Source organism: Falco biarmicus, chromosome 3 (genome assembly GCF_023638135.1).
Source record: "Falco biarmicus isolate bFalBia1 chromosome 3, bFalBia1.pri, whole genome shotgun sequence".
NCBI lineage: Eukaryota > Metazoa > Chordata > Aves > Falconiformes > Falconidae > Falco > Falco biarmicus.
This window is the reverse complement of record NC_079290.1, coordinates 49,620,065-50,196,780: the sequence shown is the minus strand read 5'-3', so window position 1 is coordinate 50,196,780 and position 576,716 is coordinate 49,620,065. Positions and strand designations below refer to the sequence as shown.

General features: G+C 36.9%; 1 protein-coding gene across 5 annotated transcripts; it reads left to right on the top strand.

Annotated features, from left to right (window-relative positions):
- The first annotated feature begins 97,641 nt into the window (after positions 1-97,641).
- SNTG1 (syntrophin gamma 1) lies at positions 97,642-456,232 on the top strand. 5 transcript variants are annotated; one of them, XM_056333066.1, is made up of 18 exons: positions 97,642-98,501; positions 279,694-279,748; positions 290,384-290,518; positions 303,728-303,784; positions 310,700-310,757; positions 313,405-313,448; positions 313,556-313,597; positions 337,297-337,399; positions 338,809-338,891; positions 341,848-341,978; positions 348,336-348,465; positions 377,220-377,258; positions 399,774-399,890; positions 404,379-404,450; positions 419,612-419,764; positions 425,715-425,807; positions 440,364-440,474; positions 449,793-456,232. In XM_056333066.1, exons 2-18 carry the CDS (start codon positions 279,722-279,724, stop codon positions 449,949-449,951), a joined length of 1,554 nt encoding a protein of 517 aa, XP_056189041.1. In that variant the 5' UTR covers positions 97,642-98,501; positions 279,694-279,721; the 3' UTR covers positions 449,952-456,232. The 5 variants fall into 5 exon arrangements, with proteins under 5 accessions (XP_056189041.1, XP_056189040.1, XP_056189044.1 ...); XM_056333065.1 differs by having other exon boundaries at positions 97,642-98,505; XM_056333069.1 differs by lacking the exons at positions 97,642-98,501; positions 279,694-279,748 and adding an exon at positions 321,580-321,715 and having other exon boundaries at positions 290,382-290,498.
- Positions 456,233-576,716: the final 120,484 nt, after the last annotated feature.

Genomic DNA, 576,716 nt, shown 5'->3' with positions numbered 1-576,716 from the left:
AATGAAGAGGAGAGGGAGAGAGAAGAATAAAACCCAGGGGAAAAAAAACAAATTATGCACAATGCAACTGCTCGTCACCCACTGACCGTTGCCAGGCCAGTCCCCAGGCAGTGATCGGTGGCTCCCAGCCAACTCCCCCCAGTTTATACACTCTATATGACGTTCTCTGGTATGGAATATCCCTTTGGCTAGTTCGGGTCAGCTGTCCTGGCTCTGCTTCCTCCCTGCTCCTTGTGCACCTGCTCACTGGCAGAGCATGGGAAACTGAAAAGTCCTTGATTTAGAGTAAGTGCTACTTAGCAACCAGTAAAACATCAGTGTGTTATCAACATCATTCTCATGCTAAATCAAAACCACAGCACTGCACCAGCCATTAAGAAGAAAATTAACTCTATCCCAGCCAGAACCAGGACACCCAGTGAAGAACCAGTCATGTAGGTGGAAAGATAAAGAATGAAGGCGGAGATAATGCCATTCTCTATAAGCATACATTGCACAGAAAGCTTTGTTTAAAATCGGTATAGTAGGAGACAAGATCCAGGAAGACAGGGAACACCATTTTTCTCCCCTATTATTCATTCCCAGAAAAGAGGATTTCGTCCTCTTTTAGAATGCAGAGTAGATAGTGTACTGTGATGAGTAGGTATTTCATAGTTTCTTCTTCTGCACTTGTTCTAGGTCTCTCCTTCCTCCTGCTTTTTTTTCCCCTTCCTTTTTTCTTTTTCTAATATAGGGTGGTAGTGGGAAATCTTGTTTGGAACACAAAATTATTGAATCTGTCTATATGGATCATTACTCTGGTACCTAAGCACTTCAAAAACATTATTTATCTTTATTATCTCTTCTCATAAAGGCTTTGTATTATATCAGTTACAACAAGAGAACTGAATCACAGTAAAAAAAAATGTAAAATATATTCATGATTTTCAGTGTCATATGCAGTTTCAGATATACTCTGCGAAATGAACACTTTATCTAGCACTTTATATATCCTAGCATGGCTTCTGTTGAGTGTTATTGCAGGCAGTGGTGTAATGCTTAGCAGTTGTGCTGACTGGGTATTTAAGACTTGTATTGGTCAGGAAGAAAGTGTGGAACATAAAATTGACAAAGATAAAAGGACCAGTGGTAGGTCTACCAAGTTTCATATACTATTTTATTGTTGCTTTCAAGATACAAAAATAAAAAGAAAGTTGAAATTAAATTTGACATTTAATTGAATTGACAGTGACATTTTCAGAATGCAGTAGTTTCCATGCAATTACCAGAACTGTTTCTTATGCTTTAAAGTATTAGAGGTATGGGGTTATTTTAATTTTCAAAATGTATAACTTTTTTTTTTTAGAAAAGTATTTTAATTGAGACATTTTTCTTATAATTTCCATTACTTCAAAAAAAAAAAAAAACCAAAAAACTAACAGTAAAAAAAATAAACAAAAAAAAAAAACCAACAAACCAAACAAGACAAAAACAACAACAAAAAAAAAGAGCCTAGCCTTTACTTAGGTGTAGTCAGTTCATCACAAAAAAATTCATTCCTGATATATGTGTAGGAACAGCCTCTAAGTGTATACACACACAGAAGATGGGAAGTATAAATACATCCTCAGGGCTGAGCAATGGATATTAAATTCTCATTGCTCTCACTCAGAGAACAATCACCTAGGTAATCAGCAAGAAAGAGTTAAGAAAGTTATCTTGGTGCTAGTTCACAGTGGTTCTTTGTCAGTGGCTGTAGGCACCTTCAAATCCTGGAGACCATATGTTACAGACACAGCGGGTAATACAGAAATCCTTTTGTCCATGACTATATGGACCTTCCAGTTGCCTGTGAAGACCATGAGACCATGACAGGTCACAAGGTTGCTGTGTGGTTCAGTGCTCCCTTTGTCCATGGCTACAGGAATCTTCCACTTGCCAGGGCAACTTTGACAGGTTACAGAGATGGTGGGTGGTGTAGCGCTCTCTTTGTCCAGAGCTGTGAGGGATCTTCCAGTTTCCTGTAAGACTATGAGAGAATGACAGGTTACAAGGAAGGAAGGTGGTGCAGAGCTCCCTTTGTGCACACTGTGGAGACAATCCAGCTGCATATAGGGCCATGACATGGTATGGACTGGTGCTACGTGTGCTTTCTTAGATTTAGGTCAATATCCTTGTACAAAGCTACAACACACTCTGGCAGAGGGAGAGGTCAGGAGCATATCATGATCTGGTTAACATTCCTATCCAAAGCTGAGGCTGACAAAAACAGGAGAATCAGCAACCAGAGTTGATACCCTCTGTCACCAGGAGCAAAGCCTGCCTCCCCACACAGGAAACTCTCAGCCTTGGGACAAGGATGTCCATCCCACACCTCCCAGACAGGCAGGAGATACCCATCCCAGGCCAGCCACTGACCTCCCTGTCACATAGGCCACCTCAAGTATTCTGGGAGCTGTGACATGGCCATAGCATCACTAAGGTTCATGCCAGGAGCTCATGTGGGTCCCAGCCCTCCATTGCCCACCCAGGGAAAAAGACTTGGGATCTCCCTTTGTCTATGGCTGTGGGGAGCTTCCAGCTCCCTGCAAGATCATGACATGGTACAGGCTGAGACTCTCTTATCTGTCCTGTAGAGCATTGTCCTCTCTCTCACTGAGTTTTGGAGGAGGTAGAGGACAGGAGCATATCATGGACCCATTATATCAGTGTCCAGGCATCTGGCTACAATACACATAATAAGAAAAGACGAGCAGCCTGCCTCCCTGGTCACTTCTCCCTGCCTTCATTGTGTGCATACTCACCTGTCAACCTTGGCTAGTGTAGCCATTTTTATACGATCCTGGGCTGGCTGTCTTACCAACCCTCCTTGTGACACGGCCACCGCCAATATTGTGCCCATTGTAATATGACCACAACATCACCAGGGCTAGTGCCAGTACTGGATGGCAGTCCTCTCTGACATAGCAGTGACCCTCCAAACATCAGGAAACACTATTTTACTGTGAGTGTGACTGAGCACTGACACAGGTTGCCCAGAGAGGTTGTGAAGTCTCCATCCTTGGATATATTCAGAAGCTGTCTGAACATGGTCCTTGGCAACTAGCTCTAGGCGGCCCTGCTTGAACAGGCGGGTTGGACCAGGTGACCTCCAGAGGTCCTTTCCAGCCTCAACCATTGTGTGTTTCTGTGAAACCCCACAGAATAGTTAACTAATGTTTTCCCTCCACACTGCTATTCTCTTGACCTTGGTTTTGAAAAAAATGTCATTTTAATGACTACACAAGAATTCTTTTGCAGAATCAGAGACATTACGCTGTCTGGATGCTGAAAATTCTTGAAGTGGAAGATGTGTCTTTTTTCTGTTGTTTTTTTTCTTTTCCTTTTTTTCCCCTCCTCAGAACTCATTTGTCTTGCCCACTACCTGACCTTTCAATCTGAGGGCCAAATGAAGTTCCCCAAGAACAACAGTCATTATAAAGGACTTTGATTCATCTTGTAAGGACAGTCTATGCTTTGCAGTGAAATTGATCTTGTAGAGATATAATACATGAGCACTTCGCCTAAAGGCTGCATGAGGAAAATGTGTATTAAAGCTTGTTTTCTTTAACAACTTCTTTGCTTGATGTTGTTTGAGTGCAGTGCTTGAGCATTATGCAGATTCCTGGCTGTAAGGAAAACTAACTGGAGGAAAAGCAAAAGGCATCTTATCATGTGACATCACAGTGATACACACAGATGGAACCTGAGCATGCATTGACAATTGTGCATTCACTGCAACAAGCCTTCTGTTGCCTGAACTGAAAGAGTTCTGGGTAATCATTCTCTCGTACATCAGTATTAACAAAAGTTGCATACCTATATTGGACTGCAAAAGTTACTACTAGCCAGAGAGCAATGAGGATGATGGCCAGGGAAACCATCATCGCTGTTGAGAATTCCTCACTCTTGGAGCACAAAGTCAGTCTTGTGAGATGAGCTCTTTGCTGCACCATTCTACTTCTCCTAGCAAAACTTTTTTGCCTTGTTCCTTGTTCTTCACCTTTCCTTGTCTCTCTCCATCAATCATAATCTCCAAACTTACAGTGTAAATCTCTGTGCGTGACCTCTTTTTAGGCTCTTCCCCCTCACAAACACAACATCCTTTCAAAGAAAATCTCTCTAGCTCCTTACCTGAGCTGTGCTCTGTCTTGACTTTGCTGTTCACTGTTCGTTTTCCATGGCTTCTCATTCAGTTACTCCTTTTCTGATGTCAGTCTCCTTTAATTATGTAGATAACCCCAGTTTTTCCCACACAGTTTTCTTTCCTTACCCTGAATTCAGTCCCCCCTATTTCCTCATCTCACATCCCATTTCTCAATTGGATTTTTTTTATTTCATTCTTCTCAATCTCATTCTTAAGGTGACAGTACAAACTGACCCTCCTGTGATACAGTGTCAGCAGTCCTCTTTGAAATCTAATTGGGGTTTTTTCGTAATGCTACCTGGATATTAAAATAGGCATATTTATGGATGCAAGTAGAAGATGGTTCTTGGTCTGATTCTTTTTTTTTTTCTTTTTTTTTTTTTTTTTAAGAGACAGAATTAAGAAACTTTTCAAGGTGAGTCAAGGTGTTTGCCACTCTAACCCTGTAATAAGTAACTTAAATCTAGGGATTTCTAAATGTGCAATTTGGTCTGTACAAGACAGGTCAGAGGTTTGAGAATCCTTAGTGAGAATAAAATGTTTGATGACCTCTTTTTCTGTCAGATTTTAGCAAGTTTGTATTGATTAGGTGTGAAATTGTTTTTCCCCAGACCCCACCAAGATTTATCACATGGCTAGGTTTACCCAGTTTATTAAAAGGAACATGCCCTAATTCAAAGCACAAAAAACCTTGATAATTTTGAAATAAATTTGCCAAGTTTTGTTTTACATAGGATAACATTTTCCAGCTTCATGCAAAGCAGGTGGGTAGAGGTCACTGAAAAAAGGGACATTATAAAGGTGACTGCTGTCCAGCCTTAATTATAGGCGACTATAGTATAGCAACCTCTCTTATGATAATGTGAAGGACACAAGGAATGTATCTATGCAGCCATTTACAAACAGGTTCACACTAGTTTTGGCAATGGTCCCAGGTTGGCCAGAAGTGATGCCACTCCAATCTGAAATACATACAGCTGCTTGAGCATGACACCACCCTGAATATTCAATCAACCAAGCCCATTAACAAGGCTTTTTTAACACATGGTCAGATGGCTATCCTACATTGCAGAAGTGTTCTATTCCTGGCCAGCTTGGAACATAGGCAAAGTAAGTGGGAACCTTCTAATAAAAACTGATTCAACTTCACAAAGATTGTGGCAGTGATGCCATAAAAAGCACAGTTTGTTCTGGAGAACTGCTGCTATTGTTATGTGAGGATCAAAGGGCAAGAACCAATTAAAACATGTACTTTTAACTCAAGTGCTGATTTACAGTCTTACAAAATGGTTTTGTTTTTTTTTTTAATGCCAAAGTTTACCCAAGTTCTCTCAAAGCAAATGAAAGAGTAGGCCATTTCAGGAAGCTTAAACTCAAAATTTTTCCATACTGCAAGCTGCTTTACCATGCACTCACCAGTGAGCACGTGCCATCACTGAAACGTGGTATTTGCTGAGTGACGTCCTTTTTTAAAAAAAACTAAAATACAAATATGCATATAGGGAAGAATGCCTTGGAATGAAAATCAGAGAAGTTAAACATGAATTTTATTGTTTCCATAGACCTTTATGTTGACTCATGCAATGTAAAGTGTCTTTCTCATTCATAATATGCCTGCCAACTCTGTGCCTCTATCTTGCAACTAACTACAGTGGTAAAAATTAGGACAGTAAAAAGTGGCTTTCCTATTAAGAATATATTCAATAACTGTTATCCAATATGACCACTATAATTTTGCTATAACATTTCAGGATTTTTGTCCATGATCTTGTAAGAAGCAAAACCATCTCTGAGTCCCTGGTGCCCTTTTATTACTCAAATTACTTTTCAGAACTGAGGTATAGAGTTGAATTCCTTTTTGAGAACTCTTGGTATTTTTGAGAGCTGTTTTTAGGTGTTGTAGTGTTGCATATGAAAGTACCTGCTTAAACCTACCATGGGACTCTGTGTACCGTTCTTACTTGCTTTGTGTTGACACATGATTGATATCCTTGCTAACAAATACACTCACCACTGATACTTTGGAACTTTTTATTTTTCTCAGCATGAAAATCAAAGAGAATTATTGTCTTAAACTGAACCATGTCACATGTCAATATATATCAATAAACTGATAATTATTAGATAATTAGCTAATATTATTTTTATACAGTTATATATGTATGGGTATCTTTAGTCTTTTTGTTACTATAGTTATAAAGGATAAGTAAGATTTTCAAAATAAAAGAAGAGATGGGGACAGGGGAAATAAATTGTGAAAGTATTTGGTATTTAAAGTCTGGACTGGATCACTTTTGCTGTGTGACATACAGTCTCTTTAAATATATGAATACAGTAACATATGATTTTCTAAATATGTATTATAAGTCTAATTGCTCTTATGTGCGGTTCATTTTTAATCTAAGTTTACTTTTTAATCTAAATAACCTCTTGCTTCTCAATGATGTTACCATTTTTTTTTGGACACTGTCTGTTATTTGTTTTGCCAGTAAAGTGTGAAAAGTTGCTTTGGAAGATCTGTCTGTGGTATATTAGAAGTACAACAGTACAAGTTGAAATGTTTTGAGGAAAGACCATGAGAAAGGAAAGTATTTTTACTCTTTATACTATATTTTTCACTCCCTTTTCCTGCAGCAGAGGAAAAGTGTAAGAAAAAACTTATGGCAAAGAAATAGGGAGCAATGGAAGGAAAAGTAGGGAAAGATAAAGAGAAAAGGAGGAATAAAAGAATATGGTTCTTTCCTGAGAAAGCTTTATTTCTCAGAGATTGACAATACAGTTGATGATTATCTAAGGTGTCAAGGGGTGCAGATTTCAGCCAGAATTTCTAACACATTAGTGACTTCTGGCAGTCCTTTGAAACCAGGGATTACTTCAAGTTAATGCTGAGGAAACAACAAGCAAAACTGCTTTTCAGTGGTGACTTAATTTATTGCTTAAGCTCTATGAATTTCTCTACTAAGAAACACACTGTTGTTTTATTTGATTTAAATGAGAGGCATTGGCACTGATGGTGAGCACACAGAGCTTTTGAAAAAAATAGTAAAGAGGTTACTGCATCCATATGTGTGTTGCTTCAGGGGATAGTTGGATCCAGTCAATGAGGGAAATGCCTAGATTTAAATACCCAACAGATTTGAGGAGATTTGTGGGAGCTGTCTGTGTTCAGAAAGGGCATTTACCAAAGGAATCAGAAACTGTAATAACCCAGCACATCTTAAATCTGAGTCCAAATACTTGCTTCAGCAGGATGTAACTCATCTTCTAACCATGCCTACTGATGCAAACTGAGATGCCATTTTCAGAACTAGTCATCTCTGAAGATCTGTAACTATCAAAGACTTGCAAATTTTGAATTATTGGTCACAATCTCCAATGTCTTTTGTATCTGTTCAGAACTTTAGCATATATTAATGCTCTTTCCCATGAATAACAAAGAAAGAAAGAAAGAAAGAAAGAAAGAAAGAAAGAAAGAAAGAAAGAAAGAAAGAAAGAAAGAAAGAAAAAGGAATATTATAGTTTTAACCGTGTTTGTTGCAAAGGCTGATGTTCAAGAAAATTCTCAGAAGACCATAGAAGTATTTCATAGATACTTTGAGTTACAAAGTCCTCTGGTGGGGGATTTTATGCAATTGTTAACAGAAACCTAGGTAGAAGCAGCTGTGGGTATGTCAGCATATTACTTTGTCAAATAAAACTAATGAACAAATGTCAAGACTAGTATTTTCAAAGTGCTGTCCTGGGCCAAATCCTGCCAGGTGCCTATGGACCTCAGCCTAGAAAAAGCTGAGGTTCTGGGCATGTTGACTGTTTGCCATAAAAGACTAACATTGATAATGCTAGTGACTGAAAGAAAAGCAATTAAACCTGTAGTTCTTTGTTCTCTGTTTCATATCTTGTAATTTAATTTCTTGGGAATTCATGGAAATGTCATGTTTTTCTTCATTTCTTTCTTTCTTCTTAGTTTTAAATTTTGTGATATTTCAAAAGTCAAAAAAAAAAAAAAAAAGCTACCAAAGTTTTTGGATTTTGTCTTACGATCCTTTCAAGAACAAAATGACAGTCCTTTTGTTTGTATGAGGCCCTTCAAGGACATAGACTGGGTGTTGACTTGAAGAGTTCCTTAAAATATATATAAGTAGAAAAATACCTCAACCATTTACATTGATATTAGAGAACTGGATGCCAAAAAAACCCCAAACAAACAAAAACCCCGAAAACCCAAAACAAACAAAAAAAACCCAACAACAACAAGAACAAAACAAAAACAAAAACAAAACCCAACACCAAAAACCAAAAAACAACCCAGGAATTGAAAATGTTGTTGTGAAATGGGTCATTTTGATTAGCAGAAAATCAGATTCTAATTTTAAAATTTGTAGGTAGGATTATATGATATAGATCAGTGCTAGTGACAATCAACTTAATAACACAATCTCAGGGTCTTTTAGCAATTAGCCAAGCATAGCAAAAGTTAATGCATTCACAGAATTTCAGACAGAAATACTTGAATTACCATGATTAATTTATCTCATTTTATTAATTTCTAACTCTGAAATGGAATAGATAACAATAGATAATTGTTTATATGCTTATACAATTTTAATCTGCAGAGGCTACAAACATTTCATTAAAAAGAAAAAAAAAATGTTCCAAATCCTCAGTACTAGAAATAGGACACAGTGTTCTTCAAATACATACGCAGTCAACAGTAGAGTTCTTACAGCAAGGCCACTGTCAATAGATTTAGTACTTAAACTCCAGTAGAAAGTAGTTACAAGACCAGCCATTATTGTATGACTGACTTCACAATGCAGATAAAGTGAACTTCTGTAGATATTCACAGTAGAACTCCAGTTGTCATTAACTTGGGACTGATTGTGTAAGATGGGTAAATGATTAACTTGGTGTTTGCATGCACTGGAAAAAGGTAAGAGATAACTATGAAATCTGACTATATTGAAGGCAACACACATAAATGATGTGGTATTTAAACCGGCAAAAACTGTCAGCATTGTAAGAGAATGAATACTTTTCCACATTTTCTATTCTGCCACAACTAAAAGTTTCAAGGTCTTATTTTTCATTGTATGATCAAAGATCACTTTTGTCACACCTGCCTCATATGCTTAATGCTTTCCTGTGAAAAGCCAATGGTAAATGCAGAATGATTATCTGAACAAGATTAAAATTGGCTTAGTTCACCATGCAGTCAGTGTCAATGCCATCTATGCCATGATTCATTCAACAAAATTCAGTTTCACTTTCAAAGGAGACGATTTGAGAGCATCATTCTAGGTGAGACTTCTATAGTGGCAGAAAGTTTAGAACAGCTATTCCTGTATATCTGCACTGTTGTGTAAACCTAAAAAGCAGATGATGCATCAGTACTAATATTGACATTTGCCAGTTGTTCTTTGATGTGAAGTTGTAATTAGAGGAAAAATGAACAAGCCTATGGCAGGAATTGTATAGGACCTGCATCAAAATACTTGGGATTCTCATACATTCTTGCATCATGGAGGAATAGTGATGCTAGAAGTTCTCAGGAATTTATAATGTTGTTGATAAACAGCTGGTTGCTGTTGGGATGCTGGTTGCTGATGCCTGAAGTCAGTTATTATATGACAAAGATTGTTACACTGTCTTTTAGTTGATTAAGTGATATGAAATTAAGTGATATAACCCTGGTTAATGGAAATGGACCTAAAATGCTGTTTTACGTCTCTCTTTGGTTTGAACTTTTATAGGAGGTGTAATCAGTGCTATGAATGGATAGCCACTTGGAATTACTCCTCAAAAACATTTTACTCAAACTGAGTGAATTTCTTCTATGTCAGTGTTCATCTGATGAACAGTTTCTTTAGGCAGGACACTGTGCAAGGCGCAGTACCAACCCAGCAGTGTCAACTACTGCTGACTTCACCACAGCTCTCTTTGTGGCAGTTCCTCAGTGACTTCATTTCAGGGTTTATGGAGGAGGCAAAATAATTAAATTTTCCATCTCTTTAAGAACATAGCCTTCAAAAAATCTTCAAGAACCCAATTGCTTGACAATATGTCTTAAAAAAAATGTTAAGAGAAGGTAGGACTTTTGGAATGTTTCAAGAGAATTCTGAAAGTGTTACTGAAAGAAAACAAAACAGAATTAGATGAAAAACAGTGTGATTTTAGGAAGGGATGTAGTCATATTCCACAGCTATTAGTATTCATATGAAACACCTGGAAGGCTTCTGTTGCTGGCACCTTTTCCTCTGAGCTGGCATTGACTTAGAGTATCATACAGGTTTCAGGTACTCAGTGCTATCCACTGTGGGTGAGCAGGAGGGAGAAGAGATTAAGTTAAGCCACCATTTCTGCATCAAATACTTTGAAAGTAACCATAACTCCACGTGATCTCAAAACCTCAAACTATGAAGCTGACATTAAAAGAAGTTAAAGCTCTGTGGCAAGGATTGTATGCTTTACATGATGCATTTTCTGGCGATGTCATGCACAGAGAGAAGACACCACAGCAAAGCACGTGAGCTTCAGTGAGAGATACCATGTCATGGTCCTCCTACCTACTCATTAAATAAAGCTGAAATTATATGCCTGATTTAGACGGTAGATCCACGGAGTAGAACCAGAGCGTTTCTATGGCAACTTATGCACCTTTCCCAACATATTGTTGGGAAACATTCTTGGACAATACCACCAACCACTGGAAATATACAGCTGGTGGTCAGGACAGCACAGATGTAATCAAATTGGAAAGTGTTGAGGTTTATTTTTCTTATTTTTCTTGTATTTCCCAATAGGGAATTGAGATAATAGACTTCTCACACGGTGGCAATGCTCTGTTTTAACATTCATAGATTATCACTGTTTCTCTTCTCTTTGGATGTTATTTTTTTTTAAAAGAAGGTCCTGGTTAAAGATCATATATATTGCTTACAAAAATATCTCAGCATCTGAGAAACAAATCTGTAGTTTATGCAATCTACTTTAAAAATATTATCGACTGTTCTTTCTGGACCTGCTTGTTGATTATATTATCTGGTAAGGAGATTACACCTTCCTTCTGTATTTAGGTATCGAAAGACCAGATTTTCACATACTCCTGGAGAACTAGTTAAAACATGTATTGTTATTAATGGTATTTATGTTTTAAAATATTAAGGACTAGCCTGGCTGTGATGATACATGGAGATGGAAATTATCAGATAACTTCAGCAACTGTTACGCCACAGCAATACTGAACTTTCCAGAAGAGGGAAGTGTCAGGGAAGTGCCCTTTTTGAAGATTTGAGGTTGACAAGCTGCACATTGTAGTGTGGAGCAGTATTTTGATTCTGACAGTATGGACAGATTTTCTTTGTACTGGAATACAGATATGAACATTTGTTTGTGGTTTTGTTTGTGGTTAGCTAAGTTAATAAATTTGCATTGCAAAATCTCTGGCTGAACCTTTATTTCAGTTGTCTGAAGACAATGGTGTGCTATGGGTGTAAAGATAAAAGAAAGAACGCATTAAATTGTGTATCATTTTTTGTTAAACTTGTGTTGTCACAATTTGACTACTCTGTAAGTTTATACTTAGCAAGGGAATAATATGTTTCAAGATTTGATCTCTGAAATTAATTCTGAAAATTTCTGCTAGAAACAAAGGTGGATAACTAAATTGTTGACCAAAGAGCTATACTTAACTAAGTGGAATAAACCACATTTATAGTGATTATAGCAGCCCTATGAAAAAATGGTGGAAAACTGAAGGTTGTTGATTTTTAATATGGTTTGGATTGTTTGTTGTTTGTTTGTTTGTTTTGAGACCTTCCTTATTCCATTAATTGGGGTTTGTCTGTTTGGTTGTGGGTTTTTTTTAAGTAAAATTGTTCAAGGTAGGACTTGCTGGTGGTTTTTTTGAGGCTTTGTGGTGGAAAGAATTCTGATGAATTTGAAATCTCTGCAACTTAACAGAAAATAATAGCACCCCCTGAGACTTGAAATTTTGCTATTCAGAAGAAAAAGAAAAAAAAAAAAAGGCACTCAGAGAAAAACAAATAGTAAAAGTATAGAGAGCTCTTGTAGTGTTTAACTTAACAACATTTTCATATAATGTAACTGTCCCCATGTTTGAAACAATATCTCAGTTAATTGAAAAAGAATTATAGTAAATACTAGTTTTCTAGTTTATGGGAGTGGATTCAGTGATGTTTATGCTTATGTATCCTATGTTATGCCCACCTCAATTATTTTTTTTCTCATTTATAAATCTAAGAAATCTTTTTAGTTGAGCCTTGCTCCATGCCCGATGAAAGCTTCAGAGTTACCAATCTGTTTAATGAAACTATTGCAATTTACAAAAATATATTAGAGGCTTTTGCTGCTGTTAGTTCACTCTTTAATCTTGTTTAGCGATGGAGAAGCCTCAGAATAGGAAGGGCCTTTATCCAGTTGTAGCCTGTTTTTTTCCCTTATGTTTTTTTTGACAAATGGAATTCTCTGTCATTATCTCAAATCATTTAAAAAATCACCTGCAGTTACACTATTCCCTCGGGGGTTTTTAGTTGTTTTTTACTTATTTTCTTTTAGTTTCTGAGAATGCTGGCAAGACTTTTGATTACAGTAATGAGTGGTTCCAGACTACCTACTACTGCTTGCTTTTAGTTTCAAGGGAGCATTCAAAGTTTCAAAAGTTACTTTTTGTTTTAATCTCTATAGGTTTCATCATTAATTCTCCTTTCAAGTCTTTCAGTACACACTATGATTTGGATTTTCAAAGAAGCCTGAATGCCTCTAAAGTTTCAGCAGTTAGTTCCTTTTAGCATCCTTTGAAAATCTCTATCTGAATCTGGTTTTGTCATTAGGGAGCCTTGTCTACTCCGAGGGACTTTTCATTAACTATCCATACACAATCGCCTTTTCATGCAATTTGCACAGAGACGCCTTCATTTTATTCCTCCATCACTTTGACTTGGCTATTCACACCTCACTTCTCAGGTAGACTCCACTCTGTGCTGGTATTTTTTCCACCTCATTTTTTATCTCCCTTTATGGTGTCATTATAAATTTGTTTGCCATAAAGTTTGTCTGATATTATTTACAAGAATTACACAATTACAGATGTGGGTTTATGAAAAAAAGATTTCTATAGCTAGTGATGGCATTTCCAATTAGGCAATGAAACACCTTTAGTTTTGATTCTGCCAAGCTATATTTAAGGTTGTTGGTTTTTTTGAGGTAGTCATATTTTCACTTTAATTCACATTAGAATTACAGTCCTAGTCCTCAGCCTCTTCCAGGTTGTGTACAGCACCACTGCTGAGTATGACTGAAAAGGTCATCATGGGCTTCCTGGACATTGGTTTGTGTCTGCTGAGAAGCTCAGATGACCAACTCAATATGTGGGGCTGCCTCATTTCTGCTTTTGGTAAGTATCAAGTCTTTCTCTGTGCTGCAATATGAGAGCTAGGACAATGTAAGGATGACTGTGTGGCTCAGGCTCTCACATGGAGGCCCTGGACTGGTTTCACTAGCCATAGGCTCTTTTCTGTAACCAAGTTAATGAAAATGATTTAATCATTTGATTTTGATAAAAAATTCTTGGACTAGTGGGGGGGATGGGTTGTGGTTGGGTTTGTTGGGTTTTTTCTCCATCTGACTAATTTAAGTCATTAAAGATTCTAAGGCAGCTGAAGAGTTGAAAACAACAGGAAAAATACTCTTTGGAGTCAACTAATTCCTATTTTATTAATCCTCGTATTCTGGCTGGGTATAACTTTAATATTCTGCTCAGATGGTGTATAGGTGACAAGAGGTGGAGCAGGAGCTATTTACTCAGGTTTCAGCAGTTTCTTAGCAAGTCATTCATTTATTCTCCAACACTGTGCAGAGCAGGTGTTGCTGTAAAGAGGCAACCGTAAGAGTCCCAGAAGCAGAGCTCTATGGAGAGAGCAGGCATGATGCTGAAAGATGACTTCAGCAGATGCTGGGGTCCCTGGGAAGCTGCTGCAGCTTGGCAGCTCCTTCCTTTGGCAGTCTGGAGGAGCACTTATCCAGAGTCCTTAGGTTGGTTAGGAAGAGCAAGCACATGGTGAAATAATCACAAGGGTGAGAAAAGAGCTGTTAGGGAAGTGATTCAAGATGAATAGATATCGGCAGTTAGGTCTGCCTGCAATAGTTAGGAGGTGCTAGTCTTGTTTATGTATCTTCCTTCAGGAAAAGATGTCTTTTTTAGAATTATTACACCAGCAAACCAGATATTTTACCTCCAGGTAAAGCTTTCCAACTCCCACTCTTAAAATCTACTTTAAATGAAATTCTAGTTGTGTGCTTTTATTTACCTATGACTCTTTCTTTGGGCTTCAGTGCCACCAACAGAGTTTACTTTTTCCCTCATCTGTATTGATGGACTTTGGATATTTCCTCTACTATATTATATCCTACACTTATCCTAGGTAGTTTTGATTTTCTTGCTGCCTTCAGGCTTCTATCAGACAACACAGCAAATAAAGATTAATAGATATGATTGATTTGATACTGAACATAACATAAAATACCACCTTTGTACTCTGACATGGAAACTGAGCAATGCAAACACTACGTGTTCAGCAAAGGTACTCTTTGGGCTGGGATACTAGCTTTGTCACAAAATTTGTTAAAGGCATACCACCAAACCAAAGTAACAGTGTCATCTTCAGAAATCTTTGAGATTTTGATTTTGTGCATTGTAGACCTATGGGTCTGATTAAAAAATAAAATTATCTTCTGGCATATTATTTAATAAATAGCAAATGTTTGTTCCTGTTAGCAAAATTCCTAGCAAATGACTATAACTTGCACATATTTTGTTTGTTAATTTTTTCTTACTTTTCTGCACAGACTTCTTTGAACCCATAGGTTATTTAGAAGTTTTGCTTTGGATATTATGATTTATTTGGTCTATAATTAATAGGTGTTATTCCTATACTTGTGCTGATGATTTAAACATTTACAAGGAGAGAAAACAATGATGATGATTTTTATCCATGACAAAAGAAAAAAAACCCAACTGAAGCTTAATTTGAGCTGGGTACCTAATTCTCTTTAAACTTCCCATAAAATGGGATGCAGCAGACACACCTTCATAGGGCCACAGCTTCATTAATGCTGATCTGTGTGTGCACACACAGCCAGAGTTCCCAAAAGGACCCACAGTCAAACATCTGTCAAATCAACCAGAACATTGGATATGGAGTTCATGAAGGCTTAATGTCAGGGATGAGAGAGCAAATGGTTTCTGATCTGACATGAAGTTAGGGTGGCAAAGGCAATACCTACTCCAGCATCAAGCATAACAGAAAAAAGTTAAATTTCCAATCATTTTTAACGTTTGAAGCAGCTGCAAGGAGGGGACCAATGAAAACCCAGTGCTTTGTATCATAGGATTCAGCATTTATGATCTAGTACTAGAAGACTTGAGGCTGTATTTGCTATATTATTGAAACATGCTTCTAGTTAAATTTTCTAGCTAAATTTAGTGACAATATAAACATAGGAAGACACTCCTTGTCCCAAAGGGTTTGAATCCTAAAGAACAGAGCAAACAAGCATGCATAGCAGAACCTAAAGGAAACAATGTTCATGACAGGTTGAACCCATCATAACCATGATGGGTTATGGTGCTCCAAACCTCATTCCTGTGGGGATTAGTTGCAAGGTGTATTGGGCTTGCATGGCCAGGTTTTGGTAGCAGGGAGCTACAGGGGTCACTTCTGTGAGAAGATGCCAGAAGCTTCCCCCATATCCGACAGAGCCAGCACCAGCTGGCTCCAAGATGGACCTGCCTTTGGCCAAAGTCGATCCCATCAGCGACAGTGGTAGCACTGCTGGGACAGTTTATTTAACGAGGGGGGAAAAGCCCTGCACAATGTCAATATGTGCGAGAAACAGCTGTGCAGACACCGAGGTCAGAGAAGACAGAGGGAGAGGAGGTGCCCCAGGCCCCAGAGCAGAGGTTCCCCGGCAGCCCGCGGTGAAGCCCCTGGCGAGGCAGGCTGTGCCCCTCAGCCCGTGGAGGGCTGTGGTGGAGCAGATCCCCACCTGCAGCCCACGGGGACCCCAGGCCGGGGCAGGGCGATGCCCCAAGGAGGCTGTGCCCCGCGGGCAGCCGGCGCTGGAGCAGCTCCTGGCAGGGCCTGTGGCCCCGTGCAGAGGCGCCCAGGCGGGAGCAGGTTTGCTGGCCGGGCCTGTGCCCCCGCGGGGACCCGCGCTGGAGCCGCTGTGCCTGAGGGGCTGCGCCCGGGGGGGGACCCGGCTGGGGCAGGCTGGGGAGGGCTGCTGCCCTGGGAAGGGCTCGCGTTGGTTGGAGAAGTCCATGGAGGACCGTGTCCGTGGCAGGGACCCCGGCTGGAGCAGGGCCCGAGTGTGGGCAGAGGCAGCGTGTGATGGACTGACCCAGCCCCATGCCGTCCCCCTGCGCTGCTGGGGGGAGGGAGAGAATTCGGGAGTGAAGTTGTGCCCAGGAATTAAGGAGGGGTAGGGGGAAGGTGCTTTAAGATTTGGTTTTGTTCCTCATTACCCTACTCTGATTTGATTGGTAATACATTAAATTAGTTTTCCTCAAGCTGAGTCTGTTTTGCCCGAGACAGTAACTGCTGAGTGATCTCCCTACCCTTATCTCGACCCACAAGCCTTTCGTAATATTCTCTTTCCTCTGTGCAGCTGAGGAGGGGAGCAATAGAGTGGCTTTTGTGGGCATCTGGCATCCAGCCAGGGTCAACCCGCCACACAAGGCAAGTAATTGAATAGCTACATCCATATTAGCGGAATGGGAAGTCCCAGCAGCTGGAAGTATTTCCTGAATGTACAGCTGCGTAAGATTTGGATGTGCTTAATCTGCCTCAGCAGTTTATCTAAATTAGGAAGTAGGACCCCAGGGCCCATTGTACCAACCCCCAACAAGCTGGCTAGATACAGGCACTGTGATCTTGGAATCTGAAGCAGGGTCTCCTATGAGAGGTTACCACACATTTGTCATCACTCACTGACAAAAGGTCAGCGTCTGGAACATCTGGTATGATTAAAGTTTTGAGGACCAAGGATAATTTCTGTTACAACCCATATTGCACTCAAAAACATCTTTGAAATGGAGAACAGCTTTCCTCAGATATATTGAAAAATATCTGTAATAGTTCAACAAAGAGAGGTATTTAGTGCATCTACCTAATTTTTTTCTTATTCCTTCCTATAAAATTCTTGTACATTCCATTTTCTACCAGGAACTGAAATTTGGAACTCATTATTTCCTTTCGGAAACTTTGCACATGACCTGCTGCTGTTAAGAATTTGGGTGCTGTAATTCTGACTGTCTGTAACAAAGACCTTTGTTATTTTTTGTCTCCTTTTAAAAATGTAATGCTAGCTCAAATTCAGCATTCTTCTCAATATATCACTTTAACAGTACAAATTTAAGCCACCCTCATCCAAACTGACACTCTGTCTTCCCTTCCCACCCCCACCCCTACCCCCCCTTCCATAATTTTCAGATTCTTTGCAAGAAAGTCCTCTGATAGATGAGTATGAGAATTCAGACAGGAAAATTCTTCATGAAAGATACAGTATCTAGGATGGAGATGTATCATGATGCTTTTTCCCCCACGCACTTCAAAGTTGAAATACTTCAATTTGTTTTAATTGCTATAGCATGTAATAGTTACGAGTGTTTTTCAGAGCTCCCTTTATAATACACTTATTATAATAAATCATCACTTTTATAGAGGAAGAATTAATCTAATAAGGGTATCAAGTGCTAAAGAATGTGTTATTTAAGCTAGACTGCTGCATAGAGAGATTAGCAGCTGAATCAGAAATTTTAGTTTCTTCCAGTCCATCATCCAGAAAAACATTCCTATCACAGAACTCCTTATGCACATGGTAAAACTATATGCTATACCAAGGATGACAATGAGACAGTGTACTGATTTTGGCTGGGATAGAATAAATTTTCTTCATAGCAGCTAATATGGGACTGTGTTTTGAATTTGTGACCAAAAACATATTGGTAACACAGGGATGTTTTAGTTATCACTGAGCAGTGTTTAATCAGCATCAAGGTGTTTTTCTATTGCTCACATTGCATTGCTAGGATATATGCTGGGGGTAAGCAAAAAATTTGGAGGGGCCACAGCTAGGATAGCTGAACTGACCAAAGGGGATATCCCATACCATATGACATCACGCTCAGCAATAAAAGCTGGGAGAAGAAGAAGGGAAGATGTTTGAAGTGATGGCATGTCTTCCCAAGTAACCATTACGTGTGATGGAGACCTGCTTTCCTGGCAATGGCTGAACACCTGCCTGCTGATGGGAAGTGGTAAATAATTCCTTATTTTACTTTGCTTGCATATGCAGCTTTTGCTTTGCTTATTAAACTGTCTTCATCTCAATCTGTGAATTTTCTCACTTTTGTCTTTCTGATTCCCTCCCCCATCCCACTACAGCAGCTGTGTGGGTCTGAGCTGCCTACTGGGGTTAATGCACAACAGACAGCAAAAGATGGTGTCTTCTACTGGACCAGCTGAAATACATGGAAAAAACATATTGCCCTATAGGACTATATTTGCATCTGAAATATTTATTGTTTCTCTTCTTTGGAATAACCCTGTTATTACTTCAGGTGACATCAGAAGCAGTTAAAATTCTCTTAATGAGCTCCCAATCCACAGCAAACAGTATCTAAAGGACTCCCTGCACTGGTGATTATGCCTTTGATTAGTAGCCTTTAATAGATTTTGCTTCTATAAACTTCTCCCACTGCTTTTTATACTTCTGTAAAGGTTTATCATCCACCTCCCCTTGTGTCAGAGATCCAAAGATTAGCTATGAGCTATGTAGCATTTCTATTTTTTTTGCTGGATTACTTTTAGCTAGATTATTTTGACATTCCTAGTCTTTGTTGGACTGATCCTTTTTTATCTTCTCAGTGTCACATATGACTTTACAGGGGGTTTTGTTTTACTCCTTATTTTTTGTTTCTTTTCCCAGGCTCAATAACCTTTGTGACTATCCTTGATTATTCTCTCTACTTTTTCCTTGCTTCCTTTTTGAGATGGTGCTGGGAGTATAAGGAACTGCAAAGAATACCCAGGATACCTTTATACAATATCATACAATATCATAATATTTGCTGTATTGTTATTCTTTTTGAGGTTTTTGTTTGTTTGGTTGGTTGGTTGGGTTTTTTTGGGGGTGTTTTGTTTTCTTTTGCTTTTTACTGTAGTGAGTGCTGAGTTGACATTTTCATTGAGCTATTTATTACAGGCCCATTCTAAAGATCTCATTCCTGCGTGGCACAAGCAGTCTCAGAGCTCATCACCTTCTATGTAAAATTAGGATTGCTTTTCCTCATGTGCACCACTGTGCATTTACCTACACTGATTTCATCTGCCATTTCATTATCAGTTTATTTCTTCTGCAGTTCAATTGCCCTTGTTTTTATTGCTTTGAATAAGTATCGCCAGCAAATTTTGTCTCTTCACAGCTTCTTCCTTCCTTTTTCCACATGATTTATGAAAGTGTTGAACATTTCTGAAACAGCAAAGATTTTGTATGACTCCATTTTGTTCATTAGCCAAATGAATTTGAAGTTCAGCTGCTAAAACTGTATTGGACTATGTATGCATTTCCGTGTTGAATTTTCCTCCTTTAACAATTGGCGCTTTAATTGGTGCTTTAACAGGTGCTCAATTTTATGTAGGTGGTCATGTGTTTCTTAAATACCAAATTTTTAATAACCTTAGGCAGATATGATCAGTCAAGGATATAATTTGACAGACTTCCTTGTGAGATTATTTTTTTTATCTTAGCTAGACTTTTAGTATTTTTTACAGGGACAGTTGTAGCCTCATGATTCTCCAGACATAGGTAGTAATATCATCCATTATGTGTTCAGTTTTCCTATTGTGTGCTTGTGGACAATGTTTGTGTGGGTAGGTTGATTCTAAAGTTCAATGAAAGCATTAGAAAGACTTGAATGATCTTGATTTCAGAAGCATAATGATACTTTAAAGAAAAAAAGTATCTCCTAATCTAGAGGTCTTAATCAATTAGATGGACTTGGGGAGTCAGAATTTAAAATTTTAGATTCAATTGCAAAATTGTTTCTCTAAAAATTGTTAAATCAAGTCATGCATTATGTACACGTTTCCTGATAAATCTTGCAGTGTGCAGTAACTGCAATAACACAAATAGAGTTTATTTACCTGTTGATTACTGTATTTGACCAGACAATTTTGAAAACTGTGGCTAAGACAAATGATGAAAGACACTTAGAAGGATCCTTAGAAGGATATTTAGAGGGAAGAGTCAATGAGAACCCCAGGAAACTTTGGCAAATAAGTGCAAAAATGTAATGGGAGAGTACAAATGTAAGGTTTAAATGAAGAACTGTTCACGGTTGCAGAATTAATTTGGAAAGCCACAATAGCTGACAAAGTGGGCAAAGCGAGCATGAGGAAAAAGATCATCTATCACACCAGAGGATCTGAACTTGGCCCAAAGATCACTCCAGTAGAGCTATTATGTGCATTGGAGCAGCCTTGTGAAGCCCTGGTTAATGTATGTGTGTACACGACTGTGTGAGAGGTGTGTGTATGTGTATTACGAAGCATCTATTCTGAAAGAAGGAAATTTATCCTGTCATTGAGCATAAACAACGTGGCAGACAAACTGCAATGCACCATTTCCATTAGGGGATCAGGAACTGTGAATATAAAATACAACCAAGGGAACAAGGGTGCTGCAGGATGGTGAGATGCAAAGAGTCTTAAAATATATGGGATTCTGGAAATCTGTCAAGTGCCTACATATGTAGACCTTGCACAGATCTGTGACAAAAGATTATCTGAAATGTCTTATTTAGAAGTACTTAGCTTGGCTGTTTTTCCTAAAGGCAAGAATATGGAGTAGGGCTTATAACGACAATTTCAACCAGTTTGGATCACAGCGCAACACCAGGGCTATATTGCTGGATGAAAGATGATTCATGTTCTATGATTTTTTAGCATTTATACATCTGGGTTTCAATGCAGCATTTGGCACTTTTGATTGCACCAGATTAGACTGTTACATTATAGTTTGACTCAGAATGTTATTTTAATATATATATATATATATTAAATTAGTTAAATTTGGCAGGCTCCCAAAACTTTACAGTTTCTCTCTCTTGTAAGGTTTTTCTGTTTGCAAGTAGAACATGTTAGATAATATGAAATTAAGATTTAAGGTGGCCATAGTCTTATTTGAGCAATAGAAATAATCACATCACACAAAAGCTGTAAGGATTATAGTTTCAATCACTTTTAATACTTTTTTGAAACATGCTTTCACACTGAGTGAAAGTGAGAGTGCATATAGTGAGTAAAAATAAGGAATCTGAAGATTCAAGTCTTTTTTTGTTTTTATTGTGCTTGAGCAAAATTCATTTTAAGGTCACTGGAGTTTGCCCAAACAACTATCTTAAAAATCAATCAAGGGCATTGATGTCTGTTGTTAACACTTTTGCAAAAATATCAGAACAGACAAACAGAAAAATGTTACATCAACAATAATACTTTCATCAGGATTGAAACATCCTACATGAACGTGCTAAACTCATCAAAATGTCAGAGAGGAAAGGTCACTATCTTTTTCTTTTCTATATGACATTAAAATACTAGAATTAAAATGGCATGCATTTTACTGGTGCTGATGTATGTTGCATCCTGTCCTTGCTCTATTTTGATGCTATCAAAACAAAGTGGTCTTCATTATCAAGATGAAATAATCTGTTGCTTCAAAATAGAATTATTTTAGAACAATTACAATGCAATTAGAATTTCAAACTCACTGAACTGATAAGCATCAGATTTGTGGTGGTTTTTGCATAGTGTTTAGTTCTTTTAGATTCTGTGGTTTTTTTAAGCTGTTGGAGTGTGTTCCATGTGCTTCATGGAACATAAATTGTTTTCTGTTCAGTTGTATGTGGACAAAATAGTATGTAAAAAATATTTTCTAAACTATAAACTTCATAGTATGCTTAGTATACTATATAATAGTAGAACAATTAGTAGAATGTGCAGAAGATGACTTATAGTCCCAGATCAAAGTAACACTCCCTACCTGTTATAGAGACTTTCAGAGAATGAAGTCCCCAGGACTTTCAGCAGGTATCCCAAAGATTTTTGAGAGTTTAAAAACAAAGTGTTTTCTCTGTACTTACATACCTACTGTTTTCACTGTACCAAGGCAAACAACTCTTTGGCTGAGACATCTATTCTACGAAGGCATCCTGTGTTGGCTTGAAGGGAATAATGATTAGAAAGATTCAGAATTTCACTATCACTGGCACTTTGTTTTGATAACTGGCCATAATCCCTGTTAGCAATTTGGGTGTCATTTGCCACTTGAATTGGCCATCAGCTTCTAAACACTCTTTCTCGTCATGCCTTTTTATACCAGACTGAACAATGTCTCAGTACTTGATATCTTTAGTACCTGATCTCTGACATATTTATACATTGCGGTAACAGCACCTCTTAATAACCTTGTTGATAAGCTAAGTGGATCGAGTTGTAGGTGTCTTCTGCAGAAATGCATTTCTCTAGCCCTCAAGTAATGCTTGTGACTCCATTCTGCTTTGTTTCCAGTTTTTCCATCTCTCTTTTTTTTTTTTTTCTTAAATGTGGACTACAGAATTTAACATATTATCTCGATATGTCTCACTAATATCACATAACATCTAGCCACTATCTCTTTCTTTATACAGCCACAGGTCGTGTTGTCACTTTTTGCAGCAGAATTGCATTGGCAGCTTGTGTCAAACTGCCTATACGCTGTAAATGTGCTCTTTTTAGAGTACAGTCTTAATTAATTACTACAGTCAGAAAAATTCCCAATTATGAACTCTATTCCTCAGCATATATATTTTCATTTTGCAAAGCTAAACTCATTTTGTTTGGATTAGTTCAACCCAAACCACTATTTTCTGTTACTCTAGTAATTTTGCCTTTCATGGGTTAGATAATATAAATGTTTCTTTGATGCTTGCTTAGAAACACATGATCAAAATAATAATAATAATATTTATATTTATATTTTATATATGTATATTATAAAATAAGAATATAATAATAAATATAAAAATAAATATGGTACAGAAACCTGTATATTTTAAAGAGTAAAATTAATCAGAAAATAAAAATTAAATCAAGTACTTTTGCAAATCCTGTTCTGTTATTCTAAGGTTCAAATGTACATTCCATAGCTTTGAATCACAAAGTTATGGAAATCTTCAGGTTCCCACATGAACCTTCTGGTTCCCACATGAATCTTCAGGTTCCCAGAGAACATAGTAGCATAGCCAGCCTAATGTACTGAAGCACAGGGGGGGTGGTGGGTGGTGGGGATGGGGGTTTGGGGAACAACAACAACAACAATAAAATGTAGTGGTTAAATGTGAAAATTAATTTAATTGCTTTTGCAATGAAATAATTGATCATGACTTTAAACTATTGGTGCATTTCTTGTATTTTTTCACTAGCCTTTGGTAAACATAACAATAAAATAAGAAATGGCCCTTTTTTCCAGTTTTCCTTCCCTATTTTGCTATTCATTCCCACTAAGTGACAATAGCAAAGGAAAAAATAGGAATTGGTGCATAAGTGGAGCACATGGGAAGAAATGATCATTCATTACAACCACTATGGAATGTTTATTTCAAACTTAAATCTTCTGTAATTTATTTAAGCCTCTATTTTTTTTTTTTTTAATAAAAGATGGACTCCTTAAATGAGGTCTAACTTCAGCCAATTTGTTCAGATATCATGTCTGAAGCCATGGTGAGCATTAGATAAATTTGTAGGGAGTAGCTTTAGACCCCTTACCCCCGACAAACCTTTTTCTGTATAACATATTGGTTCAAAGACCTGTTCTATTTTATTCCTCCTTCACATGTCTCCGTATCTTCTATTTTGCTACCACTTTTATCAGAACGTCTCCATGCACTTTATAAAATGGTTTTGCTTAGCCTCAGATCTCATCCTATTTCACAATAAATAACCATCAGAAGTGAGAGACATTTCCTGAATCACTGCAACTGTTGTAGACTGTAGTGATTTTGTCTGTACAATTTTTGAATTCTCAATGAGATACTGTGGGTGCCCTATCTATCTGTTTCAACTTTCATCTCCCTTAAAAATATGCTCTCCTTAATCCAGTTTGTTACACTTTTTCTCAGAGTAAGTGTTATGTCAGAAGGTGTCTTGGTGTGTCATTAAATGAAGATGGGCTTTAATTCACATACAAGCATCCAGGACAAAAGGTAGCTTATTAGGAGAGAAGTTCTTAACATTTAAATTATCTACAGGAGTCTCTGAGTGCCTGAGTAAACTGATCTGGGCCTGACTTAATAAATAATATTATAAAACAGGAGGGGTTTTACTATAATTATTGAACAGATCTTCTCCTTGTTCATGACAAAGGGAGATACTTCACAAGATTAGAGAAAGTTTGCCTACCAAAATGCATGGAGCCAAACCCTGAACATGAGCTAAGGAAGCAAGTTTGTTTCCCTAATGATCCATTTGCTCAGGTTTTATCTTTAAAGAGTTGTATTGTAATATTCAGAGTCTATGCATCCAGACCTTTTTTCTTCCTTGCAAAGAGATGGAGTGGACAACTGAAAGCCTATGCTCTCTGGAGGTGCCAGGGACCAGCATGGGCAATTAAGCAGAGCAATTAGGAGATTCCAGCTCACTGGAGCAGGAGACTATACAAATAGCCTGGGCAGTATGAGACAGTGCCTGCACTGTACTCAGGCTCCATTGTCTACAACAAGATGTGTCTGAGTAGAAGACCTGCTCTCAGGAGTCTCAGTGTCTTAGCAAAATGTTACCAGGATGTGCCACACTAAGTGACAGCAGAACCCAGGCTTAAAATTTTTGTGTCTTAACTGCAAGAGGATCATCATATTTACTGTTTGAAATCTGAATTTCGTTATTGTTAGTTGAATTATTGACATGGTATATGCAAGAACATGTGTTGACAAGTGTTTATGTTTGTGGTCTTTATCAAACTAAGCTATTTCCAGCTATTTCCTTAGCTTCTCCTGCCTTGTAGAGTGGATGCAGTTCCTATGTTGCATTCTTGGTGTCAAATCTGGCAAAAGCATTTTACAGACAGGCAACTAGCAAGTCACCTTTCTGAGTAGTGCTTAAGGTGACACTTTCTTCTATGCAAAGTAGTCACACAGTAACATCAGTGGGATTTTTGGTTGCTTTTTTTGACTTCCTATTTTTGGAAATTTCAAACTAATTTATTTAGAATGCTAAATCAGTTTTTGGAAATGTTAAGTTGGGGTTTCATGGGAAAATCTGAGTGGTTGCATTTTTGATGGGTTTGGCCAGCTCCATGCTGGAATAGTTGAAAGCCTGCCTAAATGAGGAAACCATTGAAATTCCACTGAAATTGAGTTTGTGACTAATGTTATACTTTTAAAAACCTTGCTAAGGGTTTTAATCAGAATGGACAAACAGTTTTATTTTCCAATTTTTCATCCATGCATATTACATAACACTATATTGCCTTGAAAGGATTAAGAACTCAGTAGACAATGACAGCAGCTGATGAATCAAACCTTGCCAAATAAAAAGCATTTTGAAATTTCTTCTAAAACACCAAGTTTATCCTTCTGCTGTGTGTTTTAACGACATTGAAAGGGTTTCTTAAAGCACTTAATGCAAGTCCATAGTGATTCCTTTGCCTTTAAACCACAATCTGTTCCCTTCTAGGTTCATCTTCAAATATAGAATCCCACATGTCTACCTTGTCACAATGATAAAATGCAAAGTATGCACAAATTACATTAGACCTAAGCATAAAACAATTCTATTACCTTCTATAAAACCAGCTGTTGGGTAATATTTCCTGTGGTGTGACAATCTAATGTAATTTAGGGGACACATTTCTTTTTGGAATAAAATGTCAAGAAAGAACTTAAGAACACACCAAGAAAGAACTTTTGGTACATTTAGTAGGCATTACTAGTCAATCCTTAAAACACACAATGTTTCTTAAATTAAAATAGTCATTATTTTAAAGTTAGAATTAGGCTGACATAGACCTTTTGCAGTAGAACACTTAGAAATAAAATAGTTTATGAATAAATGTTTGATATCATTTATCTTTGTATCAAAATTTCACTTCTGTGCTTTGACCTTTTGCCTTTTCCTGTGAGGTGTTTACTGAATCCAACATGTCTTAACTAGAATTTTATATATATGTTTATACAGGAATAATCAGCATACCCTAGAACATAGCTTCAACCTGACTCATCCTTTGAAGGTAATGAGAAGGTGAGTTTATTTTACTTTAGAACGTTCTTTCCTCACATATCCCAGTGGTATACAATTTTTTCCTGCATAGAATTTAATCAGTAATAATGAAATTAAAAGAATTAAATAGATCATGTGAAGATGTGTATATATCGAGATGTTTACTTGGAGTTTCAGTTAAATTAGTGTCTTATTTTCTGACTGTCGTTACCATAATTTTATTTTCTCTTTCGTTTTCCTCCCTCTACACATTTCTCAATTGGAAACTGGAGTATGAAGATACTGCACTCTATACAAGCAAGATACCACAGAGTCAACATTTATTGAAACTATTAATTATTATAAACCCGGTACTATTTCACAACAGCTGACACTATGAAAAATCTCGTAATGCTCCTTAGCAATGTTCCATTTAGAAGCCAAAATAGGCAACTGAATTGGTGTAGTGGGTTGACCTTGGCTGGATGTCAGGTGCCCACCAAGCTGCTCTATCAGTCTCCCCCTCAGCAGAACAGGACGAGGAGAAAATAAGATGGAAAAAAAACATTGTGGGTCAAGATAAAGGCAGTTTAATGAAACAATAGCAAAAGTTGCACAAGTGGAAGCAAAGGAAAACCAAAAGATGTTATTATCTACTTCTTATCATCAAGCAATGTTTGGCCACTTCCCTGGAAGCAGAGCTTCTGTATGCATAGCGGTTGCTCTGGAAGACATACACCATAAATAATGAGTGCCCTGCCTTGCTCCTCTTTTCTCTTAGCTTTATATCTGAGCAGACATCATATGGCATGGAATAGCCCTTTGGTCACTTTGGGTCAGCTGTCCTGGCTATGTCCCCTCCCAAGATCTTGCCCACCCCCAGCCTGCTGGTGAGGATGGGGGGAAGGTTGGGCAGACAGCCCTGATGCTGTGCGAGTGCTGCTCTGCAGTAGCCAAGACACTGGTGCGTTATCACCACCTTTCCAGCTACCAACACAAGCACAGCACTAGGAGGGTGCTAAGGGGCTCAGACAGACCCAATACAATTTCCCATTGAGGATCTTCAATTGCTTTTTGCTTCAGGCTGTGCTGGAAGCTATAACACCTAAGCGGGGCAAGTGTAAGAAGTACTGTTCTCCTTATTCACTGTAGATGATAAGTGATATTTTTTCATTAAAAAAAAAAGATGATTTTCAGAAAGCAATATTCAAAATTTGTTCATGAACATTCATGTTTTCCTAAAAAACCTGTGTTGCAGGATTTATGTTACTTTTTTATCTAGTTGCTTGTAAAAGATGACCATGTTTCAAGTCACAAAAGGAGGGGTTTTAAGACTTTTGTAGTAGACAAATGACAACATAACCTTGTAACAGGCAAGATCTTATTTATGAAAACCTCTCATCTTCCCTGCTGACTTAAAATAAATTATCAAATCATTGAACAAAAGTTAGTTATTGCTTGAATAATTCAATCAATAGTATTCAACCAGCTATGAAATTAGTCAATCAGCAAAATATTTGTCAATCTATTAAACCATAAAATATTTTTATTCCAATCTTAAGTAGCATGCAAGATTTTTTCTTCTGTTCTAAATGTATTAGTATGCAGATGAAAGGAGCCTTCAATATAAAAATTTCAAGCAAAGAATGTATGTGCTTGGCAATTGAACAGTTCCTTTTAACCTCAGAATCACTCAGGATACTAATATTTCTCTATTCACATGTAATAAATTTGAATTAAAATAATTTATTCTATTAAAGTAGAACTCTAAAACATGCTAACCTGCAGAAAATATGCTGTAAACTTTCAACCAATTTTTTGAGCAGTAGATCCTTGGAGTTCAATGTAAGTTGAAAACTATCATAAATATGGTTTGGGACAAGGACTGAAAGCTACGTGTTTTTCCGATTGTCTCCCCCATCCCACCAAGGTGCTAAGTTGCTGGCTGGCATTAAATTATGACACCCATGGACCTAGCAGCTTAGGTTTCCTGTTCAGGAAATTTTGGCACAACTGTGAAAAGTCCTGTATATTTTGGGTCAGATTTCTTTCAATGAATGTTAACAGATATTTATGAGAGCCAACTGAATCTTCATGCCCTACGTGCTTACACATTAGGAAAAAAAAAATAATCTTGGCAGTGCTACAGAAAGACCTGCATCAAGACATAGGTTTTCTTTAGTCAGTCGTCTGTCAGTCTCTTGATCCAGACTTAGCTAACCATCCCACATGCCAGTTTCAGGTTCCTGTGGATCTCTTAATTTAGTCCATATTTTTGTGAGCCTAATGCCAGTGCCTGAATACCTATGTATAAAGACAAGGGCACTTGATTTGATCACAACATTAAGCCTCAGTTTTCTTTTGGAAGTACTGTAAATACATATACTACATCTCCTGAGTTCAAGAAATGTTTTGTTTCATTTGTGCACAATGCAGTCTTAAAAACTTGATTTTGTAGAGAATGCAGGTTAAAAATTATTCGTGTTTCTATGAAAAGAGATGCTTCTGACTAATAAGGCCAGAAGGAACCGTGAACTGCTTCATCCTCTCTCTGCATGCTTCATTGCTTTTCTTCTAAAGTGAGAATAATGATTTCCTACCTTGCTCTTCATAAGAGTTTCACAGAACTGAATGCTTCTAGCACTGTACTATACCAGATGCTGTGGTGATAAGGTGCATGTACTGGATCCTTCTCTCAACTCAAGTTTACCAATACCAGAATCATAGCCTGTGTTTACTTTGCATGGAGGTACATGCTGCAATAAGCCTTAAAATCCCAGTCTGTTAACCACCCACTAGAGAGAAGCATGTTAATGATCCCTCTCAGCCTGATTTATTCTCAGTGACACACTGGGGTGGGTGAAGTGGGCTAGATTCAGCACCCAAGCCCAATTCCTGCAGGCTGGGCATAGCTAAGGAGTCCTAGAAAGGAGTAGCTCATACCCAGCCCTGGAACAGCAGCACAGGAACAAGAAAGGCATGCTTATTATAGTTCCAGATAAACTTTAGTTTATCCAGTTTAATGTCACTGATGATCTCTTCAACAGTCCTCTTCCCAGTTATTCTGTAGTCCAACCAAATAGGCTTATAAACAGAAAATAACAATTTGTGGGACTGACGCACATTTGTCTGCTAGTCACCAGCTCTGCTCATGTGCATTTCAAAAGCCTTGTCTGACCAGTGTTGACATATGGAGCTGCTCAGGGATGAATCATGAAGGAAACATATGGATTAAACATTTTATGGCATTAAGATTTTTACTGAAGCAGACGGTGGCCTGTGTAGGCCCATAGGGATGATTCACAGATAGTTACCCCTATGTTTTCTTAAGGGTGAAAGGAAACTTCATTCTGTTGAATGTCTTATTTGCAAGCTCACTACTGCTTTTATATATGTTTAAACAGTTCATTATAAGATTGTTTGGAGAAAGGCAGGATGACCTGGCAATTAAGATGCAGGATTAGCTTGTTTAGCTGATGACACTCCTTCAAGCTACACTGATCAAACCTCCCATCTTTCCAGAAGCAGGGCTACCAAAGCAATTTTATGTGCAGCAAGGCTACGGATTTAGGTACCTTCCCTGGGCTGTATTCTTATTAATGAAGTCATCCTATCTATGGCTGTTCAATTTTTTTGAAAAAGCATGCTTAATATCTGACATTTAAAAAAAAAAAAAAAGCAAGAAATTTGACTGGAAAAGAAGGTTAGGACTCTTCCTTCCACTAAGGTTATTGAAAGCTGTGAAGTTACACCAACAAAAACTCTCATAATTAAGGCCAGTGCTTTTTTGCACAGTAAGCAATCTACAGTGCTCACTTGCTCCTTAATAATGGAAGTGGCTGAAACAAGGCAAGGGCGGTGAAGTCTGCACTTCTGTCTGCACACACTTGCTGGCCCTCCAGTCTACTCCCTGCTTTCATGTTGCTGTGGGGATGAAATGGCAGGGCCTAAGAGAGTGGTTTTCAAGTAGCTTTGAATAGGAATTGTTATTTCTGCAGCAAAACTAAACAACTTTTGATGAGGCAGCTATTGGCATTTGGCATTTTTGTAGCAAGAATGCATAAATTCAAAAGCAATTTCCTTTCACCTTTGAGGAAAATCATAGCCGACCATGGCAAACTGGTGTAACAGATATATTATAAATAGGAATACAACACACATGGCTAATTTTTAGCTAGAATTTTCATGAAATCTCTTTTATATGGTTGGATATGCATATACACGCACATAAGCTATATTTAGTTCTTACTGTATATGTATATATGCATCTAATTCATGTACTACTTATAATTCAGTCACATAACATGATGCACATTCATTAAATATGCTGTGATATATATATATACATATATAGAAGTATCACATACCTATGTGATAATTACAATAATTTTAATTTAGTTTCCATTTTTCTTTCAGACCCTCTCTTGCTGATTTCAGTTACAGTCACATTATTTCTTTCAAAAAAAAAAACAAAAACCAACTCTGAAAAGTTTAGGGATGGATAAAGTAAGCAAAAGTTCAGATTAACTTTTAGTTATTTCATTTTTCCGAAAAAATGTAGGATCTTTTCATAATCCATTGACTTCAAAATGTTTCTGGCAGGATTTGGTTTTAGTGCTATAAGTTTGGCTTCTTTTTTGTTTTTTAAAAAGAAGTAATTTAAAACATCCTCTTCCCCCAAATTGCTATAATGTCATATTATTTTAGGTTGTTTGTAACAAATTGTTTCTCTCAGTTTTTATCAGCACCTCAAAAACACATTTTTCCAGCATCATTTCCAAAGTATTAGTGCCAGCCTTGAGATGAAATCCACATACTGATGAGAACTCTGTTAAACTCCCTCCAAAGATCTTTCAGTCTTAGTCTTTTTTAGCATCCTCTTCAGTGAGAAAAGTTAGACATCAAAGCAAAAATGCTTAGAACATATAGGCATGTACTACTATGAATTGTGAACATATAATTTCATTATTTTGGAGTTGTGATGCTAGTACCAGTAATTTATTTCATACTAATTTTTTCACGTCTCTATCATCTCCTGTCCCTAGATAGATGCTGTAAATGACAATTTTGCTTACATAGATGAGAAAATCTGTTTGATTTAAAACCAGCTGGACTTTGTATAGAGTAATGGACACCTTCCCTTCTAGGGAGACACAGCAGTGAGTCATGGTCATTCCTGGGCTGGAGGTGGTCATCTAAGAAAGGAAGTTGTTCTACTTAAGTGGAGGGGCCAGAAACATCTTTCTAGCTGTAGTCCTCCAAACACACTCTCACCTGTTTTTTCTGCTACAGCTTCTTGGCCTCTTCCAATTCTCCAACACAACTCTTCAGAAATGAGCCATAGTCCTCTGGTTTTGCCTCCTTTGCTCTTCTGTGGTTACAGTAGAAGTGAATTTTACCTGTACAGCTCCAACACCTTGGGGTAGCTCTAGATTTACTGACCTAATAAGTAATGCCTGCTATGTTAGGAAAGTGTTGTGTATTTCTGCCTTGCTATTTTAGCTCAACACCCTGAAGTACTGTATGCTAGACAATGGTTGTTGCAATTAACTCCTACTTTCATGTAAAGTTATTTGGTCATAAACTGACTCAAATTGTAAGTCACTGAGTTTGTGGTCAAAGAGATGCCAGTTTCACCCATAAAATATAAGGAGGCCAAGCAAGATATAATTAATACGTTTGCCTTCAACACAGACCTAAGCACACTAGACAGCATAACCATGGCAGGTGTGCAAGTACTTTGTAACATTATAACACTATTAGTAACATTGAGTTAAGTACAAACTTATAAATAGTCACAACTGCAGGGGGGCAATCAGAAACTTACAGTAAAATTGCAGAAATGAGGTGCTGGAACACAAGTGCAAGTAGAAAACTAAGGATGTAGATCAAGCATGAAAGCTATGTAATAAAACCAAAATAATTTTGCAGAGCTTGGTGGAATCAAAATAATTCTGGAGAATAAGTGAGAAATGTCCCTGATTAAACAAACAAAACAACAACAACAACAACAAAAACAACAACAGAAGACCAAACCAAAAGGTTCAGCTCTATCAATACTATATGAATTACCCTTCTACTTTTGAACACAGAACAGACAATAGCAGTCATGAGCAAGGAAAAGATGGAGAAGTCATCTGCCTCAGTTCTATCACTGCTAAAGACCTCTAAGCGCTGGCCAACCTGAACTTGGGCACTGAGGCCATCAAGGACCATCACTATCATCAGCATGAACTCCATCATATTGTATACTCACAATTAATTTAAGATAAGCTTGTTCAGAACTAATTGTTTGACTTGTTGACAAAAAAAAATAATTGTTTGACTATACATAGAAGTAATTGATATGAGTACCAAATAAGCATTAGCAATGTGTATTGCCAATGAATCTCGATCTAGTATTGTTTCCACATTTGAAACTGGCCAAAGTTGTCAGTCTTTTAAACACTGCTATGACAGTGATCTCTAGCTCTCTTAACTGAGATGTGTATACATATACACATATATACATATATATGTATAATCAGTTGCAATAAGCTCAAGACAACTGTGATTATGAATCCTGATAGTAAACATTGCTAAGAAGCAGAGTGTATACAATTGAACTTAAAACTCTGCTAATGATGTAGCCTCTGGTTAAGGAAGGCGAATTCTAGGAATGCAGACAAAGTGTGTGTAGTTCTGCTTGTGTAAAACTACCGAGATACACTGCAGGAATGGTCCATTTTGCAACACAGTATGCCTCCAATCCCTGATATATCAAAAGAATACTGATGTGATACAAATCTTTTTACACCAGCAGAAATGTTATAAATAACAATCAGATATGATTTAAATATAGGTTGTGTTTTTAATTTGTGTAAATAAGATATTGGACTGGGAAATCTCAAAAGAAGAAAAACCAACAGGAATCTATGAAATCAAAGGTTTTTAACATGGCTACTTTTGATAAAACTAGGCTTTTTTTTTAGGTTCATCCTTCTAAACAGAAACTTAACAAATACTTATGATGCAGAGTAAATAATATTATTGTGGAGTAAAAGCAACTATAACTTAAATCCTCTTTACAATCACTTAACAACCTAATTTTTTTGGGTTCTGCACATTTTGGTTTAGAAACATGATAAATATGAGATATTAGAAGTCTTTTTGGAAAACAGCTTCTTATTCCATCTTTATATGGTAATTCATAGAAATATTTTTAAATTATTAATGTTGGCCATTCAATGTTCTCCACAGTGCATTATTTTCTTCTAACAGTTAATGTAATGGCAGGCCATTTTTAAATGTTACTGAATCATCAAAGTTGTAGTATAGTAAAAAAAATTAACTTTGCAATAATCTAGGAAAATGCAGCCCAGCTTCAATGGTCTGTAGGTTCCTCTGTAAATAAGCAAGTGGCAATCACATAATGATGACATTTAGTAAAGTTTGTTTGAAAAAAAAAAAAAAAAGGAAAGAATACAACAATGCTTAACACTGTAAAAATAAATTTAGTCAACATGTCTTTTATGCAAAATTTTTAGTTCGCTATAGTTTGGAGGAAGGTATGTTAGGAAAATTGTGGCATTGTTGGAAAGTAGTTCAAAGTTCTTAATATATAATTAATGAATTAGGTCTGCATTTATAGGGAAAAAGCACATGTATAAAATCAGTGTGACTGTGTCTGCACTATCATGGTATTCAGTCTGAGATTTCTGTAACTCCAATTAGTTATCAGATGTTTTAAATCAAATCATTGACCTGTAGATGTTGGCAAAACCTACATAAGTAGAGCTAGGCAACTTATTATAGAAACCTATATAAACCCTATAATTTATCTCGTTATAAACCTTGTTACTTTATAAAAGTATCTTACGTCTCAAGTTTTCTCTCTAAATTAAGAGAGGAACTCATTGTAACTCTAAAAATGATGGCTCAAAAAAGTGTAAGTAATAGGGTCATGTCTCTGAGTTGTGAATTGTACATTCCTGATCACTGCTGCAGATAGGATTGAGACAGGTGAATCTTTGTTCTGATTCTTCTTTTCTACTGTTCTCTGACAGCTAATACCTCCTGACTTGCATATAACTAGTCATGTATTTCTAGGTTTTTCAGTGCCTTATAGTAGAGAAACATTTACTACATGGGTGGGATTTTTTTATTTATTATGAACATTTATTTGAAAAATGTAGACCATTGCTATACAATTGTTTGCAAGCTCATAAAAGCAGTCATAGTTTGGGTATTACTCCCAAGGAACAGATGGAAACAAAAGAAATAAATGGAGGCTGTTATATGACTGGTAAGCTGTTCACTTTAGGAAATGTGATCATATTGATAAGAATACATTCACTCTGATTCTGTTCTACCTTTCCACAAATATGAAAGGCCCAGTCAGAAAATGAAGCATATAAAAAATTGTCAAAATGTTACAGGGCCAGCCAAGTGAGCTGTATTTATGAAATCCAAGACATAAATTAATTCTTTATAGATAAAAAGAATAAGAACTGTCAAGAATATATTTATTTTGGTGTGATATAATCACTCTTGTTAATGAAAACACAAGAATCCAGTTCTCCTTCCAGAAGGTCATGTCAACAATAATTGCAATTCTAAACCATGCTGTTCTGAGGCACTTCTGCAATTATAAATTAAAAATTATGTTCTCTGAGTGGCATAATCATAAAAAGTCACTACCTAGCATAACAATAATAAAATAATGGATGAGGATATAAAGCTAGGAGTGCACTAAACATTGTGAATTAATTTTCAGTTTGTTGGCTGTAAAACAGTCTCTCTGAATCTTTCATTAAATATTGCATCAATTTATAAAATAATTTTAAAAACTAGTATGGATATTATTTTTTAGAAATATTTTCATCTGGCAGTCTATTTGGTTTCATGCTACATTGATTTTCATGTTCAAAATGGAAACAAAAACAGAACCATAAGGAGCAGTAAACTATTAAAATTAAGTAATCCGAGGGAACATAGCCAGCCATCAAGAACAGATGCTGTTTGTATGAATGCATGAACACATTTTTCATCATTAAATGAGCACTTTCATGTTGTGAAAAGACGCAAACAAACTACCTGGTGTTACTTCTTTCTTCAACTACTTATTATATTAAGCAATGAGGTTGGTAGAGACAGACATTGCACAATACCTTACACACCTGCTATCTTCACATTTAAAGTAATCTTACATTCCTTTTCAAACTTTTACAACTGGACTGAAAAATAATCTAAGACATTATGTTTTCTCTTAGATTCTTTGAAATTGTGAAAAGTGCAATTCGGTGTTTTCTGAGATGTTGGTACTAAAAATTAACCATCACATTTTGTAAGAGAATACAATGGCTAAACAGAGGGCTCCTTATTAGTGTTTTGCAATATTGCTTTAGAGTTTGATTTTTAGTTGTGGTTTTTTTGTAATGTCTAGGGGTACATGACAACATTCAGCTCACTGCAGGATATACCTTGCAACTCACAGGACTTGATGCTATAATGGACTGCTCTTTTGATTGATGAATATTCTCACTTAGTAGTAGTACTAGTGAAATTTGGTTTCCAATTGATTTTTGTAACATGGTTGACTGATCTTTTACAATGGAATTGTGTAAAGCCTGTTGCATGAATTTGGCCAGTGTGGGCTTGAAACTGGCTGCTGATCTTTTGGCTTTACTTCTTCCTGTATTCAGTGTTCAGATTATCATTTTTTCCTGTGCATCTCTCAAAGAAAATCCATTCATACTGTGAAATTCTTGATTCTATAGTGATGAATGACAAGTTTAAAAAATTTTAGCCTTGTACAGATAAATGATGAATGAAAAGTGAAGTATTACCAACTGTTCATATCCTGTTTTAATTTATTATGTCGGAGTACGTATGCTGGAATACTCTGGAATTAAAAGCTTAATACTTCACTGCTACTTAGTATAACAAATAGGCTGTTATTTTATATGGGTGGCAGTACATCTCAAGGCCATAACTGGAGATCAATAATAAAGACCTAATCTCTTCTTTGAAAGGTTTAGCCTCTAAATACAAATTTTAGAGAAGCACAATTCTGATAGATAAATAGGTGTTTTCTTCCAGTCTCCTGGCTGCCCCAGAACAGCATAACTCCACCAGGACCGTAGCAAACTTTCTCCCATATAAATTCTTCCTTTCTGTTCTTTGAACAATCCAAACATCTGTGTTTGTCTTCATCTCTCTAATCTCCTGAAATTTCAATACCAAATCACATATACATTATGGCATCTATCTAGGTGCTTGCATTCTGACTTCCTGATTTTTCACTCTGAAGTTGCATCCTCTCCAATGCAAAATCTGTACCTTCAAGAGTGACAAATTTACTGTCTCACCATCCTTACTGAAGTTCAGTTCTGAAATTCTAAAGGACACTGTAGGATACAACCTTACCGGTCTACTGAAGCAGTTACCAATCAGTGCATTTCATCACTGTGAAAACAAAATTTAAATAGTCCTTTGGCTGAAAATTCTGTCTGCCCATGTGCGAACAACTTATAAAGTTAATTTATAATCCTCTCCCCCCACCCTCACCAAAAGGGATGTAAAATGGAAATGTAAACAAATCATGCACATTTTTAGCTGTGTACTGTGCTTAACCAGAATGGCCAAATAAAGACCAGACCTCAGTGCAAATCTCTGGGTAACAATGGCTTTCTAAAGTAACTAAATTGATAGTGAAACATTTCATTATTGAAAAGGAGTCATCTTGTATTTAGTGTGTGATCAATAACCGAGACATGACTGGGACCACAAAGAGGTTTGCAGTCCTAATTTACCAGTTGAGGTACGATTTGCAACAAGAGGGACAGAAAGACAGGATGAGCCTGCAGGCCTGGGAGAGCGCCTGAGCTCTGAGGCTCTTACCCATTCCAATCCTGAAAAGGAGAATCCATGGGTTTGCCTGTGGGGAGGACAGTAAAACTTGACTGCACCAACTCTTTTGCCCCCAGGGGCTTGAATGCTTGTGATGGAGGCCAGCTCCAAGGTGGTGCAGCTATGCACCCAGGAACAGGTGAGGGGGCGCAGGGAGCAGCCCTGTGGGGCACCCCCACTTCAGCTACGAATTGCGTTCGTGCGTGGCCCTGGACCTCCTAGTGACTGCCTCCACATCTGTTTGGCTCATTTTGTTTGGGCACTCTAGGACTGCACCCGTGTCAGCAAGGACACCGCCACCGTTGGCCCTAGCACCCTTCCCCTGCAGAGCATCTGGGGCTTCTGCTCCCTGACATCTTCTATTTGTTGCAACCTTCAGACTGTTTCAGTGTATATTTTATTATCATTGAGCTGTGTTAATAGCAAATGTTTTGTTTTTTATTAGAAAGACAAGGGGTTTTCTCTTTGCATTTCCTGGAAACTTTCCCTGCTGGATTGTTTTGGGTCCTACAGTACTGGATGAATAGCAGTGCTATTGATCCTGTGAAATGTGCTGCAGCTTGAGGTGTACTGCAAAAGGCTTTGGGGGAATCTTTATCCATCTTACCAGCAGCAGCTCCCAGCTCTTGAACTTCTGGACTTTCATATGAAATGCTATTATTGGAGCTATCTTTGAATATGCTTCAAGCCTGTTCTTGGAAGACATTACTTCAGTAGCACACCCATGTTGAATGTAATAAGCAATTGCTGTAGTCAGTCCCACACGCAGACTGCGAGCACAATGGATGCAGATTCCAGACCTTTCTGAAGGCTCCTTAAGACCTAATCATTGGAGTCATTCTACTGTCAGACCCAGGCAAATAAAGCGCAGACAGCTGACCCTGTGGGATATCATAACTGAGTATGCAAGTACAGAAGGTGAGAATTAGAAAAGTGTTGGGACAGAGAATTGATGGGGATGGAATAGGCACATGAAAACTTTGGGTTCCTTCTCTGACACTGCCAGCCAAACATTTCGATCAGAGACATCCAGGAAACCAAATCTGCCAAAGAGCCAGAGGCAGAACTAGGGTATTCCTCAGAAATCTTCCAGCACTGGAAGGTGCTGCATCCTGTGAGAGACCTGTGGGTTTCCCACCTGTTTTTCCAGGTAGACATCTGTCCTACACAGCTAGGCTTGCACAGACAAGCTCCGACCAATATACATAAGCATTTGATGTTGGCAGACCTTGCATGAAAAGCTAATACTTTACTGTATATGGAAAACATAATATCACCTCTAAATAAAGTTATTGATGTATTATTATTCTACAAGTGTCCGTGAACTTTTGTGTCTGGAAATCTAAGTTTTCTTTTTGTTCTTAAAGTAAGAGTGATTGCTTTGTTCAGTTCATTAAATTCTGTTATGTGTTTTGTTTTACAATTTCAGTTGAAAATGGTGAGCTTTTTTTTTTTTTTTTCCACATGGACTGTATGGTGGTAGTAGGGAGGGGAATAAATGACTTTCCTATGGTAAGATTTGCATGATTGAGTGGGGAGAAGCAGGCCACTATAATTGCTGCTCTTTATTGGCTGTAGCATTAAATAGCAGCGAGTGCTTTCCTTTCTTTATACTTTACTGAGTAGATGAGATTCATTGATCTGCTTTCCCTCCTTATTTGCCATTTGCTCATATTACATCCCCTTCTATACGTGCCTTGTTTGTGAAGAGTTCAATTTTACTGTATGAGCAGAGATTACTTTTTCATGACTTCTAAAGTTGAGTGAGGTCACGAGACAGGATTTGCCTGCTATTGAATTTCTCTGGAAAAAAACATTTCTCAGTTTTCCCTTTGTATCTACTGTCAGGTTTTACTCTGTATTGAGGATAGCTTTAGGAAATGGCTAGTATTTATTTCAAACACATCTGGCAACAGGGAAAGCTTTCAGGGGTTTACAGGTATAAATGGTGGCCTTGTACTCAGACTACTGTTGTTTCGTACACTGTGGCAGTCCAGCGTGCAAACAAAACAAATCCAAATATTGTAAAAAAAAAAAAATGTCCACTTGAAAAGAGGAGTATTCTAAATGAAATATAGTCATTTGCTAAACCTAGAGACAAGGATGAAGAGAACAGTTTGCTTTGGGGTTAGAAAATATGTACTCCTGTCATGGAAAAAATGACCTCATGTAGCAAATGTTACAAAACTGGACTGCTACTAATGGACCTGTGGTTACAAATAAAGGAGCTGGCTTCCTTTATTCCTACAAATAAAGCCTTCAGAGATTTGTGAAATAATGTATGTAGGATTCCCGCTGAGAAATTCAAACAGTCTTTTCAGTCTGAGTGTACATGCTTTGATTCATATTTTCTGATGCTCTTCATGGTGCCTGATGTGAAATCTAACGTGCATGTATTAAAAGGTACCATTCCCTATGCAGTCCTAGTGCTTTTGAAGTAAATAATACCTTAAGGTGGAATTCTTGGGAAATGAGTGATGAATCTATAGAGTCAGAATTACGCTCCATGCCTCCTGTTCCCATCCAAATGTTACACATAACAGTCTGATGTTGTTGCCTGCTGAATAAAATTAATTGAATTGTCTCAAAAAGATTCTGTTTTTTTGAGGTGGAGGCAAGGTATAGGGAAATAAGAAAACCAAAATAAATGGTTGGTGATAGTGTCCATAGTATATCTTCTAAAAGATCACATTTCATGTTAAACATACCCTTTAGTTCTTCTATGTTCTTGTACAGTTTTTTATCATTTACCTTTAAAATGTTTAAAAATCAAAAAATAAAAAATACATCTGATGGAAGGAGGAAAAGAAAGTAAGGCAGTGGGTGTGAGACATGAGAAAGGCTAGAGCAAGTTAGCGACATGAAGTGTAAGTTGTATTTCTGTATTTACAAAGATGTGTTCCTTCAAACAATGCCCCTTCTGCTCTTTGGAGAAAAAATAGGTGACTGCGTAAATAGAGTAAAGATATTTTCATAATTACAGATTACTTGACGTTGCACACCTCAGCAAGTAATAAGTTTTCTTGCTTTACAAATTTCATTTCTGGTGTGGTAACAGCAGAACTGCTCTTAGGCACGTCAAATTAAACCAGCAATAAAAATCTGAAATAAGGTATTTTTATTGCGCAATGACATTATTGTGTTGTGTACTTTCTTAAGTGACCTAAAGCATAAAACTCAAAGACTGAAGTATTTTTACTATGGGGAGGTTGGTAACTCCTTTTAGTGGTCCTGAAAGTTGTGAGTATGTGCATGAAGCAAGGCTATTACTCCAGGAAACCACTATTTTGTGAACAATGTCAGAGAAAAAATAAAGATTAGAATTTCAGTGATTAGTGAAAAGCTGAAACCACATTTGATCTTGCCTGGTTTTGATGTAAAAGTGATATTATTAAAGATTATTTTAAGATCTTACTACATTGGTTTAGCAGCTTATAGTTATAAATCACGCTGAGATGTAGATCTGTGTTAGTCTTGTTACTTACAGATAGTCTCCTTGTTGCTCAACAAGGCAGTTTTTTCCTTGTGGAGACTGAAAGCACAATTTCCAAGTCCTTATATCATTGTATTAGTTACGGTATTTTTAGACATGGAAACGCATGGCCAGATACACTCTACCAGTTCCTCTTCTATGTCCTCTTCAGGCCTTCTCACACATGACCCTTAGGTTGAAAGTGCTGGTTTTCTTCCCTCCACAGAGACCTAGCAGCTCTGCTCATTCTGTACAGTGGTCTTTCTCTCCAGTTTTCCATGTCTCATTTTGGGCCTCACTCTTTTGCCAGTCTCCCAGCTACCTCTACTGTATTCAGCTACTGACTGCTGAGCCCTTTAAAATCACATGCCCTGAAATATATGAAAGGTCATTCATAGGACAGAAAAAGGAAAATTCACTAGGATGTTATATTTATATTATATTATATAATAAAAAGGAATATTCACTAGGCTATGTAATTTTCAATACACAATTTTTGCTTCTCATTACTGGTATGAGTTAAAAATATTTTTTGATCTCTGGATCAGGCAGACCCTCATTGATTTGGCTAAAATTGGTGACTGTCAGCTTAGCTACAGAAGGCTTTTACATTTCCTCTTTTGTTGTTCATGTTCATTTTTCAGAGAGTGGAAGATAAGAGGCAAATACAACTGAAAGAAAAAGGCAATGATAGGTTCTGACCTGCAGAATAGCCACAAAATCCAGCAATGTTTTCCTAATACCATTTCAAATTCTTTAACAAAGCGATTGCTTTTTAAAGTTAATTTCAGAGGCAGCTATTTCACCCAATTTACTTCCAGTTTTTCAATAGGCAAGGAATTCGACTATTGGCTGGATAGCAACTTGTAAAGACTAGTCTTTCACATTACATCACATGACTATTTACAGTGCAAGTTTAATTATCAAACATCTGGTGTCCATAGCAACAGAATGACATTCACTATACAAAAATAAATTGCACATTCATTTCAAAGCTAAAGCATATCTAATTAAGATGCAAGCTCCCAAAGCCTGGACTAAATCAAAGTTGTAGTGATGAAGTACTATGTTTCAATATAATGTCAAGCAAAAAAAATCTGAAAAGCAGTGCCATTTTGATGTTTGTTTTCAGTAAGGATTTTCCTGCCTTTAAATCAAAGGCAGGATAAATATATGTGCAGCTGGAGAAAATTTCAGAAACTTCTTTATTTCCTGATGGACAATTCCCTGTGCATGACAAATTGTGAGTTGTTTTCTAATTATCAGCCCTCTGTGGGGGACAAAAACTCAGTGAAAAACCTTCATTTAAAGTCATACTCTAACTTTAGGCAGTCATTATCCAAGCAAAATTACTATCAGGTATTTTTATTCAGGTTATTTTTTTGAGACTGGAGATTCAATGTCTGAATTGTTAGTTTGCAGTGGCTTTACATCAGTGATTGCTGTAGGGTATATAGCCATAGAATACATTAAATGCAAATTCAGCAACTCTAAATTCAGCAATTCTAAGCTCAGAAAAAAAAAAAAAAAAAAAAAAGAAAAGCACAGGCTTGAGCTGCCTAGGCTATTCCATTGGTGTTAACTTTTATTTTATAGTACTAAATGGTTGGAAATTAAGGATTTAGTCCAAATAATCAAAGTTCTCTGGTTTACACCATGTAGGAGGTCATATTATATAATCAGAATGGTCAGATCTGATCTTAAAATTCTATTAAGATATATTGTGTGCTTCCATTATGCAAACAAAAATCGGCCTTCGTCAGAATTATCAGTTAGAACTGTATTTAGGATTTCAGGACTTGGACTCATATTATGCTTATATCTAATAAGCTTCTCTTCCTTTTTGAGTAATACAAGCAATGATAAACCTCCACTTTCGCATCCACTCATCTACATTACCCTTTTCTCAGCCTAGAAAAATTGTCAGGTTTTGAAATCTGCTCTGACATTCAACACATCCACACTCTAATGATCAGGGTAGAAAAATTAATGGTACATTGCATCCCTCTCACAGAGAAAGCTTGGTTGGCTGCCATCTCCTGTTCAGGCTTTCATGTGTGCATGGTGTGTGTGAGCAGGGAGGGCAGGGGCTTGAAATGAAATGGTTCCACTATGCATCAACAGCTTCAGAAAATTTCAGGTGATGAAAGTTGCACGGAAGGGAAATGGTAATAAAGGTCTAAAACGTTTAGTACTTTGTAGGCTAAAAGCAACATGTTGAAAGGCATTGAGAAACCAACTGGTAATGATACTGTAGGCAGTAGAATAGAATATTCCCTGTTCTATGCAAAAGGACAGCCATTTTTCACAGCTGGTGAAATAGGTGACAAAGTTCTAGTGCTACAGGCTCCACAAGCAGTTTTTACAAATTTGTGGTGGAAGGAGGAAAGATATACTTTATGAAGCAGGAATTGCAGCTGAAAAAAAAGAACAACTGGTTTCCCTTACTAAATGGAAATACACCTTACTGTGGGAAACTGAGATGGATCATAATTCAAGAAATTGTGTTGTGAGTAAAAACTTTGCCCCTTGAAGTTCTAAATTGATTCAGAAACAGTATTTCTCTCAGCAGTTTTATAAGAACTCCTCTTCAAAACAGACAAGCAACAATGTGGAGTCCGAGCACAGAGTAATGTATCCACCCATCCATCCATCAAGGCAGGCAATATCCCAGCCAGTCTCTTCTGGTATCTGTTCTGAACTGTAACAGTGCCTGGCCCTGGCTGGGCTGTGTCTCGGGCAATGACACTTATCCTGGCTGCTGTCTTCACCGGGTAGGGATAAGCTGACAGTCCTCACTGTCCTTTCCAGTGAAATAGCGTTGTCAGTCGCCTAGCTCCCACAGCTGGTGACAAAGATCAGAAGAGACAAGTAGCAAAAATAGAGATTATTTAAAAGGCTGAAGTATCCAGCAAACTGTTGTCTTTCAGAGATATTCCAGAGCTTTAAAATTCAGAAGTCTCAATGTTTCAAGAGAGTATGAGGCAAACTGAAAATGGTACAGAATTGATTTGTTCTCATGACAACAGTTTTAATGGAAATGGAAAGGGAAATTAACCCGTTCTTCTCATGAAGCGAAGATTGTAATCAGTGTATTAACTTCTAAATTATGAAGCTTTTAAGTCAACCACATTGAACTGGAAAGGGAAGTAAGGTGACTATGCTCTTGTTTATACACTTCACACATTCTTTTTGAGACCAGCGTGACATTTGTGGTATGCTATTTTGTACTAGTTAATGGCATGCTATTTACTATGTGTTGTTCTTTTGTATGATGCATAATAATTGGACAAATCTGTAGTTAATGTTTTTCTGTTTCCATAAATATTTCATTAAAATTGCTTTATTAGGATTATAGTCTTGCTTAGCTGGATTATTCCTTACACTACATGTTCCCCTGCTGTTTCCCCTTTAACAGACAGAATCTGCCCTGTAACTGTTTTGTACTGATGAAGTGAGACACTAAAAATTGGATTTCCACTGCACTTGCATAATCATTTATCTGGGTCCCATTTTATAACATGAATATTTTTTCTGTCACTAATTTTACTGGATATCAAAGCTTCTTTTTAATTTACTGATCCTGGCTTAAATGTCCTTTTTTTGGTTTTGTTTTTGTTTCTGAGCTTGATGCTGCTAAGATTAAAAGAGGCTTGAAAAAAAACAGCTTTTAAACAGCTTTGATCCACTAAGGTGAAGCATATTTTTGTGCAAGACTTTTTCCTCTGAGACATGAGAACAGTTACAATGATGTGGAGGGAAAAAAAAAAAAAAAAGAAAAAAAGAAAAAAAAGAAAAACAGGTGGGTGAGAAAATGAAGAGGAAGGAAATGTGGGAACTTATAATGAAAATCAGACCTTCATACATTTGGTTTGCCTTAACAGCCTTTTCCTAGAGTCTATTTAAAACACATGAAGAATTCAGGACTCAATTGCTCTAAATTCTCTGAAGAAAAGTAGCTGATTTCCCAAGCACTGGAATAAGATTTTGGCATGCCAAAGCTTTTGCTTCTCTTTGATATAAGAAAATGGTCTTTTAATTGGGTTATTCTCAAGATTATAAATTAATTAAAAGTTAAAAGAAAGGCAAGAAATCTTACATTGGATACATGTCCAAATGTAATTTCCTGGTTTGTCAGAGACCAGTTAAATGCTTTAAATGGTTTAAATAGTCTAATGCCACACAGCAACAAAATTCTAAGAATGGCACATGTCATTCTAGGTTTTGTGTACACACGCACTAGGATTAGTTTCTGTCCTAGAGTCTACTACCAAAACTTAGCCAAGGAACAGAAGGTAAAGTCAAACAAACAAAACCAGAGTGGTGACGTAGCAGGGGCAGTGAACTATCAGGTTTACCATGAGTCACATCATTCCTGTTTCAAAGCCGTCATCAGTTGCTGTTTCCAATTTGGGGAAAAACAAGATTTGAGAAAGGATTTTTTAAAAGTTACTGCATGCTTTTCCTGGGGACTCTGGGGGTCTTGGCTTCATTGCTTGCTTCTTTGCTTTGCTGTCTCAGGAAATTCTTCTCCTGCATGGAAGGTGACAATGTTTTATTTGCTTAAAAAGACAGAAAGACCAGATTATGTTCATCACACATCACAGCTTTACTTTCAGTGTTGATAATTATTTATAAAGGCAGAAATGGAATTATACATCTGACTGTCCTTTGTGCCTTTGAAAATCTCACCCTCCATACATAATTTAATGCTTACCAATTAATTTTTCTCAGTTTGGTTTAGAAATATTGAAATAGAATTACTTTAGGAGGAAAGAGTTGTTAGGTTTTTTATTCTTTTCCTTTTTTAGGAGATTAAAATCATATTTTGCTTTCCTTACTATGGATAAATAAAATTTTTATTTTACTTCTGTGGCAAATAGTGCTGAATTAATATAACAGCATTGCGTTCTCCTCCTGAAGGTGAACCTAGAATTTCTTTGCAAAGCTTGGACCTGGAAAGTTAACACAGCCTCAATGCGTCTCACAGTGAAAGGGGAATCCACTCTCAGCCTCCATTCAGAGCTGGTGGCAAAGGGGGTTTAGGCTTCTCTCATTGTCACTTACTAGGGTAGACTTGCTTCTGCTTTTTTCACATGGCACAGTCCTTGCCAAGTTTCAAAGTCCTCTTAATTTAGATTGGGAAATTGTCCAAGCTTGACCAACTCTGATGATTCATAGTATTGCACATATTGGAATAAAATAAGATGTGATATATTTCCAGAAAGAAAAAATCAATGAGGGAGAAGCAAATTAGTGTACAAATATACCACCAGTCTTCATGGTTTTAGAGCCTAAAACCAAGAAATGATCTTATCTCAAAGCCATTACTTCTCAAAATCACAGGTTCCAGGAGCCTAACTCATGACCCTTGGATACCCAGAGCTGATGTTTCTGCAATGGCTATCAACCTCAAGAGCCCTCTGGATGTGACAAGGAAAGAGGAGGCAGATAACTGACAGGGACCATCATCTCCTGTTATTGTGTGAACATGGAGGAAATCTCCTTATTTGTCAGGAGCATCTGTAATTGGAAAAGTTGGTGCCTGATGCATACTGCTTGCAGCAAGGGGAGCAAAGTCTCTGACTTTTCCTTTCCTAAGGTACAGAGAAGGCTCAGGAAATTTCTTTGTGTGGAAATGCTGCTGATTAGAACTGTGTGTCTATGCAGTGTTCAGCTGGGCTCATGCCATCTCAGATTCCCTAATTAAAAGAAGGTTGCATTATGAGCAAAGAATTAATAAAATTGAAGACCAAATTAAAGAAAGAAGCAGAAGAATCAGACAAGAGATGAGAATACAGATACAGGATGTGTCAGAAAGGTCAAAGTCTGAGGGATCTTCAAATGTAAAATTCTGCAAATCTAATGCTTCGCTGAGAATACCTTATCTAAGAGTTACTCATTTATCTGAGAAGCAAGCAGATATTTTTTAACTTCGTAAGTGAATATACATGTCTTTATCTCCTTTAATCCAAACAAAAGCATAATTTAAAGATAAATCAAGCAAATACATTGAGGAAGTTTTATGTGACTGACAAGTAGCAATTTAATTTTATAACAACCAGCAGAGAGCAGTGCTATGTTGCGGTCTGAATATGATCACATTACAATCTTGAAAGCTTTTTCAGCAGAAATTTAGGAAAATTCTATCTAAACCTTTTATAACTATATCTCCTTATACAAGTTATGATCTTACGTCACTTATGAACTTTTACTTAGGAAAAAGAAATAAGGAAATAAATTTCATTTCTTTTTCTAGAATTCTTTTTGCATAGCCCATATATTCAAACTTTCTCCTTATTAATTTAAATCTTATAGTAAACTGCTGTAGGAAGATTTTTTAAAAAAGAATAATCAACTGTCATTTTGAATTTAGCTGTAAATAAGTAGAACAGATCCCATACATTTTTACCACCACTGCTAGCGAGTCTCTGAATTTCCTAGTGCTCCCACTTTTTGGACGCAGTGAGGACATCTGATGTTAAATCATGAAATGGGGAGAATTATGGCAAGTGATAGAAGAAAAAAAAGTATTTAGAAAAAGTAAGAATACTCATGAAAAGCTTTATTCCCTCATTCTTGTGGCTCGTTACAGTGAAGGCAGATTTGCTTGATCACACATCCACATTACAACACAGCTTCTTTGAGATAGGTCTATCCAGAAAGTTATAGGTTATCTGAACAAAGCAGTTCAAGGTGAAGACCAGCAGGTTTGATCTTCACAGAATATTGCATACAGAATTTAAACCTGAAGTAGTTTCATAATTCTGGCCATCATAAATGGCCATAAAGAACAGGTTGCCAAATTAATCTGACTGAGCAGATTAAGCACACTGTAAGTACTTAAAACCGACTACAAGTAGTGCTATTAATAATGTCTACTCCTTGGGAGGTAAAATTAAAATTCCCAGCTGAATACTGGATTCTTGGTTTGTTTTTTTTTTACTTCACTCCCAGTTTACAAAACTTAAAGTAGATTAGAGTTTTTGGATAGTGGATTAGAGTGATATAATTTTTCTAAGAAAACTGTTAAAACATTTGTATGATCATTAACTTCTTGCTATCACACATTATTATTCTTAGGACTCTAACTGTTGTTCTTGCTTTCTTCTTGGGCCATTCTGATGTATTTAGGAGACTCTTAATCCCAAAACAATATCTAAGAGTAGACTGAATATTTTTATAGATTCCCAGTGCCAACATAATTAATTAAAAAAAAAAAAGTTGAGATGTCAAATTTGTGTTGCAACTCCTACTCTGACTTCTGACTGTGACAGAGCTATTGAAAATCTTTTAAGCATGAAAGGAGGTACCCTAAGTAGGTTGAAATTATCGTTACCACTTCTCACATTCAAACATGTATGACTGCAACATTCAAGTCAGTGTTGTGAACCCACCAGAAGTCCAGTGATTTTTCATTGTTTTGCTTGTCCTTAAAATAATGTGGTCTATATGGTAATTTTTGGAATTTGGTGGAGCAAAACGGAATATGCAGATGGCCACATAAACATAGCCCCAAAGGATTATCAAGCTACAAATTATCTAGGTGGCATTCCCACTGTCAAAGGAAGGTTAAGACCCCATTAAAATAGAAGTTGGACTATAACAGGTGCCTCTCACCAGGTTAGATAATACAGACTTAAAGATCTCTGAGTTCAAGTCAGAAGTTCTTTAATGTACCTGGCTATAAGTTAGGTCTTCATCAAAGGCATACACTCACAGCTGATACCTGCAGGCAGTAAATGTAAGGTTATAGCATATTTGCCATTGCTTATGGATGCAGAACTGGGTTCTTATGGGACTACCTACGCATACAAAGAGGACCTTTGAATGAATGAATCTCAGGCCTGTAATATTTTGCTTTTATATTGTCATGTGGTTAACAGTAAATACTTAATATCTTATTAAGCACAAACCTTCCTTGAGAATTGAAAGGTGATTCAGGGAGGTCCAGGTTTCCATGCAATAGCAGCAGGTTTTTGTCATCTTGATTTGGTAAACAGAGCTGAATAACATAGGTTGGAATAGTGGAAAAAAAAAATAGTTATACATGTAAACAAATATCTGGCAGGTATATGGTATAAAACATGTTAATACACTGTAGACAGAGAGTGGGCAAACAAGGTATTTCTCTGTTGATGATTCCTTAAACCTATCAGCAATACTGATTTGGTAACAGTTAAAAAATACAGCTGTGAAGTACTTCAAAAAGAAACACACAACATTTGGGCTAGACACCTATTGCCTGACAGTATGTAATCTTAAGTGCAACTAGGGAGATCAAAGCTCTGAATGGAGGAACTGTTAAATCATTTCCTATGTGAACTGCTTTGTGAATTGACTGGCTGATGCAAAGTTGTATAACTCTTCTTTTTATCTTAAATTATCTTTTATAAATTGTTGTTCATGTTTTATTTTTGTGAATATAGCTATATATATAACACAGTTCTGAACTGGACTATGAAAAGAAATACAAGTAATGATAGGAGCAGGACAGTGGTCCAGAGAGAGGGTAAGCCAAGGTCAGTTGTAGTCACTGCCCTGCAGCTGCAAACCTTTTCAGAAAGGGAATGGATCAAGGATGGTTATGAGTCATAAAGCTGTAAGGAAAACAAAACAAAACAAAACAAAAAACCCCATCCTCAGGGATATAGACTTTGCTGCTACAAGTTATCAGTGAAATTTAAGCTGCATTCTGCAGCCTGACCTGGGTGTTAGACTGGATTCCACGCTTTTTGCCAACAAAGTGGGCATGAAGGCCTTGCAGATTACTTTTTCAAGCATTCAAAATGTCCTGCAGACATAAAACAAATGAGATGTGTCCTCCTGACACATCTTCTTTAACCATGAATCTATAGTTTTGATGATCCTTCCTTTGTTGTAAAACAAAATGCTCAGAAAGACTATTAACTTTATCACATCCCAGAACCTTCAGTGCTTCTGTTTCTATGCAAGACGGTCCAAGAAACATGCTCCATGTTTCTGTAACATCTGTGATGCTGACATGGATCAGTATCTGCTGTCCTGCAGAAGTTGCAGGGTAGCTGCACAACACGAGCTGTTTGTTTTCCCAGTTGTTTGTCCTTGTGGTCAACTACTTGCTATTCAAAAGTTAAGCTACCTTAACCCTCTCAACACTTTCTGATGACAATTTCTGTGACTTTAGTGGAAAGAACTATACTTTCAAAATTTCTGTGGTGTGGTAAGGCAAGCAACGCCTGTGTTAGGTCAGAAATGGCTTTGTTTGTGTGTGTCTTACACTGTTGAATTTGATTTTGTGTTTAGCTATGTCGTGTCCCTGCTGAAATCTCTTGAATTGGATGTAAAGGACTTAGTGAGAATCATACCATACACAAAACATGGTATACATCAATAAACAAATGGCTCCCAGCTTTTCCTAGTGAGACAAAGAAGCAGCAAGGATTTTTGATGGCTGCTGTAGTCAGTTGTAACTCAATCAAATTTCAGTAAAAGGAAATTCTCATAATGATCAAATTTTCTAGGAGACACTGCAGAAGTGCAATGAAATCAGAAGCTGGCTGAACAAAGTATCCAAGAAGTAAACTGGAAAATTATTTCCTCAGATTCGTTGGCTGACAATCTGAGGACACCCTCTCCCTCTAATTCAATTATTCTGTGGTAGCATATGTTAACAAATAAACAGCAAGCCAGAAAATCATTTGACATATGGAGGCATCCTAACCTATGCTGCGGGAATCCCTCTTGGTATACAGCAACATAATTCCAGGTTTTGAAATTCAAAAGCATCAAACCGTTGATAGAGATATACATCCCTGAACAGTGATGATCCTTTTATTGTTGGGGGTTTTTTTCTTTATTTTATAAAAAACAACAACAGCAACCACAAATCTTCTAGAGGATAGTAAAAGCTACTTTCATGCACAGGTAATAGTGCATATAAATAAATGAACAGTATCATAAAGCTGAATTCTGCACATCTGAGATTCTTAACTGTTTTCACAGCTTTCTTAAATAGAAAATTTTATTTTGGCTTTGGGTTTTAGACCTTATAGAAAAGGATGCCTATAGCCAGGTATACTGATCATTTTGTACATACATAGGTGTGGTACAGGGCACAGGGATACTCAGATTTTCTAGCTACCCAGAAAAGTATTCATTTGTATAGAAATTTACTATTTAGTCCTTTCTCATGATTCTGTGATTAATATTACTTATACAACTTCAGGTGTAAATCTCATGTACCTATTTGCTCAGAATGCTGCAGGCATGAAATACAGGTTGTTGAATCCCTTTTTCCCATACTGAATTCTGAAATTTACTCCATGGATAACTGCATGTTGTTTCTAAATGAAAACTCACGCAAAAATCTGTTAGTCTCAGTGCAGGGGAAGCACAGGAAAAAGTGACCCATAGCCTACACAGTATGGAAGCAGAATTCCTACAATGGCTGAACTCTTCTGCCGAGAAACATATAGTTATTTCTTTCTCAATATACTTTTGATTATGGCAACATGAACATAAAATTCAGCTTTAAAACATGAAGCTGTAACCAAACCCACAGAAACATCCATATCACTCCTACCTATCTTATTTTGAACAGCATATGAACATACCATTTGAACACTAAGGTTTTACAAGCAGTATTTTCTTACAAATCAGTTTTCCTTAAGGCTTGGGCTGACTTCTTAAGGCAGCATAGATCAATCTGACTAACAAAACTTCTGTTGAATTTGATAAATCTAAGAAACATAGCACCACAGCTTCAGACATTTTTTTTAGTGTTTGATACTGTAAATCATACTATACTATCAAATAAATAGTCACTGCAGGGTAGTCACGGGCTTTATTTATGCTGGTTGAGGTCTTATCTATCTAGTGAGACAAAGACTGTAATATCAAGCTCTCCCACGTCAGGTGGGAAATTTCTGCGGTGGAAAATTGCAGAATGCTGCTAGGAATGAGACAAACTCTCTGAAGGCCATTTAAGAAAGCAGTGAACTATCACAATCCTACTCCCAGAAGGAAGAGGTGCTTTTTTGTATAGCCTCTTTCTCACCTGCTGGCTCCAACGTTAGGAAAATCCTATTTAGAGGCTTTAGCATCAACTTTATCATCTGAAAACACTTTCTCTTTAGAAAAGAGAAATCTTATGGTGAAAGTTTGAGCTTATTAGATTATTCTATGTGGAGACATTATAAATTATAACCCACTAAAATAACATTATTAATCCAACTTTATTTTGTGACCAATGCTGAAGACCTCTCATCAATAAATTACAGCATTGTACAGCTAAAGAGAACTGTTTAGCCTTTATCACAGTACTAGATGGATAAAGTAGTTGAAGCTTACTGTGTAATATGACTGTCAGAAAGGTTTTATATCACCTGATCAAACAGCAGCCAGAAGAGAGGTAAATAGGCATCAGGATGGTGAAAACACTGGGACAAAAAGTCATTTAGATTTCTGATTATTGTGGACATCCATGAAAGCAGAGCCCTCTAGTAGTTGGTAGTAGACTAGGATTCTTGCTCTGCCTTTCTCCTAACCATACTTCTAGTTGTTACCTACTCGTTCTGTTTCTTTTCTCAGCCTTCTGTCTCCTAAACCAGGTTCCTTTGAACTTGTTCCTCTTGTTTCTCCCCTGTACCTACAATCCCTTCTTGAAGGGGTTAGTTCACCTGTGTATACATGTAGTTTGGGCTGGTGGTCAGCTTCATTTTTGCCATTGTATGTCTGCATGATAATTAAGATCACTCTTTAGTCTTTGGTGTTTCTCCTGTGTAATAAAATGCAGTAAGGATTTTTTTGGTATGAAAATATCTTTCATCATAAGATTCTGAAGGGTCCAATGGACAGTAATAGACTCAACAAAGAATTACAATGCATTCACAGGTAAACTTTCAGTAAGAAATTTGGGAGAGTTTCTATTTTCAAAACATTGCTGACCAGAGAATAAATCTTCAAGGTTGTGAGTACTGAGTTAGTAAAAGAATTTGCCCTTAATTGTTTTTGCTTTAGCAGTCAACATATGAAAAATATGCCTTGTCTTCATGAGATAAAATAAACAGCTAAATAATTAAATTTGGCATGCCAGGAATAGAACTGAGGTTACTAAACTACTTGACTCCCATGTTTTATTTAACTACTAAGTCAAACAGCTAGTCTTCTGTCTAGATATGTATGAAAAATTTTAAATTAAATTCCTTCTGGAATCCCTATTTTGGTAAAAGTTGGCTTAAATAAAATTGTATTTCAAAAAGGGTTGAAATATATGCCAAAGTTATCTGAATTAAGTCGACATCTACAAAACACTTTATCCTTATTTCACTTCCTTTTAACATTTAAATGATAATTAAAATGGTTAAAAGCTAACTTATATTTATTAGAATGATGAAAATTAAATATTTGCTTCTAATGAGATATGCAAGTTCCTATGAATTTAAAATGGGGCAGACTTCAGATTTTAACTTTTGATCTAACTCAAGTCAGGTTTTTTTTGAAATAACTTTTGCTCTACTATATAACCTGTCTAATTCTACCAATATCCCTATATTAATGATTAAAATCCTAGCAATTAAACTGTCATCCTTGTGTAGTGTAGTAGGTACAGTCTTAGGTATGGTACCTAAATGCTATATAACAAATGCTGTAATTAATTCTGTCCATTCATTCTGTTACTGTATCATGTAGAGAAAGAAAAGAAAATGGCCGTGATTTTTCCTCCTTTGGAACATGTCTAAAACACATTTCACTGCCCATAGCTGTCCACTTATTGTGTCCTTTGAACACAACAGGAATTCAGAACAGCTCGTACTTTTGAGCACCGATATTTTGTATTTTGCATAAATTCAATCTGCTTGGAACCGAGTAATTTTTAGTATAAATATCTGTATCTAATGATGTGAACAAGTATTGCAGTTCACACTTTGTTAAATTGCTTTGTATCTTGCTTACATTTTTTTCTTACATATATTTTCCTATAATTCTCCAATTGACACAAAGTTTCAGTTAACATATGATGCAATAATAATTGAAATGCCAAATCACTAGCATGGATTGTTGGTGTTCGTTTCATATTTATGAAATTTCTCCTAACACATTTCGCCACCCCCCATATTCTTGGATATATCTCCTTTGTTGCTAGTTAGCTTAATAATGATGACTAGGATAAGAGGAGAGTTAACTACTGGCGTATAGTAAGTTAACTACTGTGTGCATGCTGTGCAAGGACCTCTTGGTTTGGGGAGACTGGGACTGTTCTTTGAGAGTCATTGAAAACTGATGGCTAAGAGTAAAGGAGAGGTACACAGCTGACACCTGCTTATCGGGATGCTTCAAAGTGGATGCCCTCTGTAACAGCTTTGTGCTCGTAAAGAGAAATCTTGTGGAGAGAGGGGGCCAGGCTGAAAATGAAAGATGTAATGTCCAAGATGAGAACATCCCTCTTGCCAATGCAATGGCTCTCTCACCAAGGATGCCTAGCAGCAGGCTATCAAAAGAAGCAGGTGATAGTGAGACAACGTGAGGGTGCATGGGAGAATCCAGGAGTCCTGGTTTGAGCTGGTACCAGTGACCTAGGGCAGTGTGTGAGTGATGCTGTGGGCAGATGTTTGGGCTGCCTAACAGAAGACTGAATTTAGGATTTTCATGGTAGCATTGTCCAAAATGCTGCCAGTTCCAGGGCATGAGGCATGAAAGGCAGGCAAGGATCCAGAGCTGCAGTGCACAGATGAGAATGTGGTGTAGTGCAGACAGGTATTTCAGTACGTTTGGAACTGGGAAACTTTATGAGACAGAAGGAACCCATAAAGGAAGTACAGGCTTTATTTTAATCATGGTGGAGACAGACTGCTGGCTCTGAAAATTAAGAAGGTCATACAGGATTATTTAAACTAGGAACTGGGAAAATGTTGACAAGCATGGAGAAACACCTTATTCAAATTGATTCAACTTGGCAGGGTAACTTGAATGATATTCAGTGCACCTCTGAGAAGGCCAGAAGGGAAATAAACAGAAATAGGGAAGGCAAGTCTCAGTTTGCCTAGAATGGCAGCTGTCTAGCATGACAAAGCTAAACCAAGGGCAAAACTAACAAACGGTGGCTTCTTACACCAATGCTAGAAGCCTGAAAAATAAGGTGCAGAAACCAGAATTTCTGGCAATAAATGGCAGCCCAAATACAATAGGCAGCTCATAGACCTGGTGAAAGGATAATTAACAGGATACAGTGTTGCCAGGCTACCAGCTTTGAAGGATGACAGAATGGGATGTACAGGTGAGGGCATTGTACATGAAGGAAAATACAAAATTTAACAGCATAAAAATACTGTGGGAAAAGAGAACCACTATGGAATTGGGTGGAAATCCCATACTCTAATAATAACAAATAAATAGTGCTAGGATAATACTCTGGGCTTGTTGATCTGGAGGATGACAGTGCTTAAGTAATGTTACAAATTTAAGACAGGTTGCAATAGCATGAGATTGTGCTATACATATACAGACATATACATACACATATCATTGCTGCCTCAGGACAAGAGGTAGAGATGTGACTGTTGTATGCACAACATACAATAAATGATTGCTTCCTAGAACAACGAATCATAGCCCTCTCATGGAAAGGTGCCACTGGGGCTTTGGTCCTGAGCAACGCACAAGACCTAACTCAAACAGTATTAGTTGAAGAGCACCCTGTAACAGCAAACAGAACAAAATTAGGCTTAATACTGCAGTGGGAGAGAGCAAGCCAAATAAATTCCGCATACAGAGACTGGATTTCAGGAAAGGGAATTACATAAAAATGAGGCAATTAGAAAAAATACCCCTAAAATTAATACTCCAAAAAGCAAGAAGTCTGCAACCAGCCTTGAGGCTTTTTGAAAATGCTGTATTGGAAGCTCAGGTAAACTGTTCAGAAAAAGAAAACATAATGACCCAGTAAAAACTCTGTATAGCTAAACAGAAAACTTAAGGAGGTTACTGTACAGAAAGGATTGATTTTAAAAAAAAAACAAACAGAAAGGTTGCCCAAATGAGGAGAGCACTAAAATCATGGCAAATAATATGTACACAGGTAATTATAGGGAACATAAATGAATTTGTGAAAGATACTCAGATTGATAATAAAAAGGTCTTTAAATAACTCCAGACCTGGAAGCCAGCTTATGAAACCACTGGACCACCTGATGACAAACGTATTAAAGTGGCATTTGAGGATAAGGCCACAGCAGAGAATATAAGATCTAGTTTATTGTATAATTTTTTTTACTGTTAAAGATGTTGGGAAGTTCCCAACATTTAGTGCATTTTTTGTAGCAGATCAGTCAGGGGAACTATATCAATTTGAGCTAAGTATACAGGAAGTATTAGACCGCATAGAATAAGTTAGATGTCAATAAGTTACTAGGATCAGCACCCATTCACCCAAGAGCTGTGAAGGAACTCAAATGTGAAATTGCAGAGCTGCTGGCCAAAATGTGTAACCTGTCATTACGAGCAGCCACTGAGACAGAGACCTGGAAGATTGCCACTGTAAGTCCCATCCACAAACAGGGCTCCAGAGAGGATCACTGAGTCTGTCTCATTTGTGGTAAGATGGAAGAGTCTATATTAAAGTATAATATTACTGAGCATGTGGATAAACATAGCCTGTGAAAAGAATCAGCATGGCCTCTGGGAAGGGAAATCCTGCCTCCCTAACTTGTTCTGGGTACATGGTATATGGATACAGCTGCCAGGGAGCCAGTGCTGCCCTGACCTGAAAAATAATCCAGGTCCAGGTCATGAGCAAAAGGCAGAGGCTGTTAAAGCAGTATCAGAAAATGGAGAGGACTGGCAGGATGACAATAAGCTCATCTTCCCTGGAGACAAAGACCCACAGCAGACCTGCACAGCTTCACACCTTCTCTGACACCATCATCTCCGTTTTGTCCCAGTTAGGTGCTGGGGAGGGGTTGGTTGCTGTAGATGCCCAGGTAGAGCAGTGTGTCTGTGCTCTGCTAGATGTTGAGCATCGGGGAAGCCACTCACTTGTCCTGAGCCACCAGGCCACACCTCTCGATCTGCTTGCCCATTGAAGGAGACCATTAAGTTGGTGATTTCACAGACTTTTATATCCATCAAGTCATCTAGGTTTTATCCAGCTTTTTAAGCACCAATCTTCTCCCCATAGAGAAGAAAAAGATGGCAGGTCAAGAAACAGCCCTGACACCCTCCCTGATGAAAGCCAATGGTCTTGTTCAAGATCCTGCAGAACTTTACCAAGCCCTATGCTACACTATATAGTGCCCTAAGAGACCTCCACAAGCAGGGACTGGTATCAATGTATAGGGATCCCTATAGGATAGCTCTGATACCCCGTGTCAAATACTTTATCCTTATTGAGGGACAGGAGGCAAATGACAGACCAGGAGAAGTATGTTTTGAACCAGATAGGAGTTATCAGAGATGCTCTTTCATAGGACCACATAGGCCTGAGCTATTTGATTCAAATCCTCCGGCATGGACACCAGTCTCAGCAGACGGCCTTCATTATGGTCTTGTGCTGAAGGAGAGAAGCTAGGAATTTGTGCCTCAAGTCTTCCGCAATAGAGCTACTATGGCTCTCCTACAAAACAAGGGGAGAATCCCACACATGGAAAATTCATCCCAGATGTTTGCCCAGGCCAAAGTTGTGTCAGAACACATCCAGGTCAGACTTTGTGCCATATAACAAAACTCTGCAGTCAGCCTCTCTATGCATGGAGGAAAGCAACAAAAAGTTTCTGAGAACATGACCAGAGGTCATGTTAGCTCCAATTGGTCTTGATTGTTCTCACTGGCCTTTGGGAGACTCTACAGAGTGCATTAACCAATGGAAACAGTAGTATCTGTAAAGAAGCCCCCACTAAAGGCTCGTCCTCCTTCATTCGTCTGCTCCAGATCCATAAAAAGGGTGTGTCTTCTCTGCCAAGAAGCAAACAATGTGTTCCTTGTCATCCCTTTTCTTCCCTGAAGTGTAAAAGTGCCTGCCATGATCTTTGCCTCAGAAGTAATGGATGCCTGAACATATGGCAGCACCCCACATCCAGAGGCCTTTCAGGGTCACGATTTTTTTCCACTACTGGATGTTCACTGAAAGGGTATAGACTGTTGCAGTGCATGGCCAGGCACCTCTCCAGCTCTCCAACTCCTTGCTCAGCTGTTCTGTCACTGTGTCCTTCTGCTGTAACCAGAAGGTTACCCATGTAGAGCTGCAGCAAAAGAACTTGGCATGTGCCTTCCCTGTATTTCTGCATCTCTGGGCCCAAGAAACTTGGGAGATATCCACATGTTCCCAAAGAGTTTCTCTACTTACCACAATCCCTGAAAAATACTGTTTTCTCTTTTGATTTTGTGATACCATTTCTCTAATGTGCAACATCTTTTTAGGCAGACAGATGGCAAATAGTCTACAAGCTATTTGACTATTTTGAAGAATGTTCTGAGGTGAGACAAAGATTCCCTTGTAATCCCATCTTTTTTTTTACTGTGCCACTGGATGAGAAGTGCCTTGATAATATCCAGTTACCTCAAAATCCTTGTTCATTTAAGTGGGGTAAAGTAAAAAGCAGATGAGGGTATTTATTTATAGTATCAATATTTGGCAATATCATTAAAAGTAACTATGCAATACAAGAGTAAATACATTAAAGAAAACCCATGTATTAATCTATTACAGTGTGGTAAAATTGGAAATAGATCTCTCTCTCCCCTCTCCTCCTCCTCCCTCTTTCGTTTCTCCTCCCTTCAGCTGACTTGCCTCATTTTTATTAAGGCCTCCCTATCAGGTCTCAACTTTACTTATCTGATGGTAAAAGTCTTCCCTCTCTGCCTAGCAAGACGGTGTTCAATAAGGTGCATGAGAAATCTGAGACTCTACTGACACAAAAAAAGCAGTCTTCATCCTTGAATTACTGTTCAATAAAGTATGTATCAAAAAGGTGTATAAAAGAGTTTATGTCAATCTGAGCAGTCAAAAGTCTCTGATTTTTGCCAGTTATCAACAAACAAGTTCTGTTTACCTGGGCCTGCCTGCAGCAATTTAGTTTGAGTTAACCCCTTTGCAAAGGCAGTTTAGAGGAATAGAACTGAAGGAGGGAAGAAAAAGGTTCTTGACTTAGTGCAGAGTAGTACACAGGTTTGGTGGAGAGTTTGTTAGAGGAAAAATTTCACTGACATTAGATATTTTGTGGAATTTAAAGAATAATCATTTTTTTATTAGTTTACCTCTGTTTTAATTCTGGCATTTCTTTCCCATAGCATTTTCAAATGAATTTCGGCCTTGAACTTCTTTTAATTTTCAAGTATACAGAAGAAGTTATTAAATGTTTGGGTGTCATAAAATGGACACTGATCTCGTACAATTTTTGAAAAACAAAGTTGTTCACGCAGCTTGATGAATAGCTTGAAAGATGGCAATTTGTGCTCAGGATCAATTTACAGCCACACAGCACAGAATCACAGAATGGTTTAGGTTGGAAGGGACCTTCAAAGGTTGTCTGGTCCAACTTCCCTGCAATGAGCAGGGACATATTCAACAAGATCAGGCTGCTTAGAGTACTGACCTTGAATGTTTCTTGGGTGGGAACCATATACCACCTCTCTGCGCAACCTGTTGTAATGTTTCACCACCCTCACTGTAAAAATTTTCTTCCTTATACCTAGTCTGAATCTACCTTCTTTTAATTTAAAATCATTCCCTCTTGTCCTATTGCAACAAGCCCTACTAAAATGTTTGCCCCCATCTTTCTTATAAGCCCTCTTCAAGCTGGAACAGCTGCAATAAGGTCTCCCCGGAGCCTTCTCTTTTCCAGGCTGAACAACCCCAACTTTATCAGCCTTTCCTCATAGGAGAGGTGTTCCATGCCTCTGACCATTTTTGTGGCCCTCCTCTGGACCCACTCCAATGGGTCCACATCTTTCCTGAGCTGAGTCCTCCAGAGCTCATGAATACTCCGGGTGAGTCTCACCAGATCAGAGTAGAAGGGCAGAATCACCTTCCTCAGCCTGCTGGCAAGGCTACTGTTTTATGCAGCCCAGGACATGGTTGGCTTTCGGGGCTGTGAGCGCACATTGCCAACTCACGTTGAGCTTTACATTCACCAGTGCCACCAAGTTCTTCTCAGCAGGGCTGCTCTAAATCCCTTCATCCATCAGACTGTATTGATCTGATCTGACCACTGACCTCAGTGCTGGGGAAGGTTATGCAGCAGATCATCCTGAGCACCATCATGTGGCACTTACAGGACAGCCAGGTGATCAAGCCCAGCCAGCAAGGGATTACGAAAGGCAGGTCCTGCTTGGCAAACCCAATCTCCTTCTATGACAAGGTGACCCACTCAGTGGATGAGGGAAAGGCTGTGGATATTGTCTACCAAGACTTTAGTAAAGCCTTTGACACAATCTCCCACAGCATTCTCCTGGAAGAACTGGTTACTCATGGCTTGGATTGGTGTACTTTACACTGGATAAAAAACCAGCTGGACCCAAAGAGTGGTGGTGAACAGAGGGAAATCCAGTTGGCAGCCAGTCACAAGTGGTGTTGCCCAGGGCTCAGTACTGGGGCCAGTTCTGTTTAACATCTTTACTGATGATCTGGAAGAGGGGATTGAGGCCCCCTCAGTAGGTTTGCAGATGACACCAAGTTGGATGGAAGTATTGGTCTGCTTAAAGGTAAGAAGGTTCTACAGAGGGATCTGGAGAGGCTATATTGATGGATTGAGGCCAGTTGTATGAGTTTCAAAAAGGCTCAGTGCCAGGTCCTGCACTTTGATCAACCCCCCCCCCCCCCCCCCCCCCCGGTGCTACAGATTTGGGGAAGAGCAGCTGGGAAGCTGCCTGGCAGAAAAGAACCTGGGGATGTTGCTCAACAGCCAGCTGAACATGAGCCAGCAGTGAGCCCAGGTGACTGAGAAGGCCAATAGCACCCTGGCTTGTATCCAAAACAATGCAGCCAGCTGGACTATGGAAATGATTGTCCCCCTGGTGAGACTGCACCTCAAATACTGTGTCCAGTTTTAGGCCCCTCACTTCAAGAAAGACATTGAGGTGCTGGAGCATGTCTAGAGAAGAACAAAGCTGGGTAGGGGTCTAGAGAAAAAGTATTAGGAACAGCTGAGGGAACTGAGGCTGTTTAGTCTGGAGAGGAGAAGACTCAGGTGATACCTTATCACTCTCTACAACTACCTGAAAGGAGGCTGTAACAAGGTGAGTGTAGGTCTCTTCTCCTGTCACAGCACTATCCAAACTAGCCAGCTGCAACAAGGCTTTTACCCTCACATACCAGGATAACTTCCATAAGTAGTTCCCACGCCTTGCCCCAGCACAGCCACCAATCCCCCACAAGGTTTCAAAAGTTCATCTACTGTTCATGCTGTTTCTCCATCCTCTTCAGGTCAGTCCACCCTGATTCTTCTCTCTGCTGCATCCAGCCACCTCCTTCTCTGGGCACCTCTTCAAGCCAGCATCCCTTCATCTGGGCCCACTTCTTCTCCCAGTGCCTCTCCTACATCCACAGGGCACACTCTCTCTCCTCCCTCTGTTTCTTCAGGATCTCTCTCTTCCTCTGGTCCTCCTCTTCAAACAGTTCTTCTCTTCCATACCCCTTAGAGCTATTTAACTATTTAGCAGGAACCAGCCACAGCTGCACCTTATCTACATCAGCCAACCCACCACCCCTGAAGCCAGCCCAGAGCTGTATATTATCAGTGTTAATTAACCCAGCTTCATTCCTTTACATTTCCTCTACGTTCTCCCAGATAACAAATGACAGTACATGATAAAATGGCCTCAGGTTGCACCATGGGAGGTTCAAGTTGGATATTTGGATAATTCTTCACTGAAAGGGTTGTCAAGCATTGGAACAAGCTGCCCGGGGAGGTGGTAAAGTCACCATCCCTGAAGGTTTTTAAAAGATATGTAGTTGTGGCACTTAGGGACATGGTTTAGTGGCGGACTTCACAATGTTAGGTTTATGGTCAGACTAAATGGTTTTAAAGGTCTTTTCCAACCTAAACAATTCTATGATTCTATGACTTCGTAGGACTTACAAACCATTTCAGAACATTTTATCCTATGAAATTACAATTGTGCGTATATGTGCATACATGCAATGGCTGAATGGAATGTAGTGACAGATATTGATGATCATGTGCATGCATCAGGTCTTGGTACAATACTTTAATTCATAGGTACTTAAGGGACAATTCATTTTTATACTTTAAATGGGAATCACTTTTTGCATCACTGCTTCCTATTAGATACTCCACAGTGTTCACCATTCCCTATGTAAGGAAAAGTTTTGCAATGTTGACACTTAGATTATGTGAAACCACTTCCTCTATAGCAATGCGACTGCTTAAAATATTTATTATTTGTTTTCATAATGTCTGGGTTTTTTGCTTCAGACTTTTAATGCACTCATTACTAAAGAGTAGCCATCATTTTTTTAGAGGAATAACTGTAAGTCATTTAAGAATAGTTCACATTTATTACAAACCAAGTGCATAATACTCATAATCCTGAACAACATAGAAATTAACAGTAGAGCACTGCAAAGCTGTGTAAATTCTGTAGTTATTCAAATTCTAAATCCATGCTGAAAGCAAACTTCATTAAGAGAGTTGCATCTTATTTCCAGCTGCAGCTCAATCTTTAAATAACTGTACTAGAAAAATAATTTAAAGACGCCAACTTATATAAGTTATTAACGTGAATAAAAGACAAGTGCTTCATAGTGTACTACCCCCTGTAAGCCTGTCTCCAAGTTTTCTGATGATTCACAGTGTATCCAGGCAACAAAGTAAATGACAGCTTTTGAATGTGTTTCCTGTTCTTTCTTCATCCACATTTATAAACTTCTTTATTTTTCTCCCAGAAGACTGCGTAGCAGATCTGGTAGCAGTTTTGAAAACCTTCCATTTCACCACTGCAAGAAAGTAAAATGTCCACTCAGCCAGTCTGTGATATGATCTAAAGATATGAATAAAGATTGCACGCTTTCCAGATTTTTTACTTATCTCCTGTTGCAATTAAGAAATGTTTAGAATTTGCCCATATCTCTAACCTCTGACTTAGTCACCTACATGTCTCTGTAGCTCCTTCTTGGTACCTCCATATTTCTTTTGCCACATACCCTGCAGACACATCTCTAATTCCATTCTATGGAGTATGTGGACTCACAGACTATTGCATACTTAAGACTTTTATATTTACTTTCACTCAGATTTGTATTGTTTCTGATTAGCTGTCAATTTAATAATGATCTCATTTAAACAGACCTTATAGAATTTTATGTTCAAGTCTGAAATTTTATGTTCAAGCTTATAAACAAGTTAAGAAAGATGATGCTGGTGATCTCATTCTTTTTGATTGCCTGCAGACTGCATTTTTCAAGCTTCTCTTTGAAGGGAACAGTTTCACCAGCTCTATCCTGTCTCTGGTATATTTATAATAAAAAAGAGAAAGCTTAAGTTCTAATAGTTACAAAGCTAAGTTCATTTCTCTCACAGCATATTTATTCCATTTTAAATTTAATGTATTTTCATTTTTCTGCAATTCCATTTTACAGGGTCTTTCCCCTAATAATTACTTTTCTGGATGATTCATGAGAGTTGAGTGGCTTATCCCAGAATCTCTGCTCCTGGCAGCATGAAGTATGTGAAGATATCAGATTCTAGTGAGAGTCAAAATGGATACCCTGGAAAAAATTAACTTTTCTGGATATTGTTTCATCACTTACCTTCTCTATATCCTGGAAAGATCAGATCCTTCTTCAAGCCCTTCTTGTAGATGGACATCATATTTGCTTTACTTTGAGACAACTGGGACCTCTTTGGTTTGCCAGGTCTTCTGATAAATGATGGGAAGTGGCTCAGTGAGCCCTGCTGCCAGCTCTCTCAGTACTCTTGTGTAGATCCCGTCCGGCCCCATAGACTTGTGCATGTCTAAGTGGAGCAGCAGGTCACTGATCATTTCCCCTTGGATTATGGAGGCTTCGTTCTGCTCACTGTCCCTGTCTTCCAGCTCAGGAGGCTGGGTACCCAGAGAACAACTGGTCTTAATATTGAAGACTGAGGCAAAGGCAGCATTAAACACCTCAGCCTTTTCTTCATCCTTTGTCACTGTGTTTCCCCCCGTATCCAGTAAAGGATAGAGATTCTCTTTAGCTCTCATTTTGTTGCTGTTGTATTTATAGAAACATTTTTTATTGTCTTTTACAGCAGTAGCCAGGTTAAGCTCTAGTTGGGCTTTGGCCCTACTGATTTTCTCCCTGTACAACCTCATGACAGCCCTGCAGTCCTCCTGAGTTGCCTGCCCCATATTCCAAAGGTCATAAACTCTCCTTCTCTTCCTGAGTTTCAGCCAAAGCTCTCTGTTCAGCCAGGCTGGTCTTCTTCCCTGTTGGCTCACCTTCTGGCACAGAGGGATAGCCTGTTCCTGCACCTTTAAGACTTCTTTCCTGAAGAATGCCCAGCCATCCTCTACCCACTGCCATCAGGACTGCCTCCCAAAGGACTCTGTGAACCAGTCTCTTCAACAGGCTAAAGTCTGCACTCCTGAAGTCCAAGGTAGTGGTTCTGCTGACCCTCCTTCTTACTTCTTCATGAACTGAAAACTCTATAATTTCTTGGTCACTGTGCCCAAGATGGCCTCCAACCATTACATCACCCACAAGTCCTGCTCTGTTCACAAACAGCAGGTCCATCAGGGGACCTTCCCTACCTGGCACACTCGCCGACTCTCTGGTAGTTATCTTCCACACACTCCAGGAACCTCCCAGACTGTTGCCTCTCTGCTGTATTGTATTTCCAGCAGACATCTGATAACTTGAAGACACCCATAAAAACAAGGGTTAGTGATTGTGAGACGTCCCAGCTGCTTATAGTATGTTTCATCTGCCTCTTCATCCTGGTTGGGTGGTCTACAACAGATTCCCACCATGACATCTGCCTTGTTGGCCCTCCCCCAATTCTTACCCATAAACACTCAACCCTATTGTCACCATCATTAAGCTCTAGACAATCAAAACACTCCCTAACATACAGGGTTACCCCACTGCCTCTCCATCCTTGCCTACCCCTTCTGAAGAGTTTATAGCCAGTAATATAACTGTTAACTTATAGCCAGTTTATAGTCAGTGGTGTCTGATTTGTGTGATACAAATAATGATCTCATAAGCTTCAAGTGCATTATATCACACTGACAGGTAAGAAGAACAAAGAGTAAATGACCACAGTCTTTCTCTCTCTCTCTCTCTCTTTTTTTTTTAATAAGTTCTAGAAATCACAAGAACTTGTGAATCCTAAGTGACCAACCCTTTGTGAGAAGAGCATAACAGGGTTTCTATATTTTGAGAATGATTCAGTAATTCAGATGGAGAATCAGTAAAGGTGTATTCCTGAGCAGAAGGTCAGTTGGAGCAGGATATTTCAGGTCTGCTATCTAACCAGTAGCACAAAGGAAAGTGCTATGAGCAGCACTCCAATATATCTTTTTTCTATTGCCAAGCCTATGTGACCAGATTCATATTTACAGCCAGGTCAACTGATATGAAGGAGTGCAGACTCAAACTTATGCCTTAAGGACAACAATAATATGTTCTATCCACCCTGAAGAAAGGAAAAACAAAAGAAAAAAATATGAAATGTCTGCCCAATTTTAATGGCACACTGCTACAGATGTCCAACTCATAAGCTATGTAAGTTACTGTAAACAATTCAGCTGATCATCCTCATTTGCCAGTAATGTCAGGAGCTGGCATTCACATTTTTCAGTGGGGTTGCTCTAATACAGTTAATCTTCATGGTTAAGAGAAAATGATAAATTTATTTTTCTCAAAATGGTTGCCAAAATATCCATTTGCGTTCACTTAATCACAGCTAAATTGATTTATATATATGTTAATTTAAAATGTCACTTCAGGGAAGCATACCCTGGAATGAAAAGCACATACTTGTGCCACAGAGTTACTAATATTTTATGCTTTATGAATTATGTCATTCTTACAATTAAAAATTGGAAACTAGAATACAGTCTTGATTATTACCACCCTCAAAAAGGAGCAGGAAGGTCTTAGGGCAGGAACCAGGGCAGGGACAGCTGAGTATACACCTGATGCTGCTATTCACCTATCATATGATAGCATTGATAAATCATCTAATATCTGCTTCTTTTATTCTGTATTATGTCTTCATGGGGTGATATCCTGTAGCAGTGTGCTCTGCTCTGGCTGAATTTGTTTCATTTCCTTTGCAGATGGCTTGCTGCCATGGAAGATAATGGAAAAATAAAAGTGCCAGGCTTCTACCTCCTACTAGTTTCAATAGAACTTCCCGAAAAAAAAGCAGAATTTAATCTTAAAGACTTTCTTCATGGTGTTTCAGCATGATATAAAGTGTAACAATTTATCCCTCAAACAGTTTAATTTAATGTAATGCTAATTATATGCTTCACCAAGAATCTCCTCAAATCTTACACTGGACTTAGAATGTGTTCAATGCTTTAATAATGTTATGTTACGGGAAAACTTTGATCAGGATAGGAAGAACAAGTAATTTGAGAAATAATGGCTGAACACCAGGCTTAGATCAATAGAAAGTATTAGAACCATAGAATCATTTAGGATGGAAAAGACCTTTAAGATCATCAAGTCCAACCATTAACTCAGGACTGCCAAGTCTATCACTAAATCATGTCCCTAAGCACTGCATCTATGTGTTTTTTAAACATCTCCAAGGATGGTGAAGGTGTTCATAGCCAAGAAAGAAGGTTTGTAAGGAGGAAAAAGCCAAGAAAAGTGGAGGCAAATTACATGAAATTTGGCAAATTTAGCTTCTGTTTCACATTTAAAAAAAAAAAAAAAAAGATTCCATTTTAACATTTTTCATTAGATTACTCCTCAAAGTTTTTGAGTTGTTATACCCAAGAGTGTTATTCATAAGAAAACATAAGGTGAAGCAAAACCAAACCCAGTATGTTTGCTCTTTGTTCTTCTGTCATTAGCAGTGTGTGTCCTGTGCTTTGGAAATACATAACACTTTTGTACATACCAAAGTCCAAAAAATTCACCTATTTTACAATTGAATTGGAAAAAAAAAATCATGTGAAAGCAGGTCTTCTAGTTATGTGTAATTATATAAATGTAAGCCCAGAAAAAAGGTGACTTGTATTTTTACAGAAAGTCAGGAATTCAATTTTACTTTTATTTTTGCTAATGGTAATTTTCTGACAGTTACCATTTTTGACTGTTTCAGTCTCTTGGCGTTTCCTCCTCCTCCTTTGCCAGGGCTTGGAATGAGGGAGTAGGTTTGGGAGAGAGCCTTGTGGGTTAGAGAAGGCTGAACATAGTACATTTCAATTTGGAGAAAAGTAGCAATGTAAGAAATAGAACTGTAGAAACAGGTATTTTACTCTCACATTTTTGCACTTAAATGTCAGGTGTTGCTGGTTTCCCTTCCTCTTTTAAAATTAATTTTATTGGCATATATTACTGGAAATAGAATCCTTTCTTAGACTTCTATTATTTTTCATGGTTTTCTGTCTGTTAAATGGATAAATACCTCATTGACTTTTGCAGTGACAACCAGTTACAGAAACCTATTCTTTTTTGCTTTATATGTATAGAAAATATGAAATCTGACTAGTTAGGATCTAAAATCCACCGGGTAAGGGACACCAATTACTCAAATAGCTTTGAGGGGAGCTAGTAAGTACCTTAGCTCATAGAATCATAGAAGCATAAAAGCATAGAACAGTTAGGGTTGGAAGGGACCTTCAAAGGTCTCTAGTCCAAACCCCCATGCAGTAAGCAGGGACATCCTCAATGAGATCAGTTGCTTAAAGCCCTGTCCATCCCGGCCTTGAATGTTTCCAGGGATGGGTCATCCACCACCTCTCCGCGCAACCTGTTGCAATGTTTCACCACCCTCACTGTAAAAAATTTCTTCCCTATACCTAGTTTGAATCTACCTTCTTTTAGTTTAAAATCATTACCTCTTGTTCTGTCACAACAGGCCCTACTAAAATGTTTGTCTCCATTATTCTTATAAGCCCCTTTTAAGTACTGAAATGCTAAGTTTTAAAACTGTATTTGCAGTTCTTTAAAGCAAGAGGGCCCATGAAATGTGAATGTTGTGCTGGATGTTCAGAGTAGCAACCTACATTGTCCCTGACATTGATTCTAGATTAGGGCATTTACCAGTAAGTGTTTTGACGCCCTTTTCTATCCTGCCCACTTGTGTTCCTTCATGCTGTGAGTTTTGAATTTGTCCTGCCATGGTACCTTGACCAGAAAGTTTGGTGAAGTGACATACCACAGTACAAAGTAGCTTTTTATCTCAGAGTTCCCTAGCCATGAGACTGTTTGCTTTTCTGCAATTATATTGACCCTTTGTCTTTTTCTTCCCCATAAAGTCTACCTTAGGCCTAAAAGAACTCTTGTACAGCAATTTCTGTGAATAATTCTGGTTTTCTCAAAGTGGTGGTTTCTCACAAAAAAAGTGTAATTGAAAAAAGCTTGAGCAGAGCTAGTAAAAAGTCACATGACATTACTGTTTGGGAAAAATCTTCCTTTTGTGTATATGCATCACTGTTAAAGCTCATAGTTTATCACTGACTCCATGAAAATTGACATTAATATAAAATTCTTTAAATGGCCATGACTTTATCTTCACTGTAGGAGTGGAACCAATAATTTTTCTTTCAGGACTGGGGTAACTACAATTTGTGTGTTTGTGGCAACTGGAAGCCTGTAACTTGCTTTCTGAACAGTTTAGAGTTAGAAATTTTCAATTTAGATGCCCAAATCTGGTTTTTTATCTATTCCCATGAGAGATCAGAAGCTAAAACTTAGCTCTGTATCAATATACTTCAGCATTTTGCTTCTGTTTATGAAATAGTTGTCTATTTTGTGACTGAAGTGCACGGTGAATCCTTGGAGAGAATAGAAGTAATAATTTTTGTACAATATGTTTGGGAGTAAAAGCTTTTTCTTCTTTACTTTCATTTCTTCTTCTCTGCACAGATAATTCTTGAATTATATTTTTTTCTTAGGACATTAATTACATTTTTCTCTTTATTGGGCTATCTGATAAAAAGGATAAGTATTTCTTTGGCTTTGTCTAGAAATCAGTATGATATTGAAATGTTATTCACTTCATTTTCTGTTGCCATTTATGTAATTGTGCTTCAGCACTCTTTTAAAGAAAAAGCACAACTAAAGAAACGTTGGCCAGCTGTGTAATATATTCTGAACACAATTTTCCTGTTACAAATAATTGTAAAAATATTCAATAGCTTTAATTACTACTGAAAATGGTACAACAATTTCTCTCTGCAGAATTCAGGCTGGGCCAGCCACCATTTTCAGATCTCTTCTTTTACTGAGACAGTTGTACTCCCAGTGAGCGCTCACATCTGTGTTTAACATGCAAGGCCAAGCCAACAAAGAACTATGCAAATGCCAAGTGCTGTTCCTGTGTCCACTCAGTTTCCTTTTTTGTTTAATTTACTCAGTGGTTCAATTTTGCCTTTAGGGCTCTATTGACTAGTCTGAAATATACACAGATTTCTAGAAAATGCTACCCATTGGTGGCTGCCTGCTTTGATACAGGAATGAATAATGATTAAATTGCCTTATATTAGAGCAACCGGAATAACTGCCTCTGAAATAATTTAATTCTTCATTCCTTCAGCAATAGAAACTTGAGGATGGAGGGGCAATCACCAACAAAGAGGAGATGCTGTGTTTTGGAGTGGGAGGGGAAAAGAGTAAGCACCCAGTTCTCCCTCCAGCCAGCTGCTTCAGGGAAGCCCACTGGGAAGCCCATCAGAATTATTCTCAGAAAGTTCATAAACAAAGGGGAGCTGGTCTGTTAAGGAAGATGTAATGTCTCACTTGCTCTCTGTTCATCTAAAAGCTTTGTGATGTCTGATACTTACGCTGAGAATTTGAGAAGCAAATCTGGATTTAATGCTAATGCCGCTTTTATTCACAAGTGCATGGCATGAAAGTGTGTTTTCCTTGGGTGAAATAATACAAACAGATAGGAAAAAGAGAAAAAGAAGGATGTTATAGCAACAGATCCAATGCCTGTCATCAGGTACTGTCCTTCCACCAATGTCATCCTCTCCCTCAAAGCAGGTTGGGGTGTCCAGTGGATAAATACCCTTTGTACTGTTTTCCCAAATTTAAGCTTTCAAAAATGCAATTCTTTTTTCAGTATAGATATGACAGACTTTCTGGAAAGTTTAGGAATCTTAGGATTACCTTTTTTTTTTTTTTTTTTTGTTTTTGGCATCTAGCTCCATGAGAACATTGGAATAAAAAATAAATCTTACCCTAACTTATTTTATTCCTCTATTTCAGTATTGTATAATGTTACATTGCATTTTTCTGAAAATTTCTCTGAATTTCTAAATCTTCCCTGAAAAACCACATTCTCATACCTTTTATTTATTTATTTTTCTATTTGAAGTTTAACTTAAAAACAGAAAGATAGCTTTTACTTCTCTAGTTCTTGAGAAGGAAGCCATAAGATACAAATGGTGTTGAAGCAAAATACCATAGAATGGAACTATTTCTTCACAGACCTAAGAACAAAGATAAAAGATATCATTAACAAAAAACTGCTTTTTAAATCAAAATAAAGATGCCAAGAAAACCATCTAGCACAGTGACATTAGGTGTAACTTGTAATTATGCAACAAAAGAGGCTCTGTATTTTTGACAATGTTGTAGTTACTGGTAAAGTATCACTGATTTATTTTGGATTTAGTTATTTCAAAACACTGATTTTAATTATTTTCTCACCACTGCTCTTTTACAGCTACATTTGGCACATTTAGTTGCTCTTCAGTGCACTATAAATGACAAAACACAAAAGTCTTTAGTAGAGCAACAGTGCGGCTGAATGGCTGGACAGCCCTCCCACTCAGGTAATGTAAATACCTTCATTACTCAGGTAATGTACTACCTGTGAGTAGTAAATTCCATTGAATGGAAGGAATTTTTAGACTGACCTTCTGTCATGGCATCACAGCTAAGGTAACAAGACTGTTGGTTTCCTGCAGATTCAAGGCAAATTTAAGAGGCAAGATCAAAGAGCTCAGGAACCATTTCACATAGAAATATCCATCTTTCACAGTTCCACCTAAGGTGGTACTCCTTATGCATCATCTCAGCAGCTCCTACTGTCATGTCTTAATTATACCAGGAGAGTATCTAGAAGCCTCAGTCACAGATGAGGGCATTACTGTCAAAAACATTAAACAGTAAGATAGTCTCTATTCCAAAGACATGTCTAATTTCATGGTGCTCTTTCATAGAATTAGGATATTTGGACATAATGTTAAAAAACAAAACAACAAAAGAAAAAAAAAAAACCAACCAACAAACAACCCTCCAAAAAAACCCCAAAACAAAACCAAGCCAAAACCAACAAACCATCACTTACACAAAAAAAAGGTGGGAGATGATTGACAGAGTAAAACAAAGAACACTGTGGCACAATATATCAAATTATTGTCATCAGGCTGTTTCCAGCTCAGTCTATCTCACTCTACTGTTACACAGAATAGTAATATTTGCCAAAAATTAAAGACTCTCATGAAGTAACCTGCAGCAGATCTGACTGTCAACCTGGAAAAAAGCAAAATACAGTACCCATACTGTACTTTTCTAGGATGCAGGCCAGAGGAAATAATAAGTCAAAGAGTTACAACGTGTACAACTAGGGAAACTATATGGCCTTTCATCAAGAATCTCAGACTATTTTATGTGTTGCATTACATTCTGAATAATTCTTCACTCTAGTGTAGAAAGATGGATAATCTAAAGCCAACTCAGTATACAGGAGGGAGAAGAATGATATAAAGACAAAGCCTGGAGAAAGGCCTAATCCACTTTTGATTTCAGTCCAGCAAGGACAAAGAAAAACTCCTTAAGAAAAAGAAAGGCTGCAGTTTATGATATGGGTAATACTAAATTTCCTCCTCAAATACATTAGCGTGGTACTGGTGGTTCATCATAACCGTTAGTTGTTGATTAGAAACAGTAATATCAGCAAGAGTTACAGCTACTGCATAATACCTTACTATGCTACTACATCACCTGGGGTGGTATTCAACTCGCCAACATTAGCCACCTAAAAATTAGCTGCCTAATCTACGCTAGTGGTGTGCGTTCCTTCCATGGAGATAAATGAACCTCTTCAGTGTGATTCCTCTCATCCCTAGGTAGGTATTCACAGTGCATAAGGCAAATTGTCCTTTGGAGATGCCTCATTCTTTGTGAATTTATCTACATGATTATGATAGATCAAGGTACCTACATGTTAGGTGGATAAAGTTGGATATTACAAAATTCATGCTTATGCATTTGATAGTAATTGCATTTTACTAAAAGGCACCTTGGAAGCCAAATCAGAGAAAATTGTGAGGAATAATTTACCCTAAGAAGAGCACTGATTTGCTCCAGAGAAGAAGATGAGCAGCCATTGATACAAAAAGCTCTCCATACCCTCTGCAAGTCACAGCAGTTATAAAAGAATGGGAGCAATACCTACTACCTGGGAGGTTTAATACTGTCAAAAGATCTTCTATATAAAAGTTATCACATAAAAGCATAATGCAGAATATTGGCAATATCTAGGGAAACTCATCTTATTATTACTGTTCTTTTATCTCCACTCTTGAAAAAATAGGTGGTACTAATTTTTAGAACAGTATCCTATTCCTGTGACACATGAACTGTCATTTTTCATTTGCTTAACAATGGCAACATACCCTTTGCAATATTAATTTTCAGACAGTAATTTAAATACAGTATAAAAGGTATCCACTTTGAGCAAATTTGAGATGCCAGTTTTGCCCAGTTGCAGTGTTAAAATTTGATTTTTTTGCCTCCAACAATTCAGAATTGAACTGTTTCTCCATAGGTGGTGTCTACTCTGTGCACTTACATGCACATCTCGACCTAGGGCACTGTGGTCTCTGAATATTTTTGGACTGTTGTCTGTTTCACTTAAAACATAAAGCAATAGATTAGTTTTAAAGGAAATCTTTTAAATCAATACTTACATTAGAGAATAAGAGTCTCACAATAATGCAGGAACAGAATATATTCACATAAAGCCAATACAGTAAGGAAGCTGTGGATATGGATTATTCTGCACAATAAAAAACCAAGAAGATACATTCCATAATATCATACATAAATTTTGTTTTAAAGCACTTAAGAAAATTTTATATAATCAGTGCTATATAGCCAGATGTTGGCCGCACATAGCAATTTTAAAATGGATGTTTATTACAAGCATTGTAAGGATATGTAACTTGGATCAAATTATATGTCAGCGTGACATGAGCAGAAAGTTTTACAGCAGTTTTTTAGTGCTATTGTTTAAAGAATTCTTGAAAATTCTCTTGTGATTGAAAGTTCATTAGAAAGGTTCTCTTACTCTCCATTACCTACATCATAGTTTTTGAGAGATCTTCTATGCTCAGCTGTAGTACTGACTAAGATAAAGCTGTAGTTTTGTGCAGTAAGTTAAGCAGATACTATTCAGATTAAAATGAAGCAGCACTAAGAGTGAGGGGAGAAACAAGTTGTTTCAAAGAACACGTTTTATGGTGCAAAATTTTATCCAAAAATGAAGTGCTATTAAGGAATCTATCCCCCCCCCCCCCCCTTTTTTTTTAACATCTTTTCAGTATATGAAATATTGTCTTGTAGTTTTGGCTGTCTCTTGTAATACTACTGCATTTTTTCATATTTCTAGAAAAGCAAAGATCATTTTTAAAAATGTGAGGGGTGATTTGGACAATAATGTGATATTGAAGTAATCTTATAATTTAGCTTTTATTTCTGTGATAGCCCCGAGGCTACTTTCAACCACCTGATAACATTCTGAGATCAGGCACCATTGGGGAAGCATCTATTTCAATGAATTCATTTAAACAGTAGCCTTGGTAGAAGAACGTTTATAAGTTTTTTTCCATTGTCAGTACACTTTCAATGAACAGAGGTGGATAATAAGTACAGTTTTAAAAAGGTTTATGCATAGACAAGCTGTGATAAGACAAAAGGTTTGTAATAATTAGGGCAAAAGCATATTCTCTATGTGTCCTTTGTTCTTCAGCTGGCATGACTCCAAAACTGTTCCTGAGCTAAGACTCATAAGTCGTTAGTCTTGTCTGCAGGTTATTAAGTATCATCGTTGCTAGAATTCATGATAGTCAAAACATTTTCAAATTTGGAGAGGAGAGGAGAGGATTTTTGAATTGCTATGATTGGCAATGTCTAAAAGGTCTTAAAAAATGGATTTAACACTTGAAACCTAGCTCTTCTGGCAAACTCGGGAAATGTGTTTCCTCTCTGTCCTAAATGCATCATGAGAAATAATAGTAGTAATGTCCAGAAAATTGGGCAGCTGCTTTGGCTGTCCATAAAGGCAGGAGGACCTTACTCCAAAGTGAACAGTTTTTATGTCAGCCCTGATTCAGGGTTAGGCACTGCTAGATTAGAACATGCAATTTTAAATTTTGAGCCCTGGTTCAAGACAACACCTTATTTTAGGACAGTGCTTAAATTTATGGGCTGGACTGAAGGAAATTAAGGGGAGGACTGTTAGGATGACCAGAAAAAGTTACTCACTTTTACAGCTGTTTATATTACAATCACTTAATATTTACTTCCTTATTATCTCATCCAAACCTATGGAATTTAGACTCTCGATGCTTCTGATAAATTGGTGCCGACTGTTTAATGGATTTTTACAGCAGAAACTCCAAATGTATCTTAGAAACATTAATGAAGATAAACATTTTCAAGTGGTAAGTTTGATGTACAACATGCAGCATTCAGCACTCTAATGAATGGCTGACTGAAAATCTTCAGCTGAAAATCTGGAAATAATTGAAAAATTAAATGTCAAAAATGAATCTCCTCTGAGGGGACTTTTCTACTAAAGATTTTTGAAGGAGTAGCAGAAGCATAGCTCTTTATTTGTTGTTTTGTGTACACTCACATTGTCCTCAAATTGAAATAAAATTATCATACACAAATGCAGTCCTTGTTATGAGGTAACATACTAGATGTAATTACCATAACAGGAATTTTATTCAGAGCATTATAATTTTTTTAACGTCATCCTGTTCATCATTTAAACACAGGTAAAATACATATTTATATAACCATCAATGTTTAATGAAGCAAAAGACTTTTCGATCTCTATTCTGTCATAGTTTGAAAACAAGGAAGCTCTAGGAAGATACTTTGCTTTTCTCCTTGATATCTCACTATAGCCCACAAATGGCTGCTTTCTAATTTTGCAGAATGTCACAGCTATCCCTATTTTCCCATGAAAGTAAAATTATATATATGTTTTTATTTTTTCCATTAGTGAAATATGTTTATGACATCCAGACATCACATGGCACTCTATCTTCAAGTCCCCAAATACTTAATTCCTCACATGATCACATGTGTAAGAGTACAGTAAGTTGAGGAGAGTAGGATTAATAACCATATTCAGTTTCAACAATTAACTTTCATGGACTTATTCCTGTAACAGAATTAAAAATCAGGCCCCATGTACACAGAGAATCTGTCTGGGATTACGTTTAAATTTCCTGTTCTTGACCATTTAATGAATTCAATGGAGCTAATAGTTATAATTAATTTCTTCTCTGATTTTCTGAATATTTTGCTATAACCTTGGAGATAGGAGATGATCTCTTTTTGCATAATTCCTGGAAATGCTATTTGTTATTTTAACCTATAGATTTATCAATAGACACAGACAAAAATGTAAAAGCCTTACACATCTTGAAATTTCACCTCTGTTCTTCATTTCAGCCTGTCACCTCAGCCAGTGAATTCATCAGTGTCATTTATATCTTGTAATCATGATTTTTTACCAAAGCCTCAGGCATTGCCATAGTGAGTCCAACTGAAATATATTCAACATGTTTTGAAAAGTTGAGTATGCTGCAGTTGAAAGTGCGAATTACTCTGACTCACTTGAAGCTTTCAATAATTTATGTTTTAAAAGGGGTTGATGATGTACTGTATTGAGTTTGATGCTAATGTATTTGATAAAAAATAATTTTGAGGATAGAGCTTAAGCTTTTAAAGTTACCTCTGAGTCTAGGCATATAAATTAAATGGAAGTGACTTAGGTCAGCCAAGAACTCACAGCTCTGAACTGCAGCTATTTCTCACCCATGATAATCAGGTCAAACATGCACTTATATGCCCCATAAACTTAAACTAACAATTAAACAAAATAACAACAACAAAACAGAAACCTATGTTTAAAAATATGGGATGCAAGTGAGACTTAGAACTATTGCTTAGTATATTCTGGTTGTTAGGATATATCCTGCATTATTGGGCACTGAGGTGAATAATGAATAGTGAGATGAGTAGACAGGGTGATTGATAATCTCATCCAGGCTCCCCTTCCCATGAAAGGTTGGGCCAGATGATCTTTTGAGGTCCCTTCCAACCTGGACTGTCCTACAATACCATGAACAGTAGACTACAAGAGGTGGCTGTAGACTTCAGGAAACTCCAGCCACACTCATGATGAACTCTACACTATCCACTATATAATAGCATATAACTGAGGCTTAAAATCATGATATTATGAACATTATGTGTATGGTCACCTTGGGAGATCAAAGACTAGTGAACAATTTATGCCAACAAAGTGTCCTAATATTCTTATTTGCTTCAATACTGAGTTGTCTGAACAGGAACAAGCATATATTTAGCTGCCTCAGTGAGATACTTATATAAAATCATATTTTTTGAGGGGAGTGATTAAATGGCCTAGATGCTGAAGAGACATTATTCCAGCCATAGTGAAATCTGCAGAAGAGACCAGTCTGCCAAAAGAGTAAAACACTTTGAAGATCAAGGCTTAATTACACTTGGGTTTCTTCAGCCTAGTATGTCTATCCTACCAGAAATAAAGAGAAGGAAAAAAAAAGATTTTTAATTACTACTACTACTAATAATAATAACAACAACAACAAGAAAAAGAAGAAAAACAAGAAAAAAAAAAGTATTACTGGTGCTATTATTATTATTATCATTATCATTTACCATACTATCTTTAAGAGACTCAGAGCTGTGAAATATACTAGTTTGTGATCTAAATAATGGGAAACAGAGCTGTTGATAATGTTTTTACAGAGGTCACTAGGGCATATTGTTGCCTATCTTTTGAAGTCACGTCCTGAAGAGCATGTGTACTCACATGCCCTCTCCAGGACCAGATCCTCCGCCGGGCTGTGCAGACAGTGAGAACTTGACAGTGGGTCCTCTGTGAGCTTTGTTTTGGTAGGAACTGTTGCTTCATATTAAAAGAGATCGTGGGAGTGAAACTATCATGAATAATCTTGTGACCAGGACCTACAAAATATGCTGGAGAGCTAAATAACTTGTAGTATGCATCTACCTTAGGCTGCTGGAAACAGTGGAGATGATGCAGAATGTGCCTTTTCTCACTGTTCACTGGTGTAAGCCACTGCTTAAAAGTACAGATGGAACTATTGCAGTAATCTGCTCTGCAGCAATACAAGGAAGCTCAAAAGAAGACCATGTCTCAGCTAGTAGTCCCTTTAGAGTTCTTAGGCTTTGACATTATAACTATCTAATGGTATACTTTATTTTAAAGTCTAACATTTAATACAAAAATTAATACAAAATACACTGCCTCTATTAAGGTTACAGATGAAAAAAGAACCTAGAAATACCTTCATGCAAAATTCTGGCATCTCCTGTCATGCTGCTAGCTCTACCTGTAGGCTAAAACAGCATTTACCTGTTCTTGCTGGTTTTGTTAGGAAGGTGTCTTGCAGAACATTGTAATTTTAAAATACAAGATAGGTGACTTACAAAATTTGTAACATGAAATATAAGAAAAAGAACAAGTTGCATTTTAAAACGTGGATGTTAGCCTCCAGAACCCAACCCAGGCTCACTGAAGTCCAGCAGACTAATTGGTTTAGAACATGCCCTTCCATTACATGGCAGTTACTGACCTTCTGTAAAGAGGAAAAAAAATATTTTTACGTTTCAATGTTTTCCTTCATTTTCATCACTGCCATAAGACTTCAAGCAAAAAGGAAAGTTGTACACAGGGTCAAAAAGTCATCTGAAACCAGGTGGTCTCATACAGAGCACGCCAAGGAGAAAACAGGATCAGAAAAAGAAAAATAGGTGATGCACAAATAAACAAAATGAGAAACATAGGCATAACATGAGGTATGTGGCATATTATCAGTGCTCATGGTTGCTTTTTGCTTGTCTGGACTATTGCTAGGTGACTGACTGATCATTATTCCTGCTTTTCATTCTGTGGTATTTTCAACAGCATATTACCTTATGTCATCTTCTCAGCCAGATTGGCTCTCATTCTTGATACATATGTTAGGTATAGAAGCATATTCATATTTCAACTCTTCAGAAAATGCTTTAAGTCCTCTCTTTCCCCCCATCCTTTCTACACACAAAATCTTCTCTTGCCTTTCCTGGATAGCAAGACTTTGTGCTAAAATTAAGACCAGTGACTCAACCTCTTTCCTGTTTGCTTGCTTGTAGAAGTCAAATTTTCTAATAAATTCTTTTGCTTAGAACTGTTTTCAGGACACCTAATACCTTCACATCGAAACACTTATATGTGAACATCTATACACAGCAATAGATCAGATCTATAGCTGCCAACAGAATTTCAAAATCCTCGTGTGATAGAAATGCAAACTAGATATATGACAAGCATTCCTAAATGTATCTGGAAAGAGCACTGATTTCTACAGCTTCAGCATTTTTGCTGATTTGACTGGAAGGCCATGATAAATGTGAGCTATTTGCATTGTTAGCAGACAGTAACATGGAATATTACACAGATGATCACAATGAAACTGAATTTTCCAACAGTTAGCACGTAAAATGTAACTGAGAATGCTGAAAAAAATAAGGAAAAATCAATTGAAGAGAGATTTTTATGGTATCACTGTAACAGCAGTTGTTGAACATTCATGTTCTAATGCCTTTGGTACAAAGGCAATCAATATAATGTTACCACACAGAGATATATAAATTACTACAGTTATTTGCTTTTGCACATAGAAGGGTTGTATATGAAAGACCATGCGGTATTTCATACTCCATGGTGCCTTCATTCCAGAAAACATTGATGTTCTATGTGCAACCCAGATGCTTTAGCTAAATACAGTATCCCTTCTCAGGATAACATATATTGCACAGGGACTCGTTACCTTAACAGTTTAAAACTGCTAGCAAAATTACTGAATGGTGCAGAAAACGGACCATAACCTAAACCATGTTCAAATGCTGCCTTCTACACCTTGCTGTTGTCAGGACCATTTTGTCTTTTTTTTTTTTGTCTTTTTTTTTTTTTTTTTTGAAAGCCAGTACTAGCTTGAGACATATTCATCCTAGCCTTGGCGAACATGTGGACTCCCTGGTGCAGATGGGATCGTGGCAGCATCGAGATGAGAGCACCTGCATCCTGCAGACTTCATTTCGCCCTGGCAGCCACCAGCTCCACGCTGAATACCCAATTATCACCAGAGTAGCTGGTTCGCTGGAGTCAGACAGGTGTTGCCCAACACTCTGTTATGCCTTTTGTAGTCCTAATTGCTGGTTTCTGGAAAGAACAAACAAGATACTCCTAGTTAAATAAATATGTATGGAAATCCCTTTACGGCTTTAGATGACAAATTTAATAAAATTCTCTTCCACAGATTAGTAACATCCATAGATACAAGCTGCAATTGTGTTGTTCAGCATAACTACCATGGGACTGAGTCTGTTACTTCTAACATCTTGATGAACCGGTTTCTTATACTGGCATGAAACGGTGCATTCACAATCCTCTACTTTCATAGCTGTCAAGGGAAAAATAAAGAAAACCTGGGTTTGAATTCACAAAGTGTTTTATTTTTACAAAGTGTCAGTTTACCAGACCACCTCAGATCACACTCCCATCGCATTCCATAGTTCTTCAGATTTGATATGGTACTTCAGTTCTGAGGAAGTCCCTCAGTATAGTCAGCCAACTCTCGAGGAGGGTTACCGTCTTCAATGTGGGACATCAAGTACTTTGCCTTGCACTAAGGTTTTTCACATCCTTAGGCAATGTGAAAAATCAAGCTTTTTCACATGCTTTAGATTTTGGAAACACAGGAAAAATATTTTCTGCTTAGCTTTAATCATACTTGCCTGTCCTTCCAAAGAGGGCATTCAAGGACTTTGTTTGAAAATCACTGTATAATTGATGGATATTTTTAATAGTATAATAGTATGTTTATTTGTGTTCCCTTCTTAATATGCACCCAGGGCAAAGAAATGGGAGGTGGGCTTCTGTGATCTAGTGAATAGTAATTCCATTTATAGTTGTGAACACAGAGGTCCAAATCTTGCATAGAAACTGGTGAGTTGCCCTCCCTGAAGTAATGAAGGAAATTAAGATTCTACTGCTGAGGTATTTTGCTTTCAAAGTTAAGTATGTGAAATGTAACTGCACTTGAAAGTAATCTGGCTTTTACTGTCGAGTAATTATTGCTCAACTAACCTTTCACCACTTGTGAGAAATAATGTTATCTCCTACAATTTTAATGGGATGATTTTGTTTGGTTTTTTCTCCTCCTTAGAATTCTCCCAGTGCTTCCTGGCCTTGCTGTCAACCTCTGTTATGATCCACTAGATATGTATATGAGCAAAAATTTAAAAAGATGTTGGCAAGATGGATTGCTGTAAGGAATGGTTTTTCACATTGTAGGCATTTATGCATATTTAATCCAAATTTGTATATGTATTTTTGGGTTTACTTCATGCCAGAAATTCCAGTAAATGTGAGATAATTATGTTCTGCTTTGAAAGTGAACCATTTGGTACCTTAAACAAGACTAAATTTCATGGCAGTTTGCCATTTTTACTAGAAGAAAAGCAGCCATTGTAGTTCCAAATCCTACAAATCTTGGGGTTTGTTCTTACCGTAACAATGTAAACTACTGTGGTTCAGAAATGGATTCACATGTATTTGTAATTATGTCTGTTGACAAGGACTCAAAAATCCAAAGGACAAGGATTCTACGGGAAGGCATATCTTTTTGTACCAAAGGCAGTTATACTTTCCCATCCACATCACTCCACTTGGTACTTGGCATCTTGTGATGTCTTCTATGCTCATGCAAAGAAGCTTATAGCCACTTACAACTAGTGCCATCTACTTTTTTGGCATGTGTTGGTTATTCAGCATCTGCAGAAAAACTTCCTGTCCTGAAGTTGAATTCCTAATGATTAATTTATCTGACAGCTCCAGTGTCGGCTGTAATACAACTACCAACAAGTCCCCAAGGAAGAAACATACTATTCATCTTCTTCCACCACCATTTTCCCATAGGCAATGAGTTCAAATCAAATCTTCCTTCTTCTTCCTTTACCTTTAAGCTGAGTATGACTGTACAGGGATCAGACTCAAGATACAGCAGTCATGTGCTGATTTCTAATTATTAACAATTTCCACAGCTGTCACGCAGTACCTGAGTTTTAATTGGTTGCACTAATAAAAGGAGTATTTCCAGGCACGGAGACGCACACTATCCTTGTGTAATCTAGGCAGCCTGCTCTAAGCAGCCTTGTGGGTAAGTACCTAGGGACTCCTATTTACTACAAAAGCCTTCCCCTAAATTAAAACAGTGCATTTGAAATTAAAATAGTGCATATGTTGCATTAATAAAGTCATAAACCATGCTCAGTCAAGCTGCTTCATGTCACTGGAGAAGTTTTAATCAATCAGATTGTGTTCTCTTTTTAATATTGTTCCATTTGGAATTGTTCAGAGACCTGTCCTGAAACAGAAGATTAGCATTTTTTTTTTTTAATTATTGAACATGAATGGTCACAGCAGTTTCAGAATTTGCATAACTAATAAACTGAGAAAAAGACCACTTCTGGATTTAATATTTACTTCTATTCGACTATTTGATTGCTTAACAAAGATAGAATGAAGCAGCAGTGTGATAGCTGGAGACCCCTGTACGTACGTCAGTTGTCAAATCAGGTCAAAGACATTAGATATAGTAAACACTGTTTGTAAAGATGTGGCCTAAATCTAGAAAAAATGTCATATCAGTTGGGAGGTATTTTGACTTTCAGTTTTTAAGTACTATCTAGACAGAAGCAACTGTATAAATTCTGACCAAAATGACATATACATTGTGGGGCTCTGGAAGCTCTGGAAAGAAATTAATTTGGCAATTTTTAACACTTCATGGATTAGTACAGGCTATTCTGGGCACCACTGGGATTTGAAATTAGATAAATTAATAATTTTCATTCAGAAATTAGTCTATCACCCACTCTGTTAGTTCTATAAAAGCTATTGTACTGATAGTAAGATAAAGTTATCAGTGGAACAAACTTTCATTTGAAATTTTTAATCTGGTGAAACTGAATTATATTGTGTGAGTATGACTTACATATTTCAAGTTTCTGCCTCGCTGTTTTTTCCAAGTCCAAGCTTTAGCTTGTTGTAGATAGTCAAAATAAAAGACCTATGGAAATAATACAATTTTTAATATGTATGACATAACAAATACAGATATTGGTTTTAAACCAGTCTGACGATTCTCAGAGCCGAAGGCAATCTGAGTACTTGTGGTTTAGCATAAGTGTACTTTTCCTCAGTTAAATATTGTTAGCATTTTTCTTTCTATAACCTCTACTGTCATATGGGGAGTTTGAGATAGGTGTTTACTTGAAAAATTCCCACTGTCTTCAGTGGGCATTAGAAGAGTCTCCAAGACTATATTGCACTGCAGGACCACAGAGAATATCAAAGCCAGAGCCAGAAGTGCACTATCAACCTATTTTCCTTCTCTCCCTCCCCTATATCCTCATCTCCATGGGTAAGCAAGTGGGTGATCAGGCCAGGGGGAGCAGAATCACGCATCTGTGATCAGGGTGTTGGAGGATTGGAACCCCAGGCATGTCAGGATGTTCATCTGCTGTGCCATCTAGACATAGCCTAAGTGCACTTGCTACAGCACTCTGACAGTCTACAGGTACTGCAGAGACATTTTTCTTTCTTTAAAGAAATAGAAACAATAAAACCTCGTGAACGCAATATCAATTTTACAGAGCTAAAGCAGAAGGCAGTAAAAGCAAGAGTCAAGGGGTTTGGTCTACCTCATTTGCTGTCAGTGTAACTTCAAGATAATTCAGACATCTACGAACAATGGTACGTGGAATATTTTTTTCAAGGACCAAAAAGATTTTGAACATGTGTAGGGTTAATATGTAATTCATAGACTTTTCTGCATCTATGTGCATGAACACTACATATAGAGCTGCACCCATGTGTATGGCTGTCTGTGTATGTATGTGTGCATGTGCGTATGCATCCTGACTGGCTTTTATAATGATAGAGATCAATATTATTCATTAGAAAAAAAATGTTTTCTGATAGCACACATATTGCTTAAAGCTGTGGGCAAAATGCATAGTCAAAAAAAGCACATTTTTCTCCTGGTGATATTACTTATTTATTGCTCCTATTGCGTCTACAGATACTGAATTATTTGTTTCATTATCACTTTGTACTTTCCAATACACAAAATCCTTATCTACAGAGAGGCTTCAATCAGATTCAAATTCTTTCTAAAAAGACTTGTATAATACTGGTTATTTTCTCATTTATTAGACAACAGATATCGCTGATGATATCTGAATTAAAATTACTCTTTCTGGCAAAACAGCAGGACAACTTTACTTTTGTTAACATTTTGAACCAGGTAGATCAAGAGGTGAGCATATTTATAGTGTGTATTAAAAAAAACCCAGGAAAAAATAATTCTAGAGTATTCTGTACATACAATTCCTTTATCTAAGGATGAACACTGACACTATTGCTGTCTTACAGGTTTTGAAATTGAATAACAAGGCAGTTGTGACTGTTGTTATCAGAATGCTAGTAGCAATTTCCCAGTTTCCTGATACAGCCATTCACATTCCTTTCTCTGCCTGTCAATATAAAATTAATAAAAGCACAATGATTATCATTAAAAAGAAATCGGTACTTACTATACTTTCTGCTGTGTGATCTGGAAGCACTTAATCTTCTAAGTTTAAGGAATTACTGCAGTGATTAAATTACGTACCAAAACTTAACAGGTAGTGTAACAGTCACGTTCACCATCACAGGTGGCTTAGTTTATACATGTGTGTATAGCTAAGACATACAATTTTTTTAGATTCTTAAGAATAAAAAATGTTACAAAATGCAAAACTTCTGTCTGCAGTTCCCCCACAGATACTTACCAGCATTTCCCACACAAAAACCAATGAGCTAGGACACTAAATTACAGGCATGGTTATAGTGGCTACCAACCCCCCAGAAGATAACCAGCGCCGTCCCACTGTGAAAGATGAAGGGTACTCCTGCCTTTCTCAAGTGGTTCCAAAGCAGAGTTGGCTAATGTTTTGCTTTGCTTAACATTTTTTTTTGGTAGATTTTTAGGAAATAATATTGGGTACTAGAAGATAGCAGCACTGCTTCCAGCTCTACATAGTTTGCCACTAAGGAGGGGTACAATCTTATAAATATATTTAATACTTTTTTTCTAAAAGAAAATAGGTATTCACATATTATTTCCTTTTTATTTTTCCCCTACTTGGTTTCCTTTTATGTTCTCTTTTCCCATTATCTACTGACAGAGCATAGCACAGCTTGCTATATTGGTAGAAGGAGAAGTTGAGCAGTGATATTTTACTGTTCTAGCTACTAACTCAGTAGGCTGATCTAAGTTACTGATGCATAGGGCTTTCCATTTTCATTTTTGTCCTTTGCTCATGGGAGAGACATAAAGAGATTAAAGGGATAATGGGTCTGATCCAAAGCCCCCTGTGGGTAACAGCAGAGCTGACAACAATTGTTTCACAGCAGCTTCTGAGACTTGGGGATTTGTTTTCATCCACTTTGGAAGAAGTGGACATTTTTGCTAATTGAAATTATTTTGAAATGTTCATTTTGACTATAAATGTGATCTTTTTGAAACAGAAGTATGTTGCTTGGTGTCATGGTTTAACCCCAGCTGGCAGCTAAGGCACAGAGAGCCATTGTGGTGGGTTGAACTTAGCTGGACACCAGGTGCCCACCGAGCCGCTCTATCAGTCCCCTCCTCAGCAGGAAGGCAGAGGGAAGAATAAAATAAGATGGAAGAAAAACTTGTGGGTCAAGATAAAGGCAGTTTAATGAAACAACAGCAAAAGTTGCGCATGCCGGAAGCAAAGGAAAACCAAAAGATGTTATTATCTACTTCCCATTTTCAGGCAATGTTCAGCCACTTCCTGGGAAGCAGCGTTTCTGTACGCGTAGTGGTTGCTCTGGAAGACAAACACCATAAATAACAACTGCCTTTCTCTTTCACTTCTCCTTTCTCTTAGCTTTATATCTGAGCAGACATCATATGGCATGGAATAGCCCTTTGGTCACTTTGGGTCAGCTGTCCTGGCTATGTCCCCTCCCAAGATCTTGCCCACCCCCAGCCTGCTGGTGAAGATGGGGGGAAGGTTGGGCAGACAGCCCTGATGCTGTGCGAGCGCTGCTCAGCAGTAGCCAAGACACTGGTGCGTTATCACCACCTTTCCAGCTACCAACACAAGCGCAGCACGAGGAGGGTGCTAAGGGGCTCAGACAGACCCAATATAGCCACTCATTCACTCCCCCCAAGTGGGATGGGGGAGAGAATTGGAAAGATAAAATGTGAAAACTCATGAGTTGAGATAAAGGCAGTTTAATAGGCAAAGCAAACCAAGGAATTCATTCACCGCTTCCCATGGGCAGGCAGGTGTTCAGCCACCTCCAGGAAAGCCGGGCTCCATCATGAGTAATGGTTACTTGGGAAGACAAGCGCCATCAATCCAAACACATCCCACCCCACCCTTCCTTCTTCTTCCCCCAGCTTTATATGCTGAGCATGACACATGGTCTGGGACATCCCTCTGGCCAGTTGGGGTCAGCTGTCCCGGCTGTGTCCCCTCCCAGCTCCTTGTGACCCCTCAGGCTGCTCACTGGTGGGGTGGGGTGAGTGGCAGAGAAGGCCCTGGCTCTGTGCCAGCTGCTCAACAGTAACCAAAACATCCCTCTGTTATTATCACTGTTTTCAGCACAAATCCAAACGAGCTTCATACTAGCTAGCACGAAGAAAATTAACTCCATCCCAGCCAAACCCAGCACATTTGGTAATCAGAGAAATAGTATGAGAAGTGAGAGTTTCATGTTAAACCCCTCTTCTTGATAATGTAGGATCAAGTTTTTCATCCCCAAACTAAACAGATCAGTAAACTAATACTTCCCTCATCCAGACAATCTGGCAATTATGTATAAGTGGAGAATAATTTCCATTGACTCTAGTAGTCTTTGAATCAAAATCGTAGAAACAAATATAGATTTCTCTCTTACTTTTTAGCATGTAAAAAAACATTAATGCAGCAATTTATACATTCTAGTCCACACATAGTCATGGAACAGTTTCTTTTCTTTGCTCAGTTTTACATGCTGTTACACTAAACCCACACTGAGTATTGTTTCTTTTGGAAATGCTTTTACTATAGGGAACTCTCTAAGAAACCTTGACTTTTCTGTAAAATTTCTAATTGATAAAAGGTCTTTCATACCACTGACTTAGAGGAATAGTAGCAATTGTGATTTTTCAGGATTTTTTTTCTTTGATGGATTTGGTGGGATTAATTTATGAACTACACAGTAATAATGTTGAGTGATAATCCGAAATGAATGTCCAGTTTGTAACCTGAAAGTACTAATTCTCATTTAAGACACACCTGTATGGAGCTACATCAGTGCCACACACTATGAGCAGACATTGCTTTCAAAAGCCATTTTATAAATAAAAATAAGTTGTTATAAACACTTAAAAAACATAGAATTTGAAGTTTGAAAAGAATGAGTAATTCTGTCTTTTTTTTTTTTTTTTTTTTTTAGATTTTACTAGTTCTTAAATCAGAGATGTCTCAATCCTGAGATTATGCAATAAAGTCCGTTCTTCACAGTTGCTGGGGGCTACCCACCAGACCCTGCAGGCAGGATTGCCATCACTGGTAAAGAATGTGCCCCTAAGAGCCATCAGTCTAATATCTTTTCTTTTTACTTTTTTTTTAAGCAACATTTTCTATCAGAACTCCACATACTCTCAACATTTCCAACTTCATTTGTTCTGTGTGGCATTTTGATTTTTTGAAAGACATTTGTGCATGGATTTATAATACATAGATTACATAAATTGACACTGGTGCTGTGATCAATGAAACAAAAAGTCTTTTCTTCAGCTGTCTAACCTGATTTATGCTGTGTACATTTTTTTAAGTAATATCTTTATTTATTATTTACGTGTGAACTAAAGACACCTAGCTAGATCAACACAAAAAAAAATTAGCATTCAGTACTTCAGAGTTCTTTTACAACTACAGTATTTAGCTGTATTCAGAACAGTAGAGCCCTGACTGCTGATTTTCAAGGACTTGTACTGTGTATGTGCATGCATGCACACAGCTCCCCATGACCCTCACCATCTGCCATTAAAAAATATTACCACTGTTGTTCCCAGCTCTGTGAAGAGCTCTTTGTTGTACTATTGCTGTTTCCTTCTTGGACTCTCAGGCATAGCTGGGTAGAACATGTAAATAAATGTTCATATTTTCATGCTCTGAATGAGCAACAGTGGACAGGAGAGATTCACTGACTGATATCAAAAGAAATCAGACTGAAGTCAGCATCTGAGCTGTTACTATTTGAACAGCATGCAGCTTAGTGAAGCCTGTAACATGGGAATAGCTCAGGCTTGAAAGAGCTCAGGGTGTCTTGAGACTTTAAGCCCCATTATCTAAGAGCTAGCAATATCAAGGAGGCTTGGGGGAACACAGTTTCATGAAAGATCTTGGATGATTGCCCAGACTAGAATATCAGGTTCAGGAGGGTCGATGGGAATAAATCTGAGTTTTCCAGACAGATGTAAGAGGTTTTCTAAGATCCTTTTTAACTCCGAATGTCAGTCTTTGGAGTCTTTCCACAGGATCTTCACATCTGGGTTGTAGTTTTAATAGAGTACTTAATCACAAGAGACTGTGGAGTATGTCCTAAGTGATTCTTCTCTGTGATCCAGGAGCATTAAACCATTTTGTGACCAGAGGAAGCCACAAGCAAAAACCGTAATTTAGACAAGAACCATAAAAGCCAGACAGAGCCTTTTGCCTGGTGTATCAGGAAGAATACAAAGAGCATATTATGTATGTGGCCGTTCCTTGAACATCTTTCTTTTTATTAGAAAGAAGCTTTATAACCAGAATTGCCATATTTCAGCTTTGCCTTCCCCCCTCCCCCCCCCGCCCCCAGTATTTCAGTTTGTCAGAATGTGTCCCTCTGTCCATGAGATGGCTTCAGGTTAACAGTAATTTCTCTCGGCAGAGAGGATTCAGCATGCTAATATAAAACCTCTAGGAAGCAGCCAGCACAGGTGTTGAAAGTAAATGATTTATCTATTGGCAGCTGTATATCAACTTCTGTACGGGAGCTGCTGCACGTGATTGCTCTAGCTGCCAGTTTGATACAAGGGCACAGAGAAGCTTTGATACATATCAGCGTCCATCAATACTAGCTTGGATACAGATGCCAATCAGTCAAAACAGCTTGCATGAGCAGTACATAGACTAGTACATAGACTTTCTGTTATAAACAGAATTAGACTGGTTTTAGTTTTGGCTGTTGGTTTTCTTTTGGCAGAATGGTTCAGTTGCAGGAAAGCCAATTCATCAAAAGCATTTTGGTGGGAGCCACAGTGGCACCAAGTCAGCTTGACAGAACTGTGTTTTGAAGTAAGCATCAACATAAACCGATTTTATCAGAAAAGAAAATGCGTATTTTTTCTGGTTTGGAATTACTTCTGATTTCACTATAGTGAATAAAAGAAGAAAATATTATAAAGGTTTTCACTGATGTGAAAGTTTTTTCTGATTATTTTATTTCTCTAGAAAATTTTGAGATAGTTTATCAACAACACAGCATTTCCTACCAAATAAAAAGGAAATTTCCTCCCATTTCTGACCTGACAGAACTGATAAATTTCACAATGATTTGATTTCTAACATGCATGCATTACATATGTTTAAATCTTTGATGCCTTTTTATCAAGCTTTATGCAAATTCCAGGGGTATATGTTTGTATCTTTTAAGTGCTATTAATTAACTGTGGAAAAAAAATGTTAACTCAATCCCAAATGTTAAGTCAATATTTTCTTTTAAAAATTAAGCAAAGTATAGAGTTAACATTTCTTTAAAACACTCATAATAGTATTGGCTTAAAATCTAACTCACTGGTTAGTGCCACTTGGAAAGAAAGCTAGGAATTCACTCATTTCATAGCCATGAAACCCTACCTGTACCTGTGATGGGATTTGCTAAGGATTTCATAGCTTTGTGATAGAACTGTGACCCATTTCTACTTAGTCTTCCAGGAACACCTGTAGTGAAAAATAAGATTGTTTTGAGATGCATGTCTACTTCCTCTTTCGTTTGTTTTTTTTTTTTAAAGCTGAGACCCATATGGAAGGTTAGTATTGAAGGCTAATTAGCCTATAAAAACTACAGTGTTCAACTATTGCATACTGACAAGTGGTTTGTTTTCATCATGAACAAGCTGCAATTAATATTTGAGTACATATTAAATTATGGCTATTTTCATCATATCTGCAGATAACATCAGATAATTTTTGAAGGAGGTATTACTAAGGGAGAAATAGAACCACAATATACTTAAGAGTCAGTTTACTCTTCTGAAAGCAATACATAATGTAATTTATTTAAATATTTTGTATTTATAGATATAATATATAGATGTTCATATATAAAATATATTTAAATATATATTAAAAATTTAGTTTAATTTTATTAAATATTATTCTTTTCTCAGTCAACCTTTAGTTATGATAACAGAGTCCACTAAAGTAATTAAAAATTTACAGAACAGAATAAATTAATTATTTTTACGCAAGTATTTGTAATGAAAGAAAAAAAAGTGTCATTATGAGCTAATGAATAGCTAGTCGGCGCAAACCAGGAGAATTTGCAAAAGTCAGCCAATTGAAATTCAGAGGAAAGCTGATCATCTGAACTCGACTTCCAAGTCACCAATGGCAGAAAATAGAATACATGTTTTTTTCTAGAGGAAATGGAATATTAATTACATTATCAACATTTTAAGGCTATAACTCTGCAACATGTTTCTTGCTGTTATTTGTTATTTTCCCTCCACAGAAACAATTATTAAGGAATTGCTAAAATGATTGGTTAAATATACAAGATATTAATTTTCTTTCCTCATGCTTTTTAAGTGTGGCTAAAGCTATCCCACATATGCCTGGGCCAGTGGAAGGAAGGGGATAATGCAGGTAGCAAGAGCAGAGCACTGATACAGGACTAAGGTGATGCAGACATCATTCTTATTTTTAGCAGATACCATCTATAACTTGAGAAAAACGCCAGGTTTATTCCATACTTTATTTTATTTCTGTGAAAAAAATATATTTCAGAAATATATAACATTTATGGAGAGGTAATACTTGGAAGACAGATTATTACTGTGAAAGACAAGTAGAGGTGGATAGTCCAAATTCATTCCTAGGTTTCATAGCTGCTGACTGTATCTCAGAAGGAACACTTTAAAGGTCCCATGTCAAAGTGGTTTTCCTTGTATAAAAATGAGAAGCATTTTGCATGAGTGTTTCTTATGTTACTTTAAAAATACACATTTCATGATTTCTGAATGAGATGCTGTGGGTGACTTTTGCATCTGTGAGAAAAAACAGTGCTGGAACTGCACAAGGGCTTGCATTGCCCTTGAATCAACAGCTCTTGGGAAATGCTGTATCAGAACTAGAGCTTCAGCTTGGTACCTTCATGTTTTTGTAATGAGTGATAATCTGGTACAGATGTATATGCAGCACAGAAAACCTTTGTGGAAGAAATGTCCTGGAGTAGGTTTACTTCAGAAAAGTGGCAGGCACTGCTTCACCACTGTTACAGGTGAAGTGTATTTTCTATCTGTGCCAACTGTGAGGGCCCTGAGGTCATTTCCAGTCCCTACTGTTCCCACACAGCCTCCTCTGGACCCCTACCCCTGCCCAGGGGACCAGGACCACATTTCCAAGGGGCCACCAGTTGCTGCTGTAGGATGCAGACATGCATTGCAGGTTCACCTGCCTGCAGTTCTCTCACAGCCATGCCCGTGCCTGGCCATGGACCTTGCTGAACTGGACCCTGATCTGTGGGTTGTCTTCACAGATTGATCTTGGACCTCATATTGTCACTATACCAGCTGGGTCTCCCGGGAGCCATCAAGCCTCAGAGCACCCTGACACCACCCAGGAAGGTGTAGGTCCTACAGAGCCCTCAGCAGCCACCTGCTCAGAAGACCTGTTCTGCAGCAGCACATCGAAGTGGAGGAGTCCCCAGGTGTGCTCCTTCTGAGGTATGGACAAGGCAACCATATGAAGCTGTGCTAATTATGTCATTTCAATCAGACTGGAGTTAAGAAGTAGCAAACATTAGGTTTTGTGCAACATCACCGGAAGGCTGGCGTAGTAGATAACACCATGTTCGCTGTGACTAGAAGTAGTCTGTTTAAAAAATAAAAAGCAAAAACCACAAAACCCACAACCTCCAAAAAGTGTGCTTTTACTATTTCTGCTGTTGTCCTTCATCTCCATTTTGGCCTCTGGCCAACCATGGTAAAACACTCAGGTGGCAAACAGTGCCTTTCCTGACAGCTAACTGAGATGGCCTACGGGCAGGGACAGGCTGTGCTGAGTAGAAAGGGCTGAGCAACATCAGGTGGGGGATGAGCAGAGACCAGAGTCACAGAACTCCAGCAAACTGGACTGTTGGGAGCAGTGTGAGTAAGAATCATGTTCAGCAGATGGCATCAAAGTGGGGTGGGAGAAGCACACAGTGGTGTGGGAAACAATTTCACAGCTGTAAACTGTTACTCCCTGGCTAGAAGAGGGGGAATACCCCCAAAATTTCAAGACTGTCTACATGATGGAAGAGCAATGCTGACTATTCAGTAACTAAAGATCTGGAGTATTTCACTCGTTAATGCAGAAATGCAACAAGTCACACAGTTCTGAGCTAGGGTCAGTTTCTTCAAGAAACATCAGCAAATGGTGCAGCTCCCACAGCCCATATGGTTTTCCCTAGGGTTAGGCGTAGGTCATGCCTGCAAACCTTGTGCATGGTAGTAGAAAACTACTTTTTTTTGCAGGCTGGTCAAAGTAGGCCAGGTTCTTTCTTTCTTATGTATACTGAGCATCAGCACAGTGTCTGGCATTACATACGCCTATCATGTTCCTCAAACCAAGAAACACCAACATCCCCTTCTCTACAATGAAGCAGGCATTCCTTGCATTACAGCAAACACTAAATTCATTCACAGAGCACCACATCACTGTTGTGGAGCTGAGGAGGGAAATCTGAGCTAAAGCAGCTGCCCTTTCTATTGAAGGTATGGAGGGATGCTGTGGTGGCTTCACACAGAAAGGCTGTCCATAGGCAGACACTCCCCCCTGCAATTGTTTGGCAGCTTCAGAAAAAGCTCCTTTTCATCCCCTTTCTCTGACTGGGAGCTATGAGTGTTAAAAAAAATATTGAGCTATCTGAAAGCATTTGCTGATTAAAGAGCCACTGCTCTCTTCATCCTCCTCCAGGCAGACACTCGGGCTGGGCAGAGGATGCCCTAATACCCATCTGTTAGGCATTAACTGCAACAGGTGTAATTTTGTACCTAAGCCTGAATACCTCTTTGCAGAGTGGTTTCAACTTTGGGGCAAAACTGACTTTTATGCCATCCACAAAAATTGTCTCAGGTACATACTAATGATCTTTAATGCCAGGAACATAGCAATCATTTCATAAACTATGGCTGTATCCAGATATATTTAAAAATGCTTTAATCAATTAAATTATTTGCAGATTACATCCCATATTTGAATTCTGCTGTCTCATCTTTTAACTACCAATTCAAAAATCATGAAGGTAACAGAAATAAATTCTTTCACATCCTTAGTGATCTTTAGTTTTATTATGGAGACTTATAAATGCTACAGACTGTAAGTTAGTTATCTTCAAATACTACTTATCTTTTTTTAAGTTATTTGGCTTCCAAATGGAAAAAAACAGTTTTGAGTAATGCAATGTGTAAAACTGATTTTTAAATGACCAGAGGGCCATTTTATCTTCTTTTGGTGAAGAAATAGGATAACTGTAAAAGTACAAAGATAATTTTTTTTACTGAGGATAATACATAAAAAAGTAATTCATAATTTTCTTAGGTCCTACTACTTATAGCCTATGATTTGTTACTTGCCTTTTTTGATTTGTGATAATTGATTTTAATAAATTAGTTACTAAGGCAGATAACATACATAATTTCCCTGAAACTAATTAAAATCCTTTGTTATAATTTAATCCAAATTCTCTTATAGGTTAAAAATACCCATTAATGAGACGCAAGACAATTATAGACAGGCATAAATAATAACAGTGCTGAACATGAAGTACAGGCTGGGTATAAAATTTGGGATTATGGAATGAATTTAAGACTGAACTTCACAGTTTGTTTTTTTTGAGATTCTCTGCTGTTTGGTTTCCATGTATATGGGTTTAAATCCTCCAAGCTTTGAGATGATTTGAAAAGCTCAGGATTTCAAAGTAAAATTCACATAGAATTTATAGAATTGCTAATATCCTGTTTACATGTGAAGAGAGGGATTTTAATGTATAAGCATATTCGGTTCCAGTCTGAACAAATTCCCATGTCTCTCTTTGGGTCTATGTGAGTGTGAATTTTAAATGCATTGACAAGAGCTTTTGTGAAACAGATCACTGCAGCAAGGAATATAATGGACTATAGCTGCAGCTTTTTTGGCCACCCACAGACTGAAAGGCTATTTTGGTCTCCATCATTTCCCCAGTCAGATTTTCAGATTACAGATTACAAGCCATGGTGACAAATTACATGTTATTTTGTGTAAGCATGCCGGACACTGGTAAATCAAGTATTTTTTGAAGTTTAGTTTAGACTAGTTGTGGGGAAATATGGTGAATATGTTTATAGACATTTCTGGACTTGGTTGTGTGGATTATTACCAGTCTGTGAATGGAAATGAAAAAGAATACAGTCATCAGAAAACAGGAATGTGTTCTGCATTTGTAACTCAATATAGGGAGTACCAAGGTGCTTCCAGATGACCTTGTGACCTACGTATTATAAAGCGTGTGAGACCTGTCCTTAAGGGAGTTACAGTTGCTATTCTGATTGCTATGTTTTCCAAAAGTGGACATTGAAACAGATTAATGCTATTCTTATAGAGTCAATTTCACTTCAATTTGTTTGATATTCTGCTTATTAAGTTCTTCCTACAGACTGATACTGTATTTTTACAGAGCATTTTTATGTGAGTAGATGAGATTCAATACTTTGGAATAATTAAAAATGCATCTAGAAGTCTATTAAAGGCACTTTTTCATTGAAAAAAGTGCTTGCAATTAACATGAACCATGCCTGTTTTCAGGAACAGATTTTCATATTCAAAATAGGAGTATACCTTGCCTTCATTTGCAGACTGAAGTGTGCTTCATATTGCTGATGGCTTAAAATTGATAAAGAATAAGGCTCTGCCAAGGAAAGAATAGGTAGCAGCGGAGAGCCATGATGTGTTCCCACAGGTGCTAGGACCTGCTACATGCATGGAAAACCTGTTGCATAAAACCCACTGTTGGATAAAAAGGCTCTCCCCTCTACTCCCCAGAGCATCTGTAACATCTGTCTTATATATTCATCTTAATTGTCTGCTACTACTGATAGTTTCTTTCCCCATCCACTTTTTCAAAGCCTTAGTTCTCTGCTTTTAATTTCCCAGCACTTTCACAGTGAGGCTTACATGTGACAGACATATGCACCAGTGTTTGGCTGCCAAATGTCAGAATCACTGCCGATAATCAAAGTGAACTATACTTTAACTAGAAAAAAAGAGACTGGGTGCTGTAATAATTTTGCTCAGGGAAAAGAAGACAAATGACCTCTTGCAGATAGATAGTCAATACAGTTTTACAAAGAATGTCACTCGCTGTCTTGTTGGGTGACATTCTTCCTTTCATCCCCATCTTTTTTTTAAACAATGACATTTTATCTTCATGCTTAGCCTCAATTTGTTCCATTTTTAACACTGTTCCTCCTTTGTCACTCCATCCTTGGTGACTTGAGTGGTGCCAGTTTGCTGAAGCTGCAGAACCTACAACAGAAGCCAACCTACAACCAGCTCATTATATGAAATGTCTTAATTAGCTTTGACCATACTACACAAAACCAATTCTGGCTTACCCACTCTGACATTAAATGTTGCTTCATGGTTTTGGCTACATCCTAAGCTGACCTGAAATGGGATTTCCATATATGTGAGAACCTTATGTTTTGTTTGTGCTGCCTGAAGAAAAATACAACATAAAATTATCCTTCTAGTTGTGTGTAAAACTGGCAGTCACACTTATTTTATGCAATCACGTGGCATCAGTTTAATAATTAAAAATATGGCACACTGTTTTCACCTGGTTTGATAAAGTTCATCTTCAGCACATTCTTACTGCCAATGAAACTTGTAACTAACACATATGTATTCTAGTAAACGTAGGAACAGTATGAAAGATCCTGCAGTGAAAATTATAACAACTTCCTCTTGTGAAAACAAAGTTTCCTTGCTTGCTTAAACTATTCCACTCTTCATTGTGACACAAAGAACAGAGAAAGAGGTCTCCATAAAAGATAACAGATCTTCCTGTGGGTGGGGGAACATGGCATCTACCAATTAATATATACCCAGGTTTCAGAGTGATATATGAAGGTGGCTTCAACAATGAAAACGGGAGGTTGTCCCTGTTAGAATTTGAGTGCGGGACTGGGTAGGTAGTTAAGGTAGTTAAAAGAATGTAAAATATTATCTGTTTCCAATTCGTTTAAAAATTGCTCTCAAGGGTTGAGCGTCGGCTTTCTCAGCAGGGCATGAACAAGTAGGGTTACAGTTCCACTTCTGTGTTTGACTTTGTAGAGTTTTTGGTTCATTACGTTTCACTCATTTCACTTCTCAGACATGTATTTCAATCATCCTAGTCCTAATATAGGTATAGTTGTAATCATTTATTTTTTCAATTTTGTCAGGAGAACTGTCCATTCAAACCACTCAATCTTTCAGCAGAACCACAACAGGGCAGATAACTTGGCTAGCTGGTAGCTATCAAGAACTCTGTTAACATCAATCAGTATTAAGACACAGGGGGAAGATAAGGATCTGTATCTCTCAATGAGAACTGAAGTACAAATATGTTCAATTAGGCACGAAACCTATCACTGCATGTTCTCATGCATTTATCAACTCAACGATTAACTATACTCTTCAGAGCAATTCCATTGTCCCTGCATTTAGTTTTCACAAAGCCGCCTTTTTAAATCCTTCTCCCCCTTAATGGCTTAGGTTTGCAGCAGCTTGGTGGAAGAGGACCCTTTAACTCTAAAATGCGTAGGAAGATTACTTTTAATTCCAAGAAGCCTAAATGAGTTCAGAGAAAAAGGGCTGGCAGAGGAGCTACAGAAAAGCAAACCCCAGTCTCCTTTTACTGGCCTTTTAATTTTGACCATCCTCCGCCTGACTACAGGAAAACACTGCCAAGAGCTAAAGCGGGCCCCAGCGGATGCGGACGAGGCCACGGCCGGTCCCCCTGCCCCCCCCCCAGTCTAGCAGAGCACCCCGACGGGTCGGCCCCGCACCGAGCTGCAGCGGGACTCCCCTGCCCGCGCTGGCGGGTGGCAGCGAGGCCGCTCCGCACCCGCTGCGGGCCCGTCCGCCTCCGGCCCCGCCGCGGGAACGGCTGCTCCCCGCAGCCCGCGAGCAGGGGCGCGCTGCCGAGGGGCGGCTCCGTGTGCGGCGGCTCCGCGGGAGGCTGCCCCGGGCTCCTCTTTCTCCTTTCCCCCCGCGTTAATTCTCCTCCGCCCCCGCAGCCTTCGCGGAGGCGGGCGGGTGCCTGGCGGTCCCGGCTTGCGCGTATGCGGTGTGTGCATACATATATGTATGTGTGCTACATATACGGGCGTGCGTGTATGTCTCTCCGACCTGCTAGTTAACCTCTATCATTTCAGCGCAGCCCGACGGGGAGGGCGATGCTTGCGGGGTGGTCTCCAGCGGGGCACCGTGTGCTGCTGCGAGAGGCCCGGGCGTGCGGGGGTGGGGGAGGCCCCCGCAGGGCTTTAGGGAGGCGGGGGGGACACCCCACAGACCCCTCTGCTGCCTTTGTGCCCCCGCCTTGTCCGAGGCAGCTGGGGAGAGCGGGGCTCCCTGTGCTGCGGTGCGGGGCAGGGGCCGCGGAGCCGTGGCCCGATCTGGGGGCTGGGAGGCGGCGGGGAGCAGGTCGCGCCCGCACCGGCAGCGCCCCTGCCGCGCCAAGCCCGCCTGGCCCAGCGGCAAAACCGGCACCGAATGCCTTCCCAGCGCGGGGCGATGTGTGCCCTCCCTGGCGAGCGGCCAGCCGGACCCAGGCACGCAGCCAGGAGGAACGTCAGCCGGGGAAGCTGAGCAGGAGCGGAGGCTCCCTGAGGCGGGAGGGGGCTGACAACTTTCCCGCCTGGGCGCGGGGTGCAGCCGGCACCGCGGCTCCTCAGGACCGGGGAGAGCTCCGCGAGCTCCGGGCGAGCGCGCCCCTGCGCGGCCTGGGGGCACACCGCCGCCCCCCGGCGGGCCGCCAGCTCCAGCGCCTCCAGCAGCGCCGAGGCCGGAGGCGCGCTGCCCCCGCCCGCCGGGGGTCGCCGGCCGCCGGGCGCGGTGCAAGGGCCCCGCTCCCCCGGCGGGCCCCGCCGAGGCTCTCGCTGCCCGCGTCAGGCGTCCCCCGGCGCGCCGCGGCGCCGCCCGCTCACACCGCTCCGCCGCGGGGGCCGGCCCTGGGGGAGGGCTGCGCGTCACCGGATCTCCTGGCGCCGGCAGCGGGGCGGTGTTACGGAGCGCCCCGGGAGCGGCGGGGGGGCGGGCGGGGGTCCCGGGCGGGGCGGGCATCGCCGCGGCTGGCTGCGGCCGCGGTGGCGCGCCGCCTCGCCTCGCCTCGCCTCCTCTCGCCTCGCCTGGCCGCTCGGCGCCGCGGAGGGGCGGCGCTGCCTGCCCGCACGCCCCCGCCCGGCGCCCCCGCTCCGTCTCCAGGAAGGGCGCGGGGAGCCCCACGCTCCCCCTCGGCGCGGCGGCGGAGTTTGAGCCGGTGGCGGCGGCTGGGTGCGATGCCGTGTTAGCCGGCGGGCAGCCCCCGAGGCAGCGCCGGCGGGAAGTGGCGCCAGTGGCCGGGGCTGTGGCTGGCACCATGGGCACCGGGCTGGGGGGTGCGGCGGCCGGGCTCCCTGCGCGTTCCGGATGAGCCCGGAGATGTGCCGGCGCCCTGTGGAAGTATTTTGGAAATAGCGGTCCGAGGAGGACGGGCGGCACAGCGTCTCACCGGCTGGGAGGAGGTCGTCCGGCGGCGGTGTACAGGCAAGTAAGTGCTCCTCTGCCGCCCTCTTCGCTGCGTTACCTTCGGCTCGAGTGACTTTTATTTTGTGCAGCTGTTGGTCGCCCGCTCCCGGTTTGGAGGGAGGATGGTCGGCGGCGCCAGCGGCCGTTTTCAGGCGCAGAGGTGCGGGGGGTGGTGGCGGGGGCTGCAGGGCGCCCCGCTCCAACTCTGCCCGAGCCGGCCGCGGGGACGCGGCGCCCAGCCGGGGGGGAGCGCGGCGTCCCGCTGCTCGCTCTTCGTCCGCGGTGAGAGATGGTGCCTTCCTACAGCGTTAGGATAAAATGCCTTCTCCTTTGTGCTGAGCTGTAACTAAATTGCAGGAGTCTTAATTGCTGTCCATCTGCGCTTCTTGTAGGAGAGAGGCAGGGTGCGTGTTAACCTTTGAGACCCCCTTTTGGATTAAGGTAGTGAACCCAGAGTTTACGTTTGTGCCTTTAACTTTCTTGTGCCCTACCTGGTGAGTTTCTTTGAGGTGCTTTTGCCGTGACGATATGGTTTGCCCAGCCTTGTTTGTTTTGCTTACTTTTTAGCCTGTGGATATTTATGACTGTACTTGACATTGCAATGCAACAAAAAGTTGACTGTGATTTACTTCAGTCTGTGGAGTACAGGTTGTAGGCAGGGGACTAATTCTGCTCTCGAAGGAACTCTGCTTCAAAGGAGGAGGCCCATGGGGCTGTAATCTCTTGCTAAAAACTCAGAGAGCTCGGATCAGACCTGTCACACCGCAAAGAATGAATTCTCCAGTTCACCTTTCAGTGCTGATAGCGTGTTAGCCAAGAAGCCTTCCCATATCTATGAAACACCCGTCTCTGAAACTCAGGGGATAGAGATGTAAATTCTGGGCAGGTTTGAGAGAAGACAGAACTTCAGACAGTTAATTAAGTTTGCTTTTATTGATTTCCTTGGTGTGCTCTGTATGAGCCTGAAAACGACAATCTTTTACAGTGACCTTGATGTGCATTCTGTTCTAACATGAAAGCAGCGCAGAATAAAAGCATTTACACAGATTTATAACCAAGCTCTGACATTTCACTAAGAGCTCAGCCAGTTCCAGTGAACGTGGTAGTTTCAGCAGAGGCACTGGGCATGGTATGTGTGTAGGAAATAAGTTGGGGAAGTAACTTGCTAATGGTGCTGGAAGTTGCAGTGTTGGGAGGCATATGCTCCTGCAGAAGTGTCACTGTGTGTGAAATGTTTATTGAGTTTTGGATATTTCGTTTTCTGATGACAGAGATCTGTCACGAAAGGGGTGTTTGGGTGTGCGTGGCGGTCTCAGCTCCCCGGGTTAATATACTTTGATTTGTCAGTAGCAAGGGATATTTTTTATGCACTGAAATACACATTTTTGCATAGGGGCAATAATGACATAATAAGATCAAAAGATGTTGGGATGTCAGTGTGGTGAACATGTAACTAACTCAAGTTTATAGCAGAAAGATAAAGTAAGCCTAGCCTTTCCCATAATGGTGGATAGAGATCACTGTGGGTAACTGGCTGAGGGGAGTGTCATTTGTTTCAGTGCAGTTTATGGGGAGTGTTCCTGTGGTTCATATTTCTGACTCCCTGAAGATACTGTGAAAGACAGTTAGAATAACTGTTACTAGACTGTGGGACCCAAACCTATCCATTACTTAAAACACTCAGCTGCTTCTGTGTCATATCAAAAAAGGACAGTTTTTAGCAAAGTCTGACTGTGGTTTTACTGTAGTAATTCCTTCCTCTGTTGCAGAGTGGCAGGCTTTCACTAGGCATGTGCAACGGAGATCATAAAACACTGAAGCATGCACTGATCGGGAATTCTTTTGGGCTATATATTACATCCAAGGTTCCACAATTAGCATAAATAACTGCTTATACCTGATAATATAAATAAATGGGTTTTAAAAATTGTATTAGCTTTGTCACTTCTGATACGTGTTACAGAGCCCTTTTCTTCCCTTTCTTTTTAGTCTTGCAAACTAATCTAATGCTATACTCGCTCTTTGCCTGGAGAGGAAGAAAACATAATTTAATGATGTATCATTTGGCTTTTGCAGTGTCTTGTCCCCTAGCTATGAGATAATCTAATGAAGGTCCCCATCACTGAATTAAAGAACATGGTGCTCTAGACTTTCACTTACAGCCAGGTTTTCACTCTGTTACGTGGCCAAAGAACCGATTTTTCACGCGGTCTGATAGAAAAGAGGAAACACTTTTTTTTCTCTCTCTCCTGTTAGAAGCTTGAAAAGAAAGGGGGAGGTAAGACCTGAGGTGTTTAAGGATATAATTATAAACAATGACTTTTAAGATATTAATCAAGACCCTTTATCTTCATATATTTTCTTTATATTTTACTTGGTACTTGTCAGAAAGGCTTTCTGTGTATTTATATTTCAGTTTAAAATGTGTGTAGTTCTTAAATTTAAAAATTCAGGAGTGGCCGTCATACAGTAAGGCTACTCTGGTATCCTTCTTAATGTTCTGTATCCCTGATTGCCTGTATCTTTTGAATTGGAGATTTCCAAAGTACAGTATATTCAACTTTATAGTATGCATTTTTATTTTAATACTATGCAAATCTCTTTAATAGAGAAGATTTTGACTTGAGTCAGAAACTTCAGGGCAAGCTCAGAGATTACTTTTCTTTTCATGTTTGCTCAGACATGCTGTTTGGCTTGTCAGGCATAACTTTAATGAACTGACAGAAAGACCTGTAAGCAAAATTAAACATATCAGCAGTTAAGCATGTTTTTTCTAGTCAGTCCAACACAATTGAGTTGGGTTTTCCTAAACTGATATTAAGACAACCAAACAAAGAAACAAACAAGACCCTGTAGTCAGCCCTCAGTTCTTCCCTCTCAAGTGCTCAGGTAAGTACCATTTCTTCATGCTTGTAATTTAGTGGTCCTTGTGCCTGAGCTACTAGGAAAACTGTGATACTGTCAGTATTTCTAAGTGCTAGTCATTGCTAGGTCTGCTTTCATGCATTGTTAAAAAGGTAAGGAATTGCAGTGAATGATAGGAAATGTCAAGTGGATTTAATGTGTAGTCTTTCTTGGCTCTTCTCATGGCTGTGCTTTCAGTTCAGGTTTCTGGGGATAGGACTGAATGTGGGTGGGTTGAATTTCAATTTGGGTCTGCTGCATCAACATTTACCTCTGGCAATATGCTGTGACATTGGCTCAGCATGATTACACAGTTGACCTTCTGTATTTGCCCTGAGTTTTACCTACCAGAAGTGGAAGAGCCAGAAAGGCTTACTGTTGTTGTGGCCAGCCTAAATTTTCTGCATTCATGTTGCAGATCACAGGAAGGTAAGAAAGCACTCGTTAGGAAAAAAAAAACACAAACAACCAACCCCCCCCAAACCACTAAACCCCGCCACAAAACAGATCACGCTTGAAAGATATAGCTCTGGTCAACACCAGGAAATGCAGTGGAGAGACAGCCAGTGAAATTCACAGATATATTTAATTATCTAAGGCAGATATTATTGCCCATCTTGAGAGACTGAGTTAGTAGGTGATGTTTCTACTCCTTATGAAGAAGCTGAGCTACGTGATATGGAAACAAAGCTTTTTTCCACTGCGCACTTCAAATGTGGCTGTCACTGTCGTTTGGGACTCTGGGCCTTAGCTTCAGTAATTAGCTTGAGTCGGCCAAAAGAGGTGGAACGCTCGGTTGTGTGATGAGTCTGGTGGTGCAGGGGCCAAGGGCTGGGTTGCTTTCTGGGGACTTGTTCTCTTCAATTTATTAAAGTAATGAGTAGAGGGAAACTCATCAAGAAGAGTGCTTGGGATGAGATTAATTTAATTACTTCTTCTCCAGTTTATTTTGGGTAGTCTTGGACAGAAGTTCTTCACTGTGATACTGATGTGAGAGTAACAGTAGCTTGGAGTTAAATATGTGTAATTGTTCTAAAAGATGGAGTTGGGGTTTTCATGCAAGGCCAAAACATGGACAGATGATACTGCTGGAGAAGGTTTGTGCTGCCACTCAGGTATTCAGAATGACTTTAATAGTAAGATGTGGATGGATGCCAGGAACTGAACAGGGCTGAACATAGTCTTGCCCCGAGGGTGGAAGTGAATGTTCCTGGAGTGGAACAAGCCCTGGAGTAGAGCAAAAGTCCCACACTGCTGCTCGCAGGGTGCTTTTCAACAGCCATTGAAATTCCTGTGTGAGATGTGGTTGAGCTAAAGGCACTGATGTTTCACTGCTTTAATACTGGCACTGGTACTGAGTCTGTGAAAGAATTCATGGCTGCAGAGGTGCCGTGAGTGCAATTGTTGGCTCAATGGATTATTCTGCAAAGAATTATCATCTAGATCTCATCTCAAGAGTGTTGGATTTTTCATTTTTTTCCTATGTAGTATTTGTTACTTGCTGTTAGATTTGGGTGTTCCTTCCCTGGTCTGGTGAGATTTTGGTTCAAACGTGTGCTTTTAAAGCTGATGGCGTCAAGCACTTCTGAAGTGTTCCTTGCTTAGAGCCTCTGAGATAACGTTGTCAGAGGAGGAACAGTTTATTCATGGCATTGCTCTAAAGTTTGGGTTTATTGTATTTTTTGTTCATCCTCAATGTTTTTTTTTTCCAAATACTGGACAGTGTACTGCATTTCTTGTTGAAGACGTTAAGTAACTTTTTAAGTAAAGTTTGTATTGCTTTTGTCAAATTATTTATATTGATTTATATTTAACTGTGAGAAAAGGCAGTTAGAATAAAACAAAATACATTTTTCCCTCCACCTGTTGTATTATATTTATTTAAAAGAATACGGCTATCCATAAAGAAGTAAGAATGGGAGTGCTATTGATGACATTCTTCCCCCCCCCCCCACCTTTCTGTCAGAAACTAAAGGGAATTTGAAATCGTCCTGTATAGATGACAGTCTGACAAGTGATAGTAATCCTACCGTCTGACTTTCTTAGTGTAAAGACAGTTTTGCTATTTTTATTTAGTTTAGTGTAAAGAATGTCAATGATTTCAACAGGTATATTCTAAGACCTTGGAAATATTTTCAAAATGTTATATTCATAGATAATATAGTTGTTAATATTTGCCTTACTGTAAAGCATTGATTCTTAATTACAGGATTGTTTCAGCAATTCTTTTTATGAAATGCTTTACTGTTTCTAAATATATCTTCATTCAGAAAAATTATGTGAGACAGCTTTTTCTAGTCGCTCTACATAGCAAAGTATTTTGATTGACTATTTTAACAGTTGTGAAGAATGAACTGTATGTTTCAGCTTCTGCAACACAAATGGACATTGATTTTCTTTGGCTTGCTTGTGACCCCTATAGAAGTAAAGCCATTAGAATTAGGCTTGTAAAAGAACTCTCTGCTCTCTCTCCTGTAATTTTATATATATTATAATCAGCTTTTGAGAATTAATCTGTGCTAATAAGATTTTTACAAGTGAAAAAGGAGGGGAAAATCATCAGCTCTACAGTTGTCTTGCAGCTCTAGGTTTCATCACACACAGCTGTCTGCCTGTATCCATTTCTGGTTGGTATCACAGCTGTATGTGCCTGGATGCAACAGAATTCACAAACACTTCCTCACACAACTGTTTTAGTCAGTTATTTAATGAAAAACATTTTTGTGGCAATATAAGGGTTTGGTACATGCAGAGCAGTTGTTGTCGTGCAAGAAAACAACACTGATGCTTGTGTTCAGCTCTTCACTGAAGAAGACAGGTTTTGAGTAAAAATCAGCATCAGATTGTCTGTGTCTCTGTGGGGTTTAACATTTGGAGTGCTTTCATTCTCATTCTGTGGGTTATGTGGTTTGCTTTTTTATGAAATAACTTTATGAACACAGAACATAATATATAATAAAAAGTAGTCTTTTCAAAATCAGCGTTAGGCTTTAATAACATGGAGGGATGGATGTGAAAGCAAGGCGGGGTTACCATTCTGAGGAGCGGTTAACACGTTATGAATGGAGCATGACTGGCCTCTGCCAGGGGTGCACTTAGGGGCAGGGCTCCCTGTCCGCAAACTAAGCAACTCTTTTAACGTAGAGTGCAAAAATAACTATTCTGTTGCTTTTTCAGCTGAAGTAACTTCTCTGTCAGATACAGTGACATTTGTGAAGAAATTTTACTGGAGGAAGCCTACTGTAATTGTGCTAGATATTTCCAAGCAAAATATATAGAAATCATGACAGCATCTGATGATGATCACCTCTGGCTTTTCTTTAGCTTGATGAGATTAGGAAGGACCACCCTGGAAAATTGAATGTACAAATGGAGAATTTCTTTCTACACCATGTCATTACACTTTTCAGCTAGTTAATTTTTAAGCTCTGTAATAATGTTTCATCATATGCTTCTTTTCACAACTGTTTTATGCAGTTGTGAGGTTGTCTGAGCTGTTTTCTTGGGATGTCTTAATTAAAATTACTTAAAGTTCAGTTTATTAATCAGTTATATACAGCAGTTTTCTTTTTCACTACATTTAATAACCTATTTAATCTACTAAGAAGGAGCTGATCTTACTGATCAATGATTATACATTCTTTCTGTTGTATTATTATCCATGTTCTCAATGCTATTTATCATTGCAACGTTTTCTTGTTATTTAAAAAAACCCACCAAAATCTTCCTATTTTCAGATGGACTATATAAGTATTCATTGCATTCACTGATTAATAGAGAAATCCAGTCATTAACAGTTATTTGATATTGCCATTTATCGCTATGCATCTGCACAACAGGCCTTTTCATGTGCCTCATTGTCTCTTTTTTAACTTCTTCATGATATTACAGTACTTCTTACTGAAATGAAAAATCTCAAGGTTATTCTCAAGTATAGTTTTCCACATGTAGTACATTTGAATCCAATTGATTGCTTTCTCAAGTCTGAAATGCTGTAGTTTTCTGTGCTCTGCTTCTGTGTGTCTATAGTCAGCTCTTTATTGAGATTAGTATATTATTCATTATATACTCTGTGCTTACAGGACTGAGTCCATGACTTTCCCTTTTTGAAATCAGACTTGATTTTTACGTTTAGTTAACTCTTTGCTATTATATATTAGCTACAGTTGCCAAACTACAGAAAAAACATGCTTTTTTGTGAGAAAGCATTTTGGAAAATGGAAAAAGAAAATATTTGAGGACCAGGTCCCTGGCAAATTACCAGATCATCATTCAGCATCTACTGAAATTAATTGGACCTTTTTTGTTAAGTTCATACATTATATATGCACCCTTTTTTTTTCAGTGTTGGACAAGATTACTTAGATATTATTACTTCTAGTTATATTTTCAGATTTCAGTCCTGAACTAGCTCATTTTTGCCTAAAAGTGATAATTTGGTGTGATACAATGTTACTGTTTTCTTCAAGGAAATAAAGGATTGAGGATATACTTCGACTATGTAGAGAATTATATTTAGGGCATAGACTATTACACTGTAGACCTAATTGAGTCATGTTTGGGGAGCAGAAAGCCTGCTTGGTCCAATCAGTTACCCTGCCATGGAATCACAGAACCATAGAATAGTTTGGGTTGGAAGGGACATTAAAGACCATCTAGTTCCAAACCCACCCCCACCCCCACCCCCCCCTTCCCCCTTGCCACGGCAGGGACACCTTCCACTAGACCAGGTTGCTCAAAGCCCCATCCAGCCTGGCCTTGAACACTTCCAGGGATGGGGCATCCACAGCTTCTCTGGGAAACCTGTTCCAGCGCCTCACCACCCTCACAGTAAAGATTATTTTCCTGGGTATCTAACATACATCTACTCTCTTTCAGTGTAAAACCATTACCCCTTGTCCTATCACTACACTCCCTGATAAAGACTCCTTCCCCATCTTTCCTGTAGGCCCCCTTTAGGTACTGGAAGATCACTATAAGGTGTCGCTGGAGCCTTCTCTCCTCTAGGTTAAACAACCCCAACTCTTTCAGCCTGTCCTCACAGAGGAGGTGCTCCAGCCCCCTGATCATTCTTGTGGCCCTCCTCTGGACCCGCTTCAACAGGTCCATGTGTTTCTTGTACTGAGGACTCCAGAGCTGGAGACAGTATCCCAGGTGAGGTCTCATGAGAGCTGAGTAGAGGGGGAGAATCACCTCCTTTTACCTGCTGGTCGTGCTTGTTTTGATGCAACCCAGGATATGGTTGGCTTTCTGAGTTGTGAGCATACATTGCTGACTCATATTCAGTTTTTCATCCATCAGTATCCCCAAGTCCTTCTCTGCAGGGCTGCTCTGAATCCAGTCATTGTCTAGCCTGTATTCAAGTTTGGGATTACCCTGACCCACGTGTAGGCCCTTGCACTTGGCCTTGTTGAATTTAATGAGATTCACACTTAACTGAATATTTTCTCTAAAAAAGCTGATAATGTGCCAGAGATCATGATCTTAATGTAACTGCTGTATGACTACTGCTTTTTACCATAAGTAAGATGGGGAGTTCTGCAAAGAAGGAATGATACTAACATGTGGATTGGTTGATATCTCTGGTTAAGGAAAAAGTGTGTTATACAGGGAGAGAGAGGTATTCCTCAAATTCTTGTTAGACAGGTAAAGCAAGTTTGGGGGTGATGGTAAAACAAAGTGTTTTAAATATCAGAGGTTTGATCCTTGAACAAATGCTTTGTTAAAATGAAGACTCCCATCCAGTGTGACTGAATGGCCAGCACTGGGGGAACCCGTCCAGTTCTGAGAGGGTCATCAGGCAAGGGACCTGAATCTCTCCCCTCAGCCTCCAGACTTCGCAGCTGAAATGTTTGGAAGAAAGTATGGGATGTCAGTATTGGAACAGTGGAGAAGGACTCTTGCGGCATTTTTTGTTAGCTCTTGTTCTTAGTCTTGCGAAACCAGTAGATTCAAGACAGCCTGTTTTTGTGTAGGTAGTGAATCAGGGGGATCTGGACAAGCTCCTGTAAAGCTAGGAGAACAGATTTAAGGAATTTGCAGGCTTGTACAGCTTCCTGCTAAGCTCCTGACACCCAGTGATGTTCAGGATTGCATGATGCTGTGTTTTAGGAGAAAAGTTTTTCTCCGGTCAATACAGACCAACACTTTTGCAGGAGGCAGTCCTCATAATATGGCACCTGCTTCATCACCTTACGTGATTTTCTAACAAACTTTTCTTACAAGAGTGTTTGCTACAGTTGATGCAAACACGAATGCCTTTTGATGGTTTTATTCTGTGTTCAGTTTCAGGAGATGTTTATATTCTTAAACATTATGAAGAAATGAGATGCCTGCCTATTCTAAAAAACTGTATCAGAGAAGAATCACCTAAGTTTTCTACTGGGTAGCAGCAGGGAGAGATTAAGACCTGATCTGAAGTACTGCGTGAGAAATATGTACAGACTTAGTGTGCTCTCTAGTACTGAAAGGGTAAGTTACAATAACTTGTCACAAACAATCACAGTCAGGAACCTGCATGTGCAGGTGAACATACCTATATGTGCTTTCGTAGGAGAAGATGCAGTTCAGCTGCTGACCTTAGACAACATATTTCTTTGTGCAGAGAGAGACAGCACCTTTAACAGCAATTCCTCACCCTAGCTGTGCATACCATGGCAGAGCCAGGAGGTATTCTTTGAATCTCAATAGTGAAACTGTAAAGAAACCTGTAAGTATATTTTCCATCTTTTTTAAAGGAATTAGTTTCAATAAAGCTTTTCTTATGTCAGTGAAATGTTTATGAAGTAGAGCAGAACCTTGTAATGGCATACAGTGGTTTATGAAGAGCATTAGTAATGACCATTCAGCAGATAGAATGACAAACTCTTTAAGTGTTAAAAGATGCAGATATAATGTTCATACACAGCAGCTGTTCGTTAGAGAGAATGATAGTAGGTATTCAAGGATACTGATAGGGAACTCTGCTGTTTTCACTCTGGGGTTTTTTTTTTTTTCTACCTTTTACTCTCAGGAGCATAGAATGACATAAAAATGACATAGTTACTGCATGGTAGTACTGACCACTATATGTATAAAGCAGTATGCCTTCTATACATCTCTTTGATGGCCACAGGACTGGAAGCCTGAAATCACCAGTAGCTGGGATTCTGAACACCTAAATAGACTGTTTGAAAGAAGGCAGAAAAATACAGTGGGTTTGCTTTTGCGTTCTTTATGCCGTGATAGATAAAGAATATTTACGACCTTTGAAAAAAGGAAAAGGTGAATAGCTGCATTTCTAGACAAAGCAGAGAGAGAACTGCATGAAAGACAGAAGCAATGTGTTGAATGAGAGAGCTGCTGTTTATGTTCTTGAGGGGAAAGTTGTGCTTCCCAAGACTGTAATTGTTCAGTAATGTTCAGAATTATGTCTTTGAAATATGGACCTGCTAGTCATGCAGAAAAGTTCTGCCAGAAGCACGTTCCCTGTTCCTATGGGAAATGTCTGGGAAAGATTGCATCTGTGTCATTGCTCTCCAAAAGTCCCATTAAGTTTCCTGTATTTAAAGCAGGACCTCATGCATGGTTGCACCCTTAGATGGACCACTGACTTCTGCAGGTCCATTTGGGGATGTAGTTGAGATGCTCTGGTTCTTCTGGTGATCTGAGATTGGCCTTTTAGTGCACAAGAAGCAAAATCGAAATTGGTGAGATCCTCAGGCTGTCTCATGTTTGAAGAGATGTAAAAGTGGCTTCATCAAGATTTCTTTTCCTTTTTGCTCTGCAGTGTATGTATATACATATATTTCTGGCTCAAGATGAATGTTGCGAGAAATTGGGCTTCTTAACATACCTGTTCTTATAATAGACTCTAGAGTGCTCAGACGTCTGTGGAAACTAAGCCAAGTTATGGACCTCACTTCACAATTCTAATTTCCTTAGGAAAATTGTCTGGGCACCTTCCTTTCCAGCAAGTAGAGCTGGAACAAATAGCTGGAACCACCTCTAAAGGCAACTGTAAAAGTGTAAAATTAAGATTGTGAGCTTTCTAAATACTAATTCTTCTTCAGAGAATGTAGATGAGGAGGAGGCTGCTTTCATGGATGAAGTGTCAATATTACTTCAGTTACAAAGCGATACACAAGATTAACTTACATTCCTCGTTTTATGACAGTAGAATTATCTTTTCTGGATGGCAAGAATTTTAGATCTTCCTACATATAGAATCTCTCTCTGCAGGCATTTAAGGTGCTGAATAAATCTCTGCACAAAAGCTCACAAAAAACATGCAATACTTTGAAGTTTTGCAATTACAGCTAAATGTCACTTTCTGCAGGTTTATGGGATGTTAATAGCTGGAGATGCTACTGCAGGGAAGGCTAGCCCTTTATTTTTAAAAATACACATCTGTAGTAGTAACCTGTATTTATGAGTGTATAAACTGGCCTGCTGTGTGTTCAAAACCTATGGTTTTGCCCAAAACACACATATGTTTGTTCATCAAAGCTTTTTGTTAGCTTAAAAGGAAGGTTTAAATACATAAATAACATCTTTTCCTTGAAAGATGTTTTTTAACACCATCCATCTGAAATATACTCTTGTACTTAGAAATTGTGAGAAACAACCTGAAAATATGCTTTGAAGTACCACAGAGCAATGCTAAACATCAAAATTATGGTCGTTTACACAAGTCAATTGTTTTCACGACACTGGGGCACATGTGGGATGCAGTTTGGGGCCAGACTGGCCCTTTAGAGTTTTAGACTATGCAGACAAATCCAGCATAGTGGGTGCATATGCAAGATGCTCTGAATTGGGAGTAACTGTATATACCAAAACCACCAACCTGTGCAGCCTTTGATTTAGGATGAGGGTCCCTCTAGAATCTGCAAGTCAAGCCTCCAGAGTGATGTTTAAAAGTCTATAATAAAGGGAAGTAAAAATCAATAAACATGCAATTTATAAATATAGTTGTTATTTATAAAGATAATGTGGTGCATTACGTGCAGCAGGTATCTGAAGTGAAGGATACTGCTGCTCATAGTCGGAAGGATCCTCAGTCCTGTAGCTTCTGGAATGGAGACACTGTGTGTAGTTCTCTGTATAGAGAAGTGGTTCTTAGGATGATCCTCATGGCAGTTGTACTGCTGATTTCCCTAGCAGCCTGCACGTGCTTGCTTTGAGCATGGTGCCGGTGTTTTGTAAGAGCATGACAGGCACAATGCGTGACTGAATCAGATCTGTCTTCCTCGACCACGGAGAGGATGATCTTCCACCGCAAGCTTAGCTTTCATCAGTCTGGGAAGTCTTTGATTTACTGAAATATGCAAGGCAGCTTCTAAAGTGCGAAATGATTTATGTATATGATGGTTCCTTCTGTGTGAGTAGCTACCTGGTGTCTGGAGCCTTGCTGGAGTGCTCCTGTTAAAAAGAAGGTAGAAGATGCTTATCATAGGTTGCTGCAGTGGCACCCTTTTTCTTTACAAAGATTGGACATAATATTTCTGTTACAGGTCAGTGAACATGCTGCAGATAGTTGCTTGTGACAAAACCCAATTTTTGGGTAAGTGTTCTGTTCCACAAAGCTTGGGCTGTTTCTTCTCACTACCATGGCTGACACGATGTCTCTTCCAGTCTCCCAATTTGCTAGTTGTGGCCCATCAAGCCTTTAACTCCTGTGTTTGCAGTCACTCAGCACCAGGAGGGCCACGCATTAGTGGCTGTCTTCTTGGGTGGTAGCTTACAGGAGAGCGCATGATTAGTTGTGGTCATTTATGAGATTCACAGTTCTAGGACTGACTTGCTCAAAACCATGAGATCTGCAGCATAATAATCCTATATTGGCATGATACGATGATATAAAAGCATGTTGATACAATGATATAAAAGTATGTAATTGAAAGAAGAAATGGTAAGTGGAGAACATTTCTTTGTTGTTCAGGCATACAGCAGTGATCGTAGATGTTGCCTCTGAGGTACAAGGTGCTACCAGAAGTAAAAGTGACTTGAGTTACAAAGGCTGTTATCAACTAATTTGTAAAACTTTAGGTGTAACGTTTGTTTCTATTTCTGGTTACTGGTATGCATATACAGATAATATATTTCTCTTAAATTGCTGTAGCGTTTAATTTTTGCTTTTCAAATAACTTTTCCCTGAAGGGATGACAAAATTGGTAATTTGAGTGCAGCTCATTCTAATATTTTTGAGGATGGTCCCTAGTCTGAGATTCACATACATGATTCCCTCACCCCCACCCCCCGGTATTTGTTATGTCCTTTACAGACTTACCATTTGACAGCGTATGTTTCTAACATAAGTGTGTGTATACATGTGTTTGTAATAGATAAATGTCTATATATGTGTGTTAAATATGATACAGTAAATGCTTGCCAGTCTTGATAGCCCTGAAATTTGGAAATCTATAATAAAAACATCTTTGGTCATGACAATGGTCACATTATGTGGCTGGATGCTCTTGTGGCTTCTTTTACATCTACATAAAGTACACGGTAGCCTGTGCTTGTACAGGGCTTGACACTCTTTCATAGAATCATTTTAGGTTAGAAAAGACTTAAGATCATCAAGTCCTACTGTTAACCTGGGAGGGACTGCCATGTCCACCACTAAATCGTCTTTCTCACGCTGTGTACTCTCCTGAAATCTATTCAGAATCACAAGTGAGGATCATCTTCCTGGCCTGTTAAATCTCCTCTTTACATGCCTCTGCTGGTTCCTCCTCCCTCACATCAAGCTGAAGCTCTCTATTTTCAAGGGTTTCACTTAGTAAATCAGAGCATTAGGTGCTGTATTTAGCAGCTTACTGAGGTTTTTGTTCTTACCACCAGTCCACCACTATCTGAATTGCCAGTTCTGTCCCTTGAAATTTCCATAATACATATTTTTCTGTCCCATATGAAAGTACAAATGATGTACTTGAAAATCTGCTTTTATAAGGCCTCAGTTGTCATTTTACCTTCCACTAGCATACTTACAGATAGTTTTCATCTGAAACTGATTTCAAGGCTAAACAAGGTTTTTTCAGTGGTTTATTTTGAATAGTTTTATATGAACAGTGTTATATAATTCAGTGAGATCTTAATGCCCAATTTTTGAGTAGCTGAAATTTTGCCCTTTTTTTTTTTCATTTTTGTCCTGCTAATCCAATAATAGAATTTGCTTAATGTACTGTTGTGTATTAGAACATCCTGGCATAAAGCATGAAAACAGTGTTTCTTGTCTCAATAACTACACTTGACTATTTAATTTAAAACTATTTAAGATACATTTATTCAGTGAAATTGCAGATGCTTGATGTGAATGTTTTCAGAGATCTGCCTTTAGGCAGTACATACCAGACAAGGGCAGATTACCTGGCAGTTTACTTTCAGCTTGATAAAACATCCCTGTTTTGTTTATGGATGAGTCTGCAGCATTTGCTGGCAGTTGTGGCAATTGTTGGTGTTAGATTCCTTGGACTTAAACCGGTTTTCATTTGTTCAGCAACAGAAAACTCAGTGTCAAGAGCTTAGTTTAAAAATACAGGAAAAGGACTTAAGCATAAACAGCTTGATCAAATGAAATGACACGTATCAGGCTGAACGAACAGTGAATTAAAAAAAACCAACCCAGTGAATTAGTGAAGAGACATTTTACTCTTGAATCCAGACTGTGAAGTTGTGAAGTGTGGGGAGATCCAAAAAGAAGACGTGGATCCTGGTGTGTGCTGCACTGGCTCCTGCCCGAGTCCCGTTCAGGCTCAAGACATGAGGGGGAGGGCACTGAGCACTCAGGTCCAACAGTGCTGGATGGCTGCAAAGCTGACCTGCCTCCTCCCTTTGAAAACATCTCATTGTTTTTGTTATACTGCATGCTCTCTTCTTCAGACTTTGTAGTCCAAAAATAATGTAGGAAATGAGCGTGCTGTTGGAAGAAAGGAGTGGTGAACTCCTCTTAAATACAGTGAACCCGGGCTGGGAGGTGGGTTAATGGGTGGGCTTTGTAGGCTGATCAGAGGCTTTGTGAACAACTGATAGTTAAACCGGTCTATTATGACTTTTTTCAAATTGTCTTGTCTATAATTTAGTGGTATTTTATCCCAGACTTTTCTGTGCCTAATAGTTTTTGTTATTGAAGTTTAAGAACATTTCAAAACTGTAAGTTTTAACTTAAACCTACTTAGGTTGGCAGTGTTAAGTGTACGGCACAGAGCAGTGTCTCAGCAGTGAAATGGAACTTCTGAACTGGATTTACTCTGTGATCACCACATAGACTTGAGCAAGGCACATAAATTTCTTTTGGCTCGTTGATCCCATTTAGCTTAAATTCATACTTCGTGGACACACGGGTTAGTACTTTGAGACTTCATTAATGAATGGTTAAAGAAAGGTTTCTTTCCAGTAGTTAGAGATAGTGGACACATACAGAGTGATAGGTATTGATTTACATGCGGTTTTGGTTTCTCAAAGGATTTTGCATGATGCTGTAGCAAATTTCTGTTTACTTGAAGTCATTGATTTCTCTGATGTCTTATTACCTTTTGGAAGAACATTACATAAACCTGCAAAAATTTTTGATTTGTTGTAGGGGCATTTAAAATGGATTTGTCAAAATAAATTCTTGACATAAATTAAATTTGATATGAAGTCATCTTTGCTCATTTTCCAGTCTCTGTCTTAATTGATACATTGTAAAGAGGAACATTTGGAGGTCTTAGAATTCATGTACTGTAATAAGCACTTGGAGGAATCTGTCTGCAAGCATTTTGTCTGAATAGAGCTGTAACGGCTAAATAAATTTATTATTTTTCTACTACAGCACTGTAAAAGCAGAAAGTGGACTGTTATTTAAAGAGCTGTAAATTCCCAAAATAAATTGTATTTTGTTTGTAATTAAACAAACAGCTGAACATATGGGATAGTAACCTGTGCTGCTTCTTAAGTTCTGACTTAAAAAAACATACCTTTTCCTTACATTAGTATTTAGTTTCAAAACTGGTATAATTCCATAGGCAAATCTGAATCTGGATATGATACGGTGTTACATTTTTCCTGTTATGAGAAAGAATTAAAATAGAACTGTAATATAAGGGTAATTTGAATGAAAGTGCAAAGACAGCATAGGACGAAGCCAGCTAGAAAACACTGTCAAACCAACTATGAACACTTGCTTCAACCTTGCTGTAGGCAGAGGTATGCTGGTACAGGTCTCTGGCTTTAGCAATGGCCAACATCATGCATTCTTGTGTAGCATAAACTCTTGAATTCCTGCCTTGCTATGATTTACAGCTGCAGGTGTTTGGGTTTTCTTTAGCTGAAGCTTAAGATTTTCAGGGAATGATGCTAGTTTACAGAAATGAAATGGACATTAACAAGAATCAGATGCTTTGATAAGAAACCAGAAAGGGGGTTAGAATGACTTCACCATCTTAAAAAATATTCATGTTCTGGCAAGGCCTCTAATATATTAGGTGTGTGCATGTAAAATTGATTACAGTTACTGTGTAAATAGTGTAGTAGTAACGGTGTAAGAGAGTCATCCCCTTAAAAAAAAGAAAGAGCCAGCCATCACAATGCCATCTGTCCCTCAGCATCTTGTCAGTGACTCATTCTGTAGGGCAAATCAGCAAGCAGCTGTATTAGTTGCTGGTGTGAGACATTAGACCACTTACAACTTAAGTTTTGCTCTCCTTGCAAACAATATATGATCATTAGCAAAGATTTCTAGTGGCATTGCCTTCCTCTTCCGCAGCTGTCTTGTTATCCTAAGGCAACAACTGTAGCTGATACTCAGACTGCCTCACCATTCAGGCCATGCTTTGCTTAATAAAAAGTTATATTTCAATACAGTATTTTGGCATAGCATTGGGGATTGCAAAATGTTTTCTCTTCAAATGGGATAATCCACTGTATCTTGCATGTATTACATTTATGTAAATAGCTCTGTGGTCCCACCACTGTAGGACCTTGGTTCCTTCACAGTAGTTGGTAATTCTGTAAGCAGTACTTTCATTTGTCTTTACTTCATTCTGAGGTGGTAGGTTATCTATCAAGAATAAAAGCTCACATCCCTGGTGGATGGTTAATTGCTAGTAGGATTAATAATGGAGACTCTGTGTTATCTAGCTATGTGTTTGCACAAAACCTTTAGGAACTCTTATTGTCAGTACCACACCCTCCATGACACATTTTGCTGAAACTGAATATGCGGAAGAGACTAAAGACTCATAAAGGCTTTTGGAGATGTTCAGAAATGCAGGTAATTCTCACCCGTTCACCCTTGTGTGGGCATGTACATACAGCATTATAACACAAACTTCATTTTCTTGGGCGACCAAATTAAAAAATAATGACAATAATGCCAACATGTCCTTCGGTTTTATGTTTCTCTCTGGATATTTTGCATACTATGTGATATTTCATAGAGTAGAACAATTGTGTATTTATAGAAAATGTATTCTGAGTCCTAGTTAAAGCTTCTTGTGGCCAAATTGGTAATTATGATACAACTGGGGAATGCAGTTCGTTAACATAGTTGGGGATATGAGACATAGGCTTCCATTAATTTGTCTGAGTACTTTTTAAATTATGGCTGAGGGACTGTGGAATTTACTTCCCTGTTCAACAAATGGGCTAAGAGAAGCCATGATCAGTGGCAGTAGGCATTTTGCAAAGGAACTGGAGGGATGAAAGGCTAAAAAGCTGTTGCTGTGTGATTCTGGGCTCTGCAGTTCATCACTATCCAATCACAAAGATTAAAGCAATCCAGAGCTTAGAAGCTGTAAACCAAGAGCAGTCCAACAAATGTCCAAGGGCACAGGGGAGCCCTGAAACCTGATTCAGATGCACAGGGATAAACTTCCAGAACCCCTATTTGCATTTAAATATTTATTACCATTTTTACTTTTTATTTTCCTCTGACATATGTCTTTTTCCCATGCCAGATTTCCAGTCTTTGAAAGAATAGTAAACATTTCTTTCTCACAGAAAGAAGAGTCACTTTGTACTCTTTCATCCCTGGGGCAGTGACAGGGGATTATGTAGGATTTTTTTTTTTGCTTACTGATTGGGAATACAGATTTTTCCACTTTTGAGTTTTACTGGGGTTTTTTTGGTAATATCCAACAGACCAGAAGGAACTTTAGAAAAATTATAAAGTTTATTTATTGCTTCTGCATTTTCAGGGAGAAGTTGTTCCTAGAGTTATTCAGATCCTCCCAATATTAATACAGTACTCTTGAAAATTAAATGTAGCATTCAGACTTGCATTTTTAAACTGTGTTAAACAAACTACCTCTAGAAAGTGAGGGAAGAACACCTGACTGCTAGCAAAATTGGCACAATTTGTAAATTGGCTTCGTGCTTTCTGTTGGTTTCTGTTCAAATGAAAGGTGTAAAACACTCTTGTCGTGCTAAGTGTATTTTCTGTAAAAACAGTAAAATTTCACAGTGATAAATTCTAGTAAAATTCTGCTACTGGCAAGATATTAGTGCATGCATACATGCTATGGATCCCTGGGAAACTGGAGCCTTATGCTGAATTGGACTTGAGAATACTAAAAAACATTTATTCACAGGAATTTTTGGAAGTGCAAGAACAAGTGTGGTATGTGCTTCAGAGGCTTTTCATAAACCCTGCAAAGAAGGGAAATACCCATATAAATTTTACAGATCAGGCTAAAGAGCAAAAATAAATATGAAAGATACGTAATTTACCTTGGCTGTTTGAGTGCTGTGTAAGAACTGAACGCAAATCTGTAGCAGAAAATGTGAAAGCTGAGGAACGTGGTCATATGCAATCTTTTCATATATTCTTAGACTGCTATTCTGAAAGACTAGTTCTGAATAAATAACAAGATCAGTATGCAGAAAATCTTGTAAGCACATCCATGTAAATTCAAAAATGTTTTTATTTTTTTAGCTGGAAGACTTTTTCATGTGCAGTACTGAAACACACTGGTGTATTTACATTCCTTTTAAGTCTTCACATATGACTAACCTGTTTTGCTGAATATATTATTTCTCTTTCTTGCATTTTTCATCCTCTTATAGCCATTTAGTGTGCTTTATACTAAACTAGAAAAAACAATGCATTTACTTTACTGGGTGGCATCTACCAAGTGAGTGAGAACTGTTATTCTATGCTAAAGTAACTTTCATCTACCAAAGGTTAACAAATCACTACTTTAAAGTTGAGAAACAAGTTAGACAAGTTTATATCACAAATAAAAATAGTGGGGTGTGTCTAATCAATTTGTAGCTCAATGAAGAAATGTAAACTAATTTAATTTGGTCTGAAGCCAAGAGCATTGCTACAGGGAATGTATAATGTACTGTGATATTATTTCCAGTGGTAGCTTTATGAATAAGGGGATAGAATGCATTAACAATTGTGCCAATGGCTAGGACTAAATTGAATTATAACTGCATTAACTGTAGTAACAGTTTTACCCTTTTCCTTTTCCTTGCAATTATTAGGAAATTATTTTCTTTGAAAAGAAAACAAGCAGATTATTGCAAAGCAAGCATATTGTTCCATCTTTGACTATAATGAACATTCATTGGTTGATACGGGTAATTTTTTTTTTTTTTTGTAAATACAGATTTATTCAGTGAAATCCAGCCAGCTGAAATCCAAACATGAAGCTGAGCAGTGATGATGTAATTTTAAAAATTGGTAATTTTAAAAAATCTGTGCTAAAACATACTAGAGCTGATCAAAGCCCATCCATTTGTTTTTTTATCCTCCGCTGAAGCAGTTCACTAGGATGCCTCTTACGAGTTCTTGAGCATTAATGAGTATAGAGAACAATGCCTTTATTAAGTGGCATTAAGGTACCACACTGGAATAGTAAGTAGTACTGAGCACTCACCTGTGTGCAGTGTGCATACAATGTCAGATGTGCAGCTCTGCATTATGGACCATTATGAACTGAGAACAATCAGAATTGCATCCAAGACCAAAATATCATAGAATTATGGAACAGTGTAGGTTGGGGCGGACCTTGAAAGATTATATGGTCCAGCATTTCAAGAAGTCATGATCTGTTTTACCCCTGCTATCCATTTCTGTGTAGGGACTGATAAAACATATGCCTGATAGATATCATGACTGCTGAGCTTGATTAAGCTTCTGTAATTGACAGATGAAGCCGTAAGTATGAAAACGTCACCTAAAGCATTGAAACAAGAACAATGGATGGGCTGAATTTGCTTCCTATAGTGAAACCATCACTTGCAGTGTTAGTGCTAAACTCTGAAAGGGTTCTTGCACCTTACCGTTACTTTCTGAACTGCAATCTTCTGTGTGCATGCAATTATTTCTGATCAGTTTCAGGTGTCCTGGAGTACATACACTAGAATTGACCATATTTGTCAAAGAAAATAAAAGGCTGTGTTTTGCTTCTAGTAATGCTAAAGTGTCATCATTTTCTGAATCTTACAGTTTTCCTCTTGTGGTGGTAATTTTATCAACAATACTGAGTTTATCTATACTTACCTCTCTTTATGTATACATAGTTTATATACAATTTAAAGACTTCCTTTACCTCCTTACTTGTCTTTATTTTGCAAGCTGTCAACATAATTTATGCCTTTCTCACCTCCCCCCATCTTCCTGGCCATGGGTATCTTATTATTCTTCCTCCTGAATTTTCTTTGGTGTTACTGGTGTAGCCGATTTTACTTACCTCTTTTACTTTCTTTACCCATTTCTTGCAACTTAACATTATCTCTCTCCCTTAATCCCATTGTTTTGTGGTGGGTTTTTTTTTTTTTCTTCTTGGATGTTTGGAGTCATGGAAATGATCATGGCTGAAAAAAGATTCTTTGCTACATCCTGGAATGGCAGTATTTCAGATGGTGTTTTTGCAGATGTAATTGTGAAATAGTGAACAAGCAAGCTCATTGAAGAGCTTCTTCTCATCAAAGAATGTTAAACAGCTGTTTTCAGCCTGACCACAGTGGAAAATAGAACCAGTCAGCCAGTAAAAATATTATGTTTAGTAGGTGCTATGAATATGGGTAAAAGAAAAAAAAATAGACTGAACGTTAGGAGCTCATGTGTGATGGGCTTCCACCCTTGACATAGTTCCCGTTTCTGCTCCTGTGTTGTGAACCTCTGATGATCTATTGGAAGCTGGCACGGGTGCTTCTGGCACGCTGAGAAACTAACTACTACCATTCAGGAAATTCTTCTTTTATTGGCTGCAGTCTTGGTAAGTTCTTCTCCACTTTTTTAATCACAGAGATGGGCTTCATCTAGCATGATGAACAGTGAGACTGGAAGAAGTGGGCCTTTAATACACCTTGGACCACACTGTGGAAGAAAGCTTCCTTGCCACAGCTGGGTCAGATGGTCTTCTCCCACAGATCTTCTGCTCTGATAAACATTAAATTCTCTGCTTATAAGATCCTTGTGAGCTTTGAAAACTGATTTTTCAGTTTTATTTTACATCTTTTTGCAATATGTCCCCAAGAAGGGCTTCAGCCCTTTTTATTCAGTTCCTTTAATTACAACAGTATTTTTTACTGTTTTGACGTTGATGACATGTTATCACAAAGGATCAGAGCAAGTATTAACTATCATAAGTGGGACGTAAAGCTGACATTAGAAAGGCAGTATTTTAGGTAGGAGCTGGTGTATGGAGGAGGTGGTGGCTGTGACTGTGTTACTCTGAGTTTGCAGGCAGCAGGAGCAGTGATACCAGGAGAGCAGCGTGTGCTGCCACTGTATGTCTTCCCAGCTGACCACACCATGTGAATGAATGAGAGGGAAGCCGTCTGGTGGGAGCGGGGCTGGGGACACCACAGGCGCTAGGGCTGTTCGTGCCTGCGGTGACTCAGCCGGCTGTGCCGCATTCCGCATCCAGCCAGCTTGAGTGCAGTGTACCTAGCTGGCCCTGACCACTACTATCTGCCTGGCTTCCTTCCTCATCAAGGTGGCTGAATGTAAGGACTGACTCCTGCATACATTTGTACGTGCCATTACTTACTATAAGTGATTGTGATGGAGTTTAAATCAGTGGCAGTCATGTGGCCTCTTTGGACAGTAAGCTAATATTATTCTTAAGTCACAACTAACGGTTCCTTTCTTGTGCTCTTATCTTACTCTCTGGATTTCCTGGTTATACTGTATGTGGTCCTTTCAAGACCTTTTGCTAGCCTGACTAAAACAAAGATGACAAATTGTCTAATGTCCTTTTGTGTACTGTATGATATTCTGTTCTTCTAAATAATTAGCAGAGAAATCACAATAAAAGTGGAACTCTGGCTTCTTTGAAACATTCATATTGACAATTTGTGATACTTCACAAAATATTTATCTTGTGTCCAAGAACAAAAACAAACCAAGAGACAGATTTGATACTGCATCAGTGGGTTCATTCCGTTTTACGTATTTCTCAGTAAAAAGATATTTGAATCCCAGCTAATCAAAGCTGAATCAGCTCAGATGATATGTGAGGATGCCTTCAGTTCTGGAGACAGCATGAAAGAGCTGGAGTGCAGAGTAGGTGAAGAAGGTTACCACTGAAACAGTACACTGCATAACCTGTTTCATGTTTGTCCCTGATACTTCAGTGTCTCCATCAGAGCTCCCTGGAGCCCGTTTTAGTTGTATTGTGATCTTTATCAGTTGCTTTGAACATGGTAACAGTTATTTTGGTTTATACAAAGCAATGTAAAAAGAGTTAAGTTGTGATCTATTTGAAAGATATTTTGGGATAATCTATTAATTTCCATGTTGCAAATAGATATTCACATTCTGCTGGTTGACAAAGGCAAGTTATCCTGCTAACCACCTTTATATTACACTGCTTTATGTGTGATACACATAAATAACAGTGGTTGTAATTTTTTAATTTTTTTTTTATTATTATTATTTTTTATTTTAAACCAGACTCTTAAATGGAATATTCAGTCTATAATTTGGTTCATCAAAATCAGGAGCTTGTTTTTGGAATCACTGCTCTTCCTGGTTTTAGAGTTAAAGGCGAAAAAGGGAAACTATTTCAGCTTTTAATTCATAGCTGCTGAAATCCATGTCTTAACATTGCATTCATTAAGCAGATGGAAAGTTTTGCCTTGTGTTAGCAGTAACTGTAACGCTGAATGACTCTTAGGATAGTTTCTGCTTACATAAGACTGTCTCTGCAGGAATTAATGTTAGTCTTAAGACAGGTTTTAAACAAGTGCAACCTTCGTGTCAGGTTGGTTATCGTTCTCAGTTGCCTTGCTTTTGGGGTACTAGTTTATGCTGTAGCTAAGAGGAATATAATTTGTTGCCTTTCAGAGTGCTGTCATTCTGTATTGGTGGCAATGCCAATTCACTTCAGCTAGTCAACATATGTTAAAATAAATTCTCTTCCCCGTATTAGCTAGTGAGTGAATGCATATGTTAAATAAGATAACACCTCATAGCTTTATCCTGGAAAATCCTCTGAAATTCCAACTTTGCCTGGATGTAGCATAAGGTCATGGATCACATGCATCTGATTGTCACTGATCAGCTCAACAGCGAGTTGTTGAATCAGAACACCAAGCTCTGTTAGTCAAGAGGCCTTCCTTGGAAATGCCATCACTGTTTTACTTGTACCTACAGAGTAAATGCAGCATGGTAATTTGACCTAAACTGTTTTCACTGCTGCACCTTTCCAGATCTCCTTAGCATGCTGTCTTTAGGCTTTCTTTCCTTTCTCCTCCTCCTTTTCTACCATCCTGGAGCTCTTGCTCTGCTTACACAGTGTAGGAACAGGCTGGATTTTTGCATGCTCTGCTTAGCCAGAGAAAATGTGCCCAAGGCCTGTTTAAGGAGTGTTGCTGCTTGTCCTTTATGTCAGAGGGTTTGGTGATGTTCAGTTAATCTAGCACAGAAGATAAGGTAAAGCAACTTTAAAAAATGGATCCTTTTAAAAATGAAAACTATGTTAGCTTTAACAATGACTGAGCAGAACATAAGGAAATGTGCTGCCTCTGGAAACTCAGTTAACTTCAGGAATAAAATGAAGTGTTAGAAATTATTTTTCCTGCATGGATGTTTTGGCGTATCAAAAGATTTTTTTCTCAACAAATACCGTGCACCTTGACACACTCTTACACCTTTCCTATTTCTGTTTTTCATCTTTTTAAATTTTTACCTGTATCTTGTAAACCAAAGACCATGTAGAAAACCATTCATCCAAAAGTTTTACCCAGCTGTAGTCACCTGTAGCTCTCCTGTGCATACCTTCTTATGGGCTGCCCTCCCTCTGCCTGCAGAGAAACCATGTTCCAAGTTTTGTATTTCAGATAAACCTCATTCTTCCATGAGCATTCTCTTGCTGGTTGCTCACTGCAGCTGATCCCCATACCTGTCCACTTGTAAGATTTTTTCCTCAAGCATTCCATGGTGACATTGCAAAGAAAGAAATGGTGGGACTAACACTGAAGGAGGTACGATAGCTGTCAGTGAAGCTTCAGGAAGATCTGCCAGTGTTAATAAACCAAGCTCTTTATAAATCTCCACTCTTCTGAGCAATTAATGCTAGCAGAAGATTTATCCTGGGGTGTGTGTGTGTGTGTAAGAAGTACTAAACCCCCAAACCCCTTTATACTTCCATAATCTTCCTCTGTTTCTGTTCCAGCTGGCTTAATTTGACTACATCCAGATCCCATGATTGTCTTCTGAGAGAATTAGTTTATTAGTCCAGTTTACAGTTAGGATTGTTGAAGTTCCTCATTCTTTTCTATTCATAGCCAAAAATAAGGTCCCGGTATTTTTGTTCAGATATCCACATTTGCACAGATCAGCACAGTTTGTGGTATGGATCAAACCTCAGTTTGTCTCCAGGTAAGAAGCCTATGGAGCAAAACTGAGTGTTTCTGGCATCTGGGGGAACTGCAAGACCACATTCCAGTAACCATGAGAGACAGATTCTCTCTGCACATAAACCATGTGTGTTCAACAGGAAAACAACTGTTACATTTCTGTTTCCAAATAAGTCTCCCTGATAATTTTATAGCATACTTATAGTTCCCACAGTGTTGTGTTCTGAGTTCTTTTAAGTTTTCAAACTATGCAATAAACCTGAAGCTAAGAATAACCCTTAAAATTACATACCTTCCTTTTTGTTTCAAATAATGTGTCCATTGGAAAGGGTAGAGCATGCTCTATTTAAGCATTCAGTGCTTTCATTTTTATTCTGCTCGTAACAATAAGTATTCATCTGAGTACAGCACCAGAAAGAGAGACAAATATTAAAAAGAACTTTTTATTTTTATTATTATACTTTGAAAAGAAATAAAAATATCCTTTCACAATAACCTTCACCCTAATTTCAAAATCTCTAGATATTTTTTGTATTTGTTAAGAATTTCTTCAGATATATTGCATAGTGAAAACTTACTAATTTATTTTCATTTTCTTCAGTTTTTGAAAGATTACATTTTTTAGAAACCTTCTGTCTTTTGGGTGAAACTTAGAATTATAGAATGGTGTGGGTTGGAAGGGACATTAAAGTTTACATAGTTTCAACTCTCCTGCCACGGGCAGGGACACCTTCCACTAGACCAGGTTGCTCAAAGCCCCATCCAGCCTGGCCTTGAACACTTCCAGGGATGGGACATCCACAACTTCTCTGGGAAACCTGTTCCACTGTCTTGTCAATTTCACAGTAAAAAAATTTTCTTCCTTTTGTCTAGTCGAAATCTACCCTCTTTCAGTTCAAAGCCATTACCCCTTGCCTTATCACTACAGGCCCTACTGCAGAGTCTGTCCTCATCTTTTTTATAAACTCCCTTTAGGAACTGAAAGGCTGCAATAAGGTCTTCCCAGAGCCTTCTCTTCTCCAGGCTGAACAACCCCAACTCTTTCAGCCTGTCTTCATAGGAGAGGTGCTCCAGCCCTCTAATCAACTTTGTGGCCCTCCTCTGGCCTTACTACACCAGGTTCATGTCCTTCCTATGCTGGGGGGCCCAGAGCTGAATGCAGTACTCCAGGTGATGTTTAACAAGAGTGGAGTAGAGGGGGAGAATCACCTCCCTCGACCTGCTGGCCATGCGTCTTTTCATGAAGCCCAGCATATGGTTGGCTTTCTGGGCTGCAAGTGTACATTGCTGAGTTATGCTGAGCTTCTCATCCACCAGTGCCCCCAAGTCCTTCTCCTCAGGGCTGCTCTCAATCCATTCTCTGCCCAGCCTGTATTTGTGCTTGGGATGGCCCAGGCTCACGTGCAGGACCTTGCATTTGGCCTTGTCGAACTTCATGAGCTTCACACAGACCTCTCAAGCCTGTCATTGTCCTTCTGGGTGGCATCCCTTCCCTCCAATGTGTTGACCACACCACTCAGCTTGGTGTTGTCAGTGCTAAGACTGCTGAGGGTGCACTTAATCCCAGTGTCCGTATCACTGACAAAGACATTAAACATAAACCCAATACCAACCCCTGAGGAATGAGGATAGCACTCATCACTAGTCTCCACTTAGACATCAAAGCCATTGACTGCAACTCTTTGAGTGCGAACCATCCAGACAATTCCTTATCCACTGAGCGGGCCATCCATCAAATCCCCGTCTCCAGTTTAGAGGCCAAGCAAATACTTTGCACAAGGCCAGGTAGATGATGTCATTTGCTCTTTCCTTATTCAGCAAGGCTGCAACCCCATCATAGAAGGCCACCAGGTTTTTCAGGCATGATTTGACCTTAATGAAGCAATGTTGGCTGTCATGAATCACCTCCTTATTTTCCATATGCCTTAGCATAGTTTCCAGGATGAAACTGCTCCATGATCTTGCCGGGCACAGAGGTGAGACTGATCAGCCTGTAGTTTAGTGGGTCTTGCCTTTTTCCCATTTTAAAAATGGGGGATACATTTCTCCTTTTGCAGTCAAAGGGAACTTCTCTGGACTGCCGTGACTTCTTAAATATGATGGATAGTGGCTTAGACACTTCATCTGCCAGTTTCCTCAGGACCCACAGATGCATCTCATCAGGTCCCATGGACCTTTGCACCTTCAGGTTCCTTAGATGGTCTCGAATTTGATCGTGTCCTACAGCAGGTGGTTCTTCATTCTCCCAGTCCCTGCCTTTGCCTTCTGTGACTTGGGCAGAGTGGCTGGAGCACCTGCCAGTGAAGAACAAGGCAAAAATGCCACTGAGTACCTCAGCTTTCTGTATGTCCCAGGTAACTGTCTCTCCCATTTCCTTCTGGAGAGAGCTCACATTTTCTCTAGTCTTCCTTTTATCACCAACATACCTATAGAAGCTTTTCTTGTTGTCCTTGATGTCCCTGGCCAGATTTAATTCTGTCAGGGCTTTAGTTTTCCTAACCTTGTCCCTGGCTGCTCGGACAGTTTCTCTGTATTCCTCCCAGCTGCCTGTCCTTGCTTCCACTCTCTGTAGGCTTCCTTTTTGTGTTTGAGTTTGTCCAGGAGCTCCTTGTTCATCCATGCAGGCCTCCTGGTGTTTCTGTCTGACTTCCTCCTTGTTGGGACACATCTGTCCTGAGCTTGGAGGAGGTGATTCTTGAATATTAACCAGCTTTCTTGGGCCCCTCTTCCCTGCAGGGCTTTATCCCATGGTACTCTACCAAGCAGACCCCTGAAGAGGCCAAAATCTGTTCTCCTGAAACCCAGGGTAGTGAGCTTACTGTGCACCTTCCTCACTGTCCTAAAGACCTTGAACTCTACCATGTCATGGTCCCTGCAACTGAGGCTGCCCTTGAGCTTCACATTCCCTACCAGCCCCTCCTTTTTCTGCATAGCACCTCTCCTCACTGGGCCCTCTATCACTTGGAGAAGGCAGTTATCATCAACGTATTACAGGAACCTCCTGGATGGCTTATGCCCTGCAGTGTTGTCCCTCCAGCAGATATTTAGGTGATTGAAGTCCCCCATGTGGACCAGGGCTTGTGAATATGAGGCTGCTCCTATCTGTCTATGGAGGGGCTCGTCTGCTTGGTCTTCCTGGTCAGGTGGCCTGTAGCAGACCTCCCCTATAATGTCATCTGTCCCCGCCCTCCCTTTGATCCTGGCCCACAAGCTCTTGGACTGCTGTTTTAATCCTGTATTGAACAGGTGGACAGTTTTGCTGATCTGTCCTCATTTTTAGGTTATGGACAATTTTTCAATGTGAGAATAAAATGCCTTATTTTCCTTTTTTAGGTACTCTTAGAAAATAAGTGGTATCTTAGAAAATAAGTGATAATACTGGGAAGCAGACATTTTAGGATTAAAGAACCAAAAATTAATCATGAACTCTGGATGTGCACTATTGCTTTATAAGCAAACAATAAGATAATGTTCTGTAGGATTTCTGGTATGTAAAGATGCCTACTGTAGTAAACACTGTTCTCTTTGAAGTATTGGAGCAAGCTGAAAATGCAAAAAGAAAAAAAAAATGAGGGGTGGGATGGGGGGATCAGAACATCTAATGCAATTGAAGGGAATAAATACTTCTCTGCAAAGAAACAAACTTGTGACCTGGAGCATGATTTAATGTACTGGAAATCTGAAGCATAACTCACGAGTACACAGGGATATTTCATTGTCTGAACAAGATGAGCGAAGTCTATCTCAGATTGTCTGACCAAGACAAACAGGAGAGCTAAAACTGTTCTGAGTAATCATTTATTACTACACGAAGAGGTGGGTTTTGTTTAGATTACTGTTTTTTTGTGGATGAATTAACTTGGGTCAGGAGACTTTTCCCAGCATTCAGAAATTACTTTGCCATTTCCTTCTGAATACTGGAGCTAAACAGTTCTATTTGTCATGCTAGATTAATGTCAGTTATTCTCTTCCTCCCTCAGCTTCCTTGTCTCCTCTTTATGCAGATACCACACAGACACACAGACACAGACACACAGACACAGACACAGACACACAGACACAGACAGCACCCACCCCACCCACCCCCCCACCCCCCCCCCACCCCGCCCCGAAAGTGAGAAAAACCCAGGTTTACTTGCTGGAGCCTGGAATTAATGTTAAAGCAGGCTGCGCGGAGAAACAAGAGTGAAAAATCCAGACAGGATGGGTCATTATCTGGAGGATGGAACACTACTAGATAAATATGAGGAAGGGTCCTACAGAGGGGCTGAGCTCGGCTGGGCGAGATGGGGAGAGCCAGGACAGGTCTAGCAGAGTTCAGCAAGCAGGAGGACCAAACTGGAAGTTGGCATCTAGATGCGTGTCCACAGTAATGAGGGGGGAGAAGTGAGTTTCTGTGATTAACTGATCGATTTAATAGTTAATCTGTCTCGGCTCCCTCCCTCTAAAATACTGACAAGTACCTTTAATTACCTCATTCATATTGTAATTGGTCTCAAGTTTGTTTCAGTGGTGGTTCCTGAGGTACTTTACTGCATGTGGCTATATTGTGAAGTTAGGCAAATTAACAATATGGATGCTTCATTTTGCTGTGATATAGATGCTTTTGCATCTATATTTAGTTCAGTGTATGCTTTCCATTGTAAATATATTTCTGTACTTAAATTCTCATAATAAAAGCTGAAACCCAGAATTTTTTTAAAACTTAATAGGACTGCACAGTTATAGTAGTTTTCCCCCATATCATTCTGAAATGAAAACATTGCAATAACTAAAATTATTCCAGTATTGAGCTTTGTAGGGAGCAATGATTTAATATCCGTTTAGAACAGCTCTGAGTTACAGTAAATGACTAAAGCTGGAACTTGACTCGTTTCAGGTCAGTACATGGAGACGAGCAAGCACATTCAGAGATACCCTGGAAAGTAATGTGCCAATTCAGGAAATAAAAATCAAATACTTCTATCCACCTATAGAGTTCTTCATAGTCATGAATTGATCTTAACGTCAGCTCCAATTTGTTGTTAGATTTTTGACTCATTTCCCAGCAGACAGGGTTTCAGTGATTTATTTTTTGTTGTGAAGTGCTCAGTTTTTCCTGGGTATCACTTATTCACTGCTCTTGAGATTTGTTTCCCACTGTTTTGAAGCGTGTCCTGTCTTTTACTTGGGCTAGAAATGTTTCTGAGATCAGTGGTGATTTTCTCCACGAGAAAATGAGGAGAGATTATAATATAGCCTTTCTGAAGTCTTACAAAGCTGTTGCACAGAGGTCTGCATAGGGGCTATCTCTGGCCAGAGGAAGCTTTTCTGGAAATATTGTGTACTTGTAGATTTTTACAGTTGATTTTACTATTTAGTCTGTGAAAGTTTATTCCTAGAGTTCTGCTTGTTCTTTCTGCTTAAACACTTAACCCACACAGAAATATGTATACTCCATGATGTATTTGTGATATTGGATTAACTATTCAGAAACTATAATAAATAGTTATATTTTTTCATCTTGCTAGGTTACTTAATTTAATAGATAATTTCTTAAATAGAACATAACCTTCCCTGTTTAAAATTGAATATATAGCGCTTTGCTTTTGCAATTTAGCATGTAGCCCTTAGGTTTTGCATCAGAGAATTATTTTCTCCTATTTCCTTCATTAAATAATTCCTGGGAAACTTCAGTTTATAGAGATTCAATTTTTTCATTAGTTTCTCATAATTAAATAATGAACCACAGCAACTGACCAAGTAAACACCCAGAGAAATGACATCTGAAATACTTTACCATGAGCCTGACACCCATTCAATGACTGTTTCTCAGGTAATCAAACTAACTTATTATATTGGATAATTTGATTATAAATTTGATCATTCCAACCCAGTCAAGGATGACTCTGATTTGCTGCGAAAACAGCTTAGTCATGATGGCATATGTTGTCATTAAGGCTCTGTTGGTCAGCCATGGTTATCAAAAGCACCGCTTTTCTTAAAGCCATTAATTTCTTTATTGCAATGATATTCCACAGAATGACAATACATAAACTGGCCTTCTGCTTCCACGAGATGTAATAGAAACTTAATCTTTATTTGAAGGAGGAAGGAAGAAAGAACAGACTCAGTTGCCATCTAAATGACTGTGTTGCCTGCTGCCCATGTTTAGTTAATCCTGAATACATTTCCAGTAAAGTAGCAAACAATTGATTTCAGCATTGTGGGACTGCAATAAACACCATCATGCCCATGAATTAATGGAATAAATTGAATATCTAAGGTTTCTGTGTGGGAAGTAGCAGGGGAAAGGCAATTTCTGTCAGACTGAAGACTCCTAGTCATCACTGGAGTGCTTTGAGCATCCCTGTAATGTAAAATGCTGTTGCCGCCTCTCCTTCCAGATCTCAGTCTTTCTGCTCTAGCACAGCCACGCAGCGGAGGGTGTCATCTTCCCTGTTACAAGAAAAGGCTGTTGTTGCTTCACTGCTGAATGAGATTTCATTTGTGTATTTTATTTCGTGAGAAAGTTTGAAAGGGGTGAGGTAGAGCCATGACCTTCATTCTGCAGAGCTTCTCTGGGTAGAAAAGGAAATGGGAGCTGTACCGCATGAAATAAGCATTGAGCTGCTGCCTTACAGCCTGGCCTATGTTTGTCCATATTGCTTTCCTTATTCTTGTCCCCGAGACAAGGACAAGGCCAGGTCCAGTCTGGCCTTTTGCCATCTTCATTTTTTCACATGCTTTGAAATAATTCAGTACATTGCTATGTCTATTTGAAGGCTTACATCTTCAAACTGTTTCATTTTTTCTTGGTTTTGCAAATAAGCTTCTAAACCTATAGAAACTGATTGCAGCTTGTATAGAGTAACTGCTTCCTATCCCGTTCTACCCCCACAACAGCAGAATTACTGAAAGATAAGATGAGCATTACTTTGAAGCCTAGCTTTACTGGTTTGGCGTGCAGCTGCTTTGAAAGTGCATTATACTTCAAAGGAGCATAATATAATTTGAAACGTGTGTTGCAAAACAGAGATGAAACAAAACCTAATGATTCCTGTTGTTTAAGGAATACCACACTTCTAACTACCAAAAAATGTTAGAGCTGCATTGTAATGCGGAAGGTATGAGAAGTCTTCAGGGAGGTGTCTTGACTATTACAGAATGTGAAGAGTGTCCATCAAGGACAAGATTACAGAGGAACATTTACATTATTCAGCTTGTAGTTGAAAGGAAAAGACACTGTGATTCAAGGGTGATGAAGGGTGATGAAACACCTGTGAGACCATTGATGAGATTATGCTATAAAAAGAGATTTTTGCAATGCTTTCAGTTTATAACTGGATTATGTTTTGAGATTCAATGGTACATAAATAAGATCTTGTAAGAAAGCTGTAACTTTCATATCTTGTCCAAAAGGACAGAGATAATGATGATAAAATACTATTAGTGTAGGATGAATGTGTTTTTTGTTTTATTTATTGTCATGTATGCAATGAGGCAACAGGTAAGCAAGAGTTTTAAGTCACATGTGAAATTTTTATCCACAGTGTTTTGTGAGAACATTTGAAGAAATCACTTTGTTCCATGCTTCTGCAGTCTTTACTGTGATTGAATAATGAATTAATTTAATGAGATTCATTTAGATATATGCTAAAGTTGAGTTGTATGGTTATCAGTCATTTGTCCTTTAGTAATGTTTCAAAATTCTCTGTTTCTGCTGCTGAAATTATTTTTGATCAGATATGAAAATTTTCTGAAATTATTTGCTGACTCACCCACTCTATGCAAAAATCTGTTTGTTGTATGCTTTGTAGTGAAATAATTTATTTTCTTAGAAAATAAAAAAAATATTTTGAAGCAAATCATATGTAAAATATGACTTACAAACTGTCTTAAAAAGCCTTAAAATAGAATTTAAAATTATCCTGGTGGAATAGTATTTTTCTTGTCATGTTTGTTGAAAGTAAGATGATAACTGATATTTATTTTTCAGTAAGACTAACAATCAATCTCTGATTTCCCTTGATAGATTTTTATTATGTTTAGAGCAAGAATCTTGCTCAGTGGTTGTAGGTACAATTTAATCAGTAAAGAATGTAAATTGGCTACTTTGACAGCCTAATGATATAAAAAACTCTGAGGAAGAACTGGTCAATAAAGAGGTAAATGCTTACTGATCATACCCTTTTTCACAGGAAATTCTAATTTCTGTAGATCCACATTTTACTGCTGCAACAGATACCTTAAATGTGAAGTAGCACAACTTGTCCATTAAAAAGAAAAAGAAGCAAGTTAACCATGTATACAAGGTTTTACTTTCTATAATATGTATAATTGAAGAGATTGGCCATACCACTTAAACTGTCAGTGATGTAGCCCAAATGTTCTATTACTCGTTAGTGTAGTTTGTGTCATGAAAAATCAATGTACGCTATAAAGATAATGGCCTATTTTTATCTGTGCCCCCCCCCCCCCCTTTTTTTTTTTCTTCATTTGCATGAAAAAGTAATATTTTCCTGGTCTTTCTTCATAAGGGCTAATATTCTTGCAGCTAACTTCAGCTGCATCAGAGGCCTGTGATTTTCTGGAATAAAACTGGTTTACTGATTTCACTGAGTCCATTTGTGGTTTGGTTTTGTTTTGTTTGGGTTTTTTTTGGCACGCAGAGTCTTAAGTTCGTTCAGTCTGTGATTACCAAAAGCTTTGTGTACTTCCTTCCAGTATTGACAAATAGGTAATTTGCCCATTCACTATAAGAGGAGTGTGGTGAATAGTTTATCTTATGGTGGTGTTTTTAAGAAGTTGTGCAGTTCTGCCCCACACAGAAGAGAGGACTTTGGCTTCCAATTTCTCAGTCCTTTTGTCATCTGTGGATATTTGGACACAATTGAATGTGTCATTTTGGGAACAGCAATGTTATTTCTAGGGTGGAGTGAAGCAGTAACAAAAAGTCTGTGAGAGGTTAGTGTATCTTTTCAATCTGTATAAGAACTCGAAAATTTGCAGGTGTTGTATCTGCCTAATAAACCTAATATAAAATGATTTAGTGGTGGTGGCTTACAGTGTGGCAAAGACTAGGTGAAAATAATACTAGTATGCATAGTGTAAGAAAGGAGAGGGAATTGGAGGCCCTAAGAAGAAATGTTTTTAGCAAGGGAAATAATTAACACCTTACATTGCAATGTTTTTTTCTTACAGGAATATATCCGAGAAGACTAAGTTGACAAAGTCCAGCTGATTTATTGATTATAGCAATCTATGTAATGTGTTTGTTGTACCAGTGCTGCTAAGCTCTGCATTCCACCAGTCTTACTGGAGACCAGTTGAGAATGCAGTCACATGCACTGCTCACTTCCCTGAAAGGGTGAATCAACGAACAGTATTCTCAACGCCCTTTGTGTTGACTTGTCAAGTAACATGCACAATATATGCAATTATTGTGTCAAATACATAAACCAAAACGTAGCTGTAGGCATTTTGTGTTAGGCACCATCTGGACAGCATGTGATTTTAGAATTGCATTACACAGTGCTTGGGATTTTACAACTGGAGAATTGTGGAAATCTGATTTCCGAGTTAAGGCAAGGCAGGAAAGAGGATTTTACTCTTTCAGAAGCAAAATAATTTATTAATTATCACTTAGCTAAATTTGCTTCTGATTCAGAAATTGTACACTTTCCTACCACAAGTACTTTTGTGTATATTATTAAAGATAAAAGCTTGGTAATGTTTTTTATAACATTACTTACTGTGACTTTGGGAGGTATTCAGATGCCTAGATCAAGCTCTCTTCTTAGACCTAGTATATCATAAGTATAGGCTTTTGTAGGAGGGCAATTCAGAGTACCTAAATTAAACTCATCCTTAGTAAGCTCTGAAAAATTCTTTCTGTTGGTTTTATAAAAAGAGCTTGCACAGTGCAGTGTTCTTGCGTAAGCATGTAGTATACTTAATGTTGGGTGATGCGAATACTCTTGTATATGTTTTCTTGTTAATATGCTGCTAAACTAATCCAACCTAGCAGATTATGGTTGGATACCTGAGTATAAATTTGGAACCTGAATGGGCTAGAAACCTGTCTGTTCTCCTAGTTTGTAGAGGTTGTTCCATAATAAACACTTTTCCTTTAAAGCACGCTGTGATGTCATGCATTACAATAATTCAGGGATGTTACATTAGGATAAAGTAAATGTCATTACAACTGTTATTTGGCAAGAAATTGTAAAATAATTCAATTAAAGCTGTATTAGAAAGGATATAATGGCAACATGGGTAAACCTTTATAAAAAAAAAAAAAAAAGAAAAGGTGAAAACATAGAACAAACAGGGGGTAAACCCAGCCATTTTTTTTCATTTTTTTCTTTTTCCTTTTTGAAAAGCAGTGTGCTGGTACTTACAAGTTTAAAAGTGTTTGGAACAAGTCTGATTTTAATACAGCCCAACAAGAATGGCAGTAAGAACAATGGGACATTTAAGCCAGAATAATAGGAAGGATGGAAGCCTGCAAGAGTGGAGGACACAGTGAGTGAGTGATGTGGTTGCTTGAACAACCAAAAGCTGGGTGTTGTTATGTTACTCGAAACATGCCAGGCAGTGTTCCAATCTGTCAGTCTATGAATCTCTGCAGGAATCATATAGAATAATTAAGATAATGTTTCAATCTGTGTCCTTGCATAGTGATATCTCTAATTTGGGAAGGTGCTTAAGCCTCAAATTTGAACATGCGGTGTGTTTTTTTTTTCACGAAAACAGTGCTAAACTGTAAGTCCCATTAAAAAAAATACAAAGCCCCCAAAACCCCACGAACATTTTTTTTTCTTTTTACATTTGCATGAAAAACTAGATATATGTATGACAGATTCAATTTGGTTGTGCTGAGTAAGTTGATAATATTGCTGCTACTACTACTATTACTGAGAAAAAGTTCAGCTCTGGTTTGTCTACCTGTGTTGCAAATTACTCACTCCTTAATAATGCCGGTGACATTTCTGATGCTACTATAGGAAGACAGTAAACTTCCTGAAATACTTTGCGGACAGAAACCCTAACTTTCTGGAACTCCTTTAACTCTGAAAATCTGCTGCCCATGTTTTTACATATCGTGACTACCTCAAGGGCAGCAGAAGCTCTTGCTGTGCATGCTCATGTTGATTGCTGGAAGGGTATTGTAAACACAGTGCTGAAGGACTTGTCAGTGCTTTCTTTTTAGTGTTTTACCTCTAGCGTGTATGGTAGAGTATCTTTAGAAACATCTGACAGTTCAAAATGAAATGTGGGTTACTTCCTGATAATGCATAACAGAAACTGTTCACACCTGGTATTTCTTAGCTCTTTGAACATATGATCGGCTTGGCAGAATCAGACTAGGCTATCAAACCAAATTTAGTCTCCTTCCTGCTGGATATTTTTACTCCAGCAAAGTCCATGTGCGCTAAGTCCTTTTGTGTATTTGCAGTGGATTAAGTAAGCAGTTTTATGTGCTCCTAATCTATGAGAATACGATGCATAATGTGCCCTCTTCTACCTGCCAACTCCCATTCAATTTTGTGAGCACAAGGGTTCTCAAATGTTTATACGGTTGATCACATTTCCATCCAGACTGCTGTGTGGGCCACCTGCCCCTTCTTTGCAAATACATTCTGGGAGAATTAGAACAACTGACTCCTGAGGGATGTCTTTACTCTAGCTTACGGAGTTTTTAGTGAAGGTCAGCAGCTGGAAATTAGGAAGAAAATACAGAGCAGCATAATTTTATTTACTTGTCTGTGAAGCATGAGGAGATTTATAGGCCTGACCCACCATGCAAGGAAACCTCTGACGTTTCTCCAACAGTATTATTGCTTTGAATGTTCTGTTCTTCATACACAGGTGAAAAAAGGAAAGCTGGGGTGATATGCTGGTGCCTATCCAGAGATTTGGTAATGAGTAGGAAGCGAAAGCTCATGCCTTTGGAGCAGTTCAGGGCCAAGACCAGAGCACTCAAGCTGGTGAATCACAGCCCTTAGACCGAGAGCCCTGTGAGGTGCATGCTTCCACCACAACATGTGCCACCAGTAGCCTCTGTGTGATGGAATTGCCAGGTGATCAGCATTTTTGTTGACTAGTTGAAACTGCTTCTGGAGCTGGACCTGGTTTTGGACTGGTGACCATCCCTGTTCAGGAGGATGGACTATTCTTAACAGGAACCTTTGCAAAATGTTAAAAACTAAGACCTTTCTTACCATGTGTGCCTACAAGACACTTTCGAGAAAATATTCTGAGTAAGGTATTATTTGGTTTTCAGTGAGGATATTCCCATGATATATTTTCAAAGAAAGGACTTTTTGCATGGGCTCAGTTGGACTTAGAGATGTACTTACCTTTAAATGCGAAAAAATCTTCTGCTGAATTACCAACTGATAATTTTTGTTACTGAGATCTTAACAGAAGGTAGGTTTGTGAAAATGCTGTGCTCAGACCCAGGGCAAGCCTATACTTGCAAAATACTTTTATTAACAGTAAAAAATAAATTATTAAGAATAAATATTAATAGAAATAAATATCAAGCTTCTAAAACTAATAAACTTTAAATAATAGATTAATAATCTCTCTTCCATACTTAGTTTTTGTCCTGCAAAGTTTGTTTTCATTTAATACATTTGCATGTATTTGTGAGTGAATTACAGTGTGATTGCAATGACCTGAAACAGGATCTTCTAAAGATACTCACTTGAATGTGAGGGTTCCCTGTGGTGGTGTTTTAAATGAGACTTTTATGTTCATCAGTGTGATAGGAAGACATGGAAAAAGAAGATTGTTTTGCAAATACTTGTGAGATCAGTTCTGAGTGACAGAATTAATTTGGGGTGCAAGGACACAAGGAAATGAGACCAGGAGAGAGGAACATCTTTCCTTTTAATTAAGGAAGCAAGGGCAATTTGCCTAAAACCCACCGAACCAACCAACCAAGAAAAAAAATAGGCTGTACAATCTCCCAGGTTTCCATAGGGAAATCCATGCATTAGGAGCCCATGCAGATTTATTTATAATAATATACTGATGTTGTGGAGTTCAATGAATAGATAGGATCATATTCTAGAAATTCTGATCAGTCGGTTGAGGTACAGAGATCTTCACAATTATACTTTCTTTTCCTTGTATTTATCTAGATTTATTTCCTATTATGTTGACTAATTTTCAGTGTAATTTTGTACAAGTGTGTTGATATCCATGTTCCTCACTTTCTTGACTGATTTCAAGTTAGAATAATGTTATATCCCTGTTTTACAGGCTATTCTAGCTTAGATACTTTAAAGAATGTGACAAATTCAAATCTTGTCATTATAGTGGTGGTCCACATTCCTTGTTACAGCTATACTGCACATGAAAATATGACAATATTTTGATATTTCCTCTTATTTCTGAATTAAAAAAATAACACATGAAAATTTAAGAGTATGGGAAATTGACATGATACTTTAGTTTTACATTTAATGTATTTGCTTGCCTGTCTCAGAAAAACAGAATTTGCAGCAGAAGCCATAGAGATATTTTGGCAGTGTTGATAGTGTGTCAAGTATTTTTGTTCTACCTTCTATTTGCTTAATAAATAAGTATTTTTTTTTGCAGGCACTTCTGTACATATAGATGCATATATAAATATAATTTTAAATATATAACAAAATATGTGTTTATAAATAATTTTTATAACAAAAAGTATTTAAACATATTTAACCTATATTCCAATCAGTGAAAATACACTAAATTGTACAATGAGTACCAAGTAATATTAATTTTTAAATTACTATGATCTTTCCATTTTAAGAAACATTTCTGAAGTTTCTTTTTATGTTCTTTGATGTTTTAGAATTGCAGAGCAGTGCTTATAGCTATGCTATATTTAGCATTCTTTGTTCTTGGTGCTCACTTTTATGTAAGAAAGCAACAGTGTCAACTTACTCACTGAGCCTTAGTCTTTATTAAATATTACCATTACCAGGAGACAGCTTGCTTTCCCATCAACGTTTGAAATACAGTTTGAAAAACAGTTTCAAACTCAGTTTTCATTTCTGTTTGACACTACTTTTAATTATCTGAAGGACTGAAGCTATTTTAGGTACACACTGTATTGTGTTTTACTTCATTGTAATCCAAGATTAGATTCAGCAGAATAGGCTATAAGTGCCTTTCATATTTCTGATTTAATTGGTCCTTCTCTGAATGAAAATTATCTGTTTTTGTGGTTTTGGTTTTGTTTTGGTTTTTTTCTGGCACCTTTTTGATCTTTTGTGTACAGCTGCAGCCTGTAGCTTGTGGGCTTGAAGACTTTTTGCTGAAGCCCTTCATAGCTAACTTGTGGTAGACTTACCTCCTCGGGTTTGAAGTTCCCTGACCCTGGAGGATGACTGAAGCCTGGGAGAACTCCTTTAGTTTGCCATTTACTGGAGAAAAGTTTTCTTATTCCCTGGAATTCACTTCTATATTTTTAAGAGGAACCACCTTAAGGGAGGTGCTATCTTAGGGCTGATCTTAAGTGACCCATTCAAGTAGAGGAGTTTACTCCATGTTTGTTATTAAGTGTAGAGGAAATGCCTAGTGCAACACTGGTTGGTGGCTGTACCTTAAATTAAAATGGTAGAACAGAAAGTCTTACTTGCATGTTACTAGGTCTGACTTAGCAGTTCCATTGCTTCAGACCAGCCTCATGCACCTTGCGTGTTGTACAGTCCTTAAAGGAAATGGCTGTTAGTATAAAGGTACATGTTAGAAGAGAAAGTGTCTTTTAAACAATGGTTTAATCTGAGAGCGCAAGTACTAACATCCAATTCAAAATCATACTGTCACTGCCAGATGAAGCACAGGTTAGCATTAAAGTTGTTCATGTGCCTGGCTCGCACTGTTAAATCACTTTGAGTTGCAATCATTGATTGAGGTGTTACCGTTGCATGTTCAGAATACTTGCAAGGTTCTCAGTCATAACCATGGTGGGTGTTGTAAGGGGACCATGACAAGGCTCCAAGAGTTAAATTGGTAGATCTACACTTGTTTTGTTACCTTTTGTTTCAGATTGAAGTCTGCTCAGTTCATTTTCACTAGGCATGCTCAGAACTGTAATAGAGACATCAGTACATGTTCTCTCCCATACTAATATTAAATAAATATTTGCAAAGTCACTCCTACGTTGGTAAGCTTCTTGTGTGAAGCCCTTCTGGTCTTTTGGCAGTGTTACAGCAGTTATTCATCACTCTCTTTTGGATTTCCATTTATGTATTATGTATTAACATTGTGCTATGATATCCAGTAATTTTAAGTGTTGACAGTGTTTCTGAATTTATATGTTCCTGTTTTCTTCAAGATATCTGGACTAGAAGTAACACAACACCATGTCCAGTGATTACCTAGGAGGTAGAGAGAGTGAAGACTTAATTTGTATAAATTACGTTTATAGAATTTGATAATTCAAATATTTAATATATTATTAACAAACAATAAATTAATTGTTTCAGTAATGCATAAGTAAACAAGAAATTAATAAGTAATAAAATAAGTTATTGTTTGTTAATAGATAACATTTATAGTTACATAATAATTTAAATATTTGCATTAAATTAATGCCTCTATTTAAGTATATTAATACTTTGGTTTAGCAGCTTCAGTGCTTGTGGTGCCTATGGCGTCTGGACTGACTATATCACAGCCAGCCAAATTTGGTTAAATTTTTTTCAGGTAAAAATGCTTTGATTGAAAAATCTCATTTTCAAAAGTGTAAAAATTGAAATATTATCTGCAAATTTCATCAGAACTGCTTTTGCAATCCCCAAAATATGCAAAAATACTATATTCTGTAAAAGAAAAAAACACTAAATGTTTTGAGTATAATTTTCAGTATAATAATGCATGTTAAGGTATGACATATAAAATTGTAGATCTTATTTTTTACAGAAATTACATGGTAAATGGAAATAGCTTCAAAATTATTTTCATATTTGTTTCTGCTTTCTTTTTTACATATTTTTTTTTTTTTTAATACTGTCTCTAGTTAACTTAGCCCTTGACCTAACCTCACTGCTATGCATATTCACAAGGTGTAGAGCATTCAATGACATCAACAGGAGTGATATATGCACATCATTAAATTGCTCGGAGACAGGCAGTATCTTGTATGCAATTTGTAATGTCCCACTAACATGGCTGTAGTGCACAATGTGTTCATACATACTACTGTGATGTAAATAAAATGAGAAGATTTTTTTTTCTTACTTTGAATCTTTTTTCTAAATTATGAGCCACATGGATAAATCCCCAGATAGTCTTTTGAAAGGGTGGATATGTTTGTTCTGTAAGCAATCTCAGGAAAAATACCAAATACAAAATATTGAAAGATAAATAAAGCAAATCATGAGCTAGAGACTAAGGAAAAAGAAGGGGCTTCAGAATGCCACTTCTTTTTAGGGTACATCAGGAATTCAGAAATTGCAGGAGTTTTAAACTGTCGTGGAAGAAATTACCTATCTATTGTACCAGACTAATATTTGTACCAGGTACTAATATTTGAGTTTCTGTTGAAGCTACCTGAAACTCAGCAACACACATGCTAACATACAGCAAGTATGTTGTTGCTAGGTAGTATCAACAAATCATCAATTAATTACAGCCATCCATTGAGAGAAAAAATACAGGAGTACTTTGTAGTTGCTGCATTATGTTGACTGAGGATCATGAGTAATCATCCAGCTAATGAGATGGAACAGCATCATCAGAAAATGAATACTTTTAGTTATTAATTAGTAACCTCTTACACATACTGTGCTAAAATATTCTGTAGTAAAACCAGTTTTCATTAGTGATGCCACAGTGGATTGAAAGGTTACTATATTCTTTTGAGCAGTGCTTGAACTGAATGTTTAAATGCCTGTCTTTAACCTCATAATTAAGTCTAATTTTTGTTTGCAAAATTCATAAACAATTTCTCACTTTGCGCAGGCTTAAATCCTGTTGTGTTCTGCAGCATTTCAGAGGGAACTTGTACTCCTTCCAACCCAGCAGCAGTCTTTTCAGTAGTTGATTTCAAGAGTGAAAAATAATATATAACTGTAAAGTTTAAAATAAGCAAAGGAGATCTTACTGTTTTGCATGCGCATTAAGTGATCTGAAAACAAGGTGCAAAACTATATGAGAATTTTGACCAATAACTATTAAAAACATCTATATTTGAAAAGAAAACTGGAGAAACCCCTGACATTTTATATAATTACTATAATATCAAATTGATGATAAGCAGTAATTCCAAAGACTGATAAAACTTTTGTGAATTAAACCTACAATATTGGCAATATATTTTTCCAGGCATAAACACCCTATGCAATTTGTGAATTTGTGAGTTAGGTGTGCACATAGCACATTGGTTTAGTAAACTGGTAACAAGAAGTTCAGTGTGGAAATATACCACCTGTGTTACATTAATTAGATTCTCTGCTGTGTAAATCATCTTCATTAAGTGTTAGTGGAGGAACTGGTCAAAGAGTTTCAAGAGCAACACTACAGGGTAGAGAGATGTTTGTTGAAGAAAGATGTGTAACGGAAAATTGTGCTTCATACGGATTATCTCTGTTTCAAAAATCCATTTTTAAATACTGGTTAAATTCAGATAAATGGGTGAAATACCACGTGTAATCAGTATTCAGAAATCAGATGCTGTTACAGCCACTGAATCAGTGTGTCTGCACAGTCCTGTTGCTGAAGCTAGCTCGTTACCAGCTCTCTCATGTAGGAAGTCTTTACATACAGCCTTTTAGCACTGTGGACTTGAAGAATATGTTTGAAGGGGGAAAACCTTTGTATTTTTTATGGGGGAAAAATATTCAAGATAGTTATGTTCTTGAACTGAGTGAAAACTAATACTAACGCACATTTCTTAGAGAGAAACAATATTAAAGAACAAAAGCACACAGAGCTTGAAAACTGCAATAACTTTTAGAGATTATTTGATAAATAAGGAAAGGGTTACTCAAACAGAATTGCTAGTAAGTGATTAATTGGTGGAGTCAATGTAGGTGTAAACCATAGAAAGACAGCCTGATAGACAGACTTGGATGTACTACTCATTTTATATCTGTAGGAGTAAGTGATAATTAGAAGTACTCTGCTATTATGTAAATATACTATATAACGTATAACTAAATAGAAAATTTGGAAGGTGGCTTTTCACCACCAGAATTTTGTCTGTCAGCTGTTGCTGGATTTCTCAGAGCTAGATGTTGATTCTGTCATGTGAGGTGTCATAAGTAAGATAGATAGTCCCACTTTGCAGAAACTCATGCAAAGACCTCCTGCTTCAGATAGGAAAATATTGCTTCTACTGTGTTATGATTTCTTTTAGTGTATGGTGAGTTTTATTGACATATAATGGGAAGAAGTATAAATAGAAGTATAGTAAGACATATCAAAGAACAATTTAAAAGGGCTGTTGAACAGGAAACAAACAGTAAAGACATTGATGGAGATTTGTTGTTATCTTAAAATGCACACATACACAAATATATTTTGAAGTGTTACTTGCACTGAATTTGCAAACATATGTAGAAGTAGCTTCTATACATCTACCAAGGTATTGCAGCAACATTTATTAAAAATTTTATAGTTCTTCATGTGTATACATTTAAATGATCATCTGCTATAGAAGATAACTATTAAGATGTGCATGCAGTACAATACACATCCAACTTTGAGAGGCTCTGAAGTCCACGTCAGATGCATCTGAGAATGCTTGCATGGTTTGGGAGGGTTGATAGTTTCTCCCAGCAAAGCTTGATAATAATTAGTAAATTTCTCTTAGTTTTAAAAATGTAAATGGCATTCATTTTTGGGTAGCACAGTTTATATCTAATTCTATTTGATCTTCTAAAATAGTTTTTATTTTCCTGTGAGTTTTGCCTTGTGGTAATCACTAGCTAATTCATTTGCTCAACTGTAATATTCTTCCATGATTTGTTTTTAACCAGTCCTGCCTTGTGTGTCTCACTAATACATGTGTTTTAAAAAAAATAAAATACATTTCTGAGTTGCAGATGTAGGCAGCATGTAAGACCATTTCCAGTTAGTTTGCAAACAGGTTCAGTTTCTGTAAATAAATTTACCAAGCTTTACTGAAATACTGTGAGAACTGCCTATTCTGAGTTACTTACTGTAACTGTAATACTGCTTGCAGCTGAACATGTGTGTTTTATGTCTGTGTATATATGTGTGGGAGAAAGAAGGGCTAGCTTTTCCCTTTGCAGTCTTACATAGTTATACACATTTCTGAATCAAGCAAGAAGTATCGGTTTGGGGGTTTTTATCTAGAAAACTGACAAATTATAGCAAGTAATTTCTTTGTTGAATCCAGTATTGTGTTTATGAAAGCTATCAGTGCTGCATGCTTGAAGTGCACTTGCAAAACATTAAAGTCACATAAACATAGTTAAATTTTCCCAATCCAAATGTCATTCTTCATCTTCTAGTTGTCTGCTTTTTTAAAAGTTTTTTTTTAATTTAGCAAATTACACTTTTACATAGAATCATAGAAATATGTCGCTATAATTGCTCTTTTTAAAAATAAGTTTGTACAGAGATTATTATGGATGAATTTTAAACTGATGAATGCCTCACAGAAGGCTGGTTTTGTGGGTTTTTGTGATACCATAGGACATTTCTGAGAGTAATTGATTCTTTCTGCTTCTTTCCAAGTATACAAATTTCACTCTCCTTTGAGAATTACACATAATTCTCATATATATACACATACAGATACATATGCATACATAGAAACATAAAAATAATCATAGAAGCTTCTATTACATACCACAGTGTTCAAAGAATTAATATAAAATGACCGTACTAGATTGTGCAGTTGAGATGCGATTTGATGGTTGTTATGATAGGAATGACTGCAGGTTCTCTGATGTCTCTCTATGAAGTAACAGGGGAGGAGTTGGGTGAGGATCTAGTTGTGGTTCCTCAGCTTTTCCTGGAGTCCTTATGCTGTCCTTGATGAGCATGAGCAGATGGGGATGGCTGGCTCTGAACTGCATCATAGCCCTTAGGCTACATCTCCCCCTTCTTTTCTCCTCTGATGCTCATCCTTATCTCCTCTTGTATGCATACCAGAAGACACTTGCTATTCAAGGTCTGAGAGGAGATACAGAAACTTCCGTTGCTTTTGCTGCACTTGGTGGGGCTTCTCCTTGTAGGTCTGTCCCCTGCACCACAAATGAAACAGAGCATGCAGGGGACAGCTGCTACAACTGATCAAAGCAATATGGTGAAAGATGCTGGTGCCAGGTAAGAGAGGCATGATGAGTTGGTCAGGAAAATTGGACACTGTGGGCAAGTCCTTTAGAGAAAAGGTGTTTTCCTTTAGCAGCAAATTTAGAGTGTCTGCAAGTATGCCTGTGTATAACACGTATGCATTTCTGTTTCATATAGGGTAATATTTATGGCTCCTAACTATTCAAGAGTGGCCAACAGGCTTCTGTGGAACACAGGCAGAATTAAAATGAGCTAAGAAGTATGACATCTTTCTTGGAGTAATTTTTTTTAAGTGAGAATCATGCATCATAAAATTCTGAGTTTTAGTTGCATGGAGTAATGAAAGAAGTCTTGGAAGACAGTTCTGAAGCTCATCTGGTCCAACTTCCCATTTAAAGCAGGGCTTTAGATTAATTTTTCAATGGCCCTGGCAAGCTGAGTGTTGGATATTTCCAGTGAGGGACATTGCACCACTTTTCTGGCAACTTCTTTGCAATGTTCAGTGGTCCTTACAGTGGGGATTTTTTTTCTTACATTGTTATTTCCACTTACTGGGTTTGTACCTGTTGCTTCTTGTCATGTCATTATGCAGCCTTATATAGAGTGTATCTCCATCTTCTCCATGTACTTTTAAAGTATTAGAATCCATCTTTTCTGTAGGCTGAACAAATGCAACTACTGCAACTGTCTTTATTACGTCAGGTTCTTCAATGCTTTACTGGTCTTGAAGACCTTCAGCTTTTGTGGAGGACTCTTCATGGCCTCTGTAATTTTTTCAGTTACCCTTGAACTGGGATTACTAAATTAAAGCCAGATAAACATATTGAAAGTGTGAACTACTAAATGCTGAAGCGGAGCTGGTGAGTCAAATGGGATGGGATGAGGAGAAAGAGATTTAACTTACATTGTGGTATTAATAATACTGCAAAATATGTACTTCTTCTCTGTTGTCTCTTTTACAGTTGATGTGTAAGTTACTGTTTGGTCATGTCATCCGTCCGTGTGTCGTCGTCGTGTCCCCCCCCCCCCCCCCATGCTTTTTAAGGATGGGCTTTTCTCAGTATTTCATGAAATCAGTGTTAACAGATCCATTCCTACAGAGGATGGTGAACTTTCTGTCCTTAAAACTGTATGAGTCATGGTGTTTTATTAAACTTAGCAATCATGCATAATTCAAAGAAGCATGGCCCGTGTCACCAGAATGTGTGATTCATCATACTGCCTGAGCAGCCTTGAAGGACAGTACATTGGAATTCCAGTCCTTTCCACTTGTCTTGGAGGACTGTGCCCTTGAGTTCTTGATACACATGAATCCATGCTCCTTCAGACAAACTAAATAAAATGTTTTTTGAACAGTACAGAAGGCAGTATCTACAACAGAGTTTGCCTAATATGATGTGGAACAAGATGCAAACATGGCTAAGCAAGTTGGCAGTAAGATGAAGCATAGATATGCGAAGAAGGCATAGAAATGGGAAATAAAAAAAACAAAACAAAACACTAATTAATCCTGCTGAAGTGGGAATTAAGAGATCATATGTTACTCATGGGGCAGTATTCCTTCTCATTCCAGTGATTGTATTTTCCCTTTGTGGCACTCTGTGTTCTCAGGGTGTACTAGCTTTCCTTGTGGAAGCCTCTTTGCACAATTTGGGTGGTATTAAGGCCTGGAAAACTACCGCAAAGTAACATATCTTATCATACTAAGATCATCACCTGCTGTTGCTCTAGATACCTGTGCTTTGGTGATCTCTTCACAGTCAGGTATGTCCTCCTGAACTTTTAGTCTCTTCTGGGGTGAAACATGCTTCTGCATAGGGTGTTATGTTGTATCTGCAGCATACATTTTGATGGCAGTGCTTTTTCAATTGATCGCGGCTTATGACCTATATTCTGTGGCATACTTAAAATGCAACCAGTCCGTACTCTTCATAATGGGTTACTTTTCAGAGGGAAAGAGCTATAACAAAATAGTCTAAATGTTATGATTAGCATCCTGCTAATAAAACTAAAAATGGTGAACTGTTTCCTTTAGAAATCTTAATCTCTGTATGCTGCTGTCTCATCTTCTTTTGCTTGAAATGCTCTTAATATCTTTGTCAGCTCCATTGCCCCCTTATTGTTTGTGGGTAACTCTTAAGAAAAAAACCTAACACTTTGTCTTTCAAAAATGATCTTTGTTCTGTGTACTATTTGTTGTTCATGGGACGTGACCAATATTAGGTGAACTGCTAGTGGTTAAAAACAAAACAATGTGCAATTGCCTTACACAAGCAGGAAAATGATCAGAAGAGAAGAATTGAAATAATAAGCAAACAGCTGGAGTTCTGACTTTTTTAATCTGCTCTATATTGGTGTAGTTTTGTTCTAAATAGGAACTATAGAAGTAATACACTAGCTCCAGTTTCTTTGTTGTTCCTCCCTCACCCCAAGTATCTAGGCAGTACTTGGTTTCTTAATTATTTTTTACACCCACACCCACACCCACACCTCCCCCTTTGTTTATAATGCTAGAAGACAAAGGCTGAGCTACATCAGCAATAAGAGACTTTAGGTCCAGATGAATTGCCTGTCTGGCTCAAAATGCTGGTGTTGCCTCTTCAGTGTTGGAAACTTTGCAAAGCTTGCCTTCCAGAAACACGCATCTTTACATTAAGCTAATTCAGCAATAAACATCTTCATATGAGTAAGAAAAACACAGAGAATATTTTTAGGGCTACTTCTGAATCCTTTGTAACGTAGCAGAACATTCAGTCGTTAAATACCTTCCCTATTCAATAGGCTGGCTTGTTTCTTCAGATAAGTCTGCCTGCCATCAGGACACAATACCCTTTGGGAGAAAAACCGCCACACCACCAACCCTTGCGTAACCTTAGTATTACTGGAAATTCCCCAAACACTAAGGGATATGGAACACTAAGGAACAGCACCTTAGTTCTTGGAAGGGATCACACATGAATGTGCAGGGTACGAATATTGCCTGGTCCTTCAGGTTGGGGGAAGGGCAGTTTGTTAACTTATTTGTGCTGTACTTCCTAGTCCAAAAAAACACAGTCCTAGAAAATCGATTGTAAAGTTAGACATGTACATAAACACACAGCATTTAATTGTTCCCATATTTAATTGTACCTAGAAGTGGTACCTGTCTCTCATACCCTGGAATACACCTTTGTGTGTCATCTTCTAGCTGAGTGTTGGGACAAGTTCCAGGTATACGTTGTATTTTTCTTGTGTGTTGTAATTTCCTTTGAAGGCTGCTGTAATGGGTGTCATGTGGCTACTAGGTTTATCTAGTATTCTGTAGAGTGCTTCTGCACCACAATTTATGAGTACACAGTATTTGTAATACATTTGTAATGATGTAGTAAAGGTTGTCATGGAACACACAGTGTTTATGTGGGACCCCAAGGAACTAGGGATCTTTGAAACTTATTTGTGCTCTTGGCAAGGTCACACAGTAAATGAAGGATATGGATTCAGAAGGGAAAGAGGCAGTCTGTGATAGGCAGGAAAGACATAATCTGACAATGTTTAGGACTAGAGGCATTCCCATTGTGAAAAAAACTGAACTAAGATTATGATAAACTTCTGGAGCATTTTCATATCCTACTGTTGTCAGACAAGTCAGTGGAGCCAAGATGAACGTGGTTATCACGTAGTGAGCACCGTGCTCTTGTCAAGAGCTCCCCTAGGCACTTTGGCGTTGGTCCACTGCTCTGAGTACATGTGCAGATAAATTTTCTGTAATCTAAACAGGGTGCAGCAGTAACTTTCTCTACATTTGGATTGGCATTCGGTCTGTGGTTTCCTTTTGTTCCCATTTTCATCAAAGATTAGGTCCTTCAGTGCAGCCGTCCTGTATCTCTAAGGCAAGGATGGCACTCTGGTTCCACAGAGGTAGAGGTGTACCCTTACCAAAAGCTCCATCTTTGAAAGAAATGGATAGTTGAAAACAAAGTTATTTTTATTCTGAAAATCAGTTTGATAATTGGTCTGTGTGACATCTACTATTTATTATTACTAGAACTGCTACAAAACAGCAATCTTTGAGGTCAGCAATGCGCAGATTAGAGCAGGCTCATAATTTAATATGTAGCAAGCAAAAGTGCCGGAAACTGACTGGACTATTTAAGTTTCCATACTATAATTAGTGTGCAATGATTTCAATCCTTTTCTATTTATTTGTTATTTCTTGAGGATGGGAAAAAAAAAATGTAATCAAAATAGGTACAGCTGCCGTAACTGGAACTGTCTCGGATTCCGAGTTCTGTTTCTGTAGCTCTTTTAAGTCTTTGTGATCCATATGGATTTCAGTAATGGATGTATTTACTTGTGTACTTATTTAGATTTCAGGTTTACATGAGGTAGGCTGTTGCCTAGCTTTCAAACTCAGTGATGATAACTTCACCCCATGTTGCTTTTCCAATTAGTTTTCTCTGATACTTGGGTTGCACAGTGAGCCTATTTATTTTATGAAGTTTGGGAAACCAACCCACAACATTTTCAGAATTTTTCTGTCCAATATTTTAACAGTCACCAGTGATCTTGTGGATAGCTATGATTGCTGTCCGTGGTGTGTGGCAGGGTCTTGCTGAGTGTAATGCCCAGGGACTTTTTCATCTTACCTGAGCTTTGTAAGTGTATAAAAGAAATGAAAGGGGGATGGAAATCAATTATATATATTAAAAAACCCCCAAACTAAACAGAGATTGCTTTATAATGCCAGTGTATTTTAAAATGATCTACAGGTGGTATCTTGAATACAGATATATACTTACTCAGAGACCTGCTATCTCACTGTGCTTGGTACAGCTGCATTCACCTTTTTCTGTATATTTAGGGGAAAAAAACAATGTTACTTTTACAGAAATATTGTTTCTAGATCAAAATTTCTGGAAGTAATATGTAATAATTCACTGTTAGGCACAATCAGGCATTGAAGTGCATGCACTGTGTAAAACAATTCAAAGTCATGGACTCGATCTCGAAATCATTGAGTAAACTAATGAAGCTACACAACTCTCTTACGTAGACCATCCTCTTTATCTGAACTCAAACAAAGTAAGAGTGAATATAAGTATGAAGATAACTCATTGCAGTAGGAATTCCAAGGGAGCTGGGATCAGATTCATGAGACAAGGGAGGACAACTGAGTAAGGATGATTTGGGACTATCTATGCTATACTGAATTATCAGTCTGTATTGTGCTTCAAGAATGACATCTCTTCAATTTGTATGTAGGAAGTGATGCCAAAATGGCACAGAGTAACTGCTCAGAGACCAATTTTGTATTTAAGCAGCAAAGGTATTTATTTCGTGCAATGTTGGGGAGCTAGCTGGTTCGCACCAAACTAGCTCCGAAGTTTTCAGTGAAAAGTTAAGTGTTTTATACAGTTTTCCTGAGAGGTTACAACATCTTTACATGCATATTCATTTGATTTTGACACCCAATCATTCCATTCATAATAAGTGGGATCTAGGGGGAATACACCTTTCAATTTTCTTTGTTCAATGATTACTTGACTTAATGGTCTCCTTATGTCCTTCAGGTGCCCACCTTATCTTTTGTAATTATTCAGAGTACATTCCTTTATCAACACAAACAGAGCATCACCCAGAGCATTGTACCAAACTCATCCTGACTAATCTTTTGTAAGACCTTGTTCTGTTTCATTTTCCCCTTTTCTTAAGACTTACGAATTCTTTCGTCAAGTTTCAAAGACAAAGGGCTTTGGCAGACATGTATCATTGTCCATATTATTTGCATTCTTCTAACTATGGTGTTTAGTTTATACCACAGAGAGACATTCAAGAGGGATAATAGGATCATTCCTCCCAATATGATTAGTATGGGATGTATTAAATAGTGGAATTCTTGTGTTGTTTTAGGGGAATGTCCTGCAAAGGTGTCCCACCAATAATGTTCTCCTACTTGCTCTGCTCTGGCTAAGATAGATTTTATATTTTCAGAGTTATGTTTTACCTGCCAAAGCATGTGTCGGGCCATTCTGTTTACTTCTTGGACCAGTTTTTCTATGTTGAGGTGTTTGAGCATTGCTTTAAAAAGGCTAATATTTATGCCTATCTGTAATTTAGGTACATCGTGATACATTATATAGTGAGCTTCAATTAACTGTCTAGTAGGTACAGGAACAACATAATCAAAGTCACAGCTTACAATTCTAGTAAAATTACATATGCAAAAATTAGTACTATTCGCTATTTCATGACAATTATCAATAGTAAAGTTAACACAAGAAGTTCTGACACATGCACATCCATTTCCTATGTAAACCACTTGTGATTGGGCTTTAATATGTGGAAACACTTCAAAGGTAGACGTACCCTTTTTAATTTCTAGGCATAGATCTTCATTCTCTATTACTGCATTTTCACAGATGTATCCCAGTTGTTCTCTGGGGATGCATGCCTCAATGTTAATCGACTGCCATTTGCCTTTGGTCTGATCATAACTTGCCTAAACATTATGGTCCATGGGTCTGACAATGACTTCCTAGTGTCAAAACAGGAAAGATTGTTCTTTTGCTGCACTAATTGTGAGCACATATGCTTCAAGTTGTTCATGTTGTGGGTTGTAGGTGAAGTTTACTAGTTGCCACCAAGCCTGGTGATCTTTTTTCAAAGTGAGTGGTGAGGCTGGTTTTGGCTGTTATTTCCCCTGTTTCTTGAGATAGTATTCCTGATGTTCCTTCCCTCAATATTCCTGCGATGGATTGTACCCCCTGCAGAGCTGGATACATTGCATGGAAAGTGTAACCTTTTTGCTAATGCCCCCAGTATAGTCGATAATTTTTGTGAGATCTTCAGCTGTGTGATTAGCTACTAATGTTAATAATCTGATTGCCAATGACTGAATTTCTGCTAACGTGAGCATAGATGATCTCAAGGGAACTTCAAGCTTTCTCAGGTCAGAAGTGACAGCAATTTTTTGACTAGTACTTCTTGGTCTATGGTATTTAACACACCTAATCCTGTGCCAATCCATCCCGGTATATCTCTTTTTTTGAGTTCTAGAGTGGTGAACCTAGTTGCCAGCCACGCATTCCATCCTTTGAGACTTTGTCCAATGTAAGGTTGGCAACCCTGTTGTATGTGAGATATATTTGTCTGGATATTTATGTGAACTCTTTTTAGTGATTATGTAGGATCCAATAGTAGCTTTTGCTCATTTGACTGTCTAATTACATAAGGTCCAATGAAGATTAGATTATGGATATTTTCACATCTCATATAAAGAGTTGTAGGTGTGTCAGTTGTCCCAATAAATGGTTTGACAGCTGTTTTAATAGGTAGCTTAGTAGTAGGACTTTCTTCAAGCTTAATGATAAACATTTCAGAAGCACCTCTGTCTTTGCTAGCCCATAAACACATAATTGAAACTGATTCATTAACAATAGTTTAAGCTCACACTGGCTTTTGGGCTTTGTTTCTTTAACACTATCCCACAGGCAAGAAACTGATCCTTCCTTTTTTTTTTTTTTTTTTTTAAACCAAACATTATTGTCTGTATCTTCCATATGACTAAATGTGACTGGTTTTTCATAGGTGTTACTAGCTTGACTTGTTTTTTCTCTGAGTCTTATTCCAGTCTTGTTGTGTATATGATTTGTTGTTAGATAAAACTTAAATGGCTAGACCTGGGTTAGGCTCTAGGTTCATCAAGAGCAGTGTGCCTAACCCATGGAAGTGATTTGATAATTTGCGCATCAGACCATGGCCATTCTAAAATGGGAGCTTGAGATGAAGTTATACTTATCAAAAAAGTCCAAGAATCAGCATTGGGAAGGCTTGAGAGCAGGTGCTCCTCCTCATTCGGAAGTCTATGGTTTCTCAGGAGTTTTCTTGACTCGGGAGTAGTGAATCCAAGTGGGTTGCTCCCTTATCCATACTGCTGTGAATGTAGTCAGTAACACCTGGAAGGATCCATCTCACTTCTCTTGCAGAGGGTTCCCTTAAAAATTCTTAACATATACCCAATCACCAGGACTAAACAGATGTAGTTTATAGTCAGGTTAATTGTTTCCCTACAGTTATGTACTGGTTACCTATTTGATCTAGAGCTTCACTATTTATAACCTGTATCACATAGGGTCTGCCACACAAGATTTCAAATGGGCTTAGCTACATTTTGATCTTGGTTAGACCCTCAGTCTGATTAGAGCAATAGGTAAAGCTTGTTACCAATATAAATTTGTTTCTTGGCATATTTTGGCAATTTTTTGTTTAATAAGATGGTTCATTTTTCTCTGCTTGCTCACTTGCTTGGAATCTGTAGGGTGTATGCAGTTGCCAATTGATTTTTAATGTTTTACTTATTGCTTGTATGACTTGTGCACAAAAGTGTTTCCTCCTGTCTGAAGAGATTACTGCTGGAATCCCAAATCTTGGTACTATTTCTTATAGTAGTACTTTGGTTACTTCATTAGCTTTATTGGTTTGGCAAGGGAGTGCTTCAGGTCACCGTGAAAAGGCATGTCATGACCAGCATGTATTGAAACCCCCCTTTTCTTGGGAGTTCTGAGGAATCAGTTTGTCACTGTTGCCCTGGATAATTTCCTTTTCCAGTTGTCCCAGTTCGATTCATGTTCTCCCTACAATTTTGTCAGTCTAAATATTTATACTATGAGTCAGTGCCCCAGTGGGTCTTACTATGTTCCTCCTTCCTGGATGACCCCTCTTATAACAGAGGGGGTCGTTCCTCACATCAAGGTCTGGCATGGCATATATTCCCACTGCTCGACGGCTACTGGGTTGCAGCCAACAGCGGAGCTGAAGATGCTTCTTGGTGGCAAACACAGAGGACAAACCAGTCTTGCCCTTGACTATGGTAGGAGGCACTTGACCAACCTTATTCCTTGTACTTTGTTGTCAATGCAGAGTTTCATCTGCACATCCCATAATAAGTCACTGTCATGGCAAAACGCACAGTTTTACATTAGTAGTAGAACTACTACAGAGTGTATTTTATTTCAGTTTTTGTGCCAGTATCCCCCACAGTTCTGCTGACCAAGGGATATTGTTTTATCGGAACTCGGCAGGCCTCCCCCTTTTCATTTTTACTGTAACATGCAAAGCATTTTTCTCCTTACCTGGAATTTATTGCCAAATATACCTGGTTAATGATTTCTTTTACTTCAGGGAGGTCCTCTTTTCCACTTTTCTGTTGAATTAAAGATAAGATCAAGATTTCAATTAATTATCTTTAACTTTTAGTTTCATTTCTCCTTCTTTAAACGTCTAGATGTTCTAATAAATCTCATCCCAACAAAGATTTTGGTGAATTTGGCTTTCTTATTTGTTTTCTTAATTTGTACTTTAAAGTTTCAGGATGTTTCTTCCTGGTGGCCAGCAGCTCCCACAACTGTAACAAATTCTTTTCACTGAAGTTTAACACCAAATAAGTTGGTTTTGTATCCACTAAAAATACCATCTCATTTTTCTCTAGTCCCTCGTTCACCAGAACCCCTTGATGGTTCTTTATAGCTTAGGGCAATGTCGCTTCCAGGGTCCACTTTCCCTACAATATGCACACTGATCCGATCGCATAGGAGAGGGATTCACTCTTTCACTTCTGCCTGACATTCCTTCTCTGCCAGTTTAGCATGACCCAGCTCTTCTCTATCAAGGTTCCCTGTTCCTTCTATCAACTTTTCTACATCACGATTACTTAGTGACAATCAACTGGAACCTTTATCTAGTCCTATTAGATCATTCTGATAGTCTTTCACAACCAACTTCCAAGCATCTAAAGTTCCCCATCAAAGACTCAACCTTTATTCTCCTCAGACCCTCCAGCCCCATTGCCTGCCCTAAAGGGGCCAGTTACCGGTCCCGTGGTATTACAAATGGGTGCAGCAATTGAGGAAACATTTTCAGGTCCTTCTGCTCTATTGTCAGCAACAGCAACCCCCTCCTCCTCACCATCAGAAAGATGCAGAAGATGCTCTTCCTGCTCTGCAGGTTACATACGCCTGCCTCTGCAACAGCACTTCTGCTTTAACTTTTTCTTACCCTGAACGCAGATTTGCTACTTGTTGCTTTAATTCTTATTTATGATGCCTTTGCAGGCAAACAGCAAACGGCCTGCTATGCGTCCAGCGTGACTCAGTCGCATGAGCAGGTCACCCCAATACTTAACACTTTCATAGGGTCTTTGACTTCCCCCGCTTCAGGTGCTACATTAGTGCAAGTTTTTATCTTACAATGTGCTTCATTCTGGTTGCTCCACAGGAGGAAACACAACCTGAGCTTTTTTTTTTTTTTTAACAAAACTTAGCAATAATATATTACACAAAATTTTTAACAAGAACATCTTTCTAGTTTAGATCTTGGTTTTTCCCTTTTCTAGAGCCATAAAGGATCAGGTGGATGTTAATCCTGCACTCCTTCTGCCACACAAGCATATCTGCATACATTACTTCATCCCACTTTTGTTCTCTAAAGAGAAACAGCATAAGAGCATAAGCTGTAAAATTATTTTGTAATTAAGACTTCCTTCGGGTGGCCATTTTTCACCATCACCTAATGTATACAAAGGCCACCAATTCTGACAACATATAAAAATGTCTTTTTGTTCAGATTTCCTTTGGGAATTCTGCCAAATTCTTTCCGATGCTTCAAAATACATCCCAGGTTGTTTTTGATATTTCTTTGATCAGTCCACCCCCATCTTCCTAGTAAGTCTGATATATTTTGTCTACAATGTATTAGTTATTACTGGAGGCACCGTACTTATCTCAGAACATACACCACAGTTCAAGACCTCTATTTAACCTTATTCCTTGGTCTTTTTTTTTTTTTTTGCGAGGAGATATCATAGACACTTGCCACCCTTTGCTCAAGTATGCAGACAGCACATACAACACTAGGTGCAGAGGCTAGTTCGTGCTTTTCCCAAATGATGTTAGTTCTAATGTTTTGTTCACAGTCTCCCGCTCTAATTTCTAATTATGCATTCCAACATTTCATAAGTTGATTTTTCAATCGTTTCGTCTGTCTCTGGCTGGCTCCTTGCGGGGAACACAGACACGCAGACCAGGGCTCCCCACTCGCTTCGCAGTGACACCATGTCTCTCACACACACCGCACTGCGGGCAGCCCTCGGTCACACGGGGAGTATGTTACACGGTACTGTGCACTTACATACAGTTCTAGGAATGCTGACGGTTCGCGTTACCACACAAAGTACGCATTTCAATGAACAATTGCGAAACAACAGATTCTATTTTTTTTTTTTTTTGGCCCTAAGCAGCATGTTAAGTTTCCAGCTATTTGCCTAGAATTACCATTTTTTTTTCCACATATGATTCATAACTGTAATTTTCAACATGTAACAAGACAACACATCAAACAAGACACAGAGCGCTATTTCAGTTGTTACATTCTAGGAATTCCCCAAATTTTAAGACAACCTAAAGAAGTTTTCAGCTTCCCAAATCTTAACACAATCAAACCCAAATCTTAATACACCCTAAAGGAAGATTTTAGCTTCCCAAATCTTAAGACAATCAAACATTCAAAACAAAGAATAAATATAAATAACTTTTATGTTGTGCAGAAGTCCTTGTCCACCTGTGTGAGAGGCTGAGGGGTAGGGGTGTCTCGCTGACAGAAGATGCAGTCGGGGGCCCCGAGGGTCCCCAGGCCCCTGGATTCCAGCACTGGCAGAGAGTTCTGCCTGGTTCGCCGAATTGATGCCAAAACGGCACAGAGTAACTGCTCAGAGACCAATTTTGTATTTAAGCAGCAAAGGTATTTATTTCGTGCAATGTTGGGGAGCTAGCTGATTCGCACCAAACTAGCTCCGAAGTTTTCAGTGAAAAGTTAGGTGTTTTATACAGTTTTCCTGAGAGGTTCAACATCTTTACATGCATATTCATTTGATTTTGACACCCAATCATTCCATTCATAATAAGTGGGATCTAGGGGGATTACATCTTTTGATTTTCTTTGTTCAACGATTACCTGACTTAATGGTCTCCTTATGTCCTTCAGTGCCCACCTTATCTTTTGTAATTATTCAGAGTACATTCCTTTATCAATACAAACAGAGCATCACCCAGAGCATTGTACCAAACTCATCCTGACTAATCTTTTATTTTGAAGACCTTGTTCTGTTTCAGAAGCACATTGCTCCTGAGTGAAGGTGTCAGTGTGCAGGTGGTAAACAGCTGAATGTATGTGCTTCCATATAGCTGAATTGGGAAGTACTACATTTTGTTCGTATTTGAAAGAAGTGCAGAGTAACTTTTGTAGTAAAGATCTTCATCCTGGTGAACCTTCTCAATTTTTTTTGGGGAAAAAATAAACCCACCCATGAAACCAGAAAAAAATTCACATATGGTTTCAGGACTTATTGAATGAGATATTGAAATGTAATTTACGTGTTTAAAACCTGAAGGGATTAATAGCCATAGTTCTTATTAGTTACACAGACCATAGGTCTATGTGGTACATGCCTTTACATGATTGCATTTCTAAGTAATTGCTCACTGAATATAGTCACTTACTTGGTATTTTTTTGTTGCAAGAGTGTTAGTGCCAAGTTTCTATTTAGATCAATGTCCTCTCCCTGACTGCAGCTAATTATAAATATTGAAATAGAAAATTGATCAAAATCTCCAACAGACATTTATGGCATAAAAAATCCAAGGGTAAAAATACTGAATATAAGCCTTAACTTTGTAAGCTATTGACTTAATCCCGGAGGCTTAAGGGGGTCGTAGAGGGTTATGAGAGTTTAGAGATTACCGCTATCGTCTTAATTTTACCTAACGTGGCTGTAACTTATGAAATCTTGGGAGTTAACAAGAATGAATCTTTAATTCAATTTTGTTACTTTTCTTTACATTCCTTCTGACATAACAATATTCCCTTGGTGCTGGAATACCTGTTATTTACTGCTATAATTTATTTTTATCAGCTCTGGTTCTGTTGTACAATAGCTATAGCTATGGATCCCTAATTGATACCATATTGCACTTAAAAGGCTTGACTAATTTAATAGACTATTTTCCTTCCCATACAGCAGTGCTGTGCATGAGTATTCTGGTGATGTTTTTGTTTACATTTTTTCGTGCATGAAGCTGTGTAATTTATATTCTTTTACTTTCCTTTTGATTTTTAAGGCTGCTTCTGTTTACAAGTGACCAGTGTTAAAGATATTTTGGATTTATTCTAGCAGAACAGCAATCTACAGAAGTGAGAAAAAATAATTAATGTGTGTATACAATCCCATCACATAGGATAGGCATCAGAACAGTATTGGTTAGAATTGGTCCATTACCTTCTCTGAGAAAGAACGGATAAAAACACCCTTGTGTCTCATTGTCTGTGGTTCTGGTCATGCTTGCTCTGATGCTTTAATATTTCATTAGTTGCTTTGTTTTTGTAGTGTGTTGTTTTTAACTGTAAGGCATATCCATTGTTCAGCCCATCGGGCACCTCATGGGAAAGTGTGGGACAAACTCTGTTGTTTGCTGTTATCATGATGTACTCAAACAAAGCGAGTTAAACACAATGAAATTACACGTGGAAAATACACAGCAGAAGCAAATATGTAAGGAGTGCAAGACATTTAGAGATGCTCTTTGTCTTTCTTGTTACCCTTTTAGGCATCTTGTTACTAGCTACTAGCTTCCCTGAAGTTTTATAACCTGATTACTTTGGTAGCTGACTTCAAGTCTTACAAACAGATGTGTTGCAAGTCACTGAGTGAATGTTTTCAGTGGTCTTTGCATAACTTCTCCTTAAGCAAATCAGATTGTCCTACTGGAGAGAGGTATCTGTTTTTCTGCAGTTTCATCTAGGATATGTACTTCACTGTAGTGAAGATAAGTTTGCTGTCATAGATCATAGCCAAGCATTTCAAAGGAAAAAGACTTGACCCTTTGCACCTTTGTTGGAATTTCTTAGCAATCAGGTGCAGTCTGCTGTTGTGACAAGCACTTTCTCTGTCACTCTATACTTAAAAAATAACTCCTTGGTGCGTACTTAATTTCTGTTCTATTCTAGGAAAATGTAAACTAAAGTATCTGTTGTTTCATGCCATGCAGCATTCATCTCAGAGACATAACAAAAAAAACCCCACCCGGAACCTATTTCTAGCTATGACCAGAGTTCCTGAAGTGACCTTGCCCTACCATTTTTGCTGGTAGTGGCAGCTGTGCCCTGAATGCACCATCTGCCCTTCCCTGCCATCACCTGCTTGTAATCCACTCAAGCATCATTTCTTCTTTAAAAAGAAGAGCTTGTGCTAGAGGGTGCCTGCTGGAACCAGAGTTAAGTTGCTCTAGGCAGGAAATCAGGGCTGAAGAAGAGATAGGGCTTCCATATTCAGGATGACCCAGGTCAGTGTAGTTTAGGCATAAAAAAAAAAATAGGCTTAGCCAGCACTTGTCCCTGACGTCAAACATGAAGGGGCAGGTCCCCAGATTTCCCTGCCAGACCACTAAGGGAGTTGGTCATGGGAGGAGGAGGCATTTTATCAAACTTTCCTTTTTTTTTTTTTCTTTTTTTTTTTTTCTTTTTTTCCTCTCTAGTAGCTTGGAGAGGTTTGTTGAGTTTTTGTTTAGGGATTTTTGTTTCTTTTATCCTGAATCCTTTGTGTTTTCTTGAGTATATATCTGCCTGTAGAAAATGAAGATTCTTGACTATTGACAGGGCCTGAATGAGGCTGCAGAATCTCCATAAGATGTGGTAAAACATTATCTAATTACAGATCAATATGACCCTAGTATCTAATGAAATTTGGTGGAACAAAATTGTACTAAAACTTCATTATCCTTGGACCTGATGTAAGTAATTGAATATCCTGATTTGCTTTTGTGAGGGTCATACACTGCAGGTAGGGTAAACTGTTGGTTTGCTCTGGAAAGGAATACTTGTAGTCTGAAATGTGTGTAATGTGAACTAGACTTCCATCATCCACACTTCCATTTCCCATTCTGTGAACTGAAAGAGAATTAGGCTGCTCTTTTAAAATACAGATGTGTTTTTTTAGAAATATCTTAAAAGGATATAGGCTTTTAATGAAACTTTAAAAAGTTATTTATTAACCTATTTACTCTTATTTTTTTATGACCTGGCCTCAAACAGTTATTGTTCTGCTTTGTCAAGTTCCCTGTCTGCCTTTGTAAACATGAAATTATAAGGCATTTTAGGCCATCTTTAGAGTAGACCCGCAGATGGCATGTCACTCATGGTTACAGGGAGATTGTCGGGGGACATATACATTTATTGATAAAGAAGATCTAGTTGTCTAGGAGGTTCAAAAATACCTGTTAGTTTGGGTTTTTTTTTTTTCCAAACAAACTTTATTAATAGCTGGTACCACTTGAGGTAATTAAAGAAGGTAAAAAAAGTTTGGCGAGTAGCTCAAGAAAAGTTGTAGTCTTTGGTGTTTTGGAACTGCATATGCTTCTTAGATCCCAGGTTCTTAATCCAGCAGGTGTTTAACCCAGGAAGGTGTTTATGGCCACTACAGTTTTTATCTCAACTATTCTGCTACGTGCCTAGCATTACTCACAGCCCTACCCCAACAGGATTGAATGACTATGTTACATTTATCCTCTTTCACGTTCTCTACTGTCAGTGATGGTAATGCAAGATAAAAAAAGGCTGCAAAATCCATGCCAAAACTGCAGGTGCCCCAAAATTTGTGTCTTGGCAGAAATATCTATCCCTCGGTTGGTCTAGAAATGAAGAGAAAAATCACTAAGATCCATTGGCTCATGAGTTAACTTGCAGTGGACAAGGTGGCAGACTTTACAGATTAACTTCAGTCTGCCTCAGGAGCTCAGTTCTCTTTCCACAGAGGCAGTGCTAAAGGCTGCATGAGGTTTACGAAAGATTTGCTGGTTCTGAAGGAAAGGTGTTTCATACTAAAAGAAACATGACTTTACATTCACTGTGAAACTTTACATTTATGCTTAGACCTAAGGGTCTTAAGAATAATGAGGAAACATTGGAAACCTTTGACGTCTCCTATTTTGTCTCAAATTTATCGCAATACACACACAGCTTTTCAGAGGAATCCCATAAGGGAGGCAGATTCTAGAAAAGAGCATGTCTTCTCTGTGCTGGTATCCTTGGTGAGAATATAGAGCTGATGCTGCGTTGCTTTTTTGTTTCCTTTTTCTCCAAGGTATGGTTTGAAATTACAGTATGTCAGTGAGTCTTGTGGATTGATCACAAGGGAGAGTTACTTAATTGCATTTCATTGTTCATAACACCCTTAAGTGGCCACTCATCTCAGCTGAGTCATTGCAATTGCATAGATGTGGCCAGTGGAAAATATTATGGTGGTCTGTGTTAAGGACACATGTTAGAAGATTCTTAAAGATGCATAGCTAGTACATGATAAGTAACTGTTTTGGTTGAATAGCAATAGCAGCCTGCATGTTGTTTACTATAGTATCTTTCCCTCTTCTTTTTCACAGTCATATAAATCTAGGCTTTTAAACCTGGGAAAGAAAAAATCTCACAGTTTTTCCTTGTTTGGCTCTTGTTGAATATAAAGACATTTCTGGTCAATTTAATCCTTTTTCAGTTTGTATTTTCTGGATCATATTATTTGCTAGGCAGAGAGGTTTTCTGTAAGAAGTTGTAATTTTTTGTTAAGTCATTCCTCTTACTTTAAAACTAGTATTTCTACAATGAAGGATGTTTTCTGGCCTCATTCATTTTAATTAATTCATCTTAATTTTTTGCCATATAGCTAAGGTTCATTTAGCTTGTTTCACTTATTGAATGTACCAGGCATGGCCAAACTTTTGTGGTGCCTCAAATACCTTGTCAGATACCTGAGAGCTATCTCATACATACCACAAGTAGGTTTCTATGACTCGTGACCTCTTCGGGAGTTCCTTGTGCCCATGCCGTAGGTCTCAACTTCATCATGCTGACTTTTGTATTCTGCCATTGTGTAAAACATCGCCCTAATCCAGTGTTTTAAGTCTCCCGATGATGCCCTGTTTCTGTGTTCTTGGTTGGAAGGACAGCCCTTGGTACAGGATGTAGTGCAAAACAGAGTAGAAGCAGGAGGCTCTGCTGCCTCATATGAGCCCGAGTTCAGTGACAACAAATGTGCAGCGATCAATGCTCACATATTGTTCCCTTTATTTCTTTAAAAACTTTCTTACTTAAAATAAATTCTGAACATGTTTTCTCCATGTTCTCAGGAGGGTTATTGAAACCCGTGCTGTATCACTGGTATGGAGTCTGCATTTAAACATCTCTAAGACAGCTTTGGCCCTTGAGCCAGTTTGTCCGTTCCTTATATATTGCATACATAGAACAGATAGGCATTAAACTGTGATTCAGTTGTCTATTGAGATGAGAAGTAATGTCACAGGAGGTGATTTTAGAAAGGCAGGCATAAAGCATAATAGCCATATCTCAATAAGCTCAAGATCGGCTTAATCTATGAAGTACAGAAAAAATAAATGCTGTATTCATAGCAAACTAGTCAATAATCTTGCACTGACACTGGCTACCTAGCAGACACACAGCATGGAATTAGCATGCTTTTATAAATGCTTCTTTGAAAGAACTTGTAGCGTTCATCTAGGCATATATATTGGCAGCTTAAGTACCTACAAGCAAAGTTCTTGCTTTGTCTACCTAAGTTTTGTTTCATCTTCCATATGTGCCTGAAATCTTTTGTAGGTGCTGTCCAAATTCTTTTCCATTTTAAAATACACAATAGCTTGCATTTTACAGTTCTCAGATCTCCTCTTCATTTTTTTATGTCAAAAGGACATTATTGATAGGTACTAAACAAACACTGAAGGAAAGATGATATTGTGGCTGTCTTAAAAAGCAATGTGGTAAATCTGGTTTATAGTAGCTACGTTTGTGATCTGAGCCATCAATTAGTATAAAATTTGTCAACTTAAACCCCATTTTTGCTCTAGAAATGTTAATCCTATTTCTGGGGTTTTGCCTCTGTCTCTGGCTTTAAATAAAGGTGACACAGAGCTAGTGAAAAGCATGCTGCTCACTGCCTATCGAGTTATCCTTCCCTCTGAGTACTGGTGAGCCTCTCAGGATACAGGATTATGAAGATGTATCATGAAGGCTCTCATTTTGAGTGTCAAAATGCAAGATACTTTCCAGTACCTTAGATCAATTTTCTCTTGGCTTCATTTTCAGCTTTTGCAGGCCTTCTTTAATGTACTTGTGCTGCCAGTTCCATAACTACTCAATATTTCAATTTATATCAGTATGTCAAAGTAGAATTTATCCTTTCATTATTCAGCACTCATAGATGTGATGACGTGCATTATTTCCATAAGAAGGGAAAACAGTGTGCTGAGAATGCCTGTTTGGTGGTGACAGAAATGTTCAGGTCTTACTGCATCAGTGAAAAATGGTTCTGTATATGCTTTAAAATGTACAAGAGTTCTTGAAATCTGTTTAGTGTGCAAACTGTCATTTCAGAGTCCAGTTTTTTTTCATTTCAGGTAAATTATTTTTTTGTTTAGTGGTAACACTGTCTTATGCTACCGATCATTCCATGCTAATGGTGGATTCCAAGGATAAAATGCTCTTTGCTTTCTCAGATGAAAATACTAAACAGTGATGGGCTGTTCAAAGATTATTTACGCAATTGAAAGTTCTTCTGATATTAGACTTCTGCTTCATCACCCTTTGTTATCTGTGTTTTTCAGAACTGGGTTTGAAAGTACAGCTTCAGTATTTCTCTGTCCAAGGACACCCATGCACCTTCATAGGGATTGTGTACATTCAGTTTTCTTACAACAGTGATGGGCTTTCAGTGTTCAGATCCTGTGTAATAAAGAGAGTTGCTGAATGCAAGCAGTTACACTTCTGCTTGTAATAGCTTTTACAGTTAGGACATTAAATGTTTTATTACTAACTAAATAAAAATATTAAATTAATACAATAAAATAAAAAAAATACTAAATGTTTTTAATCTTATTACAGATTATATTAGGTGGAGCAAATATATTAATTCCTTAAATTAATGTTTATAGAATAGAATAATTTGTAAAAACTTTTTTAAAGTAAGTGTTCTATATAGAGAAATCCTGGTGTAACTATTCATAAGGTTTTTTTATTCAATTTCAAGGGTGAAATACCCCTTGCTAAATATCTGTGCAGTTTCTTAAGCAAGTATTTTCTCAGTTGTTTAGTTCCTGGCAAGCAACAAGATAAATTGTGGATGAAGAGAAAATACATTTTTATCCATTTGCTTAAATGGAAATTCTACTTAGCAGGTTTACTTAAGGCTTCCACCTACTTACATGATGTAGATGGTGTATGTGAAGTCTGTCTCATTAAAATATGGGTTATGGGGAGAAAAAGGAAAAGAAGGCAGAAATGCGGGTTCCAAGTGCATGTGCTGAGGTCCTGTGCATAAGGTGGGGACAGTCTGACAGAGTTTATGTAATCCAGGTCAATTAATTTTTCATTTGCTTACAAACTTTCCATGATAAAATATGAGCAAACATTTTATTTACTTATTTTTAAAAAGTTCCTAAGATACATGTAATGTTATCATTGAAGGAGTTTTCTTAGGCAGGTTAATTGTGCTTTTGCATAGTAATTGTTCATGTCTATAAAATATCTTGCCAACATTTGCTGGTAAATAATTAATAGCCATAAAAATTTAAGTATTTAAGAAAAGTTTCACTTGATGAATTTATCCTGTTTCTAGCTTTTTTTTTTTTTTTTTTTAATATCAACCATATCAAACTGCAACTGTTAACTACATTTCTGCATTTCTGGTAAGATTCTTTCATTGCCATTTGTTACACAAAATTGACGTTTTGTGTAACATTCCTTTTTCTTTGAGGTGATGTTTTTGTCAAAAAGTGATGGTGAGCCATTGCTGTGGCTCAACAGATTGCCTGGGATTGGAAGCCGTACCACCTGCAACACTTGGGATAAGCTGACTATACCATCCAAATGTGATCCAGGTTCTGTGACGAAGTAGTTTCCCTGGAGCCACCCTTCATTCTTTTTGGCTTTAGTGAAAATTTTGGGCAAGCTACACCTTTTTTGCTAGCCTGAATCTGGAATAGAAAAGCTGGGCATGAAACAAAAACATTTGTTCCATCCCTGAAGGATTAATTTACATTATTTAATTTGTACTTAAAGGAAGAATGTCTATATGTACTTAACTGTCCATAGGCCAGTGTAAAGAAAAGTCGGTGTTTGAAGAATAAATTTCAGGAATTTCTCCATTAAATATTGATTACTCTTTTTTTAATACCACCTTATCTACATGACTTAGTGATGCTATTTTCAGACATTTTAAGAATTGCAAAGGATCACCATTGGTGACTTGTTTTATTTCAGCCTAAATAGGGGGATGGCATTTTTAGCTTCTAATTCCTGCATCAGACAAGTAATGGCAGGTCAGTAAGGAGTGCTCATTTCAGAAAGACATGAAATCTTGCTTCCAAGCCTTAGAATGTAGGCTGTATTGCACTCTTGGTAAGATGATAGTAACTTTTTCAGTTCAACATATATTGCCTCATTTTTTGTTTGAATCTGACTTCAGTGCCCAGGCATTGGATCTTATAACTGTATTGGTTATCAGATAATGATTATTTTACTTTTAGAAAGTAAATTAATCTCAGTTGCATAGTTAGGAGATGCATCTTATCTGCCTTCAGGTGGCTCAGTATTGTGTTATGAAAGGGACATAAAGATTGTTATCCACAAATCACAGTTCAGTAGTTTGCATGTTTTGACCTCAAAATGTGCAATCAGTGTTGTGTGGCTGCTGTTTAGGAACAGCTGTTTGCGACCAATTCAATTTCTTTAAGTGAGATAGATTACAGAAACAGCTGGCTATCGCATTATTAGAGATTAAGTCTTACAGGCACTGCAATTAAAATAATTATGTTATTGTATTTTTCTGGTTACAGAAATACTGCTGGGGCTGTGGAGATTAGTCTTGTCCATAATGACTCTATATTCAGAAATTACTTTTTTTAAAATGGAAAAAGAAAAAAATATGTGACTCCAGTATAGCTTTTATAATAGAGTCATAACTTTGGTTTGTTTGGGGTTTTTTTGTTTTTGTTTTTCTTCTTTGTTTGCCATTCCACTGAGGAGACTTCCCACCCCTGGGAACACCTGTAAGAGTCTGTGCTGTGGACAGCTGTAGAGCCATTGAGAACTACTGTTCAGGAATCTTTGCCTCCTCTCTGCTGCCACTGAAATGAGTGGAATGCAGCACAGAATTTGGATGGTATGGAGAGGCTGTTAGCGTTATCTTCGCCATCACATGGATTTTAATTGATGGCAGACCTTAGGCGCTTTCGCTAAGATGACTGTATCATGTGGAAACTTATTTTCAAACTTATATAATCATGCAGCCACCATCCTCTTTTGTGCTACGCTTGGGAGTTGAGTCATCCCTCAAAAATAACCCCAAAGAGATCATGTATCTTGCATCCTTGCTATTCCTTGGGACAGCTGTATTGCTTGCTTTTCCAGTTTCCAGCAGATATTAGACACACACCTCTAGATATGAATAGAGGCTGCTTGTTTCCCAGGGCCAGGGATTCCTGGAATTTTCATTTCCCCTAGGAGCTTTGTCTTCAGTGCTACCTCCTGTTTTATTTTTGATGCAGCCCAGGATGGTCTGGAGTGTGTTTTGGAGAGAGAAGGTGCAAGCAGGAGGAATGTTTTCTCTCTGGTTCCAGATAGTGAACAAACGGTCTGATTGCTCCCTGGAGAGCAAAGCAGCGTGACCTGCCAGTGAGCTTCAAGTCGCCTGCAGGGCCTTAGGAGCAAGCCCAGATGGGCTGGGCACCTGCCCAAGCCCTGGCTGCCGCTCCAGCTGCCCCCACCAGCCTGCCCGGGCCCTGCTCGGGGCCAGGCCCTGAGGCCAGCCAGCCTTTGAGCCTGTTTCTCACAGGCTAACTGGGCCCTTGGGGCTTACTGCCATGCTTAGCGCTTTCCGGAACAGTAAGAGAGAGATAAACTATTCATAGGGGTGACAACTGCTGCTTCTCTAGGGTGATAGGTGAGGCTGGTTCTGAATTCAGTATAGCAGGCCCCCTTCAGTCAGAACCAGTGCTGAGAAGTGCTAAAATTCAGTGATTTCCCATCGTTCTGTATTCTGGTGTAGGGATCTTCTTAGCTAGTCTGGGGTGGGGGGAATGACAAGGACAAAAATATTAATCTTGCCTGTAAAAGAGGTGGTAAAGGCATTCTGAACAGCCATTGTATGATTTTTCATATGGAAAATGTCAGCCTCCACTGTGGCTATGTTACTAGAAATACTTCAGCAAAGCTTCGGCTTGACTGTTTAGATTAGAGACCGTTTGTAACTGAACCATGGCAGAAATGTGTGACTGATACTTAGCTAGTGTAACTGTAATTCCTCATCTGCTGAAAGTCAAATGACAGGTATTGAAAGGTATTTTACTGCCTAAAACTATTTTTCCTTGCCCTGCTAAAAATCAGTCTTCTCCCAAGGTCCTTCTTGAAGGGCTCCCTGATGTGACCTCTGGTCGCGCTTGAGTTATCGAGTGACTTTTGTTAAGATGGTGGTGTTGGCATTACAGCAATGAATATGCAAAAAGCAGTGAGAAACTGGAGATGTGTATCAACATCATCTGGCTACTTACATCTCACTGCCTAGGTATTGAATTCCTACAGCAAAAGAACTTTTGAAGATGGTGTATGCAGAATAGATAAAACAACAACTTCAATAGCTTTGACACCAAGTCAAATGATAGAACAGCCAAAATTTCAGAAAGTGTGGTCAAAGAGTAGAGGCAGTATTTAATGATGGAGTCAAACCTCATAGGATATAAATGCATGTTCCAAGAGTCAAAACAAAGTTATATGGGGACGCAGTAGCAGAGCCGTTCTTAAAATTCTGATGATATTTCTGCAGATAGGAAACAGTTTTGCTCCAGTTAGGCCCAAATGAGGTAGATGCCTAAGACTGTATGGTGAAAACTGTGTCTGTGTCTCCAATAATCCAAGAATAGTCATGTTTAATAATTATTGAAATCAATTATGGAAAATATTTGGAGTGTCATGTGCGAGAAGCCACATAACATATGGCAGTCATCACTTAAAGCACACTTGAGTGACTGTAGGAGGACTGTGAACAACACGTTTTGTGTCCTTCTAGGATATTATATGTTCTTTATATATCCTCAGTCCTTTGGTTTGGTGTAGGTTGGCGGTGTGGGTTTATTTATTTATTTATTTATTTTATTTTGTTTGTTTTTTTTTTTTCTTAATGGGACTTGGAGCCTGAATATCAAAAGTGGAATAAGAAGCAAAAAGTCTTAGAGGCAGAAGGGTACAGGTACATCATTTGCCATGAGATGTTCAAAGCCTTATTGGTAGCACTGAAACATATAAGCAAAGTATAGCACATCTGTGTTGTACAGTGGGTTTATAATGGAGAAACTTTAGGGTTACTGCAGCTCCCAACTGATATATCTGCATGTTACAACACAGAAAAAAAATGAATCTGAGCATAGCATTGCCCTGCTGTGGCCAAGGACACCTTAAGTTCACTGAGTGTCTTTTCCATTGTGCTTATGCTATGTGGTAGCATGGGAGAGCATTCTGTCGGCTGTAAGAAAATTAGGTTTAGCAGGATCCTCAAAGGAGCATGGGCATCCACCTAATAAGCTAGATAGGTCTTTATTGCTTGACTAGTAGTGCATTTATTGCACTGAGAATTCTCCTTACTGTATTTTTTTTTAAGCTAATAAATGTACGGTATTTACAGAAGTGACTTTGCGTATAAACAGATAATTGACAATACTTGTATCAAGATTGTTGTTAAATATACTGAGGCTTTATGACACCTCTCTTTCCACCAGTCTAACTCCTTCTCCAATGCTCCCAGTAGTTTTACAGTCATATGTCATCCACTATTTACCCATCTCACGCACTCACCTGCCTCTGTAATCCTGCTTCAGATCCTGACCTGCTGTGGCCTTATCCCCTCTCCAGGCTGGTACCCAGCTCCTGCTGAGGTTTCGTGTGTGTGCAGAGCAGCCGCTGGCCCTAGTGGTGACCTCAGTGGTGGTGGCTTGCCTCTGTGAGCAGCATATCCTGCCTGGTTTTGTTTCTGAATAAACCGAAATTTAGGTATGAACCTGAGCATATTTGGAGGCCAAAAAAATATTCTGATAAAAATGTCCATGTTGTCTCATGTGTAAATACTTTTTAAAGAAGAGATTATTTCACTGCTGTTAAACACAGCCCGTTCTTGCAGGGAAAATAGGTACAGGGGTCTGAAGAAAAGCTCTTTTTGATTATTTTGTAGTCTTTTGTGACACATGGAGGATTTAGTTTCAGAATGGGTAGCATATCATCCCATCAAAATGAAAAAAAGCATGAACTGAAGCACAAGGGAGCAGCACTGCAATTAACCTAAAAATGTGGGTATGTCCTCTCTTGTTGGGCTCACCTGAGGATTTCAGTTTATAGTCACTTCATTTGTATTAGTTACTTTGGAAATACACCTTTTATGATTACCTTCCTTTTAGACAGAAGTCTTTACTATGTAAAACTTGAATTCTTTTTTCTGCAAATACTGATGAGATAGGAAGTAGTTCATACTCAGGTGAGCTATTTTGCTGTAGATCTATGTCTTTGTCTGTGACTTCAGAAGGGTGCTCTTGCAAACCTCAGATTTTATTCTAGATTATGTTTATGTTAAAAGAAGGATTGCTCAGAACCGTTCCTGCAGTGACCTGTTGCCTTTGGCAAGCCTGAGTGAAAAAGACTGTGAATGCCTTTTGTTGAGAGACGATGTCTTTCAAATGAACATGTTAATCATAGAATCATAATCAGTTGGTACTGCAAGATGTGATACTATTCATTTTTTTGGCAAAACTCTTATCAGATGGCCCTGGAAGGACTGTGAAAGGGTTTTCCTGCTGTGATACTTCGTCCTTTTCCTCATCTCAACTAGATGGAATGTCAGACATCTATTTATTTATTTATTTATTTATTTATTTATTTATTTATTTATTTATTTATTTACAAAGTGGTTGAAAATAGATCAGATCAGATTAAGAACATTTACATTTGTTTTAAAACTTTAATTTTTAACTTTTCTAAACTGAAATAGGTAAATCAATCTGTTTTCATGTTAAAATTAACCTTTTTAGTTTAACTGTTTAAACAGAACATTTGAACAAAACTGTTCCCCTTCCCTTGAAGTCTAAACATCTAAATATATCAAATTTAAATCTAAATAAATCTAAATAAATCTAAAATAAAGATTATATCAGGCAGCACAGAGGATTCTTGAGAAGAGTTTTAGTCTAGACTGCCTGATTTAAAGTTAGTTAATGCAGAGAATTCCTGGTGATGTGGTACTAAGCAAGGCATACATAATTGTAGGTCACCAGGTTTGGTGGTACGGCTCATGATGTATGGCAGTCATTTCAGAGCAGCTTTTTCAAGATTTTTCTCTGGTACTGTGGCACAATTACTTATTCCTTGCTTAGTAATAATGCTTAGGGTTCTGGGCAAGGAATAAAGGATAGTTGAACTCTCAGGTGTAGTACAGCTAGAAAGCTTGTTTCAATGCCATTTGTAGGTTTGCTTTTTACAACTTAAGGGAGAATAGGGTCAAGTAAAAATAAAAAAAAAATAAGAGATTTCAAAAAATAGACTTTAGTAATTATCAGTCAGCAGTCTCAGAACAACTACAGTTAATTTAACAATATGAACACAAATGTAATTTCTATTAAAATCTTTCTACTGCAACCTTTAGTAACCATGGTAATGATCAGAGTATAAATTCCCTCATCATCATAATACAGTATACTGGCAGATCCGTGATAATAGATGTTGACAGCTGCTGTTCAAACAACTGTAGATAAGCAGGGAGCTGGTGAAGGTCAGTTATTCAATAGCTAGTAAAATTGCCAAGTCATGTGGTTTTATGGTATGATTCATGACCTATGGCAATGATTTCAGAGAAGTCTTTTCAGCCTCCTCAAGAGGTGTCTCTGGAACCACAGCACAAGCCATGTAGATACAGTAGCAGCATATGCCCAAGAGGGAGGTAGTGGGTTGCTATAGTGAATGTAAATGTTGAACTTGTGGTTATCTACCACTGCTCTGATGTTTTTGTTCACTATGGAAGTTCTAAATGTCTTTCCATAAACAATCGCAACACAGTTTTTCTTTGTCTTCTATGAAACCAGATTTTAAGGAGTCTATATTCTGTGGGTTTTGACCATTCTTTTGTACTGGGATGACTTATTAGTGGTTTTTTGTTCTTTTGTGGTTTTTTGGGTGTTTTTTTTTCCCCGCTGACCACGCTGTGTGATTTCCAGCATAGTTAATGAGGCAGATCTTTAGCCCTGATAGAAGAGAACATGGAACAGCTGTCAGCACATTGCTGGATCTGTGCTCCCTGCTCTCTGGCAACGTGAGGAGAACAAAACTGCTGAACTTAATGCCTGTTATTTGTGACCCAGAGGAGGTTAAAAGTGCTATCAGTTACTGTGCTAGTAGCAGGGAGCTGGAGCGATAAAGTAGTTCTCATCGAAACTATAAGGGATGACATTTAAAACCTTGTTTTTCACACTCAAATGTACATTTCTGAATGGGGTTCATGTTTTGACTTGGCCTTTGGAACAACCTGTCTCCATTTTACTGTGCAGGGGAGCTATAGCTATCGGTTTTTCATATCCTGTAGGCATGTTTCACCTTTGAATTGTGGGTAGCCTGATGTGTACTGCTTTCAAGGTTCTCTGAAATCTTCACAAACAAAAGGAAGAAAAATGTCTTGACTGATGTCAAAATGCACATGCTGCTTTCTTACCTTTTAATCGTCTTTGTGTCTCAATGACTATTGAGGTGTTGTAAGTAAAATATTCCTGAAAATTCTTAGCTATTGGACTAGGATAAGAGTAGGACACCGCACTTTTTCTATAGTTTTATAAATCTAGTCATTTTTGTGTGCTGCTTTTCTAATGTGAACTGTTGGTGTTTAGAGGAAGGAGTATTATAGCAAGAGAAACAGAAATACCACTTCATCTCTGAAATTTTTGGTGTGGCTTAGCTTCAGTTGCTGTCACAGCCTCATATCTATCTGCATGGAAACTAGTAACTATTCACATTAAACAGAAAGACATATTCTATTTTTTAATATCCTTCTTTAAGGCTCTCCTCTTTTTGCAGTGGTTCTGTTTCAAGGTGGGATTTTTTTGTTTTGATTTGTGTATTCTTTTTGTGTTGTTTTTATATTTAACTTTGATTGTTTGTTCTTTGTTTCCAAAGCAAATCTAAATAATTTCATCTTGAGGCACTTGTCTGACAGGACTTTTGTGTCCCAGTTTTTACTGGCCTGTCTTAAAATCTTATCCCCAAAGAATCCAAATATTAACTCCAGTTAGACTTTCTTCATTTGGTGCTGGTGTGGTCCTGAAGATCTGTCTGTGAGGGGTTTGTCAGGTTAAATATAGGAATAGTGTTTTTCAGGTGTTATGTTGCACCGCTTCCGAAGACACTGTATGGATGTTTTAGTGTGTCAGTTTTGTAACTGCTCTTGAAATCTCTTCACGTTGGCCTTGAGCAGCTACAGTACTAGGATGGGAAGAGATAAACCACATTAAGATGAGATACTGGAGAGGTAGAAATTTGGAAGCAAGATTGAATTTGAAGAAAAATCTCAATGACTTTTGTGATAATGTTCACCTTCAAAAATTTTACTTCAGTTTTGTCACTTACAACTGTTTGAATGGACTGGCCACAAAAACTTCCTTAAATGTCCAAGCCTGGTAAAATCATCTGAGAATGCTAGCTTAAAGAACTTGATTAAGAAAATTAATGACCATCTGCAGATGGTCAAAGAGATTTTGCGATGCAAATATTCTTCTTTCACTGCCTTTCACTGCTGTCTCTGCTGCAATTCAAGGGAAATTACAAAAGATGAAGAAGTTTTGCTGTGAAGTGAACATCACTGGGCTACCATCAGTCTTTTGGGGAAATGGAAGTCTGCTTTTAGCAGGAGGATGTTTGGTGCTGTGAGTGGAAGTGGGAGTCTTCAACATTAATAATGGAAATATTTTGTGATTTACCCATATTTTATGTAGATAATCTAGGTGTAAGCTAAATCACATAACCTTAAAACTGGAACTTGATATAGATTCTTAAATGAACGTGCACATAACTGCATTAAATGAGTGGGAGAGAAAGATTAAGCTATGGTGGAAGCAGAGGCATTAGAATGGATAAGCTCACTTTACATCCTTCAGACTCAATAAATACAGTGGAAAAAGAGAAGTAGTAAAAATCTTAATAATATAGATGGCATATTTATAGGTGAAACCTGGAAATCATTCTCAGTTTAGTCTCAAATAAATTGTGAAATCTCCTGTATTAATCCAAAGCAACAAAATATTCTGAGTTAGCCAACCTCTGCTGAAGAACTGTCTATAGCAATCTGTCTCACAGGCCTTTTGTTTTCTCTTGATTCCACTAAAGCTGAAAATGGGATGAGAACAGCTGTTACTTTGTATTTAAGCTTTTCATTTGTAGTCCCTAAGTGCAAAGGAAGATATGAATTAAAATGAGACTTCCCAGGAGATTTGTTTCAGCTTTGGGATTTGCTGATTCATAGATACAAATATAGTTGAAAATGTCAGCTGTGTCAACTGATATTTTTTATATTTATTATGAGGCCTTTAAATTAACACTTTTCATTTTTCATATGAGCAGCTTTGTACATAAACGTATCTGCCCATATTTACACTCTTGATTTTACATAGTGCTATTTGACCCTCACAGTCCAGACTAAAAAAATTTGCATTTTCTTTTCTCTTCTGTTGAATGGTTATTTTGCTGACATTCTGCAATTAGATGAGTCCGTGTCCTTTTTTTCAGAAGGAACTCATCCGCAGAACCTGTGTCACCCCTGTGTTTTAGTCATAGATTTTTATCCTTATTTTTTAATCAAAATGTATTCTCTTCTCACTGATCCCCAATTTCTTTCAAAACCAAGAGACCAAAGTTTGTTTGAGTAGTGAACATGGTTCTTTTCATTTTTTCAATCTTACTTTTCTTTAGAAACTGTGGTAGTATAGGTAAAACCTGTATCAAGGTCATCATAAGTACAACTTTTGCATTTCTCCTACTCTTTCTGAATTCCTTCTCAGAGTAGCTTTGTCATGATGATATATTCATTTTTGGTAGCAAAGTCAGTGTTTGTGGAAGTTCCTTTTTCTAGTCCAGCAGGAAACCAGCTCTGTTCTGCTCTTTTCAGTGCTAGAGAAAGGTAGAATAGATCAAAAGTCAGTATGTAGAATATTTCAGTTCTGTCAAAAGGTTGAAAATTTAAAATATCATTTGATTTGGTTTTGAGCAACTGTTTTAAGTTTCATATCATGAAGTTCTGTCATGCCTAGAATTCTTCCTTGAATTATTTCATTGTGCTTAGCCTGTATTTCTGGACAGCCCTCAAAAAATACATCTCCATAGATTCATAGAACGGTTTGGGTTGGAAGGGACCTTAAAGACCATCAAGTTCCAATCCCCTGCCATGGGCAGGGACACCTTCCACTAGACCAGGTTGCTCAAAGCCCCATCCAGCCTGGCCTTGAAGACTTCCAGGGATGAGGCATGAGTCAGGTGAGTGTGCCTGTGCTGATGAGTCAAGAATTACTGTCTGGAACGTGGGCCCAAGACAACAAGGAGGATAGTGGTGATTTCAAAATGGCTATTAATATGTTAGTGAGTAAAACTCACAATTCATTTCACCTAAATCAAGAAAGAGCTGTCAGATAGTAATGTATTTTTATTTTTGCGTGACTTGGGCAGAATTTATTTAAACGTGTTTGTAGCAGTGTGCTCTTTGTCTCCACTATTTCTTTTAATGATATTTTATTCTTTACAGACAAGTTAAAATTGAAACCAAAAACATTACATGTTGCTACAAATGATTGATTCCTCTGTCTTGACAATCTAGAAGTGATTGTCAAATTCTATGACTCAAAGTGAAAAGTAGGTGAATTTGCAAGGTACATTTTAATATAGCTGCCATATAGCTCCACCTGTAGCTCAGGTTATTTTAGATAATGCCTTTCCTTTTGGTATTGAGTGCATGATTCTGGTAAATTCTGTATTTACAAGGCATCTTGATGAAAAATAAATAAATTAATGTATACACATGAACATATGAGTAAATGTAAGTGAGTTTTAGTTACCTACAGTAAAGATGCCATGTGATAAGCATAACAGGATATTCTTTAATTAGCAAATAAGAATGCAGATGGATTTCTGTTATTTTCATCAGTCCTGTGACAGAGGCGATTTTGAAATTTCAGATTGTACGAACAGATAGCTTATCTCCTGTAATTACACAAGGTCTGCAATTAATCCACACACTGAATTTCACTTTGCAGTAGGTAATTTTTTCACTGAAGACTGATGCATGTAAATGTAATGAATATTTTCTTCTTCCTCAAGGCGATATCAGGAAAGCAAAATCTCTTTTTTAAAAAAGATAATTTAGAGATACACATATCTTTTTCTATATTGGTGAACTCAGTATGAAAGTATTTACTTACAGCTGTGTATGTTTTGATTAATTAAGGAGAATGTTTTTGCTTTTACTTGCTTTAATGAAGGCGTGGAATCTCCATGCTTGGAGATACACAAAACTTGACTGAAGATGGCTCTGAACAAGGTGGTTTAGTGTTGAAGTTGGATCTCACATCATATCTGTCATAGCTTTGAGTGACCTACAGAATCTCCATTCCAACCTACATTTTCTATGATTCTGTTATGAATCAAAAAGCTTATAAAAATATTGAAAGGTTCCCCTATGTTTACATACAAGAGATTTTTTCTTCTTTCATGCTTTTTTTTGTCAAATAAACAAATCCTTGGATTTAAAATGTACTGCAGAGGGGAACTGAGTATTATATTTTTAAGTCTGCTATTTTCTGATAGGTTTCTAAGAAAATAAATCTTACCCTTGACACTTGGTCAGCTTAATATCTTTGTAGCAAATTTAATTCTTGAATTTAAATCATTCTTGATTTCCATCTATGCAGCCAAGATACCATGTAGAAACCTGTGTCTGATTTATCTCTATTTCTGTGATAATATAATAGAAATAAAACTCTGAAAGAATGTAATTTGTCCAGGTAATGTAGGAAGTCTCTAAAGAATAACTCTTAATTTTATATTAATAAAATATTATTTGTGGAATGATAGTGACCAAACATGCTACATAGAAACAAAGACATTGACATTGTCTTGTACATTGACAATGTTTTCTGATATTTTCGTGGTTAGAACAAAGATATAATACAGTCCCACATGCCAACATATAACTGGGACTCTGTAATTTGGAGCTCAGCATTGCAATGACTTCAAGAGATGTGGCTTCAGGTGGCTGTGGACAGGTGTTGGGAGACGTACGATGTGATTTTGTTCTTTGAAATACTGATAGGATCAGGTTAAAAAACCCGAGTAGGATAACAAATCCAAAACTCCTTTGTTGAAACAAGTGGTGAAGGAAATACACTCTGGGGGAAAATGTCATCAGAGTGTTTGTTGGAGTTGACAACCTGTGTATGTTTTGAATCTGGATCTTGGAGAACTAAACAGGTCTAAGTTTCTCTTGTTTCCTTTTAAGTAAAGGAATCTCTGACGTGAGGAAGTAAGCATCCCTGACAGATGGGAGCCACAGAGGCAGAGATCTTGCAGACAGTGATCTTCAGCTGACCCTGCTGGAAGCTGCTGTGATGACAAAGGAGGGTGGCAGATATATTGGAGGTATTCTGCTGAAGTGGGAAACTGAGTTACTAGATGCAGAAACGGATTTTTCTACAGTTTGAGTTGGAAACATGAACGTGTATATAATGTCAAAATTTCCAAGCTCACTTGAGCTGTCAGCAGAGGTCAGCCAGCAGATAGCTACATATGCTTTCAACCGTGATGCTGTTAGTAGTGCTTCTGTAAAACTGATTCCGGCTGATAGATGGAAGTGGACTGAGGAGGTAGGTGTGTTCTTACGAGGTGTATGTCTAGCCAGTGCCACCAGAAATCTGAAGTGGCTTGGATCCTGTGTACCAGTAGTGCCAGACACAGTGTAAGATAGAAAGAAATTAAATTTGACTAAAAATAATAATAATAAAAGAATGGTATATTGAAGTCCCATTTAAGTTGGCCATATAGGAAGACATGGATCTCAAACTAAGTGCTTCTATACAGATTATAGAAGTGTACATACTGAAATGAAGATTCCCTGTATTCCCAGGGTACAAACAGTATAGAGTAGTCCAACTCTCTGTTTTAGATGAGAAAAGGTAGAGCAAATTGATTACAAATGGCTAACTATGTCAGCACATAGCATTGACTCTCCGGGTGAAATTCCAGGCATAATGAAAAAGAGAAAAATACTAAGAAAAGAAAATGTATAAACCAGCCAGCTAAGATGGTTACAGGAACTGAGAAAAACTAATAGAAAGAAAATTTGGGTTAAACAGTACAGCAATAATCGCCAGTTTGATTGCCCCTGTATGAGCTAGGTGAATGTCATGGGGTGGAGTGAGATAGAGGCAGAACTGTTGTATGCTGTAAGTGGCTGAAGCAATACTCAAGGAGCTCACTAAGGAAAACTCTAGCTTTGGTTTTGATCAGCTGCATGTAAATTCAAGATGTAAAAACTGAAGAATCACTTTGAAGTGGTGACTGTAATGAAAAGTATACTTTGGTGCTAAAGTGCTTTTGACAAATTTCCTTAACAAATGCTTTTAATTAAACTGAACTACATTAAAATTCACAAGAAGAGCTTCTTATGGATTAATAACTAGTTAAAATACAGCAATTGAAGGTGAGGAATAATGGGTATTTTTCCCCAGTGGAAGGAAAAAGATAGGCTGTGGATGTGACCATGTTATGTGCAGTGGAATTGGGAAGTGTAACAGGACAGTACTATATGCTGTTTCTTGTTGTGTGAGTTAAGAACTAAAGGGAATATTTATTCACTGGGTGCACAATACCGTTGCAGATGATATTGTTATATAGCATAAGTGAGTTCAAAAATGATAAGACATGGCAGAAATTTCCATATGGGAATATTAGACACAAAGACCCTTATACACAAACATGGGTGTCTCCGACTCAGTTCTGAATAAGCTGCCAAATTGCAGGTAGCTAGGACATAAGTCAAGGGTAGTCTTGTCTGTAATTTATACACTTTTTTGTATGCACTACAGATAGTTCATTATGTACATTAGCTGCATTTTTTTTCCTTTTTTTTACCGTATCTGTCACAGACTTGGAAAGTCTAGAATTATAGGAACTGCAGTATTTGAAATTGATATCTGAATCTCTTATTCTCTATGAATTATTATCTCTGAATTCTTTTATCTTTCTGCAATTTGTGCAGTTACTTACAACAGTGCAAAATGGAAATGGAGTAATCTATTCTAATTTTGTTGTGTTTTAACCCTAACTTACACTACACAAAAGTGAGGGGCAAGAGGAAATCAGAGTCAATAAATTCAGCTTGACCTTTGCTCAGTGGAAATCATGAGCAGAAATCTCAAACAATTAAGGAGTTCTATTTGACACTGGTAATCCCAACAGCACACATAATACAATTTGAGTAAAAAATGCTTTGAACCACAGAAAGTATGTGCATAAATACAATGTTGGGTTTTATTATTGTGTCCACGGTTTTCGGTTATCTACAGTATTTATGAGATGCCATTAGTATCAATTGAATTATGATTCAAGCTATGGTATCCTTTCTGTGAGTCACTTGTTTCTGATGCAGAGCAAACAATCTCTGCAGTCTTCCAGGGAGAGCTCATTTTTACCTAGAGAAAGAACCATGACTGTAATCATTTAAGGTTATTAAAGTGTCCATTAGTAGGGATATGAATGTAGGTTCACAGCAAATCTGAAAATAACTAATTGCATTCCAATGAAGTGTCTCTATGTTTACCAAAACCTTTGCTTTTGAAAAAAGAATTCTTGATCAAAATCAAGTGACCTTTTACTGCTGTTGCTGTCTTTCATCCTAAAATTGCCATCAATGTAGTTGTGGTTAACATCGTTGCCACATAACTTCAAAATTCTCCTCTTCTCAGTAGGTTTCAGCCAGTTTTAAAGTGTGATAGTTGAGTTTGAACTGTGAAGTTAATGAGGTTTTGGTATACCTGCCTCTAAGTTTTGTGGAGAAGTTGCTTTATGCCTTTTTAACAGTGTTTCCAGTGATGCAGTGGAAATTACGTGTATGCCTGTGGGGAATGTGGAACCAACCCCCTGTGGGAAAGGGACAGTTTCATCTCCCTCCAGCACAACAGAGTGATAGATTCAAGATGGTTAAGCTGCAACCTGCAGAAGGCCCTGGAGAATGGGGATTTCCTGTGGAGGAGAAACAGATCTAGCTTTAACAGGTCAGGTAATCTGAAGAACACAATCTTCTCATACCACTGGTTATGTACTGTAACATTGTTTTCAAGATGGAGCAGCTTTAAAAACAGAAGTAGTGAAGAGAAATGTCACTCATACTTGTTTGTGTAGTTTGGCTAACACAAAAAGTATGAAGGGATAAGGATCACAAGGAGTTGTGTTTGTATGTAGGTTGCTGAGGCTTGCTTGAGGTCGAGTCTCTCGTATGCTTTTTCTCCTTCTCTGTTTCTGAATCTTACCAACATGTATCTCAGCTTGGAAGCCATGGGCAGGTGATGTTACCAGCTGCAAATGGCTAAAGCAGATTCCTAGATTATGCAGAGGCTTAGGACATGTATGTCTGAGATGTTTCTTAGTTTCTCTGAACGTAGGTCAAACAGTGCAGCTGTCTTTTGTCCTTCACCCTATTCTTCTGACTTGGTAACTGTGAGAGTAACTATTACGTCATTTGGGGCCAGTATGCTTGCATAATTACTGTGATTATGTCCAGCTGAACTATGATGAGAATTACATATTTTAGAATAACTCATATTAAACTGATGTGTAGAGCTAGTGACATAAGGCCGTCTTGCAGCATTAGGTTTAAAATTATCAATATTTTGTGCTGCACATTTTGTTATGTCTGATACATAAATTTTTAATAAAGATTCATGCAAAAGTGCAAGCAAACATACAAATACCAACAGTCCAGTGTTTGTAAATGTTTTATATTAAAAAGAGCAAAGACGTTGATTGACAAGCTTTTAGTATTTCAGTGATGAAAGGAAATAAGTTACATGCTGCATTTAGGGAAAATGAATAGTCAGCACAAGGTCGGATCGGATTGAAACCACTTTCCTTGCCAGTGCCCACATTTAAGGCTACAATACAGGGTAGCTGTCTGTGTGTATTGTTGCTGTGGTACAATTCTTAAAAAAGCTTTCTGTTAATGTCAACTTGCAAGCTTCTGATTCAGCATTTCACTTTCCCCTGAAAAAGTCAGTTACATTAATATATTAACTATATAAAAGAATAATTAGTGGAAATGTCATTGTGAACACAGAAATAAAGAGCTAGATAGCCCATTTGTTACTGTGTATGTACTTCTTGATGAAGAGATACATGCTCATCTTTGTACTTTACAAGAAGAATCCGTAAAATGCAAGAAAAGCAATAATGCAACACAGATACAGTGAATATATATATGACAGAAATGCTAAAACTATATTCAGGAGATGTTGTCCCTAATGTAAAACTCTATTAATTCAGTAAATGAATACAGCGGGTTATACCTACTTCATTGAGCAGGAGGCAAAATCACCAGAAAAAGTCTTTGTAAAACTGGGTCAGTGGAGCCTTACGAAGCTTAAAAATGAACAATAGAGCTGAATTTGAAAGAGCTTTACTACTTAGTTTCAGATTCTGGTATTTGAATCTTCATTTCAAATTCAGCTCCTCGTTTCTGACTACCTGACAACAGGAACGAAGCGATGCAAAGGTTTCTTGAAGAGAAAGATTAGTGAGATAACATAGAGGTCCCTGGAAACCAGGGAGCACATGATTAAAAAAAAAAAAACCAAACAACCATTTTGAGACAACTGAGATTTTGACGGTGCTTTTAACTGTAGAACCTGTAAATCACAGTGGAGTAAATGGTGCAATGGGAGAGGTAACTTCAAGGTATTTTGGTAGTGGAGGTAATTAGGAGGGGAATTACAGAAACAACAAAGCCAGTGAATTGCCTGCTGCTCTCTCTGCAGTTGCATTTTCTGCCAGAGCATGGCTGCACATTTGTCCAGCTGACGGGTCTGGGTTTACCAATTCTCCTCCTCACAGATATTTAGAAAACCAGATACAGGCAGATAAAAGCCAGGTAAGAAAAAAGACTTCCAGAATAACAAAAGGGGGTGTTTCATTAGAGGAGACCTGGGAGACTGTTTCTGCCACAAGTCAGAGTGCTCTGCGGAGGTCCAGGTTGCAGGTGCTTGTGTGAAGCGGCTCAGGGTTAGGTGGTCCTGCCCGCTCCCACCCAGCAGCACCCGGACAGTGCCCAGGGGCTAAGCTGTGTGTGATCAACTCTGTAGCACAATCACTGAACTTCTTGGGGGTTATCTGTGTCAAGTACAACTCTGAGGTTAGTGAGGGTGCCTGCTCAGGTCTCTGTGTGCAGATCGTTTTGCTCTTCTGCACTTGGGTAGGATCTCTATTTAAAAATTATACTGGATAACTCCAGAGAAGCTGTATTTGAGCAAACCAGTTTTGGCAGAAGAAAAAAGTGATTGTAAACTTAGGAGGGGAAAAAAAGTGGAAGAGCACGGTTCTGAAATGCTGTTTTAATGGTGGAAGGAAAAAAAGCTCCAGCTTTTGAGGTGGTGCCAGGGATAATAAGAAACTGGACTTGATCTTAGATTGGCTCCCCTCCAACCTTGTGACCTATGCAACCTGTATGTGATGAAACGTTGTGCGCAATGAATCCTGGAGTGACCAAGCTGGTAATATAAGTGCCATGTTAAGTGTCTGAGAGTGGCTGGTGGTGGAGGAGACAGCCCTCTCGTTGAGTCATAAGGTTTGAAAAAGATCCCCTCGCGTTCTAAACTCCTCAGAGAGGAGTCTAGGTGCAGCTAGATCCAATCCTAGTCTCAGACTTGGTCAGTGGTTTTAGGTCTAAGGGATTATATGTACAGCCACTCATCAGAGTCAACATTTGCCTGTCAGAACACAGTTTAAGGACTTTCACTGGAACAGTTCCCTGAAATTGAAAAAAAAATAGATGATTTATTAAAGCGACAGATGTTAACAACTTTGGAATTGCTGTTGTTAAATGCACTTATGACTCAAAGAGTTCAGCGCTTTGGTTACCCATACTTTCCTGGGTAATGTCTGATGTAGTTGGAGGCATAAAACTTAGCAAAGAGGTGTCTCTGTTTGGGGAGGAGTGAGGTCCAGGCCCATCAACCTGTCTGGTAGTTGGAGTTTTCATCCTGAGGAAAAAAAAAAGATTCTAAAATGCAAGATTTATACTCACAGTGAGGTGGAACTAAGTCAATTCTTGTGTGTCAGTTGTCCCTTAACAAGGTTCTGTAAGGTCAGTGGGGCCCAATGGTTCAGCACAGAGCAGACAGCACAGTACAGACAGATTTATGGTACAGATTCATGGTTACAGATATGTGGGGGTCTTCCTGGCCTTCACTGAAGCAACACCAGGCTGTGAGGCCCCAGCCTCACCCTGGGCATCACTCAGTCCGTTTTCTTGTTAGACTGCATCCCTTATCTGTTTTGTGAGATAGGCATGCTGCTTAAGTCAAACTCCCAAATGCACTTTGAGCCAAATACAGTCACTTCTTGTTAGGTCGGGGTGGAGGGGGGAAAGGGGCACACTGCCAGAGAAGTCATTAGTACTTCACTACCTATGTGGTGGCTGGAGAGCATTTGTGCCAGAGGAGAGCCGAGTTGCAGGAGTGCAGCAGTAACTTCTCTGGTCCTGGAGACACTTAAAAGTGGTCTGTGAAAGGACAAGTAGTTTTTACTTGAGAAATTTTCTGTGCCAGGAGACATAACCCTGACCCCAAAATTGAGAGCCTTTGTAAAACCCATCCTTACTTAAAAACCTTCTGATTGAAACAGTAGATTATGGTTTTGTAAAATAATTGTGTTTTGTTTGCCCAAATGGTAAGTATTTTACCTGTTTGCTGTCTCTGCAACCTAGCTGCCAAACAAGATGCTTGGTGGGTTGTGGATTTCATTATTGTTTCTTCTCCAAAAGGTGGTGAAGTGCTGGTTTATGGAGAAGTAGATGTTGGAGTCATTGGACTGCCATGAAGAGTTTGTGGGAGCAGTGCTAAAACTGAGTACATATGAAATAACGATCCTTTTCTGGGATGTTTTTCTGCCTTAGAGAAGATTGTAGGGCATGCCTGGTTTGTTTTCTATTAACAAAGCTATGCTTTAGCTTCTCATATTTTGTTGTGCCTATTGTTCTGGATAACAATACCCATTTTTCACTTTAATGAGCACTAAACCTCCTGCCAGTTTTGTTTAAAAGAAAAAAATATCTTGAAAATACATTTCATGTTAGAAGTGCAGATTCAATATGAGTAATTTCATATTTACAAACTTTGCTCTTTGAGTGTGGAAGGGTATATGTTTTATGCATTTAGCTCTTCACTATTTATATATCACTTAGTTTTCCCTTTTCTCTACCCCCAACCCAAACTAGACAGAAGATATGCACAGTAACTTTATAAATTAATTATCTGGACTTCCTGCATATAATTCTACTACACTTCCAGACACACATAGCCATGTATGCACTTATACATTCTGGTTTTGAAGAGAAGAAAAATGAATTTTGAGGATGTTATGATGTTCCTTCTATACAAAGCAGGTAGCTCTCAACCTGTTTCACAATGCTTTTATGGTAATCTGATCATCAGGCTGCTAGGGGAAAATAATCTTACAGAATCGTGTTATGTGGCAACTAACGAGTGAAAAGCTTCAGTAGACAAAGTTGCTTTTACAGGTAATTACAATGAATTAATTAATTGCAATTATTAGCTACATAATTGGGATTCACAGACATGAAAGTAATATGGCTATTTGTAAAACAAGCACACAAAGCTATCTTCTCTCAGAATCCATTTTGGATTCTGGAAATTATGTAGCTGATATTATTAACTTTACGTCCAAGCGTGATTTCTGACTTAAATCTCCGCAGTCCTCAAATATTAGAGGCATGTTGAGACACTGTGATCTCCCACACTATAAGATTAGAAAAAAAACCATGTTCATTTAGTGTTTATGTAAGGCCACAGATGCTTATAGTTAGCTGAATATTTCCTTGTTTCTAGAAAACCTTTGATGAAGTTAGATAATAAACTCTCAAGATGGAGGGTGGATCTCTCTGTACCACCAGTAGCACAATGTAATGTGCTAGGGCTAGGATAATCACAATGGAATAATCTGTTGAGGTTTTGGGGTTTTAATTGTCAAAAGACTAAGGCTAAAGTATTCAAACCAAGGTCATGGGATTTCAGACCTGCTGTTTGTACACATAAACTGAACAGAACTCAATTACAAAGGTACTGAATGTGGTATGTCTTACTGAGTTCACACAAAGATTTTGTAAGAGGAGAGTCATATCTTAGTTTGTTGAGATTCTGTGAAATCTTTTAGAATATTAAGAAATTAAAATGCCATAGAAGTAGAGAGAGGTTTGGATGGACTGATTTGGACAGTAACAGGTGAGAAGTTTCAAAACCCCCTCCCCCTTTTTTTTTTTCTTTTCAATACGTGATTTATAAATAGTTTGTCTTCTCAAATTCAGTTAGAAAGTAGTGTTTTCATAAATGTGTCTCCTGAGACTACAGTATTTACAACATTCTTCATATGAGGAACTGTGATGTTGTTGCAGTGTAGTGCAGAATACACAGTGGCTTTACAAATAAGAGATCTGATTCTTACCAGGATAATTCTGCAGTTTCCAATTGCAACATCAATAGCATTTAATGCTTGCTGCTACTGCTACGTAGCTATGCCAGAGTACTGACTAAATACCAAATACGAGTTTCAACATACTGAATTTACCTATTGATCCTATTAACAGGATATGGGTATTTACTGTAAAATTTAAATATAGTGTTGGCTAACTAACTTTTTGAACAAATTCCTGTCTTGTGCTGCTAATGAATATCTGATGCTCTTTTAATAGTAGATTACTGTATTATTAACAACAACCATTTTTTTCTCTTGATTTTCTTTCTTCATAGAATCATAGAGTAGTTTGGTTTGGAAGACACCTTTAAAGACCATCTAGTCCAGCTGCCCCCTGCTGTGGGCAGGGGCATCTTTGACCAGATCAGTTTGCTTAAAGCCCCATCCAACCTGACCTTAAACACTTCTAATAATGGGGCATCCACGGCTTCTCTGGGCAACCTGTTGCAGTGTCTCAGCTCACTCATCGTAAAATTTTCTTGCATATGTCCAATCTAACCCTACCACCTTCATCACATGGGTTGCTTGTGTCAGTCAGCTTGAGGTTTAATGCAAACTTTCCTTACCCTTGCACAGTCTCTCTTGTGAGACCTTCTGCCTGCTTCCTCCACACACACAGTCCAAGAGTGCTGGGGGCAAGAAACCCCCTCAGACACCGCCCAGGGACCTTATAAACCTCACACTCCATGCAGCACGTGGCAACTGCTGCTGCCGCCACTGCTGCTGGCATTGGCTTCCCATTACTTGTCAAACTAGTGCTTTTCTCTGGTAAGTGTATTGAACAGTGCGAAGTTTGTAATAAGATCCAGCAAAAAACATGTAATTTCTAAAGTTATCAATAATATGACATTGTTATTAGTAACAACTCATTCCCGTAGATGTTCCTGCCCCTCTTCCAGTTTCCAAAGAAAAATGACTCTCAAAATATGTATTTCTAGATTTATCAAGGAAAATCTTAATCATAATTACATGTTATTCTCATTTGTTCCTAAGAAGAAAAATAAAAAAACCTGAACCCTTGTGGGAGAGAGTAAGTGACTGTAAATAATAGTATCTTTTGTAATGAAGGATAGTGGGTATTTTGTGCTTTTACATTTGATGGCCCTCAGCCTCATAAATGATGAGTCATTTCTAGAGGTAAAAAATTGTGTTTAGGATATTCTATTATGATGATTTTCAAGGAATTTATTTCTCTCTTTTAAGGTAGGAATACAGTAAGATTGTTAAGAAGCAGACAGCTTCTCAAGAGTCTCTAATCTGAACCTCTAATACAGTGTTGCCCTATGTCACCTGAGGGTCTGTAGTCTCTGTATATAAATCAGAGTGCATTTTTTGGTGTGTATATTACATTTTTTCCTTCCATTAAAACAAGCTCCCTAGGCTGAGATGAAATGTGTTAAACCCTACAAGGTGAAGATCATGCATCTATACCAAGCATACAGTACCTGAAAGAAGTGAAATTTCTGTGTTGACATCTATACCGAGTATTCTATGATATGCCACAAGAAACTCAATACTTGGTTATTTTATCTTGCCTCTGGGAGCTTGGATTGTGGTCCACTGTGCTCATTAATTTTTGATACTTCCACAGTTCCTTCAGCTCAGTGGAGCTTAGCGGTGGAGAAGTGCTTTATAAAATACTGTTTTTTTGCTTAAAAGCCAAACTTCTGATTGTGTATTAAAAAAAAAATAATGAAGTAGAGCTGTAAAAGAAGTAGGATATGAAAATAAGACTATCTTGAGTGATACCATTATTTGTATAAAAATATTTTTTAGTATTTATATTTAGTACTCTGAAAAAAAAAACCCAACAACTTGGAAGTTGAATATAAATAAATGTCTCTCACAATTGAAGTCAAAGTAGCAATCTAACAGAAGTTTAGGTTTTGAATTATGGACTTCACTGTTTTTTTTTCTTACTTAGATTTGTCCCTGTAGAGAAAATTGCTGCAAGTTCATCTATCTGTTATTCCATAGATGCACAAATAAAGTCCTTCACATTTGTTAAGTAGATGTCAAATTTACAGAAATCTGGGCTCATTTAACAGTGTATGTAAATGCAAAAAACTATTTTGATTTCTACTAAGAAAACATTTTATTAATATAAATATAAATGTTTTCTGTTCATATAACAATGCTTTGGCAATCCTATCTGTAGTATACTTACCCTAATTAGAGTTCACAGGTATTGTCTTATTGGGAAGAGATAAAAAGGGATTTGCTGGTGTGGCAAGTTTGTGGTGCAGTAAGAAAAAGAAAGCAGATCTTTGGAATGAAACTCCTTGAGCTGTGGGGTATCCCTTTCTCTCTGCGTAAGAATGAAGGATAGCAGAAGGGATCTAGTGCCTACAGAAAAGGCAAATTAATTGGCACATTGAAGAAAACACGGTTACAGAAAACAAGACATAGTATTTATCTCTGCAAAGGTTATATAAGGTCTTTCCCCACCATTTTTAGACTCTCCTCTATCCTCTGGCATCCAGTAATATCTACTGAAGATTTTATCCCAAGATCTCAGTAGTACTTGTCTCATGTTTTAAAGATTAACCAACTCAAATCCCAGAATATGCAGGGCTTGTTAATTTTTTTTGAGCCATGTAAAATTGCTGAGTGTTGCTCTAGGTATTTTCCAACTACTTTTGTCAAAGTGTAGGAAGACATTAATTCTTTTTCCTTCAATGAAAGACCTTTTTCTTATATTGTAATTCTGAGCTGATGTTGTATGAAGAAGATTGTTTAAAAGGAAAATTAGACTGTTACAGTCTTTTAGTAGTTAATCCTATAAAAGCTGCTGCTTTTGAAGTTTTTCCCAAGTGAAATCTCACCTCTTTATAACACACCATTTCTTTTAAGAGAGAAGTAATTGAATATCAAGCAGGCTAAATGTGAAATTCTTTGTTCTTTTTTAACTGCCAAGTTTGTATTGGTCCTTTTCCATACTAGAAAATTTGTAACCTTAAGGCAATGTGGGGACAGATACCTTTGAATGAGTAACTAGGGACAGGGAATTAAATGCGCTTGTATGATCCTGTCAAGTGTAGAACCATAAGCAGTTAGAGAAGTTTGGGGGACTTTGAGGAAACAGTGGTTTACGGTAAATGTTAAACTGATGCTGTAGCTCCAAAATACGTGCCTCGGCGAGGTGCCCAGAGGAGGGATAACTGTGGTGTGCTGGAGGGTTTTGCAGAGGGAGTCCTGTGCTCACCCTGTGCGGGCTCTAGGCTCATGCCTAAAGCAGGCACTGCTGCACTCGGGGCTTTAGTAGGGTGCATGTGTAGCCGCCTGGATTTGGCTTCATGGCTGAAGAGCCTCTCACTCATCAGGTAGTGCTGATAATTTGACAAGATCTTGCTTCTGTGAGTGAAGGGGGCTCTTGCTCTTGCCAAGCTTGGGCTCAGCAGGAGCTGCTCCGTTTAAGGGTCCAGCAGGGAGTGAGGCACTTTGCGTGTTCAATGATAGGTGTGTTTTTCATGTGTAAGAGGCAGCAGTTAGGGGATCCTAATGAGCTGGGAACTCAGCAAGAGATTGTGTGAATCGAGAGCTGTTGTTCGTAGCAGCGGCAGATGTTGCTCCTGCTAGCAGCAGGCATGATTATTGTCTGGATGGACTTAAGATGTGACAAGTGTTATCTGGCTGGAAATTTGTCATGCTTGACCCCAAGCAAAGACAGAATAAAGCTTGTCAACATAGAGATAGCCTACAGGTACATCGGCCTGCTTACCATCCAAAATCGCTGGGAGTTTTTTATTAAAAATAGAGAAAAAATGAGAAGCAGTTCAGTTTGAATCTGGAATGCTCGGTCAGGCTTAGTTGCCTTTACTTCGAGTAATCCTGTAAGAAATGGGAGTTTTAGGTATATACTTGCATATTTATTTATGAGAGAGGGATTGTTATTAGAGGATTTGGCAAAATGAAAAGAGGTTCAAATTCATCAAAGCTCACCTGACTTCAATTGAAAGTTACATTCATCATCACTTTTCCTACTTCCCTTTTTTTAGTCTGAGTTTTGTATTTTTCAACGTATTACTTTTTATTAGGAAAAAATAAATAAATTCCCATACCTAGTTCTAACTACAGTTAGTTTAATAAGGCAAACTCCATATCTTCCAAGTGGTATTGAAGGTGTTGGGCACATGTTTTGAAGAAGCTGGTTGAGGCATAGTGCCCCTGTTATTCCTGGTTACATGCCCATACCTGGATGACAAAAATAATGGAAGAGAAAAGTACATCAATGAGATTACACAGTTGCTGTTATTCCTTTTAACTCTCACTAGTAGCTTTAGGAGAAGTTCAGGAGTGGCACACCACTTTGTAAACTACCCACACCTGGAGAGCTTTTATGGACAGTCAAATGTTCAGTTCGATTGTTCCTGTGGTCCTGAGCTCCTAGTTGTCCTTTGGAAGACAAAGCCAAGTAAACTGTTTCTTTTAAACAAATAAACAAAACCAAAACTAAAGAAGGGCAGAGGGATGGAAAATGGAGACAGGTCAATCGAAAAAGGATGAGCAGCCTGCACAATAATGGGAGTGATACATTTCAAATCCTTCATTTCAAAGTTGGTAAAATGGTAGTGCACTGTCATTCCTCTTCTTTAGTCCATAATAGCCAGACTGAAGTGAAGATCCTGTAGAGAGGGAGACTGAGTTTCCATTGGAAAATTGAAGCTTGAGAGAATACGTAACTGGAAGCTAGGTAATACAGAAATGCTTTACTTGTGCTATGTACCCAACACATTAAACCATGCTTAACTTGGTGAATCTCTGTCACTGTTAAACTAATGTACATGTTGAAGGAGTTTGTCTTTCACTGGATAAAACAACATAGTGTAGGCTTATGTCAGAAAGAGATTTGAATGCCTTCCAAAACTGATGTCAGAATGTACAGAATCCTTGTTTTATGGTTGTTCAGACAATTTCATGTCATTTTACATATTCATCTGGATGTGTATATAAATATATGTGTACCATGTTGATATACATCAAGAAGATGAAAGCGGATGAAAGTGTATCAGTGACTTACCTTACTGTCTGCTGCCCAAATTAGCAGGAAGTCCTGCACGATACTTAAAAATTCTTATGAAATTAATCTCAAGATACCTATTTAAAGATAGATTTTTAAAAATTAACAAGCTACTGGAAAATACATGAAAGACATGAGTCATTAGAGATAGTACTGCAGTACATATTGAAGCTGACATCTCATGTTGCTACTGCCTTTTGTATATGAAGGAAAGAAAATACATTTTGTTTATATGTTACCGTAGAAATAACTAAACCAGCTGCCCAGTGATGCTGCTGCTAGTGGAAATAAGATAATTATTTCATGATGCATGTCATAGCAAACAGCAAGTGGATTACAGTGCACAAAAGTGAAAAATGACTTCTTCAGGTGTAATAAAAATGAAGTGTCAGGCTCTACAGTTTAAGTGATGGTTGAATCTCAAAAGACTTAGAGTATTAGGTTTGTTTTGGTTTTCTTTTTGTTTTGGGTTTTTTTTTTTTTTATCCTGTTAATTTATTGTTGAGCTTTCGTGAACTTTTATGTTTCAAATTGTTACGTATTTCGTGCACAAATATATGTGCTGGATTGGTGAAAATCGTACAATTGATGAAGCAGAATGGGAAAAAATACCCCTTGTCATAGTGTGGGAGGAAACATCTGGGAAGGGAAGAAGAGACTTCTTATTTAATGCGTTTGCCTATAATTAGGTCATACATAGACGCAATAATAGTAAATTGCTGTATCACATATTAAAAGGGAAGGTGATAGGTCTGTGTGGAATAAAACCATCCAGGACAAGCGAAGGATGATTTGTCTCTATTTCTGTTTTCAGAGCTCTAGACAGAATAGTGGGATACTGGAATTGCCTGTGAAGTTTAGTACAGCATCTTGCTGTATGTACCAAGAAAGGTAATTTCCCCCCATGTATTCGTTTAATATATCAAAAGAATCTCTGAGAGATACAGACATGTATGACTCCCATACTGCATTCAGCTTTTTATAGAACCATGAAGTTAAATCATTATGCTGTGTTAAATGCCATTAGAGCCTTGAGTAATTTCTCGATGCATTTGTAGTTTATGAGAGTGAAGGATTAAGCAACTGTCTAGGTTACTGAAAAATTATAAGGTATGTTTTTTGTTGTAAAGGCTTATTGGAATGGAGCTTCTATAATGCTGTATTCACCCTTAACATAAGACACACCAAAAAGGTAATAGATGGCTGAGCTTAAAGAAAATAATACAATGAGTCAAGACCAGACTATAGGCTAATGCTTTCAAATGTCTCTTGAGCACTGTCCCTGGCTTTCAGTGTGGCACATGCACTTAGCCAGTGTAATTTCCTTCTGTAATCCCCACCAGAGATGCTATAATTGTTCAGAGAACATTGCTGACCAAAAAGCTGAGAGGTCTCAGAGGCTGATGTCTTAGATGAACAGTGTTGTAGCGCAAATTGAAACTTCTTGACAAGAGCCTTAGGCTTTCTATTTCTGAGATACATGAAGTCTGTAAACAACTTACATATGCCACTTGCTTGGTGCCAGATGCTTGCAGCCAGGTTAGCTGAGTCTTTTGAAGCTATAGAGAAGAAAATGCATCCTGATTTTTTTTTCTTGTTTTTCCTTTTATGGATTGTTATTTTTCACAATGCTGTTGGAAAGCTGAAAGAAGAGTCAGTACATGTTAAGGTTAAAAAAGAGTACCAGCATGATCCATTAGACCTTGTTTCCTTTTGCTGTTTTCCATAATGAAGAAGAAAATTCTGAAAAAAAAAAATCATACTTAGCCTTGTAAATTGGGTAGAGTGTCTTTTATGATGGGTGTGGTAGGCTCTGAGAAATAAACATTTATCACAACATTTGTTGTGATTCTTTTCCCAGCCTAGTGATAGAGCACAAACTGATGATGGTAAGGTTTGTCAGAATTGGATGTACAACATTAACCTATAGCTACTTTTGAAAAACCTTGGTTTTTTTCCTGAAGTGGTGTGACCAGTGTATCCCATGACTATGCAATAGTGCTTTCAAATGTTCACTTGTACCAGTAGAATAGACTCTGCTATAGACTGCATAGAAGAGTGCATAAAAGATTGTACTTGAAAAGCACATATTACGTTTCCATAAGGCAATACTTGGCATCTCATCAATGTGAAATATATTCATTTCCTTGCAGCCTTTTCATTTTGAGTTTTAGTAATTCACTTTGATATAAGAAATATTAGTTAGCAGAAGTAAGGTTTAAAAGAGTTACTGATAAATAAACAACTTCTAGATTTAAATCCAGATTGTGCTTAGCACTTGCATTGCTGTAAAAGAATAAGCAACTGTCTTCCTCCTGTGCCTTATGACAGCCTTGTGAGCCGTCTGTGAAATCTGCTGGAAGATAACTTAGGCATGTCTTCTCTTGCATCAGCCCTGAAGATAGCCATTTCTAAAAAGTGGTTGTCTTTAAAGATCATTTATGTAATACAACTCAGCTTACTAAAATGTGCTTGAAATATGAACTAGTCTGATGCATCAGAGATTTGTAATTAAAATGCTGTCCAAATTAAGCCTCCATAAGCTAATTAGACATCTTTTATGTAGTGAGTCTATATGTTTGGCAACCTAAAAGACTATGAATAAATACCAGTCTTGCAAAGTGAGGAATGTAAACAAAACTTACAATTTGGGGGGTTGGGGTGCGGTAGGGAGAATAGAACTTTCTTGAGTAGAATGTTGCAATGGCATCACAAATTTTTAAAGTTTCTTTCATGTCTTTTTCCTTCTAATATATGGTTGATTTGCCAGCTTGGTAAATTACTACAATGACAGATCTGCTGTAGAACTGGCACATGGTATTGCATTAGTTCTGAGTTATGATATTGTGTATTTATGGGAGAAAGGGCACAACAGATTCTCTTGCTCTTTAACACAGTTGGGACATCTCTGGCCTGTTTGCTTTATCAGAAAAGATTTCTTTTACTGCAAAAGCAAAATACTATCCTCATTTTACCTGCAGGGTGGTATGAACCAGATTGCTGATGCCAATATGACTTGGTGAATCCATCTGGTGAATAAAATCTTCTCTTACCTACATCTCCTTTTTTCTTGACAGAATACTCACGTTCTTTGATCTCACTATGATAAGAATTATTTCTGAAACAGTTAAGAATGACAGCTTGAAAGACAAACATTTGAAATAATATTCCTTTTCCTGGTTAAAATTTTATATTTTGGCTTTCATGAATTTAGCACATTATTCCAGTGAATATAAATTTCAAGAAATACGTATGATTCTTTAGGGTGTTATGAGTCAATAAAGTGTAAGGCATTTTGTAAAGAAAGATAAATGGATTGCTCTATGCTGTTGGAGAGGACTAGCGATCCCTAACCCGGTAGCCCTCTGCAGTGCCTGAGTACACCTGTCGTGGTCTGCTTTCAGGGTTCATCCTAACGTTTCCCAGAAGATTACCTTAGTATTGAAGAGGGTCAGATATGTTATAGAGACTTTATTTTAGGTCTTAGTGGACTGTAGGGTTTTGGGAATTATTTTGTGGGATGTGGTGTGCAAGTAGAGATGGAGTAATGCTGTTAGGGCTTACAGGTGTGCCTCTGTATGTAGGTACTGAAATCTTTCAAATGTATGCCATTCACATAGTTTTGTCTGTGGGGAAACTGAACAGTTGTATTTAGTAAAATGAGAAAGTTGTTAATAGCTGAAAGCAGGCAGCTATTCTTACTTTTGTTTTTAGATTGAGTGGAATGCCTTCTCACAGGCTATCCTCCCAGGTCTAGCATAGAAAAGGTGTGCCAGAGCCATTCCTTAGGAAGTTCCTCACGCTTGAGGGCAAAGGGACAAAGTGTGTCCCTGGGACTGAACTGCTGTGATTGAGGAGGCCTACAGATAGGGAGAACTAAGACTGACACTGGAAATCAAGGAACATGTAAAACTTCACCTTTAACTTGGAGGTGGTTGATTTAGAAAATTGCCATACTGTCTTGTATAGTTTGGTTTTGCCTAGTGGTTGTACAAATGTATGGATTTGTAGTTCACATGTTCACACAAACCTTTCTCAGATGTTGATGATGGTTAACTTATATTGATTCTCCAGTCTTTATTTGTGCGAGTGAAACACCTAAAAATAGCATGATTTTTTTGCAGATATTCTCACAGTATCAGTTGTAAAGATAAAAAATTGTTACAAGATAAGAATAATAAATAACCTATTGGAAGCACTCTCTTTAAAAAAAAACATTTGAGGTTATTAACTGTATTCACTACTTTCAAAAGTATTGTTATCCATTCGAAACTAGGAATATTCATGATTTGTTATTTGTTTCATAGCTTATTTTCCATGCATTTTGATATTAGAGAAAATTATGATATGAATTAAATTTTGCCATCATCACCCCTTGTCATGCTTTAGCCCCATCTGACAACTGAGCCCCATGCAGCCGCTCTCTTGTCTCCCCCCCCACAGTGGGATGAGCGAGAGAATCGGAAGGGTACAAGTGAGAGAACTCATGGGTTGAGATAAAGACAGTTTAATAGGCAAAGCAAAAGCTGCGCATGCAAGCAAGGCAAGACAAGGAATTCATTCACCGCTTCCCATAGGCAGGCAGGTGTTCAGCCATCTCCAGGAAAGCAGGGCTCCATCACACGTAACCGTTACTTGGGAAGACAAACATCATCACCCTGAATTTTTCCCCCCTTCCTTCTTCCCACCGGTGGGACGGGGGTGAGAGGCCCTGGCTCTGTGTAAGCACTGCTCGACAGTAACGAAACCATCTCTGTGTTATCAGCACGGTTTTCAGCACAAACCTGAAACATAGCCCCATACTAGCTACTATGAAGAAAATTAACTCTACCCCAGCCACAACCAGCACGCTGCTTTTCTCGTTTTCGCAAATTGCAGATTGCAATGTTTCACAAAAGTCATGGCAATAGAAGCAATGAGGACAAGGAGTTTGATTCCTCATACAATGACGCTTGATACATTTACAGACAAGATTACATGCTGAGGCTGCTTGTGGATGCTGGAATTTATACTTAGGAGCTGGAGAGTGCTCTTTCAGCCTTATATCCTATCATCTGTTCAGGCCAATGCACAGTTTTGTGTAACACACCGCTTGAAAGAGACTGTTTATGTGATAAATCCTAACGTTGTTTTTTGGGGGGGAGATTTCTTTTCATTTTTAATCCTTCCTGAAAAGTTTAGCCGCAGAGGCCTCAGAGATATGTAGCAGTCTGCAGTAAAATTTGACTTATGATCTGCTTTGGCAAGTACCACTGAGTGCCATTTTACAGTTCTGCAGGGTTCCTCCCCAAACTTACATTGTTAGCCATTGCTGACTTTTTCTTTTAACTTCCTCTGTTGTTTGAGCCATAGTCTACTGCCAGGAATTGTAGTTTTTGGTTTGGTTTGTTTTGTTTTGTTTGGTTTAGTTTTGTTTGTTTTAAACAAACACAATCCCTGAGGTATATATTGATACTGAAGGGAAGTAGGTGTGATTCAGGGACCTTAGGTCATAGTGGACTGTGGAATTTGAAAAAAAAAAATATTTTGTGTCATGTGTTGTGTAAGGATACTTAGCATATATGTTCACTTGACCCTTTTGAACTGAACAGCTTTTGGAAAATTGATTGAGATTGCAGGAAGCTTGAGTTAAATGATCGAGACTGCCAATGTCAATCCTCTGTTCCTAAATTTAGAACTTGAAAAACCGCAGCTTTGGTGTAATGTCTAGTGTCCATATGGAACAGGATGTTATTTTCAATAGATTGCCCTCACCAAGTTTTAAACCAGCCTACATTTTGCAGTGTTGTCACTTAAATAAAAAACTAGGAACATGAATCAAAAAGCTTATTAGATCTTTGGGTACTAGATGCAATGATCTTGGATACATCATATTCCTACACATAGAAACCTAAAGAAGAGCTTAATTTAAGGTTGTCACTGTATTACAAGATACTGTGTTCTATAAAAGCACCACTGCTGCTTGAAACTATTGGTTTTGTAAGAACAGAGGGAATACCCTCTATTAGACTTCATCAGACTCTTGAGAGTATTAAGGCATGAATTAAGCTGAACAAAGCTTTTGTGACGTTTTTGTAAGACTGGTTTTAATTAAAAATTCCTGAACATTCCTGGAAGTGTATAATATTTCATTATTTATAATCCTTCTAAACACTCCATCACTGCATCAAGTATCTGAAAAAATTAAAAGGTGATGCTTCCACACACCTTTCCTGTCAACAGTAGTAAATCATCCTGAAAGCAAAATAATTATAGCTCACAATATATACAAATTATTTGGCTTATTAAAATGCATGAATTCTATAAGAGAACTTTTGGAAACAAAATCCAGCTAACACTGAGGACTTTGATGATTGTCAGATTTATGTTTCTTACATATTTAACATTCATATGAATATCAGCTTGCTTTGCTTTCAGTGACCTAGAGGTGGGACCTCCATAACCTTGGTTTCAAGTATCTCCTAGATAAATTTCAAGTGCTATTATTTCACTTGTCATTGCAGTCAAAGGAGAATGGTTTTCCTAATGTTAGAGCAAGAGCTGACAAATCTTGCATGTATTTGTTCCTTGCTTCTCTGTGTACCATTACCAAGGTTTGCCATGTTTCTACTGTAGGTCTAGAGAGGTATACACTGGCAGCTGATAGGAAAAGGGAATTGGTTTTGTTTCTTGTACTTTGTGCTCTCCATCAAAAAAGGCTAAGTGAAAGCTTGAACTTGATTTCCAGTTTTTTTTTAAAAAAAAAAAGTGGAAAAAAAAAGGTGCAGCTACAGTGTACGTATTTACATCCAAGTTCAACAGTCCAGTGTGAAGAAATCTTAGATATAAAGCTAAGCAAGGAAGTATAAGTATTTAAAAGCACTTTTTTTTGTGTTGCCTGTTAATTTTGTGTAAAATGCAAACATCTTTTCCTCTGTTGAAGAGGCAGTGGCCTGCTTTTTATAGGTAAGACAGCAAAAAATGAGAGAAAATAATAGCTTGCTTTCTTCACTGTCATTCTCTAGTTTGTGAAATCCTCCTGACATTTTCCAACTGCTTGTCTTTGGTCTCACGTGTTTTCTTCCTGTAATAGTCTAGACTGTGCGTTTTGGTCTCCCACCCAAAGGACCAAGTAGGTCCTTGCTGTAGGGTTGTTGGCAGTGCCATAGTTCACAGAGGTGTGTAGAACAGCTGATCAGTGGACTTTTCTGGATACATCAGCTGTTGTCCTGTTGTCAGGGTCTAACCTTACTGATTCACGTGGTCTTTTCTGTCCTGTATTCTTCCCCTGTATTTTCTACTGTGATCAGCCTTTCTCCTTCATGCATAGGCTTCAAGGCAGGCTGTTGTTTTCTTTATTGTGTATTTTAATATGATTCGTGACTGCAGAATCTAGCTATACCACATTTTAAAAGCATTTTATTGTGATAAGAGAATGGACAATCCAGAGGTGCATCTATGTGATAAGCTTTAATCTAGAATTTTCTTGAATTAAAATGTAAGCTAATGTGTCAAAATGGACTATCATAAAGCAATAGTCTTTTCAATTCTGTATGTTTCATTACTTTTATAATCATGTACCTTCTGCAAATTAGACTTCTGTGGCTGAAGTTCTGCTTCAGATAGCTAAATGAAAAGGTAAAGTTAAACCTTTGTTTCAAGAGTGGACCTTTGAAAGTAATGTGGCTACAACCTCTTAGAACATTTGTACTGAACTGTTCTTATCAGTTTTGCAAAAATCATATGTTTTCTGCCCTAAGTTGCTACATATTTTGTGTCACCACACACAAAATACCCTTTTCCAGATTTTCAAGTCATTGTATGTTTACTTACTGCTGGGAAGACATTGTTACTTGGAAATCCAGCAGTCATACAAAGGTGAGATAAAAAGACTTGGTTTTCTAAGTGAGTGAGTGGAAGAAGAAGTTATGACCTTTAGTCTTTATTTGACAGAAATCAATCTGTGAGATTTGAGATGTGTAAATTCAGTTTGTAATGGTTTTATGTGCCAAGAGTAAGGGTCAGCATGCCATTTACAATGCTGGAATGAGGCTTCAAATGTGAGATTGTGATGGGAAGCTGAAACAAAGCATTGGTTTTCGCTGTGTAGGCTATTACGTATGCTGAGTATAATGTATAGGAATAGGGAAGTGCAGCAGAAGCTTTAGTTCGACAGAGCTAATAATGACAGAGGAAAATTTTTGAGATAATTTTCTGTGAATTTTTGTGTATTTCACGTTTAAACAGCCTTAAGAATTCAGTTTACTTCATAAATGAGTATTTGTATTAGACCGGTAAGTACTGTTGGAAAAAACAGCTTGCCTTGAGGCTAAGAAAGATGCAGCAAAATTCTAGCTAAACCATGCTAAAAGCAATGGTGGTTATTTTAATCTAACCATGTTAGTAGTTGGATAGCTTATAGGAAGTAGTGGTTATAATCTAGAGATGCATTAGCCTGGAGATGGAGGTAAACGTGCCTTTCACTCACTGGGACAGAAATAGAAATAATACTCAGTAGAGTCAGTGGGTATATAAGAAAAAAATACCCATTTTGCTGTAGAATCAATGTCAAGACTTTTGTCAACAGCAAAAATAGCACCCTGCAAACCCTAGCAGAGACCACCAAAACAAGGCCACCATGGCCTTCCATCCTACGTTGTGATCTAGGCAGAGAAATTAAACAATTAGAGGTTGCAGGAAAGATAAGCATACCTTCAAATAAAATTTCCTGGTTCCGTTTACTATTTATTTCATATAAACATATATACTTTTCTTCATATACATTTATATAACGTACATACTTTTCTTCACAGAAGGGGACTTACTAGTTGTAAATTATTTTTTAAAAAATCTTTTTATTTAGCTGCTATAGAAGTTGCCTCATGGAAAACTGAACTGTCAAACTTTAAGAGAAATGTAGGCTGCTGAACCAACTGGTGATGTACTGCACTGAATAAGAATACAGAATCCATCCTTATTTCTATTCCCTCTTCTTTGTAATTATACCACATGCATATACTTCTGGAATGGATGGTACCTGAAGTGCATCTTAATCTAGAAAGAGCAATCCAATTTCCCAGTATTCTTACAGTATTTGGTAGCAGCTAGAAATAATTTGATCATCTATTATATGTGACTTTATGGTGCCAGAATTACTATTCACCCGTATCTGTGATTAAAAAAAAAAAAGAACCTTTCCAACTGCTGGTATGTTCATCTATGTTACTACAATAGTAATCAAGTGATGGGAAACACAACAGATGCCTCAGGATGTCATTATTTTTGCTAGGCTACTGGGTTTTCTTTTTCCCAAATGATGCCTTGTGTTTTATTCATATCAAGTTTAAAATTATTTTGTTTCTTTGATTTCAGTAAACTATATTTGGTATAAAACAAGTGTGAAAAAAAGGAGGAAATATCTCAGTGAGGAAATTAAGTTTGCAGAAGTACTGGTACAAAATGCAAGTTTAAGGTTTGTAAGTGTTTTGTGTTGGCTTGATTATTTTAATGTCATGGCAGTTATATTAATTTCTATATATTGCTGTATAGTAATTGCTTTAAAATACAGTAAGTACAAAATCTTTACATGTAAGGATATCTTTGCTGAAAGATTCTAGCACTATTTTCAGGGCCTAAGCACAGAAAGGATTGTTAAATTTCCAGCTTATATTTTAGGTTTTATGACTAGTGATTTTTATGATGAGAGGAATGTATTCTATCCCAAGGTATTTAAGGGGTTATCACTTTGTACTTTAGAAGCTGCTGGACTTAAAAATTATGTATAGTAGAAAATAAGGCTAGAGCTGTTTAGTTGTTGGCATGTTTCCTAAAATGCTTTGGCTTATTCAATTAGTACTTGCTCAAACAGTATTTAGGAACAATTTAGGGACTGGCATAGGTCAATGGCAGCTCCTGATAACTAGTATAGATAAGACCTTTCTGTTCTGAAACAGAAGAGATTTTAACATTTTGCATGCAAGCCACGACACTTGGTCACAGTGCCACAGAATGGGCTTTGGCACATCTAATTTACCAGAATTCATGTAAACACAGGGTCCTAAACTGAAATGTTTCCAGAATTACTTGTGTGGTCTTAGAAGAGGTTGAAAATAGCAAACAATATAGAATTTCACCATAACACTACTCCTTCGCCAGATTTACCTGCTAAATTGTAATGAACTGCAAAGTGAATACTTTATGAAAGAAAAATGTTACAGTAAAACAAAACAAACAAACAAACAAACAAAAAACCCCAAAACTTGAACTAATCCCCCCCCCACCCCCCCCCACCCCCCCAATCATAAACCAGAAAATGTCAAAGAAGTAACTACACCTGGTTTCAAGAACCTAAGAACACTTTAACTGGTGGAAGTCTGCAGCAGATGAGGCCATTATGGGAATTTATTTAAGAATCTTCGTTGTGTTAGTAAGACCATACACTTGCCCACGTGACTTTCCATGTTCCATAGACAGCAGTATATTTTTTTCTGTATATTTCCATAGACAGCAGTATATGCCAGCTCAAATGAATATGGATGTTGATAGGAATAAAGAACAATAAGGAATCAAGCAGTAAAGCTCTGGAAGGGAGAAATAAGAAGACTAAGTGAAAAATGATTGTCTCAGGACATTACCTTGCTGCTTTTCTTTTTCTGTGCCCAGAAAACTTTAATCATTATAAATTGCATATTGGTTTTTGTTATCATTGTATCATTACTGGGGAAAAAAACAGTGCTATTTGAGTTGAAGCTCTGCAAAGGTATGAAAACCAAAGAACTCCTAGCATCTTAGCCAGGTTGCCTTTTTTCATGCCAGGTTTGAATTTGGACTGTCAGTTAGCTTTTTCTACTCGATAATATTAAGCTTTTATTTTACTAACTGAATTATTTTTGTAAATCACAGTAGATTGTTTAAATAAGGGAATATGACCTGAACTCTGAATCTTTAATAGTAATTCCAACAGTATCTTCAGGGATGGGAGAGTTAGAGGCTGTTGATAATATTTCCTAATTCCATTAATTCTTCTGGATATACTAACATTCAAATAAAAACAAGTAGTGAAGTTGCAAGAGGAACAAATAAAACCTGTGAATATATTTGAACCCCCCAATTTATTTTGGCACTGATTGGTGCTCCCTGGCGGGATTGCAAGGTTAAAACCCTCATCAATTACGGTTCACACTTCGCAAAGTATGCTTCAGTCGAGGCAGGATTTAACCCACTGACAAAATTCCCATTGACCTTACACGTGATAGCTAACGTCAGAGCAGCAACAAGAACTACTCTCCTCTGAAGACCATAATGAGATTTCCTCTCCTTCATGTCTTTAACACCTATGCCAGGAGAGAGTTGTAGTGTACGTGAGAACTGACTTGAAGGGGAGACCCAGCTTGTGTTTACCTTTTTGCGGGGTCTCATCTGTCAGGGAATAAGTGGGTTTGCATATGTTCACTTGCAGTCCATATCCAGTGGGCCTAGAAAATAGTTATCCCACCCACACCAACCAGTGATGCAGACAGAAAACTCATGATTCTGAAATTAATTTTGCTTAGTCCATTTTTACTCTTGCAACATAGTTTAGGATTTAATGTGATATCACAGATCAAACCCATTCAGTAAATAATTAGAAGGAAGAAGTAAGGATTTGTTTTGGGGTTCTTTTGTTTGCTTGTTTGTTTTCCCCAGAAACCCTAATTCAGTAATCTGTATGTATCACAAACTAACTGATTAAATATAGAGACAGAGATGCTTAAAATAAAGAACATGTTGAACTGAGAGAATACTTTCTGAAAGAATGTTAAATATTTGTTTGTGCTGAACTGGAGTGAACATAAGCTTCAAACATACAAAGTTGTTTAACAAATGATTTCTTGTGAAGGGGAGTAAGCAAATAATTTAAGAATTCAGCATTATTCTATTCCAAAGTGCCAAAGTGAAGGAAAAAAAATCTTTCATAATAATTACCAGCAGATTTTTTTTTGTAGTGAAATGCTTGGAAACCATCCATGAGCTGTTTTATATTTCTCACTTTGTGAACTTCTTTTAACTTGATTAAAAAAAAAAAGTTATCTTTAATAAAAATTGGAAAAAATACGGCAACTTAAGGACAAGAAACTTGAACGTCAAGGTCTGCGCAGTATACTTACTATCTCTAAATTGAAACTAAGGTATACACAGCTAAAGTACTTACAGTCTGTTTATAGAGTCTGACTGATTTTAAAAAAAATCGTAACCAAATATACCAGACTTAAGGGAAAGAAATATCTATGTTAAATAGATTATGGTAATGCCAAGAGATAAAACTGCAATAAAAACCTTGAAAGTTATATTTCTCCATTTCTTCCTCTCCATAATGATACTACAGTGGAAAATCTTTTTACTTTGTCCTCTGTATGCACAAACCAAGCACAAAAACAATGCACAGATGTGAGTAGAGCTATTACAAAAGAGACATTCCTACTTTTTTTATCCTGAACTTTAGATGTGCAAGATTTGAGTTCTATTCAGTTTCATTTGGGGTGGGGAATTCTGCTTTCACAAAAGGAAGAAGGCTTCATTTATGAAAATGGGAAACTAGCTTCTGCTATTCAAGTCAAAATGATAACTTGCCAGGGAAATAAGCTACCTAGTGTTGACTGAAGTGTGATTTTGATCAGTGCAAGAGTAACAATTGTTGATTGTATACAACATGAATCTAGATGTTGAACAAGGTTTTAGGCCTTCCTAGTCTCTCATAGTCCATTATCTACTGCATTTTTTTGTTTCCTTTGTGTCCTGAGCTACCCGAGAAAGCACTCGGCCACTAAATCCTGTTGCCTTCTGGTTGATACCTGTGAATGGTTAATACAGTAGAGCCGGACACAAATGGATATGGAGAATAAGCAACAAATACCTTTTCCTTTTTGCTAAAAAATGTTTTAGAAGAGGAGATAAGCAACTTAATTTTTTTTGTTGTTGTTTTTTTTTGCCTGTTAGCTTCTTCACTTATCGTCTTTAAGATTAAGCCTTAAAAATAAGCTTTTAAGAATCACATACTGGAAAATCAAATTAGGAGTACTGCAAGAAATACAAGCATAATGCAAGTCTGATCTTTTCATAACCATGTAGACTGAATAGGCCGTGAAAGAAATAAGCCAGCACAAAGCCAGTACTATCTCCTAGCTTTGTTTATTATGATTGATTTAGATGTCTAAGCGTTTTTAAGTGTGTTTATACCTCTTCAAGTATATAACTGTCTTCCTCTTATGTAACTAGAATTTTAACATGATTAGCACCTCATACACAGTAGGAGTCTCAAGGTCTGAGATAGCCATTGAAGGCATCTGTTCCCACAGGACAAGCATGTCTGGTACACTTAAAATGAATTGCCTGGTGAACAAGTCACAGTACGTAGATTCAGATACAAAGGGCCACTGCTCCAGGCTTTCATCATTATTAGAATGTTTAATCATATGCCGTGCATTACATGATGTGTGAAAAGACAAGGCTAAAACATTGATCTTGCAAACATACATGTACTTAAAATTAAGAATTTCAGTAATTCTGTTGATCTTCAGGAAAATACGGAATTCTTAAAGCTAAGCATGAAAGAGGAAAACAGACTCTTAGAAGAGAATAAATAAATATGCTAAACTAGCCATCTGAAAAGTATTGAATTTGAGTTGTGAAATTGTTTTGTATGTATGTTTCACTACATAAAACTTGAGTGATCTGTGGTGTTCCCTGAATGTTTCCTGGTTATCCTGAAATTGCATAAGCAAAATAATGTGATGCTGTAAATCAAACTACAATAAATGGTTTAGCCTTTCTGTTTGCCATTTATAAATGTCTGGTTTGCATTTCTATGAGTATTATAGATTATAACCCTAGGCACAAAAGGAATTAATGAAATCAAAACTTGCTTGCATTGTGGAATCTTGTTGTCATGTTCCTTGTGTCAGTTCTGCTTACTGCTGGGTGCTGCATGCTTTTTCTCAACAGGTAGAAAGAGTCTTGCCCTGCAAGTGACACTGTTAATGAGCAGATGGAATTTTAGGCAGAACATGAATGTAGAGAAGGTTTAGAAATTCAAGTGATTAGCTATCCCACCTCTGAAGTTGTCACAGTGAAAGTGCATTATTTTTAAGAGCTAGATGAATTAGAATTTACAGATAATTTTCCTTCTGTTGAGAAAGTTTTAAACAATAGAAACATTTAAGCAAGTACAACTACATTCTGATCTAAACTACGTTATGGACAACTGGAGCCTGATCAGTGCGATAGTGTGGGTCCACCTGGCTTTTGTGAATTTTCAAAATCTACTTCTCTCAGCAAAATCTCAGTTTACAAAGCCCAGCATTAGATCTTGGTTACTGTGATGAAGGCCACTGTATAAAGGTCTGAATGAATCATGGAACTTGTGTTTCTGTAGTACAGAGAAAAATGGCAAGAATTAAGTTTGCTGACATTTCATGTAGGGTGGGAATGACTTGGTAGTAACATGTTATTGCTGCTTGTGTGTGGCTACTCTTCTCACCTGATCCGTACTGAGCAGAATTCCTTGCTTAACATTTAGAGTTTGCTCCAGGGATTAATTCACTTGATTATCTAAAGACTATAACAAGCTTTTATTTTATGTCACCTTACCATTTTGAATTTTCCACCCTTCTAAAATCCTCTCAGGTTCTCTGCTAATGTTCTAGTACAACAGACATGGCTATAGGTGAGGGTAAGATAATTAAACAGTCGTGGGGCAGAGGTGCCATTATGGGCTCTCCAAAGTCATCAGAGGCTCTTCAGCAAGAAACACCACAAATCACAAATAGTGTAGTACGTTTTGATTCAGAAGCTTGTGTAGAATCTCCTGGTATTTTCACCTTGCAGTTGCTGTTTATTTTTTTCTGGTATTGCCTGTCCAGCTTCTGCAAATGCGAGTATGCAGTTTATCCTACTGCTATGTGAAACAGAGCATTGGGATTCCAGTACATCGATTCAATTTCCATGTTTAACTGAAGTCAGCACTATGTTTTGCTTGGGATTGTGAGCAACACGGTGATTTAAGCATTTGTGATCATGGACTTGACATGTACTTGATCGTGACTGTGGTCGTAATTGACAGTGCTCCTCTTTTTCACTCATCAACTGTGATCAAAATCAGTGTATGCAACTTCCTGTTTGTACTGCAGTCAGAGTTTCTCCTGCTTAGATTTCTGTTGATTTGAAATTATAATCCCTCTGGACATCCTATGAAGTCTAAGACATATTCATCTGCTGGAGATTGTCTCTTGTTTTTACAGTTTGTGCTGGACAGCTGCATTTTTGAAGTTGAGTGAAAATATACATGCCACATTGGTTCATCTTAATCTTAGTTTGAGATTCATTTGGCTTGAGGTCATGTGTCTTTCAGAAGGAAAAAAAAACAAAACCAAACACTTCAATGTTTAGTCTACAGTATGGAAGCTTGGAATGTGGAAATCCTTTTAAGTGGTTTTTTATTGCCTGTGATGATTTCAAAGATAATGATCTGGTTTTACAATGAAATAACATCCTGTAGGAATTTTGAGCCTAAGCCTTAGGATTTATGGAAAATCCTGTATTTCTAGTGTAGATAATGAGAATAATCAAACAGTACTTTCAAAAATAAGAAGGTTGCTTGTCAAATACTACAGAAATAGTTGAACTGTTCAAGTTCAAAGAATTTCAAGAACCTATTGACTCCAGAGGTTTTATTACATAAGTAACTCAGCATACTCTTTTCAGTAAAATACAGTGCACATGCCTGAAAACTTGAAATAGTGTGAAATTAAATTTCTGATTGTGGAAATATAAAAAAATACTGTTTTCTGAAATACTGGCATCTGTGTGAATTTGATTATACTACTTGTAGAAATTTGTAAGAGAAATATGTCAAGTAATAACAGGATTGGTTCTTCTGATTTAAATGAAGTTTAAGACAGTTTTGTCACTTAACATTGCCAGGTTTAGCAACACAGTTGGCGAAGGTATCTGAACTATATCTGGAAATTTTCCTGGATCTGCAGAATTCAATGGCAGTACTTAAATCCATCTAGCAAGAATTCACAATTTCATTTTACAATTATAATAAAATAAATGTACATAAATTCCCTATTCAAATTATGCATTCCCCATGTCACATGGAGTTCAGTTGTTTTCAAGATTGTTTTAATTTCTGGCTAAGTTGTATGAAGGGTAAGATGTATCCCTACAAGTAACTCCAAGAGGTGTTCTTGTTCCTTGTTCCTTCCTGTTAAAACAGACTTCCTTTAACTCACATGTCTTTTTTTCTTACCTTAGTTAACCTTATTCCCTTCACCAGTGATGCCTGTTGTCATGTTTTCTTCTTCCCTGTCCTTGCAAAAAGGCCAATTTATAACAATGTGTACTCTATGTGTACACATATAACAATGTGTACTGATTTCCACAAAAATTGTTTTCTCCTTTAAAATGCTTATGGACATTTATTGTAATGAGAATGTGAGGTATACCTCACTGAATTCCTGTCAGCTATGTCATGTCCAAAATCACTGCTTGAGTTACTGGTCTTCTAGGAGACCACTCATTCTCAGTGGGGGAAGAAATGTTAATGCTGTGAAGGAAACAGTGAATGATAACAAACAAAAACTGGGACAAGGATTGCTTTGTGGCAGATGCAGGTGAAGATTATGTGTGTAACTCAAAGCCAAAATAAATAAGGGAAAACAACATGTCACCAAATGTTAAATTGGTCTGTGCTACGGGAAACTCTTCTATGGTTCTAAACTTTTTTTTATTCTTTCATCTACTACTTTATATCACATCTGTATGTTTGATTCTTTATATTCTGTGCTAAGAGTCAACTTTTTATAGGTTTAGAAATTATTTTCAATATGTTAAATACTGTCATAATCTAGATCATAGATCTTAGTTGTGTCCTTAACTTTTCTTTAAATGCAATTAAGAATTGACAAGTGGAGTTAGAACCTCTACAAAGCTTTTAAGTGTCTTAGTTTAATAATCTGAAAAATATATTCATGTTTGATGAATCACAACTCAAATTGTGGGATAAATGCTGTAAAATATCAAAACCAGTACAAATTACAGCCTAGGTCAGCACACAGTAAAGTGTGGTGGACATTATTAAAAATCTTTTTAATTATTTTCTTAAACCCCCCCCCCCCCCCCCCTTATTGTTATTGGAAGGTTGAAAGACCCTAAATTACACTCTAATTCTATGCAAGAATGTTCTCCAAATGCTTCTTTTTGCAATAACCTATTGTTTCATATTTTTAATTTGATTTTGCTTTGCTCCTTTGTTTATGTGCTGTCCTCATTTGCCTTGATACTTTATCTTTTTTTTTTTTCTGTGGTTGCTTTTCATTCTTCTCTATAAATCAAACAGCATGGGATATAGAAAACAAACTGGAGAAAAATGAATACTTTGAGCATTTGTCTTGAGTTATTGAGGAGCATGAGATTATGTTGTTATTCATTTGCTTATTAGGAAGTGATCAGAGAGGAGTCTTGTGTTCTCCTACTTCTGATCAGCCTCAGACAGTGGACCAGTGTTGCAGGTTATATGCATCAGGAAATCATTCACAACTTCTGTGCACAGACTCTTTTCCTTTTGCCTTATTTTTGGTACCTTGATCTTTAGTCTTTTACGTTCATGTTATAGGAACAGCATCCCCCAGGGTCTTGAAGGTTGTATTAAAGAATATAATCCTTGTGGCTATTTAGATCAGATACAAGATCTAGCTTTCATTAGGGTACTGAATATGTGACCTTTGTAGGACCCTTGGGATCACTTGAAAATGATAAAGCCAAAATTTTATGTTGTCAGGATAGGAAATGTCATGTTATATCTGCCATTGCTGAATGTGAAATATTTCCCAAACATTGTGGAAACATTTCCTGGACTCTACAAATATTAAAAAAATCCCAAACAAACAAAAAAGAAAACAAAATCACAAAAAAAGAAATTAAAAAAAACTAAAAAGCCCTATAGAAGTAGGATCTTCAGGTACTTGAGGGTTATGATAAATGGCTGCCACAAGTTTTATTACTTATATATAGATTTCTTATATTCTTTATGTATTTCACTTTTGTAAATCTTTTATGTATATAGTCATAACATTTATGAATAGCTGCATATACATATATACACGTATCTATATATACACACATGAGCAATTGCTATACAACTCTTTAGTAACTAGTGCCCATTTGTATATGGAGAATTTGCAGTTAGTTCAGTTGCATGCTGTACGATAGTACAACACTGCTTGCTTTCTAATGCATTTTAGATGGCATTGATCTCAGTCATATCTGAAGGATGGTGTCAAAGAGGATAGGTTGTCAAGTGCTAGGTAGAATGAATCACCCTTGGAGATGTATATGCTTTTCTCTCAGCTAAAGGCGGAGCTAAGGCTAGATGTTTACCTTTTAGGTGGTTGAATTCCACCATAAATGCCCTGCATCAGTTTTCTTGCTATCATTCTGCTCATACTTTCTGATTAAAGACTAATTGTACATTTGTTTGTTTTGATCACTGAAATATAAAAATACCACTTCATCTTCCAAGGAGGAAGTGTGACTTGTTTGATAAGTAGGAGAGACAGTGCTGTCATAGAAATGACAGAAATCTTCAGAAGTGAACCTGCTGGTGAAGAGTGAAACAGCTGAGATGGCAGTTGGGTATTTTGTCCTACTGACTGAAGGAAAAGAGTGGAAGATCATGAGAATGACAGATCACTGATAGTAGTGAATTGATCTGAAAGAGCAGAAGAGACACATTCTCGCCTATTTATCACAATTTCCACTACTAGAAATAATACGTCTTGAAAGTAAGCCCTTAAAACTATGAATCTTTCTCTGTTCCTTGTTTTTGTTAGTGTCTTATTTAAATACGATATTCTGCAGAATAGATGTTTGTGGTAGAAAAAGATAGTTCTTTATTTGAGAAATGAACTTTGGCCTTTTAAAAACTCTGCATTTTTCTCCTTCAGATTGCCACTGGAAAACCTTTCCCTGTAGCTCTAAGTGATGGGCAGAATTTGATACATATTTTGATATATTTAGATATTTTTGGATGAGTAAAGATGTTATTTCTTTTTAGAAATAATTTGCTGGTTATTTTCATTACTTATGTGGATGATTGAGGGTGTGTATAATACAAGGGAATTGTTCAGTGATGTAGGTAACAGTTGTTCCTTGAACGGAATCTCAACACTTCCTGATTTAGCAGAGTACGCTTAACTTCTTTGGGAAGAAACAGCCTCCTTAAGTCTTACCTGATCATACCGTTTAACATTTCCATTGACTATAGTTACTCTAATGCTCTGAAAATGCTGAGTGTACTTTGTTTTGCAGTAGTCTTGTTGGTCTGCAGTAAGTCATCTAGTGTCCTTCTGCCTCTGATGTAGGATTATGATGAAAATTTACTCTCCTTGCTGTAAATACAATAACCTAACCACTGTTCATTATATTCCTTTTTTATTTGTGCCTTCGGTGAACCATCCATACTCTACTACCTGGCAAGTAATGCATAGGGTTGTATTTTCATCTGAGTTATTAATTCATTCCAAACTATATGTTTTTCCTTTCAGCTTTAACAGTCTAGTTATCTATGTTTTACAACCATGGTCAAGGTACTTACTTTCAGTCTGTGCCACAAAGAGAAAAAGCCCAGTGCACTGAGGTGATGGTGCTTATACTCATGCATAAACCTTTAAATAATTCAAGATACATTTTTCTCTTTTCCTTAACAATTATCTAACAAATGAGGGAATTCCTGCTCACGAGAGGAAATCAGGTGGGTTTTGTCTCTGTAGATCCAGTATTCATTAGTTGTGTGACTTGTCCATGAGAGAAGCATGTTGACCTTGGGCACTAAACTAGAGTTATCTTGAAGGAAAACACAACATATGGGAATACAGAAGAAAATGTGTGTTGTGGGAGGTTCTTTTTATAAAATACGGAGTCTCTGTGAAAGCTGCCAGAAGATTAGAAAATTGGAATTGCTCCAAACACAAATAGATTAATAGACATATTTCAACTAGCAAGAGAGTTGACAGACAAATTACCATGTAGTTACTACAATAAAGGATACAGCACCTGAATCTCATCTTGTACATTGTAACTGGAATGCAGATGTTTGAAAAAATAATTTGTAAAATAAAACTGGGCTGTACAGGTCTTGTATCCAGTTTAAATTCATTTTGATCGCTGCATGGATCCAAGTAGAAAGTCAGTGTATGCTTTCTTCCCTGCCTAAACTTTAAAAAATATGCCTGTTGCTATGGTGTCTTCCTTTATTTGTACATCTGTTCACTAGGTGTTTTTCTGATGTCCCACATAGCCTCTAGCTAGCTACCAGCTGATTTTTTGTTTAAAATAGATTTAAATTTATAACAAGATTTAAAATTCTGAAACAATTATCTAGCAATCCCTTCTGAAATGTAGAAGGTAAAATCTTGTTTCTCTTGAGTTGGTAGTGGGCTCTTGCTGAACAAGTTGAATGGACATGTGTAGGTAGGATTGCCTTGTGTTCATATAGCCCTGGATATAGGATGTGCTTAAATATTGTTTGTAAAAGTTAATGAATGTAAGGAGACTTTTTCAGATACAATATCTTCACTGTGAGGAAGACTGCATTGTATGAGGAGAGTTTGAGTTGCTGTGAGTGAAAATCGCTTGCTCTGGAACATTTAGATGAAAGAAAAGTACTTCAGTTAAATCAGACTCAGAGTTCAGACCCAGCATTAAAGAGCTATTTAAGGTATTGTGGAAATTCATGTCTGTTTTATAAAAGCAATATAATTTACAACAGTATACCACAAATCAAATTGGGAAGTACAAAGTGTTACTAGTAAGCAAAAATGTTTATGTATCAGGACGTTGTTCTGTTGTGAAGTCAAATGCAGTAAGATGAGTGCAGAGATACAAAACATCACTTTCTTCATCTTCCTCTAGGTATGTTTTAGAAATCTCTTATGTACCAGACCTGGCCAGTGTAGTGTTAATTTATTTCACAGAAGCTGGTGTGGTGCTGTGTTTTAGATTTATGACCAAAACAGTACTGATAACACACTGATGATTAAGCTTTTGCTGAACAGCATCAAGGCCGTCTCTCTTCTTTGCTCTGTGCCCACAGTGAATAGACTGGGGGTGGGCAGGAGGTTGGGAGGGCATGCAACCAGTCAGATGAGCTGAACTAACCAATGAGATATTCCATGCCATACAGCATGATGCTCAGGAAAAGGAAGGGAAAAGAGGGAACTTCAGGTTAGTCATCTTTGCTCAGGAACTGGCTGGGCATCGGTCTGCTCCTGGAAGGTGTTGAATGACTTTGCATCACTTGTTTTGTTTTCTCTCTCTCTTCAAGTTCTGTTTCACTTATTAAGCAGTTCTTATCTCAGTCCCAAAGTTTCCTTGCTTTTCCTCTTCCTTTCTTCTTCCTGTGTCCCACTGGAGGTGGGAATGAGTGTGTGGCTGTGTGGTGGTTAGCTGCCTACTGGTTTTAATTCACAATGTCTTACTAGTATAATAATTTGCTTGCCTCTCCTCTGTCCTATGTGCTATTGAGACCTAGGAACTGTAGGGTTCCAAACTACCGTACTACTAGTATTCATTACGAGTTGGGAAAATATGTATCTTATTTCTTACTTGGATTATGCATTATGTATCACTCAGTTTTACTGTTTACTACCTGCTTGAAGTCAGAGGGCTAAACTGGGAATTGCATGTGCAATAGCCAAAAGAAGACTGAGATTTAAGAAAGCATTGGCTTTTCTTTTCAGGGTAACTTTACAAAATAGACCATTACTAGGAGATTCTGTGCCTAAGCACTATTAGAATTGGCAGCTTTTGTTTGCACTGGCTGGAGCTCAGGATGTTCTGAGCATGGAAAACAGATTATTGGCAAATGGGGGGAGAAGGTCCACAAATGGCAGAGGAACTTTCTGTACATGTCCTGCTACAACCAACAAGGCTGTAAGTTTCCTGCACAGTGGTTCCCCTCTGGGAGGCAGTTGGGGAACATCAGCACATCTGCAAATGTTCCACTTGTTGATTTCTTTGTAAGAGAAACCCGTTTTGCTTAACGCAGACTGTGTGCTGTGTTCAAAAATAAATGGTACTTGTGTTGAAGGCTGTTCCCAGGCATTTACCAGCAGCAGTTACCTACTGCAGGAGCTGGCAGAGGCCAAGTTACTTAGATCAATTGGTATTATTGGAGTTAAACTTAGAAGACTGAATTAAGTTTAGGATCTGATGACAAAAAAAGAATAGGCAAAGGCCTGGGAAGAGGTCTGGGGAAGTTAGAAGAGCATCTCGGAGGACACTACTTGCATATGGATATTGACAGTATACATGACATATAGAACAGCTGTCAGCCCCAGTTCCAGAGGAAGTCAGGTAGACTGGTGAGAGCTTGCGATATTTGTCTTTGTATTGACATTCCAAGTAATACATCCAGACAACAAAAAAGTCTGGGCCGTTTTCTCATGGGACCTGACATTTGTAGTTAAGATAGGGAACTGATTTTGTATTCCTGCTTTAAGGGAATACCCACAGAATAATAGGTATTACAGTGTTTAGCATAAAGAAATGCTATTTTTAAAGTGTACTGTGTCATTTTATATCTTCTAAGAAAATTAAAAAAATAATACTGATACCCTTGGATTTTGAGAACATCTTTTTTTCATCACTAGCACGTTCACAAGTTTTGCATGGATATTTGCAAACGTATATCACTTTCTTCTGTACACTTCATATTCTGTGAGTGGGGACAGACCAATATAGAATTTCTGTAGATGGATCTTCAAATATTAAATGCTTCCACTTGTTGCATACAGTAGTGCTGGAGGGAAGGTGTTTGGCCCTTCTTGTGTCTACCTGCCACCATCTCCATAAATAGGTGTTTGGCTGATCCTGCAATCTCTGTAAGCTGTTTGATTTAAAGCTTTGGCTGAAAACTTTGATTTAATTTACTGTATATATTAGGATATTGAGTTTCACATTTTACAAAAAGGCTAAATGTCATTACAAATCTCACCTTACCTCACCTTCTCTCAGTGGATACATGTAAGTATGTGGTTGTTTTGCTTATTTTTAAAATATGGAATAGATATGAAGGGAGGCTTGCGTGTATGCAAAACCAGTTTGTTGAGATGTTTTGCTGTTTCAGAAATATGAAAGCAGTAGAATATTTTCTAAATATGAGTTTAAAATTATATTAAAAGTCAAAATTTGCTATATCTTTAGCTACCTGCAGTTAATTGCTTATTAAGAATGCTAGTTATCAGAAACTTCCTGAGGGTGACGTTCAGTTTTATCAGCTGTGTTTCATTACAATTTGTGACACCTTAAGACAGGTATTCCTTTGAAAGAAAGGAAGGAACAATTAATTTTGTAATATATTTCATTAGCAGATTTTTTTTTTAGCAGGCTCCCTATTTATCTAGATTATTTGTATAATGATTTGTTAATATTAGTTCTGTTAATGAAGGCAGCTGTAGGTTAATCCCTGAATGCAATCTTGGTTTGTATACTACTAGTCATGTTAATTTCCTAAACGTCTTTTTTCTCTTCTACATTTCCTCTGTTATAGTAGCAAACACATTCTGTGATTTCACAATGCTATCTTTCTTTGACTACTTAACTGACCTGGCCATCCAAGCATCTCTGAAGTCAAACAAAAACTGAAACAGCCCTTGTTTTTCCTGGGATTTCCTTGCTTCCACATTTGGGTGTGCTGAAACTCACAGCATCTAGTTATTAAGAAACATAATAAGGAAATCAAAGGTAGAATTTGTTCATGGAAAGAATATGAAAAACAGATACCTATTTTTCTCCTCCTTGCCCTTTCTTTATGCAAATGCTAAATGCATGAAAAAGTGACAGGTTCATATATATGTGTATGTAAAATTCTTATAATGCAAGTTTTAAGTTTTTGAGCTAGAAGAGGAGTATAAAGGGAGGAACATATTTTTTTAGTTATATTCATACTGGTTATGAAACAGCAAGATTTTCTTCCCTGATTTCCAGAATCTTTGGATTGCAGGAACCTGAGGGTAGTTCAGATTCGGTAATCTCTCTCCCTTTCTCTCCCTCTTGCCCAGCTTATCTCTTCTTTAGCGTGAGTAATTCTGGAATTTTATGTGAAGCTGCTGTCTTTGAAAAAAATTATGGGTCAAAGAGTTTGTTAATTATTTGCTTAATGGTAATTGAAATTGCATCTAAGACTACTCTGGATGAAAACAGGTTGTGAGTTAGCATTACGTCTCCCCTGAGGTCTTTGAAATGATCACGCTTTCCGTTTTGTGTATGATTAAGATCATGGAGTTTATGTCCTGAACCCGTTTCTGGCTAGTAGGGCATAAGCAGCATGTACTATGCATTCCTTTGTGTTCTGCCTTGATTTGTGCTGCATGCCATTGCTTTTTTATCCTTCTTATGAAAAAGACGTGTATTCTCTCAGAATTGAGAGAGGAGCCAGTCCAAACTCTTGATAGATACAGACATGAATGGCACAGGAGGAAAAAAAAAAAAGCAAAAAAAAAAAGCAAAAAAAAAAAAGCTTTGAAGATCAAATTTGGAAATCGTATTTGGTGTGTGACAGATATGAGGTGTACACCGGTCCTTCTCACTGCTAGTTTGCTATTTGTACACAGACAGCAAATTTTTAGTTGCATCAAAGGTCCAGAGAATAAAGCAAGGGTGCTTATGATATGTAAACTTGGATTTGGAGTGAAGATTAATAACACAAGAAACATGCAGTGGGGCTTATTAGCCCAGAAGCTTAGCCAGACAGATAGATTCTGGGTTTCTACTAAAAGGATACAAATGATACAAAACCTAAGTGATGTGTTGAGAAAAAAATAATACTGCAGACCTCAAATGTCACCACATCCGGAGCTCTGCCAAGGTTTCATTAATTTATTAGAAATGAAAAGTTTGAAACTCAGAGTAACTTTCACCATTTATTTATTTGGCTTTTGACCTCTGATTTGTCTGACAATCCATTGGAGAGATATTTCAGTATTCCAGAAAGATTTTGGAGAATGTATTTTAATGAGAAACATGATTTTTATGAAATACTGTAAGGATAGAACATTTTCTTGGTCTAAATCTAATTGATAACCATCTAAAATGTATTCTGAATGCTTTCTTCTTCTTATCTTTTTTTTTTTAATGTATAAAATGCTGACTACAGATCAGTAACATTTTGGGAATGCTTATTTTCAAGAAAGACTTGGGCAAGTGTATTGAGATTCACACAACTGAAATTAGTTCCATGTTTTGCAGTTAAAGGAGTGATAAAGACCCATGGACCTTGAAATGGTGTCATAGTTTAAATCCAGTGTATGTTGTTCTGATAAAGGAACAAGAGAAAGTTCACTTTTTACTGTCTTGTAATTGCTTTCTGGGAATGTGAAGAACATTTTGCCCTACTTTTCAATTCCACTGTTCTAAATAATTTTGTATAGTAAATATATCCACCATTACAGTGTTGGAACTGAGCAGAACTGTTTTAAAGAGATGGATGAACACACAAGCAAATTGGATTCTATATTTGTTCTTGCTAAATTGTCAATGGTAATTAAGGAAATACACTAACATTTCACTTCTTTATAAAGAAATCTCTTTTGGCTGCTGGGGAGGACTTATTTAGTCACTTTTTTTAATCAAAAAAGTGTCAATATACACATTGGAGTATTTGAAGTAAAGAACATTTTCCCATAAAAAAGATTTACTGGCTGTTAACTGTATTATGTTCACTACCAGTTCAAAGGTGTATTTTGATAATTCTTTTCAGACTTGCTTGCCACTGGAAATTAATGCAGTTCCCACTTAAACAAGTAAAAATTTCACTGATTTTTTAAAATTAATTACTTATATTTTCTACAAATCTTGAGGAAAATTCTAGATTTGAGAACTGACTTAATTCCTTTCAGATAGGCACAGGTAATGTTTTTTGTCTTGTGTGCACCAATTTTTAAAAGCCTGCCTCCTACCCATTAATCATTCTAAAGGTTTGATTTGTAGTATTGCATGGGTTTGTATTGTATTATTTCATGAGGATTTTTCCAGCACTGCTTTTACTATGAGTACACCAGGTAAAGTAAATTTAAGTTTTTGTCTTGGTAAAAAAATGTAGCAAATAATTGAGTACACAAGCCTTTATCCTTTACAGTGGGAAGAATGTTATTTTCTGTCATGCAAACAAGCTCATCAAACACCTTTCATTTTTCCTCCAGTCTTTATGCCTTTTCCTATTAGTAGAGACGGCTTATTTATTCTATAGCTGTGTTATCATAATACTGTATTAATTTTAGTGTGGAAGGTAAGTGCCTGTTCTGATTTATCATGACTGCTATCAAACTCTGACATCTAAATTTGTGTGAAGTTACTGATAGTCCGCAGGCTTAAAAAGTTTTAATTAATATTACCAATTTTAAAAGTATCTGCTATGTGATACTTTAAGGTCAATCATTTATTCAGGAGAAGAGTTCATAAAGCTACAGACCAACACTCAAGCATGTTGAAAGTATTCTAATACGTCTGTAGCAGCAGGTAGGTATCTCCGACTTGTGCTTAGCTTATACAGTTCACATTTATCAAACATATATTATACAGCATTATAGTTCTTTATTATTTTCCTCAAAGGTCTGTGCAGCACTTTCTTTTACTGCTGCTTTAATGCATATTCTGCTATCATATCTCCACTCTCTTGTTAAATTAATGTTTGGCTCTTGTTCAACAGCACACATTTTCTGATGATAGATCAGGTTTGTTTAGCAGTATCTTAGAGATTAGGGGTAGAATGGTTTGGGTTGGAAAGATCCTTTAAAGATCACCTAGTCCAACCCCCCCTGCAGTGGGCAGGGACACCTTCCACTAGATCGGGTTGCTCAAAGCCCCATCCATCAGTGTGGTTTCTGCACACAAATGTAGTTCCTTCATGTGAATAATCTTTTAAAATTTTTAAGTTGAAATTTGAAACCCAGAAAGATTATTTTGTCCTTCCCTGCCTTTTATTACTTCCCCATGCCTTTATTTTCATTTTTTCTGTCAACCTATTATTTGTATCTTCACAATTCCTCAGTCTATACCTCTTTCTCACTTCCTTTCTTACTCTTTTTCCTTCCTTTACTTTGCAATTTTTATCCTTTGGATTTATATGAAGAAATGTATGCTTATAATAAGATTTTATATTTAATATTTTATATTACTTTATGGGTTTTTTCTTATAGGTATGTTATAAGCTGTCTTAACCTAAAAAAAAAAATAAATCTTGGGGTTTTTTTTCTTCTGTTCAAATACCAACTCTGTCCTCCCTGTTTGCTTTTGAATTTTTTTTTGGTGTAAATAAAAGGTGCCTACACTGTTTCTCCATCAGCCATGTTGTAGGGTATTTTCAATCTGGCCTCCTTGTATTTTGCTCTGTAAAAATCAGTCTTACTGGTAAACAGATTTCTCTGTTACTTTCTTATGCACTTCCTGCTGTCTCAGACATCTTTGTCAGGGTACATCATTATCATTCCTCATCTAGTTTCTCCCTTCCTGAGCTTATTAACTCTCCACTTCTGTCCTGGTTGTAGTTCTTAATGTTTTTCCCCAACTGCTTTTTCAGTTAGTCTCTTGATATCTATCCACCCTCTTGTTCTTCTCTACCTATCTATCCATTCTTAGAGTTTCAGCTCACCAGTCTAACAAAAATACTGCTATTCAAAATCATGTTCTTCTAACCACATAATTTCTCTCTTTAAATCTTTGTGTTCTTTTATGTTCAGACTCAAATTTCTTCTTTCCCTTCCAAACCATGCTGTACTTTATGATCTGCTGACCTCCACATCATGCTCCAAATATCTCCTAATTACATGTTGTTTTGCTGTTGTTCTAGCTCCGTTATCCTAAGGTTTCATCTCCATCAATTCTGCCTTTCACAATAGTGCCTCATTTCCTCTCAGCTAGGGGCTTTCCTGTTTTCTGAGCACCTATTTTCAACCTCAGAAAAACATCCCTCCTTAAATCCCGTTGCATCACAGAATACTTTCTAATTTGTTCGTCCCCCAGTAATAGCTGTGTGCTTTCTTTACTGAAGCTTTACGCTGTACCTGATCTTGTGAAAGACACTCTGAAGAACTGATTGTAAAGTGCCATGTAAAAATGCAGTGTTATAGAAAGGATGATTAATATTGTTATGAATTAATATTATTTCAGACAAATTTAGAAGTTCTTCTAAGATACTTATGCTTGTGCTTTTCATCTCATAATTTTTGGCTCTCACCTTGTAATGTACTTTCTGCTTCACTAAAAGTATGATAATGAGGCATGCATAATTGAAATGAAAATCTCTTCAGAACCCCTTCTGATTAAATGTGTTGAGAATCATAATCAAGCACTCCTGAAGTTACAGAAAACCATGCATATTGATGCACAGCAAAAGTCTGGGCTCTGCGTGAGTCACTTAGTTGGCTGACGCTGTCCTTTGAATTATTCTAATTACAAAAAAATATCAGGGATGCACTAATGGGCAGTAAAAGAAATCAGTATTTTTGCATATGCACAACAAAAGAGCTCTGTATATGTAGTAATGAAATGACAGTGGCAGTTGTAGGATGCAGGGTGTGTACAGATATGATCTCCAAAGGAGCAGAGAATCCAGAAGAACAAGAAATCCTTATGCCTGATACACCCACAGTTTTCTCTGCAGATGCATTTTTCCCTGCTGTTGTGAATACTTATGCACTTGCATTTTGAAGTAATTCTTTCCTGACTTTTGGGATAGTAATGCATGACCCCAAACATTGCAGTTCTGATTGCAAATCTTTCTTCTGACAAGTTTCTTTGGTTTAGGAAGAAACTTCAACAACTGATTCCTTTTTCTGCATTGCTGACATTGCTAAGTTCTATAAATATATAACATGCTTTGGATGAATAATTACATCTGTCAATACTGTGAAATAGAAATGTGTTTAAAGTAGTATTGTAAGGAAGTCAGGGCCTGAAGAGTTAAGAAATTGCAGCAGTAAAATTCTCTGTGCAACCTTAATGCAATTCCTAATCCATATTTGGGTGGATAAAATTTCAAACTGCAGAATGATCTACTATAAAACAAAGTGCCTCATGGAATGCATAAGGTAGACAGTACTGACAAAAGGTGTAGTAATGCAACATATGTTTTTCACGAAGTGTCAGTGTGCTATATTTATTTTGAACCAGCAAGATTCCTTTTCACAGAATATTGTTTTTAGCTATTTTCTTGCATTCCAGTTATAGCTTCAGGATGCTTTATTATATTAAGAAGTTTCTTTTTATAACATACCTGTTATATATTTTCCCCATTACATACTTGTAAAAGTCACACAGAAAATTAAGGACAAAATTAGCAAAGCTGTCAGCTCATTATTTCAGACTATTTTGCATGCTGTAATATATTATTGGTTCAAAGCAGGCCTTCATTACTAGTTAAGTAAACAAAGCACTTGCGGGGTCCCAGGGGTTGAGTCATATTATGAGAATATTATGGTAACACTAGAAGCATATCAAAGCTGCAGGTGACACCTGTGGTTTATGTTTCATGACTGTCACTGTGCAGGGGCTACGTGGTCATGTCAAGAAAAGAACCCAGTATTTCAGCGTAAAGTGTAACTGACTTAATTACAACAAACTACCCATTGCTGCCTTGCGATGCTCAGCTGTTACTGAGAAATTCATCCTGTGGGCACAGTCTGGCCAGTGCTATGAGTGACACGGGAGTTCTGTGGGGAGAAAAATGCTATATAAAACCACACAATTAAACATGTTAATATATCTATACGAGGAACTTGAAGTAGTGCATTGTGGGTGGCTCAGTGTTTCTGTTCACTGACTCTGGAGTACTTGATTACAGTTGTAATTTATGTGGGTTTTTTGTTTGGGGTTTTGTTGTTTGTTTTTTTTTAAATGTGCATTTAGTGTGCTTTATTTCTAGCATGTTTTGGGGTTTTGTGTTTTACTTTTCCTCTAAAGAGGCTGAAAAATTAGAAATTGAAAGAAACTTTCCTATTCCCAGTTTGGTTTACATATTTTCATTTGGACACTTCAAATATGTCACAGCACAATCCTCAGTGGCTTAAGGTAGTAGAGTAAGTGGAAGAGATTAAAGCTTTTTTTCACAATAAAGACTTGCCTCTGGTCAAGAACAGAGGCGTACTTTTCCCATTGATTTCACAGCTTTTTGCTAGATAGCATAGGACCATGAAGACTCAACAATGGCTGATTTTAAGCCTGTCGAGACACATCCTCAGTTGGTTACAGACTTCTTTTGTCTATTCTTCACTGCTGTTTTGTTCCATCCTTTTCTGTCACTACCTGCCTAGATCACATCCTTTCATCCAAGCAGTTTGAGCAGGAGCAGAATGAATGTAAGAAGGAAAAGCATTTAAATCTGTGTCTGTCTATCTATCTATCTGTAGCACAGCAGTGGATCAAGAAGCTGTAAGAAGTAATTCTAGAGACAAACATAACAACTCCTATAGCATAGGTTGCTATTCTCAGGTACATAAAAAGTCTAGCAAAATGAAGAGATGGTAATGGATTTACCATGCACCATAAATCTGAAGTCTTCAAAGAGCAGAAGAGCAGTGAAGCTGGTGAAGGGTCTAGAGAACAAGCCTTATGAGGGGCGCCTGAGGGAATTGGGGTTGTTTAGCCTGGAAAAAAGGAGGCTCAGGGGAGACCTTATCGCTCTCTACAGCTGCTTGAGCTACTTGAAAGGAGGTTGTAGCAACGGGTGTCTGTCTCTTTTGTGAAGTGGCAAGCGATGGGATGGGAGAAAACAGCCTCAAGGTGCACCAGGGGAGATTTAGGTTGGATATTGGGAAAAATTTCTGCATCGAAAGGGTTGTCAAGCATTGGAACGGGCTGCCCAGGGAAGTGGTAGAGTCACCATCCCTGGAGTTACTTAAAAGATGTGTGGATGTCGCACTTACAGACATGGTTTAGCGGTGGCCTTGGTAGTGCTGGGTTAACAGTTGGACCCGATAATTTTAAAGGTCTTTTCCAATCTGAATGATTGAACCGTGATTCTATGTTGTCAGTCTTACAAATTCTATGTATGCCTGCTAAAATAAATTGAAGTCCTGTACCCTGCCCGATTATGTCCATTTCCTATGAAAATGCCTGAAGAATTATTTCTGATATAAAAGCCATTTTTCTGCTTAATTCTCTGTGATCCTGGATGTTATGATGCAAAATCTGTTTCTGAGAAAGTATTTTTAACATGGGGGAAATAATTTTCTTTTCTCAGTTCCACTCTTAGAAAGAATGGAATTTTTATAGCTGACTTTCCAATAGAAAAAGAACAAGGCATATATAAGAAAAGAAAGATCACTGCATTTTCTGCAGTGTTCTCTGTGTTAAAATGAGTGCAGAATGCTCTGCATTCAAATGGTATTCTGGGTTAACTTGGATTTAATATAGATCCTGCTGTTAAAGGCAAATGTTTAAGCAAAGGACTGCAGCTCTGGACATCATCCAATTTTTGCAGTTAATTATGGCTAGAACAGCATTTAAATTTTGAATCTTGGCTGTATCTGTGGTGCTGGTTCTTCAGTGTCTTGAAAGAGGTTTGGCTATTAATAGAAATCTGTTGGGTGAGATTCTATCCAGAAAGCCTGAAATTACATCTGTTAGCTAAAGGATTAATTTGAAGAAATGGAGGACTACTGGGTCTGTTTCTCCAGCACAGCATTGTGTACTGTATGCTTTTTTTTTTTTTTAGGAGAGGATTTTCCTTCTATTTCTCATCATTACAGGAAGGCCCCTTGATTTCTCTCCATGTAAGGCCAGTCCTAAGAACGTCAGCTTTCCCAAAGCTACAGTTTTTGTGCTGTTCATTTGCACTTTTGTCATGTTTATTAATGTGTTCTGGAAATTTTGTTTATAAAGGTTGTAGTGGTTATGACCTGAGATGTTGAAAAACTGAACCAAACATAAATGCCATGCGTCTCTTGGTTTCTTTGTCGGTTCTCTTACTAGTCCTTAAGGATAATTCTTACACCACCACCCACTGTAGAAACTATCTTCCCTTTTTGAATCTCACATTTAGGCACACTGTATTGTTTTCCATGTCAGACCATGGGGCATTATTCTTAGCTGTCACTCTCAGCCTGTGAGCTTCCTTTAGTCTTCATGAGAGTCCTAGTTTGATGTCATGCCCCAAGCATTTAATGTTCAATTATGCTTTTAAATTACCATTAATCTTTACCCCCCCCCCCCCACAAGCTTTTTTTATATAGAAGGCATAACACTGTGTAATGTTTAGTGGTATATTAAGGCATTTGTTAACCTTTGTAGTTAAGTTTTATATAAAGGAATATTCATTATGAAGAAATAATTAAAAATCATAAAATGAGGTGTGGAAAAAATCATAAAAGGTGTACTCTAAAATAGTCACATGAGGAAACATGCAATACTAGCAATGTGACTTCTTAAATGCATCTGATACATAAAACTGCAAGTTTAAGTTCAAAAGTGTGTCTTTTAAAATAACTGTTAGAAACAGTTAACTGCTAAAATATAAAATATTTGACTATTCCACCTCCAGTAAAACATTGTACTTATTAAATATTAAGGCCTGATAGTTTTGCTATACTGCATACTTCTTAGTAGTGTCCAATTACCTATGCAATTCACTCCTACCAGCAAATTACTGTTGTTTGCAACTGAGGCAAAGCATTTTGCCTTTCAGGTTGGACTCTTCTCCAGCATTAGGAATTTTCACCAACAGTGACCATAGGACTGTTTGTTCTTCTAGTTGCTTTTGGTCTTTAATGTGTGTGTAGTAGTAGTTTTGTTTTAGTTACAATTATCTAAGGTTATGATGGAGACAAGTTTTTAAGCAGAAATACTGTAATCCATGTTTTTATATGAAAAAGAACCTAAAAGTTCAGCATATGACTATGGACCAAATCAAGAATTTCCATTTTCCTCTCATTTATCCTTCAACACTAAGACTACTGTAGTTTTCAGTTCCAGAGTCTAATTAATTTAATTAAAAGTAATTGTTAGGAGGTAGAAGGAGAATGGGAGCCATAATCACAGGAGAGAAGCAAAACTCAGGAAGATTAGTTGCAAGGCAAATGGGTCAAATTAAAGCATTACGTTTTGTGTGAAACGAGAAGACGTTGGAAGTGAATAGACGTATCTGATGAAGTTTGAAGACTGGTAGCCCTTGTGGTGTAATATTGCAAAAACTGAAAGCAAAAGGCTGAAATGTGAGCATTCAGATAATGAAAGATTAATGATAAAAGTGCATGGATAAAGGATAAAATAAGCATACTATTATTATTGATAAGGAAGAAAGATTAAATACTACTTTTATGCTATTGGGAGTTTTAATAGGTCTCAGCTTCTTGCTTCAGGAAGCCTTATGTTAGTAAAGTATAAGGAGGAAGGATGTTGTTGGTAATTGTCACATTGGGGAGGGGGAAGAAAAAAAAAAGTTCTTGGAGGAAAGTGAGAACATAAAGCCCTCTTTGTCCATTCTGTTTCTGCCCTGGTGTAACAGAACTCCTGAACTAGGGCTTCCAATCTGTTTCTGTCTCCCCAGTCAAGGCAATTAAAAATGCATGAGAAGTAGTTATGTATAAAACTGGTCAGACATCATGGCAAATACAAGAGGAATAAATATCATGACTGTAATTTAGGTTATAAAACTCTTCCCTGGATTTGTGTATATTACAAAAATCAGAGCTATATGTTTTGTGTCAAATTCGTAAGTTTTGTTTCAAGGTTAGTCATAAGAGTTTTTCAACATTTAATTGAGCTGCTGGATCTCAGGACTAGACTATGAGAAACTACAGTCCTTAGTGCTGTTGGAGCTTGTCTTTATGCCAATGTGAGCCTTTGCAGTGTTAGTCCGGACAATGTATGTGATCAGCTAAAAAGACCATTTTGCTTACTAGAGGACTCTGTGTAGAAAGGCCCTGATGGTTATGCTTATTGCCATGCCATCCATCTTTAGTCGTAGGAAAGACTAGCAAAATAAATCAAAAAAATAAACGGAAATCTGAGCTCAGACGGAAAAAAGGGCTAGTCCAGTAGGTGACTAACTGCCAGGCATCGAATCTTAATGTTTTGCCAGTTCAGTGTTTCATTTATGTTTTGGGTTTTTTGTTTGTTTTGTGGAGTTTCACTTTGTGGTTTGTTTGGTTGGTTGGTTGGTTTTTTTGTTTGTTTGTTTGTTTTGCTTGGTTGGTTTGGGTTTGGTTGTTGTTGTTAACTCCTAATGGGTTAGAAGCACTTGTTGGCTAAATACTTGGACTTTGCATTTCTTTTCTGTCTGTGAAATATTTGTATATATATTGAAGTAGTTGATGTTGTGTAGGTATGTGGGATGTAGATGAGGGTGAAAATAAACGGTGATCTTTTGGGGTACAGGGATAGTAGTAAAAAAGTGAAAAGGTTGGTTTTATCAGTTGATAATGCCAACCAAGTAAACAACAGCAATCCTGAGTTAAACAGTAATTTCAGCTCTTAGAAAAGACTACTGCCGATGCCTGTAACTGATTCTTTCCGTGTACTCTGTAGCCCGTAGTGCCCAACGATACCTGAAACTGCAAACTAAGTATCATATTGCAAAGTGATATGGTTTCCTTTGAATCAATAAAATAATTGTAACAAACCATTAGGGTTAAAGTTTTATGAAGCAAAGTTTATAGAATCCTTTCTGAGCTATTTAAGGAGAAAATTACTCTACTGACATCTTGGTCCTTCCTTGTTCCTGTGGGGTCTCATGCTTTGTTCCAGTTTGTCTCCTTAATGCTGTGGTCTTTGCCTGCATTTTTCACTTAGTTCTTTCCTTTTGACTTGGCTCTTATGTCTTTAGCAGAACTCTCTTCTGATGCACTAAGTTTTCACCTAAAATCTCCTTCAAAACTCACAGCTTTGGGGTTTATGTTAAGCTCCTGAGTGGCTAGACTGAGCAAAAGAACCTCTAGTGCGTAAACTAGAGGAGGACAGTGGCTCCCACTACCCAATAGTTGCCCATCTGAAAAGAATAGGCAAACCTGAACATTTTCATAAAGCAGCAGCCTTGGAAGAAATTACAATTGCAAGGCAGGAGCCAAGTAAAGATACAGCACTGTGACAAGACAGCGAGTTGGTGGAAGGTGATTCCCAGGATTAACAAGCTGCGGAATTTATGCTTAACTGAACTGCTATAAACCAGTGAAGGAGGAAAATGAGAGTTATCAAAACAGCTGCAGTGCATGAGAAACATGAAGAAAGGAGAGGTGCAGGCAAATTGGATGGCTAAAACAATGACTTTTGGAGGGGAAAAGGTTGGAAGTATGTATTTTTTTAAATTTTTTAATTGGACAAACTCTGATTTGAAAATTGAAATAAAGCAATCAATAAAAACTGTGAACATCTGGTTTCTTCTGAAAAGTCAGTTGAAAATTCCTGTAGCTAATGTGCCAAATGACATATTCCTTTCTAAAATGGTAGAAAAAATACGTTGAAAACGTTACCTAGTGATTGGCTTTATCATAATCCCTATATCTAGACCAGGGAAATGTTTGGCAGGGAAGAAGTGCCTATGTGTGAAATGGGGCAGTTACTTTGTAGTCCAACTCAAATTAAATTGTAATTAAAAAACCCACCCCAAAATCCTAATCAAAATGTGAAGTGAAAGTGAGCTGCATTAGCAAATGGTGACCTATGCAATAGTTCAGTGGGCTTTACAAATCTCATCAAGGAGTGCTTTCATACTCGTGTTACTCTTAAAGCCAAACAATTATAAATAAGCAATCTGTGATACTCTTTTGCCACACGTTAATAGTTGGAGCAAGTGATTCTGGACATGTTGGTGAATACTTTGTATTTTGGTTCTATTTCTTATATTCAAGCATTTTAATTAGTGAAAGAAGGTAACATCTGAGAAAATGTATTATGAGCGTTGCTATATTGATGAAAGCATTTTGAACTCATGAAATATCTTTAATGTTTTGATTCTTACTTCCTTTCCTGTCAGATTAGAAGTGTGCTCATGTATGCTGGACAGTGAAGATGTTCTAATTTCATTCATTTTAAACATTTTGTTCTCACTACACACATACTGTACAGAAAACTTTGAGACTGAATTCACAGAAATAAACTATACAGTTGCTAGGACCTTGCATGTTAACCTTCTACAAGGAACAACTTCTGCTGCTATTTAAACTGCCTGTCCAGAAACTCCAGAATGATGACCTGAATTTTCCAGCTTCCAGGAAGAAAAAAGGGTATGTAAAACAATTCCGAGTGCTTTATTGAAAACAGAAAGTGCTGCAAAGAATTGGTGACTACAAGAGAAAATGCAGCAATCTGTGCTTCTCAAAAGCTTTGTAAAACTTCGCAAGTGGAACATAACAGAGAAAAGAGAAATGGCTGTGAGAGTGAGTGAATGAGTGTCATATGTAAGGCAAGACAAAATAAATCTCTCTGGCAGCATATACTGTTAGGATAACCATTTTGAAGTGGATTCACCTATTGGTGCATAGCTGCTAATGAAATGGATATGTTTGTTGAAGAACCATGGCCAAATTGAAGAAGACAATCTGTTAAAAGACTTACTGTAAATCCAATGGTTTCAGATTTATAAAATGAGTATTAGGGATTATTTTTTTTTTTACTGCAAATGTTTTAATTTTCCATTGCTATGTAGGTGGACATTTAAATTGCACTACATAGCACTCAGCTATTGATACAAATCGTACAGTGGTCTAAGTCTTTCACAATGCAGAAAAGTTGTGATAGTGTCTGAGACCCAATTTAAATACCTGCTTTAAGCTTCAGATTCTTAAGGTCTGCAAGATTAAACAAGATCCAGGAGTACCATAACAAAGCAAACTGAAAGGAATAAAGGCAGAAATTAACTTGAAGCATGAATCGAAATTCAGACATAAGAAAGGTAAAAATAAAAACAAACTACATCCACACTTAAAAATTAGTCAGGGTTGGATAAAGAAGAGATTAGAGGAGGATGCATCCATTAAATCATGCCTGATTTAGGTAGAGCTCTTGAAATTTACACTGAAAAAACCTTATGTAACTCTATCTGCTTGTTAGTCTTTGCAAAAACAATTGTAGTGTCTGAATTAGTCATTAATCAAAGATTAATTATGTATCATCAGCTGCTAGGAGTGCCTGAATTTATTGTTCAGCATGGATTCTTGCTGAAGCATCTTTCCTTTCTTATATTACAACATAGCTGCAAAGTTGCAGTTTGCTGATCAAGAATTCCAGCAATTTAAATGCTTTTTATTTTACCTCCTAGATAAACATTAATTGCTTAACCACCTAATGTATATGTTAAGTGTGAGAAGTAGAATCTATTATAGATTTTTTTAAACATATTTACTGTTTTGCTTGGTTTTGATTTGATTTTTTTTTTTTTTTTTTTTTTTTTTTTTTTTTTTTTGCGGTGGAAGTTGGTTGGAAAAAGGATACAACCAGAAGCTGAAGATTTGGAGTTTATTTTTTGTATGTATTTCATTCACTATGACTTTAATTTTCTTTCTGTCTGCCCATTAAGTCTTCTTGAGTCCTTGCAGGTGACTGGAAAAGTGGTGTATTCTGCTGAATTTTAATCTTCTTTTCTTTATAAGCAAGGCTAGCAATATCACTGGTGTTAGGGAATATTGACATTTCCTGTGTTAAGACTTCGTCTTCCATTCCTCAGAAACTAATCTTGCAAAACTAAGTATGTAACTATATAATTAAAAGCTGTATCACAAAGCATTGGCAAAAGACTTCATTAAAGCAAGCAGTCTTGGCATTACACTTCTGCATTTTTGAGGAATCGTTCTGAAACCTTAACAGCATTCTTCTTCTAGTTTTCTTAAGCTGCTTAACTATAAAATATAAATTTGCCATCAATATTAGTTTAGCATAAATGATCCAAGTTGACATCCTGTCCTTCATTTAAAAGAAGATCCTTAGAAAAGAAAAGGATCATTTGCAGAGAGAGGATGAGTGACTATTCTTTCCCATACCTACACTTGAGCTCACACATACGCATAAATTTATAAAATATGTGTATAGATGCATTTGCATGTTTGTATGCATTCACCTTCCCCGGCCTCTCCCTGCCCCATCTTTCTTTAGAAATGCTTCTGTTTCCTTACCCTGTTTTCATTATTTTTAACAAAGTCAGTGGGCCATTTGTACCATATACTGTCTTACGAAATACTTGTGATTTTAATCACAGTATGGTCAGGGTTGGAAGGGACCTCCAGGGTTCATCTAGTCAACCCCCTGCTAAAGCAGGTTCACATAGAGCAGGTGTCTCATTCGCATCCAGGTGGGGTTTGTATCTCCAGAGGAGATTCTACAACCTCTCTGGGCAGCCTGTTCCCATGCTCTGTCACCCTCGAAGTAAAGGCGTTTTATCTCATCCTCAGATGGAACTTCCTGCACTTCAGTTTGTGCCCATTGCCCCCTGTCCTGTCACTGGGCACCACTGAAAAGAGCCTGGCCCCATCCTCTTGACACTCATCCTTAAGATATTTGTAGACATTGATAAGATCCCCTCTCAGTCATCTTCTCTCCAAGCTGAACAGGCCCAGCTCCCTCAGCCTTTCCTCACAAGGAAGGTGCTCACAAGGGAGATGCTCCAGCCCCCTCATCATTGTCATAGCCCCCTGCTGGGCCCTCTCCAGTAGTTCCCTGTCTCTCTTGAACTGGGGAGCCCAGAACTGGACACAGCACTCCAGATGGGGCCTCACCAGGACAACCTCACTTGACCTGCTGGTCATGCTCCTCCTGATGGACCCCAGGATCCCTTTAGCCTTCTTGGCCACCAGGGCACACTGATGGCTCATGGCCAGCTTGCTGTCCACCAGCACTCCCAGGTCCTTCTCCACAGAGCTGCCTTCCAGCAGGTCACCTCCAGCCTGTACTGGTGCGTGGGGTTGTTCCTCCCCAGGTACAGGATGCTACACTTGCCTTTATCGAACTTCATGAGGTTCCCCTCCACACAGCTTTCCAGCCTGTCCAGGTTTCATTGAATGGCAGTGGAGCCTTCTGGTGTGTCAGCCACTCCTTCCAGTTTTGTATCAGCAAACTTGCTGAGGGCACACCATGTCCCTTCATCCAGGTCACTGATGAATAAGCTGAACAGGACTGGACCCAGTGCTGACCCCTGGGGCACACCGCCAGCTACAGGCCTCCAGCAAGACTCTGCGCTGATGATCTCAACCCTCTGAGCTCTGCCATTCAGCCAGTTCTCAACCCACCTCACTCTCCACCCATCTAACCCACACTGCCTGAGCTTACCTGTGAGAATGTTATGTGGGACAGTGTCCAAAGCCTTGCTGAAGTCAAGGCAGACAACACCCACTGCTGTCCCATCTACCCAGCCAGCCATTCCATCATAGAAGGCTATCAGGTTGATCAGGTATGATTTCCCCTTGACAAATCCATGTTGACTGTTCCTGATGAGCTCCTTTTCCTCCATGTGCTTAGAGATGACAGTCAGCATGAGCTGTTCCATGACCTTTCCAAGGATGGAGGTGACGCTGACTGGCCTGTACTTTCCTGGGTCCTCCTTTTTGCCCTTTCTGAAGACTGGACTGATACTTGTTTTCTTCCAGTCCTCAGGCACCTCTCCTGTCTCCATGACCTTTCAAAGATGATGATTCAAAAATTATCAGTATCTACGCAGATTTATTAGATGACTGTGAAAAAAATGTTTAATATTCTTCATATTGTCTCCCATTAACATACTCTAACCATCCAAACTGATCTGGCAGACATAACGAAGATTATATGTGTCTTGGAGTCTATTTTCTGTGTCACGTTAAGTGATGTTCCAGGTTTTTTAGTAGGCTAGTCAATGTTTCCTTTTGGAATTAGCATATCAGCACTATTAATGTGCTGCTATTAAACACCACTAAAAATGCCTTACTGTATCTATTGTCATTTTAATCTTCACTTAGAGTCTCAGTCACGTACTGTAATACAGTTGGCATTCAGTTCCCTCATGTTTGGCCTCTATTGTAGGAAGAATTTCCTGTCTCCATTTAAGATATATTGATCAGTGGGAACTACATTATTTTCACTGACTCACTGGGTTTTGGGTTAGGATCTAAACGTTATTCCTTAAAGGTATACAGGACTGAAGTAAAACATGCTACTTCAGGAAGAGAACAGTGTATCCCCTGTAAAGTGCATGCTGATAATGATAATAATAATAATGACAATGATGATGATGATGATAATAGCATTCCTGTAAAACCCCTAAATCTTGTGAGGCCAAAAGAAGCCACAGAAATTGACAAAGATTTATTTATTCAGAGTTTGAAATAGAACTGTTCAGCTCTGCTTAAACAATGTAAAGTAACCTCCAAGGCAAAATATAGATAAAAGTTTTCTATCTGGATAGATTGTGCAAGTCTATCAGCAAGGTCAAAGATGTTCATTTATCTTGTGAAAATCCTGAAGTTTTCTTTGTAGCACCATACCAGGACTGGCTGCCCTGGGCCACAGCCAGCTTGAGCTTCTCAGCTCCAGTGAAGTGGCCTCTCAGCAGCTCTCTGTTTCGGAGGATTTGTTGAAACTGTTGACTGTCCATTTGCATTATGAAGTTCTGTTCCTTGAAGATGCCAAAACACAATTAGTAATGCAGTGTTATATTGGTAATACAGCGTTATTGATGTAAAAATGTTGGAGGGTAAAGTGAAATGGCTTAGGTCTTCCTCACTGAGAGTGAGGTACGCTCAGTAGCTGTGATCTAAATTTGGCATTTGTTCTTCTGTAGGTTTCCTTTTGGTTTTGCCTTTATGGCAAAAGACAAGTCACAGTACCTGTCTAGTTAGTTTTTATATGTCTGTATTTTTGTATTTTACAGTGTATTTATATTTTGTATTTTAAATTCAAGAATTAGTCCATGCTAAATGTCATTCTACATTCAATCCTTCAGTAGATGTGGAGGATACCCTGGGTAGGGGTGGTGGGTGTGGGGGGAAGTTTATTTAAAGGTGGAGTCCACTTTGTTCCTTAGTGCAGGCTGAAGTACAGAATCTTAGAACCACAGAATGGTTTGGGTTGGTAGGGACCTTTAAAGATCATCTAGTTCCATTCTCCCTGCCGTAAGCAGGGACACCTTCCACTAGACCAGGTTGCTCAAAGCCCCATCCAGCCTGGCCTTGAACACTTCCAGGGATGGGGCATCCACAGCTTCTCTGGGCAACATGTTCCACTGTCTCACCATCCTCATAGCAGGGATTTTCTTCCTTATGTGTAATCTAAATCTCCACTCTTTTCCAATCACTGCAGGCCCTGGTAACAAGTCTCTCTCTATCTCTGTAGCACTGACTGTACTGCAGAGGAGCTAAGCCTAAGTTGTGTTATCCCATACTTTCTTGAAGACACATCCTGTAACTGACAGGAGGATCATTTACTGGGCTACTTCCTAGAGGCACCTAAAACCGTGTACGCTACAGAAGATGAAATGTGCCAAAGTTTCAGGCATGCTGTGTGGGATATCCAGTCATCCTGTGTATTCAGTTATCTTTTAAGCATGCTTAAGGCTGAATCTTCACTAAACAGTAGCAGAGAATTGCTAGTTTTCTTCACTTGTTCTTCATTGTTGTAATTCAGCAGTGTGTTTTCAATACTCTCTTAATTCTGAAATGCATTGCAAATTGCAAAATACCTTTGGTCATGTCGAAGAACCTCAGTAGGTAATGTGCATGTGCATCAAGAATGAACTTTCTTGTATCCACCTACTGTAGCTTGTGTATTTGTTTGGTTTTCATTTATTCTGAAATGTCTTATACCAGTCATAGTTAGGAATGTTGTGCTGATCTAATGTGGAAATTTCTGCGTTTAGATTCCTAATGGATCCCTATGTATGCAGTGATAGAGATCTGTGGAAGGGAAGATTACTCAGGAAGAAGGGATCTTAAGGAAGACTCTTGAAACCTCTGGTGTGATCTTCATGTATTCTAAATAGCTGATTTCTTGAGTCATTTCACAATGGTTATGAATGCTTCTGACTATGCTGTTGGGTTAAGGGAATGCATTAGACAACTTTCTCTCACAATGTATAAAAAGCTAACATGCAAACCAAATTCTTCCTGACAAAAGCTGTGGATTGTGTCAAGAGTGAAAATTAAATGCAAGATGGATAACTCAATCTAAAATGGCATTTTAGCCTTGAGGACACACTACAATTTTTTTATTGTGCAGCCTGTAATTAAAAGCCAGAAAACATCTCAATGTTGTCAGTGACAAAAGAAAATGCAAAGTACGTGTGTTTTACAAGCAAGTGGTAATTTCATTTTTAGATAACAATTTTTTGGGAAGGTCAGGAAAAAAGAAAAGTTGACAGTCATAAGCCCTGATTATCAGAATTAGAACTGGGCAAAATGTTCATTCTTGAATTTGCTTAATGAGTTCGGAAAGTAGGGCAGTAGAAGAAGCAGAGACATGCAACTATCTGTGAAATTAACACATGATATGAAATAGTTAAGTGATGAGTTCAAAATTTTAATTAGTTTTGTCTTCCAGGTCTTTAGGCTGGATTTGCAAAAATGATCAGCACTTATTTCTTCCTCACTGTGGTCTATAGTAACAGTGACTCCTGGAGATTTCAGAGATTTCAAAATTTAACACTTAAAAATGTGTATGTGCAGTATGCCCTACTCCTAATTAAATAGCTGAGAAAGCAGTGTTCTGTGATGTTTTGAGTTTCCCAGAGCTTTCCTAGCAGAGCATTTTTCAGTCTTTTACTCTTTTTTTAAAAAAAAAAATCTTATATTCCACACATATACATAATCTGTATAAACATTGACTGTAGACTAATTTTCATCAGAATGTCCCTTCCCTCTTAATTATTTTAATTATTTATAGAGGTTCATGTGAAAAGTACAATGGACTGTGTAATATCCAAACTAGTATATGGTTTTGTCTGTTGTCTTTTTGGCTATTCTGGCTTGGTAAACTTAGTTTTAATTTTCTGTGAACAAATCTCTTAAGTAGTTAAATGTAATGCTTAATTATTAAATGCTGTATTGTGCAAGCCAGACAAGTTTGGTTTGCAGATGTTGACAGTGGGCCAAATCTAAAGCTGGAACAGAAGACTGGCTTTGGGACAAATTCTCTGCCATAGCTTAGTGAAAACTGAACTGAAGACTTCATGATACTCATTGGGAGCTTCACTGCAGATGACCAGACAATCCTATATGAATAATCCTAGGTCTCTGTCTGGATGGTGAGCACTCCCCCCAGGGTTAAAGCCAGCGTGTCCACAGAGAAAGCCCTGTGATGTTTGATGCTTCCACCCAGGCGGAACTGGTAAGGAAGGAGGCTTCAGCACAGGTGGCAGGTTGCCACTAGTGCCCTGAGCCTTCTCCTGAAGAACAGGTAAGTACCTGCCTCAGGTGTGCGCAGGCTGACACTCTGTTACGGCAGGCGGCCAAGTTGCAGGAAGCAGTTAAAAGGCTGCGCAGTATTAGGGGCTCTGAGGTGGAGACTGACAGGAGGCTTCAGAACCAGCTCCTGTCACGGACACCCCAGAGGATGAGGCACCTTGGACCCTAGTGACCGACAAAAGCAGGCCTCTGCTTCAGTCCCCACCCTCCTGCATTACAACCAGAAGCAGATATGAAGCTTTAGCAGCTACAGACACCCATAAGCAAGGTCTGTGTGGAGATACCGTACCAGTACCAGCAGCACCTTGGTCACTGCAAAAAGACACGCTGGGTGCTTGCAGTGGGTGCCTGTCGTTTGGGGGGCACTGAGGCGCCCATCTGCAGCTGGTAGGGGTCGGGTGAGGTGGGCTGCTGCCGGGAGCTGAGGTCCGAGGTACTGCGGGGAGGGTGCCACATATTGCCCAGAGCACAAACTGCTGTGTCCTCTGGTGCTGTTCCACGTGGGCACGAACGGCACCACGAGCCAGAACCTGGGCAGAATCAAGGAAGACCGCAAAGCCCTGTGAGTGCAAGTGAAAGAATTTGGTGCCCAAGTTAGTTTCTCTTCCGTTTTACCAGTAATTAGGATAGATAGTACTCTCATTTTTATCTATCTGGATATATTTAGAGCATAGAAGAGAAATGCACAGTAGATGCCAATTATGCATAGGCATCCATGCCTTTATTTTTACTCAGGTGCTTAGATTTTAGACATATCTTGTACATTAAAAGGAGTTTGGAATTGGTAGTAATTCTCATTGAGTTTTACTTGAGTTCTTTATATTCCTCATAAAACAGTGTTGGTGAGAATTATGCTATTACTAAAAAATATGGGAAGATATAATGGTCTGGCTTCCATGCAACTATATGCTGTTATCTCAGATTTTCATGTAACTTTATTATGGAAAAAAAAGAAAAGAAAAGAAAAGAAAAGAAAAAAGATTTTATATCTCTCAGCTGTAGCTTTCTCACTTTCGTTTCACAGACCTGCTGCAAAAGTTTTATAAGTATTTTGATGTCATGATATGTAGTGCCATGATGCTTAATTGTTAGGTGGCCAGCTAACAGGGTGAGCTTCAAGATGCTTAAGGAATCCAAAGGGTATCTAGGCTGAGACAGTCATGCTTGAGAAAGCTACTTTAGTGTCTAAGTCCCTTTTGTGAAAGTGTGAATGCCTAAGCAGTTAGGAAGGAATTTGGTGCCTGAGAAAATCTTTGGAAGTATAACCAAAAATACCAGCATCTAGGTCATGCCCAGAAAGACTTGGGTTTTTTTGCTTCATATTGTGTTTTTCAATAAGAAACAAATCAACAAGGTTCCGTTGCACTGCTTCTATTTGTTTCTCTTATTTAAACCAAACACCTTAAAAACCTTATCTAGGAAGAGAGTTTATACCCTTCATCAGTGGAACTATTATCCAGAAAGGTATTAGTGAATGAAGTATCTCGTTTACTGGATGGTTTGCCTTAGGAAAGACAGTAGAAATAAACCCAATGAAAGCAGCAGTAATACATTCAAAACAAAACATCTGAGTGGATTCAGGCAGCTTCAATGTGTATGTGCAAAGCTACAACACTGACAAATGAGAGAGCTGCAAGTTTCAATGTTATTAGGTCATGTATTGTGAGGAAATCTATTGCAATGCCTTTGTTAGTATAGCTTTTGATTATTTAAACCAAAGGATTTCCAAAAATCCAATTTTCTTCTCACTGTTTTGTATTTTGATTTTTACACTTGGTTGGGTTTTGTTTTGGGTGGGTTTTTTTGTTGTTGTTTGGGGTTTTTTTAATCAAAAGCCTCTGTAGTTGGTTTCACAATCAGACTGAGATTATTAAATGACATTGTGCAGTGGAGTGACAGTAGAGGACCTAAGCCTCTCATATACCCTAAGAAAATTTTAAAATTATTTCAATACTACATGTGAATGATTGAATTTTCAATGCTCCAGAAGAATGCTTGTTTATTTAAGAACAGTTTCAATGAAATTTTAAAATTTCTCTGATTATACTGTGATTTATTTGAAAACAAGATGTATTTTAGGCCAATTCAAAATCCAGAGAGTTTCTTCAGTTTAATCACTTTTATTTCTACAAAATTAAGTTATTGTTATATTGAATCCTTACTGTTTATGATTGTCTTAACCACATTTCAAACTGACATGGCCCAGACAGTCATAAACAATTTATGTCATTCAGTTTATAGGAGAATACCTAATGAACCACACACTGTTTTGCTCTTTACTCAGGACTGGATATGGCTGCCAGTTATTCTTTGCAATTACTTCCCAGTGATACATTTAATTATTACCTGATAAATGGTCTGAAAAGATGTATCAAAAGTATTAATGGACATGTCTTGCAAGTCGTGGAATTGCACTTTAAATGAATGCCAAATAATATTCAGCTGTTCTGCAAGTAGATATAGATAAATGTACATTGTGAGAAGGCTTACTATATAGTGTTTCAGGAGGAGACAAGAAAGCTCCTTGAAAGCTCACTTTATGTGCTACAAGGAAAGCTTAGTGAAGAAAAAATCAACATTTTGTTCAAAACTCTATCTAAGCAACATGCATGTGAAATTACATTTCCAGATATTGCAGTTTTATTGTGCGTTGAAGTAGTCCCAGATACCCTGTAGATGGAGGAAAGTGCAGTGTAATGTTTGTGCTTTACAAGCTGAACAGCCATAGGCGGTTGAGTTTATGTTGGATGCTGTTTTAGCTGTCTCTGTGGTTCCTTGAACTGTTTACCTTTAGTACTTAGGAGGTTAAAATACATTTATTGATTGTGATTGCTATGTCTGGAAAGCTATCCTACAAGATAATAAAACTTTTGATACACCTTCTGCAATCTGCGCAGTTCTCTGCTGTGCTTATGCTAGTACTGGGACAAATGTCACTAAATAGGCGAACTAGAAGGTGTGCGTTAACAACTAAATGACCTGGTTGTGTGTTAACTACTTATGTAATTACTATGGATAACAAAGTTATTCTTACATTAAAATAGTGACTGTAATAAGATAGGGTTATGTAATTTTGTAATATTTATGCTGGACAACAGAGGATGTTGCTCAGATATAACGAGGAAATCGAAGACTTTCCTGAATGGAATGCCTTCCCTTTGAACGTTCAGCTCTGAATTCTTTCCAGATTTCCTAGGCTATTTGCTATTGCTATGCTGTGCTACTGTAATTCTTTTGTATCTCTGGATAAATACCTTAAAACCTGTATTCAGCATTTTTACTTGTGTGTGCAACATTTTTCTGCTCTTTCTTTTCCTAATTTAAATCCCTAAGGAAACTTTTTCTTCAGTTTTGTGTTAGCAGTTTCTCACACCCACAGTTAAATTCATTCCTCTCATTTGGAAATGTTTTAAGCCCACTCTCTGAACTAGAGTACTTTGAGTCCAGGTGGGTTCCAGCAACTATCCCTGGCAAAAATCAGGGCACAAAGAGATATTAAAAACGGAGATCTGATTTGGAAAGAAATGCCGAGCTCAAAATCAGTTTAGAAAAATCAAAATTAAACAAAAGAATCGCTTTGTAGAGCTGTGCATGCTGTGGTGAGTGCAAGCCAAGGTACAGTGTTTGAAAGCCAAAGCATTTGGAAGAAGCAGCAGGAGCCCTAATGGCTTATGTGACTTCCCAAGAGCTTGTAACTGGTAGCAGAATGTGCACAGCATGGGCAAGCAGGAGGACTAGTTCAGAATTAATCTCAGAAGGAGTGAATGACTTTGCAGGAGGCAGTGACTGCTTATAAGCCACTCGGATGGTTCGTTAGTTCTACTACTGAAACAGGTGAATAAAACTACGTGGTGCCAGTAACAGTGGTATTGGTATCAAAAACCCCAGTACCATCAGCAGTTTGGTAAAGACAGTACTTACAGGGACAATTTCATTCACAATGAATATTCAGATAAACTAATTTCTTTGTCAATGTCCAATGAATGCGCTAGCCATCCATTCCTGCCATGCAACAGAGAGGTGCCATGTGTTATATAGGGGGAGAATATTCATTTTTTGATTAAATGAAATCACTTAAACTATGTTACGTATGTTCCCTTGCTAGGGGAAGTAGTCATTGGAAGGACTAGGAGTGAACATGTGATAGCACGGAAAAACATCCTTCAAGAGAAGAGAAAGCTCTTAAGAGATCAGTGAACAGAAATATGAAAGTTTCTAGTTCTTTGAGTGTCAGGATCCAAGTAAAGTTCCTTGGCCCCAAGAGGTTAAAAAAGGGATGAATTTATTAATTGCTTTGGGAAATATGGAGAGACGAGAAGAGCTCATTACGTAGTATTCTAAAGGAATTACATTGCTGTGTAAAAAAGAGCCTTTTCATTATTTGTGTGAAACTGAAATGTTTTCAGAAACAGCAGGTGATATTTTTCTATACTTGGTAAATTCTGGCAGTTGGCCATAGAAAACCAAGGCAGAAGTTTATGGTCATTGATTATTCCTTGTGGGAGTGGTATTTAGCCTGTTTTGCATCCTAGGTGTTTCACTGAAAAAATGCATAAATGTTGTGAGATGACTCTGGAAGTAGGGAAGGTTGTCTGGATGGTGCTTTGGTTTGAGGAGAAATAGGAGAAGAACAGGACTGGTGACCCTAATCAGTTTTAGAAAGAAACAGAGCCTGTAACAGAACATGTTGTGGAGGAATCTGAGTTTCTAAAAACCCCAGAAAAAAAAAAAAAAAAACAGGCTTTCGTTTGGTGTCTGCTGTTGTCCTTTCTTTGAAAATGCAGACAGAAGAGTTTGAAGTTAAAAAAAAGGGATGGGTTAAATGGCATTGATCAGTCTGTGACTGACTTTTCTGTACTATCTAGGTCTGAATTTACTGTCTCAATCAGAGATGCTTGTTAAATGTCCAGTTCATTCTGCATCCACCCCTTCAAACTAAACCCAGTTCTCATGGACCAGGACCTTGTGCTTTGCCTCCAGATAGACAATCTAAACCATCCACAGATCAGGACAGTATGGCCTAAATTCTTAATCCTTTTCTCCTCGATGCCTAGGATATAATTCCTCACCATCTAACTTTGAAATTTCTGTTTACTTCTTCATAACTCCTTTGATTAGATCATCTGTAAGGTCTTTCTATTACTTCACTTGAAGGAGGGGCAAATGAGATTATGTGAGCTCTTAATCCCTAAAACGTTGTTTTCCTGGCCATTCCTTTGATGTTTGCAGTGTTTTAATTGCAGAGACATTAGGATCTGAAATGTTTAGAGTCATGTGCAAACAGCCCTGGGTGTATATATCTTTTGCTTTGACTCTTGCCTTTGTGTGATGGGTTGATGTACATGCAGCTGGTGGAGATGTTATGTGTCAACAAGATACCCAAGTGCAGAATGCAGCAAATCACCCTTTGTTGTTCATCAACTGTCTTGTACTTCATCTGTACAGTAACTGACAGCTGTGGTGTTCATACTGCAGTGTAGCCTCACAATTCCCCTCAAACTAGCTAGATCTTCTCTCCACAGAAGTTATTTAGGCAGAGAAGGCCATTCTTTTTTATAGCTTTTGTTTGTTTATTCTTTTAATCAGTACTATAACATTACCTTGCAATGACCTTTTCTTGTATTTGAATCCAAAATTCTCTTGACCTTTGTTCCATCTCAGAGATTGTTTTTCAACATAGGCAAAAGTGCTCTTCTGTTTGCTAATGCATGGTCTCAGACTACTAGTACTTGTTCATCTAAGCAATACTTAAGTAAAGCAGACCTATCGGAAACTTGAATTTGTTATGACATGAGATGGCAGCGAAGCCTTCATATTATGTTGTTTTACATTGTATCTGTCTCTGCAAATTTTCTGGTTGGATTTCATAAAACTTTTATGACCATTTTTTCTAAAAAAAACCCCCCAAATTGCAACATAGTTCATTTTGAGATAAGGCTTGTAAATTGCAGAAGTTATTCATAGTTTCTTAGCCTGCCTTCTAATTACTGGAGACATGTAGCCTTCTCAGTTCACCTGTTGTTCCTTCTTCAACTTCCTGTGAAGTCGTGACTCTTGGTTTAGTCACTTCCTTGCCTTTCCATTTGTTATGATATACTAAGTACAGTATGATTGCAGTTTGAGCAAGAGCACATTTTTGCTGAGCCTCTGAGGTCATAGACAGGACAAGGCTGGTAGGTGATATCCACAGTTAAAGTAGCTAAGTGAATGCCTATGTATACCACCCCCTTTTCATTTTAAGCTGAAAAAGCAGAAATATAGCTGGAAGTAGGGAAAATAAATAAATAAATAGCCCTGGTTATCCTCAACTATGAAGTACATGTATCAGATGTGGGATTTGGTGGAAGTGGTTGTCCCTTTCTAAATTTTTTTTTTTTTTTTTCCTGCATAGTGGTAGCATCAGAATACCTTTTTTGTGTGTCAAATCATATATTGTCTGTTCTCCTTTTGTCTCTGTAGGAGGACAAATGCATACAATGGAGTAGTTTTCTGCTTGAAGCTTTTTCTTCATAGTATGTGCACATTTATGTACATGCATGTCAGAAAAAAGACTAAACCCCGTTGTCCTTAATTCCCCAGTATGCTGGCGCATGCTGATGCTTTCAAAAGCTTTATATTAGCATCATGGGCAAAGACTGTAGCTCTCCAAAGAGAATTATTTTTTCTTAGGAGGTGAAGTAGTCAATTTCAGTCCTTATCTGGTGCTTTAGGAAACTTCAGTTGTTCTGAATCCCAGTGTGGAGATCACAACATAAAGACGAGAGCAGAGAATTTGAGTTTGATAGTATACACTGGAAAATCAGTGTATAGAACTTATTTTGATAAGGCAGCTTAGTCAAACTTCATGTGTAATTCTATAGTAGCTTTCTGTATTTTGCTGGGAGTTTCCTAGGTACTCAAATACTTTCAGTATCTCCAGGTTTACTGCAATTCTGTAACTGAATCATGGGAAAAAAGAGGTGAATAACAGAAATATATACATATATATATATATATATGTATATATAAATAAAAATATATAACCTGGGTAGACATACGGCTTGATTCATTGTTTTGTCAATTACCGTCACAAGTGCAAGGCTGCTGAAAGGTGGAAGTAAGACATATGTTTGCACGAATACTGTATTTAAAGGCCAACAGCACCATTTATGTGGAAAATGAGGATCCATGTTTATGCAATGACATGTCTGTCAAATAAAATCATAAATGGAGTATCTCTTTTGCCATCTATAGGTATAATTTTAAAATTTTAATAATACCTTTGGGAAAATAAAATTTATTTACATCTAGCCTGGACATTGAGAAGTTCTTAGAAGAAGGGTGAAAAATATCAGTACATATTTGTAATATTTGTTATTACCCATTTGGGGTAATTTATTCTGTTTAATTGAAATGTCTCATTTTCATGCTACATTGTCTGCTTTCCATGGATCCTGATTATTTCCTTCTTTGTGAAGGAGAATGTGTAGTAAAGGGTCATCTAAATTTGCCTGCACTTGTAAGTTGAAGACTTTAATGAAAATCTTGTAATAAAAAACTTGAAGATGCTGGAGGAAAGCTAATGCTTTTCTTCTGATTGGCTTTATGGATGTGTTAGCCTTCTAGATATTCGTATTGATTGTGCGTGAGCCAAGTGTAGGATTGAATTTTTGTTGGTGTATGTGGATCATCTAACTGACAGCAGAGCTTTCTGTGATTATTAATAAAACAGCTAGAGAATATTCTTCCAGAGAAGTTGCACAGTATTGGTGTAGTTCAAAAACATGGAACCAGGGTTGTTTTCTGCTATAGGGGAAAAATATATATAACATTGATGAAATAAAGCATTTTATTTTTCTGTATTTCTGGATTGCATCTGTGCCAAATAATCTGCTACTTATATTAACTTATTATCAGCAGGGCATAATGACTGTACTGGAAAGGTTTGAGGAACTTCCCAAACTTCCTCTCCAGAGTGGTTTGACATCCTCTATTGAATTAACTGGTAAAAACAAAGAAACAGTAGGCCACTGTGAAAACCATTTTATTTTTTTATCAATGTCATTTATTCAAAATAGTCACTAGACCAATAATGAAGAGTAGACATAGTTTTCATCCTGTAGCTGCTTACATGATGTGGGCACCCTGTAGAGCTGGGTACTGGTGAAATGGAGAGGAGCAGCCAGGCGAAAGTGGTTAGGCCTACCCCATTTGCAGACTAATTGCATTCTTTGTAGGGTGGCTTCGGTTCTTTCCAGATAATTAATCCCACAGCTGGGTATTGTTGTAGGAATCTTCTCTATATTTTCAGGAGAAATAAGAATTAAATCCTTTCCCAAAAAGTATATTCGCATCACTACTGTTACTGATATTCTCCATATACTGTGCTGCTGATGCTATAGTCTAACTGCAGACCTCATATTCAGAAATTTCTTAGGGGACAGGCAGCAATCTGCCACATGCAGTATCTAAACTCTGTGGTCTCACGTGGGTTTTGGTATGTTCTAGTGATGATCTTCTGCAGTATCTTTTTAGGATCCTCCCCCCCCCCCGCCCCCCAGTATCATAAAAAAATACAGCAATTAACAATCTCAGTTAAAAATGCAGATACAGGATTTTGAAAACAGGGAATCAGCCTAGATTCCACCTCAGTTCTGTCAGTATCTGAGGCTTCTTTTTGAATTGCTTTCTGATGTGTGCTGTGCTGACATGTCCTTTTCTCCTCTAGTTCCTGGACAGCAGCACCTCTTTGGTGCCAACAGTCCAATGTCCTTTGCATGAAAACATAGGTTCAGGGTGAAAGGGGAAAGATGGAAGGAGAGGAACATCTACTGCTGTTGAAGAGGTAGGAGCTGGCAGGATGCCTGTCTCGGATCGCCCATTGCTTCAGGCAGGACTCACTGGAGTGAAATCTCAAGCAGTAGAGATTGTTGCCAGCCTATGAACTTATAAAAAATGTGAAGAATAGGCTGAGTGATCAGAATCCATGTTTTGTATGATGCTATCACTGATTCTAAAGAGGTTGGTATGTACATTATGTATCTGTAGAGTGTTGAGCATATTAGACATGTCTGCGACTAGTTAGCCTATATTAATATTCCATTATGACAAATTTTGTGGTGTTTGAAGACAAAAATCTTTCTTTGTCTCATTAAGTTAAGCAAAAATTTATCTTTCCTGAATAAAAAAACATGAAACATTTTACACCAGATAACTGAGGCTAAAGCTTTATTCTGCTTTAAATTTTTAAGTGCTTTTGTGTTTATTCTGCTGTTGCCAGACCACTGTGACAACAATTTCCTAAGAAAGTTTCTGTGAATAATATAAGTCTTATTGTAGTTTGAGACAGGAATATTTTAAAGTATTTATTATTTTGGACAGACAATATATCAAAATAATAGCATGCTTAAGGTGCTGCTTAGGTGAATGAAGCAGCTGGCTCAAAAGTTATTTTTGTAACATTGGCTCCCTTCTATCCCTCCTCATACTACATGCTAATAGAATTCTACCTCCACGTTACTATATTTTCCTGTTTCAGTCTGCACTTCGAAACACCTAGGCCTATGTTTGTTACAAATCAGACAGTCTGTAGCTTCAGTCCTTTCTTAATTGTATTCGTTTTAGTAAGATTTCCTCAGCTAGAAATGTAAAAGTTTTCTTTAACCATTATCAGGACCTAATAACCGTAACTTCATTATGCTGACAACCTTCTTCTTTACCATTTCCTACCTATATTAGCCTTTTTCACTATGAAATGACAAAGATCATGTGTGGTGTTTCAAAACAACCTGGATAATCCTCTTTAAAGTTGTCTTAGTTTAACCTGGTCAGCAACTAAGCACCGCACAGCCACTCACTCCCTCCCTCCGTGGTGGGATGGGGGTGAGAATCAGGAAAGTACAAGTAAGAAAACTCATGGGCTGAGATGAAGACAGTTTAATAGGTCAAGTAAAAGCTGTGCACACAGGCAAAGAAAAACAAGGAATTCATTCACCACTTCCCATGGGCAGGCAGGTGTTCAGCCATCTCCAGGAAAGCAGGGCTCCATCGCACATAATGGTTACTTGGGAAGACAAACATCATCACTCTGAATGTCCCCCCATTCTTTCTCTTCCCCCAGGTTATATATACTCAGTATGACATCATATGGTATGAAATACCCCTTTGGCCATTTGGGGTCAGCAGTCCCGACTGTGTCCCTTCCCAGTTTCTTGTGCCCCTCCAGCCCTCTGGCTGGCAGGGCCTGAGAATCTGAAAAGTCCTCAACTTAGTGTCAACATCACCCAGCAACAATGAAAAATATCAGTGTGCTATCAGCATTGCTCTCACACCACATCCAAAACACAGCACTGCACCAGCTACTAAGAAGAAAAACAATTCTGTCCCAGCTGAAACCAGGTAAAAAGTATTGGCATGATTCTCTCTGAGATAGAATATAGTCAGAATTTCAACAGAATAGTGTTCTTCTGCGATACTTCCACTTTATATTATTTAATTCATAACCAGTTCCAGATTTTTTACTGAGTGTAAAAAATACTTTTGCAATATATAAATGCTGAGAATTTATTACATTTTAAATAATATTATACTTACAGTATTAGCATGTGATACATTTCTGCACATTATGCACATGTCTTTCTAGGGAATTCATATGTACTGATGTTTACTAGTAAGTATTTTATTATTTACTAGATACTGCTATTATGTTACTTATATGCAGAGGGATTATTTAATTTCTATTAAATTGATGCTATCTTCAAAGGAAGCAGTATAATTTCCAAAGCAAGGAAAAAACTTACTCATCCTAGATATACTTAGTCCCTCATAGATTCCCCACACATCTGCACAGAGATGTACAGATTCCCCATGCATTGTATCTCACACATAGTGTTTCCAAACTGAAAATGGTTCTAAATACTGTGATACTTTTAAGTCCTCAGAGAGTCACGTATTGAAATTACTTGTGTATAATTAGTGTGATTTTCTGTGCTGTCCTCTTCTTCTTTAAATGTAAGTAAATATATATAGTTTCATGGAACTTTTTTGAATACTCAGTCATTTTATTTCCCACGTTTCGTGTACTCAGTATACCCTTCCATTAATAAACAGTTGTATTCCTGACAATGGAAAGAAAAGGTGTTTCTTTCTGGAAGGCTTTTCAGAGGGTCTAAATCCGAATGATTGCCTTCTGCTGCCTTTTCTGTTGACAACAGGGGGAGTGGAGCCTACTATGATTAGGTACCTGATCTAAAGTAAGAAATACTGAAGCAAAGCATTATTGCCGATAATTTGCACTGTAACTACACACATAAAGTCATTAATACATTTCTGTTTTCCTTCAGAATCCCATGCATACATGGAAATGTGTATTTTGTCCATATTTCCTAAATGTATTGGGCTGTAGTTTAGCACTTTTTGCTTACCAACATTGTTTTACTTTCTTTAAATGTCCTCTTATTTCCGGGTAGGTCATGATGGTTGATTTTATCTCAGATTTGAGTAGCATACTTTTTCATTGCAAAGTTACTGAAGTTTGGCTGGGGTTTTTTTGCCTTTTTATTAGTATGTTACAGTATATAGAATGTATTGTAGTGCATATTTATATTGCTTCACTTGGTAGTTTGTATTGGTTTATATTTATTACATATAAATATATTCAAATGTGAAATTAATTCTTTTATGATCCATATTATGTTAATTATTGACTAATTATTTGGCTCTTCCATACTTATTTCCTATTGTTTTTTTCCCTGATTATCAAGCTATTATAATTCTCTGTTAATTTCATTTCTTTCACATTGTCTATCAAAATTACTTTATCTCTCCTTTTCAGATAGTAGAAAAGCATTTTTTTTCATGCTTTGTTCTTTCTGATCTTTCTAAATTACTGGTGCCCCACAGTATTCAGATCTCATTTTATCTCTCCTCTTGGCATGCAACAGTCATGATACTTAAAAATTCCTGTAGTTTCACATACGGGTGGTTTTTACCTTAAAAATGAACCCTGTTCTCAAGTGTGTTCTTTGTCCTTCAGTTGTTTACGTCAGAAAATACTTTCTTAGACTAGCTGTTACTTCATCCCTTATCACTCTTGTTACTGACACCTAATATTTCTTTCACCATTTTAAAATGTCCAAAGTAATTTTAAAGTTTTCCTACAAGCACTCTGTAGTACAGAGAAAATTAAGACTGTTATGGCTTAGCTGCAATCCATTGTATCTATTCTAAAACTTTTCCCCCCCCTCCCCCCCGTATAAAACAAGTTTAAATGCCCCTCACAAGCTTAGCTTGAAATCTTCCAAATTTGGAATAAATATATATTTTTTTTATTTTTTTTTTTTACCAAGGAAATAGGTTACAGTTTGGAATTGACAGTAGTTTTCTACAATAAAGTCTGCTTTTTATGAGTAAACCAAAAAGAGCTTCTCACAATACAGGGCAGACTTTACAGCTGAGACATAAAAACCCATCTGTGTAGGTAGCATTACCCTGAGTTACGGAGTCACAGGTAGCTGTCATCTGAGAACTACTGTCTTACTGGGTCTTTAAAGCAATCCTGCTTGCTGGATTCAAAATTCATGGATGTGAGCTCAGAGACTATTTACTCATCCTGGTTAAAATAGAGCTGCCTGAGCATAGAACTTGAGCAAACATTCAGGGACTGAAAGAACTGCCCAGACAGAAAGTTGGGCGTCTTCTACCTGCTTCTGCTGGCAGTTTGGAGCTAGCTGAGGATGTATTTTGGATATTGGATTATAAATTTAGATCTAAATATTTTCATTTAAAACACAATATGAGTTTGTTTTGAATAAGAAACTGAAAGTTACTGTTCTGAGCCTGTATCTAGTTCTGAACCCAGCGGCCTATCTTTTTTGTTTGTTTGTTTGTTTGTTTTCTTATTGGTGGAATAAAAATAAATCAGATAACTAAGTGTGACACATGGGCGAGAGCATGTCCATGTGATTTTTTGCAAGAAGTCCCTGTTTGTTATTTGGCACGAGCCATCTTTAGACTGGGAACTGTGCAGCTCTGCTCATGATACAGCTACAGGCCCTCCTGTCTGTAGCTTGACGGTGTCTGGCTGCCTGAGGTTACAGATGCACTGCTTTCCTGTCCAGGCAAACTGCAGACACAGCCCCTCAAACAGACATACCCTAAGACATGGCTTCCTTCCCAGAGACTGGATCTGATGAAGAGCTAATGATTTGGCCTGGTATTTGTCTTTCATTGTTTCTACAAAAACACACTCATGCTTTTTGGCTCCCTTATGTATCATTCCTGAGATTAAATTTCAGGAAGGAACCTTATAGAGTGTATCAATACAAGAAGTATTTATACCACTATCAAAATCTATGGTCCATAGGTCTACAGTGAAACTGATCTGGCTGTAAATGTTAGAGTGCCTCACTGATGTTTAAACAGTAGAACCCAGAACTGTGAAGAGAAAGAAATGAGAGGGAACAGCAGCACTTGGCATCTGCTGGACCAGGTAAACAATTCAGTTATTTGTTCTGCTATGGCACAATATTTACCCACAATTTACTTAGACATGCTTGATTCTTTAGAGATTAATGGACCTTCACTGTCAGCACCTCAGTCCTTTAAGACTATTTCTCCCTCCATCTCCACTTTACAGGAAATAGATGGACTATTTATTTTATCTAGATTACACTAACAAGAAGACAGAAAATGGCTTCTTTTTAGTATCCCTCAGAAATGCTGCTATTCTACTCCTCTTCCTTCATTCCTTGATGCTGGGAAGCAGCAGTACAGTGCAAACAATCTCTTTGTGAGCAATCTTCTGTACTTTTGTCCTTTGAGAATTCACTTGATTTTGTTTCTGTGGTTGAATTTTGATGATTTCAGATAAAAAAAAAAAAAAAAAAAAAAAAAAAAAAAGGTGGGCTTTGTCTCATCTAGTGATGACATTGTGCAGTGCTCATGAGTGGCAAACTTCATACCCTGGTTTTGAAAGGTGCATCTTTCCTGGCATGTGACAGCAGCAGTCCCCATTTTCTGGCTTTAGAGCTTGTACTTAATTAGCCTGCTCTTAAAGGTGATTTACTTCATTTGTGATGTTCAGTTATGTAAAATTTGGAGCTGCTCATAGGTTCCCCTCTTTCCCTTTTATATGCTAACAGGATCAAAGAAAGAAGCAGTAATACTTGCCTGGCCAAAGCAGTCCTTTCCTCTGGCACACTGGCATGTTTCTGGATACAGATCACTGTGGATCTTTTTTATATACCTTTGAGTGCATGTCTACATGATTTTTCAGCTAATCTGTTTAGGCTCCTTCCCTTTAACTGCTACTATGAAAAAATGAAAAGGTTTGTCCTCTATGTCAGCAGCAAATTCTGTATGTATAGTAATAATAATAATTCAGCTACAGAACTGAAATACTTGTAATATCCAGCCTGCCAGAGATTCCTCTTTATTTTCTTATATAAGCTGTTTTCTTCTTCTTTTTAAAAATATATAGAAAATCCTAGTTCTAAAAGGTGAGCCAAAGCTTTCCAATGCATGGAGGCAACAGGAAAAAAAAAAAAAAAAAAAAAAAAGCAGGTATCCCTGAAGATGTACAGAAAATTATCTAGTCTATTTTAGTTGGACTTACTATTCCAGAATTAAACTCTATTAAGTATATAGGAAGTGAAGGCTGGCAGGATTTGGGTAGATTGGGTTGTGTCCCTAAGGTTTTTATGGTCAGACAGGCAGTGGGATTCAAACCTGTCTGTATTAAGCTCCCTGTCATTCTTCCTGTGAGTCAACGGCAGAATTGCTCTGAAACACCAAGAGTCTTTTGAATGGGGGAGCTATATTGAGTAAAGCAGATTAATATTAAAATGCCTGCAATTCAATTTCCTTTCAGACTAATGTTTTCCCTGAGGATATTTTCAACTTTAAGGGCAATAAAATCATAAGCTAATATCTGACAGCTTGAAAATTACATAGAAGATAAGATGATTCCATGTAGAGGAGTCTGTTTTTTCAACAAATCACAACAGTTTGCCTGTGGGTTGATATCTACCATCTAGAAACTCAGAATTTGCTGTTTCTTTTACCTGCAGGATTTTGTTCTTTAACTCACTGCTATTAATTTGCCTCATCCCTCGACCATGTGCTCACCATTTGGTCTGCCCTGCTTACAAAGTTCCTGTTCACCCTCTAACTTCTGAACATGGAATCTCAAGCTGTTCAAAAGAGAGACTGGGAAACAGTGTCAGTTTTCTTCTTGTTTCTCAATCTGGCTTTTGATTCTTTTTGGTGTACTTAAGAAAGGGAGATAGTAGGGAGAGAAGGGTGAGTTCAAAGAATGAAAATTGTGTATGAGTAACAGAATAGCAAAATAAATTGGCAGTGCCCCAATGGGAGACACTGAGCAGATACTACTTCCAAGATCTTAGAGTGCTACTTGACAACAAAGTGATGACTCACCAATGATAAGTGAAGTGTAGTTTTAAATGTCACTGATTTTTTTTACATGTAAGGTTATTCAAATATGTAAGTTCCAAAATATTGTCCAAGATGGCCTGATAGTACTGGCTGTTAGTGCAGCTCTATGTAGGGGCAATATGTCCTTGTTTGTTTGAAAGATGTGTGAAGACTGTTGGTCAGAGTCCCAGTTACAATACAAATCCAGTGGAGTCTGCATATCTGGATCGCTTAGTCTGCTGTATTTTGTAAGCTCTCAGTCAGGAACCTCTGATTTTTCTCTGTCAAGAAATTTTCTGTGCATTTTTTTGGTGGTGAATTATTGCATATGCTGGATAGGGACATACTATGTATTTTATACACAGTATGTTTGAAATAGTCCCATTTGTTCCATTTCCTGGAGTTTGTGAAACATGCCCACTTCAAAGTGCTTTCCTGATTTGTATTTCTTTCTTCTATTACATAATATCGCTGCACACCAGTACAACCTCAGATCAGAGAACTTGCTTTTGACTCTGTTGATTTAGATACATGTACAGGTAAAGAAATGACCCAAAGCTTATGGAGTAGAGAGAAGCGGCTTTCTGCTTCAGCAACTGCTTATGCATATTTATTGAACAGCTTCGAGGTTGTTGTGATGAGCTTGCTTATCAGTGAAAATGACTTGAATTAGTCTGAGATCTCAGTGTCCATGATTCCAATTAGGAATTTAATGAATGCTGAAACCTTCTAAGTCTTCCATTTATTCATAACGTAGCATGACAATAAACAGCTGGTGACAGTGGAGAAATTCAACAGGAATCTATTGTTTGAATTAATATTTTTTGTTGTTGTTGTTGTCAGCTTGCAGAGCCCACATCTGTGACCATGACATGGTTACCTTCAGAGAACTCATTACTACTTACATTGTGCTCTAGCAGTTTTCATCCTTCACACTCAGAGGTGGGCAACTGACTTTAAAGGACTTCCATGCTGAAGGGAATGATAAACACTCTTTACTGTTTCATGCCCCAGTAGGGCAGCCAGGTCAGTCCTATAGAAAGAGAAAGTAAGTGTTTTCTTATTTTGAATACAAAATATATGACTGGCTAACCTTGGAAATTCATGGTATTAAAAGTTTTATCAGTGATTTGTAAGAAACGCAGACTTTACTTTTATATCTGGACTTCTCAAAACAGATTAGTAACTAGATTCTTTCACTTTCCTATATTTGCTGGCTCATGTTACTGACCAGTGTTAGTCTGTGACAAGCACGAAAAGAATTGGTTGCTCCAAGCCAGCTGGTGTTTGAGAGACACTTGTTATAGCTTATTGTTGAAAAATACCTACCAGCTGTCACTATTAGTAGTTAGTATATGTAATACAGTTTCTGGTGTTCTAAGTAAAAAGGTAGACATTCAAAGATATTAAGAGTGAACCAGCTTCTCATTGTAAGTAAACAGCCCAATGTACTTGTGAGACTAGGAGATGCTATTCTCACCTTTTCATTGTATGTCTCCTACAGATTCACATCTGATATAGTCTGTTAAGTATTTTGTATGTACATATAACTGCCATTCTTGGGAGGTTTCTCAACCTTCTTGCAATATCTAAGGAGTTTGTTTCTCTGGGTGAGTTTTGCAGATCTCACAAATCCTGAGACCTACTGTGTGGTACTATTCAAAGGACTGCTGACTATCAGAAAACTGCTGCCATTCCTGCACTGTGTTCTTCCTATGCTTGCACTGTCCAGTTACAGCATTCAAGGAAGCACTTTGGGCATTTCAAAGAGGTACAAATATGTAAAACAATCAGGTGTCAGTAGTCTATGCATACATGCTGCAGAGCTTCAGGCTTCTAGATCATCCATTTGCTGGGTGTCTAATATATCCCAGAATTTACCATACATGAACAAAATATCTTTGCAGGTAATGTGGAATTTATGTAATCCAGCTGTTACACAGTGTATTTGTATATAGTCCTGTCTGCAGAAATACGGCGATTGTTGACATTCAAGTCAAAACTGCTTAGACGATAACATACCATCTCCAGTAACTGTTTCCTCAATAAAATAATTTATTTCTGGTTTACAGCCTACTTTGCTATAGAAAACAAACAGGAATTTTTAACTCTTGTATTTTTTCCCCAGTATGTGGGAGCTGGTAGCAAACTAGATCATCATCAGAATTACAGGTATTGTTAGTTGGACATTTACTACATTGTTCTTTTATGGGAGTGGGAAAAAAATTAGAAATTGTCTTGATCTGAAATATGCAAAAAATCACATTGAATTTTGATCCTGGATGCAAACAGATTTATGATTTTCTCAGTGTCAGAAGTCAGCTTTGGACATAGTATGTGAGGGCTGGGACTCATTTATAAATAAAGGTACAGATAGAATCACGTCCTGTTGCCTTGTCCTTTGAAGTTCTGCACCATGGGTCCTGTCTTTTCAGGCTTGTTAATAGGTTTTCTTTCTTATCTTGAGAGATGCTTCATGTAAAGATCAGATTCCAAGAGCTGTAGACTTCTGTAGCTTTAAAGCACTCCATCCATCATACAAGCCAAAAATATTACAGTGCCTGGCTTGATGCATATTTAAAAAAAAAAAAAAAAAAGTGTTCGATTGATGCTTGGAGCATCAATGGATTTCTGCACTCCATTTTTCTCAATTTAAACAGCGTCTTCTGGGTGTAAGGTTTAACATACTTGTAATCAGTTGGCCAATGAATAAAGACTTTTCCTCACTGGACTTCTGCCATTCATTTAAAAAAAGGGGGGTTAGTTTTCAATGGAGTAAATGTGTTATATTTTTCATGATCTTATTCTATAAATGCAGTTTTCTAAGAAGAGATCATGACTGGAAATAATCCAGGCGTGCTGGTTTTGAAGGTTAAATATTTTCAGGGGAAATCATAATTAGAGATACCAGTTTCATAATTTTATGGTTCTGATTTATTTTCCCTTTGAGGCTGTGGGATCTTTCTCTCTAAATCAGTAAATTGGAGAAAATGATGATGGTGAATGTGAATTGAGATTCCTGTATGTAAAAAAACCCCAACTAATAAATCTGCTGTGTCATCATCACTAATGAAGCACTAGTGATGAAACAAATAATTTGTAAATTTGGAATGTGTCATGAAGCAATTTTTTTTCTGACATAATACACATTTTCCTTTCAATGCTTTTTTAACCAGTGAATGATTGACACCCCCCAAGCAAAACTTCCGCAGCTCCAGTAATGGAATTTTTCTCAGAATCACAGTAAGAATTACCTCTGCTAGAGATCAGCCCTGATGTATTCTGCAAGCACAAGGTCTATGCCTTGTGCAAGTCCTGTTTCAAGGGTGCATTTTACTCTTCTGGATAACATTTGCATCTTGCAGCTAGCATACTAGTTGTACTTGAGTACCTTGCACATCTGAGTCACGGCACTGTGTTTTTGATGGAAACCTGCCAACTTTATGAAAAGTAAGGATTTTTCTAAATATACATTTTATAATGCCACTTAAGTAAAAGACAGGAGGCAGAGAGTTAATAAAATGTTTATCACTGCAAAAATAAATAAAAAAATATTTCCTATAATGAAGCAACAGAAATGTAATCATCACCATTTATAAATTGTATATAACAGTCATTCATCACTGTTTTGTGCTTTCCTGTTCTTTGTTAGAATGATGGACACAAAATGAATAAAATAAAGGGAAAAAAATATGACAAAATCATCATATTCCTACCAAAAAGTAGCACAAAGCACATACTGAAGGCCTGAAGTTCAATGTGAACAGGTTTGTTTTCTTTGAAGAGATGGTCAGTGTCAACTTTAAATACTGTCCATAACATCAGTAGTAATAAATAGCCTAAATAAATGACAACAAATCACCTCACTGGAAATTAAAGTGAAGGCTGTTTTTGTCCTTTTCACACATTTCTGGTTTTGCTTATACTAAATGAAAGTGTTTTGAAGTTGATGTCTGTGCTGCACCCGGTTTTGGCAGCTTTAATGATCAGAGTGTAAATATTTTCAAATTGCATTTCAAAATGCTTTGTAACTCCCTAGTTAATTTTTCTTATTAATTTTCTGTATAAAAGCAACACTTGGGGACACAACTTTTTCTTCTTGATGTTGTTTTGTTTTCTTTCTTCTTATGTGGTTCTGGTTTAAATGAAAATAAAAAGTTAAATTTATAAGCACAACCTGTATAAATATAGTGTAGTAATGTTGGACATGTAATGAATCTATTGCATAGTCATATTTTTGAGGAATGTAATGCTAGATTTGTTTCTTGTTGCTGCAGGTAAAAAAAAAAAAAAAAGTTAAGTTGAAATTTAATTTACCTGAAATTTAGCTTTTAAAATTAGGAATATTCTAGAGAAGACAGTTGAAACGAAGTTTGGGAGATCATTCTTTCCAATCGTTGCCTAGAGCATGAGATCAGCTGTACTTGAACCATTCCTGGAATATTTTTATTTTATTGGTTCTTAGAGAAAAATAACAAAACACCTCTAGTGACAGACATTCACAGCTTCCTTAGGCAGTTGATTTCTGTGAACTGCTTAGGGGTTCTTCTACTGGAAAAATTCTTCTCAGTGGGTAACCTGTATCTTCCTCACTATGAATTAATCTGATTACTTCTTGGCCTATGTACAATAAACAGTCAAGAGTTTGTTTCCGTTCTCGCTGTTCTTTTTGTATGTGGATATATGCATATATGTATTTGGTTGTGTATATGTAGAAGCATATGGCTGCGTATGTTGCCTTCTCTTGGTCTTCTCTATTCTGGGCAAAAATGACTTAGATTCTCACAGTCTGTCTTTATAGGCCATGTTATTTGGATGTGTGATCATTCTTATTGCTGCCCCCTGAAATACCACCATCTGCTCCATGTTTGATTTTCTTTGGTTTTTGTACCCAAAACTATAAACAGTAGACCACAGGAGGCTTTTGTAGTGCTTGAGCAGATTGGATGGGACAAATGCTCCTTTATTGTAGTTATCTCAAGCCGTTCTCCATTGGCAGTGTAAGCTTGGGAAACCTTATTTCAGCTGCTGACAGAGCCTTCTGTTTCTGAAATTAAAATTAGGACTTTACTAATAACTTGTGCTGAGAAATTTTAGTCTCTGGAGTAAAGAAGATCTGTACTTAGTAAGTAATGTTAGTGTCAATGATATTTCAGATATTGCAGAGTTCTGAAGGTTACAATGTCAAGAAAAAAAACCACCACAACAGTTTAGTACAGCACAGTGGGAACAGCTGTTTTTTCTGTAAAGTACATTCTCTGTGTTCTCAGAACTGCTTTACTAATCTGGCCAAGGCTACCCTCCATACGTTCTTACAAATTAGTAAGTGGAAAATACAGTGAGATGCTTTTGAAGGTAAAATGCAAGGTAATGGGAATGTGTCATCAGGTTTTGACCTTTCCTACTACCTCTTTATCTCAATTCACAATTGTGGTTGATACTGTCCATTTATTGAGATATTCATACCATAGGACAACAGGAAATATTTATTCCCCTTTCAGTGAACGGATGGCTTAATCATGGATATGATCGTGTGACTGGGAGTGTACCTTCAGTAACTTTAAGACATAAAATGCATCTCCCTTTGGCTTTATGTTACATTTTAATTTCTTTGGTAGGCTTTCTCATATGGAGATATATACTCTGCTGTAAAGGCAAACTTATTTTTAGTGTATCTTGCTTATATATCTCAAAGACAAATTATGTCACTGAGGAACATACAACCTCAATGAAATTTCCAGTAAGGTTAAATTAAAGTCCAGCATTTAAATGGTGATTTTGAGTCTGTGTTTGTTGCTCTTATTTTTGGAATTTAGAAATCCAAAGCACTGAGATAAGCTGCAAAAATCCACTCAGTTTTACATTTCCTTCTTATTGAAAAATCTACGTTGCTTTTTTATGTTGAATGTATTCCAAAATAGGCACATATAATCAAGGTAATGCACATAATGTGTTTTGTTGTTTGGTTTTTTTTTTTCAATTGTGGTTTTTATTTCAGCAACTCTCTCAGACCTTTAAAAGCTTTTTCCTGAAAAAAATAATTGTTAGTTAGCTTTTCTTTCAGTTTTTATAGAATACATTGTCTTCCATGTCTGTCTTTTAGGCACTCATATAGCAGTTTCTTACACATTGCCAGATGGCTGTTCCAGTTTGACACCCCACTGATTTTGGTGCAACACCATGCGAACACAGCAGCCTACCACATACATGATCAGTACTGTGGGGAGTTCTAGCTCCCTGAGGCAAGGACTGCCTCGATAGTACATTAGAGAAGATGTAGAGCTGTTATTAATTTCATCATATTGCATTATCACAATTGAACCTTTTCTATACTTATTTAAAGACTAATTAAGTCTTTTAAAACTTGATTGCTTATCTTCATTCTTTTGCTGTGTAGTGGATAACCTGGTATATGATATGTTGTGTTTTAAAGCTAGTATTGAGAAAAAACTACAGATTTACCATCAGATTAGTAGTGATGTTACATACTGTATGCAGTATGGCAGACTGCTGTATTCAAAACCAGAAACATGTAAGAAAGATAAAACAAAAAAGAGGGCACCTTCATTTCATTTTTAGGTCAGAGCTTTAAGAATGACAAGGAATCGTATGAAAGCAAAAATCGATACTAGCTTAATGCTTTTATTTCTTAAGTCCTATCAAAAGCTACTGCCCAGTTTGCCAGTTGTTTTTATGTAGTGTGAATCAGATTCGATTTTCAAAAACAAGTCTGACAGTAAATTATATTCTGAGCAAGAAATAAATACTGAGGCTACTGTGTTGGTATCTTTATTCATTGAGGAAAACCTCTATGAATTCTGCTGATACTACTAACATTTAAGTGCAGTGAATGGTAATGCCTACATTTGGGGATTGCATATCTATTGTTTAACTATTTTTATACCTGCTAAAAGATAAATATAATAAAATAGAGTTGGTAAACTTCGTATTTACGATATTTCAGAGCTTTGCCTTTGTAAATGCTTTCTCCATAAAAGTGGTTGTGTACTGAAATGTGAAGAGGTGTCAGATGTTGCTCCCATACTAAGAATTTTAGAAAAGACTCTAGAGGTTCATCCATGTAGCTGGTGAAGGATCTAGAGCCAAGTATTATGAGGAATGGCTGTTTAGTCTGGAAAAAAAGGAGGCTCAGGGGAGACCTTATCACTCTCTGTAGCTAAATGAAAGGATGTTGTAGCAAGGTGGGTGTTGGTCTCTTCTCCCAAGTAACAAGTGACAGGACAAGAGGAAATGGCCTCAGATTGTGTCAGGGGAGGATTCGATTGGGTATTAGGAAAAATTTTCTTCATGAGAATGGTTGTCAAACTTTGCAACAGGCTGTCCAGGGAAGTGGTTGAGTCACCATCCGTGGAGGTATTTAAAAGATGTGTAGATGTGGCATTTAAGAACATGGATTAGTGGTGGACTTCACAGTGCCATGTTAATGGTTGGACTTGATGATCTTAAAGGTCTTTTCCAACCTGAATAATTCTTTGAAAACGTGATGAACAGGGGAGGCCCTCGTGCAACCAGAAAAAGCAGGTTATGCCCCAGAAGTGAAAAGGTACTGCTTTAGTGCATTTGGATTGTGATAAACGTAAGCTCAAAGTAATTTGGGATAAAGGTGACATGGCTGATGGAATCTGAGAAAATTACTCTTTTTAAGACTTTTAGCATGTTTTCTATCAACCTCCACACTAAACTTCTTTGTTGGCTATGATTGAGACAGATTGACCTCCTGTGGCACATCTCTGCTAATGAATTTATTGCTTACTTACTACTGAAGTTAAGAGAGTGACTAAGATGCAAATATCACCAAAGATTAAGAGAGTGATTTCTAAAGCACTGCTTGCTGATCTAACACTTGCTTGAACTAACATAACTATTTATTTGGTCTCCACAACTGCAATGGAAAGACAGGTTAAATAATATATAAATACAGTTCATACATGTCTGAGAGATTTCCCTGGCTGTGGTCCCAGGATGAACTTTGTAGTACAGATGATAAAACGTAGCTGATAAAGGTCACTTGAACATTTTTTCATATTCACATTTTTTTAAAAAAATGGGGATGATCTCGTTTTAATGAGTTCAGTTTAGTATTAAATGTGAGACTGAAGCAGACTCAGTGAATTTCAAAACTAAATAGAAATCATTCGGTCTCCAAAAAGAAGCATATGTAAGACTATAAATTAAAATAAAACCCTATAAACAACATTGTAGTGAAGTTGAATCTTCATTAGTGTCCATAAAAATGCAAAATATTGTGTTTTTTTTTCACATGAGATAACTTTCTTCATTTCATATTCTCATGACTATTTAGTCTAAAAATATTGATAATTTTAAAGCATTTTGGTTTAATATTGTTGCATTTTATTATTACATGAGTCATAATGAATGACACTTGCTTTGAAAAATCAGAACTTGTTACTTCTGCTTAAACATTTTGGCAAGCAAGGCTCTTCTGACAGGTTTTAACAGATGCCCATTAAATTACTATGAAAAGAAGTGTCATTACTGTAAATCATGTAAGTGAAAACATTAGTTATATTTGCTGTGATATGCTTTGCATGAAGGTGGATTGTGGGGCTAGTGGAATGTTTGTCTCCCAATGAATGCAAGAGTCTTCCAAATGTAGAAGACTCTTCTCACAACAGCAGTCCCTATAATAAATTCTTAGAACTGTTGGTGTAAGTGAAACTGTGGGGCTTTAGTATCATGATTGTACCAATTTGTAAAATGCCAATCTGTCTGTTAGAACCAGAGGTTTGGAGGGGATTTCTTAGTTCTGTCAGTTTGCTATAAATGGCTTTAAAGATTCCAATGGGTGTGTGAAAATATAGCAAGACTCAACATCTTGTTAACCAGGAAGAAGCTGCTGAGAAATGTGAAATCATTGGTGTCTTTGAAGGTAATGGCAACATTTTCATTGAGGTCATCAGAGGTAAAATTTCATCTGCAAAACTCTAAACAATTAAGGTCTGGCTAGGGATAGTAAAATACCCTTGGTGTCTGGTAGGTTTGTGCAGAATCCATAAAAAGTCAAACTTGAGAACAAAATATAGGACAAGTTAATTAACAGTTTCCACTTGTAAATTACCAGGGTTTTCTCTTAGATATGTGATACTTGCTTATAGATTTTTGTCTTCGTTGTTTAACTTCCTCTGATTTCATAAAATGGACAGGAAAATATGAAATGTGGTCATTACTGAGATAATACTCTTTTAAAGCATTAGGTACCCTATAATGTATAAGACAAATCAAATTAATTCCATATCTGAATATGGGTCTTATTACTTATGAAGATTTGAATATATGAAAATATATGCCTGCTCAGTCCTTTGTAAATTAGCGTTAGACATTGCAATATAAAACTTTAAAGAGGCCATGCTTTCAGCTACATTTCTATAAAGACAGAGTGACCTCATTCTTTGCACTGAATACTGTATTTTATACTTAGGTTTAATATACAGCATATATTTATAAAACAATATTAGCACCGAGGTTTGGTTTTACTGTGCTCGGTCATTTCCTTTACCCAGCGCAATTAGTTAGCAATACTATAGCCGTCTCACACTTAGATTTTCATTTGTGAAAACATTTTTCTTCTTGTTGATGATATAATTTTTTTTTAACAGTGGTCATAGAAGTCAACTTTCTCATGGAAACAGCTTTTCATCCAGTCACTTGTGCAGCAGTTGGCTGTACAATCATTGCATTTCAATGAGAAAGTCTCACCCCATTCAGTTGCACAACAGTGAGTGTTAAGAGCCATTATCTTTCACTCCAGGGCAACTATTTCTGTGGCATGTGAGGAAAAGGGCAATGTATTTGTGTAAATTAATTTGTTTGAACATTTGGAGGGTAAGTGGAATTATTATGTAGCTTTTATACTATGCTATTGCTGAAGGCACTGAGCCTTTCTCCATAATTTTAGCCATAAATCCAGCTGTAGCAGTATTTTAAATTTTATTGCATATATGAGACCCTCAATAAATAATATGGTTTTGGAGCAAGATGCATGATGTATACCATATTAACAAAGTAAATGAAGTTTTTAATTACTAAATATAATTTAAATACTATTTGGGGTTTTTTGTGTTGGACTTTTTTTTTGTTATTGTTGTTGAGTAAGGTAAGAGGAGCTAACTGTTTACATTTTCTTACAGGTAGCATAAAGAAAAAAAATCATTCAGTAAGAAAACTATGTATAAACATAATTGCTATGTGGTCTGGTTGGGTCCTACTACCCAGAATAAAATGGATCTGTCTGTCGACTCTTCCAGTTCCTGCTTGCTTCCTGTGCACCAGCTTGGGTGGTGTCAATGTGTCCTTCACAGCCAAGAGGAAAGGGACAGCCTCGGTGGGGCACGAGTGGTCTTCCCATCCTGTGCCTTGCTGTGGCCCTTTGTCATTCCTCTTTCAATACCTTCTTCAATTCTCTGTATGATTTTGAGAGTGTGGAAAGGAGAGGATTGTTGAGGTGTTGCACAACTTCATATTAAGCTCTGGATGACCAGGTATCCTGTGTTGTCTGTGTGCTGAGGAGCTATAGGACAGTGAGAACCAAATGACAGCCACTTGTGGTTTGTGGCCATGTTCTCACCCCAAGTTTACTATTAAAACCTAGCTAATTAATAGATTTTCATGAATAAAAAGGTGGCCTGAACCTGAACCACATCCTGGTGTGCTTCATTTCCTTTACTGATTCCCCTTTATATGCAACAGATGACAGTGAATATATTATGCATAATCTTAAATGAGCTATTTGACTGATAGTTGCCAAGCTGGTGGCTTGTTTTTTGTTTAGGTGGTTGGACACTGAAAGCAACAGTAAATTATCTGCATTACCTGTTTCTGGTATGGATCAAAATGTGTTGCTCATTCTAACCTTATTCAGTGTGACTATGTCCTGAGATACTTCTACACCTGCTTTTCATGCCTTTTGGCATTGGGATTTTGAAGCTCAATGTTATATGCGATTAGGAGTTTCTATATATTGATTTGAAATTTATTTAGTGAAGGAATAGCTGAGAGAAAAAGGAAGATATTCTATAGCATATTAACTGTGATTAGAGCTTTTTACTCACTGAACCCCCGAGCAGAAACTGCTACAATGTTTTAAATAACACATTTTCCCCATTAACTTGCATATATTGACCTTTTCTCTTAAGTTGTCTTTCCTTAATTGGCTGTATTAACAATAGAATCCTTAAGAAAACTGTGATGTTTCTTACTGGCTTTTGCAAAATGCTTTTAATATAAAAGAGCTATATATATTTTGTTCAATTTGTATACCATATCTACCTTTAAGTGGGAGTTTCAGAGTCTCTGAATGCTCTTGCAGCACTTAATTTCAGCCTGGATTGCCAGGGTAAGAATAGTAAGTTAATGCCTTCGGAATATGACTGACATATGTTGTTCTTTCCACCTGAGGATCAGGAAGAGGCAGTTAGAAGTTGTAGTACTTACTGCTCTAGAGCAGAAGTGTGGGTCTCTAACATGCTGACATATTTAACATTTCAGCACTTCAGATTTTCTCCCTGGAATTCTAATCCTGCTTCAGCAGACTAGTCCTGACATGGTTTCATGAAATGTGAAAGGTGAGGTGGTAGAGAAAAAAGGAAGGAGAATTAGTCAGTTGTCTAATTTAATGACACTTTGAATTTTAATCTCAAAGTAGCACATTTCAAAGATGCTTTGTTCCGTATATTAGAACAGTCTGTCTGAAGCTTTCTACCTGGGGGATTACAGAGCGCAGAGTATGGGGGGGTGTAGGGGGGTGTAAAACCTCACTTTATTCCTGACTTAATTTATCGTACCTGTTGCATCACTTAACCCACAGTGAGCTTACTGCTTCACTTGTCAGTATAATGGGTAAAGGACAGTTAGCTGCCCAGCATTACCAGGTTTATTATGATTCCTTCTCAAATAAAGGTTGTAGAAAATGAGGAATTTGGAGAAGTGCCTGAATTTAGATAGAGCTAATATAAGCTGATTGTGCATTTATTTAAGCAATGGTCATATTAAAAAAAAAAATAATCTCTATCTATGAGCAAAGGTTTCATCCTGGACACAGCTAATCCGTCAAATGAGTTACATATTAAGAAACATGTTCTTTTAATGACTACACAGCAGACTGCAATGTGTCTCATCTTCAGTTTTTCCTCCTTTTCTGAAGCAGAACTTTTCAGCATTTTACAGGGCAGTTTTCAAACTTCTTCCCACTTGGATTTGGTCAAACTTAGGTTGCATCACTCTGTAAGTGTATAAATTCATTATACTTGATTTTCTTCTCTCCTTAGGATTTGGGAAAAACACTGCTATATTATTCCAATGTCATTTTGTTTTCTGGTTTTGAATTACCTTCTGATTTTGGGATATGATTCTTGTATCTGGAATATTAAAAGGAAGAAGAAGAAAAAAAGAAAAGAAATGTTTAGGCATCTCTTTGGGTATACTAGATTAAATGGCCTACAGTTGTCCAAAAGTTGATAACTGTGATACCTCATCTTTAGAATTTAGAAATGAGAAAACTGTAGGACTTGAAGCTAAAGCATTACAGCAAGTTCTTTCCATCCAAGCTTTTGAAAATTTGTGTACTGTAAGATATTTGTAATACTGTAACCTAAGAATGCTCTTAAATCTTTTCAAGTACACTGCATTCAGCTTTTCACATAACTTTCAGTCATAAATATTAGGAATCTCAACTAAGGAGAAACTCCAGCAGAAGTTGAAAACAAGACTAAATACAACTTGTAAAAATATAAGGAGTGAGACATAAAATTTTAAAATTAGTAATCAGGATAATATTGGTAGGTTGTGGAGGTGGTCAGGTGGCACAAGCAAAAGGATTAGAAGTAAAAAAGATAAGTGAGTGCAGATTTTATGTATTTATTGTTATGTATAAGCTTCTTGGTATTCTTAGCTCTATGGAAATCAGTGCAATTCATGACTGCTTCCCCAAGGAACTTAAGATCAAACTTAATATAGAAAACACAATTTAGTCACACATAATATACGGTTTAGAGTTTTAGCTTCATCATGGTCTAATATTGTGAGTGACAAAATAATTAAAGTAGCGTGTTTGATTTTTGTTGTTTTTTTTTTTTTTTTTGTGTGTGTGTGTGTGTGTGTGTTTGGGTTTTTTTTAATGACCTCTGCTGAAAATGGAAGTCAAGCAAAGGACATCATAAAATATATGACACATGATTAACTTCTTAGAAGCTGAAAGGGTTTACAGTGTTGAACCATGTGGTCTTTTACAAAAGTATGAAAATTGCTGCAATCACTGCAAGTGATCTCACCCACAGTAATAGAGGCTAGTAAAGTATCTCATGACTTGGAATACTTTTGTTGTTGTTGTTGCTGTTTGTTTGTTCTATATTCCTTAATACAAAGGATAAAAGAAGAAAACAAAACAATTAAAAAAAAAAAAAGGAAAGCATAAAATCTATTTTCTAGATAACCATTTTTAAAGCCTTTAAATGTTAGATTTTGAAGAATAATTTGTCATGTATCAGTGTAGTCCAGGAATAACTGAGTGACAGCAAAAGCAGTTAGACTTGCTTATATTGCTTTTAAAGTACTTTATGCTATATTTATGGTCTATGTGTTGTACTATACAGCCTTGTATATATTAAAGTTCCCTCCCTGAGACTTTCCAGTAATTGCTATAATAGTGTATGTCAGGATTTATACTTTATATTGCCCATGTGGACTATTTCAGATTCCTGAAATTCCAAAGATTTATTGTTACTCTACAAAGATGGCATCTGATGTCTTTACATTATGCACTGGTAACATTTTTTTTAATGATATGATCAGAATTGTAATTCAAATGTTATCATCAAGTTAAGAAGTCTTATTGAATCAATTACTTCTGGAAGTTAGCTAATCCCAAAATAACTTTAGGATCATGATTTTTTTACTCATAGGGAGAACAAAATGCAGCTTCAAATTTAGTAGATGTGAAGGCTTACTTCAGCAGTATATTTAAATGTGTTTCTAACTTTAAACATGAATATTTCATGTTTCTAACTTTATACGAGTCATGCGAGGAGCTACAGGCCTGTCAGTCAGACCTTGGTGCCAGGGAAGATTATGGAGAAGGTCATCCTGAGCGCCATCACATGCACATACAGGACAACCAGGAGATCAGGCCCAGCCACTATGGGGTTATGAAAGGCAGGTCCTGCCTGATGAACCTGATCTCCTTCTAGGACAAGATGACCTGCCTAGTGGATGAGAGAAAGGCTGTGGATGTTGTCTGCCTGGACTTTAGCAAAGCCTTTGACACCATCTCCCACAGCATTCTCCCGGAAGAACTGGCTGCTCATGGCTTGGTTTGCTGTACTTTACGCTGGGTAAAGAGCTGGCCAGCCAAGCCCAAAGAGTAGTGGAGAATGGAGGGAAGTCCAGTTGGCAGCCAGTCACAAGTGGTGCTCCCAGAGCTCAGTACTGGGGCCAGTTCTGTTTAATATCTTCATTGACAGTCTGGAAGAGGGGATTGAGTGCCCCCTCAGTAGGTTTGCAAATTACACCAAGTTGTGGGGGAGCGTTGATCTGCTTGAAGGCAGGAAGGCTCTACAGAGGGATCTGGAGAGGCTGGACCGATGGGCGGGTGTCAGTTGTATGAGGTTCAATAAGGGTAAATACCAGGTCCCTCAACCCCATGCCGTGCTACAGGCTGGGGGCAGAGCGGCTGGGAAGCTGCCTGGCAGAAAAGAGCCTGGGGGTGTTGCTCAACAGCCAGCTGAACATGAGTCAGCAGTGAGCCCAGGTGGCCAAGGACGCCAACAGTGTTCTGGCTTGTATCCAATACAGTGTGGCCAGCAGGACTGGGGCAGTGACCGTCCCCCTGCACTGGGCACTGGTGAGGCCTCACCTCGAAGACTGTGTTCAGGTTTGGGCCCCTCACTGCGAGGGGGACACTGAGGGGCTGGAGCGTGTCCAGAGATGGGCAGCGGGGCTGGTGAAGGGGCTGGAGCACAGGAGAGAACTGGAGCTGTTTAGTCCAGAGAAGAGGAGACTCAGGGAGGTTCTTACTGTTGTCTACAACTACTTGAAAGGAGGTTGTAACCAGGTGGGTGTAGGTCTTTTCTCCCAGATAACTAGCAACAGGGCAAGAGGAAACAGCCTTAAGTTGCACCAGGGGAAGTTTGGATTGGGTATTAAGAAAAATTTCTTGACTGAAAGGGTGGTCAAGCATTGGAACAGGCTGCCCAGGGAGACAGTGAAATGACCGTCTCTGGAGGTGTTTAAAAACCGCATAGATGCAGTGCTTAGTGACATGGTTTAGTGATAGACTTGGCAGTCCTGGGTTAACAGTGGGACTTCATGATCTCAAAGGTCTTTTCCAACCTAAATGATTCTGTGATGTTATGATTTCTACATCCTAGTTTCACAAAGTTATTTCTTGGTAAAGAAAGAAAGAAGGAAAGAAAGAAAGGAAATAAAGGTGAAAAGGAAGGAAGGGAAAGAAAGAAAGACAGAAAGAAAGGAGAAGGAAAAAGAAAGAAAAACAAAAGAAAGAAAGAGAAAAAAAGAAAACCCATTTGGTAAATCCTTGACTTAAAAAGTGAACAGAACGTCGTAAGATGTCGCCCCTTTATCTACTTCCTTAGATAATGTTGTGAAGCCTTGAAATATTCCATCAGATACTAAGCTACGGTTAGATAAAGATGTATTAATTTGCGTTGCACTATCATCAAACCTTTAACTATTGATTTTGAGACCTTATTTGATCTCATCACAGTGTTACCCTACTGTTATTCTATCACTTATATAGAATTATCCCTGGCTTTGAAAGTATAGATTACTCTTTTTAAAGCCATAATGGTTTATTAAGAAGTTGGGGAATATGAACCCATATGCTAAACTGCTGAAGGGACAGAGTCATGAATCCTGTGTTGTCAGTTACAGTGGAGAGGAGATTTCAAAGTGAAAGGTCACTGCTCTGGGAAAGACATATGAGGAAAATCCAGATGTCTGGCTCACTTCTGCTTATTTTACAATAGGCATTGCAAACTGTTACCCATATTTTCCCTAATGGCAGAGTTACATATTTGCAGGGTTATAGATCTGCAGTGATGAATATCAGAAAATGGGAACAAAAGCTACAGGCATGGCCTAGTAACTCTTCCAAGTCTGAGATGTTTTTAACTCCAGAGTACAGAACTAGGAATGGGCCTACACCATAGAGTTTCTGTGAAAGTATCTAAATGAACAGAAATATTATACTCTTACTGTTAATTTCAATCTCTTAAGTGTCTGAACAAGAGTCATGGAATTTTGTGGGGCAAGTAGAACAGTAGGTTACAAGTTTTGACAAAAAAGTAAAAGAAGAGACTTTTGCCATATAAACCTTTTGAAAGTCCAAGTGATCTGGGAATAACTACCCCATGTTCTTATCCTCTACAACCAGGTTCCCGCACATCCATTAAAAGTACCAGAAAAAATTCTACGTGGAAAGAGATCTCAGAATAGAAGTTGTTTCCTTTTCTCCTGTGTTTTTTGCCCAGCTGTGACCTACCTGGCTTACTGCTGTGTGGAAGTGGTGTTCAGTGAACACATCTGGGGATGCCACAGCTGCTTCCCCAGGAGATGTTGAGAGTTGATCAGAAGCCATATCAGAGCAGGCTTCTAGGTGCAGTGGTGGGAGATATGCACAGGCAGTGAAGGTGATCTGATAAGCTTGACAGCGTAACATGTTTTTGCATTGGCTATTGCAAGGCTGGTATCTTGAGGGTTTACAGGCAACTAGTCCATGGACAGAGGAATTCCTAAGGCATCTGGGTGTTGTGAGATATACTGAAAGAGACCAATAAATCCCATGATGCTGGAACTCTGTCTGGGAAGATACTTATTTTTAGCTTTTTATTTAGACTTTGCAACGATGGGATAGTTCTTTGACCAAATATGGCAACGTACTGTGTACACTGATGCTGTTATTTTTGTTATTAGAGTAGTATTATTTAAATTATTATTTGTGCCCAGATAGAAAGGTCCCACAAAAACAGGCCACATTGTCTTCATCCCTTTTGAAAACAAGCAGTACAGTCTACCTAAATGTAATTTGGGAACCTAAGAGAGCGCATACACTCTGGGGTTCTTTTGGGGAAGGTCTGAAAATACAAGCTTTGTCTTCCCATAAAGGAGAAAAAAAAAGTTGCTTGGATTGAAAAATCATAAATCATTATTGAGGGGTTCACTGCTGCTCCAGGGTCCTCTTAAGAATCTTGTACGTAACACTGCTCTCAAACCTGGAGCAGGACTAGTCTGTTCACAAGTGGTTAAGAAAAACTCCCAATCTATAGATAATAAATAATTCATTGAAGAAAAGTTGCTAAGTGTTGTGTTTGTTTATTGACTAAAGGGTTTAATAGTAGAATATAACGATTGTCAAACAGCAACCTAAATCCTTTGATAAACCTTCCTGCACATAAGAAGATATTGCTGTGCATTCATATGACCTCCCCTCACCGCAACCAGTCAGGTGCATCAGGCATGGAGGGACAATCCAGAAAGGGAGAAGCCCATTTCAGTGGAAGGGAAAGTCAGAAGAAGCATATGCTTTAGATCCCAGATGATGAATGGTGGGATTACAAGGTTTACTCTTCAGAAAGAAACCTGGATATACAGTTATTTGTAGGCTATTCTAGTGTTTTTACTAGAGCATAGTGAGCAGAACTGAAGTTTGCTGAAAACTTCAGACAGAAGAGAGACTGACTGGGAGTTTACTTTCCTTCCTCCTTTAATGTTTTCTAAGATGAACTTAAAATGATGGTCTATAACGGGAAAACTTAGGTACTTGGCTGTTTCAGTCTTTGTGAAGACAGTTAACCCTGCAAGGACTGGCATGATCAGTTTCATGACCACATCACATTATAAGGGATTTGGTTTTGAAAGTGGAAGAAACACCATTTCTTAGTAATTGTATGTACACCAAAATCAGGAAGGTAGTGCCTGTTGTTTTCTCAAACATCATACTGCAGTTATGGCAGCAGATTGTTTATCAATTGTTTCTCTCTGAGATAGTATCTTTTTTAAAACTCAGAGGAGATAATAGAAGGCCATGAGACTGCTTATGTTAAGGACTTGGGTTTTAATCTTTTAAGCTATTAATATGTCATCTCAAAATATATAAAATTTAGTAATGAAAAAATTTTCTCCCATGTTTTTAACAGATATGCCCTCTCTTCAGTTTCTTCCGCCACATGATTGTAAGAATCCAAAAGAACTGTGAATTAAAACCTTGGTGGATATTTACCACTTGTCAGTCCTTATGATCTTTGCCAAATCATCTGATGTTCAAGTGGTAGGTTATAAATTCTCATAGCAATACTTCTTAACTCTTACAATATTTTGTAGATACTAATGAGTTTTTAAAATGCTGTGTAAAAACTGCTACTATTTTAACAGGAAAAAAAAAAAAGGAACATAAGCTTCAGACTGGTTTAAACAGCAAGAAACCTAATAATTTCTTATTGAGTGAACCATTGTTTTAAACAGAGGGTGATGGCTGTTAAAACCATGAAGAAATGCAAGAACCTGGAAGCTTGCTGTTGCTATGAGAGATAATAGAATCAGCTTACAAAAGAAATCTCAATTTCAAAGGAGAAGCATTTCCTGAAGAGTGAAACACTCTCTAATGTCTTGTTTAACATTCTAGTTTTCACTTCTTTTTAAATCAGGCTCAGCCATTTATACTTTGTGAAGAATTATTTTAAAATATGATCAAGTATTACAGACAATCATAGAACAATACTTCTGCAGTTATCTGAACTCTCTCGAAGGATTCTCACTCAATGTCGGTCTTTATACTTCACAAGTTTTTTTTTTTTTTTCTTATATATTTCCAAGCTCAGATAAAGATGCTTCATACTAGGATTTCCTAGACTAAATTGCACTTTGGCATATTTATTAACTGGCAAAATAACTTATATTTTGGGGACTCTGGGCAGCAGAGTCCTTGACAATAAATTTACAGAACTTCTGCTAAGCCATCATTTCTTATTGTCCTGTATATGTCTCAGATTTAACTTGTCTGCTGTTTTCTCTCAATATGTCCTTGTAGCTTACTCTGATGGTATTGCTGTTGCTTACACTGGAAGAGGCGTCTTTTCCCTGGGCTATGTGGACGTCAACAGTGTCTAAAAATAGTCACATATTTTGTTCCGCTGCATGATCTTAATTTAGAATCATAGAATCATAGATTCATTTAGGTTGGAAAAGACCTTTTAAGATCATCAAGTCCAACCATTAACCTAGCACTGCCAAGTCCACCACTAAACCATGTTCCTAAGTGCCACATCTACACATTTTTTAAATACCTCCAGGGAGATGACTCAACCACTTCCCTGGGCAGCCTGTTCCAATGCTTGACAACCCCTTCAGTGAAGAACTTTTTCCTAATATCCAATCTAAACCTCCTCTGGCGCAATTTGAGGCCATTTCCTCATTTCCTATTGCTTGTTACTCGGGAGAAGAGACCACAGCTACCTCACTACAACCTCCTTTCAGGTAGTTGTAGAGAGCAATCAGGACTCTCCTGAACTTCCTGCTTTAATCATTCCTTTGTGACAGGTTTGCCAAATCCCAGATCTTCAAACATGATGTACAGCCCCATAACATCCATATTAATTTCCTGCATCAGTGTGTTGTTCTAACATTGACTTAATTTGCTTTAATTCAGTGTGTCACTGGACTTTTGTATAGAGCTTGTTCCCTTTACATATGTCTTTTTCACTTGAATATTTCTAAAATGATGAAGAATGCTTTTAATCAATTGTGATTCAGGTGGTACCCCAAACTGCACTCAAGTAATTTGTTTTCAGTTGGCATGTCACAAGCAGTGAACTTTGATAGTTTTGGTAGCCATGTGAAAAGATTTCAAAATACAGCACAATTACCATAGCCATGTGACTGAAGATGTAAGGAAAGTATCTCTTAATGCATCTCTGACCCTCTCTTCTCAACATTACTGCTCATAGTTAGCTTATTCCTAAGATGTACATTACTTCTCTTTCTCCAAATTTGATCTTTTGTTTCACAGGTCTGCTAGGGGGGAGAGGGGGAAAGAACAAAATGTAAAGAGGTTAGGTTCCTTCATACACCTAAAATACTTTCCTTTCAGTTTACAGTCATAATTAGAATATGGAATACTATTGATGATCAGAAAGATAATCTTAGTACATATGGATTTGATCAAACTGACTTTTATATAAGAGCAACTTTTAAATTAATATGTAATGGAGAAGTGCATTTTTTTAAAAAAAAAAGTTTCCATCTTCTTGTCCTTCACATCTTTTTCCTTTTCTTGCCCTTTTTACCAACAACGTCTTTCCTCTTCGCTCATTTTTTCGCTCCCATTTTTATGCTTTTTCCTCTTTCATCAGCCTTCTCAGACTGACACTGTGTTACATTTATTAGCACACACATACTTTGTGGATAGTTTGGAGAATTTTCCTGCCTACTTCCATTACTTTGGGTGCAAAGCATGCTTAAAAAGAACCCTATACCTCCCTCAAGTTCCATATCCCTACAGAGGGAGGGGATGGAGTTTTTAAACTATAACCTTTCTATTGCCTGAAATAAACTTTGAAGTGAAAAAAGGAATTGTGACCTGAACTCTGTCCTCCCCCCTACTCACTTGAGTGAGAGTATTGGAAAGTAAAAAGGAAAAGAAAAACTCCTGCTTGGCTTCAGTGACTGTGTCTGAAGTGCAGAAGTCCTTTAGTACTTTAGTGTACCAATATAGATGTACACCTACTATACCGATGAGTTTTTGAGACATCAATGGAATGTTTTAAACTACAGTCCCATTTGATTTCAAGACTTCTGTTTAAAATCTTTTGGGTAAGTTAAAATGTAGGAAATACTTGGATCAAGCGTAGCTATGAAAACTTAAGCCATCATATTTTTGTGTATACACTATGACTCAGTTTCAGTTATAGAATCACAATCTAAATTTTCCACTGGAACCCACTTACAAAAAAAGTTTGTTTAAAAAGTAATCCACAATATATTCTGGTACTGTCACAGGTAGACTTGGAAGCTTTAGAGCTGTCATTTGAGTTAGTGTACCAGCTGTAATTTTCTGCCATTTTTCGTGAGTTTCCAAAAGATGAAGCTCCCACTTTATGTTTATCATTATCAATGAAATTGGCTTCAGGCATTGCGGGTAGTTGCATAACACAGCCTACATCCATGGTGTTTAATTTCCTTATCCTTAGACTACGGTGGCTGTGAGAAAATTACCTATTGAGAATGATCTTTATACTAATTCCTGAATCATGTAGCCTTTTTTGGTTTTTTGTTTTGCATAGTACTAGCTGGCATGGACTAAATCCATCTGAGGGTCCATATTTAAAAGCTTAACAATATATACAGTAAATTTGATGACATTGCTTAATTTTAGTATTCTGTACAATAAAACGGGTGTAACACTACCATGTGGAATTTTTGATCTGAGTTTTAGGTATATTACCTTGCATGCAAGTGCTCTATGGTGGTTATAAGACTTCATTTTCACCCTCCTGAAGGTTGTCTCCTTCTTCCATATCCCTCAGTTTGCTCGTGGCCCAGAAGCTCCCACAGTTTGGCCTACCCTAACTCCTTTCTGCTGATCTACCAAGTTTCAGATTCCCTTCCACATTCTTCTCATTCTATTCCTGGTAATAGAATAAGGTTTTCAACATGACTTCAGCGTGTTCCAGTCTACTTGACTGTACAGTTCAAATTTTCATCTTCTTCTCTCATCTACACTTAGTGAAGTGTGGAAAAAAAAATAATCATAGAAGGAGTTACTGATACTACTCCCAGCCATATTCTAGTTAGATTGCATCATGACTGTGTCCAAGATTTTACAGACAAAGAATTTCTTATGACTTTATGATACAAAAATTTCAGGGTTTTGCATCCTGGCTCTCAATGAGCTCAATAACACAGTAAGTAAAATCTAAACTAAGCATTAGTCAATTAGGTAGAAAATGAAAAACCAAAATGAGTAATTCCCATTAAGTGACTAATTAAATAGGGATGGCACCTGTAGCTGTCCACCCACGTCTGCCCTGCACAAGTATAATTGTGTGGCAGCTGGGTGTTCTGGGACCAGCACATTTTTCCCCACTAGCCAGTGTTTGTCTGAATCATCTAAAGTTTTAAAAAGTGGAGCAGGCTATAGGTGTTTCTTTGCAATTTACTGCATAACCCCTATGGCAGGATTATCTGCAGGAGAGGGCCGTATAGAAAGCTGGGATGACCATTAAACCGAGTCCAATGCAGTCCCATACAGAAAGATTTTCAGTGAGGGGTGCTGCTCTCAGAGGAGTATTTTCTGATTAGCTTTAAGTATTTCCCACTGGCTATTTAACTTCACATATTTTAATTTCACAGTACCTTTAAGTGCTGCATTTTCCTGTGTGGCATATTTTGCATATCTCAAGTTCTTTTTTTATACATTTTGACAATGTACTACGGCAGGAACAACGTGACAATAAATAAACTTGATTTGGTATTACAACAGTACTTCTACAGGTTCCTGCTTTCTGAATTCCAGAGGCGTTAAAGAGGCTTTTGCTGCAATCATATAAAAACTCAAGTGGAAGATCTAATTATGTTGATTAATTTTGAGTCAAGTTATTGGTGTTTGTTTTCTGTAAGTAATGAATTACAGAAGTATCTGCTCTGAAAAGAAGAGAAATGCGACAAAGATTATGCAAACCATGACCATGATATCTCTGATGGCTAGAAATTCCTAGTTCATGCACAATATTATTCTGCTTCCCTTCACTGGCAACTATTTGAAATAGGTCAGTCTTTTTTTCCCCTTAACCTGAGGACAATTAATTTTTAATGGTAGTGTTTACAAGTGACTTTGCAGGTAAGGCAACACTGTAGCAGCAACTGAATAAACCTTGGGTGCTCTCTATGCCATAGCTATGCCGTCCCAGAGATGACAATCAAATACATAGATTTTAACGGTGACCAATGGAAGTGTGTGCATGCTTGTTCTGATAGGAATTATTCTTAGACCGGAATGTCACTGTTGATTACAGGACCTGAGAGTAGAAGCTAAGTTGCAGTTCAAACTTCAGTCTGAAGTGGTCAAATGGTCACTTAATCACATTAATTTAAATATTTTTATCAATCAGGTTTTCAAATTATTCCTTGTATTTTTTTGTGATTAGCTTGGTTATTTATGGGAAAATCTGTAAGTTCATACTTTGGAAAAGGAAGAAAAAACAGCCATGAAGAAAATCAGTGACACTGAAGGATCAATGACCTGACACAATAAACAACACAGTTTGTGTAAGCTGCAGTACAACAAAGAGATCCCTTGGCCCATAAATAAGTAATTTGGGGTCTTTTTCCTATATTGTCTAATTTGTCTTGCTCTTTGGTATTTCACCTAGGTGATTATGATACCTATGTGTTGTCATTTAAGTTCAGTGTCTCTAAGTGTTGATGTCATGAAAACAGGTATACCTGTTTTTTTCTGTGCTGCCAGCTTGCACTGACTCAGTGTTATTTCACAGTCTCTGAAGCTGTCTCTCTGCCCATCTTCCTAGGTAGCTTCCAGCCATATTCAACACATCTTTTTACCCCTCATACCCTAATTCCATTTCCTGGTTACTAGTGGGGAAACTGACTAGCAGCTGCAAAAACAGTGATGATGGTAATTGCTAAGGAGAAAGCAAGCTTCAATTCAAATATTAATACAGAAAGAAACGCTGAAAGGTAAATTATGCCAGTTTTTTCGTTGGGCTGCTGTGATTTTTATTACCATCTTGGTAGAAAGGACTGATAAAGTCTAGGGTCCTTCACTGCTGCATTTGATGACCCATCCCAACAAGGTGTCCAGTTCTGTGCGAACCAGTTAGGAGCTTCTGCCACAAATACAGAACAAAATGTGTACTCACAGTTCTGGACATAATAGGAAAGCAACTTAAAACACTGCCACTGCTCTATTTCAAACTGTTTACAAATGTATTACATTGTGCTATATAACTTGGTAATATAAAATAAACATTGTTTTCATTTTGTCAGTGTAGAGTAGGAATATTGTTTTGAATAATATGAATCATTTCATAAGATCAAATGATAAAATAGAATGAAAATGTTTTGACCTTACTCAAATAATTTAATGCCATCAAAATGAGGGAAGATCAAAATAAAATATTATATTGGGTATGAATTTTCAAGTGAAACTTGGATATTTTATTTTTTTTTGTCCTGGGGCAATTTAAAATGACTTGTCATTTTGTTTATATTAAAGTAAATGAAATTTCTGAAGTTCTCTGAGATTAGATTTTTTCATTTCTTTCAGTTATGCTTATCTTATTAGTTCAAACTCTATTAAGACATGCTAGATAGAGTTTGTGATTCAAACTGTAACATATGAGCAGGAATGGTGTCATATCCGTTGAGAAATCCTGGTTTCCATTTTCCTTGGTATATGGGAAACACTTTGATCAATTTACAAAATGGAAATATGTGCTACCTTATACACTTGCAAACTGGAAGTAAAACATGCTTGTATTCATTTGATTCAGTGGATGTCTTCTGTACTGTAGTGTCATATCCCTTCATTTAATTCATTTAATCTAGTTTTAATATTTGTTATTTATTATACATTATTATTTTGTTGTTGTTTTTTAAGCAGGATTTATATACTTCAACATCTGGGGGAAACACGCATTTTTCAGATTTCACTGTGAATTGTTATTTTTCCATTAAGACCTTCTGCGGTTAACTTTGGACCTGACACATATGCATATATACAGGTAGAAATATATTTATCAGTTATTTATGTAGGGTCTAATAGTCTCAAATAATTAAGTAGTATTATGCTATTTCCATTTACTAAAAGTCAAAGCATACCAGAATAAAATCTTCTTTTTTTTTTTTTTTTTAATGGCACGCCATTTTGTTCTACTTACAAACTGCAACACTTGTCTTTTAAATGACATTATAATACTGTTCAATTTGGGGGAAATTAAAGGGAAAATCATTAATGGATTACACTGTCCACACTCATTTAATCATTAGCATGTAAAAATGTCCTTTTATGCCAAGTAAATACAGCCATTAAAGGAATTGCTGAAAGAATGAGACCTTCTAAGATTTTTTTGAAGTAAATTTATTCCATTTGGTTTTTTTCCATACTTTTTGCTAATTGTAAATGTTCTTGTACAAATACCCTGTAATATATACATCCAAAACACTGCACAAAGAGCATGGCAGACTAGAGTATCAACAAGAGTTAATTTTAAACATTCTTATTTTTAAGTTGCATACAGAAATGAAGAGACAGTCCTGTTATCAGTGAGGAAATATAAATTATATGCTGGTATTGCATTAATGTTTTTTTAGTCTGATTCTGAAGTGGCAAAGCTGGGATTAGTAGGGATTTTGTCACTGACTTTTGTGAAAAGAGAATCCAGTTCCTAAAGGAATATATTTAGTCCAAACAATTTCACTAAGTGCATTTTACCACTCCCTTATTATATATGGTGCATACAAATTTGCTTAGTCTGTGGGTATATAAAACTCAAAAATATTTTGTACACTCATTTCCTTGTGTGGTCATACTGGTGTTTTGCACCTCCCTATTTGTGAGTCATTTTATCTTAGTTTGCAACAATCCACCTTGTTTTGCTCACACAGGAAAATTTTTGAAACTTTTATTGTTATTTAAATATATATACATTTAGTTATTACCACATGATTCTGAAGTCTAGTTCCATTGGACCTAAAAGGACTAAATGTCTCTTTTATTACATTAGCTGTCCTAAGTTGTAGGTAAGACAAAGACAAAACTTTGATTAAACTATGACATTGTCATTAAGTTTTCTTACTTTCTTGTTAATTTGAAAATGCATGCTCAGTACTTGAAGAAGTGGAAGCATGCCTGTCTTTAGCTTACTTCAGTATCCAAACAATTCCCAAGAGCCTGGCAAAGTAAGAAGTGTCCTGAGTGTTTACAACCATGAATTTATTTCCTAACTTCCTTTAGAAGATTTGTATAATGCCTCTTTATCTGCCTGCCCCCCCCCCCCCCCGTGAAATCCAAAGATGCAATATGATGTGGAAAGTCTCATTTCAAACTATTAGCATTAGGCATAATGCCAGAGGCATGAAAATTGTATTTGACTGGGAAGCAGTTGTCTTGACAGAGGAATGCCAGTACCTCTTCTATAAGCAAATTCTGTGTTGAGAGATAAGGGAAAGAAAAACCAGACTGCAGTGCCAGATAGTTAAGAGAACAACTTCTGTTCGTCTTTGATATAAGGCAAGGTTATTTAGGCAAAAATGAGAGTCTAAATCATGATACAGTTCACGCTGCCTCCAGAGCAGTTAAGAATGAGGAGACATTTAGACCCTGCTTGGGCTCTGACATCTGGGCTAGCTCTCCTTGAAGTGAAGTAACTAATTGTATTTAGACACATTCACCGAATGTGAGTGGAAAAGTGTGAAGTTTGTTGGAAAAGCAACAGATCAGACACAAGTTCTTTGGTTGTTGGTTTTTTTGGGTTTGGTGTTTTTTTTTTTTTTTCTAGCAACATTCCAGGCTTTGACCCAAAGCCAAACTTTCTTATTCCAGTTTGCCATAGAGCATTTCACATAAAGACGTACAGTGGCAGCCTATTGGCATTTAACCTCACCTTTTTCAGATGCTTGTCCTGTAGTACTGCTTTTTCCCTCCAAAAAACTTCATGTTCCATTGGTTTTTTTTTTGCTTTGCCATTTCCATCAGATTGCTTTTGCCGTGCCAGAACAGACTGGGTTACTTATGTCATTTTGTGCGTATTTGTTCTGGGAGGCACTAGATAATTGTTAGTGCAAACAGTACTGGATAAACAATCAGGAGCCCAAGATACGTTCATTGAGTTAATATTGCTTTGTGGCTCATTGATTCTTAAAAAAAATGTTGTTTATATATTGAATCCTTTATTGGGCTTGCTGATTAAAAATGCTTGCAAGTAAAGTAATAAATTATGACATGCAGGTAAATTATCATTCTTGTTTTAACAAAGGTAAAATGAATTAAACATTAAAAACCTTGTTAGCTACTAATTGCCAACTTCAATTCCTTTGAAGCACGAGCTTTGCTAAGAGCTGAACATTTTGTGAAAAAGCTTTGTCAGGTGATTATTTTCCTCATTGCTAAAGAAGTGCACAGTTTTGCTGAGTTCAAATTTCATCTCAGTCCTTGAACTGTCAGGTAGATTGAAGTTCATGCAGGTTAGGGGCCTCCAGCTTTATGAGCATCTTTCTACTTAAATTAGTTTCTTAAAGCTGTAATTCTGTGCAGGGGATATATAGATCCCCCTTCATGTGTTGAACTCTATGAGAGAAGTATGACTCCGTGTTTGGATCTAGAGACCAGACAAGTCCAGTATGTTACTGTGATAAATTATTGAAAATCACTATGTTAACTGAACATAAGTAACTCAGTGTTCAAACAAAATATTATTCAAGTGTGCTGGAAAACAGTAACTGAATAGGGTTTTATTAATCTGTGGTTACTAAACTGATCTTTTGATTTACTATGCTGTCTGCATGCCTATGACCACTCTTCCTGTACTAAACACCGTGTGGCAAGCTGGATGGAGTGAGTGTACCTTCATGGAATTTGTATTTAATGTAATACTTCTTTTTTTCCCTAAACTATTTTTCTTTCCCTTCAAGCACAGAGGACCAGCTGTGCTATGTGTAAGGATAATTTCTAACCCTTCTTTCCCTATTTACAATAGAGATGCTTTCGGATCTTTTTTTTTTAATTATTGCTTAAAAAAAAAAAAAAAAAAAAAAAGGCCCTTCAGAGTTACAAATGTGTGTTTCACTTCCTAAAACACGCAAGAGTGACAGATATGGTGCCCTTCAGACACCTCCAAAATGCAGAGCACAAAAGGTGTTGGAAAGAATGGGAGCAGAATAAGGACTTGAGAAGTCAAAGATGAAGTTGATTAGTGAACCATTATCACAGTTAGTTGCAGATCTGATATTTGTGCCTTTGAAATATGGTTTTATTCTGTTTCCCAGTTAGCAATTCAGATAGTTCTCAGACAATAACAATTTTTGTGGCTTATCTCCAGCAAGTAAGAACTACACAAGCTGCAGTGATATCGTATGCGAAATTAAATTGCATTTGGCAATGCATAATTTCTTCATAAACTTGTTACTTGTGCATACAGTATTGTATTCTTACTTTTCACCAGTAACCTTCAGAATGAAGTCTTTCCTGCTATTGCTTCAATAGTATTTTATTCGGCTTGTGATGTTCCCAACACTTTACAGTGTCTCCTACTACTGTTGTGTGCACATGAAATTTTCTTTTGGTTTGCTATCTTATTTTATTAAGTATACTGGAGTATTCAGTCATGGAATTACTTTGTGAAATTACATTTATTATACCACTGGAATATGACATGATTTATTATAAGAAAATCAGAGCATAGCTCAAGTGCTCAATGCATTATCCTAAATGAAGCTTTGTCTCTGAGGGCTGCCATAGCCTTCAACGTTACTGTTATGTTTTTGCCATTGATTTCCCTTTAGAACACAAATGCTTTAATAATACTGTTTGGTAAATGTTTCTTCAGTATTGAATAACTGCTTGTTCTGTCAAGGGGGTGTCAATTTCTTTTCCCAACCTGTCTGTCATGTGTTACCTCCTTTACAATCAGCAGAGATGAGCTAAATGTGTTTGGTAACTCAGTTTTGGAGGAAGTGCAGATTGCAAATTAAGTTGAAAGGAATGAAAGTAACTTTTCAAAGCTTGCTTGTTTACATATTTTGTATGCTGTGGTTCCCAACCCATTCAGAGGAAGCTTCACTGCTCTTGGAGCCATTCTTTCTCTTTGAGTAATGCACACTGCTTATGCCTCCCCATGTCCTTGCACACTCTACTCTATCCTGACATGTTTCTGTTTGCTCCCTTCAGAGCCAGAGGCAGCTCCTTTCTCACCCTTTGGTGCACAGTTTGTCACTAAGCAATCTAAGGCTGGGGAGGGACAAAAAAAGATCAAATATTGAGGCTGAAGGGTGCTGTGGGCTGATAGCCAGTAGACTGAAGGAAGCTCCTAAAAGAGCTTGAAAGGTGCTCTGTTGAAAGTTGCTGTGATTTAGAGATAAACAGATTGCAGAGGTTAGCCAGAGACTGATGGGGGATATCTGTCAGCAGTGGGTTTCACAGTTTGTCGTTTTACATGTTTTATTTTTGAAATTACTTGGCTTTATATTTTCTGCCTTTTTTCATGTAATGCAGGAGGAGACAGTTTCTAATCACTGAGGCATTTTACCAGCATAAGATCGTAACATTTCTGCATGATGCATTATATGTGTTCCTGTAATTTAATCATCTAGAGTGTTTATTTATGGTGTAAATGCTGGAAATGATGTTTCTGAGCTGATTTATGAGTTACTTGCCTTTGTAATCAAACCTTGTATGTGCTGTTTCTAAAATATCAAGTGTTACAAAATTGCTGATAGTCAGAAAAAGAACATTGATAATGGGCTTAGCTTCTCTGTATGCAGCTGCAGGCAAGATTCGGTAGAAGACAGAGGGATACAGAAGCAGTGGCAGCTATATTACAAAGATTGGTAACTGAGCTATTGAATGCTTGAGAAACAGGTGCACTCATTGCAATGAATATTATATATTTTGTAATGATACTTACGTAGTTCCAGATTTACATTTTAGATATTTTAATAGTAAAAGTGGTTGTCACAGATGATGAAAAATTGCCTCTAACCAGTCTACACAGAAGAAACTCTGTGTGCAAACTTTCTGTATGAAACAAGGAAGTTATTTCTGTAGAAAATGGATGTCAGGACAGTATTTGTTGTATATTTTCTTTTACCTATTTGTAATTTAGCATGTAGGGAAAAAAAGCAGGTATGATCAAGGCGATTGGCAGGTAAATGAAGCAGGGCAATGAAGCTGGTGAAGGGTCTGGAGGACAAGTCTTGTGAGGAGCAGCTGAGGGAGCTGGGGTTGTTTATCCTGGAGAAGAGGAGACTTAGCGGGGACCTTACTGGTCTCTACAGCTCCCTGAAAGGGTCGGTCTCATCTCCCAGATAACTAGTGACAGGACAAGAGGAAATGGCCTCAAGTTGAGCCAGCGGAGGTTTAGATCGGATATTAGAAAGAATTTCTTCACTGAAAGGGTGGTCAAGCATTGGAACAGGTTGCCCAGGGAGGTGGTGGAAGATAGTGTATAAAGGATGCATAGATGCAGTGCTTAGTGACATGGTTTAGTGGTGGACTTGGCAGTCCTGGATTAATGGTTGGACTTGATGATCTCAAAGGTCTTTTCCAATCTAAATGATTTTATGGTTCTATGAATCTATGATTCTAAATTCATCAAGTATCGACAGGTAGTGGGAGGCAATATTTATAATTTGATGACTGTCTCTCTGAAGGCCAAGGGCTCTGTTTGCCATGAGAGCCCTAAAGGTGTAGGACAGGGAATTATGACTCCTACCTTTCAGAAATAATTTTGAGCATACCAGAGTTAATGGCAGTGCTGTTTAAAATGTTGGGGTTTTAAAAAAGGATTTTAAAAGAGGTTTTAAAGGGTTTTTGAATAAAGAATTTGGTATTCATGTGAAGCTTCATACTTCTAAGATTGCTAAATTACAGTCTGAGCAGAATTAGAAGTTATTTTAGATCGTGAGCTCTATACACAATCAGTTATGATGCTGTGAAGCCTAGTTGTTGTTGAATGTTCTTCTATGTGGTAATACAAATATTTCTGAAATAAGCAAATAAATGCATAATGCATAACAAAAAAACCCCAAACAACAAAACACACAAGAAAATGGATTAATAGTTGTGGAAATTACCTGGATTACGTAGGATTTAGATCAAAGTAGCCAAAAAGGAACCAAAGAAGAATTGTCATTGACTGTGGAACCAAAATTGCCCAAATCCAAACTCTGAAGAACTTCTATTGATAAGACAGACCATAACATAAGTGAATACAGTTTTGACTGCAGTAGTAATTACTGATGTACATACCTGACATAATCAGGGCCTCAGAACACTGTGCAGTATTTCAGTTTATATTTTAAAGATATATATGTTTATAGATCCAGAAGGCTAAAATGTCCTCAGAATACTTTGCTAAGGTGAGTAAAGCCTCCTTCAGCTTACTCAGCACCTGGAAAGAGAGTTCATAAAACTTGAAAGGAAACATACTTCATTGCACAATGACAGTTCCACCAGAGTGCAAAGTCTCCAAGACGGTAATAGTGACCTTGCTTTTTATGAGCACTTTGACAGCGGAATTACAGATACAGTTCTTTGTTGGATCTTGGTGCACTTGTAAAGCTGATAAGGAAGGAATGATAACAGGTCCAGTTTAAACTTGTGCATTGTAACCTAAGCTAACTCTGCTAGAAATTAGTCTAGAGCACAGGCTGTCATCCAGGCAGAGCTCAGTAAATAGAGAACATTAACCTCATGTGTGTGCGTGTGCTTTGGTATAATAAAATTCCATTCAGAGCAGCAAAAAAATCTAAAAGACTTAATTAAGAGATTAAGAGGTTTTGTTATTATTATTATGACTTACTCTTTTTTTGCTATATGAGGTACAGCTTGTGTAATTTTATTATAAACTTAGGCTAACGGGGCAAATTCTGTGTTGGAGCTTTGAGTACTATATACAAATAATTGTAAGCACATAATTAATACAGAATAGCAAATGGTTGATGTAGAGGATTTTGTTGCAGGTTTAATTTCTCCACCCATTGAATGAAATTACTGTTTTGCCCAGGAAGTGTTTCCTGGAAATATTATTGACTGATGCATGAGTATTTATTTCTGTTGCAGAACCAGCAGCAGGACACTGTTATTATCCTCTCATAACAGCCTGTGCCAGTGGCTTTATCTCGTAAATAAATGAATGCATAAGTGTGCATTGGGATGAATACACTTTAGGTAAAGGCCAAGCAAAGTAATAAACACAGGCTTTGGCATGACATTTTGCGAGCACTCACACAGATTCCTGACTTTTCTAACATTTTTTTTTTCCCTCATAAATATTTCTGTATAGTAGACACGGTTAAATGACACTGACTTCTTTGGAGAGATTATATATGTTAATAAAATGTGAGACAAAAGGTTTTGATGCATGATGGATTTTAATTAGGGGAGGGAAAAAACAAACAACAAACCAGAGTCTTTTAAGGGAGAGAGGGTATTCTGAAAAGTAACTTAATTGTCTCAATTTCTGTTACATTCTATTATACTCTTATTTTTTGGGGAAAAAAGACATTTATGCTTGCAGTACGAAAAGTAAGTTTGAATGCCCCATGATTGTGGAAGCATAAACATTCCTTTCATCATATTCAGTGAAACTGGGCTGTGTATTTTGTAAGGACCAGGAACAACTTCTAACACCTTATACTTCCTAATCCTGTTTCATCTTTGATCATTTCTCTTTTTAAGTGATGACTATAGCTGGACCTAACAAAGGGAATTGCAGTTGCTCAGCACGGACAGATAGCTTTTATGTTTTGCAGTATCTTTTTCATTCTAATGAAATCTTTCTCTCCATTTTAGACAAATATCACTTGCTGTGTCATAGCACATGGATTTCAGGACCGCCTGTGAAGAGGTAGGATCAGATATTTTTATTTTCAAAAAATAGTACAGTCAAAATCAATAAACTTTTAGTTGTTTTTATATGCAAAATTATTTTTTACCCTTTTTTTCTGAAATGAGAGGAATTACATAGTCAAATTTATGTTATTCAGATGATCGCTTTATCGTGGCAGACAGACTTCGTAGTAGAAGAATAAAGAATTTGCCCAGGTGTATTCATCACCAGTTCTTACCTCTGTCCATCCCAATTTACCTCTTTAGGCAAATGTAGGTGCAATTAGCTATGTTTTGTGTGAGCTTTGCTACTTGTGAAGTATTTATATCTAAAAGCCTGTGCACAAGGAAAAACGTCAATGCAGCCAGAAATCTCTGGCGCTGTTTAGCAAAATCAAGGGGGAAATGTAGAAGTATGGTAAAAAGCTGAGTGGGGAAGCTGTTGAAGATGACCAAAATGAAAAGTAATTCCATTCTGATTAAATAAGATCAGACAGTTATTTTTGCTTAAAATAGGTATAGTTTGATAAAATCAATACAATACTTCAGTCCCCCTCCACTAGAGATGGGGGAAGTGCTTTCTGTTTTCATACTTTGTATGTAAATCAGATGTAATTATAGACATTAGAAAGGAGATCTTATTTAATGATTGTCTATGAACAAATTGTTTTACTGCAGTTTCAAAGCTTCAGCAATTGAGAGAGCAGTGAGAACTATTTACATCAAATTACATAATGATGTCAACGCGTTATTATGATTTTAAAAATCACAACAGTTACCTGTACACTGAGAATCGCAAATGATGTTTAGGAAGTTTTGACTGGGAACAAGAAAACTGGCTATATCTTTATGTGTGACCATGATCCCATGAAAAAATATGTGGAGGGATGGAAACAGCACTAGAACCAAGAACTACAGCTAAAACCAATTTTGACCTGATAATCAATTAGTATAAAATGGGGGGGTGGGGAGTGGGGAGCACGCTAAAGAACATTAAATCAAGACAGCATTCTGAAAGGAGTAGTAGGGTCAAAAAGTAATATTGAAATGAAATTTGCCTTTGGGAAGGAGTCCTGTGATGTTTGTTCAGGATGCTATGTATCAGGCTTTAATACTTCAGAAGATCCATGCACAGTCTACATTCTATAACACAGTATATCCCAGATTATTTTCCTGGAAAAAAACATTCTTGGTAGTTTTGAGGTTTGGCTTTTAGACTAGAATATATTCAGTTAGAAAGGATCTACAATGATCATCTAGTCCAACTGTCTGACCACTTCAAGACTGACCAGAAGTTAAAACAGGATAATAAGAGCATTTTGATTCTTTGTTTGTTTTGGGGTTTGTTTGTTTGTCTTTAATCACTGTACGCTAGTATAGATTATTTAAGGGCAATTAACTCTATGCCCAGCAGCAGTAATGAAAAGAGCAGCCACAGAAAGGTGACCTCTCATATGAGACCTATCTTAGATTTTACAGTGCAAGTACATTGATGGTTCTCTTTCTTGCTCTATCTAGCTTCTAATGGTAGTATAGATTTCAGATTTAGCTCTTTAAAAATCAGCTGCTTTTGTTGCAGCTTCCATGATAGACAAGGGAAGGAGAGGATGACTCCGCCCACTCTAAAAAAAGGTCTGTAATCTGGAGACCCTAAAGAAGCCCCTTTAGCTTCTAAAGCAATAAAATTAAATGAAGTGGATTCAACCCCAGTTTGTCTGCTTTGTGTAAAATGAGCTTTGTGCCACAGAATCAGTGGTGTCACTTCCAAGAAATTTTGAAAACTGTGATCTACGTCTTTCCCCCCAAAACAATGGAAGTTAATAAAATATAGACTTTCAACCTACTTTTTTCAATTACTTATGTCTAAATAAATCATCAGCAGCCTTATGTTTACACATAGTGTAATTTTTAACTAACCCCTCACCCCTATCATTTTCGGGCATCATCTACTTCGGATTTTGTTCAGGGGAATATGTATTGAGCTGGATCTGAAAGCTTGGAAGGGAAGCCTACTGCAGCTCCATGCCCCCAGATCCAAGCAGTAGTGACAGTATCCACAATAGGCATATGCACATGGAGCACACATACACAGTACATGTATTCATATATATATGTGGATAAGTATATACTATGTATATACTTATCATATGACCAACCACTCAGATCACATACAAACACACAGAGCAGCCGCACAAACAGCACCAACAGCCTTATCCTGCTTCCTTCTCTGGCTGAGCAGGATGGACATCCTCTCATGAGAATTTATGTGTATGTATGTACAGTGTCGACAGTCTGCCCTGCAGCTACCCCTGGATCCCAATCTTCCCAGTTGCTAACAGCTGAGCATACAAGCCCCTAAGGCCTCAGCCCCTCTCCAACTGCAGGCACAGAAGATCACACACACACGCACACACAGAATCACACACCACAGAATCCCTTTCCCTGGAAAATAATTTAAGGAATTTAATAAAGACAATAGAACAGACTGCACTGACCAGGGTTAGGGCATGCTCAGAAAAGCATAATGACCAGAAAACCATTTACATGTGACCAACCCCTTTTTCTCCCCCTTAATGCTCTATTTTCCCCTACTTGTTTGTCACCAAATCGCTGAATCCCTTTCCCCACCTTTAGTTCCTCCCCTAAACATCCCATAATAAGTCCTGCACAGTCAAAACCTGCATCCCACACTCCCAGGCAGAGACCCCCACTTAGTCCAAAAGGTGCTCTGTTTTTTTGTTATCATGATGGGTTTCACAGCTAGACACTGGGGCTGAGGCTGTCCCGGGACAGCCCTGGCAGATGACCAGACCAGAAGTCCCTTGTCTGAGTCCTTAATTTGGGTCCCTGCCTGCCGTTGTGCTCCTGTACTCTTCTGGACTTGTGGTGATGGGCCTTCAGTAGGCTGATGTTCCCTTTGATGGAACTGGGAGGTTGTTATTTGGACTTCCCCCATCTGCTATAGTCTGTATGTACTCCTTTGTGTGTGTGCAGACAAGATTTTATCACATAACCTTACAGTTGTGGTTTTTATCTACTTTGCGGATTCCAGAAGGGTTTTTTTTTTTTTTTTTTTTCTACTGATGTGGACAGTCCTTTCAAGCTCACTATCCAAATATTAAGTAATTACTGTTCATGAGTTCAGTATGAGGTGTAATCATCCATTCTTGTCAGGTGTTTGAGTTCCCAGTATATACTTTTCAGTTACTGCTTTTAATACAGTTTTCTTAATACCTTAACGTTTGCCAGACTTTTCACCAAAACTTCATCTAATACTTGAGCTTCTTATGAAAAAGATGATACTGACTAAATAAAATACCATTGTGACACTATCTCCTTTATTAACTTGTCGTTCTCTTCAACAACTGTTTAGTCACTCCAAGCCACAGATATTTTGGTATTATTTTATTTATTTCAACTACTGACATGAAACATAAAGTAGCTGTAGACTTTGCTCCATGTACATTTGTTTAATTGGTTATTTAGTCACTACATTTACAACTTCGAGGCTTCTTTCCCCTCCATCCCCTCTTGTATCAAATTCTCCAATGTACTGTGTATCTGGGAAAAATAATCTCTGGTCTATGCCAAAATAGTTACTAGGTAGATTTTGATGATGGCAATAAAAGCTGTCAGGAGGCAACTTGGCTATTTGAACTTCCTCTTCTTCCCTTCTTTCTTTCTTCTGAATATCTTACTGCCCTTCTTTCCCCTTCCTTGAGTTCTGTAACCACCACCACTGTAGAAGAGCTGAGCTCACCCTCCAAAAAATTATGAGTGCGGCTCAGACTCTCATTGCTACTTCCATCCTCATCCTTGCTAATGGCAGTAAATGGTTTGTAATGAGTATCAACTAGCATAAAAGCAAAATATTCCACATAGATGCACTGAGTCTAGAGCATGTTTTCCGTAGTGTCCATGACACTTTTTTTTTTCTCCTTAATCTAATCATTTAATTCTGAATAATTGCTGCTCCAGTGCATTGAATGTCTCTGAGGGAACCTTGTCCTTTCATAGTAATGATGTTTTCATGCATCCCTTATTTTTTCTAGTGTCTACTAGTGGGATTTGGTTTGAGATTTGGACACTGACGTGGTCTTGCCTACTTGTAGGTACCTGCACATGCACTTTGTGCCTAAGTTCCTACTGCAGATCTGAGTAGTACAGTCAGTGGAGCCTAGTGAGCAATTCCCTTCTCCGAAAACCTGCTGAATTGCTCTGTGTGCTTTTTGTCTATAACAAGCATTGATCATAATGAGAGCTTAAAGATTTATATGTAGACAGGTACACATTGATGTCAATCCCAAGATGATGCCTATGGTCCTAATGATTATTTTCTTTCTGAAGCATCTTATCTATAGTCTGTGCTGCCTTTCAAGTCATCCTTAAGTAGTTTTATTCTCCAAGAAAATACCTTCTGTGCTAGACAATTCAAATAGCACTACAAAAAATGAGGTCTTACACACATACACATATTTTTTCTAAGGGAAACTACTTGGTATCTGATGATGGGAAACTTACAGTTAATTTTTTGTTGTGGCTTCTCCACTTGCTAGCTGTGGGAAGTTTTCCATTGTTTCATATTTAATTATTCTTCATTTAGTTATTGTGGATTTTGCTCTTTTCCCTCATGGATCAGCAAAGGCGTCCATTGCACTGGTTCTTGTACTTATTCAACAATTTCTAAACCATAAGACTACCCATCTCATCTTTTACCCTTTATCCTGAGCTTTCTGAACTTTACAAGAGCATAAATTGTAGAGTCACTGGGTTCTTTAAACGCTCTCCTGTCTTCACTTGACCTTATTCTATATTCTGAAAACTATCTCTTGGAAGATAACCTCAATCTCTGACACAGTACTGTCCTCTGCAGTGAAAGTACCCTTCTGATTAAATTGAAGACTTGGGATGTTTGTAATGCATTAGAACATTTTCCCCTTAGATACTTTTTTTTTTACCTAAAGTTGATATTTTCCATGTGCTTGATGAACAAGCTGCATGAGCACCTTTTTAACTTTTCTAACTTCCTGACTTTTGAAATCCCATCCTTGTATTAGCTTGGCTTTTTTTATTTCTAACATAACGTCAAACTTACTTAAATTAGTAAACACCCCATTCATTTTCATGTTTATAGTCTATTCATCTGTTTTTACAGTGCGCTCCACTGTTTCTTTGAAGCATTAGTTTGAATTGGTAATCTGTCCTCTGCTTTATGAATCCTATCAATATTCTTGTAGAGTTCACAAACTTTGTAATTTGATGCAATTTTGTTCACAAGTCTAGTGACCTCTGTTTCAATATCCATCTTGTTGGGGTTTTTTGCCTGCCACAGAATGTGTTTTAATTTTTAAGCAGAATTTTGACCTTCTCATTACTTTATTTCATAAATTTTATTATATACTATTTTGGACTGTTTCCCATCACCTTTATGCCAGCTTCTGATTTGCACTTTTTAGCCTAAGATGATTATTTCCTTTGTTTATAAATGCTATCAAATGGCAATGCTGGGATTTCTAATACCTTTGGTTTGTGCAATTTTTCTTAAATCTAGCTTCAACTCATAATTTAATCTCACAATCACAAGATGGAAAATGACTGCCAATTTTCAATGCCTGTCAGAATGTCATGTAATAGGTGAATTAAATTTGAAGAAACATGCATGTTCACGCAATAGCGTTCAATTTTATGATATCTTATCTCTTGGTCTCAACTGTAGTGATATAATCTAGTCCTAGTAAGCTTACTGGCAAGTCAGACATCAAAACTTGTTTGTTTATAGTGTCAGAAAATGAAAGGCTTTGCTCTAAAAAATACCTTAGTTGAGTAAGAAGCTCATATATACACATACTTATATAAATACATGTTTTGTTATAAATGTCTACTTTACATATTGAATTAATCTGACTATGAAAAAAGGAAATTCTCTGTAAGACTGTATTCTTACAAGAAGAATGTCATAGCCAAATACTTACCTGTCAAATACCTGGAAAAATCAAAGAAAAAGAAGATTAAGTACAAATTTGAAATTTTCCTGCAGTTCTTTCAGGTTGGAGTGTAAAACTCCTGTGGAAATGGACTTGCTATCCTTTGCATTGGAAGATTTTGGTATCTGATAAAAGATGTTCTGAATGACAAGCTGAACGCATCCCTGTGTATCTGGACTGCATTCCCATTTTTGACAATATATATGCTTTTCACTTATGATAGCAACACCTCCACAGAATGAGTAGCTGGACCATTCAAAAAAACATCTTTTATGTGCTTCTGACACATATTCCTACATCTCGTATTCATTGCCTTTATACCTCCGATTCAATTTTCCTTTTTATTATAATAGCTGTGATTATAAAGGAGTGACAGGCACATCTCTAAATACTCAGAGGTCAGCCTCAGTTCAAATGAACATACAAAAATGTGGATATTAGTCTGAACTAAACTATATACATATTTAAGGCAGTTTCTGCAACCCATTCTCCTTAGTGGTATTTCTTGATGATAGAAATAGATTTCATGGCTTAAAACTAAATTGCAGAGTTTATATATATATATATATATATATATATAAACTGACCTATCTGTTGAAGTCTTCCTACTGATTTGAACCTAGAAGAAGCGAAGCTACCTTAATTGTTTTATTACCACAAGGCAAAAGAGATAAGATAGCATAAACAAAAAGATAGTCATATATAGCCTGAAAACTAATGAAGAGTACTTAAAATTGCCAGAAATACTGAATAAGTCTCCTCCAGAAAAAAACACAGAAAAGTTTTAGATTTTTTTTTTCTTATAAGAAATAACAAGGAAAGCAACAAATAGTGGGAAATGTGAACAGAAACTTCTTCAACAGAAAACCTGTCAGTAGCCTTATTTAGGCCAGATAAATTTTAAAAAAATAAATAAAATGTTGGAAGTCCTCCAGGAAACTGACTTTGAAATCAATAGGTAACTCTAAAATTTTTTCTCATAGAGTATTAATTTAGGTGTATGTTTGGTAGAGACTCTGCTACTAGCAAAATATATAGACTGTAGGTTTTGTGTATATTTTATCTGAAATGAATTTTGAAATATTTTGAGGGCCAAATATATATTGCACCAAGGTGTTTATGGTATGTAAGCTTTTCTAAATTCATTTTAGGCAAGTTATTAGGGCCAGGTCTTTATACAGAGCTAATATGGACAATGTGCTGTAAGTCAGGGTGTAATGGAAAAAGATTTTTAAATGGCCTTCTTTTCACTGCCTTGTTGTTGATAATAATAAAGATGTGACCATGTTCTTTGTAGAAGCAGTCTGCCTTGAGGGCTCTGCCAACCTATATGGTTCTCTGATAGTGATCTGAAGTAGAAAGTTCAATACAAACTGGTGTAGCAAAGCAGAGAGGGATGAGTTTTCAGCTCCTCTTGTAGTTATTTTATTTCAGGAACAGTAGGCAGTCTCTAAACTCCTGCCAAGAACATCAGCTCTTGCCGCATCAGTGTTCTTGTCTAACTCAGCTTAAAAGGGTGTAGAATGACGCGACAGAGGCAGTACTGTGCAGGTGCAACATTCACTGCATCTGTCACGTAGTTACCTCTGCCTTCCTTCACCACTGCTTTTATTGAAGTCACTGACTCCTCTCCCATATGGAAACTCATTCTTCCACCACTGTATTTTGCTTAAATATCCATTCCTTAGTCTAGCTCATCTGCTTCATAAACATGTGCAACTTTACTCAGTTTCTTGCCCTCTTCACAACAGGTGCCAAACTCTATACATAGGATGAAGAAAGTAGGATGCTATAAATGTAAGCAGGGCAAAGTTCCTGGCGATTTTGTCTCAAACATACAGTCAAGGTGTATTGGCGTAACAAATTGTTATCAGCTGACCTATGCTTCTCTGTCAATGTCTGTTTTAAGGTGATGAAGTCCATCACACATTTGAGCACCAGAGGATGCCTTGCATGGAGTCATACTGACAGTTACAGTAGTGTGGCTTACGTGCTGTATGCTGTTTTATTGCTGTAAGTCAGGGATAGGGCAGAGTCCTCTGCCAGTGGAATGTAGAATGCTTGAAGGGTATTTTTTTGCACACCCTCTCATGGAATATCTTAACAATTAGTAATGAGTACAAAAGCTAACATCAGTTATGACCCCACACCTCACACAAACACATGCATACCATCTGAGCTCTTAAAATGTTAGAGATGGCAGGGATATAAGCTAGACATATGATCATCCTCCAACCAGATCTATTTTACAGGGGCCACATGGATGAAAAATGTTGATGTGCATGGTAATTTAAATGAAACCATATATACAGGACATCTTTCTGAAGTTCAAACTCTGGATGAGGATGCAGGAGCTCATATCTTTATTTGATTCAGTTTATTGGATGCTTTGAAAGGGCACGGGGTGCAGAAGAAAAAAGAAATTTCGGCAGACAGAAATGAAACAATGAAATAAATAACTTCCAGTCTTTGTTCTCAAGGACTTCTCTTGAGCTTATCTAATGAAACTAAACTACATGCTTCTCCTTTTTCACATGGTTGTTAACGCTGCTTTCAGGTGGGAAAGGGAATGAGGTTATATAATCGAAGATTTAATTTTGAACTGTATCGTAAACCAGCTTTCATAAAGCCCAACAACACTGAAGTGGTTCATTACATTTTAGAGTGTCTGATGTAAATAAGACCCCTGAGTGTGTATGACTGATCTTTCCAAAGGCCAAAATATTTTGATGTTCCCAAAATTGGTCTCCTTGTTCAGACTGAATAAGCTCAGTCCATACACATTTAGAAGCCAACTTGAATTTTAATTTTATTCTAAATGGCTAATTATGTCTGCTGTGGTTATCTGCCTCTAATTTGCACAAAGAAGCCCCTCAGCAGGGAGGCAGTTACTATAATCAGGGGCAGAATTTATTCCATTGCCAGTTATCCTGGGAGGTGGAAGGGCAGGTCTGCAAACTTTTGTGCAGGAGAAAGACATTTTACATTTTTATTATTTGCCTGTCCATGTCAATCAGTTTCTGTCTCATCCTGTTAAAAAAAAAAAAATAAAAAAAAAAATACCTGAATGTTAGAACAAGGCTGTATGATGTCTTCTGACCAGAGCTTTCACTGACCTCTGTGTGAGTTTAGTGTGTAGACCTCTTCATTTTTATTTCTTACTTAACTTAAAAATAATAAAAACATCAAAGCCACTTTCAAAGTTATGGCTGAGTTATATACATTCGTTACTAGTGTCCAAGGGAAAACAATTTCCTAAGCTTGAGTGTTGAGCATGGAGCAGAAGTGACAGAATAGTTTGTTGGTGGAGGACATTACGTAGAGCTATTTAAGGGTTGTCCTTGACCTTTCCACCTCTTTTAAAACCTCTTGAGAACAATTTAAACTTTTCTTCTGCCATTACCTACAGTCAGTTCCATATTTGTGTTCTCTCCACACGATGGATGTAAGGTATCAGAGCACTTTATGGGGAGATATTCTAAATTCTCTTTTAAACTCTTGTCTGAGAAAGAGCCCTTGGATTCAGCCAGGTCAACCTTGGCAGTTAAAGTTCACAGCAAGACTTTTGTTTCTTTGATCTCTCTAGCCAACTTTTTATGGAGTGTGGATTGATATCTGACCTGAATGAAGACAATTGAAGTTTTATTATTGGCACTGATGGGTCCAAGATTTTAAATACTTTTTGTATATGAATTTTCTTCTGAGATACATACATGTATACTTACATATCTGCACCTATGCAATAAATAGGTATAAGTATTAATATTGGTGAATTACATGTTGTAAGGCTAAATTTTTTAATTGTTTGTAAGCAAATTTCTCATACCAAAAATGCTATACCAACATGACTTTTGTCCATTTATGCAGTGTTGTAGAATGCTATTTTCAACGCAGCATTCAGGGAAACATTACTAAATACTGCAGGTACTTAATCATGCAGACTTTTCCGCTACTCAAACCTCTTATGTATAGTGCTCAAAATAAGTAGCACAAGTAGGTACTAGCAAAATGAAGCTGTTAAGTTGTTGGAAAGGCCTTTATTGTATATTGAAAAGTCCTACAGAATTCAGATCTCTAACCATAAATGTAAAACACAGAAGCGGAGCAAAAAGAAAGTTACTAGACGGAGTTGCATTCTTTGATCTCTCTTCTATTATTCTTAACTTCAGCACCCTCATTTGAAAAGGAACATAAAAGCATAAGGAAGGAAAAAAGATTAGGAAAGGTCCACTACAGGTTCATGTAGGCTGTCAGTGCTCATATCTGGCTAGTTTGGCAGTGTTGTACGTATTTCTGTGTCAAAATCAGTGTAATATGTGGAACATCAGCTTTCATTTCCAAGTGAGGTGTCATCATTTAATAAAGAGATGGAAAGTAAGAGCAGAGTTGCTCTGAAGCAATCTGAAAGGAGTTTCACAGATTCATCATGGGCAGAATAGCACTTTTTTATTGCAGTCTGCCTTCGCTACTTGCTGCTGTAACCATCATTCTCTTGTAGTCTGAGCACAGTAAATTAATGCAGTGATCACTGGTAATAGTTTTGGATATTTGTTGATGTATTTATGGTAACTGTACCTATCTCAGCTCTTCTGTTTCAAAATACCACTTCCAAGTAATGCAAAATGCTGAGAAAACTTTTTTTTTTTTTTTCTTTATTCCTTCCTTTGAAGACAAAGACAGGGATTTGTTTGCTGCAGGATGGTAACCAGGAGCCTTTCAAAGTGCGACTGCACTTAGCCAAAGATATTTTGATGATCCAGGAGCAGGATGTGATCTGTGTGTCTGGTGAGCCTTTCTATTCTGGTGTAAGTAGTTTTTATTTTTTTCTTTAAGATGTACTTTATAAAAAGCAAAAATACTCTGTGTGTATGTGTGTGTGTGCATATGTGCAAATGCATATGTATGCATTTACTCCCATGGTTTGATATTCCATTTTATTCTGTTAACACTAAGTATGTTTAACCTTAGCAATACTCATCTAAGAAGCAGCAGTAAGATAATAAGTTATATGCATGACTGCAGTATTTTTTCTCTGCACTCACCATTGAATATTGGAGCCACTGATTGAGATAGGAATGACGTAAGCATTGTGATGGCACAAGTACACATATCTCAATGTACTTACATATCTGAGTATTGTCTGTAGAGTTGATAAGACAGTTAATGGATAGTTGTTATGGCAGGGCTTTGCTGGTAGAGGACTTATCTGCTATCCTCTGTTGCTTTCATTGCTTCATATGGTAGCACAACACCAGACTTTGTGCATGCTGCCAATCCATGCTGTGAAGATCACTGGTTTTACCGGCACATCATGTTAATAAAGATGGACTTCAGCTGGAACAGTGTAATAGTGTGATTTATGTATTACTTTTTTTACGTGATGTGTCACATTCCTTGTTTAAGCATCGTATTGAATTTTGTGGACAAGAAACTGAGCTTTGCAGGCAATTATTTGAAAGATCTCTAAAATGTAACACAGAATAATATTGTAGGTTCTGGAACTACTCTAATGCTAAAGTTTTTATTTAATTATAGAAGATAGCAAAAAATATTATAAACTATTTACTATTCATTTCTATAGATATTTTTATAGATACTGTAATTATATTTTGCAGAGGCATTTTTAAGATATATGGAAAAATATCATACCCATTCTTGTCTCATTTTGAGCTAAATAAAATCATCATAGGATTTTAAGTTAAATCTTGTGAGGCATAGCAGTGTAATATCTGTTTATGCAAATGTTGTGTGACTGCTATTATGTCTGTCTTCTATTAATTAATTGCTGCTGTTGCCACATCTCTGTATCTCTAAAAAGAAGTGTAATAAAAAGATAGAAAGCAGAAACCAGAAATAAATTGATGGAATGTTAGCAGTGCTGACAGTGTGGAAGATTAATGGAAAATGTATAGGAGAACCCATCTCTCTGTTATGAACATCTCAAGGTGAATGGTTCTGAGTTTTTCTCTGAAACAAAAGGAACACTCTGCCTACGTTGTCTCCATACAGGCTGGGTTTCTTTGCATGACAAATTTGACATTATCTTTTGAGACTTTCGTACTGTGCAAATAGAATTTACTAATACAGGTCTGTGTGCTTTATATGCAGTATAGGTGCACCTTTTACCAATCAAACAGTACCATTCCTCAACATACAGGACATCTAGAAGCCCAGACAGAAAGAAATTATGAGTTCAAGCTCAGTCTATAGCTGTTCAATTAGCAACAAACTCAGCCAGCAAGGAATGAAGTGCCGGCAGCAGTAAGGTCTGTGCCCAGGCTATCGAGGTGGGCAGGGGGTTCCTGGGTCAGGGGAACCCAAGGAATTGCTGAATACCCTTCCAGGAGCCAGCATCTCTCACGAGCGAGGCTGACACATCTTAGGCATTTCAAAGAGCAACTGCGGGAGATATAAGTGGCCCTGGAGAGCCCTAGTGAGCAGGACATGCCATGGCAGTTCACACAGGAGGGCCCACAGGGAGGGCTGTGCACCCTGCACAAAGGTCCAGAACCCAGGGAGGCACTCTGGGTCTCTGCTGGGATGGTGGGCACTCCCCTCAGGGTTAAAGCCAGTGTGTCCACAGAGAAGGCCCTGCGATGTTTGATGCTTCCACCCAGGCGGAACTGGTAAGGAAGGAGGCTTCAGCACAGGTGGCAGGTTGCCACTAGTGCCCTGAGCCTTCTCCTGAAGAACAGGTAAGTACCTGCCTCAGGTGTGCGCAGGCTGACACTCTGTTACAGCAGGCGGCCAGGTTGCAGGAAGCAGTTAAAAGGCTGCGCAGTATTAGGGGCTCTGAGGTGGAGACTGACAGGAGGCTTCAGAACCAGCTCCTGTCACGGACACCCCAGAGGATGAGGCACCTTGGACCCTAGTGACCGACAAAAGCAGGCCTCTGCTTCAGTCCCCACCCTCCTGCATTACAACCAGAAGCAGATATGAAGCTTTAGCAGCTACAGACACCCATAAGCAAGGTCTGTGTGGAGATACCGTACCAGCAGCACCTTGGTCACTGCAAAAAGACACGCTGGGCGCTTGCAGTGGGTGCCTGTCGTTTGGGGGGCACTGCGGCGCCCATCTGCAGCTGGTAGGGGTCAGGTGAGGTGGGCTGCTGCCGGGAGCTGAGGTCCGAGGTACTGCGGGGAGGGTGCCACATATTGCCCAGAGCACAAACTGCTGTGTCCTCTGGTGCTGTTCCACGTGGGCACGAACGGCACCACGAGCCAGAACCTGGGCAGAATCAAGGAAGACTGCAAAGCCCTGTGAGTGCAAGTGAAAGAATTTGGTGCCCAAGTTAGTTTCTCTTCCGTTTTACCAGTAAGGGGAATGGGTGCAGCCAGAAATAGGCATATAATGCACATCATGTAAATGTGGACTTCCAGCTGCTGCTGTCATGAGGGTTTTGGCTTCTATGGCAATGGGACATTCTTTGACTACAGGCTGTTAGGGAGGGATGGGTTCTCGCTGTCGAGCAGAGACAAGGGAATCCTTGGCAGCCAGCTGGCCAACTTGCTGAGGTGGGCTTAAAGGTGAAGAACTTGGGGCAAGGGGTCCAAAGTGGAAATGCTCTAGGCCATCGCATCTAACTGGGGAATAAGCCAGGCCAACCACAGCAATATGTTCCTTAGCTGCCTCCCAAGATGAGTTCCGAAATACCAAGGACCTCAAGGTGTGTGTGGCTATGGTGGATCCTCTTGCACCCCTTCTGGGAAACCGGCATGCTCCATTACCTCTCTGAAATGCCTGTACACCAATGCATACAGCACAGGGAATACACAGGAAGATTTAGAGATCTGTGTGCAGTCACAGGGCCAGATCTCATTGAAATTACAGAGATATTGAGGGATAGCTTGTGTGACTGGAATGCTGTCATGGATGGCTGTGTATTTTTTAGGAAAAAACAGGCCAGAAAGGAGAGGTTCCAGAGTTGCTCTGATGTGAGGGAACAAGTGGAATGCATCAGGCTCTCCCTAGGGCTGGATGCAGAACAAGTCAAGAGCTTATGAGTAAAGATTAAGGGGCAAGTCAGCATGGGGGATAGTGTTGTGGGTTTTTGCTTACAGGGCAAATGATCAGGAAGAGGAAGTCAATGAGGCCTTCTACAGACAATTGGAGGTAGCCTTACAATAAGAGGCCCTGCTTCTCATGAGTGACTTCAGCCTCCCTTTTATCTGCTTGGAGGACAACACAGCTAGGCTCATGCAGTCCAGGAGGTTCCTGCAGAGCATTGATGATAACTTTTGTGATGCAAGTGGTAGAGGAACCAGGAAGGCGAGGCGTGCTTTTAGACCTTGTCTCCACAGAGAAAGAAGTTCTGTTTGGGATGTGAAAGCTGTAGGCAGCCTTGGCTTCAGTGACCATGAGATGGTGGGATTCAGGATCCTGCATGGAGGAAGCAGGGCAATAAGTAGGGCTGCAACCCTGGACTTCAGGAGAGCTACATTTGGCCTCTTCAGGAACCTGCTTGGAGGAATCCCATGGGTTAGGGCTCTGGAAGACAGGGGAGTCAAGAAGAGTTGGCTAATATTCAAGCATCACTTCCTCGAAGCTCAATATGGGTGCATCCACATGAGTAGGAAATCAAGCGATGGGTGCAAGAAGCCTACATGGATGAGCAAGCTGGTATTGGCAACCCTGAAACAGCAGAAGGAAGTTTACCGGATGCAGAAAAAAGGACAGAGCACTTAGAGATATATAGAACCATTGTCAGTACATGCAGAGAGGTGACAAGGAAGGCTAAGGTCCATTTGAAGTTAAATCTGGTGAGGAAGGTCGAGGACAACAAGAAAGTCTTCTTCAACTATGTCAGTAGGAAAAGGATAACTTGGGAAAATGTGGGCCCGCTGCTGAATGAGGTGGGTGCCCTGTTGACGGAGGACACAGAGAAAGCGGAGTTACTGAATGCCTTCTTTACTTCAACCTTCACTGCCAAGGCTGGCCTTTCCATTTCTGAGACCCTGGAGGCAAGAGAGGATTTCTGGAGAAAGGAAGACTACCTCTTGGCCAAGGAGGATCACGTTAGAGATCACTTCAGCAAACTTGATCTCCAGAGTTCTCTACCATCTCTGACCATTCTGTGATTTTGTAAAACACGGTGTTGCATCATTAATCCACCAACCCCATTCTGGCATTACTTATTAAAAGATCATATCACTCAAAAATATGACCTTCATTATTGTGCTGTAATATCTGTTACTTTTGCTGAACTTTTTATTTAAATGTCTTCATGCAATGTATATTTAATTTATTTTTTCTTTTTTTCCCATTTAACAGCAAGGCTTTCTCTGACAGTTTTGCCCACCTGATAAGTTTTGCAATGGCACTGTAGAAAATAGTGGGTGATTTGCTTCACCAATTACATTCCTGCTATCTTATCTGCATATTGAATACATAACTCATTAACTGATCAATATTAGTGTGGCGATGAGGAGCTTCGTATCTGTTGGAAGTGTCATTGTTAGGCTAGTGAATTTTGAGCACTTTACCCTGATTTCCTCCGGAATTCAGACTAGGTCTTGAATCAGTATGTTCATTCCAAATAAGGAGGATTGGTATTTTGCAGACAGTTAACTGTCATCTTGTCACAGGTCATTTCAGTCATCTGGAATCATGTGTTTTCATTGTATAGCATGATCAGACAAGTTTCATGGGCTTTTTTTTTTTTTTTTTTTCTTCTTCTTCATTTTTTCCTCATTTTTATTCCTGATTTATGAGGTTTCTTTTTTGTGTTTTTTGTTTGTTTGTTTGTTTTGTTTTGTATTTTTTTTATCTTTTACTTTGCTTGGTTGATTTTGTTTTGTCTTACTTTCATTCTAGATGACTGACCACATCTATTTTTCTACATTCTACAGAGCAAGAGCAAGTGTTTTCATTAGCAACTGGTATTGAATACCTCATAGAATAAACTGAATAAGAAAAATGAAATTTTTAACTAAGGGACAATAGCACTGTTAAATTTTACAGACAAGTAGCTACAGTAGAAGTCATTTTAATATATTTTAATAAATAATATTCAAATAATTTTATTAAAAATTTTACTTACTCAGTTCTGCACTGTTAAGGAGCAAAAGGCTTGTTACTATGTTTCTAGTTCAGAGCAGTGCCTCTTCTGTTTGTTGGATCTGAATCAATTTGCATGCTCCTCTGTGTAGGACAGACTTTAAACAGGCAATTAACGTTCCGGTGTTATCCTGATCTGCATTCAGTGGAATCATATAAATTAAATCGATGGCTCCTTAGGAATGAGGTGTTTCTTAATTTCAGTATACGGGATAAGGACCTAGTTCTTAATTTAGAACACTTCCTTTTTTGTGGAAAACAGTTCTAGTTTCTGAAAACTGAAGTGCAAAGGAATCTTGTTTCTTATTTCATTGTATACATTTTAGAGTAAGAAAATTATATGCATAAAAGATCATAAGCAGCATAAACAGTGTTAAACACTAAAAAAAAAAAAAAAGAATCTGTTTCTTTAGTAGACTGAACAAAATGATACTGTTAGTGAGGGTCCTGCCGCAATTGTACTTGTAGATTAGATCTAAATTTGAGCATCAATTGCATCAACAAGTATTACAGAGATTTCTTTGTGTGCAACAAGAAAGACTTTCCAAGAGATACGAACAGTGGGTTCTGCATTATGCTGCTAGCGGTTATCTGATGTCGTTTTGAACTCCAGTGAGAATGACCAGGAGTGAGATGAAAACATTTTGTGAATCTCGGAGTAGGAGGCACTGTCTTTACTAATCCAAATTAGATCCTTGCCTGTAGAGACAAGGATTGTAATATGGGGAGTGTATGTCTGAGTTGGAGTAGCTTATGTCCTGAAGATATCTGTGAGTCCCTCTGTGGGAAAAATGGAAGACAAGAACGGTGACTGTTAGGTCAGGTACACTTTTTTTCTCCCCTAAAGAACTGGACCTTCATAAAATATTTTTTGGTAATTGTGGTATTGCTAACAGACAGCTTTCTTATGACTGTTATAAATCTCCATGAAAGTTTATTGTCCTACAGAACAGTTAGAATTTTTATTCTTTTAACCTGAAAAATAAATGCCCTGAAAACAGCTGAATTAAACCATGTAGGAACTTCATCAGTATTGATGATGAAAGTATTGAAGATTTTTTATTTCCTTTTAAAATTACTTCTTGAATTTCATGAAATTATAGGCACAACATTTTGCTATATGGTGTTCCAGATGACAGGTAAGGCAACTCCCAGTCTTTTTAGACTTATAGGTCAATACCCTGGACTAAAAAGGATGGTCTAATACTGATGTTGCTGAAAATTATGATCAGAGGGAGGGTAACCTAAGATACACCATGTCTGATCTGAAATAGGACTCTTCAATAGAATTTTTCCGAGGAAAAGTTTTAATTTTTGCAATTCCAGAATAGTAAAAAAAATATTTTAGAGTTTATCCTTACAATTTCTATCACCTTTTGTGAACATCTGAAATTTAAGCAAAAGGATTATTGTATTTTATCATGAATAGTAGTTTATACGTCTAGGGAGCTGTGGTGGGGTTCTTTTTTCCCTTCTTTTCTTTAACAGATTTTATTCATTTGCTAATCGTACCCAGAAGTTTTTCTAATGGAGTGTATGTAAATGTATGATCCATAAGCTAAGGATATGTCAGTGTACCATCTGACAAGATGGATGATTTGATTCTAAAAGACTGAAAATAAATGGTGAGCAGCTGGCAAGTTGCTAAGTTCAGCTACCAGGACAGTTTACATTTTTACAAAGTTTTCTTAAGCATTCTGATAAGGAGTCATAGATTTTTCCAAAATAATGCTAACTCACCTGATGATAAAATAAAGATGATTCTCATTTCTTGTCAGTAATGTAATTCTATGCTGATGTGTAGTAATGCATTTTTTAATTAAGCTAATATTTTTAGCATGTTTTGAGATTAACGATCTTATGGGGAGATTGATGTGAAGATCGTTCTTCATTTCAATACTAATAAAAAGTGAATGCACCTTTTAATTAATTTATAGAGCAACAGCTCTCTGCATAGTATGACATTTGTTCAGAGATTTAACTGAGCTTGATACAAATAAATGTATTTGAATATAACCTATGGACCTAAATTGGTTTTTTTTGATAGAGGAAAAAACCTTCATCAATAAGATAAGCACCTGTTCCAAGGTCAGAAAGTAACACTAAAATTATTTAACTGTAGGCAGACCTGATTTCTGGCATTGTTAATCACACAATTATTATTCTTTTTCTTGTAAATATAAGAACACATTATATCTCACTTTTAAAGTTGCCCTTTTGCTATTGTGAAAACAACTGTGTTGAAAGACAGCTCTATAGAAAGCCCATATGGTACTACAAAAAAAAAAAAAAGTCATGTTAGAGATAGTTTTTCAACTTACATACTTTACACAATAGCATGGCCTTCTTGATTTTTTTTTCCAAATTTGAATGTTAAAGGTGGTATTAAATCTTAAATATAAGTATAGATTCAGAACTTATCACTTAACTGTGACTTGCCTGAGCAGTCAGATTAAGTCATTATAATTTCCCTTGCTTGCACATTTTACAGTTCTGGACACTTCCTGAGACTCTTATCTGTTACATTGGATCATTCTCTTTTGAGTTTTAAATTTTCTTTACATATATTTTGCTGAAGGTAAAATAAGTTCAATTAACATTAGCAATGTTAATGAGTAGAAAAATAAATAAAGAAAAAAGTGAAAAGTTTAAAATGGTAAACGTGGTTTTGATTTACTTTCTGTATTATATTTATTTCTGTATTTAGTTACTGTTTTGATTCTGATGCGTGATTGAATAGTATGAACGATGCCAAAGTGAAACTCCCTGTCCTGGAGAGAATTGCAAATACGTGAACAGACAGGTCACCTTTCAGGCACTTTCCAGTCTTGTTATCTTCACAAAACTAACCGTAAGAATAGTGATTTTTTTGTTTGTTTGTTTTTATTATTATTGTGTGGGTATCTGTCAGCTATTCAGTGGAGTGAATCCGTTTTTTTCACAGAAGTCGTCAAGTATCTATCAGATGGTAGTAACCTTTTCTTTTTTTTTTCCCCCCTGCCAATCTGGACAGCTTTTAAGTGACAAACTGATATTATGTATATGTGATCATTTATGGACAACCTAAGCCAGCTTATTTTTCTGCAGCTATTTAAAAACTTAAAAGCATAGCAATCTACTGGGGTTCAAACACAGGACTGCCATTTGAAAAGCCAAATTTGAAATAGCAGGATAGCTTTTTCTCATGGAAAGAAGGTTTTTCCCCCATAAAAAAGGAAAATATTGCAAACCAGAAAAGACTTGGAGAACCTAAAGCATTGATCAACGGCAGCATATGATGTGTGGCAGTAGCTGGAAACTATAGCTGTAGCTATCACGGAACTACAGAAAGTGTTTGTTACCAAGCATAGTGGGAATTAAAATCCATATTGACTTTGGGTTTGTGGGTTTTTACTCTTTTATTTCTATATTCAGAAATGGAGTACTTTTGAAATAAATCAATCCTTGGAGTAGAATTTTTTCAAGTATAGACTTAGGTAAATATTTCTGCCTTTAGGCATATGCTTTAGGGCTGGGAACATCCTGAAGTGAGAACAAGCGAAGGGTTGAGTACTCTTGCTGGTTCCAGTCAGTGTTAACACTCTACACAACACAGCTGCCTTTACCATCCTCAGTATCCAGCATGGCTGCAAATGAAAGGGGTTTTCCAACTGACCAGGCATTCTGCTACTGTCCCTTACTGGCAACCTTCTCCAGTTGCCTGAGAAACTGAAATAAGGAGGCAAGCTTTGAATGTCACACAATGGAGTTTATAAGCAGATGAGCAAGTCTGTTGGCAAATCTTGTTAACACTATGAATTCAAAGTGGGATATGACTGACCTGTGTCCTGTGTCCTTTACACTCTGAGTGTAAAGTTTGACTGCTTGTGTCAATTAATCCAAAGAAATGCCACTAAGAAAGATCAAAGCGTTACCAAAAGAGGTTATAAAATCTCCCTTCTTGAAAATGTAATAAATAATTCAATGAAAACAAATAAATTCTCATGACATTTTCTTGTTTCAAAATGTGGTGGGATTACTAATAGCTGATGAATTACATGAGAGCACGGCCTTGAGGATATTATGGCATCAAATGTTAACGGGTTCATTTATGAAGTTGCTGCCAGTGTATTATATCTTTATATTTCATTATTCCATTTTAAAAATTCAATTCTAACATTTTTCTCCTTTTTTTCCCTACATTTTTCCATGTCACTGTGCTGTTGTAGATTCCTGTTCACACTATTCCTCTTTTCTCACCCACTGTTTTTTTCTGCACCCATTCAGCTTTTTTCCATATGTATAGTACCTTGGTGTCTGTTCTGTCCACTGTGAAATGAGAAGTCTTGTTTTCTGTCTGGACCTAGATAAATTAATTCTTTATATCTTTAGTCTTGTAAGATGAATAACCAGACACACCAGTGTCCCAAACTGAAAAATGTAATATTTATATCCTAGTAAAAAGGTTGAGAATTGGAATATTGAAGTTTCACATGCTGTCAACTCAGTTTTATGAAAAGTTTTGAAGTCTCTTCATTTTGTTACTCAACTGTTACTTGACTGCTTTCATAGAAAGATTATAAGATCACATTAGATTACTGGTTTGTATTATACAGAATAAATAATTTGAATTACTAATTGATCATTTTGTTAAAAGTCAATTAAGAACTATACTTCCTTTTAGATCACATACTAGTCAGCATGAAATATTTGAATCTTTACTGTCCCATAAGATTTATCTATTAAAAATGACATAAACTCTTCACTAAATGTAAATAGTTAATGATTACATAGGATTCTGTTTTCCTTTCGTGACTATTTACTGTTGCTGTGTGGTGACATGGTCATTCTTTACTTCTAATCGCATTTAAGCTGATGTCCATGATCTCAAGAAGGTCATACAGATTATAAGGAGAAATTTTAATATCTCTATAATGAAAGCTTAAAAAAGGCATTGCTTCTGTTTGACTGCATAGCTCTGAGGAAGAATTTTTTTGCCAGACCTCTTAGCTCTCCTTTCCAGTCAATGAACATGTGTGTGGATGAGGATTTTTCTGAGTTAGAGGCATAGAAAATGCTGACAGCTTGGCAGCAGCTTTGAGTTTTTCAATAAAATGATAACTGCTTTTGTTCTGTTCCAGGAAGCAGCTTCTAAAACACTCTTCTGAATCTTGAGCATAAGGATCCTAGGAGCTCTAACTTTCCTGCTCTTTGGTGTAATGTGGATAATAAATGTGATACTGGCATTACAAGCTCATGGGACATTTTGTATAGTCTTCCTATTGAACTAAGTAGCTTTTCATAAGATTCATGTTTTATTTTGTAAACTTGGAGATGAATTGCTTTTGGAATTTGCAAAGCCATTGCAAATTCAATCATAGAACACTACCTTATGCAAATAGAGGTAAAAGCAAAACAGTAGAATGTTAATAGATTAATCTACAGCTGACACAGATCTTTAGTTAGATTTTATTTTAAGCAGATCATTGGAGCAGCACCGTGACATAGAACAGCATAAATGGTCAATGAGGATACTTTGAGCACTTCTTTGCTGGTACAAAATGTGTTGCATTCCAGAGTTGTTGCCATATTTTATTAATGAATAGTTATAAAGCATTTTAAGAACTTTAAGTTATTAGACCAGTGAAAAGTATTTTATTGTTAATTTGAAATGCTAAAGGCATCAGAACAATATAATTTGCTTCAGTTTGCTGGTCAAACCTCTTTACTGTATTAACCATTATATTAAAAATTTTATTTCACATTAAAATATAGCACTTTGCAGACAAGGTTTATTCGATTCACCTTGGTTGAAGATGGCACTGAAAATGAAGCTTGATTTGGGGTTTTTGTGAGTCATATTCAAAAAGTCACATGCAAGTCATGCAAGTCCCAAAGAAAAATTTACTCAAATAAAAGAGATTTCTGCCAAAGCATTTTAAAACTGGTATCTACCATTACAATGCTTATTCAAGTTACTTTGCAACTCTAAAGGGGAGGGTTCCTCTTTCCAAAGTTAAATTTGACATCCTGACTCTGTACTCAATGGAGGACATATATGAAGATGATTATTGCCTAACTTGGGCATGTGCTTTGACTCACCTGGATTGAATGTATTTATTTTTCTTTACTGATTACAGGAGAAAACACCCCTTGACCAGTGACTCAGTTTTAGATTAACTGTGGTCCGATGAGTCCTATCACTTTATTTCTGAACTTCTGGGTTAAAAAAGAGGAGCTAATCAGAGCTGGGGTCTGATCCTAAGCCAAAATTATGGTTTGTGAAATGTGTGATGCTTCTGACAGTTCTGGAAAAGCTGTTTCACTATACTGTTCATATGAACTTTGCAGTCACAGACTAGGAGATTATTGATGGTTTACTACTTGTATGTAATTCTGATTTGTATTTTTAAAGATAAGTAATTGCATGTTTGTAATTGTTAGCTATCATTCTGTGAATAATATGTAAGTCTTTACACTTAAGATACACCGAAGTATTTTTTTCATGCATTTCAAATGTAAAACAAATTAAATAAATTAAAATGTTTGGCCATTTAAGAACAAAATCATACACCACTTTCTTAGATCAAACATTTACAAGTGTTAGCCAAATAAATAAATAGAAAGTCTTATTTTCGACAAACAATTTTGTCTTGCCATCCAAAACTAAGTAGTTTACGCTTGCTCTTTCTGCAGTTGTGAAATTCATATTTGTCAAAAGTGTGAAAAAGAAAGAAGGCAACTGGATTTTCCCCCCAAATTCAGCAATATCAGTTTTCCAAAACTCTTTTGTGGGCAGCCCCAGATCCTTTCTTTTCCTTTCTGTATATGTAAGGAGGAAAAAAATAGCTCTGTACATATTTAATTGTCTCTGTCACTGGTATGTGTCTGGTGAGAGGCTTATTCAAATCTGACTGACGCTGGCAGCCTATGCTGGTTGTACTGAAATATATGAAAATATATATATATATATATATATATATATACACACACACACACACACACATATATATATATGTATTTAAAATATATATGCAGAATTATGCTATGCAATACATACATAATGAAATGAGTATAAAATCAGCACACATGTAGAGGACATTAAAAACTCTCTATATTCCATCTATTTGTATCTGGACATATGGTATATCTGATACTAAGTTGTTTTTTTTGCCAATAACCAAATTGACTAATTCTAAGTGGTCTTTGACAATAAAGTCAACAAGACAATAGGAAAAAAAAAAAGTATTTTTGGTAAATATTCATATCTAAGACAGACTCTAGTCTATGGCCTTTAAAGAACAAATTTTAGGATAAGCAATAAAAGGAAAAAAAAATGTGCTACTTTAAATAATTGTCTATAACACCAAATAAATCATTGGTTATGATTTTTAAACCATAGCCTTGAGGTCAACAGTGGCTCTGTTTGTATTAGCTTTTCAATTTGGATCAGGACTGTGCTTTGATACGAATTTCTGGATCATGTACACTTAATCACGCTTTGGTTCACATCACTGAGTGGTCTTGGAGTACACAAGTTGAATTCCTGTTGGGTGAAACTAAATTGGAAAATGTGCTGCAGGACTGCAGTTTATGTACTTCAGCATGTAGTGCTCAATCTGCATATGGGACTAATTTAGGACTAATTGTGATTAAGACCTCTGAAATGCATGTGTTGTGCAATAAGTGTTACACTGTATAGTTCTGTTCTTACTACATTGCAGTACTTGCTAGTATGGTATGAATTGAAAAAAGTAATTTTTGTCTGAGACAGGAACTCTGCTTTTCTTCATGACTTTGTCTTTTTCCTCTGCCACATGGATTTCATGGGGTTTTCACGTTCAGGAGCTTGCAAGTTTATTACAACAAGAAAAATCAATGTTGGATGGAAGCACAAAAAACAGTTATTAAATTGTGAATATAGACATTATGGCAGAAAACATTAAATCTAAAATAAATTGCTTTATTTTTTTTTCCAGGAAAGAACAGTAACAATTAGAAGACAGACTGTGGGAGGGTTTGGATTAAGTATAAAGGTAGGATGGCTTTTTTTGTCTGTTTTTCCATATAACATAAAAAGTGTCTTTGTATATAATTAATGTTACTTTTAATGAGGGCAAACTATATTTTAGAGGACTAGAAACAAGAGAATGAACATGTTCTAGGATGTTAGATACTGTCACAGTAGGCAACCAGCAACTACGCTGCCCTATGGAATGGGAGGCAATGGAAAGATCATTCCTGTAAGATTCAAGCTGAGCAAATCTGTAGTAAGATTTCAAGTGAGAGTTGAAAAGTGCTTGCAACTGTGCAGACTGTACTTTTGTTCAACAGCACTCTAATTTAAGTGGTTATTAATGAATGCTAAATTACAGTGGCAGGCACATGGAACAGCCAATAAGTTCATCATCAATTCTCCTGCAAAGAACATCACATTAATTCACTGCAATTCATTAGTAGGACAGAAAGTGTTAGTTGTTTGTTTTGCTGTAAATCAAGCAAAGGCAACAATTTATCATGTTACCATCATTTTGCTTTCTTCAGTAAGATTTAAGAACATATGTAACTGTAGGTGATGTTTTTTGATAGAGGGAGAGATGAGGAAAGGAAGAAAGGGTTAATATTTTTTGTCATTATAACCTGTGATTTTGAAAACCTTACCTTAACTTTGAATCCCAGCGTAGACAGCACAACACTAATTTTATCTTCTAAACAGCAGTCCTTGGTCTTAATATAGCAATGGAAAAAATGAAGTGTACTTCACATGAATGCAAAGAGGCTTAAATTATGTATATAAAGTGAAAGTATACACTTTCCTGCAAACATCTGTGAGTACTGACCTTATAAGAAGTGACTCAGAAGAGGGATTAATGTGCACTTGTGTTGTCATTGATAAGAATATTGCTGAATAGAAATACTACTTCCTAAAATATGTCTTGGTACACTTGCTCTTATCTTGTTCACCCACTAAAGACCTCTATTCAAGGGAAACTAATTGCTATTTTGTGGCCAAAGTTTCTCATGAGTTCAGTCAACAGCACACAACTTCTTTACCTCCAATATCATTATAGGTTACAGTTCACTGAATAACGATAAATGCATATCAGTGTAAAATCAAGTATACGGTTGAAAGAGGTTTTATTTAGCTGGTGCTGAGAAATTACTGGTTACATTAAGGACTTATGATGTTTGGAGAGTAAATCTCATCAAGGGTCACTAAAATTTGGTTTTTAGTTGTACATTACAGTGGGTTATCTTTTAGAATTAAAATTGCTGACAAGCTCAAGATCACATTATTTAAGTATCAGGTACATTGTATAAAATTAAGTATTGTTCAGAAATATAAATAAAATAGTGAATGTGCAATGGTCTTTCTTAAACTTTTAGAGCAAGATAAACTTTTAGAGCAAGATATGCATTGTTCTGAGAGAAAATTGTTGGAATTAGCAAAAGTATTTAGAAGTGCCAAAACAGATTGTGAATTCAGTCTAGGAGGGAATTTATCTTTTTCTTTTTTTTTTTTAATTATTATTTCTTTAATGGGATCCTGTTTCAATTGAAAAAAAAAAAAAGAGAAAAAAGCTATATCAACTGTATCAGAAACAACTGCAATAGAATTTACAAAAAAAAAAAAAAAAGAAAAAGGCTTTAAATTAATTTATTTAAGATATTTTCTGGGCTTATTTTATTGCGTAGATACTTTTATCAAAATTAATCTAAGTAGTTGAAAGGTAAAGCTACATAAATTCAGGAATGAATAGACAATTTCTTTTAATTTTTTATTAACTCATAACCAGGTTGTGGAATCCCTTCAACAGATGTCATTAAATAAAAAAAAGAGATGTATTTCAACAAAGGAAATTCAGACTTACTGGAATGATGCATATTAGATAATAAAAACAATAGAGCAATTAGAAATCTATGTCTGGGATATTCTGTTTTGTATCAAGCAGTGTGATTTTTTTTCAGTGATTTATTTTTAAAAATCAATGGATATTGGACCTCTTTTGCTAGATCCCTTTGTAAGTAATCCTACTTTCTCAAAAAGAAAGAATGACAAGCAATTGGGTAGCCAACACAATCTAAAACAAATAATTGTTCAATATAATATGCTATTATCGTTTTAAACTAGTAGTAGGAAACAATTTAGAACTGGAACTTAATGCTTTTTGTAGTTTTGCAGGCTTTCTGAAGACTTACTGAAATAGATTTTTTTAGGTATACCAGGAAGTGTCAATGTCAGTTTGAAATATTATGAAAAGTGCCAGTTTTCTGTTTTAAATGGTGTATTCAATCATGATGTACTTCCTTTTGCAGTTGAATAATATTTTGTTACTTTCTTTTGTTCTGTAAGATTCCTGAACTTTAATAAAGGACTTATATTTATTATTATTTTTAAATAGAAAAGTTATTATTTTGTGATAGTGCCTTAAAGTAGAGGTCCTTAAAGTCACCCTGTAGGAATGAGGAGGACTGAGGCCTTTTTTACCTCCTGGTTTCAGTAACTGTCTCCCACAACCCCATGTACTACAGTAGTTTCTGTTTTCTTGCTACTCCCATGTTATTTTAATAGGGGGGTTTATCTGAGGACTCACTCTCTGGCAGCGGCGTATGTCAGAGAATGCAGTTTATCTGAGCTGTGAGTTATAGCAGTACAGTGACTAATGACCCTTACTTTAAAATATTTGATTGTGCTTTGATACGAATTTGTCTAGTTTTGGCATGCAGCTCTAGGGCATTAACATGCCTTTTGTTTGCTAACTTAAACACTCATTTGCTATCAGAAATTTCACATGATCAAGTCACTTCTTAACTTTAGTGAATTTTGGAAGTGTGTTATCGCACCTTAAGTATTCTCAACCCTTGGATATTTTTTTTTTCCCCTGAAGAGCTGAAGGTCAAAATATTAATAATTCCAAAATGAAACTCTGTAGTTATCTTTTGGTAACTTGGCTATGGGGGCAAGTCTCATCTTTTGTGTTATAACCTGAGTGCTCCAACTATATTTGTAAAAATCGGCAACTCAGCTAACTGCTTAAAAGAATCTGCCCATGAGATTGATTTTTACACAAGATTTGAATTTAAGCCCTTTAAAAAAGCTTATAATACAGTTTTTGAAGGTTTGAATGATCAAAAAACCCAGCTGTTTTGTGTTTTTCTGTACTTCATTTTACTGGTTAATGGTAAAAGTGTGATTGAATTTGAAGCAGAACCGCGCTGTTTTACGCTCTTCAGAAGGAATTATTTTCTAATTTCTGAAGCCTCTTTAGAACCTTCACTAATAAACCTCTGTGTGTGAAGGAACAGCCATCGAGTTAGATGTAGAAATTGACATGTAGTGTATTATTTCAGTCATTTATCATATCTCTGACAAGTCTGAGATGCAGAAACAAGAAGCTTCTAAGTGTAAGACAACATCATGTTTCTCAATAATAATGTATTCTTGTGGAAACAGGCAATGTAATTTATAGTTCATTAAATAAAGTTTGCATTGAAGATCTGCTCAGATTTGGTTTGACTCAATCACAATATCTCTAAAGCAAGCACGTGCACCTGATCTGCTCGCATTTATATACATATTTAGATGATTCTCTTCATTCATTCTGGGATATTTTTTATAAACAAATATATATTGTTTCTAATTGAAACAATAAAAAAAAAATAAACAGGCAGAAAGCTTTAATTAAAAGATGAATCATCTACCTTTTAATTTAAAAATATATTTTTTTCATCTTTAAAGGCCTGAGTACTACCAGAAGTTGGTGTTAAATGTAGTTTGGAAGTGGTGGTTTGGTTCCAGCTATGCTATACTATGGAAAATAAAATTTTAGAAGTGCCAATTAACATTGGCACATTATTCTCTGTGCTGTTTAATTCCTAACAGGATTACTGGCACAGTTTTGGCTTACACCAACTAGCATTCTCTAAGGCAGTCTGAACACAGTTCAGCGCTTTACATGGACTGCTTCCAATAAGCAACATGTATAAAGTCACCCTTCTTCAGCTGGGAAGATACTTTATCCTCATATCCATAAGCCATATTGTGCCACTAGACCTTAAAGCTATGGAATAAATGTTGCCTTTTAGTATTAAATAAAAATGTCCCCTACATTGCCTAACTCTGAGGATGCTAAAATCCAACAATTGCTCTATTTTTTACAGATTTTCTCTGCTTGGAAAAACAAATTCATAATTTTCATACTATATTTGGAGCCAAACTCAAAAGCAGCATTTGTCAATTGAAGTTACTAGTTTGAATTGCCCTATTTTTCTGTGACTAAAACTTCAGAAAAAAAAAAAAAAAAAACAACACCCTTATACATAAAAACTGAGATTAGAAACAATCTTTAGAGCTGTATCATCCAGCACTTTGAAAGGAGGTGTGGGTGACCTCCCACCAGTAATGGCCAACATCCAGGACAGTGAGCTTCAAACAGCTGCTAATGATTACAGCTTCCTCTGACTCTTCTTAGCAGGACCACCTCTGCAGGTGGGCACTTACCTTTATTCTGGGCTCATCCTTGCCTGCTTAAGGAAAAATGACAAAGAAAATTTGCACTACAGAGATCAGTGTTAGATTTTAGTAGAGGTCTGAGCCGTTAAGGCTGCAACATCATTACTTGACAAATTTTTGTTCCCTCCTTTGGTCTGAGGTTATAACTACATGTCCACACTAGAGGGAGGGAAAAATTAAAACAATGGAAAAGTGGCCTCTGTTCCCAGAGGTTTCTTCAGTAAAGTATCACCTGAGCCTATAAAACCAGTATTTCAATACAGATACACTTTTTCTTCTACAGCCTAGAGAATCAAGTATGGAGGATGCAGGATGCAAGCCTGCAGTTTTGATCTGAAGTAATATTCAACGAAATGTTGCAGAACATATATAGCTTTTTCAGTTTGCTGCAAATGGCTAAAGATGACTGGATATAGATATGTGGTCACCTATTTTCTCTTTCCCATTTTGAATTTTTGTTTCGTAGATTAGCAGGCAACATCTCCTATGACTAAATTAAAAGGAATCCTTCATACTGGCCAGACTGGGATTCAATGAGAGGACATAATTTTCCTCAGTACAAAGGAACAGGAACTATTCAGGTTATTACTGAATACTTCTTCAAATCTGCAGTGTAAAGGGACTTAGGTAGATACAGTGAGTGAGAGAGGAATAATCACGTCGTGTGTGTTGCAGGCTGGCTTAGTAATAACAGTAATCTCCCTCTTTACTGGAGAGCTGAGTCTAAGCAGAGGGGGAGGCCATTTTACTGGGAAAAAATGACCTATGTTAGCTATGCTGAGCTTTAAACCCTACACTACTGTGCTGAGCTTCAAATATCCTGCATAGTGCAATATCTGTGTAACACTGGAGATTTACGAAGGGAACTGACACAATTATTTTTCTGTTTGTTTGGAAAATCTGGAAGAAATTAAATATGCATGTGACTTAATCTGGAGGGTGTAGGTTAAGTCTTATAAATTAGTGGTCTTGAAGTGATTATCTTAAGTGAAGCCAGCTTTTACTGTTGCTATTCCTCTGGTGAAAACCATTGAAAAGGTAGTCAACAAGTTATAATGCAACAATTTATTTAGTCTGAAAACACCTCTAAGCCTGACTGAAATGAAGGTAACCTCATGGTCTTTGGAGAGTAAATGCTCAGTCCATGCTACAAATATCAGTGTGTTCTGTGCTTGTCAGTCTCATCTTGTGCAATGCCAAAAAAACTTTTCTTGTAGACATATAATTGTTGTAATATTACCAAGATCCCTATTAACTCAGTGCTTTTAGGACCACTGCAATGATAGCCATTAGCATGAGGAACTTTAATCATATTTAAAATTATATGGTTTCACAGGATATTCATCTTTATTCCATGACAGAAATAGCTGTTGAGTGCAGGAGTCTGTTCAGTTTCAAACAATTGTTTTGAAGAAATGCATGAAGAAGGGATATATACTGTTCCTTAGACCATCAAAATACTAATGCCAGTCCTTTACACACCTCAACACTCGATGCCTGGACCTAAGAAAGCCATTCTTTCCAAAGAGAAATCTGGCTGCTAAAGAGAAGAGTAAGCAAACCCTTAATCATGATTCCTAGGAAAAATAACAGTGTGGCAGACTGTCATTTCTGATGGTCTAAATTTGTACAGGTTACATTCAGGCTTACACTTTGATGCTCTCTGCAGAAGAAAAATATTTGTGTGTCTGTATATTTCCCTTTCTCTTCCTTTGAGTTTCCTTTTTATTTAAGGTTTCTTTTTAATACTTTATTCTTAAGCACCATGAACTTTTCCAGTCCCAACAGTATAAACTGAATGAAGCAACAGCATTGAATTGCTGTTGAATTGTTGAGTTACCATCCAGCTTTCCTTTATTTCTCCCCATATATTGAACACCTATGGTTCCATTTCTGAATGGGTTTTTTTCTGTTCCTTCCTACTTACCCCACTGCTTTGCTCATTCTTTGTGCTTGTGTGACAGAGACAGAAACAAATAAAGGCTGCTTTTGAGATGAGAAGTCCAAACTTGCTTTTCTTAGGCTTTTGTTTACCTGTTTCTTGCCAGCATGAAAACTAGGTGGTCACAGTGTGGCTGCCATTGTAGTGTGATGGCCGTTTTGCTTTTGCAGAACACGATTTCAGGCATTAAGCTCTCCAGAATTCACAGAAACTGATGTCCTTTTTTTTCAAGACTTGCAGAGTTCTAAACAGCATTCAATTCACTTCCGGAGCTGATGATGGCAACTGAGAACTTCTTTGTAAGAGGCAATAAGGAATTAATACCTATCAAAAATTTAAACTAAAAGAAAAAAACAACTAAAAAAGAGGAAAAGCTGAATCATAGTTATTTTCTCAGTCTTTCTGAAAACTGCAGTTAGAGAAGGCATATAATATTATTTTAAGCCAAAAGATATTTCCAGTGACTGATGATATTGCCATTTATTATTTTTTCAGGGTGGAGCAGAACATAATATTCCAGTGGTCATTTCTAAGATTTCCAAAGAACAAAGAGGTGGGTGTCAGATTAGTATACCATGTTTTGAAATGCTCCTTAAAGCAAGATGCAGTACAGCTTGAGATTCTTTAAGAAATGTTAACCAAACGTTACTGGTTTACCATTTCTCCCTACATGTCATTGTGATCTCTCTCTTCCCCAGAAATCTTCTCTGAAAAAGTACAGATTTTATGGTGGAATACTTTGTTTAACAGACTTTGTCATTTATTTTTTTTTTTAAGAAAAAGTTCTTGTAAAGCATTATTTTTAAGAAGAGAAATAAGAAAATATTTAATGAATGAAAATGTTTAACAACTTTAACAAAAGCTAATGATTTTTGTTATTGCCAGAAAGGTATAGCAGATCAAATATTTGGCCGTTAAAGCATGGTAACACCGGAAGAGAATACACGGTTTTTTATACTGGTTAGTACAGTAGTACTCAGGTGTGGGTAATGGCAAAACCATGGTAACACCCCTATGTTATTTCAGCATTAGATGCTGTGCTGTGTAAGCCTTTGCAGCAATTCATACATAGCAAAACTGGTACTGCGTAAGGTCTTAAGCATACTTATTTTTAATACAAGCAGAGCTGTTGCTGAAATCTCTGCATTGTTTTTAACTGCCAATGTTTTGAAATTATTGGGATGATACATGCTAGGAAGATGGATAATGGTTAACAACTCATGATGTGCACAATGAGGAGAGAGGAAGGCTGTGAATCAGTATTGGTACAGTGTATTTAATAACTTTGTTATGTTTGTGTATATTTATGTACATTTGTGTAAGGTCAGAAGCATAAACTTGGAAGCATTTCCCTCCATCTGTAATGCAATAATTTTAGGATGCTGCTTCTGCACTATTAAAATGTGGCAGCATAAAGAAAATAAATATTGAATTCACCCACACAGATAGAGGTACAGGGGAATCAGCATACTGAGAACTGAAAACCAACCCTGAAAGGTAGATGTGAAAGTTGCATGTAAGGAGGCTACAGAATAGCATGCAATGAGCCCCTAAGGAAGACTATAAGGTTAACCTTAAGAAGTTATACTTGTGACTCCATTCTTTTCAGTATACATATAAGTATGTAATACATAACAATGTGGCGTATATTACCTACACTAGCTATTAAAATGCTATTAAGCACTGCAGGAAAAATAAGAACGGTAGACTTGTATTTAATTGAGCACACAAAAGTGCAAACCATTTCCCTTTATTTTTGTTATTTTCCCTTTATTTTGTTGGGTTTTTTTTTTTCTGTGGTAGCTGATGCATTTTTTTTAACCTCAATATCTAGCTGATATATAATCGCCATTATTACTTTCAATAAAAATTGTGCTGATTTTTAGAAAGCTAGTTGTGGGGGACATCTGCTGTGTAGGAGACTGCTCTTCTGTGGTATAAAAAGTGTCATACCATGTGTCTGTACTAGGGAACTTTAATACAGAAAATGATATTTGACCCAAAGCCTGTACCTCAAAACTCTGCCCTCCTCCCAGTTGCCTCCAGCTCTTTCTTTGGACTTCTAAACAAAAATGTGACATTTGAGGTAATTCTTAAAACCAGTGATGCACATAAGGTGGTTAGGCTAGCACATTATATATGTAGTCAAGCCCAGCATCTGAAGAAGAACATTGAGATATGCAGTTATTTTAGAAAAAAAAATAAATAAATAAATCAGAATGTCTATCCACCAATAATTTAAGCATCATTTATTACATACAGCTAATAAGACCAGTCCTTCAAACACGTACTTCAGTGTCATAATGTATGTCCACATTGATTTGAGTTTTACAACTCACGTAAATAAGTTAAGTTCATGGATCAAGTCCTATTCTAGTATTTTCTAGATGGTATCTTCTCTGACATTTTGGAATACTATAGATAAATAATTCCATTTAATATGTTAATATTCCTTAGTTCTCAGGGGTTATTTATTTTATTAAAGACACTTAAATAATCTTTGTTGCATTTCTTTATGTGTGTTTTTAAAGTATATTTGCATTTGACAGCTCTGTAAAACAACACAGTATTTAAAACTTGCAACTGTGTAACTAGATTTTCTAAATTCCCTTGTGATGTATAGGGTAGAGCTTTGTTTTAAAAATCAAATTCAGTTTGGCTGGTGATTTTGTACAGTATAGTGATAGTCTAGCTCTTCAGGATATAAAGTATTACCCAGCATAAATCCTCCACTGAGTTTATCAAAGATGCAGCATCTTTGTTAAAAGCTTACAAGTTAAGTTTGCCATTCATAAGTAGCTCTGGAGTCTCCATGTTGCTTTTTCTTTAGAGTTTGTAAGAAACAATCTCTCATGGGCCAATAGGACCTAATCCTACAGTCATTTTCTGTTCAGAAAAAATAAGCCATACCTCACCATAATGGCCTGCAGGGTGCTAGTGACTGGTGGAAGATGTTTCATAGTCTTGTACTTGTGCTCAGTGGACTTTTTCATTATAACATTGATATGCCAATGTTTGGGTATTAAAAAAAATAATAATAACCAAATAATTTGTTTGGAAATTGTATGTCGGCGTTTTTTATTAGATTCTTGTGTAAACTTTTTAAAGGTTGTGTAAAAACAAATTAAATAAAAATACATGTACACGAAATGTAGGATGTTTTGTGCAAAATGAGTGAAAAATATGCTTTCTGTTTTCAGCGGAGCTCTCAGGTTTGCTCTTTATAGGAGATGCAATTCTACAGGTAAGTACAATTACAAGTTCTTTGATTTATATTTTCCTAGAAAAGTGAAATGAAATCTATACTTATGAAATGTAGAGTAAGTCTTCTTTTTATCTTTTTAATAACAGATTAATGGAATTAATGTGAGGAAATGCAGGCATGAAGAAGTGGTGAGCTTTTCTGTTTTCTAGTCTACTTTTTGTCTTTTGTAGTTATTGAGATGATACTGTACACTGGTAGCAAAGCACTGGTATCAATTGTATTATAGTTATTCCTAAACAAATATGGCTGTACCTTCTAGCATGGCAAGCAACTAAGATCTTAGTGCAATCCCTTCTTCATAACTTTGTTTTAATTGCTTTTCTCGGATAGGCTTTTCTATATTAAAAGTGATTATTTTATTATGCAGATTTTAGCTGTACATGCTCCAACATTTCTTCTACTGCCTTCTAGCTATCAAGTTTCAGCATTGCTACACCTTTCTGCCTGTGTGAGGTCAATTTAATATCAAAAGCTGTAATTTGCACTATGTTGGAAATTTTTAGTTTGGTTAGAGTCTTGCTTTAAAATTGAAACAAAAGTCTTCCTCTGCCTTTCATTCTCTGGATGTTACGTATGAGGGTGTTCTTCAGTTAAGCTGTTGTCAGTGCAGGTTTTTAAATAACAGCATATCAAGGATATTCCTTCTAGAGAAGCCATGTGTATTTGAGAGCTCGATAGTAGGCCGTTCCCTCGGTAAGTCAGCTTTGCTAAAAGTATCATGTACTTTTGTTATATTTGACTTTTTCACTCTTCTGAAGTACTTTCAGGAGTAGGAAACCCTGTACTCCAGAAAAGAATGCCAGAAATCATATTACCAAAGAAATTATCTTTAAGTCCTGTGTAGCTCTATAAATTTTGCCTGTATTTTAAAATAATGTAGTAATGTTGTATTTGAAAGTTTACTTTTCTAAATCTTACTTTGCCATTTCAAAGGCACTCTATATTTTATACAGCATTCTGTTACATGCCAGATCATCAAATGCATGCCATTCAGGGATAGAAAGCAAGAATTAATAAAGATTTAAGTTCTGATGAACAAGTTAGTGCAGGCTGAAGTATTAGATCACTACACTGTTCCTCAGAGTGCTTTTATGCACTGGTTTTGTGTTTCAAGTTTGTGCTGCAAATTGTGCTTTGTTCTGCAGAGCCTTCATCATGCTACCTCCCATATACCCAGACAAATAGTTGTATTTATGGTACTTCTAAGCTTTGGATGTGCAACAGTGATCAGATTTTCATCTTTTATAAGCTTACTGGAGTTGTTTGGTTTAACATGATTAATATGGTAAATCTGTCAATGGGATTTAAATAGGTTGTTAGAATTTCAAGACATGACCAAAAGATAGTACTAAAGGTATAGACCTGCATACTCAAAGGCATATTGAAAACTGGTAAGAATTAGCAGGATATTTTTTTTCTTTTTCTGAGACAATCTCTTAACCATTATAATTATACATAAATCTGTGGGCTATTTGTGATCAGGTTTAAACATTTTCATGGAAGAAAAGATAATTTGGAAAAGCCAAAAGGTGGAGATTGACACAGAGTAACAAGTGTCATCATGTTAAATTTTGTTTTATACCTTGTTATACCTCCAACATAATCCGCTTCTCAAATTACTTACAGGTAATTCTCTCTGAATTAAAAAAATAAAAAAACGGTTTATCTTACCAGTTTTGAATGTGCATTCATATATGTGCCAGTATTTTAGGAACTTAAGATAAATTTTAAATTAAATATTTATTCTAACTAAGAATAATTCTTAAGAAGTAATATTAAATATTGAGCAATATTTAAATGAGATAAAATCTTCATATGACATTTTATAACATAAATTATGCAGAGGAGTTATAAATATAAAATATAGAATAGAGGAGTTATAAATATAAAATATAGAATAAATGTAAAAAAAAAAAGTAAATTAACTAATAATATATTCTTTCAAACTATATATATGTTATGTATTTCTAGAGTAAATTTGTTGTAAAGCCTGCTATAGTAATGGTATATACAGTTATGCATTGTGCAGTATTCTGCAAGTTTAGACATAGCCCTGAGTAAAGGGCAAGTACATCAGCTGGTCTGCCAGCAGGAGGTATAGGTGGAATTTTGTCTGCAGCATGACTTTTGCACTTTGAGTTGTTCTAGCACTTCTCTCTTGCAGGTTCTTTATCAAATACAGGATCTGTAGCTCTAATCTCAAGGTAATAGAAAAAAAATGGGAAGTGTATGGAGCACAGTTGCTCCCAGCAGGGAGCTGAACAGTAGTGGAAACTTAATTTTCAATGCTTGTTGCATCTAGGTACTTGTCAAATGGCTGTGCAAGGTACAGAAGCTCAGAGCTTTGTTTCTGATTTTTTGGTAACTTAGACTTAGCAAGTATCATATTGTGTGAGAAAATATTAATGTTTTGGGTTGTGTTAATGTTTCAGAAAATACTCATTGTAAAAGAGTGTGTAATTTTTTTCATTGTGTAAATTTGAAGATACCCATAGCTAAAAATCAGACTTGCATCTGCAGTGGGCAACCTATGAGTGTTCATTCTTTTTGTAGTTCCAATACTTCTTGCTGCTTGCAGAAACATTTTGAGCTTATACCACGTCTTCGTAGCTGCAGTGAAAAGACTTGTGGCATAATCACTGCAGCCTATTGTATTACACTGATGATTAGTTGGCCCTGGTATTTCACTGTGCTTTACTGATAACTGTACTATGCATATAAAATCATTTGAATTTCAAAATTAAGTAGTTTAATCAAATCTGTGCTATCTTTCATAGTAGGGTGACTCCCCTGTATATGGTGAACTTGGTTGGCTTAAGGCTTGTGGGCACTCCTTAGTTGTCTTTATTGTCTTCCATTAGTTATTAGATCTGGTTCTAGAGCACTCAGTGATGCACAAATCCTATTACCCAAGAAATATACTATAATCTGAAGCCTGAAACTGACAAATAGATATGTAGATATGGTAGGCAGATAGATGAGATAGGTAGGTAGGTAGGTAGGTAGGTAGGTAGGTAGATGGATGGATGGATGGATGGATGGATGGATGGATGGATGGATGGATGGATGGATGGATGGATGGATAGATAGATACATAGATAGATACATAGATAGATAGATAGATAGATACATAGATAGATAGATAGATAGATAGATAGATAGATAGATAGATAGATAGATAAGACTTTTATAAGACTGGATAGGTACGTTTAGTCAATTCTTAGTGTAGCTTACTGGAGGCCTCTACACAGTCCCTTTCTGTTTGTTTAGTTTTTGGTTTTATTTTTACCTTTAGGTGAGCCACGTAATTTTGAACTGAGTTTTCTGCTTGTAGAAGATGAGAATATTATTCATATCATGAAAGCACATTATGAGTTTCTATCAAAGGCTGAATGTCAGCTTGTTTTTTGTCTTGGGTTGTAAAGACTCCCATCTGAGTATAGCATAACATTGCTTCAGCTTAGTTCTCTCCTATGTTAAAATAAATACATGCTTTCTGTGGTGAAGTATCAGCATGGGAGGAGGTTGAGGGAAAAGAAATCTAGCAATTCTCTAAAAAAATATATCTCAACATCATGCTGTCAATTTGAATCCAAAATTGCAGTATAAACTTGAATATAGAGTTAAAGAGAATTCATTATATCTGATAGTTTTAATTTACATGAATTTGTGCTCTTTCTAATCTGAATTTATTGATTATTCAATTTCCAGTAGACTCTCCTTTATGTTTTATAACAAGACTTTTTAAAGGCTGAAGTTACTATTACGGATAAACAGACCTACAAGCTTAAGCTCCTGTCTGATTAATATGGTCCGACAATGCATAACTTTTCAATCACCATCCCTAGTCTTTTAAGGGCTCACAATGGATATGATTATTCATAAGGCTAGAAACTAATATATATGTACTCTGGAAACTAATGTATCTGTAGCCCTTACCTCTATTTATTGTCAGACATAAAACAAAGTTAGGTAGGCTATCATCAACATAATACTGTTTTTGTAGCACATATGGACATTTTTTGTCATTCAGGGTCTACCTACTGTATCTCTAAAAATGGACAAATTTTTTGGAGAGTTGAAAGGTCTTGCTGTGAGCGACTTCTCCTGAACTACTACTGAGTGGCTCAGAGTAGGACATACAAGTCATCTCAGTTGCATACTAACAAAACCCTTGTGTTGGATCAACTGCTCTTACTGTTGCCAAGGTTATAGTGTACCAAAACATCTGGAGTCCACAAAGGAGGAATAATTTCAGACAAATTAATGTTAATATGTTAAAAATTATGTCTTTGATCTTAATGTTGTGAATAAAGCATCTCAGGTAGTACCAACAACTATGTTTACATATCACTGGGGTTTCTTTGGATTTTAGCATCTGTTTTTCCCTTAAGGAGATAAAAATAGAATTAAATTATTATGGTTATGAAATATTTTTTTTATTTCTTGTATTTGGGGAAAATTCAGGGAATATTTCTAATTAAAAATGGTAGTTCTTATGTGCTTGTTAACATGAAATTCATGCTTTCCTTGAAAAGCAACAGGAAAAGCTCATGTAGAGTAGGTAGGTGTCAAGACAGCATAGATATTTATACTTTGGTGGATATTATGTAGAGTAGATAGGTATCAAGACAGAATAGATATTTAGATTTTGGTGGATTTTATGTAGAGCTAGCTATGATATGTAGCACTCTGTTTCAATTCAGTCATCAGCTGCATTTTGCATCATGTATCTTTTTCCAGCAGAATGACCTGACATGGGATGTCTATGTGCGTAGTGAATCCTGATCTAGGATCCTGCTGACTCCACCAGTTTGTCACAAATGGGTGATTTAAATTACATAAAGAATCACTGTCAAAGGTATTAGCAAAAGTGGTTTTAATATGGATTTGTAAAAGTTTGATGGCAAGGTTCACTCTATTACTTACTACATGGAAGAAACATGCAAAGGAAAATTGAATTAGAGTCAAGTTAAAAGTATGCACAGAGACCAGAGAGGCAAAAGGGTAAGGAAGACACTGCTGTTGAGTCATGAGGTTCAGAGTGGTCACCCTTGCTTTCTAAACTCCTGATGGAGCTTAGGTCCAATCTTAGTTTCAGATTTGGACAGTGGTTTATGTCTGATTAAATTTTCTATACACAGTTTATAATAATTAATACTGAGCGTCAATTTCATTTGTATTAATGCAGCATGCTATCAGTCACTTACTGAGGTTCTGTTGCAGGTAAGGGGGCCTCTCCACCTTGGGTAAAGAAAGGTCTCTTAGTCTCAAGTAAGGAATCTCAAACTTTGAGAGGTTTTCCAGCTCAAAGGGACATCACTGCCATGTGGCCACGCTGCCTGGCAGGGCGAGCTCAAAGGCAGCTTGCTTAGGCTGTCATATTTATGGTGTAAAGTAGTTGGCTCACAGTCAAATTGCAAACAATGGGAAATGTATGCATGAGACTCCTTGTACACACAACTTTGTTCCTTCGTAAATGAGTCTTGGAAAAAACACCCACTATTCACATGTTAATCGCATGAATATTGTTCCAAGCCCATATGCACTGATGCTCACTGGGTCACTCTGTTCCTTTGTGGGTTTCATGGAGGAGTTCTTGGCCCAGCTATGGCTCAGGCCTTTACCTCCTTTGGAGCCTGTACCAAACTATTTCTAGTTTGGTTAAGGGATTGAATGCATTTGTCACAACGTGCACTGTATTATATCTTTTGCTTCCCCCTTTTCTCTGCATTCATAGCAGGGCTGTAACTGTGCTAGCTCTCCATGATTCATATATGTTACATAAAACTGACAGTATAGGGATTGTAGTTGCTTAACTGCAATCATGTGCAGCTGATGAAACTCTTATTCTGATTTTTTTGTTTGTTTGTTTTAAAACTGTTTTCATTCAAACTGATTTTTAAACCCCGTTCTTAATAGATTTGGTAATGTTTTTCCTAAATGTTTTTAAGCAGAAGAACAAGCATATTGTATTTGTAATACAGGACTGGAAACCAAATGATCTGAAATCTCACTCCATCTTGATTTTGCAGATGTGTCTTTTGGTAGATTACGGTTTATATTATTTTTTTTCCTTAACTGTGAAACAGAGACCTAGACTATTAACAAGTTTAGCTCACCGAATTGTATGATGTACTTCAGAATTTTAGAAGATTTCTACATTAATGTTGTGCTGTTTAGTGATAGTGATAACAGCAACCTGCAAATACAGATTACCGCCTTGTCATATTATGAGACAGAGATTCAGTACTGTATAAGTCATAGCACATCCATTTACTCCTTTCCTTTCTAGACTGAATGGCAACTTTAAATATTGAAGCTGCATAGTCACTGATTCTAAGAGAAGACCATAATCAATCTGCAGGTTGTAACGTTTAAATTTAAAAGTCAAACGTAAACTTTTTGGAAATCTAGTATTTCCTTTATAAGAAGAGACAAAGTTGTTACTTTTCCATACAGATGCTGTTTTCTGTTTGAGACTTGGGTAATAAAAAAAGTGCTAGTATCACCTTAGTTAACCTGGTCAATTAATGAAAATGTATGCTATTGAACCTATTTATTGTTCATGAAATTTGGAGGTAATAATAACCTCTCAAGTATTTCAGCATTGATTTGAAGTAAGTGTCCATCAAGTGAAAAAGAGCCTAGCAGGTGTAAATAGTTTACTGGGTTTTTCCTGTGTAGTGGAAATTAATTGGATTAGGATATATCCTGGAACAGTATTCTTAACGTATATTCAGCTAGTTTTCTAATCTGTTTTTAGCTATGGCTTTTTAGTGCTTAAAAACTTATTTTTTGTGCCAAACTCAGGCTTGGATTTATTCAAGCACTATGATGTTAAACTTTTAAAATATGTTAATGTGTTGCTTGGCTTCCTAATTTATATTTTCATTTCTTTTTCTCAAGATACCTGTAGATATGTTAGTAATTTTATTAAGATTTCATCTTTTAAAACTACTCATTGGTAATACAGAGTTTTAATAGAGGGGAGTAGAATGTGCCTGCATGACCAATACCAAGTCTGTATGATTGATAGTGTTATTTCCTTATTACATAGCTACAGCCCTCAAATCAAAAATCCATTAAAGTTTAGTGGGACGGAGTGGAAGATTGCATCACCAGTTGTGGTGCAACATCCTTCAAATATCTCCCATTGTTTCTTTTGTTTACATTGATATTTTACTGTAAAGACTTGGGTTTCATTACTTCCTTAGGATGCAAAGAGAAATATTTTCATGTTTGTTTGTACATGTGTGTGTTTTACCCTCCAGAAGACTTCCTGAAGGTTTCATTCTGCACAGTATTTTTCAGTTGAGGAGCTATACTCAGTTTGACTTTGGTACAGGGGTTCAGTTTTTTGCAGCTGGCTCTGTGGTAGAGCACCAGAGTCCCAATTATTTAAAATCTGTTTCTTTGTGGTTTATATTTGAAAAAGCATAGTCCACTTTAGTGAAGTGTTTGATTTTTTTGTTTTCCTTTGACTAACTACTCCATAATAGTCTAGTGAGACTAGACAAGAATAGCATAAAGCCTCCAAAGCCTCTAAAAGGCAGAAAAAATAAACATACACAAAACACTCCAATTTAATGTAGGAAAAAATAAACCTTCTATAAGCATGGAAATTATTGTCCCTGGTCATCGTTAAAAAAAAAATTATTTACGCATAAGGCCTAGAAAATACTGACTGACTGGCAACACCTGTGCTTTCTTTAAACAGGTAACAACCATAGACTGAAAATAAATGTTCACCTCTAAAAGCCAACCTCTGTATTTCTTATGGCTTGACTTGGGCCCAAGAGAGCACATTGGACAAAATAGAGCATGTGTACTTATTTAGCTAGGCAGAAGGAGTCATAAATAAGAGGTGTGCTTAAAGAAGTGCAAATGTGCACACACATAGAGTCTTCTGACATTTTTCCAGCAGTTCTAATACCTGATTTAACTCTTCAGAATTGTCATTGTTCTGGCTATAGTAAAATTAGATGGGTGCCAGGAAGAAGCTTTTTATTTAGAGGTTATCTAACACCTGTACATACTTTTAGGACTTTTTTTTTTCTTTTTCTTTTTTTTTTTTTTCCCTCTACAATGGGTCTTTGTCTTTTGACAGTTTGTTCGGTGGAGGAGGAAGAGGAAAGGAGAATGGACTCTATATATTTTTCAATAGTATCCAGTGTTGGACTGTTCCAGCCAAATACATGGAGGTTTCCAGATGGCCCACCCCATACTTCTCAACCACTAGTATGGTACAGTATGGTACTGGTGTTTTGGTATCTGTTTGTCAGCGCTGGGCCTATTTCTAGATGTATACTTTTTTTGGTTTGGCCCTGATAGTACTGGTGTCTTCCAACAAGTTCAATTTGGTACTAGCTGGTTCCTTGTTAGCTGTTTTGCAAGACTGTGGCCAGTAAAACAGCTTGCAGTAGCAAGAGGTTCACAGATCGTAATAAAAACTTTGGTGCAGGTGTGGTTACAGAGGGAAGAAACTCTTCACTAAAAATTACAAAGGTTACCTATTCTTTAAATTTTAGTGCAGAGATCTGCACCAGTTGTTGCCTTCATGTGTTGTTAGTACTTTTCTGAGCAAAATGGGGAATAGCCACTGGTAAGACTGAAACAGCATTACCAGGATGATTCATCACTTCACGTGCCCTTGTCAAGCCAGTACTGATTCAGCATATTTCAAAGGTTCTAATTATGCTGTCCTGTTAAAAGGAAACTCCTAAGGCAATGCTCTACATCAAAAAACTCCTTTATTTTAACATGTTCGTGTGCAGTAGAAAATACTGAGGATATTTCTAGGTCCCCTTAAATACTAAAATGCCTTCTTTTCTTACACTGATTATATTCTAAGTATAATGTATCATGATAAACAGACATGTTTCACACAGTCTTCACCATATCTTAGCCATATTAAGAAGGTTTTGACATCTTACATTCAGTCATATTTACATGAACAACCTAATGTAAAACACATTTAAAATCCTCTGTGTGCTTTAGGTTATAATGTATTATTTCTGAATCACTGATTGCAGAGAGAAGTGTTGGGGAGAGCTAGCATTTACCATAGTGAATGCTAACAGATAAAATATTTGTTTAAACATCTTTTACCCTGAAAGATTACAAGGTTTTACAGACTATAAAACATCTTTCAATCAATCAATAAGTGAGGTTTTACAGTAAAATGAATCACTTGCATGACAATGGCAACAAAAACAAATCCGTGTCACAAAGTATTATTTTTTTTTTCAATTAAAATACCAGGTGCTTTGGAATTTGGCTGTATTAAAACATATAAATTTTTACTTTTGCTGCTGTGACTACAGCTTTTAATATCCCAGAAGGTATCAAACCCAGAATCTTTATATCTCAACAGGAAAATGTTATCCAAATGTGCATGTGCTTTTTTTGAATCATCTTTCTGTATAGATGTTCCTTAGATAGCTTTGAATTACATACCATCAGCAGCACTGTTTTGCCTATTTTCTGAGTTTTTGTAGAAACTGACAACACAAAGACAACTGTAAAACCAGAATTATTAACTTTTGAGGGGCCTAGACTTTCTAAAAGTGAAGCCTGTAGTTTGTGCAATCATTTGTGATAGTCTGACATATTCATCTAGCAGCAATGTAACAGAATTTTATGGTGTTTTTGTTTTCTTTTATTGTTGATGTTGCAATTTTTGCTTCAGAAAACACATCCACTCTATATAACAGTCTATAAATTATTTTTGTTATAAGATTTTATAGTCTCAAATGGTAATTGACTGCTGGCAAGAATGAATTTCCAGGGGGTTATTGCATAATTAGAAAAATAAGAAAAGGTAAAATAAGGGTTGCAATCGGATAAGTAGCCTGATCAGTTTGGATTAATATATCAGATTTATGCTTAACTTTGAAAGTTATGAAGACCTCATGCTATAAACTGGTTAAACCTGCAATTCAGCATATTTTCATCATTAGGCTGAAATGCAAATTAGGGTTTTTTACTTCTTTGGAATTATATGTCAATCTCTTTCCAAAATATCTGTAAATATCCTCCAGTTAATTGATATGCAGTGTGAGTACCCCTAAACTCAGTTTTGGCCAAGACCCTTAAAGTTTAGATGCTGATGAAAATGATCCTAAAAATGCAGAGGCAATATTATTTGTTAAAACCTAATTTTACAGGATAACTGTGTTGCATCCTAGTGCAGCAAAATACGTATATATATTTACCTAAAAGTATGAATTTAAATATTTTACTAAATTGGGGACTTTTTTGCAAAAACTTACAAAGAACAAAGACACTTTCTCAACTCTGGCTAGATGCAATGCAAGTATTCTGCAGCAGAAAGGCTGCATTAAATGTCATGAAAGTATCATCTTATGCTTTTTCCAGCTGAAAACTTTTACCACTGAGCAAATTCCCTGAAATACTAAAATATCTCTCTCAGAGATTAGATCCTGAGCTGCCAAGAAGCTCAGAAGAGGTAACTGCATATATTGATCCAAAATGTTACTTCAAATACAAATTTGTCCAAGAATTATTTTTTATGTCATTGTGAAGTTGATAACATTTAGAACTGAAAAAAAGGAGTAGGCTTGTACATTAATATTTATTGAAATTTAGAATTAAAATTTAATTTCAAAGTCTTTAAGACCGTTTTGTATTCATTTTTCATGAGCATTTATATGCTGGTGCTTGATTAGTGTGACTTTTCGTGAAAAGTAAATGTTAAGGTCATATTTGCCAACAGCAAATTTTATATTTAGTATGTAAATGTGAAATTTGCCACTAGCTGTGTGTTTGACCCCAGCCTTGCAAGGGGATTAGTGTGGGCAAACTCTTATTCTTGGACTGCTCTTCCCCCGCCCCCCACCCCCCCACCCCCACCGCCCACCATGAACTTGGGCTCTGCTTAGACAAAATATTCAAACTGTTTTCAACAATCTTAGACATATCTGTGCTCATAAAAGTTTTAATAAATCAAGAATATACTTCAAAATGCTGTATCAGCTGAAAGACTTTCACTCTTCAAGCATTAGAAACAGGAACAATAGCTGATGTTATGTGGTTTAATAATGTGTATACATTTGGAATATTTCTAATGATCTTTTCACAAATTGCATACATAAAAAACTACTTGTTTACTAAATAAGTTAGAAATTTCATATTAAACTCAACTGTGTGAGCACTTGTTCTGGTAAGTTTGAAGTGTGGAAACAGTTCAATTGAAAGAGCGGGGGATTCTTATATATGTAATAGATAAACAAGCAGTCTCATCGTTTTGTTAATAGTCAGGGCTACAAAACTCAGACCCTTCAAGTTCATTGCTACAATGAAAAAAAAAAAAGTGCAGTATGATCAACTGTGAAAAGGAAGATCTCTAAATCCTGTAAAATGAATAATTTGATTGGAAATATTTCCTCCTATTGAGGAATACACATTACATGTGAAATTGAGATCTTATATCCAAATTGCTGTCTACTTTCTGTTACAGCTTACTAGAAAAAAACATTTCCACTTCCACCTTCGCTGATTTTTTACCTTATTTAAACAAACAAACAAACAAACAAACAAACAAAAACTGCTGAAAAAGCAAAAGCTTGTATTCTATCTGAAGCTTCTGGCTTTAGCATAATCATAGAATCATAGAATGGTTTGGGTTGGAAGGGACCTTAAAGGTCATGTTTCACTCCCCCTGCCATGGGCAGGGACACCTTCCACTGGACCAGGTTGCTCAAAGCTCCATCCAACCTGGCCTTCAACACCTCCAGGGATGAGGCATCAACAACTTCCCTGAGCAACCTGGTCCAGTTTCTTGCCACCCTCACAGTAAAGAATTTCTTCCTAATATCTAATCTAAATCTACCCTCTTTCGGTTTAAAGCAATTTCCCCTTCTTCTATCAAGTAGAGGCCCTTTTAAAAAGTCCCTCTCCAGCTTCCTTGCAGGCCCTCTTTAGGCACTGGAAGGCTCCTATAAGGCCTTTCCAGAGCCTTCTCTTCTCCAGGCTGAACAACCCCAACTCTCTCAGCCTGTCTTCATAGGGGAGTTGCTCCAGCCCTCTGATCATCTTTGTGGCCCTCCTCTGGATTCCCTCCAACAGCTGCATGTTTTTCATGTCTCTTCAGTTTAGATACAAGGTGCAGGAAGGTGTCAAACTCTTTGCACAAATCTGGGTAGATGACATCAGTTGCTCTTCCCTCATCCACTGACACTATAATCCCATCGTAGAAGGCCACCAGATTTCTCAGGCATGATTTGCCGTTAGTGAAGCCATGTTGGCTGTTCAGCAATCACTTCCTCATTTTCCATGTGCCTCAGCATTATTTCCAGGAGGATCTGCTCCATGATCTTGCCAAGCATAGAGGTGAGATTGACAGGCCTGTAGTTTCCCAGGTCTCCTTTATTTCCATTTTTTAAAATGGGAGTTGTGTTTCCCCATTTTCAGTCATTGGGAACTTCACTGGAGTGCCATGATTTCTCAAATATGTTTAATAGTGGCTTAACAACTTCATCCACCAGTTCCCTCAGGACCTGCAGATGCATTTCATTAGGTCCCATGGACTTGTGCACTTTCCTCAGATGGTCTCAAATCTGATCTTCTAGTACAACAGGTAGTTCATTCTCCCAGTCCCTGCCTTTGCCTTCTGAAACTTTGGTGGTATGGCTGGAGCACTTGCTGGTCAAGACCAAGGCACAAAAGTTGTTGAGTACCTCAGCCTTCTACATGTCCCAGGTGAACAGGTCTCCTGTTTCCTTCTAGAGAGGACCTACATTTTCCCTAGTCTTCCTATTATTGCTGATGTAACTACTGAAGCTTTTCTTGTCCTTGACATCACTGGCCAGGTTTAATTCTATCAGGACTTTAGCTTTGCTAACCTTGTCCCTGGCTGCTTGGACAATTTCTCTGTATTCCTCCCAGCCACCTGTCCTTGCTTCCACCCTCTGTAGGCTTCCTTATTGTGTTTTGATTTCTCTAGAAACTCCTTGTTCAATGCATTCTTTAAAAAAAAATAAAAAAACTAAAAAGTGTACATTCATTAAAGAATTTCTAGTAATCTTTATTCCAGTTGTAGCTGGGTACTTTAGGAATCATGCAGATAAATATGGAACAATTTGGTTTATTCTATAAATACAGCTGATGGGTTTTTTTTATTTTTCTTCAAGTAACATGGGTAATATCTTTAGTCTTTTCCATTATGCTGAATGTTTTATGTGACTTTTGTATAGGGGATGGAGATTCCTGAGTAGTTAAGTCATTCTTCTAAGTTTTTCCTGGCTAATTGCTGAAATATGCACAACATTTTTCTTCAGTTCAGCTTATGATTATCTGCTGGAATCTGTTGTATTGTAATACACTGTTGGATAGCTCATACATTATAGTTACTTTTTTCTGGATTACTGACTGCATTATTGTGCACTGTGTGCCATATAATACCTGCAGGCCACAAGCAAAATCTTACTATTCTAAATAAGAAATAATTATATTATTACCTGTTGTGTTGGTTTTCCCATTTAGTTTGTTAGTAATTTCATGACAATTTCTGGCCTATATCCAGCACTGAGTGTTTTTGTGACAGCTGTTATCACCAGAAAGTGTCATTCCAGTATAATCTGTCTTTTTGCAGATTACTAGATGGTAATCAAAAGCTTACTTAAAGATGTGTCAGGGAAATCAGTGATGGACTATTTAGTATGTTGTATATTATAGTACACTATACCCCAAAATAATCTTTTTTTTTTTTTAATTCAAGAAAATGTCTCTTATTAAACGTCTCTGCTTCCATTTAAAGATGGTTTTATCCATCTTTTGGTGTCTGTAATTCTTATTAGAGAATAGCAATATCAAGAATTGTTTCGTAGCCAACAGAGAATTAATTATAGTTCTGGCTTATTCTTATTACTTTATATTGGACTAAAACCAACTAAAATGATACTATTTGCATGAGTAATAAAGGTAGATTTCACAAGGATGTTGTAAGGACATGATTAGTAGGAGAAATTTCTACACATTATCTGTGTATTAAAATATGGCCTAGATTTTGCTTAAAAGAAAAAAAAAGTCTTTGAATTTTTACATCATGGATCCTTGAAGGTAAATGTGCAAAGCCTCTGGAGGTTGCTTAGTGTTCTACAGTGTTCTACAGGTATTGACAGCTTTCTTTGAATAGTATCCATAATATGTGGCTGAAAGGAAAAAAAAACCAACCACAATCTCAGCACAGCCTACTGTCACAGCTGGTTTATGATTATTATGAAATCTGAAATCCTTGTGTCTTAAATACAAAATCTTCTGCAGACTGATGGTATAGCCTGTTGTTCATCTGACTGTACACACCAGCGCACACTGGATGTTGTGTAACTGTCTGGCAAAGCTGTGCAGAAATCAGTAGATGCTATTATAACAGTGGTGTAAATGCTTCTTCCATTTCAGTATGAGTTTTATTTTGTTTATTAAGGGAATCACATATTTCTCCCAAAGAAGCTTCAGTCAATATTTTATTTGGACAATGTCGATGAAATTGATCCCAAGAAAAATCTGGTTCCTCTGTAAATTTCTGAGTTATCATACCAGGAGATGTTTACCCAAATATATAAAATTGTAATGAAAATGTGTAGTATTGGTAGAAGATGAAATATTAATGTTAATAAAACTAGTTGAAACCAGAATTAGGCTAATGGATTTATAATATTTGACCGAGGATGGGGCTGAGTAGTTTACCTATATACATGGTAGTAATTTTATCAGTCTCATGGAGTTGTAATTTACAATTAGAAAACTATCTTAAAGTTTTGTGCTGTCCAAAAGAGTTCAAGTTTCCTCTTTCATATCTTTTTTTTTTTTAAAAAAAAAAAGTAAAATAAATACTGTTTAGTTTCACCCATGCTAGGAATAGTTCTGCCTGGATTTCTAACATTTTCAGTACAATTAAGGGACTTGCCTCTTAGCCAGATGTTTTGGAACATATTGGATACAAAATTTCAAAAGATAGTAGCTGTCCAGCAGCTGAATATATAACATTCTAAAAGTGGAACAACTGTGGCAGTTTGAAGTAGCGAACTTCTTAACACTGTATAACTACATAGATCACTTAGTGTAGCTGAGTAATCCTAGAGAAGTAGAGCCATACATGGAGTTAGGTAATGCAAAAATGAAGAAAGGCAGTTCTGAACCCTAGCATGTACTCAGTACATATAGATACACTGAAAAACCTCTTGAAACTTGAAAAGAGTTTGGGTTGGAGTCTTCTGGTTCTTTTTTCTTGTCATGAGTAACTGCATATCTTGTAGAGCTGTATTGGCTAATAAATGCATCTTTGTGTCTTTATTTATTCTATGGACCACAGTCCCAGACCAATAGTAGTCCATGGAATATAGGTTGGGAAACATTAACAAGACCTCATTGTTTGGAATTAGAATCAACATTTGCATTAGAAGCAACAGTCTGAAGCTCAACTGGGATAAATTAAAGAATATACTGATAGATCATGGTAAATAATGTGTTAGAATTGGAATCTATGTAGGCAATTCATATTTTTCATTTTTCAGAACATGGTATGAAGTCTTTTAATACAGGGACCAATGGTTTACCCTATGACCTATGATCAGGGACTGCCAGGGTATGGCGTTCCCAGTTTTGATAGACTTAAAATTTTAACACGTTCCAATTTCTTGCTTTTCATAGTATCTGTATTGGAGTAATGACCTTCTAATGATTTAATATGAACTGTGATGACCAGTAAGTGCAACCTTTAGTGAATCAGAATTCAAAATTAGGGTACATGACTGAAGAATGCAAATCAAGTACTTATAGGAATATTTTTTTCCCCCTTCAGCACTGATAACTTTTGCTTAGGCACTCCTATATTACCTTTGAAAAGATAAACATGCAACTAAGCAAAAATTCTGATTGAAAGATTACTAAACATTTCAGTGTTGATTATGGAGGATAAGAAGGCTTAAAAATCTCCAGAAAGCTGTCATCAGATCTTTTAGACAAACTTGTAACTAATCCATTCCACATGTTAGGATTAATAGTTTAAGAACAGATTCTTTTTTCCAACTTGATTGTAAATATGTCACTTTTTACCTTGTAACTGCATTGAAGAAAGAACTGACAGGAGTCTGTGTCCCCTATGTGACCTATATTTTGTCCTTTATTGCCTGATGGATATTTTTATGTGAGTTAATTATATTTCCAATAAATTATTTGCTAAATTAATCTCTTTCTCCTACCTCCTCATTACACTTATTCATGTTGCTTATATCTGATTATTTTAGTCATTTACTATGAAGGAAATATTGTGTGTCTCTTAGTGTCGGCTAATATAAATGGCTTACTTTGCATGTAGGTTTGAAACATGATGAAATCTGTCTATTTTTAAAGGCAGATCACTTTTCTACTAATGCTTTATACAGGAGTCTTGAGGTTGCATGTTCTGGTACATCTGTGTCTAAAGCCCATAAGCCTGTGAAAACAGGTAGGGCAAAGATCAATGAAGGAAGCCTGAATATATAGCTGTAAGATGACTGGTATGATGTTGTCCATTTGAGAAATCATCTGATATTCTAGCTTAAATGAGTGCTGTCACTTGGAATCAATAATAATGTTGTTTCTAAGTGGTCAGTCTGATGGGACTTGTCAAAAAACATCAACCCTGAGTCTCTATTCATGTTTCTCTGAAATGATCTTTTGTACAGTGCCTTAGTAGCTGGAGCATTCGGTGACTTAAGTGATACCTTGATTCAATTCCTATGTCATCTCGAGAAGCCATAAACTCCTGCCTGCCAACTTTCAGAATAATTGCTGAGTGGTAGGCTCAGTAGGGTATCTTTGCTGTAACTACTAATCTTACTGCATCCCCCTGCAGTTTTTTAAAACAGGGCCAGTAGCCAGGTACATGCAGAGGAGGGTTCTGAATAGAACGGCACATCTGCCTGCATCCTCAGCCTATGCACCGTTCTGCCCTGCATTTCCTCTTGCTTTCTTTGGGAAGCTACCAGTTCTAGTTTGCAGCCTATTAAGAGTATCTAAATATCTAACAAAGGTTCTGGAACCAGACAGCAAAAAATTTAAACCTCGCACTACAGTGTCAAATGTGGTCTGAAGTGTACTTGGAGTAGGAACTGCTGTCATAAAATGGTTAGTTTGCTAACATTATACAGTAAGAGAAATCTTCTGAAGGGGAAAAAAAAATGTTGATAGTTTTTACTATTATATTTATTGATTAACTGTCATTGTTGACAAATAATGTAATAAATATCGGATCACAGGAATTAAAAACTCATACTATGCTGGTTTTTTAGTGGAAATATTCTGTATTATCTACCTGGCTTTCACTGAATAAAATAGTTGATTTTTTAAAATATACATAATTCAAGACAGTTGTGTGCATGCATTCAAACTTTTAGCTTTGTGTCTGTATGTGATTGTGCCAAAATGCATGTTGTGGTATCTACTGATGCAGTTGATACTGCTGCATTGTGTAACCGCACCATGGCTAGGTATATTCTACTTTTCCTTTTGTTTTTTTTTTTCCCCCCCTTTCTTCCCTGCCAAGATGTTTATAGTTCAAGGTACTCATCCCAGAACTGAATTTTCCTTTAAAGTACACTGAAGAGTGGAATTTGCCTCAGTTCAGGAGAACACAGATCTTGGGGGCTATATAAGTCTTCTATTTCAAATTTTTACTTCATTGATAGGTAAATTTCACTGGTAATTTAAGAGGGGAATTACAGTCTTATTCAGGAAAGAATACTTACTGAAGTCAGAAGGACTTCATGCTTCAGTGCTTTCCTGAATATATTGAGAGAGACTTCAGCATATGCTCAAATATTTTCTTGAACTGGGACTTTAAAAGGTTTTATAAAATTAAATGGCAAAACCATTGTAGACATTATTAAAAATTCAGACTAGTGTTAGTATGTAGAGATTTTATTCAGTAATATCGCACATCACCATAAAATTCCCTTTTTCAAATATCCCCCTGGCAGCCATTACAATAACTTCATGACAATATAGATACTGTTACTCCAGAAACACTGGCTCTTCTAATTTTGCTATTTCACACACCTACTGGTTCAGTCAAGCACAACTGTTATTTTTTACTTTCTCACTTTACTCATGAATATCTGAACTTTATGTAGGGTTATTTGTGGTAGAAGTAAATTAATTCTTGATCCCACTTGTATTAAGATTACGCTTTGTATAAGAAAGTTTATTGACAACATTTAATGTTTCTGTTTGCATAGTTCTTTCACATCAACTCATTATACATCAAATAAATATATATATATATGTGTGTGTGTGTGCGCTTTCTAAAACAGCAGCAGGAATTTAATATATAGCCATAATGTAGATGATGAGTTAAGGGTTTTCAGTGTCACAGCTTCCTCCTGTTACAGGGATGACTTCATTAGACACTGCACACCAACAAATCAATAGCAGTATTGCTCTCTAGATGAAATAAATAATAGAACTAAGTCAAGTAGTAACAGCAATACTAAATAGCTTTTCATTATTTAAGCCATACAGTATATGTATCAACACATTAAGTGTTACTATCCATTGTTAACTATTAAAATAAAAACCTGATCTAGTTAGGTGATTTCATATGCCTGAAATCTAATGCATTGTAGAAGATCTCAAAAATACTAGAAAATTGTGCTTTATAGGAAAAAGCCATACATCTTGAATAGCCTCTGGAAATAAAACAGATTATTACCTTTCTATGATACAGATAATAAGCAAAATTTTTTTAATGGTGCCTGATCACACATTATCTGCAATCTTGAATGCAGTGCTTTAGAAAGGGTCAGGTCAAATGCATAGACACACATATTTTCCAAAGGGAGTTTTTCCAAGGCTTACAATGGGGAGATAAAATCTGGTTAGACTTTCGTTTAAATCTACTACTGAGTTAATTTTTTGTCAGGCAAATATTCAATGGATTTAGCACTACAAATTTATCTCACCTTCACCAAACTCTTAATATATGATTAAATATATATATATATATATATATCTTAGGAAGTTGCTGCATTTTTCTTACAAAATTGTTGAAATAATGTTTCTATATTTATTCAAAATTACTATTTCTTCCAATAATATATTTCTTTTTCACTTTTTAGAAGTTGAGTCAATTTATCTTCTTTCACATACTAGGGCAAGTGTTTTAAATCTTTTTATTTGATGTAAATTTAGAAATGTCTTCTCTATCAGCAGTAATGAACTGAAAAATCTCTTACTTATATAACTACCTTTCATTAATATTGATTTTTTTTTACCATTTCCACACAGTGGGGGTGATGCTTTAACTCTATTTGAGAACTGATAAGAACTGTAATTTTTGGCTAGCATTATCTTTGGTAATTTGATTGTACAGTTATTATAGAAGACTGTTTCTTAAAGTAGCCACTTTGTATCTTAAAAGGAAGCAGTTAATTGCAGACTATTAACTCACCAAGTAAATATCTAATTTTAACAAGATGATAAATGTTAGTTGCATTTTACCCAATGTTGGAATATTTTTCGTGAGGGATGAAATCATCACAGATATCAGTGATCAATCAGCAATTGTATGCAGTATCCTTAGTAAAAATTTTTTATGGAAGGTCCAGACATAGTTCTATAGAATAAGAAGTGGGGGTGGAATAAAATTGGCATACATTTTCCAGTGAACTGCTGTTGCTTTTTTAGTCTACTGAAAAAAAAAATAAAAAATGTGGAATTACTTTAATGCCACTATTCAACCTTCAATGAATCAAGTTCTCCACAGTTCTCTATTTTTGCTGTTTAAAATACACCTTACCCCTGAATGGAAAAAAATCCCAAACTAAACCCTACCTTTTTCTAATATGTGGACTAACATATCAGGCATTTAAGGGATTTAACAGAATTATATCAAGATGTGGAAGTAGACATTGCAAAATGAGAAAAATCTTGAAAGTGTTCTGAATGACTGCAGATTCTTAAGAGTTTCAGTGCTTGCAGAAGTAGAAAATAGTCCCTAGCTTTTTAGTCTTCAGTCATTTTTATCTGCATACAAAATGAAAAAAAATGTAAATCTGGAGTTAGTTACTCTGATCAACCTAGCTCTAAGGTTTCCTTATAAAACAGAAAATATGCTTTAACTGTGAAAAAAATGTATAAAGGATTAAGATAGCCTACCTCTCTCTTACGTTTGAAAGTAACCCTGGAATATTTCTAAAACTATCACTTCCAGAAATAACAAACACATACTTTGTCAATGATAGTGTTTGACAAGGTATTGGCAATGTATATACAATAAATGTGGGAGAGCTTTCTTTGAAGTAAAAGAGCAGGATGGCTGAGCAGATATCTATCCATTTCTTTATCTAAAAATTATATCATGATTGACAACTGTTTTCTTCACTATGTTCATGAATTGACTTTAGTGGTAAAAGCTCATTACTGCTTTATTAGTGGAATATGCTACCAGTTCTTCAGGTCCAGATGGGTATACTTGCGCAGATAAATTTATTTTTCCTGAATATACTAAACAAGCAATATATTTACATTCACACAGTCCTCATTTTACCAAAATAGCTCTATAAAGTTTTGAGCTAAAATGATGTTAGGTAATGAAAAAGAGAGAAAAAATAATTACTATGCCAGTAGCTCTGACTATTGGTAGAATTCCACTCGTTTAGTAATTCATACTGTGGTGTATCTTCCAAGCAACCTGTTTGACTCCCAATTTTCAAGTGTATTTTTTCAAAGACATAACTCACCATAACAATTAGTCACATTACTTTTGGCTGTTACCTTTTTTTTTAAAGTTATCAATTTTCCAATCATGGAACATTTTCCATTCCATGGGCATATGTTGTATGGGTATACCACTAAAAATATTCCTCAGTAAGAGTAGATTTCCTATTGTACCTCATTCTCCTTCTGCATGGAGGAACATCGGTATGGCATAGTGTTTCTGTTGAATGAGGACACAAAGTAAATTAATCCTATAAGGCATACTCAGTTTAAAACAGTTCAGTAATTGTTCATTTCTTATGTAAAATAAAGAAAAAAAATTAAAATAACAGTAAAGCTTTCAACTGAAAGCTATAAATAGACAATAAATTTAATTAAAAATCCTATTTTCTTCAGCTAACCTTATTTCCCAGAATGGCTTTGTTAATTACTAGAAAGTAAGTGAAATGGGATCAATAGCTCATCTCCTCTTTGTTGTAATAATTAACTAGTAGGGGTTTTTTTTTTAGTCTTTTTTCTCTCTTTAGTCTTTCTTCTGCATGTCAAAATCTTGTCATTTACTGGATTATATGCTTCATACAGTGGAAAATACACTTCAGTGTAGTAAGTATTGTTGATTTCAACTAAAATGTGTACCAGATTAAATTCTCCATGCTATGAGATAAAGACATTTGAGAGAGAAAGAGAGAGGTTAGAGGAAAATGTCATAGTAGACTACTTATGGGAACTTCTAGCCTTTACAGAACAATTTATTAACAAATTAAATCATGTAGACTTGTGGCTTGTTTTACCCTTGAAAGAAGAAGGGTTCAGGGGCAGAGTTTACTGTCTCAACTTCTTTCACAAAGTATATGCACTTATTCTTAGGTATCTTGAAAGGTGACATTACAAATTTAAGTTGATAATGCTGTGACTTCTCCATTTATTTCTTTCCCATTCCTGAATAAAAAGAAATATGTTTAGAAAGGCAGAGGGTAGCTGTATTTTTCCTGCATTTTGTCTATCGACACCTGTCATTTCAACAGAGAATACATTCCTGTAATTATCTGCTTTGGCTATGACTCTTCTGAACTGCGTGACTGCTACATAAAAGAGAAGAATTAATTTTCTGTGAAGTTTGAGGATATGGTATGGTTTCTCTGATGAAATTCAGGTCTTCAGAGTCTTGATCTACTGTTTTGCGTATTACAAGTAATCTTTCTATGAAAGAAGTACTACTTATGAATTGTATGGTATAAAGTATATCAGAACTGGGAGGTCCTCATTGAAGAGGTTCACATTACAGATGAAGTTCTTGGCATGCAGATTAAGTTGTTGAAAATTGTTGTGATGTGTGTGTGTGTGTTTATTTGCACACATACATATAAGTGCACACTACACTGCAAATTGTGCTTTGACAACCACTGTGCTATTTTAAACAGTAAAGAGCCTAAAATTTTAGAATGGATTTCAGATACTGGTTCGCATACTCCATCATCATATTGTTACTCCTCTGTAGCAACCAGTGTGAAGTAGGAAGTACTGTGTTTAAAGGCAAAGTCATACTTTTTTCTTGAAGAATTGCTTTAAGTTTAAGTTAACGTAATGCAGTGATTCCATGTGAAAGCATCCCTGCATACATGCACATAACTAAATCCGTGGGATAAGTTGTTGATAGGCGTAGATTAAAGAATAGCAATCCTCCATAAATTATTTACAAGGCTTTCTCACAAGCAGCAGCATGACAGAAGGGTTACCTGTGTGTTATCCAGCTACCATGAAAACACAGTAGAAAGGGAGCAGGTACATACTCGTTCAAAACGTTTGTCTGATGTGTCACTGTGTAGCAGCTCTCTAAACACTGCTCCCAACAAGCTGGCTCTCTTCACAGTATGAGCGCAGTCACTCAGAGTTGTGGTGCAATCTCCTGTCTTTGTAAGCCCAAATTAAATCAACCCTTGAAGAGTTTTGATGTTACAGAGCCAGAAGAAAAGGAACTGGCTGTTCTCTGAAACAGACCTGGTGTTACTGCTCGTTGTAGGTCGGTTGGACTAGATGACCTTTAAAGGACCCTTCCCACCTAAACCATTCAATTACTCTATGATTCTTGGCTCTCATGTTATAAACCATTTCAAATGTTATTCCTCCACTGTTAAGTATAGCATTTTGCTTAGTTGCTTTTGTGTCTCCTTTCTGCCACTCTGGCGAGGTGCTTGGAGTGCCCTTTCTCTGCTGTGTGTCTTGAGGTGTCTATCAGGTGTACCACAGGAAAGCTAAAGGCATGAACAAAAGTCTCAGGAGCAATTGTAGGACAGTACAGAAAGGCTAAAAGCATTCGCAGTCACATAGGTGATTTACACATTCCTGTGTTCAAAATGCAAGCTTCCCTTTGGCAAAACCGAAGCTTGTGCTTATCTAAGACTTAAAGCTTAAAATAGGTACTTTTCCTCTGTGACTGTAGGGAAAATTAGGTCTCTCATCCATGCTGGAGCGCTTTGGCTAAATTTAACTCTGGCTGTTGGAAAGACTTAGTCATAGAATTATGGCACAGCTGTGGAAACTACTGCTGTTGATTTGGCTGGAAATTTATACAACCTCAGGGAGGGGCAGGAGGGGCAGGAATATATATATACACACACATTTAATTATTTATATTATTCATATCACAATTTATATTATTATTATTATTTATACTGATATTATTATTTAGTATTAGTATTAGTATTAGTATTAGTATTAGTATTAGTATTAGTATTAGTATTAGTATTAGTATTAGTATTAGTACATACACGCTTGCTAGGCTGGATGATGCCAGAACTGAAAGAAGGAGGTGCACAGCTGAGCAGTGTCAGGGAGCAAGTTTTACAATAGCACAGTGCAAAGCCAGCGGTATTACAGGAGGCCAATGACACGCCTCCTGCCCCTTTACCTGCATGTGTGACTAGAAACACAACAGACAAGCATATAGCAAGCTTTACACCTTGTTTTCTTTTTTTAAAAAACGTCATTGCAATAAATTGCTAAGGAGTTATGTTCTGGTATGTCAAAGCTGTGTGGTGGTGCTTACGTTTGCTAATACATTTTGGTCATGCATTTATTTCAAGCTGTTCTGTCTGTATTTCTCTTTCAGGTTCAGGTCCTTCGCAATGCAGGGGAAGAAGTGACCCTAACTGTTTCCTTTCTGAAAAGAGCACCTGCTTTTCTCAAACTGCCACTGAATGAAGATTGTGCATGTAAGCCTTTATTACTTGTCCAAAAGAAAACTCAGTTCAATGTTCGTGAATGCTTGCAGCTTCCAAAACTACTGTGCATTGAGGGTGATTGACAGCAGCTTTTTTGTTCAGTGTTGCTGCCTGAATATGAGCTTCTCGTAATTCCAGGTCCTGTAGTAACATTCACCTCAAGCGAAAATTTGCTTCTTTGCTTGAAAAAGAGATCACCATACATTTGGCTGGTATGAGTCAGCAAAGTCACAGGTGAAACAGTGGAATTACATTTAGTTCACAATAGCTCACATCCTGATGCAGGGTATTTAAAAGCATTTTTTCAGGCAGGATCAGGTAACATTTTAGTCTGAAAGAATTTTTTCTTGTAAATGTGAAAATGAGATTGTGTGTGTATGTTTAGAGGGCTTAACTTTACCATTTAAAATTCAGAGGCTCTGGTGAAGATGTCTGTCTACCTAAAAATAAATTACTCTGGGATGATTAGTATTTTGTTTAAGTCCAACTGAGTTTTAGTAAACTAGCCCCATGAGAGGCATACGGAGACAGCTGTCTTCCTTTAATTATATTAAATTGTAAGTGTGGGTGCATAATTGTAGACAGTTGCAGCATATCTAAGCATATTTATATGTCAGCCTGTGCCTTTTGTCCTTGCTGCTTTCCTTCTGCTTCTTGCTCCTAAGAGGGTGAAATGAATGTCTCAATTTTTAAGCAACAAAGAAATAATATTTTGGTTTCAATACCTTTAGCCTTTGATTTTAAGTTAGTAGGAGCTAAATGAACTAAATCATGACGTAATATTTTATACAATACAGTCGAAATACTGTCTTCATCTTTTGCCTAAGTATTAAATTTTATTGAGACAAGAAAAAAATTAGAACATCATATTCTTAAATAAAAATGTATCCCAGTGCATTTGTCCCTTTACGAAAGGCTGTGGTACCACAGAGTACCCGGAGTAACACACAGAAACATGTGTTTGCGTTGATCCTATCATGCTACTTTTGAGGTGCAGTGCTGCAATTTCCTAAGCTGTTACAAGAACAGTTGGAACTGTAGACTTCATAGTGAGTAACAAAAGTGTTATCTGACTAGTTCCTTTAAGTGATAACCAAGTGAGGAAGTACACACTTTCATTATCAAATTTCCAAAAACCTCTGGGGTTTTTTCTTACTAAACAGACTATTAACTCTTCCAAGCAAAGCAGCAGGGTAGGGTTTCTTGAGCCTCCATTCAGCTTACAAAGGCATTCCACTCAAACCAGAAAACAGATACTGGCTAAATGGAAAAAGTAAAGGAAAGTCAGATATGACAAAACTAGTGGGGAGAGGGGAATACATGCTTATATACATACACAAATCTGAATTATAGCGTTATAGATCAATGAAGATTTATTTATGAATTCATACTTGTATTAGGTGCCCCCAGTGACCAAAGCAGTGGCACATCCTCTCCCCTATGTGACAGTGGTTTGCATCTCAACTACCACCCCAACAACACGGTAAGAGTTTACATTTATTTGATGGAATTACACAGAATAATAATAATACTATAATAGCTAAGGGGAAGTATATAAGTATATAAGTGGAAGTAATAAAGGACAGCAACACGGGATGAGCTCTAATTAACATAACCCATAGAGGACAAAAAGACTGGCCAGGTATTATGGCTGGGAATTAAACTATAATAAATTATACCAGCTGAGATTGTGCCTTGATAGATGTGATACTTTTTTTATCTTGGCAATAAGGATTTTGTGAAAGTTTTTTCTTCTAGATTATTTCCACAACACAGGAATTAAAAGTATTCAAATGAAAATATATCTATTTAAGGTAAAGGTTGAAAACTTTTTCAGAATATTTTTCCATTTTTATTTATTTGATTTGTTATCTAATAATTTTGGCAAATGATAATTTAGGTGCATTTTTTTGCGTATTTCTAAGGTGACAGAATTTTACTTCTAGCAATTTAGACTTAAAATCTTACTGAAGAATGATAGCATTATGAGACAAAGTCTCTCTAGGATGAAATGCTACAGGTGTTTGACCAGATTTTTGGTAAAAGATGCCTTAGAAGTACAACAAGGGGCTTTGAACATTTATCTTAGCCAAGAAATGTAAAATTTCCATTATTTTTTATAGTTCTAAAGGGTTTTTTGCTGCATATTTGGCTTTGTGATAGGTGAAAATACACAGATAAAATACAAACCAATAAGTAAGCTGGTGTACAGCATAATTACTACAGATATATTTAAAATACCATAAACATAAGCATTGTTCAGTAGACTTTGCCGTTTCCAATTTTCCACTTGTTTTATTGTTCTTTCTCAATTTACTGGTAAATGTTTTAAATAGGAGCCCAGAAACTTAAAAGTCAATAGCACAGATTTTAAGCCTGACTATAATCCAGGAAACCTTTAGGATTTATACATGTTTCTAGGAGCTGGAACTCATAAAAATGTTATAAAGCCAATAAAATCGGTGTCTTAATGCAGGACAATTAACAAAAAATCTACATACATATGTATTATATATAACTAGTACAGCAACAAGAGAAGTAGACTCATGTCAACAGTCTATATATGTATGCATGTAGAAAGGCCACTGCAGCAGATCTAAACTTACTCTGCTAGCCACTTCAATGCTAACTTTGCGTTCATAATAAAGAACATGCTTTCATTTTTGGGGTTTTTTTTTCTGCAGGTGTTGAAACTGATCTAAACTAGCTACAGTTTCTATTTGAAGTGATAATAATTTAGTGAAACCAAGTCTTTTTCTTTCAGTTTAAATAATATAATCAGATATGTTGAGTCTATAATTCACTCTAAATTAAATTCTTATACTGAAGACCAGGATGTGGTTCTTACCTCAGATGTCCCCTGGTAATGGGAATAGAATGCTTCATAAAAGCAAATGAGACCTCTGTATTAATTCCTAAATTCTGTACAACTCTTAAGACGTGGTCCTTCATTTTTCTCAGAATATTCTCTAGAATTCATTATGACTTATGGCCATAGTCTATTTTTTAATTTATAGCCATGAAAGAGACTTCTGAGTCAAAATTTAGAGTAGACAGGACTGGTTTGGGTCTTTTGTTAAAAATTCAAAATGTTATGCAGGCTAAAGGTAGGGTTAAAATTTCTGGTGCTACCAGATCTATGCCTAGAGTTTGCATGTGAACTTTTTGCTGCATTTCAGCTTTTTCCCTCAAGTTTAATCACAGCTGAAGAAAGGTTCCTGAAAGCATGTCAAAACAACATCCTGGCTTAGTCTTCCTAGTCAATCATTTATTAATTTGGATTGAATCTATTGAATGTTTCACCAGAGATTCAGTGTTTTAAATCAGTGAATCTATTTATGAAAAACCTGCTGTTCAGCTAAATTGATGTCCATAGTGATCATTATTTTATATACATAAAAGATACAGGAACATATATGTAAAAGTAAAGTTCAAGTTGGCAAAGCTTTGTAATTCCGTCAATCTTACACAAAAATTACACTCTAGAAAGATACAAGGAGTACTAAATTTTTGCAATATTTATTTTGTAGAAGATACAGGTAAGAAAAAATATCGAGTCTGAGATTAAAAAAAATTAAATGATGTAGGATTGGCAGGTACAGTTTTACTGATATACTGAAAATAGTACATACATTTCAGTGAGCACCATGCTTCTTCGGAGAAATAACATGATCACTAGCACTATTTTGTAAAGTGTTTTTTAAAGAAAGGAAGAGGTGTTGGATTTTTAAAAATAAATATTGATCATTTCACTTTCTATAAGCATCTCTCATTCAAGTCTGTATTCTGTAATACTGGTGAAATTAGACTAGATAATTAAATATACATTGTAGATATGAACATAGACATGATGAATTTCTATTTTTGTATAAGTAATGTCTTGTCTAAATAAGTAAAACGGAAATACTCATCATAAGCATGTAGTTTTGACTAAACAACTTTCATCACATGTTAAATCTCATGCACAGTTACCACTTTTTGAGTGATGTCATTAGAACAGACATGTATGTATATATGTGCATGGCCACAGGAAATGAGTAAATTATGGGTGTATAGTGAAAAATTTAGACATCACCTTTATACAAGGTACAGGTATAAAACTAGTAGCTGATGATGTGATATGTAGTAGATGGTCATTTTTATTCATAACTAATTATTTTTTAAAAAAAGGACACAATCTGTTTCCCTAGGTTTTTAGAATAGTGTTTCTCACACTTCCTCTAAGCATATTGATGTGGAGGTCTATATAGAATTATTTTATTTGCGAGAAAAAGTTCAGAATATCTCCAGTGCTAGCTAAAACTGATGCCAAATGATCTGGGGAAAGTGGAATACTGCCAAATGGAATATAAAGTCTCCTAAGCCTTATCTCTCTCTTTCCAAATCTAATGAGTACTTCTAATGAAGCCCAAAACTGAGGACTTTTTAATGTTTTTCAGGATACATTATCATGTTCCTCATGGCCAGCATCCCCAGGACTTAGGTGGGAAAAAAGGTGGTGTGATCTCCGATTAATTCCACTTCTTCATTCACGATTTTCCCAGTACGTTCCAGGATCAGATTTGTGCAGGTAAAAAAGTTCAGAAGGTTGAAACGACTTCTTGACTGACAGATATGAGCCTTAGGGAGTTGTCTTGTGTAAAGGAATGTCATTATTAGTTCCACTTAAGCTGTCAGAGACATAAAACATAAGAACTTTGATAAAGGTCTCTCTAGGTCCACCTTAGCCAATATTCTGCTCTGACATCAGCCAGGACCAGGTATGTGAGGAAGATGTGTGATCTTTCCACTTGCACCCAGTGGTCTGCACATTTCTCAGTTTGAGATTGCACATAGGTCATCATATTTAGTAACTGTTCATGTTCCGGTCCTCAAAAGATTCTTTATGAGCTGCTTTATTTTATAGCTCTGTTTTTTTGCAATGAACTGTGCCATTGAGCTCTACAATGTAATTATATTTTTAATAAGTACTTCCTTCTGTTTGAGTTAAATGTCTTGCTTGGTAACTTCATTGGGTGAAATAATCTTGTTGTTCAGGAACAGCAGTGGCTGGCTGCCTCATGTGGAAGTTGAACCAAGAGCAGAAGGTGGTAGCAAGGCTGGATGAGGCAGTGTCCACACAGACAAGGGCCCTGTCCCACTGCCCCCAGCAGGGGAGCAGAGCAGGCCTAGGGGTGATCTTCAGATGAATCCATCCTGATGAGGTGCGGCTCAGGTCAGGCTGGGAAGTGATCCTACAGGTCAGATCCGAATCAGCAGAATATATGTCCAGGCATGGCTGTAGCTGCAGCCAAACTGAAGCGAGGACCAAGGGTGAGAGCCTGAGCTGATAAGCAGCTCCCTAGTGAAGTGTGAGACAGCCTTCACCCCAAGCTCTTCCACAGAACTCCGATCCCAAATCCCACAGCCACACCATGGCAGAGCTGGCTTCAAGCACAGGCCACTGGTCCCCCAGGAGGGGAAAAAGAGTGGACTCTGGGCTTTGACCAGGGGGAAATGTTAAATAAGCATTCTTGATTTACGTTTTTATAATTTCAGATGACTGTCTTCTCTTTTCCAATTTGAAGGATCCCTATTGTGACCTCATTTTAGGGAAACCCTTATCTAGTTCTGATTATCCTTGTCATTCTCTCCGTTTCTTTTCTAATATATCTTATATATGACAAGGTGATTGTGACTGCAAGGAGGATCCATCATGATTTATATTAAGACTTAATGATGTTTTCCACTTTTTTACTGTTTTTATCTTACATACTTTGTAATAATCTATTACCTTTTGACTGTCACTGAGCATGAAGGTGATGGTTTTCAGAGAAATGTTTGTAGTAACTCTTATATTTCTTTCGTCAATGTTTATAGCTACATTAGGGTTGTTGCTTACATATAGCTAAGGTTATTTTTTTTCCCCATATGTGTTACTTTGCATTTGTTAACATTGAATTTCATTGTGATTTTTCCCCCAATCACTGGGAGAGCTGTCCAAAGCTCATAGTCAGGTTTAAATTTATTGCAACATTGTTTTGGGATGACCATGGCTGGACACCAGGTGCCCACCAAGGGACTCTATCACTCCCCTTCTTAGCAGGGGAGGGGAGGGCAGAGAAAATAAGATGGAAGAAAAGTCATGGGTCGAGATAAAGGCAGCTTAATAAAGCAAAAGCAAAGGCTGTGCACGGAAGGAAAGGAAAACAGATTTATTTTCAGCCTCCCATCAGGCAGTGGTGTCCATTCATTTTCCAAGAAGTAAGGCTTCAATATGCATAGTGGTTGCTCTGGAAGAGAAATGTTGTGATAATGAATCCCCCCACTCCTCTGTTCTCTTAGCTTTTGTTGCTGAGCAGACATCATATGGTATGGAATATCCCTTTGGTCAGTTTGGGTCAGCTGTTCCAGCTATGTTCTCTCCCAAGATCTTGCCTACTAACAGCCCTACTGGGTGACGCATGGGGAATGTTGGAGCCCTGATGCTATGCGAGCACTGCTCTGCAGCATCCAAAACACTGGTGTGTTATCATCACCTTTTCTACCTACCAGTGCAAAGCACAGCACTTTGAGGGCTGCTACAGGGCTCAGCCAGACCCAGTACAGTCACATAGACCTACAACTTGTCATTGTTTAGTTTAATATTATCCTAGTAAATCAGAAGAAATCAGAAGGGAAGACAAGAATATTCTGGAATGTTCACTTTTTTTATGTATTACGCAATCACATAGAAAAGAAAGTAGCTAAAAAATCCAACAGGACAAAGCAGATCAATAAGCTCATGCTTGTTAAAAGTTTTAAATACCTAGGCATTGTGTGGATTAATTTATCACCTGTATATATAAGAATGAAGTTCCAACACTAACGCTAAAGAATTCTGTGCATTCCAGCATGTAAGTCATTAACCAGAAGACAGATGTGTAGTTACACAGCATTTTTCTCCATTATTCCTTATTCTAACCAATCAGAAACATTAAACTCTTGAAATAAGCACAAAGGACTTCTCATTATGAGGCTGTGAGGCCTTACTAATTGAAATAAACTCTAGCTTTCCTGTGCCTTCATATCTGCCAGCTTAGATGTGGGAGTCTGGGAAGAATAATGTGTTATGCTATACCCTGTCAGCTCATCAGGCATTAGCAGTTTAAAATTTCCTGGTCCTCCATTCAAACACATGTAAATTTACCGTATTAATAAAGAAAAGCTTCATTAATCTTTCTGGAAAGACTGTTTTGTGAAAGAACCTTCCCCGTATCTTTTTTTTCTGTTACGCTCACCCTTCCAGTGTTTCTATGGGTCCTACAGTCAACAGTTACCATCTGCCCCCAGGGGTGGGTTTATGACACCCCTGCCAAAACAGGGGAGTTCTTCAACCTCAGCTTGGGATTTGCATGCAGTTAATTCTATTGTTTCTTATAACACCCTGCTTCCTTCTCTTTGGTCTCAGCAAACATTTGAAAGTTGCACAAAAGCCTCCAATGGCCTTAGTTGATTATAAGGGCTGTTGTTTCTTAGAAGTACGCTACGTGGGATTGCCAGCATTTTTCCTCTTCACAGAGCTGCAGTTAAAGCAGGTTAGGCACTAGGTGTTTCACCAGCAGGTAATTGTGAAGCTAAAAACAGGCTGCAGCTATTGACTGGTAGTAGCAAAATCATATTTACATGGCTGCATAATCCTTGTTCTATTGAGGAGCAATGGCTGTCCCAGGAATTCAGGGTGTAAACCAAAGGCTACAATGGTTTATTGCCTGAACTGAAAGGGAACAGGAAAGAGTCGCCACTGAGGCAGGAGGTGTTTCAGCTTAATGTTTAAGAATGGTTGAAATAGAAATAATTAAGAGCATGAAGCATAAAGGGCTCAAAATCCTAAAAAGTCAGATCTGAGATCTGTTCTGCTGTATACTTCAGATAAGATATTAAATTGAATAGAATTACTCATGTGGAAAATTAGGACATATTCAACTGTTCATAGATTTAGGGTTTTAAAATTCAGTCTTCTGCATCGATAAAACAGAAGCTTAAAGTACGCATTGTAGAACCTGTATGTTAGAAATTTTTTTCAGGTAGAAGTGGTATTACTGAGATTTGAAATTCTGGAAAATAAATTGAAAAGTGTATTAATACAAAACAAGATAACTGCATTAGTACTCAAATCTTGAAAAACTGCTCTGCTTATTTTCTCTTTGTGTCCTTCTGTGCTGTCTAACATGAGGAAATATAAGTACTTAAATAAAAATGCAGTATAAATATGAGAGGAAGTGGGATTTTCTTCAAAAAAGAATATAACCAACAGTTTATGTTGCTAGCAGGCAGTTTATATGTGTTTTAAATTACTTTAAACATTTTAAAGTGTGACTCCCTCTCAAAACTTTTTATGAGAGAAAGGCAGATAATTTTTAAAAGATACTGCTATAAAGAGCAACATTAAGGAAAGGATATTGAAAATAATGTAAGAAAGCAACATGAAATAGGATTTAATTAATTGCGTTTTCTGTAGTTAGTATTTACAAGGCTGTTTTCACTATATAAAGCTTAATAACTTTTTATATTTCAGAGTTTGAAAAGGCTGGCACAGAAATACATCATCTTGTTATCACATACACTATTATGCCTCATAATCATATTCTAGCTTTTCTAGTGGAAAGCTTGAGATGCATGAATTCCAGAGGTCATTCAGGTTAATCTTGGAAAACTTACTAATTTCAAGTATAACTCTTGTGTTCCAGAAGTCAGAGAACCTGAAATGTGTAGCTGAATGACAATTCATCTGATTGTAACAGTGTTTGCTGTATTATAAAATGATTAATCTACTATTTGTTCTATTTAATACAGAACACATTTAATATGTTATGTTTTTCAGTGGTTTGTAGTATTACAGACTTTGGCTGGTAGGCTAATTAAATAAAATACTATTAAAATAAGGCTATCTAAGCCTAAGGCTATCTAAGGCTAAGGGTATCTACTGCCCAGACACATTCAGAAGTAATTTATTAGATAGCCATGCATCTTATTGCCTGTGCTTATTGATATGTGGGCAAGAACATTCTGAATGAATGGTTTTGTATGTGCACAGATCAAATACCTAGGAACAGTAGGAACAATTTGATCCCCTGAATGCATCAGATTTGTTGTGTTTAGCGTAAAGGAAAAATTGTGCATCAGGATTGAATCTGGAACATACGGGGTTTTCTTTGCTTGTGCAGGTTAGTGTCACACATTCATAGAGCCCTTGGAATCCTGCTCTGGTTTATAATAGGCTGTGTAAAAAGAAAGGAAGTCCTGAAAATAATGCTGTTTTTCTTGAAAGAGATAATCAACAGATTTGAACATTATGGTATGCTCTTCATGTAAGGACTTCAAAATTTATTCTGAAAGAATTAACTATTTATATTTATAGCCGTTTAAAATAAAGGATATAGTAAATAAGTTCTAGCTACATTACCTAAAGATGCTTTAAATAAATCTTTCTCAATTATTGTGAAAATGAGACATTGAAAGAAGTAGTTCTCAGTTTGTACCTTTGGGAATTTAAAGAAAATTCACTAGCCATGTGAAAAGGCAACTAAACTGGTAGTTTAGCTAATGGGTTTAGATAAATCACTGGTCTCTGCATGATCATGTTAGGATATATAAGCCTTATCCTTCTGTAAGAGGTAGTTCTCATGATGGGACTCTCAAAGAAAAGGCATGTGTCAAATTCATTTTTAATGCTTCTCCTGACTGAAGGAAAACCCTGTACTTGACACAGATGCAGCAAAGACCTTTATGATAGAGATAGATATTATCTCTACATTCTATAGATCTAGAATATAATTTCAAGAGGTAAACAAAATCTTTGCAGAACAGATAGATACCTTTCTTGAGATGTCAGAAAGTGTTATCAGTGACATTCAGTTTTACCCTGAAGATAACGCTCACTTTACTTGAGCCATTCTCAAAGAATCTGGATGACATACTTAATTTAAACCATGAATTGGTCATAAACAGATGGGTTTGTAGCAGAATGCCAGCAGTGGCACTTGAACTTGATATGCTCTGTATGTTTAGTAATCTCTTACTATGGGATAAGGATTTATATTGAGGTTTTTTGGTTCTGAAGTCAGAGGCCTGAGAGCCTTCCAAAGGCCATTAGCTAAGAACGCTATTTACTGAAGAAGTTAGGTCTGCTACTGCTTTAGCATCTGAAAGTTTTCTCTTGTTCTGCAATTGTTCGGTGCTCAGCTGTGGAAAGTCTGTCTGTGATGCATGACAGATTATTGTGTAGGTGCTGGGGTAGAGGCACCCAGGTGGCCACTGCTTTTTTCATGGGATGTCTCTTGGCATTCCAGTGTATTTTGGTAATGAACCTATACTCAGAAATGCAGTTGAAAAAATCGTTAGTGGCACCTGACCAATTTTGAGTTCAGCTCTTCTATTAGTAGTTCAGAGGAGGAAGAAAATTCTATAAGCAAGAGAAACCAACAAGGGATGTCCAGAAAGGAATCTTACTGCATTTAAACAAGGTATTAGAAAAAACGAATCAAAAGTTATTAAGAAAAATGTACTGGTATTCCACTGATTTTTGCAAATAGTTGCCTACAGTGTCCAATGCACACTGTCTTTCTCTGTGATCTGCAATATTAAAGTATTAACTCTCTGGTATGCATCAGATATTTCATGTTTTTAGCTTCTGAAGTCATGCACTTTCAGTCAAGGTTCTGTGGAGCTAGTCTATGGGGCTTTTTTATAGCTTCATGGAAACTTAATATAGTCTGAGTTGACCTTTTAGCATGATCATTTTAATATGTCAGGTATTTATAAAACAGGAAAACTAGCAATTTATCAGTGTTCAGTGGCTGACCTTCATTGTAGTTGAAAGAAAAGCATTTCTACAAGTATTGTTAAGATGATATGTTAGAACAGATGAAATTTTCTTCTGACCTGATCTGTTGTGACATGTCTATAGGCAAAATGCGTTCCAAGTAATTGCTGTGGATGGAGTTTGCAGTGGAATAATTCAGTGTATCTCTGCTGAAGACTGTATTGACTGGCTACAAGCAATAGCAAGTAACATTTCCAGCCTCACAAAGCACAATGTAAGTATGGATCCAAGTAAGCCAGAATGTTTCCCAATCACATTTGATTATAACTGTCATAAAAGCCTAATGGGTTCACACACAGAATTGTCCGCATATAAACAATGCTTGAGGCTGTCTGAAAGAAGTCAACTCAAGTTTGTCACCAAATCAGACTTTGTGAGAAATCATTGAATGGGAAAATATTCTTCCCTACAGTCATACAGTTCACTTCATCACTATCAAAGTTATTTGCTTCTTAGCAATACCAGCTAGGATTAGAAACGAAGACCAGACACACAAGAGAAAGCCAGGTGTAATGGATAAGCACATATAAAAGAAAGGAATTCTGTACTTTCTTGATAGTTTAAGAAAGCATATCTATATAAAGACCAGCTTATTCAGATCTGAATTAGATATCTAAGTCTGTTTAAGTAGCATTTAACACAAGGAGAATGACAAGGTGCTTCTGTGGTGTACATACAAATGTTCATTATCAGCAAAGATTAAAAGCATTTATGCTTCATGCACTGTACTTTTATGATCTGACCTTGTGTGATAGGTATTTCTTGTTATGAATGTTATGCAAAAGTTTTGCTAAAATACTAGTAAGTTCAATTGAAAGGTCTTTGGACCTTCCTAGGTAGGATGTATTTTGCATTTCATAGATGACATGTAGTTTTTCCTGTAGGGGTCTATATTATGCCTTTCCTGGTTTTCCTCAAAAAACACAGAACACATGGGTAACTCCATTATTTTGAATTGAGTTGTAACAAGGAACACCTTGAGGATTTAATTTATATTCTTTCAGATTTCCTTAAGCCTGCTTTAGTCTCCCAAACCTGCCTATGAATTTGCTTTTTTTTCAAGTACAGGGAACACATGGAAGTAAGTTATATTTCTTGGAGATTTATATTCAAGATGCAAAACTGTGTTCCATCTGGCAGCAATATGTAAAAGTCATTGTATTATAAAAACGTGACAGACAAATTCATCCACCATCTGCAAGCTTCTATGCAGTATAAGCCAACTCTATGGTTATTTATTCATCCTTACAATGCTGTTGCTATATAGAACATTTCTTGTCTCAGTAATCATCCTGACAATTGAGGGTGCTGTTTTTTACTCTTGCCATCTTTAGATCAGACTATTAATGGTTCTTGCTACCTAAAGCAGTGTATGTGTTTACTTATAACAATACATTAATCCACCTAAATTTTACCTGGTAATGCTTTATGTAGCTCTGATGAGACTAATTGTGGTTGTTTAGTGTAATTTGAATTCTGGTAACACACTGTTGTTACATGTGTTTTAAACATTTTAAATGTTTAAATGTTTTAATTAAAAAAAAATAATTAATGTTTTAAAAAAAGAGTACAGTTTATAATTCTACACTAGTTTCCATAAAATACAGAAACAATGTATCTGGTGTTTTATAAGATGGAAATAGTAATAGACTTTCATGTCAGCCACGGTTTTTACTTTATCCCAAATACAACCTGTAAAACAAACTGTGAGAGTTAGGTAGGGCTTATGATAATTATCCATTAATCTATTTTTAGAACTGTCCTAATTGTTCATAGCCCATATGAATTTATGGAAACCAATGAGACTCCCTTTTCTGTAATATGCTTTTCTTTTAAATTGTCAGTTGCCAGAAAGAATCAGTTATTTGACAGCCTATGTGGTGAGTGAATATAAGAGACATTAGGAACTCAGAGGGGAAAAAAAACCAAACTGTTGCTCAGAACAATGATTAGATGTGATTAGAGGTCCCTGTATTTTCTTTCTTTACAAGATGGTTATTGACATACACATACTGTTGATGTTAGCATTTTTGCTCTGAGAGGGGCATTTACAGTCATTCTCCCTTACTGTACCACCCAGTACCAAAGAAACAGAGTCTAGGTATTTATTTGAGCTTTTGGACAATTGACTGTTAGTTTCAATTAACTTATTTTTGTTTAGGGGTTATGGAAAATAATTTGTTTCATTTAAATGCTGTGTAGCTCGTAGAAATGTTAACTTACATGCTCTTTCTCACCTCTACCTTTTCAATAAGAAAGAAGCAGGTGAAAACAAGAAAGGCTATGAAAACTAAATTGTTTCTGAAAGCATTTCCTTTACCATTGTTTCAAGTCTGGGGTCTGTAGATTTGGGTGGGATTCATATTGCCTAGCTTTAGTTGTCTTAAAGCAGAATGTCCAAAGACTGATCCTTACAATTTACTTTCAACATCTATTTTATGATGATATTAATTCCCTCAGGACATGTCAATCCTTCCTTTGGCTGGTAAAGGTACCCTAGGGTGGTGAGTTCAGACTCAGTACCTAAGGAGATACATATATCCTGTCACTGGTGTCTTTGAGGGGCCAGAGAGAATTTCTTTGAATAAATCTGCCAAAGAAATGTCTGGATATTTTTACAAAACGGATACTAGTTTCAACCGGAAAATCTGAATATATTTCACACGCAGGCTGGCTGAAAAAAAAAAAAAAAGTCATCTGATGATTCAAACCACACAAAAGTGTGCAGGAATCACATGTCTTTATCTCCCTATGTTCCCAAATATATCTTATAGTTGTGAAATGTGAGACCACAGCTCCAAAAATCTCATGTTTGAGTCTATAGTTCTAAATTATTATAAGGATAATGTCAAAATCTGTGTCACGATCTAATATGTCTACATCTGACAGAAAGATCATGTGACTCACTTGCAGAATCGTCAGTGTAGCCAGTCTCTACCAGAGAGGAAGAAGATAACGAAAAGGCAGGAGTAGAAGCAAAACTAAAATGTCTTGACGTTATCATTTTTGAAAGACGGTGTTGCTATCTGAATATATGTAATGAAGGCTGGAAGATGGTGTCTGCAAGCAAACACATTTTGCCTGCAGTGGTTAGACTGTCAATCATTGTACAGTGTGAGATAAAACTTGTATTATTATGCAACAAGATAGTTAGAGCTTTAATACAGAGATACATGAAATTATATTCTGACTAGTAAAGAGATGAAACAGAAATATCAATATGCTCACTAGTATAGTTGACTTCATTTCAAATTTCCATCAAAAGACAGACTTCAGGTATGCAATCTTTTTATTTTTATGAACCAAATTAGAACTAGTGTTCTGCACTTTTGGACGTGACTTAATATCACACTCTAATTGATGATGTGATGAATTGATAAAAACCATACATTTCTGAAGATGGGTTTCTCTCCAACTTGAGTCACTTGAACTGCAACTGTGTTAAAAATTCATCAGTTTTAGTAATAGCCTCAAAAAACACAGGATTTATATTAAATCCATAGTTTAGTCTAAGCAATCCTGAAACTGAAGTTCATGTGCTGAAATCTGAATATACTAAGTTGAACCTAGACTTGGGAATTCTAATTCATCTATGAATCAAAGAGGTAGAAGAGGCTTTTATCTCTTTTTTTTTTTTTTTTTTTTTTCTGCCAGTTTGTATGGCAGGCCAAAGATGATTAGAAAGAGAGCAAGCTGCAATTGAGACTGATTTCTATTCTTTACCATCTATTTTGTTAAATAATTTTATGAGTATAGTATCCAATAGATAACATGACTTTTAAAGAAACTGCTCTGGAAGAATCTAAGAAAATATTCCCAAATCCTGTGCACTATAAAGAGCCACCTGTTGCCAATACAACCCTAATTTATGTGGTGCAATTTTCAAGGGACTTGAAGGGAAAATTTTCAATGGCTTTAGCCGGGGTGAGATTTTACCCAAGATCTTTTTCACATTTGATTTGATTGAAAATTGTTTGGGTGCCACAATATTTTATTTAAGTGCCATCAAAAGAAAAGAAAAAAAAAAAAGATGGAAGCTTTATGTCTTCATAACAAAAGAATAATTTAAAAGTACATGGCAGTTAGTATCTTCTAGGATATAGCTTAACAGATTCTTTGGGGATTTAGCATCCCAAGTCATTATTTTTCACTCTCGCCCATTGCTTTCTCTATGGCAGATTTTTCTGTAGCGAGTACAATGATACTTTTCCCTTTCTTTTCCATCATTTACTTGGGATACAGTGCATCAATTGCACATTTATGCTTCTTACATTGAAGCTAGTACATGACAGAGAAGAAATAACATGAAAACATGAACTTGATCAGTCAGGTGTGGCAGGCAACTGAGGTAAGATTACTAAGCAGAAGGTGACAAAAAGTTAGTTTAAAATTTATCTTGAGAATGCCCATAACATCTTGCAAGATTCACTTTACAGTACCTTCAATTTATTCCATCATGGTACATTTTCTAGGTAGAATAACATGTAACGCTGAAATTAATGGGACACACACATGTTAGTGGTAGAAGCATGGCAATGGTGTGTAAGCAGTAGGATTAAGATGCCTACAAACTTAAGTATGAATTTGGCACAATGTCTGTGTTTTCCTGAACTTAGGCCTTTACTTTGAACAAAGTTAAAAAATTCAATCAAAATTGTGACTTAAATCACATACTGAAAATGTAATGCCTAATGAAAGAAACTGCTACTCACTGCAGATATAGAACAATAATACATTATTTTACAGTGCTGAAGTTTGGGTAATTGTAAAGGGGTTCTATAAGTCACGGGGTAAAGGGAGAGGGGGAAAGTAAAAAAAAAAAAAAAAAGGACAGAAAAAACCTAATTAGAATAATATGATCTGTTCCACATGGGGGAAGAATAAATTTATCATAGGACTACATTCGGTGTTCAGTAAGTTATCAATATAAATTAGTAGTACACATCTCATTTTTCTGGTGGATGCTATCATCAGTAAGAACATACTGTGGAATGTTATATTACGTAAATAATTGAATGTCACTCATACAAATTGAATAGATTTCATGTTTTAATTTTTCAGTTGAAATACCATGGCAGACTATCAGATGCTCTGATGTTAGTCATTTTGAAGTTCTCAGGGATTTTGTGCTCTTAAAGTTAAATAGTATTTTAACACAATTCACAGCACATTTTTGTTGGTTACTGAGTTACGCATGTTTGGAGAAAATCCAAATAGATCAACATTAGTATCAAACCTCATACAGTGGTGTATTATGTAGTAGTGCAAAAAGACAAATACTATCTCTAAATTAGAAGTTGAAAGCCTCATAAAGTGAATACCAAAACAATAGAGGATTATAAGAAGCCTTCATAGTATTACTACTATACTAGGTTTTTTTGCATATATGATTTACTTTTCCCAAGACAGAACTCCTCAGATAAATTGGACGTTATCAAATAAATGTTACATTCAACTGGATTTTAAGCATTTAGGTGTTGCAGCACTCTCCAAACTAGCCAGCTGCAACAAGGTCTTTTACCATCACATACCAGCACACTCTTCATGCCAGTCCCTCTGCTGCCTTCTCCTCATCTCTCTTCACCCAGAGAACGCATGCTCTCGCTCTCTCTTCTCTTCACTTCTTCCTCTCTCTTCCTTGGCTGCCCAACCACTTGACAGAAGCAACCACAGCTGCACCTTGTCTACATCAGCCAGCCCACCGCCCCTGAAGCCAGCCCACAGCTGTATGTTATCAATGTTAATTAACCCAGCTTCATTCCTCTACATTTAGGCATTCAGATGTTTACAGAGTTCTGACACTTCAATTTTTTGTTCTGCATCTCATTCTTAACCTTGCAAAGGGAAGTCTATAGAGGTAGCCATTCAAACAGTGATGTTTAGGTCTCTGTAGGAACATTTAAAACTCAGAACTGGGCACACTTGTAATATACTATTGCTGGTTTGGTTTGGTTTCGTTTTTTTCATATATGATTCTCTTAAGGCACATAGATTTAAGTGAATAAATTGAGTCAGCACAGCATCAGAATTACATATATCAAATCTCTTCTATCTTTCCTCCCTTTTTTAACCAGGCTGACATTTAAAAACACATCTGTTTCTACGTCACTGTACCGACTGCTACATAGGGCTGTGTCTCATTTTTACTCACATTCTGGGCAATTTGATGCATGTCTTATTTTACTAACTTGTTGATTGAAGAGTTGTGGGATATTTTATATCCTCTTGGATGTACTGATATAGCTGCAAAGAAAAATTAAGTCGTGCCAAACTGTGTTGCTCTTGCTCTAGCGTGTTTCATCTGTGTTTTTATAATGTCTTTGAGTTTAAAGGACAATGTCTACTATGTGGCAGGTGAGGAAAAAAGTGCAAGAAAAGAATATTTCTCCCAGGATAGTCACCTTATCTGGGAAATTTGTTGCAAGAAACTTCTGTCTTCATAGTTGGAGCATTTGTTATGGCACATTCTGATTGTGGTGACAGCACTCATCATTAAAACACGCAATCTTACAGTCTTGATTTGGAATATACATTGCAAACTTCAATTAGTCATGATAGCTTTTCAAATGAAATAAAATTGCATTTCTCTACCAAACTTCTCCCAAATATTAAGTCTATTAATGCAATTTTTAATAATCTTTCCAGTTTGCTGTACATAGTATCACAAGTCTTGCAGTGGCTAATAATATCTAATAAAAATATTATAATATGTATTATTATGAATTACAACTGTACAGCTCTGAAATACAATTTACGAGAAGCAATATCCTAAAAGACAACAAAATCAAAAGCCTTTCTTTTTAAACATTCTGCAACCAGGAGAACCACAGTTTACCTGTTAAATGTCAGCCTTAAAAAAGAAAGCCATATTATTGAAGAGAGAATATAATTGCAGTTTTATATATGATGCTGTCACACAGCAAAGTATCCTTGCACTTTATATGATTCATCCAATTTTGTATGGAGTTAAATTAAACTGTAGTCTTGCACTAGTATTTAAATAAAAGCAAAAAATCAGAATATTAAATACCTTCTTTAATCTATGAAGGATTTCTATTTAGCTCTGAGTCTTTCTCTTCCTTCATTCCATTATTATTGAAGGCTTAAGTTGACGGACTTTAATAAAGGCTCTAATCTTAGTTACAAGACACTTTGGAGGGATGTCATACTTGCTCTCAACATCCCAACCTGGTGAAAGGTAACAAAAAAGCCTGTAATTAACAAAAAAACCCAACACTAACACCACCAACAAAAAAAAAAACCCAAAACAAAACAAACAACACAACCCCCCAAACAACAATATAAACCCACTTCATTGATTTAAAGTGGTCAAGAAATGGTGACAAGAATAAAAGAAGTAGGAGCAGCCTGACTGGGAACACAGGTAAGCCACTTGGGTTTTTGCAGAGAGGTAACACATGGAAAAATAAAGCACTCATTATAAATTGGCCTTTCGTGCCAAAATGCCAAGCTGCCCTTTCAGTAGCAGTTGGAGACTTCCAGATACTTTAACCTGTTTTTTGTTGTGCAGTAAACTGTTCAATATTCCACAGTTGGTTTATTTTAAGTGAGAACGTGTTGAAAGTGGCTGTTGAATAACAAACTGCTGTTGATAAAACAGCAACTGGGAACTGGGAGGCTAGGCAATAATAATCTTTCGGTTTTGTATCCTCCTCTTTCCTGTCTTAAAAAAAAAACCAAAAAGAAAACATAAATATAATTTCTGTTTTAAAGCAAGATTAGCTTGTTTTCACATCTTTTTCCTCTTTACTCACTTTTAAAATATATTTTTAAAAGGCAGTTACATCAAAAGTTTTGCCTTTCTTCCACAACCAATCAAAAAAATAATTAAAAGAAATTGAAATATACTCAAAAAGTCATAAAACCTTTCAGGGTATACATTGTTAGTAGGCTAATGAGTTGAAAGCACTTTCTCCTTTTGCTTATCTTGCCATACACATCCAGCATATTCAGGTAGTGCACAGCTTATATTCGCCTGAGGAATAGACTCAGAGGAAATGGCAGAGGGGTGGGGGTTTAAAAGACAAGAATTTCAGTCGTTCCGGGACAGTTTTAAGAGGTTGGGGCAAATAAGTGACTTGACAGGGAAATAGTCAAAAGAGCAGATGACCACTAAGCAGAATGTGCTGCAAAGGAAATGAGCCCCAAATACTTTGGACTTGCCATTTCTCTACTAACAAAAGTTATTATGAAACTGTGGCAAGTTGCTTATCTCCTCAAAATACCTCGCGTCATTAAGTGGTGGGCATCTGCGGGGAGAGTCTGAAAGGTCTGAAACTATAGCCTTGCTGATCGCCTGTGTGTGCATGAACATGATTGCAGGGGTCTTTTGTTTGTTGTGGTTTTTCACCAGTTTGTTTATTTCAGTATATGAGGTAATTATATACAAAACTTATTTCAAAGGCTGTTTATTGAGGTCCTGAGATCAAGGTTGGAAAACTGTGAATCAAGCATCTTGTTTCATTCTCATTTTCCAATGCATGTTACTCTGTGACTTACTGCACTGAGGAATTATTAATTTCATTTGGAGTTTTTTACCTTTTTGAACTGTTTATAATGACCATATGAGAGATTTTTTTCTCTCTTTTTTAATTGTTTCAAAAACTTTTTTTAACAATTTTACAGGCTGAAAATATTACACTGATCAGGAGCTGTAGTACAGTGAAATGAAGGAAAATTTTCTTTACTGCATTTATGGAATCACTTGAGACAACTTTGGTCTTAAATAACCCTAACTTACTTAGAAAGTAATGTAAAACAGAGCTTACATTGATTTCTTTGCAATTGTGTGATTTTCTACCCTTTCTGATAGTGTTTCAGGTTAGAAAACCTAGAAAAGTTAATGTTCATGAATGAAAATATTTAGTTGAAGTAGTTTTCTTGAGTTAATTTAGGATCTTCCTGGCAAGTAGTGGATAAAAATAGATTTGTTGGGGAATGCAGATGCCTTAAACATGAAAGGATTTTTGATTTTCTGGATTTGTCCTGATTCTTCAATACAAATAACTTTGTACTTTACTAATAGGTACAAATATGTACACAGAGAATAGATTTCATACGTGTTAAATGTTAAGAAGGAAAATTATATTAAATCTATATAAAATGTATAAATATTTTGTTGTTTCGTTTCTTTCTGAAATCAAACCTGCAATCCTTTGTTATATGGAACGTCTTAGAAGATATTAATCATGTATATTTGCTATTAAAATGACTATACATTTTTATATTTGATTCAGGTAATCAATTCTTTATTCCCCAATTTTTATTTTTTATGAGCCAATTATCAGTTATGTCTGGGTACTCTGTCAAGAGAGCACTTTATGGCTAAAGTGTACATACTGGGTTCATAGATTCTGTGTTGATATGAGATCTCCTGTGATAGGAAAGGTAGTCACTGACTTTTAGGTATAGAGAATGAGGAAATCATAAACTACTGGAAAGGAGGCAACCAGGTAGTTAAAAAATGCCTGTTCATCACACCTGTGACTACTTAATGGTTCAGTATCATAAAAAACAACATCAAATTCAACTGAGGAAGAATTTGATGCATGTTAATGCTTCCACTTACTTTTAGCAATATTAGCAGAAAGATGGTGTAAGGTCAGTGCAGATATACAACTTAGTTCTTTAACATGATAAATTCCAATTTTATTCATGAGGCTACTTTTGAATGTTGTAAGACAAACCTTATTTCTAGTTCAAATCACTGATATTTTACTGATCTTTCAGTGTGATGCATTGCAAGCACATAGAAAACAAGTAAAAAGTAATTTTATAGCCCATTGTGTCAATAATACGTTGACCATTTAAATAACAGGATAAAGTGATTTTTTTCTTTAGATCATATTATTTAGTGGCAGATTCAAATATGTGCAACTAATCTGTGTAGGGGTGATTTATTTGCATGTTTCATAGGTTTCCTGTTTGTACAGACAAACAAGGAGTCTTAATAAAAAAGCAGAATAAAACAGTATATGTCCAGATTGCAAAAATGTTTGCAAGTCTTATCGGTGAATGATCATACAAATTTATGGCAGTTTTCTCCAAGGAAGAATCTTTACCTGCCTAGCAGAAAATATTGTTTTCATTGTGTTGATTTCCTAAGGTAATTTTGTAAGGTAATAAAAGGGATGAAAAAGTTCCTATGGTGTGTCAACAGGCTGTGGCTTCTCACATAATTCAGCTGATTTAACATTATCAAAGGAGTTTTAACAGTTCTTCTCTGGTATCTGATCGCCAAGGGAATAGACTTCTTATTATGTAACTACTTTTTTGTAAAAACATAGGAATTCAATCTAGCTTAATTAAGTAATCTCACAGAAATGTTAGGTGTTTGTCCCTGAGAAGGCAAAATCATTTCCACTCAAACTCCTTACATAGTCAAAGGATAGAAGAAAATGTCTTTAAGACTTGAAGAAAGTGAACCAGTCCTCCTAACTTAGGCACTTACTTCTATCCCATTAACTACATCAAGAATGCAGACATCTCCAGAGGGTAATTCAATCTCCTTGAATTAAGTACCTAGCTCTCCCACTTCTAATAGGAAATGGCAAAAGGATACTTTAGCATAATAGCCTACAGGTTGGAAGAGTCACCCTGACACGAGAGACGAGCTCTCCATGCTACTCAGCCTGCAGGCCTGGTGCCATCTGTCTAACCCCTGGCCAAAGGGTGTATAGAGACAGAACAGGGCTGAGGCTCTGCTCTCGCTTTCAGAGACAGTTCTCTTTGCTATCCATTGAGCCCCATGTAAAATTCATGCCAGTGCTGTTTAGCAGGATGCAGGGCTGTCATCCAGGCGGTCCATTAGGATTCATTCAGTGGTATTGCTTAAAGTGCACCATATATGTGCTTATCTGCTGAGTACTGTGTCCCCCATATCATGGGTGGGTACTCCGGTATTATCTACCATGATACCGTGACAAACTGGACACAGAGCACTCCCTACACTAAAATGCAGCTTTTATTTTTGCAGATTTTATAACCCAGCTCAGTTCACTGATCTCGTAAGGAGTGAAATCCCCCAAACAGTAGCTCTAGCACAACTAAAAGGCTGGGAACGTGGAGTGGCTATACAGTCAGGAAGAGAAAAGTCAGCACAAAGGTCAGCAGCCAAGTTTTCCATGGAAGGGAAAGATCAGCAAAACCAGGCCTCATATAGATGTCTTCAACTGAGCAGCTGGACATTTTCTATATTTGTGGATGTTGTAGTCAGATAACCTTTCTTTAACTTTTCCCCTTCTTCTGTCTTCTTAGGTCTTCCTTTGCAATCCACAAAAGTTTTAAAAACTAAAAAGAATATCTCTCAGGTTTTGAGATCAAATTGAAATCCATGCTTCTTGATATGCTCTCACATCACAGGAGGTGTTCCCACCATTTTGGAGTGTTGATGCTTCTTAATTTGTGTCATAATTATTACTGCAAAACTAGCCCACATTGCTTTGGGGATGCCAGGTTGATGCAAAATGTTGGTTTTGTTTTTTTTCTTTATGAGCAATGGACTCAGTCATTGCAGAATAAAGGGTATAAATTAAAATATTTGTTTTTTTCCCTTTTCCTGTTTGCCCTCCCATTCATGCGGTTTCTGCTTTCTCTTCCCAAATGCAAATGTACATGGGGAAGATAAGAGTCTTATTATAATATAGGGAAAAATGCAAGTTTTACTAGAAATTTTGAGATAAATATTTGCTTAATCTTTCTTCACTGGAATATCAACCTACAGTTGCTGTGTTGATTTATAAAAACTTCTAACGTCCATTGTATTTTTTTACTATTCTATTCAGAAAGAAGAAGACATTTCTCATACGTGCATTACTGAAAAAGATAAACTGAGGGTTCTCGTTCATGGAAGAGAAGGGAGGTAATTAAAACATTATGGAAGCTAAATGATCAGATGCTCTAAACTCATTCTAGAAGGGAGTAGAAATGAAAAATTAACCCCCCCAAACTTTCAATAAGGTTGATTTTATTGAAAGAAAGTCCATGGAATTGTGAATATCATTTTAATCAATACCATTTATGAAGAAAGCTACTGCCAAAAAGACAAAAAAACCTGACATTCAGACATCTGTTTTACTCTTTCAGATTCCCTTTGTGCCATACTAATGCTATTAGTCACTTCCATGAAATATTCTGAGATTCTTCTCTTTGTGAGTTTTCCTGAGATACTCCAGATGTCTGAAAAGAAACTCTTGAAGTTTATTATTGTAAGAGGAGTCATGGAAATGTAAATGCAAATGTGAAGCAAATCTTGAAGGGCATTAGCTTTAGAATTATTAAATATTACACAAGTGAGCAATGACTACTTAAATGTTCGGGCTTTTATCAGTGAGCAGTGTCTTTCAACCCTACATACTTTTATATGGTGCACTTGTTAGAGGGAGTGAATGTGTTATTTTTACCACTTTTTTTGTTCTTTGCCAGGCAGAAAAACACAGGCTACTCATAAACTTGTATTTTAATACTGTATTTAAATGTTTGCATCATTTTGTAACCACAGCAATATTAATTTTAAAATGTTGGGGGGTTTACATCTTAAATAGGGTGTTTCACAAGAAGAAATATGTCCTTAGGCTGACATAACCCTTATGGAGTTGTGGAGCTAAACATTCTTTTTCAGTTCCTCTCTAAATAATAGATAAATTATAGTCTGTATGAATGCTTAACATCAGAATTATTTCCTTTTCTACCAGATTAACATAAATGGATCTTGATATTGCTGTGTAAACATAATCTGTAAATTTTAGAATTCTATAGCAAAAAGAATTCTAAAAGGCTCTTGACAAGCTGTTTTAAACAGGTCATTTTTAAAGTTATTTGCCTAACGAGACAGTCAGCATTTCTCTTCTGACTATTTAGCAAAGTATGCCTGCACCTTAATTAAGTTAGCTAGTCTTGCTGCAGCAGTATGGAGATTAGCACATTCATTTACCAAACAGTAACTGTAAATAGCATTTTCATCTCAAAATGTAATGAGCAAAAGTCAGGAAAATATAGTGTGCAATTCGAATAAAGAAAAGAATAGTCTCTAGATTTAGATATTGACTAGAACTCTGAGACTTGCACATGGTTCTGCCAGTAAATTAAGATGCCATTTACATAGCTGGATAGGCTGCAGACCAAACATAGCTTAAAGCAATTATAGCTGTCTGACCTCAATTTAGTCTTCTGGTCAAAACCCACTTCCCATTACCTTTGTAAGTTCATAGAATAAATCACAACAAATCACAGCTTATGCATTTTAAGCTTACATCTGTTTTAAACCCTGAAGACAGACACAAAGAAGCTTCCCACTTGTTCCTGGTTATAATACCATTCAGTCTTTACAGTGGAGTGATTTAGAAGGCAATTTGCATTTTGACCAAGTCATCAGCAAATGGTAAAAAAATTAACTTGCTGCATTACCGGTCTGTGCAGCTCCATTGGTCTTGTTGGTTTTGTCTGATCAGAAGTACAACTCTGAGCATGGGTTTGGGGGTGGTTTTTTTGGTATTTTATTGTTGGGTTTTTTTTCAGATTTGAATGGACAAGGAAAGAAACCTTTAGCTCCAGAAACATTAACCTTTCAGCTTAAAAAAAAATTAAAATCTTACATTTTATTGCATTTTGGTGTCTTCTATCCCAAGCATTAGAAGACAATAAAGGTTAATACTAACAGTGGGAGTATTTTCAACACTGCCACTCTTTTTATCAGGCTGTCATCAACTTCTTAGCAGTTCTTAGATACTGTTTGTCTCTGTTGCTCTGTGTACTACTGCTATTTCAGTGATATTTCCTGTACAGCACAGAAGAATCTACCAATACAGTGTTACCAGTACTAAATACTTTTTTCTTGCTTTTTCATATATTAATGCTTCTATAATCAAAAATCAATACATAGCCATATTTTCTGGAAGATGCATACTCTATTAGTCCACTGGAAAGAAAAGAAAGTGTAAGAAAGGACATGGCTAAATGATGAACTCTTCATGAACCTAAAACAGAGGAAAGAAGTAGCAGAGTAGAATTTGTTACTAAGAGTGAGCTCAGGAAGTACGGCATGAGTATATAGAACAGAAAAGTGGTAGGACTAGATGAGATTTCCTCAGCTGGAAAACAGTAAGGGTGAAAAGTAATAGTTTTGACATACACCAGTGATAACAGAGGAGCCAAGAAAAGAGCTGATTCCTTGCATATTGGCCTGACTTCGGCAGAGGGGTGGGGGGGAGTGAGTGAGCAGCTGTGTGGTGTGAGTGTGTGGGGAGGAGTGAGTGAGCAGCAGCAGCAACCAGCTGGCTGAGGTTAAACCACAATGCATATTGAAAAGAAAATTATTGGTAGACAATAATAAGAAAGTCAAAAGTATTGAATGCTCTTTTGGATCAGTATTTTCTCAAAAGGTCAGTTGTAAGCAGATGATTTTCACCATTTTTAAGTGTGACACAATCTTGAATTATGCCAGAACATGTTAGAGACCAGACAGGGGGCTAGTTTTGCATTAACGAGAAACATTTATAATATACACACTCTTTGAAATTCCAACTGTGTTTTAATTACATTACTCATGGTTGTGGTTTAACCCTGGCTGGCAACTAAGCCCTACACAGCTGCTCACTCACACCCGCCTCATCAGGATGGGGGAGAGAACTGGAAGAGTAAAAGTGAGACAACTTGTGAGTTGAGGTAAAGACAATTTAATAGGTCAAGCAAAAGTCACACACACAAACAAAGCAAAGCAAGGAATTCATTCAGCACTTCCCATGGGCAGGCAGGTGTTCTGCCATCTCCAGGAAAGCAGGGCTCCATTACTTGTTACACAAGTTACTTGGAAAGACAAGCACCATCACTCCCTCTTCCTTCTTCCCCCCAGCTTTATTTACTCAGCATGACGTGCTGTGGCATGGAATATCCCTTTGGCTAGTTCAGGTCAGCTGTCCCAGCTGTGTTGCCTCCTGATTTCTTGTGCCCCTCCAGCCCTCTTGCTGGCAGGGGCTGAGAAACTGAAGTCTTTGACTTAGTATAAACATTACCCAGCAGCAAGTAAGAACAACCGATGTGTTATCAACACTATCCTCCCACCAAATCCCAAACACAGCACTGCACCAGCTACTAAAAAGAAAATCAAGTCAAAACCAGGACCCTCATAAGACAAAAGATTGGACTTCTCTTCTAAATCCATTTGCTGTGAATTTGCTGTACAAATATTTTCTAGATGAAATAAATATTAAAGTAGAAATGATAAATTTTGTCTGGCTTAGATCACCCAATGAATATAGTTTCATATGGACTTCATTTCAGTACTGCTTTTTTTTTAAGCATGACCAGCTCAAAACTAAATCTTTTGCAAATTGTATGTGTTAATACCCATCTAATTACGTCCAAGAACACCTACTATTCACAGTGAAAGAGCAATTCTATATTTGATATAGAAATTGCTGCCTTCATTCATCTTTGGGATTATTTTCTTCTTGGGCTTTGAGCTTATGCTCTCGCAGCAGCCTATGCTTTATTAATAGGCATGATATTATTCAGAAATATTATTGTTTTGTTCAGTTTTAAATTCTCCAAATACCACACCATTCTAATACGTATCAGTATTTTAAGTGTTGCTTTAAAAATGTCAAGATTATACAGCTAATTCACACATTGTGACAATATATAACAATGTAACTACATACAGTTTTACCCTATACATTATCTGGTTCTGTTGCAGCTTGACATACACACTTCACTTGTAAATTCTAGCTTTTTTTGTTCTACATATGCCACTGCCTTCATGGTTCATTATATCTTTGCTGAATAATTTGTTTCTTGATTTTTCTTTTACCTCTAGTGCTGTAGTAATTTTCTGAGCATGTGTGTGTCGTGCCTTTTTCTTTCAGAAAAGATAATGACTGCACTTGATAACAAAAACTTCACTAGAGAAATGAGAGAAGACATTGTGGAAAAAATAATATTTCATTTAATTTATTCCAATCATTTAAGGGCCATGTTTCTTCCTTTGATACTGTTTTTTATTGTTGAAACTTAGAGAAGGTGACACGTTAATGTCTTGAAAAGATGCAACACTATTATTTTCGTTTATTTGCTTACGACATCATGTTTTCCTTTGGACTACAAGAAATATCAATAGAGCAAAAATCTATACTTTTGACTAAACAATTTCTTTTACTGCTGAAATGCAGTTAGACAGTGAGTTGCTTTTCTGAAATCTATTGACACAGATGCACTTTCAATGAAAGATCTTAAAAGTGTTTCTTGAAATTTATATTCCATGTGAGATCTCTCACTCATGCAGAAATGTCATTTTTAAATAGATTTTACCTTTTTTTTTTTGTTCTGTGTTGAAAAATAATTTTCAAAGATGATATTTTGCCTACTATAATGCAGTGAAATTCAGTAACAGTTCATAGTTTTCTCATAGGCTAGTCTCAAATGCATATTAAGCAAAAGTAATCTTTAAATTTACTTGTAGTATCCTCAGTGCTTGTCTTAGTCATTCTTAATGCCAAGAAATTGGTATTCAAGAGAGACTGGGAAAATTCTGTTTATTTTTAATTATTCAAGAGTCTTTCTGTTCAAGGATTACAAGGTCATATCCAAGGCAAGAAAAATATAGCATCTATTAGTATTATGCTAATTTAACATTATTGTTGTCAAAATTTAAATAGTCCTTAAATGTAGTTCAGTATTTAACACACTTAAAAAAAAAAAAAAAAGTCTGAGTTTGAAAATCCATTGGTTTCTGCAAAAAATTATACCCTACTTTTTCTGGTACTTTGACATATTCTACCTCTTGGACTACCTTCCAGCCATGGTCCCACAGATACACAGCTCTTTATATGACAGTATTGCTCAGTATTTGTGAATTCCTTTTCAAAAATATCAGAAGATACTTAAGAAAACCCAAATTTATGAGGACTATTGCTTAGTATTTTAAAATGAATTCTTAGTTTTGAGGTGAAATTAGAGATAAGTAGAAGAAACTGCATTTTTTAGAAGGGAGCTGAATTCAAGACTTCAAATTTATGGCTCAGGAGCTTGTTAAAAGAAAGAAGATTATGGAGAGTCCAGTCTTTCCTACTTATGGCAATGCAGAAGCTTTACTGAAAAAGAGTTATTAATTGAAAACCAGCTCAGAGTATAACTGAATACGGTACTAAAGTGACTCTGTGATTAATCTGAATGTACAGTGAGCCCCATTGTGTGTAAGGAGGAGGGACCAGAAGTATTTTACAAAATATGAGGACGTGACCCTTAAATATAAAAGTACTACAAGTAATTTTGTAGTGGTTAAAATGAAATTTAAAATTATTAGTTATACAGATGAATAGTGAGCTTTTAGAAGAAATAACTATTGAAAAACTAAGTTTTTTGTACCTATCTCACAGGACATATAAAAATATTTAATTATTTTTTTTTTACTATCAGATTTAGCAATTGTCATTATCATGTGAAACTAATGCCTCAGCAGCTTTTTCGTATTATGTCAACCAAATTATTTGAGTAATGTAATACCCAGTGATTTTTTTACCTTACTTGGAAGAAGTTTGTTATCTGATGCTGACAGACAAATTGTCTTACAAATATTACTGTTCTCCCTTAAAGCTCCAAGAGAATAAGTGTGTAATTCTTTTAGACAGAAAAAGTAAATGTTACACAATACAACAAAGCCTAGGTGTTCCTATAATTTTATTTTTAATCCACTGAAACTAAATTAAACTGACTTGGGTTGATGGTGGGATGGTGGAAGATATAAGACCTGTAAAGACTACAGAAAGCCTCTTTAGCTTCATTGCCTTAGGTAAAGGCATTTGTCTGTGCCACTGGCAACAGACCAATTTATTGAACTTTACCGTGAGGAATTAATTTAGACCAATATGCTATGGTATAAGTATTAAATATATTTTTAAAATCACTAGCTACATTTCTATGGGCCGGTGGGTTCTGTCAAGAGGGTTAATTGTCTCATGTGTTATAGGTAATTGTGTAAAATTCCCCATTTCCTCTGCCATTTTACTACCCCCTGTGTCATATCAAATGCCAGAGTGTGAACTGAAAATGTTATCTCTACCAAAGTGAGGAGTTCAAAAGTAATGCAAACTGTGAACTCTTTGTGAGCAGGGTCAGAAGCATGCTGGTAGACTGAGATGACAGGAACAAAATAGGTTTAGCTGCAGTTTTCAACAAACTGCCTCTGTTTCACCCAAGTCAGAGTGAAAAGACAAGGATGGCAAGAAGGACCTAAAAAGCAAGGAGACATTTGACTGAGTAATGAAGCAACTCAAAAGCTGTGAATAGGAGTTTTAGGGGAAAGCAAAACAAGGAAAGCAATGAGCTTCAACAAGTATACCATATACAGAGCAAACTGATGATGGGAATATAAATTCTTTCATGAGATATTTTTCTTCCAGCACCGTCTAATGGTGCGAGTAGAAACTTCAGATGGGAACCAAAACTAAAGATGTCTCACCTACTGTGAATGAGGAAAACCTGGCTCACAAGAGGGTTCTACCGCAGGTCTTCTCTATAGGGAAATGGTCCCTTCTCAGGCAGTGGTGCATTACAATGCTGCCTGCAGTAACTGAAGTTTCAAGCCTAATGACAGAGTGGAGAAAGAGAGAAACATGAAAACCTGACAGTCTGGGAAAGATGTGAGGTTAATGATCAACCTTCCTATTATGAATAGATATGTTGGTCATGAGTGACTCACTCCTGTGTGTGATGAAAATGTCGGTCTAGTGACTGGTCCTAACATTGTGGCAAGCCTTCTGTCTCCCAGGAGCTTAAATCTAAGTGTTGTTTCCAAAGCCATCTAGCCAAGTGACAGTTAGCTGGAACTGCTCATTCATGTGGACATGACCAATTTCAGTGTGACTCTAAGCAGATCAAAAGTGACTACAAGACTCTTGAAGGAAGGCTGAGGGGGTCAGAGCTGTTGTAATGTGCTAGTCAGTCCTCCGGGTCATGCAAGAGAAGTGTGTTCTACAATACTTGTATACAGAGGCAGTGTCACCAAAGAGGGCTTTGGCTTCTTTGACAATAGCATTAAATTGCAAGAAAATACACGGTGAAATGGAACTGCTTAGCCTGAAGAAAAGAATGTTTGAACTTTAGAAAAGCTGCACAAAGAGCAGGAAATTTCTCCTTTGTTTCTGTGATGAATTATATGAGAAGTAATGGGATTAAATTGCAACAAGACTATTTTGATATAAGGAAAACTTCCAAAGCTAAGTAGATCTGTACTTGCTAATAGATTGACTCATGGGCATTGATAGTGCTGTGATGGCAGGACTGTACAAATTAGTTGGGCAGACAACTTTGATCTTTTGAGTTGCTTCTGAGCCATGTTGTTTCTATTCTTTTGTATTACCATAGAATGAACATATTCATATCAGTACTTGCATCTGCATTCAGAAATACTAGGATAAGACAAACTACAGCTACCATTAGACTAAAGTTTTTCCTCTCTTTCTTGGGTATTCTGTGAAAACTTCTGAAAGTAAATACTGTATTTAGATGTTATATTGTCTAGAAGCTGTAAGTGAAAGGTAAAATTGAAGTTGGAATTACCTACATTATTTAATTTCCTTGAGAAATGAGAAAGCATGAAATCTGATGTTTTAAACCAGGAGAGACATATAGCTCAATTTTTAACAATTTAATGATCTGGTTTCAGCTGGAAGAATGACATGAGGTTGCTTATTCTGCAGTAATAACTGATGGACAGAGGGGCTAAGAGCTTCAGACTTGTTAATCAACCATCTAAACCAGATAATCAAACATCTAATTGATTATTTGTGTTTAGATAATTATTCCCATTGAAATCTATCCTTGTTAAATGCCAATCTCATCACCTCAAGTGTTGTGTTACTCTAACACTAGGTACATACAGTACATTTTCATTTTTAGATTTGATTTTTCCTTCATGACTTTTAACTCCCTTATTAGCGGCTATGAATTACCAAAATTATAGCATAAGTATTTTCCAAATGAGAAAAACACCCAGACTTGTGTTTTATATATGCATATTGTCTTGTCATCACCGAAGTTTCATAACAAACATGAATATTATAATGCATTAAATAAATGTTAGTCTTGCGGACTACATTTACCCTTGTAAACTATATGTAAACTTTGAAAAAAAAAATTCCACCTCCAAAAAAGGTTCTGACTAGAACAATGACATTTCTTAATCATATCTAGCACATTTGTTTAATAAGATTATTTATTGTTCAACAGTTTTTATACTCAAACATTTTTCATGTGTGTTTGTAGAGACAGATGTGTATTACTGCTATGATTTTGTGAAGGGGAGCGTTCCAGAATTTTCTTCACTGTGCCCTTACTTCAAGTCTAGTTCTTTTCTTTGCCTTAACCTTATTGTTCTTACAAGTGCAGATATCTTGAAGTTCCAGGGTGTTGGTGTTTTGTCTAGTAATGTGTTGAGGATGTAACTTCTGCATTTTGTCATCTACTAAACCAGTCATCATGACCTGCTACTCCTAACATGTTCTGAACTGTATGATTTTGCGGTGTTATCAGTCAAACAAGTATAATAACTCAAGCATACTATTTTAAACTAACTCATGTAGTGATGTTCGGAAGTTTAGGATCCCACAGTAAGTCAGTGGTGGCCTGTGAAAATTAGTTGTAGATTTCTAGTGCCAAGCATTATCTCCCAACTATTAAAATCGTTGCCCTGTTGCATCTTTATTTTAGCAATCAGAGTTTTGAAAGTTTAGAATTTCTTTAATTTAATTTTTAACAGCAGTTCTAATCACTATTGTACAGAGGAAGGATAATGCAACAGCTAAGTAAAACATTGACAAATAGGATGGCATTTCAGCAAAACTTTCCTTGAATATTGAGTATTCAAAATAACATATATTCTGGAGGCCTCTGATAGCTTCTAGACTCTAGTACTTCCAGCTATAGAAGGTTTAAAAGGTTTATATTTAAAGTATTTTGATTACAAGGGACTTGGAATTCATAACATTAGCTGGAATGTTATATCTGGAAGTTATATTTCAGATAGAAGTCCTTGGTATCTTCAAAGGAATACTGGGTTGATAGTTACTACATCTTTACTTGGGAATCTACATGTGTTTTCTTAAGAAGTAAATGGATGTGAATACCTATGAAGTATTCAGATGTATTTGCATTGCAAACTGGTTTTAGTAAAATAGTATAAATTGCAAATGAAAGTGGTACCCATAAATATATTTCATTATTTTCTGAGCAGAAGTTTTACTGAGGATTACCTGCACCAGTTTTTTTCTTGGTGTGAATGATACTATAGTAAACATACTCCAACGAGCAGCCGCTATTATGATATAAACCACAATTACCCAGTTGCATTTCATTATCTGAAGCAGTGCTTCTCGTATCTCATTCTGGGGCAAGTTTTTTCATATTTTTTTTCAGTTCTAATTGTTGTCTTTCTAGTAAATCTTCGGTAGAGAAACATCATTTTTCTCACTTTGACGTGGGACCATAATAGCTTTTTCAGGCACTGGCTTTCAGTTGTTACAATTGTCTGTTTAATAATATGTATGTTGCTGCTGGTATTTTAATTATGGATATTCACTGTTGTGAAACTGTATTGTTTGTAACACAGGTATATTCTTTAAAGAAGCACAATAAAAATGTTATCATTAAGGTAATGTCCAGACTTAGGAATAGATGTTACATATTGCAGGATTAAATTAAGTCATTCATCTGTTAAGTGAACCTTTTTTTCTTTTTCTTTTTTTCTTTTTAATTAAAGTAAAAGTAATTGCAGTGCTATTATCGAAACATCGAAGATGTGTGAAGACTAGGTTTTGTGCTTTTGTCCTTAGTGCTCCCACTATACTTTCCTGTAATAGGCACAAAACCTGTTGGTCTTTGTAACATCCATCCATTACTGCTGTGCTGGTAGTGTTCAGTGTGTCACTGAATCCTTTTGAGTGGGAATGAAAATGAAAGGTTTGATGGTATGCAGGTTTTCAATCATAGTTCAAATGGCCATTTCTCCTTCGATAGGGCTCTTACATGCCATAAATTGTTAATAATTCTCAATACACAAATGTTTTCTTTGCATACATCAGTTCAAGACTTCTGTTAGGAATTTTTTGTATTCAATTGATTTGTTTTTTTTGGGGAGTACTCCTGAGTCTTACTAGCTATCCTTTGTCATCTCCAAGAGTATTTATCAGATACCTGCATGTATGAGAGCTCACCAAAACATGCAAGCTCTCTGTATGCTTAGTACAACTGGATAATACAAAGGCAGTCAGTACAAGAATTTAAAAGGAAGCTTGTGGAATTATAGATATGCTTTCCAGATGAGAACTCAAGACTATCTCAGGCCTTTCTTCCTTTACTTATATGTTGGATACAAAGTCAAACTTTTAGTTTCCAGGTGGATTAAGATGATCCAAAAGAACTAAGTGCTAATACTGAACCAGAGCAAAGGTCAATCTAGTCCTGTGTCTGGCGATAGCAAAAGTATACTTTATATTTCCCTCTGTCTTTCCAGCCATCTGCTATTTTGGGACTTCTTCGATCAGCTGATCAGGGATTTCCTGAATTATGCCTTCTGTGTCTTAATTGTCTATACTCTTTAAAAGTATTTGATCTCTATGTGTAATTTTTTTTTACTCCTAAGAGAGATTTTATAACATTTGTTATCTAAGTTGAAACACATATCATCTTGTTTCTCACTTTTGTTATCATCTAGAAACCACAGTGAGAATGATTTAGCCTACAGGTATCTGTAGGAACAAACTCTAAAGCAGAGGTCATGTTTATGCTTATGCATTATTCAGTGTTGTATCAAGCCTATATAAATGTTCATATATTCTGTTTTTTTCCCCTTCTTCCTTCAAGGAACTTGATGCTGAGTTCATTTGGGCTGAGAACATTTGCAATCCAGTGCATCTAGTCTTGAGAAAAATACAAGTTAGGCCTGCAAATACTAGAAATCTTTCTGTCCTTTGAACCATTTAGCTGGTAAATGTGATCAACAGAGATCAATAGAGAATGGCATCATCCCTGTTAGGTCAGGAGGCAGACATAAACGTTGCATTACATTATTTCCTATGCTCCCATGTTTTCCAGAACACGTTGACAGATCACTTTGCATATCATAGCTTATACAGATTTTCAGCCTAAACTCTAAAATCTACTACAGCTTGTAAGACCAGCGTCAAGAATTCCTACATTCAGTCTGTAGGCAGTTATACATATATTTGAATGTATTCACCAATGATTGATGTATTTCATATGAACTGTTGCATGCTGCTTTCAAACTTTTTCATTCCTTGCTTTTTTCAATGCGTATATACTCTTGGATAACAAAATTTCACAACCTTACCACAACCTAGCTATCACATTAAGCAAACAAAAGCCTAGCAAGGATAGAAAATAAGATTAACCAACTATTAATTCCAAATGTTAGTTATATATCTTTCTTACTCATTTATTAACATCAGATTATCACAGCATGGATTCATGTTTTTTTTCCAAAGTGTTACAAACTGTAATGATCTTGCTACCTGTTCACAATCACTTAACATCCCATTGACATGAACTGTATTGCTGCTTTAATGCATGAAATAAAGTTAAGAACTATTTAATGAATTTACATTCTTGTCAAACTATTATATTTTAATTAGCTGTTAATGAATTTAAATCAGCAGTTATGTAACACAAGGAAATGATGAAGGTGGCTACAGAGTCTAAATTGTTCGGGGAAATCCAAATATATGACCAGCATAATAATTGTAAAATATTAAAGGGTTCCTTTTTATTATTTTGAAAATTTCTGATAAGGAAGGAGACTTGCAAAGTTACATGACATCTTTGTAACTCGTGTAACCATGACTCAGTGGACTCATGATGGTTCGTTTACTATGATCTCGAAGTGCAAAAATCAAGGCGACCACGCCAAGGGGTTATGCTTCAATCAAACAGCACAATTTTATTGTTTGCCCGTAAAGCGGCATGTGATAGGTAGAAAGACAGAAAGTGAAGAAAAAAAAATTAAAAAGAAAAGGAAAGAGGATTATAGCTACCACCACAGGTCCAAGGCATCCCTATGGTCCCAGGTCCAGGCAGCGTCCTGCCGGTCCTTCCAATCATCGTGATCCTTGGTGGGGAAGATCTCCTAAAATTCGGTTGCTAAAGAGTCCTCTTTTATGCCAAGCAATACACGTTGCTCCTCCTCTGGCCCATGGATTGTTGTCAGTCTCTGCCTTCTCGAGCAAGGTTATCACACACGTTCTCGTTTGTTGTTACGACAACAGTTGTTATGTGACGTTATCGTAGTTGTTCCTTCCAGTGCCAGGTATCAGGGAGCGGCATAGTACTCCTCGTACCATGCAGTTCTCCTTCAGGGTTGCTGGGTCTCGGTGTCCATGAGGAGCACATTCCATCTCCAGGTCTCTGTTAGCAATGTTGAGACAATATCATTCTCTTTAGACAGACTCTTACAATGTGAAAGTGTGGGACAATCTGATTTACTGTCTTAAGTCAACATATAGAGCAAGGGCTGGTGCCTGCTCATTCCAAATGTTGATCTTCAGTCTTGGCTATTCCTGAAGGTAGTCTGAAGGAATGGTCTCTGTTACGCACTCTGTCCTGACCACTAGCACCTATAATGCTATGGCTTCATGGAGAGGACCAGCTGTGATATCTGAGAGTCACACTGTCATTAATCATCTCTCCCAGTATCACATCAGAACTGTCAGCCTCTCATTTACAATACAGTTTTTCAGGAAATATGATTAAAGCAAGCATGTCACACATGGAGTTTTCAAACATATGATTGCTTTTATTTAAACTTTTAAGAATTGGAAAAACCTGGAAATGGTGCCCTTATCTGTAAATCATACTGACCTCAAGAGTCCTTAGGGTGGCATGTGCTCATTGAAAGGCACATTTCATCATTGTCTCATGAGGATCTTGTGATTTCATTGGAATAGCAAATTTCATTAAAATAAATAGGTAAAAAAGGTCAAACAAACCCCTAATAAATAGCAGGTTTGTGATTACACTTAAAAACCTCTTATGGAAATAGGTAATATTTATTGCAGTTCTATTTGCTCAAGAAGGTATGAAATATTATCTCCCAGTGGAGTGAACAATTCATTTCAGTTTCAGCTGAATGTGAAAGTTTAAAACAAGGTTTTTGTGATCTTAATCAGATGCATTCCAGCAGAGAGTAACAATAACGGGGTACAATTTACACAAACATATAAGAATATGGAAGGCTATTCTTCTGGATTACTGCTTCTCTGGTTATTTATATTATAGATAGATAGATAGATAGATAGATAGATAGATAGATAGATAGATAGATAGATAGATAGATAGATAAGAGATATATAATCTACTTATTAAATTAAATTAATAAATAAATAGATAAGTAAGTTGTGATCATTGTTTACACCTGAAGCCAAAAGCTACTCATCTTGCTGAGGAGTGATGTTTTCCATGTTCTTACTTGTTTCTTCTGCAGAAAGTGCACAGCCGTGGCTGTGAAAATTATCCATCTGTGGTGGCAACATCTAGTGCATAAAATGAACTGAATTTGGCCATGGTTGATCCTTCTCCATGTCTCACTTCATATCATCTCTCTGTGCAGTATTCTTCATGGCTCTGATGTCCTAACATATTTAACCAGCTGAATTTTGGAAAATATATAGCCATATGTGTTTGTACTCTTATCACAATCAATTATGCTTTAAAACATTCTTCTATGATAGTTTCTGCTACAATCTGTTCTGCCATTATTGGTCTCATATCAACATCACTTGCCTATTTACTAGTCAGATGCAACATACTGCAGATACTGCAGAGACCTTATTTTTGATGCCTTCTTCCTCCTTCCACATTTAGGTGATCGCCAAATCCCAAACTACTTTCTCTGCGGTGTTCTTAGATTATTTTTTTCCTAATCTGCATTCATGGAAATTAAACTAGAGTGGAATTTCACCCCTTACCACCTGTTTTTCGAACATGAAGTAGAAACAGATAGTTCTTGCTAGCTTCAGTTCAGCTTTTGTAACACTTCCTGTATCTTTGCCTTCAGATCAGAATTTTTTTACAAGCAGAGCTTCTGTTGTCTCCTTTTGTGCCACTCCTGGTTTTTTATTGCTCTGGATAAACTCATATTTCTGAAGAATGTTCTCAGAGTGCCTGCCTTTTTTTTTTTTTTTTTTAGTATAGTATCTGCCAGGGTGTTTTATTTAAAATTATGATGTGCATATATGTTTGCAGTGTATTGTACTAGTGTCCTCTGATTAAAACAAATGTTACTTATTTGCATCAGTTACATAGTGTTGTGTGCTGTGATTGTGCTTAATAAATAGATTAAAAAGAGTTCAGTATTGTTATGGAAGAGTGAAGGAACATTTCTGTTTTAGATAATCTGTCAAGTAACACAAGATTATGTTTTTTTCTCTTTTCATTTGTGAAAAGTGTTTACATTTAGATTTTCATTCTTAAGGATTGATGAATCTGGATCACCCATAGATTAAATTTTACTCAATGTATTTTGTAACGTGCTGGGAAGAATAATGTTGGCTAAAGATTTGCTTTCCATACTCTCAAGACACTGTATCTCATGATCTTAAATATCAGTGACTTCTGCAGGCTAATTGTAGAACTTTTTTTTGTTTTTTATGTCACCTCCAATGTTCATGCATGTGAATGATAAACATTGAAGGTGTACGTAAAACTAATCGCACTTAACAATTTTTAGTTCCAGATAGAACTGAACACCTATAGTGTAGTTTGCAAACTATAACATAATTAAAAATAATGCATTTCAATAAATTATTACCATATAACCTGAAAGATAAACAAGATTGGTTTAATTCAGGGGTCCTCAAACTTTTTAACCAGGGGGCCGGGGTGCAGATGAAGTGGCAGGCAGTCACCTGCGGCTGCTTGGTTTCCCCCCCAACCCCCGGCGGGGGGGGCGGGGGAGTCTGAAAATACCGGGGGCCGGATTGAGGACCCTGGGGGGCCGTATCCGGCCCACAGGCCGTAGTTTGAGGACCCCTGGTTTAATTCATCAAAGTAATAACAATTAAAAAAACTATGCAATGTAGGTGCTTAGATCATACTTTAAAAAATGAGCTGGAAATTTTTGAATGAGAAAATGATGTTTGGATGGTGCACTTACATTTCCCAGGAATATTTAAATGTACACAAGGCTCCTAACGTGCCTTATTTATGTTAAAATTTTTGATCTCTATATAAGAAGTAAAAATACTACCAAAATATTTATTATATAATTATATAAAATGTAAATCACCACTAAAAAAATATTTTCAGTATTTTGCTTAGAATAGTAAAATCTCTTTCTCTTCACAATGTTATTTCATTATTCAATCCCTTCTCTACCCAGCCTGTATTTGTACTTGGGATTGCCCCAACCCACATGCAGGACCTTGCACTTGGCCTTGTTGAACTCCATGAGGTTCACATGGGCCCACCTCTCAAGCCTGGCCAAGTCCTTCTGGATGGCATTCCCTTCCCTCCAGCATGTTGACCGCACCACTCGGCTTGGTGTCATTGGCAAACGTGCTGAGGGTGCACTCAGTCCCACTGTCCGTGTCGCTGACAAAAATGTTAAACAGCGCTGGTCTCAATACCAACCCTTGAAGCTGGTGTACGTGCAAGAAAGGAGAGTGGAAATGTTTTTCCTCACACTTTCGATTCAGTGCACACTTGGAAACCAACTAGAATTGCTTGCCAGCATTTTCACGACAGTAAGAATTACCCTTTGACAACAAAACTGTGGGACGTCAGTGACAGACTTACAGACTTGCTCAATATTTGCATGAAGAACACAAAGAAATTACCACTGCAGAAAACAGGCTGTTTTTAAAGTCTACAAAGCACTGTGCCACTCACATCTCTGCATATAGTTGTTTAAATATGATATTGTAAACACTGGAAGAAATTCAGTGATGATTCTTCTTTTCTTCTGAAAAAATATCATACCTGTGGCTGAAGCAGTGTACATGTTACACTGTGGTTTCAGGGCTTTCCGGGCTATACAATTGATTCCTAGTTGACACTGTTTTTAATTTAAAGATGTGTTTTACTCACTTACCCATAGCTACAAAAACAATTGTGAAAAGTTAACATAAGAGAGCAAAAAATAAGTTGTAGGTATTAAGTATCTGCCATGAATGCACATAGTAAATTCACTAGGTTTGCTGGAAAGCTTAAAACAAAAAAGAACATAATTAGTGTTACCAATGGCAGTAACGGGCGTGTTCCACACTTACTTATCCTTGTATTGGACACTTTGTGTCAGAAAGCTGGCCATGTTTATTTAGATGATGTCAGTGATCTGCATGGCTAAATACAAACTCCTCATGAATCAGGTCTTGGACTGGTTTTCTCTTTACTTTTTTTACTGCAGATGTTGAATGTGTTTAAGAAAAAATTGTTTGAACAATTACTAAAATTGATTATGCACACTTGATTTTTCACATAGGTAAAAGGGTAAAGGTTGTTTCAAAGGGTATTCCAGCCCAATTTTCCATCATTCTTTAAGGAAAGGATTTTGCTTAAAGCTTGGTCATTTTCGTGGATGGCAGGAAGCTGTTCAGAACTACTTATATAGTTAAATACTCTATGTTATAGCTGCTAACCAAGGGAAAAAGAAAAAAAAAAAGACATAGTAGTGCAGAATTCAGAAATAATTTTGCATGTATCCTCCTTTCCTGTACTCTGAATAACAAAACAAACCATACAGTGACCACAGAAATGTCCCATTATTCACATGAGCTTATCAAATTTTCAGTCCCGGTACTGCAGGAGACTTATTTTTTTGTTATTTGGGGTTTTTTTGCATGCATAATTTGGAAGGGAGTGTCTGATATATGTCTCTAAAATCCAGTGTTCTGGGATTTTTTCTTCTAATTGCTAAATATTAATGTATTTCTTTATTCATTTTTATAGATAAAAAAAATCAACAGGAATTTCCCCGTAAACCAGCAGGTAAGAAAAAGAAAATTTGGCCTTGTTTCATTTTCAACTCTTTTCAACTTTATTAAATTGTGTGGTAGCTATGCATTATTCTAGTTCAAGAACTCTCAGTAGATTTTCTGTAAAGAGTACCTTGATGCCTCAAAATAGGTATTTTTTTTCTAAAGTCAAAGGGAACTGGAGTGTTTGGTCAAAATAATACCATACTTAATCTTTTCAAATTAACCTGTTTAATGTGTGTGTGTGTGTGTGTGTGTGTCTAGTTTTCTTCATATTGCATCTTACCCGCTTTACTATAAAAGCAGGAATGGGATTTTTATGCTTTACAAAATTAGCCAGTATCCATCAATGTTCTAACATTCTAAAAATGTATTAATTCTATTGTCCAAATGAAGACATAAAAAACTAATATTTGCACAAGGTTATGGAGCAGGCTGGTAGCAGAATGTGAAACAAATTGAATCATCTGACTGTCTCCAAGTTCATCCGTTGACAGTCTCATATTACTGGAAGAAATTGTAATGCCTTGAAAAAAGGGAGTAATATTCCTTGAATAAACATGATTGTTGCAAAATGCATCCATGTGCACAATTGCTGCTCTTCTTTGCAGCTGTGTGCCAGGTGATTGGATCCATGGGGCAAATAGATAAGAGCTGTGTATCTTAAAAAATCTATTCTTTTCACAATTATTGTTTGTTGTTGCTTGAAAAAGCAAACCTACAGGCAGCTCAAAGTTAAAGGCTGGAACTCTGAGGCTCTGGTCGCTAGAGTTTATAGTAAGAACGGAATCTCAAAAGTATCAGCATACATTTTAGAAAACTACGTAAACAAAACATGAAAAAAACCCCAACGTTCAGGGTAAAGCTCAGTGTTTGTTAAAGTGATCAAAGATTCTGTTGGAACATAGCCTGTTCCTATGCTAAAGTAATATTAAATTGTTCTGTGATATAGCACAACAGTGGAAAATGTGACCGTTTTGTGGTGGGCTGCTTATCACAGAATACATGTCTAGTAAATTAAACCAGTGAATTAAGTATGCATGTGTTGTGTACCACAACTATTTCATAATGGGGATTTCTTTTTAAGAAAATTGTAATAAAGGGAAACACAAATCTGATTCATCAGAAGGAACAAATTACTTCCATGTAGGAGGAGAGAAATACATACAGGACTGAGCTGTAAACTTGCCTTCAGGAGGACAGATTTGAGGAATAACAGTGCTTTCATCTCTCTTACACCACATTTTCAGTAGTCAGCATTATTTCTTGGTTCCCTGCCTCTGGTCCAACTTTAATAATATGGAGATTATTATTGTGGAATTGTACTGAGTGTAACTCACAAGGGAGGGGGACGTTACTATTTTGTTTGCTGCTTTCTTCATGAGAAGGTCCAAAAATCATAATGAATGAATTGTGATGATGATAAGAACAAATACAGGAGTATGTATAAAGGAAGTTGGAATAATTAAAACTTCAATGATTAGGTAATTTTTATTAGCTTTTGATTTAAGATTCGTCATCTGCACTACAATTACTCAGATATTGAGATACTTTTATCTCATTCTTGCCTCCTGAAGTCACAGAAAAGAAATGATTTGTCACATTCAGCAATTAAAGATAACACTTGCATTTCCAGAACAGTTTCTAAAATATCAATTATTATAATATCAATACTTTATGATATCAATTGCTGGTAGTGGCAAAGAAATGCTCCTGTATCAAAAGAAGGAAGGACAAAATGCCTAGTATACAAAAGTCAGTTAACTAGCTCCATTTTCACTCTTATGATTTACTCGGAACTTACCTCTTTGTTTTTATTGCTGTAAAAAATTACAGCAAAATGCAATGATCTGTGACATTATGGAACTCCTGGCATGTGTGGTCAGTAGGAAGGCCTTTTCCTCTTCATTAGAATTCCACCAGAAAGTAAAAATAACTTTCTCTGCTTGAATAGTTTGTTCATCATGTTGTCTGTTGGGGCAGCCTGTAATTAATGCATTCTTCTCTCATCAGCATCAATCACTGTATTCCAAAGGAATTACCGTGGACCATTTCAAGAAAGTCAGCCAAAAGATCAAACTGAAAAGAGAGAGGCCAATTTGATGGGCAGTGAGACTGATAAGATCTCAGTGCCCATTAAATACTTGATAAGAAAAATGTTTATTGATCTGTGGATTTCTTGAAATTGTAGGGACCACTGATGTCAAAAACAAGACTCCGTTTTGGCGTTACCTTATGTAAAGAGGGTTGCGTTTTTTTATTGTAGAAGGATCTAGAAAATATCACCTAATTTAAGTTAAATAAGCTATTTTTGAGAAGAGTTAGAAAAGGCTACACAGATGTAAGGTTAATTTCTGTCTTTTTATATGCAGCAGACATGATATATAGGGAAGGAACAGGCCTTTTTGCTTTTTACATTAACACATCATTATGTGTCTGAATATTAAATTATTTTGATTGCTTTTGTCATTTTGACATTTATTTTAATAAAATACATTTTTGTCTAAGAGGTTGAATAGCTAGTTTTAACTTCTTTTGCAAGCATATAATGAACTTAAGCTCTGAACCCAATCTGATTGGGATTTTATTTCTAGATTTTTTGTTACAATATATTTTGCCTAAAATGACTAGACCAAATTACAACCATGTTACCTGTTTAGGATAGAAATGCCTCTATATCTTACTGTACACCCGGTGCATCTTGTTCAATAAAAAGCAGTAATAAGACAAACTGATGGTTCACAAGCACCTATAATGAAACAAAATAATTCATGAAAAATACAATACATTTCAGTATTTAACCTTTTCTCTCAAACATCCTTTTTGTGCTAAATATACAGTTACTAAGGTGATTAATATCTTTCACACACTTACATATTAATAGTATTAAAAATGCATGTGAAGGTTTTGATTGCCTATCTAAGCAAAATTTTCCATAGAATTGTCCATCAACAGGGGCGACACTGCAAGGTAATCTTTCAACTGCTGTCTTCAACCTATTATGCTTAAAAAAAAATAAAAATCATAATAACACTTAACAAATACCCATGGGGTTTTTTGCGAGTACTAGTGGGGTAATAGAAGGTTATTTTCACTTAGAATTTTTTATATATATATTGTGCATATGCATATATAAAAATAAAATAAATAAGTACGTATGTAACTGTATGTATATGTGGATGTTAATTACTTGTTAAAGGTAAGGGGCAGGAGATAGATGTCAAACTGGAATCAAGAACCGATACAGTTAGAATTGCTTTATGGGTATATTCTTGATTTGGAGAAGAAAATATTGGCACAGACAGATCCAGTAGCATTAGAGTGATGTAACAAATGAACCTAAATAGATGCGGAAGCTATTGTAACACTGACAGTGTTATCCAAATGTGTCAATGTTGCAAAAAGTTGAAAAGAGAACAGAAAAAGTGATTAGACGATACTTGTTGACTGCACATAATGCAGTAGCTTTCCTTTAAGGCAGTAATTGTGAATAGTAAGTTTGTCTGGAGAATTATTAGAAAACTAAGATATATCTATTGGAAAATAAAAGTGCAAAGATGATGCACGGGCTATGTATAGTACAATCCAGGAGAATATCAGCAAGTAGTTGAGAAAAAAAGATTAAAACAATTTGGTACTGAAAGCTTAATGTGTGTTTTAAATATGCATATAAAATAATATTATGTCATAGAAAAAAATTCCATAATTTCAGAGGAAAAACGCTAAAGACCTCATAGCAAAGAGGCACAAAGAATAGAATATTTCAACATTTCAGCCCAAGGCTTCTCTATTTGATCAGCCAAGATGGGAGAGGAAACACAGGTGTGTTTCCTTTTCTTGAAACTTATTGCTGCTGTTGGCGGTTGCACTGATTACAGTAAATACCGGCTCCTGTGAGAGCCATCATTAGGCAGGTGAGTTCTGAAAGGTGGCACTGACTTCTCTGCTAAGCCTTTCCAAATGACAGGAGAATACACCCTACCTCAATAAACTGGGTTGTTGTACTGAGGACAAGCACTGTCCATTTCTTTTCAATTCCAGTTTTTACATTAGCCACCATGAGTTTATGAATCTGCTGATCTCAGCTGAAAGTTGATGTAGAATTGTAGAATCATTGAGGTTGGAAAGGACCTTTGAGATCATCAAGTCTTCGAGGTGAGGCCTCACCAGTGCCCAGTGCAGGGGGACGGTCACTGCCCCAGTCCTGCTGGCCACACTGTTTTGGATACAAGCCAGAACGCTGTTGGCGTCCTTGGCCACCTGGGCTCACTGCTGACTCATGTTCAGCTGGCTGTTGAGCAACACCCCCAGGCTCTTTTCTGCCAGGCAGCTTCCCAGCCGCTCTGCCCCCAGCCTGTAGCACGGCATGGGGTTGAGGGACCTGGTATTTACCCTTATTGAACCTCATACAACTGACACCCGCCCATCGGTCCAGCCTCTCCAGATCCCTCTGTAGAGCCTTCCTGCCTTCAAGCAGATCAACGCTCCCCCACAACTTGGTGTCATTTGCAAACCTACTGAGGGGGCACTCAATCCCCTCTTCCAGACTGTCAATGAAGATATTAAACAGAACTGGCCCCAGTACTGAGCCCTGGGGAGCACGACTTGTGACTGGCTGCCAACTGGACTTCCCTCCATTCTCCACTACTCTTTGGGCTTGGCTGGCCAGCTCTTTACCCAGCGTAAAGTACAGCAAACCAAGCCATGAGCAGCCAGTTCTTCTGGGAGAATGCTGTGGGAGATGGTGTCAAAGGCTTTGCTAAAGTCCAGGCAGACAACATCCACAGCCTTTCTCTCATCCACTAGGCAGGTCATCTTGTCCTAGAAGGAGATCAGGTTCATCAGGCAGGACCTGCCTTTCATAACCCCATAGTGGCTGGGCCTGATCTCCTGGTTGTCCTGTATGTGCATGTGATGGCGCTCAGGATGATCTACTCTGTAACCTTCCCCAGCACTAAGGTCAGACTGAAAGGTGTGTAGTTCCCTGGATTCTCCTTCCTGCCCTTCTTGTAGATGTGTGTCAATTTGATAACATCGAGGGAACACAGCATTAGATAGTCTTTCTTACAGAATCCTCTGATCCTTCTCAAGGTGGGAAACCAATTTTTTTTTTTTATTGTATTATATTGTATTGTATATTGCCTCCAGCTACTGGAGGTTTTACTGCACATTATAACCCTCCTTTGCTGTTTGGGTTTTGGGATTTCACATTTACTGATTGCCATGCCAGGAGGATGAATTGGTTACATCTGATTTAGGTACACAGTAGAATTCAAGGTTTAGATGGTTTAGATCTAAATCTTAATCTGGCCTTCAGTTCACCTCCTCCTGTGCCTACATGAACAAGTAACTATGATGTTTATAAAATGCTATTTGGAAAGTACTTACTTTCTGTTTGCACTTTTAACCTATATTATTTTACGCAACAAGCTAGCTGTACAAGTTAGATTCAGTACCTGGCAAACGTGGGGAGCAGAGTTTCCATATTATTTTATTATGGCTGTGTTCACATGTATGTGAAAATGTAATAAATAGCCTCTTACTTCTCTACTACACAGACAGAAGTCAAGTCTCAAGGTCTCACATGAAACAGATATTACAATATATTGGCAGAGCACTATATTTAAAACTTCCTTTTCCTGTGCTGTATGTCTCATCTCTATTAAGATGAATTCCAAGGCTATAACCCTCCACATTTCATCAATGCTGAATTCACAAAAAAAGGATATTGGGGAAGAATGCTATAATCCTTGAAGTTGAATGCTGTTTCTCTTCTATCCATAGGCAGCATGAGCATTTGTGAAAGATATGTCTTTTATCTACAGAAGATAAGATATTCTTGTTAAATAATTTTAATTTTCATTTTTAAGAATAATCTTTTCCTCTAGAATTTTCCTGCATTTATGGGAAAATAATTGGTAGATGTCTTGTTCAATCTTAAAGAGCTTGTAATGCAAGTTAGATGAGAGTGAGACACAGAGTTTCCATCTCTACAACTGTATTTAACTGAATTTTGAAACAGCGTCATGGGATAATGAGCTGATGCCACACTCGGGCAAGAAACTGGGTTATAATTGTGCATGTGAGGTTCCACAGCATTCAGTCATCATGAATCCCGATGTTTTGCAGGCATATTTACATTTGTGATAATGTTCACAAATATACATGGATATGCCCGTTTTCTATTGCTTTTTATATAATGTAATAAAAACAACTACATGTTAGCTGTACCAGATCAGCTATGTAACATCACCTGATACTCTGGTTTAATAGGCTGCTGTTCTGCTTGATTAAAGTTGCACAGTTAGAACAATCTCATTAGACAACTTCTAAAAAATCAGCTCATTGTATTTATTTAATAAAACCTAACTTATAAACACTATATAAAGATTTATATGCAAATGTCATGGTGGATGACTTGCCTGTCACTCAAGCCAGTGCCTTTTCCTGCAGATGTGTTCAATTTTTGTTACACTTAAAAAGGTAAATTGCATGGCTCAGCCGGACTGATAGGAGAGCATCTGTCTAAGTGAAAAATATCTGTATGAAACACAACACACACCATTTTATTTTTTTTAATTGCAGAATAACAACCTCCAAGATTACATTGCTATTGTATTATTTGTTTAAGTGGAACGACAAAACAGTGTGTGCTACTGAACGGTGACACATCCTCAAAATAAATCAAGTTATTACTCTAAAATACATTCAGGACAGTGTATTTGTCCCTGTCCTTTGGTGTATTTTGTTTTCTTTTTTATATTTTTTTTTTCTTCCTGATTTCGCATGACTGTTGAATTAATTATTTTCCAGTATGCCATTACTGTAGTTCCTCAGAGTAGTCATTCTGCAGCTCTTGACTGACGGTTATTGAACTTTCAGGTCCTGTGGTACATCTGCTCTATCACCATCTGTTGTCACAGTGAGGATTTGATCAGGTTTATTTTGAAAGCAAATCTCTAGAATGACGTTTCTATTGGTAAATGTTTATAGCAACACACAGGGGGAGCTGAGTTCTTGCTGTTAAATTAAGCAGAAGTGCACAATAGGGTGTAAATTATGCTGTGCTAACTCCCCGCATTGTATTGTCAGCTATGGCAGTCGGCGTTAGATTATTACTCCATAACATAGACCCTTGAAAGGTTTATTTTTCTTATTAATACTTTATTGAGTTTTCTGTAAAATAAAAGGAATATATATCTATATATATATAAATATGTTTGTTTGGATGACATGAAATACTTTTTACTGAGCACTTTCTTTAATTGTTGTAGATGCTTCTGAGGCACTCTGTGTTATAAAAACTATACTTCCTGTGGCCAATAAAATAGGTTTTTTCCTTTTACATTGTAGTTCAGAGTAGCTTTTGAACTTTAGGACATAAAAAAAGCTTTAGAAGAGCAATACACACCATAGATTATTAGAGATTTTCGGCTGAGGAAACCATGTTGATCTTTGAGAGCAAGGTCAAACTGCTTCCTGAAGATAGTGGACTACCTGATGAGCTAGATAACATGCATCTTGTGAGTCACTTGATGCAATTATTGGATAGCAATGCTTATATCCTAGGGCTGCATACGCTATAGCTCATGAAAGGATGGAAGTAATTTGGACACCTGCTGGAAATTTAGATGATAGAAAGTGATTAGATCAAGTTCTTATGTAAGTCTCAAACTATAAGTATCAAGCTGTATTTCAAATAATTTCTGCGTGTCCAGCAAATTCAGTTTTGTCTCAAGTTCAGATTTCATCCTCATTTACATATTTTTCTTATTTATCTTCTTGATTGATTTGTTGTGTCTTTTTCCTAATACTAACTCATTAGTGTAACTAGTATTAGTTAGCTGTTTTTTTCTCTGCAATATTAGTGTCACTCCCTGAAAATAGCTTTCCATAAGGGTAAATTTTGTGTGGCCAAATTTAATGATCATACACGTTAGGTCTGTTTTCAAATTTTAGTCAATGCATGGATCAATGTACTCTGTTCTTCACTAAAGATTTAAATAGGGCAGATGAATGAGAGGACTGTAAATACCTTGCGTTATTGCTGACATTTAAAATTGAGTGAAATAGACAGAAATGTTCCAGAACTAGATATTATTAAGTGGAATACTAAACTGATAGATAAACAAATGTTACTTATTTTCTAGTTCTGGAAGAAGTGTTACTAGATTTTGTACATATTTTAGTGACATCTCAAGGGTAGATTACAGAGAGGATTTAGGAATCTGTGGGTAGGTGATGTGATGCTTAGCTGTTACCCAGTTGATTCCTGAAGAATGGAGAACCATCAGGATAAGATCCAAAACAGCCAGAGTGTAGCGCTTCCTTGGGCAGCTCACTGGGACAAATCTGCTAGCCCTTCTCTCTTTGTGGCTTATGGGTTTGAGTCAAAGCTTCATTCATGACAGGTTCAAAGCTCTGAATACTTCCACAAAGACTCTTTCTAAGAAATTAATGGAAGTTCCTGCTCTAAATAGATAGATAAACATTCTTTATGAAGTAATATGTTTAAGCCTATTTTTGGCTAACAGTTGTGGCTTAAATCTTCAACTGGTCAGGGACTAGCTTGATCTACTGCTTTCCACATTAACATTTTCTTACCAGACCTTTCACGTTGCTTCATGCTCATCTCAGGTGTGAAATCAGTCTCTTCCTGATCCCACTGGGCTTGCATATCTTTCTGCATAGTGTCAACAGGAGCTGTATTCTTCATCTTCTAGCTTGATTAGTTTAAGCTAGGTTAGGTTAGGAGATGAAAGATGCAGGTTTGACACACTGTGAGTGCTGTAATTGCCAGGCTGCCATAAGGGCTTTCCACTCAGCTGCTACTTTTTGCAACAATACAATCTTCGCATTTTTTGAATAAACCTGACCCTGCCTATATGCATCCAGAGTTCTTTCAAATCAGTCATCCCCCAGCAGATTTGAGCAGAGGAATCATTGCTTCATGATTTGTCATAAAGCTTTAATGTGGACAAATACTTGATGTTCTTCCCAGAAGCATAATTCTATATCTATGATGAGGTCAGACAGTGAGAAACCACTCAGTTGAAACAGCAGTTGAAAGGATTGCTTTTTTTGTATCTTTTTATCCCTGTATTCTATTTATATGCATGACATAATTAAATCCTACTTTAAGTCTCTAAACTTGCTTGGATCTGATATTTTGCCACTTACCCAAGAAATGGCATATGTAACATAAATAGGACAGTGAAAGGGATACCTGCAATTTAAAAGACAGCTTTTTAGGGGAAGTTGGGTGTTTATGATGTCTCAAAGTGGAAACATAAGTAACAAATGTTAAACCAAGAAAGGGCCGTTCTTTATTCTGATAGAATAAACGCTTGCATCCTTTTCGTGTGTTCTATTGTAGGACAGGATTTTTAGCTACTACCTAAACAGGCCAACAGAGCAGGAGGACAAGAAGTGAATTTCAGCATCCTTGTTTAGAAATAGATGCCTTGAATGATGCATATGTCCTGTGCCTTTCTGCTCTCTGACAAGTTCCTGAGAAGTGGTGACAAAGAGGGGAAATAAGAAAAGGAGAGAAATGGAGTCACCATATCCACAAAAGACATAAGTCATCTTTTTTTAAAAAGTTATACTTAGAAAGATTAAGCATGGGGGAATACTTCTCCCCACCCCACCCCACCCTCTAATGTCACCTTAAATCAGGAATTGTTAATATCCATAGCTTACCAGATACAAATTTGTTCTGCCTGGCCATTTTGGAATTTTCATTGGAGGCTGAGGCTAGAAATAAAAACATTGCAATGCTTTATTTTATTGTCTCTTTTATTTCATCAACTGAATGCAAAAGTTCCCAAGAATAACATTAATTTTAGTAGATTGGAATGAAGGTGTTCAGTAAGCCTATACACACATTATCCCTTGGGGAATTGTATCATCTAAATAAATTAATTGGAATCAATGAAGCATATACTTTCACCATAGATATTCTATTGAATAAGCACATAGGATTCAAAAGGCTTAAAGAAAGTATTTTTAATTACAGTTTACTTCAAGAGGAGAGGTGAATGAATAAGCACTTCATTTTTTCTCATTCACTTATTTTACATCTATGCAAATGATCGGTGCTTCATATCATACTGATATGTATGATATACAAATATAATTTCCATTGTGAAAGGAAAACTATTAGTCTCTTGGATTTCTAAGAGCAGTGGCTAAACAGAATTCTGTAGGCCATAGATATTCATTGATCTTTTCCCTTTCATCACAAGAATAGTCCGTGGTACCAGTGATACAGTTACTACCTGAAATTCAGAAAACAGTTGATGTGTAAAAGCATACAAAGCAACTGACAATTTATAGGTTACCTAGAAATGAAGAAGGTTAAACACCCCAAGAAGTATTAACCACTGAAAACATCTGTAGGAAAACCAACAATAAAATTGATGGAGAATTTTAAAATACGTAGTTAATTGCAAAGGCAGAAACATCCCTTAGAAATTCATAATATGAGGACACTTTTTTGTCCTTCTAAGCAGTTATATTTCCTGGTAAGGACACATAGTTTAGTGAGCAGTATCAGTTATATGTTTAGCACTTTAGAGAACTTCTGCTTTCATCTTAATATTATGGGAAACAAAACTTATTAACTCCATTCTATTTTATGACACAGCAAATAGAAATTTAAGAGTGGCAAATAGATAAACTATTCTGAAGAGCAGGCAACAGAAAAATATATTTATTCATTTATTTAATAATAAACATTTTCCTTGTCGGAATATCTCTCAATGGTGCTGGATTTAGAACCAAAAAATTTCTACCTTTACTTAGGAAGAATGGTTCTGGAAAATGGTATAGGTCTGGAGAGACGAAAGGGCCTGGAGCAGGAGACAGGCAATGCTGTGGCCAGGAACTTCCAACCAAGGTCTATATAGACATCAGGCTTCTCTAAAACAGGTCTCTATCTGATGGCTCTGGTGGTGTGTAAGTGTTGAGTGTCCAGAGCCACTCGATCCAACTGGCATGCTCAAAGTACCCCCAAAGTCCAGCAGGATCAAGACGCAACAGTAGGTAGGTCTTAGCTGCTTTCTTTAAATATACAGCCAGAAGTCATGCTGCTTCCCATTATTTCTTTAACAGGCTACTGTTTACAGTACTTGTATAATAGAAGCAATAGACATCCCCCCAGCCTATTGCTCCCACAAACCTACCCTAATGGCAGTAGGTGATAATTTGGCAGCCTTTCCTTCCCCGCCTGCTGAAGTAGGCTGTCGTTCAAAACCAACCCCAGGCAGCTGGAGAGTATGTAAGTAGGATCCAGACCTCTGAGAATATGCAGAAAGGTCTTGAAGGATAGCTTCTGTCTGTGAGAGGAGAGACTTCTGGCTACATATTAATTATGAGTTTGCATCCATGTTTAATAAAGTTCCTGTAGGTCACTTTTTGCTCTTCACAGGGCCTTGAAGTATTCCATCAGGATCGCTCTTTCAGCCACACAAGTGGCACCCACAGCAGATTCATTATTTTGTATTCCCTGTGGGTATAGGAACCTGCCTGTACTTCTGTAGAGCTCTGTGGATACAGAGCCTCAATGGCTAACACTGAAGTTCGAGCTTCATTCAGGACCCAATCTTAATTTTGGGGCAGTTACATCCTTTATGGGTTTTATCCCTCAGTTTTTCATGATGGTGAGACACTTTGCATTAAGAAAAATAAATTGCCTGAGTGGAAAAAAGCTTTGATATTGCAAAGCAATTGTTACCCAGTACTCCTGAGTTTTTCCAATGAAACTACAAAATCCATGGAAATTCTGAGATGTCAGAGGTAAGTCAACTATTGACAAGCATCACCCCACTGTTGAAAAATAATTAAGTGCAACATGAGTTCAATAAATGTTATGAACTCTACTGCTAACTCACTGCTGGAGGTTATTGGCGTATGGCCAGCAAAAGATCCTTCAGGATAGCCTAGGTTTCATCTAAACACCAGGTGAATTAAAACAGTCTTTATTCTAACAAAGCGAAAAAATAAGCTTGTTACAAAATAAGTTATGAAGAGAAGCATGAAAACAATATTATGTAGAATCTACTGAATTATCATGTTCTTGATCTAATCATTCCCTAAGGTTTTTCTTAGCTTCTGGAGGAGGTATTTTAGCAGTAGTTTTCCTCTACCTTGCTGTCTTCAGAATGGGACTGACTCTGGTTCTCTGTCTCAAGCCAGTTGTATCTGGACATCACTGTTTGAAAATTGATATTTAAAGTGGTTCCAAAGTAACCCGATTTCTCCTTCTTTCTTATTAATTAATTTAGGAAGATTTTTATTTACTTTAAGAATGTGCAAGAGTAGAAGTTACACATCATTACTTTAGGTCTTTATGTGCCAGTTTTTCCACTCTGTTTAGAAAATCAATTGAATTTAAAGTGATTTCAACATATTTAGCAACTCTCTGTTCTCTTCTCATCTGACTTCTCCCCTCTTCTTTCCCTTCGTCCTCAATCTCCTTAGAATAACAGGGTCCTTCACAAATCATAGCTATTTCCCTCCCATCCCCCCATTAACAACAGGAGGGATGGTAGGATTCATCTTCCATTTTTCCATAGCTGCTTACAAGCAAAAGAGGAGTCCTTCTGACTTAGTCTCAGAGGTGCCTTACCTGCAAGCAGCCTGTACTAAGAATTCCTTTCCAGGGTGTATATTAGGGATGAAAGCGTGCAGTCAGAAATTTGATACACTGCCCCACTGAAAATTACAGTAGATCTAAAATGGGTGAGTTTATAAAAACCTGAACAGCTAGAAAGGGATTACGAAATGGGTACTACATTTGGTGTGTAGTACTGCATGCGCCACCGAAGAATAATATGGCACTATAATAAAAATAATGCTGAAGCTGGTTAGCTAAGAACAGTAAGTCAGGACTATTTTAAAACAGATTGCAAGACAGATATGATTGCTTTGAGATCAAAGACTCACAGAATCGCAGAATTATTTAGAGTGAATGAGTTGTTATAGGTCACCTGGTCAAAATCCTGCTCAGAGAATGGTCAGTGTAAATCAAGTTGCTCAGGACCAATGTGACTGTGAAAATTTGCTTTCATAAATCTCTGTTCTTTTCCTTCCACTTATGGTAATTTCTTTATATATCTCTTTGAAATACACTTTGATTTAAAGCAAGATTAGAGGAGAAAAGTTGCCTGATATTTTTGATAAAGAAGGATTCATAATGTTGTCCATATATGTCAAATTTATGGATTAGTTTACAACTTCTTATTCTATGATATGAATGGAATTGAAATATAAACTGAAGTTTTACTGCATTGCTGATTTTTTATAGATCAAAAGAATATTTTTTCATTTTCTCTTTACAAATTAAGCTTAATTAGACCTATTGCTTCATGGTGTCCAAAACTATTAATTCATTAGACAAAAGATTATTTCATATAGCTAATGAATGATAAAATTTCCTTTGGGTACATTCTTCACTGATTTGAACATTACATTCTTATACTACCTGTTGGTTTTTTTTCCATGTTGGTAACTGTCGCCAGTAATGTTGAGCCAGCAAAGACACTGTGAAGATGCATGAAAACTTCTTATCTGTAGGTTTTCATTTTCTGTAGATCTGTGTGGTCTTCAGCTATTTCTGAATAATCTATCAGTAGATAAGACTTCATTATTTCCCTTCTTTTAGTGAACTTTGCCACTATGCACTGATTGACAGTTGCTGGAGATACTGATGTCCAGAAAATTTAATAAGAAAATTCATTAACTTTGCTTAAAAGAGATATAATTTCCCCATTATTAGTTGTAAAGAAATGCTGATGGCAATATACCCAACAATGTTGTGTATCACTTGCCATGATGTTTCTGATTGCAATAGTCGTTAATCTTTGAAGGAATATATATGCTCTTATTTTTGAACTGGCACTGAATTGCTTCATTATGTGCATTTCTGTGAATGTGAAGCTTGGGTTCAGATGGTCATTTAGCTTGTTGTAATAGTACAGTCCTTCCTTTGATGCTGTGAGTTCTTAGAAATAAGCGACTTTCTTTGAACCTATATCAATTTTTTTCATATTAAAAAGGTTAGTTAGCTACTAATTGACTGTTCCTACAGCTTCTTTCTCACAGCAAAATTGTGGTGATGGTAAGGAAGGAAATAAAACCCATGTCATTACTCCTACTTCCTCATTCATACTCTCTTAATTCAAAATAATTAACTGAACATAGATCATGAAAGCTGAAACCCAGTGGATTTATGGAGAAAACTGTTTGCAGTTTTGAAAATAAAAATTCACCTTGTGATCGCTTTTTCCTTTTTCAGTTACATGCATTGGCTGCTTAAAAAAAAAAAATGAACGGCTAATAGGCAATGTAATTCTAGTCTAAATTTATGCACTTTTTTTTCAGATTTTATTTAATATGTATTATTCTGGGAGTAGATAAGTAGTAATTGTGTTCTCTAAGAGCCCTGAGAAAGCTTAAGAACACCTTTCAGAAGTATTTTTCTTTTGATAATTGGATAGGACAGAAAACTGTTGTTTCTTGGTGTAAATAGCAAAAGAAGTTTTCCAAACATTAATAGCTATTTTCATCAGTTTGTAAGTATTATGTTAAGCCGTTTAAATGACTAAGAATGGAAACATAAAAATTTGGCTGCCTAATAGTTGTCACCCAGTAACTATGACTAGCATTATTCCATAGAATCTTGATGTTGGTTTCATCAGAGGGTAAAGTACTTAAATATAATATTTTAAGTCTAAACAGGCTCTTGAATACTTACATATATATCTGCACTGCTGATTTTGTAAGTATCTCAAACTTCAATCTCACAAAAGTATATAAATGTTTCCAAGTCAGACCTTGTGAACTCATTATTACCAAAAAAGGGATTTCTGTCAAATCTGTGTATTTTGCTGTGCAAGCAGCAACATCAGAGACTAAAAAGACAGCTTTAAGTATACACTGAGTATCTGCAGTTTTGTTCTGGTTTTGTGAAAACTTTGAAGTGTAAAATCTAATTCTATAGAAATGTAATTTTAATGTTATGCAAAATCAAAACATGTATTACTAAAACCAATTTCAAACAAGTCTAACCTATTACCCACCATCTGTATTTCCTGTACACTCAGCCGTTTTGGGGTTCCTCCAGTTTTATTGTTACCTTTTCCTTCGGACGTAGCTCAGTAAGCAGAAATTTGGCAGGCTTTCAGGATGTGAGCAAAGCAGCGACGCGAGCAGTATGATCTCCCAGGGACAGCCAGCCTAAACTGCACTAGTCCTGTTCACGTTCTGCTTACTGGTCCTTTCCAAAGAAACAGAAAATGGAAATCAAAACACTATCTGGAATCAGTCATTGAAATCTAATTGAAAATTACTCCTGGGGGGAGTTAAGAATGATAATAAATGTTTATGTAAGTGACTCACTCACCTGGGTACCCGAGAAGGATAAACGTTTGAGTTTGCTCAGTGGCACCATCAGAAGTCTGATAGACACTGTCTTGTGATGTGCAGTATTCTGATCTTCCTCTTTATCCAGCATGTTTCAGTAGGCTAACCTGAGGTGACAAAGATGAATGTGACACATTGTTCATCAGAAAGGAGGGTCCTCCAGCCTGATTATCTGAAGTATTTTTTTTTGACCTATTTATATTTTAGAGTGTGAAAAATATATATTACATTTATACTGCGTACATTTAGAAGAGGAAAAAAATAGTTATTAATCAAAAGACAAAGCCTAAACACAGTGAAGCTACTAGGCTTTGGAATAGTGATGTTTTCTTTCTTGCCACCTGAGTGCTGAACTTGATTTTGCTGTTACCTGTTTAAACCCTAAAAAAAACCCACAAATTTTATCCTAGATTAAAATTTACAGCTCTCCTCGTGCGTGCTTGTAAATTCAGTATGTGAAAAATGGAGAGGCAGAAATTCAAATATGACCTTAAATCAAAGATGTTTTTCCCAGTTAAAAAAAAAAAAAACAAACACCAGAATCCTTACTGGTTGCAGTTACACAACAGCAAAAGGAGGGGCAATGATCCCAGTGTGATATATAATATTTTTTTTTAGCTGGGATGTGTGTGAGACTTGCTCATTATCAAAGAGTTTGCTGAGAGCTCCTCTATTGAGAGTGTCAGGGAATGTCTGAAGCTTCTCAGGTCGGCTGTAAAATGCCTGTGATGGCAGGGGGACTGAGTCTCCTCAGTGATAAACCTGACAGCCAAATGAAACTGCTCAGGGATGTGCTAAATTGCTCTGACGGTGAGTTGTGTGGCAGGTTAGCAAGAGAAATCTGTACAAGAAGTAAGGAGGCTCACTGAAGTGAGGAAGGCAGATCACTTTAGATAACACAAGATTTATTTTCTCATCATCTACCTCCCATACCTATTAACCAGGAAAGTACTTAACTCAATCCCATGTAGAATGCATGCATCCCTTGTGCAATTCAGGGAGGTTTACCACATGCTGGTTAGCTGCTCTAGTGGATGATAATTTAATTATTTTTTAAAAAATTACCCAGTCAACCTCCCTGCAAGCCAGGACTAGCGTAAGCTATTTTTGTGCTGACTCCTTCTAGTAATTTCACACACATCATCCCCCAAATTAACGTGGATCGATAACTAATGCTGTAGTTTGCATCCAAATCGATCTTTGTAAAAACAGCTGCGTAAGGTCTTTCTTGGAAAAAGTCTTAACCCAGGAATGCTGTACATTTTAAATGTTAATCACATCTATTAACATGAAAAAATTCAAATTTTAATTAATTTTAAAGGCATGTAATTGTTCATTGACTTGAATATTTAAAGGAGGCAAAACCTCACAACTTGTAATGTTGACATTTTGACAAAGGTACACAGTTGCTCAATTAATGTTCAAATTTAATTTGTCATTAGAAGAGTTTATGTGAATGAAGAGATACTTAGAAGTCTTAAATAAGTAAAACGAGTGCTTTGAAATAAACTGTAGCTGTTAACATATAAAACAATGGATGAAAAACTGAGTGGATGAGACAAAATGTTGCTCTGGATTAGTAGGTTATAACAAGAAGATTGTGAGAAACCTGGAAAAGCAAAGTACAGATAGAAAGCTGTCCTGTAGCTATCAATTTTCATACCTGTGAAGGGAGTGAAGGTATGAAGCAGTCAATTTAGTTCTGATTTCTAGCAAGATTGGGTAGACCTCAATGGGCAGGTTCTGTTTAGGAACCCTAAATATTTAGGGTTCTTAAACATTTCCTTAATTTTTAATCAATCATTTAAAAAACAGAACAGGACAAAAACAAATGGATAACATACTCAGCCTCAGTCTGGTAAGAAGATCACATGAGTTTTATCCAGAAGAAAATTAAGCTATATGAGATACAATAAATATGTATTCTTATAATATCACATAATATTTTTTTAATCACCAATAATAAATGAAACAGAGATTTAATAATCTATTAGTACGTAGGTGGCTCAAAAGTGTGAGGGTGATCTTTGTCAGCGATAGCTCTAAAGCATATAGTATAGAAAGGAGACATAGTGGAAAACTGAAGGCAAAACTATTTTGCAATCATTTTCTGGTTTTATACATACATAACTTCTTCTATTTCACAGAATCAAAGAATGGTTGAGGTCATAAGGAACCTCTGGAGGTCATCTTGTCCAACACCCTTGTTCAAGCAAGATCTCCTAGAGCAGGTTGCCCAGGACCATGTCCATCCACAATTCAAACCAAAAATACTTGCTTTCTAAATTTTAAAGTTCAGGGGATATCTGGGGATATCTGCCAAAGCTGCTTCTTTGCTATTAATAATTTCATGGCATAATTTTCTAGGAAATACTAACCATTATTGGTGTTTATTTGTCACAAGACATAATGAAGCAAATGAGTATTTAAATTATTTTAAACCTAATCTGGAACATAAGTAAAATAACGTTCATTACCATTTGTCTTCTCTTTCTCTGTGCTTATTTTTCATATGCAGACTGCCTTGTTTCAGTGGACTTTAAGAAGAAGATAGAAAATAATTCACAGGGATTAAAAATTAGAAGTATTTATGGAAAGATTACCTGGCTTTTCACAAATCTGGAAATAGGATAGGAGACATTTTGACTGTATTTACAATAAAGCAAAATTTTTCTAGCATTGATTCAAAATTGTGTATGGTTAATTCTTCTGTGGACTTTGAAGAAAAATATCTTAAATATCAGCATAAAACCCCTAAATCTATTAAATGCAGGACTGTTTTTGCATTTCAATCACACTTTTTGCCAATTCTAGTGTGGTTTTATTGTTTCGTTGCTAACATTTGCCAATAATGAATTCTGAGACTACCATACAAAGAAAAAAATATTAAAACCAAGGTAATCTGAGCTCCTCATCCATCATCTTTTTCCCCCTGTGTTGTCTTATTAATTTGTCTTCTGACTCCATATTTATTCTGTTGCCCTATGGCACTGTTTCACATACTATGAGCATGAATATGAGATTTCCAAGATAAACAGCTGTGAGTGCATCTATTTTGATCTTTGAATCACCTCACTCATTAAATATCACATACATTTTACATTTCAATTTGGGGAAAGTTTCTTGTATTTTTTCTTACTGTTCTTCCTAAAATATAATAAAATTTGTGTAAAACACCTGGACAAGTGTCTCTGAAAATCAAGGATATTTAAGTCATTTTAGCAATACATTGTACTGATATGAAATATGGCAATTTATCTTGCTTGATTAGGATGTCTATGTGATGTAAGTACATACTAAATTGGGACATTATGGATTTTTGATTGAAGAAAGTATCCTGTTTCATTTAGATACAGGTTTTTCTTGAACTGTATGTGATTTAAATCATAAACTATAATAAGTTATTGAATTTTTGTTACTGAACTAGCAGCCACTAAGTTAAGTATTTTTTGTCACCATTTAATTTTTAAGAACAGGCTGCTTCAGTTAAATTAGAATCCAGGGCTGCAAAAATTATCTTTGAAGTGGATTGTTATCACAAATAAAATGTTTTTCCTACCACCACCACTTTTGTTGATACTGGTCAGCAGTTTAAAATTTTAAAAAACATGTTAGTTTTTAAACCTTAGAAACTTTTTTGAGTCCCTGTAAAGGCACATGCTATGCAAAGTCTATTTTTCATTCATTTTTATTTCCATTCATCATGTGTCTGTGGTTGTAAACATTTCTTTACAGATAAAATCTCTTGAAATTCCATATTTTGGGCCAAGTCCACATGTACAGCATTAAGATATGTTCCAAAACTCACAAGTCAAATTTCATATTCATCCACTGTTTCAATACATATATACATGTGAACTATTAATTTGGAAAGTTAAGATCCCTTTCCAAATAAATAATTTCTTGAAGTTGTTCGCAATTAAAGTTTTTTAGGTCAAAATATTTACCAGTAACATAAATGTCTCAAGAACATGACCCCTATTTTATCTCATAATTAAAAAGATTTCTCAGCTTCACTATGTAAAATTTGCAGTGTTTTATCTAACTTTACTTGTTCAGTGTGTTTAAATAAACAGACCACTTTAAGAACATACCAGTAAAATAGTTATAAAATATTTGTTCAGTTTTGTCGTTTCCCAGAATCTAGCCCATGCTGTTTTAATCCACACACATATGCACATGCACTCAAATAACTTAAGTGTTCCTAATTATAATTATACAACCTTTGCTTAACAGTTGTTCTGTATGTTTAATAGTCATTTAGTCTGAAGGTGAAATGCCTTTTTGTTAATAATGCCTTAGTACAGCAGGTTTAAAAATCAAATTTTTCCTCATGATCTACAGAGGCAAGGGAGAATTATCTAAAGAAAAATTGCCTTAAATTTCATAGCTATGTTAGTATTAAGGCAATCAAATGTGAAGTATCAATACATCTGCACAGCATAAGTGACTGCATCCTGTTATTCCAATGAAGAGTAGAAGCAGAAATGAGAGACATAAAAAAAAGAAAACAGTAACTGAAGACAGATTACATACAGTGCTGGAGTGACACATTATCATAGGCAACATGATATCTTACTATGTGTCCCATTTTAATGAAACAAATCAATTCAGCATAGTTAATTTAAAAGCATTAATGTCTCAATTCCTAAAAATTAGAGATCATTCATTTTCTTGGTTATAGAGAAAACATACAAAACTTCTTCACTTAGTAGCATACTTTTTTTCCCCCCCCACTAATTTTACTCTTCTGTGTAGCCTCTTGGTCACTTGGAGCAACACTAGCAAACTAGTAGGCTGCAACAAGGCTTTTACCCTCACATACCAGAGTAACTTCAATAAGTAGCTCCCACACCTTGCCCCAGCACAGTCCCCAAGCCCCACAAGGTTTCAACATTTCATCTACTGTTAGTGCTGTTTCTTCAGCCTCTTCAGGCCAGTCCACCCTGCTTCTGGCCTCTGCTGTGTATCCAATACACTCTCACACTCACTCACTCTCTCTCTCTCTCTCTCTCTCTCTCTCTCTCTCTCTCTCTCTCTCTCTCTCTCTCTCTCTCTCTCTCTTCCCTCTGCTTCTTCTAGGCCTCTCTTCCTTAGTTCTTCATACCCCTTAGAGCTATTTAACTACTTAGCAGGAACCAGCCACAGCTGCACATTATCCACATCAGCCAGCCCACCGCCCCTGAAGCCAGCCCAGAGCTGTATATTATCAATGTTATTTAACCCAGCTTCATTCCTCTATAATTCCTCTACAGTCACTGAGCTCTACTTGTTCCTACCAAGTTGGAGGGATGGGGATCCATACTTATCCTGCATTAAATAACATATGAAACAGCAGAAATGAGGGAAATCTGAATACATATTAAATTTAAATAATTTGAAACTTCCCTTACTATCCCTGATGATTGTTTTATTTTCTGGCTATTTCTTCATTCAGGAATGAATGAGATTTCAGTTTTTTAATTATTGTATGACAATATGGCATTGAACACTCTGCTTGATTCCTGAGTATTGTGGTACAGCTTCTGAGTTTTATAAACTTGTTTAATTGCCAAAGCAGCAAGCACTTAAAACACGTTATTCATTAGCCGTGAGACTATATTACTGTGTTTGCTATTGGCAAAAGAATGAAATGTTAAGGTTTCACTGTAAGCGGTAGAGGATTGGACCTTCTCCTTGGCAGCGTTTATAGACCATAAAATATCTAATAAACTGTGATAGAGAGTAGTACTGTAGATTTCATACATGGGGATTTGAAAAAGCCATTAATTTTCACTGTGTTACACTATCCAACAGGGAAAAAGAAAAAAAAAGGGGGGGGGGGTGAAAAAAAGAAAAAACCCAACAGGCCCCCTCCATTTATTTTAATGTATATTCCAAGAACTGTTGATGAAAATCCTCTTCCTGACAGTAATGAAATAAACTTGTGTAAATTGTTTTTTTAAAAGTATGTAACATGCAAAGTCTCAAAGGAGAAAGCATGCAGTATAAACATTAATTTTAGGTACATTTATACCATTGGTAAACTTACTAATTCACTGACTATTAATATGATTGTAGTTATTTTTCCTAAACTGTTTTTCTTACATGTTCATTATTGACATTTAAGACAGAGAATGCCTAGTTAATGTAGCAATCAGTTTCACTAAGAGATTTAAAAATAGATGTATTCCATTAGCAGCACTTCATGAAATATGGGTTGATCTATTTTCCATAGAAGTAGTGTACCAGAGCACACTGAAAATTGTATTGTATTACTAATGGCATGGTTATAAATCAAAAGTTGCATGATGTGTCTACTCCCTGTTCAGATGTTCTCCAGAAGCTGGCATAGTGGTGACTCATACTGTTAGTCTTTAAAGATTTGATATTAAATTACTCAAACTTAATAGATGGACAGGTAGGGAATTAGATCCTAAAATGAGTTTGAATAAGTTCTAGTTCATACATCTATACCAGAAGATCTGCAAGTAGTGGTAAGAGTCGACAGCATTCTGGTTACTTCTTAGCTGTAGATGAAGTCTGTTCAAAATAGTGTCTGAAAACTGTTATTTTGCTATTCCTGAGCAAAAAGGTCCAAAACTCCTATACAGGGATTTTCAGAGGGGGAAAAACAAAGGTTGAATTTATTTGGAAATAAAATGTGTAAGATCATACTGCTTAATGCATAATTGTGAACTTATATGTGGAGACTACATTGCACTGTAACAACAATTACTTGATTTTGTATTCCTATGTAGTGGTTCCTTATACTTCACTTGCATTAAATTTCTTCGACATGATCTGTCAGCAGATATGTAGAATTACTTCAGGGAGCTCTTAATGAGATAATAGACCTTAAACATCCGTTGAGTATGTGGTTTAACTTTTTTGGTTTTGCTAGTACAATAAATATTTGTTCTGATGGTTTTGGCATGTCATAACAGACATCCTTTATTCACGTACATGATTGTAAGTGAACTGCCAATACCTGTATTGTGTCAGTGCTTCAAGGTTTGTAGCTATGTAAAATTTGACAGACAGCTTACTTGCATGAAATATTTGCAATTCATTTGAAGAAAGTGTCTGAGGAATTTGTCAACGCTATTGATTTTTCTGTCAGATAGTCTACATGGGCTGGACGGAAGAACGGGAACAAGACTCCCTTCAGGATCGAATGTACACACCAAAGTTTCTAGCACTGAGGGGATCTTCCCTGTATAAGTTTATAGCACCTCCAGTAAGTATATTGCTTATGCTTAGTGGGAATAAATGTTATCAAATAAAACAATTTCATGTAATCTGTACAAGGCTTTCACAATGACATATCTTTCAATGAGTTAACAGGATTGCCACTTAGAGCAGGGTATGTGGTATAGAAGTGAAAGAAAATAGCTGTTTATCACATGACTGGGCATCTAACAAGAATTTCTTTCCCCCCCCCGCTTAAAAAATGCAAGGTAATCTACTTGTGCTAAAAGGGGGCTTTCCATTTCCTTTGGCAGGCAGAACAAGCCTGAAGCAAGATGGTTAGATGCAAACTGAATTATCACTCTAGTCAAACTGATTAGATTTTGGGAAATATCTAAGCTTTTTGCATGGTGTGGAAATGGCAGTATCTCTGTGTTTAGATTTCGTCCTGAATGTAACTTTTATGCTGCTTGGGAGCACCAAAAGGAAAGTAGGGAAGCAAATAAAATTGGTTAGGTTAAATATATTAATTGGAATCTGATGGGTAACACCAGACAGAATCTTAGCTGTTGTCACATACTCAGCAATTTACTTTCACAGTTTTATGTTACTTCTAAACTGAAGTAAACAGAGATATCCTCTAGCTAACTTTTAAGCCAGTAGCCAAGGAACCAGTAGCAGTCCCATACTGGCAGCAGGGAGAGTTGTGTGAATTAATTTGTTCTGTTTATTGGGTGACCTTTCGGACTGCTGCTATAGCCTGTGTTGCCAGGTCCAGGCTGTAGCTCCTTCCTTCCTGAATCACAGAATCATAGAACAGTTTGGGTTGGAAGGGACCCTTTAGAGGTTATCAAGTCCAACCCCCTGCAGTGAGCAGGAACATCTTCAAGTAGATCAGGCTGCTTAAAGCCTCATCTGACCTGGCCTTGAATGTTTCCAGGGATGGGACATCTACCACCTCTCTGGACAGCCTGTTCCTGGGGTAGTTCAAAGCCAGCTTGCAAGTCCTTACATCATTCATCAGTCACTATTCACATTTGTTTAGCAAAGTGTTTACATGTGAAAGACATGAGGAATGGAAGTATGAACTGAAAACTTCATGTGTTCAGTGTTGGTACACTAGTTCACTAGCATGGGGGTTTGGCTCTCCCATGGCTAGTAATGGGAGTTTGGCTTTTGTTGGTGGATATTTTTCAGGATCAGATTAAAGTGTCAGATTATGCTGCCAAGCACCTTAATTCAAAGGCAGCAATTGTGGCTTTGGCAGACCTACCCAAGCATTTGCTGCCTGTCAAATACAGTCACTTCCATTCTAGACAGTAGATAGAAGCAGAAACAACACTGAGGGCTCCCGTTCAATACAAAAGAGGAAGATTATTCTGTTCTAAGCACTATGGAAGGAATTACAAGCCCCATTTACTGAGGGTTCAATCATAAATTTCCAGGAGTAATATGCTGCGGGTAGGTAAGTGAGTAATGGGTGATGATTAATGTCTGTGGGAGGAACATGTCCACAATGCAGTTGTGAACCACAGTGATGCAAGTCAGGAAAATTTTGGCATGCTGCTACTGTATGGGATGAGCCACCAATCCTTGAAGTCTTTATGGGTCTTGTTTCAGCTGTGCTGCAAGTACAACACTTTGTTTTGCCAGATTCTTGTTCTTATTCTAAGATGGAAAGACACTTGAAACATAGAGAAAAATGTTTTATCCCCATGGAGTAGGATGGAAGCAGAATGATAAACATGCATTTTAAAGGACAAACAGAGGTACAGTTCCTATAAAGCTACTTCAAAAACTTTTCAAGTATGTAATAATTGCACACTAACATGACCAGTGAAATTATCTTATCAAAAACTTACCAAGATCCTTTAAAAGGACTTCTGAAATCCTATTTTCTATATGCAAACTTCTACAGGTACCGTTATATTTGCTATTCTGCAGGTATATGTGTTCATCTCTTCCAGGGATTATGAAACGTTAAGAACAAATTGTCAAAGCTCTAGTTTCAGAGCCTCTATTTATGAGATAGGTAGAGTGCAGTTATAAGAAGAAAAACAGTTTTAATCATATTTGCAGTGTAAACTCCTTGGATTAAGCTGCTTTTTGAACAGAGATGTGCTGCCAGTTTTTTAACCTGAAAATCAAATGAAAGTATTTCCATGGTCTCTGCCAAAGTCTAACACGTTAGGGAAGCATGTGTTTAAACAGTGTATATCAGCATCCTCCCCCTGCATCTTTTTTTTATCTGTTTGATCAATAGTACTTCTACTTTCCATGCTCAGATAAATGAGCAATTCTATCTTATCTTATTTGTACTTTGAAAGCTTTAAACAGAAGTACTTTTTTCTTTGTTTTGTTATTTCCTGGTACATCTTCTCTGTTAAAATTATTAAGTCTGTCAAGTCTGGTGGGTTTCACTTTCTTACGTTTTATAGTTTGAAATCTCACAGAGAATGCACTTTGAGAAATTGAGAAAGAGCTGCTGAACAACTTTTCTCTTGCTAGTCAGGCTTTGCAATTAAAATTTTAAACAAGGCAAGCAATTTCTATGGGTATCTTAATTCTACAGTTGCTTTTGCTTTGCATATATCTTTTTATAGGAAAAGTTTTGTTTTGGCCTGAAAAGAAGTTTCTTTGTACATAAAAACAAAAGCAGAAGACTAGGGGAGAAGGGAAGGGCTATGGTACTTTTCCCCAAAGTACGGAGCCTACAGTAAGCTTTTTAAACATAGCTCTGAATGGCTTTGTGCTTCAGCAGCAATAGAAACTCCTTTTCCTTATGGAGCAATATGACTTCAGCTTGTGTGGCTGGTGTTTTGGGCTCAGTGGAGCTGCAGCAAGACTTCTCCACCCATTTCTCTGTTCATGGTGAGAAAGTTAATTTTTAGTCCACAGTAGAAAGAGTACCTTTCCCCCCTCCCTTTCTTTCATTCCCTGATAAAAGCATTTTGCTTGTTATTCATTACATATCTGAAAAGCTTCTTAAAATATAGGCATAAAGATTGTGTATTTTCAATATTTCTTTACTTCCTCATTCTATGTCAAACAATTTGTTGACTCTCAGTATTTAGTCATTCCCTTCCTTAGAAATCTGGTTTAATACCCGTACTTCAACTAGATAGGGAAAACTGAGTTTGAGAATGATGCAAATAATAAAGTTCTAATAGAAAAAGAAATATGACACTGCATTTTTGAACTTTTCGTTCCTGATTGTGATTTCATTAAAGGAATTTCAATTGTGTTTATAACTAAAAATTAGTTCAGGATAGAATTTTCTCATACAACACCAAAATTATTTTGATCAAGAATCTTTTATACCAAGGCTTGCAAAACCACCGATCCTTCTCACCCATGTTCTGTCTATTATTGTTTTCTCTTTAGATAAAAGATAAATTGGTCTCATGTAATATTTTCTTCATATGCTGTGGATACCATTTTATGATACATTTTTCAGAGAACTTCATATTCTTGAATCTTGAAAATCAAATAAACTTGTCTTTATCAACCTCTTCATCTTGCCTAACAATTGTAATGATACAACTATCTTCCTTTGAAGAAGTGCCACTGTTCAAAACTTCTTACCATCAAGATTTGTGGTTTTTTCATATACAACCTCAATTTTCATTCTGGTTTGTGTTTATTCTGTCTTTTGAGACTGAATAATTCTTCTCTTTCCTTCGTGCTTTTTACTTGGAAGTTTTTTTTACAGATTACTGTGATATTGCCTTAATTCTTTCCTTACTGAATATATTCATGTATCCCTTTCATATTTAAATCTTAATTCTTACCCTTGCATGATTCTTTTGGACTCTTCTATTTATATAATTTCTTGTTTAAAATAGTTGCTTAAAATTAGTACTGTTAAAAACAACTGACAAATCCTAAGAGAAAGAGGAGGAATAGACTATGCAAATCTTAGCTTGTTAGAGTTTAAGAGTAGATTAATCTTGGTAAGAAAACCCCAAAACATATATTCGTCACTGTTGTGTCTTGTTAGTTTTTTCCACTGGATTTCAAGGCATGTGGAGTTAAGTGTCTGGGCATTGCAAGGTTGGAGACTTTAGTTTTATGGATTTACAAACAATGTAGGTGACTGGGAACAAATTGTGGCATGCAGTTTCAGGGAGGGAAGTGGTAAGAAACATGTCTTTATATTAGTCAAGGCTTTGTGAGAAGATTTCAAGGGCTGCATCCTCTCAGGATGTTAATACACCACTAGGACCCAGGGGAAGCCTCATCATTCAGCAGAGCAACCTGCATGCAAAGGCACTGCGTTGTAAGCGCGGGACAGGCAGGATGCCTCTTAAGCACTGCTTGGGTGGAACAGTCCGGTCCCTTGTAGTTATTGCTCTGAGGCAGTGCTTGGTCTTTCTGTATACACTATACTGGATGTTAATGGCTTAGGGATAGATTTTTATTTTTTTAAATAAGCTTAATTCTTGAAATAAAAATAACTTATTTTCTTTTCCTGTTTGTTTTATTTGTGTTTGCTTCTTTTCTTTTTTTTTCTTTTTTTTTTTTTTTTCCCTCCAAGGTCACAACCTGGGATTGGACACGAGCTGAGAAAACATTTTCAGTTTATGAGATAATGTGCAAAATTCTCAAGGTATGATGAGAAAGTATAAAATAAATTACCACTTTGTCAGACCAGTTGACAAGCCAGAGCATAACACTGCAGCTGGAAACTGTATGTGACCACCTTGCAGAAAGAGATCCATTTTTTTCCCTTTGAAGTCAATATCAGAAATCCTGGCATCTGTAGATACAGAGCTGAAGTAGAAGGCATGGCAAAATTGGAAGTAAACTAATTTTGAGCCGGAAAGTAGTTTATTTCTTCATAATGTTGTGTGAGTTTTATAGCTTTACTTTGATGTTACATTTAACCAGTATAACATTTATTTTCCTAACTGAGGAGTGAAAGAAATAGTGATCAATTTGGTTGCCTTCAAATATGTTGATGCAATTAACAGTCGCTGCAATGTAAGATTTCACTAAGACTGAGAGCAGAGACCTTAAAACATGCAATACTATTCTGAAAACTTTGTCTTATTTTTTCCAATTTTTAAAATTTTCCTCAACTGTAATAAATGGGAAGAGATAATGAAATATATTTAGAAAGTTAAAGCTATGAGTAGCAAATTGAATAGGTATATTATTGTACATTGTAGTGAAATTTTAATTCTGAATTCTTTCAGAATTAATATATGTGGTCTTCTCTCCATTTTAAAAACAGTGAAAAATGGTTTTCCATATGCTCAGCATTTCTCAATCTAAAACATCAGGAGAGGAAGAGGAGATGAAAAAGATATTAAAAAAATTGTTTCTTTTTTTCATCTGCTTTCCTGTGTATGTTGGTTTTGGGGTTTTGGGGTCAAAATTATCTAAAATGTAATTTGGTCTTCATATTTTAAAAAAGTGTTTCCCATTGGGAAGATCTTATACTGACTTATGTGCTACATTTCCTAGTTTTTACATGTCACATATGTGCACTATACTTCCCTTAGGGAGGCAGATTAGAGATGGAACAGCTTAATAAAATTCAGAAACTTTTTTACATCAGAGGCTTCAAAAATAAGAAATCAAATTTATAGTCTGAGAAAAACCCTCTCTGTTAGCAATCTGGAACAGAAAAGTGAAAGGAGCTCTTTTATTGCTGCACTGGCTGTGAGGTCTGGAGTCTTCATCAAGGAGTAAAACATTCAAATGCAACACATCCCATCACTGTGGTATGTCCTTCAACAGTAGTTAAAGTGTGTGTGTGTGTGTGTGTGTGTGCGCGTGTGCACGCACGTGTGTGCATGTGTGCATGTGTGCATGTGTGTGTGCGTGTGTGTGTGTTACAAGTTCAGTGTGTGCAAACATTGACTCTTCAGTAGTGGGCCTGTAGGAGGAGAATTAACAGGAAAAGTCAGTCACCCTGTGAAGACATTGCACTGAGGGCATAATATGAACAACACTCTACAGAGCACTCAGGCTTTCAGAGAAATGAAAAAATCTCTTTTGTGATGTGCACTTCTCTTTTTTTTCCCCCTTCTTTTTTTACTGGTAACCTCTAATTACTTCAGGCATAGAGCCTGGAAAACTGTAAGAACCTAGGTGGTTCTTCTCTTCAAAGTAAGCAGTTGGAGCCAAGACTATTATGCCTTTTGATGTATGCAAAAATTTTATTAATAATGTTTGAAGAGAAGTGTATAAAATCTATGCCATATCAGTTTCTGTAACTTAAAGGTACTTCTTTTAATTTCTTCTACTATTTTCCTTTGCTGATACTCTTCTCATTCACTCATGTTTAGCCATTTTTTTCTTTTTTCCCCTTCTCCTTTATCCCCTATTCTTGTATACCAATTCAGGGATTATTTTCTTTTTTCCACTTTCAGCCATGTAGGAGAAATTAATTACAGCCAAGGAGACAGTCCACAAAGCAGTAAAACCTGAACCAGTGCCTTCCTGGCACTGTTGTGTGGAAGCACAGAAAATAGTATAAAGATGCTGTTTTTTCTTTTCGTCCAGCTCTCCAAACTGTGTGGGAAGAGGTGTAGATCCTCCATTCTCAGTCTGTATTAACAGAGGATGTCCCAACAGAGAGGCCACTCCAGTTTAAGTGATACAGGAATATAACTTATGTTCCTCTATCACATTATTCATATTCAATTATTATTTTATTGTCTGTAAACATAGTCAAGCTTATAAAGTGTTGGAAAGTTTCAGATGGGTCCTTTAGCTGACTAAAACCTGTAAATGGTAAAAAATGGAGGTAGAAAAATCATTGCAATGAAATTACAGCTTCTGACATTGGAATATTAATCTCCACCACACTGTAGTTTTCTACAGCAGGTACAATAGGACTTAACCATGGTTTCACTAGATATAAAAGCAAGTAAACCCAAGAAAACCAGCTTGCCATTACTACTACTGCACTGAACCCATGCAGAGACTCTAGGTTTTAATTAGCCTTTATGCCAACATCATAAATGTCTCCATTTTAGCAGTGTGTGTTTCTAGACACATTTGTATAAGCCCCATGGATATTACTGAAGCAGATCCAACTGAAAAAATGTTACTTTAGTGGTTTTTTTCATCTTTAGACTTCTTCCCTTCTATAGTACCTCACATGCTACTTCCATTACAGATCTGTTTTCCTTGGAGAATGAGTTGAATGGCAAAAGGGCAGGCTAACGGGCTTTGAAGTGATTATATTCTCAAAGATTGATAGAATGATAGCTCAGGAAACCTAATGAAAAAAATAAGAAAAGAAACCTGCTCTTTTCTACTGCAGTGTGTTCCCTCTCCTGCACTTACTGTTCTTCCATGCTAGAGAGTGAGTTCATGTCATGCTTTGCAGGAAAATTGAGAAGATCGAATTATACTGTGTTTCTACTTCAGAAGAGACAATCACTTGTCATTGGGCAAAGATAAATCCAGGAAGATAGTAATGCCTCTTTGCAGGACAATACCATCATTCAGTGTCTCTTGAGTGGGTTTAGTTCCATGTTCTCAGCTAAACTGGATTGTTCAGTCTACGCATTTGCTAGAAGTAAATATCGTAGACTGTTCCCAGATGGTGGAATCCCATCTTCTGTTCTCTTAATTTATTTTAGAATGATCACTACCATGGATTTTGGGCCAAATGGACCATCTAGCACTCTCCCAAACAATTCCTGGTGTAGCTTGGGAGTTATCATGGGCAAATGAGCACTTTTAATGAGCCATTGCACATGACCACCCTGTTCTAGTGGATAAAGAGTTTCATGGTATGGATGTGGTCTGGTCCCTGCCAGATGGCTATAGTGTCAACAAACAGCCCCATACATGCTAAATTTGTTAGTATAGATATGGCTTCTATGACTAATACTTGAAGTAGAAGGACTTCCAAGTAATCTGTGCTAACAATACAAATTTGCCCAGGAGTAGTGCTTATAAATTAAGTTTCCAAAGAATATTACTTTGCATATTGATCAGGTGGTCGGGCATCCTGAGAAGCAGATTTATCATCTGCACGCAGGACTGAGTGTGTTGGTCTGGACTGCTGCAACACCTCCGTAGAGCCAGAAAGAACATGTGTCTTGGGTCATGTCTCCTTTGTCAAAATGAATTACTAAATGTTGTCTCAACACTTATTGATCAAAATGTATCTGCATTACATTGCTTGCTTAGATTGGAATGAGATGTTTCAACAACTTTTTCCATATTTAGACTTCTAATCATTAGAAACTAGGATGCAGCTTTCACCCAGGCATGCTGGTATTTTCTCCTGCTGTATGCTGGCAACTTCAGTCACTGTAGCCCGTGTCACAGGGACAGGACTAAATCTGTCTGAAAGCATTTTTTTCTCCTTCTTCCACTCCTTAATTCTGACTAAAATTCTGATTAACTTCACAAGATCAGTTTTGATTAGAGTGACTTACTACCTGAAGTTTGTCTTTTTAAATAGAATTGTAATTTTCCTCAGTTAGAGAGATTTCTCTAAGTTTCTCTTCATGACAGAAGTGCTGCAGCACAGAATATGAACTGCCTGATCCTACTGAATGCACATTAATATTTCAGTGTTTCAGTACAAGAGAATACTACCACTTCTGGTGACAGTAAAAACATTAAAACACTATATAAATATTAATGTCTACACCCAGCAGAGAACTTCACTGATTTAATTGTCAGGAAGTGCATACAGTACAAACATGTTGAATAAAACTCAGAACTCAGCTGCTACTATGGCCAATGTTTTCTTCACAGTGTCCTCCATGTATGGAGTGTGCTTTTTTCTTTAAAGACCATTCCAAAGGCTCTGACTCTTCTCATGAACAATACAGGAAGCTGGGATGCCCTTTTCAATTTTTACAGTTCACTCAGCCTCAAGCACCTAAAAGGCAAGAATCTTCTGCACCTTAATCAGAGATGTCAGAGATTATTATGTGATTTATAACAAGCAGATTCATTTTTATAATAGTCCTCTAGTAAACCCGTATTTTGTTGTTATTGTATTCTTTTGCTTCCCCACCCCCCACCGCTTACATTACAAGGAAGAGGAGGAGACTTGCCCTAAGCAAGGCAGTGTCACTTAATATGATTTGTATCTTCTAAATAACCAGAAAGACCATTAAAATTTGAAGCATAAAAGTAGATTTTAAAAAAACTCTCTTTTGACTCTGTGAGAAACTGTTTTGTTGACATAAATTTAGCAAAGAAGCACTGATCCCCCTAATTCAATATTTGCAATTTTAGATAGTAAAGTATAAAAAAACACCCAAATGCTTACAATCACATTCATACACTACCAAAACGATACGAGATTATTAAAAAAAGTTCTACTGATTTTTTTCAAAATACCATGTAAAAATACATATCTCATAAGTATAAAGGTCTTCACTCTCAAGAATTTTGGGTGGAAACAATAATTTTTGACATGCAAAGTAGGTAAAGCAGGCTAAGTGCAAAAATCACATTTTAATTATATTGGATTAAATTATTCATTGTGAAATAATGGCAAACAGTGCAGAGCTATGTTTGATGTAAAAGGAACATTATTGAGATGCAAATAAATTAAAGCCTGAGGGGGAAAATACATAAATTGGTAAGTATATGAAGTAATTTATTAAAAATTCAATAGATCTGTTGATTGTGAGGTGGAAATACCTTAATAGAGCTAAAATATAAGGCACAGAAGAACTCTTTAACCCTAAAAAGAAATAGGTAAAAAGAGAGAGAGTAGAATTCAAAGTCAGGGAAGTTCAAATTGGGAAGAAGTTATTAACTGTAAACGTTCTGATGATTAATGAGTGGAAAGTAAGAGAAGTCACCAGCTTTCAAATCACTGTGGTTTTATTACCAATTTTATTCAAACTGATTCCAGTGGGACAGTGACACTAGCATGTGAATGAAAATCTGTGTTCCATATTAAGCAGTTAGACAAGATAATCTAATGATGCTACTTCTGACATTAAAATGTATCTATGAGTCATTTTCAACAGAATTGGTGGTAGAATTTGGTATGAATAAATATTTCTGATTTATTCTGGAAGAATCTTGTTTCACCCTGTGCTCTATTTTGAGGGGTAAAGCCCCATTAACAGCCAAATAATCCCAGTGTCAGAACTGGTCAGATCTTCAGTACTCCAGAGAAGCAGGTGCTTATATCATTAGCTTCAGAAAGGGGCAGATGGCCTTGTCCTGTTCAGTACTTGAAAGATGGTTGAACTGTGTGTCTTTTAGGTACCTCATATATTTATGCTATCCAGTTTTAATGTGTGTGGTTTGAGTGTGTGCGCATGTGTAGGTGTATATGACTTACAAGATTTAAATATCTTTGATAAACTGGTAAAAAACTCAAATATTTAATCAATTTTTCCATATGAGGGGTAGAAAGAAGTTTGTTGTATTTTTCAGGTAAATTATGAGGAATAGAAAAGATTGCACTTCTCTGCAAGCATGTTCGCCTTGTTTACTTGAGTTACTAATGTTCTTCAGCTTCATCCAAGCATCTCCTTTTAATTGCTAGAAAATGCTTTCTGTAGTTCAGACACCTGCCTTCTATCTTCAATGTGTCACGCAAAAATATCTTGAGATGTACAATAAAAAGCTCACTTTATTCAGCATAAAACAGGAAACATATTCAGGTGTCAGATCAGCTCTGAAATGAAATGTGAGGGTAATTGTAAAGGCAATCTATGCTGGCAATATGTCAGGATGGTGAATCACTGATGTTTATCACTGGTATCATTTACGTCATTGCAGCTGTACTTGCCTTACTATATTAATCAGGACCAACTTGGTGTGTCAAAAGACTTGTGTTTCCTCCCTTATTTAGCTGTTAGTATGTGTAAAATCCTCAAATGCAGTTATGTTAGTTTTCCCACTTAAATTTCATGTAATTTTATTCTCCATTTCCAATAAGCCAACGATGGGAAAAGGATGATATAAAATACATGCTAAACTACTGAAAATGTTTATATATTCAGATTAATTTTAAAATTAATGCCGATAGACACAGAAACATATAAATTGATGGTAAAGAACATGTTTTGAGGTCTGTTATTAATGTAGTTTGCTCAATGGCTGAGATTTGCATCCTGATATGATTCCACTAAAGTACTTCACACACAAAATTGCTTAGGAGGCATAAGTAATGAATCCTTTTTATGAATATTAATGCTGCATCCAGAGAAAAATAGATTTTCAGTCAGGGTTTAACCAGGTACCAGTTCTTAGAAAAAGTGCTAAACTGTTGAGCTTTTCAGTTCTAAACAGTTGAAGTAATTTTCAGCCTTTGGTTTGCCCCTTGTTTTAAATTTAAGAGTATTTGATGTCTCTGAAGAAAAGGGGACCTGTTCCCACCCTAACTAGAATTACAATTGTCTTACAAGAAAAATAGTAAAAGTCATAAATGATCTCAGTGTCCACTGGCATTCAGACCATCATTAAGTTGGCTTCAGTTACACAATAAAGACAAATTCTCACTCCTGATGAGTCCATTGAATTTCCATCACTCAGTCCTTGTAAGCATAAGCTGGTGTGTAGCTGTGTCGGCCTTGCATAGAGGTATGCAGTAGGTGACCACACCTCTGGCCTGATTATCCTGGTCTTCTGTGATTCTATATGTGATGTCAGTTCATTTCTCTTCAACATGTACACAGCGATACAGTCACCAATCTGTGGTGTTAATTTGGATAAATTTAATGGGCCTTGGTTGTTAAAGGTGTTGATGTTCCTGTAACTGTACACATAAGACTTTTTTGAAAGCAAAGAGATGGTGTTATTAGATGCACAACAGCTGCCTCTATATAAAGTCTTGTTAAGTGTTTATTTGAATTGGAAAAGGAAGGACAAAAAATACTTGAAATGTGAAGTTATTAAGTAAGGCTTTTTCTGTTTTGCTTTAACTTTAGAGAAGTTGTTTGGTTTTGTTTTTTTTTTAAAGGGAAAAAAAACCTACCTTTTTGACATACTTAATACAATGTTAGGACAGTATACACTGTCACCTTTTGGGGAAAGAACAATTCAGTTGTGTTGGGCTGGGGTTGCCGAACTCAGAGGCTGATCCTGCTTCCTGGAAGAAATGGTAAACACACAGAGGAAAAGAAAGAGATACAGAAAATATACATTTGAATGACTACTGCAATGTCTCTATTGGTTAAAGGCATCAGCTTTTCCTTCTAAGAAATTGCTCTGCTGCCTGTCTAGTTATGAGACAGACAATGGTGTTGCAACCTCCTTGAAAGACAAAGACAAATTAAATTTTTAACATAAGGCAAAAGGAATGATGAAAAAGATCAGAAATAAGGTGTGAAATATAAATGTGGATATTGAATGAGGATACTCAGGAAAGACAAGTATATGTCTGACATCCCAGATATTCAAAATTTATCCAAAGTTTGAGAAGATTACCTTTCATTGACTTAATCAAATTAGGGCATTTCTCAAGACTGGAGTGATGCATTATTTCAGTAATTTATCCACTAATATGTTCTTATACATCAATTTTGGTAGATTTTTTGTGTAGCATTTTTATCTTATTTTCTGGTCACATGCATTAATTATTTGAGGGTTTTTTCCTGTCTTTCTGACTATAGCAATAATTAAATTTAGCATAAGATGTTGCAGTTTTATTGAATAAAGAATTTAGGACTATAGGTTTTCATGTAACAGTGATCACACTGTATTTTTTCACTGGATCTGTGTCCCGTTCCTCATATGAAATAGTTTGTTTCTGTCCTAGGGACAACTATTGAAAATTTACTTTGGTGCATTCTCTTCACAGTGGAGGTCTACATACTACTCTCAAAAGCCAGAGCCAACACTGAAACCAGAAATATTAATTTCCTAACAATTTTTTTTATCTTCTTTTATGTTAGGATCTTCTTTTCCATAGGTACTTCTGAATTTTCTTCAGAACTCTGTAGCAAGTGCATGTAAAATACAATTTTTTACACATTTGCTGATAGAAATTTGCTAACTTGTTGATATCCAATACAAATGCTTTCACTGTGCTATGCTAACCTATTCTCAGCCAGCCATAATGTATTGTCAAGGTATTTAGGTAAGGATTTCTTTGGAAAAAGGGGAAAAAAAAGGGGGTGAAGGAAGAGTACATAATGCTTTTATTATAATGAATAATCAGTTTGGTGGGTAATATTACAGCCTTTTATTTAATCAGATTTAATTCTTATTCTTCCAATATTTGTGTCCTTCATGAGGAAGACCTTCAAAAGACATTTTCCTACCTTTAAAATAAATGCATCTAAAGTTGAAAAAAAACCTCACAAAATACCAATAACAACCAATAAAAATTTCACCATGTGAGAACTGTAAGGCTTTTCTTCCACATAATTTCTCTGTCCACTTCTGTTTTAGGGTCAGGTGCTTTTTTATTTTCTTGAAGAGGTACATAGCGTCTTGAAGGAGAAGTAGTGTATCCTGTTCTCATTTTCCATGGCTAATAGCAAAACAACCCCTAACAGCTGGGAAAAGTAGGGAACATTCTTCTCTTCCTATACATCATGTGGATGGAGCATGTTCAGAATGAAATCTTCAAAATGGTATCAGCCAAATTTTGCGCAGAACTGAATTTTTCAGTGAATCTCCTTTTTTCTTTTTTTTTTTTTCCTTCCAAGGGCAGCAAAAGTTTCTTCCCATTCCTGAAGCAGCTGATGCCATTCCAAAAAACAGAGGCCCCAGAGCAGCCCCAAAAGTAGTTTCAGGGGGTGGTTCTGCTTCTTTGTTTGTTTCTTTATTTTTAACATGGACAAACCGATTTCATTCTTTTTTCTAATTTATTTCACAGAACTGATTCAGCTGTTTTAATATGAAAAGAAGAAATATCCTCAAGCAGGCAACTAACATGGAAAAAAAACCCCAGCTACAATTATTTAAATTTAAGAAAGTTGTAAACAAGGGCTCAGAATGAAAAGATAGGATGACTCTTTAGCATTGCTATCTATTATCATTATGTTTACTTATCTGGGATCTGTTCTTAAATTTCTTTCTAATATGTTCTTAATTTCCAGCAGATTATGCTTCAAATTTTGGAGAGGTACAAAACCTTAATAACTCTCCAAAGCAATGATCAGCACATTTTTAAATCTCTATTTGTAATTACATTAGTCTCTGATTTCTTTTTAGCAGAAAATAATCACCAGTGCTTCTCTGGAAAGTATTAGAATAATTTCTTTCCCCAATAGATTAGACTGTTTTATGAAAATTTTGAAATTTTTCCTCATATGACATTAAAACAAACACATTTCTGTGTAGCAGTCATTAAGAAACAGGTACAGTTACGGCACTGGCTCAGGGGAAACCTGTGTTCAAACTCTTGCTCTGATTCAGATGAGGGTCTTTGAGACTGCATCATCTTTTAATCAGACAGAACAGGAAATTAATTTTCCTATTCAGTCAGAATAGGAAAGTAATTTAAGCTAAACTGCTGTATGTAATAGGTTACAAGGAATAAACATTTCTGTTTCTCTCAAGCAGTCAGATAGATCTTTCTTTTGGAAATTTGAAACTGAAATTTATCCTGTAATAATAATTATTTTGTCCCTTGAGAAAACATTTTCATAAAATGTGGGCATTGAAAAATATTATATCCGGTTTTAGTTTAGCTGGCATTCTGAGTGTATTTACATGCATATATATATATATATATATACACACACACACTCAATTTCAACATTTCTCATATGATTTTTAACATTAAAATCAGAAGGGTCCAAATAAGATGAGTTATGTACAAACATGTCCATGCCTCCATGGGTCTTTCTTTCTTTATTACTTCATTAATGAGGATTTGTTGGAGAAGCAGCATCTTTTTTTCATTCTGGAGTGAATCTATTCCCTGCTGCCTATAAATGCTATTAGAACCATCTCCATAGCAACTAATGGTGATGCTCAAGAAAAGTGTTCCCAAATTTTCAGATTAAGTAGATCATTAGAATCCCTGAGAAAGAAGGATGTATATTTATGTGGATGGAGCTGATAAGTGAAGGGAGGCACAAACAGTAAAATAATCAGGGCACTGATGACAGCAAGTGTAAAGGCATGATGTGATTAATTTTAGTCACCTTGAAGTTATTGCACTCTTAAATTGATGGGAAAATGCTTTTATCTTCAGCTGATTGAGGTGCTAGGTTGGAATCTTGGTTATGATAGGACAGATTTCTTTTTGCGGGAATGTCTAAACTAGTCAACAAAGAAAACAGGTTGTGTTTGTTTCCTTATCTGTGTATTATTAAGAATTATTGTAATTAATATCACAAACATGACTAATTACCTAATTTTAACAGCTCAAATAAGGTCATCTCAAAAGCCAAGATCTATTTTGTCTGTTTAGGTATACAACTCTGATTAGGATGGTTTTGAACATTTGACATGAATTGTTTTTCCTTTCAAAACCAGCATTTGAGGTTCTGTCACCAAATTGCTCTGTGTATTACATATAACTTAACAGGTAAACCAGACTTCCAGACAGTTCTTGAGCACTTCCTGGGTAAAAATCATGCTGTGACCATGAAACCGGTAGACCTAGCTTTGTTTTCTATTGCACAGACTGTTGTAGAATAGAACAACCCAACTTTCACTGATATGGTAAATGTTGAAGGTCTCTTGCATCTTAGTGGATTTAAATAATAGCCATTATATGGGTAATGTATTCATCATACATAAAATGAAAAGGCACAAGTAATTGAAAAGGAGCAGTGCTGCTTCTGGAGAGCGCAGTCTTTCAGAAGAGAAAAGATTACCTTTGCAGAAGAGAAGGCATGTCACTACTTAGTGATAAAGAAGCATTCTGCCTTAACTTGAAAGGACCTGCCTAATGAGCCATACTTGGTTCCCTTAGATAAATTTATTGCTCTCACTTAACATGGACATCATTATTAATTAGGCAAGCAGGAGTCATACCATGCTGTCAGCAGAGATGCTGGATTACCCTGAAGCTGGGTGTAAGCCAAGGACTTTCCTCACAGCCCATCCTTCAGCAATCCTTCCAGTACGGAAGTAGCATACTGCTACAAGTTTTGTGACTGTTACTCTTCAGAAAATCTGTATTAATTCTCACTGAAAACATCAGGGGCAAATGGTACAGCTAATCATAAACAGTATGAAAGACTTCTTAAAAAATCAACATGAAATTGGCTCATGTCCATCGTTGACTAGTGAGCGATTATAAAAATACAGTGTCATAGCCAATTCTTAAATGGGTGGAATGACATTTTATATTTTAGCTGAAATAACCATTTTGTAAAAGATAATTAATGAAGATTTCTGCTTACTCCACACGTGTTCTTGAGACTCCTAACAAATTTATCTTAAATTTGTGGAGAGTTTTGAACAATTCTCAGTTGGATTCCTAAGAAAAAAAATTTGCTTCAATTTCCTACCTTTACAGGGACATTTGGATTTTAGCTTTGCCTGCATATTGTTTCCTGCAGTTATCCACTGTACAAATGGAAATGGTTATATCTATAAATTTGGAATAGAGATTTCACTTTTTAAATGTCTGAAAACAAATGAAAAACTAAAAGAAGATCTTGCAATGAAAAGAAACAGAAGAAGTACTAAAGGGAGCCTTGCAGCAATGTATTTCTACAAATAGAATGAAATACCACTAAGAAGGAAAGGGCTAACTATATGTATGTCAGAAATTTTTTAAAACTAAAGTACAACATTTACATATATTTGACTTGAATTTTCTTACCATGGACTTAACCACAGACATTGATATCAAAATCATAAGTACATACAATAGAACTAGTAAAAAAAAAAAATATTTTTGTGTGGAAAATTATTATTTCTGTGGAAATGTTGAATTTTGTTTTCATTCCAAGTAAGAATTTCACAAAATGTAAAAATGTAAATTCCAATAATAAATGAGTACATCATGTGTGTTGTTTTTCACAATACGAGGTAGTAGTTGAAATATTCTAAAGTTTGTGTATGTAAACCATAAGGGGAAATGCTACCTAGTATTGATAAGATCTTTTTTAAATCAAAATGTTCTCATTTTCATATATAAATAGCAAAAACACGGATTAATATTGTAGATCCCATTTAGCTCTTCTTTCTCTTTTCATTGTCTAGGTTTGATACAATGCTTAGTAAAATCCAGTACAATTATTGCTAGCAATGTTGATAATAAAATACACAAGCTTTTTTTTTAATCACTTGACTTCTGAGATTTTTGTGTTTTTAAAACACATTTTAATGGAGATCCATTTCAGTAAATCGTTTAACATTTCATTTTTCAATTTCTACATAAGAGCTCATCCCTTTTTCATAGCCAACATATTCTTCTCAATTGAAAAAAAAGCCTGTAAGAATGGGAGAGTCTAACAATGCAATTAAACCTTAACTGTGCCTGGGTAAACAGAGATATGCAGTCTGGAACCAAGCCCTACCACTAAACTTCCTCCTATTTGAAAACAGGGGCTATTACTTCAACTGCTTTAATGGTAGTGATTCCTGTGATCCCACATAGTGCCACAGTCTTGTTTCAAATGAGGTTTAAGAGTTTGGATTAGTAATAATTAGTTGTTCTCTACTGACTGTTGTCAAGACTAGCTGAAGATGAGTTCGAAGTAGTTTTAGTTTCTTCTGTGGTTGTAGCTATGAAGAACTAAAACCTTCCCTGGGAAAGAGATGTACCTTACACACGAGTTTTGTCAGACTCCTCACTGAGTAAGTCCATTTCATTATGGACCAACAGACCCATTCAATCAGGTGTAGCTCCAGGACTATAATGATTTTAAGACCCTGCTTAAGACCTGTTAGAGAAGTGCTGTTATACTAAACAAAGTAGCTTTTCTACCCAGGAGAAGTGAGGGCTGGCAAGTGCTTTTACTCATCCAGTTCCTGTTGATGAAGTTTGTGTAGTCAGGTGCTAGATAGTATGTTTTATGTGTTGCTACACATATCCACAAGATTATAAACATTCCTCACAGTGCTGCCGCTCAGTGCACTTTGAGGCTGTTTGTGCAGTAGAGCATAGGTGCCATTAGCAACATTATGACATCTTTTGAATGCTGGTCAAAATGTACTGTGAGCAGCATTGACATTTTAGTTTTAGCAGAAAGGCCTGAGTGGAAAGGAAAAAAAAAAAAAGAGACAAAAGTATTTGTCATAGCAAGTAGGCTATTGTTTAGCTACATCTAACTAGTTCAACTACGCATCCCTCTGAACACTTGGGGAAAAAGTCTGTGAGAACGCTTAATTTTTTTTGGAAATGCAGGTTTCAAGATCTAACAGCCTGTGTTCATTCTGATTTTTTCATCAGTGAGTTAGTGCTGTTGAGCTACTAAGCTTAGGGCTTGGTGGAAGTAAGAAAAGAGATTGTTCCACGGTGGGTGGTCATTTTGAAATCTGAGCAACTCGTACTTGTCATGGTGATTGCAAAGAGGGGGTATATTGCCTCCCTAGCTGATTCTTCCAGAAACTGTAAAGCAGTTCTGAACCAGGAGCAATTCACGAACATATGCTGTACTGGCTTTCTTGAGCAGGTCTGTCACATGTCTAGTGAATGAAAAGAAAGACGAAAATAGTGTTTATTCTACCATTGCCTTCTAATAGTTTCATACAGATAAAATATATTTCAGTTTTATATGTTTCCATTCTCAGTCAGTTTAAGTTCCTGCTTCTCTGCTCCAGAAAGATGATTGAGCAGTGTAAAGTGCTATTCCAGCTTGTAACAGCTGATTATAGTTGCCTTGCTCTATTCAAATTGTGTATAACCACAAAGCAATGCTGTCTTGTGAGTCTCCTTTGCTGATCTCAGCTGTGCCCTCTGCTATGGGGTAGTATTGTAGAAATTGCACCCAGTCTACATATACCCAAATTACCAGATGTATTTGCAAGGACAGCTGGTGAGCTTGTGGCTTGAGAGAGGTGCTTTGGCATAGTAGGGGAAAATTTAATTAAAACTGTTTCTGCAAGTATATTTTTCACAAATTTCTGACACGTTGCGTGCCAGAATTGTAGCATAAAGCCTCCTGTATTAAAACAAAACAAAACAAAACCAAAAGCAAACATTTAAGACCATTTTAGTGATGGATTTCCTGGTTAACTTGCTTATTTGAGTTTGTGCCAATTACAAATGCTATCAATCATTAAACATTACATATTTATAACCTGGTATCCATTGTGTGGTGTGGTGTTGAATGTAAAGCCAAAAGTAACTTCCCCTTCCAGGCCCAAAGCCAGCAACCTATCCACTGGCAGCCACCATACTCTCTAGTGGCAGTGTGCAGCTATAGACAAATATTATGCTGGATTTTTTAAGACACCAGAAATAGGAACTTGTTTTTTCCAGCCTCTATAGGGAAAATAGGACAGATGGACTCTTTATACTGTTTAAATAAAAGTCTTGCTTCATTTGGCCAGCCTTCTAGGGTAGGGGTGGGTGAGTCAAGTAGGTCAGAGAAGGTGTTATTTCTGTTCCTGTCTTGTGAACAGAAAGTGAATAGCTTTTATAGAATTTATCTAAAAATATAAGCATATAGCTGGAAACATTTCTGAAAAGTGAATTGCTAAAATACTGGAATTTATGCCAGATATGCTGTGTTGTTCTGTAGCATTCTGAATATAGGCATCCTGTTTAAAATTTATAGAAATGTCAATGTTTAGACCAAACCCCTAATTTTCAGTTCCTCAGATCTCAGTACTTACTACAGTGTTGTATCATTTAAAATGCCATTTAAAAATGCTAGGAGGTCTGAGACACAGATATTTTCAATTAAAAATATGAATTGATGTATGCCAGATTATATAACTTCAGGTTTTCATCAGGATAGTGATCTACTGGACCGTCGGAAACATGGCTTCAGTGTCCAGTCTGAATCTGGAGAAGATCTTTACTTTTCTGTGGAACTAGAGTCTGACCTAACACTATGGGAAAAAGCCTTCCAAACAGCAACTTTTTTAGAAGTTGAACGGATACAGGTGAGAACAACTGTCTTGATTGTTACCTTTTGGTATATTAACAAATTAGGCCTATATGCAATAATGATACAATTCAAGAAATACTCTAACTTCCTGCAGCTCTCAAATTATTAATATTTTATGTGTATAATTGCATGAAAACTTTTTTAGTGTTCCTGTACAGCTTGAAATCTAACATTCAGAAGAGATCACCTCAAATGCTAACTATCTATGTTGTACTCAGGTGATTATGAATTGAGTTATTGTGACTATAGGTGATACATATTTGTTAACTGAAGTTCATGGACAAAAAAGGAAAAACAATCTATAAATCAGGGGTAAAACCAGCTGTTTAGATATCCTTACATACTCTTTTTACATGCTACTTTATTTGTTACTGGATAACATAAGAGAACTTTGCAGGAATGGCCTTTGTAATAATCAGGAATGAGAGCACATTGAATTAGAGTACTTCCTGGATGCGAGCAAGAACAAATTGTAACTGAAATACATGATTCTTTTTTCACACTTTACTTGTTTCTTGTGTATGTGCTCAATTGTCGGGTAACAGAGCAGAGATGGATGACATTCAGGTACAGATTACTAGTGAATTATTACAGCAAAACTACATACCACAATGTTTAAAGACAGCTCTGTTTTTCTCACATGACCAAAAAGTCATCTTTTTTCGATTTAAAATAAGAGGGAAAAAACACCCACCACAATTATAAATTACCCAATTAAACTATAATTCACCTAGTTGATGTTCTAATCATAAAAAATACATGTGGTTGGAACAGCTTTAGTTGATATTGCCATGAGTTATTCTGTATATACCCCTACAAAAGTTGTATTACCATATCAGCCTGTGCAGGTATTGGCTAATGCTGACTTACCCTGCACTCATTTTCTGCATCCTTCTGCAAATGCAAGTACTGACAGGTGGTGTTTTGTTTGTTTGGTTTTGTTTGGTTTTTGTTTATTTAGAGGAACGGTTAGTTAGTAAAATATTAGACTTCTGCCCTATGAACCAACACATGCAGATGGACTGAACTTGTATATACTAATGATGATCCCTGTTGCAAAAACTACACTGCTGTCGGTTTTAATGCATATTACCTTTGTTGGAGCAGGAGTTGAAGAAGGTTCAACTTTTATCTTTAAGTTCATGCACTCTGCTACCTTTTATAGGAACTATTCATACCTTTTGAACTCTGATTATGCTGAAAAATGTAAATGTAGTTTTTCTATATAAAAATTGCAACATGTCCTCTGCTTCTAGATATTTGAGATTCTTTGTCCTTCTCATATAACTGACCGCAACATTGTAGAAGCACTGCTGTGCCATCAGCAAAAGAATATACAGCAATTTTCTTGAACAACTTTTATCCCAGAAGCCACTTCATATTTCTTCTACTCTAATGTTGGTTCATGCTGTAGCATTCCTACTTTAGATTTGTCTTTTGGATTTTAGAAGTACATTTATTCAAAATTGCTCCCATGTTTCCCAAAAAGAATTTCCCTCATAATCTTAACTTCAAATTAATCTTAACCTTTTCACCTCTTTTCACTCTGCTGATGTTCAGAGTAGCAATTATGAACTTGAAGTCATGATTTCCTGAGATTGGTTATAGGAAATTTGTGAAGGTGGACTAATAAGCTTCTCATTATTATTATTATTATTGTTGTGTAACTCACACTTACAATTTCACCTTTTTTCCTTTATTTTCTTGCCTCGTTTTCTGTCTCTCAGTTTGGAAAAAAAATTACTAATTTTTAATAGAACTGGTCTTGGCCTCCTCATTTTTCTTTCATCAATTGTTACTGCTTTCATCCACCAATTTGCAGACTCAGACAAATCTGGTTTGACTAAGTAATGGTATAATTTGTCTCCAACAAGTTCTTTCATTGCTCTGTGAGGAAGAAGGTTGACAAGTTCAAAATTAAGGTATCGACTGTACATTTTATATAAAATTGTGGTTTATGTAATCAAATTCATATGAAAGTTCATATTCCATGTGAATGATAATCCAGGTGTGTGCAGGTTTGTCTTACTATGAAACCATGTAATTCTGAAAATATAACTGCAGTTTAAAACCGCCATTTACAATTCTTCAAATGTGTTGTGTGCTATTCCATAATCAAACAAATAATAACAGAGTTACTCAGTTACAAGTATAAATTGACATTAATCTCAACAAGAGGATACTCAGGGCCCTATTATGATGTTATTCTAAAGAATACATCTGAATAAAAACATATTTTAAATGCCTTACTATAAATATGTACTATATTCTGTTTAAGCCTAAGTCAGAGCTTCTGTTAGAGGTATATCTAAACCAAAAATTAGGCATTTTTTTTTTTTTGAAAGAAAAATATAAGAAGAGAGATAGCCAAGTTGATACCAGTTTAGAAAAAAACTTTAGTTGAAATGGAGAAACTTTTTCTGTACTGTCTGTCTCACAGCATTGTTACGAAGAATCTGAGACTACTATAGGTTGTATAATGATTTGCAATGATTGTCAGGTTCTCTTTGTTTTCTTGTTACTTTATGCTAAAAATATTCACAATTTCCATCATGAATATTTTTCTTGCTGTAGGTCTTGTTTGTATTGCAGTTGTTTGTTCCCTAATATAAGGATTATTGTGTGAACTGCTTTGTGTTACAGTACTTTAACATTTGTCCCCATCGAAGTTGAATCTGAGTTCAAACGTCTGAATTAAATCTTGAACTTATAGTATGGTTTCTCTTAGCTTCAGAGGTAGCTTACTCTAGGTTTACAAGGTGTCTTTCTTTCCATAATTTAAACTGTGTATTGAGGGAACAGAATCTAAGGAACAACTTTGAGTTGTCTCCTTCTGCCCCTGCCTGACCTGCTGAATTATGCATAAACCAAATTTAAGATTCTGTATTCTGTAAGAGAACAAGAAGTGAGTGCTGACATTTCTTCTGCTTCTTTTGGGAGGGGGATGCTTCAGTTCTGCTAAGGTTTTAATGATGTCTGTGTGAGAAATCAGCAACCAAAGTCAAACATCCACAATATATATTATTAATAGTCACTTTTAATGATTTAAAGTGTTTGTTAAATGTATAAGAAATTGTAAATTATCAAGTCTCCTGGGAAGAGTATCTGCAATTTTGTTTTTTCCAAATGTCTGAATTAAAAGAAAAATTAAAGAAATTAAAGATGAGAAAAATCTTAATAGCATTTATGAGTGTCTGAAAGTTCACATTCCTACTCTGACTTATGACCAGAATCATGTGCAAGTGCATGCAACACATGCATAAAGCAAGGGACATTCTTCCCTAAAGAAACTAGAGATCCTTTTGTTATTCTCAAATTTTTGCTTCTCAGAATTGTTTGGACATCATGCAATACATGGTCCAAGGGCATAGACTGCTCTTATGTACAAGTAAAGAACAGGTAAAGAATCAGCTACTACTGGTGGTCTTCACGTTACAATGCAGTTCCTTCCTACCGATAATTACATTGAGCTGAACTAGATGCTATTTCTCCACAAACTGTGCACTGTCTTTTGTAGAAAGAGCCTTCAGCCCGGGAAGCAGGTTGCTCTTTCAGCACAGCATTGAATCAAGACTATGTCCTGTTTCTCATAAATCTTAACTTCTCAGTGAGCCTAATTAGCCCAGGCACAGTGCTGTGCTTAAGCAGAGGTAACTGTGCCAGCTCAGCATGGTGCTGCAATGCGCATTGTAGGTTGACCTCTGGTGCTGAGGTGGGAGGTCACGAGTTAGACAGCAATAAATATTTTAAATCTGATATACTGTCTCCTTGCCAAATTTTATTTCTCAGTAAAGGTTCTATGTCTTCTATGTCTGTTCTAAATATCTTGGAGGTCTACCAATAAAAATGTAGTTTATATCTTGTAAGAAGTTAGCACGATAATTCTACAGAACTGTACATTTTTTTGCTTTGCATGCAAAACCTGGACATTTTTGTATATGTGAATTCATTAAGTAGTAAGTCACCATGAAATATAATTTTTTACACTCTTTTCTTCTCTTAATGAGATCTTGCCAAAGGCAATATCCTCTCATTTTCTAACACTGATTTACGATCAAAGTTTACATATTCATAGCAGTTTTGTGCTGTAGCTGCTTAAAAAAAGCGCCACTTTTATTTGCTAAACTAAACACAAATACCATCTGACCGCAACACTGCAGAGCTGAATCATTGATTTTGTAATTAAAAATTTTTGGTGTTTATGCATTATTAGTTATAATGACCAACTGCACCTCTATACTGTAGGAATTCAGATTTTATACATGTAGTGAAGTACATAAAGTTCTTTCAGTGTTGGAACCTACAAGGACAGACCAGTCACTGTTTTCCACCTCAACAGCAGCAGCAGGAAACCTTTCATTTACTGACAGGCGGTTATAGCTTTTGGACACCTTTGGTGGATCAGACAGTAACATTATTTACTGTTACTCAGCAAGAACACAAAATCATCTTCTAATGTGCATGTCGTGGATTGTTTTAACTTCTGAGTTATAGATGGCCATGCTTTGTCTATAGACTGGCTTAAACACTGCTCTTGTGCCCTACTGATAACTAAGAAGTGTTCTTCAGCTTCAGTGATGGATATCACTGTGTTTGAAACCTGGATTTTAGAGCTCCAAAGTGTGTATACAAAGATTAACCAACAAGTGTTTGTTGGTAGTTAAGACCTGATTTGATCAATAAAACTATCAGTCAAATATTTCAGTTCCAGAAAATAAATCTATATTGAAGTGTAAGAACATAAAATTTAAAATAACCAAAGAATTTATATAGCTATGAACTTTTCCATGTTCCTTCACTACAATGTCTCTTTCAGCTCTTAGAAACTGTTAATAAGCCTTTCAGCTTCTTGTGTTCTGGGGAACACCATCTAGAACCCAAAGAGCCCACCTAAATAATATGTAAATGAAGGCATGTGATTTATCCGTGATAATCAAAATGCCAAAAGTAATAATACATACTTTTGTAACACTGATAATTTAATAAATTGCATTTTCCCCATGTTTACAATTTATATTTTGGTTCTTTGACATATTATAGATCATATAAGTCCATTCTCATTTCATATATTTAGTGGCTACAGCAACATTTGAAGAATACAACTGTATTTCTTTTAGTCCGGAGAGTAAAATTTCTGTAAAGTAAGAATGATTTCTTTAAGAAACTTAGATAAGATTTGGATTTTTTTTTTTTTACATATTTTGTGATGAAAAATACAAAATTTGTCAATTTGTACCTAAAGTCAGCCTTCAGGCACAACAATAGTTTTGATCCTGAGAATGACACTAAAAGATGTCTCACATCCTGCATTGAAGTGGGGTGTTACAGAAATAAATAGATGCATAGATTTAAAAACCATAGAATGAGAGTCTTTCAGAATTTCAAGGTTTCTCATAGAATCCTTTGAGATTTATTGGTCCACTTGCTGAAGTAAAAAATATAATTCATATGATTACATCAGGTTCTCCATGGTTTGAAATGTTACCCTTTTCACTGAGATTTAGGAGAACACAAAACCACAATAAACAGCATACCAAATAGGTATTTTACAAATGCATTTATGTTTCCCTGAAAATCTAAAAGGAATACAGCAATGGTAGAGGAAGTTACTGGCTACCAAAACAAAGAAGAGTTTGAAAATAATGAACCTTCCTTTTAGCAGTTGTAATTGGTAAACCACCGAGGCAATTGTGATTCTAATTTTTTTTTTCTCTAATAAAAGCAAATACTCTTTTTACAATACTTAGAAAACTTCATCACTGATATAAATCCTTTGATTCGAAGTACACTGGCAATAAATTTACACACAGATGACTTATTTCTAAAAATAATTTTTATATATATTAACATTAGAATAAAGTCACAGAAATACTGGTCCTAGAAAGGATTTGAAGAAATATGTACTGTGGTAACTACCTTTTCTGATTGTTTTTTTTTTTTTACAGTGCAAGACATATGCCTGTGTTTTGGAGAGTCATCTTATGGGACTTACCATTGACTTTAGTATGGGTTTTGTCTGTTTCGATGCTGCCACAAAGGTAAAGTCCTAAGGCTTATTTCCCTACATTATTATTCTTCCTCATGATTTCTTATATTTTGGGATGAGTAGTACATCCTTAAAATGTATTTCTTTATGTTATCGCAACAGATCATCTATTGTCAAACCTTTCATGCTTTAGTTTAAACTTGGGGGGTTATTTCTAAATGATGTGAGAAGTTGCATTCTGTTAAGTGCTTGGTAATTAAAAGTCAATACCAATAACAATCTGAAACAAACATCAAGTCTTTATTCTTTAATTTCACACAAAAGCCCAGACTGTTTCAGTTCAACGTTTCTTTCACTGGTGCATCCTTGGTTTTGAGAGGAAATGATCTCATTTTCAAGCTGATCTGTGAGTTTTGAAAAGAATCTGCCTTTCTCTTCTGCTGTTTCATGGGTGGGAGTGCATGTTGTTACAGAAATTCTTAGTTTATGTTTTAGATATTTTCATTCAGGTGTCTGTAAAAAGAGAAATCAGCCATCGTTTGTGTCTCATGCTTTTCCTGTCAGCCTTAAAAAAGCTCAGTACAGCAGATGAAATTATTTGCTATATCAAGTGAATGATATGGCATCAATTTCCAGATTTTATTAATGCAAGTCCAAATCTCAGTAAAATCAATGAGACCCTATATATGTGTGCATTTGTACTAATTGCTGACCAGTACTAGGATGTAAGCAGGCTTTATTGCTACTATTTAACACTGCTATTACGGGAGAATATGAAATATTTTTTCTGAGTTACACATCTCTACAATACCCATTTGCCTTTGAGATGCTGCAGCATTGCCACCAGCAATTGCTGAAAATGCCCTTTTCTCTCCAGAACATGCTCCTATCCTCTATCTTAAGTCAACCCTTCCCACCACATTACTCCACTAATCAGAACCCTTTTATTCTTCCCACTCCATTTTACATTTTGTTCGCACAAGATGTGTTGAAATTGAAATTCAGATATTTGTGCATACATACTTTTTTTTAGGCAAATAATCTTGTATGACTCATCAGTGAAATGCGTGACTGTCAGCTTTGGTGGTATTACACAAAAAATCAGTGCAAGAGAATTAAAGTGCAGTGGCTCAAAAAAAAAAAAAAAAAAGTGTAGGTTTCCCCCCACCCTCTAATAATATTATAGCAATGCTTTTGTGTAAAGGTAGGCTGCATCTCCTTCACAGTTCTTGCACATCTCATTCTCAAAAGACTTCGGACACTTTCAAAGCCAGTATCTCTGGTACAAGCATACACCACATTTCAGGCAGCAAAGCACAAGCACAACTGCCTTCATACATGTTACCATGGCTGCAGAGTTGTGATACCTTTGTGGTATGCTTTTGATATGTCCTTAGAACATGTACAGCAGATGTCTAGCCAAAGGAAGAAGCTCTAGTAGAGATATACCTTTACTATCTTGCTTTCTCCAATAAGTCATTGTGCCTTTCCAGTTGTACAAAATTTCTGGAGACATCGTCTTGGTTAACACTATTACTTATAAAACATATTCACCTTTGCTCTCACAAATAGATTTTTTCTTTCATAGCAAAGAGCAGAAAAGAACATTTCAGATATTAAAATTGACTACTGATATACTAAGGCAATTGTTAGCGTTGCCAGTGGGCTTGCATTCAGCTCTTCTCTTCAATTCCTGATGCCCCTTGTTCTCTGCCAGGTCATGTAAGTATTACTGAAAATGCATGATGAACTCCAACACTAAAACAAGTGCAGCAAAAAATTTAGCATCTGACTTCCATTTCCAAGCCAGAAGAGTCCTAAGTGTGTAAGGTGGGGACCTACTCAAACTAAAACCACACTGCACAACCAAGTAGCAGAAAATCCACAATACAAGACCACTGAGGTGAAGCTTTGATGGCTTGATGACAACCAGAAGAAAGTCAAGAAGGAATTTCCATCTTCCAGGTCGCCCGAGCATGAGAAGGCCCATAAAGTATTGTAAGGATATGAGGAAATTTTACTTTTTTCTCTCCCTTTCATCTATAAAGCCATGAAGCCATGGAATGAACCTGTTCCTTCTGGGATGCCACCTAGCCTCAGCATTCAAAAGGTTCTGAAATTTTAAGCCGACCATTAACCGCAGCCAAGTGTCTGGGGATCTTGAGGCTCTAAACACTGAAGAAAAAGGACACGTGCAGAATCTGAAAGATGTTTAATTGAAGTGTGAAAGGTTAGCAGATGTGTGAAGAGATTCCTTTCAGAAAGGGAAGGGCTTCATAAGGCATTATGTGAGCGGAACAGATGTGTAGAATTTCTCATGAACTGGCAGAAAGACATTTTTATTGAAGTCAATAGACAGTAGTTGTAACTACAGAAAGTGTAGTACATTTTGCATCATCTGCAATTGACATACTGTGCTGTTCCCTTTCTGTCCTGCCAGCCTTGCAGTGGGTAGCAGCCCACAAAACATTCATTGGACCCAGACCAGCCTTAGAAGTCTCTCAGTTTGTACCACTTGTTCACCATGCATATACAGGCTGCAAGGAAGAGCAGGGTGCTCCTGCTCATCTGTCAGATCTGTCACCAGCCCCCTACTGTGTCACTCTAGTTCTCAAAGCTCCTGACACCACTCAGGAGCTGCATGTGTGGCAGAAGTGATTCCCGCTGGAAAAATGATCTTTCCTATTTCTCAGTGCTACACTTATCTCCTGGTTTCCCTTCCACCTTTTCCACTTGCACTGTCATGTTTTCTCTGTATTTCTTGCCTTTCTGTGTTTTCATTTTAGACTATAAAATCAATTTTGCCTTAATGCTTGATGATTTTTCTTTTCAAAGTTCTTTTTTTTGTTATTTTCCTGAATGGAAGGAGGGACCATGCTGGTAAAGTTCAGGAATCAGTATGCAGAGAATCCTGAAGGTTTCAGGGTTTGCTTCATTTACTTTAGTACAGAAAGACAGGCAAGCAGACTACAGTTTAAGATAAAGGCACCGTGTTAAAAATGCCTGATCTATTAGCATGCATACCAGAGATATGCCAAATACTAATCCATTCAGTGGGCATGCAGAACATGTACATTGGGAATTCAAGAAAATAAATGGATAGCAATAACAGACTATTAAACTCATTACAGAGTTATAATATGAAGAATTCAAGACCTTGGGATTTTTTTTCTCACTTACAAATCCAAGCGTCCTAAAATGGAGCCTTGAAAACATAAAACCCGCAACAATCATAACTTTAGTCCTGTAAGCAATATGCAAAAGCTTCTTGGAGAACGTTCTTCTGACAATTGTCATTAAGAGCTGTGTGTCACATTCACACATATGACACATGTCATACTGTCTTGCAGGTCTTCCTGTCACTGTTCAGTCTTTGGGAAAACTTCATTCATCTCACAAATGTTTCATTGAATGTGTAATGCAATTCTTTTGGTGTCCCAAAATTCATTCTATTTTTCTGTTACCAATTCAGTAGTCAATTTTAATATCTGAAGTTTTTTCTGCTCTTTGCTATGAAAGAGCATCACCTAAAAATAATAATAAAAAAGTCTAACAAAACCAAAAGAGACTGTGCAGCTCCCTTCAAAATTAAGGTTTTGTACACACAAATACAGATAAACATTTTTGTGCCTTGAATGGAAGTTGTACATAAGCAAATCTAGTAAGAAACTGTCCAAGTTTTCTAATCAGATAGAACAGTATGTTGCCACAGATGCCTTAAGAAATGTTTTTAGCCTTCTGATAAATAATCATTTAAATAAATTGCATAAATGTAAGTAAACTACTGCATAACATTCACAAAAAATATTTTACATAGAACATATTTACATATAAAAAAGGTAAAAATATTATTTTTAACTTCTTGACATATTATTTTGAAGCAGATTGTGTTACCTTAAAACTTCCGGTTTTGTAAGCAGAATGCAGTTAGTATCCTCAGAAGCCTACCTGCAGTGTTGCACCTTAATTAATTTGTGTGTTAGAATGAAATATAGCACCATGGATAAAAAGGAGGACATTGTTTTCTTAGTTAACCAGGCGTTAGGCAGTGTGAGATGATAGGGATGGTTCTAATGCAATTGCATTAGAAGAAAAGAGAAACAGTACTGTGTAAAGCAACATAATCTGTTGCCAACTGACTGCTACAGCTGAAATTATCAAACAAACTACAGGATGAAAACTTGTCTCAAATCTGCCCTAAGTGTGTCAACCCCATTTTAATGAGTACCTAAATAATAAAAAAGCATTACCTACTTTCCATCATTTTACGGGAAGATAAAGGTTGCGATTCTCTCAGCCAAAAAATTTATTCAGATATCTTCATTATGATGATGGCAGATGTAGGTTGTGTCTACAATGGTAATGTTCTTCAACAATATCGCTGTACTCACATAAACTGGAACATAAACTAGACATGTTTAGTCACAAAAGCTAAAAGTATTATTTCTCCACCCAGTGAAGGAGTTCATGTGAAGCAGGAGTTCAAAATCTCTTTGCCAAGAAAGATCTGAGAAAACAATGGAAAATGGAAAACAGTTTTCAGTACAAGGAAAGTAAAAATAAAATTTTAATTATCTATATCTTCTTAATATTTACATATACATTTTTGCATTAAGACTGTACAAAAGTCATAGCAACTGTAGGACAAATTAGCAAGGTATTAAAGACGAAAGCTGTATGTAAAACGTCATACTGTTCATTAAAAAAAATGCATTTAATTCTTTGTAAGTTGTATAAATTTTTACGATCAGTATTTGAAAAATCAGTACAAACTGTTACCTTTCCACTTCCAATGATGGGACATCCACAACTTTCCCAGGGCAAGTTGTTCCATTATCTCACCACCTTCATCATGAAAATTTTCTTCCTTTATGTTCAATTTAAACCTACCTTTTTTTAGTTTAAGAACATTGACCCTTGTCCTGTCACTGTAGGCCTGGGTAAAAAAGTCTTTCTCCATCTTTCTTATAAGCCCTTTTTAAGTATTGAAAGGCTGCAATAAAGACTCCCCAGAGCCTTCTCCAGGCTGAAGAAGCTCAGATCTCTAAGCCTTTCTTCACAGGAGAGGTGTTCCAGCCCTCTGGTCATGGTGTGGTCCTCCTCTGGACCTGCTCTAACAGTCCATCTCTTTCCTGGATGTCTTCACTTCTATTAGTTTACCACCACTCATACTAAATTCAACCAATTTTTTTCGGGTAAAGCTTAACTCAAAGCCGTATTGTATAGACTTCAGAGTTCAACAGCAGATAATTCATTCAGTCCAACTCTCACTTATTCCAGATTAACACTGCAGATACAAAAACTTGTAATGAATTCAAGGGGTGTCTTGGACAAGTTCTTGGAGGGCATATATAATGACTGTAATTATTTTTTAAGAAATTGTTTATGTCATTTGCACGTTTCTTAGAACACAAAACTCAACCAGTATTTTCCGAGGACACCTGAGAAGTCCTGGCTTAAATTTTGATGCAGTGGAGTCTTCAGTAAATCTTCAGGCAATTTCTGTTTTATACTTAGCTCTGTGCTTATGGTATTTTAAGTTTTCTTTCTTAATCACTACTGAATTGACTGTGAACTATTTTTAGTATTGAATAATCACTAATACAGTGAAGTTCCTCAACTCATTAACAGTTGTTCAGCTATTCCAATATTCAAGTTCTTAAAGTAATGGAACGGTATTTATATTGTTTTTTCCCCTTTTACATTTCAAGTTAATAGATATTCTTTTTCCAACGTGCCTAACAAACTACAGTCAATATTTCACAAATGTTCTGGAACCAAACTCACTACCAATGCTCATGAACAAGCTTATAGAGGGTAAGGACTCTTATTACTATGCTTATGGTTTCCAGACAAAGCCCATATAACCCTGTGTGGCTTGTTTCCTTTTTATTGTCATTTATTTTTTATATAATACTTAACTATGGAAATTGGAATTAGTGGCTTAAAACTGTCATCTGTGCTAAATGTATTTCAAGTCAAACACATCATACCTTGATAAAAACATTGCTTCTATGTCTGCACAGACCTATGATAAATATGAGTGCACAAGGTATTAAACCCAGTTCTTCAGAAAAAATCCATACTGTGATGTGATTTTAACAGCTTTGTCATATATTATAGCTGTTTCTGCTGCATATCCCCGGCTTTCTCTTGCTCATTTTCTTACTGATAGCTCATAGACCCAACAGTAATCAATTAGAGTATTTGTGATGTTGCTATATTACAAACCATTCTGATTTCCTGCAAGGAGAATTAACAGTTTTTAGACTGCCTAGCTAAATCAAATTAATACAACATTTCAGTAAATAATTCCTTAATTCAGCTAAACAGTTTCCAAGCTACCAAATGTAATTACAGACACAAAAGAATTTCTCTTCCTGCACATTAAAAAGTAGTAAAATGTAAACTCGTGCTCTTGTTCTTCTGTAGCACTCTCTAGACCCAAAGCTCCAGTGCAAGGTGTCATCTTTTTTTTTTTTTTCTTATTAACGAGATGCGGTTTGAAAGAGAACTGTGACATACAGGCCAAGCAGACATTGGCAAATGTTTGACTATGCTTAATTTCTATCATGTAATCCTTCATTTGCAGTAGTGCTATGCTTGGAGTGAAAAGGCCACCTGCCTCTTGTGTTGGCATACATGGAAGTTTAAATCTGATTATTATGAGTGTCCCCACAACATGTCTTCCACTGGGGACTTTTTCAAAAAATGTCCACCAGCTTTAATGCAATTTCATTTGCATTATTTGAAATACGGGATGTCAAATAATGTTCTTTTACTGATCTTCCTCCTTTCTTCCTTGCTGGTATTCTACTACAAGTGAATTTAATTAATCTTTGTGAATTCCACTTAAATATTCGCCTATGATTTGGGTGCCTAATCAAGTTTTCCAGATGCTGTTTAGTTAATCCTTGCACTACAAGATATCTTAGTATACAGCATCTGCTCCAGAAATAAATTTTATTTTGGGATGTTTTAGATGCTAAATGTTTTTGAGGTTTTTTTAATAATGAAAAATCTAAGAAGATGCAAAAGCTTTTCTTGCAGCTGTTAGAAGTTATAAGCCAGCTTTTACCCTATGCCATTTTTGCAGCATTGTGCATTAGTGTCTACTGGGGAAAACATTTTTACCAGGTCCTGCACAATTACAGCACATCAGTTCAGGTCCTACATTTGTCTAACATTAGCTAGTATATAAATTTCAATGTTTTAATGAGCAAATAAAACTCTTTTGTGGGTGATTTGTGTAAGGTAAGAACATACACAGATATAATGATAAGCATTTATAAATGCGGTTTTGCAGCCAGTGTGGCCACCATAAGAATTAAGGATGGAGACTGATCTATTGAAAAGCATAACAAGACATGGACTGAAGTTCAGCTCACTACTATTCTGAAAGTGATCCAATGTAAAAAACTACTTATTCAAGTGGCATTCAATAACTTTTTAACATGCTTCTTACAAAAGAATTGTCTGCTTTTCAAGAGTATGGGTGTATATACATAGAATACATATGTTATATATGCTTCTGTTTCTACTCAAATAGTCATTAAAATTGTTTTTATAATGTGCATATTTTCATCATAACTTGTATGGAGAATATATGTATGTGTTTGTGTGAGGGTACCTTGCAGTATACCTACCTGTGCAAAATGCTATGTCTGTACTCTATCACATTTACTGCTTATTAAAGCAGCAGTCAAAAAATATATTTGTCAGCAGAAAGAAAAATCATCCCTTACAGGACTAAAAATAAATTAAAGTGCTGCTGAATTATATGGTGATGTTAGAACAAAGTAACAAAAGGCTCCATAATGGCCCACAAGGTGCATATCAGCAAAGCTCAATATACCTGTCATCTGCTCTCTCACAGGCACTTTGCACAGTTCATCAAAAAAGAGAATACACTGTAAACCGTAAATAGTATTGCAAATATCTTTAATTTGCTTTTCGTACCAAAAGACTGTTAAATAACACAGAACAGAATTTCTTGATTTCTTTAATATCTTCACTTCTTTAGCAACAAACTCCACATTTTCTAGGGATATATAACTTAAGGTCTTCGTGCAGTTAATACACATAGAGCATATTGAAAAGAAACAGCATGTAAAAACTCCCTTGAAATCCAAGGTTCAGTAATAGAGGAGACAAAAGGAAACCAGGCTCACTTCAAGGTGGAGATTTAATAATGTAACGGTTGTGAACAAATATTTATTCCATGCTTAGAAATTGAAATGCTGAACAAATAGCTACTAAAACATTAATATAAACTGTCAAGCATGTTTCATACAGTCTTACGTACTGTGGCTAGAAACAAACAAATGATGGTGGGTCATCCATCAGTAATAAGCAAATAAACTGTAGTCTTTTAACACTCGATGTAACTTCAGTAATTGGTAAAAACAGTTATTTTATTAGGGCTGACTTCCTTGCTTTTTTCCTTTGTCTCATTTTTGTTTTTTTATCCTCTGTGTCCTCCCCTGTCTTTCCCTTTATGGTTAGAAAGCCATAGCAGTTGACAAAGGAAATTGCCTTGGACCATAATTCTTTTTAGTAAGACACTCTCCAGAGATTGGTAACACAGTAGAACTGAAGATGAACAAGACCTTAATCCTACTGAGCTCCCTACTGCTGCTATCAGTATGGACAAAGTGTCACTTTGCAAGAATGCAATTTTTCTCAATTAGGTATGAGACAAACAGCCAAATTAAGGTGTATCCCAGGTGCCTGAAGACCCAATTACTTTTATTCTTGAAAATAAGGACCTACAAGAAATCTGCTCTTGATTTAGATTGACTTGTAGGAGTATCACTTATTTTAGTCAGATGACAGACAACATTAGCTTGAAAGGTGTCCACTGAAATTTAGCATAATTCTGTAATATATATAAAGTATAAAAATTGCCTTTACAAGCTAAATAGAAGAAAGATTTAATCAGAGTATCAGGGGAAAAGGAGGCAGTGTTGGAAAAGTACAGCTACAGCTTTTTGAAGATGCAATGGAAAAGAGGACAAAGGGATTTGCTGAAACTAATATTTTAAAAGCGACCCCTGACATCCTCTTCTTAATAAAGATGGTTTCATTATTTACTCCATCATTTACAGGTGGTCTGAGATGTATCTGTCTAATCATTATAAAATACTGACAGACTCTTTCAGGTTTTTTCCAAACATCCTAATGAAGCCAAACTTCTTTTGCTATTACATAATAAAACTTGTATGATTCATGTCAATTGAAAATATCAAAAAAACCTGCATTTGGTGATGTGCATTGACAGGTGAAATAATGCCATTGCAATATGTGGTACAAACACTATTTCACAAGTTCATTAAGTGTAAATGGTCTCTTTACAAGAGCAGAATTGGTCCACAGTGCATGATCCAATGTAGAAGAGGTAAGACTTTATAAATTGAAGGTGGTCCATCATTGAAGCAATAGGACACAAATTAATTCTGTTCTGGTTGGAGACTCATGTTGACAAAATACAGCTTTTCTTTCCTAGTGCCAAATGCAAAATACCCTGTATATCCTTTCTAAACCATATAGCTATCACAGAGTCATGGACTAGTCAGACACCCATATTTCTATGTATAGTAAAAATACAGAGACACCTGTTTATTCTGTTTGGTAATCCAGTCTTTGTCTAAAGTAGATCAAGCTCCTTGACCTGAAACAAAAAAACCAAACCAACCAAACAAACAAACAAACAAAAAAACCCACCCCAACTCTAACCAATGCTCCCAATCATATCCTAAACTAAGATAACTGTGATGCATTCCCACTTTTCTGATGCCATTATCTAGATGGGAAGTGATTTTGTTTGATGGGGTCTCATCAACATTTACTCCAGGATTCTGAAATAATGGGAATGAGTAGCAAACTGACATATGATATGAATTTGAAAATATTTTCTAATGTTCCTTGCAGAACAGGTATTCTAGATTTAGCACTAGTGCTAAGAATAGAAGCAATATAATTTTCTTCACTTATGTGACTGTGGGGAACATCAGCAAACTATTACAGGTACTGAAGTCAATAGCTTTTCTTCCATGTGCCATTTATGTATTACATTTCTGTCTCATCTATAAAATAAAAATAATCAGGCAGAGAGAATCCTTGCGTAATTATAGCAAAATAACACTAGCAGAAGATAATAGGTAGCAGTTTGGTTATAAAGAGTAGAACAAATGAGCCCTAGATGATTACTCATAAATAAAATATTTCTCATTAAAAAGTATTGGTGGAGAATCTTGGTCCCAGACATGTCAAAGGAAAAAAAAAAATCTATTCATTTCAGTGAAGACAGGATTTTGCTTTTTCATGATTTCTTATTACAATAACTTAATAGCATCTCAAGAGAAGTTTTAAATCTAATTTGGCAACTTGTCTGCACTGTTTATTTGTTTGCATTGCATTCTGGTATTCTTTGAAGTTAATTTTATTAAATGGTATAAAATATAAAAAGCAGCCTAAGTGATCTATGAATAATAATTTGGAAAATGATTTCTATCTTGGTGGTTTTCAATGTTATGCATAATACACACATTATTATTCAATGAGATTGTCTTCTTACAGTGCATTTCTCAAAACATGGATTAACTATGTCAGATTTTCCATTACCACACTAGATGTATGCAAATTGTGAAGCTGGTGGTATTTTCAGTATATGCTGCTACCTTGGTCCCCAGTTTCTAAATTAGACTGCTTGCTGTTATTCACAAGTTCTGTCTCTACTCATGAATTGAGAGTTCCCTTTTAAAGGCAGTAAGTAGTGCATACTGAGTTCTCAACTTGGTCTTCCATCAAGGCACCATAAGGTTGAGTGCCTCTACTTGAGAAGTGTCTCAGGGTCCTCACAAGTAGCTGATGCCAGCACCTACCACAGAACCTTTTTTAACGTTGCAATTTGTACTTTAAAAGGACTTGCTGCCTGGTCTACCTGTCAAATCTGTCTTAGGGTAAATGAAAATTTGCTGCTTCCTAAAAATGCTATATATAGCCTTGTAAAATATTCTCAGTGATGCAGGTTATGCACAGTTACTGAGGATTATACAAGAAAAGCTCTTAAGGAGAACAGGTTACTTTTATTAACTAAAAGAAGCCCTATCATTATATATTACAGAGTTTTGAGCTCATTAACACTGTATCTTCAAACAAGTACTTCTGCTTATATTTTATATTTCATAAAAACTTATTTAGAAATTATTTATATGACATAAGTTTAGTTTTTCAGAAATTTGAGGAAAAGCCAACATGTTTTACAAATATACTTACTGCTTAGAAACCAATCTATACATACATATAAATTTGTACAAAATTATATCAACCTATGTTAACTCTGATGCAAGCATTCAACAAACGATTCTGAGAAACTGTGATGTTCAAAAACATGGAAAAAAAGCATTCAATTGGCTTTGACAGTGGTATAGATCAGTATCCCCAAGGGTTCCTATTCCTAATACAGAATTACCCTTTAAAATTAGAATTCAGAAGTCCCCACAGGGAGCACTGTGACACTGAAGTCAGCCCATAAGAACATGAAAGATACTAATATGTGAAACTCTCTCTCATGCATTTATGTCACTGCTGTAGCTACACATCTCTGTGAAACTGGGTGCTTAGGTGAGTAGATTTTGCTTCTCTTTTCTATTTTGGCACTCTGAGGTAGTAATTGAAAATGGATAGGTCTGGTCCCTGTTCACTGCTTATGCATTCTGCAGTAACGAAAGGAAAAACCTCCACCCAGAACATATGAAATCACAAGAGGATGTAACCCAGGGATCCTCAAGTACTGTGTTTTAAGAGAGAGATCTGACTGCTAGTTACAGCATTCTGCATCATCTTGTACATCTGCTACACATGCAAAACATGCAGTTCTGGCTACACAGGGCAGCACTTCAGTAAATGGGTCTTCCTGGGCATATGCTTAACTAATTCACCCAATCTTCAGTATCTAGAATTTGGACATATGGTTTAAGCTAGTTGTTACACTTTTGATGTAGTGTGGTACATTGAGGTGTAGACGCATCCAGAGTGCATCGGAGTGAACCAGTATTTCAAACCAAGATGAAGGAACTGTTATTCAGAAGTTCTCTAGAACAAAAGAAGTAGCCAGGATGACTAGCTTGAACGTTTGAAATACTTTGTATTGCTGACTTAGTAACTTAAAACTCACATTTCTCCACTCTAATTTTTGCAGAAAGAACTCTCCTTCATGTAGACATCTTTGGGAAAAAGTGTGCGCAATTTGTTGATCAATATCATTGCATGCATTGTCAATGGCATTTTTATTCCTTACACTTTAGATGGAAAGTTTTTTAATAGTCTCTGAAGTGTGCTGTTGAACTGTCAGTTCTAAGAACTTGTTTCATATCCTTATGGAAGAGGTGCAGTCTTGTTGGGATTAATCTCAAGAAGAATTTCATGCCCTCCATGCTATAAATCTGATTTTGCAATGTACATAAGTAAGAGCCATTGCTATGTAGGGCTCTTGGAAACCAATTTTATACGTAAACTGGAGTGTGTTCTTGAATCATGCCTGTGGTTTGGTGTGGCATTCTCGTTCCTCTGAGTGGGAATGAAGTGAGTGGCAAAAGTGCATGGGAAATGCTGAAGCACTACAGTTTTGCATGTCCTTCATCTTCACTCAAACTTAATGTGGTTGGGAATAAGGCCAGATACCCTGGGACTTTGCATGCCCCTGTAAGGGTCCTCCTTACTACTGCACCTCTCTCTTGCTTCTTTTATTGTTGTTCTCCTGAGACAGGTAGACCATCAATGCCCTTTACATTTCTCATCTAGGAAACTACGTGCTTATATAGATTTGCTGTTCCTGTAGAAAGGCAATGGTCTTGACCTTCTGACAAGATTTGTTGAGTTACATAGGTCTGTAAAAAAGGAGTTTACAACATAGGTAGGATGTATAACCACCTGAATGGTATAATGGGCTGTTTTGGTTTGTTTTTTTTAACTTACTATCTACAGGGTGTAAGTAAACGTTATTGATCAAACAAGGTGGAAGTAATTGCACACAGAGATGAGGGTAGCTATTCTATTTTCTGTAGCACAGATTGGTGGGCCCAGGAAGACAGCATTTGAAACAAATATGATATCGTTCCACAAAAATCGCCAAATTCCTCTAGTTTTTCTGAAAGATAATGTCTTTAACACTGTTTATGGTAGATGGGAGCTCACATATCATACAAAAACAGAGAATGAAAGTGGTGCTGAGAATTGGGATTTTTTATCTGGGGCAAATACAAAGAGAGAATTTTAGGGAAAATAATTCTAGCACTTGCTTTGTGTAATGTATGCAGTTAAGATACTTTCCTTTTGGCTGGTTTGGGTTTTTTCCCCCTCAAGTTACTAAGATAAACACAGCTAATTTTCTTTAGCTTAGTGCAGGTTAGAGATTTGTGTTAGTCATTAACATAAAGAGATCAACACATCCTGAAGCAAAGGGACCTGCATAGATTTAGGACAGTTAAAAATTTGGCCTCCCTTATATTCTGTTTAATTTAAAGTAGATACTAAATCATTCATCAATATAGACAAAGGGCACAGATGGAAGTATCGTCCTACACCACTGAGAGGAAGTAATTTACAAACCCTTAGAAAAAAAGAATGGAGTAGCACATCTTGCCTTAAATTCGTGTTGTCCCATGCATGTGAAATTAGTGTCTCCTCAAAGTAACAGCACAATATGAATGAGGATGACCTTATAATTTTGTGAAATACTACTGAATTCACAATGAAAAAATGTTAGTGCTTCAAAATATTGGGGCGGGGGTGTGTGTGGGGAATCTTTAAATGAGGTTAAAAAGACATAAAATATAAAATTGCTCTTTTCCACTTTTAAGGAAAGTAATTTGAAATGTATTTTTTCTACATAAATCCACATTAGATATAAAAAGAAAAATGTTTTTCTAGCCAGCTGTAAATTTCATTAATTGCGTGTTTATTCTATAATCTGTCTTTTTTTTTTTTTTTCCAACAAGACACAATGTAATTCATAATATAATTACTTGAAAGGCCACTGATATGCTTGGAATTAATGATCTGCTAAAATTCCTGATTAGAGCTTTCATAGGTAAACTCAAAATAATTTCTCGTTACAGGGTTTCCTTTTGTTACTTTATCACTTAGAAATAGATAATTTTTTAAATTTTATAAGTCCCATTTATGTTGATACAGCTAGATTTTTTTTAATGTGAATTAAAACAGACAACTTCTTTGAGAAGTAATCACTTCAGATGGAGTAGGGACTCCACAGATCATCAGTAGAAAAAAAAAAACTTTGTTTTTTTGGCATAAGAATGAATGTACTAACCTTTGGGGTTTTTTTCTCAGGATTAAATATAGATAAAGGAATTTCAGAGCAAATTTTACAAAATGTAGTCTGACTGATCATCAGACACTGCCAAAGTATCCATGTGATCCAAGGGACATCAGACCACAAAACATTAAATTGATTGAATTATGTACCATAGCAGGGTTAAAAATTCCTTCGAAAGGACATCAGCTATTTTTAATACAATTTTCAATTACAACTATATTGAGTTGCTTGTGTATGGTTTTTTATGGTTTGTTATTTTTTTCTCTCTAGGCTGTACTTTGGAGGTACAAGTTTTCTCAGCTTAAAGGTTCTTCAGATGATGGGAAGAGCAAAATCAAATTTTTGTTCCAAAACCAAGATACTAAACAAATTGAAGCAAAGGTAAAACCAATACATTTTTTGTTTTATAAAGGCAATGTACATTAAAAGCAGTTATCAAAGCATCTAGGGGAACAGACATGTGAATTAAACTAAATTTCTTAGAAATATTAGTTTAATGCAAAAAGTCAAAGAATGCAAAGAAAACCAAATAAATTCCAGGAAAAGAAAACTTAATCAGTTGCTTGTTTTTTTGCTAATTTAAAGTCTTCTGAGGTTGTAATTACATTACAAAATAATAATAATAAAAAAAAAACCAACCAGGGCTTGCTCTTTATAGTTTTAGGCATATTTGCCAACTCTCCTCCATCATTTTGATAAAGCTGGCTGAGAGCTTGAATGCCCTGTTTTTCACCCTGTACTTGTATCAAGAAGGAATGGTGCAAAATACATTCTTCAGTCAACATACAGACAAAACCCAACATCTACAAATCTTGGTTTATTCTCAGAGCAAAAAAATGCGGATTAAAAAGATATTCCCTTACAAGACTGAAGTTGTGTGTCTGCGTCTAATTCAAAATCAGAAAAGTTGTGTTTTCAGTTATGCTTTTGAGTCAAGAGTTGATCTATGAAAACAGTAACCCTGAGGGATTTATGCTTAGTTTGATTTATGTCTTTGGAGAATAGGTCATTTACTGTTCCGGGAGTGTGAGGACACATGATCTCCCAGGATCTTTGGCGACTGGAACTGCCTTAGAGTGTGGATTGAAAATACTTTGTCTACAATCCCAATTTTTGTGTAAACCTAAAGACTATTTTCTTGCCCATCTTTAAAAATTGTGTTGGAAGCGTATACCTTTTTTCCTGACCGTGTCAGAGAGAAAATTGCTGAATGAATACAACAATACAGTTCCATGAGCAAAAAGGAAATGGTTAAATATTTTTCTTTCTAAAAGGGCTAAATACACACAGCATAATAAAGTATGTAAATAAAAAATGCCTTTTATCAGGGGCAGTTGTGTGTTTAAATGTAAGTAGCTACATTAAGCAGCTATTTTTTCCTTCTTGCATAACTCTTTATGTTTGGTATTAATTATTTTCTACCTAACAGCTATTTAATTGATTTTGAATGTTTTACTCAATACAGTAAAGGTATGTAAAAGCTCCCATTAATGTGGTGGACCGTGGCTTTCAGTACCTTCATGTCCTGCTACATCTCAAAGATAAATATTTTCTTACTTCCAGTTTCCTTCAGAAATTGTTTTAATTGTACAGAATTTCTTCTCATCTCTAGTAAGAAAACGTAACAGCCCAATGTCATGAGGATGATTTTCTTCTAAACAAATAATTGGGAACCTTTAGCATGCTGCTAAGTACAGCTGAAGAATTAAATTCGTCATTATTTTTCTAATATCTGTTCGCTATTGCCATTATGTTAACACAACATATGATTTTAGGACTAAAGAAATTTTGTAGGAAACCAAGGGGACAGTGTTTCTTTTCTTTTTTTTTCAGTAAAACTAGAATATATTTTTAATTCTTAATTAAATAATAAATAAAAATTAAAAGTATGACATGTTGATTTTGAAGAAGAAAATATGTTTCATCTAAATGTATTTATGTTTTAAATTAAATCTGCCATGCAAACCACTTTATAAGCCTTAGAGATATATCCTGGTACCTTTATCGTATCTATTGTTATTCCTACTCAAACTCAATGGAACTTTATTTCTAGGAAATTTCATCTTTCTACCTTTTATCAAGGCAGAAATGATACCTTCTACCTTATGAAGGCAAAATATTATACAAACTTCCTAATATGCTTATTAATGTGCTGTCATGTTGCCTGGATGCTTCTCTTTATTAGAAATTCAAACTTCTACGGTGATCAATTTGGGAATAAAAATCTGTTACTTTTAATTTATTTTCTTGGTGATCAAAGCATTCCAATTATATCATGATCAAAAAACGTCAGATCATATTGTCTTTGGAAGGTGCCATGGCATTTGTAGTGAGCACTTTATACATTCTAATTTGATTACATATGAAGTATGTTGCTTAGTCTAAGAAATATAATTAAATGTGGCTATATACCGAACGTGAGGATTCTTGGGTCATATTTTTTTCAACTTCGGTTAGTTTAAAATTCTATGGATAGGCCCCATCGGTGTCCTTCAGACTTTTCATGGATTTAAAGCACTATTCAGTGTAAGAAGAGGTGGAACAATCTAGCCTCTAATTTGCGGACTTTACTGGCATTACAGACTTAGAGGTATAGCTATTTGGGGAACTCTTGAGTCATTAGGAAATGTTAATCAGATTTTCAGAAATGCTTGTACTGCCAGGTTTCATGCATACTGTGTGCAGGCTTCATTTGGAATCAGATGATGGGAATTTTGTAAAACATCTGTTAAAGGTTGTGATGAATATTCATGGGCACAGCTATCATCACCTGTTAAATGAAGCTCTGGGCTTCAGGTGGCCTGGAGAGCCACTGTTCTAAGGGGAAATACAGTGTAATATTTTCTTTACGTAAAGGTAACGCACAGGGAATAACCAGAATATAGTAAAATGAGAGCTCACAACTGAGAACAAATCCAAAAATCTGAGGGCCCATTGCACCAACATATTAGGGCTCTTCATTTCTGCATTCCCTAGCGGTAGTGTGGAAGCAGGGCATGGCAAGTAACTGATACAACTTAAGACAGTCGCTAGAACTGAGAGTGTTTTTTTCCCTGTCATCATTAACACTGATACACTCCATGCAGAACTCACTATGGCATATGCATACCTGATCTGAGACTCCTGCTTTTCTTGCCTTCAAGATCATTTTTCCTCCAACTGTGAGTTTCAGCTATGGCACTGATGGAATGTGTTAATGTAGTTCATGCACTATAATTCAGTTACTCCCTGCAAATGTGAGGTAATCTGGCCAGAGGGGGTTTTTTGTTGTTGTTCTTGTTTGGCTTTTATTTTTTTAAATAATATTGCTTTCATCATGGTTGACAGCCAGCTGCATATGAGCTGGCAGTGAGCCCAGGTGGCCAAGAAGGCCAACAGCATCCTGTATTTTATCAGAAATAGTGTGGCCAGCAGGACTGGGGCAGTGACCGTCCCCCTGCACTGGGCACTGGTGAGGCCGCACCTCGAACACTGTGTTCAGGTTTGGGCCCCTCACTGCGAGGGGGACACTGAGGGGCTGGAGCGTGTCCAGAGATGGGCAATGGGGCTGGTGAAGGGGCTGGAGCACAAGGCTTATGAGGAACAGCTGAGGGAACAGGGGTCGTTTAGCCCAGAGAAGAGAGGGCTTGGGGGGTACCGTATTGCTCTCTACAGCTGCCTGACAGAAGGTTGTAGCCAGGTGGTTGTTGGTCTTTTCTCCCAAGTGACAAGCAATAGAACGAGAGGAAATGGCCTCAAGTTGCACCAGGGGAGGTTTGGGTTGGATATTTGGAAAAACTTCTTGACTGAAAGGGTTGTCAAGCATTGGAACAGGCTGCCCAGGGAGGTGGCACCATACCTGGAGGTATTTAAAAGATGCGTAGGTGTGGCACTGAGGGACATGGTTTACTGGTGGACTTGGCAGTGCTAGGCCTACAGTTGGACTTGATCTCAAAAGTATTTTCCAAACTAAATGATTCTATGATTGTATATAATTCCTTCCTGTGAAAATATGAGTTATCAAAATCCAAATGCTTCCTGTGTTCCTTTATTTACAAATTTTGTGTATCTCAAGCTATTCCAGATGTGTGTTGATTATGGGACGATGTGTTATTATCTGCAATAATATCCTTTAGTTTTGGAACACTTAATTCATTAACTAGAGAATTAATAGTGTCAGAGTGCTTAGCTTTTCAATTTTGATCCAAAATTTAGATAAATTTGTTATTATTGTAGAAATACCTTCAGACTTTTAGATGGACATTGCTTGGAAAAAATAATCCCACAACAGAATTTTAAATTTTAGTCATACGGTCTTCATAGTTGTCCAGCACCTTCTCTGTGTTCTGGTGGAATATACAGAGATATCATTGTTAATGTTAGAAGAATCTAGGGAAAAATATTTTGGGAAAAAATATTTGGGGAAAAAATGCAGAACTACATCCATTCATCAGTCAGATTTATTTTTTTTTTTGAGAAACACACTTGCCACCAGAGTTTATATTCCTTAGTGATAGAGAGTCCTTCACTGACACTGAATAACTGATATTTTTATAATGCTGTCAATTTTTTTTACAGTGTGCTTCATGCCTGACTTAACAGAATTCAAAATGGCATGTTTTGGATTTAGTTACAGTTTAACCAGGCATACTTCTTTTCAGATTTAAAGTAATTTAGAAATATTTAAACATTTGTACTGATGCTTTTGTTTGGCTTCTTTGTAGGTAATATCATGTTACTATGAAGTTATATACTGTAGTATAAAAGAAGTGTTTCCTCATAGATTTCAGCAATTCCAGTCTGAAAAATCTGAACAGTAATTACCAGAGGTCACACTAGTGGGTCTATGGCAGAGTTTCTGGATGCAAACACCTAACTTTGAAGGTCCCTAAGGCAAGGTCTAAGTGGTTTCTGAGAAGAAAACCACTTAGGGGCAACGCTAATCATCAATACCTCTCAGACATCCCAATCTGTATGTTATTTCCCAGCTGTCACTCAGCAGGAGATATTGTACAAGTTTGTGCAGTCAGACAGAATTTTTCTGACTGAGAGCTACAAAATGGAGCTGTCTACTTGGCAGAACATGGAGCCTATGTATTGCTCTCCTTCATTCATACAGAGCTGTTGGGGTTGGGTTGAAAAAAACCAAGCACAGATGGGCAAAACTTTCTCCTCATCTGTAAGACACAAAGGAATTCACTTAGGCACCTCCTTATCTATTTACCTATATATTTGCCTATTTGTTTAGCTATAGTTTAATGATTCATTGGTGTCTCTCCAGTATCACAGCAGCTTCCAGAGGCTAATACAGTCTCAAGACTGTAACAAACTCATTGTGCTATACTCTTCAGTTTTACCTGGCTAAGTAAAATGAAGCATATGTTAAAGCTATGAGAGATCCTGTTTTGAGATATATGTGTGCGCTCCCAAACATAGGAATATGTAATGTATATAAAAATCAGCATCAGCGTTGTTTTTCTTATTACATGTGATTTCCATTTGAATTTTGCAAGTAAATGCATCAGTTAGTAATTTCTGCGAAATGAGAGTGTCTGTGCCTTGTAAAACATATATATAACTCAAAAGCTCCACTTCGGCCTGTGCTTTCACCTTTCGCAATGTGCAGGGCTTTTTCGCAGCTCGACACTTTTGTCAGAAAAACTCAGGCAAGGTCGCATAGCTGTGCTGCATCAGGTTAGCTTTTGTTCACAGACTAGCTGAAACCCTAAGCTGAGTGTTACAAAACTGAAATGAATGCAAAAGTCAGCACATCAGGATGAAGATCTAGTCAATTGTCTTTGACTATTTGAATATAGAGAACAGAAAAGCGCAGAAATATGATATCAGCAAAAAAAGAACTGTAGCTTCAAGGACTTAGCATTAATAGTTATTAATTAATTAATACTACCTTAATGATAATTAATGCCAATTAATTTTTACTTGAAATTATCTTGCATAGAAATCTAATATAAAGACAAATACCCTGAGTTAGTGCTGTTGTAATGTGAACAAAATGCTCACTTTCAAGTGTTGCAAGGTGTCTTGATGGATGCTTGCACCATTTTCCAGACTTAAATTTCTGCTCATTTCAAGTATATTGTCCAAAATATAATTTTTAATTAATCCTTGTTCTTAGCCTTGAGGGGTTTTCTGTGAGCATCACAGTGCTCTTCAGATTTAGAAGATCATCTTTAAAGGGATTTAAGTATACATCCTTAGGACTTTTAAGAGTGCTTGCTCAATTGTAGTGACTGCCTTCTGAGTTGAGATTTCTGACCTGTGTAGGTTTGTGTGATTCAGTTTTTAGTTTCCTCATGTCTTGCGCATGGATTATCTTTATTATCTATTTTAGATCAGATTTTGCAATAATATTTAGTACATATATGACATGTAACACCACGTTTGACGAAAGAACAAATCTCTTATCTGCAACTTATATATAGATGAAAGAGAAAATATTTTTCTATCCATATCATGAATACTTACAGTCTTACAATTGCTTGGTTCTGTAGATGTATTCTTTATGTAGTTGTGTGATTAATATAATGCAATAAGAGTTGGGGTTTGTATTTTTTTTTCTCTGGGGGCAATTCCTGTTTTCTCTTTTCATCCATGTCAATCCAGACATTCTTTGTGAAAGGTTACTAAAATTCCCCTACACTTCTGGTCATAATCAGTGACTGCATCTTTCTCACATACCTTTCTGCCCACTTACATTGTCCTCAGCAGAAACTGTGAGTGTTCAGATTAATAATCTGGGGATGTCTGGTATAATGACAGCCATGTAGGGTGAGAGTAGCTTGATCAAGAGATAGTTTAGGAAGATAATGTGAAGACCAGAGGGTACACAGACATTCCTAGGACAGTAGGGTCTTAGGTGAGGTGTACAGGCAACAGGCAAAAGTAGTAAATTGTGTACTTGTGCACAGACAAGTGGGTGTACCTTAAGTATCGATTTCTTTGCCTTTTTTTGATTTCAGAGCATTTGCTTTTTCCTACTGGTAGTAACTTTAATGACTTCAGCTGCATATTTCTTCAGGTTTCTTAAGGTTTGCCTGTTTGTTTATTTGAAAATTCATCTGAAGCTGGGTGTGCAATACCTGCCTAGATGAAAGGGTATTCAGACAAGAGAAAGACTGACAACAAAGTATAGATGAAAACAACCAGGTGTGGCTAGGTATGCAGAAAAGCTTGTGGGCTCCCCTCCATCTGCTGGCAGTAGTGCAGCCCAGTGGACAGCTAAAAGGGCAAGTTCTCAGCAGAAGTGAGGGAATGTTTTGTCTGTTAAGCTTTCTTTTGATTAGGCTAATCTGCCAGAAAACTGTTGTTCCTGATAGATTTCATTCCCATCAATCAGACTCCTGTGAACTGAGTTGCTGCCATTAATCAGGTCTTTATGTACTCACTACAAACCAGTCAGCCTACTGTGCTTCACATTGCTTTAATTTCCAGTTAAGTATGCATGTCTACATTGAAATAGGAATAACGTTTCATGGGAAATAATAATAATCTAGCCTTTCCTGACTTCTTAGTGTTCACCTTTGCAGTCAAAGTAATTTCTGCATTGCGTCACTACTATCAATAATAGTAATCCAATGGGACCTTCAGAAGCTGTTCTGTTGCCTCACCCATTTTCCATGAAGGTCCATTGAGCAATGGATCTTCCCAATGTGTTACTGTTGCAGGAAGACCTGTGATAACTGTTAGTAATAATTGTACTAATACACTGAGTGAAAATTCAGTGTTTAGTAGCTGTAATTATGGAAGTAAGAACTTTCAGTTCAGTTTCAGTAAGGTTACCTAACTGACTCAACTCTCAAACTGTAATATTTGTTTTAATAGGCTTAGCCTGTTCAGACATAGGGGGAAATGTAGTCTTTCTACAGATAACACATGGAATTGATATTATAAATTTTTTACTGTTCTGCTAAATATTTATTCTCTCATCTTAAGCTTCAGTTTTACTTTTATAGTACCAGAAGGATAATTTATATCATATTAATAAAAAGGAGTTAACTGAAAGGCAAATTAATTTGAATGAGTGACAATTCTTATTCTGAAATAGCTTCCATAATTCCTTGTTTCCTCATCTTTTAATTTCCATTTTTTTCTATCTATGATAAATTTTCTTATTTTGAAATTTGAGGGAGGAAAGAACCTTTGGCATAGTGACAAAATCACCCTTCTCATGGCATTTAAAAATGAGAATGTCTCTAAACAGATTTATTAAAATGGACACAGATGGCGGGTATGTGAAACTTGTCATGAACTTTATCTTCTTTATTGAGAATTGGTAGTTAGGGGAGTTTTAAGAAGCTCATGGGATCTTATAAATTTATTTCTGACCATGTCTGAAGGACATCTCAGGTTGTAAGAGAGCTGATCAAAGCTCCACCCATTCAGTACATCAGTGGACACTCTGCATATGCAGCTGTCTGATTTCAGGCAGTTGTTCCCCCTCATGCATGAGGGATTTGAGAGTGTCTCCATGAATTATGTGAAGTAGTATCTTCCAGGAAATCTCAATGGGCAGAAAATTGCAGGTTAATGTCATTTTGAGATATTTACCAATTTTTGTTGAATTTACATTATCAACATTCTTCTAAACAAAAAAGCAAAATCCTTGGCATTACATAGCCTGGAAATACCAGTGCTGGACAGAAAGACAAATAGAATGTACCAGATATCTATTACTGGCTTCATATTACTATGAAGAAATCTGTATAAGCAAGTGAATCAAAGCAGGGAGGTGGCAACTGTGCACCACCATCCCTACACTTCTGTGTTCAAATACCTCTGTATTCGCTTTCAAATACAACAGCTATTTATTGATTAAATGCCGACTCCAAAAACACGTACTGAAGATAACCTAAAAAAGACGGATCAGATAAAGGCAATTAAACACAAAGTAGCAAAATTATATATGTAAAAAACTGTAGTTTTTATTTATTTCCTCTGTAGTGCTGTCTGAAAGAGTCCCAGGTAGTCTAATTGCATGCTGAGAAGCTATGAAGAAATGTAAATTAAAGTAGAAAAAGAAGGACTTTGTCTAATACTGCTAATAAGTTGAAAACATGGCAACTATTCCTTTTTTTGGTGCAGTAACAGTAACCCTTTCAGTGAAGACAGATCCAGAATATCACTGTGTGATAGTAGCATTTTTTGAAAATATGTCTTTTTTTATGTTTGGTTTTTTTTTTGGGGGGGGGGGTGTTGGTTAAAGAATCAGCTTAGGTAAGATAATAGCTTACCTATTGGGAATAGTGAGGTTATGTGATGAACAAATGTACTTTATGTGGAACTCAACATTATTGATCTTTGTGGGTATATTTCGTATACAGGAGTAGTCCAGAGACTTGTAAATTGTTATGGTGCAGTCATTCAATTTCTGTCTAAATCAGCCTGCAAAAGTGCCAGATTTTCATTAACCTGAGGCAAAAAGATATTATATAGTGTCACTTGCCTTCCCCTTTAGCCAGTAGGATCTCATATTTCTGTGGAGGCACTTAACTTAAAAATTTCTCCATCTTTGCCTCCAGTTATTTACTGAATTGGGATAGATCAGTGCCTAAGTCCCTATAATGGAGAATTGCCAGGCACATTAGCAGAATTACATCAAACTATTTAAATTATTGCTATTTGAATAGTGGTTCATTCCTGGGTGTGTGTTTGTGAGGTGTTCTTTTGTTTCATGTTTAATCTTTTTGTTTTCACTTCCAGGAGCTGGAGTTTTCCAACCTGTTTGCAGTCCTTCACTGTATCCACTCATTCTTTGCAGCTAAAGTGGCTTGTTTGGACCCTTTGTATGTAGGCAGTCAAGCCACCTCTTCTGCTGCTCCCACAACTTCTGGTACAGGCAAATTAAAGTATACTACTTGACATCTCACATTACAGCACTGCCACTTAACAAGAAGACATAACAATGTATAAATATTCATAATATGTAGACCTTTGGTGAACCATGTACGTGGAAACCAAGCCTGGAGGCAGGACATCTTGCAGCATCAGCAGATAGATGGTCACGTGGGATCATAAATTCATCTCTGTTCTGCAAGACATCAGTAAATAATCCTAGTCAAAACCCCAGAATAGGATGGATATGCTTTTAGTATGATCTATTTGTACTTACATAGTGCTTTAAGCAACACTGGAAGCAAAGGAATAAATGATGAAATGAAGCACTTCAGTATTTAATAAAATTTTCAAGTTGCTGTAATAATACATGAATAGAATTGTCATTTTCCTGTTTTCAGATGTTTTTTATGACAATATACTAAACTCTTATGAACTTAATACCCTATCATTATATTATAAATCACCTAAGAGCAAGCAACAAGCATATACATGGTGACAAGGAGATAGGCATGAAAAGGCATTTGTGTAAGTATCTCCTCAAATAAGAAAGCACTTTAAGTACTGTTGTAAGTCCATACTTGTGTCCATACATAAAGTCATGATACTTTTTCTGTTTTATTCTTTTAGTCTAACAATAACAAAGATCTAGCCATATTGGACTGATACATTAAAACGAACAAACAAACAAACCAAGCCACAAAAAGCAAAACAGCTTTCCATGAGTCTCTCTTCAAGTAAAAATAATGTGATACAAATTTAATTTTTATTAGAAATTAAGTGCAAGTGTGTAAAATATCATGTCTGCTATTTACTTCTTCATTTTTCCCCAAGAATTACATTCTCTAAATCTAATAGTCTTTGTTCACAAGACTTAGCTATTTAATTTGTTTCAGAGACAATCCATCTAATACATTGTTTCCATGTTTAACCTTGATCTCACATCATAACTAGAACCTCTGTTCCACTCAGGCTCTCAACAAAATAGGCGTTCTACGTTATGCTTGAAAAATGAGTCCACCCTTTACATTCTTAATTTTTTAAAAATATATTTTTTTGTAAAAGACAGGAATAAATTGAATAGCCTGTAAAGAATAAATGACAGAATGCATAATGCCTTTGTATGTTAAGAATATTAGATCACTCTGGACTACATACTAGTTCCAGAGTATCATTTAATGATGAAATCTGCAGGAATTGTAAATTTTAAATTAATAACTTTATTTAAATATCGTTTTGAAAAATAATTTAATTTTGTGCTATTACACACATCAGTGAAGATGGCAAAATGGTGGGAGCATGTATGGGATATAGCTGAAACAACAGAAAAGGTGAGAAATGAGGGGTTTTTTGCCAGACAGGATAAGAGAACCTTAAAAAACGCTGGAAGAATACTTAGTACAGCTACAGTGTGTGCATAACATTTTAAATAGTACTTTATGGGGTTTCTGTTTATTATACTGAAATTAAAACTTACTTCCACCCACCTCCTACCGCTTAGACTTGTTATAAAAGCACATAGCAGGTAAGGGTTATGGATGCCATCTGCCTTGATTAGCAGAAAGACTAATTCTGTCACACCCCTTTGCACAGATTAAGATAATTAAAACTTCAAAAGGGAAGCCAGAGGAAAGCTTTTTTTAAAAAAATGGGAACAATTCAAAATGCAAGGCATGAACAAAAGATGAATGAACTGTAGGGACAAATCATGTCTGTTTCTTTGCTTTGCATTACAAGTATTTGGATTTATGTATGTAAGAGTATCCTTGCCTTGAAGTACAGCTGATCTCACTTGATACTAGCTCCAAATAATGTAAGAATATATTTCCTGGGGACTCTTTAATCGCTTTCAAATGTCTTTCAGTACATACTTACTTCTTATTAATACATCTCCAAGGGTTACACATTTTTTTCCCATGATAAATACAGTGGAATGATGTCATAATCCAGCTACTAAATGCTTTAAATGTCATCAAAATACAACATTTTCATAGTCATTATCATGTGTTGGTTTATATGAACTTTCCCGGAATAGGGGGGTCACATCCTGGTCTCAGAACAACACATAAAATTACCTTGGCTGTCCATGGGATCTCGTGTTTGTTCCTGAAACGAGTACAAACCCCAGACACTTTGACTCCAAAGCAACGATAGTCCAAGAGATTTCACGATGGTAGTTCAGGCACTATCCTTGTCAAGAAAGCATATACTGGAAACACACATTTTGACAGAGCACTGACAACAGAAAACAGAAGCCCCATACCTGTTAATGACAGTTCTCCTCTGTGCTCCCAAATCACCTCCTTCCTTTTAGCGCGATGCTGTGTCATTCAGCTGTCACACTGTTGGCACATGCTAACACCTCGGTAGATGCTCTGCTGGTAATAGCAGAACCAAAAACCAACAAGCTGCTAGTTGAATGTTTTTTCCTTCAGTTTTACCACTGAAACTGAGAGTTGTTCAAGGAACGTTGTTAAATGTGCTTCAATTAACATAACATTTACCCAAACCAGCAGATACTATGTAATTGCAAATTGCCATAGATTAAAGGATTCCATTATATGAAAGCAACTTGGGCAGAACTGAGATAATGACATGAACTTTTGGGACTCCACCAGGGTAGCCTAAAGATCTCTGTCAAGTATTCTCTTTGTAAAACTGCTGTATTCATCAATGAGTTTTGCAACTGGGCATTAAATAAGCAACATTTGAGAGACAAACATTAGCCTGTAAATTGGTACTTATTTATTTTCTAAAACCCTATATTTCAAAGAGCTAGACTGATGGGGCTTAGTCAGTACTTTTATTTTCAAGAAGATAAAAGTGATCTTGTCAGAATATAAAATGCCATAGCTATCTTGACTACAGGTCAGCATGGGTTTGTAAATGCAGCATGGGCTTGTGCACAGACCTCACAGGATATTCAGAGATGACTCTGCATCCAGGATTGCCCTTTTAGAGCAAGTTGGTCAGAAATTCAGTCTTGAATCAAAGAGGGAATTTTGAACTCTTTGTTATAACTAATTATGAAATTACAAAATATGATCTACAAACATATTAAATGGCTATATTTTTCATTTAAGTACCTACGGGAGATTCCCATTTAAAGCATAGTGAACTTCATAGGCATGTGTCAAAACCCAGGCTTTATGTTGCAGCCTCTCATTTCATATTTCACATTTCACATATAATGAATACAATTATTTTGCAAGTGAACGCAGCCCAATGACAATGCAAAACCACAGTTATAATGATTTATCAGCTTTGGCTAAAAATCTGTATGCAAGTGAAAACAGGTATTTTAACAAAAAAGAGCAAACCAACTAACCCATAGCATAAAATGTAATTTGTTTTCTTCATGTCATGGTATTCTTAAATAAATTTAATTTTAAAAAATTCTTAATAGTACTGTGCCTATTGAAGTGATGTGTACCAAAAATATGTACTCTTAAGTATAACTAAATATATTTGGTTTGATTTGCTTTGCATTATGATGGAAATTTTAGATGATGTGACCTTCACAGAATGAACCATGTGCTAGGTTATAATGTTAGCATAGTTTTATTATGGGAAGTGTTACCAATTTGAATACATGTCATTCTGGATTTCTTCAGTGAAAAAATACATTTGTTTTCCTACATATATTTAAAAATACAGTTCCAGATTTTCAATAGAGCTTTGCATTCCAGTAGCATGAAGGCATCTTTGAAATAAATATCAGCATACTTTTAAATGTTGGCCATTTTATTTTGTTAATTAAGTGTTGCAAGAAGTTTGTGGAAACAAACTGGTTGTAGGTGGGTTATTTTTTAAAACCAGTAATTTGAAGTTTTTTCCATTCAAACTAGATTTAATAAGAATGCAAATCAATAATATACAGTATCAATATGCTTTGAGACGAGAATAATGAAAAATATTTTCCAAATTAGTCCTTGATTCCACAAATACATATTGATTTACTCTGTGCATGTAGAGTTTATCAGAACACCTCAAAGTGGACAGTTTAACATAAGTAGGTAGTTGTCAATACTGCAGCCTGTTACTTTAAATGTGATTTGGTTTATTCAATGCCTTAAGATGTTTCTTACATCAAACAAAATATTAAAAAGGCTGAAGATCTTGTGAATGTACAGTTGCTGCCCTTAGAAATTCCGCAGCTTTGCTACGTATTGTCTAAGTAACCTTGAGTATTCCCTATGCCAAAAAGACCAATTTTAATTCTGGTATGGCAATTCCAAGGAACACTTCAGAAAAAATTATTTTATTAATATTAAACACTAATCCTTGTATTGCACTTTCCATTCCCTTACAGGGTCTGGTCTCTGAAAAAGCATAGTGTCTAAAAAAAAGTTTAAGCTGATTTTCAATGTTCAGCCTCAGGCAATTATGAGTCTGTACTTTGGACTCGCACCTCTGACCAGTTCTGCATGATGGGAAAAAATGACAGACTCAGTCAGCTCCCAAAATTTAAGTACCTGTCTTAGATGCCTATGGTAGGACTTGAGGCTCTCCAAAGGGAAATCCAAAGCAGGAATGTAGCTTAGGATCCCTGAAGGTGTATGTGTGTGTGTGTCTCTCTCTCTCTAAGGTGCTCGAGGTGCTTCTATGCTAGTGTTTTCATTTATCAGGAATGTGCTTTTGAAGCCAGGCTCCTGCCTGCTGCCACTCACTGTGCTACTCTTCATATCACAGAGCAGTCTTTAAGCATATGAACTGAGTCTTCAGGGTGAAAGTAAATGAGTATCACACCTATATGAGTTCCCGATCCTGATGGGCTTTCAGACCATGCAGCCCAATTGAAGTGAATCCAGAGTATAAAACCTCTGAGATGCTAACAGCAAGGCTGCCAGGTGCTGGTGCCAGCTGTCTCAGTCTCTGCAGTGGCTGCTGCTTGTGCACTGTGGGTGCTTCAAGGACCCTAGAAAGCTGAGCTTCACAGTGTAGCCTGCCAGAGCTTGGTGCCTGAAAGGGATGGCTGCGCTGCAGTAAGGGGCAGAGTGAATCTGAAGAAGGCTGATGGGTGCCCAGGGCATACCTTTTTCCCTCACCACACCAGGACAGTATTGACTGCAAGCAGGCTGCCCTGTGCTGGTCAGCACTCTCCCTGCTGCATCTTTCTTCCTGCCTACCACAAATACATATCTGCATATTTGCTCTGAGGTCCCCGAGTACACTCCCCCATTCTGTCGCCCCCTTTGCTCAGACAGATGGCAAAACTGTACTCAGCTACATAGCAGAACCTCTAAACCTCTTATACAGTCAGGGACAGTATTAGAATTAGCACAAGGGCATCTGTGTACCAGTAAGACCGACTGAGTGTGTGATTAACGTTCAGGTTAAAGCAAATAAAGTCATATCTGATCTTAAGTGCTTTCCTGACCTGGAGGGTTCTTAAGTGCAATTTTAATATTTTCCTGGAATAAGGACTGTAATGTCAACACATTTCTACTTGCTTGGCTCCATTTTCAGGAAGTTTAGCAGAGGTATTGGTACATATCCCGTTGGAATCATAAAGAAAACATAGGAATACTGGAATATAAAGAAATTTCTGTTTGGATTCTGTATATTATTACAGTACATTATATAATCTGTCAAAATACATTGAACAATGTAAAACTAAACGCTTTCACTTACATAATGTCATCAGTTTTCACTATGGTATACATGTGTTCCACTTTCAACAACTTTCTCCACAATAATCCCAACTATATATTATAGAAATTCTTTTATTATTCAGTATATACTAATATATAATGCAGTGTGAGTGTGAGTGTGTGTGTGTGTCTGTGTGTGTGTGTGTGTGTGTATTAGTATATACTAATGGGAGATATTTAGTATATATTAATGAAAGTTACATATTAGGCACAACTGTAAAACAGAAGCATAAATCCATGAAGCTTTACATTTAAAAATCTTAATCTTATAATACTATAAAGAAAAATATGTATATTAATTGAAGAAATGGCTATTTTTGCAGGATATGCACAATCTGGATATACAATAATGAATTGATAAACATTAACTGATTTATTCTTTCATACCTTCAGGAACTTTGATTTTTTTAATTATTCTTATCCCTTTAGCATATTTGCAATATATGTCATAAGTTTTAATTTGTTATGGATAAAATTGACTGAAAAATGTAATAGAAAGTGCTATATATTTTATAAATATTAAAAATTAAGAAAACTATTAAAATTATTTATTTCCTTTTTAGTTATGGTTTTGTGGTTGTTTGTAATATGTATTTGTGACAAATATAAGTCACCTAGTTGTTTAAGCTCATTAATGTATCACTAATAAAATGCTATCTTCTGTTTTGGTTTTGTTATGCTTCTTTTTGTAATGGAACATAACAGAAAAAAAATAGAAAATAAATACTTTTTAAACTAATCTTTTGTATTCAGTTATACGGTGTATGAGTTTTATATCACTGAAAGCCAAGTCTGAGAGTTCAAGAAAATACTTGAAGAATCTGGGCTGGTAAAGTTATTTTGCAACACCATGCTCAACTGTTTATGTAATAGAAATTAGTTCAATTTTGTTTGTCTTTTTCTATGACTGAAGGAAGAGGTGCTGGAAGAAGGGGAGCCCCTGCTTTTTATTTAGGCACCTTTGTACCTTTTCAACAATTTAGGGTGAGAGCCTGCAGTGCACATCTCACAGGCACAATTTTGGTGCCTGTCTTGTGCTTGAGGTGTGGAGGAGCCAGCTAAGCTCCCTTGTGACAGTGCTGCTGACACCTTTCCCACCCTCTCCACAACCAGTCACCAGGGCTTTCTTAGACCTCGGGGTGCAGTTGTTGTCCTCAGTTCTGTTCCCAAGGAAGTCTCCCTTGCTGGCACCAACCCTTTCAGCATCTTGAAGAGAAGGAAAAAATAAGAAGTTTGTTTTAATTATAAGTGTGATGAACCCTTTATGCTGAAAAAAATCCTCAGTCCTTTTTCCCAGATGTGATTCAGCTGATGTGAGTTAGCAAACATATGTACCTCTGTCACATCAGCTAGTTACCTGTGTCTCAAGTTTCTTTTTATACCACATTTAAGGGAAAAGCCAGGAAAAAAAAAGAGAGAAGTCTTTAAAAAAAGAGGTGAAGAGATCCAAAGATTATTACAAAGTATTATCTTGGAAGTAAGTGTCTTCCAAATGTACAGGAACCCTTTCACGGCGACCATTTCCATTTTCCCTTTAAAGGGGAACTACATTTTGCATTGGGAGCATAAACTCACATAGAACTGAAAAGTTTGTTTATTCTGGAAATACCTATTTTCTTCTGAATTACAATTTTTAATCTAGCATGTTTTACACCTTCCCCACAGATTTTGACCTCAAATGAAAATTCTTGGAATCAAAGTTTTTTAAGATACAGTCCTTGTACGAGTTTCTTTAAATTCATGGTACTTATGTTCCACAGCTAACATACTTGCTCTCCAAGCCCTATAACAATTTATTTTTGAAACATTTAAAATGAATTTTGATCTGTTTAACTGTGCATTTGATCAATAAAATTTAGCACAGTATAATATTCACATCTTATCAATGATAAAGTTGTACAGTACCCTAGTGTTTTTTCACTATTTTGACACTGGCTGTTCTTACATTTGCCTATGATTTAGTAGCATTTTATTTTTTTTAAAGTATTCTTCAAACACAATTCCCTTAATAAACAGGAAATTATATCCCTTAATTCCCTTATAAGAAAAAAAAGGAATTTATTCTGTGTAGTGCTATAGTTAATATCACTATGCAATAGTTCAGAAAATTGAAGAGGTATTTACCATACACTGAGTATTGGGGTTTGTTGGCTACGTGCTTTATGTACTTTGCATGCACACTCTTCTCACAACTCTGAGCCCAAATTCTTCCCAGCCCTTCCCTTCTTTGCCATGTATGGCACAGGTGCTTGCTACCAAACCTGGCACAGGAGTCCTTGACACTGAGGGCAGAATTTTATTAGTCTAAACATCCTGGGGCTTAATCTGGTCACAGGAAGAGAAAGGACTAGTCCAGAAGGCAAATTGTACAGATGGATGTCCTGCTGGTGGGAGTTCTTGTTGCTACTGGGAGGAATAGCCAGCCCCCGTCCAGTCCCCCAGCAGCAGCCCTTCTCCCTCTGCTCCGTCCCCTGGCAGCAACGTCACCTCCCTTGCTGGTCTGACTGTTCGGGAACACCAGGTGTGCAAAGTCAGGTGTTGTTTATGGCACTATTACCACCTCAACACTCCAAAGCTATTCCTTTCAATAGATCTGTTACCAAGCTTGGCAGGGAAACTAAGATAGAAGGAAAATCTTAAATGGCTGAGCACGGAGGAATCCAGTCTGTATTCTCCCTTCAAACAAATTACAGCACATTCATAAAAATGTTAACAACATATTAAGGACAGTTGCTTTCTTTCGCTTTTTTTTTGCATTCACTTAGTCAATGCATTTATGGCAGTAGAGTAACTGCAGTATTAGACACTTCAGGCACTCATCGGTAGGGGATAATCCCTTCATCTTTAGGGAAATGTCAGTATTTTCAAGGGATGGTCTAAGCATGGGGCAGATATTCAGCACAGATGAACCTATGCCGTTTCTTCCGCCGAAGCGGAAGCTCCCCAGTATGCTGAACCATAGCCATGCCACTGTGGAGCCTTACTTAGAAGTTCATTGCTTGTCCAAGGAGGCTACACCATGGTCCTTTTGTCCTTGTATGGACACATTCTGGAAATCAACCAAGATACATCTACAGAACTTGTAGGTGTCAGGTCCTGCTGTCCAGGGCGCTCAGGAGGGAAATGAAGGAGGCTTCGCTAAGAACCCGGGTTTATAAAGCAGTGTGAGGATAAAAATTCCTAACTCTGATGTAGGAAAGCGCTTAAGGTGCTGAGACCAAGGAAGAGGGAGTATATTGCATAGCCCTTCAATAACATACTGTGAATCAAAAGAAAAATGTAGCTCATTCCTAGAAGAGGGGTGAGGGTGGGCGTGGGGGGTGAATATAATTACAGAGAGACCTAATGAACTTCAGAGTATTTACACTTGCATCACTGTTACGGTGAAAAGGAAACATTGCTTGGTCAAAGTGATTATGGTAACAGCTATGTATCCCTGGTCTGGAGATGATTTAAAACTCCAGAGGCCATAAATGGAGATTTATTTTCCTAAAGGGCACAGCATAGAAACAATAGCAGCTGAAAGATGGTGTGTGGCCTCACTGCTACTCCATACTCCCTTATTTGGCCTTGAAGAATTGTTAGCATAGAAGACAATAGTGTTTTACTTGTTTTCTTCTTGTTTTTTTGTTTTTGTTTTTGTTTTTGTTTTTTTTTTAACTTTGACTACCTAAGGTGCAATCTGAACTTTTTTCAGACTTTTTTGTCTAGGAAGAAAAAAAACTAGAGGACTAGAAAGATTTTTACTAGATGCTGAGAATGTCATGTGAAAATATCTCTAGAAACTGGCATTTTAAAAATAGCAGAAAAACTCCATCAAGTACCATGAGCTTCAGTGAAAAGACGAGAGAAATTTCTTATGCGAGCAGACTCAAAGTCTCACCTTTCTCTTTTGAACCGATACAAAATCCTTTTAGCCAGATGTCTGTCTTTTTTCCTTTTATTTTCTCTTTCTTTTTCTTTTTCCTATTTTGCTTCAAGACATTAGTGGAAGATGGGTCTCAGAAAGGACAAACCTTCACTGAAGCAAGGAAAAGAGATAGTGGGCTTACTAGCTGTGGGGTTTGCACTGCAATACCACCAAGTGCAGCAAAGGCTCAGACCCGGGCAACATCACGAACAACTTACATTCTGTTCACAACAGAAGACAAATATTTGGAAGAAGCATGAAGTTAAGGCCTTCCATCATTTCACAAGAAATGGGAGCTCAGACTCTGCTTAATATGGAAACTCAAAGGCAAAGAGAACTCCTCTCTGCGTGGTTCATGTGGCTGGGAGCAGTTTCACAGAAGTATGCATGGGGCTTTTCCCTGACGGGGGAGCCTAGGGCCCTGGTGCTGGTGTAGTGTAAGAGAGATCTGAGCTGTCTGAGGGGATTGGGGGAATCTAGTGACCTATTGCGAAGGACCAAGAGGCTTGTGAGATGGTAGGAAAATGTTCAGAGGAATATAAATTTAGGAAGAATGGCCTGAGTCACTGAATCTTACCCAGTTTCCTCAGGTACTCATGTTATAATCCCTCTCACAAATGTTTAAATTCCTATGTAAAAGTAATTAGGCTTTTTAGCCCTCTTGGTCTTATTGGAAAGCTTTCTGGAATCTCACTACTCTGATGGTTTGAAACTCTCTTCTAATTTCCAGCCTAAACCTATCCGTAACTAGTCCATATCTATTTGATTTTGTGCCAGCATTATCCCCTGATTTAAATTGTTCTTTTCTAGCCCTAGTGTTAGTCCCCCGCTTTCCTCTCCTCTCTTCAATGTATTTATAGCAAGCAATCGTCTGCCCTGACAGCTTTCATTTTGCATGAACACACAAGCCAAGCTCATACAGAAGATGTCTATGCAGTGCAGTGAAATTTGGTGCAGATTCCTGAGCTATTGCTCACTCCAGCTGGTATGTCTACCTGTTGTGCTGCAGCAATACCAGCTCAGGGCCAGAAGCAGTTCATCCACTTTAATGCTGTTTAAGATAATAAATACAGCCCATCAGCACCACACTGTGATATACTGCTTCTAGAGCAGATGAAGTCCATGGCAGCTCAGGGCTTTCTGCACTGCTTTTCATTGCTCAGTGCAGACATTTGCTAATTTGGTTACCTGGTCTTGTTTCCATACCATCCTAATGGGATGCATTCTTATTCTAAATCTGTTCCATTTTGATATTTTTCCCTGACTGTGACTACTTGTGCACTTTATACCATGCTTCAGATATTATCTCCCTTATGTCCTGCCCTATGGCCATAATATTTGTTGACTGTCTGCAAAGACTGTGACTGGTTGCATGAGTTATTTCTGTGGCTGCATCACACTGGTGACTCACAGGCTTCTTGTGAAAAACTAGTATATCATGGACCTGTTTGTTCTTCCAGTCATGTGGTCAGCTTTCAGCTCATCAGTAATCAGGATGGGGTATAGGAACAGGTCAGTTTATCACCCAGAAGATAAACTAGAGGTCTTTCTCTTTTTTTCCCCCTGCATTATGAGGAATGGGAGGCAGAGAGAAACAAACCATCATTTTAAGAGTTAGCTTTCAGTGAGACAGCTCCAAGAGGTGTCATGGTAAAGATGCAGATTTGGATGCAGATTTTTTTTTCTGGGAGGCAGGTTAGAGGATTTATATGCCAGTCTTCCCCTTTCCACATCTTTTGGCTTACAGCCATGTCTGAATGGAAGAAAATAAAACACTTTGTAAAGGGCAAAGGAGAAGAATGAAAGGCTCGTAGGAAACCTTTTCTTTATGGTCTTTCAGAGGTAAAATATCTCCAGCATTTACCAAGTCTTGTTCCATCTTTGAAATCAGTTTATTTCTGAGTGATTAATCTTTCTTTTTTTTTAACCCCTGCAGGTGGATTATATTCAGGCAGCCTTGGCTGGGGACAGAACTCCAATGACAAAGTCAGCACTATATTCTATAACTTCTTTCTGTTTGGGCCAGAGAAATCATACTTTTCAAGCTCTATTCTCAGTTCAGGCGAGCAGAGGTTTTGGAACACAAATAACACAACAAAGAACTTCAAAAGTTTCAATGAGTGGGTTATTATTATTTTTTTCCTATTTTTTTCTTTTTAAATATGAGCAGGTGAAGCCCAATGAATGAATACCATTACCTTTTTTTTATTCTGCATAAATGAACTTCTATGAGTCCATTTTATTTTGATTGCTGTGTGATCAGTCTTGAAGACTTTAAAACGCAGAAGTGCAAATTAATACAAAATCAACAAAAACCTGATTTGCAAGGATTAACCTCAGCTAGGAGTCTGGGGAATTATCTGAATTTATTAATATCTTGTGCCAAGTAGCATTTGTTTTAATGAACAGGAACATTAAATTTTAAAATTTCAAATATATATATTCAGCATTAGCTTTAAAGTATGAGTTATGAGCTGTTTCCATAGAAAGAAAAATAACTTCTGATACATAATACGTCAGACTGCCTTATAGTAAATACATGAAGTTGGCTAAACTTAAATCAAATACAGTGTGTTGGTGTACTGTAAAAGGATAGATGGTTGTTTGAAGTGGTGTTACACCCCTGCCATTTGGCCGCTGAGAGGTATTGCAGCTGAGCCCATGAGCAGACTCATGAGAAGTCTGTTGAGTCCACTGATACAAGCTAGTACCATCACCTTCTCAGAGTAAGGCCGTCCTGTTCCTGTATCCTTCACTAAAAGACTTGTATCAGTCTGATCCTTTCTAATCTCAGGGAGGGAGACTTCTGATCTTTATGGGAAAAAACACTGACCTCAAAGAACTGAGCAAGGTTGAGACAATCATAGTATCATAGGCTAGTTCAAGACGGCTTCTACCCCAAACTTCCATGCCCTCAGACAAGAGGATGTTAGAGCATTACATCTAATTTTGTTTCTAACAGTACAGTTATTTCTACAATTTCCAGCTTTATGCTAGATAGTACCTACCCTTGGTTTTAGGAACATTGGCAGTCTTCAGTCCATTCCTTCATAAGAGGGGCAGAAAACAAAAATGGTCTTTTTATAAACTCTTCACTGTTAAATGCTAAATTTTAATAATAAGATTTATATCTATATAACTAATACAATATGCTGTGGGGTTTTATACTCTAATATTTTAATTAGAATAATTTCATTTATTATATTGCTATTGGGATTCCTGTACATATTGCTTTCATATATCTGTCCACTCCCACTTCTGAAACATAGTTTTTATGGGATAGCTTCTGGACTTCTAGTATTTCCATTCACTTTTTTGAAAGGATGTTACATTCAACTTAGATTGGTTTAGTCACACACATATTCTAAATTGTATTTGAAAAAGGAGGGGAGAGGTAGGGTGTGTTTTAGTAACAACAGATAAAATGCTGCTCTCTGTAAAATCATAAATCACATTTCTTGACAACTTAACTTCGGATAAAATTTTTAAAAAATGTCAGTGGGGCTGTATTTTCTTTTATGAGTTCTGATCTATTGTCTATATGTTAAGATTATTTTTTTTTTCCTCATGGCTACAGATTATTTATTTATGTTGAATCAACCCTGCAATGTATTGACCTCTGTGCAATTTACAGAGGCTGAATTATTATTCTGAGATCATGTGTGGCAACCTGTGGCCAAATGAAGCCAAAAAAATATTATTTACTTTATTTGTACTGCTTACTTTGTTTCAATTATTAAATTTTGGGTGAACATATGATCAGAAAAAATCAGGGATGTAAAAGAAAATTTAAGATGATCTATTCCAAAAGCTGAGCCCTTTCATGTGTTTTCTTGAATTCCAGTACTGCAATGGCCAGATGAAGCTCTCAAGATCTGTAAGACAAAATGCTGTAAATCTCACATTTTCAGAATCTCTTCAGGTAATCTCTCTGGTTTGCATTGTGCTCTCTCAAATAGTTCCTGGACCCTGGCAGCAAAGTTATGTTATTTTTATAAAACCATATTCCTATAGCTGTTTATGCTGATGACACCGTTTGCTAGGGTTTTTTTCAGCATTAACTTAACCTGGAGCATGAACTTCTCTTAGCACTTTTCTATGTGGTTTTGTTTCTTTGTTTGTTTGATTTCCCACTGCTTTGCTTTTGTCAACAGTTCCTTTATTAATAGACTGAACTTTTGTACCCAGGGATCCCAGGGCAGATACCCATTTCCACTGGAAAGAGACTGCTTTTAAAAAAATATCAATAGTTAATATGTTGGTGATGTGTCATAAGCTTATACTCTGAATTCCTCTGTTTAATCCTATTCACATGTTTAGAACTGATCTGCCAAGTACCTTTGAGACAAAAGTAAAAAAAGTTTCCAGACTTATTTCAGATAAAGGCCTGTACTCTTTTCATGAAGAAAATTACTCAGGAAGCAAAAGACTAAAGTAATCCTTTGCTTTTAGATTCTTTTAAACCTTCAAAAAGATGATTCAGATTAAAACACTAAAAAAAATAATCTGTTTTGCTTTTTTGTTTGGTTTTTTGTTGTTGTTGTTTTGGTTGGTTGTTGTTTGGTTTTTTCTTCTGTGATGGTCACAATTAAAAATAAACATTTTGCGAACAAATTTCCCTACATATCGATAACTTATTGAGACCCTAACTGTATGGTATCTGTTGACAACAGATGACTTTTTAGTTAATGATCATTTGTATGAATTTAATCCACTGGCTCATTGGATGTCATCAGGGAGTGGTAAGGTCTGGTAGGGTGTTTCTGAAGTTCATTATTTCTCTGGGTTTTACTTTCATCATCTTTCTTTTCTTCATTTGTTGTTCCCTGTGACTCTTGGCTTTATGCTAATATCTTTTCCCTTAGCCTTTAACCCTTTTCAAGGAGGGCTTTGAGATTTTTATCGGTCAGGCACACAGTCCTAAGGGAAAATCTGTAAGAACAGGAAATAAGACTTGATGTTTTAGAGGTATTTCATACTTCTCCACCATCCAGAAATATTGTATTGGTGATGATGGCAGACACATGCATGTCTTGTGTGTTTAGTACTCTTTTTAGAACTATTGTCCATGAAGTTACCTAATCCCTTTTAAAATTGCCAATATTGTCTGCTCTCACAAAATGTTGTGACATTCAATTCCAGAAGTTCATTATATGAAGAATCACTTACTTTGTATGTTTTAAACCAACTTAATAATAGTTTGATCAAAAGCCTGTGTTTCAGCCCAATTGAATTTGGTGCTGAAATAACCTTGTCCATGACCTCCATGATTTTTTTAAACCTCAGTGATATTCCCCACGCGGTCTCCTCCTTTTCAAATTGAAGAGTCACAGCTTCTTCAGTCTCTCCTCAGACAGAAGCTGCTTTTTCCAGTTTATTGTTTTAAGCGTTCTCCTCTGTATCTTATCTAACTGGATTATGTCATTCCTGAAGTGTAGAGGCCAGTACTATATACAATGGAATATATACAGAACTATATACAATGGGTCTGGGGCAGCAGAATTTCATTTAATAGCAAAAGGACACCCTTTGCCGCCTTCTCACTATCTATCCTGAGCATACTCCATTCTGGTACCTCTTACTTCTGCTGCTGCAGGTGGAGCCAGTTATCTAGCAAACTTTCAACCTTGACTCTTTCTTAAGTTCCAATTCCAAATTCATCCTAACAATTTAGGCTGTTTTCCCTTTGATAAATTACTTCATATATTTATGTCCACTGAAGCTCAACTACCACCTTTTAGTCCAAGCATCTATTTGGTGAGTCCTTTTTCAGTACTTTGTCGCTAGTGTGGCATTTGACTACTTGCAAAAGGTTAATATTGTTTACAATCTAGACGCACTGCATAACCCCTTCCTCATGTCCTGAAAAGCTGAATAAGACTGGTCACTGGAGGAATCCACTGCTGACCCTTCTCTATCTAGAGAAACTTATCTTTAAAACATCCTTTCCTCCAACCTGGGACAGCTCAGTTTCTTTAATAGACTTGGGTGTGGAATGCCATCAAAGCTCTTTTTAAAATCCAGTTATATGATTTCCATAGTGTCTTCTCTATCCATGGGTTAAGCAACACTCTCACAGAAGTCCAGCAGGTCAGTGAGACATCATTTCCCCTCTCAGAAGATTTTGACTCTTCCTCAGCATACAATTTTATGCATATACTCAGTAATGTTTGTCTTTATTATAGACTCATCCACCTTAGCAGTGAGTGAGACTCAGTGGTCTGCAGCTCCCAGGATCCCCTCCAAGGCCCCTTTTTGTAGATGTGAACGTGGGAAACTAGAGATGAGCTAAGTGCTGGTATTTGTCTCAGTGGCAGTGTGTAGTCATCCACCTTTGCCATAGTCCTTCAGTTTTACAGATGAGTTCGTTGGGTGATTGCCATCTCATCCTGGTGACATCTCTTTGGTTTCACACCTGCATATTTCTCTCAAATTGCTATTGCTCCTGCAACCTGTCTGCTACCACCACAACATCAGGTGTGGGAATCTCCCCCAAATACCGAGAAAGACTCAAAGAATGTATTGAGCTTCTCTCTTACCTCTGAAAGTAATTTTTATATCCTTGTCCCTAACTGTTTGATGACAATAATTTATTAAAATGCAAACTAATTCTGGATTTATTTTTATGTATGTCAGTACTTTACTTTTGACCACAGACTGAAATGTTTCCTGATTTTGTGAACACACGTATAGAAACAATTTTATGCTTGTTAGCTATCAGATCTTAATTCACTTTAAGTTGAAGCAGGGAAATAAAGTATACAATGTACCACAAGTAGTTTCTATTTTTTACAAGACCTAAATGGCAGAAATTCAGTATGGGAGATGGGGATTGGAGAGGGTAGGTAAAAACATTTCTTTTCTGTTTCCCTTGTCTTATATGTATTCTCCCCTACAGGAGATCAAAGTCTCCGCATGGTACCAAGCTCACAGTTTAAGAACTGCTGCTTTACACTTAAAGCAACTTGAAGTGTAAAGAAAGAACAGGAGACACTTTTTGGAAGTGGTCAGTAGTTTATTACAGAATCTTTTGCATTACCAGTAGTACCCTATATGGTTTTTAATTTTTTGTCTGTAGGATTAAATAAAAGCTGACAAATACCGGAAATGAGAATTAGATGTTTTCTGGAAAAAAAAAACCCTCCTTTTCCTTCTCATGAGGGTCAGCTATGAAGTCAGAATTGCAATTGTGGGCTTAGAAAAATAGGAATGTGTTCCTGAATAGGATAGAATATAACAGAACAGAGCAGAATAGTTCAGTTGGAAGGGACCTACAATGATCATCTGGTCCAACTGCCTGACCACTTCAAAGCTGCCCAAAAATGAAAGCCTGTTATTAAGGGCATTGTCCAAATGCCTCTTAAACACTGACAGGCTTGGGGCATCAACCACCTCTCCAGGAAGCCTGTTCCAGTGCTTGACCAAGCTCTCAGCAAAGAAATGCTTCCTAATGCTCAGTGTGAACCTCCCCTGGCACAGATCTGAACCATTCCCACACATCCTATCACTGGGTACCATGGAGAAAAGACCAGCACCTCCCTCTCCACTTCCCTTCCTCAGGAAGCTGTAGAGAGCAATGAGGTCACCCCTCAGTCTCCTTTTCCCCAAACTAAACAAACCCAAAGTCCTTAGCCACTCCTCATAGGACATTTCTTCCAGTCCTTTCAACAGCTTTGTTACCCTCCACTGGATGCATTCAAGGATCTTCACATCCTTCTGAAATTCTGGAGCCCAGAACTGCACACAGTACTCAAGGTGAGGCTGCACCAATGCTGAACATAGTAAGATAAATCTTCTAACTTGTTTGCTATTAGCAAGTCATTTACCTGTCTAATGGTTTTAATTTTCTCACCTCAAAAAATTATTATAGCAGCTTAAAACATTTTGACATCTATTGAAGAGCAGTGATCATGCCTACTTAAGAGAATGGACATATGTTGCTTCAAGCAAGTCTATGATCTCAAGGTTATGTAAGTCAGAATGATATATCCAGAGAAAGACATAAAATTATCCCTTTGTACTTAAAAAGTAATAGGATTTTGTATTAAAAATATAAACCCCTGATGGTGTTTTCATCATGAATAAAAACTTTCTTATTAATTAAATACATAATCTTCTGCCCTGTAATAATTTGTTCATGTTCCAAAAATTTGACAAGTTCAGCTCTCAGCTGGACCTTTGAAATTCAATATAACTTCAATGTGTCAGTAATTACATAAGCAATATTGAAATATCAGTAATTATAAACTGAAATATGTATGTTCACAATTCAATCAGAACAAGAAAGTATGTTGTTATCTCTGGCAGCCTAGTCAAAATAAAATGCATGCAAACTGTGAGCTTTTTGAAGAACTCAGTTTCTTTCATGTCACCTTTTACTATTCAGTGCTTCTCAGCAAGTCACCACAGATTACCATATTATAAGCCAGAAGGTTGTTTCTGGTTGTCCTTACATTACCTATGGTAGAAAATGCATGGTTAACGCAGTCAGTTAAGTAAACTGGTAACCACCTTAATAAGCCGGAATGAAGTAAAGTTTTGGAAGATCAATAACATGACTGTCTGAAATGTATTTAATTAAAGTTATGAAATAAACAGGTTTCTAATTCTAGTCCTTCTGAATTCTTGATTTGCTGTTCTGAGGGCAGGAAAAGGGTGAGGAAGTTTCCAGAGTAAATCCTGTGGATATTTCTGCTTCAACTGTTGATCAACAGATTACATAAACACTTCGTACTTACCTACAAGCTTCTACCAACATCTTCTGTCATGGTTCTTTGATCTAATATAAACAGATGTGTCACATGTCAATACTTTCTTTAATTTCTAAAAAGAAGAGGCTTTTATGCATTTTCTTTTTCAGGTGATCCTTTTCATGAGTGTCCCAAGTATGAAAAATTTTGCTTATGTTCACAAGGTTTCTGTAAATGCAGTGCTGGAGGTATGGCCAGATAATGACAATAAAAGGCTTGGTGCAAGTTACATAAAAAATAATCCCATAGCTTTTCCCTTATGGCCCTGTGTAACTTTTCTGCATGACTTTTCACCTTCTTGGTTAGCTCAGCTCTGTCATTGCTATTGTAGTTTAAATTAGAGTAGAAGAGGAATTCAGCAGGAAGCTTAGAAGGGCTTAGAAGGCAGATAGGAAAAAGAAACTATGAGGGAACATAAAGGGATAGTGTGAGTCAGGGAGCTGTTTACTCTCTCTGGGGTAAGATAGCAGTTTCCTAGACATTAGCAGGTTTAAAGGCAAATGGTTCCTCACCAAAAGCAGTGAATAGGAAGAGTGAAATATTCTGTAGATTTGTGTATAAATTGCAGGTGACTGGCAATTACATTCAAGAGGGATGTGAAAAAAGGATTGGGTGACCATGTCTTTTAATAATGTGGGAAGTCTGAGTCTTTGAAGTTGGCAGAGAAAACATTAATAATGAACAATGCTCTCTCATGCTTCAATGAAAATATTAGGGAGAGAAACAGCAGATGTACTACAAACACAGATCCTGTTCTTCCTATGGATAACCTAACACAAATTTCTTAACTATGCCGTACTTTTGTGGCCATGTTTTTTTCCTAGTGTTGTAATCTCAGAATCAGGGTCACTTTCTTGGGCTGGGAGCATCTCTTCTTATTTTGCATAAGATTATATCCCACTGCATTTTGTAACTTTTACATTTCTCTCCTTATGATCCTGTGTCTGCTGAGATAACTCAGCATCCTTCTTAAACCAGAGTGCTTCTATTCTGATGTTACCAAAAACGCTTTATAAAAAAGTAGGGATTATAAGGTAGCAAATAATTTATATGCCTGTTTTCTTATTTTATGCCTTTTCAACTGATAATTGTTGGTTGCCAAGGGGAGCCGCTCTGGAGTCGGCCCAGTCTGCAGCGGAGCAGCAAATCTCGGTGCACAGTGGGTTTTCCTGAGGAAGGGAAACACCAGAGGAGTGGAGAGACCCACCAGAAGCCAGAAGCTCTTACGAGAGATGCTGACGAGGCCTGGGCACTGCCAGAGCAACCGCAGCCGCTCCCACACCTATAAAAGCGGCCTAGGGAGCACATGCACCCAGAGGGGCAAGCAGATCGCAGAGCGGCAGCCACGGCATGGCATGGCACTGCAGGTGGCACAGCACACAGGAAGGCTGTGGTCACCCTACCAGATCAGGAGGTGAGTTCCATTGGTGGTCATCGCCCCCCCCCCCCCCCAGAAGCAGCTTAGATATGGTATCCAGCTGGCAGAAAACTATGTCCTCTGCACTCACCAGAGTGGATGTGGCAGCCCAGACAGAGCTTCCACAAAAATGTGCAGCCATTCACATCTCAGGCTGCCGGACCATTTCACTGGTAAGGGTGGCAGTAGTGAGGACAGCTGTGTGGGTTGTGACCGGGTGGATGACCTGTTCAGCCTGTTCAGAAAGAGCTATGAAAGGAAGCAGAAAGGTTAAGGAACATCAGGGAGCCTGCAAAACAGATAGACTGGTGGAACCAGTGAAAGAGAGAGACTGGTGGAACCAGTCTATCTGTCTGGGATCAGCAGCTCAAGCAGGGTTGCCTTCTATCCAGCTCAAGCAGGGTTTCCTTCTATCCTGCCAGTTGCAGGGAATGATGGGGTGTGTAATCAGAAGATCATGCAGATCAATACCTGGCTTTAAGCCACACAGCTGGTCAGTGAGCCAGCCAGACGAGATGCCCTGCTGGACCTGCTGTTTACAAACAGGGAAGGACTGGTGGGTGATGACGTGTTTGGAGGACATCTGGGGCACAGCAATCATGAAATGATAGTGGTTTTGATTCTCAGAGAAGAAGCGGGGGGGGTCAACAGAACCACTACCTTGGACTTCCAGAAGGCTGACTTTGGCCTGTTTAAAAGCCTGATTAACAGAGTGTCTTGGGAGATAAATCTGAAGCACCATGGGGTCCAGGAAGGCTGTACTGTTATATTCTATGATTCTATGATTCTGTGGCAATGGCACTGTAGGTCATGAGAAGACCATAAGTAATCCACACACGCTACTATGTTTCTGCATGTATCTGGCCAGATTCTTTTCAGTCTGGATATCAAGTCATAGCCCCAGATGCTGTCCTTTTGAATAACACAATGGTGTCTTCGTTGTTCCATTTATGTTTGCAGGCTTTCACCTCCCCCTCAGGCCAAACCAATTCCGTAAGTTGACAGAGGCCAGAGACATCAAGTCTAATACTTTGGCATTATTTCTTAACGACCCTTCTGTGGGCTGTTGTGAGTCATCTCCTATTTTCTGCTTGACCCATCTCAGACAAGCCAAGTAAGAGGCACTTAAGTCAAAATATTTGTATAGAAACCCCTAGGTCAGCCTACAGCACTATCAAATAATTTCAGAGTAGCTGTTAAGTGAGTCGCTGCAGCAACAATGCATTGATGAGCCCTGCAGAAATCACTACCTTTCTGCATGTGCTCAGCAGTCTGTATAAGTTGTCATTGTAGACTCTAGACCTGGCCCAAAACTTAAAATTATATGTGAAGAATTACTTCAATCTTACATTTGATCTTCAAAATGTAATAGTTCATCAATCTTTCAGAAGTCAGTGAGAGTCAAGCAAGAATAGTAGCTGTAGGGCAAGGTTCTGAAATATTGTTTAGTATACAGCAGTATCTTCCTCAACAGCCAAGATGGGTTTCTATCTAATATAAGGGTCCATCTGAGTAGTTGAAAGAAAGGCCTGGATCCTTTTTTTTTCCTCAGAAAGTTTAACTGTTGATTTTGAAACCACCAAAAATTCAAGAATGAATTAAACTTGCTGTTTCTCAGCCATAGAGAAAGAACGGCTTTGTGAGTTGTGGAGGAAAGGCTCCCCATGATGTAAAAAGCATTTATTTACTTCTGCCTAGATTTCTTTTCAGTATGCATGTTGCCAAGTAATCCTCTGTAATATATATTTCAAATACACAGCACTCACTGTGCTATAATGGTAAATGGTATTTTACCATAGTATCTTATCACAATTTTCAGGACATAATGGAACAGCATATAAAATGACTATGTGGAATTATAGTAAATGTTGAATTTTAATATTGTCTTTAAGTGTGTATCAGTGGCAAACAATGTAAAAGAACAACAAAATTTCTGTAGTCTGCTTCACTAAGGCAACAGAAGTTGACCCCAAAAGGCAGGTTCCCAGACTAAGGATCTCATCTCCCACTTGAGAAAAGTATAGGGGATTATAAACCACAAATCAATTGGAATTCATTTTGGGAGAAAATAAATTTAATTAGTTAAGTGTGTCATGGGATCACATAGTGGTAACACAGGAATAAAAATGACGTATTTATCTTTAAGGGGATTCATTAACAGAAAATGCTGGGGGACACTTTTTTTAACAGTAAAAATGATTTTGTCGGTTTGGTAAGACAATGCTGCAAAAGTACTTATTTCTCCTTCTCACTCCGCCCCCGCCCCCCACCCCCCCATTCAGCATATTTATTCAATAGAATTTAATAGCAATAGATTTGACATACTTGTGTCACATCACAATGTTTGCAAGCAAACCAGACATTTAATGTTACTTGATATATTGTCAGGTACCTTTTACAAAGGGGATGTGACAATTCCTATGACTTCAAGGGCATACGATTCCCTCCAAGTTTTCATTACTTTGAATAAATGCCTCTGCTTTTCTAATACCTTTATTATGAATTGATAGAGAGGACACTTGTTTAGTACAGATGACAGGGTAGTCAGCCAACAAATAGAAAGATCCCCAGCAAAAGTGATGCTGGTGATGTAAACAAAGTGATGCTGGGGAATATTCCTGGGCACTGGAACTGAACTGCTTTCACTGTTCAATCATTATGGTCTTATATTCCTACTTACATTGTTAAACGATTGATTAAAATGATCACTGGCACATACTTGGCCCAGGCTGTCTCCAAAGCAGTTCCAGGTAGGATTACAGAGTGAGCACTGAGCAGGACCATTCACCATAAGGAGATCAAATGTCATCACCCTGTTCTGGAGGGTGAGAATACAGCAGTATGCGCGAGGGCTACTCCATGCCAGCTTGTCTCAGTGCCAGAAAACGATATTGGGCATGTTTAATTTAGTAGGATAGATGTAGCCTTGGAGGCCTTTTCCTGTGTATTAACAGAAAATCACTTCAGAAATCAAAGGCTTAATTAGAACCAAGGCATTAGTTTAATTTATCCCTGTCTACTGGTTTTAAATGTGTTTATGCAGTAAACCAGTGGATGCCTCCACATTTAAAATGTGACTTCCTGTCAAGGCTTACAATATGTCTTCTATGATGAAAACATTAGGTGAGACTTTCTTTTATGGGAAATCATGTAAGTTTTAAGTTCAGTCTCTCATGCTGTTCAAGGGGTACAGAAACATTATATCTATCTGGATATATCAAATGTGCTTGAAAACAGAGTATGAAGAGAAGGATGGAACCCAGGACTTGACTTTAGAAGGGTCTGTTGTACCCTTCTAGAAGATGGAGAAACCTGCGCAGTCTGTTTGGGAGCAGAGCTTCAGAGAAAGTCTGCTGTCCCACTGGAACAGAAGATAAATAACACTACAGGTGGCTCTCATAATTATGCTATCTTACCAGACTTGGGATATAACAATAATGTTATCATGGTAGCCTTCATACAGAAAATTGTTTCATGGTCCCATTGGATTATTATCAAAGTGTTTTAATTACTCAGCTAGGGACATAAGTTAATTTACTGGAAATATAAAGCAGAAGTCAATCACAATAGATTTTTTCAGAGTATAAAATGACCTTATGGCACTTGTAAGAGAATTAAAACTGTTATCATCAACTATATTGTAAATCTTCACTAGGTAAAATTGTTAAAAACATGCAATAATTTAACAGCTTTCTGCAAGACAACTAATGAGTACAACTAGCACAAGAGAAGTGAAAGGCGGTCAAATGCAGCTGTGTGTTTCCAGCATATAATCTATTTCTGCCTAATGAGAAAGCTATTAACCTTTCTCAGGGAAACTGTTACAATACAGTGCTGTGATCCACATCCTTGTACATACATTTAAAAAGTACTCTTTTGAAATAAATACTGAGATATCATAGGCAAAAACATATCAGCTATGGTCATTTTCATGTTAAGAAAGGGGATTTCCCCGAACCCTTAATATTTGATCAGCCTGTCAGTTTCCCGAGAAAGACAAAATCCTGGTGCCTGACCAGCCTGTCCGCTACCTGCGTTTTGACAGCCCGCTGTATCAGAGGGTCATTTGACTAGCCTACTCAGGGACCCCCAGCGACAGCGTCACTGAGTCAAATCCCTTACAACAGCTACTCAAAGCTCTGGAGACTTATACAAAATGAACTTCACCTGAAGATTTTTGTTATACAAAATACAAGTTCGTCACATAGTAATATTCAAGGATTGCCAGTGATAATACACTGAGTGCAAAACAAGCTTAAAACAACACACTTAGTAACAGCTAGCATGAGTTAGTCATAAAATAACGTTCTTACCTAATAGGCGTCCCTATGGGGGAGAAGACAGGATCAGCCTGTTGACTGATCCCAGGAGTTACGACTGAGTCTTCCCTAACTTCTTCCCTCATTTGTCTCCTTTTTACACTCCATAGTACATTGCATATTCATTCGTCATACACAGGATAGGTTACAAGTCTCTTGCTTCTAATGTAAATTAGTACACATCCTCAGGTAACACTACTGAAGGGTTTTTTTACTAATTATGCATGCTCCGCAAGCGGTGTTTTGCCCTCTTTCAGGGGGGCTATTTGAATTGGAGGTCATGATCTCCCAGTACCACAGTTACCTTTGTCCTACTTCTGACCAATTTTCTGTTGATGTATGGGGGTTGTAACACCTTATCAGCTTGTCTTCCACTGTGGCCAGAACTTCCTTGCTCGAATGTTCCTTTCTTAGGTAAAAATGTTCTTTTCACTATCTGTTTTTTTTTGTTTCTTATCCTTCCCAAGGATGACTCCCTTGATTAGAAGTTCCTTCATTTGTAGAGAGTGGGTCAGCTTGACCTAACTTTGTGCACAGATGTGTTTAACATATAAACACTAAATCAGTGTGGTAATTTGGGAGTTTAGACAACAATTTCCCCGCACCACCACCACCTTTAGATTTATTCCAGTCCAGGACCAGTTCATTTTCTCTACATTTAGGTGGAGCTTGAGTGACTCTAGTCATACGTATTTTTGTTACTGAATGGCATCATGTGCCCAGTGAAGTGTAGTAGTACCTTGGAGACAGGTAACTTTGGGATGGAGGTGTGCATTAGTATCACAGTTAAATTATTTCATCTGAGGAAAGTAAATTCACCATAATGGCTGGCTCAGTGATGGACATCTCATATATTTTTCATGTGACAAATGCTATACAATTCATCAGCTGTATGGTACCATCAAGTTCCCGTTCCTGCATGGAGCACAACAGAGCCTGTCCGTGGAGTCTCCACTCTGCTCCACCCTCCGTGACTCCTGCCAACAGGTGCTGAGATGGCAGGCGGTGCTGCTCAGGGAGCTGCGGTGATGTAGATTCCGTGCATGTCAACCACCCTGAAAGCGATAGCTGTATTTTACCCTAAAAAGCTTTCTATAATACTATGCTTCTATTAGGTCCTATTTTTCTCTAATTCCCCCTCAAAGTAATTTTCCCACAATCACGGTCATGCAAGATGAGGAAATACATCATAGGATATATTAGGATATATATGTCTGTATATAAACTGATTTGAAAATCTGTAATAAGAGTTACCAAAATTCTGACAGCAGCTGGTAATTAGAGTTCTCTCATCTGAAACAAATATCAGCAGTTTAACATCTACCATCATCTTTTGTTTCCATTTAGAGAATATATTGGAGCCTTCTGGAAGCTTAATGTGGGAGGAGAGCTACTACTTAGATCTCCTACTCATGCCACTGTCTTACAGCAAGTTACAGACCATTTTCATTTGGGAATGGCTGAGAACAGCCCTAACATCACAGCAGGCATGTGGCTAAATTAATATGTCAATTTTCTTGAAATCTGAGCAGCAAGTTATAAGCTCCAAGCTATCATTTTGTCCTGAACTAAGTACTTTTTGGGTGTTAGAAGCAAACCTGAAGGGGAACAGTTATTCAAGTGAATAGTAGAGTCTTCATGATTGAAATTTTAAACGAGCACAACTGAAAAATAAACCAGCATGTGTTATGAGTGGAGAGTGCACTAGTTATTCTGACTTAACTTTGAATGCTTGGTTCAGAGTTTATGAACTCAGCTACTTTCAAGCAGTATATTGTCTTTTAACTTCTACTTAATTTCTGCAGGAGAGGTACACAGTGCTTTGTGGAAAAATGTAAACATAAAAAATAAAAATAAAACCAATGGGCTAGGGAAATTAGGCTTTTACACAGTAGATGGTTTTTAAATGTTTATGGTGCCCACAATAGGCTTGAGCTCTCATCAGATCTTCTAGAGCTCTTTGTAACCAGTCCCCAGTGGCAGCAAGAGTGGAAGCATTAAAGGAGAATGGCTTTTGGCAGCGGTGCCTGCTGAAACTTTCTCTTTCCAAGGCAGAGCCATGGTGCCACAAATTTCCACAAGCTGAAGCAGACAAAATAATCTTCTGCCACTTTGCAATTCAAAGCCTATTTTGATACTACCTGTGACTAGCAGATAGATGCCAAGTAATGTGGACCCAATATATCCTATGTCTCTGTTCCTTTTAACCACCTTTCCACGGAAGATAGAAAAGCAGTGAGTGATGATTAGCATGAAGTCTGAAAGTGACTGACAGCTGGAAAGTCATATTCTGCCTGCTGTTACTCTAGGGATGAATTTTTTCATTAGTATTCTTCATTAATATCTTGTATTGCTTTTTTCTGCTGTCTATTCCTAAGCATCTTTGCTTCGGAACTAAACCACACCTTCTTCAATTATGGCACCTGGATTTGGAGCAGGCAAATCATAAACTCATAGAATCATAGAATGGTTTGAGTTGGAAGAGACCTTAAAGATCATCTAGTTCCAACCCCCCTGCAATGGGCAGGGACACCTTTCACTAGGCCAGGTTGCTGAGAGTCCCATCCAACCTGGCCTTAAACTTGAAGCTGAACTTGAGCCTGAACCTTGAACATGCTCCAAATGCCAGGGATGGGACATCTATGACTTATCTGGCAAACGTATTGCAGTATCTTGTCACCCACACAGTATAGAATTTATTCCTAATATCTAATCTGAATGTACCCTGTTTCAGCTTAAAATCATTACCCTTTGTCCTATCACTACGTGCCCTTGTAAAAAGTCTCCCTCCAACTTTCTTGCAGGCCCCCTTTGGGTACTGGAAGGACATTATAAAGTGTCCCCGGAGTCTTCTCTTCTCCAGGCTGGAAAACCCCAACTCTCTCAGCCTGTCTTCATAGGATGCTAAATGTTTGAGCTGTGAAATAAGAGTGGACACAAGTAAACAAATTCACTTGAATTTCCATTTTCTGCAATGCACTGTAATTTATACTCAGACTTAAATTGTAGTTGTATTTTCCTGTTGCCAAACATATATCTGCCTTAAGAATACAATAACATTTATCATATTATTTCCCTGAATACCTGATCTGCAGCTACATGTGAAAAGTACGATGGCAATTCTGTTAGTGAGGATTTTAAATGATAATTTCAAAATGTTTAATAGTATTCACAGTGGTACTACTAATGGAAAATGTGAACTTCCTGATAGGTTCAAAGATGTGTCTGATAACTCCTGACTTTTGTAATGTGCCTACTTCATTAATTTGCAACAGCTGAATACTATTAGTGTCACTTTGTATGCTCACATAAATGCCACTTTCCATAAATGACATGCACCTTTTAGCCCAGAACAAATATAAAAGAACAGAATTCATATAAATCTGAAAAATAGCAATATAAATCACAGAAGCAAGACTAAAGATAGGTCTAGTGCTCCAAATGAGGTTCCCAAGAAAACATTTCTCATTACTAAAGGATTTTTGGTTCTAACATTTCTACTGACTTAAATAAATTAACCACCTGTAGAAAATAATCTCAGAACTTTCCTATACCTTGTCAGTATTAAAGAAATAATAGATCAGGAAAGAAAGAAGATACAAAATGTATTTTACAAATATCTGAAGATAAAGATAATTTATGGGAAAATAAATTTTCTTGTGACTGGAATTGTCTCAAAAAGTTCAGACATTTTCTGTCAATGACCATGGTTTTCAAAGGGAGACATCAAAAGTTTGACATCTCTATGATGTTTTATGAACCAACTACCAGACAAGTATGTTTTCAATCTCCTTTTGAAAGAAGCTCTAACATTGAAACATGGAACTTTATGTATTCGTTAAACTATATAAAAGTCTAATTTACCTTGGAAACTTGCTACATCCTTGGCCTCAGTGACATATGCTCCAGTTCATCCTGCTGTGAATTATTAATTGTTTAGAACTTTTAAAGAAGACATAACTTAGAGCATAAAATCTTGATTGCTCCACTGTTTGGAGTGTAAGACAGAGTAAAAGTTCCCATTTTATCTTCTGTACTACATATTGCTTTTTGTATTTTCAACTTTTTTTCTTCTTCTTCATTACCTTCATAGGTGGTAACCACAAGCTTCCACACCTCAAAACTAAAGAAAATAACCCTTCAAAACCCAACAAACCCCTCTTGTTAAAAGATTAGTATTGATATTATAGTATTAAGTACACTAAAATTCTGGCCTCTTTAATTTCATTATCATGTACTGCTTTGTTATATAAGTCTCCTGTGTTATTGAGAGCACAAAATGAACAGTGCTTAATGAGCAAGTATTCAACGATTTTGTTTTTTACACATCTTTACTTCAAAGTCTGGTCCATATCTTATTTACTGCACAGTCTTAAAATCCACTCTGAAGAACGAATTATTATACATCCCGAGTTTTCATATGCTACTCATCACTACAGTGTTTGAACAGTGATCAAATAGTAATAGTTTTGGTTTTTCAAGGCACTGAAAGACCACTAGACATTTTGCAAGTTTGCAGGCAGCAAACTGAAGACATGATGATTAGAAGCAAAAATTGCCCACTCACATTTGGTGTCAGTCTTTCAGGACAGTTTAATAGTCTCCAGATCTGCAAGTGCTCAAGGCAGAACTCTCTGGCATAAGTCATGAATATGCACACTTGGGAATTTGGAAACAAGCCACTCAGACCTAACGTCAGAAACCCAGGAAAAAAGTTGCACATAATACAAAAATGGCTTGCATTGGTTTCAGTAGCCTTGAAGGAATGATATCAAAGTCAGAAAGATAACAGTTCTTCAGTCATAATTCATTTGCTTCAAAGATAAGACCATCCTTTCTTTACCAGCAAGGTTATCTAATTTTGCCATTTGGTTCCATGTTTACAACAAGAGAGGCATCAGCTCTGCAGATAGCTTCAGTTTCTAAACAGCACCATTTTACTGTCATGGGGTGAAGCCTAGAAGAGAGCATTGTGCAGTAAGTGAGATCTTGACTGCATCTGCCCAGCTCCGCCTTAGCTGATTCTGGTAAGTGCTGGGAAAACAAAGTAAGTAGAGATAGTTGTCGTGGAAGAGGCTTCCCCCCAAAAGCTGCATTATATCTGCTGCGCTTTAATGGTTTAGGTTTTCACAGAAAAGAAGCAAAGAAGCACAGGTGAATTCTTGGTGACTTTACATCCATCTAACACATTTAGGTCAAGATGCCTGAAGGTGACAGTGAGCCAGGTAACAGGAGCTCATTGGCTTTAGATATGCAGAAAATCAAAGAGATTGACCTGGGGTGACAAGGCAAACAAATATTGCAATAATGAATAGTTTATTTTCTGACATTAATTATTCTGAGTGCAATACTGAAAAAGATATCTTCCTCTGAATCTCATCTCACATAGCAGTACTGTCTGCAATGATACAAAGTTATGAGATCTTAACGAAGCTTCATGCATTAAAGCTTTGTCTGTATTATTCTCTGACCTATTAATTTTGCTAAATTTTTTCTTCTTTTTTTTTTTTTTAACTGGATTTTTCACTTAGCGATCTATTGCAATATACAAGATTAGTCCTTAAGAATTATTTTAGAACCTTTCCAAACAGAATATTCTCTCTTTCCTTTTCTGAAATCCCTTGCTGGCAATTTTGCTGCCTGGAAGGCATTTCTTTCTTCTTTGCTAATACATGCAAGTGCTACGACCATGAATCCCCAGATCCCCTTGGTCTCCCTTATAGCTGTATATCATTAGAACATCCATTCCCATGTCTTGATCATTCTCCTGCTTTGTCCCAGGGTTTTTATTTCTTATTGACTGGCAAAAATTTTGAATTAAGGTTAATTTACTTGGAAATAACTAAAATAATTCCCATCCTGAGTAATATATTAGTGAGGCTTCATTTGACTTGGTTTTTCTTGTTTTGGGGTTGGTTTTTTTTTTTTTTAGCATCTCTGGAATCACTGAAAATTACATGCTGTTATATAAAGAAATCCTAAAATTAGTGACAGTATTGTAACTTTTAAACTGTCATCAGCCACTTCATGAGCAGCTGGAAACCTCTGAGACGGCACTGAGGAGAACAACTGAAGCAGGAGATGCAATTAGTACCATCCATTATTATCACTATTATACAATAGGGACATATAGATTTTAATATCTTTGTGGCATTCAAAGTCTTGGATACTGATCTTCCTGTACCTTGGAATAGCAAAAATGGTAGAGCACCCTTACTTCCAGGGTGTGAATCTCAGTGTCACAAAATTGTATAATTCAGACCTACAGGGAAATATTTTAGTATGGGCATTTGGAGCACAAATGCATCCCTCTTGCCCAGATGTGGTGGTGTGGTCCCCCACCACTCACCCCCTTATCCCTCAATCCTGACCTTTATTTCCATAGCAATGTTCAAGTCATAAGCATCAGTGGCGTAATGTATATATCCGGTCTTGATGGCTGCATCTGACAAAGTGGATTTTGGGGAGGCAGATAACACAATGGCTAAGGGCTAATTTGAACGAGGTACTCACTTAATAGTTCTGGTCAAAGCCTGACTCAAGCCAACTTTGAAAGAAACTAACTTCTGTAGTTGGTGTGCAAATATGATTATGAATCAATTATTTTATTCCATAAATAGTGGACAGCCCAAAGCCCACTGAGGCATGGGAATGGAAACCACTTGCATGACAGCAGGATGCACTCCATTATCTCCCCTTGAGTAGGGATGGCTCTCAAGGTTACTCCTAGAGGCTGAGAGATTCCTTGCCACAACAGATTCTTGGTAAGCAATTAATAGCATGCTAAACTTTAAAATCTTAGGTAAGTGGTATAGAGAATTGATTGTGTACACACAATCCTTTAGATATAACCCATTGACCAAGTCTGGGATTGTATGGGTCTAGTGACACCTAAACTCCTCTCTGAGAAGGCGTTTAGAACATAAGGGAGTCCTTTCTGAACCTCATGACTGAACGGGAGGGTCTCCCTCACAGCTTTGTCTGATTCTGTCCTCTATGTGGTAAATAATCAAATGTACTTTGCTATTGAATCTTGTTAAACCACTGCTGCATTTACTATCAAACTTTGTTAAATCTCTTTTTTAATTGGTTTTACACCAATAAACATATTGCTGCTTCTTTCTTATAAGTGAAGTGAATCACTCATTTTGTGACACCAGGAAATGCTCAGGATCCTGGAATATTTGGTACATATTCGAGCTGTGGGACTCACCAGGGCTTCCCAGCTTCCAGGAAAGGATACCAGACTTCAGGTGTAGCTTAAATATATCCAGACTGTATAATAGAACTGGTTAAGATGTATCTATCTCTGTCCCTGTCTGTTTCCACCTTCTTACCTGATGTCCTAGTTTCAACTGAAAGTAAATCAAGATACGTTAGGGAAATAAGGGTGTTCTAGCAGGTCCCTGCTCAAGGTAATAAAAGAACAGGAATTTAACATCCCACTTAAACAACAGCATTATAAACATTTGGGTGGAGAGATTAGGTTGATAACTTCACATTTAGCGTTCCACTTGGCATCAGAACACTTCCACCAAATTGAACACGTGGAGTTGCAGCAATGAGCAATCTGGTGCTCAGCTCTCAGCTGGTACTTGCCTGGTACCTACTTGAAGGCCCCTGGGCTCTTCTTTTACATGTAGGAGATTGTAAATAAGGTTGAACTGTAAAGATTTTCATGTTATTCTTTATTCAGACTCAAATAAAGTGTATCGTTACCTAATTAAGTTGGGACTTTCTAAGGTGCCATATTAATTTCTGTATGCATAGAAGGACACTAAAAGAAGGCCTCCCAGGACTTTGTGGGGAAAATATGCCTCTTAAGAGGTAGCAAGGTGGGAATTTTTGGACAGAAGTGGGATGTCTCAAGATGTCTATTCTTGAAAAATGGCTTTATGGTGACCTGCATTTCTTTCTATCTCCTTAAAAATCATCTTTGTTTCCATGGAAACAAGCAAAAAACCAGAAACACCAGGTAAATTTGATAGATGGGAAGAAAGCTGTTTGTGTAGTAGCTATATAAGTGCAATAGAAGGAAAGCATCAGGCAAGCAAGAAAAAAAAAGGAATTAATTTTATAATGGCAGGCAATGATAATTATAACCCCGAAATAATATTCAGAAGGTAATCCTGCTTAGGGAGAGCAAGAAATAATTTTGACAATAGGAGCAGAATTTGTATGTGATTGTAAGTGTTCAGTTCAATACAGATCTAACCAAACTACTCTTACTCGCATAGTTGTAGAGACTAAAATTTCTCCTATTATTCTGCAGCTGTGTTTACTGCCACGTAAACTAGTTGCACAGTCATAGCTCAGGAACTGCATTACTTATTCAGAGATATTGTGATATGCCATATAATTGTTTCCATGTCCATTGCATTCCTGATCCAGGAAGCAGATCTTGTTATACAGGAGCTCTGGACTCAGATATTTGGTCAGTTACTTGTTTAACAGGGCTCGGTTCCCTACTAGTTTTGGGTCTGTTTTGTCCCAGAGCAAAAGTTTTATTCTGAGTTTCTCATCACCATGAACTATACTATGCACACACCCCCACCCCCACATTGCTTTGCTGTCCTTCAAGCTGCCATTAGGTCTCACGGATGTCCACTCTTTTCCGTTACCTTTACAGGAAATGAAGTAAATGAAACCAAAATTCTCAGAATGAGTGACACAATACTGCAGGTCAAAGTTAGTGAAGTGAATACATCGAAAGAATAACAAAAAGCATTCAGGGGTTCAAGTGTCTGATTCATCAGTGGCAGCTCTCTGACATTTTCCTGCAGTACATGGTATCCTACTACATGTTTTGAAAGATCAGAAATAGCAGTGTTTGATTTGGTAGATTCCCTAGAGATAGCTAGTAATGATATGGTAAGTTTATGTCAATGAGCACCATGAGAGCTAAAGTAGGACTCTGACCACACTTGATCCTTAAAAGGCTCTTGACAACTTTGCCCAGAAGCAGATTTTTATTCCTAGAATTAGTGTAAAATTATGCTTTTGATAAAGACTAGCTGCTCTGTCAAGTTGCTTTCCTAATGTAGACTGCTATGTAGTGCTACTGTCTGTTAAATGGCTTTCATACTTGGATAGGCAAAGCTTAACTTCCCTCTTATGTTAGTCTGATAATTTCCAGTTTGGCATGTGGAAAATTCCATGCACATGGTGTAAATAATTTAGGTTTGTGAAATCAGTTAAACTTTTTTTCTAGCACAAACTTAACATTAACAAAAAGTTACAGGCAAGCTGTTGTAGTATTAAAAAAGGATAAGAGCTCTTCAGATGCTTCTCAGGAACTCTAGCAAGTAAGCGATCATCTGCCTTTAATTAGTTTATTTATTTTATTAATGAGTAGGAGTGGGCCTTTAAATGAAGACATGTCATAAAGCTCTTTTTATACTTTTTTGTAGAAGTCATAGACTTTTCTAGTAGAATAAATAGTATTTTCTGGTCATCATTTCTCAGCCAAAATAAATTATATTGTGTTATAGAATTGATATATTTTATATACTTACTGCTACCCAGGTGGCATCCTCATTTTAGTCCATATATAAAAGCATGCTCTTGCATGCTCTCTGGGTGCTAAAAATAGATTTTCATCCTGGATATTGCAACTGACAGTTTTCAAGGGCAAAAATTGTATAACATGTAAGAAATTGACTGTTCTTTTAAAATGAAATGCAATTCTCAGTCAGTGAAGCTGAGACAGAAAAGTATAATCCCTGGAAAATTAAAATTTACAACAGTTTATTTAATTGTTGCATTCTTTGACAACAAAAGTGAAGTTATCAAAGTAATGTCTTATGTCTATACAATTTGTTCTTCTTGACAAGTACTTTCCACACCCCTGAAATGCATTTAGCAGTAATTGCATAAGTTATTCTCAAAGCATTTTTCATTGTCAAATATACAAAAAAAAAAAGTAAACAATAATTACCAGCATTAACTCTTCTAGCTCAACATTTTAATTGAATTAGCTGATGAACATGCCATTCCATATATGTATTTGGCAAAAATCCTTCTTTTTTTTGTACAGCAGAGCTGAGAAGATTGCTAAAAAGTTACCTACTCTGTCTGCTCCAATTCAGAAATATGTGCATTTAACAATTAAATGTAATAACTGTCAGGTACATAACACTGGGCTTTTAGATGTGTCTGGACATACCTGACCTTTTGAGTTTCCCAGTTTCTGAAGCATAGACAGACATACAAAGAGTCATGGGGCTTGAGGAAGGAAAATGAAAATGACTGCATGATGGGAAAGAGCAAAGCCACGTTCCCTTCTCTGGATCCTGAGTGAGTCACACAATTTTGCAGTAGGCAGCAAACAACCTACAAATCCTGGAAGCAGATCTTAAAGTCGTGTCTCTCATTTTAAGTAAGAACTTTAACAGTGAAGCTGTAATCATGTTCTTGTTTTTTTCTCCCTCTAGTTCCATCAGTCTTGCTTGCATAGCACAATGACAGCCTCAATAGAAAATGTTCCTTTTTTTTTCGTCTAAGAGTAGGTTTAAATGCATTACCTAAAGAAATTAGATATGTAAGTTCAGATCTCCCTGGGCAGACACAGGACCTTAATTATTGTCATCCATTTTACTGGACAAGTAAGTATTCTTGGCCAGCAGGAAATTAGACAAACAGCATATTATTTTCTTTAGTTCTGTTTTTAGTTCAACCAGTCCAAAATTATAGATCAGGCCTATCACAAGATTATGCTGTGAAGTCATTTAATCCATGCAGGTCTCGCAGGTTTGTATGTGGGGCGAACAGTTTGTGAGTTCAGCATTTGTAGCAGCCAAAATTTAAATATTAAAAAAAACACCTAAATGGAATTTTCCTGATTAGTGTCCCTAATGAAAGACAAAGAAGTGCCAGATGGGGAGCACTTCAAATAGCTAATTGTTCTTTGGCATGACAAGTGCATGTGATATAACATTCCTGGAATGTCATATATAGAGCATTGTTTTCTACTACTCCAATTATGTGTCTGAAAATGAATTGTTGTAAAGACTGATTTACCTCCAGCTAGTTCAGGTCATGAAATGTTTGAGTTCACCTCCGTTCATTTTTTTGTAGAATTACTAAATCCCTGTATAATGTCTGTTTTTCTGTACGTTAGATGGGAGAATCATGCACTGCTAAGTGGAAGGCACTGTAGATTAAACAAAGTGGCACAGCTAGTCAGGAAAGATGGAAGAAAGTGCATCTGAATTCTCATTTCTATTCTGAACATAATTGCCTACAGAGAGCTGGTAGTTTTTTCTGCACAACTTGTATTTATAACTCATAAATCTTTCTAGACTTACGTACTTAGAAGTCATCACTTTGAGATATATCACAAAGATGGTTAAATTTTCCTCCAGAGTTTACAGTCATGTGGTTTAAAATATTGAGTACTGGGATTCTAACCATCAGAACCCTGTGTTTTCGTATTTCTAATGAGAAGACAGTGAGAATTCTACCTTAATAAATGTTATGACTCTCTTCATGTATGTTGAACTGGGTGATTAATTGTGATGATATCTTAATGATCTTAGATGATGTGCTGTCAAAAAAGGAAGAAGAGGATGAAGGGAATGGAAAGGTGTTTTTTTTTCCAAATAAACCCACTAATTCTAGTAATTTCTTTAGTTTTTATTCAGTGTATTTTATAACAGTGACAGATCACTGTTGAGATCACACTTCCATTTTTAGAGATGGAAATATGGACTTTTCCTGCTTTTTAACTTCAGCTTTGCACATTTCTGTGTCTAGACTTAACCTCTAAGAAGGTACCAGAGGGAATTCTTGCATGAGGAATAGCTGGCTCCATACCTTGTTCCATCAGAAACTTTGCCAGGTTTACCAGTGATCTGCCTATGTTGGAAACCAATAGATATAGATAAGCATTCATTTATTCCATCTTCTGGATTTTGCCATTCAAGAACACAGTGATTGGACTGACTGTCACTTTTCACAAGTGAATAAGCTTACACGGATATTGCCAGATAGCTAAAGAAGTTGGGGGTTTTGTTTTGTTTTGTTTTTTCTGGAAGTGGACATTTCCTTGAGGGGAGCTGCTAATGGTTTAGCTGTGCTTACTGTCTTTTAATGGGTCAGTGACCATATGTTGCCAGCTTTCAATGCAGCAAGTAAATAACATGTGATAAAGATTCCCATTCAGTTTTCTAGATAATGACATGTCATTGTTGCTTTGGGCAGGCTATATGGAGGATCTTCTACAGATAAGAAGTGGTGCATAGTTGATTTTAGAGCAAGCACTATGTAGTGCCTAGCTAAGAAGATTACTGCAGGCTCTGCTGCAGATTCTTGCACAGTACTATGCTGAAGTCAAAAGTAGAAATATGACTGAAACATTAGTGAGACACTGTCAACCTGTATGACTCAGATGTGACAATTATCCAGAAAAAGGCAGGTCAGGAATTAACTGCATAAGCCACTGCTCAGGTATACACTTTCGATAACAATTTTAAAGTAAATGTCCCTGGTAATCAGTCATGTTATGACAGTGTTATATCTTGGTTGTATGTATATCAATACGCTTTTCAAAATGGGGATTATCCCTCTATGCATATATACACACACACACATATATATGTCCAGTGAATAGTTAATGATAAGTAAAATACTCAGGTTGTGTTCTAACAACAAAGAACCAGACAAGGGAACTTGAGTAAAGGTGATTATGACATAATAGAGGTAATTAGGAAAAAAGAAAGAGGTAATAACAGGAAAACGAAACCAATAGATTTCAGGAAGGCAGACTTCAATAAACTTGGAAAACTGGCAGCATCTCAGAAATTTATTCAAAGGGAAAAAGAGAACTGGCAGGTTCTTACAGAAATGGTACTAAGGTCACAAGTGCACACTATTCCAATGTAGAAGAAAAACAAAAAGTGGATGGGTGATGGACTGGAGTAAATCATGAGCTCTTCTTTGACTTCAGAGAAAGAACATATTCATGGAGTAAGATACAGGAAGCAGAAAGTAGGTTACAGTCAAATGTGAATGCACTTTGTCAGAATATAGAGAAAAAATAAAGTACTTGGATGTTCATGTTCATAAGTTAGTGGGAATGTTATACTATCTACAGGTGATACCAAGGAAGTTTAATGATCATTTTTATATTATTCCTTAATGAAATGGTCAATTTTGATTAATTGACTTATAGAACGTATTCCCACAATAATAGGGTAAACGTTATATAGTATACTTGGTGCTTAGATAAGATGCTTTCAAATTAAGTAGGTTAGAAGAATGTCATCCTAGGGTACATAAGAAATAGCTTCTGAGTTCTCAGAATCCTTATGGGTTGTCTTTGAGATCTCACATAGATCAGGCACCAGAAGAATGGAAGACCATTTCTTTCTTTATTTGAAAAGATGAAAAGAAGGAAATATAGGCCATCCAACATTCAGTACTGATCAAAACACTATTTGTAAATACCTCGGAGGGAACAAGGAAAAAAGTACTAGGCAAAATGGAGTTGTCAAGAACAGCATACGTCAAAACAATTTAATTTCTTTCTGTGACAGGGCAGCAGATCTTAGAGACAGGGAATAGGCAGTAGATGTAATCTATCTGGAATTTAGTAGAGCTCTTGACACAGTTTCATAGCATCATTATAAGCAAGTCATTTGATCTATAGCAAAAAAAAATATTGGAAAACTGTTCTTACAGAATCACAGAATCACAAAATCACGGGATCATTGAATTTGGAAGATACTTCTTGATATCACCTAGTTCCCTCTCTACACCCCTTCCCTGCCACCCCTACTCCATGCTCAAGACGGATCAGCTGAAACAGATTGCCCAGGACCATGTCCAATCAAGTTCTGAACATCTCCAGAGACAGAGACTATACAACCTCCCTGGGACCACCTCTTCCTCTGATCTCCCTCACAGTAAAAAAGTTTTCTCTTTTGCTCAGATGGAGTTTCATGTCTTTAATTTTAATTGCCTTTTGTCCGGAGTGCTACTGAAAAGAGTCTGGTTCCCTCTTCTTCATTCCTCCCACCAGATCTATAAGGGCGTGGGTAAGCTTCCCCTGAGCCTTCTGTCATCCAGGCTATAAAAAGAACATGAAAGAAGCTCCAGTCACTTCACCATCTTTGTGATCCTTTGCTGGACTTACTTGAGCAGGCCTCTGTCTTTTCTGTACTGAGAAGCCCAGAACTGGACACAGCACTCCAGATGTGGCCTCAACAGTGCAGAGCAGAGAGACAGGATCAACTGTTCCAATGGTTTGCCAAGTGCAGTCCAGGAGGCAGATGACCTTCTTTCACATGAAGGTGCCTTGCTGGCTTGCAGTCATCTTGGTGACTGCCAGGACCCCAAGGTCCTCCTCAGTAAAGCTGGTTTTCAGCCAGTCAGCATGTATTGGTGCTTGGAGTTATTCCTCCACAGATGCAGGACTTTGCATTTCCACTTTTTAAACTGCACAAGATTCCTCTCTGCCCAACTTCCAGCCTGTCAAGGTCTCTGAATGGCAGAACAAGCACCTGGTATATCAGTCATTCCTTCCAGCATTATATCACCTGCAACTATGCTGCTAGTGCAGTTTGTCACATTGTCCAGGTCATTAACAGAGGTCTAACAGTATTTGGCCCCACTATTAACCCCCCGGGATACACCTCTGGTTAGTGGACTCCAGATGGAATTCATGCTGCTGTTTACAACACAGTTGTATCTGGGCTCAGCTGGGTTTTAACTTGCTTCCTTCCTTCAGGTCTGACAGACCAACTTGCCTTCTGACCAGCAGCAAGACCACGAGAAAAAGTAGAAACATTCATAGAAACCCCTCATGAGGTGCTTTTAGCAGCATGTTCTCCTCTCCTGAAATAAAATGAGAATTGTATCGTTGGCACTGAAATTGCCTTAGAAAAACACATTTCACTTCATATTCAAATTTCTTATTCATTTCCACTCTTCCTAATGAAATTTGCCACATGTGAAAAGTGAAGAGTAAAAAGCCTACTCTGGGGATTTCTAGAGAAATTGAAGTTGTCTTCAAATACTCTGCGAACATGAAGTAGAGATTGCATATTGCCTTTATTTCTGCTCCCTGTCATTTTTGTTCAGAATTCTGACACTTAGTTTATCATCTACCTACCTGTAGCCAGGTTAATTTTCTCGTACATCTTGGTATAATTTAATGAACGTGTGGGTTAAGATGAGCACCAGAGAGCTAGGTCCTATAAAGCACACCAGGGCATGCCTAGTAATGTTGTGTCCTATTTTGGTATACAGGTGATCTGGGAAATCTTTGGGTTTGGGAGATTAGTGTTTCAAGATCAATGTTCAAGCTTAAAGTGCTCTGTGCAGAATGGAAAGATTTATGTATTCTACACTGAGTGCAAAATCCTAATGGTAGTCTTAGGTGTGTCTGATAGGAATAAATTAATTGCTTCAAGGTTTTTTTATTTCAATGATGTGCTATTAGGTTACTTTAAATGATTGAGTTTTTTGTTTTAATTATTGCTCAGTTCAATACATAAAAGGTACAGATACAAACTCTAGATGTCTTCATGTTATTACAAGGATTTTGCCTGAGTTTCTCAGATTTTATCCCTACAGAGAATCATACACAACCAAATTCTGAGATCATGTGACAATCAGATTGCAGAATAAATCTCAGTTAAGGGGAAGGAAGAAAGAAACAGGCAGAACAGGGGTTGATAGAAACTTTACTGTCCCTACCAATTCTATTTCTGTACAATTATATTGCCTATAAAAATCAAGACTGCATGTACTTTAGACAGCACCTAATTCTCTTCTCACCCAATATATATTCAAAAGTACATTGTGAGATTTTCCATTCCACTGTACAGAATCCTATCACATATATACAGATGCTTCCTCCTATCTCCTTTTTATCCTACAAAAATAGTATCTGTTCCAACTATCCAATACAAATCCTTCTTACTCAGAATTACAAAAAGTTTCTTTAGACTATGCTTGCAGAAAATTATTGAAGTCCAGGAGTTTAAATAATTCATTTTATGTGGCACAAATAAAAGTGCCGAGAAGTGATTTTTTTATTCCACCATCTTTGTCACGTATGTCCCACCCAGTCTAGAAGCAGTTCCAAATCTACTCCAACTCACATACAAGGTTATTGGAAATGTATTGGGAATAAGTGCAGCATGATTTGTTGAGGTCAAATGCACTCCCTCTCTTAGAAGATGTAATTTTATTGGAAAGGGATAAGACATTTGCTTAGCAATTAGAAGAATTTAGGATTAAGATGTGAAGCTCAAGTTTCTAAAAGCTTTTATTGGCAAATTGTTTCTTAGAACCATTTTCAGACATTACTTGAGTACTTAGCTATCTGTATCTCATTGAAAATTAATGGAAACTAAGTCAAAGGACAACAACTGAACTGAAAATAGCACTTACACAGGTTTCAAAGTTTACTTTGCTTCTTCATTCTTCATCTGTCATTTTAAAAATACATTAGAGATTATAGGGATTCTTGTTGATTATCGAGGTAAGCACAGGACAAATTCAATTTTGAAGTGAATTTTAAAGAAAGAATCATTTCCCCCATCTCTGCTTAAGTACTATAGCATACTCTGTATTTAACATGCTCTGTAAAAAAAATAGGTTTTAATCCTTTTTAGCATCAGATCACAAAACAATGTCAACTGATTTCTAAACAATGCTATAACTTTTCACAGCTACTATGTTTTGCTCCTTTTCTTATTCCCTAGGTTTATAGATTATCTTTCTCATAAAAGGCACTTTCTTTTGAGAGTGACATTAATTTCATCAAATTATGCTTCTTAACTGGAATCAATAATGATTTAAATCTAAGATTAGACTTGAACAACATGCAGTTTCAAGATTTACATTATTCTCATTGTACTAGTGGCAGACTAGACAAGGAAAAAAGTTCATGTACACTCATAGTTTTGTTTTCTCAAATGTTGAATCTTTTCAAACAGAAATCATCAAATGTTGCCAAGTAATATAAATATTTCATGAAAATATACCACCTTTAGGAGATCCATACATGATTTGAGGAAGTCACAACTGAAAAAAACCCACATTAAATCCCAGACATATGTTAATAACATCCCAATCAATCACTCAGTTCATTCAGAGCAGAGATAAAACAAATGACACAAAAAAAGATATGTTGAATACCTTGTTACTCAGATGTTGTATGCAAAAATGCATGGTTTTTGAAAGATGTCTTTTGAAAGCATGCCACAAAAATGAGTCTTCTGTGCTTACCAGTTTCACAAATAGCCAACTGTTCCCATAACACATACACAACCCCATTCAAATGTATTCCTACCTTTGAGACAGATGATTTCCAGATTTTATTTGTTTCTGTGTACCATTTGAAGAGAAGTGTGTCTTAAGTACCTCTTTGCATGTAAGAGCAGCCTCGCTGTTTCCATCTGGCACTAAAAAAAGTTTGTTGCAAAGGCATCTAACACCGTGGAGAATATTCAACACTATTTAACAGTTTGCTCTGAAAATAAAACTACACAGTTCAGTGACTGCCCATAGAAATATCAGAATCAGGTTTCAAAAATTCTTAACTTCAGGAACTGATAGTACAGTTACCTGTGTACTACACCTAAATAGTAATACCTAAATACCTAAATAAAATGTAATACCTAAATATTAATTTAGGACGCAGCTAGGGCAGTTCTCTGCTAAGAAGCAAGGGTAAGCACTGCCCACTTGCTTCTAAAGTGTTGATAAGTTTTCAGAGCCCTGTATTTCTGACTTATGTATCTCTATTTGAAAGTTTTTGACCTTAAGAGAATACTGTGCCGTGTAGGCATTGTAAAATTTCAAGACAGTATTGTCTTTGATAGCATATTGCTTCTCTGATGCAAACCATTGCAACTGAATTCAAAGTTACCAAGACTATTGACACCATGGAAGGCTTTCCACAAGCTCATAGTTATTTTCAGAAAACTTATTTTCAAACAAGGAAGGCTGTAAATGATAACATGAATGGGTTCTTATTAGAATGAGGGCAGATCAGTGAGCATGCACTGAGCCAGACAGTCAGACTGCAAACTGTTTAATAGTTGTAAATAAATGCATAACTGCAATTGAACTTTACCGACCTATCAGATGTTGTTGCCTGTTCACCAAACAAATTGCTATTGACTAATTGAATGTCTGTAGTGGTCAGACAGATGATTAAGTTTATAGAGATTTTGGCTGTTGTTTTGCTATGAGTCTCACTCAGCATGATTATGTAGGATTTCATTGTTATTTTATTAAATCTAAGGTATTTTCAGCCTTCAGAGGTCACTCAACTTATATGTTAAATTGAATGTAAGAAGTTACAAGGAAAATGTGTGCATATGAAACAAATGCTTTATGATGATTGTTTCAGGTTTTGATGCTTTAAATTTGCTGTTATTTTTGTACTAATTTTTCTAGGGTCCTGTTTCTCCATTCAGTTCATATTATCAAACATTACCTTCATATCCTCCCCTTCTGTTATGTTTTGCTGATTAACATTGTCTGTCAATGCATGGTTCTTCACAACTTTGATTTCTTAAATAGACATGTTAAAGAGAAAAATAGTACTTTGCCTTTACTAACCTAGGCTAACCTAAGTAGTATGTCTGCTATTTAATATAGAACAGAAGCCAATTTTTCTGCTAAATCAAAGGGGAAAGAAGATCAGTTTGCTGGAAATGGCTACAAAATGCTAGTTTTTCCCTAAAATAACCAATAATGACTGCTGCTGTGTTTTCCATTCACAGTTGGCAAACATGTACTTACAGGCCAGATTACTGCTATTTCAGATCCAGTGAAACAACAAAGAAAGAATAAATAAATTTGTAGGAAAATGCCTCCAAGTGTACTTGGACAGAGTGTCTTTGCTTCATTGTGTGAGTATTAACAGTGAAAATAAACCTGGTTTGTTGCCTTTTTTTTAACTGAGAAATAGCTTTGCCTTTTTTTTTTTTTTTCTCAATGGTATCATTGCTCTGCTTTTTATTTGCTTGTCTTAGAGAGGGAAAAAGAGAAACAGAGGGACAGTGGGTAATTATCCTAAAAAAAAAAATCCTCTGAAGTACTTCTTCAGTCTTAGACATGAGAAGTGACTTATCTAAAAGGATGCTTCAATTTGATCCAAATTTTTAAAAGTATAAGCACAATAGTTTTGCTTTGTTGTGTGTCCTGAAATAGAATAAATATTGCATTTTAAAATTATTGCATAATTAATACCTGATGAAATAGGTCTTGGTACTTTAGTAGTACTGTTAGAAAGCATGGTCATAGCTCTGTGTTACTGGGAGACTGTGGAAGCTGAACTGAAATACTATTCTATTTATCTGAAAAGACAGTTCTCCAAAAGAACTAAACAAAGAAAAAAATCCTGCAGCATTGTCATTAAGGCAGAAGCATCATCCAGTTTCACAAATTAGTGCTTTTTGATAATTAATGTAAAAGGAAGATACCTATCTCAGTTCAAACACTAAAAATTAAGACATCACAAAATAAAATCTTCATTTTGCTTGTTTGTCTTTTCAAGTGAACATCAAGCAGATCTTTAAAACAGAGCACTCTAAGCTCATAAGCACGTATAACTCAACAGCACAGGCATTGGTATTGCTTTGGTGGGTGATGGCCTGACTGACAGCAGGGTACAAAGAAAGCACATTTGCACATGAACTATTTCCACGTAAAAAAAGATTTTATAAACCTTTTAAAACACTTTTAAAAATTCTTTTTTTCTTTTTTTTCTTTTTTTCTTTTTTTTCTTTTTTTTTTTTTTTTTTTAATGAAGATCTCTCTGGTTTTGCAGCTGTGTAATAGAATAATAATATATGAAGAAAGGTGAATTATCTAATAGTCCAGAAATTCACTACTACAAAACTGTTTGTGTAAGCATGAATTATAAGTGCCTGAGGATGATCTGGAATACATACTTCTTAATCTTTAAGTTGTTGGTTTAGATCCAGGCAGCATCAAAATGATGGGAAACTGCTAGATGTACATTGTGAGTTGTTCATGATTATCTCAAGCCATGTTTAGTTATTCAGGTATCCACTATGAATTTCTCATGAGCCTGATCACTTCAGCAATGGAAGATGAAAAAAAAAATAAATCTTTGGTGCATTAGCACTGAACAAACAACAATGTGACATAATGTTAATTTCAGTTTTTATATTAGTAACATGTAGCAAGGTCAGTAAACATTTATTTGTTAACGCTGGGGTTTTGTCTTGATAACCCACTGCTAATTAGAGGAGTTTTGTCAAAAAATCTTGATCTAGGTGTAAACTAAAACCTGGCAGCTGGTCTAGTTTTGATCTGCAGGTTCAAAAGACGAGGCTTCTGTTGCTGTAAAGCAATATATAAGTGCTGGACAAGATAATTAAGCATTCATCAGACTAAGTCACCACTCCATTCTAATAGCAACATAAATTAGCATGCTATAAGGGAAAACAGTCCTTTACCTTTAATAAAGTCAGTCTTCCATGTCAAGGAAATAAAAAAACTATACAGAAAGTAAACTATTAACTGATGGCAGGTAGTTGAAATTATTTTATTTCTTTCATTAGATTTAAATAATCATTACATGACATCTACACAAAGAATCTGGGCATCCCAACACTTAACTGAATTTCCAATGCAATGACACTCACAGTGAAATTACCAGAGATAAAAATAAGTTCTAAAAAAAAAAGTTTTTAAATGAAAGTTTAAAGGAGAGGTGCTTGACAGATAGCATATGACAGACACCTTCTCAAAAGTCAGAAGAAAACATGAATAAAGAAAAGGAAAGCAATAAGATGGGAAGGTTGTAGAGAACATTGGGACTATGACGGTCACGGAAGGAAATGAAAGCAGAGATATAAACCAGGATAAGACTATGTGAAATTTTTAAAGATGAGGATGTCCTAGAAACCAAAATGTATTACATTGAGAGAACAGCCATCCATGATGAGATTTTTAGAATGAATAATGGAGCTACAAGAGAGGAAGAGAGGTCATGCGGGATTTTGAGTATGGAAGTTGACATACTTGGAAGTCAAAGAGAAAATTACATTAATCAAAGTATGATGTAGTTGTGTATTTTAGAAGATGTATAATTAGAGAGAAATAAATAATAAGTGAATAGTAAGAACAGAGGCATAGAAACTGTAACGGGCAGTGAAGACTAGATGCATTACTAGAGAAGGATTCCATGCATTTAGTACTTAAACTTGCAGTATTCCTCATGCAATATATGAGAAGCCTATAGATTATATATGCAAATTTATTTTATGACACTTTAGAAAAACACCAGGTCAGCTCTATATTATGCTACAAACCCAGACTTTAAAATCTGGACCTGGATCCCAAGAAACACTGCAAACTGAGATTCCAACAAAAAGCCTCCCGAGTGGGAAGGTAACATATTAAGAAGAGATTTATTTAGATGTAAAACTCCAGTGAGCAGAAAAATTATAAGAGGAAAAAATAATTAATTTGCGGAATTAATGAGGGAATAAGCTAGAAGAACCAGAGTTTATAATTTTTTTCAGTCATCTAACATTTATGTTACTTTTAAAATTCTAAATGTTTTCCAAGGAACTTTTATACATAATTACAAAAGCACATATGCATACCATACACCTACAGACAGATATTTTTTTTTCAGTAAAAGACTGTCTCAGGGCAGTGCCCTCTAAGATCTGTTTCCAGGACACCACTGAGGACTGTCCAAGTATCTGGGAATCTGTGAGGAAGGAAGAGACAGGCCAGAAGCTGATCAAATGTAGGACTACAGTGAGCCCCAGGGCTTCCTTTCGTAGTTCATTCTTTGATTCTAGTCTTAACTCAAAGTAGGGAAAACTTTCTAGAAATGTTACTCTTATAAGTCATTCCATACAATTACGTCGAGGAGAGGAGTGACTCAGTCCTATCATGGATTTTAATCCAACCTCCAACTGGCACACAGATTTAAACCTTAAACCGCATTCAGCTGAAGTTTGTTAGAAGCAACGCGGCATAAGATATACACTAGTTCACCGTGTGGAAGAATATTCCATCAGAACTAATGAGCAAACTCTTGCCTGTTTCCCTTGGCTATTTTACTTAGAGGGTTCATCTATTTCAAAATATGCAGAACAACCCATGGGTAAAACTACACGTTACTGAACACTTGCTTTTTAATGTTCTGATTTCCTATTTTGCTCTGCACTGCACAGAATTCAAATTACTTCTGACCTCAAGTGCACCCTCAGAATTTATTAGTGTGGGAGAACTGAACCGTGGCCTTTGGAATGGGTCTTGGATCCTCAGTATAGAGCTGTGCAATGTTATATGATTCAAGATTAGCACTGTGATAGCTTTTATGATATTTCATCTGACTGTATTATGAGACTTCTCCATACAGTAATCCCCAGGGATCCTTTCATCATCTGAATTACACTGCCACAACATCTCTGAGCAGTTTTGGTTATCACGGTTGTTCTAATTATATTTTTTACCATGATTGATGCAGATTCATCAAATCATATTGCAAGTAGGTGTCACAAATTATGTTTTTGAAGGCATAGATCAGCATAATGTTAAAGATGATGTTAAGGAGTGTCCAGCTAATAGATTGCCCTATTTAAGTGTATTTGCAACAGCAAGCTTGTTTTATAAGTATCCTTGACTGAGGACATACGTGTTCTGGATTTGAAGATGCTGATGACTTCTCAGGCAGCTAAATTTACATAAGATCATAAAAATTTACATAATATCATCAAATTTACATAAGATCATCATCATATGCAGACCATCTCCACCCATGGAGTCAAAGCTCCCATGAGACACAAAGTTTGTATGCAAGTTTGAATTCTGCTTATTACATTTTTCCTAGATTTGCTATTTAACAAAATTTGTATCACTTGTACTATACCCAGAAGAGAAGACTGATTCGGGTTCTGTTCGGGTCTCTGCAACTTCATCAGTCAAACAGATCAGAATAACTTCAGGTTCTACCCTTCCAAGCAGTTGTTAGTAAAGGAATACCCTGATGATTATCATATGATGACTGATTTCATTTCCCTGCTCACAGATGGAAACAGATAACATCTTTGAAATATTTTTCCTTGGTTCTTCAAGTAGAAAATACTGAGTTTTCTTACCAGCTTGTGCAAACCATATGCTTTAATATTTTCTATTTGTTAGCTCTCAGGACTGCAGATACTCGAGGATCTTGAAAACTGATCAATTATTGGAAACAGTTTGTAATTGTCTTGCACTCACTGTACATTAAATGACCATTATGCTTATTATGTTAATGACTGACCCATTTTTCCAGAACCATTGTGTGACAGTTAATAGAAGGCATTTATTTATATTGTAGCAGGAATATAATATTCTGACTACAGACCATAAACAGATTTCATTTAACAAGAAACAAATTTAAAGCTTCTTTGTTAGCTACAGCTGAAAGACGGAACTCCTCAGGTTCCATTTTTAACAACTTTGTTTCATAAAATTGTATTGCCCATTATTTGAAATAAAGATGTTTTGCTTCCTCTGAGAACAAGTTGTATTTTGTTTGCTTGGATTGTTTAGCTTTGCCCAATGCTGGACAATCTGATGACTGGGTAGTAACTATGAATTTTCTGTACAGAACAGTGACAGATCTGACAAAAATGTTAGCGAAAATAAGAAAAAAAATCTGTATCACTCAGTGGTGGTTTTGGTTTTGGTTTTGTCGTTGTTCCACCTCTCCCCCCAACCCCCCCCACCTGCCCCCACTCCCCCCACTTGGCTTGTCAAAACTGTTGTAAATAGAAAAAAACCACAACCAACCAAACACCAAAAGCACACCACATTTGGCTTGCTTTTACTGTCCTGTCTAAAATCCTAATTATAATTTCATTTTTAACTCTAATATTTAGAGGATATATTAAAGTATCTAGTTTTGCCACCCCAAGACAATGGTATCTGTTTTAAGTCACAGCAGCAAACTATGGAAATTATTTGAAACTATTTGGACCTCTCTCTAGCCATCATTTTATAGGATATCTATATAGCCTAATAACAGTAATAGGCTGTTAAGAAAATTAAATGTTCTTTTGAAAAGTGAAGACAATATAAAAGGAATTAAAATAGAATGAACAAAAAATATAAGAGCATGTTGTTTAACAGAGTAATTGCACCACTTTTGGTCTGATTTTATTTTTAATTTTTAATTACTTCTAGTTTCCAAGTGATAGAAGCAAGAGACGTAAACTTTTAGTCAAACAGAAAGCAATGCAGCTGTCATTGGCCCTGTTTCTGCAGAGTTACATACAGACTAACTTCAATAATTTGAGCAGCCCCATTGCTGATTTCAGTTGTGCCTGGGTATTTATAAATTTGAAGATATTTTTAATAGATATTTCCACTATTGATGGGAGTAAAGGGGTAAGGCAGGGGCAAGAGAACACTAGAGTTTCCCTATAGCTATATATATTTAAGAAAAATAATAAACAATCCACACATCTTAAATTTATGCCTCTGCCTTAACATTTTCTTTTTATTTTCACATCCATCCTTCAATAATTGTAATCTATCTTTAGGGGAAAGAGAAAAAAAATCATACATTGAAGTTCCTTCATTACAAATATAGTACAGCTTGAACCTAACACTGAGAATTTGCAGCAGTGTGTGTAGAAGTAACATAAAATAAGGTGATATACTTCGAACAGTATTTTATTTTTAAGAAGGCTGTATTTATTACCAAAGTTTCTCTAAATTGTATGAAATAACCTCCTGCCATGCATCTTAATTTTAAAGGGAAAATCTAGTCCTGAGGCACAATCTTTAGCAAGAAGGGATGTATGACATACTTTATCTGAAGCGTAGCTCCAGGAGGCTGTGACTAGTGGGCACATTTTTGAAACATAATCCCTTCCTTGCATCTTTTTTCTCACCAAGAGAGGGAACTCTTAGGGTTCTGTAAAATCATGCCACCTATCCAAATATCAGCAATACAATGGACAAATGGAAACAAACTAAGCAGTGAATGACTATTTATTCTTTTGTGCTTGATATCATACACTGGTCAGTCTGTGCAGAGGTCTCAGGGTTCTTCTATCTGTCCTCATCCTGATGAATAACCCAACTATCACTCCAGGAGAGCAGCTTGTACAGAACCTATTTTATAAATTTTGCCTGTATTTCATACTTCCACATCTATGCAAATTATTTCTAGTTTAGGACTGTTTCTTATCCAAAAGAAAACTGCAATGATTCAGTATATGTAAGGGCTAATGAGAAAACAACTATGCATTCATTTGCAGAAAGACTGTATTACTTTCAGATATGGCAGTTTTAATTCAATTTAATGCCTTAGTGATTTTTTTTTCAACTGTGAAAGTAACATTCCTTCTAATTTAGCTTATATTCTTTCCACATTTCAAATTCCATACCATCAGCTATCTTTTAAAGACACACAGCATTTGATCCTGTGCAGTGGTAAGATTTCTAAACTGCTGTTCAAGTTGCTGAGAGTTAAAAATATTCTACAATTTACAAGATTGAGTCTGTAACATTTCTATATCTTTACCTTAATTCTACTCTTTTGAGTTAGGATGATTTCACCACTGGTAAGTGAAATGGATATTCTCATGGAACTATAAAGTTGAGTTGACTTGGCTGAGTTCATGATAAGAGAATCAGTATCACAAGGATATTAATTGTTTGAAAATCTTGACAATTACATGGCGAGCTGAAGCATTTAGAGCAGCGTCCACTTAAAAGTCAGTTTCTACATTCTTAAAATAATTCATGTTTCATCATTTACTTCCCTAAAGAGCAATTACTTGGATAGTCTTTGCCATTTCTGTGTTATTGTTGTTGCACTTGCTTGCTAGTTTTTGTTGCTTTTTATGCTGTGATTGTAAAACAAACAAACAAATGGCAAATCAACATTTAATAGTATTATTGCAGTTAGAAAGGCCAAGCTGGTAAGAAGGATCTTTCTAACAGGCAAGCTGATATAGTTGTAAAAGTGGACTATTTTCAGGCACACTAACTTTCAACAGGTCTGGCACAGACAGATCAAATAAGCAGCTATGTATAAGTTGAGGACAATAACCTTTACTTTGGGAAAGGAAAGCCTCTGCACAACAGAGACAGGGGTTGGCATCTTCTTGACAACCAAGAGTGAGATGTCAGAGATGAAGACGTATTTTTGAGAAAAAAATTCTTTCTTTAGTAACTGTGTGGTCTAACTTCTAGGGATTGTCTGTAAGAATTTGTTGTATTACGCTGCAATTTCACTGGTGCAATAACTGTGTGTTAATTCACCTCTCTGAAATAAAAGAATATGCTTATGTAGTATCGATGAAATTTAGTAGGGTTAGCCTGACATACACAAATTCCCCCAGCCACTGCCATAGATGAACTCAAGCAACCAACTTACAAAAGACACAAGGAGCAATCAAAGAATATTTTTCATATAACAGCTATGTTATTTGTCTCAGCCTTCAAAATTTGAATCTCTAAGGGTGATCTGCAAAGCAGCTTCAATAGATGATATGGAGAGTAAAATTTCATTAATTGTTAAAAAACTGTAGACTTTATGTATATGATGCTGAGACTGGACATATCAAAAGACCACAACAGTTCTCCTGTTTCTCACCACTGCTAAAAGTTTTCTTTCACAAATGTAAAGTGCTTGTGCACGCCCTTGCTGAACCTGTTACCTTTTTGCTTGTTTGTATCCCATTATACCATGTTATCACTAACTAATTTTCTATCTCAAAGTGCATAATGGGTTAACATAATTCACAGTTTATTATCTGCATCCTGGTCTTGGATTGGCTTGATTATTTCTCTGCCTGTCAGAACCAGTGTGTGACTCATGAAAATTTGTCTGTTTTTCCAACCATATCAATAGCTCACCTAAAGAAACAATTTCTTAATACAAACCTTACCTTTAGCTATATTCTTAGATACATCCAAGAACACATTCTGTTCGCTTAAACATTTGCAACGAAAATGTTTGTGTGGTTCTGCAGTTCAAAATACCCTCTTGTAAAATTAATCATTTAGTTAATCCCTGAAAACATAGAACAAGAAAATTTGAGGGCTTTGCTTCATCATGAAGCAAAACTTCCAAGAGACCAAAAGTTTTGGCTTCTGTTTCCTGTTAGAGACATAAGGAAAAGCCACAAACATGGAGTCTGCATTAAAACAAAGAAGGCGGAAAATTTGAAACACTGTGAGGTGATGGCTTCTGATAAATTAACTGAATTTTCCTTAGAATTTTAATGTTTGTGATTCCTTATCTCTGATGGTCATAGCTTTGTAGTCAAAACCTAGAAAAAATTCTGTCTGTGAAGGGCATGCTTTGTTACAGATTTGAATGCAAGGATAGCAGTGTAAAACAATGGCTAAAATTAAATAAGATTAATTCCCCTATGTGGCAAACAATCATTTTAAGGGGAATTTTATATTTCTGCCCTACTGATGGTTATTGCATTTTCTAATAAAGTTGCATCATGCTTTACTTCAATTTTAAGAACCATTTCCTTCATGCTGTAGTTAAAACTTAAGTTGCATTAACAGCGTTATCTTTTACAATGTTGGGTGACTTACTACTAGTGATCAATAAAACTTGGAAAATCTGGAAGAGTAAGACATTTCTAAATGTTTCTAGAGTTTCTATCAGACTGCCTGAGTGAAAGAGCAGTAAAAGGCAATTTTTTAAAGGAATCTACATAGGTTAGAAAAAAATCTCCGTGCATATATTATATCCATACACTGAAAATAATGAGCTATAAATAAGCTAGTGTTACTTTGAGAACATCTCACAAGTCTTGTGACTAATTTAATGAAAAAATGTAGCTTGATAATCAGCTTCAGTCAAAAGAACATGAATGGTAGGAATTATTTCGTATGTGAATAAAAGGAAAATAGCACTATTTGTTGTATACACTTAGGTTATATCCAGTCTTGAATATTTGTGTTCTGTACCTTTACCTCAAACAGTAAAAAGTTATATAGAGGGTCATAAAGGCTGATCAAGGGAGTGAGGTAGTACCTGTACTAGGAGACACTGAATAGGCAATGACACTTCATCTCAGAAGATAAATAACCATCAGAAGGCATTATGCAGGTTGTGATGGGATGAAAGCAAATAGAGAACAAGCAATTTTTTCTAAACATACAAAACCACACCAAATAAAATGATCAACCGGCATGTTGGAAACACATAAAAGATAGTTTTTCAAGCAACAAGCAGTCAAGAGCTCAAGTCCTTGCCAAGATGTTTACAATCCGAAAGCATAAATAAGTTAATAAAATATTAGATAAATACATGGAAAAAATACCCCTAGAAAGTGCTATAAACACAGATCCTCTGGCTGAGGCAGTCCCTAAGCTGCAAATTGCCAGAATTTTTCATTGCTCTGTTATTAAAAGGACATTTTCCCTAAGCAATGCTGACCCCATTCAGAGGCAGGATTCTGGGAAAGATGGATCTTTAATCTGACCTAAGGCACCTATACATATGTACATACCCTGTCCTGAAAAACTCTAGCTCAATTTGAAACCATGATTCCAGCAAGTACTTTGATGTGCTGCCAAGCTCTAAACACTTTGCTGAAGTATTACCTCCCACAGTAATATTTTACCTTTTCTGCTGCATAGTGTATTCTCTTTTTCCATCTCTATTTTTGATTTAGCCACAGTTTACTCTAAAGCAGAGGTTATAGCTCTATTAACACATCGGTCAGTTTAATATAAATGGCAAAACTGAACCATAACAGGTGAATAGGGTGTTGTTACTGGGTCCTTCTGCTGAGTAGAGTATACCCTTCAGTTGAAACCTATCAGTAAGTGTCATAATATCAAATAAGAAAGCATGACATCTAGCAGCCATCCTCATTAAATGCAAAAAAAGACATCAACAATAAGTGGACAGCTTCTCTACTGCAGGATTTAATAAAGTGAGTAGCACTACCGGGGAAGGGAGGGGGGGAGCTGTCAGTAAATGTCTTTTCATATTTATAAAAAAGAACACCTCATATTTTGCAGAAGGAGCCCGAGTTATGAATTAAATGCTCTCTCTTAGGAGACAGTATTCCACAAACTTATGGCACAAGAGGACTGAAACTGATGTCCCAAAGTTCAGCTGGATCCTTTTAGTTAATGCATGAAGAAATCTGTCCTGGTCTGCTCCAGTGCTGTGCTGCCTTGGGGTCATGATTACCTTTGTTCACCACTAAGAGTCCCCGAGACGTGCTGAGAGACAGCATGCAGCTTTAGTCCTTTCCACTTCTTTTTCTTTTATCCTAAATCTCTACCCTTGATTTCAACAAAACAAACTCAGCATTTTTTCCTGACTATAGCCCAAGTAGCACTTTTTGATACTCAAGATATTTTAAATGCCAGGGCAAGTGGTACAAAAGAAATTGTTCTGCACAGGGCCAAAAGCTCACTGTAGAGGCCACAGACAGAAAAGTAAGGTCTTTTTACTAAACCTGTTACACAGTGGTAGTGAATGTAGTAAGCTTTTGCTGTTGGAGTGTTCAATATACTTAACTTCCAGATGAACTGAGTCAGAATGTGCTATTGGCCAGGTATTGTCTGGTTTTGTGTGAAAAAAAAACATTTTGGTACGTCTCTTTTTCTGATCTTAGAGGCTTTCTGTTCTGACAGAGGCTTATATTGTTCACTGGGTCTTGGGACAACTGGTTGTGCTCAGATCAATCACCAGGCTGTGTCATGCAAGTAAAAATAAATAATTGAAGAGCGAAAGGAAGCTAACTGGGGAGAACTGGAATGCAAATGCCTGTGTGTCACTTCTGAAACGGCACACAGGCTCTTTGGAGGTACAGGTACTTTTCACAGTTTGTCCAATATATGAATTATTTGAGCAGTTTAGCTTAAGATTTCACTGGACACCATTACTGTGGGGATATATCGACCTGGCTTGCAGTTAGGCTTCTATAAAATGGTTTTGCAACTATTATGCAGCCCATGGACAACCAAATGTGAACAGTATGATTAAAAACAGGAAAATCGGGCTTGGGCTGTACATATTTATTACTCCAATACATTCTTACAAAGTTGCCTAAACAGTTTTGGTAGCTAAAAAATGTATGGATTAAATACATTTAGTTCTGTCTTTGTAATTGAAATAGAAAATCAATTTATACTCTGTTAGTATGATCTTCATAAGAACTTTTCTCATTATTCCAATAGGCACTTATATAGGGCTTGACTTAAGTCTGAGTAGAATTAATCTGCTACAAACTGCTGGAGGAAAAGAACGTTCTGTAAATCAGGGTATACCTGACTTATCCTGAACAGGCAAAAGTTTAAAAGAAACTACTGGGTTAATGTGAAACTTTCTTTTGAAACAGGTGAAGATTAATTTTACATTTACATTTTACATGCGCATACTGTCCAGGCAGTTTGCTGACATAAGACAAAGATCTAATACTTTGAATGTTACTATGAAATCAGTACCAATTGCTCATTTTGTTGGAATAGTTGAGAAACAGTATTCTCCCAGTTTATCAGGATAGTCTCATCCAAAAGTGAAACAGCCTGTCACTACAGCTGCATCATTTATGAAAATCAACGTTAACAAGGTAGCCTGTAATTACCATGTTGTTCAAGTCTGAGATTTTAAAAAATCATTACTTTACAGCTTTTTTTTTTCTTTCTATTTTCTTATAAAGCTGTAAACATCAGCATGCATCTATCTACCAGCTACATTCACTAAGTACAGCAGAAGATAATTTTCTGTGTGAAGCTGGGGCAAATTAATGCACAATGCTTTCATTCTACCTTGTTATACTGTTTTGACAACTATGCAACTTTTGTTTACATGAGTACTAGCCTCAAAAGTCTTTCTAATATATTTCATGTTGACACAGAATGGCAGCCTTTACAAATTGCAGTTTCAGTTGACTGGTTGCAAAATGATTGTCAATAAAATGGATCTATAAGTACTGAAATAAGACAGCTCAAGCAGCATGCAAAATAATATACTTACCCTGTTTTTAAAGACTTAAACTTTTTTTACTTATGAACATATACAAACAAGTTGTGAAAGATTAGAAGGCTTTTTTGGGTTTTTTATAAATATTATATTTTTATGCAGGAAACTTTGCCACTTTGAGTAATATTTCCACTTAAAGAGAAATTGTTGTTCAGGTACTAAACTGAGAATAATACTAATGAAGAAGTAACTATGTCAGCAGCAATTTCTGCACAGTTACACCAATGGAACCTGAGAATAAATTTAGAGAGATACCTCTGTAAATGGTAGAGCATAAATTAAACTTTTTGAGCAATTTCTTTGACTTCATTCAAAATAGATAATATCAGAGCTTAAATTTGTATTTTTAATTTACTCTGAACTTAGACCTATATTCTAAGTGAGGGTATATTCTAACATGTCATTCCCTATTGTGAAGCTTTGTCTTTGATTCTTACTTTTAGCTTTAACTTCTGTTACCCTATCCTTCCATAACATTCACTATTTTTCTCCTTTCCTTGCCTGTACCTCTTATTCTCCTGAATTCAGTGAAACTATTATAAATAGAAAAAGTAAGAGCATTTCTTCAGGAAAAACTGGTTAAACAGAGTGAACTACCCTGGCAAGTAGGTTTTTTTGCATTTACTGTGGTTAAGAGTCCTAGTATGAAAGGAAATAATATAAGAGGTCAGTGACTATGTCTTTGAAACATGCAGACTGACATTTCAAATTAGAGGTTGTGATCCGGTGCACTAAGATAGCTGATCAACCATTGTAGAGTAACTGGCTGGGACCTTTATGGGCCACTGGGACCAAATAACATTTTCTTTGACATTGCAGAAGAAAGTATTGCCTCCTTTGCTGCTTTTCTCGTACTCTTTTGTCAGCTCAGCAAATAGCTCTTGCTCTAATTCTCTTTTGAGTGATAGTTGCATTAATGTAATTTGTGTAAAGTACCACCATGATTTTCCAAGACATTGAACCTTGTGATAACTCTGCATACCTAAGTACCAAACATCACCACTTCCAGTGGCTCACCAGTGCTTGTGCAATGTGGTTTTTAGTGTTAGCTGCAGTGTAACAAATTTTCAGGGACTAGGGACACCAAACCAGTCACCATTGTCCATGTCCCGTACACTTTGGTATAGAAGGAATCAGGGTAATTATAAGAAAAGGGTTATTTAAGAGTTTGTATCATGAGTCCAGCTTTATGCTGGGAACACAGCATTAACAGATGCTTTTCTTCATGTATGCTTTATTTCTGCAGGTACTGAGGCAGCTTGCCCAGGAGGCATATAGTAAATATCAGGCAAAAGAGTTGTGTAGCTCATGAGTATAGAAGAAATTAATATTATAGCCCAACGGCTGAAAACCTGGGACGTGGCCTGGCAAGAGAGCTGTTCATAATGTGACTGGCTGTTTGCTAGTCTTGGTTCATCTGTTCTTTCTCCATCCTCTTGTGAGCCCTGCAGCTCCCGCTGTCTTCAACAGTAGTTGGTTATGGACTACTTGATGACCACGCAGTTTTAAAGAGACTGTGTATCAGCGATGCCATAATCTGAGATCCATTAAAAACACATTGCAGCAGCGATATTTCTCTATAAGAGAGGAGAAATCAGATGGCCTCTTTCTTCACAGTGGTCTTCATGACTTCCAGTTATATGCAGACACACTATATATTTTTATTTATTATATCCCCATTGAAAAACAGAAGATCTGTGAGTAATTCAGAAAGTGAGCCTCTGGTATTGAGTTCCTGATCATTTCAGATAAATCATGGCATTTTCTATTTCCAGCAATGAAAATAAAGGCTGTTAGAAAGACAGCAAAAATTTCCAGCATCTTCCTTTTTGTCATTGTTTTCATTAAATAAAGCAAAAAGTCACTGTGATGCTCAAGGACTCTATTTGCTTCTGCTCAGGACTGAAATGTGTTACAAAGTCTATTTTCGAGATCTTATTCAAACTGAGGAATGCCAGAAAACCCCCAGAAAATAAAAAATCCTGATGCACTCAATTCATGTTTCTTGTCAAATTTCTGCAGGTAAAATTAAGTTACTGTTCTCCTGATTCTTTATAGGCTTATAGCTAGGAAATGTGAGTGAAAATAGAAAATGGAATACAAGTGCCTTTGAATGTGTCCAAATAGATTTTTAAATTTATGCCTTTTTGTCATTTTTTAAGGATAGGAAGGCTTTCTGTGCACCACTTATTTCACATACATGTATTTAAAGATAGAATTTGTTTGAGATCAGTAATTCATTATTAAAAGACATTACCTTAAAATCTTGTCTTGCTAGTAAGCTTTAGGCATTTTCTCAGTGTAATCTTCTTTTTAACCCTTCTTATAGGCCTTTATAAAGAAGTGGTAAACTGTGATGGAGTTGATTTTCAGCCTAAGCTGAAAATGAGAGAGTACTATGCACAAGGTGCTTGTGATTTGGGTCATTGCTGCAATTACTTTATCAACATAATTAAGTCTCAACCAATTGCAGTCACTAAGCACTGTAGTAAACACTGCAGTAGAAATAATAAATGCTTCTTGCTAAATTCTGCTTCCACCATCAACTTCTCTAATAAAAAGATACCTTCCTGAGAGGCCTTGCTTTGAAAACTGTTTTACTCTTCTTGGGCCTCAAATACAGTAAAATTAAACCTTATCTATGGTCAGTCAAGCTTCTAGAGAGCTTCTAAGACAGTTATTGTTTGTGTTTACACTAGAAGTCAATAAAAAGGCAAGCATACTTAGAGCACAAAAATGAAAATAATTAACTTCTCTAGCCCACATTTTTTCAAGTGTTTGTTTCAGACTTCCACTTAAACAGCTCTCTTTTCAAGACTTCTCTCATATGCCTGCATTAAGCTGATCAGAAGGTTGAAATTCAACCTTCAAGAATGTCTCACAGCAGGAAGGATTTAGCACTTGATCTTTTCCTCTGTTCCATGCTGTGAGGAAAGTGTTTCATTTTACAAAGTAAAAAGGTATTTAAATGGTCAAAGTCTGTATTTAATCTCAGAGAGAGAGAGAAAAAAAAACCCCAACCAACCCACAACCAAAGAAAACCCCAAACAACTTTGAAATTTAGCCAGAAAAGAGAAGGAATTTATTTTTAATGATCCTTTCCCCCACTCTCTGTTTTTATAAAACTATTTTCAGTAAATGAAAAATCATATCATAGCAGATTGGACAAATGGTTAGAATGTCCTTGATGTATCTTTATGGAAGCATCACTTTTTCACTTTCAAAGTTACATTTTCAAAACTTGGTATGCATACATGTATACATTTGGATATATATCTAAATAAGTGAAAGCCATTGATAAATATCATTATAACCTTCACTATTTTTGTATTTTTAATTTTCTTTTCTCCTCTTCCCATCAAACATGAAACATGAAAGTTCTGTTTTGCTTTTTAGAGCAGAACTTTTGTGTGGTGCTATTACCATTATGCTTCTATAATGTGACTCACAACCTGAAAGCAAAATTGATATCCTTGTATATTAGTTGGCCAATATTATCACATATGCCAGTACTTAAATGATTAAGTTGAATGTGGTTGCAGATGAAATGCCTGCAAAATGAATAAATGTGGCAGGACAGCAGTCTTAACACTATAGATACAGTGTTCACAACTGGCATTGAAGTGTATGTCTGGGTTAATTTCTTTTTGACCTTTGACTTTCCTCTGCGGCTGAGTTTCTTCTACATCAGAACCAAAGACGTGTTGGAGAAAGTCAAAGGTGTATTCTGTGGCTGAAAACAAAAAATGTTTTCTGTTTTAGAAGAATATTAAGCTGCTTGGTCATAACCAATAACAGATTTTTTGCCTCTTGCAAGAAACAAAAGTTTTTTTATTCAATTGCACGCTTCAGAAAGGAACATGAGAAAAAGTGTGTGTGAAAGGAGACTCTCTGTTATGAAGAGCAAGGCAGAAATTAACAGAAAATTGATCTGCTTCTCCATAGTTCTGTTTTGCTGTACTGGATTAATTAGAAGAAGCCTCCTCCTTTTCTTCTCCCAAATTGTTATGTCAAGGGAATGTGATATTAATTTCAAATTCTCCTTTCCCCTCAGGTATCCAAATGGTCATATGGCAGGATTAATTCTCCCTGTTAATTTGATTGCTAATAAAAAACTACAGTTTTTATTTATTGCTCAGTTTAATAATTAATTTCTCCCATCTGTTATTTGACAGTACTTGACTGCACTGAGATGGGAATTGCAAATATTAAATGCTGATGAATTTGTGCCAATTTATGTCAGAGTAATATTGGTCCTGTGCACAAGCACTATCCCATTTTTTCTGGAAATACCATTACCCTACGTAAACACTAGAAACTAGGGCACATGTTCTGGGCTCAAAAAAATTATTGAAAGTAATGGTGAAAATCAACCCAAATGGAGTTCAGTGCAGAAATAACTTACCCTACTAATGTTTTCAAGAACTTAAAGAACAGGTTAAACACCTGCTTTAGCAGTTCATACTCTAAATAAGCTTTTCCTTAGTGCTGATTGTAAAGACGCTCATCTCTACTGAAAGAAGAAAATGAGGTCAGTTGAACTGAGAACAACATACCTTCTCTACGGAAAATGTGCATCTATGGCTTTATGGGTAGGTACAGGTTATACATAAAGATACAGGTTTACCTCCATAGCCATAGAGATATGCAGACAGAGAGACATACATACTTATATATGCATATGCACACATACTAAAATCATATGTGCTTATTTCCACTATAGCACAAGGTCCTTATTTTTCACTTTGTACATCTGGCACAGCATGTAAATGATGAGAAAACTTTATTTCAGTTAATAATATATGTTCCTTCTGAATCTGATGTTACTTTCAAATTCAAAACTAAATTTAACTTTGCCAAGAGGCAAATTAATTAATATAATAAGCCAGCTTTTTCACTATTCACACAGTGTAAACATATGTAAAAGGTAACATCAACATTAAAAAATATATATGAAAATTAAACCCAAACTATTATTTTTATTTATGTTTACTCATAAGTAGAGAATTCATTAATCTTGGATGAATACAGCTCATAGTAAATAACCTCTGTACAAAGAATTTTGATTTTGAATAACTAATTTAAACAGGACTTAAAATCAAAGATCCAAAGAAAAGAATTTACCATTGACTGAGGTCTAGATCATCAGAAAAAGCAGCAATAACACAGATGTAGTATTTTTTATGGTTGTCTTTTGCATTTCAGAAAACTGAGAGCTTTTATATTCAATGCTCATGTTTTTTTTTCCAAATAGCAGCTTACCTCTTTCCTCCTCTACCAAAAAAAAAAAAAAGAAAAAAAGGGAGGATGGAGGAAGGAAGAACATAGTTAAATTTCTATACAAAAGAAAATGTAAGACTAAACAGGAATTGTACTGGGTACTCTGAATATATTGTTAGTACAGTAATGTTAAAGAATAGCTTCTGTTGTGGTTTAACCCCAGATAGTAATTAAGTGCCACACAGCCACTCACTCACTCACGAGGGATGGCGAGGAAAGTCAGAAAGGAATGTAAGACTTGAGGGTTGAGATAAGAACAATTTAATAATTGATATAAAATAAAAATGAAAGACCGATAATAATAATAAGTTGCAATGAAAAAGAGGGAGAGGAATGAAATCCAAAGGGAAGGGAAGAAAAAATCAAGTGATGCACAATACAAGTGCTCACCGCCCGCTGACCTATGCCCAGCCAGTCCCCGAGCAGCTATCAGCAGCCCCAGCCAATACCCCCAGTTTATATACTGAGCATGACATCCCATGGTATGGAATACCTCTTTGGCAGTAGGAAAGGTAGAAGAAGCTGACATGGTATGTCAGATGTTAATCTTTGACAATGACTTGACAAAAAGTATTAAAATGTTTTACTGGAACACATTAAGGAAAAGAAAGATTTGTTTGGACAAGCAATTGCTTTTAAGGATCTGATAACATTACTTACATGGCATGGTTTTGAATACACAGTCTGTGCATCAACCACTCTTCCTGGCACCTCAGGGAACATTTCTTCATTGCATGCTATAAAAGCATAAAATGAGACAATAAATAATTGTACACAAAAAAGATCCATCCAATGGCAGGAGTGAATTAATTGGGATGTTGGGAAATACTTCTGAACTCATCTTTATTTAACTGTGGATATGATGAGTGATTTGTGTTGGAAAGTAGTAACAAGAGTATAGAACTGTATTGATAATTCAGGCTAAAACTGACATAATTGTGCACCTCACATAGCATTCAAATTAGACAGCAAATTAAAGTAATACTCATGAAAAATCAGATTATGAGTTTTAAAAGGTAAACTATGTTTCCACATATTTTGGTGTTTCCTACACTGATATTGCCTGTAGAATATAAGAAATGCATCCATGAGAAGGCAAAAATAAAATACTACAGATGGTTGATTATATTTAGTGATAGCATTTACAGTTGGAATATTACATAGCATTTTTCTTTTGCATCCTTTCAGAAATTAAAGTGGGAAACACACGAAAACACATCAGAGTTTACTTGACACTCAAAGTTCTATACAGGCTTCCTTTAAAGCAGTTGTATAAATTATTTTGGTGGTCAAGTATTTGTCAATGGCTCCATGTTTTTCAGCTCTTCCCTGTTCTCCCCTTCAGAGGAGGGTTTGCATATCCCAAATGTATTGCTGCAAACCCCAGCCAGCCTGTGTCCTGTACTGTTCCTTTACTTTTTGTTTGTTTGTTTTTTTAAATTAAAATGTAATGTTCTCCATGAGAATTAAATAGTTTCAAAGGAAAGTATCCCCTGCCTATAATATTCTAGTTCCCACAAGTCTAGAGACCCTTCTAGTTTACCTTGATAACCGATTAATTTAAACTACAAAGCTGGAAGTTGTAACTAGTACTGTTACATATGCAATGCTCAAAGATAAACAGGAGCTTTCTGTTCAGTATTGGAAACAAATGAGTTCTAGGATAAAAAGAAACAAATATTTAAATAAGGTGAGTTATTAATTAGAAAAACATGATACAAAATCTGTACTTATACGTGTGTATGTATAGTACACAGTTACATATCATTACAGTGAAAGTGTATCAATTATTTCACATTATCTAGCTTAGGTTTTACATATTTTTTGATTAATTTTCACATTTACAAATGGACATATAAGGTGTAAGCCCAAAAGGAAGTCTGGTCTGTGTTGTTAGGTTTGGATATATTTGAAAATGAGAGAGGAGAGGGAGAGGGAGAGGGAGAGGGAGAGCATTTCAGAAGATGCTACATTGGTCCTTGCCCATTAACAGCATCATTAGTACCTCTGACTAAATTTCTTTTAATAATTTATTATTGCAAGGCTGCTGTACAATAGGCTTTGCTGACCCCAGCCCACAATTTTTTATGTTTATTTTCTGAGTTTTCAATGGTATAATATGCCTAGAAAACCTGAGGTGAAATCCAGTAAAAACAGGCAACTGCTTGTTATGCTAAAGTACATTAATAAACAAGGTCATGAAATCACAGGAATACAACAGGATTTCTGTGAATCTACATTGGTCACCAAGATTTTATTAGGAATTTCTATAAATGTATGCATCTGTATGGACCTTTCTGCCTACAGAAGCTGTAAGCCTTCCTCTTTTTCATTAAAATATGCATTTTTAGCTGATTTCAGTGCTGCTGGGGAAGAGGTTTATATGAACCAAGCAGTATCTCATGTGTAACCTTTTCCCTACACAGCTCTCAGGGGAGCTGCTTACATGACATTTCATAATGTGACAGGAGTCAATTGTTCTTTTTCAAAAATTATAATCAGGGTGACTTTTAATCTCCTCTCCTCACATACAGTTATCCATTTACATTATTTCCATTTTCTATTATGGTCCATTCTCCATTCTATGTCAATATGGTGATGTATCTCAGTAATGTTGCAAGAGCAGTAGTAAAGAGATTGCACTGTAGTTCAGTTTGGGCTTCCTGCTGCTTGTCTTGCATTCTTTACACATACAAAGCTCCTGCTAAAGTTGGGAGAAGTTTGAATGCCTAAAAAATGGAAATCAGACCTTTTGTCTCTGTGCAGGGAGTGGAGCTTGACCACTGAGTAACAGCTCCAGTATGCTGGATGCCATTTCCTCATTAGTAGTTTGTGACTGTAGTTTTAAGTTTACAGTGTATGGGTTGCCCTTCTGATTGAATTGTATACACTGAGACACAATGGGAAGTTTAGGAATGAACAAAGAAGGCAAACAATAATTTCATATGCTCAACATTTTTTCATAATGAAGGTACAGGGGATTATATGGAGATTACTCCTAGGAAAAGTCTCCTAATACCTGAAGTAGATAGTAACACTGGGCATCAAGCTGCTCAGCCTCCTATGGAATCAGGTATTTGAAGTAAAAAAAAAAGTATAAATAAAATCCAGATCTTCAATGATTTTATCATATTTATATTAATAACTAACAGTAATAAAAAAATCATGCTTTTGCACTTTCTCAGTTTGTGCATTGCAATGAAACATTTGCATATTTAAAAATTCTCTGAGGTCTGGCAATGACTTTCTTTAAATACCTAATTTTCTAATATTTTAAAAGGTAACATAATTTTCAGTATTTGTGTAAAACAAAAAATAAAAATGAGAAATGTAAAATTGTAACTGGATCATGTAATTTTAGTGCCTTTATATATATATATATATATATATATAAACAAAACCAAAACAACAACACAGTATCAAATTACCAATTTAAACTCTTAACTACTAGGTAATACCAATCATGAAGTGAAGGGACATAGGTAGGAAAGAATAAAAAGAAAATAAAAAGTGGAAAGAGTGATTCAATTCACATAGTCAACTCCTGCAGTGGAAGGCACTCCTCAAAACAGAGCCATAAGGGTCTGTCTTCTGGACTAGTTTTACCTCTCCATCTTGCAAAATCCTTCTTTTTCGCTACATCTGTTCTCATAAGCAAGACACTGTTAAAGTTTCTGGGGATGGGTGAGAGGATTTTATGATTAGATCTACAACCTGTTTCCACACAGACAGTGCCTCCCTAGCTTTCTGCTCTTTAGAGTGGCTGCTTTTAGAAAGAATTAGTCAACAGTATTTGTGTTTGGAGCACCCCTCCTATGAGGAGAGAGTGTGACTGTTCAGAGGAGGCTCAGAGAGGGCCTCGACAATGTATATACATACTTGAAGATACCTAGGTGCAAATAAGATGAAACCAGGCTCTTCTCAGTGGTACCCGGTGACAGGATTACCAGAGGCAATGGGCATAAACTGAAACACAGGAGTTTCCTTCTAAGCACCAGGAAACACTGCTTTACTTTCAGGATGAGCAATGGCACAGGTTGCTCAGAGAGGTTATAGGGCCTCCTTCCTTGGAGACAGTCAAAAGCTATCTAGACACGGCTCCTGTGTAACCAGCTCCAGGTGGCCCTGCTTGAACATGGGGGATTGGATCAGGTGACCTCCAGAGGTCCCTTCCAGTGTCAGCCATTCTGTGACTGATTCTGTGATTCAGCAAATTGAATCCATTTGATCTGATCATCTCAACTAGCACAGGAGTACAGCTTTCATACATTCTGGGACAAGAAGCCCCTAGAATTTACACCTTTCTTGAAGATATTCACAGGAGAAAATACTGAGTTCTTTCTAAGATTTGGTATGACATTATTGGATCACATTATTCAACCTTGAGTCCTTTTGCCAGTTTTTAATTGGTCAATAAAGATTCCAGTGCCCCACAAATCAATATAGTAACTCTAGAGAATAGCCTTGAGAACAATACATAACATTAAACCAAGTCCCATAATTGTGCTTCCAAGATAAAAAAATGCAGCAACAACTTAGAAAAGTATGGACACTGTAATGAATAATCAGGTGGAAAAAATTTAGATGTCACTTTTTTGGAACTGTAGATACAAATATTAAAGTGCAATAAGCTATCCTGATTAAAATAATTCTAAATTCTGCAGAACTGTATGTTTGTTATATTATACTTGTAAGATTTTTAACCAGTATTATAATTCGACAGATTTTAGTATTTTAAAAAGGAAGACACATTGGTCTATGAAAAATATGTTTTTAAAGAAGAATATGAAGATCTAAGTGCCTCATAACTTTTCTCCAATACCTAAATCCAAAGTTCAGGTGCTCAAATCTATTTTAAACTACTGCATAAATTTTCTCTTAATTCTTATAGTGTATTATTGCAGTCATTAGGCTGTTGCATTTCCTTGGGGGCCGTTGAGGGGGTGAAGAAAACGTAGTAATACATTGTAATGTAATACAACTGCACCAAAACCAAGACTGTAAGAGCTGTACTATACTGAGGAAAAGAGACTCAAATTATTTTTGTGGTCTGTACATTTCAGAATTGAGAATACTACTGAAAATATTTTAGAGATTCAGTAAACTCTATTATCAGAATCATGAATGACAACAGCAAATACAACAATGGCTAAGGAAATGTGACCTAATGACAAGTGATGAAAGAACATCCAGATGAAATATTTGTAATGCATTTGTAAGACAAAAGAAAAGAAAACAAAATGAAAACAATGTCATCCTTCTGTTACAGGAGGGCAGACAGATTCCTGTCAGTCAAGACAAGTATCAGAATACAGCAAGAAAAGCTGTACTGTATATAAAACATACATATTAATAGAGTAGAAAGCTCTCATATGGATTATGCAAGAAGTAGTGATGGTAAAGTATTAAGAGTTCAAGTTTTAAGGAAAGTTTAGAAAGAACACAGCATACTTGCTGCCCATAAATATAGCTGGAGGGAAAGGACACGCTTTTCCTGAAGTGGGAAGAAGTACTTAAATAAAAAACTGAAGTAGGATAAGTATAAACTGGCCACAGACAAAAATTTTCTGGAGATCAGGAATATTAACTATTTTTAAAATATTTTTTAAAAAACTAATCATATGAATTGATATTCATAATAGCAAAAGTAAGTTGGTTCACAAATTGCTCATAAAGTCATATTCCTCCACAATTTGTTGGCTAATAAAACCAGGATGCAACTGAAGAAATTAGCATGGTGCACTCAGGTTATACTTGCTTCATTTTATTAACGAAGGTTTTATCATAGCAGCAATTTAGTTATGGACTTAATTGTCTCAGACATCTCCGAAATGTCACAACATATTTGAAAAGAAGTCTAAAGCACTAAAAAGGTCACTTATTAATGGAGTAGGCTGCCTGGAGAGGCTGGAAACAGGCTTCAAGAAGGGTGTTTTCAGAAGGCAACGTTGAGTTAGTCCAGGTACAGATAACTAAGATGCTAAGTATATCTAGAGCACAACTATGCTCTTAACTAACAGGTGTCTGAATTTCGAAGGAGCATGGTGTTTCGTCTTAAAATCCAGAATGCAAAACTTGGATCCTTTACTATCTAAATAGACCCCACATTGCTATCAGTTAATTGAACTACTACACAAGCGCAGACAGTAAAAGGAATGAATGATTATTGCTCTAGTCCAAGTCAATAAGGCTTTATGTTTAAGGGAAAGTTAAACAGAGTGCAGAAATAATATGTTGTAACATTTATATGTTAAGATATAGAAAAATTCAACTGGAATAATGTTATTTTTCTTTGTCAGTATGTCTGGAGATTTTGAATTTTTTTAAAGAAGCAATTTATTAGATTTACTCCCCTAAAAATAATCAAGTAGCTCCAAAAATATTGTCAAAAATTGAGCAAAACTTTAAGAAAATAGATGTCTAATTAACTGGCTAACATTATTTTTTTCTATTGGAATTTTCATAAATAATGTGTCTATGATAGCAGAAAGACTTGGACTAATGATTTCTATTGAGTAATATATTAATTATTGAACTATATGATGGCCTGACTGTTTTCAAGACTTTGTTTTGGTTTACTTATTATTACACTGGTATAAATTTTAAGTCAGTGATGTTGTGTGTAGTGTGATAAGCTAAAATTACATTGTTCTTCGTGGAAAAGAGGTTTGCATATGTCACTAATTGTACTACTTGTTAACACCCAATGAATCTGTCCACTGCCTCATTCACCAGCAACACATAGCCTCTTTTCAAATTGCATTTGAAAGTTATGGAAAAAAAATTTAAAAAGCTGTGTTTCACTCCTTAAAGCCTCCTTGATTCTCAGCTGCATATATTTAAACCATTTCTTTAATTTCAAAATTGTCTACAAAAAATAAGGTGGAAACTTACTCATCTTTTTCAACAGCAAAAAGAATGGAAAGGACATGTCTTAACTCTTTCAGGAAATGAAGACAGTAAAAATACACCCTTACTTATGTGTGTAAATGTTATTGTCATGGTGTTATGTTCTCAGTTACACACATATTTTTCACTGTTTATGAGAAACTTTTAATATGTGATTTATAATGCAGAAATAAAATAATCTTAATACCTTAAGGATTTTAGACCCTCAGATTTGCAAATCTGTTAGACTGTAGCAGAATCTCATTAGGTAATCCATAACCATACAAAAGGTTACAAAACCTACAGAACACTGAACATAGTAACCGTTCAGAATTTGATCATATTATTCAATGTAAAAGTGACTTGAAAGTGACTGAAAAAAATCAAGAGAGAAATTAAGAAAAGATTCTTAAAGTGAATCTTACAGTAACCATTTTGATCAAGGACTGTGTGTCGACCTAGTGAACAGTGAATACTGAATACTGCTGGCCAAACAGTTGTGGGGCCTCCTGTTCTGAGACTCTTCTAGTAAAGGGAGTGATCTACAGAATTAATGATCAAGGAAGAAAATACAGACTTTGAGAAAGAATTAAATATCTTCAGAGCATATTTTAAGTCTCACATAGTAACTGTCTATTGCAATTGACTAGCAATTGCAATCATTTTTTTTTTTAAACACTAAAAGCCAATATGCTAAACTAATAGTTTCCTGAAGACATTCTGTTTTGTCGCACTGCATTACTCACTTCCCCACTCAATGTTCAGCTTCTCCTACCGAGTCACTAATTGCTCAAGGTGTAGACAGTCTTATACAGAAATAAATTGGTTTGACTTCTTTTTCCATTGGTTTTATTTCTCTTCTTTGCTGTTATAAGGTGGCAAATGAAAAGATCTTTTAAAAACCTAAAAAGTTCATCTCCAATGTGCAGTTATTAGTCATATTTCATACTTATGCTTCATAGTAAATTAAATTGTTTATTTTCAAGAGATTATATTATTGGATAGAACAGTTTGAAGATTTGTTTGTGAACAATTCGTAAGCAATAATACTACACAAACAATATTTAGAAACAATTCATAAAGTTGTGACAACTAAGCAATATTCTGTGTACTCTAACCTAACTTTCTCATCTAAAAATTAATTAAATAAACAAACTGTCAGTTATATTTTGGTAACCCAACGTTATAAGGACACCTGCCCCTAGCTGCTTATTAACACTGAACTTCCCACGATCAAGAAGACAGTGTTATGTAAGCTTACATATAACATTAAGCATTTTAAGTATTCTCACTTGTTTCTTTGGATTTCTTTCATTCTGTGTTTAAATAGTATTTTTTTCCCAGAGAGATCTGGAAAAAGAAAAGTATTTATTCAAATTCCTGTTTGCATAGACACGACGCATTGGAGGAAAGGTCACAGGATTTCAAATTCTAACATTTACAGTAAAGTTTAATTACAAAATAGGTCAATTCGAACTTTAGTTGACCAGAAAGTCTTTTTTTTTTTTTTCCCCCAAGTATAAAACACTACCAGCCAAGTATAAAACACTAAAGGATTCAGAAAATCCTTTAAATAAGGATAAAGAAATATTTAAGTTCCTTTAAAATCTATAGGTATTATTCCCTAATGTCTTGTGTAAGGTAGTCTCAAGAACTTAAATACTGGTTTTAAAAACAGGGATGTCTTTTAAATAATGAGTAGATTTTTCCCAGCCCATCTTTTGTTCAAACTGGTGGTATAATAAAAAAGACTAGGAAATAAAACCAAAAACCTTTGGTTGTTATAAACCAGAAATTATTCTGTACTCCTCTGAAAATGTATAAAACTAATAGACATTAGTAAAAACCCAAGATGTGATTGCAGAAAATTCCAACATACAACTGGGGGTGACTAGTACTACTTTCTGAAGTCTTTCAGTTCATAGAACTATAGAATCATAGAACAACCCAGTTGGAAGTGACCTCAAAAATTATCTGTTCCAGCCTTTCATGGTAAAAGGGACTCTAGATAAGATTATCTAGTGCCCTGCCCAGTCACGTCTTGAAAAACTGCAGTGCTGAGGAGGTTGTTTCAGTGAATGATTGTTCTTACTGTAAAAAATGTCTTTCTTATGTTGAGATGAAACGTCTCCTGGTGCAATTTGTACTGATTGCTCCTTGTCTTCTCCATGTGACTGGTTCTGAGTGAGCCTCCTTCCTCTTTATAGCTGCACTTTGAGTACTGGGGTACTGCAGTGAGATTCGCTCTGAACTTCCTCTTCTCCAGGGAGGAGACCTACCTCCTCCAGTCTTTCCTCGTAGGTCTGGTTCTCCATCCCTTTGATCACTTTTGTGGCCTCCTTTGGGCCCTCTCCAGTCTGTCTGAGTCTTTCTTGAATTGTGGGGAATAGAAACGGACACAGCACTCCAGGTGCAGCTTAGCAAGCACTGAGTAGAGTGGAATGATCGCATTTCTATCTCTGCTAGTGATACCCCTGCAGATGCAGGCCAGGATCCAATTTGTCTTTGTGGCTGCAATGGCAAATTGCTGACTCACGTTCAGTTTGTTGTCCACCAGGACACTCCCAGGTCTCTGGCAGCAAGGCTGTTCTCCAGCTACACAGATCTTTGCCTGTACTGGGGGTTTTTTTTGGTTTATTCCAACCCACATGCAGGACTTGCATTTGTCTTTGTTCAATTTCATACTGTTCTTACTAGCCCACTCTTCCAGCCTGTCCTGTCTCTCTGTAAGGTGGCTCTCCCTTCTGACCTGTCTACCTCACTACCCAGTTTAGTGTCATCAGCAAACTTGGTGAGGGTTCTTTCATTCTCATCATCCAGAACAGCATGGGGCCCAGTACCAATCCCTGGGGGACCCCACTTGTGACAGGCTGCCAGTATGATTAAAAGCCATTGATCATCCTCTGAGTGCAGCCTGCTAGCCAATTTCCTACCCATCTCACAGACTACAAGTCCAGTCTTCATCTTGCCAGTTTGTTTAGGACACATGTCTGGGAAAGTGCCAAACACTTTGCTGAAGTCCAGGCAAACAAGATCCACTGCTCTCCTCTTGTCAACAGAAATGTTATTGGGTTGCAGAACATGGTCAGATTAGTCTGTCGTGATTTACCTTTGATAAATCTGTGTTGTCTTTTTCCAGTCACCTGCTTCAACTGAATCATAAAATATCCTGAGCTGGAAGGGATCCATGAGGATTGTTGAGTCCAACTTCTGACTCCATACAGACCAGCCTAAAAGTTAAAATTATTATCTAAGAGTGTTGTCCAAACACTTCTTGAACATCAGCAGGCTTGGGGCCATGATGACTTCCCTGGGGAGATTGTTCCAGGGCTTGATCACCCTTTCAGTGAAGAGCTTTTTCCTAATTTCCAACCTGACTTTAAGCCATTCCCTTATGTTCTATCAATGGACATATTGAAGTTGGCTCTTCTGAAATCCAGAGTCTTTGTCCTACTACTGGTCTTCAGTGTGCACAGCAGATTCTTAAGCTCCACAATGTCATGATCACAGTGTCCAAGGCTACCAGTGGTAGTTACATGGTCAAGTAAGTCTTTTCAGACTGTGAGGAGTAAATCTAGCAATATGGTGTTCTTAGTCAGTGTGTTAAGTGCCTGTAGCAGAAAGCAGTCCTTAACGCATTCCAGGAACCTGATGGACAACATGTACACCACTGTGTTTCATTCTCAGCAAACTTCCAGGTAACTGAAGGCACCCCTGAGGACCAGGTTCTGTTGGCCAGAGACAAAGCAAGGTTTAATCAGCCTTGTGATCCCTATTGGGGGTCAGTAACAGATACCTAACAAAAGATCACCCTTGGTGATGACCCTTCTAATCCTGACCAAAAGGCATTCAATAGAGGTTTTGTCGTCCCCCTAGTTTACCTCCATAGAGTCAAATTTCTCTTTTACATAACACCTCCTCCATTGTCATGTGAGTTGTCCCACCAAGTTTCCATGGTTTCTATATCATAACAGATGTTGGCACAGAGCTCTAATTCTTTCTGTTTGCTGCACAAACTACATGTGTTCGTATACATGCACCTGAGGTAGCTGGACTTCGGGTTCTTATCTCTGCAGAAAGTTGGGGAGCAATCCTCATTATTCTGGTAGGCACACACATCCACCCTATTCCTTGTCCACAGCTTTGGACACTACCCCCGAGTTTGTTTAAAGCACAGTTCACTAAGTCAGCCAGCTCTTGAACAGGCCTGACTATGAAAGTTATCCAACGATTTTGAAAGTTATTCACATACAACATGAGAATTACTGCTGTGGTGATATATATATTGACCTCTGTAAAATTGTCACTTCAGTGCTTTAAAATCCAAAACTGTACTGTTGGTACTCCCAAACCACCACATTCTTATTAAAATTTCTCCCTAGAATTTTGTGATCATAATTTACATGGGCAAGGCTGTAAATGAAAATGCCAAACAATTTACCAGCTATGTCCTATCTCAAATATGTAACTTCTCACCTTTTTTTTTTTTTTTTTTTTTAAGTAAAGCTTCTAGAATACAGTGTTGGTAACTGTATCAATACTTATGGGCTTATGCCATACTATTATGGTTCTATTCTTTTAACCTATGTATATTACATTTAAAGTAGCAACAACTCTTTTGCTAAATCATACTAGCATCACTCATTTTACTCAGTGTTCCTTAAAGTAACATGTTCTGACTGGATGCACACACAAATAGATTATTCATGTCAAACTGAAAGACCTTCACTTTACAGTTGCCATACTAATTCAGCCTTAAAAGATAAAATAAAATAATATTAATAAAAAAACAACACACTGTTCAATATAAAACAAAAGGCCAGATTCTCACATAAATCAAAATGCTATAAATCAAGAGCAGTTTAAACAAAGTCAGGAGACTAGCATTACTGTAAAGCTGGCACAAATGAAAGCAGGTTCAAGCTTTTCAATAAATATTTCAATTTTAAATACATTTAAAAGGAAAACTCTGTGAGACAAAGTCATGAATGTAAATTGGTTTGTGGCCTTCACTTTAAAACTTTAAGATGGCATAGTTGCCTTAAATGTATCAGCACACAAAGTGACTACTATCACATACTTGGAGCATTGCAAGGAGTCTTGAGCTGCTTTTCAATACCCTAGGGACCAGCACCATTTCAGCTAACCCTCTGCTTAATGTGTTTTCATTATCTGTGCTAGCCTTTGAAAAATAATGATACACAATAAATTTACTTCTCAGGAAAGCATGACTGGGCTCAAAATACTGAGGTAAATAAGAAATCTTTTGTAAACCTCTGGGAATTCATGGATTTAAGATTTTATTCAAAGCTGTAACAGCTAAAAATTTGCTGCTTCAATAATAAAAAAATATATTTGCAATCATATGACTCCACAGCTTAAGACAAACAGAAAACCTGTGGTCTCTGATAACTACCACAGGAGTACGTGACTAATTTTTTCTTGCTGCACCGATCCTACTGCAGCAACAGACCCCAGCTGGGCAAAGAGTTACAACTGTCTTCAGGTTGTACCCCGTTAATGATGTGCTAGCAAAGCAAGGTAACCCAGGTAAGTAGAGAAGGGCAATGGTAAGAAGTGGATTGCACTTAGGTTAAATATGAAAAAAAAAAAAAAAAAAGACAGTTTTCTCCCAAGAGACTTTTTTAGTCTCCATATTTGACATCAGTGATAGATTTAAGCCATGTTTAGAACTAACTGCCCCAGTTCTTCCACCATTTCATTGTGCACTGAACTACAGTACACTATGCAAACAGAGAAAAATGAAAAATATGTATTTGTCTCCTCTGAGATTAATTTAAAGATGTCTTTCCTAGATCTAATAGTTAAACAATAAGCATAGAACCATAACAGTTATTGAACCCCAAATTATTGTTCTAACACTGCACCAATGCAATGAAGTTAGATTTCTGGTGTGTTTCCCAGCTATAGGTGTCAGTACATACCCCAGTTGCCTGCTGATTCCATCCTGGGCTGGGAGCCAGACATGCACCATCCTTTCTCCTTTCCTGCCTTGGGGAAATGTTGAGTACTGAGGCCAAGTGGGAGACAAAGGATTCCTCTATATTAGTGATTAAGAGCACAGTAAGGGCTGTTTATAACAGTGGGTTTGGATTCATGGTGTATGCACTGAAGTACAGTACTCTTACAAGAAAACCAAGTTTGAAGTCACAAACTAGGTTCCATTGTGAGCACCCCACTTTAAAGGGGAGTCAAGGTGCTTCTTCCCAGGGGAAAATACATCTCCTCGGCAGTCCTCCAGTAGCTCAGCTCTACAGGTGCAGTGCTGTTTGTGATGGCAGGATGAAATTATATTTCATATTACCTGTGAGGTACAGACACAGGGTAGAAATCTAGGTAGGACACTTGGAACAAATTTTGTTTCCAGTAAACCAGTAATGAAGTCATATAGTGCCAGAACCATAACAGATTTCACCAAATCAAGTCATGGTCCTTCCTTCTCCTGCTGCACAGGTTGCTGTTGTAGATGCACCCATAACATACTTAAGCTGGGCCCCAGTCTTGGAGGTAGATCACAGGGCATTTCAGCAATTGCACGTGTTAAACAAGTTACCATTTAGTTTTGAGTAAGGGAGAAATTACGTGCTCATGTAAAAATTCAATCATCTAGTCTGTTCCCCTGTCTCTCAGACTAATACTTGTCGAAGAAACTTCCATCTAATTTCTCTAAACTAGCTGTCACTTAATTTCTAATTATGTGCTTTTTAGCAATATAAATGATTCTTCTTTTGTCAGTAAAATAATTACAATGAGTAAGACATTGCTAACAAACCTCTGCTACTGGTTACAATTTGAATTTAGGTCATTTTTTACTTAATAAATACAAATTTGTGACTGCCCACTTTTTCTAGAGGTACCTTGACAAATGAGTTCTCTGTAATGCCTTAGTTTACATCCAGCCGTTCATTTCATATTGACTGATAATTAGGAAAATAAAAGGCCTAAAGCTAGGGCTTTTGCCTGGTTACATTTAGTATAAATTACTAAGTGTAAATTTAGTAAGTGAAAATTTATTCTGGAAATGTATGTCTGCTCCTCATTATGCCTTAACTAAAATGTTTCAACTCAACATCCTTATAGCTAGTATTAATTACTAAGTGGGTAAGCATTTGTATAACAATAAAATTACCAAAATATTAAGGTGGAGGCACATGTATGAAGGAGACACACTGAGTAGAATCCTACCAAACAATTTCCAATATAAAGATACAAAGCAGGTACAGCAGATAATATAATCAGCCTTCTGCAGGCTTCTGATATTGAATAAGAAGTCTGAAGTAATTGCAACAAATAAAAGCCCTTATACATGAAGAGATCTGCAAAATTCTTAACTCTACTGAGATTCATAAATTTATCATTTGTTTTGGCAGAAATGGTAGTACTATTGAGAGTATTCCTGGGCATATGGAGTTATATATCTTCCAACGTGAAGCAGCAAGACTGAAAGACTTTTAACTTCTCTGAACAGCAGATACTTGGAAAAATGTTGAAGTATGAAGGCTGAAATCTTATTTGCATCACCCTTTTCTATAATGTATCAGAAATTTTTTGATCTGTTTGAAAACCTAGTGAAATCTGAGTTAATCTTTGGCACTACAAAAAAAATAAAGTACAATTGGCTAAAAAGTAAAACTGCATAGTACTTCACAGATTGTGCATGTTTAAATTTAAAAGAGTTATTTTTTTAATATTTGCCAGAGCCACACTCCACAAGCTATGGTAAGAAAAACAAGTGTCTTCTAGAACTGTACTTGAAATGCAACATATTTCTTCACACAGACACATCATTTTTATCAGTTTCTTTTCAATGCCAGAAATTGTAATATAACCAGAACATTGTTTATATACTGCTTTTATTCTTTGTTAAGCAAAGCAAAAATAAGATATTTCACCAAATCCTGGTTCTTTAGTGAACTGAATCAAATTTTAGGGGGAAAAGTAAATTTTATGGGAACAATACCTCAACACCTAAATCTGATAACATCTGTAAAATGCCAAGCAAAAAGGAAAACAGCGGTTTAGCTCTTTTGGAATTCTGAGATGGCACCCAGATTAGGGGGAGCTGTTGAGATTTTTATGATCATGAGTTCTAAGCTACGCTTTTGGCTTCAGGTAATTTTACTCAGAAAATAGTATCACCCATATTCTGCACTTCATACCAAGAGCACATTTGCCATGTTCATCTCCTGTATATCCAGGAGTGAATTTACAGTGTTGCAGATTAATGGCAATGCGAACTGAAATACTGGGGCTGGTTTCTGCTCAAGCGTGTTTATCTCCATAAGGGTTTATTTTTGAAAATGTAACACTAAGTTGGCTTTTTGCACAGAGAAAGCGCTGGTCTGACAAGGCTCGCTAGAGGAGCATTAACAATCTGCTGTGTTTAAGGTGGCTTCAAGTGGAGACACATAGCAGGATATACTTTACAAATTCTACTAGTAATCTACTACAATATCTACTAGCACTATCTTAGATGGCCTAGTACTTCTTTGTCCAGAATAACAGGGCTTCATTGTATTTTGTAATAGATGCAGCGTAATTCCTGGTTTTTTTGGTCTTTACCCAGTTTGTTTCCTCTATATTGCCTGCAATATTACAGCCATCTGATCACCATCAGTACAAATTGGCATAATGTGTTGTCAGACCATATCCTAGAGAGCTGTTAATTGTTGTTATAAAAAAACCTCTGTCTGCCAGCTCTTTTCTCTGTTGTGTAATCTATACATTTTAAGACTTCTCAGTCTCCATTCTACAGAGAAGACTTCTTGGGACTTAACTGTCACTTCTAGATATTTAAGGATGCATGAAATAGTTTTGTTTGAAGAGTTCATTGTGAAAATAAAGTCTCTTTCATGATAGACACAATCAAGCTGTTCTGAAATGAAGGTTCCTCCATGTATACAGTAAGCTGTAACATGGAATCCTATTCTTTCTGTACCAAGAGTAAAACTTTACATAATGTCATAGCACAGGATGTTCCTTAGAAGGTATCCTTTGTGGTAAGTACACCTGACTCACACATGAAACATCCATTTTCTTAGGGGAAAAGAACAATATTTCATATTATCAGTCCTTTCTGTTTGAGAAGTCATTCATTTGTTACTCCTTCAGCTTCACCCCTAGTCCAAAAGCCCTAGGTCTATGCTCTGACAACATAAAATTAATAGTAAATTTAATTCTATAAAGTTCACAGACAACATATAAGACAAACAATTCTGTTAACTTTTTTATCTGAGTGTTTTAAAGGAATGAGTGAGCTGCTGCACATACCTTTTTAAGTCAGATGAGGGCTGGAACTCACTGAGGATTTTTTTAGGTTAGGGGAAGTGCAGTTTCTTTTCAGCTTTTTACAAACCAAGAACACTTGTATAGTTCTCAAAGAAATTCTTTATTTAAAGACCATAAATTATTCTTATACCTGAAAATGAACTGTTTGGAAAAAAAAGAGAAGAAAAGAAAAGTATGGTATCTGTAGATTTGAGCCCCTTGGCTCCTTATGTTCCTTTTGTGTCTCCTGTCATGCAAGGAAACTGCTCAGAATGATGTAGAATTTTAAAATTTAAACATGTAGTAATTTTTCTATAATAGAAAGTACAAAGATGAGGATTAAAAGATCATCATTCAGGTGGAGGAAGAAGAAGTCTGCTGTTGCACGATCGTTTTTAAATTTTTTAAGGTTTTCATTCTGTCTAGAGATTGCTGTCACTCTCCCTTTACACATCGTTTATTCAAAAGCTTCCATTAAGTTTAATTAATTTCTAAGCCAATAATACATCTAAAAGAAAAATGAATTATTTTTGTGTCTGGATCTATAAGTCGTAACATCTAGCCTTTTGGAAATAAACAATGCCTCAGTCACCCTATGTAAGAACTCTGCTCAGACTTCATTGATCTGTGTTTTATAGCAGGTCAAGTTAAATGCTTATAGTTCTCTCTTATGACCTTCTAAAAAAGCAAGGAATCATCTTGTGCTTTAGTCTGTGTCACTGCTGGGATCCTTTCATAGGAAAACTGTGAAAAGTGGTTTCTGTGAACACAGAGGAAGTTCAGAGTAGCTCATCTGTCCCTATGCTTGTGCTGCTGGGCATGAGATATGTGACAGAAGAATAAACCAGCATTGATCAGAATGGGGCACAAAATCCTGCTTTTGCATTTTGACTCCCCCCAAGTACTGAAATATAATCTCTTTTCCCATTATACTTTAATCCCCGCTGCAAGCCTGTACAAGTTAAACTAATTTCAGAGTGACTGGTCAGATTCATAAGATATTTCTTAAATCTTTTTGGTGGAACACATATTCTATGTTGAGTACAGGATACTGTCAGAATTCCAAATTAACCCTCAATAATTAAGATATGTCTGTTACTTATAATATTCACTGATTTTTGAACAAGGAAAAAAACAACCAATAAAAAATTAACTGATTGTTTGCATCTTTAATTATCACAGCACTTTTGGACTAGCAGGTGTTTCCAGCAGGAAAGAAAGAAAGAAAGAAACGATCTGGAAAGTATAATGGTTCATGAATGCTGTTACTTTTATTAGACATTTGTAAAAGAAAAAAGATTTTCAGGAAGATCAAATGGTTGAGTATTTAATTTCTGTTTGTGCTTCTTAAAGTCTTTCCTTGTGGTAAGTGAGCTTTACTGAACAAAACCAAAAATGTCGTTGTTAGTCTATAATCATGTCATTTAAACAGAAATGTCATTATTTCTCCAACATAATAAAATTATTGTAGTTCAAAAATAAAAGATAACAATTATATCTCTGTCTCCCCTTCTTCTTTTTTTAAAGGGTAGAAACAGCCTCCAAGCTGTTAGCAGTTTTAGTCTTTGCTTTTACAATTTTTCTAGTTTATAAACTGTTCTTGCCGCAGGTTTTGAATGAGGCTACCTTATATGCTTGTGTCCAAGTGTAAACAATTTGTTCCAAACTGAATGTTAGAAGTTGCTCCCATCTCCAAATCCTAAGCAAACCTGGAGAAAATTATTAAATGTAGCATGTACTTCCTGAAGAACAGGATCAACTTGATCTAGGCCAGACAAAAAGAAACTAATCCTACAGACAAACATACAGTTCCAAAAGGGCAGGAAGGAGAATTTCAGCATCACAGTCAAAACCTGTGATTCTTAAAACCACTTCTTAGCTGTCACATAATCTTGGCAAGAATGAAAAGCACACATGCTAGCAGTTAACAATGCACATTTCCCAGAAGTGTAAAGTGTCTAATTTTGGGAAAAATCAATTCAGTTCTGACAAGCCTGAGCAGAGCCACAACAAAGCCTAGCTAAGACCTGTGGTTAGGTTCCTACTTTCATGTCTTCTAGGTCCCAGGCATGGTGAATGTTCTTACTGCTAAGTGAAGTCACATTGGCAGGACCACATGCAAAGCAGTGGCTGCTCGTGTTGCTTTTCAACGACACCTTTTCATATGACATGATGGAGACTGAATTCAGAGTACGAATTTTGCTTCAGAGGCCTCCTTTGTCCAAGTGATTTTGAAGTCATAGACCCCATTTTGGATAGTGTGTTAACATGGCAAAGGTTTTGTAGTGGGGTGCTGCAGGGATAGCTTCTGTGAGAAGCAACCGGAGCTGCCCTGAGCCAGACAAACCCAGTTTCAGCTGGCTCCAAAACAGACCCACCAGTCTCTCAAGCTGTTTGTGCCTCTGTAATAACATATTTAAGGGTGAAAGGCTGTGGATCAGCTGTGTGAGAGAAGAGTGAGAAAAATGTGAGAGCAACAGCCCTGCAGCCCCCCAGGCCAGCGCAGAGGGAGGCAGGAGGTGCCCCAGGCCCCAGAGCAGAGGTTCCCCGGCAGCCCGCGGTGAAGCCCCTGGCGAGGCAGGCTGTGCCCCTCAGCCCGTGGAGGGCCGTGGTGGAGCAGATCCCCACCTGCAGCCAGCAGAGGATCCAGAGCAGGCGGGTGTGCTCTGAGAGAAGCTGCAGCCTGCTCAGTGTCAGTGCAGGCTCTGGCTCCTGGTCAGAACTGCGGCCGATGGAGAAAAGCCCATGCAGGAACAGGTTTTCTGGCAAGGCCTGTGGACCACAAGGGATCCACATTGGAGAAACGAGGCATAGGTCTTTCCCGAAGAGCTGCACTCTGTGGAAAGCACCTGTGCTGGAGGAGTTCATGGTACTGTATGCCTTGGGAAGGAACCATGTTTTTTGCTTTTGGGTCTATGTAATAATAGTTCTTAGATAATAATCTGATCATCTATTTTTCTTCTTAAAATGCAAACTAGTATGCTAACAATTTCTATGTGACTGAGGTTAATGTTCTTTAAGAAAATAAAAATAAGTTTATTATTGTTAAGCTACTAACATTATCCAATAATTCCAAAATCCATTTTTTTGGCAAAAATCAAACCAAAATTAGAAGACAATGGCAGCTAGATGTGTAAAATTCCAGAATAAGGTCTTCAGATAAATAGATGCATTTAGCCATAGTATGCCTAAAATAATAAAGTTATAACATTATGATTTCTTGGTTCTATAGACCTTCCTTTTAAAAAGCTGTTTGATAGCCTTCCTTACACTCTGATTATGGCTACTTCACTGCTTGCTGCTGCACACACAATGGGCTCAACATTTTCTCTTCTAGGTTTTGCCATCACAGTTTTAACTAGACACCAAAGGGACAGAGAACTTCTCTGTCCAGCCAAAACTTTGACCCTGAGAGGACACAATCAATTTTTTAGGGTACTTATCTGTTAGAACAGAATTTTTCCCCCTCATTCAAAATCCATTGAAAGGAGATTTTCCAATTTGTTTCAGCAAGATTTGCACCAGTTTTTAAATCAAGGCATTATAAATGCCATTGGGAAAAGAAAAAAATGAAACAAACCCCATTTTTACCTTCATTATAGACTAAAAAAATTCAAACAGTTGTTATGTCAGAAAAATTTCAACAGGTTCTCTTATTCATTGTATCCTGCTTTCAGCTGGGCTAGAGTTAATATTTTTCTTAGTAGCCAGTACAGTGCTGTGTTTTGAATTTAGTATGAGAATAACGTTGACAACACACTGATGTTTTGGTGGCTGCTAAGTAATGTGTACTTGAAATCTAGGACTTTTCAGTTTCCCATGCTCTGCTGGTGAGCAGGTGCACAAGAAGATGGGAGGGAGAAGAGCCAGGACAGCTGACCCAGTGTAGCCAAAGCAATACCATGCCATAGAAAGCCATGTTCAGCATATAAATCGGGGGGAGTTGTCTGTGGCCTGCTGATCATTGCTCAGGGACTGGCTGGGCATCAGTCAGCGGGTGGTGAGCAGTTGCATTGTGCATTACTTCTTTTTTTGGTTTTGTTTTTTGGTTTCTTTTTTTTTTTTTCCCTTTGGGTTTTATTCCTCTATCCTCTCTCTTTTTCATTACAATTGTTGATGTTCTTATTATTATTGTATTTTGTTTCATTTCAATTATAAATTGTTCTTAACCCACAATTTTTCCTGACTCTCCTCCCCATCCCTCTGTGGGGATGGGACAGGGAAAGAGTAAGCAGCTCTGTGGTACTTAGTTGTCAGCTAGGAGTAAACCATGACAAACTGCTTTTTTCAAGTTTCATCTTTCAAACAATCACTACCTACAAAAGTGTTTAATTCTGTGCTTTTAGACAAATAAGAAGAAATTTAATATGCAACAAAAATAATTTACAAACCAGTCATCTCCCCTTTTTGAATTCAGCTCCACTTGACTGGTTCAGCTCGATCAAACTGGAAGATTTTCTTGCTTTCTCTGGCATGTATTAGCTTAAAATTTTAAAGTTATCAGTCTCTTAAAAGGAAGCTATTACAATGGAAATAAATGCCACCCAGGGTAAGTATCAAAACCACACATAAATATAAATTAAACCATAGGTAGAGTCTTGATCATCGATTTGCAAGACTGTTCTCCATGTTTAAAAATCTGTGTACTGGAACAAGTATTTAAAGTCTCAAAGCTCTCACACACAATACCAGGAAAAGTCAACATGATTAGCTATACTGTTAAGTGGTGGGTTTTTTTAGTATTCTTTTCGTAGCAGTTCTGAAAAGCTCTTCATTGTTTGATTTTACTTTACCTATAGTAGTGATGCTGACATCATTTTAACTGTAACATAAAAGACTATGACTCAAAAAGGAGAAGAGACAAGGCCAAACAAACTCCTTATCTGTCTTGTGATAATGCAAATGTCCTTGAGCAAACTTGAAATCTTTCTTTAGAATAACTTTACTAGAGTATTCAGTGAGCTTTCTTTTACCTAAAGGATTTAATCCTGTCAGCAGAACTATTAGAAAGCATTTTGGTGCCAGTATAAAGATTTCTATCTAATTCTACTTTTAGTGACCTTTTAAGAGATTAATGTGATACAGGATTTAAGAAAAACTATGGCATGAAGTTGAAAATGTTAGCTTTGCTCTCCGAGTAGATGAAGTCTAATGAAACTGTAACAATCAATAAACTTTACATGCACATTTCCTCAGCAACAGTATAGTCTTGCTATTGTCATACAGCGTAAGTCTATATGTGACCTCTCTGTGAGGTGTTTAAGCTATGTACAGTGGTTATCATGACAGCATTATCATAAGCACATCGTCAGCACTTATTTTATATTGTCAGCTGGCAACTTTAATTAGTTGGTTTTGAACTACAAAGGTTGACTAAATGTGTTCAAAATATTAAGAACATTTAATTTCTGAAATTTAAATTATGCCTTATAAATGGCTACTCTCTTACAATGGAACTGAAAAGAAGTCTAATGACTAAAACTGCCAACAGATTGTTCATCTGCTTCATAAAAGCCACTGGCTATATAGCCTGCCTTCAGCCAAAGGTATAAATCTGAACATTTCATCTTATTTTGAAAATATAAAACTTCTGCAGGAACAGTATAATAATGGAGCAGTGGAGAAATTAAGTGTCCCATCTTATACAATAGATATCTATTCATGAACCTTTCCTAACTACTTGATTTTTTGTTCTACTCACTGATGTTAGCATCCTCTGTAATCTTCGTGGGTTTTGTCATCCGAAGAATTTGACTTGGGCAAGATTTCATTCCCAGAGGCATTGATATAACTCTATTTGGGCCAAACCCTCAGCCACTTCCTATTTTCCTCTCTGTGTATTTTGAACAATGTTTTTCTGAACTATGCAGGGAATATAACATTTAAGTGAATATAATGAACTTGAATGATTATGAACAGTTTATTATCCAAGAACAGAATGAAATTAGCAGTATAAACTGTTGGACAATACCTTTTTCTGTACACAGGTAAGTGGTTAATATTCTGAGCCCAATAGTACTGTTACTTTAGTCCTCTCACATGCATACAAAAATAAAATTAATTCTTCCTTTATTCAATTGGCATTCTTTATCTAAAAATTGCCAGAACAGGATACCCAAAGTTACAGTTTTCCTACTGGTTGCTCTTATTTTCATCAACACTTATATCCTGAAGATTTATTCAGAAAGTTGCTTAGCAGGTTGAATAAGAACTTGTGTGATAAGAAGGCTTTCCTACATCTTATAGTATGTATTATATATAACATATCTATAATATAATTTATAATATATAACATTTTTGTAGGGATTTATGCATGTTTTACTTAGGTAGCATTAGCAGCTATTGGTGAAAATATGAAGACCAGATTTTCCATCCTTGTATTTTATTTTGAAGGCAAAGAATGAGGATGGAGATCAAACATTTATCTAAAGACTGCTACATTAAGGGATGTTCGCCTTTATTTTCTTTGTGCAGTTTATAAAAGAGTGGAACTTGCACTAAGTTTGAGAAGAATATTAGCACTGGCTCTCTCATGCTTTCACTTTCATAATATGCCCAACACACATAGGCACCATAAAGACACTATATTATGGTATTTAATAGTACAGAGGAAGAGCTTATGGATACAAAATGGAGTTATGTATATGTACATATGTAGTTCAAATACCCTATATTTGTCCCGTTTGCAAGGAACCTAGTTACTTTTCCAACAGATTTTTGTGGTGAAATAACTGCTGTTGAATAAATAGACATGAATTTCAAAACCAGAACGTTTTTAGTTTAGTTTTCAAAGAAGAAAACACTGTTTCTGATGGGAGAACATATCTCTACCAGATGGAAAACTTTCTCTTTGGAAGCAGATCATGTGATGCTGATCTTCTGGGAAAATTTCAGGATGAAAAACTTCATCTCATTAAGTGAAAACTTGATGCATGAAATTTTCTTCGGGTTAGAATCAGGTAGAAAAAAAATCTCATATTTTTGTGACAGAGTAATCTCATACATTGATGCTTACTTGAATCCTTAGAAAGCCTGAAACGATAACTGAAGTAGGGTTTCTTGGGACCATGCACAAATTATGATGGTTTGTGTGTTATTTTCCCCAGGATTGGCATGCCAGCCCTTAGCTAGTCTTTTGTGCTTCCCTCGGTGGCAGGTTCAAGACTGCCCTTGTAGCAGACATGGGAAAAAGTAATTTCTTGCCTGGCTATAATCTGTTATTGTTCTCATTGTCAAAGGCTGTCTAAGCACTTGAACAACTATCACTACATGAACTATGCACAGGGTATATTTTCAAGATGCTAAAGATCAGTACACATGTATATGCACACATATGCATATATTTTCAGACAAAGAGAGACTACAAAGTCTCCACATGACCTAAGGAATATGCCTGTTATGCCTTTATATTAACTGAAACTAAGCACAAACTCAAATTCTGTAGAAAGGAAAAGTTTCCAAGAAAGACAACAACATATACTTCATCACAGTTTTCCATTCTATGAAGTTTTCTGTAAATAAAGTAATTTTGGATCTCAGATGTGGGGAGCCTGGCTGAAATAAGACCTTATGAAGTTTCGTCTTCCCCCATCTTAACAGGTCACCTCAGATCGTTATGCTTCATATACCATTGCGTTCTTGGTGAAATTAAGACAAACTCTAAGAAGGATTGTGTTTTCAGATATTTGCTATAAAATGGCTGCAAAATAAGATCTCAGCTTTGAAATGGTCTTGAAAGAGACAAAGGAGTATGTATTACCAGCAAGTGTTTGAAGAGGCTGAAGCAACAGGATATATTTTGGGGGAATGTGTTTATAAAAACAAAGGTCACTATAACCTTTATGTCATGTTGCCCCAGTTTTTTTGCTTTCTATGTCATCTTTTCTTTGTATATTTTTTTATTTATGAATAGGAGATTGTCTATTTTGCAATAAAAATCATGCAAAAACAATTACTACAAATTTATTTCTAGCATTTCTGTTCCCTTTATCTGTAAAAAAATGGCTTCTTTTCACTCTGGCTTTAGGATACTTATTGAGAGTACTTCTATTAACACTCTCTCCATACCTGTCTGAGTGCCAAGAAGACTTATCCATGCACTTAAAGTGGCAGCTGTGCAACACTGGGAGCTGATGCAGCCCATCAGTCTGTCAGAATATGGCATTTGGCAACCAGTATTTACAGGTGTATTCACAGAAGTAACTTCTGCTCTCTGTTATTCTAAAAAGAATCAAGGGCTTACCTGAAGGCACAGAAAATTATTCAATTATCAAGGAACTTGACACAGCAAGGACATAAAAACTGAGATAGTGAAGATTTTTTCCCTCTCAATCGCAAACCAAGCAACTGGCTTATGACTTGGTCCCTGTGATAAACTGCCTCTGGCTATGCTGGTATTTCTGTTACTTCCTCTCAAGGCTCTCTGTGACACTGCTGTATAATAACCACTGCAAATAGATATTAACCTTCCCCATATCTTTAAAACCGGCAGACCAAAACCTTCTGTCTGAAACTCCTACTGATTGTAATCAAAGTCAAGGCTTTTTTTTGGAGTCTTGCTCTTGAACGGTGACTGCAGCTTTGGGCATGCTCTTTTTATGAGGCAAGATGTTAGATTCCAATCAGAAAAGGCTAGTTAAAATTATTATTATTTAAGACTGTGCAACCAAATGAACAAATGCAAGTTAACTTTTAATTCTTTCCTTAATATGCTTTAGACAGTGTCTGATCAAAATTATACATCACCAAATGTATACTCTGTCACATAAATAATCAATAATATACAATGTTAGTTAAAATTAGACAGGTTCATATTTAAAAAATCAATGCTAATTATTAATTTTCTTTCTGAGTATATTATGAATAGGACCAGTAATGCAGGTGGACAGGCACCTAATACTTCAATATGAAGTAATTACTGAAGAACATTAAGTGGGTATCTTCCTAATTCAGTGCACTTGTCAGTAAAAATACCCATTTATGACATTTAATTTAATTCAGTTGTCAGCAGCAATATGTCAAATCACTGATATATGTGAGACACCTTCATGTTTAGGTAATTTTTCTGATTGGTCCAACATTTTTTGCTAATGAATACACAGACAAATCAAACTGCAATAGGAGATGAATGTGCATATGCCTTCTGCTAACTCTTCCAGTGCACTTTAGGCTTCAGTTATTTTTCACATCTCAGAATCACCTCATTTTATAGGAAAACATGGAAGTTTAATCAATTTGTACATGAATCAAGGAAACTTCAGAATTTGGCACGTAATGATACCTCAACAAAGACAGATCACGTAAGTACAGCTGACCCTGCTGTTTTACGATCAGATCATCACTACTGGATTAACCAAAACCTCCTAACTAGATTTAGATAACGAGTAAAAGATGCAGTTCTTCTGAAATCAAAAAGCTTTTCAGATCTCTGAAAATATTTACAATTATTTGTTGTAACCTAACTGCTGTATGCTCTGATTATACAGCCCACATCACATATTTAATCCTTATCAAGATCTGCTTATGACTGTTTAATGGGTAAAACTTATTTTCCATTCTATCATTTATATGATTGAATACTATATGAAAAAATATAATTACATCGGTTTGCTTATTATTTTCCTATTCATATCATACAAGCAAAAATATGTCTCCTTAGCTTGGAATGTAAAGGATTGTAGGGACTTGGCACTGCAGAAGTAAGAATACTATGTCTCCATTTCAGTGCTTAAAAAATTAGGTGCATAAAAGGAATTTTTTTTTTGTTAAGAGAATTCATCCATAGCTAAAATGTGGTGGTGGCATTTTTTTGAAAATTTGGACATGGGTGAATTTGATAAAAGCAATAAATTGTTTACCAGTGTACTCAGGTTTCAGAATTGTCATACTGAAAACTACATTTAAAACCTTGTCATTTGTGCAGATAATAGTCCAATTACTTCTGCTACCATGACAGGTGTAAAAGCAACAGATAATCCTGATCTCTAGTAACTTAGCAGTAGTATGTGACTTGTTCAGATTTAAGAGAGGTTTCTCTAAGATATTTTACTGACCTGGTGCATATCACAATTGTAGCAGTCCATTGGGATAACAAATGTGTTTTGGGTTGTAAACCAAAGTAGAAAATCCAGGAGGCAAGTTCATTTCATTATCCTTATGATGTTAATAATGCGAGGTTGGTTTTCTCCATATTTCAGTTTTCTACATTATAAATTTCTCACAGTTGACCATTAACACAACCTATCAATATAAAAAACCTGTATTTTGATGACATCTAGGACATAGAAGAATTGTAAATATATACTTCTTAAAAGGTTTCTTATAACCTGTACATTCTGTATGTCATGCTTGGGAAAAAAAAGAACACTGAAAAAAAGCCTAACTAAAAAATCTATCAGCCTATGTCAAAAATTATCAGTGATATACTTTCCTTTAGGCAAAGATATATATATGTTTTTTTATATATACATATATATATACACAAGATATATATACAATATATGATAAACATGTTGTATATATATAAGGTATGTATAAAATATATAACTGAAGTTTTTGTCAATTACTAGGCATAATTTATTGCTCCATGACATTATAACTGGTTTGTTTCCAGTTATGCCACAGGTCTTCCCTAGTTTTTGATCTTCACATCTTCAATCATAGTGATCATAAGAAACATTTTTAGCTGGAAAACCCCAGGGTAATAGCATTTGCTGACATTAATATCTTTGGATCTCAATCATAGTAATAAAACTTACTTTAGCCTTTCTAATTTCCATTAAAGCCAATGATTTATCCATGTGAAATGAAATATCAGTTAATAAAGTTTACAAAATAAACTGATGGAGAAGGTTGCTTTACTTTGTCACATGCCTTTTTACCATGTCATGTTGTGACTGTAAGAGGAAAAACCACGGGCTGCTTTCCCAAAGTGATATCTGGCACAATACCCTTTCATTTTAAAAGTAAAAATCAGGCTTCATACTTAATGTAAATGCTCAGTCTAACATGACTATTGGACATACCTATCACTGGGAGAATTATATCAATCTTCACCACACCCTGTGTTAGAAAATGGGAAAAGTAGTATTCAGGATTATGGATTTGTTTTATTTAATAAAGAAGAAATTAATGTTAGTATTTCTTTACAGAATGCAAAATAGCAAAAAAGCTTTAATGCTGTTTCTAAACTTTTGGAGAGCGGCTCAGGGAGAGCTCAGTTCTCGCACAGCAAATTCAAGTGCCAGAAGCTGGTTTGGCAGCTGACCTTCTCCATGTTTAGCAGGAAACAAATGTACAAACCTTGCAGCTGCTTAGCGCTTGCCATTTTGCCTCCTTTGTAGGAGATCCGAAACCTTCCAAATCCTTTTCTGTCTGTGCTACCACCTCATCCTGTGGCCTGAACACTTCCCTGCATGGCAGCTTTGCCCAGGAAGAAGCACAGCAACGTGTGCAGGGGTAGGTGCACCTGCATGTGGACATAAAGTGGCTCGTGCAGAACAGGTCTGCTTGTCTCTGCATTCTCACAGATCTCTATGTTCCCTGTAGATGTCTCTTGAAATTTGAAGGTACTGGCTTCAGATGGAATTATTACTAGGAAATGGGGTGAGCATCTGCTGTTTTATAAATGTAGAAGCTTGGACTACAGAGAGCATAGGTTTTTGCAAACCATTATAAATAACTGAATGAAAATATCAATATAGGCAGAAAGGAATGAGGTCACACCACTGTTCCTTCAGGTGTCTATCATCAGGACACTCGTTAGCCAAAAGCATTTTATGTCCATCCCAGAAACACATGATAATGTAATATTCCAAGAGAAATTAGACTTTCCCAGCACAAGAATACTGGCATTTGAGAGCAAAGCAAAAATTGTGTCATCAGTTGAAGCCAACTGCAGCTATCTGGCACTAAAATAAAATATTCTACCCGTGTAACTTAACCCACTGGCTGTCTCGGCTAACAAATCAGATAAAAAATGGGGGCCATGGCCTCAGAGTAAGGCAGCAGAGCTCCACTGACTAAGCCAATTTAGACCATCTGAGGCTAGCGTTCTGTGAAGCTGAAATTGTTCACTTGATTAATGGACCAACAGTCTAGCTCTTATCTAACCTGGACTGGAACCAGAGTCTCTTTTGTTATCAAATGCCAGCGTGAAGTCCACAACCATGAACATCTGTAATTTAACATGTAATGAGCTGAGAGACAGTACCATAATTTTTGCTACCTTGATATATGACTTAACTGTGCAGTTCAATGCAAGGATTCTTTTCTGAGTTTTGAGTAATATAGAATCGCTAGCCTAAGGAGGAGGAAGTGAAAGGACTGTGTAATCTGTTAACAGTATCTGTGTTTGGGCTGCTGAAAGCAAATAGAGGAGCAAAACACTGTTGTTATTTCAATACTAAGTCAACACTCTGGTTGAATGGGGAAATCAGGGAGATAAATAGGCGTATACTTCTAAATTAATTTAGATAAAAAGAGATAAAAATGGTGTATACTTCTAAATTAATGCAACTAAGAATTCTACTATAATGTAAAAAGGGATTTACTTAAACTGAGATAATTGTTTATAATAACAGCTTCCTAGATTGCTAGTTTATATTTAATAATACGAGTTTTTACCCCCATACTTCCTCTTGGTGTTGAATACTGGTATTAGTTATGAATTCCACTTATGAATAGCAGCATCATAAAAGGGGTCTATTTCTAAGCAACAACATCTTTCCCAAGCATTGTGTGACACCATTTGCATGACTTAATTATATTCTAGGCACTCATGGAATTTGTCATGAACTTCAGACCATTTTACTGTACACAAATTCAAACCAAATTGTACCCAAGAATGCAAGTGAGGATTATATTGCTTTTCAGCATTTGTATTATTTTGATAACCCAGAATTTGTTCCAGTTCCAAGTTTCTATGAAGTATAAGCTGCTTCTGTCCTCAGTTACCCACCTGGTATCATTCTTTCATCCACTTGTCTTACTGGTAGCTAAAGTATACTTTAAAAGATGGTTTCTATGGGCAAAATTACTTTGTCAGATGTGTATTACCTGCATTTACTGATACTGAATGATCCAACACTTCCAGAAGCACAGGTAGCCTCAGGAACACTTCAGTGCTGCATCAGGGCAGATCAGTGCATGTTGATCAGCTTAATGGATGTCTCGTTCTATGACTGAGAAAGATTTTGAGTCTATTATGAAAATTATTTTAACATAAGGTGCCTCATTTGAGTCTCTTTATTAGAATATTTTGAATTAATTTCAGGGTAGTAACACAGATCAAAAATATGAAAAAGATATGATGATCAACTGCGCATTTGATTAGATGATTATATAACTCAGCTTGCAAAGTGAATGAAATATCAACTACCTCCTACTACCATTCTCTCTTCTCCATTTCAGCTTTCCTAAAGCCAGAAAAAATATCAACTATTGCTTTCATATAGAAAAAAAAATCTCACTAAACAGTGGCAGTTTGTCTGAAGCCTGTTACAAATGTGCACATCAGAGGTAACTAGCTTGAGAATTTCAGGAGTCTTAGTAAAATACAGATGCTATCAGTTGTCAGAATTTTTTCTAAGTTGGAATTGTTCCTGCCTTTTCAGTTTGGTTTATTTCTAGGACTAACATCTGATCAAATCAAGCAATGCAATGGGGTGATCTTTGAAGGGAAGAAAGTGAGCAGGATACTGTTAGGGGTTGCCAGTCTGGCTGTCTAATGGAGGTGGTGAGGCCACAGCTTCATATCCCCAGGTCCAACCAGCAGCAAGGCTGAGCATGTATACCCAATACAGACAACAGGCATATGTCTATGGCAGCTGCATAGATCAAGACAGGCAGAAAGCACAGCATTCATGCAAACACAGCACTAAAGGCCTCATCCTGCTTCCTTGTCTGACTGATCAGACTGAAGGTCCACTGCTGGGAAATATATATACACACATGTTCAGTGTGGATGCCTCCAGCTGTTGGGCACAGACACTGCTCCAGGCTGCCCAGAAGCTGCCCCTAGATCCCAGTCTCCCTGGTTGTTGGCACCTGGGCATATGAGTCCCTGAGGCCACAGCCTGCTCCAGCTTCTGGTACAGACCATCTCTCAAATACGCACATGGGTCTCTCAGTTGAGAACTGGACACCACAGTCTTACTGGCAGATGGCCTGGATGACCGGGTCTCTCCAGCAGCCAGGTCCTTAAGCTGCCTCATTCCCAGAGACCCATCCATAAATACCCATAGCTCCCAGACCACTTCACCTATTTGCTGGCTAGTCCAGTTTAGTACTCCCTGTGATCACACCCTGACATGCAAACATTTGCCGCCCTCATTTACTGGCACCACAAAAGCCATGGGTCCCTGCTGTCTGTGGTCTGACATTTGTCACATAGACACACACACACACTGAACAGAGCCCCAGGAAAAGAGTTAGAAAAGGAGATTAATGAGCAGACACAAGAGACAGCTGATTCAGGGCAGAGCATGGGTAGGCATGCATACTGACCTGTTCACAGGTGACCTGTCACTCTTGTCACCATAGCCGTTTGTTTTCCCACACTTCTTCCTCCCCAAGCCAATTTGATCCCTCACTTTACCCACTTTTGGGTCCTCCCTTAAACATCCCATAACAGGACTTACGCCTTTCCCCTGCACCCCATGATAAATCTGGTACCCCTATAAGCAGCCACACTTGTCAATCTGAAAAGTTCCCTGGAGAGGCCCTGTGGTGGTAGGGATGTGGGGAGAGCTGATGGTTCTCTTGGGATAGCCCTGGGAGCAGCTGGCCCGGAGTATTTAGGTGGGTTCCCCCACCTTCTCACACCCCAGCTTTCTTTCTAAGGCTTAATGCTCCTATCAAGGCAGAATATAATCTCACAATGTTTTAAGTAATGGCCTAAAATTTACCAAGATTTCAGAAGTTTAAGTACACTTAATAGAATTGCTTGCATTTTCTAACTATGTAGTCTAGCACAAGATACAAAAAAGTGTGTCTCCACGTTAGCAATCCATGTCCATGGCTCTCTTATACCAGCATACAGGAACAATATATCTCTTTAATTTATTGTGCCTTCTCTTCCATGTTAGTCAAGTTAAGTTAAAGCTGTTTTAGGAAAAAAAAAAAACCAAACAAAAACCTACAAAACTATTCACTTGTTAGCTTTAAATTTGGAGCATTGCTTCTTTCTTGTTCTCCTTCTGATAAACATTTATAAAATATGTATAAATTATTTCTCACAAAGCATGTATTTATTTATGGTTTTGAGATATAAGAAATAGGTAGTCTGGATTCTCTTTGTTTTCCCATAGGTACTGAGTATTTAGCTTTACTCAAGCTGTTTTCCGAATCAGTCATCAAGCGGTTACATTCCAAAAAAGAAAGTGTACCTTCTCAGATAACAATGCAATTTCAGCAGCTGGGGCAGATAAAGAAGGATAAATCTCAGCAAAATCATATACTCAATAAAATCGTAACAGTTGAAAACTCTGTTCTAACTCAATAATCAAAATCTTCCTCATGAGGATTTCTTAAAATAAAACTTTCCATGCTAGTTTCAGTGAAGAAAGATTTCGTTTTTGCTTTCACTCAATACAATTGTATTGTACCATCCAGATATCCCAAAGTAAGAAACTATACCACATTGTCAAAGAACTCTAGCAATATTTAAGGTGTTCAGAGTCCAATATACCGTAATCTGCTCTTAGCAACTAGGATGATGACAGACCTGAAATATTACTCTTTTTCTTCATCCACATCTACTGGGAATCTCTGATGGATGAAAGGATGAGTTTTATGACATCAAAATAATGAAAAAAGATCACTCTGACAAGTAGTTTAATACTATTTCTGTCTGTAACCACATCACATTAAATTCTGTATTGGTAGTATTCTAGTATTCTTATTGGATCCACAAATAGTGACATGGTACTATACAGCCCTGTTAAACATTGACTCCAAAGGAGACGCTCAACAACCTTACCTCTCAAATCATGCACCTGCCTGGACATGTCCCTTGCATGGATCTGCAGCAGAGGAAAGACCCCTGGCAATTGTGAACAAAAGTCTTAATCCAAGAATTCAGTCTAGAGGGAAATGCAGTGACTAGTTTGGGAAATGGTGTAAATCCTCTCGGCGCAGTTATCCCAATAATTTCACTCATACTCTCCACTAAATATTGACTGCTTCTCAGACTTCTAATTTAGGTCACTTAACTAATAACTTGGAAATACGAATGTGAATATACATTGCAATCTTATTGTTTAATATAGTAACTAAATTTAAAAAACCCTTTTCTATTGCTCAAATATTTAATATAGAGAACTGAAGAGACACACTGGATTACTCAAACCTCTTACTTTTACAAATTAACGGTATTTTTTTCAGTTTTTTATCAAAACAATGACCTACTATAGTGTTAACATTAATGATTAAAACTAGACTTGTTAAACAAGAACAAAAAAAGTTATGTTTAATATATTATTCTTTCATCTTTGTTTATTTGGTGATCTCAGTTAATCTCATTTAATCTGAATAAATCCTAACCTATTAGAAAAGTGGCTGAATTCTAATTGCAAATATGGGGACATTCATTCTTTTAGGATGGCAAACATGCTCATAGTCTTACACTTTTATTAGTAAAGAAAGGGGTCCTTCTGATTAAAATTGTAAAGTCAATTCTTTTGAAATCTTAAAAGAAGGGAAACCCAGGCAATTCAAGGGGGTTTGCATCTAAGATTACTACCAACTCTTTATTTTGGAAAGCTGCAGAGGGAATTACTCCCTTCTCATCCAAACTCCAACTACACATTTTTATGCACACACCCAAAACCTGAATGTTTTTCATCCAGACATTCTCAAGACCCAGATTAAAACCCATCAGGCAATAAGTAGAGACCAACCATACAGTATTTGAGAGGAATCCATGAGATTTCCTGAACAACACAATGGCTCATGAATTTCAAAGTTGATAAGTGTGAAATGATACTCATAGGGAAAACAGAGTCCTGACTTTATGTACAGAATGCTGGGTTCTGATCAGACCATCGCAATACAGACTGATATCTTGGATTATCCCACAGATTTTGGTGGAGACATCAGACCAGTAGCAGTCCCAAAAGAGCTTATAGAGGAATGGAGAACAGAAGAGACAGTGTTATGCTGCTGTATAAATATGCGACTAGTTTGTGCAGTTTTGATTCTCTTATCTCAAAAAACTTTTTGGATTTCTAGACCTGAATGGGAAATGACTGAGAAGCCCAGGCTGGAAGAGAGACAACTGAGGGTGTATACAATACAGTCCAATTAAATTTTAAAGGTGGAAATGGGAAAAAATTCTTCTGTGACTCTCAGTTCCTAGTTCTTAACAGGTTATCAAATGGAAATATTAGATGATAGGTTGAAAACAAATTAAGTCGATTCCTTACAGACACTAGAGCTGGGCTGTAGAGATCCTTGCAGTAAGAGAGTGTGAATCAACCAAATTAAAGCAGGTTATATGATATAAAAATATCACTGGTGGTTTAGGAATTTGCTGGGCCATAAGTTGTTGAAGAGTGGGGAATATTCTGAAAACAAATATCACTGTAGCCTGCCCCTGAGTTCTTGCCTAAGCATATGATTAAGGTAAATTCCCAGAAAAGATACAAGGTGATAAATGTATCTTTATTCTCATCCCCAGACATTGCTTTTATGTTCCATTGAAATCAATGCATTATGAGTTGATAGTACCAGGCTCTTCATTGACATGCAGAGCAGAAGAATGAGAAATAGTTGCCATGCATTAATACAGGGGAAAGTTCTGACTGGATATAATGAAAAAAAAATGTCACCAAAAGGATAAGTAAGTTCTGGAGCAGGATGCCCAGAGAGGCTGGAAAATCTCCATCCTTAAGGATTTTCAAGAATCAGAGGGACATTGCTGTAAATAGCACAGTGTCAATTCAGTATAGACTCTACCTGGAGCAAGGGGGGTGGACTAGAAACCTCCTGATGTCCCATTCAACCTCAATTAATCTGTGATTCTGTGAAATGCTGAGATACCCATTTGAAACTTTTTTTTTTTTTTCCCTGAGCTCAGAAGGTATCTTTATATTTCAGTTTAGTTTTAGGATGTAATGCAAAAGGTGGAACTGGGGTATGTGCCAAAATGGGTGATCCTGTCCAACGAAGGATCCAGCAGAGCAGTTCTCCAAGAGAAGAGATGCAACCACAGACAATAAGGTGTGCAGGAGATTTGTTACAGCTGGTAGGAGAAACAGCTATGAGATTTGCATCTAATCTGATAGAAGCAAACTGAGCTGCCTCCAAAACTGTAAGTGCCAAAGCAACTAAAGTTAAATACAGATTAAATGAAAAAGTTGTTATTCATATTTGAAGTGCAGCACAACTGAGAACAGGATCAGACCTACAGTTTCCTACGCATGTCTTCTGTGTTGCCAGTTTTCAAATGGATGATCTTGGTCAGCATATCAAAATTAAAACACACATGCATAGTCACTTTAAATTGTCAAGGCTAAACAACCCTGCCATTTTGTACAACATTATTTTTCAGTGTGCACCATCTGTTCAGTTGAAATGTAGCTTACAAAAATTATTTCCATGTAATAAGAAATAAACCTGTTTTCTCAAACTTTATTATCCAGTTGAAAATCATTACAATGATACAATGGTACAGCTAACCAGGTTTCATGAATGAAATTGGATTTTCAAGTCACACAGCAATAGAAACATTTCATCATTCTTTCCCTTGTGACACTTCATAAGATTGAGGGGTGTGTTCCTTTAATTTATGTCTAGTTATAAGCTTGTAAAGATCTTTTTGGTTGAAGGTCAGGAGCAAGTTTCATCACATGACAGCTATCTTATATTATTTATCTCCAAAGTTTGCTTCATGAAGAAAATAAATAAAAACTTGGTAAACCCTTCAGAGTAATTTAAATTTCCATATTGTACAGTAAAAAAATATTGCTTTACAATAATTAATATTTCTATATTTCCCATCCTTTTCTATTTTATAACTGAATAACCCTTTTATATGTCACAGGAATTGAGTTACTGAGAGTGTGTGGCAACATGAATAATGATTAATAACACGCAAAATTTTCTGTCCTACTGAATTCTGTTTGATGAAAAAGCAGGTTTCCATATCACTTTTCAGCCCTGCTCACATTGGTCTTCATGTGAGTTTAACAGAATTATGCAATTATCAAAAAATACAAACCTGCAGGTTCACTTTCACGGAATAGTTTCAGATACAGTGCTTATGTTATCCAGTCCACATGTATACAGCAATCTCCAATATGCCCAAGCAAACATCCACAACACTTCCTACCCTGTCTCCCTCGCAACATTTCCTCTACTCTGCCCTTGCTAAAGCCATTGTTACTTCCTTTCTTTCTCACTCTGTTGGATTCTACCTAAGAAAAGATGTAGCAACAGTGATGAGATTTGGGTCATTAAGTAAGACATAGTTATTAGCGCACTTAATAAATTGGATTTTCAGTTAAGAGATTTCTATTCAATAGAAATAGGAGCTTAAAAAGAGGACTTTCATTACTTTTTCTGCCATGAACTCCTGAAAATACTTATTTCTTCTCAATTAGTCTTTGTAATGTAAGTTGTTTGCCAGCCCTAGTAAGACCCTAATCAAAGCATAGTATGTTATGACTATATCCAGATCTGAAGTCTGAAGACGTTAATCTGGCAGCTTAAGAGTTTATTGTTATCTCATTTTGTCATTTAAAATATAATTTTTAGATGTTTTTTCCTACTGAATTTTGTTCAAAGATCAGTTGGAGATTTTGAAAACGCTCCGTTCAGGGTAGCCCAAGTAATACACCCATCATTAAAGAGTGTATTACCTGTTCTTATATGATTCTGTAAGCCTTGGTTCCAGACCTAACATTCGCAATTTTCTACAAGGTAAGTATTAAAAAAATCTCAAATTAAATAAATACCTCATTCATGCAATCAAACATAGATTTTGAAGGTATTTTATGTGAACTGTTGTGAGATAGGTTGACAAGACACTACTACCTCCTGAAAAAGCAGATAAACCGAAAAGTCACAACTGATAAACACAGATTCTATCAAATTATGTATGATTATGAGAATTTATTTATATCTGTGTTACGAGGGAATTAACTTCATGGTCAACTCAGAAAATACTACTCATGGTTCAAGGATGTTAGCCTGAGATCAGATAAGAATATTATGCACAGAGTGACTTTGAGGACAGCTAACAGAAAGCATCTAACCCCGAAGAACATGATCAACTATGTTAATTAAATTACACACATTTTAAATGTTTCCCTTAAAAGTATGGTCCTCACTAGATTTTTTTTTAGATGCTATGGGGTTTTTTTGTTTGGTTTGGTTTTTTGTTTTTTTTTTTCCTTTCAACTGAGATTTTTTGAGAAAATGAACTATCCAAACTGTTTACCTCCAATCTTTTAAAATGGATAAATACTCTTTATAGTGTGACAATGAAGATACTCATCTGGATTAATGATTGTCTGTATGTTCCTGTTGAATTAATGAGAAAAGATTGGATAGGTGTCTTGTCTTCTGCCAGACTTTGCAAAGAGGACTGAAAAATATTTCATTATTTCTACTACTACTATTATAATAACAATAACAATAATAACAATAACAACAACAATAACAATAATAGTAATTAATAATAATAATAATGACAACCTCACATTTTCATAAAAATATTTCTGTTCAACAAACCCTTGTTTTCCGAGAGTTTACTGGAAATTATATCACCAAAATAATTCCTAATCATGTCTACTTACAAATTTTAATTTAAAATATATTCTGCCCAAGGATAAAGAAAGTCATACTCCAAAAGAAGTTATCTTGAAATAGTAGAAATGCCTTGTAATTACTGTTTTTCCAAAGTCTATTTTTAAAATTACTGTAGCAATTGAAATGGCTCGTCTATGATATCAGTAGCAAATTGTGTATGATTGGTACCTACTACAGAGTGATTTAGAAGTAAGATTCCCCGTGAACTTAGCAACTATGATAGTTACTTTAATATATGAAATGTTTACACTGCCCTAGCTGAATATATAGTGCTGATCTGCTGGATTGCAGAGTATTATTTGGCAAAAATACCTCAATTTACTGTTGAAAGGAGGGTCAGTGTCATAAGGAAGAGATGACTGAGACCTGCTCAGAGGTGGACAAATAACTGTGTATTTTTATTGTGCAATTCACAGTACTACCCAGGGTATTGAGCACGGTATTTTTTCCACAGTATGGTTTTCTGGCCTACTTTCCCTGTACAACTTCATGCCCTTTGAAGAAAAGTTCTGCTTTCTGCCATCCTAGGCTTCATTGCTACCTAAGGGCTGCTTTTCAATAAAAGGCCCCAGAAGCTGGCTGTTAAGTTGTGTTCAAAGCAAGCATGCCTTTCAGATGTCCTTGAAATACTTTTGTAAACAACTGCATTTATTCTTTCCCAGTACCCTTTGGTATAAAGTGTTTGACATCAGCATACTGCTCAAGCAAAATCCCCCATTCTTCTGGCTGAGCCTTCAGGGATGTGCATTCCAGATGTACCAGCACTTGTTACTGGTACTTTGGAATCCCATCTGACTCAGATTAGATTTAATTGTGATCTTCATTGGAATATTTCCACCTGATGAATATAATTTTCAGACAAGACAAAGTTTTCACATTTGTACAGTGGCATGGTAAGTCTAAAGAGGTTTTAATTTTTCTATTTGATGGAAAGCTTGATAGCATGTTGACTTTATATTTCTTTCATAAACCAAACAAGGGGAATTCTAGTCTTCAATAAGTTATGTCACCAAGTTTGCTGTTAGAATTATTTAATTTTTTTCAAGGTGGATTAGGGTATGAATAAATAGAACTCAAGTTTTATGACTGGATTTGGAAGAGGTAATACACTCTCCCCTAGGGACTAGTGCATAACTACCCTGTTTATTAGTCAAAGCTGGTTGCAAACTAGAAAATCACTCTACTGAACAACTAGATGTCTCTTGTTTTGAGAGGGCCCAATACATAATCTTAGGCGTCAACAATCTTGGAAAGTCAATTGGGTGTCCATGTAAAAATAAATAAATACATAAATGAATAAATGAATTAATAAATAAATAAATAGATCCCTAATGTAACGTGTTCAGCTGCGAACAACACCAGACAATCTCATCTTTCAAAATCAGAGAAGGGATGCCCATGGTGATATAACTGTTTTGCCCTTGAACATCCTGATAATCATTTCATGTTTGAAATCCTGCGTGAGAAATCTTAACCTCAAGTATCAGAAAAGCTGGTGCAAGCACAGGCACTTTACAGATTTCAGCAGGTATGATATGTGAGCCCACGTGACTTTTCATCTCTCACTGGTATTATTTCATCATTTAGTTCCTATACGATCAGACACACTGTCAAGGAACAATGGTCTGAGTGTGAGACCAAACATTGCAATTCTGTCTGTTCATCACAACCCATATAAATACATAAACTACTTAATGCTGGGCTCAAGGCAAGAACATATTGTGCTTATGACCCAGAATTTTTCAGCATTGGGCCTACTAACGTAAATCTTTCATCTGATGTAATTTAGGTCTATGGCAACACTTTCGGTGCAGAAACATAGCCACTATCTTTGAATCACCAGGCCAAGTCTACAATCCTGTTCAAGGAAAATAGAGAAGTTTCATGGCTGCATTCCTGTCAAATGTTTTTGGTTGGCTTTTTTTTTTCACTTTTCATTTTTAGGTGAGGTTGATGGTTTGTATATTGAGACAGAACACACAGGACAGCCAGATTTGGTTCTTCTTCGAGAGTGTTGGCCAGGAATTTCAGCAACTGACAACAGTTACAGTTTCATACACAGTTCTTTGTAGTTTTCTGAACTCTAATCTCTATATAAATACTTGCATGTGATTCAGGTGTAGTTTTAAGGACATTTTTTAAAAAAAAATAATGTGGTGGGAACCAAACCAGGATTTTAATATCCTGGGATGTTTAATACAGTCCTGTAGCTACACAATGATGTAATGAGTAAGATGGCAGTGATAAAGTCTTATATCATATAAAATTCCCTTCTTATTACGTTCTGAGTAATCACCAATTAATGCAACTTCCATTTACATTTTGAAACCTGGGGTGGAAGAGGATTATCCTAAGTCCACTCATCCTTAACTTTTCAGATTGCTAGCATAAATAATAAAAACATGGATCTCTTAGAATGGGAATCATTTTACTTCTGTTTGAACCTGTACAAAAGCCTAGCAGGACAGTGATTATCCATACTCTCCAGTAATATATATTTTTATATATAATAATATCCAGTAATATATATTTTTATAAATACTTATGTATAAGAAATAATCGGTAAATGACTAGTGAAAACAGGGCTGGCAGGGTGGATAGTATAGAGGGGGGAAAAGAAAAGGCAATTTCCTGCTGCTTTCCATACTTGAAGGATATGATGAGAATCAGAACTGTGCAGGATTTTTTTAAACCACTTTAAGGCTGCTTTGTGTGATTTTCCCAGCTATTTTTCTGAAGAGCTTGAGTCATATATGTATAAAATCTGAGTTGAATGGGTGCAAAGTTTTCCCTTCATGCACGTTCTAGGATATATTAGTACACCGGTGATGCTTGTATTACATTTTATGAAATTTCTAACCTTTAAAGGGTAACAGAAGAGATTTATGTGATACAACAACAGGGTATTTTAGTCCATAGTTCTTCATGTCCTGATGATCTCACAAAAAAATAGGGTAAAGTTTAAAGTTTAGTATTAGTCCTCTAAAACTTCCTTTTGCCAGATAAAAGAAACAAGAGCGGCAGATAAATTCAGTACCTAAGTGACTTTTGGCTCCAGAATGAGCTGTATATTGACTTAAAGTGGTCTGTTTACCCACAATTTGAAAATATTCAGGAGCTAAAGAATGCAAGTGTAAACAGATTCAAAGGGCTTTTTCACTAAGAGATTTTATGGTCAAAAAATAGAGTAAACACAAGGTCATTTTAGATGAAGGAGTCAAAGGAAGCAGATGTGACCTTAATGAAAGTTTTTAGTAAAAAGCAAGACATGCTGAGCTCATGTTGACAAATTGGCTGGTTCCAAACCCAGGCCTAATCAAAATAGTAATCATTCTACACAGTTTTAATTAAACATTGCAATGTTCTATTAAACTCTAGATAACAATGTAATTATGTGAGTGGACAAAAATAGGTATGAAGAACTCTAAGCAAGTTATCTAACAAGCTGATTTAAATCATTACTTGCTAGTAAGGAAAAATGTTGGCAAAGCTTACGGCATAACTACCAAAATTAAAAATTAAACCTACTGTGAAGTAAAAAAAGGCCATGTTTTCATAGCTGCGATGCAATCTGTTCTGAGTTCACAGTTCACAACAGGTATTTCCAATCATAATGAATTTCTTCTATAGCGAAATGTCTGCAAGTATATTATATGCATAGGGAGAACTGAGCAGCAGCTAAACTTTAAGTATTGCATAGTCTGGAAGTACCTTCAGCTTAATATTCAACAAGAAAGAAATAATTAGGATGTTTTCTTCTTGAGGGGATGAAAAATAATCCTCCTAAATGCAGTCAGGTACAGAAACAAATTATCTTTGAAACCTTTAGAAATTACTAGAACATACAAACAAATAATTATATAGCAAAGGCTTATAATAGGTCTTAAAGTGCTTAAACCAGTCATTCCTTCACTACCAAAGGGGCTAGTCTTACTGGTGAAACAGCAGTACCTTAAAAAATTAAGCTCCAAGTTTTGCTTGAAATTTAGGAGAGGGAAAGTAGGAATTTTCAATGAAAGTAAGGTGGGAATCAGCAGCTGTGACATGTGGAGCACTGTCAGGTTTTTCAAATGCGATTCAGCTTTAAACTGAAGGTAATTCACTGAATTATGTGACTTGCAATTAATCCTACAACATTTTTAACAATCCAGGAGAAGAAACTGATCTGGCTTTTTGAGTTCAAAATCAGATTACCATAATAACAATTAGCAAATAATTAAAAGTATTAATCTAGCTTCCAGCCAAGCAGAACCATCCCACACACACATAACTGTTATGGAAGTGTCAATGGGTGACACTATTATTTATTGTTATCTTCCGCATTCTTCCAAAACCACAAATGGCAAATCTAGGAAGACATGCAAACATATAGGAAATGACATGGCTGATGAAAGTGAGGCTCTTTGCAGATAAAATTTGTACACAATAAAGGACTTTGATCTCTCCTTGATCTCCAGTGAAAGTCAGGTTCTGAAGCAAAGTAGTTCCACAAAAGATGGGATGAAATTCCTAAGAAAAGATTTACTTCACCAATGTTATCTTCTCTTTCTACATATAAGGCAACAAAGCATGAAGTCAAAAGAGTCTGCACCAGGGAACTGCCAATAGGCTCAGAGCCTCACTTTAGCTAGTCTGGATATAATGGCACAGGTTCACTTTTGCTCTTTCATACCACGCACTGAGGTAGAGCTTCATTTGTAGAACACAGGTTGCTAATGTGGAATCAAAGGGCAGAGAGGAGTCACAGCACTTCAAAGTGTAAGAATGTCTTAAAATAACAGTGGAAAGCATAAGATGCTATCCTCATGGGTAATTGAATCAGAATTGAGGAGACTAACACAAAACAAATTAGATTTGCTGCTAATCTGTATTACTGATTACTGATTTTGTTTTGTTCCCATGAAAAGCAAACCTGTAGGACCGTAGATATCTCCTGTCACTCCGCAGAGCTACTCTTAGTTATCCTCATTCAGCTCCTGAATTCCTATGGACAGTGCTAATACTAATTTCACCATGAAGAAACCCTGCTATCATGGAGATCATGCTACATTTCATTATGTTTACTTTTCACTTCTAATTTTTTATTTAGACATTAAGCATTGTTGCTCTAACTAAGGTAGAAAAATGCCTAAATATATGTCTACTTTTCTTTGTTTCCTTTCTAAATTTGGAGTAAGACTAATTCCAGTCAATGAAGAATTGACTGTTGTTTGGGGTTTTTTTGTTTTTTTGTTTGTTTTTTTTTAATTAAAACATTAGAATCTACACTCTTAGAGTGAAAAACATTTGCTGTCTTTCCCTTTACTGATAACTGCAGAGATGCAGCCCTTCACATTTTGCAGCTTCCTCTGTTCTGACCTTCATTCATTCAAAACTAGTGAAATGTTTTTCTGATGTATGTAGGTTTGAAACATTGAATCTGTCATGTAGTAACCTTTTCTGGAAGAAGTGCAGTGGCAGTGTGCCCTTGTTTTGAAATCAAACATCTCATCTTCTCAATACTTTAGTTTCCCGCTGCAAGAATACCATGTTCCTATGTCAATGAAGAATGACCACATAATATTCAAAATCCAATATTGTTTTTATTATCCTATATGCTTGATAGTGACCAATATTTGGTGGCACAGTGAGAACAGCTAGTAGATCAGAAGTAGGTCTGAATAACATTATTTCTTCTTTCTGCCTTGACAGAACAGTCAATAGGACAGTTGATACGGTCTGCAATTTCTGCTCATATTTTACCAGATATGGAAAGATATTAGCAGATAATAACAGGTATAAATGGCTGTCAGACCAAAAGTAAATATTTTTCTATTAAATTGACAAGCATGCAAACAACATCTGTTATCTAATACATGTAAATAGATGAACTACTATCGGGAGAACTGCAATTTTGGTGTTTTGTGATTTCCTTTCTTTAAAGAATGATTGAGAAACCACACATCCAAATTTATAGTACTTATGTTTGCAAATGAGTACTAGCTGTGAACCCCAGGATCTGTGTTCTAAGCTTTGGTCTTGGGCTGCATCAATTTTTTGATCTCTATCATGCAGGTCAAAAGAGATGATCTGCAGATAGCTCCTTTCTAGTACCTCGCATATATATGATGCACTACATATACTGTATGTAAATATATACAACCAAAATTTTACTGATTTGTATGCCATATTAAATCAGTCACAAAAACCTTATCTGCAACACATTTAGAAGGTTAACAAGATACAAACACCATAAAGTGCTTGATTTCAAGGTGTTCAGTAGCATGAAAGATACCTTTGCAAATGGTCTATCCCATCAGCTAACCTACATCTATTGACTTAAAGCTGGATTAGAAAAAGAATTAATTCTGCAGACATATCTGAAAGTGGTAACAGCTGTTACTTGCTGATCTCACTCTGTTCAAATAGCCTTTTACATGAATTTGTGTTCGTACTTCTTCCATTGAAACAGTGTATAAGCACGAACTTTAATCACAGTATGGCAAAGTGTGAGCCCATTTAAAGTATGACACTAAAAAAGAAATACGTATAACTATATAACGCAACATAAAAACTGAATTAAAAGACTGCATGTATCACAATGCATATAAAATTTGAAATGCAATGATCAGGATATAAATAGTCACAACAATTCCTGAGAAACAGGGGAAAAAAAAATAATAGAAGATTTAATAAAAGAAAAAGTGATACCTAAGTTTCCTTCAGTCACTATTTACCAAGGGAAAAAAATGTGCAAAAAAGTTTAAGAGATATGGCATATCATTTTGCAAAGGTTATGGAAGTATCATAGAAAAGATATAAAATGAAGGGTTTATTCACTGATCCAGAAATAATGTACAGCAGTGATCAACTTTTGTTTGCTCTGGTTGTAGGAGAAAATATCAAGTACTAGCACTATTATGGTTACATATGATCCTGTTGTACAAGACCCTCTATTGCCTTTTTATTAACATATGAACAATGGTTTAGTTATATAAAAATAATTGTGTTTGGTTTAGTTGCATAAGCTGCTGGAAAGAGAAATTGGCAAGAAGGAAGAGATGCCCTCTATCTGCACTGCTGATTATTCTTAAAATAATTTTACCCTATTACTTTTTTGTGTGTAAGCAATTTCTAAAGGGAGGTTCCTGAACTTTTTTTTACTTCATGTAAAGTTTGTGTCACACTGCATCAGTTTCTCCTCCTCAGAAAAGCTCAGCTGTTAAGACTTTTCAGGAAAAGGGTGAAATATAGTTAATTCTACTAGTTTTAATATCAGTTTTATACTTGTGTCATTCTTATTTCACAATGAGATTAGAGTAGGGACCCTGCAGTATTTATTTGGTGAAGTCAGATATGATCCTGTTTATTGAACCTCTTTTTCTGAGTGGCTGTGGAAACTTGAAAGCTCAGCAAATTCACAGACTCACTGAGCTTAAGGACAGAAAGGATCAACAGGTTAGGTTAAGCCTGCATAGCACTAGCCATTACAGTTCATCAAGTTAACTTTCGGACTCCTAATTATATTTTATCACAAGTTGATTGATTAACTGACTCCAGAAATCATCAATTGCAACTACTGAAATCTGCATATTGCACTTAAACGATCACTGTGATGGTGCCAGAACTGAGACCTCAGAGCAGCAAGTGTCTTGCTTATGGGGGCTTTGCAAGACGGGGTACTTGGTCTCAACAAAAAGCCACCACCAGCCTATCAACAGCTATTTCTCTATCGATAAACACTAACAGGGTGCTGGGGGCTACACTCTTAAAATACACAGCCTTTATCTATGTGGAGTTTCAACCTACAGTGAGAAAAAAAAACCAGGTTCAGACAACAAGGGTACTGCATGATAGGCAAGACTTCATATGTATTTCAACAATGTTCCATCCTGTTCAGTAATCAGCTTTTCAGGTGTCAGGAATAATTTCAAAGAAAATTACCTCATGTTCATGAAGTCAGGTTTTCTCCACTGCCATAGAGATTTCCATTTCAGTTAAAAGAGAAAGCCAAGGTAACATTCACTGAGGCAGATACAAGAAGATGTTAATTTGGGTGTATTACTGTTGGAACAATTTTTAAATTGCACTAAAGTTTTAAGGAGGACTTTGTCAACAGCACATATGTGGGAAGCCTACTGACTAGGTTGTCCTTAAAAAACTGTTCAAAATGCAAGTCCAGCTAAGGATTCCAATCCCAGGACTTATATGCATCAGCATATGCTAACTTTTTATTTCTTACAATTTACTATATGTAAGAGATGAGTTAGTCTTAATCATGGAAAAATAACCTCATTACTGACTTTATTGGTTTTTTAAGGATGATGACTGACTGATCTTATCTTAATATATTCTTCCAGCCCTTTTCAAAAGGAAAGTTTAGGCTCAACTTTTACCCATAAAATGCATCTTCACTACTGCTCTTTGAAGTCTACCTGTGTGGTCTGACAGAATGTATATATTTTTCTCTCTTTTAGAAGTGGTAAATACTATGACTTAGTGTCAAATAATTTCAAAATGAAGCCAACATCCTGAAAGAAATACTCACATAAAGCTGCTTCTCTTCATCCAGACAGAATAATGAAAACAGTCATTCTACTCAAGTGATGTAAAGACAACATTCAGGAAGAAGGAATTTTAAAATTCAGGTCATAATTGGATTTCTCTAAATCAAATAATATGCTGATTTGCTTACATGGATGATTAAGTGCAAGTGCACAAAATTAACTAATCAGTTGACAACAAGATTTTAACCATTGCAAAAAAATAATAATACATTGTAAGATAAGAAGTACAAAACATTGCTAATGTTGAATGTTCCTGAAATAAGTGATTCACATATGGGAACAGAACCATTTCCATATCAGTCCAGTGAACCTCTCCAAAAAGTATCCTCAATTGGTACAAGGTTAGCCCACTGAACCTGTGCTGGCAAAGTGCTAACTAATTTCTCTTATTTAATCTTAAGCAAGTCATGCCCAGTTTTTCTAGTTAGGAAAACTACATATTGAGAAGAGGGGGCTAACTCTTATAGCTTGCTAGTAGCTCGGATTTACTCTGTGTGCAACAGAGTAATTCTGAGTACTCATATCATTAACAGTATTTCCATATACCTCACAGGTAATGCTGTGAAAAACAGTATCTCACAGCCAAAATTTCCTGCCTTAGAACAAGACCTCTGGCCTGTGACTCAGTTCTAAGGGCTCCTCTGGGAAGTCTAATCTAATACAAACCATGAGATAGTTAAAATTATACTGGTACCCACAGGCTGCACACCTTAAGAATAGTTCTTCAACTGTTTTTCACTCCCTGTAACTGAAGTACTAGTTGATTGGTATACAGACTGTTTAATAAATTTTATAAATTAAATTATAATAAGAAGATAAGACTGTTTTTAACATCCACAACCAAGTAACATGAAAAAGGAAATAATTCTCTTTCCACTTCAGTTATAAATTATTTAATGCATTCTCTCATGTTCAGCATTTTTAACAAGAGGAGGTGGTTGTTAAAAGCAGGTAGGTGTGTGTGGGGAAGGAGGGTGTAAAAAAAAAAAAATTGGTCAGCAGTTATCTTTTTTACCTTTCATTTATTTACAAGGAAATTATTTCAGGCATGAAGAGTTAAGGTTTAAATATGTGGTACATCTAGTATTCTGCTGCTTTCCTATTAAGTTTGATTCCAGAGTATTTCCCCAACAGACCCACTATTATACTGTTCTATATTTGCATGTTTTACTTCCTTTAGGTATACCATCATTTAAAGTTAGTAAAAGTCCCTAAAATCAAACACACTTGTACTAACACAGATCTTGCCCCACCAATCCTGCCTCCTGGAAATAGGAAAGGACTATCTCAACAATGAGAAGGCAGTGTGAGATGCAAAAAAGCTGAACAAATGACCTAAGAAATTCTCTGTTCTGTTTGCTGTGGGGTTATATCCCACAGAAACAGTAGATCTCACTGACTGTACAAAATGTTTCTGTTAATGTATGCTTTTTCTTTCTGGACTAATGCATGTAGCATAGATCCAAAGTGGTTTTGTTCTTATAAATTAGAACTAATAAGTGGGTCTTAGCATGTTCACCTTCACAAAAACCACTGATGTTTATAAACTGGAATAAGTTCAGTATCCTAGGAATGCATCAAATTGGACAAATTAAATCTGTATTTTTTCAAGTGATGTTTAAACCTTGGCAAGCCAGATCAGTATAGTAAAATACAAAGGCTGGTGTATATGCATACACACACATACACACAGACTTTCTATAAATCCCCTTTGCTACAGTTTAAAACAGCAACAACCTCCTACAGAAACAGAGTTCAGCTATATATATTCTACTTGCACATATGCAATCAGAAGTATGCAAAGCTCCTCCACACACCTATTTTGGAAAAGAACAGACTTGCATTTACCACCAAGCTGCTTCAACAGATGTTTTATTTACTTTATGGTAGGCCCTATGTAGCCAGTATTAACTGTCACTCAGAGATTATGTTATTCTGAAATGAATTCACATCTTATGTTCTTTTAATGCACACATACAGTCTTATGCCACTTATTCCTAATTTTGTGTAATAGCCTCAGACCTGCCAATCCCAGTTGTAGGAGCTGGTACTTTGGGATACATCTTTTGTAATTTTTACTTCCAGAAAGGAAGCAGGGTATAATCAGCTGGAATCTGAGCTTTCATATTCTTTGTGAAGTTCACTGTGCTCCTCAGTTCTGAACACATATTTATCTTCACTTCATTATTCATTTCAAGAGAAAAGGCAAATGCTATGGTCTTAATTCAATTTGCTGCTGTTAGCTTGTTCTGCCAAACTGTATTACATACCCACATATTTGGAGCTATCTATTGAGATTTCTGTTTCACTCTGGAGGAATGACAGTCAATCCCAAAGACATGCATATGGTTCCTTCCTTCTCTGGCCTCAGCTCTATTTCACATAGATGAAAATCCCACAAAGAGGATTCTGTAAGAAGGAAAAGATAGAAGAACCTGCTCAACTTAAGATCTCTGAGCTTATTCTAGAATTATATTTAGTGTTCAAAGTGATCAAGCCTTTTAATCTTTTTGCTTTAAATGTATTTTAAAGCAAATAAATCAGCCAAACACCAGCACTTTCTTTCTCCAAACTTGCTTACACTTCCTTGAGTTTCATGTCCCATCTGTTTTCCTGAACTACCTGTCTTTATTCCATTCAGAACAAAGGAAATATGATTAAGGAAGTGGTAAAATTGTTTCCAAGAGAGGCAGAATAAGAGCAGCTCTGTGTTACAGAAGGCTGATGCAGAGAATTCCTGAGCTACAAAATAAACTCGAGCCTCACTAGGATGATTTTTCTCTATTTCTCCTTAGCAGTGATGCCAGGATACTTTGGAAAGTAACACTTTTTTTTTTTTTACATGCATACTCACAGAAGGCATTCATCATGAAAATAAAAAGCAATAACAAAATAAGTTGAGTTTTGAACTCAGAGCTAGATGGTTTACAGTACTTTCTGTGTCCCGAGCTCCTCCTTCAAGATCAGGATTAATTTTGTCTTATTATAGAACCTTTTAGACAACAAAAGACAGTTCTCTTTGTGTTTAGATCCAACTGAACCACTAGGGCTTCTTTTGTGGTCTTCAATAGGAATGGAGCTTGACCTCAGCAAGGCTTTTGACATGGTGTCCCATAACACCCTCATAGGTGAACTCAGGCAGTGTGGGTTAGATGGGTGGACAGTGAGGTGGGTTGAGAACTGGCTGATGGCAGAGCTCAGAGGGCTGTGATCAGCAGCACAGAGTCTTGCTGGAGGCCTGTAGCTGGCGGTGTGTCCCAGTCCTGTTCAACTTATTCATCAGTGACCTGGATGAAGGGACAGAATTTACCCTCAGCAAATTTGCTGATGACCTGAACCAGCCAAAGAGGTATTCCACACCATGGGACATCATGCTTGGTATATAAACTTGGGGTATTAGCTGGGACCTGGCTGTGTCCCTTCCCAGTTTGTTGTGCCCCTCCTGCCTTTATACTGGCAGGGCCCTAGAAACCGAAAAGTCCTTGACTTAGTATAAACATCATCCAGCAACAACTAAAAACATCAGTGCATTGTCAACATTGTTCTCACATCAGAGCCAAAGCACAGCTCTGTATCAGCTACTAAGAAGCAGCCAAAACCAGGGCGTGATCACTGCTCGGGGACCGGCTGGGCATTGGTCAGCGGGTGGTGAGCAGTTGTACTGTGCATCACTTGTTTTCCTTTCTCCCTTTTCCTTTGGATTTTTCCCTTTCTCCTACATTTCCATTATAACTGTCATTGTTTTTGTTATTAGTAGTAGTAGTATTAGTATTAGTATTATTTATTATTATTATTAGTTATTATCATCAAAATCAGTATTATAATCATTATTATCATTATTGTTATTGTTGTTGTTATTTTTCTTTCCTTTTCATTCTGTTTAAATTATTAAATTTTTCTTTTCTCAACCCTTGAGTTTTACATTCCTTTCTGATTCTCCTCCCCATCTCTCTGGGTGGAGGGGGAGTGAGTGAGCGGCTGTTTGGTGCTTGGTTGCCAGCTGGGGCTAAACCACAACAACAGGCTGCCCAGGGAGGTGGTGGAGTCACCATCTCTGGAGGCGTATAAAAAATTTTAGATGCGGTGCTCAGGGAGATGGTTTAGTGATGGACTTGGCAGTCCTGGGTTAACAGTTGGATTTGATGGTCTTAAAGGTCTTTTCCAACCAAAATGATTCTCTGATTCTATGACTAACAAATGCATATCCCTACTACATCAACCTTGATTAAGTAACATTACATGAGGAGATTATATTAACTAGTTTAGCAATGAAAACTAATGAAGATGAAGGATTGTAAGTATCTTCATTGTAGGTGATTCTTTTTTCTTATTCTCAAAATTCTCTTCAGTTGTTTCACAGTTAAACTGCACAAAAGAACATTAAAATGTTCACAAATTGTTACTTTCCTTCTAAGTATATTTGTTTGTTTGTTTATCTCAATTACCTGCTAAAAATCCACAGAACAGTTATGGTGAAAGTGACTTTAACTCAGTAAGAATAATTGAGTTGACGAGTAGATGCCTAAATTTTAGAAAGGTAAAAGTCCTCACATGAGAAAGAAAAGCTGAAAGCACAGCCAAATTTGTGCTAGATTCTTCTGCTGTTAATATTTACCCATATTTTGACCACTATATATCTCATTTCAAAATCAAGCATGCAAATTTGGTTAGTTGGATGTTGACATGCAGGAAATAATACTTTCATATCTTAGTAATAATGTACATCTAAATCCTGTGCTTTGGTGCAGTACATGATAATAATTACAACAACATTAATAATAATAGTAACAACAACAACAACAATTAAAAAAAAAAAAAACAAAACCACCAAAACCGAAAACACAAACAGGAAACTGTATTAGAATCATAAAATCATAAAATGGCTTGGGTTGGAAGGGACCTTAAAGATCATCTGGCTCCAACACCCTGCCATGGGTAGGGACACCTTCCACCAGACCAGGTCGCTCAAAGCCCCATCCAGCCTGGCCTTGAACATTACCAGGGATGGGGCATCCACAGCTGCTCTGGGAAACCTGGCCCAGTGCCTCACCCCCCTCACAGTAAAGAATTTCTTCCTGATATTTAATGTAAATCTACCCTCTTTCAGCTTAAAGCCATTCCCCCTTGTCCTGTCGCTACAGGCCTTTGTAAAAAGTCCCTCCAGCTTCCTTGCAGGCCCCCTTTAGGTACTAGAAGACTGCTATAAGGTGTCCCCAGACCCTTTCCTGGGTCTGTCTTCATAGGAGAGGTGCTCCAGCCCTCTGATCATCTTCCTGGCCCTCCTTTGGACCAGCTCCAACAGCTCCACGTCCTTCTTATGTTGGGGGCCCCAGAGCCGAATGCAGTACTCCAGGTGAGGTTTCACCAGAGCAGAGTAGAGGGGGAGAATCACCTCCCTTGACCTGCTGGTCACGCTTCTTTTGAAGCAGCCCAGGATATGGTTGGCTTTCTGGGCCGCAAGCAGACACTACCAGCTCATGTTGAGCTTTTCACCCAGCAACACCCTGAAGTCTTTCTCCTCAGGGCTGGTCTCAATCCATTCTTCACCTCATTTGTGGTTGAGATACTACAATAAAACACGTATTTTTCAAAAGCTTCTTTTTTTGCTAGAAATTTATATAATACGTATTCTCACTTTCCTAAAAAACTTTTACTATGTTTAATTCCTGGTTCCTGTTCAAAACAGTCCAGTTTGACTTCATATAATTCAGGTCACAATGTATTTATCCTGATATTCTTTGGGATGAGCAAAAAGAAATGATGGCTGTATCGTTTTCTTTTTAACACTTCCCAATACAGTAGTTGCACTTTAAAGCACAGACCTTTGTGCCAAGATATATGCTGCATTAAAATATGACAATCCTGTAAGGGCTCACAGGCCATTCTCCCTTTCTTGGAAGTTGATACATTCTCCTTGTATATTTGAAATATGAGATTACCATAAAAAGAGACTGAGAACTACTGCTTTAAACCTCCAGTGTTTGAGACAATTTGAATCATGCTATAAATTAAACTCGTTATTAACATTTCTAGTCCATCCCTCCTGCTGTATGTGTAAGGGTTGTGGTGCAAACAAGGTGTTTTATTCATTGAATCTTGATATATATCTTTTCTATTTTACTGATTCCTCAAGTACCTTTTCTGAAATGTCTCAGCTAATCACAGATCCTAATTATGACTTTAAGATAGGCAATTTATGAGACAGCCATTTAAAATGAATGTCATTTAATAGAACACTTACTCTCTCATTAGCAGAGATAAATATGCATGATCCTAAAGTGTTTTGTATTCAGGACATATACTCAAAACTTGTCCCTAAAGGCTGCCCTTAATAGAAGCTCTTTTTGGATCTGCAGTGTAACAGATAAAAACAAGATAATAAGTTGATTTTTACACCTTTTTTTCTTCTCATTCTGTACAATACCTGTCCAAAAAGTTCTAGTTCTTTATTTATTTTTTTTTCAGATTTCAGTAATACCAGTGCAAGTCTGTTAAAGAAAAACTGAATAAAATCAGGTCCTTAGGAGCAATTTGTTTAGTTTACCATTAGGACTTTCTATAATGTTCACTAGCACAGGAAGCAGTATGGATTTCTTACAAGAAATTTAGTGTCCACTTTTGAGGTCTTGTGGTTTCTATAATATGATCCTGATCATCATTTATTCTGAGTGAAAATGTTAGTTATTAGCTATCCTGGATAATAAAGAACTAGGTAGGGTATCATAGTGAAGTAACCATACAGTCCCATGTAAAGGCCTGGGGAAAAGGACTTAGGAATAGTTTTTCCATCTAGCCCCTTAATGCCTTCTCGTTACAGAAATGAAGCACAGATTGAAAGAGGCCAGCTCTCCTGGCTGGCTTGTCATTTCATAGATCCAGAGCTCTGACTCCCTCTACTCCCTGCCAGTCCACACTTCTGTACAGCAAGATGTGTAAAAGACCTCATGACTGTTTTCCCCACTTACACTTGTACATAGTGACCTGCACTACACATGGAAATAGGCATCACAGAGGTGCCAACACAGGAAACTCTACAGGTTCAAGGTTATCAAAGATGTAAGAAAAAGTACCGTGGTGCAAAGCTTAAGTTCTCTTCTGGTAGCATTTAATACCCCCTTCCCTTTTTTTTTTTCTTTCAGAGCTTTCTTCTTTGATGTCTATCTCAGAGACGTGATACCTATTTTATCTGTGATTTTGCATTTAGATTTAATGGCAAACTGCATGCTGCTGGGTACTGTTAATTTTGAAGAGTGTCAAGAAATAATCAAAGTATCCTATGGGTAAACATTGCTGAGATTTAAACAATAGAGTAAGTCACTGAAAAGCTCATTTTCAGTTTGTAAATACCCTTCAGTTTTTAGTTTGTATCTACACTTCGGACTTCTGCCTGCATTGAAGATAAGATGAGGCTTGGGGTTTTTTTACAGGCAAGGAACTGATCCTCCTTTCAGGTTTTTATGAAACTGTTTTCTTTTTTATCTTTTCATACACACAGAAAGATAAAACTTCTAGAAAAATATGTCTGGAATAAGATTTGGTTTCTAGTTGGGAATACATAAGAAAGGTCAGTAAGAAAGATGATAGAACTGCAAAGTTACTGTAAGAATAAAGCTAACTTTGGAGCCCTCGTGGCTCAGTGTAATCTCAGGGTCTGGCATTCAATCAAATCACCATTACCACATCAATCCTCTTATATCACAACCTAAATATTTATTAAGAAATGTAAATAGATTTTTTTTATTAGTATGGCTTAATAATACCTCTCAGTTTTTTCATTTGCTTTGTCCACTTATAATTTTATTATTTGGAAGAAAAGACTGGCACTCAAAACTGCCTGCTCCAGGTACACTTGGAGAATGTTCAAAATGTTTGTTTTATAACATCCTAAAATACACTTTCTAGGGTAACAGAGAATTGTTGGTAAGCTAAAGTCCCGTAATTAGTATTGCTCTTTTCCTCTCACTAACTGATTCAGAAAAGTTTCTTGAGAAATCAGAACTGCAGAGAGATGCCACTCTAAGTAAAGTGAGATCATCAAAGTTCAGAAATAGTATATGGACAATAATCAACTTCCCATGTCTATTCGAACAAGAGTAAATATATTTGCATGCTAAATAGCCACAAATTCTGCATTTTGGGCATGGGAAAAAAGCAATGAATGCAGACTTTATTACATGTTCAGAAACTTCATTACAGTTCTTTCCAAGACTGAGATCTAGTTTTATCAACCTACATGATACTGAGCCTGTCAGTTGTCTCTCCAGTTTCTGCCTAGCCACATTTCCTACGCTTTCTTCTTTCCCTAATGATGTAGTGAAAATCAAACAGGTATACCACTAAGAAAGAAATTATTAAAAAGAATATAAAACCCAACCCAACCAACAAAAAACCCCAACCCAATGCAAACGAAACCAAACCACATAAAACTAGACAAAAAGAAGGGGGAAAAAGAAAGCATGTCAGCACCACAGGCAACTATAAGGGTTACATCATTTGAAATTGAGGTCCCAAGACCATGTTTCATGAATGTTAACCACAGAGTAATTTCCATTGACTTCAGCTTCATCACTCTAGGTAAGTTCAGCCTTGATTACCCTTACCAGTCCACTCTGATAATCTTACAGCCAATGCCAAATCCATTGCCTTTGTTTGAACTACATGCACATTGGCCTCCTGTACTTAAAGAACAGCTAACAAGTGTAAGAAGAGAAGGAAAAAAAAGGTTGTAATAAAGGGAACTGCCTGTCATTGAGAATGGATTGTGTGTCCATGGAGCTCATAAAGAGTGTTATTGACTGTGAGAGTGGCATAGAAGACAGGGTTAAAAGCTCTGTGTACTTTGCAAGGGATCTTACCAATCATCACTTCTTCTGACTGTCCTGGTTTCAGCTGAGATAGAGTTAATTTTCTTCTTAGTAGCTGGTACAGTGTTGTGTTTTGGCTCTGATGTTAGAACAATGTTGATAGAACACTGATGGTGTTAGTTGTTGCTGGGTGATATTTATACTAAATCAAGGACTTCTCAGTTCCTTGGGCCCTGCCAGCCAGAGGGCTGGAAAGGCACAGGAAACCGGGAGGGGGGACAGCTAGGACAGGTGACCCAAGCTAGCCAAAGGGATATTCCATACCATATGACTTCACGCTGAGTATATAAACTGGGGGAAGAAGAAGGAAGCGGGGGGACATCTGGCATTATGGAGTTTGTCTTCCTGAGTAACCGTTATGCGTGATGGAGCCCTGCTTTCCTGGGGATGGCCGAACACCTGCCTGCCCGTGGGAAGTGGTGAACGAATTCCTTGCTTTGCTTTTCTTGCATGTGCTGCTTTTGCTTTACCTATCAAATTGTTCTTACCTCAACCCTGGAGTTCTACATTCCTTTCCGATCCTCCTCCCCATCTCTCTGGGTGGGAAGGAGTGAGCAAGTGGCTGTGTGGGGCTGGGTCGCCGGCCGGGAAACACGACATTGAGGAAGATGACAATTTCTCTTTTATCAGTCCTGGCACCTGAACATGTCTGTTTGCTACTTACGACTTTCCACCTGATGGACTCCAAGAATTTCTAACCTACTCAGTCCCAGTTTATTATGGACATGCAAGTAGTGTCATCAGATGCTATTAGCATCACATACCCAGCACAGAGCTGAGAACTCCGTTTCAGGATTGAAGATTAGAGTGTTCATGGAAAAAGTTGTATGTACTGCATGTTATTAAGCCATATTCTTGGGTCACAGACATTATGTTGGGTACATGTAACACATCTTCTGCTGAAGTAACAAAGAACTGTGCAGACATAGGAGGCAGGAGGTCTTCAAGATTTTTCTCTGCATGATAAGCAGTTTCAGCTTCCTATTAAAATTCCTGAAAACTGGATTTCATTAGAGTTTGCTTGAAGAGATTAAAAATTGTAAATATATATATACTTCTATTGATAGCTGAAATTTGACATATATATGTATATGTGTCTACTCTGGCATCTTTTTAGGTATAAATTCTTGATGTATTGTTGCAAAAAAATAGAATCATGTGTGCCTGACTATCCTTTATCTTTAGTTCTCAATTGCTTTACAAATAATAAATTTTGACTTTGGGAAATACGATTAGTGCTGTATTCATTTTTTTATAGTTCGTCTATGTGTTTTGCTGCTGTGACTTACTTTGTTTTGTTCTGCTTTGTCACTGTGAACACCTGGAAAAAAACCCATAACAACATTTTGGAAAAAAAAAATGATCAGAATTAATGTTTGATTCCAGGATACTAAAGTTTAACAAGTATTGGCTCTTAAACTAAAAATCATTAGTGAATGGGGGGAGGTGGCATAGAAAATACATTGAAATATCCTTTGAATCATTACATCATGAAATTTTACATTATTTTTACTTCTTACACTATGAAGAATCTTGGCAAGTTTAAAACCTTTATGAAATAGGTATTCAGAAAGTTGGCTTTACCTGTCCTTGGCAGACAGTCAAGCTTTGCTTGTACTTTAGCATTTCTCCTGATAAAGATAGATTTTACTCTAGAATTAATTTTTCTTTTGGAAGAAGTAAGTTTCATTTAATATAATCTCAGAATTCTCCATCCCAAATTAAATGCTTTTTCCTTAAGTATTACCTTACATTACTTTTAAATTTACTTATTTATTTGTTTATTGCAAAGGAGAAAGAAATAAGTGAATATTTTGACTTTCCAAGGACAATGAATTGCTGAGTGAAATCGTATGTTTGGGCAGAAAATGCTTTATTGCATATAAGTTGAAGTGTAACTGGAAACTGGCAAAGTTATCTTCTGCAGCACAAAGAAAATCCAACTTGAACTGACTCATCTCACACGTCGGCCATACATACACACACTTTTATGAAAGAAGCAGATACGATATAAATGGATAGTTCTTCTAAAGCATAAAATTGCAGAAATCAGCCTTTTGCATTGAAGGGCTTATTCATTTTGCATAGTGATGTTTTTCATTGCTCACATGAAGTGAAAAACATTGAATTCATCCTTTTCGAGACTGTTAAAGGGTAATGATAGAAGTTGAGGGTATATTAATATGCCTTGACCTTGTCAAGAGATTTGTGATTGTCATGGTTTAACCCTGGCTAGTGCTTATAGCTGCTCGCTCACTCCCCCCACAGTGGGATGGGGAGGAGGATCAGAAAAGTAAGAGTCAGAAAACTCATTTGTTGAGATCAAGACAGTTTAATAAATCAAGCAAAAGCAGCACATGCAAGCAAAGCAAAGCAAGGAATTCATTCACCACTTCCCATGGGCAGGCAGGTGTTTGGCCATCCCCAGGAAAGCAGGGCTCCATCACGCATAACGGTTACTCAGGAAGACAAACGCTATAATGCCAGATGTGTCCCCCCCCTTCCTTCTTCTTCCCCCAGTTTATATACTCAGTGTGAAGTCATATGGTATGGAATATCCCTTTGGCCAGTTGGGGTCACCTGTACTAGCTGTGTCCCCTCCCGGTTTCCCTTGCTCCTCCAGCCCTCTGGCTGGCAGAGCCTGAGAAACTGAGAAGTCCTTGACTTAGTACAAACATTACCCAGCAACAACCAAAACCATCTGTGTGCTATCAACATTGTTCTCACACCAAATCCAAAACACAGCACCGCAACAGCTACCAAGAAGAAAATTAACTCTATCCCAGCTGAAACCAGGACCGTGATGAATCTAGTTATTTTTAGCAGATGGTATGTGGAAATGCTAATGTCAGAAAAATACACATTTTACAGTCTTTGATGAAATATTTTCATAGGCTGCAAGATTTGAACTCTAAGGTTTTGTTTTCTGAATCTTTTAAAACTGTAATATAAAATAAATACATATTAAGTAGTTAATGGCATTAATAATTATGTTTATGTACAGGTTTGTCAACAGGAGAAGGAGATGAAAAAGAAATGAGAAAGAATTTTAGCTTTCCTGTCAGCATCATCTGAAGAAACACACACTCACAAATGCACCTCTCTCCGTTTTGATCACTCTGTATTCTTATTGAGTCAACCAACTGTAAAATTCAGCAAGTAGCCTCATACTTGCCAGACTCTTGGGACTTAACCTAGATTCACTAAGCTTTTCGTACGTTACAGGCACGATCAGATATTTTTACAAAAGTAGGCACAGGTGAAAAAGAAGCACAGCTGTATATGCCTCAAGGCTGTATTTATTGAGTCCAGTCTTGAATTGTGTGACAGCTCTGAGCAAAATAAGGTAAGTAGAAGTGATTTTAGATAAAGAACCCAGTGTCTAACTTGCTTTAATTAAAGATGTTTCAAAAGATAGAAGAATCAGGAGCAAAGAGGAAGGAAATGTGCTATGTGAATTTTCAGGTAATTTCTTCAAAGTTAAACTTGTGATTTTTTCAAGTAGCCTGACTAAAGCTGAATAAAAGTATTATTTTATTAAATTTTAAAATATTTAGGTGCAATGATATGAAAATCTGAGGCTAGGGCTGAAGCACAACAGGTAAAAGAAAATGCAGTGAAAATGTTTTACAAATAGCTTAAAAGAAAAGCCAAGCAAAGGTAAGTATTCTGACTTCTTGGCAGGGACAGAAAACTGACAATGAGAGGGCCAGTGTAAGATCGTTTTGTTCAAGTCATCACTCTGTGTTGGAGTATCAGACAATAAGTGACTATGAACTTAAGGTTAGATTAAAAGTTTTCAAAGCAGTCCAGCTTAAGGAAATTCACCTCAGGTTGCTCCCAGATTTGGCTTAACTTGTGGAACCATCAGGAGTTCCCTTGAAGCCCCTGCAGGACAGGTGAGTTTGCAGATGGCTGAAACAACTGAGCAAACCTGGTATCACTTATTAAAAAGAGTTCAGAGACCACAGACTAGTTAGATTAACTTCAGTTCTTAAAAAAATGGCAGAACTATTTTTAAGTATCTACCATGAAAGACCAGCCAAAAAGTATTCATCGGTCCCTTTAAATTAGAAAAAGAAGGACATTTTACATATTGTACACTCTAGTATGTTTTAACTATGTGTGATGACATTTTTTCTGTTAGGAATATGTGACATTACTACAAAGCAATTTAGCCAGGTGATAGGAAATGCCAGATTTGGAGAGGAATTAGCAATGATCAGTTATCAAAGTGGAACCATATATCAGATCCATTGTAGCGTTCTGCAGGATAGACAAAAAGCAAAACCTGCCTTTCCCTTCAGGATTCAAATTAAAGATACTGGATTAAGCAACAAGACACAGTTCCTTGCTGTATTGGATTGTCTGGTTCTGGTGTTACTCAGTGTTTTATATATCATTAATTTTCAGGATGAAACTATGAAAGAAGAGGTTGGAAGCACACTGAGGATCAGAATAAGAATGTAAATAAAGTTTCCTATTAGGATGCTTCTGGAGGGTCAGAATAGCTAGTGAATACCTAATTTATGCACAATTGTGTCTGTTATATTTTATATGGCAGTTAGCTATAACCATCTCCTGTCTGGTATAATAGCCTTTCCGTCACATGTCATCTTTTCCATCTGTGTAAGAGCACTTTCAGATAAAAGAATTAGTAAAGATTTTCACAAATGCAAGGTAGGTAGATGTCAGTCTGGAGCCCTTTATCCCCAGATCCTTTCTACATCCCTTGGAGTGAAAACCAAAGCCTATACTCTTCTTCAGGTGTCTTGTCACAGAGGTCAAGATAAGTGTCAAGAGACTGTTTCTACTTATTATCTTTCGTGGGTTCTCTGGGTTTTCCCCCTGACTTCATTACTTAGCAGACTATTTTCATCCCATTGCACCTTTTCACCATAATTTAAAATCTTAACCACTCCTCCTGAGACTACTCCCAGTGTAGATCTTTTCAGCAGTTGTTTCTAATTTTCTTCATAATATCAAGGATAGATAATTAGAGTTTTCATTAACCTTTTCTGGGTGGCTACCAGGTGGGTCATATATGTAATCACAGCGTGTTCTCTGTAACTGTAATTTTCGCTTTCCTGGTAGCCACTGTGAAATATGAAAGCTGGAATCAGTAATGTCAAAAGTTGTGTGGAGTGAAAAGAGATTACTAAAATTAAGTGTGAAAGAGAAGAAAACTTTTAAATCAAGAGCAACGGGAGGCACTAAACTTCAGTGAGGTTTATACTCTGATGTGTAGCGCCTTTCCTGTTTCCTCCTTGCTTTGAAAAGGAAGTGGGAATTTACTTCTTGCTCACATGGACAAGTCATTACAGAATTTTCCAGCTGAAATGGGCCACATCATAGACTCTGCTATTAGGCATATTGAGGAAGAGTAATGCTATATCTGATTTCTCTGGTCCTAGAGCAGTGGTAATCATAGTACACCAATTTACTTTTCCATCCCAGATTCTGAAGTCTGAGTGGATTGAATAATGGCATAAAAGGTACTAAGAGTACCAATAATATGGATTTCAACCCATGTCTAATTGTTGGTGGGGGGTTTGGTGGTGTTTTTTTGTTGTTTTGGTTTTGGTTTTTTTTTTTTTCCTGTTGTTATAACTAGGGGATGTATTAGCCATGACTGACAGAAAAGCAATGGAGTGAACGTAAGTGAACCTGCTCCCCCTGCTCCCATACCTCACAGATATAGGACCCCTACAGCTGAATTCCAGGCTAGATTTCCTGAGTGAAACACAGTATTTCACCTCTGGCTGTTCAGTCAACTCAGATACAGTATGGTCTCCAAAACACAAATGTTATATAGACAGAGAAGGAATCAGTGATACAATATGGAAGATTACAGTCTATGACAAGGAAAGAGTTTCACTTTAGCCCAAAATTTTCAAAGCTGTTCTGAAACTCAGTGCCTACTGTATCTACTATGCAACAACAAGAATGGATTTTTGGGAATGCCGAGTGCTGAAACTCACTGAACTCAGTGGGAAAACTGAGCATCTGCTCCCCTAGCAATAACATTACTGATTGCATATTTTAAATGTGGTTCTAGGGTGTAACTGGAGTTTCCATTCCTAGAATGGAAATTACTAGCTTTAGTGACTACCAAAATAGAGGAGAAAACCTTCTTTTAGGGAAAACAAGAAATCATACTTGAGAAAATTTCAGACTTCCGCAGCATCTTTAGTAAGTGGGTAATATTCTCTAATGATTCGCTTATAGTCTAATAGGTCTTCCTAACAATGTCATTTGTCTGTTACAGGCTGAAAGTAATTCTAGTTTTTGCACAGTTAACATTAGCAGTATAACAAATAAAACATATTTATGAATACAATTTTCATTCTGACTGTATTATTTGAAAAATTATGTTTATCAAAGATTCAAGATTTTTAAAAAGTTGAATGAAAGCACTACAGCTTTTTATATTGGCTCATGCTGTGAATTTCTGGGATCATTAAATCATTAAATGATTTTTATAAGTCTCTATGGTTTACTTTATTAGGACTGACAGGAACATTTGGAATAATATGAATTAGATTGTGTAGCTTTCCCTGCACTAGGTTCAGCTCTGTTCTGTATTGTATCATATAATGTACTATGACTCATGGTACTACTTTGAGAAAATTATATTTGCTACTTTAAATTTGATGTCTCTGTGTAATCCATTCTAAGACCTACCCTGTCATAACAACATATTGGCTCAGAACAATGCTGCAAGAGTGAGTGCATAGATGTTTCTTCTGGTAGCTTCTTGGAATGAGATACATTGAATGTGATTTCAAAAAAATTAAGCACATCATCAATGCTGCCATTTGAAATATATGTGCACTACAAATATCACATTTACACACCACTGAACTGGAGTGTATTGCATTATTGAACACATGTCAGATGGAAACCTTCTTGCAGCCAACTCTTTTTTGGACTCTGCAACAAGTGTCACATGCCAGCTTTCAAACTGTTCAGTTAACTGTGTAGAAAGTAACTTCCAGTGTCCTGAAGTTTCACCTGATTGTAACCTGTGTATCATTTCAACTTCCATTATCATTTTATTTAACTGCTTCATTACCTTGACCTAACAGTGTTCAAGTTTTATCTTCTTATTTGATCAGAATGACTGCCTCGTAGTATTAGCTGAGTGCTTTCTAAGTCTTTCAGCAATAAGAAACAAGATGTTGATCATTGACAATATTTTTAACTTCCTACTGGCTCCTCAGATAATATTAATACATATACACATATATTGATACAAAGAGGAAAAACCAAGTTTCATGTACAATAAAAATAATAGTAATAAAAAAAGGCGAGCAATACTGGTAATTCAAAGTCTCTTAACTGATTCAGTAAGTTCTTGCATCCTTTGAACACCACTACAACTCAACCACCTCTCACATCTCTTGGGTTTTGCTTTTGTTAGGAGCCACAGTTTGGCGGCACAGTGTTTCATGTATAGTCTTAAATAATTGCTTCTTAATGTAAAATAGAAAAATAATTTTAAGTAAAAGAAATCTAATTACCCAAATGGGGCTTTGGCCAGTGTGGTCCAAACTCCCATCCAGCTGCTCACTCCCTCCCAGTCGCTCCTCAGTGGGACAAGGGGAGAAGATAGGAAAGAGAGATTGCTTACCAAATACTGTCAAGGGCAATACAGATGCAACTTGGGGAAAATTAATTTATTCCCAATTAAAGTAAATTCAGGGAGTGAGAAATTGAAAGAACATTAAAGCAACACCTTTCCTTCCCACTCCCCCAAGCTGAACTTAACCTAGACTTGCCTACATCTCCCCCACCAAGTGGTGTGAGGTAAGGGTGGGCTGCACACAGCCCAGTACACAGCAGCTTTTTTCTCCTGCCCCTTCCTCCTCACATTTTTCACCTGCCTGTCCTTCCCATCCTTCTCCTCTCACAGGCTTGTGTCTCACTCTTTTTGTAAACCCCATCCCATCCCACCGTGCCCTGTATTTTTTGCCCTTTCTTGAATAGGTTTTGCAGGGGTGCCAGCATCTTGGCTGCTGGGCCCTGTGGTGGGTTTGCTGGAACCAGCTCTGTCAGGCATGGGGCAGCCCCAGCTTCTCCTCATGGAGGCCATCCCTGTAGCACCCTGCTGCCAGCTCCTGGGTACCTGCACCCAGCACAGCCAGAAAACCTCGACCTCTTAAAAGCCCCTAGCTATTTTAAAAAGTGGATTTGAAGTAGGTTTATGCACAGATAATGGTGTTTTGGTTCAGCCTTCCCACTGAATAAAGGTTATGCCTTATAAGTTATATTTTATATCCTATAAGAAAATAAATTTCAGGCAGATAAAACAATCAATAAACCCTTTTCTGTTTACTGTTTTAAAGTATTGTGCTGGTACTTCTCATTCTATATCAAAAGCACCCTGATATTAATCTTTTGAAATAAACATGTGTAATTTAACCACCTTTCTTGTCTGCAACAAAATCTAATTATTTTTTTATTTCACAGTGATGTCTTTCCATGAAAAATAGTAGCCTTTTGGCCTGGTAATACTCTGAATCTCCATTTTTCATAATAGCAAATGGTGAGAGCCTCCTGACAAGTAGATGATGCAATTAAAGTTACATTTCTTCACTACAGTCTGTGGTTCTGTTCACAGTAGACATGCACATTTTGTGTCACTGAAGATTAAGTATTATAGTCTTTTCCAATGACATTTGTAGCTAGGCACATTAATATTAAAGGTCAATGTCCCTTTAAGTGGATCAATAAGAAACTTGGCAGTATTATATATTATCATGGTTTCTTAGCATACCATGTTGTTGTAGGGTTCAATTATATGTTGTCTTCCTCTTTCTCATTTTTCTGCTATATAGAAAGGAGACCAGAAAGCAAAACCACAACTGTTCTCAGAAGAGAAACAGAGAACTGTGGTCATTGTGCTCCATGTAGTGAATACACTGGACTTTACTATGTTACAGAGGTATCTAGGTATCTGGAAGTGCAGAGACAAAGTAAATGTAATTCCTTGACTGAGGCATCAAAAATCAACCTGCATTATCAGTAATAAAGGAGGAGGAAACAAGGGAAGCTTTTATTAAATATTACAATTTCTTTGCTAAACATGAGGACACTCAAAGTGATTGTGGAACATCCATCCTTGGAGGTACACAAAACTGAATTCAAATAGGCCTTGAGGAACCTGATCTAATTTTAAAGTTAGATCTAACTTTAAAGCTGATCTTAGTTTAATAAGTCGATCGCAGCAGAGGACCACCAGAGATGCCTGCCAATCTAAATTAATCTGTGAGCCTATGATTTTAACAGATTATATCCTAGAGATGGTTCTGTTAACATATATTATTATCATGTAACAGAAGAAAAAAAGTTCTATACTACCAAAAGCACTTGAATAGTTGTATGAGAAAAATCAAACAAGCAACTAAGTCAGTGCCCAGACAAAACAGGCTAAAAGCTTCATCTAAAAGCTTTACAGTAGAATGTTTCACTGTGTCAGTCATATAGTAGCAACATGTAATAGTTTTATAATGCTTTTCTAAACCTTTAAAAGATTTTTCCAAAACAGGTATTATTTTTTTCTCATTCTTACTTCCTTTGTAATGAAAGATTGAGTGGAAAAGTTCATCTAACTTAAATGTTTTTGCCCTTAGACTGAAAACTAAGGTTCCTGATAACTCTTTATTTTTATAATATTTTTATAATGGATTATTTGTAGCTAAGCATATTGATATTAAAGGTCAATGTCCCTTTAAGTGGATCAATAAGAAAGTTGACAGTATTATATATTATGCTAGTTTCTTAGCATACCAGGTTTTTATAGGGTTTGATTATATGTCTCCTTCCTCTTTCTCATTCTTCTGAGAGAAGAGAACAGCTTCTTTAAACAGCTTGGAGAAGTCCAGTGTATTTTCTTTTAAATAGTAGGATGCAGAAAATATTTTAACAAACTGCTGATATCACTGTCATTATCAAAATGTTATGTGCCTTTGTGTAGCAGGGTAAAATGTCTCGAGCATCAGCAGTGGGAGTGCCTATTATTATTTCAACCACTTTGTAAAGATCATTACCTCAGGTCCAAAAATTTGTCTTAGTTCTTTGAAGACTCACATAAAACTGCATTGTAAGGGGTGGCAGAGGCCTGCTCTGGAAGCCAAAATATACAGGATGAAAATCTCAGGATCGAGATCTCACCACAATGGGTGGGGCTGGCCGAAGCAAAGAATTCAAAAAACATTGCCTGTGAGAAACCTTGTAAGAAGTGAGGGAAGCAGTAGGATCCATGATGTTGCAGGGTCAGGGCTTTGGCACTGCAACATCCCTACCTGCCCAGGGAGGAGGCGATGTGGAGTGGCAATACAGACCTGGCTGGAAGGGAGGGGGATCTCCTCTGGAAAAGACTCTTCTGGTGGTTCAAAAGCAGAGAAACCTGTGGTTTGCGTTTTGTGACACAGTCATTTTTCTACAGCAGGCGTGTGGGAGACAACGTTCAAGTCAAGCTTTCTTTTTCTGAGAAACACTGATTATTCCACAGAAAGATGGATTAATCCCAACAATTATTGAGCAAAAAAGATTGCCCACTGACAGTGGCCTCACTGACAGTGAGAAACACAGTTAACAACTGCTACTGTTAAATCATACCATTAAAGTTACTTTCGTTGTGAATACATAAGTGACAACTAATTTTTATAATCCTTTCATCAAACTTTTTCATTGGCTCTTAGGGATTGTGTGCAACAGAGCACAAGGATAAAAATGAACTAATGTAACTTTTAAAATGTTTATGATAGTAATAGGTCAGAGCGTAACAGATTCAATGTTGCAGGAGAGACTGAAATCAGAACTGATAGAATGGAGTGTGTAAGTATAGTGGTGTCCATCTAGTTTTCATTAATATAACTTATTTCAGCAATAAAACTATATCCTGTGGAAAGGTCTTAGCTTCATTTTTACCAAGTCTGTTCTTTTTTCCTCTGCTGTAATGCCTAGAACAACATTCCCGCTGCTAATCCTCACTGTATTTTGAGAATAGAAAATGAGTCAAACGTTCTTCTGCTTCTTCTTTCCCTTTCTCTTTTGCTTTTTCTGTGTAGTTTTAAGGTCACAGGTAGAGAGATTAAATACTTTTGGTTAAAAAGCCCATGAAGAATTACTGTCTAAAGAATACATTAACCAAAATAAAAAGTATTTTTAAAGAGGTAAACTTACATGACTGTCAGTCTCATTCAAGAAATATTTAGCCAATGTTTGTGTTGATTTTGAATGGATGAATACTTCCAGTAAGTGCATGCTTACAATTTCCAGCTCATTAAAAGTGCTCCTCTGCTGACCACAGAGAGCTCTCAGAAATGGTTACAGAAGCATGACCCAAACATTTATCCAGATCAGAAAAAATAATATGGTACTGTGAGAGCGGCACCCTTCTATTTGTGCTTAAGGCAATTTTCAAACATCTTGTATGATTAAGACAGTTTTTGCAGGGGATCTATGCTTGGCAGCTACCAGATACTGTTGTAATTCTTTTGTCAAGACTCCCAGTTGATTCTTGAAACTGTTTAAGCAAGAATAATAAGCCTTGCATCAATACATGGCTTCACAAAGTACAGAATGGTGGTCTTGGGATGATACGGAGAGCCCATAATATGATGGTGATGCAGGCTATCAGCCAAGTACACTGAGACATAAAATATACTAGCAACATGCCATAAATCCATGTTCACTTTAGGTGAAATTCACAAAGATAACTTCTTGCTAGTGTTGCTTCTTGTCATTTGTAATTCTCTGATGTATAAGCAAATAAAGTGTTGTCAGGATCAAAAATAATTTGGCATCAGAAAGAATAACTTCTGAATGAACAGAATAATTTTCTGGCACCACAAAGATGACTGATTATGTGCTATTTATTATCCACTCTTCATTTAAATGAGATGTATTTTTTTAATGTTACTCTTACGCTTGCATCTAGCCATCATTTGTAATTCGTTGATCACAAAAGTCAGATTTAGTCTTTCAGATATCACCAGGTTTGGTTTCAACACTTTTGAGAAATTTCATTTTGTGATTCCAATGTTACATTAACATATTCAAGAACCTTGTATTCTTTC

Coding starts and splice junctions, on each gene's coding strand:
- SNTG1 (XM_056333066.1), top strand. CDS start 279,722: ATGGATTTCAGGACCGCCTGTGAAGAG. Junction 337,400..338,808: donor ACTGAATGAAGATTGTGCAT/GTAAGCCTTTAT, acceptor TACTTGTATTAG/GTGCCCCCAGTGACCAAAGC. Junction 377,259..399,773: donor ATTTCCCCGTAAACCAGCAG/GTAAGAAAAAGA, acceptor TTTTTCTGTCAG/ATAGTCTACATGGGCTGGAC.